This window comes from Rhinolophus sinicus, chromosome 5, assembly GCF_057876585.1.
Source record: "Rhinolophus sinicus isolate RSI-liver-muscle chromosome 5, RSI-T2T, whole genome shotgun sequence".
Classification (NCBI taxonomy): domain Eukaryota; kingdom Metazoa; phylum Chordata; class Mammalia; order Chiroptera; family Rhinolophidae; genus Rhinolophus; species Rhinolophus sinicus.
Window position 1 is genome coordinate 82,742,373 of NC_142505.1, and position 575,046 is coordinate 83,317,418.

The 575,046-nt window shown below is 45.0% G+C and overlaps 25 protein-coding genes, 1 long non-coding RNA gene and 2 pseudogenes across 57 annotated transcripts; 22 read left to right on the forward strand and 6 right to left on the reverse strand.

The window, feature by feature from the left end:
* The first annotated feature begins 2,306 nt into the window (after positions 1 to 2,306).
* LOC109451077 (protocadherin beta-2) lies at positions 2,307 to 8,678 on the forward strand. Its single transcript, XM_074313664.2, has one exon. It carries the CDS (start codon positions 4,246 to 4,248, stop codon positions 6,640 to 6,642), a length of 2,397 nt encoding a protein of 798 aa, XP_074169765.2. The 5' UTR covers positions 2,307 to 4,245; the 3' UTR covers positions 6,643 to 8,678.
* Positions 8,679 to 8,817: 139 nt separating this feature from the next.
* LOC141567276 (protocadherin beta-3) lies at positions 8,818 to 13,836 on the forward strand. The gene has a single exon (XM_074313663.2). It carries the CDS (start codon positions 10,654 to 10,656, stop codon positions 13,144 to 13,146), a length of 2,493 nt encoding a protein of 830 aa, XP_074169764.2. The 5' UTR covers positions 8,818 to 10,653; the 3' UTR covers positions 13,147 to 13,836.
* A 5,710-nt stretch (positions 13,837 to 19,546) lies between these two features.
* Positions 19,547 to 25,996, forward strand: LOC141567282 (protocadherin beta-4). Its single transcript, XM_074313671.2, is given in 2 exon segments — positions 19,547 to 24,721; positions 24,723 to 25,996. Coding segments are annotated over 2 exon segments (2,385 nt in total). The 5' UTR covers positions 19,547 to 22,388; the 3' UTR covers positions 24,775 to 25,996.
* A 151-nt stretch (positions 25,997 to 26,147) lies between these two features.
* LOC109451078 (protocadherin beta-5) lies at positions 26,148 to 31,716 on the forward strand. The gene has a single exon (XM_074313666.2). It carries the CDS (start codon positions 29,039 to 29,041, stop codon positions 31,424 to 31,426), a length of 2,388 nt encoding a protein of 795 aa, XP_074169767.2. The 5' UTR covers positions 26,148 to 29,038; the 3' UTR covers positions 31,427 to 31,716.
* Positions 31,717 to 31,849: 133 nt separating this feature from the next.
* On the forward strand, positions 31,850 to 41,879 carry PCDHB6 (protocadherin beta 6). Its single transcript, XM_074313670.2, has one exon. The coding sequence runs from the start codon at positions 39,495 to 39,497 to the stop codon at positions 41,877 to 41,879; it is 2,385 nt and encodes a 794-aa protein (XP_074169771.2). The 5' UTR covers positions 31,850 to 39,494.
* Positions 41,880 to 44,270: 2,391 nt separating this feature from the next.
* Positions 44,271 to 47,923, forward strand: LOC141567279 (protocadherin beta-17-like). Its single transcript, XM_074313668.2, has one exon. It carries the CDS (start codon positions 44,271 to 44,273, stop codon positions 46,659 to 46,661), a length of 2,391 nt encoding a protein of 796 aa, XP_074169769.2. The 3' UTR covers positions 46,662 to 47,923.
* A 3,836-nt stretch (positions 47,924 to 51,759) lies between these two features.
* On the forward strand, positions 51,760 to 57,478 carry LOC141567278 (protocadherin beta-7). Its single transcript, XM_074313667.2, has one exon. It carries the CDS (start codon positions 55,067 to 55,069, stop codon positions 57,452 to 57,454), a length of 2,388 nt encoding a protein of 795 aa, XP_074169768.1. The 5' UTR covers positions 51,760 to 55,066; the 3' UTR covers positions 57,455 to 57,478.
* A 771-nt stretch (positions 57,479 to 58,249) lies between these two features.
* Positions 58,250 to 63,807, forward strand: LOC141567277 (protocadherin beta-13-like). The gene has a single exon (XM_074313665.2). It carries the CDS (start codon positions 60,264 to 60,266, stop codon positions 62,658 to 62,660), a length of 2,397 nt encoding a protein of 798 aa, XP_074169766.1. The 5' UTR covers positions 58,250 to 60,263; the 3' UTR covers positions 62,661 to 63,807.
* A 523-nt stretch (positions 63,808 to 64,330) lies between these two features.
* PCDHB16 (protocadherin beta 16) lies at positions 64,331 to 70,334 on the forward strand. Its single transcript, XM_074313676.2, has one exon. The coding sequence runs from the start codon at positions 67,945 to 67,947 to the stop codon at positions 70,330 to 70,332; it is 2,388 nt and encodes a 795-aa protein (XP_074169777.2). The 5' UTR covers positions 64,331 to 67,944; the 3' UTR covers positions 70,333 to 70,334.
* A 2,142-nt stretch (positions 70,335 to 72,476) lies between these two features.
* LOC141567283 (protocadherin beta-10) lies at positions 72,477 to 75,629 on the forward strand. Its single transcript, XM_074313672.2, has one exon. The coding sequence runs from the start codon at positions 72,477 to 72,479 to the stop codon at positions 74,889 to 74,891; it is 2,415 nt and encodes an 804-aa protein (XP_074169773.2). The 3' UTR covers positions 74,892 to 75,629.
* A 132-nt stretch (positions 75,630 to 75,761) lies between these two features.
* LOC141567284 (protocadherin beta-11) lies at positions 75,762 to 82,188 on the forward strand. The gene has a single exon (XM_074313673.2). The coding sequence runs from the start codon at positions 79,776 to 79,778 to the stop codon at positions 82,170 to 82,172; it is 2,397 nt and encodes a 798-aa protein (XP_074169774.2). The 5' UTR covers positions 75,762 to 79,775; the 3' UTR covers positions 82,173 to 82,188.
* Positions 82,189 to 84,102: 1,914 nt separating this feature from the next.
* Positions 84,103 to 91,912, forward strand: LOC109451083 (protocadherin beta-18-like). Its single transcript, XM_074313677.2, has one exon. The coding sequence runs from the start codon at positions 88,948 to 88,950 to the stop codon at positions 91,333 to 91,335; it is 2,388 nt and encodes a 795-aa protein (XP_074169778.2). The 5' UTR covers positions 84,103 to 88,947; the 3' UTR covers positions 91,336 to 91,912.
* Positions 91,116 to 98,223, forward strand: LOC109451090 (protocadherin beta-15-like). Its single transcript, XM_019739013.3, has 2 exons — positions 91,116 to 91,206; positions 94,367 to 98,223. The coding sequence occupies exon 2, from the start codon at positions 94,444 to 94,446 to the stop codon at positions 96,820 to 96,822; it is 2,379 nt and encodes a 792-aa protein (XP_019594572.3). The 5' UTR covers positions 91,116 to 91,206; positions 94,367 to 94,443; the 3' UTR covers positions 96,823 to 98,223.
* Positions 98,224 to 98,396: 173 nt separating this feature from the next.
* Positions 98,397 to 108,425, forward strand: LOC109451084 (protocadherin beta-15-like). The gene has a single exon (XM_074313675.2). The coding sequence runs from the start codon at positions 99,511 to 99,513 to the stop codon at positions 101,896 to 101,898; it is 2,388 nt and encodes a 795-aa protein (XP_074169776.2). The 5' UTR covers positions 98,397 to 99,510; the 3' UTR covers positions 101,899 to 108,425.
* A 14,237-nt stretch (positions 108,426 to 122,662) lies between these two features.
* On the reverse strand, positions 122,663 to 128,991 carry LOC109451093 (mitochondrial ornithine transporter 1-like). Its single transcript, XM_074313688.2, has one exon. The coding sequence runs from the start codon at positions 123,884 to 123,886 to the stop codon at positions 122,981 to 122,983; it is 906 nt and encodes a 301-aa protein (XP_074169789.1). The 5' UTR covers positions 123,887 to 128,991; the 3' UTR covers positions 122,663 to 122,980.
* A 142-nt stretch (positions 128,992 to 129,133) lies between these two features.
* Positions 129,134 to 130,712, reverse strand: TAF7 (TATA-box binding protein associated factor 7). The gene has a single exon (XM_019739014.3). The coding sequence runs from the start codon at positions 130,710 to 130,712 to the stop codon at positions 129,663 to 129,665; it is 1,050 nt and encodes a 349-aa protein (XP_019594573.1). The 3' UTR covers positions 129,134 to 129,662.
* Positions 130,713 to 136,810: 6,098 nt separating this feature from the next.
* On the forward strand, positions 136,811 to 286,335 carry LOC109451094 (protocadherin gamma-C4). 21 transcript variants are annotated; one of them, XM_074313681.2, is made up of 4 exons: positions 136,811 to 143,409; positions 271,816 to 271,874; positions 278,875 to 278,963; positions 284,320 to 286,335. In XM_074313681.2, exons 1-4 carry the CDS (start codon positions 140,989 to 140,991, stop codon positions 284,544 to 284,546), a joined length of 2,796 nt encoding a protein of 931 aa, XP_074169782.2. In that variant the 5' UTR covers positions 136,811 to 140,988; the 3' UTR covers positions 284,547 to 286,335. The 21 variants fall into 21 exon arrangements, with proteins under 21 accessions (XP_074169782.2, XP_019594583.3, XP_074169783.2 ...); XM_019739024.3 differs by lacking the exon at positions 136,811 to 143,409 and adding an exon at positions 151,400 to 154,031; XM_074313682.2 differs by lacking the exon at positions 136,811 to 143,409 and adding an exon at positions 161,187 to 163,734.
* On the forward strand, positions 155,436 to 158,741 carry LOC148758283 (protocadherin gamma-A3-like). Its single transcript, XM_088798677.1, is given in 2 exon segments — positions 155,436 to 158,667; positions 158,670 to 158,741. Coding segments are annotated over 2 exon segments (2,484 nt in total). The 5' UTR covers positions 155,436 to 156,240; the 3' UTR covers positions 158,727 to 158,741.
* On the forward strand, positions 205,059 to 211,619 carry LOC148758284 (protocadherin gamma-B5-like). The gene is given in 3 exon segments (XM_088798678.1): positions 205,059 to 206,579; positions 210,420 to 211,159; positions 211,161 to 211,619. Coding segments are annotated over 3 exon segments (2,454 nt in total). The 5' UTR covers positions 205,059 to 205,309; the 3' UTR covers positions 211,605 to 211,619.
* Positions 209,763 to 210,437, forward strand: LOC148758285 (protocadherin gamma-A9 pseudogene; annotated as a pseudogene).
* Positions 286,336 to 289,480: 3,145 nt separating the features above from the next.
* DIAPH1 (diaphanous related formin 1) lies at positions 289,481 to 376,487 on the reverse strand. The gene is made up of 26 exons (XM_074313689.2): positions 376,194 to 376,487; positions 351,370 to 351,525; positions 349,068 to 349,169; positions 348,791 to 348,921; positions 348,508 to 348,594; positions 347,602 to 347,665; positions 346,350 to 346,489; positions 344,998 to 345,106; positions 344,447 to 344,557; positions 344,157 to 344,275; positions 343,391 to 343,507; positions 342,666 to 342,781; positions 342,094 to 342,158; positions 341,234 to 341,413; positions 339,644 to 340,450; positions 338,703 to 338,817; positions 305,697 to 305,795; positions 301,638 to 301,732; positions 301,208 to 301,309; positions 300,743 to 300,982; positions 300,482 to 300,611; positions 299,616 to 299,740; positions 298,847 to 299,011; positions 298,572 to 298,707; positions 296,582 to 296,668; positions 289,481 to 290,569 (listed from the first exon to the last, which is right to left on the reverse strand). The coding sequence occupies exons 1-26, from the start codon at positions 376,308 to 376,310 to the stop codon at positions 290,412 to 290,414; spliced, it is 3,873 nt and encodes a 1,290-aa protein (XP_074169790.2). The 5' UTR covers positions 376,311 to 376,487; the 3' UTR covers positions 289,481 to 290,411.
* LOC141567199 (X antigen family member 5-like) lies at positions 310,846 to 311,620 on the forward strand. Its single transcript, XM_088798843.1, has 3 exons — positions 310,846 to 310,881; positions 311,176 to 311,310; positions 311,435 to 311,620. Exons 1-3 carry the CDS (start codon positions 310,846 to 310,848, stop codon positions 311,618 to 311,620), a joined length of 357 nt encoding a protein of 118 aa, XP_088654969.1.
* A 1,563-nt stretch (positions 376,488 to 378,050) lies between the features above and the next one.
* HDAC3 (histone deacetylase 3) lies at positions 378,051 to 393,225 on the reverse strand. 2 transcript variants are annotated; one of them, XM_019739052.3, is made up of 15 exons: positions 392,959 to 393,225; positions 392,769 to 392,851; positions 390,421 to 390,563; positions 386,008 to 386,089; positions 385,823 to 385,879; positions 385,644 to 385,699; positions 385,124 to 385,257; positions 384,539 to 384,619; positions 384,107 to 384,180; positions 383,879 to 383,943; positions 382,515 to 382,604; positions 382,328 to 382,386; positions 381,998 to 382,077; positions 381,530 to 381,687; positions 378,051 to 378,694 (listed from the first exon to the last, which is right to left on the reverse strand). In XM_019739052.3, the coding sequence occupies exons 1-15, from the start codon at positions 393,152 to 393,154 to the stop codon at positions 378,625 to 378,627; spliced, it is 1,428 nt and encodes a 475-aa protein (XP_019594611.2). In that variant the 5' UTR covers positions 393,155 to 393,225; the 3' UTR covers positions 378,051 to 378,624. The 2 variants fall into 2 exon arrangements, with proteins under 2 accessions (XP_019594611.2, XP_074169796.1); XM_074313695.2 differs by lacking the exon at positions 392,959 to 393,225 and having other exon boundaries at positions 390,421 to 390,588.
* A 302-nt stretch (positions 393,226 to 393,527) lies between these two features.
* On the forward strand, positions 393,528 to 397,340 carry RELL2 (RELT like 2). 2 transcript variants are annotated; one of them, XM_019739053.3, is made up of 8 exons: positions 393,528 to 393,971; positions 394,392 to 394,631; positions 395,028 to 395,093; positions 395,191 to 395,257; positions 395,696 to 395,881; positions 396,154 to 396,529; positions 396,657 to 396,690; positions 397,149 to 397,340. In XM_019739053.3, the coding sequence occupies exons 2-7, from the start codon at positions 394,448 to 394,450 to the stop codon at positions 396,687 to 396,689; spliced, it is 912 nt and encodes a 303-aa protein (XP_019594612.1). In that variant the 5' UTR covers positions 393,528 to 393,971; positions 394,392 to 394,447; the 3' UTR covers position 396,690; positions 397,149 to 397,340. The 2 variants fall into 2 exon arrangements, with proteins under 2 accessions (XP_019594612.1, XP_019594614.1); XM_019739055.3 differs by lacking the exon at positions 397,149 to 397,340 and adding an exon at positions 397,020 to 397,084 and having other exon boundaries at positions 393,833 to 393,971.
* FCHSD1 (FCH and double SH3 domains 1) lies at positions 395,536 to 406,912 on the reverse strand. Of its 9 annotated transcripts, none has more exons than XM_074313692.2 (21): positions 406,805 to 406,857; positions 406,474 to 406,571; positions 406,055 to 406,168; positions 405,825 to 405,870; positions 405,352 to 405,419; positions 404,879 to 405,035; positions 404,661 to 404,797; positions 404,509 to 404,572; positions 403,520 to 403,648; positions 403,150 to 403,272; positions 402,875 to 402,970; positions 402,323 to 402,445; positions 401,815 to 401,919; positions 401,489 to 401,650; positions 400,761 to 400,889; positions 400,599 to 400,682; positions 400,315 to 400,429; positions 399,960 to 400,180; positions 399,089 to 399,176; positions 397,957 to 398,012; positions 395,536 to 397,829 (listed from the first exon to the last, which is right to left on the reverse strand). In XM_074313692.2, exons 5-21 carry the CDS (start codon positions 405,360 to 405,362, stop codon positions 397,764 to 397,766), a joined length of 1,866 nt encoding a protein of 621 aa, XP_074169793.2. In that variant the 5' UTR covers positions 405,363 to 405,419; positions 405,825 to 405,870; positions 406,055 to 406,168; positions 406,474 to 406,571; positions 406,805 to 406,857; the 3' UTR covers positions 395,536 to 397,763. The 9 variants fall into 9 exon arrangements, with proteins under 9 accessions (XP_074169793.2, XP_019594605.3, XP_074169794.2 ...); XM_074313693.2 differs by having other exon boundaries at positions 397,691 to 397,829; positions 404,879 to 405,014; positions 406,805 to 406,846; XM_019739051.3 differs by having other exon boundaries at positions 397,691 to 397,829; positions 404,879 to 405,014; positions 405,352 to 405,470; positions 406,805 to 406,846.
* A 1,647-nt stretch (positions 406,913 to 408,559) lies between these two features.
* On the reverse strand, positions 408,560 to 431,071 carry ARAP3 (ArfGAP with RhoGAP domain, ankyrin repeat and PH domain 3). Of its 2 annotated transcripts, XM_074313690.2 has the most exons (33): positions 430,948 to 431,071; positions 428,854 to 429,394; positions 428,676 to 428,737; positions 428,476 to 428,587; positions 425,003 to 425,206; positions 424,804 to 424,873; positions 424,430 to 424,550; positions 424,140 to 424,324; positions 423,954 to 424,060; positions 423,494 to 423,693; positions 423,311 to 423,396; positions 422,997 to 423,179; positions 422,700 to 422,838; positions 421,979 to 422,095; positions 421,401 to 421,548; positions 421,191 to 421,293; positions 419,167 to 419,386; positions 418,323 to 418,386; positions 417,925 to 418,088; positions 415,821 to 416,033; positions 415,457 to 415,562; positions 414,380 to 414,527; positions 414,019 to 414,087; positions 413,283 to 413,357; positions 413,071 to 413,185; positions 411,426 to 411,554; positions 411,213 to 411,346; positions 410,907 to 410,989; positions 410,775 to 410,810; positions 410,574 to 410,637; positions 410,336 to 410,473; positions 410,114 to 410,152; positions 408,560 to 409,596 (listed from the first exon to the last, which is right to left on the reverse strand). In XM_074313690.2, exons 2-33 carry the CDS (start codon positions 429,375 to 429,377, stop codon positions 409,111 to 409,113), a joined length of 4,644 nt encoding a protein of 1,547 aa, XP_074169791.2. In that variant the 5' UTR covers positions 429,378 to 429,394; positions 430,948 to 431,071; the 3' UTR covers positions 408,560 to 409,110. The 2 variants fall into 2 exon arrangements, with proteins under 2 accessions (XP_074169791.2, XP_074169792.2); XM_074313691.2 differs by lacking the exon at positions 410,114 to 410,152 and having other exon boundaries at positions 408,972 to 409,596.
* Positions 431,072 to 432,842: 1,771 nt separating this feature from the next.
* On the forward strand, positions 432,843 to 437,528 carry LOC141567119 (DNA-binding protein inhibitor ID-2 pseudogene; annotated as a pseudogene).
* Positions 437,529 to 503,663: 66,135 nt separating this feature from the next.
* On the forward strand, positions 503,664 to 550,780 carry LOC109451127 (uncharacterized). The gene is made up of 6 exons (XR_016021353.1): positions 503,664 to 503,798; positions 509,782 to 509,877; positions 523,804 to 525,317; positions 526,202 to 526,301; positions 530,692 to 530,745; positions 546,414 to 550,780. It is a non-coding gene; the product is annotated as an uncharacterized LOC109451127 (long non-coding RNA).
* Positions 550,781 to 575,046: the final 24,266 nt, after the last annotated feature.

The following is a 575,046-nucleotide window of genomic DNA, read 5'->3' on the forward strand; positions in this document are numbered from 1 at the left end:
TAAGCTGTCCCTTGTTATCCATGGGGGATTGGTTCCAGGACCCCAGAAGATACCAAAATCTGTGGATGCTCAAGTCCCCTATATAAAATAGTGTAGATCAATGCATACAGTTGGTCCTCCATATCTGTGGACTCCCAATCATGGATCAAGAACAGTATAGGTATTTATTGGAAAAAAGTCCTCATGTAAGTAGACCCACTCAGTTTAAATCTACATTGTTCAAGGGTCATCTGTACAGGGGAAAAAGTAATTGGTAGAAATAAATGTCTCTTACATTTTTAAGGCGTAATCTACTGAGTTGCTATGTAGCTCATTTATTGCAATGCTAAATTTGTATTTTCTGATTTTTAGTAAGTTTTCTTATTTATTAAACATCAAAAATAATTCTTTCTTTAACAATTAATTCTCCAATATAGTCAAAGGAAATGTCATGTAGTATGGATTGGCAAAACAATTTGTATATACTCAGATCAGGCTAGAACCATGGCAATGTCTGGTCAAGACTTTTTTTTCAAGGAAACAGTTTGTACTAATAGGCTATGATGATACTCCTTAAACGAAAAATGCCAAGATTCTTATGCAAGTGTCTCTTTCAAAACCATTAGTTGCTTGTTTGTACTGGGGGAAGAGAATAAACAACACCTTTATTTCCCCTGCTTGAATTACCTATATTTTGGAATCCAGCTTGCTTGAGCTTTGTGGAATGTATATCTTGATAGATTATGGAAAACTTATTTATTTGTATCCTTAGTAAGGCAAAAAAGGCAAATTGAGTGTTACCACAGGTCCACAATTTCCACCCTAAGATTAAAAATTACTAGAACACTCCCTTCCTATGCTAGAATATTTCTCATTATTTCCTGCAGGGTTTCAGTGGAAGGTCACTGAAAAACCCCTCTTTCTTTTGCCCTCTGATTGCTCAGTGAGTAAAGCTAGTTTGTGGGCTGAAGGCCAGTGGAGGACCGAAGATTTCTTTTTTGAAAAAGGGTCAGTAGTGTGGATGATATCTCTACAATTACTTATAAATACATAATATAAATATTTTATTTATATTTTAATATGGTATATTCTAATTCTAATATATATGATTACTTATTAAAGGAGATTAAGGAAATAAGAGCATGTAAAGGGTACTCAGGAAGGAATGTGAACTCTCATCAAGGTTTAAGAGCTTAAATGATTTAAAATAACATAGTAGATATAATGCACTGAAATCTGGTAACCATCTAAAAATATAAAGTATTGGTACTTGTTCTATAATCTCTGAAAAAAGAGAGCTTATATTAATTTCTAAATGTATGAAAAGCATTGAATCTGAAAGAAGGGTGAAATCTAATGAATTGTGAGAACACTTATGACTCAGCATGAGAGGTTTAAAAATTCTTTTGCACAACAAAACCTAATGTGTTCTTGAGTATTTTTTCCCCCTAAAATGTCTTAAATATTAAGTTTTCAATTCTTAAACTTGTGATAGGTGCTAGTTTTTGTAATTTTCTTCGTATTTTATACTTTCCTCTCCTTTATGTTATCCCCAAATTCACATAACTGCTTTAATTCAGAGAATCTGTCAAAGGAAATAATCGTATTTACATATTAACAATATTAGTTAAATGTAAAATCTCAAGTGATCTACCAGTCATTATTTACCTTTATGATGTAAGTGATTGTCACTACATCTATTTCTGACTTTAATTAAGTTTTGCAGCATGTATAAAGAGCTGTTTTTAAAGACTTGGGTCTTTGGTCTTATTCACCTGGATGAATTGTTTTAAATGCTCAATATCAATGAATTAAAATATTTTTACTTGTTATAATATTAATATGAAAGTAATAATTATGAAAAACAAAAATAATACCAATACAAGTAGGCATTTATTTTCAAAGTGTTAAGAAAGGGAACCTGTGACTGCCCGATTTTTTTTAACCCAATTACAAAAAGTAAATGAGAGGTTTAAAAGTGTTATATCATTGTTACACTTAATAAATCATCCATTCCAGTTTTCTGGAAATACAGGGGATAGAGGAACAGGTTAAAAGACACCATGAGGAAACAATCAGACAAATTCAGAATGTAGAACATCCTACAAGACAAGTGGTCTGGATACTTCAAAAAATTCAATATAAAAGATGGGGGCCTTTTCTAGAATACATAGATGTATCACCCAATAAAATCATGAAACTTAGTTAAAAAATTTTTTTCTAATACATTTCTTATAACAGGTAGTTAAGAAAGTAAGTGCATTTGTAAAAGGAACTCAAGAGTGAATATGGGGGAGGGGGGTTATCACTTTGTAAGGGGTGTAAATGTCTAACCATTACATTGTTTTGTACACCTGAAACTAATAAAAAAAGAATGAATATTCTTATCAAAGTTGAAAATTAGGGAAGGATAATGGAAAGATAATTAAAGAGATTTCATAGGGACTGGATTTTAGATAATATTGTGGAATTATTGTTAATTTTGTTAAGTGTGATAGCAGCATTATGATTATGTGGGATAAAGTCCTTATACTTGAGAAATGCCTGATGAAATATTTAGATGTGAAGTATGATGTCTTCAAGTGATTTTCAAGTGGGTCAGCAAAAAAAAGGGATATGTGTGTGTAGAATAAAATATACAGGTAGATCAAATCTGTATGACAAATATGACAAAACATAAATAATTTTTAAATTTTCAACTAGGATAGAATTATGTTTGTATAGTTCTTTTTAAATTTTCCATACAGTATATTGAAACATTTCTCAATACATATATTTAATTAATAGACTTTATTTTTTGGAGCAGTTTTAGGTTTTACAGAAAATTGAGCAAATAGTACAGAAAGTTCCCATATACCCACTTTCTCCCATTCATGGTTTCCCCTAGTATTAGCATCTTGCATTAATGTGGTATATTTATTACAATTGATGAATCTATATTGATCCACTATTATTAACTAAAGACTGTAGTTTACATTAGGGTTTACTCTTTGGGTTGTACATTCTATGGGTTTTGACAAATGCATAGTAATGTATCTACCATTTCAGTATCATAAAGAAAAGTTTTAGTGTTCCCCAAATCCCCCGTTTCACCTCTTGATTTTCTTCCCTCTTCCCCTTAGCAACCACTGATAATTTTAATGTGTCTGTACTTTTGCCTTTTCCAGAATGTCAGGCTTCTTTCACTAAGCAATATGCATTTAAGTTTCCACTATGACTTTTTTGCTTAACTCATTTATTTTTATCAAATATTTTTTAAAAACACAAACGACAGAAACTTTAAAAACCTAACAACAAACCGCAACATACTTTGGCACGGATTTAACAAATTATCTCTAAAAAGACATTTAAGAAATAATTGAAAAAATTTCAATATTTACTGGATATCTGATATTATGAAATTATTGACATTGGCCATTTAGATGCGATAACTGAAGTTATGTAAAAAATGTTCTTATCTGTTAGAAAGGAAAATAAAAATATTGACATATTCACAAGAAGAATTATCCAAATATGTTTGGATATTTTCATATGGCTCAAATGCATCAGATTCCAGGAAAATGTGAAGTGGGAGCAGTGCGAGAGAGAAATATGAGTGAGGAGAATATTTCAGTGGCCATGAGAATGTTTTCATGAATTTTGTGCTTTTCCTGGGTCTCTCTACTTTTCCGTTAACTTGAATGTGAGGATGGTAACCTAACTACCACGGAGATACGCGATTGCCTGAGCTCTGGATAAAAGCTGGGAACTGCCTAGTCAAAGCCGCTTTTCATGCTAGGACTGAAGTTACTCCCTTCCAGTTTCTGAAGTTGGTTTTTTTCCAGTTTCAAAAGAACTGCCTAGGACTGTGAGGGAACTGGAACGGAAATTAGTCTATGTTTGCCTTGTCGTTGTGGATACAATGAAAAAGCCCTTCGAAACGCAGTTAAGCCTTGAGAGATACTTCTCGAAAATACTCCATTTAGATTTCCATCACTCAGAAAGGATTGGGATTTTCTGTTTTGGAGAAAGTAAACACTCGGAAAGGACGCAGGGTGGCGCTGCAGCATTAGAAGTAGAAGGAAGAAAGCCACCAGTCCGTCCTTCTTGAACCAGATGCTCATATAGAGAAGCAAGCAGGAAGGGGAGGCTTTCGAAGGCGGTGGCTCCGGGAAATCTGGGCCCTAGGCGTCTCCACTTATCCCAGGATTTGGGAGACACTGGGAAACAGAGTCAGCGACAACGGGAGCCGGAGCTGGGTCAGGTTTGCTGGGAGACAAGAAGGCGATGGAGGCCGGAGAAGGAAAGGAACGCTTTCAGAAACAAAGGCAAGTCTTAATATTCTTTGTTTTGCTAGGCATAGCTCGAGCTGGTTCCGCGCCTAGGCACTATCCAGTGGCAGAGGAAATGGAGAGTGGCTCCTTTGTGGCCAATTTGTTAAAAGACCTGGGGCTGGAGGTAGATGAGTTAGCTGCGCGGGGGCCCCAGGTCGTTTCCAAAGGGAAAAAAGTGCTTTTGCACTTCGATAGGCAGACCGGGGATTTGTTGTTAAATGAGAAACTGGACCGGGAGGAGCTGTGCGGTCCTACCGAGCCCTGTGTGCTACCTTTCCAGGTTTTATTGGAAAATCCCCTGGAGTTTTTTCAGGCCGAGCTACGGATTAGGGACATAAATGATCATTCCCCGGTTTTCCTAGACAAAGAAATAATTTTGAAAATTTCTGAAAGTATCACCCCCGGAACTGCTTTCCTAATAGAACGTGCCCAGGACTTAGATGTAGGAAGCAACAGTCTCCAAAGTTACACAGTCAGTCCCAATTCCCATTTCCATCTTAAATTACAAGACAGTCCCGACGGCATAATATTACCACAGCTGGTGCTGGACAAAGCGCTGGATCGCGAGAAACAGCCTGAGATCAGGTTAACCCTCACAGCGCTGGATGGCGGGACTCCACCCAGGTCTGGCACCGCCCTGGTCCGCGTTGAAGTCTTGGATATCAATGATAACGCCCCCGAGTTTGCGAAGTTGCTCTATGAGGTGCAGGTCCCGGAAAACAGCCCCATTGGATCCCAGGTTGCCATTGTCTCTGCTAGAGATTTAGACATTGGAGCCTATGGAGAAATATCTTACGTATTTTCCCAAGCCTCTGAAGATATTCGCAAAACTTTTCAAATAAATGCAAAATCGGGAGAACTCCTTTTAAGACAGAAACTGGATTTCGAATCCATTCAGACTTATACATTAAATATTCAGGCGACAGATGGTGGGGGTCTTTCTGGAAGTTGTGTGGTGTTTGTCCAAGTGATGGATTTGAATGACAACCCTCCGGAACTGATCATGTCAACACTTACCAATGAAATCCCAGAAAACTTGCAGGAGACCATAATCGCTGTATTCAGAGTTTCAGATCCTGACTCAGGAGACAATGGAAGGATGGTTTGCTCCATCCAAGATGATCTTCCTTTCTTCCTTAAACCTTCTGTTGAGAATTTTTACACGCTCGTGACAAACACAGTCCTGGACAGAGAGAGCCAGGCCGAGTACAACATCACCATCACCGTCACCGACTTGGGGACCCCCAGGTTGAAAACCCAGCACAACATAACAGTGTTGGTCTCCGACGTCAACGACAACGCCCCGGCCTTCACCCAAACCTCCTACACCCTGTTCGTCCGCGAGAACAACAGCCCCGCCCTGCACATAGGCAGCGTCAGCGCCACCGACAGAGACGCGGGCGCCAACGCCCAGGTCACCTACTCGCTGCTGCCGCCACAGGACCCGCACCTGCCCCTGGCCGCCCTGGTGTCCATCAACGCCGACAACGGGCAGCTGTTCGCGCTGAGGGCGCTGGATTACGAGGCCCTGCAGGCCTTGGAGTTCCGCGTGGGCGCCACGGACCGCGGCTCCCCTGCGCTGAGCAGCCAGGCGCTGGTGCGCGTGCTGGTGCTGGACGCCAACGACAACGTGCCCTTCGTGCTGTACCCGCTGCAGAACGGCTCTGCGCCCTGCACCGAGCTGGTGCCCAGGGCGGCCGAGCCGGGCTACCTGGTGAGCAAGGTGGTGGCGGTGGACGGAGACTCGGGCCAGAACGCCTGGCTGTCGTACCAGCTGCTCAAGGCCACGGAGCCCGGGCTGTTCGGCGTGTGGGCGCACAACGGCGAGGTGCGCACGGCGCGGCTGCTGAGCGAGCGCGACGCGGCCAAGCACAGGCTGGTGGTGCTGGTCAAGGACAATGGCGAGCCGCCGCTGTCGGCCAGCGTCACGCTGCACGTGCTGCTGGTGGACGGCTTCTCGCAGCCCTACCTGCTGCTCCCGGAAGCGGCGGCCGACCCGGCCCAGGCCGACCCGCTCACGGTCTACCTGGTCATCGCGTTGGCGTCGGTGTCGTCGCTCTTCCTGTTCTCGGTGCTGGCGTTCATCGCGGTGCGGCTGTGCAGGAGGGGTAGGGCCGCCGCATTGGGTGGCTGCTCGATGCCCGAGGGCCACTTTCCGGGCCACCTGGTGGACGTCGCCGGCACCGGGACCTTGTCCCAGAGCTACCAGTATGAGGTGTGTCTGATGGGAGGCTCAGGTACCAACGAGTTCAAGTTCCTCAAACCGATTGTCCCCAACTTCCTTGTTCAGGGTGAGGAGAGGGTTAGTGAAGCAAACCCCAGTTTCAGGGATTGCTTTGAATTCAGTTAAGAATCAGTAAGGGTCTAATGAGCCCAGTCTGTTAATTTGTGGGAAATCCTTTTTAACTGTTTCGCTTAGGGTGGTTGCTTCTTTTTATTTGAAATGTAAATATCTCTTTTCAATTCAGTGCATGGTGTTTCCAAATGTGTTGCTTTGTGGTATAATGAATGCAAATTATCTTTGTATTCTTATTGGTGATTAGTGTCCCTGTACTTTAATTCGATTTAAAGTATGAAGAAAATTTTGGTTTTCCAAAAGTCTAAATTTTTGAATTAGCATACCCTTTTCCAAATTCACCTTCCCCAGTACCTAGGTAATTTTGCAGTCCTACATTTTTTAATGTTTATTATCACTACATGTGGTTATTCTCTTTTTTCTGCCCAGAATATTTGTGTTTGTATAGTATAACTTTAATCTGTGAAGTCACATTGGGTAAAATCAACATAGGTATATTAATGAAAAAACAAAGCACTCTCACATTTTTCTAAATATATACTTCCAAAAATTATGATTCTTTAGAGATTGTGAGTGAGAACCTAGACTGTTAGATTCCACAAACCGTCCACATTAGGTTTTCAATAAACCAATCACTAATATTCTAAAATATACTTAAAAATACACAGCATATGTCCAGGCATTTTCAAAGACATACTAATTCTTCATATTTTCTGTTTCAAAAAAATGTAAACCTCTTTTTATTTCAATCTACCCTTTAAAAAAATCTGGTTTCATTATTCGAAACTATTAACTTTGAGCATTTAATTAAAATCCAAAAGATTTTAGGGAATATATGTTTTTATCCTTGACCACATTTAAGAAACTTCAAATGTAGTTTGGTATTGCATTTTCCAAAATTTTCTGAAGTATGAATGATTCCATTGGAAATAAGCCTGTGGGGAAAATATTTATCTTGGTCTGTTTGATCATTCCTTTTTTTTTTTTGCACTACTTTTTTTAAAAATGTAGCTTCAGGTGTACAAAACAATGCAATAGACATTTCACCCCTCACAAAGTGATAACCCCTCCCCCAATCTATTGCCCTCTGACATCGTATATAGCTGTTACAATTCCATTGACTCTATTCCTTATGCTGTACTCCATATCCTGTGACTATATATATATATATATATATATATATATATATATATATATATATATATGAAATTATAGTTGACATATAATATTATTCAACTTCAGCTTCAGGTGTACAGTGCAGTGGTCAAGCATTTACACCATTCATGAAGTGGTCTCCCTAATAAGACACGTTCCCATCTGACACCCTACAAAATCTTTACAACATTATTGATTATATTCCCTAAACTATCTTTCATATCCCTGTGCCAATATTGTAGTTACCAATTTACACTGTCTAGTCCCTTCCCTTTCTTCCTCATCCCCACCCCCCTCCCTTCTAGCAACCATCAGTTTTTCCTCTATATCTCTGAGACTATTTCTGTTTACTTTGCTCATTTGTTCAGATCTTTAGTTTCCACATATAAATGAGATCATATGGTATTTGTCTTTCTCTGACTGATTTATTTCACTAAGCATAATGTTCTCTAGGTCTATCTATCTAATTGCAAATAGTAAGATTTCATTCTTTATAGCCGAGTAATACTCCATTGTATAAGTGTACCACAGTTTCTTAATCTAGTCGTCTACCGATGGGCATTTCGGTTGTTTCCAAGTTTTGGCTATTGTAAATAGCACTGTAATAAACATAGGGGTGCACGTATTTTTTCAAATTAGCATCTTGGATTTCTCTGGATAGATACCTAAGAGTGGAATTGCTGGGTCATAAGGTAGTTCCATTTCCAGTTTTCTGAGATACCTCCATACTGACTTCCATAGTGGCTGCACCAATCTGCAATCCCACCAACAGTTACACTGACTACTTCTATTTTCCCCTTTCAGTTTCTTACTTTTCAATGCTTTTTTCTTTTTAGGTACTTGAGTTATGTTTCTAAATAGATCCCCATTTATTGCATGATTAGCACAATGACTTGAATATTATAGGGTTCTTAATAAAAATTTTGAATGACTGATTGAAAGAGAGAAGTGTCTTTATTTCACCTGTGAGATATATATATATATTTAAATACATTAAAATACTTAGAGGACAAAATTTTGCTGGAAGTAGGTGCTCTTTGATGTATAATGAATGATATATAATTCTTGATTATTAATAGAACTTATCACTGCTGTTCAAACTGTGCAGTTATCAATCTCTGATGTCTCTTTCCTTCAACATATTTTTCCTTTTTCTCTTCCTGTTTAGTTTGAATCTCCTCTCCTGCCCACTAGCTTAAGGAATACAAATAGGGAAGTTGTGTTTTCTATTTTGTAACTTAAATTTCCTTTTGTAATTCCCTAAATGATTCATCCAAGTTTATTTCTTGCATCTCAATTTCTGGTCCATACATTAAAACAATTTTAATTCTTAATGTTCTTCAGCCTATCTTTAAAATTTTATGTCATTTAATGTATATTTGAATGAGCTATGCTATTAAAATTATAATACAAATTTAAAAGGTATGATTTTGAGATTAGCAGTGGTATAGAGCACCGCATGGTATAGTGCACTCTGATTAACTAACTTATTACCTGTAAGATCTTGGATAAGTCACATAATTTCTTTCCCCACAAAATAATAACAGCTATTTCAATAGCTTGCAATTCTGATCAAATAAGATAATATATAGAAGTGTAATTGCTATTCTTTTAAGTATCACTAATATTAAGAGTAAAGTTAATAGATGAGCCTTTGTGTAACATTCCTGATAATTTTGAAGACGCTAGATTGAACACGATATTTGTGTTGTTTCATTTCTGTGCTTAAAACCTTGCAATAGCTTCCTTTTATTCTTAGACTAAAATCCAAGCACCATTATTTGGCCCCAGTTTACCACTCTTCCCACTTACTCTTGAGACACTAAGTTTTGAGTACACTGCCCTTCCTTCACTACCTAGAATAGCTATGCTTCACTGTCTTAGGGCCTTTACATATCAGTTTCTCATATATGGAATTCTACAGTCTTAGGCTGCCAAATTTCTCATCCTTCATGTTTCAGATTAAATGGCACATCTTTGGGAACACTTTCTCACCTACCATTAAGTTAGGCCCCCCTATCTCATACTTTCAAGTGCACTCAGTAAATTTCCTATATAGCATTTTTACAGTGTTTGTTTGAACACCTGTTTAAAATCTGTGCACCCCATTAGATGGAAAACAGTATAAGGTATATATTTCTGTCTTGTTACCACTATATGCCTAACTTCTACAAACTCAACAAACATCTGTTTCCACAGATGAAATGCAGTTATGCTGATGAAATAGTTAATACAGTTAACACAGTTGAAACTAATAATTGTAAAATTACTGTGAAATAAGAGGAGAAAGCTCTGTATTCCTTGAGTGAGTGTGAAAATGTGGAAGGAATGAGGCATTTGTGATCTCTAGATATACCCCCCTGTCATGATCTATTATAATTTTTATCACCTTGCACGAGGTCGTTTTTTCATAGTATTTTTTCCTTACTATAAAAGCAACTCATGAACATTTTACAAAATCTAGAAAATAATAAATAGGATAATTAAGCACGTCACCATTTAGAGCAAAATCTTTTAAAATTTATGTGTAATAATTATAGATGGGAGAAGTAGCCCTAGCAGGTATCCACTTCCGTAAAATCATATAAATAAGGACTCTACCAGGGACCGTCACTTCTTGTAGATGACAGTACATTTAATTTCCCTAGGTTGTGTTCATTTAATTCGAATAACACAAGAAACTCCTTCAGTAGCGTCAGCTGGGTTTAGTAAGGGGAGTAAGTGATTAAAAATATCGAAACAATAACAAAAAAGAAACCCCAAACAAAACACTTTCTCCAAGAGTTTGAAACTCCTAGCGAACGCATGGTGGCGCTGTTGACTAAGAAGGAGAATTAAACCACAGACAGCGTGCGTACTCAGTAACGCACTGATCCTGTGCGGTAAACTAGGGATTCTGAGCATGGGCAGATGTTTAAGCAAGCAAATCTGAGCCCTAGAAGGGATTATTCGCTAGACCTTCTTCAAAGGTTGGGAGGCAAAAGACTGCGTTTCCCAGTGCTATCGGAGGCTCAGGGTGGCAATATTTCTTGGAAGAACATGGCAGAAAGTGAAATGGAGGCCGGAGGGAAGCGGTTTCTTAGACAAAGGCAAGTCCTGTTTCTCTTTGTTTTACTGGGTGGGTCTCTGGCTGGGTCCGAATCGAGACGCTACTCTGTAGCTGAGGAGAAAGAGAGGGGCTTTTTAATAGCCAACCTAGCAAAGGATCTGGGCATGAGTGTAGGGGAACTGGCCGCTAGGGGGGCCCAAGTTGTGTCTAAAGGGAACAAACAGTATTTTCAGCTCAACCATCAGACCGGTGATTTGCTCCTGCATGAGAAATTGGACCGGGAAGAGCTATGCGGCCCCACAGAGCCATGTATACTGTATTTTCAGATTTTACTGCAAAACCCTTTGCAGTTTATTACAAATGAGCTCCAGGTCATAGACGTAAATGACCATTCTCCAGTATTCTTTGAAAATGAAATGCAGCTGAAAATCCTAGAAAGCACTCCACCAGGAACAGTAATTCCTTTGGGAAATGCTGAGGACTTGGATGTGGAAAGAAACAGTCTCCAAAACTACACGATCACTCCTAATTCCCATTTCCACGTTCTCACACGCAGTCGTAGGGATGGAAAGAAGTACCCAGAACTAGTACTGGACAAAACGCTGGACCGTGAGGAGCAGCCCGAGCTCAGTTTAACCGTCACAGCGCTGGATGGCGGGTCACCGCCCAGGTCTGGGACTGTCCAGATCCACATCCTGGTCTTAGACATAAATGACAACGCCCCAGAATTTACACAGTCTCTCTATGAGGTTCAAGTTCTAGAGAACAGCCCCCTTAACTCTGTTATTGTCACTGTCTCAGCTTCTGATTTAGATACAGGAAATTTTGGAACAATATCATATGCATTTTTTCATGTTTCTGAAGAAATTCGCAAAACTTTTCAACTAAATCCAATTACTGGTGATATCCAACTAGTCAAATACTTGAATTTTGAGGCGATTAATACTTATGAAGTCGACATAGAAGCCAAGGATGGCGGAGGTCTTTCGGGAAAATCGACAGTGATAATTCAGGTGGTTGATGTGAATGATAACCCACCAGAACTGACTTTGTCGTCAATTACAAGTCCTATCCCGGAAAACTCGCCAGACACAGTGGTGGCCGTTTTCAGTGTTTCCGATCTAGACTCGGGAGACAATGGGAGAATGATGTGTTCCATTGAGAACGATCTCCCCTTCCTCCTGAAATCATCCGTAGAGAATTTTTATACCCTAGTGTCCCAAGGAGCGTTGGACAGAGAGAGTAGAGCCGAGTACAACATCACCATCACCGTCACCGACTTGGGGACACCCAGGCTGAAAACCCAGCACAACATAACCGTGCTGGTCTCCGACGTCAACGACAACGCCCCGGCCTTCACCCAAACCTCCTACACCCTGTTCGTCCGCGAGAACAACAGCCCCGCCCTGCACATAGGCAGCGTCAGCGCCACCGACAGAGACGCGGGCGCCAACGCCCAGGTCACCTACTCGCTGCTGCCGCCACAGGACCCGCACCTGCCCCTGGCCTCCCTGGTGTCCATCAACGCCGACAACGGGCAGCTGTTCGCCCTGAGGGCGCTGGATTACGAGGCCCTGCAGGCCTTGGAGTTCCGCGTGGGCGCCACGGACCGCGGCTCCCCTGCGCTGAGCAGCCAGGCGCTGGTGCGCGTGCTGGTGCTGGACGCCAACGACAACGTGCCCTTCGTGCTGTACCCGCTGCAGAACGGCTCTGCGCCCTGCACCGAGCTGGTGCCCAGGGCGGCCGAGCCGGGCTACCTGGTGAGCAAGGTGGTGGCGGTGGACGGAGACTCGGGCCAGAACGCCTGGCTGTCGTACCAGCTGCTCAAGGCCACGGAGCCCGGGCTGTTCGGCGTGTGGGCGCACAACGGCGAGGTGCGCACGGCGCGGCTGCTGAGCGAGCGCGACGCGGCCAAGCACAGGCTGGTGGTGCTGGTCAAGGACAATGGCGAGCCGCCGCTGTCGGCCAGCGTCACGCTGCACGTGCTGCTGGTGGACGGCTTCTCGCAGCCCTACCTGCCGCTCCCGGAAGCGGCGGCCGACCCGGCCCAGGCCGACCCGCTCACGGTCTACCTGGTCATCGCGTTGGCGTCGGTGTCGTCGCTCTTCCTGTTCTCGGTGCTGGCGTTCATTGCGGTGCGGCTGTGCAGGAGGGGCAGGGCCGCCTCGTTGGGTGGCTGCTCGGTGCCCGAGGGCCACTTCCCGGGCCACCTGGTGGATGTCAGCGGTACTGGGACCCTTTCCCAGAGCTACCAGTATGAGGTGTGTCTGATGGGAGGCTCAGGTACCAGCGAGTTCAAATTCCTCAAACCGATTCTCCCCAATGGTCTGGATCAAGACGCAGAACAAAACTAATGCAAAATTCCAATTGCAAGAGTAGTTTAGGTTTCATTAACAGAAGAATCAAAAAGTAACTGCTTGGCTATGAGTATTTTCTTTTAGAATCAAGAATCTTTAGTTGATATAACATTTTATTTATATATTGATTTTACTTTCTATTTAGTTAGTTAATCTTTGCATTTTCTCCTTTTTTCATCTGCTTACTATCTTACCAGTGCAGTCTTAATGCTTACGTTTTCTAATAGGTGAGTAAAAATAAATTCGTTATCTTTTAATGGTGATTTCAAATAGGTTTACTTAAAGGAACTCGTTTTGAATTCTATATCCAAAACAATGTAGAGAGAATTCCAAACCACCAATCTTATAATTTACCTTGTTGAATTTAGTCTGATAATATTCTTTATTATACTCCTAAAGCAGCTTTGTCTATGTTTAATGAAGTTTGTGGCTAGATAAGAATGTGTTTTCTTTAATATGTACCATCTTTAAGGTGCACCACCTTTTTAGGAACATAGTACCAAAACGAAAGTAACACATTCAATTCATTTTCTGTTTTGATATTTGCAATTAATATTTCAAAACTGTATGTACTTATATTGGTCAAAAGTGAACAAAAATATAGGCTAATAGGAAAATTACTCTTGGATTTGCTTAAAGTGTATTCATGACTGAGAACAAATTAAATGTAAGGCATTTTGAACAACTGATTGTGCTTTTTCATTTGGTATGAAATATTACGTAGTAAGGCATCTGATGTTATGACAATTTGGTTGGTAAATTCTGAGATGTAAATGTTATCAACCTGAGGGCCTTTGTTAGTTTCAAGAAAGTACATGTATCTCTATATGCTTTATGATAAAAGTAGTGTCCCAGCCAATCCTGCTTTTAAAAAGTTAATATCTATTTGGCATTTACATGGTAATTAATATACAAGGGAAATCTTTTTGTTTGTTTCCTGTCTTACTGCCCTCCTTCAGATTTCAACCTGACATGATTTAGGATTATGTATGGTTCTTCTGGGATAAACATTTTCCATCCACATCAGCATTCTGCCTCCTATAGTATAACTAAAAGAAAATGTATAAGAATAGGAAGTTCTAAAGAGGAGAGAGCAACATCACTGTGAAAGTCTAAATGAGCTACAATTAAGAATAAAATGTGTAAGCAACCCCAACATCACATTTTATGGCTATTTTGAATCATATAGAAAAATTTACTTTAAGTATTAAAGTATTTAGTCCCTTATTAAAGAAGTTGATCAGGAAAAAATAAGTTTATTTTAATATTTGTGATTAGAACAAACAGAACTCAAGTTTTCTCAAAGATTTTCAAAATTCCCCAAAGAAAAAAGGAATTTAAAATTGACGTGCCTTCATACATTAAAGTATAGTTAGTTTAAAATGGCATCATTTTGTATAACTGAGAATCAAATGCATGAATCCTTAATCAGGGAAAAGAGAATATTTCCTTTCATTCATAAAGTATTTTATAGAGATGTTTGAGTCCGGCTCTTTTGGTGAGATTCCCCCCCCCCTTCTTTTCATATTTAGCTGAATTTTCATGAAGAGAGGAAAAAGGCAAAGAATTCTGATCAAGACTTCTTTTTTTTTTTTTTGACTGGCTTAGTCCCAAGTAGTGTCAGAGCTAGAAAAGTATTCAACTGTGGAAAGTATAAAGGGTAGTTCTTTTTTGGCCTATGTAGTATATCCCTGGCCTCTGATTGGTTATTCTATTGAACTTTGGTTAGTCTTCATGCTATCAAAATTAAGTAAAATTTGCAAGATACCAAAACTTTTGAATAAACTTTAAAATAGCAAATCATTCATCTTCAAAACATAATTCTAGATAGTGTGCAGTCTCCATTTTTCTCTTTGAAAACACATTAATTCATAAATATTTTCTCGACATTCATATCTAGTTTTTAAAACTGAAAAGCAAAGAGATGAAAATGAATTGTAAACTTTTATATAGGGTTGTTAAAAGACTAAACTATATTCAAGCATCACTTATTAAAATTAGTGAAGTAACTTATACTTTTTGTAAATCCTCCTTAATCCTTAAATATGGCTTCCTTGCAAATAAGGACTTAAAAAAAATAGATGATAGTTTTTCTACACATTCCACTGCTTTATTCTGGGAGTCTCTTGCTTCTTAGAGTGTATTCTTCTGTTTTAAAGCTGGAAATCTATTAGTCAAATTGAGAGTTATTTTTATGTCTAATACTCATAATCTTAGCCAATGGTTTGGTTGATCATAGATTTTTAATTTTAAAGTCATTTCCCTCTGTTCTTTTGTATTCAACACTGTTGATGAAAAAGTGATATCCATCTAGCTCTCATTCTTTTATCTGTAAACTTCTCTACTCTCTTTTACATTTTTTAAAAGATTTTATTGGGGAAGGGGAACAGGACTTTATTGGGGAACAGTGTGTACTTCCAGGACTTTTTTCCAAGTCAAGTTGTTGTCCTTTCAATCTTAGTTGTGGAGGGTGCCATTCAGCTTCAAGTTGTTGTCCTTTCAATCTTAGTTGTGGAGGGTGCAGCTCAGCTCCAGGTCCAGTTGCCATTGCTAGTTGCAGGGGGCACAACCCACCATCCCTTGCGGGACTCAAGGAATTGAACTGGCAAACTTGTGATTGAGAGCCCACTGGCCCATGTGGGAATCGAACCGGCAGCTTTCAGAGTTAGGAGCATGGAGCTCTAACTGTCTGAGCCACTGGGCCGGCCCATCTTTTACATTTTTTTTATTGTTGATATTTGCTAGGTCCCAATTTGAGATTCATCCAATGTACTGAATTTGTTTTTCTTTGAGTAACCATAGTTTTCTTTTTTAAAATTTTTAATTGGCAGGTTTTCAAAACAATGTTTTTTCACAATTGCTATTTTCTTCTGTTTTGGTGGAGGAAATTAAAAATATTTTTTACTTTTAAGTTTTTTCCATATTGTTCTGAATCTCTGTTTCTTGGGTATACATTCTTTTATTTGTTGAGTCCCTTTTTCATGCTGTTAGTCTTCCTCATATGCTTCGTGGTATTTTATGAAGAAATCTCCTATTGGAGTCTTCCCTCATAACAGTACTGGTTTTGGTAGTCTTGAAGAAGGGAGGAAGGAGGCGTCTCAAGGTGGCTCCAGCCTCAGGCTGTATAAAGCCAAGCCTTAATTAAGAAGCTTAGCTCAACGTTCCCACACACAGGCAGCAGTTCTGGACCTACACCTGACGGTGTGTTTGAGCTGGGCTCCAGTCTCCCTTGCATGGCACTGCTCTGCATTTGTTCTATGAGGCAAAATCTCAGAGAAGGTCTCCCTCTGCTTGGTTGTCATGTGTCTCTTAAGGCTGTAGACATGGGAACTAATGGCAACATTTTTTACTTTTCAATCTTCAGAGTAAACAAGCTGATTTTAATCTTAAACAAGCTGATTTTAAGGAAATTTGAGTTGTATCTGTAGTAAGTGATACATGGGGATTACCTACAGGAAAAAAAATCATGGTCTTGATTAATATGCCTGAGAGTGCTGCACATGATAGTCCTGGATGACATACAACTTGCTGGACGACAAAGAAAACCCTCTGCAAAGCAATTCTTTGTTGTGCACTGATGCCAGGTAGAACAAGGCAGTAAGCTGGGTGGTGACATGAGTCAGAACTCATGACTATTTTTCAATTTTTCAAGGCCTCAGAGTGAGTACTTGATGTTTAGCATGTGGGCTCACAACCTGGAAATATGGAGTATATCTAGCTCCTAAGTGATAGGCTCAAGCTGGTGCTGTTATTAAGGACAACGAGAAGCCAACTTTATTTGGCATGGTCATGCTACACCTGGTCTAGGACCTGTCCCAGCCCTACCTTCCATTCCTTGAACCATCCACAGAAGTCTACTCAAGCTGACAGGTTGTTTATTCTCTTGTTCACTGATTTGTCTCAGCTGTTTTCTTCTTTCAAGTCTCTCTGCCCCTGTTCAATGATGCTGAGATTGTGGAGGATGAACAGCGAACCTTCAGTGGCCTGCTGCTCATTAGACCATTTTTCTGAACATTGTGAGGATATCAATATCACTGGGACTTATATCCAGAGCTATTAATGTGAAAGGTTTCTGACTGGAATATCAAGACAAATGGGTTCAGATTTCTGAAGCCATTGTCTCCAACTAATATAGGCTGTCCACAAGGAAAGATGTTGACAAGAAACTCAACTTCTAGAACAATTTAAGGTTTACTGAAAATTAAAATTGTATTACCTAAATATTGTCATCTTGAGGATTTTTTTTGCTTAAATTTCTTTATCTCTGGGGAAGTGGATTTCTTCATCCTGAATGTCTCATCCTATTCAACACAATTTAATCAGTAATCAAAAAAACTTTCCACAAATGAAATTCCAGGATTAGATTGCTTCACTGGTGAATTCTACTGAATGTTTAAAGAATTAACACCAATCTTTCATAAATTTGTTTAAAAAAAGAGGAACAGGGACCACTTCCCAATTCATTCTATGAGGCCAATATTACCCTGATGCCAAAACCAGACAAAGATAACACAAGAAAAGAAAACTAATACCAATATTTCTTATGAGTATAGATACAAAAACCCTCAACAAAATATTAGCAAACTGATTCCAGCAACATATATAATGGATTATACACAATGACCAAGTGGGATTTGTCCCAGAAATACAAGGTTGGTTTAACATATGAAGGTCAATCAATGCAATGCACCATATTAACAGAAAAGGACAAAACCATGCAACCATCTCAATAAATACAGGAGGGAAAAAATTTTACAAAATCCAACACCATTTCATGATAAAAAATACTCAACAAACTAGGAATAACAGGATATGTACTCAACCTGATAAAGGGCAACTATAAAAACCCACAGCTAACTTCAAATTTAAGGGTAAAAGACTGAATGAAACCTTTCCCCCCTAAGATCAGGAACCAAACAAGGATGTCCCTTCTCACTGCTTCTATTTAACATTATACTGTAAGTTCTATCCAGGGCAATAGAAAGAAATAAAATAATTCAGATTGGAAATGAAAAAGTAAAAGTATATTTACAGATGACATGATCATACATAGAGAAAATCCTAAGGAATCCACAAAATCTACTAAAATTAATAAATGATTCAGCAAGGTTGGAGGATACAAGATCAACATACAAAAATCAATTTTATTTCTGTACATTAGCATTGGACAACCTAAAAATGAAATGAAGAAAACAATTTCATTTGTGATAGCCTGAAAAAGAATAAAATACTTAGGAATAAATTTAACAAAATAAGTGGAAGACTTGTATACTTAACACTACCAACCGTCATTGAAAGAAGTTAAAGAAGACCTAAGTAAATGGAAAGTGTTTACAGGTTGGAAGACTTAATATTGTTAAGATGGTGATACCCTCCAAGTTGGTCTAGAGAGTCGATACAATTTCTATCAAAATCCCAGCCTAATTTTTTGCAGAAATTGGCAAATTTACCCTAAAATTCATACGGAAATGCAGTGGACCCAGAATAGCCGAAACAATCTTGAAAAAGAACAACAAAGTTGGAGAACTCAAACTTCCTGATTTTAAAGATGTGTTATGAGTTAGATATTAGATATTTGAATAATTAAATATATTAAACATAAATACTATCTTTTTATTTAGAATGTACTACAAGGAATTATTAGAAATTGTCTTAGATTCCATCACCAATTTCTCAAGCTAACCTCCCTAATTATCCAAATATCTCCTTTCTAAATTTCAATTTCAATGATGTGACTTTTTGAAAATCAGTTTAGTTTGAAAAGTTAGCTGATACTAAATTTTAGTTTACTTTCACCAATGAGCAGTATTGGTTGCTTTACAGTTATTTCATTCAAATGACCAACTGATGTATCTAATTTATCTATCTAGTAGAAAATTTTAAAAGATAATTTCTAATAAAATCCACAAACCATTGACATTAGCTAATTATTTTCAGCTTAATATTTTGAAATAATACTATTTAAAGTATGATTTAAAGAACTAAAAATACCAGTTAAAATCTGATAATACCTATTTCACCAATTTATCTATCTTTCTCTCAACAATTAATATTTAATCTCCCTCTCACCCTTCAAGTTAAGAACAAAACAGCCCCCGAGTTAACATGAAGTTTAAAAAATATTCTCTCAATTTTTCAAAACAATTTTATTCAAATTTTTAAACAAATTTTATTCAAAATTTCAACGTACGGATTTAGCACTTTGAATTTTAGGACTACTTGTATTCAAATTCCTTTAAAATGATTTTTATCTTTTCTTCAATTATATTAAAAATTTGTGCCTATATTTTACCAAGCAGGAATTAAAATTGCTATTTAGTTCCCAGAGTACCCTGCTAGCTATTCTCTCTCTCTCTCTCTCTCTCTCTCTCTCTCTCTCTCTCTCTCTCTCTCTCTCAGAATATTCAAAATGGAAAAAATATTTTAAATATTATGCTTCAGGTCTGGCAACCAGTTGTGTACATTGTTATATGAATCCTTCAGAATGCATAATGCACCTTTCCTGACTGGAAAGAAATGATTTTTCAGGTGACCATTCTTTATATCAACTCCTCTTCTATGCAGATGTAATGTAATAGATTTTTTTTTCAGATAAATTTGGCAGTTTAGGGGAATAATCCATGCTGTTGTGTGTTAGATTACCCAATTAGGCCACCCTTCTTGATTTTAATTACACCCTAGTAACATTTGAAAATATCTATACATAGATATTTTTTCTTCAATATTTAAGGCTACAGGTTATTCATTATATATGTTACTCTTTAAAAATTTTATACGTAATTAATGATCTCAACAAAACACTATTAGTTTTCCTTCCAATTTCTAAATTTCATAACCACCTCTCTTTGCTGGTACATATTTCTAAAGGGAAATAAACAATTTTGAAGGTTCTTATATTAATTGAAAACTTGAATACAAATATATTTCACTATGTACCCATGACCAGGATGAAGTTTGGATCTAAATTATCTAAAAAGTTGTTCACCTCTCTAATTCCGCTTGGGTAGATAGGAAAATGGATTCTAGAGCCACACTGTAACAGTTTGAATCCTAGCTCTGCCATTTCAAGTGGTGTTGTGACTATGGGCAGGCTATTTAAACTCTCTATGCCTCCATTTTTTCATCTATAAAATGTGGCCAATAAGAGTGCCCACCTCATAGGCTTGTTTGGGGGAATACAATGAATTAATATATATGAAATGCTTAGAATAATATCTGGCATATAGTAGCACAGATATGTTAATATTGTCTCAATATCCTTTATTTTGGATTGACAAAAGGAACTGAAAAGAGCTGATTTGCAACAGTATTTCTATGTCAGCATATAGAAATAAGTAAACAAAATGTAGTTTGAATTTTGTTCTGCACTCTGTAATTTGAATATAACTAGAACTTGCTTACTCCATGATGAACAATTTGCTCTTTATTTTTCCCAGATTTTTAAAAATTTATATCTAAAATAATACTTTTTCTTTTATTCTTTTCAGTATTATGTTTTCTTATTTCACTTAATGTTGGTACATATTTTATCTCCTCTGATTTACCTTAAAAGTAAACAAAAACTGTAAAATGTATTAATATTATTATTGCCATTGCTATAAATCTTATAGGAAGCAATTAATAGAACAAGAATCAAAATAAACTTAATTGAATAGTACTCAGCATGTATTATACCCTCATCTCTCAGAATTCTATATTCACTTTCAGACATGTTCATGGCTGAACGTATGATCTGACAATAATCTTCTTATATAGATAGAAACATAATAATTAAAGTAGATTAATTAATGCATCAACTCATAGTTATTGAATAACTACTGTAATCCAGGTTTCTTTCAAAAGTAACTTTTCTAATACTTTCTATTAGAATCTAAGATTATTGACATGCTTTTAAAATAATTCATTCAGCATGAATTATAAATTATAATTTATTAAGTGAATTAGGTAATTAAATTGAATTACAAAATATTTAAGGAAGAGAAATCACGTAAGTGCCAAGATAAGTGGTACTCCATTCAACATGCTAATTGTAACCAATAAACTGGTCAGTTGTGTCTCAGTTAACTTCCTATATCAGGATAATTACAATAGATGTACACTGTGCTGGAATCCATTTTATAAACAAGTCTCTTCTCTTCACCATAGACAAGGCCTGAGGCACTCTTTGCTCACCAGTTAAAATCAGGGCTTCTTGTGAAAGAATCTGATATCTGGGATACAAGGAATGAATACATTAAGATGCAAAGTCATTGCAAAATACAGGTATCTATCTAGCTAAAGAAGCTTACGTTTAAAGCCTTTATCTTTACAAAATTCTATGATTTTTGCTCACTTGATTTTAATCTTGATATTATCCTGATAATAACAAAGTAGAATAATCATGTCCTATCACCCTCGGAGCTTTTTTCCTTATCTGTAAAACTTCCTTTCACTTCCTTTTCAGTTCTAAAAATCTGATTCTAATACTATTTGACTTCCTCCTAAATTTAATGTGGAGGAAGGACTGTAAAAGGACTTATAACAAAGCAAGATACCTCCTCTTTCAACTTATTGCTGTTTGCACACCCGTGTAGGAAGATAGAAGAACCTTTCCTTTGAAAAATAGTCTGAGACCACATGGTACAGAACACTTTAACTTTTACATAATTATAAATTCCTCACATACTTGGAAATACACAGGTATAGCTATTATTAATTGTAATTTTATAAGAGTTTATCTCCCCTGGTTAGATTATGCAAAGGGGAAATGGAGTTCTTTGAAGTTCCACTGCTTAGGGTGTAGGGAGACGGAGATACCGTCTTGCTTTCTGCTCACAATTATTCTAGCTCAGGTAATGTAGTGGAATAATCTTACAAATTACGCAAATTAATGGAATAACAAAGTTTGTAAACGTTCTACACACTTTAAAAATGGATTACTTTTGGACACTTCCAAAATATGCTTTTACTTGAGAATATCAATTTCCCAATAAAGACGCAGGGTGGCGCTGCAGGCTAAGATTGTGAATAAGCCCCTAAATACTCACATATTCCTTTGTTGCAAAACTGAATCAAAGACACACGGAAGAAGCTTTTCCAGCAGTACTGGGTTACCGACGAGTTTTGGCAGCAATATACTAAACGATTTTAAGATTCAAAGTAACTTTGTGAGGTGTCAACTAATCAAGAAACCGGAATTGAATATCTCAAGTCTTTTTGTGGTTGCTGAAGGGATTGGATGTAAGCACCCGGGCTCCAACATGGAGACGCTAGAGAGAATTCAACCAAACAGGCAAGTGATGGCCTTTATTATGATGGTGTTCTTGTCTCAAGCTAATCCCGAGCCTATTTGTTATTCTGTGCTGGAAGAAACAGAGAGCGGCTCCGTTGTAGCCCATCTGACCAAGGACCTGGGTCTGGGAATTGGGGAACTGGCCGCCCGGTCGGCCCGGGTGGTGTCTGACGATGACAAGCAGCGCTTGCAGCTGGATCGTCAGACGGGAGATTTGGTTTTGAGAGAGAAACTAGACCGGGAAGAGCTATGTGGCTCCACAGAACCATGTGTACTGCATTTCCAAGTATTCCTGGAAATGCCGGTGCAGTTTTTTGAAGGAGAATTATCAATCCAGGACATAAATGACCACTCCCCAGTATTCCTGACAAGGGAAATGCTCTTGAAAATCCCGGAAAATAGTCAGCCAGGGACTATTTTTCCTTTGAAATCAGCTCAGGATTTGGATGTGGGCAGCAATGGTCTTCAACAATACACTATCAGCCCCAGTTCTCATTTTCACGTTCTTACTCGAAATCATGGTGAGGGTAAGAAGTACCCAGATTTGGTGCAGGACAAAGCGCTGGATAGAGAGGAACAGCCGGAGTTCAGCTTAACCCTCGTGGCGCTGGATGGTGGGGCTCCGCCCAGGTCCGGCACTATCGCGGTGCGAGTCCTGATCATGGACGTCAATGACAATGTTCCTGAGTTTGTGCACACCCCGTATGAGGTGCAGATCCTGGAAAACAGCCCCCTAGACTCCCCAATACTGAGTGTCTTTGCTAGGGATGCAGATGCTGGAAACTTTGGGAGTGTTTCCTATAGCTTGTTCCAAGCATCAGATGAAATTAAACAAACTTTCTCAATAGATGAAGTCACAGGAGAAATCCGACTGACAAAGGAATTGGATTTTGAACAAATTAAATCTTACCACGTGGAAATTGAGGCTACGGATGGAGGAGGCCTTTCTGGAAAAGGCACTGTATTTGTAGAGGTGGTGGATGTGAACGACAATGCTCCCGAACTGACCATATCTTCACTCACCAGCTCCATCCCAGAAAACGCTCCTGAGACCGTTGTCTCTATCTTCCGTATTCGAGATAGAGACTCTGGAGACAATGGAAAGACGATGTGCTCTATTCCAGATAATCTGCCATTCATTCTAAAACCGACTTTCAAGAATTTCTACACCCTTGTAACAGAAGGACCACTGGACAGAGAGAGTAGAGCCGAGTACAACATCACGATCACCGTCACCGACTTGGGGACCCCCAGGCTGAAAACCCAGCACAACATAACCGTGCTGGTGTCCGACGTCAACGACAACGCCCCGGCCTTCACCCAAACCTCCTACACCCTGTTCGTCCGCGAGAACAACAGCCCCGCCCTGCACATAGGCAGCGTCAGCGCCACCGACAGAGACGCGGGCGCCAACGCCCAGGTCACCTACTCGCTGCTGCCGCCACAGGACCCGCACCTGCCCTTGACCTCCCTGGTGTCCATCAACGCCGACAACGGGCAGCTGTTCGCGCTGAGGGCGCTGGATTACGAGGTCCTGCAGGCCTTGGAGTTCCGCGTGGGCGCCACGGACCGCGGCTCCCCTGCGCTGAGCAGCCAGGCGCTGGTGCGCGTGCTGGTGCTGGACGCCAACGACAACTCGCCCTTCGTGCTGTACCCGCTGCAGAACGGCTCTGCGCCCTGCACCGAGCTGGTGCCCAGGGCGGCCGAGCCGGGCTACCTGGTGAGCAAGGTGGTGGCGGTGGACGGAGACTCGGGCCAGAACGCCTGGCTGTCGTACCAGCTGCTCAAGGCCACGGAGCCCGGGCTGTTCGGCGTGTGGGCGCACAACGGCGAGGTGCGCACGGCGCGGCTGCTGAGCGAGCGCGACGCGGCCAAGCACAGGCTGGTGGTGCTGGTCAAGGACAATGGCGAGCCGCCGCTGTCGGCCAGCGTCACGCTGCACGTGCTGCTGGTGGACGGCTTCTCGCAGCCCTACCTGCCGCTCCCGGAAGCGGCGGCCGACCCGGCCCAGGCCGACCCGCTCACGGTCTATCTGGTCATCGCGTTGGCGTCGGTGTCGTCGCTCTTCCTGTTCTCGGTGCTGGCGTTCATCGCGGTGCGGCTGTGCAGGAGGGGCAGGGCCGCCTCGTTGGGTGGCTGCTCGGTGCCCGAGGGCCACTTTCCGGGCCACCTGGTGGACGTCAGCGGTACTGGGACCCTGTCCCAGAGCTACCAGTATGAGGTGTGTCTGACCGGAGACCCTGGGACTGGTGAGTTCAAATTCCTGAAGCCAATATTCCCCAACCTCTTGGTTCAGGACATAGAGAGAAATTAAAGAAAATACCAAATGCAGGAATAATTTTGTATTAAGTTAAGTTTTGTGTTTGTTTAAGTGACATCGAATTTGGCAAAACTAACTCCTGTTACGATGCCTTTTAAGAAATAGTTTTATCCAAATACGTATCTCTATTCCAAACCAATGCATATCCCTGATCATGCTAAATTTATTCCTTTTGTTAATATTGATTGGAGTTGGCCTTTTAAATTACACTGGATATTGAGTATGTATTTTCTCCATATTTGACCTTCTATTAGTGATTAATCTTCCCATAACTATAAATTACTCAATTAGTATAAGAAATTTTACTTAAATCAATTTCTTAATTAATGTCTTTTTAATGAAACATTTTAAAGCTTTTATGTAATTTTGCATTTTTATATATTTGTGGTTCTTGTCTTTATCATATATAGCTTTATCTTTGTAAGACCAGAGTGCTTGAAATTCTTTATAGCTACCTAGGCCTTTCTTTTTTACTATTCTACCAGGCTATGACCCGTGAATAGCCATGAGCATATAACTTAGCATACTTGTTTCTCCTAAATTGTACATAAACATGCACCTCATTAAAATACTGATACACTAAAACTGTGACTTCCTATTGTGATCACCATATATGCTAGAGGTTTTCTTATTTATTTGATGCTACTTACCTAGCACATTGTAAGTGCTCCATAAATACTAATGTTAAAACTGAAATAATTATTCTCATTTGTAAATAATAATTAAAGAGAAAATCTTATATCATTTGGCATCACTTTCACTAAATAAAACTAAGTCACTGCTTGGTAAAATCCTTTAAACAATAGTCTCAGAACCTTAAGTAAATCCTAAGTCCTTTCAGAGGATTCAAGATGTAGAGAGCATCATACACTTCCTTGTCCTTCCTTTTGCCCTATAAAAAGAAGTTCAAGCGTAATTTAATGTATGTATCCCTTGGTTTTCCTGCAGCTTTTCCCTATTGTTCAAGGGTCAGATAATTTCTTCTGAGTTTCAGTTATTCTGTTCAAGACTGATTATCATATGATATCAGATTTTCACTTTAAGTTACATTGCAGACATGGACAGTATCAACAAAATAATGATTTATTTTTGATGTTCAATTTATCTTCTGTTTTGTTCTTCAATGTAGCTTTCAGATATTTTCTGTAAATTTACTTTATCAATTATACTGAACTTTCCTTTGTAAGAAATAAGCATTATTTTGTCCTTTGGGACAATAAGAATATAAATAGAAATTAAATAATGTAAGAAATGAACTTATCTGAATTATGATTGTTTTATGTTGTGTTCAATAAGCCAAGTAAGCTGATCATGTGATTTCCAACTAAATTTATATGACTATTACTATAAGACCACTTATTTGAACTTTTGGTACAATGTGAGCAACTAAAGAGCTTGCTTTATAATCTAAATATTTATTTTGAAATCTTGTGTCATGCTACTAGAATTTAATTACTTGCACTTTTCCCTGAATTACTTTTTTTCCCTAAGGACACAATGAAATGAAAAAGGAAAGTGACTTACTGTTTCAGCTATTCTTGAAACAGCCTTTTAGCCTTCATCCAATCTAAAAATTGAAATAAGAGATAAAAATGAGAACAAAATTAAACATAAGCAAATATATAAGATATAAATATGGTAGTCAACTTTAATGACTTCTCCATTTTATTATTAGCTATTAATATTTAACTGAAATTGCTTTTATATATGATAACAGGAAATCTGATTGACATTTTCACCAATATATTTCAACATAACGAAAATCCAAGTTCACTTTTTCTGTTTATGTAAGGAAATTCCAGTTGTACAGTCAACCAAATGACACTGGCCAAATAAACATCCAGAACCCAACTTTATGGATTTATGTAGTACATTCATGAAATACTCTGAGTATTACTTTATGAATTACTGTGCATACTCATAAAGCATGGATCTTTCCTTACTATCTGGGTATCACCACCAGATTAGTATAGAATAGATAAACATTTTGAAATTCAATGATTAGAATTTAGTAGTAAACATGACTCGAATAACTTCCACAAAATGCATGTTTTATGAAAAATAAGCCAATTCTATTGTTGCAAAATAAAAATAGAGAATGGAGGCCAAATATCTTAAATAGAGGGACATATAATGTTCAGCAGTTAGAAGACTCAATGTTTGGAGTCTTCTTATGTCAATTTTCTGCAATCAATCTATAGATGTAATAACATCTTAAACAAATTTTCAGCAAATTTCTTTGTGAAAAAGCTGAATCTAAAATTTACATGGAAATACAAAGGAACAATAATAACCAAAGCAATCTTGAAGAAAATGAATAAAGCTGGAGGACTTACCCATCAGATACTAAACCTATTATAAAGCTACAGTAAGTAAGACTATGTAGTACTACAGGATAAACAAAGAGAAAAGTGGAAAAAAGAGTCTTAAACAGACCTATGGTTACAAAATGATACATCACAAGCAATGGGGAAGAGATCACCTTTTCAATAGATAGTGCAAAGTCATTTGGATATTTATATGAAAAAAAATGATTTTGATACTAACCTCATTCATATGAAAAAATTCAAAAGGATTATAGCTCTAAATGTGAAAATTAAAATAAGTAATTTTTCAAAAACACGATACAATAATATTTTCACGACTTTGGATTATGCAAAAATTTAAAGAGAACACAAAGAGAGCTAACCATAATCATTGAGAAATATTGACAAGTTGGGCTAAATTAAAGTTTGAGAAGTTTTGTTCATCAAAGATACCACAAGAGTTAAATTCCAAGCCATAAAGTGGGAGAAGACATTTGCAATACATAATTCTGAAAAAATACTTATATCCAGAATATATTAGGAACTTCTAAAGATGGATAAGAAAGAAGGCAAATACCTTAAATAGAGAAATGGACAAAAGACTTTCAAGCACTTCACAAGAATGTACCCTAATGGCCAATAAACATGTGGAAAATGTGCTCATTTTAATTAATCACCAGGGAAATATTAATTAAAATTACAGTATGATATCACTACATACTAGAATGGTTACAATTAAAAGACAATATCAAATGTTGACAAGGATATGGAGCAACTGGAACTCTAATTGTTTGCTGGTTTGGGTAAAACCACATTTGAAAACTTGTTTGCAATATCTGCTAAAGCTAAATATATGTGCACATCTTAATGCACCACAGTCTACTTCTAAAAATATATAAAATATAAATGCTCACATAGACATCAAATGACATGTACAAGAATGTTCATAGCAGCACTACTCAAAATATCCCTAAATTGGAAAAACCCAACGCCCATCACGTGAAGAATGGATAAACAAATCGTGATATAGTTACACACTAGAATAGTATAAATAATAAGAATAAAATAAATTATAAGAATATGCAACAGATGAATTTTACAAATGTAATGTTGAGTGAAAGAAGTCAAACACAAAAGAGTAATATTCTACAACTCCATTTGTATAAAAGTTCAAAATAACAAAAAATTTTGTGACAGTAGAAGTTAGGAGAGTGTTTATCTTTAACGGGGAGGGTAGTGACCAGACAATGACAGAAGGAGGCTTATAAGGTTTCAGTAACATTTTAATTTTAATTTGGATTCTGCTTGTAAGAGTGCATTCACTTTGTGAAAATTCTTTGAGTTGTACACGTAAGATCTGTGCCCTGTTCTGATGTATGTTATATTTAAAGATAAAAATCATTTTTGTAAAAATTTAAACTTTCGTAAACATCCATTATCACTTATTTCTTGAATATAACCAAACAAAAAACCCACAAGTAAGTTTTTTCACATACTCAAAAGGTATTTTTATGAGGAATAGTAATCTATCATTTTAGTTTGTCCTGAAAAGTATTCTTTTACTTATAGCTAACTCAGCAAATGTCTATTTAGAGCTTCCAATAACTAAGAACTGGAGGGAGATAAGATCGGCAGTAGTTCTGTGACTTAAAAGTTTTGATACACACCAGAGTTATAATTTGGAATGAAATGAAATGGCGAATACTGTATGCAATAGTAAATAAGGACGCTTGGTGGCGCTGCAGGCTAGGAGTTTGAATGAAGGTCTCTGTGGCTACCCCGGACGCCATTAAGCTGGGAATCAGAACTCCGACTGCTTTCTAAAAGAAGGAAGCATTTTAGGTAAGATCGAGGGGCGGAGATCTTCAGAGAGGGCATCGTTCTAGTGCAAGTCAGTCAGAAAGATCTAATTCGAGGTTATTTAACGAAGCCATCTGGGTTGACTGTATACCGAGTTGAAGAAACTGCATCTTCTTGAACCGGGTCTTAACAATGGAGACAGCGCTAGCAAAAACGCTACAGAAAAGGCAAGTTATCTTTTTTGCTCTATTGTTGCTTTTGTGGGAGGCTGGTTCTGAAGCAATTAGGTATTCTATACCAGAAGAAACAGAAAGTGGCTCCTTTGTGGCAAACCTGGCAAAAGACCTGGGACTCAGGGTGGGGGAACTGGCCACTCGGGGCGCGCGAATCCACTACAAAGGAAACAAACAGCTCTTACAGCTGGATATGAGGACTGGGAATTTGCTTGTCTATGAAAAACTAGACCGGGAGGTACTGTGCGGGGCGACAGATCCCTGTATACTGCAATTCCAACTATCACTGGAAAACCCGGTGCAGTTTTTTCAAGCTGATCTGCAGCTCACTGATATAAATGACCATTCCCCAGAGTTCCTAGACAGGGAAATGCTCCTAAAAATCCCAGAAATCGTCCAGCCAGGGACTGTGTTTCCTTTGAAAATAGCGCAGGACTTTGACATAGGTAGCAACACTGTTCAGAACTACACAATCAGCCCCAACTCCCATTTTCATGTTGTCACTCATAATCGCGGAGGTGGCAGAAAATTCCCGGAGCTGGTGCTGGACAAAGCGCTGGATAGGGAGGAGCAGCCCGAACTCAGTTTAACCCTCACCGCGCTGGATGGTGGGGCTCCGCCCAGGTCTGGGACGACTGCCGTCCGCATTGAAGTCGTGGACATCAATGATAACGCCCCTGAGTTTTCACAGTTGCTCTATGAAGTACAGGTGCCGGAGAACAGCCCGCTAAACTCCTTAGTTGTCGCTGTCTCCGCCCGAGATTTAGATGCAGGACCATATGGGAATGTAGTTTACGCTCTTTTCCAAGGCGATGAAGTTAATCAACCATTTGTAATAGATGAGATAACAGGAGAAATTCGTCTGAAACAGGCATTGGATTTTGAGACAACTCAATATTATAACGTGGAGATTGCGGCCACAGATGGCGGGGGGCTTTCAGGAAAATGCACTGTAGCTATACAGGTGCTGGATGTGAATGACAATGCCCCTGAACTCACCATGTCGAGGCTCACCAGCTCTACCCCAGAAAACTCACCAGAGACTGTAGTTGCTGTTTTCAGTGTTTCTGATCCAGACTCTGGGGACAATGGCAGAATGGTTTGCTCCATCCAGAACGATCTCCCTTTTCTCTTGAAACCCACATTCAGGAACTTTTACACCCTAGTGACAGAGGGGCCACTAGACAGAGAGAGCCGGGCAGAGTACAACATCACCATCACCGTCACCGACTTGGGGACCCCCAGGCTGAAAACCCAGCACAACATAACCGTGCTGGTCTCCGACGTCAACGACAACACCCCGGCCTTCACCCAAACCTCCTACACCCTGTTCGTCCGCGAGAACAACAGCCCCGCCCTGCACATAGGCAGCGTCAGCGCCACCGACAGAGACGCGGGCGCCAACGCCCAGGTCACCTACTCGCTGCTGCCGCCACAGGACCCGCACCTGCCCCTGGCCTCCCTGGTGTCCATCAACGCCGACAACAGGCAGCTGTTCGCCCTGAGGGCGCTGGATTACGAGGTCCTGCAGGCCTTGGAGTTCCGCGTGGGCGCCACGGACCGCGGCTCCCCTGCGCTGAGCAGCCAGGCGCTGGTGCGCGTGCTGGTGCTGGACGCCAACGACAACTCGCCCTTCGTGCTGTACCCGCTGCAGAACGGCTCTGCGCCCTGCACCGAGCTGGTGCCCAGGGCGGCCGAGCCGGGCTACCTGGTGAGCAAGGTGGTGGCGGTGGACGGAGACTCGGGCCAGAACGCCTGGCTGTCGTACCAGCTGCTCAAGGCCACGGAGCCCGGGCTGTTCGGCGTGTGGGCGCACAACGGCGAGGTGCGCACGGCGCGGCTGCTGAGCGAGCGCGACGCGGCCAAGCACAGGCTGGTGGTGCTGGTCAAGGACAATGGCGAGCCGCCGCTGTCGGCCAGCGTCACGCTGCACGTGCTGCTGGTGGACGGCTTCTCGCAGCCCTACCTGCCGCTCCCGGAAGCGGCGGCCGACCCGGCCCAGGCCGACCCGCTCACGGTCTACCTGGTCATCGCGTTGGCGTCGGTGTCGTCGCTCTTCCTGTTCTCGGTGCTGGCGTTCATCGCGGTGCGGCTGTGCAGGAGGGGCAGGGCCGCCTCGTTGGGTGGCTGCTCGGTGCCCGAGGGCCACTTCCCGGGCCACCTGGTGGACATCGGCGGCATGGGAACCCTGTCCCAGAGCTACCAGTATGAGGTGTGTCTGACAGGAGGCTCCGGGTCAAACGAGTTCAAATTCTTGAAGCCGATTATTCCCAACCTCACACCCCAAGGAGCAGGCGAAGAACTAGAGAAAAATACCGCTTTCCGCAATAGCTTGGGATTCAGTTAGGGATCTATCCGATCATGATTCAGTGTCTTTTTTCGCTTATCTCTAATTTCTCCAGATAGAGTTTGAGAGCATAATGGACAAAATCTTATCTTCAAGTATAACCTTGATTTCCCTTTTGTAATGTATTTGTTCATTGGACTTTATGTGTCCAATTTTGGAAAACTCAGTTCTAGACCATTTACATATACCATTTTATATCCATGCATGCTGTTGATTTTCCTGAAATGTTTGCTCCTCTTGTTGGCATTTGTTGCAATGAACTGTCTAAATAAAATCAAATATTAATTGCTTTTCTCTCTATCCGATCCATTTTTCATCACACTGTGAGTATATTTGATGCTAAATAACAAAAATAAGAAAATATGTTTTTACATATTTTTAAAATTTTGTTTTCAAATGAATACATGCATATAATAAATGTAATAGTTGAAAGAAACATAAAAGCAAAATCTATCTATGCTTCTCTCCTAGCTCTCATCCCCACTGGCAAACATTTTCTTAAAACAAATATTTTATCAAATTATAACATACATACAGAAAAAAGAACAAATTCTTAATGTCTGCTTAGTGTATTTTCAGAAAGTGAAAATATTTGGCATCGGCATCTTGGTGAAGAAAGGAAACATTACTAGCACACGAGGTGCCGTACAAATTATCCCTACTAGTCCAAGTATAATAAATATCCTGACTTCAAATACTATAGTTTTGCTTGTTTTGAATTTATATAAATGGAATAGTATGGTGTGAACTGTTTTGTGTTTTATTTTTTTCACTCAACATGTTTATGACATTTATCTATGATATTGTTTTTAATTTTAGTTATTCATTCCCATTGCTGTATACTATTCCACTGTATGAATATTTCACAGTATGAACTGTGAAATTACACTGCCCATCCATCCTACTGTAGATGGATAATTGGGATGGTGCAAGGTTTGGCTGTTTGAATAATTCTGCTCTGAACGTTCTCATACATGTCTTTTGACCAACATGTATTTGCGTTTTGTTGGGTAAATATTAATACCTAGGGGTGGAATTGCTACTCATTTAGTAAGTACATGTTCACTTTTTGTAAATATTTCCTAATAGTTTTCCAACGTGGTTGTATCAATTTACCCTGCTGTCAGCAGTGTCTGGATGTACCAGTTCCCCCACAGTCTTGCCAACACCTGGTATTGTCTGTTTTTCATTTTATCCTATCGGATAGCACTTTTAAACTTTTTACTTTCTAGCTTTTCTATATTTACTTCATTATCAGTAAAGAACATGTTTATAACTTTTTCATAAACTTTAAGCAATTAATTTCCTGCTATTATTGTTCAGCACCTAACAAGTAAACATCCATTCTTCACATATAGCTAGCTAACTATTTTCTGATACTGCTCTGCACAAACCAAAACCTCCATTTATTGTTCCACTAACAACAGTTTCTTCTGATTTTCCATATGAAAGAAAATAATAGAATTCTTTTTTTTTTCTGTTACGTGTTTCTCTCTTATACTTCCAAAACTCTTTCAAATGAACTTTTGTATAATCAAGGTTGCTATTTTATAAGTCTTTTGTATGATACGGCAGTCTGCCCCCAAGTTTATGTCTGACTGGAAATTCTGACAAGCTGTTCTCTGTGAATCAGTGCAGGGCCAGGTTTAAAAAACATCAGACTTGACTTTACGGACCTATGTGATGAATGGGCAGGGAACTCTTTTCAGTATGTGGCCCTGCAAATGTATGGATACAAAAGGCTTTATGCTGGGTTTCCAAGATCTGCACTAAATGTCTTAGTGATCTCCGGAACAAATCTTTTATTTCTTTATAAATGAGTCTTAAGTTTTTTGAAGGGATATCATGAGAGGAAATAATTGTTATTATTAAATATTAGTATATGTTACATAATGTATTGGTATGTTATATAATTTATTACACACTTTCTATGCACTTGGCTGTTTTCTAAATTCTTTACACATATCTCATATAATCTTCAAAATAACGATACAATTGTCACCCCCATTTTAGAGGTGAACAACTGGGACATACAGAGTTAAAGTAACTTGCCCAAGGCCACCTCACTAATAAGTGGTGGAATCAGGATTTGAATCCAGGCAGCCTGACTGCAGAGACATTGCTTTTTTGTTTTTAATTTTCTATTTTGAGATTTATTAAACATTTTTAAAAGTATATTCAATATATATGTGCAATTTAAAGTAAAAATAATAAAATATTCACCCATGTAGCTATCACCCAGCTTAAGAATTAGAACAATGCCAAGACTTGGAAATCCCTGTGTACTTCCATCATTACATCTTCCGTCCTCATGAAAATCAACACCTATCCCGAAATTTTTATTAATTATCTATTCTTTATAATTGCAGCAGATATGCATATGTCTCTAAACGATATATTGTTTAGCTTTGTCTTTGAAATTTACATAAATGAATTCATAATGGATCATCTGTGAGCTTACTTTTTTCAATCATTAAATATTGAATTCATCCATGTTAATGTAGTTCATTCATTACACTGCTCTATAGTATTCTTTTTTTTTATTTAGGTGTGCATTTTATTTGAATATAGAATTATTAATTTGGCAGTATCAATTCAAATTTAATATTTGCATACATAAAGACCCAGTAATGTTATTCATGTTTACAGAAAAACTTTCTATATGCCCAAGGAGCCATGTACAACAAAGCTATTGAAATATGATTTGTCATACTGTAACCTAAGAATAACCAAGATAGTCAATAAAGGAAAGGCTAAATAAAACATGGGATACTATTAACAGTTAAATATCTTCAAGACATATTACATACTGAAAATTGTAAACTCCAGGCTGATAATCTACAACATGCTACCATGTATGTAATAGATGGGGAGAGAGAGAGAAAACACATATGTACCATATGCATAAAATTATCAACACACATGTATGTTTAAAATGACCTAGAAGTATACGTGGTAAATTGGTAGCCATAATTACTTCTGGGAGAGAAATTTGGGCTGGCAGTTTGATAGTCAAGGAGAAATTTTTCCTTACCCAGGTTGTTAGTTTTTCACTTATTTTGTATTTTTATGTATTATTTGGATAGCGATGAATATTAACATAACATTTAAACGAAAAGCAGTTTCTAGCAATATCATGTTTTTACCATGTAAAGAGATAAAATGTACATATATTCACATATTTTGTGTTATGAATTCAGAATATCCAGCCTGGTTTTTACCTACGTATTCACCCTTGGACTCACCACTCACTTCAAGATACAGAAAATGAAATAGCTAACTTATAACACAGGCATATGTGATCCTACTCTCTTTTATTTAACCAAAAGAGGGAGCAACAGTGATGATGGAGTTGAGGGAAGGCCTAAATATCACACTTAATGACTCCCCACAAATCAGAACATTAGCCTTTACCTCTAGATAGTAAAATAGCAAAATGAGAATAAAATATATATGGTATTGAAAAAGTGGAGTGACTTAATGATATTATGGTCAAGGTCTTCTTTGATTTGTCAGCAGATTTGCTTTTCATGTAACTCAGTTATATAGGGTGATGGTGGCTCTGGGATTTCCTCTTTCCTGTAATGTGGTTGTTTTATTACCATGAGGATAACTATCAGTGTATAAACTGACCAACAGATTATAAGCTCTGTAGTATTCTATTGTATACACCTTTACCTTTTAAATTCATTTTGCTGTTGATTGACTTTTGGTTTGTTCCAAGAGTTTTGTTACTATTAATAATGCTGCTATAAACATTCTTGAATATATCTCCTCATGCACTTGGGCCAGAGTTCCTTTTGGGTACATGCACATCTAGGGAGGTACTATCTAGGTCATACCAAAAACCAGAAAGATATCAAAGTGAATGAAATAGACAGTTAATAGATGCCAACACCAACATGAAAGATGTTAGAATTATCTGACAAAGATTTTTAAATGGACTTCAAAAAACATTTCAACAAGCAATTACAAACATGCTTGAAACAAATGCAAAAATAAGGAGTCTGAGCAAAGAAATGTAGAGTTGCAGCAAAGAAATAAAAGCTATAAAGAAATACCAATGGGAATTTTAGAAATTAAAAATACAATCTTGAAATGAAAAACTCAGTTATGAATTCAACAGCAAAATAGAGGGGATAAAGATTCAGTGAATTTGAACAATAGAAATGACCAAATATGAACAATAGAGAGGAAATAGACTAAAACATTAACAGAGCCTCAGGGACCTGTAGGACAATAATAAAGATCTAATACTTGAATCTTTGTGTCATTGGACTCTCAGGAAGAGAGGAGAAAACTTTCCAAATTTCGCAAAACATACAGACACAGAGAATCAAGAAGCCAAATAAGTTCAAAACAAGACAAACCAAAAAAGATCCACACCAAAAAGCATCATAGTCAAATTTCTGAAAACTAAAGAGAAGGAAAAATCTTGAAAGCAGTAAGAGAGAAATGACATGTTACCCATAGAACAATAACAATTTGAATGACAGTAGATTTCTTATCGAAGCCCTGGAGGTCAGAGTGACACAATATTTTTCAAGCGATGAAAGAAAATAAAAATTAACCCAGAATCCTATATCCAGAAAAATATCCTTCAGGTAGAGAATTTTTTGCCTGTGGACCTACCCTAAAAGAATGAATAAAAGACTTTTAACTACTACATGGATCAAAACAAAGTCTCAAGTGAAATTAAAAAAAAATCAACATCAAACTGAGTTGGAAATGAAAAGACAATATATCAAAATTTACAAGATACAGCTAAAGCTGTGCAGAGAGGGAAATTTATAGCATTAAATGTGTAGAGTAGAAAAGAGGAAAAGTCTCAAATCAATCATCTAAGCTCCCATCTCAGGAATATAGAAAAAGAAGAGGGAAATAAACCCACAGCAAGCAGGAGAAACAGGAAAAAGGAAATAATAAAAATAATAAAAGAAAGAAATTCAAAACAAAAATAATAGAGAAAATCAATGAGACAAAAAGGTGGTTCTTTGAAAGAATCAATAAAATTGACAAACATCTAGCAAGATGGACAAAAAGTCTTCTTCCTCAACCATTTGAGATTTCAACTATGTTTAGCATCAAATCCTTTATATTTTCAAATTTTTCTACAGCCTATCTCCCATCAATTGAGAGGGTTTTTAAACAGTGATTACTTACACATCTTTATCTTTTCCCTGAATTATTGTTTTTCTTGCATATGACTGAATTGAAGAAGATTTTAAGAAGTTCAATTCATCCTTGAAAGTTGGTCTTTATCTTTCACTTTAAATAAACCTGAAGAATTTTGAAATGTTATTATATAATGGAATGAAAGGAAAACAAACATGTATAGCATAAAAATAGAAATGAGCTTGATCAACTATGTAATAATTATAAGCTAACTAAATAAAATTATAATACACTCTACAATGTTTCATCAGTTAAAGTACTATTTCAACTCACTGGTAATAAGCCAGCTGAATTAATCTTAAAACTATCAGTCACCTCACACTAGCATATATGAGTATAAAGAGCATGAGCCATGGTGCTTTTTAATGTCACTTGCCTTTCCATGTTGTGTCCAGAGGAAACCAAACTTTTGCCACCTAATTATTAAAATTAAGCTGGAAAATATGATTAAGATGATTCTCAGTGAATGCTGGATATGTTTTGTATCTTAAAAGAGGTATGGGTTACATGGATCGATCCATTTGTTAAAATGCTATGCAGTTAAGATTAGTGCATTTCAATTTGTGAACATTACCTAAAGAAAAGAACTATACCAAAGTAAACATTGAATGGAAGGCACAGAGTGGAGGGAAATGTATAGATGAAACAAGACAGAATATTGCGAAGCCAGATGATTTGTAATGGAAGTTTATGATGTTTACTTTGTATATGTTGAACTGTTTTGTTTTCATAACTAAATTTTTAAATGAATATTCCTTGTGAGACATATTTATAAAAGCAAAGTCAATTCAACTCTACTCTGCAAATTAAATCAAAGCAAAAAGAAGAAAACAGAGAAGCATTCTCCATAAGGGATCTAATATAATCCACTGTCCATAAAAAGGAAGTTTTTTCACATATCCAGCTGATAATCTTTTTTGAGTACATTAAGATATTATCTTCTTTCTCTCTGTCATAACAACCAACATTCTCAAAGATGTTTCAATTATCTAAATTGAGTTTGACACATACTGTACTGCTGATAAAATTTGCTTTAAAATGAAAAATAATTCAGTAAGCGGTATTTGAGGATGCCTGATGGTGCTTCAGGGAAAAAGGACTCTGAATGCCAGTGATGCCATTAAGCAGGAATCAGAATGTTCACTGAAAGAAGGAAGCATTTAGGATTGAGCTGGAAATAGCTTTTTTTCAGAGAAGAAACTAAACCCAACCAAGATGTTTAGGCTTGTTGGTTTTACTTTATCAGTTTGTTATTGATAGAAAGTCTATTCTCAGTAACATTTATTAAGTGAACCGTGGATGCTGGTCATGGTGATATTATTTTTATCCTTCTGGGAAGATCCTTCTGCTTTTCAACTACAAAATTATGTCATCTGTTTAGAGTTTAGATTTTATTTAGCTTTATTTATTTTACCAAGAGTTGAAGTATTTTGGAAAATATCCTCATTTTAAATCTTCCATCATTTCGGCTCTTACCTGAAGTGAATTTTGCTTGAACTCACTTTTTGCTTGAACTTTTGTTTTATTCACCTCTCAATAAATATGAAATGAATCTGAAATGGTTTATGTTTGGTGTATTTTGTGTTCTTATATGTGTACTGGCCCATTTCATGTATTTTCAGGATATTTAGAGATACATTTTCCTATTTATCTAAGCAGAAACTGGTGCAATAGGAATAGATATAGCCATAATAAATCATCATTGAATTCCATGCTATCCACTCAAATGTAATTCACCTTTCTCACTACCTACACATAGGACCTAGTGCCATCCTTGTGAAAGGATAGTAGAGATGAGTCATGAATGTTTGTTTTCTGCATTGCGTTATGTTCTTATGACAGGATAATATGTTTGGATTTTAATTAATTAGTATAGGAGGGGAATTTGATTTTTAGTTATAGTAAAATGAACAATCCTAATAAAAGCATGACCAATACATACAAAATACGTGACTATCTATATGAAAATGAAGTAGAATTCTAAAACACTTACTTATGACAGATACTTGATTGCTCTTAGTTCCTCTTTTAAATAAGTTAATTTGATAAGATATTTCTATCGTAAGTATTTCTTGAGCTCAATTTTCCTCCTACCTTACTGTTCCCTTTAGTGTGCAGGTGTAACCACAAGATTGTTCATGATACTTTATTGGTCATATGATTTAGAGAAATGATTGCTTATTTTCCCATCATTGTTGCTAACCAATTTTTACATTTTACATAGTTTGTTAATACGTTAGGATGATTAAACGTTGTAATTCTTGGATTCACACATTACATTGTCATCAGAGATAATTGCACTGCTAAACAATAAAAAATTGATTATAGGATGTTTACAATATCTGAGGGAGTGGTTTTTAGTTAAACGTTAGTGTGCATGAAAATCATTTAAGGAGAAAGATTGAAGTTGAGATTTCCATTAGCACCACCAGAGAATTTGATTCTAGATCTGGAGGGAAGCCTAGGAATTTACTTTGGGAAAAACCCCAAGACTCCCAGGTAATCCTTTATGCAAATGGTTCGCACACTCCAATTTGAGAAACACTGACTCGACCTAAAAGTCTTCATACAGGTCAGATTTTGGAAATGGTGTTGACCTGCAGGTACCTCATGAAGTTATTAATTTGAACGCGTGGTGGCAGTGCAGGCTAAGAGAGTAAATCCAAGTTCTGCAAATTCCGCGGACGCCATTTCACCAAGAAACCCAAGAAAAAATACAGAACACATTTAAGCTGAAACCAAGATAAAGGTGTTCAGCAAGGCAGTCATCGCTAAAGTGAAAAAAAAAAAAGAAAACGAATTCGAAGCAAAGACATTCCGGAGGGTCGACGGTGGACGTGGTGATTGGGAGTCCAAAAGGATTTTTCTTCTGGAATCACACATAACAATAGAGATGGCGCAAACAAAAACCCATCGCAAGAAAAGGCAAGTGGCGACCTTCATTGTATTGATGCTTTTGTGGGAGGCGGGTTCAGAATCCATTCACTATTCTGTGTTGGAGGAGACAGAAAGTGGCACATTTGTTGCCAACTTGACGAAAGACCTGGGACTCAGGATGGGAGAGCTGGCTGCGCGGGGAGCCCGGATTGTTTTCAAAGGGAACAGGCAGCCTTTGCAGCTTGACCCACAGACCTATGATTTGCTGCTAAATGAGAAACTGGACAGGGAGGAGCTGTGCGGCTCCACTGAGCCATGTGTGCTACCTTTCCAAGTGTTACTGGAAAATCCCTTGCAGTTTTTCCAGGCTGCCTTGCGAGTCAGAGATATAAATGACCACGCCCCGGAGTTCCCAGCCAGAGAAATGCTCCTAAAAATATCAGAAATTACTACACCAGGAAAGATATTTCCTTTGAAAATGGCACAGGATTTAGACGCAGGTAGCAACAGCCTTCAGAGCTACGTAATCAGCTCCAATTCTCACTTCCACGTTCTCACTCGCAGTCGCAGTGACGGCCGGAAGTTTCCGGAGCTGGTGCTGGACAAAGCGCTGGACCGCGAGGAGGAGCCAGAGCTCAGGCTAACTCTCACCGCACTGGATGGCGGGTCTCCGCCCCGGTCAGGGACCACGGAGATTCAGATCCGGGTCTTGGACAGCAACGACAATGCCCCCGAGTTTGCTCAGGAGCTCTATGAGGCGCAAGTCCCCGAAAACGGCTCCCTCGGCTCTCTGGTTATCACAGTCTCAGCGAGAGATTTAGATGCAGGAACCTTTGGGGAGATATCTTATGCCCTATTTCAAGTCGATGACGTTAACCAACCCTTTGAAATACACCCAAACACAGGAGAAATTCGACTGAAAAAAACTTTGGATTTTGAGGAATTTCAGTCTTATCACGTGGATGTTGAGGCTACAGATGGCGGGGGACTATCAGGAAAATGTTCTATAGTCATCAAGATCCTGGACGTGAATGACAATGCTCCTGAATTGACAATGTCGTCACTCATCAGCCCCATCCCTGAAAACCTGCCAGAGATGATAGTGGCAGTTTTCAGTGTATCAGACGCAGATTCTGGAAATAACCAACAGGTTATTTGTTCTATAGATGACAATCTCCCATTTCTTCTAAGACCGTCAGTGGAGAATTTCTACACCTTAGTAACAGAAGGACCACTGGACAGAGAGAGCAGGGCCGAGTACAACATCACCATCACCGTCACCGACTTGGGGACCCCCAGGCTGAAAACCCAGCACAACATAACCGTGCTGGTCTCCGACGTCAACGACAACGCCCCGGCCTTCACCCAAACCTCCTACACCCTGTTCGTCCGCGAGAACAACAGCCCCGCCCTGCACATAGGCAGCGTCAGCGCCACCGACAGAGACGCGGGCGCCAACGCCCAGGTCACCTACTCGCTGCTGCCGCCACAGGACCCGCACCTGCCCCTGGCCGCCCTGGTGTCCATCAACGCCGACAACGGGCAGCTGTTCGCGCTGAGGGCGCTGGATTACGAGGCCCTGCAGGCCTTGGAGTTCCGCGTGGGCGCCACGGACCGCGGCTCCCCTGCGCTGAGCAGCCAGGCGCTGGTGCGCGTGCTGGTGCTGGACGCCAACGACAACGCGCCCTTCGTGCTGTACCCGCTGCAGAACGGCTCTGCGCCCTGCACCGAGCTGGTGCCCAGGGCGGCCGAGCCGGGCTACCTGGTGAGCAAGGTGGTGGCGGTGGACGGAGACTCAGGCCAGAACGCCTGGCTGTCGTACCAGCTGCTCAAGGCCACGGAGCCCGGGCTGTTCGGCGTGTGGGCGCACAACGGCGAGGTGCGCACCGCGCGGCTGCTGAGCGAGCGCGACGCGGCCAAGCACAGGCTGGTGGTGCTGGTCAAGGACAATGGCGAGCCGCCGCTGTCGGCCAGCGTCACGCTGCACGTGCTGCTGGTGGACGGCTTCTCGCAGCCCTACCTGCCGCTCCCGGAAGCGGCGGCCGACCCGGCCCAGGCCGACCCGCTCACGGTCTACCTGGTCATCGCGTTGGCGTCGGTGTCGTCGCTCTTCCTGTTCTCGGTGCTGGCGTTCATCGCGGTGCGGCTGTGCAGGAGGGGTAGGGCCGCCGCATTGGGTGGCTGCTCGGTGCCCGAGGGCCACTTTCCGGGCCACCTGGTGGACGTCAGCGGTACTGGGACACTTTCCCAGAGCTACCAGTATGAGGTGTGTCTGACGGGAGACTCTGGGACCAACGAGTTCAAGTTCCTGAAGCCGATTCTCCCCAACTTCCCGCCCCAGGTCACTGGGAGAGAAATGGAAGAAAACCCCACCTTGCGGAATAGCTTCCCATTCAGTTAAGTATTGGATTATTCTATAATACTAAACCCTACTTAGTAAATTTGGAAATCTCTTTTAAAATTACGTGTTATTGCTGGTCCCTTTCTTGATTATTTTACTACCGTTACTTGGGATGAAATTAACAGAAATTCAGAGAATGCATTTACATAGTGTTTTCCTATGTTATGATTAGTAGTCTTTAAATTATTCATTCAACTATATTTGGCAATCTGAATAAAAAGTAAAATTTTATTTGCATAATTTAAAACATTTGAAATTCAATTATGTTTTCTTTTTACAAAACTATATTCCAACGTGCTTAAGTGAGATTGTATTTCTAACTATTAGTGACAACTGTCATCACTATTGCTATGTAGGAAAAAATTTACATGTGTTTGATATTATTTAATGTGCCCTTGTAAGTCTGATTTTGGGATAACTCCTACTGAAGATAAACACTAAAGATGGCTAAATGCTAAGATAGCCATTTATTTATGTTTATGTGTTTTTCAGTATAATAGTCAAAACATTAAATTGCAGTTTGTGAGCTTCTTGTAAGAATATGATGGTCTTTTTTAAACACCAGGCCAATTACAAATGTTTAATAAATATTTGCTGAAGGTTATTAACATTCCTATAATGAACTTAAAAATAATTTTCAATGGATACAGAAATGTTAATATTCTCTTTACACTATAGTACCTTTGCTAATAAGTAAAGTTATGAAATATCACTCTTTCCTTTTTCTTCTAGATAGAAAACACCCTTCTTCACTCACTCTAAACTCTACTACAGAATATAAAATGTTTGAGAGTATATTTTTATCTCCTTATCTTTGTCCAACCATTTGAAAGTTCAAAGGTATTGTTTAAAATCCAAATTATATTTTTCAAACTTCTCCTCCTAGTTTCTCAAGCTTTTATATGTGTGATACCTGCCAAGACCTAAGTAAGTTATTAGTGCCAGGTTATTAGATTATGTTAGATTTTCTCTGTGTATGTATCATTTATCTTTATTAACCATAAAATCATTTACTTTTACATTTAACTCATATTTGGTTTTGTGTTGGTTACATTTGTTGTAGTAGTTTATGAAAAAGACCTCTTCAATTCCCATCAAAGTCAAGCAATTTATATTAAAGTGACAATTCAGTAAATATTTTATTTTTATCCTTAATTAAAATGGAAATGGGCTTAACTAAATTATATTTGCCTATGTTTTGTGTCCAAATAAGTGAACTGTCATGGCTCTTTTGTCATGGATGATTACCAATTGGTTCAATGAATATAGGGAGCACTTACTGTTTTGTATTCCCAGATTTTTACCCTCTCCTCCTTGGAATAATAGCCTTCTTCGTTGAAGGAAACAGTTTGTTCTGCTATTCTCACTCCAACCACATGACTTTTGTTGGTGCAACAGTGTTTTTCAAACCCCGTCTCCATAGTCTCAGAAAATGCACACTTGGATGGCTCCCTGTCCAATGTTGATAGGTCAAAACCCTTCCCTAGAAAGTATATCTTTGTGTTCATTGACTTTATTGCCTTCTTCATGTTTGTAGAAAAACATTGCCTGGATTTGGAGCTTATATTGACTTCTAATAAAACAAATGGCCATTTCCTCTCAACTTTATTTGGCTATATGAATTTATAAAGGAAAAAAATTCCCAAAGGCTATATGTAGCCCAGAGACTGACAAGATATCACGTTTTTTTTTTTTTTCAGGAGTTACAGGCCCATTTCAATTTATTTGGGAGTGGAAACTGTATTTTAAAATTGATAACTTCTAACACAATAGAACAAATTAGTATTGTGTAATAGAATGTAAACTCCTCCAGAGCAAGAATTTTTGTGTTTAATTTACCATTTTATCTCCAAAATCTAGAAAATTTTCTGCACAGATTAATACTAAATGACTAAATGGAGCTGTCTCCAGCTGAGTTTTGTATACTAAACTTGTACCTTTATAAAGAAGACGAATATAGATATAGATAAATAGGTATTACTTTGCTCTCACAACTACTGTTAGTTACCTGGACAAGACTGCATAAAAAGTGAAGGGGAAAGGAGTTTATAACACCCTATGACCGAAAAGGCATTCCGAATGTACGTTTTCGCTGTTACATTATGAAGTGAAAACTACCCGAAGTTATAAAGCAGAACGCTTGGTGGCGCTGCAGGATAAGAGTGAAAAAAAGTCTCAGCGACTCCAAGACTCCATAAAGCTGAGCAGTCTCTGGCCGCTCGCAAAGGAAATATTTTACACAACTGGGGATAGAAGGTTTCAGAGAGGCAGCTATCCCCATGTCAGTCAGTGTTAAGAACTAATTCAAGATTATTAAACCAAGATTACAGAGTTGGCTGCAAAGCAATTATTTTGTGATTTAATACTGGATCTTTTGGACCCAGAGGAAGGATGGAGACACAGCTACAAGAAGCGCCCCAGAAAAGGCAAGTGACCGCCATTATTATTCTATTGTTATTGTGGGAGGCAGGCGGTGAGACCATTAAGTATTCTGTTCTAGAAGAGAGGGACAGTGGCTCTTTTGTGGCCAACCTAGCAAAAGATCTCGGGCTTGACTTAAGGGCGCTGGCCACGCGGGGCGCCCGGATTCTTTCCAAAGGGAACAAACAGCATTTGCTGCTGAATCAGAAGAGTGGGGATTTGCTCCTAAAGGAAAAATTGGACCGGGAAGAGTTGTGCGGTGACACGGATCCATGTATACTACATTTCCAGGTGTTACTGAAAAACCCGGTGCAGTTTATTCAAGGTGAACTACAACTCCGAGATGTAAATGACCATGCCCCAGAATTCTTGGAAAAGGAAATCCTCCTAAAGATCTCGGAAAGCAGCCATCTGGGGACTGTATTTCCTTTGAAAATAGCTCAGGATTTAGACGTGGGCAGCAACACAGTGCAGAACTACACAATTAGCACCAACTCCCATTTCCACCTTTTCACTCGTAATCACAGCAATGGCAGGAAATACCCGGAGCTGGTGTTGGACAAAGCGCTGGACCGTGAGGAGCAGCCAGAGCTCAGGTTAACCCTCACGGCGCTGGACGGCGGGTCACCGCCCAGGACTGGGACAGCCCAGGTTCTCATCATAGTCCTGGACATAAATGACAATGCCCCTGAATTTGTTCAGCTGCTCTATAAAGTGCAGGTCTCAGAAAATAGCCCTATAGACTCTCTTATCATCGCTGTTTCCGCTACAGATTTAGATGCTGGGACCTATGGAGAGCTCTCCTACTCATTTTTCCAATCCTCAAATCAAATCATTCAGGTGTTTGACATAAACGCAGTCACGGGAGAAATTCGATTAAAAAGAATGTTGGATTTTGAGGAAATTCGATCGTATTGTATGGAAATTGAGGCCTCAGACGGTGGGGGTCTTTCAGGAAAATGCACTGTAGCCATAGAAGTGATGGATGTAAATGACAACGCCCCGGAATTGACCATGTCATTACTCATCAGTGATATCCTAGAAAACACCCCTGACTCTGTGGTAGCTATTTTTGAAATTTCAGATCCAGACTCTGGGGACAATGGCAAAATGATGTGTGCTATCCAAGACCATCTCCCCTTCCTTCTGAAACTTACCGTAGAAAATTTCTACACCTTGGTAACAGAGGGAGCGCTGGACAGAGAAAGTCAGGCTGAATACAACATCACCATCACCGTCACCGACTTGGGGACCCCCAGGCTGAAAACCCAGCACAACATAACCGTGCTGGTGTCCGACGTCAACGACAACGCCCCGGCCTTCACCCAAACCTCCTACACCCTGTTCGTCCGCGAGAACAACAGCCCCGCCCTGCACATAGGCAGCGTCAGCGCCACCGACAGAGACGCGGGCGCCAACGCCCAGGTCACCTACTCGCTGCTGCCGCCGCAGGACCCGCACCTGCCCCTGGCCGCCCTGGTGTCCATCAACGCCGACAACGGGCAGCTGTTCGCGCTGAGGGCGCTGGATTACGAGGCCCTGCAGGCCTTGGAGTTCCGCGTGGGCGCCACGGACCGCGGCTCCCCTGCGCTGAGCAGCCAGGCGCTGGTGCGCGTGCTGGTGCTGGACGCCAACGACAACTCGCCCTTCGTGCTGTACCCGCTGCAGAACGGCTCTGCGCCCTGCACCGAGCTGGTGCCCAGGGCGGCCGAGCCGGGCTACCTGGTGAGCAAGGTGGTGGCGGTGGACGGAGACTCGGGCCAGAACGCCTGGCTGTCGTACCAGCTGCTCAAGGCCACGGAGCCCGGGCTGTTCGGCGTGTGGGCGCACAACGGCGAGGTGCGCACCGCGCGGCTGCTGAGCGAGCGCGACGCGGCCAAGCACAGGCTGGTGGTGCTGGTCAAGGACAATGGCGAGCCGCCGCTGTCGGCCAGCGTCACGCTGCACGTGCTGCTGGTGGACGGCTTCTCGCAGCCCTACCTGCCGCTCCCGGAAGCGGCGGCCGACCCGGCCCAGGCCGACCCGCTCACGGTCTACCTGGTCATCGCGTTGGCGTCGGTGTCGTCGCTCTTCCTGTTCTCGGTGCTGGCGTTCATCGCGGTGCGGCTGTGCAGGAGGGGTAGGGCCGCCGCATTGGGTGGCTGCTCGGTGCCCGAGGGCCACTTTCCGGGCCACCTGGTGGACGTCAGCGGTACTGGGACCTTGTCCCAGAGCTACCAGTATGAGGTGTGTCTGACGGGAGGCTCTGGGACCAACGAGTTCAAGTTCCTGAAGCCGATTCTCCCCAACTTCCCGCCCCAGGTCACTGGGAGAGAAATGGAAGAAAACCCCACCTTGCGGAATAGCTTCCCATTCAGTTAAGTATTGGATTGTTCTACTAACCCCTACTTAGTAAATTTGGAAATCTCTTTTAACTTAAATTACATGTTATTTATGGTCCCTTTCTTGATTTTTTTTACTACTGCTCCTTAAGGTGAAATTTAAAGAAATATTGTCCCCAACTCTATGGGTGAAGGGGCTGGAAGGGACACCTCGGAAAACTCTAACTCTACAAATAATTTTGGGTCAAGTAGAAATCTCATCTTGACAAGACGTGATAAATGATAATATTCACTAATATACTAGTTCCCAACCCTTTCATTCACGTAAAGAGTGTACATATTCACACATCCATAATAATTGTCATATTTATAGTTACTGCAATTTGTTGAAGTGTTTTACATTCTGAATCCCTAGTGTGTTTTTTTAAAATTGTTGTTTTGTCGGGGTTTTTTCTTACAATAGCAGAGCATGTTCATACAATAGCATGGTGTTTCTCAGGTTTTTTGAAGTAAGAATTGTAGAAGTCAGAAATGTTTTCAGATTCCTGATATTTGAGTTTCTTCATTGATATCTTGTTATGATTAAGAGAACCGTGTTTTATGATTCTCATCAGCATGAATCTAGCTATTGTAAATGATGGCTTTCAGTTTTTAAAGTAATTTTCATTTATGCAAAAATTTATTGTGACTTCATAAATTGTTGTATTCCTGTAGTGTTGTTTTGAAAACACTGTTGTCTTTCCTCAAATTAACTAATATTTTGTTTGGATATTTTCTTTTTTTTCTAAATTGATAGTATTTAATTAGACCATCTGCTATATTTTTAAAGGATTCAGTCCATGTGAAGTAGAAAGAATGTTGGTACACTTACGATTACTTTTTCATAATAAATGGCTTCAGGTATGTAAATGATGATTCTCATTCATTTAATATATAGTCACATGATTCAAACATATTCAATGACAAAAAAGAAAGCAAATTAACATCATTATTCCAGCACTCAGAAATAATTATCATTTGACTTAATGTTAAAGTCAACATCATTCTAAAATATATCTACAAATGCATATAAGAATAAGTTAATAGATGGAAACAATTTTATAAAACGAACTTATAATAAATGGCTACTTATACAATTAAAACAGCCAGATTTTGCTTGAATATAATAAAACAGAAATAATATGAAACTATGGAACTTGCTTAAGCTTAAATAATCCCCATAAGGTTAAAAACAAGATTATGATATTCGCATCACTTAACTGCCTGTTTTAAAATGAGCAAATAAACGTTTTTACATGTCTACCTTACTCTACACACCTTACTTTATACTTTTTGTTATATATATTTACCTTATCAATGTTTATAATATTTACAATATGTTTTGAAAAGGTAATTCCCATAATTTAGACATTTTGTTTTAAACTTTTAATTTGTTATACAATGCTACAAAATCTTCAATTTTATTCAAGCCTAACTGTCCAGAGGTAACAACTTTTGAAGGCTTTAACTGTTTTTTCTATGTTTACTTCCATATTTGTAAATAATATGGTTATAAAATGCTTTTTCTCAAATTTCAGTTTTAGATATTACCATTTATATCTTTTCCTAAGGGGCACGAGTACACACGCGCACATTCACACACACCCTTGCACATTTCCTGTACCCCATCCACTCTCACAGCAATATCAAAATTCTGTTTAAATAGTGTTTATATATTTATGACTATTAAGTATCACTTATACCTGAATCTCATGGTGTACTGCGATTTTGTTTCTGTACCTTAAGTTAATGATCGTATCATTTTTCCACTTTACTCTTCTATGTACATATTTTGAACTTATCCCCATATTTTTTAGTTTTATGAGTTTAATCATTGCATTATTAAACTCATAAAAAATTCTCTCAGTTCCATTATTTTTTTCTTGGAGCCATTCTGGAGCTATTCAGATTCCTGCTCAATTGTGTACTATTTGTTCTGTAGACCTATTGCATAACTGACAGTTTGGAACTTACTTTATCCATCATCCTGGGAATTTTTTTTATTTCTCTCCTTAGTTTGATTTCATCTCCTGGACTTTATGGCTTTCTTTTTTTGGTTTACTTCCTTGAGTTCCTGAAGAATATTTGGTAATAAATTTATTGAGAATTTGACATATGAAAAATTCAGATGTCATAAAATCAAATGTTGATTTGATGATTTTGTTGAGTGTGGAATTTTAAGTTAGGAATTATTTGCTGCTAATGTTTTGAAGGCATTCCTCGACTTGTCTCCCCTGCTATTTAGTCTTCTCCCACTCTTTTTTTCTTTATAGGTCCATTTATTTTAACTCTCTACTCTGCATTGTTTAGATGAGGCTTCAGGATGGAATTGAGATAAACTGTTGTACTCAAACTGGAATGAAATGCAGTCTTTACTGTCAGTCATTTATCTCAGCTTCTCCATACCTGAATCATTTATATTTTTTTCATCTCTTGGCTTGCTGTACTTCATCAGACATGGTCCGTTAAGGAGTTTATAGGTGTTGTATTTCTCACATTCTCACACACTTGAGAAGTACAATATAGCTGGGTATAAAATTCTTCAGTCAACTTTCTTTTCCTCAGATACTTGTTTACATCAATATTACATTAGTGTTTTCATCATATTTTATCTATATTCATCTATTCATCTATTAGTTGGCTAAATTTCATCCTTAAGCAATTTTTTCAATATGCATTCATGAGTGCTAATGCAATGCTTTATGAATTTTCTTTCCGGTTTACTGCATTGTTATCTTTGTAGTTGAGCAACATTTTGACTAGGTATAAAATTATTGAGCCATAATTTCTTTCCTTCAAAACCTCATAGATATTTCCATCGTATTCTGGTATTGACTGTTGATTAGGATAAGTCTGAACGCTGTTTTCTTTACCTGTATGTGTCTTGTTTTCTGTTCTTGAAATTCATTATCTTTATCAAGCTATGTCTTGATTTTGATAATTTTGTATCACTTTTTCCTGGAATTCAGCATATCTGTTTCATGCAGATATTTTTAAAGATGTCATTTATTTATTTATATAGTAAGGATATTTGGTTTTTTTAATGACTAATACTTCCAATATTTGAAGTTTGTGTGGGTCTGTTTTGCTGCATTGTGGGTCTATTATCTGCTGCATTATTTCTGACTATTTTCATCCATGTTGTCTTTCTTTGTGTGATTCATACTGTTGATTACCCTTGAAAATTTCTTTGTAAATTTTCTTTGTCCTCAAAGCCTAGCTTGCATGTTCCATCCTTCAAAATGGATTGTCATTAGTTTCAACCAGACTTCTAGAAACCCTATCAGTAGGGGACCACCACAAACCAAGTTTGTGGCCTGAGGATCTTGCAACTCAACTTATGAATATCTAAAATACAAACACAAACACACATGAGGACCAATCAGCAGGTACAATTTCCCAGGCATGGTTTCTTTTCTTTTTCTTCTGCTCTATTTAACAACAGAGAGCCTTACATATAATTTCCTGGAGTTAGGGGGAGGGGGAGGTTTAGATTTGTTGGCGCTTGCACTGTTTTTATATTGTGGATGTAGCCTTGTGAGGGTCTCTTAAAATGGGTAGGATCTGCCTATAATATGCCACACCTTTGGTTGGCCTTGAGCCTTGATTGATATTTATTTAATCCCACATAGCTTCAGATCAAAATCCAAGGGCAAATATTTCCAAACACCCTGAGGGCACAATAAGTTTTTTTGTCCTGATACACTATTTACCCCTCTAGTACAGGCATCCATCAAAAATTGGGCTATTTTCGTTATATTTTCTAGTATGTTTTTAGCTCTTCAATCTTTTTAAAGTTATTTTTTTAAAGTCTTGTGCAGACCAAAAAAAGAAGTCTTGTCCATTATTTTTTATTGTTTTCTGAATTATCTATACCATCAGTTTCAGAAATGAAAAGCTCTGCCTAATGTCTTTTTAATCTGCAAATTCAATTTTGCCATCATTTCAATGACATATTAGGCTATTTTTTCTTTGAATTCATTGAATCTAATGTTAAATCCATTAGGTACTCTGCCTAGACAAATTGGTGATCTCCCTTACTCACTAAACTATAATCTCCCCACAGAGAGGGCTCTTTTCCTATTGCACTTAGAAAAATACATATTGAAGTAAATATAGATGAATGAGTTGAATAAATTAATGAATGAATTTCAGTCTGTAATTTTATCATCTTTGCCTATCTTCTAAGGATCATGTGAAACAATCTCATTAGTAAAACCTAATTAACATCCAGAATAATAATTCAAAGGAGTCTGTAAAATCAAGTTTTAATCTTTTCAGGCCCTGAATTGTTTTAAAAGCTCATAAAAGGAAGTAAGAATGGATGACAAGTACCAATAGCACTCTGGGGAAGCATCATTGGTTCAAAGAGTCTTGTCCCAGCAATTCAATTCATTACTTTATTACTTTGGGGGTTAAGCTTTCAGTGGAAGAATTATTATTTTGGCTACAAAACACACTGCCAAGATGACAAAATAAAATCATATGCTCTGCTAATAACCAGTCAAATCAGGCAGTTTATTGGACCCTATCTGCTCCTAAGGGCTGTAGGAACTATAGGTGTGGTATGAGTGAGTATAACATGGACTACTAGTTTCACTCAAATATGTGTCCTACCTTTTTTATTACTGCTAGACCTCCAATTTTTTAACTGGTAGATATCTGGGCTGTACATTATATTTCCCAACCACTGTTGTGGCTGGAGTGGTCTTATAACTAGTTATGGCCAGTGAGATGTAAGCACAAGTGTCATAAAATACTTCATGAAAATGTCTTTTTAAAAGGAAGGCACAGCCTTTTCTTTCTCCTATTTGCTGGTCTGAATGGAAATGTAATGGCTGGATATTAGGCAGCTATCTTGGACTATAAGGTAAAGGCCATATCCTGAAGATGGTAAAGCAACACGATGGAACAAGACTGAGTCCCAGATAACATGGAGTACATTTCAGCCACTAGCCTTCTTTTATGAGCGAAAAATAAAATTCTGTTTTGTATAAGCCATTGTTATGTTTTTTTCTACAATTTCAGGCTGAAATTATATAGAACATATATATATATATATATATTCATACAGAAATTACATAGAACATAATTACAGCTGATATAGTAAGCTTTTAATAAAGTGATATTTAAAATGAGAATAAAAGAATGAATAGAGAAAATTGTGAGGCTTACATGTATATCTTAGAAATCACGGTTTATTGAGAATAGGCAAAGCAAACAACTAAAGATTTAAGAAAAATCAATCTATTATTAATATAATCAGATGAGAAAACAAGTTATTGCACCTAAGAAATAAGTACAAAAAGAGGGCTCTTGGAAAATATAAACATAAAAAATAAAAATCTCAATAGAAGGGCTTGAAAATAGAGCTAAGAAAACATCCCAGGAAATATTGCAAAAATATTTTTCCGTGGCAAACAGGGGAGAAAAAAAAAGCAGAAAAATGAAGAAATCAGAAACCATACTAGAGGCCCAACATCTAAACTGCAGGAATTCCAAAAAATAGCAGAAAAAAATGTGGATGAAGTAACTGAAGAAAATTTCTATGAACTGGAGGAAATTAGTTTCCTAGATGAAAGGGTATACCAATTGTCCTGTACAATGAATGAAAATAAGCTCAAACCAAGACACACAAGTGTTTAATTTTAAAATGCTTGGGACCATGACAAAAATATTAATACCACAACAAGAAATAAAAACACAGGTCACATATAGAAGATATAAAATCAGATTAACTTTAGACTTCTTAAGAAACACAGTAGAGAGCTAATTGACAAAATATTTTAAAATTCTGAAGAAAAATTATCTCCAACCTAAAACCCTATAATCAATCAAACTTCCAATCAAGTTTGAGAGTAGAATAAATATAATTTAATACACTCAAGGTCACAACATAATTTAACTCTCATATACCATTCTCCAGAAACTACTGAAAGACAACCATCAAAGAGAGAGTAATCTAAGAGAAAGGAAGTCTGAAGATACAGAAAAAAGAAGATGCCAAATAGAACAAAAGTGAAATGAATCTCTAGATGATGTCGAAGGATGATCTCAGGATGACAGCTGTGTCTCAAGTATAGACTAATCCAGTTTGGAGCTGTAGTAGACAGGCATTTTGAAGGATATCATCAGCAAGTCCCCTGAAATATTACCAGTTGGATGAAATGATTGGAGGATGTACTCTATTAAAGCCACAGAGTAAACAAAAAAAGAAGAAGAAATAAAATCCTAGAAATAGGAAATCCAACCAGAATAAAAGGCAAAGACAATTCCAAGAATAACAGCAAAGGAAAGTCCCAGGATGATAGTTGTGCAGCACGTGTAGAGACCTCCCACCCAATTTAAGGGATAATTGATATCTCAGGAGTTATAGGAATGACCATGTGGAAAACGGTATTGAGAGGCAATTGGACATGTGGGAAGAATAAGTGATAGATATAAAGGAAACCAAGTAAATGAAAAAGCAAGGCAATTATTAACTTCAAGAAACAAGTGAGAAAGTATTAATATGATTAGTACACAACAACGCTCCCAATGATATTGTGAATGAATGAAGGCAGGAAAGGGCCATGGAAGTGTACAAGAGTTAAAACTCAATCCAACATAATAAGGAGTCAACTGATTATGTCTAAGATTAATTAATAAAAATACAGAAGAATACAGATTAATGGCTGAAGAGATAACTAAAAGAGTTTAAAATGGCTGCCTATTGAAAAGTGAACTATGAACGTGAGGAGGGAAAGGGCAGAAAACAATTGTATTTTATTACAAGCCTCTTAATACTATTTAATTTTGAACCAAGGTCATACATTATTTTGAAAAAATGCATTTTAAAGCATCAGTAAAATAGGGATCTTGCAAATCTCCCTAGGGATATAAAGGAGGTAAGATACTAAATATTACTAATAAGAATAGATAGATAGATAGATAGATAGATGAATAATACAATGAAAACATAACAAGAAATTTGCAAATTCAGATAAAATGGTTTTAAAAATAAAATACAAATTACTTTAAAAGGAAACAAAACCTGTACAGATCAATAACCAAAAGTAAAATGGAAAGGAGTCATAGATTTACCACCAGCAAAGCCACCAAACCCAACTCGTTTAAAAGGCAAGTTGTAATTAAGCATATAGAAACAGATGATGATATCATTGTAAAAAAGTATTCTGTTGCATAAAAATAGATGGAAAGCTTCCTAACCTATTCTATGAGGCCAGGATAGTTTAATACCAAAACCATAGAAGTTAAACACACACACAGAGCAACATGGGCCAGAAAAATCCTAGAATGATGTCGACACATCAAATCCATATGTGCATTAAAAAATAATGTCATGATTAAATGTTTATATCAAGACCTTGAGAATTAAAAAGCTAAAGAATAAAAGTACAATTTCAACAGATGTCAAAAATTACTTTAAAATCTGAAAGAATAAAGAAAAAGAAGAAAACTTTCTTGATCCAAAGAAGGATCGTCTACATCAAATGGAGATCAACTATCACAGTTAAAGATGAAATACTAGGAGCACTTCTACAAAGGCAAGAATGACCTACCTGCTGGTGTTAATTTTAAGAGTATTCATTGCACACCCTTGGAGATGCTAGCCATTGAAGTTGTATGTGAACAGTAATTTAAATTATATTATTACTTAAAATGGATGAAGGGTGAAAGTGGGGGACAGAAAATGTTCTAGAAAATATCATTGGTAAAGAGTGAAGACCTTCAAACTAGGATTATTTTTAAAAAACTGAAAAAAAAAAAGGCCAGTTACTCTGCAGTATGAACAATTTTATTGTTACACAGTTAACAAATAAATTAAAGGTCTTCAACCAATATTTGTTGACTTTTTGATGAAGGCTTCATTTTCTTATATATATTCTTTATTATCAATTTTAAAAACAGGAGAACGTTTACTTACGATTTTACTCCTGGTGAAGGAAAAACTTTGTTTTTCTACGAATTCATACTATAACAGGGAAAGACGATGTAAGCACTTACTAGCATTACTGTGACCATTTGAAGAAAAAGATAGAATGAAACAGCAAAGACACTGGAGGACAAAAATCACTCCTGTTGCTGTTCCTTTACTCCGCCATCTTCTTGTTCTATTCTTGAAAACGAGAATAACATCCACAAAACGCAAGGTGGCGCTGCTGGCTAAAAAGAGAAAAACATACTTGCACAAATGATGTTGCAGATTCCAGCATTAGGAGGAAATCTGGCCAGACAAGAAAAGCAGAGGAAAGGAAGCCGTGGTAACAGGAGTTGGGGAAAAGTGGGGATCCCTCCCCAAAAGCATTGCTATTATAAGCTCATTTCTAAGGATTCGGTTGCTGCCATTTTTGAAAGCTGCTGTGGCCGAGTGAAAGTGGTTTTGAAAGACTGATTAAAGGAAGAATGGGGGCCAGAGTGGAGCGTGCGGTGCAGAAAAGGCAAGTCCTATTTCTTTGTGTATTTCTGGGAGTGTCTTGGGCTGGCGCAGAACCGCTTCGGTATTTTGTGGCAGAGGAAACCGACAGAGGCACCTTTCTGGCCAACTTAGCAAATGACCTGGGTTTGGGGGTGAGGGAACTGTCAGCCAGAGGATCCAGAATCGTTTCAGATCAGAACATACGATTTTTACTACTCAATCCGCTTACTGGTGATTTACTTTTAAATGAGAAATTAGATCGAGAGGAACTGTGCGGCCCCACAGAGCCCTGTGTGCTGCCTTTCCAGTTGTTACTGGAAAAGCCTTTTCAGATATTCCGTGCAGAACTATGGGTCAGGGACATTAATGATAATTCTCCAGTGTTTCTAGATAGAGAGATCCCCTTGGAAATTCCAGAAAGCACCACACCTGGGGCGGCATTTCTCCTAGAAAGTGCGCAGGATTCAGATGTTGGGACCAACAACCTGAGAAACTACACCATCAGCTCCAATGCCTATTTCCATATTAATGTACATCATAGTGGGGAAGGGAATATCTATCCCGAACTAATACTGGATCGAGTGCTGGATCGAGAAGTGGTGTCCGAGCTCAGTTTAACCCTCACCGCCTTGGATGGTGGTTCTCCGCCCAGATCCGGGACCGCTCTGGTACGCATACTAGTTTTGGACATAAATGATAACGTCCCTGAATTTGTACAGTCGCTCTATAAGGTGCAGGTGCCGGAGAACAGCCCTGTTGGCTCCTTGGTTGTTGCCGTGTCAGCTAGAGATTTAGATACCGGAAGTAATGGGGAAATAGTTTATGCATTTTTTTATGCAACTGAAAGAATTCTCAAAACGTTTCAAATCAATTCAACATCTGGCAATATTCAACTTAAAGCCGAATTGAACTATGAGGAAATACAAACTTACACATTAACTATTCAGGCAAAGGATGGTGGAGGGTTTTCTGGAAAATGCACCGTGGTGGTTCACGTAACAGATATCAATGATAATCCACCAGAACTGCTCATGTCATCACTTACTAGCCCAATTGCAGAAAACTCTGCCAAGACAGTCGTGGCTGTTTTTAGGATTAGAGACAAAGATTCAGGGAACAATGCAAAGATGGTGTGCTCCATCCAAGATGATCTCCCCTTCGTCCTGAAGCCATCTGTAGAGAATTTCTACACCTTGGTAACAGAGAGCCCGCTGGACAGAGAGAGCCAGGCCGAGTACAACATCACGATCACCGTCAGCGACTTGGGGACCCCCAGGCTGAAAACCCAGCACAACATAACCGTGCTGGTCTCCGACGTCAACGACAACGCCCCGGCCTTCACCCAAACCTCCTACACCCTGTTCGTCCGCGAGAACAACAGCCCCGCCCTGCACATAGGCAGCGTCAGCGCCACCGACAGAGACGCGGGCGCCAACGCCCAGGTCACCTACTCGCTGCTGCCGCCACAGGACCCGCACCTGCCCCTGGCCGCCCTGGTGTCCATCAACGCCGACAACGGGCAGCTGTTCGCCCTGAGAGCGCTGGATTACGAGGCCCTGCAGGCCTTGGAGTTCCGCGTGGGCGCCACGGACCGCGGCTCCCCTGCGCTGAGCAGCCAGGCGCTGGTGCGCGTGCTGGTGCTGGACGCCAACGACAACTCGCCCTTCGTGCTGTACCCGCTGCAGAACGGCTCTGCGCCCTGCACCGAGCTGGTGCCCAGGGCGGCCGAGCCGGGCTACCTGGTGAGCAAGGTGGTGGCGGTGGACGGAGACTCGGGCCAGAACGCCTGGCTGTCGTACCAGCTGCTCAAGGCCACGGAGCCCGGGCTGTTCGGCGTGTGGGCGCACAACGGCGAGGTGCGCACGGCGCGGCTGCTGAGCGAGCGCGACGCGGCCAAGCACAGGCTGGTGGTGCTGGTCAAGGACAATGGCGAGCCGCCGCTGTCGGCCAGCGTCACGCTGCACGTGCTGCTGGTGGACGGCTTCTCGCAGCCCTACCTGCCGCTCCCGGAAGCGGCGGCCGACCCGGCCCAGGCCGACCCGCTCACGGTCTACCTGGTCATCGCGTTGGCGTCGGTGTCGTCGCTCTTCCTGTTCTCGGTGCTGGCGTTCATCGCGGTGCGGCTGTGCAGGAGGGGCAGGGCCGCCTCGTTGGGTGGCTGCTCGGTGCCCGAGGGCCACTTTCCGGGCCACCTGGTGGATGTCAGCGGTACTGGGACCCTGTCCCAGAGCTACCAGTATGAGGTGTGTCTGAAGGGAGGTTCTGGGAGTAATGAGTTCAAGTTCCTGAAGCCTATTCTCTCGAATCTGCAGTCTCAGAGCATGGGGAGGGAAGTGGAAGAACATCCTTCATTTCAGAATGATTTGGGTTTCTAATAAAGAGTGAAAAATAAATGTGAATATTGTGTCTGTGAATGCATTCCTACGAGATTTATCCTGAGTTACCTGTAGTTGAGTGCTTTCACATTGTTTAAAGTATTCTTAAAGTCACAGAATAAATTTATTTACACAGGAAATGATCCAGTTTTAGCCCTAAGACCCCTCCACAATGCATGGAATGTGTTTCTATTTATCTCTAAGAATTATGCGTTTTGTGCAGTCTATGACATGTAAATCTTGTTTGAGATGTTGTAAATTGGTTTTCATTGTCTCTAAACTTATTGCTACTATTATCTTCTGAGTTGGTTTCAGTGTTGTAGAAGTATATCTACCCAAGTTTTAGAAGCATGGATTGTAGAATATCTTTTAAAGCTTTTTAAAAAGTACTTACCATGCATCACACATTATTTTTAACAGTTTAAATATTAGAAGTAAACCTAGGAGGGGAGTTATTTTATAAATGAGCAAATGGATGTTTACAAAGGTTCAGTAAGTTCACTAAGGTCACCAACTAACAAATAGCAGAGCTCAGCCTCTCTCTTAGATCTGTTTGATGCTGGGACCTTGCTATGATGCTATACTGTTTTCTGTCATTAGATATTACCTGGCAAGTTTGTCCCTAATTAAGGAAAAGAAATATTTTTTTCCTGTTCATATTCCTGTTCAGTATATTCAATATTTGGAAATAATATGCATATTTTTTGTTGTATTTTCTTATCAACCACTAATCCAGCTTTTCTAGATCAATTATTCAACTATTATTATTAAAGCTCTGATCTAACCAAATCTCAAGTGAAAAAAAAGGAAAGATCAATCTGTGCTTTCTTCTTGTTATGTGAACGTATGACCTTCCTTTCACAGAAAAGATTAATGAGCCTGAATAGAAATATTACATAATTTTGATTGCTTCATTAGTTTATTGTTTTCCTCACATCACAGTACTTTTCTACAGTAGTCCTAACGTGCTTTTTAAACACGTTTTCCTCCTTTAATTTGAAAGTTTATTTTTAAAGTTTCTTATTCAATATACTGCAGTGCTGAATCCAGAAAGTATAAGAAAAAGAATAGTGTTAAATATGTAATATTAAAGAGAAACAAGTTATCATTAAATTACTTAGAGATTCTGGGGAGTTAAGAAGAAGCTTTGTTTGTTATAATAATCTGTAACTGCTTTTTCTTTAACATATCCAGATAATTTTTGTGTAGCTGTATTCTGAATATATTATAAACTAATGCTGGTAAATCTTAAAATAGTACTATTACTGTGCATTAATAATGGGATATAGTCTAAGGACAAAATAAAAACCCTCCGTAATCTTAAGTTGTTCTCATAGTGTCAGGATAAAATTATCCAGTTTTTCCAACAAATCAATGACATGGAAAAAGGGAGGAAGGAATTTTACACAATTAAATAAATCAAGAGACATACCAACCAAATGTAATGTGTGATGAATATTGTTTTAAACAACCATAACAACTGTGAAAGAATTGGAGAAATTTGAATGTAGATGATATTAAATAATATTCACCTAATTTCTTAGGTATGGTATGGCACTGTAGTTCATATATGTATATATGTCATTAAAAGTTAGAGGTGTATAGAAGTATTTATGAGTGAAATTTTAGTTTGGGATGTGAAAATGGGAGATCAACAATTATGGCAAAATATTCAGAATTGTTGAAGCTAATTATGAGTATCTGGAGGGTTATCATACTATTTCCCTTAATCAAGTTTGAAATTTTTTTAAATAAAAGTATTTTTAATTGACATTATAAAAAGAGAAGTGGAGTTAAAGATTAGGACATCCTTCTAAATACAGAATCACCACTGTTGTCACAGATTATATAATACCTCTAGTAGACAAACTTTCCAGTCTTTCCTTGCTTAATCATTTGACATTATAACTTCTACCTGAGATAATTCTGTTCATGCATTCTCCTACCATGTGAATATTGGGTGTTTTTCTAAGTCATGACAATGGACTCAATTAAACTCAGCTAACTGGTGACATCAAATTACATGCCTGGTGTGTGTGTGTGTGTGTGTGTGTGTGTGTATGTATTTATAAGGTTAATCTGTCTCTGCTTCAGTTTCCTCACCTGTATGGGGAGAACTCATAGCAGCCCTATATAGTAGATACTATTATAATTATAATCTCCACCTTACAGATGAGGAAACTGAGGTAGAAATTAAATAATTTGCCCAAGGTTCATAGCTATTAATTATTCCCTTAGTTCATGGCAATAAAAGTACATGATTCTGAAACTTGTCCATTTTAGCCCAATTATTTATTTAAATTTTTTCCCCTGCATATATTCTTTCTTCTCAGGCTGATACATAAATATATATTTTTTTGCTTCAAACTCAATTAGCATTGTTAAAAGTAGAAAGTCCCTACTAATGCCATTTCTTTTGTGTGGCCCTCAGACAATTGTCTGCACTGTAAGGTCTGGCTATAGTAAAGGCAATGTTGTAACTTGTACAACACAGGCAAGAGTTACGACTATTGCATCCATTTTCATCCCAGTAAATGTAAGATCCTATGAGGACGCGTGGTGGCGCTGCAGGATAAGAAGGTACAAACCGGAACTGCAGCTACGGCTCCATTAACAGGCAAATTTTACAAGCAGAGCTTGGAAGCCCACGGGAAGCTCGGGTGCCACCGGAGGAAGACTTGGTCCTCTGAAAAGGACTACTCACCGGAATATTTCTGAGGTATCCTGTGGAATAATCACAGTCTCAAATACTGAGTTCTTTACAGCTCAGTGGAACCAGCCTCTCCAGAGGCTGTACCAAGCAAGAACAATGGAGGCCGGCTGGAAGATCATTTGCAAACAAAGGCAAGTCCTTTTTCTCTTTCTCTTCTTGGCCTTATCTCAGGCGGGCACTGAACCTAGGCGTTATTCTGTGGTGGAGGAAACTGAGGGGAGCTCGTTTGTAACCAATTTAGCAAAGGACTTGGATCTGGGCCAGAGTGAACTCTCTAGGCGGGGGGCTAGGGTAATTTCCAAAGGGAACAAACTGCATTTGCAGCTCGATCAGGAGACCGGGTATTTGTTGCTAAATGAGAAACTGGACCGAGAGGAACTGTGCGGTCACACAGAGCCCTGTGTGCTGCGTTTCCAGGTGTTGCTAGAGAATCCCTTACAGTTTTTTCAAGCTGAGCTACAAGTAATAGACATAAATGACCATGCTCCGGTGTTCGTGGAACGAGATATGTTGCTAAAAATATCAGAGAGCAGTCCTCCTGGGACTGCATTTCCTCTGAAGAACGCTCAGGATGTGGATGTAGGTCGAAATAATATTGAGAGTTATATTATCAGTCCCAACTCCTATTTTTGGGTCCTTACCCGCAAAGGCAGCGATGGCAGGAAATACCCGGAGCTGGTTCTAGACAAAGCGCTGGATCGCGAGGAGGAACCTGAGCTCAGGTTAACGCTCATCGCTCAGGATGGCGGCTCTCCACCCCGGTCTGGAACCGCTCAGGTCTACATCGAAGTCACAGATATCAACGATAATGCCCCTGAATTCGAGCAGCCTTACTATAATGTTCAGATCCCTGAGGACAGTCCCATAGGCTTCCTGATTGTCAGGGTCTCTGCGACGGATGTAGACGTAGGAGTCCACGGAGAGATTTCCTACTCACTTTTCCAGGCTTCAGAAGAGATTAGAAAAACCTTTGAGATCAACCCCATGACAGGAGATATTCGACTGAAAAAACATCTTGATTTCGAAACAATTCAGTCCTATGAGGTCAATATTGAGGCCAGAGATGCTGGAAACTTGTTCGGAAAATGCACCGTTCTGACTCGAGTTTTGGATGTGAACGACAATGCCCCAGAAGTCACTATGTCCGCACTAACCAGCCAGATCCCTGAGAACTCGCCCGAGACTGTGGTTGCAGTTTACAGTGTTTCAGATCTTGATTCGGAAGAAAATGGGAAAATAAGTTGCTCCATTCAAGACGATCTACCCTTTTTCCTGAAATCTTCCTTGGAAAACTTTTACACCCTAGTCACAGAGAGACCGCTGGATAGAGAGAGCCAGGCCGAGTACAACATCACCATCACCGTCACCGACTTGGGGACACCCAGGCTGAAAACCCAGCACAACATAACCGTGCTGGTGTCCGACGTCAACGACAACGCCCCGGCCTTCACCCAAACCTCCTACACCCTGTTCGTCCGCGAGAACAACAGCCCCGCCCTGCACATAGGCAGCGTCAGCGCCACCGACAGAGACGCGGGCGCCAACGCCCAGGTCACCTACTCGCTGCTGCCGCCACAGGACCCGCACCTGCCCCTGGCCTCCCTGGTGTCCATCAACGCCGACAACGGGCAGCTGTTCGCCCTGAGGGCGCTGGATTACGAGGCCCTGCAGGCCTTGGAGTTCCGCGTGGGCGCCACGGACCGCGGCTCCCCTGCGCTGAGCAGCCAGGCGCTGGTGCGCGTGCTGGTGCTGGACGCCAACGACAACTCGCCCTTCGTGCTGTACCCGCTGCAGAACGGCTCTGCGCCCTGCACCGAGCTGGTGCCCAGGGCGGCCGAGCCGGGCTACCTGGTGAGCAAGGTGGTGGCGGTGGACGGAGACTCGGGCCAGAACGCCTGGCTGTCGTACCAGCTGCTCAAGGCCACGGAGCCCGGGCTGTTCGGCGTGTGGGCGCACAACGGCGAGGTGCGCACGGCGCGGCTGCTGAGCGAGCGCGACGCGGCCAAGCACAGGCTGGTGGTGCTGGTCAAGGACAATGGCGAGCCGCCGCTGTCGGCCAGCGTCACGCTGCACGTGCTGCTGGTGGACGGCTTCTCGCAGCCCTACCTGCCGCTCCCGGAAGCGGCGGCCGACCCGGCCCAGGCCGACCCGCTCACGGTCTATCTGGTCATCGCGTTGGCGTCGGTGTCGTCGCTCTTCCTGTTCTCGGTGCTGGCGTTCATCGCGGTGCGGCTGTGCAGGAGGGGCAGGGCCGCCGCGTTGGGTGGCTGCTCGGTGCCCGAGGGCCACTTTCCGGGCCACCTGGTGGATGTCGGCGGTACTGGGACCCTTTCCCAGAGCTATCAGTATGAGGTTTGTCTGACCGGAGGCTTAGGGGCCAGCGAGTTCAAATTTCTGAAGCCTGTTGTGCCCAATTCTCAGGGCCATTATCCTGGGCCAGAAATAGAAGAAAATAGTAACTTTGGGAATGATTTTGGTTTCAGTATTCAGTGACAGTAATTGTTTATCATATTCCAAATAGTTAAAATTGATCATTTCAATGTGATGGTTTTTCTGGCCACCTATTAGGAATTTTTAAATTATACTAAACTTGCTTGCAAAATTTCTTATGTTAGTTTTTTGTTTTAAGGATCTCTTCATTACTATAACAAGATGAATGGTCCTTAATCTTGCCTCTAAAAAGGCTAATGAAGTCAGTATTTGTACAAATCTTTGTTCTGGAATAGCTTACAAATGTATTGGGGAAAAACAGTGAAAAGTTAATTTTGTATAGTTAATTGTATTTTCTTGAGCTTTTTAGTTTTTTATTATTAGTTTTTAAACCATTAGGTATATATAAGCAGGAATGCACTAACACTTATGCTGAAGTATGCCTAAGCAGAAAGGAAAGAGAACTGGTACAGTGAGAATTTGGCTCTTGCTTTATTTTGCTCTCGTAGCACTAATCTTTGATACTGTTTTCTCTTAAAATGTTATACCAATTGTACTTCCTTTCATCATTTTACCAGTATTCATTTTAATATAATTATTTTAATTGCTTTCCATTTAGTTTCATTGGTGTTTAAAGGAGAGGGAAAGCTATACTGTATTTATCCAGTGAAATGAAATAGCATAGTAGTGAAATTGACTTTTCCCATTTGAGAAACATTGAGTATCTCTGACAGAAAATGCAGTGGCCACCTAATATCCATTCATCTTTTCTTCTGTAGTAACAGATCCCAAATTTTACTTAGGGCATTGGTGTGTTTATTCAAAATAATACATTTTTTCAACGTCCTTGGCAGCTAGAATGGGGTATTTGACTAGGTTTTAGTCAATGACATGCATATACAAATGTTGTAGATGACTTCTAAGAAAGTTATTTAAAGAGAGAGAACTCATCTAGGAAGGAGTCCCTTTTTGTCCTTACAGAAGGACAAAACTCCTTGCTGCTTATAATGTGTACATCATGGTTGGAACACAGTTAGCGATGTTGGGCCATAAAGCAACATTGAGGATAGAAATAATGGACAAAGACAGTCAGTGTAGAATAAACTTTAAAGAGATGAGGGTCCCTCATGATTACTGAGTTACTATCTCATCCCTGGTTTACCTACTTCTGAACTTTTTTTATTTGAGAAATAAAGGAACTTCTATCTCATGTAAGCCACCATCATTTTAGTTTTATGCTACCTCCAATGGACTCTAATCCTAATGCTTTAACATTAAGATTTTTTATTAAAACATTATATAATAAATAAAATGCACAGATCTTAAGTGAACAGATCAGTTTGCTCTAACTGATCTTTTTTAAGCTTTTAATTTTTGATTTCTAATTCAGTTAAAAGTAGTGTACAGAGTACATTCATTATCTTTTTAATCCTTTTCCAGACCTTAAAGGAGTTGGCATATTATCCCCTCTTTTACACTTAAATAACTGGAGTTATGAAAGATTAAGTAACTTGCTTGCAATTGTGAGTAATAAAAGGAAAAATTTGAAATATATTCTAAATCTACTTGAATTGAGTACCCCAGTTCTTCACCTACCATGTTTCCCTGAAAATAAGACATAGCCAGACAATCAGCTCTAATGTGTCTTTTGGAGCAAAAATTAATATAAGACCTGGTATTATTATATTATATTATATTATATTATATTATATTATATTATATTATATTATATTACCTGGTCTTATAGTAAAATAAGACCAGGTCTTATATTAATGTTTGCTCCAAAAGATGCATTAGAGCTGATTGTCCGGCTATGTCTTATTTTCAGGGAAACACGGTATATGCTTTAATGGCAGGTAATTGGTAGCATTGTCTTCCTAAGAAAGGAAGTGAAATCCATCTGTTCCATGAACTGAACTCCTATGTGGAAATATAAATTTTGGCCTATAGTTTGTATTTGTTTCTATATCAATGGCCACACTGCTCTGGACCAATAAACGCAAAGTTCTTATGAAAGCACTGACCTACGTAAACCAGGAGTTTAGGCCAAAATTTATCTTCGTCACAAATGGCTCAACTTGATTATCTTCCCGCACATTCTCAACATATCACATTCATTATTGCAGAAATGAATGCCCTGATAGGGAGTAGTATTGCCCTATGATTGATTGTATTCCTTGAATTTCTTCTACTATCCCTTAAGTCTTTTTCCATCATCCCTAATATATAGTTTTCATTTTCTTTGGAAAGTTGAAACTTGCTTTATCATATACATCTTTGTAATTCCTTTATTCAAATGAAATATACTGCATTAATTTTAGCATACCATTTTACCATTTATTTAAAAGCAGTTGCTATTCTAGTATTAATTCTAAATGAAATAACCAAGAGAAGTATAGGCAATGATGTGGAGGAATTTTTATCGCTAAATAATTTAGAGATTCTGGAAATTTAATAGGGAAAATTTATAGGTTCCAATTATTTTCTGTTACAATTAACAATATGTCTTTGGCAACTCCTCTTAAAAAGCATGCTGAAAAAAGATGTTGGGAGTGAGAAACAACTTTGTTCTGAAATGATAGCTCATCAGAACTGAACTAGATATTTTTCAGCATTTGCTCTGATAATGCTAATCTTGTAGATTGAAAAATTTTTGTTGACTCAGCAGTTGGGTGCATGAGAATCTATGTTTGTGTTATGTATTAGTTTTCTGTTGCTGCTATAAAAATGACCACAAACATAGTTGCTTAAGGCAATAAGAATGTATTACCTTATACTGTGTTTCCCCAAAAATAAGACCTAACTGGAAAATAAGCCCTAGCATGATTTTTCAGGATGCCTGTAATATAAAATAAGCCCTACCGTATTTCCCTGAAAATAAGACAGGCTCTTATATTAATTTTTGCTCCAAAAGACGCGTTAGGGCTTATTTTATATTATGAGCATCCTGAAAAATCATGCCATTAGGTCTTATTTTCAGGGAAACACGGTAGTTCTGTAGATCTCAAATATGGGTCTTACTGGGCTAAAATCAAGGTGTCAGCAGGGATGCATTCCTTTTTGGTGGCTCTAGAGGAGAATCCATTTCTTTGTCTTTTCTGGCTTCTAGATGTTGCCTACATTACTTGACTCATGTCCTCCTATTCCATCTTCAAAGCCAGCAGCCTTGTATCTCTTTGACCATTCTTTCGCAGTCACATCTCTCTTTGACTATAGCCAGGAAAGGTTTTGTCCCACCCAGATAATCCAGGATGATCTTCCCTTTACAGGGTACTCAATTCAACTATGTCTTTGAAGTTTCTTTTGCCATGTATGATAACATATTTACAGATTTGGGGAATTAGTGCATGGGCAGCTTTCAGTGGGTGGCCATTATTCTGCCTACCACCAATTGGTTGCTTGGAAGAAAGTTATCCAGTCTAGTAGTACCACCTGTGGCCAAAGGAAGGTTGGCCAGGAGGTTAGGCTTCAATGATTAGATGCTTTAACCCCAGACAAGATAATTAACAAACTTCTCAAAATCCTTAACAAAAACGCTAAACAGATATAGATATCATGAATCTTTACTATAATTCAATCCAGATTTTATAAATGGAAAAATTGAACAAAACAATACAAATCTGATAAGTCATTTGTATCTAAAATAGCTAAAGAACTCTTAAAACTCAATTATAAAAAGGCAAATAACCCAGTATAAAAATGGGCGAAGATCTAAATGGACATTTCTCAAAGGAAGATATACAAATGGCCAATAAGCACCTGAAAAGATGTTTAACGTCATTACTCATCAGAGAAATGCAAATCAAAATTATAATGAGATGCCACTTCATACCCACTAGGATGGCTAGAATCAAAAAGTCAGATAACGGCAAGTGTTGGGAGGATGTGCAAAAACAGGAATGCTGATACACCGCTGAGGGGAATGTAAAATGGTGCATCTGTTTTGGTAAAAAGACTGCAGTTCCTTAATTAAACATAGAGACATGATATGATCTAACTTCTGGAGAAATGAAAACGTATGTCCACAGAAACACCTGTACATGAATGTTTATAACAGCATTAATCATAATAGTCAGAAGGTGAAAACAACTCAAATGTCGATCAACAGGTGAATAATCAAAATGTGATATATCTATACAGTGGAACATTACTCAGCCACAAAAAGGAAAGTAGTACCGACACATGCTACAACTTGGAGGATCATTGAAAACATACTACGTGAAAGAAGCCAGTCACAAAAGTCCATGTATTATTTTATTCCACTCATATGAAAGTCCAGAATAGGAAAGTCTATAGAGCTATAAAGTAAATTAATTGTTGATTAGGGCTTGTGGCAGGAGGGACAGGGGATTGGGGGAGGTGATAACTAAAGGCTGTGGGGTTTTTTTGAGGTAATGAACATGTTCTAAAATTGACTGTGGTGATGGATTCATTACTCTGTGAATACACTAAAAGCTGCTGAATTATATACTTTAAATGGCTGAATTACATGGTATGTGAATTATATCTCATTAAAGCTGTTTTTTTAAAAAAGAATAAAACAGAAATTATTTGTGTCATGATAATTTTTAAAAAGAATCCAAAGCATAGCAGGCCTAACCTTGAGGTCTGCCTATTTGGGAATTAATTTTCCAATAATTTGAAAATTTTGAATACTAACAGTTGTCAGTCTTGGTGTTGGAAAGAAGAGGAAGTAATCTATTCTTTAACAAGGCGTTGGTTAAATACTCTTTGGAACTACCATTGATTGCAATTTTGCAGTGTCCACTCACTTGTAATTTTATAACATGCACCATGAAAAATATGTGCTTGTGAAACTGATCCCATGTTACTTTGAAAACATTTTGCTCCTAAATATGTGTCCTTTTCAGCCTAAATGTTATTTAATCATTAACCTCAACAGCTTTAAACAGTTAATAACATAACAGTTTGCTCTTTGTATTCCTCCTCTGCAACAACACAGAGGACTATCTGAACACACAAAAATTACACGAAAATAGAAATCAGTGTTTTAATACAGAACACAATGTACACAATCTTTTTAGTGCATTTGGGAGAATTTTGTATCCAACGTTAAGCCAGAAAACATAAGACGCAATGAGAACGCATGGTGGCGCTGCAGGTTAAATGATGGAAAATAGAATTGCCTACGCCGCTCCTGTATCCAGTGTTTCACACTTCCTGGAAGCCAAAGAACAGTTTTCTCCGCCAGACCAAAAGTGAGAGTGAAATCTCTTTAAAACCTCTATTTAGTGACATACTTCTGCCGTTCTGGACTTCAGGACCAGGCTACCAGGATCCTGGGCATACAGGACGCTCCTGTGAACCAAATTTTCAGGCAAAAGCAATGGAGATTGGATGGATGCGCAATCAGAGGCAAAGGCAAGTCCTAGTTTTCTTTGTTTTGCTGAGCTTGTCTGGGGTGGGCTCCGAGTTAGGGCCCTATTCAGTAGTGGAAGAAACGGAGAGGGGATTCTTTGTGGCAAATCTAGAGAAAGACCTGGGATTGGGGTTGACAGAGATGTCCACCCGCGGGGCCCGGATCATTTCTCAGGGGCACAAACAGTATTTGCAACTCAAGGTTCAGACTGGGGATTTGCTCATAAATGAGAAACTAGACCGAGAGGAGCTATGCGGGTCCACTGAGCCTTGTGTACTACATTTCCAAGTGCTAATGGAAAATCCCTTAGAGATATTTCAGGCTGAACTGAGGGTGAAGGACATAAATGACCACTCTCCCGTGTTCACCGAAAGAGAAATGATTGTAAAAATACCGGAAAACAGCCCTCTAGGAATCTCATTCCCTCTGAGTAATGCTCTGGACTTGGATGTAGGAAGCAACAATATTCAAAACTATAGAATCAGCCCAAACCCCCATTTCCAAGTTCTAACCCACAATCGCAGCGATGGCAGAAAATACCCGGAGCTGGTGTTGGACAAAGAACTGGATCGGGAGGAGGAGCCTGAAATCGCTTTAACTCTGACCGCGCTGGATGGCGGCTCTCCGCCTCGCTATGGGAGCGCGCAGGTGCGCATTGAAGTGGTAGACATCAATGATAACGCCCCCAAATTTGGGCAGCCGCTCTACAAGGTGCATATTGCGGAGAACAGCCCTATAGGTTCCCTGGTTGTCACTGTCTCTGCGAGCGATTTAGACAGTGGGGTCAATGGGAAGATATTATATTCATTCTTTCAGCCTTCAGAAGATATCAGCAAAACATTGGAAGTAAATCCAATGACAGGAGAAATTCGACTGAGGAAACAAGTAGATTTTGAAACACTTCGGTCTTATGAAGTGGACATCAAGGCCACTGACGGGGGAGGTCTTTCAGGAAAATGCACTCTTCTCCTGCAGGTGGTGGATGTGAATGATAACTCCCCACAAGTGACTGTGTCAGCACTAACTGGCCCCATCCCAGAGAACTTGCCTGAGATTGTAGTTGCTGTTTTCAGTGTTTCAGATCCTGACTCTGGGGACAATGGAAAGACTATTTCCTTCATCCAGGATGACCTTCCTTTTCTTCTAAAACCTTCGGTCAAGAACTTTTACACGTTGGTAACGAAGAGAGCATTGGACAGAGAAGAAAGAGCCCATTATAACATCACCATCACCGCCACCGACTTGGGGACCCCCAGGCTGAAAACCCAGCACAACATAACCGTGCTGGTCTCCGACGTCAACGACAACGCCCCGGCCTTCACCCAAACCTCCTACACCCTGTTCGTCCGCGAGAACAACAGCCCCGCCCTGCACATAGGCAGCGTCAGCGCCACCGACAGAGACGCGGGCGCCAACGCCCAGGTCACCTACTCGCTGCTGCCGCCGCAGGACCCGCACCTGCCCCTGACCTCCCTGGTGTCCATCAACGCCGACAACGGGCAGCTGTTCGCGCTGAGGGCGCTGGATTACGAGGCCCTGCAGGCCTTGGAGTTCCGCGTGGGCGCCACGGACCGCGGCTCCCCTGCGCTGAGCAGCCAGGCGCTGGTGCGCGTGCTGGTGCTGGACGCCAACGACAACTCGCCCTTCGTGCTGTACCCGCTGCAGAACGGCTCTGCGCCCTGCACCGAGCTGGTGCCCAGGGCGGCCGAGCCGGGCTACCTGGTGAGCAAGGTGGTGGCGGTGGACGGAGACTCGGGCCAGAACGCCTGGCTGTCGTACCAGCTGCTCAAGGCCACGGAGCCCGGGCTGTTCGGCGTGTGGGCGCACAACGGCGAGGTGCGCACGGCGCGGCTGCTGAGCGAGCGCGACGCGGCCAAGCACAGGCTGGTGGTGCTGGTCAAGGACAATGGCGAGCCGCCGCTGTCGGCCAGCGTCACGCTGCACGTGCTGCTGGTGGACGGCTTCTCGCAGCCCTACCTGCCGCTCCCGGAAGCGGCGGCCGACCCGGCCCAGGCCGACCCGCTCACGGTCTACCTGGTCATCGCGTTGGCGTCGGTGTCGTCGCTCTTCCTGTTCTCGGTGCTGGCGTTCATCGCGGTGCGGCTGTGCAGGAGGGGCAGGGCCGCCGCATTGGGTGGCTGCTCGGTGCCCGAGGGCCACTTCCCGGGCCACCTGGTGGATGTCAGCGGTACTGGGACCCTTTCCCAGAGCTATCAGTATGAGGTGTGTCTGATGGGAGGCTCAGGTACCAGTGAGTTCAAGTTTCTAAAACCAGTTATCCCCAATCTCACATCCCAGATCTCGGGGAGGGAAAAGGAAGAAAATCCCTACTTTCGGAATAGCTCTGAGATTTAATTACTCATAGGAACCAATAATAAGGACATTAACTTCTCATGTATTTTGTCTACTAACTAAATTGTTTATGCCCTCCACCACCAATAAGATGCTGTTTAATTTTCTCCATTTGGTTCATCCTCAATTTCCAATTTTATACTTAACTTCACAAATTTCCTTTTCCTCATATTTTAGCCTGATGAAGTATGTCTTAATAGAATCCCAACGAGTGAAATAGGATTTACCTTCAAAATTAATTTCATGAATTTTTTTCTATCTTATAAAGGTCTTTATTGACATTCTATTTACATTTTAATTTTAGTTCTCCTTTTCCTAGAATTTCTTCAATCATTAAAATAATCTGCTGCATTGCTTTGTATATTTATTATCTGATATTTTTCTCTTTTTATCCTTTCAAAACTTGTATTTGGTTTGTTATCCTCTGTTTTCATTATAGCAATTTTCTTAAACTGTGTTAGTTTTTCTAAAGTTTTATTTTCCTTATATTTCTATCTGCCTATTTAATATATAATATTTGTTGCTTTGATATGATAAATATCAGCCTTATCTGAAAATGAGAAGAAGCAGCATTGTAAAATATTGAGGGAGTGTGTGTGTGTGTGTGTGTGTGTGTGTGTGTGTAAGTTTGGAGACAAAACAAATTTAGGCATTCTATAGCATCATGTGGAAATATATAATAAATTTTTGCTTTAATTCTGTATGAAAAGAATCAGATTCTTGTTAAGTTTTTAATGGCGAACAATGCAGCCCTGTTCAGTTGAAAAAAATAGAAGTCATCAAGCATAGATTTATATGGTATCACTTTTATATTCAATAATTAAAGTGTTTTTTGGCAGTGTCTAGCCCTTTCCCTGTATAATAGCCTTCAATTTATTCTGTATTTCTTGCTTATTGTGGGAGAAATAGAGCTTTTTCCAGATGGCAGACCTTTGAATAAAATTCTATCTGAGGCAGATGTTAAAATGCTGTTCTTACTTTCAATAGCGTTAGAATAGGCATTAGTGTGGTCTACTCTTCACCTGCCTTTCTTTGGTGCAGAGAAATTAGATCACACTGGATCTTAATTAAGAGGGACTTTGAAATAAAGTTCAATTCCCTCTTTAATTCTGCAAGTAATTCTAAAGCTAATATAAGAAAAACAAAGACATAAGAAAGAAAGGGAACAGAAATTGCAAAGAATGAGTAAGTGAAAGAATACAATTTTCAAATGATAAGGATTTTAAAATACTGAAAATTGTTTCATTTCCTACTCAACGGTTTATTTATACATGCCTGAATACAGCAAACATTTAGTGAGTGTCTTATTTGCCAACCACAGATGAGAAGGCATAGTTTCCATCCTTAAGTAGGGACAGATTGAAATGGCATGAAATGGGAAGCAATAATATTTACAGGGCAAGATACACGTTTTATGGGAGCACAAAGGAGGGATAGTAAATGCTTCCTTCTGAATTATAGAGTGATGATTCTATGTAGGCAATGTAATTAAATTTTGAAGAAATTTGTTGAAGAAATTGTGAAACAAGTTTCTTTCCTCAGTTTTTTGGTGTTCCTATGCCCAGTGTTTCTGGAAAAGTAAAATTATTATTTTGGTGGTCCCAGAAATCACAATTGTCCCTTTGGTTCCTGGGGGTAGTGTCAGGAGTGAAAATCCTAGTACAGAACCAAATCTAGCACAATGAGGTAGATAGTTAACTGCTAGAAAACATTCTTTTTGCAGCTGTTGAATTTTTAACTTTCCCCATGAAGCGGTGAAAAATCTCAACAACGCGAACGGTTCTCGATCTTAACATTATTTTTTACAAAACGAACAAAAGAAAAATGAAATATTTAAATGAGCCACTAAAGAAGAAATGTATAAATATATACACACAAGTTGGGTATAGCCATTTGAGTCTGTTGGAGGCCACGCGATGGCGCTGCAGGCTAAAGAGACAGAAAAAGGAATTCAAGTGAGAATGCTGTGGAAATCACTAACAAAAACGGAAGAACGCGGCAGGAAGGCTGGGAGAATAGCCGTAGCTGCCCAAGATTGGGAAAGGAACAAAACCTCAGACCTCTGCTACTACATGGCATAGGTCTGGTTTTTGCGACTGCTGTTTCTCTATGCTGGGAGCTGTGATTGTGACCAATATTGACGAAAGATGTGTTCAAAAGAAGCTATAGAGGCTGGAAGGTTGTGCTGCCAAAGACAAAGGCAAGTACTGTTTCTCTTTCTGTTTTGGGGAGTATCCTTGGCAGGTTCTGAGTTTGGACAATATTCAGTGACTGAGGAAATGGAGAGAGGATCGTTTGTGGTCAATCTGGCAAAGGATCTGGGGCTAGGGGACCGGGAGCTGTTTGCCAGGGGAGTCCGGGTGATCTTTGATGATAACAAACAATACTTGCTCCTGGATTCTCATACTGGGGATTTGCTCACAAATGAGAAACTGGACCGGGAGAAGCTGTGTGGCTCCACAGAGCCCTGTATGCTGTATTTCCAAATTTTAATGGATAATCCCTTTCAGATTTACCGGGCTGAGCTGAGGGTCAGGGACATAAATGATCATTCACCAGTGTTTCGGGACAAAGACACGGTCTTAAAAATATTAGAAAACACAGCTGAAGGGACGACATTTCGACTAGAAAGAGCACATGATTCAGATGGAGGACCTAACAGTATCCAAAACTACACCATCAATCCCAATTCTTTTTTCCATATTAAAGTTAGTGACAGTGATGAAGGTATGATATATCCAGAGCTAGTGTTGGACAAGGCGCTAGACAGGGAGAAGCAGCAAGAGCTCAGTTTAACACTCATGGCGCTGGATGGCGGGTCTCCACCCAGGTCTGGGACGACCACTATACGCATTGTGATCCTGGACGTCAATGACAATGCCCCACACTTTTCTCAGGCAACTTATGTGACCCAGGCTCCTGAGAACAGCCCGGTAGGATCCATTATTGCTAAAGTCTCTGCAGAAGATGTAGACTCTGGAGTCTATGCAGACATATCCTATTCACTTTTTGATGCTTCTGAAGATATTCAAGCAACCTTTCAAATCAATCCTTTTTCTGGGGAGATCATTCTCAGAGTGTTGCTTGATTATGAGCTAGTAAAATCTTACAAAGTAAATATACAGGCAATTGACGGTGGGGGCCTTTCTGCAAGATGTACGGTTTTGATTGAGGTATTAGACACCAATGACAATCGCCCGGAACTAATCATGTCATCACTTTCCAACCAAATTGCTGAGAACTCTCCTGAGACCATATTGGCAGTTTTTAGGATTAAAGACAGAGACTCTGGAGAAAATGGAAAGATGGTTTGCTACATTCAAGATAATCTGCCATTCGTTCTGAGACCCTCTATGGAGAATTATTACATTCTAACGACAGATGGTGCGCTGGACAGAGAAAGCCAGGCCGAGTACAACATCACCATCACCGTCACCGACTTGGGGACACCCAGGCTGAAAACCCAGCACAACATAACCGTGCTGGTCTCCGACGTCAACGACAACGCCCCGGCCTTCACCCAAACCTCCTACACCCTGTTCGTCCGCGAGAACAACAGCCCCGCCCTGCACATAGGCAGCGTCAGCGCCACCGACAGAGACGCGGGCGCCAACGCCCAGGTCACCTACTCGCTGCTGCCGCCGCAGGACCCGCACCTGCCCCTGACCTCCCTGGTGTCCATCAACGCCGACAACGGGCAGCTGTTCGCGCTGAGGGCGCTGGATTACGAGGCCCTGCAGGCCTTGGAGTTCCGCGTGGGCGCCACGGACCGCGGCTCCCCTGCGCTGAGCAGCCAGGCGCTGGTGCGCGTGCTGGTGCTGGACGCCAACGACAACTCGCCCTTCGTGCTGTACCCGCTGCAGAACGGCTCTGCGCCCTGCACCGAGCTGGTGCCCAGGGCGGCCGAGCCGGGCTACCTGGTGAGCAAGGTGGTGGCGGTGGACGGAGACTCGGGCCAGAACGCCTGGCTGTCGTACCAGCTGCTCAAGGCCACGGAGCCCGGGCTGTTCGGCGTGTGGGCGCACAACGGCGAGGTGCGCACGGCGCGGCTGCTGAGCGAGCGCGACGCGGCCAAGCACAGGCTGGTGGTGCTGGTCAAGGACAATGGCGAGCCGCCGCTGTCGGCCAGCGTCACGCTGCACGTGCTGCTGGTGGACGGCTTCTCGCAGCCCTACCTGCCGCTCCCGGAAGCGGCGGCCGACCCGGCCCAGGCCGACCCGCTCACGGTCTACCTGGTCATCGCGTTGGCGTCGGTGTCGTCGCTCTTCCTGTTCTCGGTGCTGGCGTTCATCGCGGTGCGGCTGTGCAGGAGGGGCAGGGCCGCCGCATTGGGTGGCTGCTCGGTGCCCGAGGGCCACTTCCCGGGCCACCTGGTGGATGTCAGCGGTACTGGGACCCTTTCCCAGAGCTACCAATATGAGGTTTGTCTGACAAGAGACTCAGGGACCAGCGATTTCAAATTCCTCAAACCTATTGTCCCCAATATTCAGGCACAGAGTCCTGGGAGGAATAGTGAGGAAAATTCCACCTTTGGAAATAGCTTTGGATTTAATTTTCAGTAAAAATTATTTTTATGTTTATATTTTCATGCACTTTTGATGTGTCATACAACCATGTAAATATTAGTTTATTTTAAAACGCCCAGTTAAATTATTATGCAATTTCGAGCCTAATTTTAAAGTACTGTATACCTGTTTTTACAATGTTATTTAATCCTTTTTTGCATTAATCAACGGATTTAATTAGTACCCATTTATAAATAGTAGTTTAAAGGTATAATTCTTTCAAAATATACAAGGCTTTAGCTCTTATTACTTCTCGTTCTAGAAAGCTGAGGTTTTGATTTTTCTCCTACTGCATTTCAGACTGCATCTTATTATCCTATCCACACCTCTAATGTACTTGTTTCATATAAGAAGACATACTTGCCCTTCTGACCATATTCTAACATTCTGTTTAATCATATTAGAAATCCATGTCATTTAGTTCTAAATCATAGCATTTAAGAAGAAACAGTTCTCTATTATTCTACTTATGATAAAATGAAACATTATTTAGTGAGCAATATTGGACTCCAATAATATTCTTGTGTTTATATTATTATTTCATTCCCTTTCCATACGCTAATGACATTCTTGTGTTTATATTATTATTTCATTTCTTTTACATACACTACTCTTTCTCAGTATTTTCTAGTGTTCACTTCTGCTGATATGTAAAACAGATCATGTCATAACTCAAACAAAATGTAATAACCTGCATGAAAGTGGATATAAATAAAAACATTTTGAAAATTTGAATGTGAGAATTTCAGTGGCCTATTGGGAGATACTCTTCATTTAATTATGTAAATCTTTTTTATTATTATCAAATTTAAAAATTGAGGTAAACTGAAACCATAAAGGAAAAAAATAGATTCTTCAATCTCCAGCCACCTTCTATGAGTGGTTTCTCTACAATTGATCTCTAAGTAATATATGTTTATTTATTTCTAAGTAATATATGTTTATATTGCTATATCTTGACATTCAATACGTTAATCACTTCACCCTATGATAAGAGAGGATTTAACTTTCATACCCTCCAAATAACAAACACACATACAAACACCACATATTTCCTTTCTCCTATTCTCCCAATAAAGTTGTCACAGGGATATTTTTAGTTGAAGTAGTAGTTTTCGTCTATATAACTAAGATTATTTCAAAAAACATGTTAGTGTAGTATGAATACATGTACTTTCTTGAAAAACATCTTTCCTAGAGCTGATTGTTGTTTTTACTAGCATCATTTTCTATTTGTTGCTATTAATTTTTCACATTATTTCTCATTTGAATATCAATATTTTTCCTTAAATATTCAAATATGCCTGATACCTATAAATTATATTTATTTCCTTGAGATCTTTTACTCAGATCCCTCCATTCATTTACACTGGCTGCTCTCTATATAGGCTGTCACCCTAGGACTTTTTTCCTTTAATATTTCTTGTATTCATTCCCCTTTACAAAATCTAGTATAGTCTTCTTTCTTAGTTTACTCCCTTATTTAGCTGGCACACATCTCTCAACACCGTCATAAAATGGATGCAGAGGAGGTAAATTTTTTTGAGACTCTGCCTTGTGGAGGTATCTTCATTTTATTTTCATTTGATTGACAGTTTGGCTGGGTATAAAATTCTAGGTTGAAAATAATTGTCACTCAGATTTTGAAAATGGTTTCTTTTACTAATTGCATATAAAGTTGCTGTTCAGAAGACAGATTCAATGCTGATTCCTATGTCTTTTAATGTCACTTCATTTTTTTTTATTGTGGACACATTTGCAATTTGTCCCTCATATCCTGAAAATACCTTAGTGCAAGCTATTTATTTACTTCTCTGGTCATGTGGGTGTTTCCTGTTAATGTTTAGACACTCACTTTCAGGTACAGAAATTTTCTTTCCTTCATAATTTCTCCCTTGAATTTTCTGCAGTCTCACTTTAACCACAATCTCATTAGTTAAATATTGGATCTCCTGGATTGAATCTCTAATATGATCTTTTTTTTCCCCTTTCTTATTTTCTCTTTGTCTTTTGCTCTACTTTTTGGATAACTTATCATCCAATCCTTATATATTTTCATTTTGGCTGACAAATGTTTTTTAGAACTCTTTTTGGTTCTCTGAGTGTTTTTCATAGCATCTTGTTACAGAATTGTAAATGTATTATCTTCTCTCATCTATAATTAATGTAGTTATTCTTTTAAAATGCACTATGCAAAAAAATGCAGTAAAAACTACTATCATACCTATTTTCAAAATGGGAGAGTCATAGGAAAATTAAGAACTTACCCAAGATTATATAGCTAGTAAGGGACACTTCAGCCCTAATCTATTCTTTATCTTACAATAAGAATACATACTTCATATAGTTACTGTTAATATTAAATGGGTAAACACATACATGGCACTTAAAACAATGGGTAGCAGAGAGTAAATACTCAATAAGTATTAGCTTTTATTAGACTTTACTACTCTGGGGATATTAATCAGACATTTTAAAGAACTTTCTTCTATTTCCTTTATTATATCTGTTTGTTTCCTGCTGTTCCTTTTTTGTGGTGGTTTCGGCCAATTCTATGTCATGTTGTAGGCATTTCCTCAAATGTCTTGCAGTCCTTGGATCTCTTCTCATATTTAATAATGATGAGACACCATAGTGCTGACAGTTGGCTCTTTGTGAGTACATGAGTCTGGTTGATGGCAGGGCTTCACTCTAATGTATCCATGCTAGGGTAGAACTATTACCTTAGGAGATCCTCAAATATCAGTATGGCTGAGTCTTTCATATTCTCCAGGTCAGAATTCTGCGACATTGTCTGAGAGTTAGGGAGAGGATCAGTCATATATCTTGTGTCCTACAATTGAAGAATGTTTTATGGGAAAGGGTTAGGAATCTCACCATTCAGGATGCAAAGTTTGGCTTAATCTTCCAGTTTTAGTCTCACACTTCACACTTGCACTCAGTTCTGCCTAGAGTCTCCAAAACTACAGATAGTCCAATTTAATTTCTCTGTTGAATAAATGTTCAATTCTCTGGTCCTGACTTTCTTTCCTGTATATGTAGAATGATAAGAAGATCAGGGAATTCAACTCTCCTATATATGTACTTTCAGTCAATAACTTATTTTTAGTCTTTGACTGACTGTGATCTTTTCCTACACTTGGTTCCTCCAAATCTTGTACCTAAATGGGATTATGTGGGACAAACCCACTAGTTTCTTGTGAATATCTCCAATATAAGAATTTTACTTCAGACATTTCTTGAAACTGCTAACTTAACTGCTCTTCCATCTACTTTCAGTCATCAAATACATGTATTCACTTTTGCATTCTTAGTTTTTGTGAATTCATACCATTTTGTTATATTTATCATTTTAGTGGGTATTTTTTAAAAGGGAGGATAATAGTATGTAGTCAATCCACCACTTGTCAATTTCTACCCTTTTGTAGTTGATTTTTCAACCATGTATCTAACTTACATTTTTAAGAATGTAATTTCAACTTATTTTTTTCAACTTATTTTTAAAATGTCAACTTGTTAGGTCTCTCCTCCATCTTGAGAGCACTTTTGAGACCTTCTGTAGTGCATATCATTGGTGAGCTCCTAGCATCTATTCTAAACAATCTCCCTCATTATATAGCAGCTATGCCCTTTCAATAGGACTGAAACCACCCAAAGCTAAAGAGGTGGTCCCAGACAGGGGGACCACCTCTTTGGCTAAAACAAAGGCCAAAGATAGATCTTCAGATTCTGGGACCAAAATCTCCACCTGTAACTCTATACCTCTTGAAACAATGATTGCTTCAGTAGCTGGTACATTATCTTAGCTGGCCTAATTAGAGTAAAGCTACGTTTTTGTTCCATGGTTGGGAAAGAGAATCTCTCTCACTCTGTCTTTCTGTGCAGAAAAAGAAAGCAGATGACCATAGTTGTAGCTGAAATAAATCTTGGGACCTTGAGGGAAGCCAGCTTTTGTAGTAATTCTGCTTTGAATGAAACTAACATGTTTGTGTACTTATTATTTTTTTTTGTAAATTATGAGAAACAAGAACTAAATTACGGATTTACACAATATGTTCCACCCCACTATTTTATTTCATTTTCTAACAGTTCACAGTTAATTGCTATCAAATAAATCTACTGAAATACTTTCTTGTGCTATAACAACTATCTATATATGTCCCATCTTATGGTTAATCCAGTTTCACATTCTGGGAGCACTTCTGAAATGGCTCATATACACTTTCCCTTCTCCTTACCACCTAAAGAAGCCCAAGTAGTGATGGAATTTCGTTCAGTTTAACAGTCATTTATACTCCTCTTGCTTCAAGTTTTAAATCTTCTCAGAAAGATTACAAACTCCTGGGGGCCAGGAATCACATCTTGTATTTATGTATTCACTACACCTGAGCACTTGCAGTTGTTGGGAGAGTGGGGATAGATACTAAATGCTTTAAAACAAATACTAACAACACCACAAACTATAAATAGTATATAAATTAATTATTATGAAAGATAGAATATTTTTGTAATTACTTAAACACATGAATAAAACAATATTTGTTTCTAGAGGACATTTATCTGAATTGAATTCAGGTAGCCTTCGTCAAACTCTGAAATTCTGTGGAGACGCATGGTGGCGCTGCAGGATAACATCGTAGGGGAAAGAATGAAAAAAAAAGAAAGAAACCAAAAAAACCACTACGCTGGATGAGCCTTGGGAGGACACACAGAGCCTTGGGAAGACAGAAATAACAAGCTTTAAAGGGCGAGCCAGAAGCTATTCAAAGGGATTAAAATCCTTAGGCCTCCGACGATTCAGTGGACATACTGGAATCACGTTTTCCAGAACTGTGAAGTGAAGCTGAAGCGATTCTGCAGGAAGCTTTTGGGAAAGGAGCTATGGAGAACCCAAGGGCAGGCGCTCTGCAGATCAGGCAAGTCCTACTTCTCTTTGTTTTGCTGCGAATGTCTCAGGCGGGCTCCGAGTCTGGGCGTTTTTCTGTGTCAGAGGAAATGCCGAGTGGGAGTTTTGTAGGCAATTTGGCAAAGGACCTAGGACTAGAAGTGAGTGAACTGTCCTCGAGGGCGGCTCGGGTGGTCTCTAATGATAACAAACACCGTTTTCAGCTTAATATAAACACCGGGGATTTGCTCTTAAGCGAAGCGCTAGACCGGGAGGAACTCTGTGGCTTCACCGAGACCTGTGTGCTGCATTTCCAGGTGTTAATGAAAAACCCCTTGCAGTTTTTACAGATTGAGGTCGAGGTCAGGGACATAAATGACCACTCTCCCGTCTTCTTAGAAAAAGAAATGCTGCTAGAAATTCCAGAGAATAGTCCTGTCGGTGCTGTGTTCTTACTAGAAAGTGCGGAGGATTTAGATGTAGGAATCAACGCTCTAAAAAGCTACAAAATAAGCCCCAACTCTCACTTCCATATTAAAATGAGAGTCAATCCAGACAATAGGAAATACCCAGAGTTAGTTCTGGACAAGGCACTGGATTATGAAGAGCAGTCCGAGTTCAGTTTCATCCTCACTGCTGTGGATGGTGGATCTCCACCCAGGTCCGGGACTGCTTCAGTTAGGGTGGTGGTCGTGGACATTAATGACAACTCCCCGGAGTTTGAGCAGCCATTTTATGAGGTGAAGATTCCAGAGAATAGCGCACTAGGCTCGCTGGTTGTCACTGTCTCGGCTTGGGATTTAGACTCAGGAAAAAATGGGGAAATATCATATACTTTTTCCCATGCCTCTGAAGATATTCGCAAGACATTTGAAATTAATCAAGAGTCTGGAGAAGTTAGTTTAACGGCATCCTTGGATTTTGAAACAATTGAATCATACTCAATTATCATTCAAGCCACAGATGGCGGAGGTCTTTTTGGAAAATCCACAATCAGAGTTCAGGTGATGGATGTGAATGACAATACTCCTGAAGTCACCATTTCATCAATTACCACTCCAATCCCAGAAAATTCGCCTGAAACAGTGGTTATGGTTTTTAGTATCCGAGACAGAGATTCTGGGGACAATGGGAGAATGATTTGTTCTATCCCAGAAGACCTCCCCTTCGTGCTCAAATCTTCAGTTGAAAATTACTACACATTGGAAACGGAGGGAAAGCTAGACAGAGAAAGCAGGGACGAGTACAACATCACCATCACCGTCACCGACTTGGGGACCCCCAGGCTGAAAACCCAGCACAATATAACCGTGCTGATCTCCGACGTCAACGACAACGCCCCGGCCTTCACCCAAACCTCCTACACCCTGTTCGTCCGCGAGAACAACAGCCCCGCCCTGCACATAGGCAGCGTCAGCGCCACCGACAGAGACGCGGGCGCCAACGCCCAGGTCACCTACTCGCTGCTGCCGCCACAGGACCCGCACCTGCCCCTGGCCTCCCTGGTGTCCATCAACGCCGACAACGGGCAGCTGTTCGCGCTGAGGGCGCTGGATTACGAGGCCCTGCAGGCCTTGGAGTTCCGCGTGGGCGCCACGGACCGCGGCTCCCCTGCGCTGAGCAGCCAGGCGCTGGTGCGCGTGCTGGTGCTGGACGCCAACGACAACGCGCCCTTCGTGCTGTACCCGCTGCAGAACGGCTCTGCGCCCTGCACCGAGCTGGTGCCCAGGGCGGCCGAGCCGGGCTACCTGGTGAGCAAGGTGGTGGCGGTGGACGGAGACTCGGGCCAGAACGCCTGGCTGTCGTACCAGCTGCTCAAGGCCACGGAGCCCGGGCTGTTCGGCGTGTGGGCGCACAACGGCGAGGTGCGCACGGCGCGGCTGCTGAGCGAGCGCGACGCGGCCAAGCACAGGCTGGTGGTGCTGGTCAAGGACAATGGCGAGCCGCCGCTGTCGGCCAGCGTCACGCTGCACGTGCTGCTGGTGGACGGCTTCTCGCAGCCCTACCTGCCGCTCCCGGAAGCGGCGGCCGACCCGGCCCAGGCCGACCCGCTCACGGTCTACCTGGTCATCGCGCTGGCGTCGGTGTCGTCGCTCTTCCTGTTCTCGGTGCTGGCGTTCATCGCGGTGCGGCTGTGCAGGAGGGGTAGGGCCGCCGCATTGGGTGGCTGCTCGGTGCCCGAGGGCCACTTCCCGGGCCACCTGGTGGATGTCAGCGGTACTGGGACCCTGTCCCAGAGCTACCAGTATGAGGTGTGTCTGACTGGAGGTTCTGGCACAAATGAATTTAAATTTCTGAAGCCTATTATTCCTAGTCTTCCGGTCCGTGACACTGGTAGGAATGTAGAAGAAAATGAGAATTTTAGGAATAGCTTTGGATTCAACATTCAATAAAATAATTTATTTTAAACATCTAGTCTTGTTATTCTTGGCAAACGGGATACTTTTGCCAATCTGTAATGGATTTCGGTTGTAGTGTAGTTGCGTGCATTATTGCTTACACTCTCGCCATTGCTTTAAAAATCTTTATTAGTGGCTATAATGAAATGGAGATATAATGTGTGTGTGTTTCTGTTTGTTTTGTTCATTTATTTGGTCAAAAATGTCATATTAATGAAGTTATTGCTGATTTTTAGTTGCGGTAATGGCACAACTAAAGTGCCGTTAGTTGTGGTTATATAAGACAATGTTATTATTTGGAGTTGCAAACTGAATGACTAAGAGTGAATTCCACCTGAAACTAATTTTAAAAAGAGTGAATTCCACTATATATGTAATTTACTTCTAGACATTTCATCAAAATGTAGATAAAGCAAAAATATTAAATGGTTGAATCTGGGTGGAAAGTATATTGGATTTTATCACACAATTCTCCTTGAAAATTTTCATCATAATTGATAAAATGCTACCTTGCCATATTCAGTACTAGGGTGCTTTATTTGTTTTTTTGTTTTATATAGTTTTTCCAGAATGTACTTTATGAGAAACTGAAAGTGACCAGATTGGAAGTTATTGATTTCTTCAGGAATTTTCCTTTTTTTGTTGTCATTGTTGATGCTGTTTTGTGGGGGAGGAGTCTTATAATGTTCTGGGATATGATACAGCTCTTTTGTGTTTTTTTTAAATATACCCTGTTTGCTAGTTTACATTTTTTATTTTTATCTTGTTCATAACTTAACTAGGATGTAGCTCAGGGTATTATCCTGAGTAAAATAACATACCATCAGAAGAGTACAGATAAAAACTTCTTAAGAAATCAAAATGAATATTCAAACTGTTCATGAAATAAATTAGGTTCACTTTCCTATTGATTTTTAAGAGAAAATATAAAAAATCCTTAATTTGTTGTGGCCTCTCTCAGGCATCTACAAAGAAGGAATGGGTTTGTATTTATAGATGCCTCATGGCACACAAATCATAAGGTCTCCAATCTATTAGGTTGGTGCAAAAGTAATGGCATGTTTTGCAATTGAAAATACAAAAACCCGCCATTACTTTTGCACCAACCTAATATAAGAGGACCGTTGAATGAAGGATTATAGGAGAGATTTTGATAATTGGAATGTTGTGTGTATATAGAGCTAGTGTGTGTAGACACTTCTATAATTTCTCTCATAAAATTAAGTATTATGGACTAGGTCGTGCAGGAAAAAGGAATTTTACTTGACATTGTGAAATAAGTGAGACAAATTTCAATTTCCTTAGAAATTTTCTTTCTTTGCTTCATACAATTTTTACTAGTTTTATTTTGTGTTGCAACAGACATTTACTAGTTGTGAGAATTTCATTTAAATAGACATTTAAGCATGAAAAATAAAGAATGTTTGGGCCCTCTTTATCCCTCAGATTCATAAGAAGCAAATCGTATGCTTCCTATGCATAAGAATAAGAATAGGTGAGAACAGAATATCCTATTTGAATAATAAGGAACAGACTTGTAGACTGCCAGATAGAATGGAATCCAGCGTTAGATTCTTTTACATAAAATAACTCAGTCATGATAGAGGAGGTGTCGAAATCACAGGGGTGATGGGAGACTGATTACTTAGCAAATGCTATTAGGAAAATTGGCTTGCTATATAAAGAAACAAAAGTCTTATCTCGTTCTATATAAAAAATAAACAATATGGAACTAAGAGGTCAATTTGAAATATTTTAATTGGAAAAATGTAATAAATCTAAAAATATCTATATGACCTTACTATTGGTTTGAATTTTTTTTAATTGGGAGATATTGGGGAACAGTGTGCTTTTCCAGGACTCATCGGCTCCAAGTCAAGTCATTGTTTTTTTTCAATCTAGTTATGGAAGGAGCAGCTCACTGGCCCATGTGAGAATCGAACTGGCAACCTTGGTGTTATGAGCACTACGCTCTAAACAACTGAGCCAACTGGCCACCCTGGTTTGAATTTCTTAAATAAGGCTTTAAAAGAATAAACAATAAAGATAAAATTGACAAATATTACTACCTCAAATCTAGAGGATAGCACAGACAAGCTGGCAGATGACAGATGGGGAGAAGCTACTTGCAGCATTAACTGAGAAGGATGAATATTTAGATTATTCACATAACTCTTGCAGGTCAGCAAAAATGAAAAAAGACAGGAGCGCCAATAGGATTTATTAAAAAGGACAAAGGGGAAAGAAAATTCAAAAAGGGGTAAAATAGAAAGTCTGAAAAGAACATGAAGTGATGCTCCACAGCATTAGTTGGTGAAATGCTTACTAAAAGAAGACACTAGTTTACACCCATAGCACTAGTAAAGATGAAAAATTTGGGTAATATCAAGTATCTCAATAGGAAATAGCATGGACAGCTGTTTTGAGATTTTCAATAGTATTTAGTGAAATTTAGTATGTACCTATCCTCTGATCCAGCAATTCTACTTTGAGGTATATAAGCCAGAAAAGTCTTACGCAGCTTTACAAAATGACGTGCATGAGAATGTTCACATTGGGAAAGCAAAGAATAGGGCTCCACCTACATATCCCATCAGGAAAGCAATTGATAAATAAAATGTGGAACATGTTTGTGAAGGAGTATTATGCAGTGATCAAAAGGAGTAACTAGGTGTATATTCATGTACAACCACATGGATAAATTACCAAATGGCTTAAAAGGAAGAGAGACTGATATTTATAGTACAGTGACATATATATCCATATAATACATAATATCAAATATTTGTAGATATATACAAATATATAAATAAATATATTGCAAGGAGATAAGAAGGAACAGATATGGAAAAGAAGATGTGTGTTTATTTATAGAAGAATAAAGGTTGCAGAGAGAAGAGGGAGCTAACCAATGTCCATGACAGAAATTCTCTTCTAAGAGATTGTTTAAATTGATTGCAGCATTATAGAGTTGAGTTAGTATTGATCAGTTGAAGTTGGTAAAAATACATATTATTTCTTTATCCTCTCTAGAATATCCATTGCCCATACCCCTGAAAGCTAAGAGTTGACCTGTAATGTTGAGATATAACAATAGTTGTGAGACTTTACATTTTTAATAGGATGGTATAGACCAACACATCCACAGAAAAGTATTAGCTAGCAAAATGCTAATATATTGTCAGTCCACAGTTAATGTTTAAAAGTAACCCAGAGAGATAAGTGAGCCCCAAATTCACTTTTTTCCTGAAACATTTGGAATCCTGGGAAATGTGAACCTCTATTTTGATGGTTTATATAATGAGGGAGAAAAATCAAAGCCTAACAAATGGTGAAGTTTATATAAGACCCTCATATTAATAAATATGGATTCCTAAGAACTATACCTTCAGGGTGAAAGTAAACTGGAAATGGATGGGTGGTGAGTCCTTGTGTGGAATATCATCTTTGAACTTGATTTTTAGCATTGAACTTAATTTAAGGTGGTCATTGACAAGCAGTTTTTCCAGATCCTGATTAGACCCTTTCAATGAAAAGTTTATTCATCCTAAGCCTAGGATTATTCATATAAATAGTTTTTATGTTCTTAACATAAACACAAAGATAACTGCATACACAGAAAACAAGACACCATCAGGAAAACCAAGCAGAAAAAAACAGAACACAGAAATAAATTTTCAAACACTTCAAATATATTAATTATTAGACACAGTCTATAACATGCTAAACTTTAATTGAAATAAAAGTTAGACTTGAAGATGTATAGGGAATAAAAAACAATAAATGTGAAAGATTTGAAAGAACCAAATAGAACTCCTAGAAATGAAAAATATGATAATAAAAAATTAAAACTGAATACAAAGTTTTAATAGAAAATTAGATACAACCAAATAAAAAATTCATGGAGTGAAAAATATGTCAGAATGTAATTTATCCAGAATGCAGCTTGGAAAGATAATAAAATGAAAAATATGGAGGAGATGGTTAAACACATAGGACAGAATAAAAAGGTTTAACATATATTTAACCAGAATTTCAGAAGGAGCAATGAGAAAGATTTGTTCAGAAACAATATTTGAAAAAACAATGGCTGGAAATTTTCCAGAATTGATGAAAATGTCGATGCAGATTTAAGAGATCCAAGTAAACCTAGCAGAATAAATAAAAGTTAACCATGCCTAGAAAGAAACATCATTGTGAAATTTCAAAAGACAAAGAAATCTTTTTTTTTTTTAAAAGAAAAGCCACAGGAAAAAGACATTTAATCTTTAAACACACAACAGACTGACAGCTTTGTTCCATGTTGACAATTTCTCTACACTAGCAATGGAAGTTAAAAGAAAGTAAGACATCTTCAGTGTGCCAAAAGAAATGAACAAACCATCCTATCTATAGTCTTTGCACATAAGAGTCATCAAATGAGAGAATCAAATCAACTGGGTATCAGTTTGTTTTTAAATTAATCAAGATCATGGGAGAGAATTAGTGTAAGGATGTTTTATCACTCAAATATAACTTCTTATAGTTTTCTTCTGTCCATCCCTTGCCACAATTCTGAGTACAAGAGTTTGATCTCTCTGTTTCTAGACTTCATCATCTCTAGTGACATTCACTTCTACTCTAGTCACCTATGACCGTGGCCACTTTCTGGAGACTATAGTCTCTTAGAGCTGAAATCACAAATTCAAACATACTTCTCTTAATCTCCAACTTACATTCTTTTTCGAAGGGCTTCAATCACCATTTATACCAATAAATTCCAAATTTGTCTCTGCAGCCCAAACCCCTTTCCTCAACTTCATTTATGTAATGAAAGACCATTTGATCATTTATATAACTATTTATGTGGATGCTCTTGTACACTTCAAATTCAATATGTTTTAAGTTAAAATTTTCCCTTCCTCAAAAATGAAAGATCTTCTCCAGCTCTATACCTGTTTCTCTCTTCTCTTCTTCCTGTGTTTACTTTATTAGTTAACAGCGCAAACACACATTCAGTTCCCTAAGCCTGAAAAAAAGTACATTTACTTTCACTTTCACTCCTCCTTACCCCAGTCCTTCTATGTCTGATGTATCACCACATCCGATGTATTTTATCTTCATCGTTCTAATATAACCCCATTACTGCATTTCTAGTTGAGGCCAATATCATCTCTTACCTGTATTAATGAAACAACTTCTAATCGGTCTGTAGCCTGTAGTCTCACTCCTTTCATTTATTCTCAATTCTCAAATAGGATGATCTCTTGAAAAATAAAAAGATTGTCATGTATGTCACTTTTCTATTTAAAACCCTTTAATAATCTTGCATTTCCACTGATGTGAGTCCAAAGGCCTTGGCCTGGCTCACAAAATATTTGCTGATCTTTCTGATCTTAACTCTTTTCCCTCTTTGCTAAATGGCTCAGCCATATTGATCCTATTTCAATGCTTCCAAAATACTTTTGTCATTTTGATTTTGCACAATCATGTTTTTAGTTTGCCTGAAAATTTTACTCTACACCCAATTTTTGTTTGGATTGCTTATATTCATTTTTCATGTATCAATTTAGAATATACTTTTTCCAGAAAAGTCTTTCCTGTACTTCGAAATTCTGGTTAGAAGACCCTTATCTATGCTCTTATAGTAGCATGAATTTTTCGCTATCATCACATTCCTTATGCTCTATTTGTAGTGTGTGATCACTTTTCTGCCTCCAACTTTCAGGACAGAAACTATGTCTGTCTGTTTACCACTCTGTCCCTAACATTCATCACCATACCTAGCACAAAGTGTATGTTCAATAAATATTTGCTGAACAAATTAATGGATGGGTGAATAAAATATTTAGAATTATGCCTCTAGAAGGAAGGCCTGTGACTGCAAAATGGAAATCAGATCCACAACTAAACTAAGGTCTAGTTTTTTCAACTTTTTTTTAAATGTTGTCAGAAACAGGACATATCTTACTTTATTCACTACTGTTGAGCATTTATTTTTTATTGTGACCTTAAATAAATGTACCATTTACCCAGCCTGAAATGTCTAGCCTCCCCAAAACAACTATTTGCATATACCAGGTTCAGTTTCAAGTGCATGACCTTATTGTTACTGTCTTTTCTAAGAGTATTTGCTGGCAGCTAGCGACAACTAAGACCTCTGTTTCCTATTTTCCAGTTTTCCGGGGAACCTTTTGCTCACTCAGTCAATTACGCAAAGGAGTCCTCTTAACTATTTTTGGTTGTTTTATATATTATTTTCACAGAGAGATTGTAATTTATTTGAGGTTGGGGCTTTATCTTAAACATACTTTTTATATCCACCACAGCTCTAGCAGATTGTGATTTATTGTGTTATTGACTGAATAGTATTAGCATCACATATCACAAAGAATGCAACTCAGAAAATAGAAATATATAATAAAATATAATTAAAATTCATCAACAAACACACAAGATAAATTAATATTTTGCCTCAAACTTATTTGACTTTGTTTAAAACATGAGAATCTGCAGAGTCGCGTGGTGGCGCTGCAGGATAAGACCGGGAAATTTTTGAACCATCTGAAGCCCTGCCTTCCATTAACTAGTGGAACTGAGAGCGCTGAAGAAGCAGGGAGGGAAAAGGTGGCTTTCAAGAGAAAGCCAGGCAGCCAACACCACCGTCGCGACAGGATTTCAAGTCTATAGATTCCCAAAGGTCCTGGCTGATAGATGAGAGGAGCCATTCCCAAAGCTGTTTGAGATTGAGCTGAAACATTTCCGCAGAAAGACGTTTGGCTAAGGAGTCATGGAGCCGGGAGAGGGGATCCCTCAGCAGATAAGGCAAGTGCTGCTTTTCTTTGTTTGCCTGGGAGGGTCTTTGGTGTGTTCAGAGACTTGGCGCTATTCTGTGGCAGAAGAAACAGAGACCGGCTCCTTTATAGCCAACGTGGTGAAAAACATAGGTTCAGGTGTGGAAGACCTGGCTGCTCGGAATGCCAGAGTCATCTTTGACGATTATAAACCATACTTGTGGTTGGATCGGCAGACTGGCAACTTGCTCTTGAATGAGCAACTGGACCGGGAAGCGCTTTGTGATCTCACAGAGCCATGTATATTGTATTTCCAGGTATTACTTGAAAATCCATTGCAATTTTTTCGGGCTGAGCTGTGGGTCAGAGACATAAATGATCACACTCCCACATTCCTAGATAAGGATATACTTGTGAAAATCCCAGAAGGAACTGCTCCAGGAACCTCATTCCAAATGGAGAGTGCTCAGGACTTGGATGTAGGAAAGAATGGTGTCCAAAATTATACATTAAGTCCCAATCCCCATTTCCACCTCAAATTAGAAGACAGCGATGAGGGCAAAAAATACCCAGAGCTGGTAATGGACCAATCTCTGGATCGAGAAAAGGAGCCTGAGCTTAGATTAACGCTAACAGCCGTGGACGGCGGGTCTCCGCCCAAGTCAGGAACTGCAGTGGTTCGTGTTTTGGTTTTAGATATCAATGACAATGCCCCAGAGTTTGAGAGACCCGTCTATAAGGTTCAGGTACCAGAAAACAGCCCTCTGGACTCCTTGGTCGTCAAGGTGTCTGCTACAGATTTAGACGCAGGAATAAATGGAGAACTGTCTTATTCATTTTCCCACGTCTCCAGAGACATACGGAAAACATTTGAAATCCATCCAATTTCTGGCGAAGTCCATTTAAAAGCACTTCTGGATTTCGAGTTAATTCAGTCTTACATAATAAACATTCAGGCCATTGACGGTGGGAGCCTCTCAGGAAAATCAACAATTTTAGTTCAAGTCGTAGATGTGAACGACAACCCACCAGAAATAGTCATAACCTCTCTTACCAGCCCCATACCGGAAAATTCAACACCTGAGATGGTGGTCGCTATTTTTAGTGTTCGCGACCAAGACTCAGACGACAACGGGAGGATGGTTTGCTCAATTCAGGACAATCTCCCCTTTTTCCTGAAGCCCACTTACAAGAATTTCTACACCCTGGTAACAGAGCGTCCACTGGATAGAGAGACCAGAACCGAGTACAACATCACCATCACCGTCACCGACTTGGGGACCCCCAGGCTGAAAACCCAGCACAACATAACCGTGCGGGTGTCCGACGTCAACGACAACGCCCCGGCCTTCACCCAAACCTCCTACATCCTGTTCGTCCGCGAGAACAACAGCCCCGCCCTGCACATAGGCAGCGTCAGCGCCACCGACAGAGACGCGGGCGCCAACGCCCAGGTCACCTACTCGCTGCTGCCGCCGCAGGACCCGCACCTGCCCCTGGCCTCCCTGGTGTCCATCAACGCCGACAACGGGCAGCTGTTCGCCCTGAGGGCGCTGGATTACGAGGCCCTGCAGGCCTTGGAGTTCCGCGTGGGCGCCACGGACCGCGGCTCCCCTGCGCTGAGCAGCCAGGCGCTGGTGCGCGTGCTGGTGCTGGACGCCAACGACAACGCGCCCTTCGTGCTGTACCCGCTGCAGAACGGCTCTGCGCCCTGCACCGAGCTGGTGCCCAGGGCGGCCGAGCCGGGCTACCTGGTGAGCAAGGTGGTGGCGGTGGACGGAGACTCGGGCCAGAACGCCTGGCTGTCGTACCAGCTGCTCAAGGCCACGGAGCCCGGGCTGTTCGGCGTGTGGGCGCACAACGGCGAGGTGCGCACCGCGCGGCTGCTGAGCGAGCGCGACGCGTCCAAGCACAGGCTGGTGGTGCTGGTCAAGGACAATGGCGAGCCGCCGCTGTCGGCCAGCGTCACGCTGCACGTGCTGCTGGTGGACGGCTTCTCGCAGCCCTACCTGCCGCTCCCGGAAGCGGCGGCCGACCCGGCCCAGGCCGACCCGCTCACGGTCTACCTGGTCATCGCGTTGGCGTCGGTGTCGTCGCTCTTCCTGTTCTCGGTGCTGGCGTTCATCGCGGTGCGGCTGTGCAGGAGGGGCAGGGCCGCCGCATTGGGTGGCTGCTCGGTGCCCGAGGGCCACTTCCCGGGCCACCTGGTGGACGTCAGCGGTACTGGGACCCTGTCCCAGAGCTACCAGTATGAGGTGTGTCTGACGGGAGGCTCTGGGACCAACGAGTTCAAGTTCCTTAAACCTGTCGTCTCCAACCTCCCGCCGCTCAGCACTGAAAGGGAGGAAAGCCACACCTTTCTGAATGGCTTTGGTTTCAATTAGGGATTTGATTATTATGCTAAACTTTTAGAATGAGTGCCATTTGTTTGTAAAATTTATTCATTGTAGTGTAATATCCTTCTCATTCCGTAACTTTAGAATTTTCAGAAATTTCAATAATTTCAGTCTATTTTCTGCTCTGGATATTATGAAAAGGGAGCTAGAATTTGCTTAGTTCTTCTTCCAAAATGCAACCCCAAATAATTTATTCAAATATACAGCATTTTTCCTTGAAGCTTAATTGTACACTCAGCTCAGTCGTATTCTTTGGATATTGTGGGCCCTAGATCCTCACCAAAACAGTTTTTTTATATGTTTGATAGTAGTATTATAGAGGAAAATGCATGATATGAATAAAAACATGATTGCTTTGTCATCTGGTTAGGTTGGGTTTTAATCTGCTATCTTTAAAAAAATTTTTTTAAAGTATAATCAATCTTTCCATTCTACTCCTCTGCCAAATATTTCAGAGAAATTTTTCTGCATTTAGTTATTTTTCTGCATAAATATTTTGTGAACTGTATATATTGCTGGTACGTGTTGTATTAAAATAAATTCTGATCTTGTTTGGATGAAGGTATATATTCAGACCACATTTCTTATCTTCAAACTTCCTGGTACTACCCAAGAGAAGTAATCACTATGAAGATGTTTCTCTATTTTTTTAACCTCTCTTGACAGGTTTTGATTGGCCCAGTAATAGACTCCTGATTAAAGCAGGAATAGCCACATTCTCTAAACCCTAAAATTGGCAATTAAGGTTTAGTGTATCTAGTTTTTCCTTGCTTGCTTGTAAATAGGAAATAAATGTTAAACATGGGGTGAAGTAGCTTTGTTTATTCCTGTGTCGGCTGACAGCACAGAATGGCATTTAGAGAGAGAGGTAAGAAGGGAGGAAGGAAAGAAAGAGTAAAGATGAGCGGGCATAGGGAGTGGAGGAGGCAGAAACCTAAGAAACAATAAGTACAGACCAAGGCAACTACTTGGTCCTACACCTATGTGTTCCTGATTCCTTCTAATATTAACTTAATGAATGGAATAAAAAATATACAAGCTTAGAGATCAATAATCTATATTAGAGAATTTTGTTATAAAACTTAATTTTGTAAATAATTTAACATAAAAATGCTACAAAGGGTTTTATGTAATGACTTGTTAACAGGTTTCCCTCCATTATTTTATGTGCCCCTGGATCAGTTTTAAAAAGTAGCTTTGAACTTGTTATTGTTTGGGTGTTTATACCTTTTCTCAGGATCATCATACTCTCCTTAGAGCCTATTTCTTTTATAAATTTTTTACTAGGTTTAATGTGAACAGAATTATTTTATAATGTAATGTAACATCTTCAGGAGCTATAAATAATCCAATTTATATATTATATGGTTGGTTCATTACTTCATTAAGAGTAATAAATATTTTATTGACACATACTCTATTACTAGAAAGCCTCGTGAAAAAAATTTCAAGCTTCCCGCCAAGCCTACAGGCTTAAAATTTTCTCCTTACAAGAGAAAAATAAGGAGACATTTGATCTGAGAGATGACAGATGGGAATTAAAAGCTAATTTTGATCCATTTACTCACTGACATAGATAATCAGCTTCTATCACTAATATTTTTAAAAGCATGAACATTAAGGGCTCATTTTTTTGCACATTTAATTCCATAAAGTTTGTATCCACAACCGAGATCTTTCCATTAGGAAAATTATCAGATTTTAACTGTAACCAGCATGTTCTCATATTTTGAAAATTTACTTAAATTTGTTTCACTATGTAGAGGAAAACATTCTAAAATAGAATGTCAATTTGAGTGATCTGTATCTTAGTAGAATTAAAACAATATTCAACACAATGATTACAGTTGGCCCATGCCAAGTTTTCCGTTATCCAGAACACTGGAGTGGAGAATACATGATACTGTCTACTATTTAAAGATTATTATTAAAATATTGGCTAAAGTTTGGTGCAGTTGGAGAGACCCAAGTTCCCTGACCCCAAGATATTTTTCCCATCCTTTGGAGTAAAAGAACTTCAGATCCATGCTAGGGTGCCAGTATCTCAAACTATCCATGAGAGATATGTGAGTTGTTTCCTAAAAATAAGTTGCGATCTTTCATAGTTGGAAATAATTTTAATTTGCTATTTCAGATTAATCTAACTTATTTTCTTCTGCACTTTAGCTTTTGCTGCAACGTCAGCCTTTTATCTTTGTGATTTTGACTTTCCCACTTTTCAAGATCTCTGTGAATCTCAGCTGCAACATATGTTTATTTTAGTTTTAGTAATAGATGTAGATGCTCTTTAGAAATTATTTTAGATAATGCAACAGTCAATATAACATGTTTACAGAGGTATGAAGACATTCCCTTAGACAACATTTACAAATAAGTTATCCATAACCCTTTAAGCTGTCTATTGGGTTAGCATAATAATCCAGTTCTAGCTGGTCTATCACTTAAGTTTACAGTCCCGAAATGTGTAAATGAATCTCTTCATCTACTGTGCTGGCAGTGAATTGAGAGTTTAATGGGTATATTTTTTTCTTTAGGAATAGACTGATAGGTACACATCTTTTTATATTCAATTTCATCTCAGAGTACAGACTATATAAATAGTGGACATTGTAAACTCCATGACATCAAAGAAGGTATTTGTATTCCCAGCACTTAGTATATAGTGCCTGACATTTAATATGAAATCAATGAGTTTTGTTGAATAAACAAATGAATATAGTTAACTTTGTTCTTACATCATTTCCCAAAATATCTGGCACCATTTCACATTAATAATCTCACATGAAAATAATGGTCATCATTTTATTTATAAACCACCCTATATGTCATCCGTGGTGGTTGTGTGTGTCCATGAATATAAAGAGGAATACGTTGTGTAGCATTTCCAGCAAATTAGGCTTAAGTACAACACATGGTGGCGCTCTGAGCTAAGGCTGAGAAACAGACCTGAGGGTGATTACTGTTCCGGCACTCATACACAGATCTAAGGGAGAGGGTTCTTAACGGAATTACCTTGCAGCAAGGATTGACTCCCAGAGCCGACTGACTGCAGACCCAACAGGCACCCAGACCCTAAAGACTTTTGGCGTTGGAGAAATGGAGGCTGAAGAGCGCTTTCCTACACTAAGGCAAGTCCTGTTTCTGTTTGTTTTGCTGGCTCAGACTTGCGCGGAGCGGGAAGGTTACAGTATTGCAGAAGAAACAGAAAGTGGTTCTTTTGTGGCGAATCTAGCAAAGGACATAGGTTTAGAGGTTAGAGAACTGTCTTGGCGAAAGGCTCGGGTCATTTTTAACAACAACAAAAAACATTTTCAGCTGAACCTTCAGAACGGAGATTTACAAGTAAATGAGAAACTGGATCGGGAAGATCTGTGCGGCTCCACTGAGCCTTGTGTGCTGCAATTCCAGGTGTTATTGGAAGACCCTTTGGAGGTATATAGGTTTAAGCTTTTGGTCAGCGACATAAATGACAATTCACCTGTGTTCCCAGAAGCAGAAATGATTTTGAAAATTATGGAAAATACTCTTCCAGGGACTGTGTTTCCCCTGAAAAATGCACAAGATTTGGATGTAGGCATCAATAACATTCAAAACTACGTCATCTACCCCAACTCCCATTTCCACGTTCTTACCCGAAATGGCAGTGAAGGCAGAAAATACCCAGAGCTGGTTCTGGACAAAGCCCTAGACAGAGAGGAGCAGCCTGAGCTGAGATTAACTCTCATGGCAGTGGATGGCGGAGCTCCTCCCCAAACTGGCACCGCCCTGGTCCTCATTGATGTCTTGGATATCAACGACAATGCCCCTGCGTTTGTGCAGCCACTCTATCACGTGAAAATGCTGGAAAACAGTCCTCTGGGATCCCTTGTTGTCACTGTTTCCGCTAGAGATTTAGACACGGGAATAAACGGTGAAGTATTCTACTCTTTTTTTTATGGTGATGAGGAGATTATTAGGACATTTGCACTTAATGAACTCACAGGAGAAATTAAAATAATTAAGAAACTAGATTTTGAAAAAATTGTGTCGTGTGAAGTGGATATTAAGGCCTCTGATGGGGCAGGTCTTTCTGGGAAATGCACTGTCACAATACAGGTAGTGGACATAAACGACAATGCCCCAGAACTGACAGTTGCTTCTCTTATAAGCTCCATCCCAGAAAATTCCCCAGAGACCACGATAGCTCTTTTCAGTGTTCAAGACCGAGACTCCGGGGAAAATGGAAGAATGGTATGTTCCATCCAGGAAGATGTTCCTTTCACGCTGAAACCTTCCGTTGAGAATTTCTATAAGGTTGTAACAGAAGGACCGTTGGACAGAGAGAGCCGGGCCGAGTACAACATCACCATCACCGTCACCGACTTGGGGACCCCCAGGCTGAAAACCCAGCACAACATAACCGTGCTGGTCTCCGACGTCAACGACAACGCCCCGGCCTTCACCCAAACCTCCTACACCCTGTTCGTCCGCGAGAACAACAGCCCCGCCCTGCACATAGGCAGCGTCAGCGCCACCGACAGAGACGCGGGCGCCAACGCCCAGGTCACCTACTCGCTGCTGCCGCCACAGGACCCGCACCTGCCCCTGGCCTCCCTGGTGTCCATCAACGCCGACAACGGGCAGCTGTTCGCGCTGAGGGCGCTGGATTACGAGGCCCTGCAGGCCTTGGAGTTCCGCGTGGGCGCCACGGACCGCGGCTCCCCTGCGCTGAGCAGCCAGGCGCTGGTGCGCGTGCTGGTGCTGGACGCCAACGACAACGCGCCCTTCGTGCTGTACCCGCTGCAGAACGGCTCTGCGCCCTGCACCGAGCTGGTGCCCAGGGCGGCCGAGCCGGGCTACCTGGTGAGCAAGGTGGTGGCGGTGGACGGAGACTCGGGCCAGAACGCCTGGCTGTCGTACCAGCTGCTCAAGGCCACGGAGCCCGGGCTGTTCGGCGTGTGGGCGCACAACGGCGAGGTGCGCACGGCGCGGCTGCTGAGCGAGCGCGACGCGTCCAAGCACAGGCTGGTGGTGCTGGTCAAGGACAATGGCGAGCCGCCGCTGTCGGCCAGCGTCACGCTGCACGTGCTGCTGGTGGACGGCTTCTCGCAGCCCTACCTGCCGCTCCCGGAAGCGGCGGCCGACCCGGCCCAGGCCGACCCGCTCACGGTCTACCTGGTCATCGCGCTGGCGTCGGTGTCGTCGCTCTTCCTGTTCTCGGTGCTGGCGTTCATCGCGGTGCGGCTGTGCAGGAGGGGCAGGGCCGCCCCGTTGGGTGGCTGCTCGGTGCCCGAGGGCCACTTTCCGGGCCACCTGGTGGACGTCAGAGGCAGTGGGTCCCTGTCTCATAGGTACCAGTATGAGGTGTGTCTGGGCGGAGGGTCAGGGACCACCAGCGAGTTCAAGTTCCTGAAGTCTGTTACCTCTAACCCTCAAGAGTCTGTGAATAATGTGGAGGAAAACTCAAACTTTTTAAGTGGTTTTGTATTCAATTAAGAATTTGTTAAATTTTCAGATCATTCAAGATGAAGGTTAGTTCTACTAAATACACTAGTCTCCATTACCTTTTTTCTTCCATATATAATTCTTGGGTATTTTGTTGATTTAGTTTTCCTAGTTAAGGACATTAGAAACCTTAAATACATACTTATATTTACTCTCATTTTATCATTTCTATTTTGATTTAGACAAAGAACTTGCAACTTTACCTCATTACTAAAAAGTCATGAATTTTGTTCAATTTATCAACTTTTCATTATCAACCACTACGGATTTGGAGATGACCCCAGCCTCATTCTCTCTTCGAATGTTGTCCAGAAACATTTTCTACATTTTTGATGTTGTGGTTACTTAGGAGATGGCATTGATACAAATATAGTTATTCGTATATTTCAGCTTGATATGATATGCCTACTCATGTTAAATTTTTACATGGACAAATGTCAGCAAAAATTGCATGTTTTTGTTTCACAGAAGTATTAAATGGAAAAAACTACAATGTGTCCTATATTTAAAGGCTTTTAATCTCTTTATGTCAATTTCAGTATATACTATATATGAGTATTATTGAAAGATTAGTAGATTGTTTCCAGATATTTAATAATAGACCCCATCTCTTTCTGGAAACTTCTCTTTTCAGTAGACATTTACTGTTGCAGTCATCTTTATTTTAATGACCCATCTCCCTCTGTTATTTCAGACAGTCAGACAAGGTGGTAGACATTGCTGATCCAAGCTTAGCCAATCTGATTTACTCTGTTAAAAAAAAAAAAAAAAAAAAAAAAAAAAAAAGCTTTAGGAACCAGCTATAGAATAGTCTCTCTGTTAACTTAACGAGAAAGTAATATCATGTTGGCTAAATACACAGAAAGAAGCACAGAAAGTCAATCCACTTAGAGACAAGAAGAAAGGAGGTGCTTGGAGAGTAACCTCCTTGTATATTTTCCAGCCCCTCTGAAGCCTATTTTCTCCCTTGGGTTTTTGGAAACAAGTGCTCTTTCAATAAATTTCCCTCTAATTAGGATAGTTAGGTGGGGTTTTTCACTTGTCAAAAACATGTTTAGATATTCTTGTATGTATTGAAGCTTATTATTAATTTGAGATTTTATAAATTGTGGTTTTCATATTAATTTAACCATGTTTGAGTCAAAAGGTTGTGGAATATTACTAGTCTATAAGGGACAAGCACAATCTTTTGTTGGACTGTATAATTTTGAGAATTGATGGATATTTCCAAATTGTACAGTTTGTGGAGTGTTTAGTAGACATTCTTAGAAAACTCTACTATATATAAGAAATAATTTTTAATATAATCAGTGCCATTATAGCATTTATGTGGAATAACACTGACAATGTAAAATGTGTGTCAAAGAGATGTATACCTTTTTTGTAAAATCATTATAGCCTCGTTGTTATGTTCTTTCATTTGTATAATGTATCCATTTGTTTAGAGGGAGCCAGGGTATTTTACCATTTAGTGAAAAACATTATAGATCATTCTGAATTATTTCAAATTACTATTCAAAAGAGCATAGAAAATAGCTACTTGGGAACATGATGTCTTGTTTATCCAGCTCATATAACGAACTAGGATCCCAGCAAAAAAAAAAGGGAGCTTTTACATTAGGAGAATTTGTTTCAAATTTTTTAAATTATAATTTATTCATTGAGCAAGTCAACAAATATTTGTTGAGCATCTACGATGTGCCAGAGATTAGTTGTTGAGGGATATAGAGGTGAACAAAACAAAGTTCTGGAACTCAAAATGACACAGAAAAGAAATAATTAAACATGTACATATATGCTATATCACACGGTGAGCAATGCTAAGAAGACAAAGCAGGGCAAGGGCTATAGGAAGTGCCCTCATATGCATTTTCCCATAGTTTGAGTTTCACAAAATCATAGATCTCTGACCTTATGTAGAAAGGGTATATAAACTGGAATTAACTGGTAGCTTTTCCCTTGATGTTATTCAACCAGTGAGAACCACAATTCTGGCACATAGGCTGCCTAGAATTTGAAAGAAAATCTAGAGGAATTCTTTCTTTTTGCTGAGAAAATTTTAAGAAATCACATAAATGTATATTGTTATTTTACAAGATGACTGATCACTAGTAAGTCTTCTTTCACTTCTCAGTTCTCCTCAGAGCACCACACACACTACAGTTTCTAGAAGTTAGGAACCACGTCTGGGTTGTTTACTGATGTATTTCAGAACCTAGTACATAGATATCAGTAATACTTCTTTGAATGAAGGATATTATAATTGCATGGTTTTATGAATACATCATCTTTCCCAAACCATTTCCAAACTCCCAATAGATTATTGGGATTACTAAACAGATCGATTATTGGGATTACTAGATTATTACAAGTATAATATATATATCAAGAGAATACAATTGCAGCAATTCTTTTCGAAGACAACGCATGGTGGCGCTGCAGGCTAAGGTGTCAAAAAAAACCAAAAAAGCCCCGGAAATGCTCTGAACTCAATCTCAGATCTCTAGCGGAAGAGAAAAGCCTGCAAACATTTCAGGACCTCTAAGTCTCCAGAGAATGCTAGTCACCGAAATTTCTGGACAGGTTACCAACTGAGAGATCCATCACTGTCTCTTTCCCTCCCTCACTACCTAAGGTAGAACTGGGCCCTGTTCCTGGAAAGGCATTGGTGGAATAAAGATGGAGGCCGGAGGGAAGCGCTTACCTAAACAAAGGCAAGTCCTGATTTTCTTTCTTTTGATGGGAGTGGCTGTGGCGGGCTGGGAATCCCGTCGCTATTCCGTTATGGAGGAAACAGAGAGCGGCTCCTTTGTGGCCAACCTGGCTAAGGACCTGGGGCTGGGAGCGGAGGAACTAGCTGCTCGGGGAGCCCAGGTGGTCTCTGAGGATAACGAACCCCGATTGCAGCTTGATCTGCAGACGGGGGACTTGATACTAAATGAGAAACTGGACCGCGAGGAAATGTGCGGACCCACTGATCCATGTGTAATGCATTTCCAAGTGTTATTGAAAAAACCATTGGGAGTATTTCGAGCTGAGCTACTGGTGAGAGACATAAACGATCATTCTCCTGAGTTTCCTGAAAGAGAAATGACGCTGAAAATCCTGGAGACCAGCGCTCCTGGGACCGTCTTTCCTCTGAAAAAAGCCCAGGATTTGGACGTGGGCAACAACAATATCCAAAACTACAATATCAGTCCCAAATCTCATTTCCACGTTTCCACCCGCAACCGGGGGGATGGCAGGAAATATCCAGAGCTGGTGCTGGATAAAGAGCTGGATCGAGAGGAGCAGGCCGAACTCAGGTTAACCCTCACAGCGCTGGATGGCGGCTCTCCACCCCGGTCTGGCACCACTCAGGTCCGCATCTTGGTCATGGATGTCAATGACAACGCCCCTGAGTTTGAGCAGACACTCTACCAGGTGCAGGTCCCAGAGAACAGCCCTGTAGGCGCCCTAGTTGTCAAGGTTTCTGCTAGAGATTTAGATACTGGGACAAATGGAGAGATATTATACTCCTTTTTTTATAGTTCTCAGGAGATAAGCACAACTTTTGAGCTAAACAGCCTTTCAGGAGAAGTTCGACTAATTAAAAAATTAGATTTTGAGACAGTATCCTCATATGAGCTGGATATAGATGCGTCTGATGGCGGGGGACTTTCTGGAAAATGCTCTGTTTCCATTGAGGTGGTGGATGTTAACGATAACTCCCCAGAACTAACTATTTCATCACTAACCAGCCCCATTCCTGAAAATTCCCCCGAGATAGAAGTGGCCATGTTTAGGACTCGAGACCGAGATTCAGGGGACAACGGAAGGATGACATGCTCCATTCCAGATGATCTCCCCTTCCTCCTGAAACCATCTGCAGAGAATTTCTACACCCTAGTAACAAATGGGGCGCTGGACAGAGAGAGCCAGGCCGAGTACAACATCACCATCACCGTCACCGACTTGGGGACCCCCAGGCTGAAAACCCAGCACAACATAACCGTGCTGGTGTCCGACGTCAACGACAACGCCCCGGCCTTCACCCAAACCTCCTACACCCTGTTCGTCCGCGAGAACAACAGCCCCGCCCTGCACATAGGCAGCGTCAGCGCCACCGACAGAGACGCGGGCGCCAACGCCCAGGTCACCTACTCGCTGCTGCCGCCACAGGACCCGCACCTGCCCCTGGCCTCCCTGGTGTCCATCAACGCCGACAACGGGCAGCTGTTCGCCCTGAGGGCGCTGGATTACGAGGCCCTGCAGGCCTTGGAGTTCCGCGTGGGCGCCACGGACCGCGGCTCCCCTGCGCTGAGCAGCCAGGCGCTGGTGCGCGTGCTGGTGCTGGACGCCAACGACAACGTGCCCTTCGTGCTGTACCCGCTGCAGAACGGCTCTGCGCCCTGCACCGAGCTGGTGCCCAGGGCGGCCGAGCCGGGCTACCTGGTGAGCAAGGTGGTGGCGGTGGACGGAGACTCGGGCCAGAACGCCTGGCTGTCGTACCAGCTGCTCAAGGCCACGGAGCCCGGGCTGTTCGGCGTGTGGGCGCACAACGGCGAGGTGCGCACGGCGCGGCTGCTGAGCGAGCGCGACGCGGCCAAGCACAGGCTGGTGGTGCTGGTCAAGGACAATGGCGAGCCGCCGCTGTCGGCCAGCGTCACGCTGCACGTGCTGCTGGTGGACGGCTTCTCGCAGCCCTACCTGCCGCTCCCGGAAGCGGCGGCCGACCCGGCCCAGGCCGACCCGCTCACGGTCTACCTGGTCATCGCGCTGGCGTCGGTGTCGTCTCTCTTCCTGTTCTCGGTGCTGGCGTTCATCGCGGTGCGGCTGTGCAGGAGGGGCAGGGCCTCCTCGTTGGGTGGCTGCTCGGTGCCCGAGGGCCACTTTCCGGGCCACCTGGTGGACATCGGCGGTACTGGGACCCTTTCCCAGAGCTACCAGTATGAGGTGTGTCTGACGGGAGACTCGGGGAGTAATGAGTTCAAGTTCCTGAAGCCTATGTTCCCCAATATTCTAGGCCAGGAACTTGGGAGGAAGTCAGAGGGAAATCCAACCTTACATAATAATTTAGGTATCTGAAACTTACCCACTTCAACCTTAAAGTTGTCTCCTTAATCTTTCTTTTTTAAAAATCCAGTAGTAGCTTTTAATTCTACTTGTTTTTTTTCTATTTTTCTTAGTAATTTTGCTCTTTGTTTTGTTGGTCTGATTGTCCTATAATCAGTTTTCCAATTATTGTATTATTAGTAAAATATTTATATCATGAAATTTCATATTTCTGATTAAATTTTCAGTATTCATGCCTAAAGGATAATATGAAAGTTAACCTCTCAGGATAAACATAATTCTAATTTAAAAAGTACTCATCTCACTATATAACACTGCAAAGGATATCTGATTCCTTTATTATATTTCATTTTAAAATTATCAGAGGTCTTTTTAGTTTTTATAATTGACACAGCTATGACTTTTTTATAATCCCTTTTCTGTTTAGGGTACAATTAATTTGTATTTACCCATGTCTGGTTTCTTCCAAATTCCATTTGGATTTTTGTTTTAATAGGAAGCAACATGAATAATTTCATTCTAATTATTTCAAAATCATACTTTTAATCATTAGACTTTCACTCCAAAATATGTGTATCCTCTCATGAAAATATATCTTTATCATCTATTCTTTCTCATGTAATGTCGAAAAGACTTACGAGTTCTTCATTATAGCTGACTGAAGTTATGATCCTGGTAAGAGTCCTGGATACGTTTACTGATGCCCAGATTGACTGTGTTTAAGGTGTTCCTATGTACTCTAAAGGCCAGTAGACTTTAGGACCAAGTAAGTCATTGCCTGCAATGTCCCTTGCTATTGCAAAGAAATTCTCAAGTGAACTCCGAATTCTGGACCTATTGGAGTTTTTGATGGCACAGCGTGCCAATATCTACTTGCCTTTGGATGATGTAAAGGTTCTGGTTGATAAGGAATTTTAAAGAATGTATTGTAGAATTAATATTAGTTTACTAAAGGAAACTTAGTAAAGGATATGTTAATGAGAGTGTTGAATGATTTGAAGAAATAATTCGCTCTGTTGTCAGAACTCATCTATCTCTAGGAGCCTCTTACTTTTGCAGATACTATCGAATGGTGTGGGAGGCAGAATACTGGCCCCCTAAAATGTACACATCCTATTCCCTGGAACCTGTGACTATGTTATGTTATATTGCAAATGAGAATTAAGGTTCAGATGGAATTAAGGTTGCTAATCAGCTAATCTTAAAATAGGGAGAATGTCCTAGATGGTCTGGGTGGGCATGATTGAATCAGTTGAAAGGGCTTAAGAGCAGAGCTGAGTCTTCCCTGAGATGAAGAAATTCTGACTCTGGGCAGCAGCTTTAGCTTGTACCCCAGAGTTCCAGCCTCCCCTTTTTAATTGCTTGTGCCTCAGATTTTGGACTTAACTAGCCACTTCCCACAATTGAATAAATCTCTGAATACAGATCTCCTGCTGGTTCAGTCCTTATGGTTGAACCTTGACTGATACAGGGTTTGGTACCTGAAAATGGAGTGCTGCTGTAACAAATAACTAAAAATATGAAAGTTGCTTTGGAATTGGGCAATAGGCAAAGGCTGGGAGAATTTCATAGAGAGTGATGGAAAAAGCCTAGATTGCTTTGGGCAGATTGTTCATTGCAACATGGATGACAACAACTCTGCTAGCGAAGACTCAGGAGGAAGTAAGGAGCATGGTGGAGAAAACATACATTGCCTTATAGAATACCTAAGTCATTATAAAGAGACTGCTGGTAGAAATACAGATGTTAGTCACTTCTGGTCAGGGCTCAGAAAGCAATGAAGAAAATGTTATTGGAAACTGGAGGAAAGGGAATCCTTCTTATATGGTGGCAGAAAATTTATGTTGAATTGTGTTCTGCAGTGGAGGTGTGGAAAGAAAGACTTGTAAACAATGAACTTGGACATTTAGCTGAGATTTCCAGTCAAAGGGTTGAAGTTGCAGCCTGGTTTCTTCTTGCTGTTTTTAGTAACATGTGAGAGGAATTGAGGTAGATTGAGGGAACACCTATTAAGCAAACAGGAACCAGAATTTGATGATTTGGGAAATTCTCAGCCTATTCAAATTGTAAAAGATACTAAAATTATGAGATTCACTGTCAGGAAAGCAAGCATGTTCTGGAGAGAAAACCATGGGTGTTATGTGGCAAAGGGGAATTAAGTTTGTAGATGGAATTAAGGTTGATAATTAGCTGACCTTTAAATAAGGAGATTACCATAGATTATCCAGGTGGTTCCAGTATAATCACAAGAGGAAGTGGATGTGAGAAGCAGAAGAATCGGTATCAGAGTGATATTACGTGAAAAAGACAAGACTGAACCAGCCATTACTGACTTTGAAGGTGGAAAGGAGCCACAAGTGAAGGAAGACAGGCAGCCTCTGGAAGCTAGAAAAGGCAAGAAAATCTATTCTCTCTTAGAGCTTCCATAAGGGAATGCAGCCCTGCCTTAACTGCAGCCCAGTTTAACTTTTGATCTCCAGAACTGTAAGATAATGTTTTTAAGCCACTAAGTTCATGGTAATTTGTTACAGCAGCAATAGAAATGAATGCACATGTCTACTAAAAAAGCCATTTCCAAACCCATTTTTCTTTTCCTTCTCCTACTATAGGCCAAAATATTCATATTCCCACAATCCCTTGAAGGTAGGAGTGTCATATAACTCTGTTATTGCTAATGATTTAAAAGTATGATTGGGGTTTTGGGCTTAAGGGAAATACTTTTGAAATGGCTGGTCTAAGGTGGCATGTTCCTCAGGTCTTTTGCCCATTTTCTTTTTTCTTAACCAACATGGGTATTGGGAAATACCCAATTTGAGTTGAAGCAGTCAACTTGCAACCGTAAGATAAGTGCCATGCACTCAGTTGGTTAGAGCGTGGTACTAATAACCCTAAGGTTGTGGGTTCGATCCCCACATGGGCCACTGTGAGCTGCGCCCTCCTTAAAAAAAATGAGTGCCATAAAATAAAGGTCTATGTACTAAGTATGATAAAATAGAAAGCCCTTGAATTTCTTATGGCATGGTTAAGCTGCTGCAACAGCTCTACACTACCTTCTCCCAGGTTGCATGATATAAATAAATCCCTACGGGATTATGTAAGTGAAGTTGGGTTTTCTGTTGATTGCAGACAAATGCATTCAAACCTGCCACACTTCTTTTCCTCACAAGTAAGGTTGATTTACAGAGTTGTCTGACTAGGTCTCAGGTTGTCTATTGAAGATATATGAGATACGTGTCAGAAAAGTAGTTTTGCTTTCCCTTAGGTGCTATTAAGGGACAGTACTCCGAGCTGACTGTATCTTCATTCAGTCATCTTGCAATTTGGCTAATACTGACATACACAGATAACTGAACTTTTAAAGGAATATTCCTAGCTAGTAGCAACCCAAAGCATTGAGTTTTGGAGAATAGAAACTAAGAAGGTAAGCGGATAAATGCCAGTTATACTTTTAAACCTGCATTAGTGGTATCTTGACAAAATGACTATTGATGTTTATGGAGCCATCTAGAACACTGGTTTCCCTCTAAGGCAAGAAAATAGCAGGACTAAAAATCTTGCTTAGTAAAATAAATTGGCTAAATATGAGTCCTGAAAATCTTCATAAGCATATTAGTAATCTACATGTTTTGGTAGAATATACCTGGTGGAAGCATCAAAAATTCCTGACAACCTTTTCAATATAAGGAGATGAGTGTTTTAAAAAGGGCTCAGAGACCACAATGTGTCAGTATCCACTACTCTTTTCCTATCTTACTTTCCAAATACTTTATTGGTAAAGTGTAGACTTTAAAGTCACCTCCAAACAATTAATACTTATGTCTTTCATGAACTGATCTGGAATACCTCGAAAAGAGCATTACTCCCAGTTTATCAGCATAATCATGAAAAATCAATAGAAGTCTATCACAATATATGAATGGTAATGCCTCAAACAATTTTAGAACTTCACAGATGCACCCAGAGTGTTTGTGTATTTTGTGTATTTGTACATGTGGGCATTTGAGCATGTGTGTGGGTGAGGAGGTAACTTTAGTAGATGGTGGAGATACACTGCATGCACAGATATATACCAGTAAAGATATTTTTTTCTTTATGTAATATATAAATATGTATGTGTGTGTGTGTGTATGTGTGTGTGTGTGTATATATATATATATATATATATATATATATATAGAGAGAGAGAGAGAGAGAGAGAGAGAGAGAGAGAGAGAGAGAGAGAGGAGTTTTGTCTTTGTAAATGTAACAATGCAGCATTATTGGATATAGAAGTTTGATAGCCCTCTTGGCTTTGAAGGAGCAACCCAGGAACCCAGGAGAGAGAACTAACTGTGACATAGATATGGTCATTCTCCGCTCCCCCCACCCCGGCAATGAGATCAGGAAACAATAAAGTTGACAAACAATAAAGTTGACATCAGGATGTGACAGGACTGAGATTAGGGTGAGACCAAGTTGTACAAGTGCAGGGTGGAATCCTGTCTTTATTTAAATGTTGATATCTTATTCATCATAGATTTTTTCATTAAGTTTTATTTCTTAGAATATTGCATTAAATACTATATCTTTACTACCATATTTTGGGGTGACCCATTAATTTTGCTTCTAAGATGCCTACCTGGCCCTAGTCCTGGTCCTGTTGGTTATTTCCAACTTGCAAATTCAAATGAGCATCACAGCAGTAGTGATGAGGGTCACAGCTGGAATTTGCTCAGTGAAATCTGAATCAAGTTCCTTTCCATTCCAAATATGGGATAGCAGCAGGGACAGTGGAAGAATACAAAGATATCCACACAGATCTGACAAACTAGAATCCTGCAGACTGGGAGTGGAGAACACCTGTGTGATTGTGGTTGACCAGGTAAATTGTATGTTTTTCTTCCAGGTGGCATGCAGCAGTGCAAAAAAATTAGATATTAGGTAAATTCAATTTGCTACTATGTTGTTGAGAATTTTTGCATCTGTGTTCGTGAGGGATATATATATATATATATATATATATATATATATATATATATGTATATGTATATGTATATGTATATATATATATATATATATATATTCCAAAAATATTTATTTTAAGAGTTGTTATCTATGTATTATTTTCAAAGTTGAATTGAATTATGGTAGCAATGTGTAGTATGACATTCGCTCAAAAGATTGCATTAATCAAATGAATGCTAGCATCACCATGCAACAGGCAGGACAGTCAAAGAAAATAGCAGAAGCATGATTGTCGTTCGAGGAGCCCAAGACCATTTTGAAGTGGTGTTTTGAGAACGTTGTGGAAGTACAACGACAATGGAGGCGTGAGTGTGCAACAGAACCTCCAAAATGCCTAACGATTGCATGCATTCGTGATAAGTTTGAGACACGTTTTACTGTGTGTGATGTGCACAAGGCAAGATCCTAGAGGCCTCCACCAGCAACAAGTCCCGCTTCTTCTGCTATGGTGTTGGAACAGTTTACACACTCGCCACAGAAGTCTACCAAACAATGTGCACATGGACAGGAGTTATCAGAACAAGCGTACGACGCATTCTTAAAACAGCAAAATGGAAAGTTTTCATCCCAAGATGTGCATACATTTTTTGGCACCTAAATATATATATATTTATTTAATGTTATGCCTTTGTCAAGTTTTAGTTTCAGGGTTATACTGGTCTCATAAAATGAATTGGCAATTTTTTCCTCCTTTTCTCTTTTATGAAAGAGTTTGTATAAGATATTTGTTATTTCTTCATTACATATTTGATGGAATTTATCACAGAAGCCATCGATAGCTAATATTTGTTCATGTGGGGGAAGATTTTTGGATTGCAAACTTAATTTCTTAGATATGCGGCAATTCCAATTTTCCTTTCCTCTTATGTCAGTTAGTGTCTTGTGTTCTTAAAGTAATTTTCCCATTTAATCTACAATGTTAAAGTTATTGGCATGAAGTTATTGATAATATTCCTTTATCATCTTTTTGATATATAATGCTCCTCTTTCATTCCAAATATTGGTATAATATGTTTTCTCTCCTTTTGTCTTTATCAGTATTGCTATATCAATTCTATTAATATTTTTGGAAACCAACTCTTTGTTATTTGTCTATTAATTTCTGTTTTGTTCCCTTGATTTCCACTCTTATGTTTTTATTTCTTTTTTTATACCTAGTTTGGGTTTCTTTTCTTTTTGTAGTTTCTCTGAATGTTTAGATCATTGACTCTAGGGCTTTCTTTTCTAATACAGATTAAAATATATGAAAATATAAATTAAAATTGTAAATTTCTTTCTATGTAGTACTGAAGCTGCAGTTCATGAATTTTGATGTTGTGGTTTCATTGCCATTCAGTCTAAATTTACCTATAATTTCCCTGTTGATTTCTTCTTTAATCCATTGGTTAACTCGAAGTGCATTGCTTAATTTCCAAATATACAGAGATATCAGTTTTGATACCCAAAGTTTGAAATTATTGAATTTTGTTGTTATCTAACATATGGGTTATCTTGATGAGTTTCCTTGTATACTTGAAATAAAGCTGTGTTCTACAGTTGTGTGTAGTGTTCTATAAATATCCATTAAATCAAGTTGCTTGATAATGTTTAAATCTTTTTTCTTAGTATTTTGCCCTACATGTTCTATCAACTAATGAGAGAAAAATGTTAAATTCTTCAACTATGATTGTGATTGTTTATTTTTCCTTTCATTTCTAGCATTTTTTTAAACCTCATGTTTTTTGAAGCTGTTATTAGATGTGCACATAGGTAAGATTACGTTATCTTTTTGATGAATTGACACTAATTATTGTGAAACATTCTTTTTAGTCTCTAGTAATACTTTCAATCTGTTATTAATAGTCACCCCGTATTTCTTATGCTTAGAGTTTGTATATAATTTTCATCCTTTTACTTTCATCCTGTCTTTATATTTTAAGTCCATCTTTTGTCAGCTACATAGAGTTGGATCTCGCTTTTTAACCAGTATTATCATTTCTGCCTTTTAATTAGAGAGTTCATTTCATATATATTTAATATAATTATTTATATAATTGTATCTGTTGCATGTTCTATCCATACTTTCTGTTTTTTTCATTCCTTTGTTTCTCATTATGTTTTCTTTTTGCTTACTCATGTATTTTTTGGTATTCCATTTTATATCCTGAATTGACTTTTACCAATAACATTATGGGGGATATTTCCTCTAAGGATATATAGCCTTTCTTATCACTATTTACCTTAATATTATGCTACTTCACCTATAATGTGGACAACTTCCTATTATGTAATACTCATCTTTTTGCCATGGTACAGAAAAATTAGTGTAAAACACAGGAGAGATATTTAAGAATTCATGTGGTAGAGAACCTCTATGAATATAATCAAATTGGAAAATATTTCAGAAAGAACTTGATATCTACTGTGTATAAAATATTCCATAGTGGAGAGAAATGTAATGAGGGTAATCAATGTGGAAAAGCCTGCAGTAGTCAGATTCCAAATTTAAATGTGCACAAGAGAACTCATACTGAAGAGAAAGCCTATGAATGTATTGGATATGAGAAAGCCTTCATTAATTGTTCACTTATTAAGACACATAGGGACCATGCACTGGACACAAACCATGTCAATGTAAGGAATATAGAGAACCCTTCACAGCTGTTCTTTGTATCTTAGGGCTCATGAAAATTCACATGGGAGACGAATACTATGAACACACAAAGTGTATGAAAGCCTTTATTCCTTCTTCTTCCATTGCTGTACATGTAAAAATTCATGGTGGAGATAAGCCTCGTATTCATATAATGTGAAAAAATGTGAAGAAGCTTTCCATTTGCTTTCATTTCTTAGAAAATAAGAAAACTCTCACTGGCGAGAAATTCTATTCATATAAAAAGTGTGAGAGAATCAAGTGTCCCTCACTCTTTAGGGCACATGTGAGAACTTACATTGAAAATATACCCCATGAATGTACAAGAACGTTTGAAAGGCTTTATTTCTTTCACATCCTTTACCATACATCTAAGAACTCATATTGGAGAGAAGCCTTATGAATATAAGGAATATAGGGAAACCTTCACTTATTCCTCAAAGCTTACTCTACAAGTGAGAAAACATCATAAAGGAGCTCTATACATAATGTAAGGCATATAGAAAAGACTACAATTTCCCCTCCTCCTTTAATAACCACATGAATACAAACACTGGAGAGAGGCCCTATAATTGTAAACAGTGCGACAGATCCTTCCATTATTCTTCACATTTTACTGTAAATGTGATAATGCACATTGGAGAGAAACACTGTGAATGTATGAAATGCCTTCAGCTTTTCCTCATTCCTTAGGAAATATGACAACTCGCTGGAGAGCAATTTCATCAATATTTGGAGTATTGGAAAGTCTTAACTTGTATCTAAGGTTTTCAAAGCCATGTGAAAATTCACATTAGAGAGAAGCCATATTAATGAGAAATGTGGGGAAATATCATTCCTAACACTTTCGGACACATGTGAGAACACCTACTGAAGAGAAACCATATAGAGCTAAAAAACGTGGGAAAGCCTTGAAGTCTTTCTCATTCCTTAGGCAGCAAGTGAGAACTCATACTGGGAGATAGAAATGTAAAGAATGTGGAAAATTCTTTAGTCTTCCCTCATACTTCAAAGAAATGTGAAAAATCACATTGGAGAGAAACCAATGTGGGAATGCCTTCAGGTGCATCTCTTCTCTTACTATGCATAAAGAAATTCATAATGGAGTAGAAATCTTTAAAATGTTGTAATCATGGAATTGTTTTATCAGTGTCTCATCTTTGAAGTGATCCCTAGCTCAGAATTTGTAGCTTTCATTTTCTAATATAAACCTCTATAGTGATATAACTATTGCTCCTAGTACCTTTTCACCTATATCACACAACTTTTGATATGTATTATTTTCATTTTGGTGTATATATTAGGTTGGTGCAAAAGTGATTGTGGTTTTTGCAATCATTTTGAACCTTTAAACCACAATTATATATATGTATATTTTTATTTCTCATTTCCATTGTGAAGTCTCCTTGGACCGAAATAAAGTATTTTTAATATGCAAGTAAGTATATTTGAAATTAGTTTTGTTAATTGTTTTAATTAATTTCTACTATATGCAATGTGTGTGACCACTGTGATAATTGACTTTCATAATTCTTGGAATTTTCTTTCTGGCCTACCATGGTAGACCCTGGGATTTGCCTACATAATATCCATTCTGCCCTTCTTCCTTACTAAAAGAACTTACAAATTTTCAGGTTAATGATCTTTACTGCTGAGAAATGTATCTTCAACATTTTTGTAGCTAGTGTAGTCTACAACTAATTGTGCTGGTCAATAAGAAGTTGATATAAATTTAAAACATGCAGTTATCAAAAAAGGGTGGTTTCATCAGACTTGGTAATTTCACCTTTTGTACTTTGCCCCTTCAAGTTGAACACAACACTTCAAGTTGCAATGAGAGATCTTGCAACCATGAGGATGAAAGCTAAAGGTAATGATGGTTGTCCTGAATTGTGTTATATGAGACTTAGGACTATGTTTTCCAGAATTGTCTTTGCTCTGTTGTTATAAGTTAGAATTGGACAAAAGAGGGACCTGCATTTGATCTGATATGCAGAAATTAAGAAGAAGACCTTAATCTCAAAAGTGTATGGAAGTAGCAGACTGACAAACAGACCTGGAACTCTTCGTAAGTTTCAAGCTTGTCTTCCTGACTACTGGCTTTGTTAAAAATGAAAAAATCAGCACTGAGTGAATCACCAAGCACTTAACTTCAGTTCCCTCAGAGGTGGCAGCTTCCACAAACATCTGCATGAGCTCACTCTTCTTGGTCCCACCTTGGAAGCTAGACATGCACAGCTGTTTGAATTTCCTTGCAAACTCAAACCTTCCCATTCATACTGCTGTTTCAGGATATCATGATTAGAGACTTTCTCCAATCCTCTGATACCCACTTCTCCATATTTGTGAAATGTCTAATTTCTATAGTGAACATATAATTTTTATAATACTTCTAGTGGCTGTTTTTCTGAGTCATACAATGTTGCAGCAAAAACAAACAAGTAATTTTATTCCCTATTGCATTGTTGAGTGGCTACTATTGCATCCTGCCCCCATCACCTCCATTCTACAGATATTAATCCTAAAGTGCTCCCTAGCAAACACCCTACACTCTAACTCTATCTCAGAGTTGGCTTCCTAGAGATTCCAACTTGGTAATACAGCTCTTGGCTTGCTATTGGACCATGCTAGAGACTGAACCTCTGACTATGGGACACTAAGTGAACAGGTGATCTGAGATACCTATAATTTACTAGATGCTACTTGGTTCATCAAACCATAAAATTGATTTCATGTGTAGCAGCACTCCTTCAAGTGGAAGTGGTAACACAACATCATACATGAGCAGGTTTGAAGAGCATAAATATGACTCATGAGTTTACACTGACACCTACTACTGCACCTACTCCTGCATTACCACCTCTCTTTCAACCTACATCTGTGGTCTTATTGGGAGTTCCCTGTGACCAGATGACTACAGAGGGAAAATTTGAGCCTAATTTAGAAATATTTCCACACAGAAATCTGGCACAAGCCATAAGGAGACTGCTAGAGTATTATATCCAGCAAGACTGACTCAGAAGGGAACTCCTCCTAATAAGAAAGAAGTTCGAGTGGTACATCTGACTGTTCACTTTTCCTGGAAAGAAAGACGGCCAGAGGTATGGATTCACATTTGTATTAGTTTTCTGGGGCTGCCATAACAAAGTACCACAACCAGGTGATTTATGTTCTCACAGTTCTGGAGGCTAGAGTTCTGAAATCAAGACGCTAGCAGGTTTGGTTCCTTGTGAAGGCTAAGAGAAAGAATCTGTTCCAAGGCTCTTTTCTTGGCTTGTAGGTGACCATCTTCTCTCTGTGTCTGTTCACTTAGTCTTCCCTCTATGTGTGTCTGTCTCTGTGTCCAAATTTTCCCTTTTCATAAGGGGAAATAATTGGATTAGGGCCCATCCTAGTGACCTTATTTTACCTTTACCTCATTTTACCTCTGTTAAAACCCTATCTCCAAATAAAGTTACATTCTGAGGAATTGGGGGTTAGAACGCCAACGTGTCTTTTTCAGAGAGGACACAAATCAACCTATAACAGCATTTATTCATGTGCAGTGGCTAATGGTTTGGCCTGTATGACAAGGGGAAGAAAGGAATAAGATTAGAGGGTTGGTAACAAGAAAGTCTGGTATCATCTCTTGCTCTGAGCTTCCCTGATTACATAACCCATTCATTCATTCCTTTACCCACAGCTACTATGTTTTCTTCTCTTTTAATCCCAAATATTTCAGCCTTTGGAAGGGACATTAGGTTAGGCCATCGTGCTGGTCTAGATTGCAGGCAACAATACTAGTCTAGCAAAATAGAACCCCCACAGTCCACTCCTGTTCACAGAGTAAGGTTACACAGGTACGTAGCTAGTGGGCTAGCTTTACCACCAGACAGTATAGCTGCATTCACTGTTAATCCCAATTATGTCAGGTGGGGTGAAGGCACATCCTTCCTCATCAGGCCCATAAGGAATTCCAACATAAAGGTTAAAAACATTACAATTTCTGCTCAGGAATCAACCCTGCTTCCGGCCCTTATAGTTGCAGCCATAGTCCTATAACCCCTGCATCAGGTAGGGAGAAAAAAGGTTGAGGTGCTGTGGAGAAGAAAGTATGCCAGCACCTTCCCCACCCCCCTTCCCACATCCACTAGAAAAACAGACAAATCTATGCAGTGGGAATAGTCCTTTAGCCCCACTCATGTTCATGTTGAGTGGGAGCACACACTCTTGAAGTCATGTTAGCCATCCCTTCATGCTTTTATCTCCCCGTGTTTTAGACAACCAATGTTTTAATTGCCCAGTCCAATTCTCTATCAAACTATTCTCTGAAAAGGACATCTCTCTGCCTATTGTTAGATGTTATGGGCCATAAAGTGAATTCCTAGGTCTGAAGAAATGACAGTCAGCTGTCCAAATCAATGCATTATCTTGTGTTCCGGTTCTTTCATCATACTCTGAGCATTTGCATCTACCACCGGATAAACCGAGCGCAGTCCAGAGTCAGTGTCTATTCCTGTCAGGTTGCAGCTGTGCTCCTCCCTTTCCCCCCAAGGGCTACCAATATCAGCTTGACTTGCAAGTTGTGTTCAGGTCCTTCAGACCAAGAAATCTGCTCCATAGCCGTCAGCAGTCTGTCTCTTTTGTTGGTAAACAGACCAGTTCTTACTGGCATTTTGTGCCTCAGGGGATACAAGAGGAATATATCTAGATTCAGCCCATCCCTGCATTGCTGCAGACCCTCAATATCCACTTATTTCATGGACCCAGGTGGCGACCTTAAGCAAGCTCTTGGGGATATCTGCTTGTTGATGCCAATCACCTTCCACAGTTGCAAGGGAGTTCTGATGGGCATCAACATGTCCTACTTTAATGCACCCCTCAAATTTCCATAAGGTTGTGCCCCATAGAAACATCCCTTTAACAGGCCAGGTTTCCATTGCCCTCCTGTATGACCATATGGCCAGTAAAAAGCCAAACATAAGGGCTATTCCCACTGTTCAATTCTTCCATAACTGCTGGGAAAACAGCGTGCAGTTCAGCCCATGAAGCTGAATTGTTTTTACCTCCTTCCTTCAAAGTGGTGGTCTTCCAAACAGGATCCCGTCCATTTATCTTGGAACTCTCACCTACAAACCAAGCAGCTCTTTGTCAGTCAGTCAAGGGCTCTTTATAGGGCACTGCGCATGTGACAATAGAATCCAGCAGCTCCTCACACAATTCCCATCAGTCCTAGTGGGAAAAGTCTCCCTACTTGTGAATATCTTCTCTTTGCATTTCCCAAGCAGCATGATCCTGTATAAACCATTTCCATTTTATTATGGAGCTCTTCTGAGCCCTGCCATCCCCATTAGAGAGTTTCTCCAACATCACCCTAGACATTATGGCTATTTTAGGTTTTAAGCTCATCTTCTCATATAAGGTAGCAGAACTCATTCACTGTTCTGGCCCAGAGTTATGTTTATTTTTTTTTGCTTTCTTTCATAACATACTCCATAAAGACCTCAATGCTGACTATTCTGCAGAACATGTTAGACCACAAAATTGATGACATCATGCTAACTGGACTGAGTGAGCAGAATAAGGCAAGGACTCTGGATAGCCTAGAAGGATCATGCTATTCTCTAAGAGTAAGAGATTAGCCCCATGAAGGTTCAGGGGTCTGCCACAACAGTGATGATTCTAGGGGTCTGAGGCATGCCAGGAAATCCCCTCTGAGGTTAAATACAAATTAACTCTTGCATCTCTTGCCACTAAGAAAGAGGCACTATCTTCAGGGAACTCTTTGGATTTTAGAGGCAGCGTATACCTTACATGGAACTCAAAATGATGCCAGGTTTGAGGAGGGCCTGGGGTAAGAGAAAGACATGCAGCAGGTCCAGGCTACAATTCTAACCAATCTGATGTGATCCAGCTAATCTGATTTTGCTAGAAAGGCCCATGGATAAGGATGCTGTGTGGAGTTTTTGGCAAACCACAGAAGGAGACTTACAGTGCAAATTTTACAGTTCAGACCCATGCCTTCTACAGCAGGTAACTTCTCTGGGCTTATAAACAGATCCTATCATGCTCCTGAGCACCAGTAGAGACTGAGTAGCTGACTACAGACACCAAATGATTATGCCATCATCATAAAGTTAGATAGGTATAGGAGCAATTCTTATATAATAGAAATAGTAATTTCAGAATTGGCCCCAAGCCGGTCCAGAAGGAATTTCGTGAACAAGTGATCTGGACTCCTATTTCACCCACCTCTATTGCACCAAACTCTCTCCCAATTCACACCAGTGATTTTATAGGAAAGTTCTTTATAACCAATTACAGGAGAGAAAAGATCTTGGCCCAAGTTCACAGATGGTTGGTGCAAGCCATCAATGTTTAATGGCTGAATTACAGCCTACTCAAGGGTTGCCCTAAAGGACAGTGGTGAAGGGAAATTTTCCAAGTAAGCAGAACTGTAAGCAGTACACTTACCATCCATTTTTAATGGAAAGAGAAGTGGCCTAAGATATGGATATGCATAGATAGAGCTAGCTGAGCAATGTTAAATGGCGTGGCTGGCTGATTCAGCACCTGGAAGAACACAATTATATTAGAGACAAGAAAACTGACTTACTAGACATATATAGAACATCAAATTCAGCAAATATAGAATGTATATTTTCTTCATAATCTACAAATAACCAATATCAGGAATTGAAGGGGACTAGCAACTCAAATATTGTAGACACAGACAATAAAAAGGTAATAAAATATTATACACAGGCCTATGACAAGAAGCTAAAAATTTTATTTGGAGTAAACAAATTGCTAGAAATATAATCAAATTGATTCAAGATAGAAAAAAACCGAAGTATGATAACTATTAAATAAGTGAATTTCAGACCCATCTGGTCATGAGTACTACCAAAAATTCAAGGAAGAAATAATTCCAATCTTATATTAACACTTCCATAGACTAGAGAAAAAAGAGAACACTCCTTAAAAATGTTATTTGTTTAGCATAACCCTGATATCAAGAAAGGAAAATTAAAAGCCAAAATCACTCAATGACATAAAGGAGAAAAATCACACAATTATCTTTATAGACACAGAAAAGGTATTTGTTTAAATTCTGTTTATTATGGGGGAGGGGGCGAAATCCCAAACTAGGAGTAGAAGGAAACTTCCTTAATCTTTATATGACATAAAAATACTTACAGCAAAATATAAATTGTGAAATGTTAAAAGTTTCCTTTGAGATCAAAAACAAATGCCCACTATTACATCTATTTGATAGTGTACTGGAGGTTTTGGCCAGCATGATAAGGGAAAGAAATACAAGTTATGTAGGTTGCAGAGGAAGAAACAAATTTGTTATTATTTACAGATGATATTAAGGAATGCACAGAAAGTCCAAAAGTACCTACAAATCAAATATTATAATTTTTAAAAAGTTAGTAAGGTTGCAGAATTTGAAAAATGAAGATAAAATAATTTTATAAACTAGCAACAAACAAAAATTGACATTTTAAATAAAGATACAATTTACAATCATAAAAAAATCAAGTAGGTAGTAATAAGTCAAAATAAGTGTAAGACCTCTATGGGGACTTTAGATGACTATTTTATAAAGATATAGTAAGATAACTTACATAAATGGAGAAACATCTGATGCTCATGAATTAGAAGATTCAATATTTTAAAGTTATCAGTTCTCTTCTCCTCCAAGATAACATTACTTTGAACATTACAACAGTACTTTAACATTACTTCAAAATTCATATGAAAAAATAAAATGTCAATAATAGCTAAGAAACTTCTTAAGAAAAAAAGAGCAGAAAGGAAAAACTTGCCCTACCAATTATTAAGATTTGTTATAAAGCTATATCAATCAATCAAGATAGTTTGGTATTGGTGCAAAGACAAAAAATTTGGCAAATGTATAATAATAGATTAGAGAGGTCAAAAATAGACTTACATGGACCATTTGAATATTATTAAAAAGATGGCAACTCAGATTGTCTTAGTCTGTTCAGGCTACTCTAACAAAATACCATAGACTGGAGGCTTAAAATAACAGACATTTATTTCTCACAATTGTGGAGGCTGAGAAGTCCAAGATCAAGGTGTCAGCAGATCGGGTTCTTGATGGGGGCCTACTTCCTGGCTTGCCAACTGCTGGGTTCTCACTGTATCCTCCCAAGGCTGAGAGAAGCAGCTCTGGTGTTTCTTCCCCTTCTCATTAAGGCATTAACCTCATAATGGACCTCCATCCTCACAATGTCATCCAGACCTGCTTACCTCCCAAAGGCCCCACCCCCTAACACCATCACGTTGGGGGCTTCAATAGACGAAGGTGGAGGAGAAGGGAGCAGAGGCATTCAGTCCATAATAGATCAATGGAGAAAAGATGAAATGTTCAATTAAAAATGGTTATTCATACAGAAAAAATAAAATTGCCTGTTAATTATAAAATCAACTTCAAATGGATCTAAGACTTAACTAATTAAAAAAAAAACCAAAAAACCCAAACCAAAATTTTTAAAGCTCTTAGTGTAAAATGTGGGTAAATATAGTTTAGACGTTGGGGGTAGAGATAATTTATTTAAAAAGACACTGGCCATAGAATAAAGGATTAATATATTTGACTGTATTAAAATCAAGGACTTTGACTCATGAGTAGGTATCTTAAAGATGTGGAAAGGGTAAATCCTGGGGATATAATGTACGGCATGGTGACTATAGTTAAAAATACTGTATTCTATATTTGAAAGTTGCTGAGTTAGATCTGTGTGTAGGTGTGTGTGTGTGAGAGAGAGAGAGAGAAATTGGAGACTTTTTTAAGATTTACCCTGGAGGGCAAAGCAGAGTGGAGAAGTGAGCATAAAAACAGAAGCAGAAAGTGGAAAAATAAAGGTCAGTCTGTGCTAAAATCTTGTAATCCATTGCAGAAGACAGTAATGACACCATAGCAGTTTCCAGACTTGGTAGCAGTCTCCAGAATTGGAAACGAAGACTCACCATACTGTGTGGCCTTTTTGTGACCAAATGGTCAACTGAATCTGAGAAGATTCCCATGTCTGGTGCCAAGGAGACAGGAAAGGCTTTTTTGTGGTCAACATCTCCAAGAACCTGGATCGGGGAACCTGAGCCCTGGCTAGAGAAGAGTCTGTCTGCCATTTCTCCAAAGGCAGAAAGGAGCCTTTCCTCCAAATGCACAAAAGAGCCATTTCTATGTAAATAAGCAAATAAAGAAGTTATGCGGACAGATGCCCTAGTTAATGTCTGCTGAGAGTCCAGCTTGCTGAGGAGGAGCCAGTGAAATGTCTTTAGGCTAGAGTAGAAATACTCACTGTACAGACAATTATCTGGATGAATTGATACCTTTTCTAGGGACATATTTTTTCACCCACAGAATGTGCAGAATTGTTAAGAGAGATCAATGTTCTACAAAATTGCTTACCCACCTGTGGAATTTTCCATCTTAAGGTGCCGACGAAAGCCAGTAATACCAAATGCTCTGAACTGGTTTTGAAAAAGCCATTAAGCCTGGTGCAATGAACAGGGCATCAGAGCTGATGACCACCACCAACCCTGAAGAGTTCCGGTGACAGGAAGATACAAGTCTGTTGACAAGGGTCCAATATTAAAGTGCTGGCATTTCAAGGAATCTGAAAACACTGGATGGTGGAGCTCACAAGGCAGATCCCAGACTTAGATGGAAGTTTCAACATGGAAATAATTTCCTTTCTAAAAAGGCTCTCAGAAAAGACTTCTGAGCCATTCCACCTGGATCTGGAGAGACCAGTTACAGACTTTGAAAACAGGGATTTGAAAGCTCAGAGTTAGAAATGAAGGCTCTGGACAGAAAGGTACCTTCTAGCCTTGAGAAAAAATCTATGCAACAACTTCCTAAAAACAATGATCACTCCTCCTTAGAGCTCCAGGTCAGAAGAAAAAGAACCTCCTTTCCTTCCAAGCTCGGCAACTTGGGGGTATTTTCTTCTTCAATTCAAGAATATGGGCAGGCTTGATACTCCATTGCCAGATATGATCGTTCTGAGATGTCACATATACTTCACAACTGCTACAGCTTGATATTCTATGAAAGCTAGGACAAGAATGAATTTATAGCGACAATATCACCGTAGCAGGCAGATCATCTGGCCCTGACCATAGATCAAAGAATGTAATAAATATCAGAAAAGATTTTTCAAAGTTGAGGGGTAAATTATGCTATGTGGAAGTGAAGTTTAAAATAAGTCTAGGAATCAGAAAAAATGGATTTGACCAATTTAAATCTTAAAAATAAATACCATCTCATCACACACACACAAATAAATAAGTGGATGTTATATGTCAATTATACCTCAGTAAGAAAAGGTCTCTCTGTAAGGTGATGGATGTGCTATGTCAAAAAACAAAATTCAACTGAATACATTTGAAGATCTAACTGGCTTTATTAAGTGATTCATGAATATGGCAGCATTCCATCTAGCAACTAGAAAGATGCTCAGAGGGGTTGTACAAAATGGAGGGTGTGGCAGGGGAGTTTCTAGCAAAAGAAAAGAATTACTTTTAGACAAGGACATCTTTTGGGGAGAAGGGTATAGCAAGGGTTTTTATCAGGAAAATTGCCTCTTCTTTCTATGGGGAAGGAGGGATGAAAAGGGCCCATGTGACAGATTACTTCATTGATGTTGATCAGAAAATGCCAGGCTGGTTGATTAAGATTATGTTTCTGGGAGAGGTTGAAACAGCAACCAGATCAGGTATTAAATCTGGGTTTGATGTCATTAGCTTTAGCATAAGTGATGCCATTTTGGGCCTGTGGTTTTCTTATGCAGTTGACTAATCTTATTGTGATAAACATTTCACAATTATTGTATGTGTATATCAAATCACCACATTGTACACTTTAAACTTACACAATGTTATTTGGCAGTTATAGCTCAATAAAGCTGAGAGAAAGAAATACCATGGCACTAATTTAAAGATTACAAAGAAACCACAATACAAAAACACAATTAAGGGAAAGAGATAGTTCCTTAAATTCAGAGAGTCCAACACTGATTTCAGACACACACACACACACACACACACACACACACACAATTTGGATTTTACCTTTCTATTCTAAATTTTATTCTAGAATATGACTCTTCTAACTGTAAAACAAACAACTAGACCATCGGATCCTGAAGAACAGAAACCAGAGATCATTAATATCTGAATCCCCAAAGGTCAATGTAGTACATTGTAAATGGTGTGAGTTAAATAAATATTTTTATTTAGGTAAATAATTTAATGATAGAACACTCAAATTTTTTTAAACAAAATTTTTCAAGCTACTATATTTTTGCCTGGAATACAGATCTAAAATGGTACAAATTATACCAATATTGAACGATGAATTCAGCAAATAGAGAGTAATAAAATTCTCCTGAGTTAGGTTTCCATTCCCCAATCCCACTCACCCTTACTTGCATCAAACTATTTCTCCTGAAGATATTTAGTTAAACCTTTAATGGACAACATGTGTAAAGGTCTGCTGGCAACAAGACTGAGATAAGCTCCCAGGTGCGGGGCAGGGGCAGTGGACTGTGAAAAGATCCACTTCCTACTGGAAGCCAGTCCTGGTCTCTATTCTGCTTTAATCCAGTCCTGTGTGGATGAAGCCCCACTAAGTAGCTACTGACCATTTAAGTATGAAATATATAACTTAAATGTATACATAACTTACAAGTAAAGTAGAAAAATCGTTTCTTTTAAAGAAAGAGCAAATGGAAGACCAACCTTTGCTCTCAAGCACACCAGGCACAACACAGATCCTCTCCCAGAATGTCTGCGTCAGCCCCCATTTGGCAACATCTTGTTTCCTTGACCCTCTTGCTTCTGGCACTATGGCTAGAGTTACCACAGAGGGTTCACAGATAGTAAAAAGCTAAAGGAAATTGGAGATTTTACACAAGATTTATGCTCTGCAGACAGTGATAAACAAATATGGTAGCCGGATAGCCTTCAGCTTTACAGGTTGCTCAAGAACACTTTTTATTAAGAAACTCTGCTGGTCTTGGAGCAGCAAGGAATGAATGATGAGGCTTATTTCAGTGGTGACAAGAATGACCCTTACACCACAGGGCCATATGGTACTCATCACCGTTTGTGGGGATCAGATGAGATTTTTGTTTGTGTGTGTGTGTGTGTACATATTATATATAGTATAGTTTAATAAAATTGTTTTTCTTATGTTTCATTGCTTTATAAAGTCACATCCCATATACAGTCATCATTAAAATTCAGTGATGGTCAGTACCATATTTGGAAGGTTCCAACACTATAAAAACATGACCCTTCAGGATGGGTCAGCCTTAACATTACTCACTGTGGAGTGCAAACACTAAGTTCTGCCTGAGAGGAGAGGACGTCATCCATGAGTTCTGTCACTTGATCACCAAACAGGGAACAAAAGGTTTTCTTGGCTTTGGCACTCTGTTCCCTGGAAGGGTTTCTGACTGGTGAAGGCAGAGTGAATGATCCAAAGTGGGTCAACAACTCGTAAATGGGCCCTAACACACTGGAATCCTATCCAGGCCAGGACCCAGAGACTGGAGCTAAGAACTGTTGGCAGCTATATGGGTCTTCATCAAAGCACGGCAACACATCCCCTTCCTCTTAATCACTTCCTCAACCTAAAGCCCAGCAGATGGGAAACTCTTTGGGAGAGAAAGGGAAGTTGGTACAGATGAAGGCTGTGCTACCTCACCAGGTCTGATGCACTAGGCCACACCTAACTTAGAGTGTGTAATATGATCCCACTTTGAAAATGAATGATCCTATTCTAAGAGAAGAGCATCTCAGAAAAATCCAGAATGCCAACTCTGAAACTTTAACTCAAGAATGTGGAAGACACATTAGTATGCAGGTATATTCTCTTCTTAAAAATCTAGATCAGTATTTTGGTTTTCAACTACCAGACAAAAACTTTAAAAACAAAACAAAACTTTAATTGCCTAGTACAGTGCACAGTTTTAAAGAGAACCTACATCTTGAATGGGTTCAGCAATTGTTTATAACCATCTTCATGAAACACAGTTAATTCGTTTTTTCTGGTGACATGAAATTAAACATGGAACCAAACTGTGTTTTACTCACAAACATAACCAACCAAACAGTATGTACAAGTACAGGTTTATGCAAGAGCCGAGACATAACTATATTACAGCCTTTCAGATAAGGTAGATAGGGCCACCCCTTTACTCTGTTTATCCCACCAAATACAAGAGCAGCGAGTTTTCTATATCAATACAATGATGGGCAGAAATTATATAATTAAAAAATAGAGTTTCTTCCATACAGTTTAAGATTTCAGGTAGAAGACAAAAACAATATTCCCATGAAGTAAAAAAGAACTCCACATTGGTCCAGTACTCCATGAAACCCTGAGATAGACTATAGTCCTCAAAGATGTGTGCTTGGATCCGAGTTCAACACACTTCAATATGCTTCAAACTGGCTCATCATCATCTTCCTGCTGTATTCATAAGCCAACACCAGTGACCCATTTGCAGGGAATGCTCGAATCATGGAAGCTGTCAGTCCAGAATATAAGGCTGCTATTCCTTCCCTTTCCACAACACTTAAAAGAGTTCTGATAAATCTTGCCTGTTTTCCAGACATGGAAAGAACCTGAATTCTGGATTTGATACAATCCACTGGGTATATGACAAGCCAAAGGCAAATCCCAGCAATTCCACCACTTATCATCAAAGGGACAGGGCCTAGTTCATCTTTTGATCTCCCCGAGGCAAAAAACGATCGGCTCACTTCATAGCCACCAAAGAAGAAGAAATAACCCGGTACTTCTTGAACTAGAGTGCTCGAGAGTCCGCGGTAGAAGCCCAAGGGCCCATCCTTCCTAAGTACACCCCTCACGACTGACCAAACTGTATTGTGGCTTTTAACTATCTTCCCTGACACCTCCATTTCGTACATGGTCTGTAGCCGACACTTAACAAGCTCAGTGGGACACAGGGTCAGCGAAGCAAACGCAGAGGCCAAGGAACCGGCGGCTGCATTTTGCAGATCACTCAGCCTTGCCTGCTTGTCCAGTCCCACCACTTTCCTCACAAACTGTTGGCAGAAGCCATAGCACATGAAGAGGACAGAGTTCTCAGCGACGTAGGCCATCAGCGCCGGGCCCGTCCCCTTGTAGAAGCCGCGAAAGCCCACTTGGGAGTACGTCTTCAGGCAGCAGTCGGTGACGCCTTTGTACAAGCCGGGAAACGTCTGCATCTTCACTTTCACCGTATCTAAGGGCTGCCCGGTCAGGACACACACGGTGCCCCCGAGAGCCCCCGCGGTGAGGTCGATGGCGGCTTGGATGACAGGGTTGGACTTCATGTTCGCCCACTGGTCCGCTGGTCTCCGTGGAAGGCGACTCTGGAGCCGCGGACGAGTGCCCCTTGTCCCGCCGCCTATTCTCGGCTCTCACTTAACGGCGGGAGAAGCCGCTTAATCCAACGCTAGGCCGCGGGCCGCCCTCCCCGCGCCCTGAAGTAACCCCCGCCCCGCCACCGCCGCAGCCTCGCGCGTGGCTCTCCCGAGGGCACTGCGGGCGAGGCCCGCCCATCCCAGCGCCCGCGCGCCAGGGACGCGGACTAAATACGTAAACATTGTTAATGAATCTAGCAACTGAACGCTATTAGATAAATTCTTGCAAGGACGGAGAGATTCTGGGCGCCGTTCTTCACTCGGCGGGGAAAGGGACGTTTTTCTGTTCGCCCAGACGCCCGCCTCCCCCAGGTCTTCTTGGGAGAAACAAAATGGGGCGGCTCCCAAGTTTGTAGAGCCTGGAGCAAAAGATCAAGCTACACAGAGGTTTAAATAGGGAAGATAAACAAACTACTGGGGGCGTTATACATGACAATCGGTGGCTGCTTTTGATCAGAAAACCCTTAAACGTCTCTGGGAAGGGAATGGTGGCTCTGCAGAGGGGCCGGCTACACAGGGCTTCTCCTGGGCCTGCTCCTCACAGGCCTGGAGGCGCGGGGGGCGCCTGAGGCGGGCAGATCCACTACTCCTTGCCTGCGGAGCTGAAGACTTTCGTGGCAACGTCACCGAGGATGTGGGACTGGATCCCTGAGACCTGGCGGAACTGAGTCCTCATTTCTAGAGGTAGGACACGGTATTTTATAATCGGCTTGGGAAGCAGGTATTTATATATTGCTACGAAACTTGATAGTAAAGGGCTGTGTGACTCCAGCGGTCTATAGTTGCTAAGTTTCGAGGTTCTTGAGGAGCCAGAGTTTTATGCAGCAGCAACATAAGTTCGGGATATAAATACAACACACCTAACTTCCAAGGCAAGATACAGTTTGGGACATCAGTGAGGGTACCACTGTTAGGACACTTTTCTCCACCCAGAGGCTCCTAATCCCAGAGTTAGTACTAATTCTTTTAAGATTTATATTCTAAGGCCTAGTTGGGATTTTACTTTGGAGGTTAAAGACAAAAATCCCTTGTTGGGATTTTACTTTGGGGGAAGGGGCAGAAAGTATGCTGAAATGATTTTCTTTCATCCAGAAAACTTTCCTTGTCTGATTATCTTTGGCTGTCAATATTGAAAAGTGAGGCACTGAAAAGCAAAATTGTGCATGGGATAGTTTGTCAGCAGGTAGACTTCTTTGTACTAGTGACCTGGCCTTTTCTTGGAACATGCCCAGATGTCAGTATTGGATTTTGTTCCTCTGGAACCACGTTTTATCACAGAATAATCTTCCAATCTTGATTGCATGTGTGGGGTGTATGCTTGGATATTGATTTAATGAGACCAAAGTGGGGGAAGAGGGTGGCACTACTGCAGTAAAGGACATTGTTTTGCATATAATGCCCTTGTTTGATGCTATACACCCCAGCCTTCATCTGTGCTTGCTTTCTCTGAGTTTGAGACTTTTTTGGTTCAATTTACCTAGAAAATAAACTTTCCATCTGTGGGCTGGGGAAAGGTCATCTGGATTCTTAGGGTACGATAGGGATCCTAGACATCCAACAGTTCTGAACAGACTTTAATGAATCTCATGTTACCAGCCCCACATTTTCTCCCCCTTCCTTGGAAACTTCTGCCTGCAAAAATTGAGCCTCTCACAGGTTCTTTACCAAGTGTGTTTGTCTCTTTCGTATACCCTCTTGCAGACATTTAGCATGTAACTCTCTGATCTCTGAATTATCATTTCACCTGCTTTGGCCTTCTGATTCTGTTATTCACTGTTGTCTCTTTTCACGCTTTGTCCTTAGGGGGGTTACTGTTATTTTAGCAGGCTTTTTGATAAAGATATGTGAAAACAATCTGCCATCTTAAACTAGAAAAAGAGTTTTGAATTCTTCACATATTTGAGAGATTTAAACAATGTTTTGAAATCACCCTCAGGAAAGTTGAGGAAAAAAAAGCATATTTTTAATACTTATTGTGGAGGCCCTATCAAGTTATCTAGAAGTACATTCAGTATTTTAATGATGACCGATTGTCAATTAATTACGTCTGGTTCATTGTTATTTTTTTAAAAACACAGTTTTTACAAACTCAAGAGATGCAGGATACTGCAATAAATCACCAACTGCTTTTGCATTAAGTTCATATCGATGTTTTGGAAAAACCAAATTAATAATGAAGGCCAGGGACCACTAGAGCATTAATAGGGAAATGGTACCTTCACTGAATTGTTAAACATAGTTGCATAGTTGAGATAGAAATCAAGTTCTATAAAATATAATTAACTGGACTTGGAGAGAACAGAACCCAGCATATATTAAACACTGCCCAAGACAATAGGAAGTCTTGATACTATTTTTTTTCCCTGATTCTAATGAACCAAAATGTTTGTTTTAAATTTAAGCGCATGTCCTTCCAAACATACATACCAGAAAATAAATGCGAAGGAACTTCCAACTTTTCGGTGAAGATCCTTGACAAGATGAAAACACCCAAATCACATTCTCTCTCACAATTAGATTGAGTGGCCAGATAGGATTAAGGCAAGGAAAAAGTGAAGTTTGAGTTGAGTCCTTAATGACAAAAAGCTAGCCACGAAAATATCTGCAGACTATTCCAGGAAAAGAACTGTAAGTGATAAAGCTCTGTGGTGGAAAACAGCTTGGCATTTGAAGTATAGAAAGAAGGCCATTATGGCTGCTGTGCGATGAGCAGTTTTCCTGGTCTGTTTTCACATAGAATTTTTACTGGATGATAAAAGAGAAAAACCTAAGAGTTCAAGACACAGTCCTTCAGTGACATGAATTGTTACAATTTGTCTATATTTTTCATCTCAAATAAACATCTGATCTCTAAATTTGAAATCTCAGGCTTTATAACATTTAAAACTGAATACTATAAAAATCCCATTTACCTAATCTACAGATACGATGCAAAACAGAGACCATGTTAACATGAATGTTTATTGCAGTCTTCTGTGTAATGGCAAATTTAAATGGAACCACCTAAGTGACCAGCAATAGGGAGGTGGATAAAAGTAAGATAAAAATCTGTATAATGAAAAAGCAGATCCATATAAGCTGGTAAGGATCGTTTAAATTGTTTTCAGTAAGTCTTTTATTTCTGTAATATTTTAAAACACTAATTTTAAAATTTCTTCAGAACTTTTGTTCACGAACCCAGAAATATTGAAAACTGTAGCCCAATTACACACCACTCATTACCCAAGGGAACTGTGAGAAAAGTGGGTCTTTTTTGGTACTCTGCATTTATTTGAAAGGAAATGGATCCCCGTCTTCTTAAGTCTTTCTTTTTTGAGGTTTATATAGATTACTCTTCATTATGGAATTTTTAATATTAATGAAAAGCCAAACCACAAATAAATAAAACACAGATGGAGATCAAAAAAGACTTGCCAGAGTTAGTGATTTTTAGGTTGAGACTGAGAGTTAAGTAGGACTTGGCCAAATAAAGGGGCGAGTCTTCTAGGTAGAGTGAAGCTTGTTAGAAGGCTCTTAGGCCCAGGAGAGGAGGAAGAGTAATTAAACACCTTGAAGAAATGTATAAATAAGCTCTGTGTGGATTCAAAATAGAGGATATGGTGAGATAAGGCTGAAAAGGTAATTGAGGCATTCATAATCCTGTATATCTTTTTAAGAAATATAAACTTAATCCTGAAAGCTGTGATGTACCACTAAAAGGTTTTAAGCATGGGAGTCACATCAAACATATCTTAGATCAACTTGGTGGCCAGCTCAAAAAAACTAAATTGGATAGTAAATGTGTATAAACACACACACAGAGTTAGGAAGCTATTGCCATTTCCCAGGCAAGATATACTAATGACTTATACTAGGACAGTGGCAGTGTGGATGAAGTAGAGTGACTGAAGAGCTTTTTAGAAAGTAGAATCTGTAGTTAAGTAGTAGTCATTGAAGGTTGTGGGTTCAATTTCTAGCTTCAGCAACTGGGATGGGTGGTAGTGCCATTTATTTCTCACTGAGTCATGAAACACAGAACAGCAGAAGCAAAGGAAGAAATGACGCATATCATTTTGAACATTCAGAGTTGAACTGCCTGAAGGATACTTACAAGTGAGTGTTTCCAATATACAGGTAACTATACTAAATCTGAAGCTCAGAAGACATCAGGCTTAGAAATATGGATTTGAGAAATCAGCACAATAAAAGCAAACTATTACTGCCTATTAAGGTCTGAAAATAACAGGGATTAAGTAATTTTTTAAATAAGATTGACTGAAATGGTGAAAATATGTACAGCTGTTTTAAACGTGGTTAAACAGAGTTTACTTGAAATATCTGCAGCAGAAACAAACTGACAACTTACAACTGTAGCTTGATTTATCAGCTTGTATGACTGTAGACTTGAGAGGTCTGGAAAATTTAAAATTTCACCACTGATGTTTCTTGACAAATACCTAATTAAAATGGGCTTTAAATGTTTGCTCCATGAGGTTAATTTTCAAACCAAAGATTTTCTTTATAAACCAATCTCAGAAATGAATTGCATCAAACTCTGCATTTTGTAAATTTTATCACTGATTCTTCCAAAATAGCTCAAGTAAGGCATTACATTAGAATCTTTAGTGTATGTAAATATGAAAATTATGTTTAAGAAATCTTGAAATAAGAGACTATAATACTGACCTCCTTTATAAACAATTTTGATGAACTGACATGGACAAATCATCTCAGTTCTCAGAATACTAAATAATTACAGCAATTAAGTTGAAAATACTTAAAAATATAATCTTAATCCAAACCAATGAAATGATTCCTTGAAAAGTACCTGATAGCTTTGCTGTTTTGTTTCCAGTTATTTTAAGCAGATGAGTACAGTGCTTTAAAAAAAAACACAAAACATTAAATAAGACCTTCATGTACAAAAGTTAGGGTAGTTTAGGAAGGTTCTGTACCTAGTGTTTCTTAACCCTCCAAACACAGCAGGTGCATTAGAAACTTAACATAATGCAGGTATTTCACAATGTTTGCTCTTGCTGTATTCATCTTTTTCTTAAAACCCAACATAACTGTTTCTTTTCCTACAAAACAGGTCAAATTGTTCAGTCATTAAACTGTACCAAGAAACCACCTCACAAGAGGATCTGACGCCCACAATCCCTAAAACAGCAAGACACATTATGAGGTGAAAACTAGTTTCTATTTATTGTGTCAAAACAATTTTATGAAATGACTTACAACTCTACATGTATAAAATTGAATACCTAGGAAAATAGCTACTGCATGGGAAAACATTATGCAAACTAGCTTAACTGCCTTTAGAGTACTCTTCTTATTGATCTTAGATGGCATCACAAACTAGCAATAGCAGTTGCTGGCAAATGGAGAAACAGGAGCAAAGTCCTGCAGTAAAGTTTTGATTACAAAGTTTGAACTATTCATTCCACTAATCCTACAAATTTCCTACAATCATGTATCTTTCTATACATTCCTACTTCCTACGTGATAAACACCTAACAAAGTGGTTCTGAGAGACAAATGAGGTAGAAATTCACATTTCTAGTTGTTTAAGACAAATTCAATAAAAGGCAGCAGAAAAAAACAGAAATTACCATATAGTTCTATCATCTAGTCCAGGTGATGAAACCAAAATTTTTCTTCTAATGCTGACCACTCTAAGGAATGAATTTAAGTATTAAAGCTCTTTTCACTTCTCTAGGAGGGATTCTAGCTCTTCTTGCAGAGAGCTAAGCTGCTCCTTTTCTCGGTCTTCCTTTTGTTTGAGTTCATCCAGCACAGCCTGAAATCTGTTCTTGAGAGCCAGGTTTTCCACTTTCATTATGAGATCTTCCTGTCGTTTTGCCCTGTCCTGGGTCTCCTGGAGCTTGCCTTTCATGTTATCAATCTGTTTCTGAATTCCCATAACCAGCTGATTGGTTCCCTCATTTTCTTGGTGCTGTTCATCTGAAGCACTTAGCTTGTCCCGTAGCTGTCTTTCCAGATCTTCCTCAGTGTCAATTATGTTTATATCTTCTTCATCTTGATGCTGTGTCTCATCTTCATCTTCACTGCTGCTGCTGAGGTCATTGAATATCTCCCGAAGCTCATCATGTTCTAATGAGTCATGGCCCTGCCTATGGCCTGACATTCCCGGCGAAGAGATATCCAGGCCTTGATTTTCTGTTTCTTTTGTTTCATCTTCAGCAATTATTTCCCAACGAGTACTGACAGCTTCGGCATCTGTACTAAGCAACCGCTTCACTTCTTTTTCCACATCTGGAGATTCAATATACTTCTTCTTTGCTGTCTTCCGGAACCTTCTCTTCCTGACATTTTTTAGAGGCAGAGTGATTCCATGGTTCCATATAAACTTTTTCTCTTTGTCCTTATCCTTTTTTTTGCTCGCTTTGGGATCAGCAGCAGCAACTGGTTCCTCCACTGGAGGATAGAGATCACCATCAACTGTGGATACAAGCATCTGACAAATATCAGCTGTCTTGTAAAAGGTTTTTTTATCAATGGTTTTCAAACTTTCCATAACACATGGCAGATCTACCAATTTTGAGGCCAGTGGGACCCGGTCCACTCTGACGATTCCATGACGCCCATCAGGGTGTAACTCAATTGTCAGTCTGTCCTTCAGGTTGACATGGCCAGACTGTACTGCCCGCCTCACAGTAGATGCATATTCCGGAGGCAGACGTAAAATAAACTGGCTCTCTAATTCGTGAGGAGCATCATCTTTGCTCTTACTCATGTTTATTTCTTTGTGACTCACTTCTCAAATGAACACTTGCTGCACTAAAAAGTTCCAACTATATCAAGTTAGAAAGACCAGTTTGTTATGAATTGAAAAATTCAATTACAAGGAGTTCTAAGAAGAACAGCAGCTAAGTGTCTATTGTTTTATTAATTAAGCACCAAGTCTTTTTAAATATGCTGTGACTGAATACCAGTTGTTACTGACACTGGATTATTCAGTTAGGTCCATTTGAATAAATTAGCTGCTATGCCAAGTTCCAACCTCTAGATGGCGCTGCCGGACAATACAGAGAGCAAGCAAGCAGAAAAGCAAATGGCGGCTTCTGCGGAATGATTTTCGGCACAGAAAGTAAAGGCCCAGAAGACACTCCCAATTCACAAACTCTCCCGGAACAAAGATAGTCAAAAAGCGGGGCGCAGTGAGCTCTCTTCGCCTCGGTTACTTACAGTCCAGTAACAATTATAAATCCAGGTTCTCCGGACAGGAGCGAGCGAAAGAGAAAGCCACTGGGAGAAAGGCGGCCGGGAGCCTAAAGTCTCCTTCCTGACTCCTTTATTCCTCCCGGCTCTTGGCAAGGGATCCGCTGCTGATTATCAATGAAATGACCCAGAACGGGCAGCGCGAAATCTCACCGAGATCCGTAGCTCTGAGCGCCAGACTCTGCAACTCAGCAACTCGACAGCTCCGCATACAGATCCTCAGCTCCGGGCACCCCCGTCAGAGGAAGCAGACCTAGCGGAGAAGGAAGTACTACGTCCCGGCGCGGGGCGGGAGACGGCTGTGAGTGACAGCACGACTCGGGCGGAAGTGCGGTCTGCCCAGCATGCGCAGGCGCAACGCGCAATTACAATATCCGGTGTCCGTCTGCTCGCGAGAACTTGGTTTTAGGCGATGGGAATAATCTTCCTTAAAGAGCTATTGGTTTGAAAATATTTAGAGACACCGGTTCCAAGAAAGACCTAGGTTTTCCCTCACCCACCTCCCCGCCCCGCCGCTAAGCCAGAACTTTTACCGGATCGCCCTGGGGCCGGATAGCTCCTAGGCTTCCCGGTGATTGGCGGGTATAGGGCGTCTGTGCGGAAAGAGTCTTTGCTTCAGGAAACACCTCGGATGCTCCCCAGGGTATATCCAATTTCGAGTGAATACAAGAATTTATAACTAACCATGCAGTGGGTTTGAAAGTACCCAAATCAGTGGAGTGAGGAGGACATGCTGCCCACTATATAATTCTAAGTCTGTATTTTGTTGGTTATGAAAATGCTTGGAGTGGACTCATGCCTCAAGGTCTGTTTCTGTTGTGAAGGACCCCAAGGGAATAGGGTGATTCCTCGTTTTAATAGTATGTTTGACGTAGATATAAATGTAAACAGAGAAGTAAGTGTTCTTCAAGAGGCATATGTTCTTTTAGGACAGAGTCGTCTAATAGACAAATGGTCTGATTGCGGTAGAATATAATTGAAGTATTACTCCCTGCCACTCACTTGCTAGTAATTTTTAAATTAGGAATTTTTTTCATTCCACTCTGCTATCTTGATAACTGTTTTGTGCTTGTCTCCTCTATTTATGTAGGCAAATATTTATCAACACGTGTCTATAGTATTTAAGCCTAACTACCGTATTAATATATATATATATATATATAACAGCTTCCACTGATTCCTGCTCTGCTCGTTTCCATTTATTTTTTAATGGAATCGGCTTGGTAGAGCATCAAGGTCATTAAAATTTTAATTTATATCCTCTATTAACAACTGCATCTAAATTTAAGAGAACTCTTATTAAAATGTGATTAACATTTCCAAAAGTTCACTTCATTTCTTCATGTATTGTCTCCCTCTCTCCCTCAGACTGGAAGCTCCCTGATCATCAGGAGTCTTCTATCTTGTTCATCATGTCCCAGTGCCTAGTATCAAAACATGGGGGATATACAAAAAATACTTGCTAATTGAATGAACCAATTGATCCATTTAAAAGGAACACAAATATAGTGTATAATAATCTGTGAGATAAAATATATTCTATGTCACCTTAAAATGAGATAGAGCCACTTCATATACATTTCCTCTAGTCAAGGACAGTGCCAATTGTTATGAGCAGAGAGCTTTGCTAATAGTGTGTCCTCTTTGGTTTAAGTAGACTGTGTATCATGGGAGGAAATTAAAATTAAAATGGCCTGGCACCAGTTTTTTTTATGTTAAGTTTGAAGTTGAAATTATGCTCTTTCAGATAACTACATTAGTTATCTTTGTTCCAAAATGTGTTGAAGAAAGTTGGCTGATATATCTATAATTTCCAGGATGATCTATTTCCCCCTTTTCAAAGGTGAAATTCTTTATTGTGCTTAATTATACCTGATGGTCCCTTAATTATACCTGATTTTACTTATTTTATAGATAGAAGAGTTTAACATGCTAGCTTTTGCTTAATGCTTTATTTGACTATATAAAATGTGATTCTATGCTTATACATTAAAATAATCCAAATGTTGCTTTGCACTTTAATTGCCTATAGTTTTATGATGCTCAAATATCCTGTCACAGAAAGTAATCTGAGATAACAGATGCAATTCTGATTTGCCAAAAATATGATGTATTTAGTAAACCTTTAAATGGAAGATGGTCAGAGATAATTAAAAGGATTAAAGTTTCCCCTAAAGTATGTACCTCCTTATCCTGAAACATATTTTCTGCTTTGGAGTTTAACACATTATCTAAATGCTGGGATTTGTATGAGGGAAAATTACATTGATCCTAAAGCTAAGGTCTCTATCACATTACAATTACCTTAATGTCTGTTGATAAATCCAGTTGTTTTCTTTTTTCAAATCCAATAGACATACATAAACACTCTGAATTGATGACAGAATTACACTCTGTGGTTGTTCCTTGGAGTATCTGTGATACTAGTGAACTAAAGATTTGGGGAGAGCAATAAATTCCCCCACATGGTAACAAGACCTCCAAACGCTTCCTGCCTATGATAAAGGAGTATCAAAACCAGGATAATGCTATAAAATTATTGGTGGTGGGAAAAACCCTGCTTATATTTTGGAGATAGAAAATTATAAGGGTGAAGAAATAGCATATGCTCCCCAATAGTACTCTTACATACTGCTATATTAGTGTATAAACAGTTAAAAGCAGGTTAACTAAAATCTAGTTCATATAGTTAAAATATAGTATCAAGTATGATACTTTCCATAGAAAAAGCACCATCTTATTTTACATTGGTTTAAATAATAAGAAAAATCTTTTATCTCAAAAACCAGGTAGCCTAGTGTAGCTCTGTCCAATAGAAATATAATATGAACCTCAGATGAAAGCCATATATGGTATATTAGTAGCCACATTAAAATGGCAAAAAGATGCAAGTGAAATTAATTTTAATACCATTTTATTTAACTTAATCATCAAATATAACATTTCAGCATGTCAATGTAGAAATTAATGATATATTTTACATTCTTATTTTGTACTAAATCTTCAAAATCTGGTGTGTATTTTACACAGATGGCACATCTCAGTTTGGACTAGCCACATTTCAAGTGCTCAGTGGCCGCATGTGGCTGGTGGTTACTGTATTGGACAGTGCAGTTCTAGAAGTATGGCTGCTTCTAGGTATGATAGAATCATGGCCTGGCACAAATTGTTTTTTTCTTCCTAATTTTAGAGAATGAGCATTTATTTATACTTTTTCTATTATTTTTTCAGTTTTGTCCTCATCTTGTAAACTTCCAAAATCTGTGGTGACAAGAAACCTGCCAGCAGTAGCTGGGGAACTTCCATCCTTGTCCATGGTAAGTTCAGAGAGTGGTTCCCCCACACCAAAATCTGTCTTTTGATCTGATTGGACTAACTTAGGTCACATACCTATCCCTGGCTCAATAATAGTTGCTATTTTTATTTTCAAAATTGTGGCAAAGAGGTGATATTTGGTAGTGTCTGGAAACATTTTATATTGTTAGAACTGTGGGGTCTTCTGGCATGTAGTGGATGGAGGCAAGGGATGTTGCTAAATATCCTACAGTTACACAGAACAGAAATCCCCCCCCCCACAACAAAGAGTTACCTGGCTCAAAATAGTATCAAGGTTGAGAAACCCTGCCTTAAGCTTATTATTTTAAGCCTATATTCCCAACTAAACATTGACAAGTGGGAGAAGATTACCATTATTGGTTTAGATCTCTCAGAACATGTTACAGCTATGAATAGATTCAGCTCTGCCTTAGATACCCAGAGGGTGGGCCCCTAAACTAAAAAGGAAGTGTTAGAAGAAAGGAAAGGGCATGGGTAACTGTCATAGTCCATTTGGGCTGCTGTTACAGAATACCGTAAACTGAGTGGCTTGTAAACAACAGAATTTGTTTCTCAATTCTGTAGTCTGAGATGTCCAAGATAAAGGCACTAGCAGATTTATTGTCTGGTAAGGGCAGGCTTCCATGTTCATAGACAACAGTCTTTTCCCTGTAACCTTACATAGTGGAAGGGGTGAGGGAGCTCCCAGCAGCCTCTTTTACAAGGGCATTAATGCTATTCATGAGGACTCTACCCTCATGACCTGATCACCTCCCCAAAAACTTTACTTCCAAATACCAGCACGTTGGGAATTAGGTTTCAACATATGAATTCTGGGGAGACATAAATAAATATTCAGTCTATAAAGGCAACCAATAGTATCCATGAAAGAACTAATTATTTGGGGGAATATGATAGTATATATGTAACTCCAAAAATATCCAAATGGCCAATAAGCACATGAAAAGATGCTCCTCAGCATCATGAATCACTGGGGAAATGCAAATCAAAACAACAGTGAAATACTACCTCACACCCACTAGGACGGCTACTATCAAATAAATAAATAAATAAATATTGGCAAGGATATGGAGTAACCGAAATGCTTGTGCACTGTTGGTGGGAATGTAAAATTGTATAGCCACTGTGGAAAACAGTGTAACAGTTCCTCAAAAACTTGATAGAATTACCATATGATCCAATAATTCCACTTCTGGGTGTATACCCAAAAGAATTGAAAACAGGGTCTCAAAGAGATATTTGTAGACCCATGTTCATCTTAGCATTTTTCACAATAACTGAAAGTTATAAGCCACCTAAATGTCTATCAACAGATGAATGGATAAGTAAAATGTGGTACATACAAGGGACTATCACTCAGCCTTAAAAAGGAAGGAAATGCTGACATACGCTCCATCGTAGATGAATCTTGAGGATATTATGCTCTGCAAAATAAGGCAATCACAAAAAGACAAATACTGTATGATTCCACTTATATGAGGTATTTAGAGTAGTCAAAATCATAGAGACAAGTAAAAAGGTGTTTGCCAGAGGCTGGAGAGAGGGGAGAATGAGAAGTTAACATTTAATGGCTATAGGTTTCAGTTTTGCAAGATGGAAAGAGTTCTGGAAATAGATGGTAGTGATGATCGCACAGCATTATGAATGTATTTAATACCACTGAACTGTGTACTTAAAAATGGTTACGTAAATTTATGTGAATTTTGCCACAATAAAAAATAAAAAAGTATCTATGTGTTTTAAAAGTATGGATAGGCATCAAATATAAATTCTTTAAATCAGTAATTATATAATACAATTACTGGTGATTTAAAATTTTTAACTGTACTTTTTACCTTTTTATAGTGAAAATTTTTTATATATTGTAAAACTTACAGTAAGAATTTCTTTTTGTAATGTAAAATTTTTTTCACAATGGATAATTCCTTGAGTAAAAAGTTTTCTAAGGAAGGGAGACTTCAATAATCTATCCTCTTCTTCAAAAAGAAATGTCAAGAGAGAAAACGCTGTAAGAATTCTTATTTAAAGTCAATGTGCAATTTAATAAAATAAAACGTTTTCTTTAAATTTTGTGGAAAGACTATTTTATTAATATTTGTCAAAAATAAATAATGACTTGTAGCTTTTGTACTAAACCAGCTGGTATTCTAAAATAATTCCCAGAAGTAAAGCAAATGCGATCTCCTGCGAGGACTTTCAGAAATTAACATGCGGTAGATATGTTCTGGGCCTCTGGGTGCCGCTGTCGGCCGATCGGTGGGTGGAGTGACGCAAAGCAATCCACTGGCGACTCTGACGCAGCGATACCCGCAGGCTTTTGAGAAACCTCCGGAGTGGATTCTGCGCGCCATCTCTCCTCCAGTCTGTTCCAAATATCTGGGTCTGGAACGTCAGGATGGTTAATGACCCACAGTGAAGCGCTGCCTTTTCTTTCCAGCACACTTCTGTAATCTGAGAGCAACCGTAGCAAGGTGTATTCGGATCGAGAAGCAGCATGGAGAAGAGATAGGAAGAAATCCACCACAGGGAAGGCGCGCGGGCGCAGGAAGCGCTACTTCCCTTCCTGCTGTCTTTGTTCAGTCTCGTGAATTATGCAGCAGATGCGCTGGGAGATTCCAGAAGAGACAGCCAAAGGTTTAAAAGTGGGGAATCTCCCCCAAGATCTTCATCTCAGTGACCAGGACCCTGGGTGAGTGTTGAGAAGCCTCTTTACCGCCCTCAAAGAGCAGGGAAGGATTCAAGAATGAGAAGTTAGATCTAGCGGATATGCCAAAGGAAGTCCCTGGGTCCCTTGAATCTCAAACCTTCACTGGAAATCCTATAAATGCTTTTAATATAAATTTATTCCTCCTGGATATAAATAACATGGATTTTAGGGCAGACATTTTGTTTTGAAAATTCTAGAAAACATCTAAATGGGAACAAAGTTTACTCCTAAACCACAGTAGATTTGGAGGCTGCAGGTAATTCTCTATGAAATTTATCAGATCAGTTTCAATAACCATCTCTTCCACCCCCAGAATTAAAAGAGAGCATTAGGGCAGCAAATACTCTTGTGACTATTGGAGAAATCTGGACCAGAAGAGCATAAACTGCCACCACTTGTGATGGGGAGGGGCCAGAACCGCTCAGAACAAAATTTGGGTCTTGGATGTCAGTGCCACTCGAGAGCCACAAATACAGCAGAGTATGCCTACAGGAGAAGCTGCCCACTGTCTCCTTTCTACCTTCTTTAAGGCGATCCCCATGGACCTAGGTGACACCCTTAAGGTAGAGTTCTCGTACACTTTCTACACACTCTTAACAGGGCATACAGAATGTATCTAGTGTTCAACAATGACAGCACCATCTTTGCTTTTAAAGAGTGACAGTTACATCAGTTTAGAAGAGAAGACTGGAGGCAGTGTAAGGGCCCATTTCAGAAACATGGCCTAAATGGAGGTTGAGAACTATAATGCAGTGCTGGTGACTTTCAGCTGGGTGTCTAGTCCTACTAGAGGCAAGAACTGTGGTTGCCCCAACCAAAACAACAGGACTCAGAGACTTGCTTAAATGGGGAAGTGAAAGATACTTTAGAAAGTAATAAACACACGGCCTAACACCTCTAATTCTTCAACTCTAAGAATTATTCTGTAATTCTTCGTAAGCTACTGGCAGATGGAATTCTAAACTGGGAACAGACTCTGGAGTACATCGTCACCATCAGAGTCACAGACAAGTTCAAGCTGTCCCTCTCTTCCAGCACAAGCATCACTCCTCATATAACCCACATCAACAAAAATGCTCTGGTTTTCCAACAGGCCTCCTGTGTGGTCCAGGATACCTGGAACACCTACCTAGAGACTCCATCATTGCACACTTTAGTCCTTCCGTTGTGGACTTGGGGCCCTACCCACCCCCTATTTCTTCCTGACCTGTGACCCAGTGTCACCGGTGCTGTCATCTGACATGTGGGTGAGTACAGAGCACAGTGGTGTTCACTGCAGCCTACCTTTGGGCTGACTCTGTGGGCTCGTGACCAGGGTTCGACTGTGTTTAGTGTTATCCTGAGCCTGTTTGTACTGCTGGACCGCCACTGTGAAAACACGCAGAGGACACTGTGCCAGGAGCTGCAGCTAGAAGTCACAGTGCTGCACCATGTACTGTGCAGCCTGGCTACCTAGTCACCGAGTTGGACACTGACTTGCGCACAATGCCTGGCTGTCCTAGAGTGTGCTGCAAATCACCAATTCTGACTCTTCAACCTGGCAGTGCACAACACCAGGCTGCGTGCTGTGGTGCTGCTGGCAGCAGAGACACTACTTGCCAGGGCTTGCTGGTTGCTCGTGCCCAGTGGCGACAGTCATCATGCTGCACCTGGTCTTTGCCTACAGTTTGCAGGAGTTGCTGTTGGACCTCAGCAACCACTTGGCACCTGCCACCAGGCAGGCAGAGCTATAGTTTTGCCTGGTCATGGCCTTGACCTTCATCTTGGTGCTCTTCTCACGGTGACTCTGGCCATCGCCCTGTACCTGCAATGTTCCTCCAGCCCTGCTTTCACTGGTCTCTGGCCCAAGCCTGGATTTGGAGTTGCTCCCATTTCAGCAAGAGAGCTTTTCCCTATTTCTACAACCTATGTGTGGCTTCAGAAATTGCAAAATCTCAATTTCTTCAAGTTAACTCAAGAAACATCTTTCAACTGGATAGTCTCTATAGTGCCAGCAATGAAGCCTTAAATATTACATTGGATTCAAATGTATTCATACATGTGAGTTTTAACACTTTCATTTTGTAAATATCCTGTCATAAATCAATTCTGCTTGTTTTTCTTGTTGTGGGGGGAGGGGAGCTAGTTTACTTGATAGTTTTTATGTATATTTTGGGTTGTCTCATTAACCTGGACAATTCCTTTGGATAAAGATATGTTCTATAAAGTTGTGTTTCCTGCTAAAGAGTCCTTTCCTTGCAATATTGAAGGAGGTTCACTGCATCTTTAAATTTCTGCCTTTGAGCTCCATACACTTGCCCTTGAGAAGCTGAGAAACTATAAATTATACAGGAACAAAAATTCTCCTTTCAAGAACTATTCTTGTGGTTTTTGATTGTTTTTGTTATTTTCTCATTTTCCAGACCCTTCTTAGACTTGGTGTCCATGGTTCACTGCCAATATCTGGCCCAATTTGTTTCTGAAAAATGTCTACCTCTGGAATGCAGAGAACATTCTTCCCTAACTTTTGGGTAAAGATAAATAAATCACTCTAAGCTTGAGACATTTTAATCAATAATCTTTTTACTAATTTCGCAATAAGTAAAAGAAGGAAGACAATCTAGTCTAAAAATCCTGCTATTTAAGAAAACCAACTTCTCTTGGAGAAATTATTGTGTATGCTTGTAGGGGAATACATATTATCCTAATAACTTGTCATCTGACATGTGGGTGAGTGCAGAGCACAGTGGTGTTCACTGCCACCTATCTTTGGGCTGACTCTGTGGGCTCGTAGAGATGCAGCCTTTTACTTTTCATTTTTGAAGAATACCACTTCCTCTTGTGTCTCTTAAATTTGAAGCCTAAGTTAGACACTCATGTGACATTTTCCAGTAAAATTCCAAGAGCCTGATGTTATTTTATTCAAAATATATTTCCTTTGGGTAAACTAAAGGTCTTTTAAAAATCCATATTAAAGGTCTTTTAAAATACACATAATATAGAAACACTTCAGAAAGATAGGAAACGTGATGGGGTAAAACATATCTTTCAAAAATTCCAAGGTTTCTGATAAATATTCAAAGCACAATGGGACTTTGTCTACGAGAGGAAATGGGACAGTCTAATTTTTTAAAAATCTAGCTTGTATTCAAAAAGTTTATTTTTCCCTTTGATTTTTTCATCCTCCAGTCACAGGGCAGTTGCTGTTCTATGTGGCCCTAAAAATGATCAAGTGGAGGGGTGATTTTTGTCCCCTTTATGGTATTCCCTGAATAGCAAACAGGTAAAGCAGATAGTTTGGGAATACTGGGTTTCTACTGTATATTGCAATTTAGCAACACTTAGATATGATTAATTAAATGAACATAGTAGTTTCTCCTTTTCATACGTATATTGTACAATGCTTAACTTGACAATATACTAAGACTTAACGAAAGATACAGATCATGTTAATGAGAAGACAAAGTTTGCGTATTATCTAAGAGTGCAGTAACTGGTTAGGACTCTAGGCGCCGCTGTTCACCAGTCTGGGAGACTCAGGCTGCCCGCGAGCGCACACCCCACAACCAAAAAAAAAAAAAAAAAAAAGCTTTTTAGAACCTCCATCACCGCCAGATTGAAAACAGCCTCCCTGAGACTGCCCAGATCCTACTTCTGGACCACTTTCCACTCTGAACTCTCCTGAAAATTCAGTTAATTTAGGCTCAGAAGAGCCGAGAAACAATACCCTTGGTACCGGACTGGGAGAAAACTGTGAAGCAAGAAAGCAATGGCGATTTGGGTGAAGCTGCCCTGCTGCAGTGGGCTGGTCCTGCCGTTCCTTTTTCTGGGACTGTTGTTGGAAGCCTGGGCCGGGAAGATCCGCTACTCGGTGCCAGAAGAGACAGACAAAGGCTCCTTCGTGGGCAACATTGCCAAAGACCTGGGGCTACAACCCCAGGAGCTGGCGGAACGGGGAGTCCGCATCGTCTCCAGAGGTAGGACGCAGCTTTTTGCGCTGAATCCGAGAAGCGGCAGCTTGGTCACCGCGGGCAGGATAGACCGGGAGGAGCTCTGCGCCCAGAGCGCGCGGTGTCTGGTGAGTTTTAACATTTTGGTAGAGGATAAAATGAAGCTTTTCCCTGTTGAAGTGGAAATAATTGATATTAACGACAACACTCCCCAATTCCAGTTAGAGGAAGTGGAATTTAAAATGAATGAAATTACCACTCCAGGTACCAGGATCCCTCTGCCTTTTGGGCAAGACCTTGATGTGGGTATGAATTCGCTCCAGAGCTACCAGCTCAGCTCCAACGCTCATTTCTCACTGGATGTGCAACAAGGAGCTGACGGGTCTCAACACCCAGAGATGGTGCTGCAGAGTCCCCTGGATAGGGAAAAAGAAGCTTTCCACCACCTTCTTCTCACTGCCTCTGATGGAGGCAACCCAGTCCATTCAGGAACCCTCCGCATTCATGTTCAGGTGGTGGATGCAAATGACAACCCTCCAGCATTTACTCAGGCACAGTACCACATGAGTGTCCCAGAGAACGTGCCACTAGGCACTCGGCTGCTCTCTGTAAAAGCTACTGACCCAGATGAAGGAGCCAATGGGGAAGTAACATACTCCTTTCATAATATAGACCAAAAATTAGCCCAAATATTTCTATTGGATTCTTACACAGGAGAAATATCAAATAAAGAACCCTTGGATTTTGAAGAATACGAAATTTATCCACTGGAAATTCAGGCTCAGGATGGTGCAGGCCTCATGGCAAGAACTAAGGTGCTGATCAAAGTTCTTGACATAAATGATAATGCCCCAGAGGTGACCGTCACCTCTGTCACCACTGCAGTCCCAGAAAACTTTCCTCCTGAGACCATAATTGCTCTTATCAGTGTGCATGACCAGGACTCTGGAGAAAATGGTCACATTACATGTTCCATTCCTGGAAACCTACCCTTTAAATTAGAAAAATTAGTTGATAATTATTATCGTTTAGTGACGGAAAGAACACTGGACAGAGAACTTACCTCCAGGTACAACATCACAGTAACAGCAACAGATCAGGGAACTCCGACTCTATCTACTGAAACATACATTTCATTGCAAGTGACAGATGTCAATGACAACCCCCCTGCCTTCCCCAAGGACTCCTACTTTACCTACATTCCTGAAAACAACCCCAGAGGAGCCTCCATCTTCTCTGTGACAGCCCACGATGCCGACAGCGATGAGAATTCACGAGTCACTTACTCTCTGGCTGAGGACACCTTCCTGGGGGCACCTCTGTCCTCCTACCTCTCCATCAACTCAGATACCGGCGTCCTGTATGCGCTGAGATCTTTTGACTACGAGCAATTACAGGAACTGCAACTGAGGGTGACTGCGCATGACAGCGGGGATCCTCCCCTTAGCAGCAATGTGTCACTAACCATATTTCTGCTGGACCAAAACGACAACGCGCCAGAAATCCTGTACCCAACTTTCCCCAACGATGGTTCTACCGGCGTGGAACTGGCGCCCCGCTCCGCAGAGCCCGGCTATTTGGTGACCAAGGTGGTGGCAGTGGACAGAGACTCGGGCCAGAACGCCTGGCTGTCCTACCGCCTGCTCAAGGCCAGTGAGCCAGGGCTGTTCTCCGTGGGGCTGCACACGGGCGAGGTGCGCACTGCGCGGGCCCTGCTGGACAGAGACGCGCTCAAGCAGAGCCTGGTGGTGGCGGTCCAGGACCACGGACAGCCCCCTCTCTCGGCCACCGTCACGCTTACTGTTGCTGTGGCTGACAGCATCCCAGACGTCCTGGCCGACCTGGGCAGTCTCGAACCCTCCACCAACCCTGACGACTCCAGCCTCACGCTGTACCTGGTGGTGGCAGTGGCAGCTGTCTCCTGTGTCTTCCTAGCCTTTGTCATTGTGCTGCTGGCGCTCAGGCTTAGGCGCTGGCACACATCCCGTCTGCTCCAGGCTTCCGAAGGCGGATTGGTAGGCGTGCCCGCCTCACACTTTGTGGGCGTGGACGGGGTGAGGGCTTTCCTGCAGACCTATTCCCACGAGGTCTCCCTCACTGCGGACTCTGGGAAGAGTCACCTGATCTTTCCGCAGCCCAACTACGCGGACACGCTCATCAGCCAGGAGAGCTGTGAGAAAAGCGAGCCTCTTCTGGTAACTCAGGATTTACTTGAAGATAAAAAGGAAACATTTTCTCAGGTAAACCTTTTGTAATAAATTTACCTAGATAAAAATAATCCCGGGGTTTAATTGCTTTTACTACTAACAGTTCTTCTATTTCCCATATGTCTTTGTAGATTTCTATTACAAATCCTGGGAAATCATTATAATATCTATATATCTGTATATCGATCTATCTATATATCCATATGTCTGTTCTTTCACTGAAAAGAAGACTAATTAATCATAGTGTAGGTGGTTGGGATGAAGAGTATGTGTGAGACGCCATCTCGGTTGTGGAAAGAATACTGCCTCAGAAACAAGGAGCTCTGGCTTCCTATCTTTTCTTGCTTACCTCTGGCCAAATAATTTTATTTCTCTAGGTTTACATTGTCTTATCTGGCAAGGATAGTGTTTGACTATAAAAGGCCCACCAATATTTATGTGACTAATACTGTTTTCAAATGTCCTTAAGTTATGAACACCTCCTAATTTATCCCTAAATTTAATGTAGATTTCATCTGGCAGGTGTCAAGGTGCTGTTTTATTTTGGATCATTTAAAGAGGTAAAGGTTATCTAAAATAGTATTTTTAGTTGTGTTAGTATAAAATTAGGAAAATCTATATGAACTGCAAATTTAAATTACTGTTGAATACCTTAGCTCTTTGTTTAATTTATTTTGAGCTATTTTATGCATGCTGAAGAATTCTTCAAATGTTTGTTACTTAATGAAATAAAGTAATAAAATGAATGATAAAAAAAATTACTATGCAACTTGAGAATTAGTTTTGAATCCTCCTGACTTGTATATTATTCCTGTAATGGAAATGACTAACAAAAATCAAGTATATATCCCGTTTTAATATGTGTGTTAACTCTTCACAAGAAATCATAGGGGATTAAGTCCATGCTTTGATTTACTTACTCTGCTCTAATAAAGTACAGAGACATATAAAATGTAAAAAGAGGAAAACAAAAGCATAATAAGGCACAAATAAAATATAAATGTCTAAATGGACCAAAAGTGAAACAAAGTATTAAGCCAGGCTAAAGCAGTGCGAGTTCTAGTCTTGGACTTAGATGCAGCCATTGAAGGTCAGGAGATTGTTCCAGCAATGTAATAGGGCCAAATGTCCTTCAGGCTAACCAAGGGACCGGAGCCAGGCTTACTACTTGAATCCAAAATAAGCAATTAGGCCCCTCAGCTAGTTAAAAAGGGGGAATCACATAGTAAAAATGCTGCTGACCAATTCCTATGGTCATAACTGTTGCAAGCTGAAGCCCAAGGGAGAATGGTAGACACAGATTCTGGTTTCAGAAAATGAAGTCTCTCAGACATGAGCTGTGATATTCAAAACATCAAACCCAGGAGGGAGAAAGGGAGGGAGAGGAAGCAGAATAGGGGGAGGGAAGGCTCTTCCACTTGAAATAAATGTACAAACCAAAATGTTGAAATATGTTGTCTTTTAGAATTTTTTGTTTCTAATGAGAAGTTTTCTGTATACTCTCAGTTAATAACATAACTTATTATAATTTAAAATTTTCTCTGCTTTTAAAATTTTCTTCTGAGTGTGTATAAATAAGCTAAGTTTACCTATTAAAACAAAGAGATTACCAAGTTGGATGATTTTAAAAATCTATCTATATTCTGCTGAAAAGATACATGTTAGAGCAAGGATATACAGAATATATCTTTATTTTCAATATTTCGGTGTAATTCATATACATTGACAAAGTAAAGCAGTCATGTCAGTATTAATATAACAACAAAGTAGTGTTTAAGGCAATAACATTAATGGTGATTTTTTTTTAAATGAACTGATGATAATTATAAAAAGAACAGGCAGTCCAAAATTATGAGCTCCCACCACCAAACAATATAGCTTTGGAAATAATACCAGGAGATTTTAATTCAATTCCATAAGAAACAATAGACCCCACAGGCAGAAAATTACTACACATACAGAAAAATCAATAAGAATGATCGAATAGATCTCTACAGAATCCTATACACACAAAACAAATACTATAACATAGCCATTCTTCACATGAGTATATGGAAAATCTACAACAATTTACTACATAGTCATCACAAAAAAGTACAGCAAATTTCAAAATACCAATAATATACATGCCTTATAACATGTACTTAAATCACAATGCTAGGGGATAAGGGAGATATGGAGAAGTTGGTAAAAAGGTACAAACTTACAGTTATAAAATGAATAAGGTCTGAGAATCTAATGTAGAACATGATGGACACTATAGTTAACACTATATTGTATAAAGGAAATTTGCTAAGAGAGTAGAACTTAAATGTTCTCATAAAAAGTGGTAAATATGTGAAGTGATGGATGTGTTAATTAATTTGAGGGGAATTCTTTCACAATATATATGTATATCAGATCATCATATTGTACCCTTTAAATATGTTCAATTTATTTGTCAATTATGATTTAGTAAAGCTGGAAAAAATTTTAAAAAATAACATTTAAAAGTGGCAAAAGGAAACAAAAAAGTTTGGACACTTAAATCTATACCCCTAAGTTACTTTTAGATTTTAAAAAATCACAGTGGAAATGAAAACTTTCAAAATAAACAAAAAATAAGATATTTATTAAAAATTGTGGAATGCAGATAAAACAGTATTTGATGGTAAATTTATAAACAAATGCAATAATTAAAAAACAAAATGAATGATTTAAAATAAATGAATTTAGCTTGTCATTGAAGAAACAAGGCAAAAAATATAGAGAATAAACGGAAAGAAAATAATAAGAAAAACAACAAAGATAGAAGTATAATTATTAAAATGCAAACAAGAAAGAATTCTGATGATTAAGCAATAGAAGCGGACAATAAAGATCATACAGAAACCAGTGGGAAGAAAATGAAAATTCTGTCAAGTCCAATGTTGGGACTCATATAGGCTAGGCCACGACTAAAACTCTTTTTAATGGTCCTAAAGGAAAACTCTGAATTCTAATCAAAGACAAAGACCTGGTAAAGGAGAAAGAGAAGGAAAATCAGAGAGACTGGGAAAAATAAAACAAGTTGGTCTGAAGCAAGAAGTATGAGTGGGAAATAATATACAGAGTTAAACTAGATATTGTCAAAGACAAACAGATAAATCTTTAGAGAATTATGATGAGGATGTGAGCAGTTATTTAATGAGACTCAAAAGCATCAAAACTATGTTAATGAAAAGGTTCTTAAAAACTGGAGGCTCTAGTTGATATCTATTGTTTCCAATTAATATTTCATCAGTGTTTTCGAGAGGATTAGATAAAAGTAAAAATGAAAAAAGTTCAACAGGGAAGAAGCCTTCAACAGGCAAACAACTATAAGTGAGAGCAGAAGTGGGTAATCTCACTTAAGATTGTTGATACAATATCTTGATTAAGATATCATCAAATCCTGTCAACTATATATTTAAAAACATTAAAAAAATGTTTATAGCTTCTGACTAAGTAAGGTTTACTTCAGGGATGCAAAGATATTTCAATAATATCCTTCAATCTTAAAATGTAAAACTCCATATTAAGAGATTAAAGATAAAAAGTCATATGTTCATTTTAATAAAGGTATAATAAAGTTCTTGAAAACATTCAACATATGATTAAAATATTTTAGCAAACTAAAAATTGAATGAAGGAAATTTTCTTAACCTGATAAAGTGTATCTATCAAAAACTTAGAGAACTACCCACAGCAATCTACAGATTCAATGCAATCCCTATCAAAATCCCAATTACTTTTTTTTTTGCAGCAATAGAAAAGAAAATCATCCTAAAATTCATATGAAATCTCAAGGGACCTTGAATAGCTAAAACAATCTTGAAAAAGAACAACAAAGTTGGAGGTCTCACACTTAGTGATTTCAAAACTTACTTAAAAGGTAATCTAAACAGTGTGGTAACTAGCATAAAAACAGACATATAGACCAGTGGAATAGAATAGAAAGCCCAGAAATAAATAGCCACATATATGGTCAAAAGATTTTCAAGAAGGGTGCCAATACTGTTCAGTGGGGGAAGGACAGTCTCTTCACAAATTGTTTTGAGAAAACAGGATATTCACATGAAAAAGAAAAATGAAAGTGAATCCTTACACCATACATAAAAATTAATTCAGAATGGATCAAAGACCTAAACAAAAGAGCTAAAACTGTAAAACTCCTAGAAGAAAACATTGGGGAAAAGCTTCATGACATTGGACTTGGCAATAATTTCTTGAACGTGACACTAAAGGCACAGATAACAAAAGAAAAATAAATTGAACTTTATCAGAATTGAATACTTTTGCGCATCAAAGGACAATATCAACAGTGAAAAGGCAGCTCACAGAATGGGAGAAAATATTTGCATATCATATCTTTGATAAGGATTGATATCCAGAATGTGTAAAGAACTCCTATAACTTAACAGAAAGAAAACAAACAACTGAATTTTAAAATGAGCAAAGGACTTTAATAAATATTTCTCCAAAGAAGATATACAAATGCCCAATAAACACATGAGAAGATGCTCAACACCACTAGTCATTAGGGAAATGCAAATCAAAACCATAAAGAGATACCTATCACTTTATACCCATCAGGGATGGCTATTCAAGAAGATAGACAAAATAACAAGTGTTGATATGGAGATATTGGAACCTTTGTGCATTGCAGGTGGGAATATAAAATGATTTCACTGCTGTGGACAACAGTGTGGTGATTCTTTAAAAAAAATTAAACAGAATTGTCATACGATCCACTAATTCCACTTCTGGATATATACCCAAAAGAAATGAAAGCAGGGACGTGAACAGATATTGATACATCCACATTCATAGCAGCATTATTCACAACAGTCAAAAAGTAGAAGCAACCGAAGTGTCCACTGACAGATGAATGGATAAACAAAAGGTGGTGTATGAGAATATACACAATGGAATACTCTTCAGCCTTAAAAAGGATGGGACATTGACACGTGCTACAACATGAATGAATCTTGAAAACATTATGCTAAGTGAAATAAGTGAGCCACAAAAGGACAAATACTGTATGGTTCCTATTATGTGGAATTCTTAGAGTAGTCAACTTTATTGAAACAGAAAGTAGAATGGTGGTTGTCAGCAGTGGAAGGACGGGAGGAATGGAGAGTTAGTGTTTAATGAGCACAGAGTTTCATTTGGGGAAGTGAATGGCGGTGATGGTTGCCCAACAATCTGATATACTTAATGCTACAGAACTGTAGACTTAAAAATGGTTAAAATAGTCAATCTTGTGTTATGTATATTTTACCACAATTAAACAAAAAGAAGTCCAGTTACTCTGCTATTAAGATCATGAAAAAAGCACACATGGAAAAGCCATGTGGAAAGGGAGAGGACATGAGACAACATAGAGTCACCCAGATGTCTCAGCACACCAGCTGAGCCCAGTCCCCAGATGATGCTGCATGAGTAACCCCCAGCAAGACCAGCAGAACTGAAATAGATGATCCCAGCCCAGTTTGAAAATTACTGAGCAAATGAAACCATGTCATTTTAAGACACTAAATTTGGGATGGTTTATTATATTCAATAATAAATGATATGCATGCAATTTGACCCAGCGATTCCATTTTCAGGTTAATATCCTACACCTAGAGAGATGTGTACATGAGGAGACATGTCCAGTAAGGTTTATTGCCTCATTGTCTGCAACAGTAAAGAAGGAAGAAAGGGAGGGAGGGAAAGAGGGAAGCAAAAGAAGAGAAATAACCTAATATCTTCCTCCAGATACAGGAAAATAAATTTTAACATTTTTCACATAATGGAATATTATGTAACAGTTAAAATAAGCATTATCAACAAAAATGAATTTCAGAATTCGAATATTGAGGAAAGAGTGCATTGCAGAATAAGTATAGCATGCTATTATTTGTATGAATTTGAAATAAAAATGTTTATGGATGCACGTATATGCAGTAAAAAAAAAACATGCACGGGAATAATAAATGCTCTATTCTGGATGGTGATTACCTCTATGGAGGCAGGAATAGGACTGTTTTAAAGGAAGGGTGCCAGAGGGATTTGTCTCTTTCTTTAGGTTTGTTTTTTAAAATTGATCTCCAACAACCATAATAATAATTGTTTCAGGCCAGAATTGTCAACAGTGAAAGCTTATTTAGAAACATGATATTTAAATAGTATTAAAGCATCTACCTACAAAATACTAATTTTACTACAAAAAGAAAACAGTAACTTTGCTAGAGATATTAATGGGGAAACCTAGAAGTCACTACTTAACTAAGTGATCAATGTTAACATCAGCAATAATGGGACAAAGATATATTGTGCCTCCTAATGAGATGCACTTAGAAGGCTACGACATAGTTTCTGTAGCATTTCTGCCACAAGCCACATAATCTGAATCTAATCATGAGCATCAGACAAACCCTAACGAGGGATATTCTACAAAATAACTGCCACTATTTTTCAAAAGTGTCAAGTCATGAAATACAAAAAAAAGGCTGCTGAACTGTCTCAGATTAAGTGTAACTAAAGAAATCAAATATAATGTGTGATCCTGGATTGGATCCCAGACCAGATTTTTTTCCCTTTTGCTATAAAAAGACATTGTGACAATGGGAAAAATTTGACTAATATTTATAGATAAAATAATACAATGATATCAATTCCAATTTACTGATTTTATCATATTTGGTAATGAGGGAATGTTATTGATTTTCAGAAAAACAAACTGAAGTATTTAGAAGTAAAGGAACATCATGTCTGCAACTGACTCTGAAATAGTTCATAGAGATTGAGAAGCAGAGCATGAAATCAAAATGTTAACATTCGGGGTAATATGAATGACATATATATGGGACCCCTTTGTATTATTTTTGCAAAGTTTATATAAGTCTGAATTATTCAAAATAAAATGTTTAAAAAATGATCTCAATTAAATGTGGCAAAATGTTAAGATTTGATAAATGTTAAGTGGTATGTACACAGACTTTCATTACATTAATTTCTATACTGTATATTTGAAATATTTCAAAATTTTTGAAATAACAAATGTGTTATTCATGAGTACATTACAATGAAACAGGAGTAAAAAGACACTCAATGCATTCAATGCACTGTGTTTTATATGCTCAAAAAAAAACCCTAAACATCAGGAAAAGGACTTGACAAGCTCTAACAACTTGGACTTATTCTCCAGGTGGAGAAATCCTCCCTTGTTTCCTTCATGTTCCACGCTGCCTCTCACCTCCAAGCATTTGTACTGAGATTAGAGAACACTACCCTAACCTTTTTCTTGATCTAATCCTACTCTGGAATTCAGCTTCAATCATGTCCTGTAAAAGTCTTTCCAGACCCCCAAATCTAGGCTGGATGCCCTTCCTATGTATTCCTCCATTGCCCAGTGTTTCCCACCATCATAGAAGTTATTGTACCTTATTATAATGCTCTGTTTACTTTCCCGTGTCCTGCCCTATCCTGTGAGCTTCCTTGAGAGCAGGGACTGTCATAACCAGGTTCACCATATCTGTCTCCAGCATCAGTCAAGCAAAGTGTCAGGCACATGATTGATAGTCACCCAATTAAGTGTGTGATAATTCAGTAATTTAAATACAGGTCTTGAAGTTAAATGCTAAGCCATCAAGCACAGAAATTCAAAATATGTATCCGTAGAAGCTAGTGTTTTTAAATTGATCTTATTGCCTCTGAATATAAAATATGAGGTTGAAGATGTTTGAAGCAAGGGCAGTGGCAACCTTAATGCCGTGAACTTCAATAATACTTTCCTAGCAACTACTGTCAAGGTCACATTCCTTTACACCATTCTTGTTAATTCTGAGAGAAAGACTCCTGACGTGAAAGAGCTACTTCTAAGGTATCTTAGAACTGTAAGATTCTTCAAAGCAACTTGAAAGTCGCAAGGCTAAGGTAAACAATAACTTGGGTTTGCCTGATAGGGTGCAGACATTACTTAGGCCTCTGAGCGTCGCTGTTGACCACCTAAGTGAAAGCCTGAAAGACATCCAATCCAACACTACGACTCCCACAACACGGAGGGCCGGGCATTTGGCCCGCAAGCTTCCGGGGCGGCAAAGAAATTCCGTTCAGCGGCCCGCTAGTTCTCGCCACAGTGACCTGGGTCCCGTGAATGCTGGTCACCCCAGACCCTGAGGAATAGAGATTGGAATCCCGCACTGGACGCTGGAACTTGCCTCGGAGAAAAGACTGCAGCAGAAGAAATGGCGGTTCTGCAAAAGTTGCCACAACGCAGAAGGCTGGTGCAGCTGTGTCTTCTTTTGGCTGCCCTGTGGGAGGTTGGAGTTGGGCAGATGCGCTACTCGGTGCCAGAAGAAATCGACAAAGGCTCCTTCGTGGGCAACATCGCCAAGGACCTGGGGCTGGAGCCCCGGGAGCTGGCGGAGCGCGGAGTCCGCATCGTCTCCAAAGGTAGGACGCAGCTCTTTGCTCTGAATCCGCGAGTGGGCAGCTTGGTCACCGCGGGCAGGATAGACCGGGAGGAGCTCTGCGCCCAGAGCGAGCGGTGTCTGGTGAATTTTAACATCCTCCTGGAAGATAAACTGAATATTTATTCAGTACAGGTGGAAATAACAGATATTAATGATAATGCACCTCTCTTTGGAGTAGAGGAACTGGAGCTAAAAATCAGTGAAACAACTATGCCAGGATTCCGGATTCCTCTAAAGAGTGCGTATGATGCGGACGTAGGAGAGAACACCCTCCAGAAGTACGAACTTAACCCAAATGACCACTTCTCCCTGGACGTGCGAAGTGGAGCGGATGGGCACAACTACCCGGAGCTGGTGCTGGAGCGCGCCCTGGACCGCGAGGAAGAGGCGGTTCACCACCTGGTTCTCACGGCTTTGGACGGGGGCGACCCGATGCGATCTGGCACCTCCCGCATCCGCGTGGTGGTCCAGGATGGAAACGACAATGCGCCTGTTTTTACACAGCCCGAGTACCGTGTAAGTGTTCCAGAGAATATACCCGTAGGTACTCGGATACTCACGGTGACTGCTACTGACGCAGATGAGGGGTACAACGCTCAAGTGGCATATTTTCAAGAGAAAAACCCTGGAGAAACCTCAGAGGTATTTGAGCTTAAGTCAACATCTGGAGACATAACAATCATAAAAAGTCTAGATTATGAGGATGCCAAATTCCATGAAATTGATATTGAAGCTCAGGATGGCCCAGGCCTTCTGACCAGAATGAAGGTTATTGTCACAGTTCTGGACGTGAATGACAATGCCCCAGAATTTTACATGACCTCTGCTACTAGCTCAGTTTCTGAAGACTCTCCTCCAGGAACTATAATTGCTCTTTTCAATGTACATGACAGAGACTCTGGGCAGAATGCATTGATCACATGTTCACTCCCAGAGAACCTTCCTTTCAAATTAGAAAGGTCAGTGGACAATTACTACCGACTGGTTACAACCAGAGCCCTCGACAGGGAACAGTTTTCCTCTTACAATATCACTGTGACAGCGAAAGATGGAGGGAACCCATCGCTGTGCACGGATGCTCACGTTTTGCTGCACGTGGCAGATGTCAACGACAACCCGCCCACCTTCCCCCACACGTCCTACTCTGCCTACATTCCTGAAAACAACCCCAGGGGCACCTCCATCATTTCTGTGACGGCCCACGACCCCGACAGCGACGAAAATGCCCATGTAACTTATTCCTTGACTGAGTACACCCTCCAGGGGGCACTTCTGTCCTCCTACATCTCCATCAACACTGACACCGGGGTCCTCTACGCGCTGCGCTCCTTTGACTACGAACAGATCCGTGATCTGCAGCTGTGGGTGACAGCGCGGGACAGCGGCAGCCCCCCACTCAGTAGCAACGTGTCTTTGAGCTTGTTCGTGCTGGATCAGAATGACAATGCACCAGAGATCCTGTACCCCACCATCCCCACCGATGGTTCCACAGGGGTGGAGCTGGCACCGCGCTCCGCAGAGCCCGGCTATCTGGTGACCAAGGTGGTGGCAGTGGATAGAGACTCAGGCCAGAACGCCTGGCTGTCCTACCGCCTGTTGAAGGCCAGCGAGCCAGGGCTGTTCTCCGTGGGGCTGCACACGGGCGAGGTGCGCACTGCGCGGGCCCTGCTGGACAGAGACGCGCTCAGGCAGAGCCTGGTGGTGGCGGTCCAGGACCACGGACAGCCCCCTCTCTCGGCCACAGTCACGCTCACCGTGGCCGTGGCAGACAGCATCCCAGACGTCCTGGCTGACCTGGGCAGCCTCGAACCCTCCGCCAATCCTAATGATTCGGACCTGACTTTGTACCTGGTGGTGGCAGTGGCAGCTGTCTCCTGTGTCTTCCTAGCCTTTGTCATCGTGCTGCTGGCGCTCAGACTGAGGCGCTGGCACACATCACGTCTGCTCCAGGCTTCCGGAGGCGGATTGACGAGTGTGCCCCCCTCTCACTTAGTAGGTGTGGACGGGGTGAGGGCTTTCCTGCAGACCTATTCCCACGAGGTCTCCCTCACCGCGGACTCGGGGAAGAGTCACCTGATCTTCCCGCAGCCCAACTATGCGGACACGCTCATCAGCCAGGAGAGCTGTGAGAAAAAGGATTTTCTGTCAGCATCTCAGTCTTTACTTGAAGATAAAGGAGAAGAAACCTTTCCTCAGGTAAACTCCCTTCACAACATACTTATGAGCTATTATTAAAAGAAATAAAATTACCTATTTACTTAGCTATCTTTACTGTTTATCATATCTCTTCAGTTTTGCCTATTTCGTTGGGAATATATTCAGTTTTTAGGAAATAAGTCCTGGTGAATTATTTCTTGGTGCTTCTAAGTGTTCACACACTGTAAGGAGGAAGAGGCACTAGAATCATTGTGTCATGAGTATAAATCAGGAGTTAGTAGGTAACAATGATATTTAGGTTATAAAAAGAGCACTGCATTAGGAACTGGGGTATCTGGTTTCTCATACTTTCTGACCCATTCCTGGGCAAATCATCTCATTTACTTGGATCAACAATTCTTTCTCTCTTAAAAATATGAAGGTTGATTGTATGTTTACATAAGTGCTTTTAAAATTTAAGGCTTTTATGTTTTATATTTACATTTGTTTATGAATAACTTTAGTTAGTTTCTTCTTACTCAGTCTTAATATTTTCCCTTCAGTTTGGTGGTGAGGTTCTTCATTTTACTTGATTTGTATGACCTTCCCTATTTAAAAGATAAAAAATTTAGAAATACATATGCTTCACCATGTTTCAAGAAGTTGTTATAGTATCTCTGCTTAGTTAAAAATCTAATTCGCCTCTAAAGTAGCTATGTATTCCTTGAAGGAGTGATTGAGTTATCATTTGTTCTATAGTAAATGAGTAGTCTAATAGTAAACACGTTTCTATTTCATGTTTTTATTTTTCTCATATCTGGGAATCGTATTGCCTTTTTCTCTTTAAAACTGACGTATGTCCTCAAGGGATTCAGAGACTATATCAAATCATTGCCCCCCAAAGATCCTCCTGATACACCTCTCTTTTCAAACTTTCTTACTCATCACAGCTGTTAAAACATTTCCCATCCCTCACCCAACCTCAGTCCCCCCTCACAGCCACAGCTCTCCTTCCCCGCTCCTCTTCCCATGTTGGCTTTTAGTATGTTAGCTATATAATGAATAACAGAGAAGAAAGACTACACTAATATTCTACATAACTGGAAGGTTTTTTTTTATTTGGAAGTAATCATGTACTGAATCTTGTATTTAAAGGTATCATCATCTTTCAGTGTGCTGTGATTATTATGTTTAAGGGCACCAAAGGGAAAATTGATCTGATACAATATATTCCATTGTGTTTATTACTATTACATAATTCTCTATGAGTTAAAATTGGAATTCACTGTGGTATATCATATTTACTTGTAAGTAATTAATAAATTATGAACAGAAGAAAATTAAAGACAGAGTTCTTTTCAGTACCGTGAAGTTCTGTGATTTCTCGCTCACATCTAGGCATTGCCGTGCTGCTCTCTCACATCCAGGCCTTTTCCCCTATGCACTCCTCTCATGTTTCTTGGGAAAGCCTTTGCTAACCTCCAAGGCCAGGTTTCAGGCCCTCCGTTGCCCTTGGCTTCTCCCATAGTGGTAGTTAATGCAATGCACTGTAATTCCTTGTTTGCTTTTATAGCTTCGTAAACTCTGTGAAGGAAGTGGCTGTGTCCATTTATTCATCAGAAATCCCCAGAAATTGTCTGACACCCAGTTATATGTTTGTTTAGTGAATGAGTTAAATAAAAATATTGAAACTAAGATGTAAGGATATCAGGGACAAACTTCAGGAAGCATAACTTATAAACACGGCTGATATTTCTGTGTGGTTCTTAAATTTTGTCTGAACATTTGAAAACAGTAACTCCAGCATGTTGGAAGCAATATTGGTCATGTTAAAATTAGAGTATGGATTCCTGAGAAAATAACTTGAAGTCACATCCTTTAACATAAAGCAATTCAATTATGTGAAATAAATACCAATCCCGTTACCTCTGATAAAAATGACTTCAGGTGTTGGGAAATTTAAAAAATACTTTGTCTGAGATGGTGCAGTAAACGGTTAGGCCTCTGAGCGTCGCTGTTGACCATTCAAGGAGGAAATCACTGCTAGAGAGCTAGTCCACCATTTCCTTGTTCCTAAAAGCAAAGAGCCTGCAAATCAGACTCACAAGATCCGGAGCTGCTATGAAGCTCGCCCGGTCAGTCAACCAGCTCTGTGACTTACGAATTAGGCCCATGAAAGGCTTAGTTCGTTGAGAAAATAAGAGTGGAGTCCATCGGGGGAAACTGGAACCAAATTCAGAGAAGAAGAAAAAAATTCACCAAAAAGGAAATGACCAACTACCTGAGATTCAGAAACGGAGGACTGGCCTTGCTGTGCGCGCTCCTGGGGACGCTGTGCAAGACAGGATCCGGGCAGATCCGCTACTCGGTGCCGGAGGAGCTGGACAAAGGCTCCTTCGTGGGCAACATCGCCAAGGATCTTGGGCTGGAGCCCCGGGAGCTGGCGGAGCGCGGAGTCCGCATCGTTTCCAGAGGTAGGACGCAGCTTTTCGCGCTGAACGCGCGAAGTGGCAGCTTGGTCACCGCGGGCAGGATAGACCGGGAGGAGCTCTGCGCTCAGAGCGCGCGGTGTCTAGTAAAATTTAACATCCTGGTTGAAGACAAATTGAAAATTTTTGAAATAGAAGTAGAAATTAAAGACATTAATGATAATGCTCCTGATTTTCTAACGGAGGAATTGGAAATAAATATTAGTGAACTTACGGCCCCAGGAACTCAATTTCCACTTAAGACTGCATTTGACCCAGATGTGGGCATGAACTCTCTGCAAAACTACCAGCTCAGCCCTAATGACTATTTCTCTCTGGCTGTGAAGATCATCTCTGATGGGTCCAAGTACCCAGAGCTGGTGCTGGAGCAGGCTCTGGACCGTGAGGAAAAGAAAGTTCACCAGCTTGTCCTCGTTGCTTCTGATGGTGGTGACCCTGTGCACTCTGGCAACTTGCGCATCCAAGTGACAGTTCTGGATGCAAATGACAACCCACCAGTATTTACTCAGCCTGAGTATCGAGTAAGTGTTCAGGAGAACTTGCCAGTGGGCAGCTGGCTGCTCACTGTGAATGCCACTGACCCCGATGAGGGATTCAACGCTCAAGTGTCCTATATACTAGATAAAATGCCTGGGAAAATTGCTCAGACTTTTTATCTCAATTCAGTGACTGGAGATCTATCCATATTAAAAAGTTTAGACTATGAGGATGCTATGTTCTATGAAATTAAAATTGAAGCTCAAGATGGACCAGGTCTCCTTTCAAGAGCTACGGTTCTAGTCACAGTTCTGGATGTGAATGACAATGCCCCAGAAGTTACAATCACTTCTTTCACAGGATCAGTCCCAGAAGAGGCTGCTGCTGGAAGAGAAATCGCCCTTATAAATGTGCATGATCGGGATTCTGGGCAAAATGGGCAAGTCACAGTTTTTGTCCTTGGAAACATGCCATTTAATTTGGAAAAATCAATAGACCAATATTACCGCTTAGTGACAGTCAGGTCGCTGGACCGTGAACAGGTGTCTGAATATAACATCACTCTGCGAGCAACAGATGGGGGAAGTCCACAGCTGTCTACAGACACTCACATCACCGTGCATGTGGCAGACATCAATGACAACCCACCTGCCTTCACTCATGCGTCCTACTCTGCTTACATTCCTGAAAACAACCCCAGGGGAGCCTCCATCTTCTCTGTTACTGCCCAGGACCCAGACAGGATAGAGAACGCCGGTATTACTTATTCACTGACTGAGGATTTTGTCCAGGGGGCGCCTCTCTCCACTTTCCTCTCCATCAATTCTGACACGGGAGTCCTCTATGCTCTGAGATCCTTCGACTATGAGCAGATTAGAGACCTGCAGCTACTGGTGACAGCGCGGGACAGCGGGACCCCACCGCTCAGTAGCAACGTGTCTTTGAGCCTGTTCGTGCTGGACCAAAACGACAACACACCTGAGATCCTGTACCCAGCCCTCCCCACCGACGGTTCCACCGGCGTGGAACTGGCGCCCCGCTCCGCAGAGCCAGGCTATCTGGTGACTAAGGTGGTGGCAGTGGACAGAGACTCGGGCCAGAACGCCTGGCTGTCCTACCGCCTGCTCAAGGCCAGCGAGCCAGGTCTGTTCTCCGTGGGGCTGCACACGGGTGAGGTGCGCACTGCGCGGGCCCTGCTGGACAGAGACATGCTCAAGCAGAGCCTGGTGGTGGCGGTCCAGGACCACGGACAGCCCCCTCTCTCGGCCACCGTCACGCTCACTGTGGCGTTGGCCCATAGCATCCCGGACGTCCTGGCCGACCTGGGAAGTTTCAAACCTTCAACTAACCCTGACAGCTCGAGCCTCACGCTGTACCTGGTGGTGGCCCTGGCCTCGGTCTCCTGCGTCTTCCTCGCCTTTGTCATCGTGCTGTTGGCGCTCAGACTGAGGCGCTGGTACACATCCCGTCTGCTCCAGGCTTCGGGAGGGGGATTGGCAGGCGTGCCCGCCTCGCACTTTGTGGGTGTAGACAGGGTGCAGGCTTTCCTGCAGACCTATTCCCACGAGGTCTCCCTCACCGCGGACTCTGGGAAGAGTCACCTGATCTTCCCGCAGCCCAACTATGCGGATACGCTCATCAGCCAGGAGAGCTGTGAGAAAAGCGAATCTCTTCTAACTCAAGATTTACTTGAAGCTAAAGGAGACCCGAATCCACTTCAGGTGAGTTTACCTTTTTAAAAAATATTATAAAGAACAATTATGCCAGTGTGGCTATCATAAAACTTTAGTACACATTTATTTAATAATAGAGCAGTTTGGTAGTCATTAGTCTGGTTTAAATATTTGTTCCTCTCTCCCTCTGGGCCTCTGGTAGGGCTGCACTTCCTGGCCTGGTGGGCCTGCGTGGGCCGAGGTAACGAGTTCTAGCCGAGACATTGGAAATGGAAGTCGATGTCGCTCTTACTGGAGGAATCGCTAGTTGCCATTGCGAGAATTTCCAGATCTCTAAGATACTTTTTGAATTTCTGTCTCTCCTCTTACCTGGGTCCTTGAAAAACTATGAGAAGAACCCTGTGGTTGACCCAACATATCTGTATACCTGTGAAAAATAGACCTTTTTCGTTTTAAATTCTTGTGGTTCGAAGTTTGTTTTTCACTCTGGCATACCTAGCCTATCCTGAATGATACAAGCACGTTAAAATGTATATATGTATATAAATGTATATATGTATATACATGTATATATGTATATATATATAAAATATATATAGTATTTTAGGCTCCTATAAAATGATGTTTAACTCCTTTCATGCCAGATCACACTCTTTTCATCTCAATGACATAAATAAAAATTGTAGGGCATAAAACGTAGAGGTTGGTGAAATGGTTTTATCTGGCCTGTAGTCCCAATTATGTATACCTAAAAGGTGTGTGTGTGTGTGTGTGTGTGTGTGTGTGTGTGTGTCTTCAGCCTTTTGCCTGAAGGCGGACACTTCAATTACCTAAACTGTTATGAGCCTTGGAATGACATTTCTTGTCCTTTGAGAAAGATTTAAAAAAATGTAAGGAGATAAAATCTCAGCCTCTGCAGTTTCCAGACCATCCACTCTAATAATGAAATAGAATCCCTACAACTTTAGTGGGCCAGAAATTGTTGGCCCACTTTGAAATTTAGGAAATTATTTTAATCCACAAAGTTGCATCAGAGAGTCATCCAAATCAGACCAAAATATATTTCATTAGATCTCAAACAAGGGAATAGATGTCTCCCTGAATATATTATGAAGAAGTACATTCAAAAGTGTGAGACAGACAACGGGGCCTGAACAAAATAACTGAAAGAAGAGAAGGGTATATTCTCATTTAAACAAGCAAATACATCACAGAAAAAAAAAGTGCATAATCTTTGGAATATTTTTTTTAGTAATGATATAATATTAATATCACTTTTCTCATAAGAAAAAAAGTTTATTAAATGGCCAGTGCCAGGGGAACATCAGATGTTCAAAGAGGATTTTCTAAGAGCCTATATAAAACATAGCTAACAAATATGTTGTGAAAATGCAAAAAGAATACAAAGGCAGTACATTTTCCATCTGCATGTATAAATAAAGGTCTCAGACACCCCAATTTCACTAAAAACGGTTATTTTAAGAACGGGCAAGAATTCATTACAAGAGAAATAGAGGAGGGATTACAATAAAAGGAATTGAAAGTATTAAAGCATGAAGTAGGGGAAGGATATCTTAGGAAAACAGTTAATAGTCTGTTTTGACTCGAGTGTAAGATGAATATGCGTTAGCACTGCAAAATAGTAGAATAAACCGTTGAGTTGGTATCTAATTTGGTAGTGAATTAGTTTGTTTTAGTTACCCAAGACCAGTTAAAAACTACTAGTAAGTTCCAGAATGGAGTGTCTAAGGATTCTCAATGCCTTGCCAAGATTTACCAGTGATCAAGTCATACCCATTTCACTTATTAATGGTATAAATTGGCTGGAGCTGAGAATTGGCATTATGGAGTATTGTGTAAACAATATAATAAAGAAGCATTGGTTTCATACAAATGAATACGGTTTACATGAGATTCAACTTTATAAAAGTATGTATGTGTGCCCAAATACTAAATTGGTCCCTTTAACAAAATATCAGACTTTGCTGTACTTATTGGGAAGATTATGTTTTAAAAAGATGAACATAAAATAAGTCTAGGGCCTTGACTCACTCTTTTTTGCAAAGACCGTATCTTTGAAAAGTATTACTGAAATGATGAAGTACATATGAAGAGAGTTAAAATACTAAATATGGGTAGTTACAGATTTACAAAAATGTAAGGATCATAGTCCACTAAAATGTAGGTTAAAAGCCAGTAACTCATTTGGTTACATTCCTGCTAGTTATGCCAATTTTAATACAGTGAAATAATTAAAGATTTTTTGCCCCCCCCAACTGAAAAAAATGGTTGTATGCCTTATGAAATATTTTAATAAGAAAAGAATACAAAATGATGGCAATGCTTATGAGATGACAAAAAACTAGAAAATGTCACATTTAAAGGGAAAACTTGAATATTTTAGTTCTTTCCAACAAATAAAAAGACAAAGTGCGTGGATTCAAGAGTTTACACTTTGAGGATAAAAAGCCGAGCTATATGCAGTTTTCCCAGACAACCTCGGGGCGCCGCTGTTGACCAAAGGGAAGAAAAGGGTTCTCAATTCTGCAGGAGCTTCCGGCAAAGTGCTTTCCAGCTTTGTCCTGCGCACAGCCGAACGCGGTCGCGGTTCTTGTGCAGCCTCAAGCTCTTAACAAGTCCTACCCTCAAGTCACAAAAGTCCAGGGTGCCATCCCAGAGACATCTTGAAAAGAAGCTTCCCAGGGGGGTTAAGAAATGCAAAGGAGCTCCAGAAAAGCTGAAGCGATGAAAAGTCAGGTACTGTTTCTCTTCCTGCTGTCTTTGTTATGGGGGGCCATCTCCCAGCACATCCAGTACGTGATTCCGGAGGAGCTGGCCAGGGGCTCGAGGGTGGGGAACCTCGCCAAGGATTTGAAGCTCAGTGTCCAGGAGTTGCCAGCTCGAAAACTGCGGGTTAGTGCAGAGGATTTTTTCAACGTGAGTGCGGAGAGTGGGGATTTGTTAGTGAGCGGTAGAATAGATAGGGAGAAGATATGCGGGAGGAAATCTGAATGTGCACTGGAATTTGAAGTGGTCGCTGAAAACCCCATGACTGTGTTCCATGTGGTCGTTGCAATCCAAGATATTAACGACAATGCACCACGTTTCATTACAAAAGACATTGACCTAGAAATCTGTGAGTCAGCCTCACCAGGGGCAAAATTCCCTCTGGATTCTGCGCAAGATGCAGATGTAGGAAGAAACTCACTGAAGATGTACACCATCAACCCCAATGAACACTTCTCTCTGTCAACAAGGGAAAGTCCCGACGGAAGTAAATACCCAGAATTACTTCTGGAAAAACCTCTGGACAGAGAACAGCAGAGCTCCCACCGCTTAATCCTGACTGCCATGGATGGCGGGGACCCTCCTCTAAGTGGCACCACCAATGTCCGGATCCAGGTCACCGATGCCAACGATCACGCTCCGGTGTTCAGCCAGGACACGTACAGAGTGAGACTCCAAGAAAACGTGCCCCGGGGAACCTCCGTGCTGCAGGTGAAGGCCACGGACCAGGACGAAGGCGTTAATGCAGAGCTCACCTATGCCTTCCTCAAGGCCCCGGGAAGCACCAGCCTCCTCTTCAAGCTCAATCCAAATACTGGTGACATCACAACCAGTGGGACATTGGACTTTGAAGAGACGAACAGATATATATTGGCTGTAGAAGCCAAGGATGGCGGCGTACACACGGCTCACTGCAGTGTTCAGATTGATATTGTCGATGAGAATGACAATGCCCCAGAGGTGACTTTCATGTCTTTTTCTAACCAGATTCCTGAGGACACGGACCTTGGAACTGTAATAGCCCTCATTAAAGTGCGAGACCAGGATTCTGGGCAAAATGGTCTGGTTACTTGCTACATTCAGGAAGAAGTTCCTTTCAAATTAGAATCCACCTCCAAGAATTATTACAAGCTAACGGTTGACAGTGCTCTAGACCGGGAGCAGATGGCAGAGTATAATGTCACTATCACAGCCACCGACAAAGGCAAGCCATCCCTATCCTCTACTACAAGCCTCACCCTACACATCGGTGACATCAATGACAACGCTCCGGTTTTCCACCAGGCCACCTACGTGGTCCAAGTGGCTGAAAACAACCCACCGGGGGCCTCCATCACCCAAGTCAGCGCCTCCGACCCCGACCTGGGACCCAACGGCCACGTCTCCTACTCCATCGTGGCCAGCGACCTGGAGCCGCGGGCGCTGTCGTCCTACGTGTCCGTGAGCGCACAGAGCGGGGTGGTGTTCGCACAGCGCGCCTTCGACCACGAGCAGCTGCGCGCCTTCGAGCTGACGCTGCAGGCCCGCGACCAGGGCTCGCCCGCGCTCAGCGCCAACGTGAGCGTGCGCGTGTTGGTGGGCGACCGCAACGACAACGCACCAAGGGTGCTGTACCCCGCGCTGGGGCCCGACGGCTCAGCGCTCTTCGACACGGTGCCGCGCGCCGCGCAGCCAGGCTACCTGGTCACCAAGGTGGTGGCGGTGGACGCGGACTCGGGACACAACGCCTGGCTGTCCTACCACGTGCTGCAGGCCAGCGAGCCCGGACTGTTCAGCCTGGGGCTGCGCACGGGCGAGGTGCGCACGGCGCGTTCTTTGGGCGACAGGGACGCGGCCCGCCAGCGCCTGCTGGTCGCTGTGCGCGATGGGGGACAGCCGCCCCTCTCGGCCACCGCCACGCTGCTCCTGGTCTTCGCTGACAGCCTACAAGAGGTACTGCCAGACCTCAGTGACCGGCCCGCGTCCCCTGACCCCCAGGCTGAGCTGCAGTTTTACCTGGTTGTGGCCTTGGCCTTGATCTCGGTGCTCTTCCTCCTCGCGGTGATTCTGGCGGTGGCCCTGCGCCTGCGACGCTCCTCCAGCCCCGCGGCCTGGGGCTGCTTTCAGCCTGGTCTCAGTTCCAAGTCTGGACCTGGCGTTCTCCCCAATTACTGTGAGGGAACATTACCCTATTCCTACAATCTGTGCGTTGCGTCACAATCAGCTAAGACAGAGTTTAATTTTCTCAACGTGACCCCAGAAGTGGCTCCCCCTCGGGATCTCCTCTGCGAAGATTCTTCTACCGATGTATGTGCCAGTAATGAAGACCCCCAAAAAGCTTATGATTTTTCCTCTCACGTGAGTTTCTGCAAACCTACTTAAATTTTATATATTGTATTTTATTCTCACTTGCGCATAATTGTTTTTGGTGGTTGATTGTTCTAGTGATGGTAGTGGGAGAGAAAGTGTATTGGATGGGTGGAGATGGATTCCTTGATTGCTCAGTACTCTTGGTACTTACCTAATTACTGCTTCTCAGTCTGTACGATTGGCATTTCTGTATGGTCATCAAATCTTGCCAAAGTGGGCTTTTCTCAGGTGTCACCACTTTTGGTAATAGCACTGTCCTTTTATAATTGATGTGTGATACTATTTTTTTCAAGCTTTACTCCTTATAAATGTACTGGCAGTTCTTTCTGCCTAGGTTAAAGTTTATGTTCATCTCCTCAAATACAGTCTAGTTATCTTTTGCTGCGATGTGTATTTTTAATGTAGCTTTCCAGTAATTAAGTCTTTTAGCACTTCTTGGCCTTATCATATGTAGCAAAGTCTTCAGATTTTACATTTGAATCACTAACTTTGGGTCAATTTTATGCCCACTTCATAATCTCATTCAAAAAACAATTTCTTAACCATTCTTTAATAATTTATTTTTATACCCATTTGACTTTGTAATGAGGGACTTAAGAACATTTTTGTATATAAAGCCTCTTCTGGTTTTCTTTTTAAAGTATAGGTTTGAGAGAAGTGAGTCAAAGTGTTTCAAAATATTGCATTTTTCCTCCCAAGCCCCAGCAATCTGTGGGTCCTTTGAGGATTGTGAAAAATACCTTTAATCTACTCTAAAAGTCTGAAGATTTTAAAAAGCAGAATACTCATTGGACTTTTGTATCTGTTTAAAATTTAGAAGTAACTCCTAGAAGTTAATTATTATGTGAGGAATCATCTAAGGAACTGGTTACTTGCTGCTTTAGCTTAAGTTTTCTCAGATTAGTAAACCACGCTAAGTTTTTTTAAATAAGAAAAATATGAAACATGCAATGGTAACATATACACAACTACCAAAATGCTTCCTTTTACTGGTTATTTTGAAAATCAAAGCTAAGGTAAACTTAGAAATAATGGTAAAATAGTACTTTCTAGATGTGTCCTCACATGAAAAAAAGGGATCACTAAAATATTGTCTGCTCTTTATAGTACTTCATTCTAACTTCTCTGTCTTCTTATCTTTATCATTTATATTTAAGGTCACAGTTATTTACCCATTGTTTTAGGCTTTGCAGTTGCATTAGTGACTCACTCGTTAAACACTGAAAACCTATTTGAATGCATACTCTGTGAAAGGTGCTGTTCAAAAGTTTGAGAACATGCTGTGAACATGATAATCACAGACAATAATAGCTTGTGGCCTAGAATCTTCTGTATAGATAGTTAATGAGAACATTCTCTTCTCAAACCTATTACCTTATTTGCCAATCCCATGGCACAGGGGTAAGACTAGCTCTTGAACAATAGAAATTTTCTTGCAAGAGAATTAAAAAGTTTCCCCAGGTTCTAAAAGGTCAACTCATGTGAGGAAACCTGTTTCTGCACAGGTTGGGACAAGATTTTCAACTCCCCAGACACTGGCTTTTCTATCTATTTTTCCATTCTCCGAGTCCATCCTTGTTCCTGGGAGGTATAATTGTGTCACATAATACATTGTAAATAAAATGGACAATGAGAATAAACAATGCAAAAACTTAAAAGAGGTAGAAAAAATCTGAGCAAAAAAACAAATTTTCTCTAAAAATTGATTACTTTACAAGGCTTATTGTACAGGAAGTTTAGGATTGTTCCTGTATTTTCATTGCAAATAAAACAACAGGAATTTGATTTTTATTCTTTGGGGAGAAATAGGATACAGAAAAGAAATGGTGTATACAAGTGATGCTTTACCAAGAATAGATTGCAGTAACAGGTTAGGACTCTGAGTGTCGCTGTTCACCAATCGGGGGAAAAAAGATAATCAGGAATTTAATCAAAGCCACAAAATTTCCGCATCACAAAGCACTGGCCCTGGAGCTTTACGGAAGCTCCAAACTGTACCACCCAGAGCTCCAACGTGCAACCCTGAAAGCACTTTATCTTGGACCGCAAAGATTCTGGGGCTCCTCAGGCCTCCTCCGAGGGAAAACCCAAACGCAAGCTACTCCGCGGCGGGGCTGTGATGGCGTCTCAGCTTTATCGCCCAGGATGCAGCGGGCTGGTCCGGATCTGCCTTCTCCTGGGGGCTCTGTGGAAAATCAGGGCCGAACAGATAAGCTACTCGGTGCCTGAGGAGCTGGAGAAAGGCTCCTTCGTGGGCAACATCGCCAAGGACTTGGGGCTAGAGCCCCGGGAGCTGGCGGAGCGTGGAGTCCGCATCGTCTCCAGAGGTAAGATGCAGCTCTTTGCTCTGAACCGGCAAAGCGGCAGCTTGGTTACCGCGGGCAGGATAGACCGGGAGGAGCTCTGCGACAGATCTCCAAAGTGTGTAGTAAGCCTGGAGATTCTCCTAGAGGACAAAGTGAAGATTTTTGGAGTAGAAGTGGAAATAATCGATGTTAATGATAATGCGCCCAACTTTGGGACAGAACAAAGGGAAATAAAAGTTGCTGAAAATGAAAATCCTGGGACAAGATTCCCTCTTCCAGAAGCTTTTGATCCGGATGTAGGGGTAAACTCCCTGCAGGGTTACCAGCTCAGCTCAAATGTTCACTTCTCCCTGGACGTGCAAAGTGGAGCCGATGGGATAAAGTACCCGGAGCTGGTGCTGGAGCGCGCCCTGGACCGCGAGGAAGAGGCGGTTCACCACCTGGTTCTTACCGCCTTCGATGGAGGCGACGTGGTTCACTCGGGCACTACCAGGATTCATGTAACACTTGTGGATACCAACGACAATGCCCCCCTGTTCACTCAGCCCGAGTACCACGTGAGTGTTCGCGAGAACCTGCCGGTGGGCTCCCGGCTCCTCACCATAAAAGCCACGGATCCGGATGAAGGCGCCAATGGAGAAGTGACATACGCTTTCCGGAAAGTGAGAGAGAAAATATCCCAGCTGTTCCAGTTGAATTCTGTGACTGGGGACATAACAATCTTGGGGGAGCTAGATTACGAGGACTCTGGATTCTATGATATAGACGTAGAAGCTCACGATGGTCCTGGTCTCCGAGCCAGAAGTAAGGTACTCGTGACAGTTCTGGATGTAAATGACAATGCTCCAGAAGTCATGGTTACATCTCTCACCAGCTCTATCCAAGAAACTTCTTCCCCAGGCACAGTAATTGCACTTTTCAATGTGCATGACAGTGATTCAGGAGAGAATGGCCTTGTCACATGTTCCATTCCAAATAATCTGCCATTCACACTTGAAAAGACCTACGGAAACTATTATCGGTTGTTAACACACAAAACTCTGGATCGGGAAGAAGTCTCAGAGTATAACATCACGGTAACTGCCACTGACCACGGAACTCCACCACTGTCCACAGACACTCACATCTCACTGCAGGTGGCAGACATCAATGACAACCCACCTACCTTCCCTCACGCTTCTTACTCCGCCTACATTCCTGAAAACAACCCCAGAGGAGCCTCCATTTTATCCCTGAATGCCCAGGACCCTGACAGCATCGAGAATGCCAGAGTCACTTATTCCCTGGCTGAAGACACACTCCAGGGGGAGCCTCTCTCCTCCTACATCTCTATCAACTCTGATACCGGTGTCCTGTATGCACTGCGCTCCTTCGACTATGAGCAGGTTAGAGACTTGCAACTACTGGTGACAGCCAGTGACAGTGGGGACCCTCCACTCAGCAGCAACGTGTCTCTGAGCCTGTTTGTTCTGGATCAAAATGACAATGCACCAGAGATCCTCTACCCTGCTCTCCCCACTGATGATTCCACGGGAGTGGAACTGGCACCCCGCTCTGCAGAGCCAGGCTATCTGGTGACTAAGGTGGTGGCAGTGGACAGAGACTCGGGCCAGAACGCCTGGCTGTCCTACCGCCTGCTCAAGGCCAGTGAGCCAGGGCTCTTCTCCGTGGGGCTGCACACGGGTGAGGTGCGCACTGCGCGGGCGCTGCTGGACAGAGACGCGCTCAAGCAGAGCCTGGTGGTGGCGGTCCAGGACCACGGCCAGCCCCCTCTCTCAGCCACTGTCACGCTCACCGTGGCTGTGGCCGACAGCATCCCAGACGTCCTGGCCGACCTGGGAAGCTTCAAAACCGCAGCTAACCCTGAAGATTCGGGCCTCACTCTCTACTTGGTGGTGGCAGTGGCTGCTGTCTCCTGTGTCTTCCTAGCCTTTGTCATTGTGCTGCTGGCGCTCAGACTGAGGCGCTGGCACATGTCACGTCTGCTCCAGGCTTCAGGAGGCCGATTGGTAGGCGTGCCCGCCTCGAACTTCGTGGGCATGGACGGGGTGCAGGCTTTCCTGCAGACCTATTCCCACGAGGTCTCCCTCACCGCGGACTCTGGGAAGAGTCACCTGATCTTCCCGCAGCCCAACTACGCGGACACGCTCATCAGCCAGGGGAGCTGTGAGAAAAGCGAGCCTCTTCTGGTAACTCAGGATTTACTTGAAACAAAAGGAGACCCCAATCTTCACCAGGTGAGTCAATCTTGCCCCACTGAAACATAATCAGAGAGCTGTGTAAATGTCTCCAATTATATAAGATACGCATTGTACTATATATATCACATAAAGGCACTTGTTTTTAGTATTCTATTGCTTGGGGGGGGCGGTGACCCTTCAATAATGTTCACTACACCTAAAAGTTATGTGGTTGTTTTTTTTTTTTTACTTTTCCTGTGTAGTTTTCATCCAGCTATAAGTTTCAGCAACAATTTCTTAATTTTATACCTCTAACCATCTCACTTCTTTAAATGCCATTTTCCTTTGGGTCTTATTGAAAGTATAGATTAGAACGATGAAGTAGAAGGCAATAGTGTAAATTCATTTGCAAGCACTCTGTCTTGCCATGCTATCGTTGAATCTGGACTGAATGTTTTAAAATTTCCTGTCTTTCCACCTCAACATACTTTGCTTGAAGTTTACTTTTCTTTACTTGAAAGAGTATTTTCCATTATAGTTAAACAATGGTAGTTTATAAAAACTGGGGAAATATTTAGCATTTAGATTTAACTTTAACAGGGATAGTATCACAATTGGAGTAGTATATTTTAAATATATTGTTGTTGCGTTTTGTGAGATGCACCAGCAGTGACTGTGTGATTTCTTTTGTGCACTTCTGTGATTACCAAAAATATTGCCCATTTTATTTCACTCATATTTAATTAGGTTGTAGGAGTAATTTTAATAATTTCTAAATAACCTTTTATGGCATCACTATTGAGAACTATGCCTCAATTCAACTTAAGAAGGAGAGTTTTCATTTCTAGGTGCTTTTGTCTTCATGGGAAATTGTGGCGCAATACATAGAGTAAATAAGAATGAGGTATGATGCAACCAGCTGGCATGGGAGAAGGAAAAGGAAACACAAATGAATATTGAGAGACAGATCGTAGGAAAGATTATTTAAAATACTGAAGCTTTAAAATATAATTTGGAAATATCAGTTGGCCTGAAACTGTGTCAAACATATTTGGATGCTGGCATTAAGAATACATTCCAGGGGTGGCAGGTCAGCTCAGTTGGTCAGAGCATGGTGCTCTTAACAACAAGGTTGCAGGTTTGATCCCCACATGGGCCACTGTGAGCTGCGCCCTCCACGACTAGATTGAAACAACTACTTGACTTGGAGCTGATGGGTCCTGGAAAAACACACTTAAAATAAAGAAAAGTTTTTTATAAAAAGAATACATTCCAGAATCAGAGTGATATATATTTTAAAAGCCTAGGACAGTAGCAATTAATAATTTATAACCTAACAGCACATGAAAAATATATTTTTGTTTAAATAGGCATTGGGTTTCTTTTCTAAAATATTATTTCTGGTTCAATAAATATGATGGGCTACTACATAGCTATAAGAAATAAATGGGAAACCTCTTTATGTACTGATATGTACTGATATGAAATGATCTTCAAGCTATAATGAGTGAAAAAAGGAAGATGCAGAAGGCAGCATATTGTATACTTCCATATGTGTATAAAAGCAGGGGAGAACATATATTTTAAAAATCTGCTATACTATACAAAATATATCATCGGAATGAGACACCAAAAAATGGAATACTCATTTCTCCTGGGAGAAATGTATTATTGAAAGCAGAGAATAGAAGAGAAAAGGTACATAGAATATGCCCTATATACCTTTTGAATTTGGAACTGTATGAATGCATACCTATTTAAAAACAAATAAATACTCTCTGTAAATCCAAAAGAGAAAAAATAGTTCTTTGCAAAACATTTCTAAGACATTGGAGCAATTGCACGGGAAAACCTCTGGGCGTCGCTGTAGGTCCAAAGAAGAGCGAGAAGGTATCAGACGCATTTGAGAGCCTCTTAGATGAACTTCCTGCTCAAAGCAACCACACTGTGGAGGCCAGTACAGATCCGGGTACAGAAAATAAAAGCCGGAAAAGTGCCCCTACCCCGGACTTTGCCATCCACGGAGGGCTTATTCCTCCTCCCAGCCAAGGAGCAGAGCAGCCGCGGAGGGAAACAGGATGCGGCGCAGCGCAGAGAGGAGCGGCCAGCTACGGTGGCGGCAGGTATTGTTGCCCTTTCTGCTGTCTTTGTTCCGCGGGGCTCTCCCGGACCAAATCCGCTACTCAGTTCCTGAGGAGCTGGCCAAGAACTCGGTGGTAGGGAACCTCGCCAAGGATCTGGGGCTCAGTGTCCGGGACGTGCGAGCCCGGAAGCTGCGGGTTAGCGCGGAGAAGGAATATTTCACTGTAAACCCTGAGAGCGGGGACTTACTTGTGAGCGACAGGATAGACCGAGAGCAGATTTGCGGGAAGAAGCCTCTGTGTATTCTGGACTTCGATACTATCGCTGAAAACCCGCTCAGTATTTTCCATGTAGCAGTAACAGTGCAAGATATAAATGACAACGTCCCATTATTCAAACAGAGAAAGATTGATTTAAAAATTGGAGAATCCATGAAACCAGGTAGAACATTTCCACTAGACCCGGCCTTGGACTTGGATGCTGGTCCTAATTCACTGCAAAGATACCACCTTAATGACAATGAGTACTTTGATCTCGCAGAGAAACAGGCTCCAGATGGACGTAAATATCCTGAGTTGATTCTGAAACATTCTCTGGACAGAGAAGAGCAGAATTACCATCAACTGGTCTTAACAGCTGTGGACGGTGGGGAGCCACCCCAAAGTGGCACCACCCAAATCCAAATCCAAGTCACCGATGCCAATGATAATCCCCCGGTGTTCAGCCAGGACGTCTATAGGGTCAGCCTGCGGGAGGGCGTGCCGCGGGGGTTCTCCGTGCTTCGAGTGACAGCCACCGACCAGGACGAGGGTATGAACGCGGAGGTCACCTACTCCTTTCATAATGTGGATGAACACGCGGAACAATTTTTTAACTTAGATAAAAGAACAGGAGAAATCACTACAAAGAATGATTTTGATTTTGAAGTTGCTAGTAGTTACACTCTCGGTATAGAAGCAAAAGATCCTGGAGATTTAGCATCCCACTGCAATATCCAAGTCGAAATTCTCGATGAGAACGATTGTGCACCAGAAGTGATTGTGACCTCAGTGTTTACTCCCCTCCCGGAGGATTCACCACCAGGAACAGTGATCGCCTTGATGAAAACAAGAGATAGAGACTCTGGAGAAAATGGAGATGTTTACTGCCGCATATTGGGAGAGACAGATTTTTTATTGAAATCTTACTCGAAGAACTATTACAAGATAGTGACAGACAGGGCTCTGGACCGGGAGGAGATCCCGGAATACAACGTCACTATAATGGCCACCGACAGGGGCAAGCCGCCCCTCTCCTCCAGCACCACCATCACCCTGCACATCACCGACGTCAACGACAACGCTCCGGTTTTCCAACAGTCAGCCTACTTGGTCCACGTAGCAGAAAACAATCCACCCGGTGCCTCCATAGCGCAGGTCAGCGCCTCCGACCCCGACCTGGGACCCAACGGCCACGTCTCCTACTCCATCGTGGCCAGCGACCTGGAGCCGCGGGCGCTGTCGTCCTACGTGTCCGTGAGCGCGCAGAGCGGGGTGGTGTTCGCACAGCGCGCCTTCGACCACGAGCAGCTGCGCGCCTTCGAGCTGACGCTGCAGGCCCGCGACCAGGGCTCGCCCGCGCTCAGCGCCAACGTGAGCGTGCGCGTGTTGGTGGGCGACCGCAACGACAACGCGCCAAGGGTGCTGTACCCCGCGCTGGGGCCCGACGGCTCGGCGCTCTTCGACACGGTGCCGCGCGCCGCGCAGCCAGGCTACCTGGTCACCAAGGTGGTGGCGGTGGACGCGGACTCGGGACACAACGCCTGGCTGTCCTACCACGTGCTGCAGGCCAGCGAGCCCGGACTGTTCAGCCTGGGGCTGCGCACGGGCGAGGTGCGCACGGCGCGTGCTTTGGGCGACAGGGACGCGGCCCGCCAGCGCCTGCTGGTCGCTGTGCGCGATGGGGGACAGCCGCCCCTCTCGGCCACCGCCACGCTGCTCCTGGTCTTCGCTGACAGCCTACAAGAGGTTCTGCCAGACCTCAGTGACCGGCCCGCGCCCCCTGACCCCCAGGCTGAGCTGCAGTTTTACCTGGTTGTGGCCTTGGCCTTGATCTCCGTGCTCTTCCTCCTCGCGGTGATTCTGGCGGTGGCCCTGCGCCTGCGACGCTCCTCCAGCCCCGCGGCCTGGGGCTGCTTTCAGCCTGGTCTCAGTTCCAAGTCTGGACCTGGCGTTCTCCCCAATTACTGTGAGGGAACATTACCCTATTCCTACAATCTGTGCGTTGCGTCACAATCAGCTAAAACGGAGTTTAATTTTCTCAACGTGACCCCAGAAGTGGCTCCCCCTCGGGATCTTCTCTGCGAAGATGCCTCTTGGGTACCAAGTACAAGTCATGGAGATGCTGAGGGCCCATTTGCCTCAGATACTATTGTAAAGGTGAGCTTTAATTTAATTAACTTATTTTCACTTTGGGTTCCAATGTTTATTAACAAATCCCCTAACTGGGATAGGAGACTTCATTTCATATTTCATTGAACGTGGGTTGAATTTAGGCAATTTTCTGCCCTCATTATCTTAGTCTTAGCTAACCAAACTTTTTACATGGCTGTCTAATGTGTGAGATTTATTTGTTCATAATTACAAGTCTTTACTACATGAGATACTTCTCTTAATTACTATTGGCATCTTAAGCTATTTCTTTCACATTGCTCAGTTTTATTACTCAAATTTTAGTTCTACTTCCTCTGAGACTAGTACTTCAGAGTAAAGAGAGCTCCCCATCTTACTAGTTTTGGGAAACTGGGACTCAAAGAAAGGAAAAATTTTACTCAACGTCATAGCTTATCAACAGCGAAGCATGGGTAGGATTGACTTGAATATCAGCAATCTAAATGTCTTTACAAGCTAAGTGTCTTGGAATTTCAGATCTATTTTAAAAGAGTGGGCAAAGTTTGAGGTCTATTAAGAGTGTGTTTAAGGGGTGGCCGGTTAGCTCAGTTGGTTAAAGTGTGGTGCTGATAACACTACGGTTGTCATTTCAATCCCAGCATGGGCCACTGTGAGCTGCACCCTCCTTAAAAAAAATGAAAAAGAAAAAAGAGTGTGTTTAATAAATAGGAGAAACCTCTCATGCATAGGGATAAATTGCTCTTGTGAAAACTACATTAAGAAAAATTTTGCAATCTATACTCACATTGTATACTTAAAACTGCATTTTTTGAATTTTCTAATTATAGATATAGAATATCTTCATTTTCTTCATTGTCCTATGAAGGTGTCATTAAGTACTCTCACTTGATGGACTCTCTGAAATGTTCATCTTTTCAGTCATGAATTTTTTCTTTATCTGCTAACACATAAAAATGATAACATTAAATATATCTCAACATAGAATGTCTATTTGCTGCCTGCTTGCTTTTAAGTTATAGACATATTTTCTGCATGGGTGATGAATTAAAGCCCTTTCCTCCACAGTAACTATATGGATTTCCCCCCAAGAGTCTGCCACTATAGAACATCTAACTCCAATTTAGACATGGTAATAGGAAAATATAAAGAATGCAAAGTTAATCCAACTCAAACTCTCAGTCTGATATAGTGTAGCTGCTATATTCCTAGTGTGAAAAACAGAAACTTTCTCAAAGACCTCACTAGTAACAAAATGGCCCCTTAATTTGTTTCTGCATATGCAGTTGATACAATTTGCATGAGTCAGTAGGACTTTTGCAAAGGTGCATTGAAGAAGGCTTGTTTCCTTGGCATTTGATGTACAAATGGGCATGTTTTATAAATATATCCTAATACAAAGATGAAATCTTAAAACCTACAAAAGTAAGAATTACAATGTCCTAATTTAATGGACTCAATATAGGTAAGAGGTAAATAAAAGGACATGGGCTTAATGGAACATTAAATAAAACTTTTCTAAAGAAGTAAAAAGAATCTAATAATTGTATTGATCTTAGGGGTTTGTGGAAGTCTTTTGCTCTTTCAGAATTAAATATTAATTAAATATAAACAATCTCATGAGATAATAGATGAAAGATACAGCAAAATTATTAGAAATCAAATATAATTAAACATTTATGAAATAAAAACAGAATTGGTGTAGTAACTGGTTAGGACTCTGAGCGTCGCTGTTCACCAAAGTGGGAAAGAAGCTTCCGCTGATGCGATCTGATTCTGCTCCTTCGGCACTGAATACGCGCAGACCAGCCAAGCTCCTGGGAAAAGCCTTGCACTCACAGCCCCTCTCCCATTTCCAACACAAAAATGGCTTTAAAGAAATAAGGCAACAGCAGGTTGGAACCAGGACGAAGAGAAAACTGGTGGGAGAGAAGGCAATGGCGGCTCCTCAGAGGGGTTGGGGCTGCAGAGAAATGCTCCTGCTTTTCCTTTTTCTGGGGACAAAGTGGGGAGCCAGGGCCGGACAGATCCGCTACTCGGTGCCGGAGGAGCTGGACAAAGGCTCCTTCGTGGGCAACATCGCCAAGGATCTCGGGCTGGAGCCCCGGGAGCTGGCGGAGCGCGGAGTCCGCATCGTCTCCAGAGGTAGGACGCAGCTTTTCGCTCTGAGCACTGGAAGTGGCAGCTTGGTCACCGCGAGCAGGATAGACCGGGAGGAGCTCTGCGCCCAGAGCGAGCGGTGTCTGGTGAGTTTTAACATTTTGGTTGAGAACAAAATGAAAATTTATGGAGTAGAAGTAGAAATAATCGATATTAATGACAACTTTCCGCGTTTCCGGGATGAGGAAGTAAAAGTAAAAGTTAATGAAAATGCGGCTGCGGGGACGCGCTTAGTGCTTCCCTTCGCTCGAGATGCGGATGTGGGTGTGAACTCCCTCCAGAGTTACCAGCTCAGCTCCAATGTGCACTTCTCCCTGGATGAGAAAAGTGGAAGTGATGGGCAAAAATACCCAGAGCTGGTACTGGAACAGCCCTTGGACCGCGAGAAAGTGTCTGTTCACGACCTCCTCCTCACAGCTTTAGATGGTGGAGACCCCATACTTTCTAGTACTACGCACGTCCGCGTGGTGGTCCTTGACGCGAACGATAATGCACCCCAGTTCACTCGATCGGAGTACAGAGTGAGTGTTCCGGAGAACATTCCTGTGGGCGCTCGGCTGCTCACACTAACCGCCACGGACCCAGATGAGGGAATCAATGGAAAATTGACTTACGTTTTTCGCAATGAAGACGACAAAATTTCAGAGACTTTCCAACTTGATCCAAACCTGGGTGAAATCTCAACTGTGCAATCACTGGATTATGAGGAATCCAGACTCTACCTCATGGAAGTGGTAGCTCAGGATGGAGGTGCTCTTCTTGCCAGTGCTAAAGTGGTGGTCACAGTACAGGACGTGAATGACAATGTCCCAGAAATGATCCTCACCTCTCTTGCCAGTTCCATCTCTGAAGACTGTCTTCCTGGAACTGTAATTGCTCTGTTTAGCGTACATGATGGTGATTCGGGAGAGAATGGCGAGATTGCATGTTCTATCCCCAGGAACTTGCCATTTAAATTGGAAAAGTCAGTTGATAATTACTATCACTTATTGACAACGAGAACCCTGGACAGAGAAGAGATCTCAGAGTATAACATCACAATAACTGTCACTGACCATGGAAAGCCACCCCTGTCTACAGAAAACCACATCTCCCTGAAAGTGGCGGACATCAATGACAATCCTCCCATCTTCCCTCACGCCTCGTACTCCACCTACATCCCAGAAAACAATCCCAGAGGCATCTCAATCTTCTCTGTGACTGCCCACGACCCCGACAGTGGCAACAATGCCCAGGTCACTTATTCTCTGGCCAAGGACACATTTCAGGGAATGCCTCTCTCCTCTTATGTCTCCATAAACTCTGATACCGGTGTCCTATATGCACTGGGCTCTTTTGACTATGAGCAGGTTACGGGCCTGCAGCTGTGGGTGACAGCCAGTGACAGCGGAGACCCTCCACTTAGCAGTAATGTGTCACTGAACCTGTTCGTGTTGGACCGGAATGACAATAATCCTGAAATCCTGTACCCCTCACTCCCCACCGATGGTTCCACAGGTGTGGAGCTGGCACCCCGCTCCGCAGAGCCAGGCTATCTGGTGACTAAGGTGGTGGCAGTGGACAGAGACTCGGGCCAGAACGCCTGGCTGTCCTACCGCCTACTCAAGGCCAGCGAGCCAGGGCTGTTCTCCGTGGGGCTGCACACGGGCGAGGTGCGCACTGCGCGGGCCCTGCTGGACAGAGACGCGCTCAAGCAGAGCCTGGTGGTGGCGGTCCAGGACCACGGACAGCCCCCTCTCTCGGCCACAGTCACGCTCACCGTTGCCGTGGCTGACAGCATCCCAGACGTCCTGGCTGACCTGGGCAACCTTGAACCCGCCGCCAATCCTAATGATTCGGACCTGACTTTGTACCTGGTGGTGGCAGTGGCTGCTGTCTCCTGTGTCTTCCTAGCCTTTGTCATCGTGCTGTTGGCGCTCAGACTGAGGCGCTGGCACATGTCACGTCTGCTCCAGGCTTCCGAAGGCAGATTGACAAGTGTGCCCCCCTCTCACTTAGTAGGAGTGGACGGAGTGAGGGCTTTCCTGCAGACCTATTCCCATGAGATCTCCCTCACCGCGGACTCAGGGAAGAGTCACCTGATCTTTCCACAACCCAACTATGCGGACACGCTCATCAGCCAGGAGAGCTGTGAGAAAAGCGAGCCTCTTCTGGTATCTGAGAAGATAAATGCAAACGAAGAAGAACTAGAAGCTGTTCAGGTGAGTTTTCATTTTCAGTAGGGATGCTTGGAGCATTTTCTTCTTTGTTTCTTCAATTATTTTTCTTCCACATTCAAAATCAGTTAATTATATAATAGTGAGTCATTATTTGCTCTATTTAGATATTAGCTTAATTTAATAATTGATGCTTTCTTCATTTATTTTCAAATTATATTTTGGGTTTAATATCTATTTTTTCAATACACATATATTTTAGAAAATCTAACTGATATCCACAGACTTAAATGAAACAAGTACCTTAAAAGAAAGTGGTTAAACATAATCACTTTACCCAAAAACTTTCTTATACTTAGAATTGTTATCTTAATAAATGAGTTATTTGATTAGTCCAAATTGTTAAATGTAATATCCTCTTTTGAATATTCGTCTAAACACCAATAGCGAACATATTTTACAAGGATATTGTGTAATATTGCCATTTTGGCATATGGCTATTTGCTTAAAGAAATAATTTACAGCATTTGCATAAATGAGTGGAAGAATACAGAAAACTTCTGCATGATAAATATTAGAAAAACAGGTTAAATTTATAGTGATGATAATGTGTGTAGCATTCTGAAATCTTGAAAGTTTGGGTTACACCATGAAATTATTGGACATGTGTATCTGTTGAGGGAAGAAATCAATGAGGAGCCTTAGAATTGTACTTTATTCTGTGATACAGTTTAAAATCTCCAACGATTTAGATACTGCCATTCATTAAATTCAAATATGTCATACCCCTGTCATCTTCTGGTTACAGATAACCCCTTCACTTTTTAGAATCAATATCTACCTGAATGTTTGCATACAATTCTGCTTTATTGCAAGAATCTAAGATTTGTGTTTGGAAAAACTATTTAACTTTAAAATGGTTTCAAATTTTAAAACTCATTTCTCAGAGATGTGCTTATCTTAATAGATTTTTTTACAATGAAATGTGGTCTATGGGTCTCAAATTTCATAAGTATGTGTTGTGTAATAGAAGAATTACCCTATTTACTTTTGGCATCTGATTTATGGAAGATGATTTTCAGAAGCTTTTAAAAAGATTTTTCAATCTTTCAAATTTTGTACTTTCAACAACTTGAACATCAGCTGCAAAGTATGAATAAATGGGGGAAATGGCAACAAAATATTATTAATGGGATAGTAGGCTACATTACTTGACTGCAGGAATGGTTTATTGACACATTTGGGAATGAACAAAGGGACATTTGGTTTTTATTTCTAAGCATTTTTAAGCGTTGATTTGAAGGGGATCCAATTATGTTTATATATGGACAATTCTGACCTTAATGGAAAATGTGCAATCCCTCTGAATAATGAATGTATCTAAAGAGTAAGAAGAGAATCTGTATGATAGATACTGATGTCATTCACTCCTACATGAAAACTCACTTTTCCATTATTATTTATTTTTTAAAAGGGTTATAGGTTTGGGTATGTGTCCTGAGTTAACTTTTTCATGCAATGGAAAAGTACCTTTAAACCTCTATAAACTTCACTAGACTTCACATAATAAAATGATTAATCCATATACTCTGAGTGTATATATTGTAGATACTGTATACTCTTTTAAATATTTGAAAAGAGTATGTGTTTTGAAATATTTAGTTTCATATGTGTTTTGAAAAGGTAACTTCCCTGTACTAATAGAAGTGTTCATTTGCTCAGTCATGTTTTGGAACAGTCTTGAGTCAGTAGTTTTTTTATGTCTGTATAAAATAGAGGTGCCAATGAGTTTTTGTCTAGAATCCTGGATACAATAAGATCTAATGCTATTCCACTTTGAATTCAACATTGCTACACACCTGTAAATTTTTAGAATGATATATTATGTAGATTAAAATAATTTATTTATGGATATTTCTAGTTTAGAAATGAAATTAGAACTGTAAGACATCTATCTGAAACATGGAATTTGGCATGCTTATTGCCAAGGGAAGAGTCAATAACAAAGGGTTGAGATGGTCAGTAAGCTGGGGACCAAGGAAAAGTGGGAAACACAGATTGCTTTCTTTGGAATATACAATTATAAGGACTCATACTTCACCCCCATAATCCAAATAACTCAGCAGTGTTAAGCTATTTGAGAAGAAACAATACAATTAAAGACAATGGTAATGTAGTGTGGAAAGATAAAATTAATGGAATAATTTTTAAATTTATAGTCATTTAATTAAAAGTAGACAATTGGAAACTAAGAAAAAGTAAATATCCTGCTTCTTACCGTACTTCTATTTTATAAGGACAACCAATGTCCTTGCTACCTATCAATTAATTTGGGGAGAAGTGGATAAAGACAAGATAGAGAAAAGTGAAACATAGGGTAAAACTGAAAGCTATGAGATTTATAACTTTTATAAGTTAGAAAAAAGAAAATAGAGTAGAATAACAACACATATCAAGCTGATATTTCAATAATTTACTTATTACACCTTCTGCCACCACCAACGCTGTCTGTCATTTATATTATTTTCTGTGTTATCTTATTTGGTCCTCAATTGTACTAAGGTAAGCAGGGAAGATGTTACTAGGGCCATTTTATGAAAATGGAAACTAAAACACCGTGATGCCAATAAATATCGTCAGCAAGGTACCTCTGCTCTTTGACGAGTAAAAACCACTTGATTTGGGTGGATAAAGTTCAAGTTCAAAGAAATGACAGCCAGACTGAAGATATAGTAAATATTTAAAATGTGAAAATCCTCATCAAATGGGAAGAATGAGTATCTGTATCAGGACACAGTGGAATTGTCTTCTAGGCAGCTCTGTCTGTGTTTGGAGCTGATTTAGTAACCACCACTGCAGTTCTGCAGCCCAGACGCAGGGTGCCGCTGTCGGCTAGTACTGAGCGTAGTGTCAGGTCCTTCCTACGCAAAGGAATCCCCATCAAACCCCGGAATCAGGAGTAATGTGCGCTCCCTCTCCATCTCGCTGCCGCAAAGATATACATCAGAGAATCTGCCAGCCAAGACAAATCAAGGAGTCGCTCCTGCTCAGAATTCTTGGGATCATTTAGAGAACGCAGCTCTTCGGAATCAGTAAGACAAAGGCGCTGAAAGCGGGATGGGAAACCGCTGGGGACTTCAGGGCCGGGAGGGGCGGAGGCGAATGTCTTTTCTCCTCTTTCTGTCTTTGTTCTGCCCGGCGCTCTCGGAGTCCATCCGCTACACTATTCCGGAGGAGCTGGCCAGGGGCTCACGGGTGGGGAACCTCGCCAAGGATCTGGGGCTTGCTGTGCAAGATTTGCCTACTCGGAACCTGCGGGTTAGTGCCGAGAAGAAATTCTTTACAGTAAGCACCGAGAACGGGGACTTACTTGTGAGCGACCGTATAGACAGAGAGCAGATATGTGGCAAGAAGTCGACGTGTGTTCTGGAATTCGAAATGGTCGCTGAAAAGCCTTTGAACTTTTTTCATGTAACTGTGGTGATTCAGGATGTCAATGACAACCCACCGACCTTTAGCCGAAATATCACTGAACTGGAAATCAGTGAATTGGCCCTTACTGGAGCCACCTTTGCCCTGGAATCTGCACAAGACTCAGATGTAGGGATAAATTCCCTGCAGCAGTACTACCTCAGCCCAGACCCGCACTTCTCTTTGATCCAGAAGGAGAACCTAGATGGCAGCAGGTATGCAGAACTGGTAGTGAAGGCTCCCCTGGATAGGGAAGAGCAGTCCTACCACCACCTAGTCCTCACCGCGGTGGATGGTGGTGAGCCTGCCAGAAGCTGCACTACCCAGATCAGGGTGGTTGTGGCAGATGAAAATGATAACCCCCCAGTGTTCACGCAGGACGTATACAGGGTCAGTGTTCAGGAGAACCTGCAAGTGGGCTCCTCTGTGCTAAGAGTGATGGCCACTGACTTGGATGAGGGTATCAACGCGGAGATCACCTACGCTTTCATCAACACTGATAAGGCAGTGAGACAACTGTTCAAGCTGGACAGTAAAACAGGGGAAGTCACCATTGGCGGAGGACTGGATTTTGAAGAGAGAGAGAGCTACACAATTGGGGTAGAAGCAAAGGATGGTGGACGTCACACCGCACATTGTAAAATACAAATAGATATTTTGGATGAAAACGACAATGCACCCGAGATAACCCTAGATTCTGAATCTAAATATGTACAAGAAGATGCTCAGCTGGGGACTGTTGTTGCCCTGATCAAAACACATGATCTAGATTCTGAATTTAACGGGGAAATCCTATGCCAACTAAATGGAAAGTTCCCATTTAAAATAGTTCAAGATAGAAAAAATACATACAAGTTGGTGACAGATGGAGCCTTAGATAGAGAGCAGAGTCCGGAATACAATATCACCATCACAGCCACTGACAGGGGCAGGCCTCCTCTTTCCTCCAGCAGAAGTGTCATCTTGAAGGTCGCTGATGTCAACGACAACGCCCCGGTTTTCCAACAGTCAGCCTACGTGGTCCACGTAGCAGAAAACAACCCGCCTGGTGCCTCCATAGCGCAAGTCAGCGCCTCCGACCCCGACCTGGGACCCAACGGCCACGTCTCCTACTCCATCGTGGCCAGCGACCTGGAGCCGCGGGCGCTGTCGTCCTACGTGTCCGTGAGCGCGCAGAGCGGGGTGGTGTTCGCGCAGCGCGCCTTCGACCACGAGCAGCTGCGCGCCTTCGAGCTGACGCTGCAGGCCCGCGACCAGGGCTCGCCCGCGCTCAGCGCCAACGTGAGCGTGCGCGTGTTGGTGGGCGACCGCAACGACAACGCGCCAAGGGTGCTGTACCCCGCGCTGGGGCCCGACGGCTCGGCGCTCTTCGACACGGTGCCGCGCGCCGCGCAGCCCGGCTACCTGGTCACCAAGGTGGTGGCGGTGGACGCGGACTCGGGACACAACGCCTGGCTGTCCTACCACGTGCTGCAGGCCAGCGAGCCCGGACTGTTCAGCCTGGGGCTGCGCACGGGCGAGGTGCGCACGGCGCGTGCTTTGGGCGACAGGGACGCGGCCCGCCAGCGCCTATTGGTCGCTGTGCGCGATGGGGGACAGCCGCCCCTCTCGGCCACCGCCACGCTGCTCCTGGTCTTCGCTGACAGCTTACAAGAGGTACTGCCAGACCTCAGTGACCGGCCCGCGCCCTCTGACCCCCAGGCTGAGCTGCAGTTTTACCTGGTTGTGGCCTTGGCCTTGATCTCGGTTCTTTTCCTCCTCGCGGTGATTCTGGCGGTGGCCCTGAGCCTGCGACGCTCCTCCAGCAGTAGCTCATGGAGTTGCTTTCAGCCTGGTGGTGTCTGCTCCAAGACTGGACCCGGGGTTCTCCCCAGCTACTGCGAAGGGACTTTGCCTTATTCGTATAATTTGTGCGCTGCCTCACATTCCTCAAAGACTGAGTTTAAATTGCTCAACGTAGCCCCTGCTCATGCTCCAGCGCAAGATCTTCTATGTAATGAACCCTCTTGGTTTGAAAGTGCCAGCAGTGACAACCCCAAAATGACTTCTGATTCACTTGACTTGCAACAGGTGAGTTACTTCAAAACCCTTTCCTCCCATAAGTATAATTAGGTTTCAATTAATTATCTTAGCGGTAAAAAAAAACACAGGCTAAATATGTCTTGATTTTATTGTGTTTTATACAATAGGGGGTGTTAGAAATTCTTTGTTCGCTTATCTGTGTTGCAACTATTCTTTCATAAAATGTCACCTTGTGATGATCTTGAAATTTTTGTTTATCCTAAAGTAGTATATCCTGAAACATGTCTAATGCATTAGTACTTCACACTCTTATTGTGAGACATAATATCTACACATAATTCTGGGCAATTAAGTGATTTAGCTTCAATGCAGTCAATCCTAAACTATGGTTTATATATAATACATAATATATAATATATAATATTTTATTGTAGTTCATATGTTTATACTTCCTTTGCATGTTTTAAAAAATTATACACAAATATTGGCTAAAGTAGGGCAGTTCTTAATCTATACGTTAATAAAAATAGATAACACCTAAAAATGACAACACTTGACTGGCACTAAATGAGTTGGTTCCAAATATGTTTGTGGTTGTTTGTGCCCTTATTGAAAATGGGACAAATATAAATGATGGTGGAATGTGATAATTAAAGATTTACAGAACAGTGTAATATTATTTATTCTCCAAGGCCCTAAGAGATATTACCACAAAAAATGAGTGGTGAATTCCAGGGAACATATGAAATTATTCAAAATAGGCTCTTTTATTTTTTTCAAATGCTTCTCATTCTTAAGGACAGAAATTTTATGGGTGTCATTTATGCAGAATTAGAAGAAATAAGATCCTATGTATGATGGTTTCACAAAAATACGATGCAGTATTAAGTTAGGACTCTAAGCGTCGCTGTTCACTAACCCGGGTAAGGAAAGCAATGAGAACTCGAGTTAACATCCTCTAAGCACAAAGCAGATCAGACACAAAAGCTCTGCAGTTTCACGAAAATTCTGACCTAAAACGTTTTGCATCGGATCTCTGCATTTTTATGGACCGTGACCTCTAATTCTGAGAAGCCCAAGAGTGACACGAACCTGCTCCCCTTACTCAAAATCCCAGGGAAGTCCCTAAGGAGCCAATAATGGCAGCTCTGCAAAGGCGCCGGCATCACAGCGGGTTAGTCCTGCTCATGCTGCTGGGGACTCTGCGGGGAGCCCAGCCTGGGCCAATCTGTTACTCCATTCCTGAGGAGCTGGACAAAGGCTCCTTCGTGGGCAACATCTCCAAGGATCTGGGGCTGGAGCCCCGGGAGCTGGCGGAGCGGGGAGTCCGCATCGTCTCCAGAGGGAGCGCGCAGCTTTTTGCTGTGAACCCGGGAGGTGGCAGCTTGGTCACCGCGGGCAGGATAGACCGGGAGGAGCTCTGCGCTCAGAGCGCGCGGTGTCTGGTGAGTTTTAACATCCTCGTTGAGGATAAATTGAATCTTTATCCCATAGAAGTGGAAATCGTGGATATTAATGACAATACACCCCGATTCTTAAGGGAAGAATTGGAAGTGAAAATTCTCGAAAACGCAGCCCCATCCTCTCGTTTTCCACTTATGGAGGTCTATGACCCGGATGTGGGAATGAACTCTCTTCAGGGCTTCAAACTCAGCGGGAATAGTTACTTCTCAGTGGATGACGTGCCAACTGAAACCGATGGGCACAAATACCCGGAGCTGGTGCTGGAGCACGCTCTGGACAGGGAGGGAGAGGCCATTCACCACCTAGTTCTTACTGCCATGGATGGTGGTGACCCTGTCCGTTCAGGCATGGCGCGAATTCTGGTAACTGTCTTAGATGTGAATGACAATGCTCCGGTGTTTACTCAACCTGTGTACCGTGTCAGTGTTCCTGAAAATCTGCCAGTAGGGACGCCAGTATTGTCAGTAAGTGCCACCGACAAGGATGAAGGAGTCCACGCGGAAGTGACATATTCCTTTGTGAGGATAACAGAAAAGATCTCAAAGATTTTCTGCTTGAATGTTTTGACTGGAGAAATATCAACTTCTGCAAATCTAGACTATGAAGACTCCAGCTGTTATGAGCTGGATGTTGAAGCCCGGGATCGGCCAGGTCTACAAGACAGAGCAAAAGTCTTAATAACTATCTTGGATGTGAATGATAATGTACCAGAAGTAATAGTTACATCTGGAAGCAGGTCAATTGCTGAAAGTACACCTCCAGGAACAGTGATCGCTCTTTTTCAAGTATATGATCGAGACTCTGGACTGAATGGCCTGGTAACTTGTTCCATCTCAAGAAGTCTGCCGTTTCAACTGGAAAAATCAGTAGACAATTATTATCGATTAGTGACCAATACAGTTCTGGATCGAGAACAGGTATCTCTGTACAACATCACTGTGACAGCCACAGACAAAGGAGTGCCGCCTCTGTCTACAGAAACGCTCATTTCTCTACATGTCGCAGACACCAACGACAACCCACCTGCCTTTCCCCACTCCTCCTACTCTGTCTATGTCCCTGAGAATAACCCCCGAGGTGCCTCCATCTTCTCTGTGACTGCACAAGACCCTGATAGCTACGAAAATGCCCGGATCACCTACTCTCTGGCTGAAGACACCATCCAGGGTGCACCTCTATCCTCTTATGTCTCCATCAACTCTGACACCGGCGTCCTATATGCATTGCACTCCTTTGACTATGAGCAGTTCCGTGACCTGCAATTGAGAGTGACTGCGCGTGACAGTGGGGACCCACCACTCAGCAACAATGTGTCGCTGAGCATATTTGTGCTGGATCAGAATGACAATGCACCAGAGATCCTGTACCCCACCATCCCCACCGATGGTTCCACAGGCGTGGAGCTGGCACCCCGATCCGCAGAGCCCGGCTATCTGGTGACTAAGGTGGTGGCAGTGGACAGAGACTCGGGCCAGAATGCCTGGCTGTCCTACCGCCTGCTCAAGGCCAGCGAGCCAGGGCTGTTCTCCGTGGGGCTGCACACGGGCGAGGTGCGCACTGTGCGGGCCCTGCTGGACAGAGACGCGCTCAGGCAGAGCCTGGTGGTGGCGGTCCAGGACCATGGCCAGCCTCCTCTCTCTGCCACCATCACGCTTACCCTAGCAGTAGCAGACAGCATTCCAGATGTCCTGGCCAACTTGGGAAATCTTGAGCCCTCTGCCAACCATGACGACTCCAGCCTCACACTGAACCTGGTGGTGGCCTTGGCCGCTGTTTCCTGCGTCTTCCTAGCCTTTGTCATCGTGCTGCTGGCGCTCAGACTGCGGCGCTGGCATACGTCACAACAGCTCCAGGCTCCTGGAGGAGGATTGGCGGGCGTGCCAGCCTCTCACTTTGTGGGCGTGGAGGGGGTGAGGGCTTTCCTGCAGACCTATTCCCACGAGGTTTCCCTCACCGCGGACTCTGGGAAGAGTCACCTGATCTTCCCGCAGCCCAACTATGCGGACACGCTCATCAGCCAGGAGAGCTGTGAGAAAAGCGAGCCTCTTCTGATTCAGGAAGATTCAGGTTTTTGTAAAGAGGAAGACTCCCTTGCTCAGGTGAGGTTATTGCTTTTATTGGTTTTATTTGAACAGGAAATTTAAAATTTTTCTTTAATCAGTTTTTACTTAGTGTTTTGCGGTGAATCATATAATTTTGAGGTCTTTCTTTTATGTCAATAGAACTCTATTAAATCTTAGTTTTCTCAAATTTCACACAGACACAAAAATTTTAATAATGTATACTCTAGATTTTTGTTTTTCTTTTCTCTTGGCAAGCTCTTTGTGCCTATGGTTGCATACATCTCATTTCTTAGGTATTTTTTTCCCTATTATGTGATATTTCTGAGATTCTTTTTGTAATATAAGAAAAATGAATTGCAGCCTCTGTTAAAGAAGATCGATATCTTGGTTTTTTTCCCCCACTTTTAATTAATAGGAAGTGTTTTCTAAAATGATAGAGATCTGTGAGAGATATTGCCCCTTTACTACTTAGGAATCAAAAATTATTTTTATGAAAGATAAAAATAATTGGGAAGACCTGATCTTTGGTGTTTGAAGACCTAAATAATATATCTGAAAATATCTGTTATTCCTCTCGGACCAGTCCCAACATCTATAGTCCTCAAATTAAAATTTAAATTAAAAAAACTTGTGTGATCTATCTCATACAAATTCTGGGGAAATAAAATGTAACAAAATAATTGTATAAAAGTTTTTTCAAACAGTAAAGCAGTATAATGAACAAGTATTTGTTGACATTATTACAATTATTGGATTGCTAACAAGTAAATGTAAGCACCTGATGCTCTATGCCTACTACAATGTCTTTTGCAATCTGTGTGCTTAATAGTATTTAAAAATGAAAATGAATTTTAAAATATGCTCATTCGTGTCCACTTACAGGATATATCTCTAAAAATAGAGGAGTGACTAATGAATGGGAGAATGAAGGATTAATACTATTCAAATAAGAAATTAAATAATTAGCATGTTTAGCCCAGATAAAATGAGGCTCTGTCATGTAGGGACTCTATTAAAATATTTAAGGAAAGGAGGGTTGTCATTTGAAAGAATAATTAGTCTAATTCATCGTGGCCCAAAGGTATGAATGAAACTATGGCTTGATGAGTAGGAAAAAAAAGCAGTTTTGAGATATCTAAGTTGTCCTATCAGAAAATAGATTGCTAAGGAGATTCTATTATTGGTACTCTTCAAAAGTAAGTTGATAGCCCTGGAATTAATAGAGTACAGGGAATAATATAAGTTGATGAGCTGTCCTGAGCTAGAAGATTCTATGATCTGATAAATAATAAATTGGTCACTTGTGCATCTAAATTTGGTATGTGCATGTAAAATAAACAATTGAAATGATATCTTAAAATGAATGAAAACCTCTTTTATAATCTGAAATTGTCAGTCTTCATAAAGACTGATTGAGTTGATATTAAATTAGCTAAGTGTAATACATGTTTTTCTAAATCAATATTGTGGCATTTACATTTCAGCAGTTATTGTAGAATTATTTATTTCAAAATTCCAAATGTGTATGACTAAGCAAGAGATTCCAGTCATAAATATTTTCAAATCTGATTTGTTTGGACATTTGTGACATAATTCTTTGATGGTGCTAGTCAGAATTTATTAGTAAATAACAATTTTAAAGAACTTGAATCTTAGGTATTGGTCAAGAGAGTCAGATGGTCTCTTATACAAATATGATTTATGTCATACAGTCTGAGAGTATAAATGTTATTTCATAATTCACTATTATATCACTAATTAAATAGGATGATTTAAACTATATCTTAAACCATCATTGTTATAGACAACACTCACTAACTTGTTTCATGGATAGTACACTGGTTTATTGTATCTCTTTTCTGCTCACTAACTGGGATAGTAGGTTGGTTGGTTTTATTCTCTTAGTTACCTGTGATCATTTCATTTAAACAGAGAAAATATTTTACTGACAGAAAAACGAACAGATTCTGGCAATTGTGGAACTTGCTAAGTCTGACGAAATGAGTCTACATACCATACAGGTCATTATGAATAAGATAAGCAGTCTGAGATTCTGAGCATATACTGAATTTTGAAGCATCAGGGGGAAAAATCTACCAAATTATTAGGCTTATTTTATCATGTGTGAAAACTACCAGTTTCTGATCAAATTTCTGTTGAGGTGGCTGTTATCAAAGGGGAAGGAGTAAAATCTCAGAGAGAATCATTGAAAAATACCTATGTCTTTGTTTCGGAATGAAAACCTAAACAGAACTCCAAACAAATTGTTCTTCAATTTTAAAAAGTTCCATGAAGAAAGGAAAGAAGATTACTCAATGCCTGGGAAGTCAAATAGGCTTTGCATAGAATTTATTTTTATTTATTTTTATTTATTTTAAGTGTGTTTTTACTGGACCCTTCAGCTCCAAGTTAAGTAGTTGTTTCAATCTAGTTGTGGAGGGTGCAGCTCACAGTGGCCCATGTGGGGATCAAACCGGCAACCCTGGTGTTACGAGTCATGCTCTAACCAACTGAGCTAACCAGCTTCCCTAGAATTTTTTAATGCAAGTAAACAAATGAAGATCAAGATCCTTTGCAATAACTCAATCAGTAATAAAACTATAAAATTATTTCAACTTAATATAGTGGGCTTATGTTATAGTTAAACATATGGTGGTGGTCTAGTAGAGATCCTTAATATTTAATTTTGTGTTGTGGAATAATTTAGAAAACTTGATACTAGAGATAATGTAGCCATTTACTCCCTAAAGCATTATTTATGTTCAGAATATGCCTATAATTTCATTTACCTAGATCTTATTTATTTAGCTCCAAAGAAGGTGCTACATACATACAGGTCATTATGAAGTAATGTTGAGACTTTTAAGAACTAGAATAAGAGACAATATGAGATGACACTATGAGTTTTCAAGAATCAAGTAGAAAAAGATCACGATATTGGGAGCCATAATATCCAAACATGAAAGTTTTGTTTGCAAATGTCTGCAAGTACTCATGATCTTTGATGAACATATGCTCACATACATCAACAAGAAGTTCAGAATTACTAAGCAAATAGTATTTTAACTCCTCTTTATGGAATTAATCTGTAACATTCATATTGGTTCCTTTGAACAGAAAGTTCTTTGGTGAAAACAAACATGACTGTAAATTATTTTGATAGATTGAAACAGCATTTCATTCAAAGTGTTCCCTATATTTTGGAACCATGTTAACAGAGAGCAGAAATAGATTATTTAGTTAGAAACTTCTCACCAACTAAGCTAAGCATTTTTTAAGTTACTTCTGGTTTCTCCTCCTGCTGCTGTTTGCTACTACTCCCGTAGGGCTTCAAATACTTTACAAAGTAAGGCTATTTCTTGCTAGCTCTTCATTCCAGAGCTGGTCAGTCTCTTTTCTCTTGCAACTATGTGGAAGGAACTTTGTTTTATTTCTACCAGGTGAGGGTAACCTCAAATCTATCAACAACTGAGTTTCATTTATTAACAACAGTGGAGAAATAAGTACCTCTAAGGGTCCTCTCAGTCAGTCCTGCATGTGTGCTCAAAGGCTGTCTAGAGACCCACCTTTCCTAATTATTCTGGAATAAGGCAGGATGATTATTTGAATTGCATAATGAAAAGAAGCAGTCAAGCCAACACCCACTTTCTTATGAATCCACAGCCAGCAGGACCTCTGCAAATTTCAGCCTTCTGTACAAAATGAATTGCTTCTATAGCTTATCATTGCTGCTTGGCTTCTCACCTCATCTCTAATGGCACTTTTTGAGCATAAAGCACCAACCAAGGCAAATGATGATTCCCTTTTTCTTCTTAGAAGACTGGGAGTGAGGATATTTGTATTATGACATTCGTTCTACTACTATATAGTCGAGGATAAGACAATTCCCTCTCGTTTTATAAATCATTAAAATGAAGGTATTGGCCTAAACCATCTCTAAGGTGCCATCCAATCAAAAACTTTATTAAATTACCTCTTTATAGGTTAAAGAAAATTTTGACTATCTGAGTTTTACATGGGGGTATCTAGAACATAGTATGTATTCAATCTTATTTAATTAACTTAAATTTATTTTACTCTGAGGTAAATAGTTTTTATATGATATCTTATGTATACAAACACCTTTAAAAAATAAATCATGCTTTTTTACCTGAAATGGCTAATTTTTCCCTATATGTAATAAATAAAGTGCGAGGCAGTGCCCAAGAGTCATTTCAAAATTGCAATGCAAACCAAAGAATTTTGAAAAATTATCCGGCATTAATAAACACTCATCCATGAACATTGGTGCACCAATTCTGTTTCTTAAAATGGATTTTTTCAATGATATCAAAGATATACAGATTAAAGAAATATAAACGGAAGATTTTGAAGGATAAAACAACTTTCTGAAAAATCAGTTAGTTTCAATATGGTGCAGTAACATAGTAAGGACTCTAAGTGCCGCTGTTCACCAATCCGGGGAATAATGGTGCAAAAGATCTGCCAGAACTACCGAGCTTTTACAACACAAAGAAACGCCAGATTGAGACACACAGTTTTCCAAGAGGCACCAAACTCAGACCTCTGTTCTACTGGATTCTGGGCTCTTTTCCCGAATACAGAGGGCTCCGCGCGGACACACTGGCATCCAGAAGCCCAACAGGAGGTAGCCAAGGATCTAAACAACATCTGCGGACAAGAATGGCCACTCCGCAGAGGCGCGGGGATTACAGAGGATTCATCCTGCTCTCCATCCTCCTGGGGACCCGGAACGAAGCTTGGGCAGGACATATTCTCTACTCTGTGCCGGAGGAGACTGACAAAGGATCTTTTGTGGGTAATATCGCCAAGGACCTGGGGCTGGAGCCCCAGCAGCTGGCGGAGCGCGGAGCCCGCATCGTCTCCAGAGGTAGGACGCAGCTTTTCGCGCTGAATACGCGAAGTGGCAGCTTGGTCACCGCGGGCAGGATAGACCGGGAGGAGCTCTGCGCTCAGAGCGCGCGGTGTCTGGTGAGTTTTAACATCCTGATGGAAGATAAAATGAATCTTTACCGTATTGAAGTGGAAATAATAGATGTTAATGACAACGCTCCTAGGTTCTTGACAGAAGAAATGAATGTAAAAATAATGGAAAATATAGCTCCTGGGGTGCGGTTTCCGTTAAATGAGGCTAGGGATCCGGATGTGGGCACGAACTCCCTCCAGAGCTACCAGCTCAACCCCAATCGCCACTTCTCCCTGGTTGTGCAAACTGCAGACGACGGTACTAAATATCCGGAATTAGTGCTGGAGCGGGTTCTGGACCGTGAGGAAGAAGCCGCTCACCACCTCCTTCTCACAGCCTCTGACGGCGGCGACCCACCCCGATCCGGCACCGCCCGCATCCAAGTAACAGTGGTGGACGTGAATGACCACGCACCAGTCTTCTCTTTGCCCCAGTACCAAGTGACTGTCCCTGAGAACGTGCCGGTGGGCACCACACTGCTCACAGTAAACGCTATCGACCCAGACGACGGAGTCAATGGGGAAGTCACATATTCTTTTAGGAAAATAACTGCAAAAATTCTACAGCTATTCCAACTGAACTCCCACACCGGAGAATTAGCAACTTTAGAGGGCCTAGATTATGAAGAATCTGGCTACTATGAGATGGAAGTTCAGGCTCAAGATGGTCCTGGTAGTATGACAAGGGCTAAGGTGCTGATCACCGTTTTAGATGTGAATGACAATGCGCCAGAGGTGACTGTAACGTCTGTAAGCAGCTCAATCCCTGAAGACACTCCTCTTGGAACAGTAATTGCTCTTTTCTACCTTCAAGACCGAGATTCTGGGAAAAATGGCGAGGTGACCTGCACTATTTCGGAAAATCTGCCTTTTAGATTAGAAAGATCAATAGACAATTATTATAGATTGGTGACAGCAAAAAACCTAGACAGGGAAATACTCCCTGGGTATAACATCACACTGAAAGCCACAGATGGCGGAACCCCACCCTTGTCCACGGAAACTCATATCTCCATGAAGGTGGCAGACACCAATGACAACCCACCTGCCTTTCCCCACTCCTCCTACTCTGTCTATGTCCCTGAGAACAGCCCCCGAGGCGCCTCCATCTTCTCTGTGACTGCACAAGACCCTGACAGCGACGAAAATGCCCGGGTCACCTACTCTCTGGCTGAAGACACCATCCAGGGTGCACCTCTATCCTCTTATGTCTCCATCAACTCTGACACCGGCGTCCTATATGCATTGCACTCCTTCGACTATGAGCAGTTCCGTGACCTGCAATTGAGAGTGACTGCGCGTGACAGTGGGGACCCACCACTCAGTAACAACGTGTCGCTGAGTATATTTGTGCTGGATCAAAATGACAATGCACCAGAGATCCTGTACCCCACCATCCCCACTGATGGTTCCACAGGTGTGGAGCTGGCACCCCGATCCGCAGAGCCCGGCTATCTGGTGACCAAGGTGGTGGCAGTGGACAGAGACTCGGGCCAGAATGCCTGGCTGTCCTACCGCCTGCTCAAGGCCAGCGAGCCAGGGCTGTTCTCCGTGGGGCTGCACACGGGCGAGGTGCGCACTGCGCGGGCCCTGCTGGACAGAGACGCGCTCAAGCAGAGCCTGGTGGTGGCGGTCCAGGACCATGGCCAGCCCCCTCTCTCGGCCACCGTCACGCTCACCGTGGCCGTGGCTGACAGCATCCCAGACGTCCTGGCCGACCTGAGCAGCCTGGAGGTCCCACATGACTCTGATGCCTCAGGCCTAACGCTGTACCTGGTGGTGGCGGTGGCTGTGGTCTCTTGCGTCTTCCTTGCTTTTGTCACAGTGCTGCTGGCGCTCAGACTGCGGCACTGGTACACGTCACGTCTTCTCCAGGATTCAGGAGGTGTATTGGTGGGTGTGCCCCCCTCTCACTTTGTGGGCATGGACGGGGTGCAGGCTTTCCTGCAGACCTATTCCCACGAGGTTTCCCTCACCGCGGACTCTGGGAAGAGTCACCTGATCTTCCCGCAGCCCAACTACGCGGACACGCTCATCAGCCAGGAGAGCTGTGAGAAAAATGAACCGTTGTTAACATCCATAGATTTTCATGAATGTAAGGGTGAAGCCCAAAGTATTCAGGTGAGTTCAGTCATTCACTTATCTTTATATCTTTGAGGGATTTTGTGAAAATTTCTTTATGATTTTGTGACATAAGTGTTGTTTGGTTGGGTTTTTTTAGATTTTTTTATTGGGGAAGGGGAACAGTGTGTATTTCCAGAACTTTATTGGGGAACAGTGTGTTTTTTCCAGGACCCATCAGCTCCAAGTCAAGTTGTTGTCCTTCAATCTTAGTTGTGGAGGGCGCAGCTCAGCTCCAAGTCCAGTCGCCGTTTTTAATCTTAGTTGCAGGGGGCGCAGCCCACCATCTCATGCGGGAGTTGAACCAGCAACCTTGTTGTTAAGAGCATGCGTTCTAACCAACTGACCCATCCGGCCACCCCATGAAACAAGTTTTTGAAGAAACTTTAAATGGCTAAAGCAAGTTTAATGGTTTATTTCAGTGGTGATACTTTAACATGAAACACTTATTGACGTAGGGTTTGATATCATTTCCATAGTGAACATCTGAGGACAAGATTGTGAGTAAGTGGACTATCCCATTTTTATACCTTCCATCTATTTTCCAGTTGATGTTCTTAATTCATGTAGTTTATAAATGAGGATGAATTGTCTTTCTCATTGCACTAGGTTAGCAAAAGCCTTCTCAGCGTTCTTTAGCTCAGGTCCATAAAAGGCTCTTGAATATTTTTTTCAGTCTGAAACTTTTTTCTGTCTAGCTTCTGCCTCCATGTACCTCAACTTGATGGCCTTGAAAAATCTTAATTGCCTCCTGACCTATTTAAAGCATAATCATCCATTAAAGTCAGGTTCTGGTGGAAAGTTGGGTAAATGCCGGAAGAATAAAATGTTTGTGTCAAGCTTCACTAAGATCTATATCAATGACAGACATGGAATCTCATGCCACACTGAAGGTCACTGTTCAAAACCAACAAAATATGATGTCAAATAAGATATCTTTTCAAGTATTATAAGTGGCATTTGTGAAATAGGCAGTTACGTGTTTTACCACACAATTCCGATGTGCAGTTTTAGTGGTGCAGCCATGTGAAGTGTGACTGAGGGCTCTCCAAGTGGCAGATTGGCATGGTGGCTTTATGAAACAACTATCTCATACTTAAGTCCTAGACCAGTAGTTAGATGTTACTTATTGGGTATGCTGAAAAATTCAGATAGAAATAACCCAATCTGGAATTAACTACTTCCATACTCTATGTATATTATTTGTGTAAGAGCTTTGTGTAAAGCTCTGTATGAAGCTCAATACATCAGTTGAGTAGCATCTGGAAGGGGTTGATGACAAGGTAATTTTGTTTACTGGGACCTTTTGAGTGTTAATTAAGTGGACATTTTATCCTATCATCTTATCATAGTGTTCTGTTTGGTGGTATTTCCTATATAAAGGAAATATGCAATAGTATGGGTGTACTTCATACATTTTGCAGTGTTAGATGTACAGTCACTTGGGGAGAAGACAATGTTACTGACACATTGTCAAGCAGAAATGTGGTTACTGGGTATTTTGAAAAAGAAAATCTCCCTACCCAATTTATTGGATGCTTAAAAAATATTATTAAGTAAAGGGGAGAAATTGTCACTAAACTCAGTGAGCTTTTGCAAATCAACTTTCTAGGAAGCATTTCTTTTATTTAGTGTCATCATGGGATGTTATGACTGCAGAAGTGGGAACCAGTGCCTCAGTGCAATAGACCACGGTTAGAGACTTTGTGTGTCAAAGCAAAATATTATTCCCCTGGTAACTTTGAGGATTGATGTTACGTTTTATAACCTGGGAAATAATTGTGCATGGGAAGGAGAAGGGATAGGCTAACTCTTCTGGCTGCATCGTTTCCTTCATTAAGATACCAGAAGTGAAAATCAGGTAATATTACTATAAGTAAATAATTGAAACTATTTTGGAAGAAGAGAGGTATTTGGTGGTAAGTATAAATTGTACCCTTTCTTAAGACAATTACTAATGCTCTGAAAAAAATTGAAATGAATCAGTGTGGAGGTGCCCACAAATTAAAGAAAAATAAGGGGAAGAGAAACAAGGAAAGAAGCATAAAACTTTATCCAATATATTGCTAATTATTAAGTATTCAAAATTACTGTACTCTGAGATCCTTTAGCTAAGTCTGTGTTATAGTCATCATTCTATTTCTAGTGTGGATTTGAAGATTGGGGGATAATTGTGTCAACATATAGAGTTCATGTATTAAATCTATGTGAGTTCCCTAAAACCTGGAAAGTTAGGATAATGACGTTTCTAATGATACATATTAAACATTAAATATATAGACTATAACAATTGTTCGGTCAGGCAAACTATTATAATTACTGTAGCTGGTTAGACCCAAACTGCACAGGCTGCAGTTTCCTAGTGCGGACTCTGGGCGCCGCTGTTGGCCAGAGTGGAGAGCTTGGCTCAGGCCATCGCCTCGCGCAGCCGCAGTGCACTTTCCCTAGCTGACACCCGACAGTACGAGCCTCTTTACACCGCTTTCTTCTCCGGAAAAGAACAAACCCAGACCCCCACGTAGGAACTAAAGCCTGTTCCGAGCTCCGGACATCTGCAACACAGAGATTATTTGTCATCCGGCGCCTCCAGGCCGGTGAGCAAGCCCAGGGGAGCGAGAGGGATGGCGAGCGGCGCTGGGGACAGGGGCTGGGCTGAGAGGCGGCCCGTGCTCTTGCCCTTCCTGCTGTCTTTGTTCTGCCCGGCGCTCTCTGAGCAGATCCGCTACAGAATTCCCGAGGAACTGCCTGAGGGCTCGGTGGTGGGGAACCTCGCCAAGGACCTGGGACTCAGTGTCGGGGAGTTACTGACTCGAAAACTGCGCGTCAGTTCGGAGAAGCCTTACTTCACTGTGAGCGCAGAGCGCGGGGAGTTACTTGTGGGCAGCAGGCTGGACCGGGAGCAGATATGCGGGAAGAAGCCAGTCTGTGCTCTGGAATTTGAGGCTGTTGCCGAAAGGCCATTGAATTTTTATCACGTGACTGTGGAGATCGAGGATATTAATGACCACACGCCAAAATTCATGCAAAGTTCCTTTGAGCTGCAAATAAGTGAGTCCACAAAGCCGGAGGCACGATTTATCTTAGGATCTGCCCATGATGCAGATATTGGGACCAACTCACTACAGAATTACCAGCTCAGTCCCAATGATCATTTCTTACTCGTGAATAAAGAGAAATTAGATGGCAGTAAATACCCCGAGCTAGTACTGAAGATGCCTTTAGACCGGGAAGAGCAGAAGTCCTACCTCTTGACCTTGACTGCTTTGGACCGCGGGGATCCACCCCTAAGCAGCACTGCACAGATACATGTTCTAGTGACTGATGCCAACGATAACCCTCCGGTGTTCAGCCAAGAGCTATACAGGGTGGGCCTTCCGGAAAACGTGTCCCCAGGCTCCACTGTGCTTCGAGTGATGGCCACCGACCAGGATGAGGGTGTCAATGCCGAGATCACCTACTCTTTCACTGAGTCAGGCCAGATCACCCAGTTTGACCTGAATTCTACTACCGGGGAAATCACTGTTCGAAACACATTAGATTTTGAGGGAGTCAAAGAATATTCCATAGTTTTGGAAGCAAAGGATGGTGGAGGAATGATTGCTCAATGTACCGTGGAGATAGAAGTCCTAGATGTCAATGACAATGTCCCAGAAGTGATATTCCAATCGCTACCAGCTCTTATTATGGAAGACACCAGCATAGGAACCTTCATTGCTTTACTCAAAATCCGTGACAAGGACTCCGGACACAACGGAGAAGTTATTTGTAAATTAGAAGGTGATGTTCCCTTTAAATTACTCACTTCTTCAAAAAGCACGTATAAATTAGTGACAGATGGAGTTCTAGACCGCGAGCAGACCCCTGAGTACAATGTCACCATCACAGCCACCGACAGAGGCAAGCCGCCCCTCTCCTCCAGTTCAAGCATCACCCTGCACATCGGCGATGTGAATGACAACGCCCCGGTTTTCCAACAGTCCTCCTACGTGGTACACGTGCCAGAAAACAACCTGCCTGGTGCCTCCTTAGCGCAGGTCAGCGCCTCCGACCCCGACCTGGGGCCCAACGGCCACGTCTCCTACTCCATCGTGGCCAGCGACCTGGAGCCGCGGGCGCTGTCGTCCTACGTGTCCGTGAGCGCGCAGAGCGGGGTGGTGTTCGCACAGCGCGCCTTCGACCACGAGCAGCTGCGCGCCTTCGAGCTGACGCTGCAGGCCCGCGACCAGGGCTCGCCCGCGCTCAGCGCCAACGTGAGCGTGCGCGTGTTGGTGGGCGACCGCAACGACAACGCGCCAAGGGTGCTGTACCCCGCGCTGGGGCCCGACGGCTCGGCGCTCTTCGACACGGTGCCGCGCGCCGCGCAGCCCGGCTACCTGGTCACCAAGGTGGTGGCGGTGGACGCGGACTCGGGACACAACGCCTGGCTGTCCTACCACGTGCTGCAGGCCAGCGAGCCCGGACTGTTCAGCCTGGGGCTGCGCACGGGCGAGGTGCGCACGGCGCGCGCTTTGGGCGACAGGGACGCGGCCCGCCAGCGCCTATTGGTCGCTGTGCGCGATGGGGGACAGCCGCCCCTCTCGGCCACTGCCACGCTGCTCCTGGTCTTCGCTGACAGCCTACAAGAGGTACTGCCAGACCTCAGTGACCGGCCCGCGTCCCCTGACCCCCAGGCTGAGCTGCAGTTTTACCTGGTTGTGGCCTTGGCCTTGATCTCCGTGCTCTTCCTCCTCGCGGTGATTCTGGCGGTCGCTCTACATCTGAGACGCTCCTCCAGACTCTCCACCGGAGGCTACTTTCAGCCTGGTCTTTGCGTCAAATCTGGACCCGCGGTTACCCCCAACTACAGTGAAGGGACTTTACCTTATTCCTACAATCTGTGCGTTGCCCATACTGGAAAGACAGAATTTAATTTTCTACAATGTAATGAGCAGCTGAGCTCAGGACAAGACATACTTTGTGGCGATTCGTCGGGGGCCTTATTTCCACTGTGTAATTCCCGTGAGTCGACTTCCTATCCGGTGAGTTTCCCTTAAATATATTCTGCTTCTCGTGGTCTGCCCAGTTCTCCATATTCACAGGAAAACATACAATGTTCCGATTTAACAGTTGTCTTAAGCAAATTGTAGCCAGTCAAAAAGTGGTCATACCATTCTTCAAGGAGGGTTGTTGGAGTGGGAGCAATAAGGTGTCTTTTAGGGATGTCTTACCAGGCTCAGATTTACAAAGCAGTGAGAGTGTGGTTTTGTCCACAAAGGGAAACATTAAAGAATGCTATAAAGTCTGTCATAAAAGCTAATGAGATTTTTCCCTAAATTTTTCTTCCTATCACTTAATAGACGATTTTTTTTAGCTTGATATACTGTAAATGTAAAAGTAAGCAGTCGTTTAAACAAACCTTTAAAGCAAAAAAAATTAAGCTAAGATTAGATATTTTTCTTACTATCTAATTTAACTGCTATGGTTTCCATAATAATCTGATGCTTTGTCTCTTATATTTTCTTCTGTTTGTTTCAAAATCACCTAGAATAACATATCGTAACCTGGATTTTTATGTAGATGAACCCACTGTAATTGTACGCAATGTACTATGTGTGTGTGTGTTGTGTGTAAAATCCTTTGACTTAGCATTAGGTCCATTATTATGCTCATCAGAAGAAAAAAGCATGTTCTCCCTACTTGCACCCTGGTTTTTGCAGAATTGATTTGTATTGAAGGTCATTCTATCAAAGAAAAGACAATGTTTTGAACTGCCTTCTTTTTTAAGCCTTAAACTAATATAGCAAAATGGAGTTGAATTCTTCAAATATTAGACAAAATTGCTAATCTGATATGCATACAAGTATATACACAGGATGATAATACATTGTTTCAGCCTTTTGCTAGATTTCCCTTAGCAACTGCTTCAGTTAATGGCCACTTTACAAACTGATGGAAAAAAGAGACTTTTTTTGTATTGGTGCTTTTTGATTCCTTGATGATAATGATATGTTCCTTACTTTTTTGCGGTTCTTTTGTTCAAAGTACTAATAAAGGTAAAAATAACTTTAGAATATTTGTGTACCTTAAGAAGATAATTAAGTCTGCTTTAAAATGTAATAATCTCTCATTGGTGGAAGAACAGGATGTAGATTTACTTTTTTTGTAAAATCATTTTTACCTTTCCTTGTAAAATCATTTGTACTTTTCAAGCGTTTTCTATTCAAATAGGAAAAAATAATTTAAATAAAATAACCAAACAGCATAATCTCTTTAAAACTTGAAAGTAAAAGCACTTAAACTATTAAAATTTTACAACGATGATTTGAAAACATCAATATGCAATTAAAATGACACTTTTAGAGAAAATTAAAAAGCGAAAATTCTACATAAAGCTTATTATGATTAATTAGTTTAAACCAAGTAAAATAACTTCTGAGTCAATCATCTCCAATAGGTCTATTTTAGTACATAAATGAATTAATTTCCAGTGACAAATGGAGTTCTTACTTATTTGATAATATATATTAAAGACATTTACAATAAAGCTTAGAGTATAATAACATAAAATAATCTCAGAGTATAACAAATAATTTATTTTTTAAAGAGTAAAGGTGTTCCAGAAATGTGAATAATTTAATATGATGCTAACCAATAAATCTGATCATTTTATAATACTTTGTAAGAGTTTAACCCTACTTCATCCCATGCTTCTTGGCAATTTTAAAATATGAATTCAGGTACAAGTTAAATAAATACAAAACAAACTATAAAAACCAAGTAGTTTTTTTTTCTCAGTAATCTAGCATACAGTATTATAAATATAAATGGTTGCAGTAACTGTTTAGGACTCTAAGCGCCGCTGTTCACCTAATTTGGAGATGAATGTAACCGAACGCCAACCAAATGCTCAGGGCTCCTACCTCACAAAGACTTGCAGATCCCACGAACCAACTGCAGGGCAGCAGCGAAACTCCATCCCTAAATTTGGGACACTCCGGCTTTCGATTAGATGATCTCCATAGCTGCAGCATAAAAGTAAACAAGACGCATATGCCCAAGGAAGATTCTGAGTGGATTACGTAGCGAAAGAACAATGGCCGCTCCAAAGAATTACCGAGGACGCGGCGAGCTGGCCCTGCTGTGCGCGCTCCTGGGCACGCTGTGGGAGATCGGGCGGGGACAGATCCACTACTCAGTGCCAGAAGAGAGTGACAAAGGATCCTTCGTGGGTAACGTCTTCAAGGACCTGGGTCTGGAGTCACAAGAGCTGGCGAAGCACGGAGTCCGCATCGTCTCCAGAGGTAGGACGCAGCTCTTTGCTCTGAACCGGAGAAACGGTAGCTTGGTCACTGCGGGCAGGATAGACAGAGAGGAGCTGTGCGCGCAGAGCGCGCGGTGTCTTGTAAATATCAACATCCTGGTTGAGGATAGAGGAAAACTTTTTGGGATAGAAATAGAAGTCACTGATATCAATGATAATAATCCAAAATTCCAGGTCGAAAATCTGGAAGTAAAAATTAACGAAATCGCTGCCCCTGGCACACGTTACCCACTCCCAGAGGCTGTGGACCCGGATGTGGGCTTGAATTCACTGCAGAGCTACCAACTCAGCCCCAATGACCACTTCTCCCTGGACGTGCAAACTGGAGATGACGGAGCTATCAACCCGGAGCTGGTGCTGGAGCGCGCCCTGGACCGCGAGGAAGAGGCTGCTCACCACCTGGTCCTCATCGCCTCCGACGGCGGCGCACCGCGTCGCTCCAGTACAGTGCACATCCAAGTGACAGTGTTGGATACGAACGACAATGCCCCGGTGTTTGCTCAACCCATTTACCGAGTGACGGTCCCAGAGAACGTGCCACCGGGCACCCGGCTGCTTACTGTAAGAGCTAGCGACCCAGATGAGGGAGCCAACGGAGAAGTGGCATACAAATTCTGGAAAATTAGTGAAAAACAATCTCCGTTATTCCAGCTTAATGAAAACACTGGGGAAATATCAACAGCAAAGAGCCTAGATTATGAAGAGTGTGCATTTTATGAAATGGAAATACAAGCTGAAGATGTGGGGGCACTTCTGGGGAGGACCAAAGTGCTTATTTTCGTGGAAGATGTAAATGACAATAGACCCGAAGTGATCATTACATCTTTGTTTAGCCCGGTCTTGGAAAATACTCTTCCTGGAACAGTAATTGCCTTCCTGAATGTGCATGACCGAGACTCCAGGAAGAATGGTCAAGTTGTCTGTTACATAAGCGATAATTTACCTTTTCAATTAGAAAAATCAATAGATAATTATTATAGATTGGTGACATGGAAATATTTGGACCGAGAAAAGATCTCTGTGTACAATATCACAGTGATGGCCTCAGATCTAGGAAACCCACCTTTATCTACTGAAACTTACATCACCCTGAGCGTGGCAGATACCAATGACAATCCGCCCACTTTTCCTCGTTCCTCCTACTCAGCCTATATCCCGGAGAACAACGCCAGAGGAGCTTCCATCTTCTCTGTAACCGCCCATGATCCTGACAGTGGCAAGAATGCCCAGGTCACTTACTCTCTCACTGAGGACACCGTCGTGGGGGCACCTCTCTCCTCTTATGTCTCCATCAACTCTGACACCGGTGTGTTGTATGCATTGTGCTCCTTCGACTATGAGCAGATCAGAGATTTACAGCTTCTGGTGACCGCCAGGGATAGCGGGGACCCACCACTCAGCAGCAATGTGTCACTGAGTCTGTTCATTCTGGACCAGAACGACAACACGCCTGAAATCCTGTACCCTGCCGTCCCAACTGATGGCTCTAGCGGTGTGGAACTGGCACCTCGCTCCGCAGAGCCCGGCTACCTGGTGACTAAGGTGGTGGCAGTGGACAGAGACTCAGGTCAGAACGCCTGGCTGTCCTACCGCCTGCTCAAGGCCAGCGAGCCAGGGCTGTTCTCCGTGGGGCTGCACACGGGTGAGGTGCGCACTGCGCGGGCCCTGCTGGACAGAGACACGTTCAAGCAGAGCCTGGTGGTGGCGGTCCAGGACCATGGCCAGCCCCCTCTCTCAGCGACTGTCACGCTCACGGTGGCCCTGGCAGATAGCATCCCAGACGTCCTGGCCGACCTGAGCAACGTCAAGAACCCCGTGAACTCTGAGGATTCAGACCTCACGTTGTACCTGGTGGTGGCCGTGGCTGCTGTTTCCTGCGTCTTCCTCGCCTTTGTTGTTGTGCTGCTGGCACTCAGGCTATGGCGGTGGCACACATCTCGTCTACTTCCGGCTTCCGGCGACAGGTTGGTCGGCCTGCCAGCCTCAAGCTTTGTGGGCGTGGAGGGGGTGCAGGCGTTCCTGCAGACCTACTCCCACGAGGTCTCCCTCACCGCGGACTCTGGGAAGAGTCACCTGATCTTCCCGCAGCCCAACTATGCGGACACGCTCATCAGCCAGGAGAGCTGTGAGAAAAATGATTCTTTGTTTACATCCATAGATTTTCATGGAGGTAAGGATGAAACCACTTCTGTTCAGGTGAGTTCAGTTTTTTGTTTACGTTTATTTCTAAGAGGAATTATTTTGTAATAAATTTATGTGTTTCGAAACACGTGTTGTAAAGAAAGCTTAAAATAGTTTTTAAGGTATGCAACGAAGTTTGGGGTTTATTTTAGTGGTGACACTATGTATGAAATTGAGCTCTAATCATCATAGTTTGTTTCGTTTGCTTTCCAAAGGCTTGGACAAGGTTGTTTAAATGTGAACGCTTGACCTTTTAAAGTCTTCCTTATTTTGCTATCATTATCACTTATTACTCATTCACTTAAGAAATAGTAACCCAACCACAGAAGGTAAGTTTGTTTTATATATAGGAATATATGTATATATTCCTAAATTAGAACTGAGGGAAAATTATTCAGACTTCTAAATCCTTGGATTAGTTTAGTAGAAATAAAATACATCACAGAATTTTTAGGATTGTGTTTCGGGTTTGGACCTAAAACTAGACTCTTGAAGGTTCCTTTACTTTACACCTCTCTTCTTAGCCCTGTGTCTGTATTGATCCTTCAAAACTTTAATGCTACTTATATTCTAAAACATAAACATATTTTAAAGGGTGGATCCTGGTGGTAGGTGTGACTGGTCCCTTAATGTTGCCTTTGAGTGTCAACGGTCACCCGGGGCTCATATCAATGGAGACATGGAATCTAAGTCTAAAATGGCCATTGCCCCCCCCCAAAATAAAATCAGATTTGAAGTAAAATGTCATTTTAAACTGTTGAAAGTGACTTTTGTAAAATACAGAACATGTTTTATAGAGTTCCAATGAGCTATTTTGGTGGGGCAGCCATGTGAAATGTGCTGTGTTCTCATGGTGAGACAGTTTGAGAATGTTGGTTTTAAGAACAGAAGTTTCATGTACACAAGGTCTTAAAAACTTAATTCGACTAAAAATGATTTTGTTTGAACTGTGTGCATGTATGTCTTCTGTATTCCCTATTATAGCATTTTAATAAAGTGAACCCCAGATTTGTCATCAGATGACAGTAGAAAATACAATAAATCATGTGTTAGTAATGAAAAAGACATTTCCCAAGTATGGTGCAGTGTTCCCTCCTATTTTGCATATACAGTGGGTGGGAGTTAACTTGATATTTTCTACAGTATTTGGGTGCACAGTCATTTAAGGGGACAACTGTATTATTGACACTTCATAATTTTAAAGTATGTGGAAAGTTATCCTGATAGAAAAGAAAATCCGTACTCTTGCGCAAAATATTCACTAATTGTCAAAAAATTTTTAGCAAATGGAGTAAAATAATTAGAACAAATATCACTATATTCAGTAAATTTATTCAAATAAATTTACCATGAGCTCAGTTCCTCTAATTCCAAAGTCATTGCTTCAGTATAACATAAGTCCATAGATAAGGAAGTAATGCAGCCTACTGGAATATCCCTTTGTGACTTTATATTGAATAGATAAACATTTCCCCCATAAATTTACATACTATATTGCGTATGACATAAGCTAAGAAAGTTTGAGATATTAAGAAGAGGGTACAGTAACTCACGTCTTGGCTACATGAAAGAGACAGTTTCTTTTGAATGAATACTTCTCAAGGTAGTCAGAAGAGTAAAAAGAAATTACTTTTCCATAGCAGTTGTACCAATTTACATTCCCAGCAACAGTGTATGAGGCTTCCTTTTTCTTCACAGCCTTGTCAACATTTGTTATTATTTGTCTTATTGATAATAGCCATTCTAACAGGTGTAAGGTGATATTTCACTGTGGTTTTGATTTGCGTTTCCCTGATAGCTATAAATTTTAATGAAAAAAAGAACCATGTTTGTTGAAGTTGGATATGACTGTTTCATAATCAATAAATACTGCATATACCACAAAAAATAAATTATTTTTATAGAGTGTTGATATTATCAGGAGGAAGGATCTGTTTGAGGATTGATACAAAATTGCACAATTTTACAAGATAATTTTCAACAGTATTGATGTTTTCTAACATATGTTATGTGAAACAGCATTAAGTATGTAGAAATGTTGGGGGAAACAGGGATTGATGAAAGGTCAGATTTTCACGTCATAACTAACAAAGAGAATGAATTTTTTAAATCTGTAAACTCTCTGAGGGCAATACCTGTGCCTTATTCATTATCATATCGCCACTGACAAAGGCAGTACTTAGCACAAGGCAAGAGTTCAACGTATGTTTGTAAAATGGTGAAATGAATGTACCTATATGTAGGTTTCTATAAAAACCCACCATGATATAGCTAATAATTTGGAAACAAGAGAAAAGATATCTTAAAGAAGGCCTTATAATTTAAGATATTAAGTATATTAACACAAACACATGAATTGTTCGGTCAGGCAAACGATTATAATTGTAGCTGATTAGACCCAAGCAGCACAGGCTGCAGTTTCCTAGTACGGACTCTGGGCGCCGCTGTTGGCCAGAGTGGAGAGCTTGGCTCAGGCCATCGCCTCGCGCAGCCGCAGTGCACTTTCCCTAGCTGACACCCGACAGAGCGATCCTCTTTACACCGCTTTCTTCTCCGGAAAAGAACAAACCCAGACCCCCACGTAGGAACTAAAGCCTGTTCCGAGCTCCGGACATCTGCAACACAGAGATTGTTTGTCATCCGGCGCCTCCAGGCCGGTGAGCAAGCCCAGGGGAGCGAGAGGGATGGCGAGCGGCGCTGGGGACAGGGGCTGGGCTGAGAGGCGGCCCGTGCTCTTGCCCTTCCTGCTGTCTTTGTTCTGCCCGGCGCTCTCTGAGCAGATCCGCTACAGAATTCCCGAGGAACTGCCTGAGGGCTCGGTGGTGGGGAACCTCGCCAAGGACCTGGGACTCAGTGTCGGGGAGTTACTGACTCGAAAACTGCGCGTCAGTTCGGAGAAGCCTTACTTCACTGTGAGCGCAGAGCGCGGGGAGTTACTTGTGGGCAGCAGGCTGGACCGGGAGCAGATATGCGGGAAGAAGCCAGTCTGTGCTCTGGAATTTGAGGCTGTTGCCGAAAGGCCATTGAATTTTTATCACGTGACTGTGGAGATCGAGGATATTAATGACCACACGCCAAAATTCATGCAAAGTTCCTTTGAGCTGCAAATAAGTGAGTCCACACTGCCAGGCATGCGATTTATATTGGAAGTAGCGGAAGATGCAGATATTGGCCTAAACTCTCTGCAGAATTATAAACTGTCTCTTAGCCCTAGTTTCTCATTGATAAATAAGGAGAAACAAGATGGTAGTAAATACCCGGAACTGACATTGGAGAAATCCTTAGACCGGGAACAACAGAGTTATCATCGGTTGGTCCTCACTGCCTTGGATGGCGGAGATCCACCCCTAAGCGGCACCACTGAGCTCCGGATCCAGGTCACTGATGCCAATGATAACCCCCCTGTATTCAGCCAGGACGTGTACAGAGTCAGTCTTCCGGAAAACGTGCCCCCAGGCTCCGCTGTGCTGCAGGTGTCAGCCACCGACCTGGACGAGGGCATCAACTCAGAAGTGACTTATTCTTTCAAGCGGACCGGGCAAGTGTTCCATCTGAATTCAAAGAGCGGGGAAATTACCACTTTAAGCACACTGGATTTCGAAGAAATCAAGGAATATTCTGTAGTGGTGGAAGGAAGGGATGGTGGAGGACTGGTAGGACAATGTACAGTTGAAGTTAACATTCAAGACGAAAATGACAACAGCCCAGAAGTTACATTCCATTCTGTAGTGGAAATGATTCTGGAAAACGCAGTGCCGGGAACGCTAATTGCTTTGATCAAAATACACGACCAAGATTCTGGGGAAAATGGGGAGGTATATTGTCGATTAGAGGGTGAAGTCCCTTTTCAGATAATCTCTTCGTCCAGAAATTCATATAAGTTGGTAACAGATGGGACCCTGGACCGGGAGCAGACCCCGGATCACAATGTCACCATCACAGCCACCGACAGGGGCAAGCCGCCCCTCTCCTCCAGCACCACCATCACCCTGCACATCGGTGACGTCAACGACAACGCCCCGGTTTTCCAACAGTCAGCCTACTTGGTCCATGTGCCAGAAAACAACCCGCCCGGTGCCTCCATAGCTCAGGTCAGCGCTTCAGATCCCGACCTGGGACCCAACGGCCACGTCTCCTACTCCATCGTGGCCAGCGACCTGGAGCCGCGGGCGCTGTCGTCCTACGTGTCCGTGAGCGCGCAGAGCGGGGTGGTGTTCGCGCAGCGCGCCTTCGACCACGAGCAGCTGCGCGCCTTCGAGCTGACGCTGCAGGCCCGCGACCAGGGCTCGCCCGCGCTCAGCGCCAACGTGAGCGTGCGCGTGTTGGTGGGCGACCGCAACGACAACGCGCCAAGGGTGCTGTACCCCGCGCTGGGGCCCGACGGCTCGGCGCTCTTCGACACGGTGCCGCGCGCCGCGCAGCCAGGCTACCTGGTCACCAAGGTGGTGGCGGTGGACGCGGACTCGGGACACAACGCCTGGCTGTCCTACCACGTGCTGCAGGCCAGCGAGCCCGGACTGTTCAGCCTGGGGCTGCGCACGGGCGAGGTGCGCACGGCGCGCGCTTTGGGCGACAGGGACGCGGCCCGCCAGCGCCTGCTGGTCGCTGTGCGCGATGGGGGACAGCCGCCCCTCTCGGCCACCGCCACGCTGCTCCTGGTCTTCGCTGATAGCCTACAAGAGGTACTGCCAGACCTCAGTGACCGGCCCGCGTCCCCTGACCCCCAGGCTGAGCTGCAGTTTTACCTGGTTGTGGCCTTGGCCTTGATCTCGGTTCTTTTCCTCCTCGCGGTGATTCTGGCGGTTGCTCTACATCTGAGACGCTCCTCCAGACTCTCCACCGGAGGCTACTTTCAGCCTGGTCTTTGCGTCAAATCTGGACCCGCGGTTACCCCCAACTACAGTGAAGGGACTTTACCTTATTCCTACAATCTGTGCGTTGCCCATACTGGAAAGACAGAATTTAATTTTCTACAATGTAATGAGCAGCTGAGCTCAGGACAAGACATACTTTGTGGCGATTCGTCAGGGGCCTTATTTCCACCGTGTAATTCCAGTGAGTCTACTTCCCATCCTGAAACACTAACAGCGGTGAGTTCCATTTAAGTGCCTAGACCTTTTCATCATCTATCCAATTTTCCATATTTATATAAAAATATATTATGTTTTCAAGTCTAGTGAGTTGTCTTAGGGATATTATAGCCTGTCAGAAAGCTGTACTTACATTCTTTAAGGGGAGTGGTGTGTAGTTATGTGCCATAAAATAGCGATTTCTTACAAATTTGGATTTACGAAATAGTGGGAGTGTGCTCTTTGCTTCACAGCAAAAGTAGAGTACCAATTTCTTATCTCTTTTTCAAAGCTATTGAAATTTACCCATTGTCTCATTCTTTAACATATTAAAAATGTTACATGTATAATAAGTAAACATTAAATTTAAAGCAAGTGATCATTTCATTGATCCTTTAAAGCAAACAAACTACTGCTAGGTATCTTCCTTCACTGATTTCACTGTTACAGTTTCCATCCCTTTCTTGTGTTTAGTCCTCATGTCTATTCCTTATATCTACCTATTCATGATTCTTTGAATCCCTTTTAATTGTAAGAAAAATAATCTGTGTGTGTGTGTGTGTGTGTGTGTGTGTGTGTGTGTGTGGTGTTGTGTGTATATGAGAAAGTGAGACAGAAAGAGACTGACTGACTGATTGAACTCACCAGAAGGTCCAAATCATTATCTGAGTTCCTTCAAGTTTTCTTGAATGCAAAATCCTCCTCTTCCTCTCTATAATTACCAGAATGAGAGACTTGATAAAAGAGGAAATGCCACTGCCTCTATCATTTGCTCTCGTTCCTGATCTACATTTTTTGAAGACGGAAGGGGGAAAGTCACTAGATTGTCTTATCATTTGGAGCACTAAACATTAGTGACTAGAGGTTTTCTTATCATCCTTATAACTGTAGGAGGGGAGGAGAATCCTAAATTTTCCATTCTAAGGCAAAAACTACTAATTTCATGCATATGCAAAGATGCGATTACATAAGTAAGTACCAGTCTTTTGCTAGGTTTCCCTTAGGAACTGCTTCATTAAAGGGAAAGTAGAGAAATTGCTGAAAGAAATTTCTCATAATGGCACTTTTTATTTTCTAGTAGTAATAATTTGTTCCATATTTGGTGTTCTTTTCCCAAAATTATTACATAAATGTAAGTGATTCTTAAGTTCAAGATTACCTTAAAATTGCATGATTTCTTGTTGAAAGGATTGAAATGAAAACCCGCTTTTCAATGTATGTTCATTTGAATCTTTCAAATGCCATAGCCTGTGCATGCATTATGTATTCACATAGAAAAGTTAAAAAAAAAATTCTGAAATAGCATAAAAATTTTACAATCACAAATATGTAACATTTAAAATCCAATCCTTTTAAAATTTAACAATATTAGTTGAGAAAAATCTATTGCTATTGCCTAATTAAAATTATTTTTGTAAACAAAATTTTAAGGAAATCTTACTCTACAAATTTTACTATGAAAATAATTAACCTCATATAACTTCAAACTGAATAATCTATCCATATATATTCGTTCAATATAAATTATATAAGATATATGTATAGAATTAAGAATAGAGAAAAAGCAAAATTCTACCAATAATTAGAGTAAGTTAATTTGATATTAAGAAACAATGGTGACTTAATAATACAATTAATAGAAATTTCATTCCATTTCATCTTCAACTAAGATATCCACAAATGTTAATTGCTTTTGAAATATGAATGAAACAATTAGAGAAATCTAAAATCATAATTAGAAAAGCGTAGTGTTTTCCTTTTCAGTCATCTGTGATCAAGTACTGTATTGCATATCTCAGTCAGTATAGTTACAACTTAGGACTCTGAGCGCTGCTTTTCACCAACTCTAGGAAAAGCTCAATCAGTGCTCCATCCGGATGTTAGAATTTGCTGCTACGCAAAACCCCGCAGACCACACAAACCGACTCCGGGATGGCAACAAAACAGCCTCTTAACTTGCGTTTCTCCTGAGGAAAAAAAGGTCTCCATAATTTGCAGGAGGAAAAAAGAACCTAAGAAGTCAGCGTGCATAGAAAGCATTCTGAAAAAAATCCAGAGTGAAGCAACAATGGTGGCTCCAAAGAATCGCCCGCACTTCAGAGGATTGGTCCTGCTGAGCCTTTTCCTGGGGAGGCTGTGGGAGACCCAGGCCAGCCAGATCCTCTACTCAGTGCCTGACGAGACAGAAAGAGCCTATGTCTGGGAAATATCTCAAAGGATCTGGGGCTGGAGCCCCGGGAGCTGGCGCAGCGCGGAGTGCGCATCGTCTACAGAGGTAGGACGCAGCTTTTCGCTCTGAATTCGCTAAGCGGAAGCTTGGTCACCGCGGAAGAATAGACAGAGAGGAGCTGTGCGCTCAGAGCGCGCGGTGCTGGTTAACGTTAAAGTCCTGGTTGAAGACAGAGTGCAACCTTATGGAATAGAAATAGAAGTCACTGATAGGAACGACAATGCCTCAAAATTCCAGGCTGAAAATCTGGAAGTGAAAATTAACGAAATCGCTGCGCCTGGCACGCGTTATCCACTCCCAGAGGAACAGTAATTGTTCTTTTCAATACTCATAACGGAGACTCTGGGAAGAATGGTCAAGTGGTCTTTCCATCCAGGAGATTCTACCTTTTCAATTAGAAAAGTGAGTAGAAGATTATTATAGATTGTTGACATCCCAAATTCTTGACCAAGAAAAAAAACCTCTGAATATAACATCACAGAGGAACAGACAGAGGAACACCACCCCTGTCCACAGAAATTCACGTCACCCTGCACGTGGTCGACATTAACGACAATCCATCCTCCTCTGAACCGTCCTACTCAGTCTATCTCCCAGAGAACAACCTTAGAGGCACCTCCATCCTCTCTGTGACAGCCCATGACCCTGACAACAATGAGAATGCCCGAGTTATTTACTCCTTGGTTGAGGACACCATCCAAGGGGCGCCTCTCTCCTCCTGTGTCTCCATCAACTCTGACACTGGTGTGATTTACGCTCTTCGCTCCTTCGACTTCGAGCAGTTTTGAGATCTTCAAAAGCAGGTGAAGGCAAGAGACAGTGGGGACCCACCACTCAGCAGCAACATGTCACTGAGTCTGTTTGTACTGGACCAGAACGACAATGTGCCAGAGATCCTGTACCCCTCGCTTCCTACTGAAAGTTCCACTGGTGTGGAACTGGCACCCCGCTCTTCAGAGCCCAGCTATCTGGTGACTAAGGTGGTGGCAGTGGACAGAGTCTCAGGGCAGAACGCCTGGCTGTCCTATCGCCTGCTCAAGGCCAGCGAGCCAGGGCTGTTCTCCGTGGGGCTGCACACGGGCGAAGTGCGCACTGCGCGGGCCCTGCTGGACAGAGACGCGCTCAAGCAGAGCCTGGTGGTGGCGGTCCAGGACCACGGACAGCCCCCTCACTCAGGCACTGTCAGTCTCACCGTGACTGTGGCCGACAGTATCCCAGATGTGTTGGCTGACTTGGGGCAGTTTTGAGATCCCTTCGAACCCAGAGGCCTCAGACCTCACATTGTACCTGGTGGTGGCTGTGGCCTCGGTCTCCTGCCACTTCCTCGCTTTTGTCATTGTGCTGCTGGGGCTCAGGCTTAGACGCTGGCACACATTCTTCTGTGTGCTCCAGGCTTCAGGAGGCGGATTGGTTGGCATACAGGCTTCTCACTTTGCAGGCATGGACGGGGTGCAGGCTTTCCTACAGATCTATTCCCATGAGGTCTCCTTCACCACGGACTCACAGAAGAGTCACCCGGACACGATTATCAGCCAGGAGAGCTGTGAGAAAAATGAACCTTTGTGCATTTCAGATGATTCTAGGTTTCCTATAGAGGACACCCTTTTGGTTCCAGTTAGTTCTTTTTTCCTCCTTTACTTTCTATTACAATTAGTTTTGTCTCCAGGTGTTCACACTTAAGGTAGGCTATGTTGATATTAACATATTTCTCACAATTTAAGTTTTTATTGGGCCTAATTTTTGCTCTGACATTTATAGAAGGCATTTACTGGTTATATCGCAGATATAATTTTCAGTTTCTCATAATAATTAACCTAGGGTCAAGGAAACCTTCCTCATGGGGCTGCTCTCATGATCTGGCATTAATATGGCTCTTTGGGTGGGCTTATTTGATTGCTTACCCTGGTTCACTATGAATTTTAGAGCTGGTTTCCTAGTCTCAGAATTTATTATTATTTGCAATGGCCATATTGTGGTATTCTTACTCTAAAAACATTACTACAGCCAATACTCCTTTTTGTTTTAAAGATGGGGAAGGGGAACAGGACTTTATTGGGGAACAGTGTGTACTTCCAGACCTTTTTTCCAAGTCAAGTTGTTGTCCTTTCAATCTTATTTGTGGAGGGTGCCATTCAGCTTCAAGTTGTTGTCCTTTCAGTCTTAGTTGTGGAGGGCGCAGCTCAGCTCCAGGTCCAGTTTTCTAGTTGCAGGGGGCACAGCCCACCATCCCTTGCTGGAGTCAAGCAGTTGAACTGGCAACCTTGTGGTTGAGAGGACACGCTCCAACCTACTGAGCCATCCGGGAGCTCAGCAGCAGCTCAGCTCAAGGTGCTCCGTTCAATCTGAGTTGCAGGGGGCAGAGCTCACCATCATTTGCTGGACTGGAGCAGTTGAACCAGCAACCTTGTGTTGAGAGCCCACTGTCCCATGTGGGAATCAAATGCGCAGCCTTCGGAGTTAGGAGCACGGAGCTCCAACCGCCTGAGCCACCAGGCTGACCCCCTACTTTTGTAAGTGTAAATTAATGAGACAGTAAATACATTCTTAGAGAAACAACTGAAAACCTAGATTTGCTGCTTCTGCTCTTTTGTTTCTATGACAAGACAACACCCTTTTGAAGTGATGTTTTTCAGATCTGACCTTTGTAGAGGTCGTTTGTGTTTAAATATCATTTCTGAGGAAAATACAAACTCAGTCATCATCCATTTCCAAACCCTAGTAAGCATTTTTTGTTCTTTTAATGGTGAAAAATTTAACATCCTTGTTCTCATATCCTCAAGGTTTTAATTTTCTAATGCTAGAAGGTCAAATTATTAATAGTTTGAAACTCTTCTTTCCTATACTTTGTGCTTATTCAAGAGGGGTTTCTGAGACTACACACTGTGAGAGGACAAAAAAAATGGAAATAAAAATTATTCTTCAACTGTCTGTTTTAATGGCTCAATTCTCCAATCTTTGAGGCTAGAAGTAAATCTAGATATGGGAGATGATTTAGGAAAATATTCTCAGGAACTGCTAGAGTGGTTCTGAGAATATTTTATTGGCTTTTAACTATTGGGGAAAGAATAATGTATTATTTAATTTAAATGATATTCCAGGAGACTTTGAAAATAAGCTTTGAAGTTGACTCAAAATTGCATTCTAAACATACTGAATATAAGGGTTAATATGTCTGGGAATCCATTATGACATACAGGCATTATAATCATTTCAAATACTCATTATTCTTAAGCTAATAGGAAGAAACTAAACCATCATTTATGGTCATATTTTTAACCATGAAGTAGGAAACCTGTCATTTAAAGTTTCTGCTCTGGAGACTAACCTTTAGTACTTAATATTCATAAATATTAAAATATGTGTTAATTTGAAAAAAGAATAATACATAAATATTGAAGGTTGCATGTCACAGTAGGCAACTACTACTCTCTATGATAGAAATGTCACTTGCCTTTAAAAACAACACAAGGCTTACTGGATGGACGATTGGGCAGAGTGTGGAAATGCTAAATTCTAATTTTCTTAAACTAGGTAGAACTTTTGCATTGGTAACAGATTATATAATATAATAGACTTAAAGGTAAAATTCTTGCTCATATTATTGTCTCATCTTCAAAGGAGTTAATTAAATATCTTGGGTTTGCTTCAAAATAATGAGTGCAATATATATTAAACAAAAATGATCTTGTGTTGATCATTGTTGCAGTTGTGTCATGCGTACGAAGATTCAATAATAATGCTCCCTATTTTTGTATAAGTTTGAAATTTTCCATAATAAATTTGATGAAAACATTCTGTATATAGGAAACGAACGTAATACTATGGTAAACTAAAATTTGGGGCTATTACACAACTCCATTTTTGAAAAGAGATAATATACACAGGAGATAAATTGGATTCAAATCTGAAATGTCAGACTGCAGTTCCACACGGTACCTCTGGGCGCCGCTGTCGGCCAGTGCAGGGCAAGCGCTGACGCCCAGGATTCTTCAGCCTCTAGCCTGGGATTTCCAGCTCAGCCACCAACACAGGGACGGAAACCCGCTTACACATTAGTGCTCCCGGCCGCGCAGACTCTCCCCAGCACACACGGATTCCCAGCTCCGCCCGTCCTGGGCCGAATACTCTTTTAGTGACGCTGTGGGTTGCAGTTTCTTCAGCTTTCCAAAAAGCTTGGGACTCAGCGAGAACTGGAGCGCGCAATGGGAGGGAGCTGCACGCAGACACGCCGTGCCCGCCGGCCGCAGGTACTGTTTTCCTTCCTGCTGCCTTTGTTCTACCGCGCGCTTTGCGAGCCGATCCGCTACTCGATTCCGGAGGAGCTGGCCAAGGGCTTGGTGGTAGGGAACCTCGCCAAGGATCTAGGGCTCAGTGTGCTTGAGGTGTCGGCTCGGAAGTTGCGAGTTAGCGCGGAGAAGCTGCTTTTCCAAGTAGATGCGGAGAGCGGGGACTTACTCGTGAAGGACCGAATAGACCGTGAGCAGATTTGCAGAGAGAGAAGACGATGTGAGTTGCAGTTGGAAGCTGTGGTGGAAAATCCTTTAAACATTTTTCATATCATTGTGGTTGTCGAGGATATTAATGATCATGCTCCCCAATTCGATAAAAAGGAAATACATTTAGAAATTTTTGAATCTGTATCCCCAGGTGCACGGATATCTCTTGACCCTGCCACTGACCCCGATATAAACATGAACTCAATTAAAGATTATCAGATAAACCCTAACCCTTATTTCTCATTAATGGTTAGAGTTAATTCCGATGGTGGCAAATACCCAGAGTTGTCTTTGGAGAAACCCCTAGACCGGGAAGAGCAGCGGTCTCATCGCTTGATATTGACTGCCTTCGATGGAGGGGACCCGCCACGAAGTGCGACCGTTCAAATAGAAATCTCTGTTAGGGACACCAATGATAACCCCCCTGTGTTCAGCAAAGAGGAATACAGAGTCAGTGTCAGTGAAAATCTGCCCCCTGGGTCCTCCGTGTTGCATGTGACAGCCACTGATCAGGATGAGGGCGTCAACGCCGAAATAAATTACTATTTCAGGAGCACTGCTCAAAGTACAAGGTACATGTTCTCATTGGATGAGAAAACAGGCATGATTAAGAATATTCACCCATTGGATTTTGAGGATACGGAAAGATATACCATGGAAGTCGAAGCAAAGGACGGAGGTGGTCTCTCTACCCAATGTAAAGTGATCATAGAAATCCTAGATGAAAACGACAACAGTCCAGAAATAATCATCACTTCTCTCTCTGATGAGATTTTGGAGGATTCCCGTCCAGGAATGGTTGTTGCACTCTTCAAAACACGGGACCGGGATTTCGGAGGAAATGGAGAAGTCATATGTAACATAGGAAGAGATATTCCTTTCAAGATTTACTCCTCTTCTAATAATTACTACAAGCTGGTGACAGATGGGGCCCTAGACAGAGAGGAGACTCCGGAATACAATGTCACCATCACAGCCACGGACAGAGGCAAGCCGCCCCTCTCCTCCAGCACCACCATCACCCTGCACATCACCGACGTCAACGACAACGCTCCGGTTTTCCAACAGTCAGCCTACTTGGTCCACGTGCCAGAAAACAATCCACCCGGTGCCTCCATAGCGCAGGTCAGCGCCTACGACCCCGACCTGGGACCCAACGGCCACGTCTCCTACTCCATCGTGGCCAGCGACCTGGAGCCGCGGGCGCTGTCGTCCTACGTGTCCGTGAGCGCGCAGAGCGGGGTGGTGTTCGCGCAGCGCGCCTTCGACCACGAGCAGCTGCGCGCCTTCGAGCTGACGCTGCAGGCCCGCGACCAGGGCTCGCCCGCGCTCAGCGCCAACGTGAGCGTGCGCGTGTTGGTGGGCGACCGCAACGACAACGCGCCAAGGGTGCTGTACCCCGCGCTGGGGCCCGACGGCTCGGCGCTCTTCGACACGGTGCCGCGCGCCGCGCAGCCCGGCTACCTGGTCACCAAGGTGGTGGCGGTGGACGCGGACTCGGGACACAACGCCTGGCTGTCCTACCACGTGCTGCAGGCCAGCGAGCCCGGACTGTTCAGCCTGGGGCTGCGCACGGGCGAGGTGCGCACGGCGCGCGCTTTGGGCGACAGGGATGCGGCCCGCCAGCGCCTATTGGTCGCTGTGCGCGATGGGGGACAGCCGCCCCTCTCGGCCACCGCCACGCTGCTCCTGGTCTTCGCTGACAGCCTACAAGAGGTACTGCCAGACCTCAGTGACCGGCCCGCGCCCCCTGACCCCGAGGCTGAGCTGCAGTTTTACCTGGTTGTGGCCTTGGCCTTGATCTCCGTGCTCTTCCTCCTCGCGGTGATTCTGGCGGTGGCCCTGCGCCTGCGACGCTCCTCCAGCCCTGCCGCAGGGGGCTGCTTTGGGTCTGTTCTCTGCTCCAAGTCTGGATCTGAGATTCCCCCCAACTACAGTGAGGGAACATTGCCCTATGCCTATAATTTGTGTGTGCCTGGGGCTCAAACTAACTCGGAATTTAATTTCCTCTCTTCTGTCGATCATTGTCCAACCACACAAGATACTCTCCTCAAAGATAGCTCTTCAATGCTATTGGCTAGCTGTCTAACTCCTAGTGTTGAAGCAGATAAGAAGACTTTTAAACAGGTAAGTAGTTAAAATAATGTTATTTATACTGCAATACTGTTATTTATATTCCAATATATACCAATATGGCGCTGTGATTTCAAGATCCTAGGTTCAATATTTCGATAAAGTTCCTAAAATAAATCTTGATCAGAGCTGTGGGTATCCAAATGCATTTTAGTTGAGGATATGGGATGCAGTTATATTTTTATATCATGGTATTTAAGTAACAACCCTAATGCCATCCAAATTTTCTCAAAGATTTCATCTTTATTTCTCTCAATAAAGAAACAGTGGTAAGAATTATAGCCATGCATCCCATTGATGATTTTGTTGGGACCGTGCTAGTCCCACATCCACAAATGCTGATCCCTTCAGTTGGTAAAAATCAATAGGAACCAAATCTAACCTTCAGGTTTTCAGTAGTAGTTGAAAACTTCTCAAAAATTTAAGTAAACTCCTTTTAATAATTACTCGTTTAAAAAGTGCTCTTGGTAAACGTTTAACATCACATTATATCACTCTTTATTATCTGCAATTTTAAGCTTTACATACACGTTACGTGTGATTCTCAAAGAGGTGAGTGTATTTATTAACTTCTGGAGCATGCACATTAGTTGGGTTTTCTTACTCGTTGCAATAATAAGATTGGACTCTAGGCGCCGCTGTTCACCAACTAGGGAATGGGAAGCTGCGAGCTACAGAGTCCCTCGCTCCCCCACCCTTATAACACAAAGCAGAGTGAGATGGATACTCACAAATCTGATGCTGGAAACTTAAAGTCTGGACTTCCCTTCGCTCTCCAATATATTTTGGATGCAGTCAGCCCGGGACTTCGTAGCTACATAAGCTGAGTCAGAACAAACCCCGGTCAAGAAACCGCGGAATATCAGCTCAGCCACAGCCATGGCGAATCAGCTACTACGCCTGGACCGCTGCGGGCTGGTCCTACTGTACATTTTACTGGGGACGCTGCAGGGGTCTGGGGCCGAGCAGATCCGATACTCGGTGCCCGAAGAGACAGACAAAGGCTTCTTCGTGGGTAATATTTCCCAGGACCTGGGGCTGGAGCCCTGGGAACTGGCGGAGCGCCGCGTCCGCATCGTCTCCAGAGGAAAGACGCAGCTTTTCGCTCTGAATCCGCGAAGTGGCAGCTTGATCACCGCGGGGAGGATAGACCGGGAGGAGCTCTGTGAGACGCTGTCCTCCTGCTTTTTAAATATGGAGATACTTGTGGAAGATACCCTGAAGATTTACGGAGTGGAAGTGGAAATAATGGATATTAATGATAATTCCCCCAGCTTCCGGGAGGAGGAAATAGAAATAAAAGTCAGTGAGCACGCAACTCCAGGATCACGATTTCCCCTTCCTAACGCTAGGGATCCAGATGTAGGGATGAACTCCCTTCAGCGCTACCAGCTCAATCCTAATAATTACTTTTCCTTGCAAGTAGGAGGCAGAAGCGATGGAGCCAAGAATCCCGAGCTAGTGTTGGAGAGGAGCCTGGACCGGGAGAAAGAGGCTGCTCACCTCCTCCTCCTTACAGCCTTAGATGGAGGAGATCCTGTCCTCCAAGGTACTGTTCCCATTCGTGTGGTGGTCCTCGATGTAAATGACCATATCCCCAAATTTACACAGTCTGTATATCGAGTGAGTGTTCCGGAGAACCTCACCTCTGGAACTCGGGTGCTCATGGTAAACGCAACTGATCCCGATGAGGGAATCAATGGGGAAGTGGTGTATTCGTTCCGGAATATGGAAAGCAAAGCTTCTGAAATATTTCAGTTGGATTCTCGAACTGGAGAAGTCTTACTACAGGGGCCTCTGGATTTTGAGAAATACAGATTCTATGAGATGGAAATACAAGGCCAAGATGGTGGAGGGCTCTCAACCGCTGCTAAGATGTTGATCATGGTTGAGGATGTGAATGATAATGCTCCGGAAATAACTATCACATCTTCTACTAACTCAGTGCTGGAAAATTCTCCTCCGGGTACAGTAATTGCTCTTCTAAATGTGCAAGATCAAGACTCCGGAGAAAATGGTCAAGTCTCTTGTTTCATTCCTAACAACCTGCCTTTTAATTTAGAAAAGACTTATGGAAATTATTACAAGTTGATAACAAACAGAGCGCTGGACAGAGAGCAGGTCCAGAGCTACAATATCACGTTGACAGCCACAGATCAGGGACATCCGCCCTTGTCTACAGAAACTCACATTTCACTGAATGTAGCAGATGACAACGACAACCCACCCACTTTCGCGCACTCCTCTTACTCAGCCTACGTTCCTGAAAACAACCCCAAAGGAGCCTCCTTCTTCTCAGTGACTGCACTTGACTGGGACAGCAAAGAGAACGCCAGGGTTACTTACTCTCTGGTTGAGGACACCATCCAGGGAGCACCCTTGTCCTCCTACATCTCCATCAACACGGACACCGGAGTCCTGTATGCTCTGCGCTCCTTTGACTATGAGCAGTTCCGTGACCTGCAGCTACAAGTAATGGCACGTGACAGCGGGGATCCTCCGCTCAGCAGCAACGTGTCGCTGAGCGTATTCGTACTGGACCAGAACGACAATGCTCCTGAAATCCTGTACCCCACACTCCCCACCGATGGTTCCACAGGTGTGGAGCTGGCACCCCGCTCTGCAGAGCCCGGTTACCTGGTGACTAAGGTGGTGGCAGTGGACAGAGACTCGGGCCAGAACGCCTGGCTGTCCTACCGCCTGCTCAAGGCCAGTGAGCCAGGGCTGTTCTCCGTGGGGCTGCACACGGGCGAGGTGCGCACTGCGCGGGCCCTGCTGGACAGAGACGCGCTCAGGCAGAGCCTGGTGGTGGCGGTCCAGGACCACGGCCAGCCCCCTCTCTCGGCCACCGTCACGCTCACCGTGGCCGTGGCCGACAGTATCCCAGACGTCCTGGCTGACCTGGGCAGCCTGGAGTCTCCCACCAACCCTGATGACGCAGGCCTCACGTTGTACCTGGTGATGGCAGTGGCAGCTGTCTCCTGCGTCTTCCTCGCCTTTGTCATTGTGCTGTTGGCGCTCAGACTGCGGCGCTGGCACATGTCACGTCTGCTCCAGGCTTCGGGAGGCAGATTGGCGGGCATGCCTACCTCTCACTTTGTGGGCATGGATGGGGTGCAGGCTTTCCTGCAGACCTATTCCCACGAGGTCTCCCTCACCGCGGACTCGGGGAAGAGTCACCTGATTTTCCCACAGCCCAACTACGCGGACACGCTCATCAGCCAGGAGAGCTGTGAGAAAAGCGAGCCTCTTTTGATAGTTGAAGATTCAGTTACCGGTTTAAGCAAATGTGACCCTACGAGTAATCAGGTGAGATTTTTTTCCTGCTTCTCAATTACTAGTGTCTCTGGACAAGTCTATTAAGTGTCTTTTTTGGAGAGCCTGTTAAAAAACTGTTGGGGTTGCATATGCAGTTCTTAGAGACAGAGCAATACATGTGAGTTTGTGTACTTTACCTTTCATCATATTACCATTGTTTTTCAGAAAGGTTTTGTGAAAGTCTTTTTTTTTTTAAGTCCTGGTATATTTTCTTTTGATCTCAAAGGTCCAGTTTAGCCATCATGGCTTGCTTTATAGTAAGTTGAATTTTAGTAATATTTTTCCATCATCATTATCTGTGGCTATCAATGTAAACTGGCTATGATTCACAAACACTTTTTATTTATTACCTTATTTCAACTTTGCATTGCCTCCACTGGTTATAATTATATTCTACCATTATTTGCTTTGCTTCTAATGCTCAAATTTGACCATGTTGATTCAATAGCATAATCCTAGCTCTTTTTCCTATTTATATACTCTCACACACATGTCCACATTTACACATGTAAGCTTTTCTCTGAGCACAAAACAATTCTATTTTGATTTTTATGGCCGGTAATATGTTTAGACCCTATTGATTATTTCAACTTTGTATCATTTATTTATCCCATGAAAACAGACATGTTGACTGCCTTTTAATTACTAGACTCCCTTGGGAGAGGAAAGGTAGAACACGCCTTGTTTAAGTTCTAAGCATCTTTTCTATTTCTACAGTGAAGTCATTAGATTGTTCTGAAGAAATAATTGAATTGTTGAACTGGTATTATTTCCTTTTATTCTTTCACTTGTACTTTAGTATCTATGTTGAAGGGTTTTTTTTTTAATTTTAGTAAAATCACAGAAATAACTTAATTTTATCCAATGCTTATCAAAAAGTTATTTTCAAAACTGTTAAACATGTTTACATTTTCAGATTTATTCATATGGAATAGTTTGTGAATATAAGAGATGGAATGGGTATTTAGACTTTATAAAAGATTGATTTAGCTGGTTTTACTCTGGATAATTTTGTTTGTTTTCAATATGTCTATGAGTCATGGATTCCTTCTTTATTTCCTTCGTAAACTCATTTTATATCTACGTATACTCAATTCTTCTATTCAGAACCAAATTGTTATTGAAGCTTTAGAGTTACCTAATAATGCAGGTGTTATCAGAAGCAAATGTCTAGGAAAGTCAAGTCAGGAAAGGAGACCTATCTAGGATATTTGATCACAGGAACCATCTCCATAATCAATTCAACTCAGCATTCTCACACCACTCTAGATATTTGCTTCAAATTACTTGCATATTCATGTTCTCTTTCAAGTTTTCTTTCTCATTTAGGAATTGACCTTAATGTAATTAACTATAAACTGAATGCTGTCTGGGAGCAAATAATTTCAACTGTAGGAGAGGGAAGTCTTGCAATAGATGCATAAATGTGTCATGAAGTCAAGAAAAAATGTTAGCGTGTTTTGAACATCTAGGGATAAAATTGGAATGCTTGGAATTACAAACAGAGAAAAAAGATTGAACTGAACTGAACTGAAATTAGATGAATTAAAAGAATATGAGGTATTTACTGAGAGAGGGAGGTGTTCCCGTATATATTTTTTAAACATAGTTTGAACTAGTTAGGAACTGGTAACTAAGACCTTGGAAAATAAAAAGTAAAGGTTGGCTTTGAAACTTGAGATTAAGACGGTTATTTTGACTCAGAGGTAGTGATAAAGCTCTGTAAGGTGCAATATATGGTCCAGTTAAATCAAGGGATAAAAATAAAACATCCTCACATTTCATGTCATTAAATTCCTATGGTAACTCACTAGGGTATACTTTAATGTTCTGTTCATGATGAAAGTGTAAAATACTTCATCCCTTTCATAAATCTCTTTTATAAATAACAAGGAAGACTTTATGGCATTCACCATCCTTATCCTGAGTATAGCCTGTGTAGCTCTGAGCTCTCCTCCAGTTTCTTCTGATAACTGGAGGATCCTTTCATGGTTGTCAAAATTTCCCCATACCACTTGGTGGGGCTACTTTCCCATATGGTCTTTGTTCTGGTGAGAAGACTTTGCTCTGTTCTTCCAATATCTGCTCTGCCTCTGCTTAGAAAAAGACAAACTTTTCTCATTACTGGGTTAGTGGCTCTTCTATAGGACCCCATCTTTAAGGACCTTCTTTGGTAGGAAACACCGGAAAATAGACACGTCTAAAGCTCATAAACTGCCTCAGTCCCTATACATCCGCCCAACAAATCTGTCGGAAGGCCAAATGCCATTACTAATTGCAGTAACTGCAGTTTTCCAAATAGACTCCGAGCGCCGCTGTTGGCCAATGTGCTGGAAGAGCCGGAGTCCAGGATCCACCCGGGTGATTTTCTGCGCAGTCACAAAAGCAAGTCCGAAAGGAGAGGGGCCCGGGCTCCGGCTCACTGCTCCGCAAATCTGATTCCGGAATGCCGATTGGGACGCCTTCAAACCGGGAGGCTTGAGTTTTCTACGCGGTGAAAGAAGATATTTTAAACGCAATTTGTAAAGAAAGAATCGTCTCTTAACGTCAGAGGCTGCAGCAGCGCAGAGAAGGATGGGAAACAGAGCGCAGCAGAGGAGGAGCGGTACCCGGCGGCGGCGGCAAGTACCCCTTCTCTTCCTGCTGCCTTTGTTCTGCGGAGCGCTCTCCGCGCAGGTCCGCTACTCCATTCCCGAAGAAATGGCCAAGGGCTCTGTGGTGGGGAACCTCGCTGAGGACCTGGGGCTGCGTGTACGAGATTTAATGAACCGCAACCTCAGAGTTAGTGCAGAGAAACAATACTTTACCATAAACACGGAGAATGGGAACTTACTTGTGAGTGACAGAATTGATCGGGAGTCACTCTGCCCCCAAAACCCTCTGTGTATCGTGCCCTTAGAGATCGTAGCAGAAAACCCTCTAAATGTTTTTCACATAAACGTGATGATAGAGGATATTAATGACAATCCACCTAATTTCCCCCAAAATAGCATTGTTTTACAAATCAATGAATTAGCAATCCCAGGAACTCGCTTTGGCCTGGAATCCGCTATTGATGCAGATGTAGGGCCTAACTCTCTCCAGAGGTACCAACTCAGCTCTAATGAGCACTTCTCTCTGATGATGAAGGATAAGACTGAAGGCAAGAACGCCCCAGCATTGGTGTTGGAGAAGCCCCTGGATCGGGAACGACAGAGCGCCCATCTCCTGGTCCTGACAGCAGTGGATGGGGGTGACCCAGCTCGAACTGGCACCACTCAAATCAGTATCCAGGTCACCGATGCCAATGATAACCCCCCCGTGTTCAGTCAGGACGTGTACAAAGTTAGCCTGCGTGAGAACGTGCCCCCAGGCACCTCTGTGCTAAAGGTGACAGCCACCGACCAGGATGAAGGCATCAACGCAGAGATCACTTACTCTTTCAAAACACTACGAGATGTTGGGAATGTGTTCATGCTAGACCATCAAAGTGGAGAAATTAAATCCAAAGACCCTATAGACTTCGAAACCAGTAGCAGTTATACCATGAACATAGAAGCCAAGGACGGTGGAGGAATGGCCAGCGAATGTAAAATTATACTAGAAATTCTAGATGAGAATGACAATGCTCCAGAAGTGGTTTTCACTTCGGTGTCTAGTTCCATAACCGAGGACGCAGAGCCCGGAACAGCGATTGCTTTGTTCAAAACATATGATAAAGATTCGGGAGAAAACAGGCAAGTCACATGCTTCATAAAAGAGAAAGTTCCTTTTAGAATTCAGTCTTCCGCCAATAATTACTACAAGCTTGTAACTGACGGGGTCCTGGACCGGGAACAGACCCCAGAGTACAATGTCACCATCACAGCCACCGACAAAGGCAAGCCACCCCTCTCCTCCAGCACCACTATCACCCTACGCATCGGTGACGTCAACGACAACGCCCCGGTTTTCCAACAGTCAGCCTACTTGGTCCATGTGCCAGAAAACAACCCGCCTGGTGCCTCCATAGCGCAGGTCAGCGCCTCTGACCCCGACCTGGGGCCCAACGGCCACGTCTCCTACTCCATCGTGGCCAGCGACCTGGAGCCGCGGGCGCTGTCGTCCTACGTGTCCGTGAGCGCGCAGAGCGGGGTGGTGTTCGCACAGCGCGCCTTCGACCACGAGCAGCTGCGCGCCTTCGAGCTGACGCTGCAGGCCCGCGACCAGGGCTCGCCCGCGCTCAGCGCCAACGTGAGCGTGCGCGTGTTGGTGGGCGACCGCAACGACAACGCGCCAAGGGTGCTGTACCCCGCGCTGGGGCCCGACGGCTCGGCGCTCTTCGACACGGTGCCGCGCGCCGCGCAGCCAGGCTACCTGGTCACCAAGGTGGTGGCGGTGGACGCGGACTCGGGACACAACGCCTGGCTGTCCTACCACGTGCTGCAGGCCAGCGAGCCCGGACTGTTCAGCCTGGGGCTGCGCACGGGCGAGGTGCGCACGGCGCGCGCTTTGGGCGACAGGGACGCGGCCCGCCAGCGCCTATTGGTCGCTGTGCGCGATGGGGGACAGCCGCCCCTCTCGGCCACTGCCACGCTGCTCCTGGTCTTCGCTGACAGCCTACAAGAGGTACTGCCAGACCTCAGTGACCGGCCCGCGCCCCCTGACCCCGAGGCTGAGCTGCAGTTTTACCTGGTTGTGGCCTTGGCCTTGATCTCGGTTCTTTTCCTCCTCGCGGTGATTCTGGCGGTGGCCCTGCGCCTGCGACGCTCCTCCAGCCCCGCGGCCTGGGGCTGCTTTCAGCCTGGTCTCTGTTCTAAGACTGGACCTGGGGTTTCTATCAAGTACGACGAGGGAACTTTGCCTTATTCCTACAATCTGTATGTTGCCTCGGATTCTCAGCAAACAAGGTTTAATTTGGTCTCCATGACGCCAGAAACGGTACCCCCACAAGATCTTTCTAATGAAGCATCTTTGGTAGTAAGTGTCACTGAGGAGAATAACAAGTTAAGCTCTATCTCTGTTGCTTCTACTCACGTGAGTTTCAGTGAATGCCTTTTATCTGCAAATGGTTTGCTTTAATTTTCTTTACCCTATTAACTACCAAGTGAGAGGGAAATACATTAGAAAAGGCTTTTTTAAAAAAGACATACGTAGTGATGATTTTATAATAGTCAGGTACATTTGCTAGGGATTCTTTGAATCCCACTGAGTAGGTAATTTTTATGCCTGATCTTTTCTCAGAGCCAACTATGTATTTCTTCCCAATTAAAAAAAATATTATTTTCTGGTATGCCTGCCAAACATGCTTATCCTCAGAATATAAATATTTACATTCATGAAAGCACAACAATGAGAAATTTTTCATATATTTTGATGGGCTTCCAAATGTATTGCCAGTAATTCGTAGTAATTGGAACTAGGTTTGTTACCCAGAAAAAGGTAAGTTTATGTTATTTGGATTACTACTTTTCCTACAAATTCTTTTGAAATATAATGTATTAGTGTAGAATACTACACTTATTTCCAGTAAATGCAAGTTGGAATGCTTCCATTTTGTCCTAAAAATGTTAATGTGTCTTCTTCTCTTAACTTCCTATGATTTGATAATGTGTACAATCACATTTCTTATTTTATGTTTCCATATTATTGTGAAAACTTGATTTTTGAATGTTAAGTGTCAACAACCTATTAAAGTAGTTCTTCCATTTAGGCAAATTTAAGAATCTATCACAAAATTTGCCCCAAATTATAACTGAGTGAGAAAATTTAAATTACTGTATTACATGATTTCTCAAAAGAGGAAACTCCTAGGGAAATGTCCCATAATAGGTTTGTTGAGGGGGGGCATCATATCAAAGCAGGTGCATTAAAATTATAAGGATAAAAGTCCTGTGCATAGAAACTTCAAATTCATTTAAAAGCTCATTGGAAAGATAAAAATATGCCTACAGCTACAGAAAGTCTTAAGAAAGTAGCTATGTATGACAAATTTTAGGGAAATAAAAAGAAATTCGCTGAAGTTTTAATTAAAACAAATACTGTAGTTTCTTTTAGTGGGCTCCACTTCCATCCATATTTGAAGAACAGTAGGTGGAGCTATTTAAGATCCAAAAATCCTTTAACGGAGTTCAAGATTGTGCAGTAATTGGTTAGGACTCTGAGCGCCGCTGTTCACCAATCAGGGAGAGAAAAGCGGAGAGATCCTGCTTGCGGTGCACGCGCCTGAAGCACAAAGCACCGACAGATAGAAACTGACCATCTCCCCCCGGACAGAGGAAACTGAGCGGAAGAGCTCTGGTCCTCCAGCTGAAGGATTTTAAGGACGGAGGAGCTGATCCTGACCTCGGTGGTCAAGCGGAGAATTGGAAATAATCCTCCAGGAAAGTGACAATGATTTCTGCGCGACTGCACCAGGACTGCAAAGGGCTGCTCCTCCTGGGAGTTCTCCTGGGGATTCTGTGGGAAATTGGATGCACCCAAATCCAGTATTCAGTTCCTGAGGAGCTGGAGAAAGGCTCGAGGGTGGGCAACATCGCCAAGGACCTGGGGCTGGAGCCCCGGGAACTGGAGGAGCGCGGAGTCCGCATCGTCTCCAGAGGTAGGACGCAACTTTTCGCTCTGAACCCGCGAAGCGGCAGTTTGGTCACTACAGGCAGGATAGACCGGGAGGAACTCTGTACGGGGGCCATAAAGTGTCAACTAAACCTGGAGATTTTGATGGAGGATAAAGTGAAAATATACGGGGTGGTGGTAGAAGTGAGGGACATTAATGATAATGCCCCCTCCTTCCCGGAAGGTGAATTAGAAATAAAAATGAGTGAAAACGCAGCCACTGGGATGCGGTTCCCCCTTCCCCACGCTTGGGATCCGGATAGCGGGAAGAATTCTCTCCAGAGCTACGAGCTCAGCAGTAATACTCACTTCTCCCTGGAGGTGCAGAGCGGAGCGGATGGTAACAAGTACCCGGAACTGGTGCTGGAGCGCGCCCTGGACCGCGAGGAAAACGCGGTTCACCACCTGGTTCTCACGGCCTCCGACGGGGGCGAGCCAGTGCGCACTGGCACCGCGCGCATCCGCGTGATAGTAGTTGATGTGAACGACAACGCGCCAGTGTTTGCTCAGTCCGAGTACCGCGTGAGCGTTCCGGAGAATGTGGCCGTGGGCACCACGCTGCTTCTGGTCAACGCAACCGACCCTGACGAAGGACCTAACGCGGAAGTGATGTATTCCTTCCGGTATGTGGACAGCAAGGCGGCCCAACTTTTCAAGCTAGATTGTTATTTAGGGACAATTTCAACAATAGGGGAGCTGAACCATGAGGAGTCTGGATTTTACGAGATGGAAGTGCAAGCAATGGATAACGCAGGATATTCCGCACGAGCCAAAGTCCTGATCACAGTTTTGGATGTGAATGACAATGCCCCCGAAGTAGTTGTCACCTCTCTCTCCAGCTCTATTCTGGAAAACTCTCCCAGAGGAACATTAATTGCCCTTTTAAATGTCAATGATCAAGACTCTGAAGAAAACGGACAAGTGATCTGTTTCATCCAGGGGAATCTGCCCTTTAAATTAGAAAAGTCTTATGGAAATTACTATAGTTTAGTGACTGACACACTCCTGGACCGAGAACTGGTTCCTAGTTACAACATCACAGTGACCGCCACTGACCGAGGAAGTCCGCCCTTGTCCACGGAAACTTACATCTCACTGAATGTGGCAGACACCAACGACAACCCGCCCGCCTTCTCTCGTGCCTCCTACACAGCCTACATCCCAGAGAACAACCCCAGGGGAGCCTCTATAGTCGCAGTGACCGCCTATGACCCCGACTATGGAGAGAACGCGCAGGTCACTTATTCCCTGGTCGAGGACACCCTCCAAGGAGTGTCCCTATCCTCTTACGTCTCCATCAACTCGGACACCGGGGTCCTGTATGCACTGTGTTCCTTCGACTATGAGCAGTTCCGTGACCTGCTCCTACAAGTGATGGCACATGATAGTGGGGACCCTGCACTCAGCAGCAACGTGTCACTAAGCCTGTTTGTACTGGATCAGAACGACAACACGCCAGAGATCCTGTACCCTGCTCTCCCCACTGATGGCTCCACCGGTGTGGAGCTGGCACCCCGATCCGCAGAGCCAGGCTATCTGGTGACTAAGGTGGTGGCAGTGGACAGAGACTCGGGCCAGAACGCCTGGCTGTCCTACCGCCTGCTCAAGGCCAGCGAGCCAGGGCTCTTCTCCGTGGGGCTGCACACGGGCGAGGTGCGCACTGCACGGGCCCTGCTGGACAGAGACGCGCTCAAGCAGAGCCTGGTGGTGGCGGTCCAGGACCACGGCCAGCCCCCTCTCTCGGCCACCGTCACGCTCACCGTGGCCGTGGCTGACAGCATCCCAGACGTCCTGGCCGACCTGGGCAGTCTAGAGCCTTCCGCCAACCCTGACAATTCAGGCCTAACACTCTACCTGGTAGTGGCGGTGGCGGCCGTCTCTTGCGTCTTCCTCGCGTTTGTCATCGTGCTATTGGCGCTCAGACTGCGGCGCTGGCACACGTCGCGTCTGCTCCAGGCTTCTGGAGGCGGAGGCGGATTGGCGGGCGTGCCTGCCTCTCACTTTGTGGGCGTGGACGGGGTGAGGGCTTTCCTGCAGACCTATTCCCACGAGGTCTCCCTCACCGCGGACTCAGGGAAGAGTCACCTGATCTTCCCGCAGCCCAACTATGCGGACACGCTCATCAGCCAGGAGAGCTGTGAGAAAAGCGAGCCTCTTTTGCTGTCAGGTGATTCGGTGTTTTCTAAAGATAATCATGCATTAATTCAGGTGAGTCTGTATCAAATATTCTTCTCTGAGCTTTGAGCAAAATATCTCTTACTATAGGTAATTAGTATATATTTGGAATTTATAAAGCAGACACCAACAAATGTATGTATACATGGCAAACACCAATGACAACCCATCTGCCTACCCTCATGCCGTATGTGTAACGATTTTACATATTTCTATATGTCATTTATAAAAATTTATATCCATTTTTAATGCTCTCTATAAACTTATTAACACTCTATTTAAATTTTCTAATTTAATTTACCAACTATAAAATTCGTCCTGCTTTTAATTGGTCTTTTTACTTCTCATTGGCCGTGCAACAATTTTATATTGAACATCTGATGCCAATTTATCTGTTAAGAATACAAATTCTTTTAGAGAAGATAAATCCAATGCAATGAAAAGTACAAATATTTTTGATAAACTTTTGTAAATAGAGCGACTTCGAACAACACGTGAAATTGCTAACAAATTCATAAAGTGCGTTTAGTTTCTTTTAAAGTGCGATAATTCCTTCTGGTCACTGGGGATGCATACATTTATACTTTCTCATTGTCCTAAGTCATTTCATGGTTTCAAATCATTCATGAACTTCCAAATATGGTGAGTTTATTTATTACACACTTAAAGTTTTCTCGCTGAAATATGCAGACAGTTTAAGTGTTGTCATGAAGAGATTGTTTATTTATTTTTCACCCCCATTATAGGTTTTGTGAACACAATGTCTATATATGTTTCCAAGTTAGATATTTCTTTTGCTCATTTTACCCACACTGATGATCTTAATAATGGCTTTGTGGAACACCCAGAGTTAACAAATTGTGTTTTGAGCGTATTTTTGGTGGTGAATTTGCAGTACTTCTATTTTCTTCTTATGTTAAATTTCCCACAATTTTCACATAGAAAATTTTCTGGAAAGTGCACAAATTCTAAGTGTTTCCTGAGAACCTTATGTTTCTTGTAAAATGTTGAACAGAAACTGAATGCTAAAGTATATTATTCTTGGGAAAGTATTGCTGGAACCTGTGAGAAGCCTGGTTTCTTTTGGTGAATTCTGTAACTTGGTAGGGAACCATAACATCCTGATAATTTTCTCTTTCTTTATTTGTTGCCTTTCTACTTTCAAAAATACAAGTTATTACAACTTAGACTTATAAAAGAGATTGAAAACCATTTGGAGAATGAAAGATAATCAAATGGCCCTAAAATGAGATAGTTACTGCTACTGAGATTTACACGCCACTTTATGCTTCCTGACAACCAAGGTGAAAAAGGAAATATAGTGTGGTTCTATTTGTCTGATTTTTTAAAAACTAGTTTTGAGCTTATCTAAGAATGCAAACTTTGTATTGACAGTAAGTTCCAAATGGATTTTAATAAGTAGAGTTTTCTAAAAAATACTGAGGGAAATAGAAGGCAATTTAACTCCTGTCGTTTTGTAAAAGCTAGCAAAATATTTATCATGAGGCCAGTTTTCATATGGTGGTTAATTCAAAATGAAAGACAGAACACACAACAAATAACAGAAATTATTTGGGAAGCTATCCTTGTATTGTCCAAAGATAACTTTTATTCATTTAACCCGATTTATGGATTAAATCATTAAGAGCTACGGCAATGAATAATCATGACCCATAGGCTATATCTCAAATATCAGGAATCTCAACTATGCTTCTAGTTTGAGCTAAATAGGCTTCATTAAATAGTTGCTAAGTGAACACATGAACAAATGTATGTGCTCTGGGGATTATTTGAGATCAGTATTCTAAGACGTAGTATGATGGGAAAATAGCCTTGCAACAAGGTAACTCCTAACTGTGGGACCTGTGACAAGTTAGTTAATCTCAGCTTCAGCAAAATAGGGATAACAATATATAATTTGAAAGACCGTGGTGAGGACTAGTGATAACATATCACTGATAACATGCTTCATAATGTGTACTTAACAGTAGCCATTTTTGACATTGTTGATAGAAAAGGAGTCATGCTTTCAATGTCAGTGCACTTGACATTCTGTTGGGAAAAGTAATAATGATTTGTGTGCTTCTCCAGGTGGTACAATGGGATGACCTGTGGGTGAAAGTAAAACTGTTCTAAAGTTTTTATGAAAGCTAATTTAAAAATCGTAAATGCCCAGGCACATTCTTGATTGAGAAGCTCCTGTTTGGGGTCATAAAAGATGGTGGAACCATTGTTTCAAATGAGACAATTTTATGAGTGTTAATTTTTCTCTGTCTGAACCATAGTGTAACCTAAACAAGGGTGCTATGAGATTTCTTATTCATAGGACCAATTTACACCAATAGGATTCCTAGGATGATTTAACTGGAAAATGGAACACCAAAACCTGAAATTTTGAGTTAATTTGGTTTTGACTGTGTGAGTTTAAGCTAATGGCTATACAAAATATCAATCTTAGCTTTAGGATATTTGTGATTGATAATTAGGATATTTGTTGATTTTTTTAGAGTAATTTGGTAATGGGTTTAGATGTTTATATTTCTTCTGGTTTTAGTAATGAAATTATGTCAAGGACTTTGTTTATCTTCCTTAATCTAATAAATTAATCAAAGTGTTCAGATACAACTTAGGGTTGTAGCTCCACTACAAGCCTATAGCGTCTAAAATTGGAATGTAATCTATCAGCAGACATTCTTCCCACACTTCCATTCTAGAAGACTGTTATGCTCCTTAAAGCAGCAATATCCAAGGTCCTTGCTCAGACTGTACACCTTGTTGAGACTATGCATCTCATAGATCATTTTGAACTGAACTAGAAGTTGGTTCTGATAAATGAGAAGGCGAATGAGTGGGCTGTATCCCAGTTTTCTCAGTTACATGTAACAGAGTATTGCTGTGATCGTGAATTGAATAGTTCTTGTAAAAAAATATTTTCTTCATGCAAGATATCAAGTTCAAAAAAGTAAACACCTCTACATTAAATATGTGCAGTTCTTTGTGTGTCACTTATACCTCAATAAAGCCATTAAACATTTTTTTAAGCAAACACATAGTTGTGAAGGCAGGGCTGTTGGTCAAATGAATGAGTGCATATATTAGGAAAGAGACAGATTTACTCTCTAATGTTACACCTAGAGTTCATTTTTAGGAACCTAATGAAAAGTTATCAATAACAGACTACACTGTTGAGGATACATTTTTTAAAATACTGATAGGAAAAGATAGCTGATGGCATAGATAATTGAAAAAAAAATCTTTGATACAAGATAAGTTTTCTGGATACCAAATGGGAAAAGCTCTGGTTCCGGAAAATGTGAAGCAACTGTCATCAGATGGGCCACAGAATCAAATAAAACAATGTATCTACACAGAAAAGGAATCAATACCTCCACAATTTCTCTTAGAGAAGCCATTAGAAGATCTACTACGTATAATATCATTGAGGACAAGTATAACTTCTTAGTTCATCTTTAAGTCTCCGAAGCATTTCACACAGTGGTTTGCACACCTTCTAAATACTCAATAAAAGTCTTGAATTCAATGATTAGGAAGTGGTCTCTTGGGAAAAATAATCATAGTGCAAAACCAATTATTTTACCTTTCCCTCTATATTGAATTCCTAATATGAGCCAGTTCTCTGACCTAACTATACAAAGCTAAGGAACTGGACATCTGTCAAACTTTTAAAATCCATAAGCTTTTCATGTTGTGAAACTTCTTAGAAGCTTTTTATATATTTGCAACTGAAATTCAGCCAATAGTTCATCCTGAGACTGTATTATATGAAAAAAAAAACAAAGCTTACCCCCCTCCATAAAAATAAATAAAAAGGGAAACTCAGCCAAAAAATACTGTTAAACATCAAGAAGAAATATAAAGAAGTCATCACTTTTATTTTATATGCTGGAGTCACTGAGGATATAAATTCCCAGGAATATTTAATTGCATGAATAAGACTGTACTACTGCCTCTCAACTTGCAAATTCCAGTAAGAAATATTTATCTTTCTCATTGCTCTCAACTCATCAGAACCTCAAGCTTTGGCTTCTTCGTGCTGCAGTTCTAGAGTGGGGACCTAGAGTACTGCTATTAGCCAATGTGGAAACAAATAAATGAGGGGTTTTCATAAGGTTTCCACTGGATGACTTTTCTAACCGGACTTTGCCACAGGTCTGGGGCTTGGTGTCCAGGACTTACCTGCTTGGAAGCTGTGGGTTAACTAGGAAAGCGAGTACCGAAGAAAGTGGAGACTTACTTGTGATTAATAGGATGGACCCGGAGTAGATATACCCACATGCTGTAGTACGTATCATATGTTAAGAAAATGAAAGTTGAAAAATCCTTTAAATGGTTTTCACATTAATATAAATATTCAAGATGCAAATCATAATACCCTCTGGTTCAGCAGGAGTGTTACTGAGTTAAATATCTGAGTTGACCCATCCTGGAGCAAGATTTGCAGTAGAAACTACAGCAGATGCTGATGTTGGAAGCAATTCCTTTACAAAATTACCACCTTAGCAGCAACTCTCTATTTGTCTTTGAAGTAAAAGAGATCAATAGTAGAAACAAATACGATGAAATATGTGTTAGAGAAGCCACTAGACCTGGAAAAGCAAAGCTTGTGTGTCACTTAGTCCTGACAGCCTTAGATGGTGAGGACCAGCCAGGAGCAACGCAATGACACCAATCCCCACACCCCGAATTTCAGCCAGAATGTATATGGGGTCAGTCTTTGAGAAGACATGTCCATTGTGAGGGTGAGGGCCACTGACCCAGACGAAGGCCTCAAAGTAGATCAAGTATGCCTTTGCAACCCAGAGTACCCATATCCAGTTTGGCCTTGATCACAATAGTGGAGAAATGGAAACTTTAAGTACTTTGGACTATGAAGAGATTAAAACATATTCCATGGTTTGGAAAGCAAGGAACAGGGGAACTGGTTGCTCAGTGTAGTTGAGATCAGAATTCTAGATGATAATGACAAAGTCCCAGAGGTGATTTTTACTTTTATTTCCACAATGATTACTGAAGATTCTTCATTTTGGACAGTAATTGCTCTGTTTAAAACACAGGATCCAGATTCAGGAGAAAACAGGGAGGTGACGTGTCTGGTACAAGACAATGCACCTTTCAGAATTTAATCTTCCTCCAATAATTACTACAAGCTTATAACAGATGGGGCCCTGGGCCCAGAGTAAACCCTGGAATAAAATGTCACCATGATGAGCACTGACAGAAGCAAGCCACCCCTTTATTCCAGCAGAAGCGTCACCCTATACATTGGCGACATCAAAAACAATGTGCCAGTTTTCCACCAGGCCTCCTATGTGGTCTTGTGACTGAGACAACCCTCCCAGTACCTCCATGGCCCAAGTCTGCACTTCAGATCCTGACAGGGGACTCACCAGCCATATCTCCTACTCCATTGTGGCCAATTCAAATGCTGTAAGTGGATTTGAATAGCACAGTATGCTAGATAGGGACTGCCCTTTGTGATCAGGTGATTGTACAAATGGATCCAAATAATGTTAGCTTAGCATTTTGCTGAACTTGCAATTTAAAAACACTTAAAAAGTTATAGAATAACATTTGCGTATAAAATTCCCCATTATATATCACTGTCAGTGACTTGAAAGCTTGCAGTCTAAAATACAACAACGAAAAAGGAAACAGTTACCTTTGGAAAGTGAAATTAGGTCAAGTGGATAATATGGAAACTATCAAAAGAGTGAAAGAATTACTGGTAAGTCGAGAAAGAGAATACTAGCAGTAAGATACATAAAGGTGTATCTGATTGGTTAGTCACAGTAAGGTTCCTTATTGGTGCAGATTCTGTTGTCCATCTACGCTATGTTAGTTTTATTGTAAATGCTACCTGGCTGTTGGTCTCTAAAAGGAATTCAGAAAACCAGGTGATTTGGCACCTTTAACCTGGATTCTGTTGCTCATCTGAAGAGTTTGCTAAAGCTTAGAAAGCAAGAAAAGGCAAGCATCTCCACAAATATGTGTCACTTGCATATACTGGCTCTATCTTGTGTAATACTTGCTTGCAGTATACAAAGGGAAGCAGGAAATGAATGTTCCTGGTGAGCAAAGGGCATGTACTTGACACCTATTGACTCTTCTATTTGCCATTATTTAAAGTTGATTTTTGCAAGTGGTATGGAGGTAGCAGTTGAATGAGGTAAGGGTCAAGGTTCATTTTTCCTATACAGATGCCCAGTTTTTGTGGCATCATTTGTCAAAAAGATTTAGCTTTTCATATTGAATAGCTTTGGCACACTTGAGAATTGAGAATCAGTTAATTGATATACGTGGGTCTACTTCTAGACCCTGTATCATCAGCCACTGATCTCTTTGTCCATCCTTTTAGACACTGTCTTAATAATTGTAGCTTTATAGTAAGTTTTGAAGTCAGGCAGGTAAGTCTTCCAACTTTTTTCTTCTTTTCAACACTGTTTTGACTATTCTTGGGTCTTTGTTTTTCCAAATAAATTAAAACCATCTTGTTGTTGGATGGTTCAGTTGGTTAGAGTGCGAGCTCTGAACAACAGGGCTGCCAGTTCGATTCCCATATGGGCCAGAGAGGTGCACCCTCCACACACAACTAGATTGAAGGCAATGAGTTGCCACTGAGCTTCTAGAGGGGCAGCCAGATGGCTCAGTTGGTTAGAACACGAGCTCTCAACAACAAGGTTGCTGGTTCAATTCCCACATGGGATAGTGGGCTGTGCCCCCTGCAACTAAAGATTGAAAACGGCAACTGGACTTGGAGCTGAGCTGCGCCCTCCACAACTAGATTGAACGACAACAACTTGGAACTGATGGGCCCTGGAAAAACACATTGTTCCCCAATATTCCTCAATTAAAAAAAACACACACCATCTTGTCACTTTCCAGAGGGGAAAAGCCTGCAGTGGTTTTGAATGGGATTGAACAGAATCTATAAATCTATTGTGAAAGCAGTCATCTTAATAATAGTGAGACTTCCAATCCATGAAAATGGTATATATTTCCATTTACTTAGGTCTTCTTTAACTTCTCTCAGCAACGTTTTATAGTGTAGAGGTCTTGTATATCTTTCATTAAATTATTCCTACATATTTGATGGTTTTGGATGTTATTGTAAATTGTATTTTTATTTCATTTTCTTGTTGTCCATTGGCAGTTTACAGAAAAGCTATTGATTTTTGTATACTCCATATGCTTTTGGAAAACAAGAGGTGCAGGGTGCTCTATTCTCATATTGTGTAATAGTATAATTTTAGAAGATATAGTATAAGCTTAAACCCCCTGCATAAGTTCAGGCTTCCATTCTTAGCAGTGTATAGGTTGGAAGAGCCCATCCCAAAAGAGAATAAGCACTAGTGTCTGCCCCAATTCTAGTAGTGGGTGGTTCATTCATGTATTTATATAACTAATGTTTGTTAACTGTGCACTACATGCAAGGCACTGTCCTAGAAGCAAAGAATACAGCAATGAAAAAGGCAGATATGATTCCTACATTAGTGGGTCCTCATTCTAAGATATGGTCTTTTACAAGTCTGATAAATGCCACCAAGGAGGAAATAAGGATGCTAAGAGAGTTTGTAATAGTTAGGCCTACCGTAGTCCAAAGGGACGGCTTCTTTCAGGAAGTGATATTTAGAGTGGGAGCAGAAGGATAAGTGGAAGTTAGCTAGGTAATAAAGAGAACAGAGAAGAAATGGTTGGACAGAGGGGATAGCATGTGTAAAGTTCCTGAAAAAAGAAAAGGTGAGCAATCGAAAAGTGTTAGGGAGGCTAGAAATGGAAAAATAAGTAGATGAGGTATATCTATTGCAAAGCAGAGCCTTGTAAACCATATTAAATATTTTGGATTTTATTCTAAGAACTCTTGTACTCAGGAGCAATTGAACAGTTTTCAACAAGGCAGTGACAAGATATGATTTGAATTTTTAAAAGAGTACTCTGCTTGCTGTGTAGTGACTCTATTTATGAGGGTTATAAATGGAAGTAGGGAGAACAGATGGGACTCTATGGCAACATTCCTAGTAAGAACCAGAGCTGGGTTGGATTAAAAGGAAGGCAGCGAATATAGAAATAAACGGATGGGTTGGAGATATATTTAATAAATAGATTCAACAAGACAATAATGGAATGGCTAGAATGTAAACTCTATGAGGGCAAGAACTATTTTGTTTATTATTATATTCTTCAATGCCTGGCAAGTTGTAGATCCTCAATGAAATATTGTTGACTGAATAAATACAACAGATGAAAGGAAGGAGGGGCTGAGTCATTTCCAGGTTTCTGAATTAAGGAACTAGATGGACAAATGTACCATTTAGTGAAACTAGAGAAGGGTAGATTTCAGAGAAATCAAGAGTTGCATTGTAAACATGTTAAGTTTGAGATTCTGAGAACCTTCCAAGTGCAGATAGTAAGAGTGTGGTTGGTCACCATGTTTTTACTCTGATTTCTTCCATCATGATAATCCATTTAGATGGGTAGATCCTTACCAGGATGAGCACGATAAGCTTCTTGATAACTCTACACTGGTATGTTTCTGGGCTCATGGCACAACTACCCCTGTGTTTTCTCTTTCTTACTGATCTTTTTTTTTTTTTTTTACTATTAGAAACATCCAGTACCCCAAGAAGCTCACTGTGTCTAATTCATACTCACCCCACACTTCAGACTAGTCCTGGTGCCCAGTTCTTTGCCACTGGAATTCTGTTTGGATTAAAACTTATCAGGCTGTTTTAATCTGTTGTTGTTATTTAATTTTCTTTTACTTGATTTTATGTTTTCCATGGAAATTTTTAAACTGAGTTTTTCTTCACCAACTGTTTTCGGGTTATAAAACAGTAAAATTTCAGATAAGGAATATTTGGGATAAAAGATGCATAGCAACAATAATAAAATTGTTGGATTTTAATATTTTGAATACACTTGGAAGACTGTATACCCACACATACCTTAAACATCCTACAGAGTCTTCAGTAACCATGTTAAAAAGATACTACTTTTTGTTCCATGACTTTCATCTAATATATACACATATTTGCTTCTTCAGCAATGTGTTAGCTCTGTCTCCCCAACAAGAATATAAGTTCTTTAATGGCAAGGACTCATTTATTTTTTCCATTCTATATTCTTAAGGCCTGGAACAGTGCTTGACTTTGTCAACTCTAAGTAAATATTTCTGGAATGAATTAACAGTAATTAAACATTTTAAGTTGAAACCAATAGTATGGTAGAACTTTTCTATTTTACTCTGTTAATATGGTAAATTACACAGATTGGTTTTTAAATGTTAAATGAACTTTGCATTTTTAGAATATACTCAACTTAGTCATCATATTCTAGCCTTTTCTATATTGTTGGATTCAACATGCTAATATTATGTAAAAGATTTTTGCATGTATGTTTATAAAGGATATTGGTCTCTAGTTTACTTTTCTTTCTATTTCTTTGTCTCGTTTTGTTGTTAGGGTAACAGCTTTTGGTTTTATTGGTTTTTCTCTATTATTTGTCTATTTCATTAATTTCCACTCTCATCTTTATTATTTCCACTCTTTGGGGGTTAATTTCCTCTTTCTAACTTCTTAAGGTTGTGGCTTAGATCATTGACTTTACACCTTTCTCCTTTCTCTAATATATAATAAAGTATTTAAATAAATAAATTTCACTCTGAGCTTTAGCTGCATCCAGCTAATTTTGGATGTTATGTTTCATTAAAGTTCAATTCAAAATGTTTTCTAATACACCCTGTAGTTTCTTCTTTGAGCAATGCATTATTTAAAAGCATATTGTTTCATTTCCAAATATTTGAGGATTACTCAAATATTCTTTTGTCATCCATTTCTAATTTTATTTTGTTGTGACCCAAGAACATACTTTGTATTGTTTCTATACTTTAAAAATTGTTAAACTTTGTTTCATGACACAGGATATAGTCTGTCTTGGTGAATGTTCTTTGCACACCTGAAAACAATGTGCATTCTGCTGTTAGTGATTGTTGTGTCAACTAGGTACGATGGTTGATAGTGTTGTTCAGGCCTTCTGTACCTTACTCATTCTTTGTCTATTCGTTGTATCAATCACTGACAGAGGAGAGTTGAAATTTCTAACTAAAAACATGGATTTTTCTTTCTCCTTTTAGGTGTATCAGTTTTTGTATCACATATTTTTTTCACATATTAAGCTGTATTTCTAAGTATATGCACCTTTTTATTTTTTATTTTAAAATCATTATAGATTCACAGGAAGTTGCAAAAACAACTAGAGAGGTCCCATCACCCAGCTTCCCCCAATAGTGACATCTTAATATTACTGTAGTATGTAATATCGAAACCAGGAAACAAACATTGATACAATTTGCAGACCTTATTCAAATTTCAGGTTTTACATGAACTCATTTGTGTGTGTGAATAGTTCTATACAACTCTATCATCAGCATAGATTTGTGTAACCACCACCACAATCAAATACAGAACTGTTCCATCACCACAAAGAAATACCTTATATTGCCCTAACCCCTGGTGACCACTAATCTGTTCACCATTCTTATAATTTTGTCAGTTTGAAAATGTTATATAAATGGTACAATACAGTATGCAACATTTTAAGATTGACTTTTTTCACTCAGCACAATGCCCTTGAGATCCATCAAAATTGTTGCAGGTAACAAGAGTTTGTTTCCTTTTATTACTGAGTAGTATTCCATCATATAGATATGCCACAGTTCAGTCATTCACCTCTTGGAAGACATTTGTGTTGTTTCCAGTTTGGGGCTATTACAAAGAAAGCTGTTGTGAACATTGTGTAGAGGTTTTTGTGACATAAGTATACATTTCTCTGGCAAATATGCTTATGAGTGCAATTGCTGGATCAGATGGTAAGTATATATTTAGTTGTATAAGAAACAAACTGTTTTCCAGAGGACTGTATCATTTTCCATTCCTAACAGAAATGTATGACAGATTAAGTTTCTCCATAGTCTCACCAGCATTTGCTATTGTCACTATTTTTTACTTGAGCTGTTCTAATAGGTGTATGAGATTTCATTGCGGTTTTCATTTGCATTTCCATAATGGCTAATAACATTGAATATCTTTTCATATGCTTATTTGCCTCAGTGAGATGTCTGTTTTTGTGTTTTGTCCATTTTCTAATTGAATTTTTTAGAAATCCAATCTGTTGAATTTTGAGAGTTATCTGTATATTCTAGATATGAATCCTTTGTCGGATATGTGGTTTGGAAATATTGTCTTCCAGGCTGTAGCTTGTCTTTTCATCCTCTTAATAGGATCTTCCCTAAAGCAATAGTTTTTAATTTCAATGGCGTACAATTTATTGATTTCTTTTATGGATCATGCTTTTGGTATCATATCTAAGAACTGTTCACAGTCTCTAAGGCCTGAAGACTTCTGTCCTTTGTTTTCTTCTAAAAGTTTTATAGTTTTATGTTGGCGCTTATAATCCATTTTGAGCTAATTTTTGTATATGGTGTGAGGTTTAGGTCAAGAGTCACTTTTTATCTATGAATGACCAATGGCTTCAGTACCATTTGTTAAAAAGACTATCTTTCCTCTATTGAATCTTTTTTGCACATTTTTCAAAAATCAGTTGTCCATAAAAGGTTGAGAGAGGTGTACACTAGGGATTTTAGGAAGATGCTTTTTTCTTCCTGAGGAAATAGAAGCATGCAAGAATTGGTGGCAGCCATATTAAGACCATAAAAGCAGGGGCAGCCTTAGCATGAAGCAATACCATGAAGAATACCATTGTATGTTAAATAGAGAGAAGGAAAGAAATCAGGTCAATGGTGATCTACTTACGCCCCTGGATCTAACTAATCATGACACCTGCTTTCTTCTGGACTTCGGATATGTGAGCCAAAACATCTTCTTCAGGGCTTTAAAAAAAAACACCCAGTTGGCCATACTTGTGTGGGTCTATTTCTGGGTTCTCTATTCTGTTTCTCTTCCAATACCACAGTGTCTTGATTACTATAACTATATTGTACATCTTAAAATTGATTAGAGTAATTCCTCCCATTTTATTCTTTCTCAATATTGTTTTAGCTCTTCTTTGGCCTGTGCCTTTACATATAACTTTTAGAATAAGCTTGTCTATATTACAAAAAAACCATTTTGCTCATATTTTGGTAGGAATCATGTTAAACCTGGAGAAGTAAATGGGGAGAATAGACATCTTTACTATGTTGAGTCTTCCAACCCATTAATATTATATGTCTCCCTCTCCATTTATTTAGATAGTCTTTGATTTCTTTCATCAGCATTCCATAAGTTTCAGCCTACAAATTCTGTGTATATTTTGATAGAGTTATACCTAAAAATTTCGTTTTTTAAGCAATATTAATGGTACTGGGTTTGTAATTTCAATTTCCACATATCCATTGATAGTATATAGAAATTCAATTGATTTTTATATGTTAATTTTGTACCCTGGGATGTTGCTGAAGTCATGTATTCATTGACTTGTCAGTTTTCTTGTAGATTCACTGGAATTTTCTATGTAGACAGTCATGTCATCTGCAAATAGGGATATCCTTTCAATGTGTATGTCTTTTCTTTTCTAGCCTTATTGCACTGTTAGAACTTCTAGAATTATGTTGAATAAGAATAGTAAGACTGGACATCTTTGCTTTTGTTTTTAATCTTAGAGGGGAAATTTCAGTCTTTCATTATCAAATATAATGTTTACTGTAGGTTAGTGTGGATGCTCTTTATTAATTTGAGGAAGATATCGTCTATTCCTAGTTTTCTGAGAAATTTTTTTTATCATGAATGGGTGTTGAATTTTGTCACATGCTTTTTCTGTATCAATGTATATGACCATGTGATTTTTCTTCTTTAGCCTGTTGACATGGTGAATTACACTGACTAATTTTCAAATACTAAGCCAGCCTTACATCCCTAGAATAAACTCTAATTGGTCATGGTGTATAATTCTTTTTAAATATTTCTGAATTCTAATTGCTAATATTTTGTTTAAAATTTTTGTATCTTTATTCATGAGGGACATTGGTTTGTAGCTTTCTTTTCTGTGCTGTCTTTGTCTGGCTTTGATATCAGGGTAATGATGAATTGAACAGTGTTTTCTCCTCTTCTATTTTTGGGAAGAGATTGTTTAGAATTGGTGCTACTTCTTCTTTAAAAATTTGGGGGCCGGCTGGGCTCAGGTGGTTGGAGTGCCATGCTCCTAACGCTGAGGTGGCTGGTTCAATTCCCACATGGGCCAGTGAGCTGCGCCCTCTACACCTAAGATTGTGAACAACAGCTCTACCTGGAGCTGGGCTGCCGTGAGCAGCTGGAGGTTGGCATGAGCTGCCATGAGCTGCTGTGTGCAGACAGCTGTGGGCTGCTGAGTGCTGCCGTGGCCGGTGGCCAGCATGAGTGGTTGTCAAGAGCTGCCGTGAGCTGCCGTGAGCCCCCGACCAGCGACTGACTGCCTCAGCAAGGCTCATAATACCAGCATGGGCTAGGGAGCTGTGTCCTACACAACTAGACTGAGAAACAATGGCTTGACCTGGAGTTGGGGGGTAGGGTGGAAGAAGGGGGAAAAATTTGGTAGAATTCTCCAATGCAACTACGTATCTGGACCTAGAGGCTATGGGTAGGGCGGGGGATTTTTTGAGCAATGTTAACGGTACTGGGTTTGTAATTTCAATTTCTTACATAAACCCAACAAACACTACATAATCATACAATATGTAGTTTTTTTGTGTGTTGGCTTATTTCACTTGGCATAATATTTTTGAGGGTCAGCCATGTTGTAGCGTGTATCAGCACTTTGTTTCTTTTGTTGTTGAATAATATTTCATTGTATAAATTACCACATTTTGTTTATCCATTCATCCATTGATGGATATTTGGGTTGATTCCAGTTTTTGACTATTATGAAAAATGTTGCTACGAACATTTGCTACAAGGCTTTGTATGAACATATGTTTTAATTTCTGTTGGGTACATACCTAGGATCTCAATTTCACTGGTTTCTACTCTTGTATTTATCATTTCTTTTCATCTGCTTGCTTTGGGTTTATTTTGCTTTTTGTCTAGTTTCTTGAGGTAGGATAATAATTTATTGATTTGCAACCTTTTATCTTTTTTTAAAAAGATTTTATTGGGGAAGGGGAACAGGACTGTATTGGGGAACAGTGTGTACTTTCAGGACTTTTTTCCAAGTCAAGTTGTTGTCCTTTCAATCTTAGTTGTGGAGGACACAGCTCAGCTCCAGCTCCAGTTGCCGTTGCTAGTTGCAGGGGGTGCAGCCCATCAACCCTTCCGGGACTTGAGGAGTTGAACCAGCAACCTTGTGTTTGGGAGCCCACTGGCCCATGTGGGAATCGAACCAGCAGCCTTCGGAGTTAGGAGTATGGAGCTCCAACCGCCTGAGCCACCAGGCTAGCCCCATTTTCTCTTATCTTTAGTGCTATACATTTCCCTCTCAGGACTGCCTTAGTTGCATCCCATTAATTTTGATATGTTGTGTTTTTACTTTCATTCAGTTCAATGTATTTTAAAATTTCCTTTGAGACCTACCCTTTTACCCAGGATTATTTAGTTCTATGTTGTTTTATTTCCAAATGTTTAGAGATTTTCCTGTTTTCTTTCTAATTTTTTGTTTAATTCCAGGATGGTCAAAGCATATATTCTGTGTGATTTCCATTCTTTTAAATTTATTGAGCTTTGTTTCCTGACCCTGGATGTGAACAGAATGTTCCATGGGTGCTGGAAAAGATATGTATTCTGTTGTTGAGTGGAATGCTCTATAAGTGTTAATTAGATCCTATTAGTTAATGATGTTGTTCACTTCCTCTATAGCCTTGTTAGTAATTCTATCAATTATTGGAAAATAGTTTTATGAATTATTGTTCATTTCTTCTATATCCTTGTTAGTAGTTTTCTCAACTGTTGTCAAATTGTTGAAGTCCCCAACTATAATGGTGGAATTGTCTATTTTACCTTTTAGGTATATCAATTTTTGCTTCATGTATTTTGAAGTTCTGTTGTTTGGTACATACACATTTAAGATGTCTATGTCTTCCTAGTGGATTGACCCTTTTATCATTATATAATGTCCCTCTTTGTCCCTGGTAATTTTCGTTGTTGGGTAAATAGACATTTAAGATTGGTAAATCTTCTTGATACTTGATAAATTAATTTTTTTGTCATTTTGAAATCTCTTTCTTTTTCTCTGCTAATGTATCTTGCCTTAAAGTCTGTTTCTTCTGATACTGATATAGCCACTCCAGCTTCCTCATACTTAGTGTTTGCATGATATACCTTTTTCCATTCTTTATATGTAAAGTTCATTTTCTATAGACAGCATATGGTTGGGTCTTGCTTTTTTATTCATCTCTGTTTAGACCACTTACATATATATAATATTGCTATGATTATGTCTAACATCTTGCTCTTTGTTTTCTCCTTATCCCATCAGTTTTTTATTTCCTTCATCTTTTCCTACCTTCTTTTAGATTGAGTATTGTTTAGTATTCCATGTGTCTCTGGTATTAGTTTATTAGATATCCTCTTTAATTTTTTAAGTGGTTGTTCTAGGGTTTATACTATGCACCTTTAACTTACCACAATAAATATAATTCAAATAAATTATAGCACTTCACATTAATGGAAGAACCATTTAACGATATATTAGGATGGTGCAAAAGTAATTGCGGTTTTTGCAATTATTTTGCAATTATTTTTAACCTTTTAAACCACAATTACTTTTGCACCAACCTAATACTTCTATTTTTCCCCCTCTGTTTTTTTGTGCTATCATTGTCACACATTTTACTTCTGCAAATATTTTAAGCCCAAAAATATGTTATTACTTTTGCTTTAATCAATCATCTTTAAAGCAGTGAAAAAGTGAGAAGAAAAGTGTTTAATATGTAATCTACATTTTAATAATTTCTGTCACTAATTTCTTTATATAGATCCAAGTTTCCATCTATTGTCATTTTCCTTCAGACTAAAGAACTTTCCTTTAATGTTTCTTGCAGTAAAGATCTGCTGGTTGCAAATTTCCTTAGTTTTTGTTTGAGAAAAATCTTCATTTCACCTTCCTTTTTAATAATACTTTTGCTGGATATAAAATTCTAGGGTGACTTTTTTTCTCTCAGCACATTAAAGATATTGTTCCTCTATCTTCTGCCTTGCATTGTTTCTAATGAGAAGTCTACAATCTTTCATACCTTTGTTCCCTCATACTTAATGTTTTGTTTTCTCCAACTGCTTCTAAATTTTTCTCTTTATCAATGGTTTTCAGAAATGTATTATCAATGTTGGTGTGTTTTTCTTTATGTTTATCCTATGTAGGATTCACTGAGCTTCTTGATTCTGTGGGCCTATAATTTTCTTTAAGCTTAAGAAGTTTGGGGCTTTATTAAAGTATTACTTATGACACATAGAATTATGGAACTCCAAATGCACTTATGTTAGACCACTTGATATTTTCCCACAGGTTGCTGATTCTCTGTTCTTTTTTTTTTTCTCCCAATCTTTTTTTCTCTGTGTATTGCAGTTTGGATAGTTTCTATTGCTATTATTTCAAGTTCAGTGATCTTTCCTTCCTCAGTGTCTAGTCTGCTGCTAATCCCATCTAGTGAAGTTTTCATTTCATATATTGTATTTTTCATCTCTAGAAGTTTCATTTCATTATTTCATTTCTCTCATTGTTTTTATGTTTTCCTTTAAATCCTTGAGAACATTTACAATAGCTGTTTTAAAGTCCTTGTCTCTAATTTCATCACTTCTGTCATTTCTAGTGCTAATTTTCTTTCTGGGTTTAGGTCACAGTGTGCTGCTTATTTGCATGTCCAGTAATGTTTTATTGTAGACATTGTAAATGCTACATTGTTGAGTGTTTGAATTTTGTTGTCTTTCTTTAAGAACTATTGAAAGTTTTTGTTTTTGTTTTGGAAGATCAGGTTGATCTTTTCAAGGCTTGTTTTTAAGTTTTGTTAGGGCAGGTCTACATAAGCCTTTTCCTAGGCTAGTTTAGCCTTACTGATAAGTTGTGACTTTTTTATTTCTCTGAGTGTTCAGCAGGGTTCTGTATTCTGGGTGAATGGAATTCAAATATTTCCCATCCCTGTGAACTCCAGGAATTCTTCAGCTGATAACTCCCTTGACAGCTGTTCTTTGCCCAGCTTCAAAAGAGTGTTAATCTATATATGCTCAGATTATCATTCAGGGAAAGACTCAAGAAGATCCTTATCCAGATTTCTGGACTTGTAGGTGTAGCTCCGTTCTCTCTGGTATTCTGTCCCACAAATTCTAGCTGTCTTAGCCTCCCCAAACAAGACCACCGTGTTATTCTTGGATTTTTCTTTTCTTGCCCTATGGTCTGAAAACTGCCTCCAGGCAAAACAAAACAACAACAAAACCAGAGATCCTAGGACTCACTGCATTTGCTTTCCTTCTCTGTCTTGCATTCCTTTTGAGTCAATGTCTGAAAGCATTTTCCACATATTTTCTTCAGTCTTCTAGTTGTTTATTACTGGTATGGCTAGTTCCACATGGTAAAAAGCAAAAGTTTTCACTTTGCTTTTTTGCACTAACAATATATCCTGGACATCTTCTACATAAATTTATGGAGCTCTTCATTAGTTTTTAAAAATATATAGCTTCATAAAACTCCACTGTATGTGGACATATCATAGTCTATTCAACCAATCCATAGTTTGTCATTTAGTTAGTTTCTATCTTTTTTGCAATTACAAATAATGCTGTAATGAACAAACTAATATGTATTTTCATAATTTTATGGTGTATATTTAGGATAAATTCCTAAAAATGTGATTGCAAGGTCATAGGGGAAATGCATATATAGTTTTGTCAAATATAATTATTTTCCTCTATTTATGTTGTACATGTGCTCGCTTTGACAGCATATATACTATTTATGTTGTACCATTTTGCGTTCCTACTAATAAATGAGAATACTTATTTTCCAAAAGCTGCATCTGCAGTGCATGTTGTCAAGTTTTAAAATGTTTGCCAACCTGGGAAGAATCAACATAGTTAAAATGGCCATATTACCCAGAGTAGTATGCAGATTTAATGCAATCCACATCAAAATCCCAATAGCATTTTTTCAAGAAATAGAACCAAAAAATTATCAGATTTGTATGGAATCACAAAAGACCCTGAATAGCCAAAGCAATCCTATGAAAACAGAACAAGTCTGGAGGTATCACACTCTCTGACTTCAGCTTGTACTACAGAGCAACAATAATCAAAACAGCATGGTATTGGCAGAAAAACAGACACACGGACCAATGGAATAGAATTGAAAACCCAGAAATAAACCCACATATATATGGGCAGATAATTTTCGACAAAGGAGCCAAAAACATACAATGGAGAAAAGAAAGCATCTTCAATAAATGGTGCTGGGAAAATTGGAAAGCCACGTGCCAAAGTATGAAACTAGACTGCTATCTTTCATCATATACCAAAATTAACTCAAAATTAATTAAAGACCTAAACATAAGACCTGAAACAATAAACTGCATAGAAGAAAGCATAGGTATAGACCTTGGGTTCAAAGAGGATTTTATGAATTTGACCTCAAAACCAAGGGAAGTAAAAGCAAAAATAAATGAATGGGACTATGTCAAAACAAAAAGTTTCTGCACAGCTGAAAAAATCATCAACAGAATAAAGAGGCAACCAACCAAATGGGAGAAGATATTTGCAAATGATGCCTCCAAAATATATAAAGAACTTGGTCAGGGGTGGCCAGATGGCTCAGATGGTTAGGGCATGAGCTCTCAACAAGATTGCTGGTTCAATTCCTGCATGGGATGGTGGGCTTCACCCCCTGTAACTAAAGATTGAAAATGGCAACTGGATTTGGAGCTGAGCTGCGCCCTCCACAAGCAGATTGAAGGACAATGACTTGGAGCTGATAGGCCCTAGAGAAATATATTGCTCCCCACTATTCCCCAATAAGAAATTAATTAATTAATTAATTAATTAAAAGAAAGCCTTAGTTTAAAAAAAGAACTTGTTCAACTGAACAAAACAAACAAACAAAAAAATCCAACTAAAAAATGGACAGAGGACCTCAACAGACATTTCTCCCAAGAAGACATACAAACAGCCAACAGATATATGACAAAATGCTCAGCTTTGCTAGCTGTTACGGAAAGGCAAATCAAAAAAATCACAATGAGATACCACCTTACACCTGTTAGAATGACTATCATCAACAAGACAAGTAAAAACAAGTGTTGGAGATGCTGTGGAGAAAAAGGAACCCTCATACACCATTGGTGGGAATGTAAATTGCTACAGCCACTATGGAAAACAGTATGGAGGTTCTTCAAAAAATTAAGAATAGAATTATCATGTGACCCAGCAATCTCTCTCTCCTAAGTATCTACCCAAAAATATCTGAAAACATTTATCCATAAATATATATGTACCCCGATGTTCATTGCAGCATTTTTTGTGGTGGCCAGGATATGGAAACAACCAAAGTGTCCTTCGACAGATGATTGGATAAAGATGTGGTATATATACACAATTGAATACTACTCGGCCCTAAGAAAAGCTGAAATACTGCCATTTGTGACAACATAGATGGATCTTGGTATTATTATGCTAAGCAAAATAAGTCAGACATAAAATGTCAAGAACCATGACTTCACTCATATGTGAGATATAAAACTGAAAGCAACAAAAGAACAAGACAAACAAACAAACAAAAACTCACAGACACAGACAACAGTTTAGTGATTACCGAAGGGTAAGGCGAGAGAGGGAGTGGTAGAAGAGGGAAAAGGGGATCAATATATGGTGATGGAAGGAGAATTGACTCTGGTGGTGAACAACCAATGCAATATATAGATGATGTACACCTGAAACCTATATAATTTTAGTAACCAATATCACCCCAGTAAATTTAATTTAAAAAAAACAAAACACTCTTCACTCTGTTCACCCAAGAGGATGACTCACTTCCAAGCTCTGAAGACTTTTTTTTTAAAAGCTTTTTAATCTCAGTCATAATAAGAATGCTTTACCACAAGCTGTCTTAATTACCTTATTGTTTTGCTGAAAATATCTAGGAGTCTTACAGCAATAAATAATCAACATAAAAAATAAAATATTGAATAAACAAAACTTAAAAATGCCAATCTGGTCAGTAAAAAAAAATAAATCTCAAAATAGTTTTAATTAGAATTTCTCTCATTATGGTTAAAGAGAAATACCTTTTCATATGTATAAGAGCAAGTTTGTCTCTTCTTTAAAATGGTCTGTTCGGGGTGGCTAGTTACCTCAGTTGGTTAGAGCGTGGTGCTAATAACACCAAAGTTGCCAGTTCAATCCCCGCAAGGGCCACTGTGAGCTGTGCCCTCCTTAAAAAAAAAATTCTCTGTTCATGTCTTATGTTCATTTGTCTATTAAGTTTTTTAAGTGTTTTGTCCTAAGATTTTAAAAAGTTATTTTATAGTTAGAGATATTAGTTCTTTGTCCAAGGTACAAGTTGCAAATATATATATTTTTACGTTTCATTTGACTTTCACGTTTGTTTCTGGTATTTTTTGCAGTGAAACCTTTTTTCCACTTTATTTTTATGTAGTCAAATGAATCCGTCTTGTATTGAATTTAGGTTTGGTGTCATAATTAGAAAGCCTTGCCTCACACTTGTGTTATAGAAAAATTCATCAATTTTCTTCTAGGACTTTTTGGTTTTTGCATTTAAATGGCTGATCTATATAGACTTTATTATTGTGTGTGCTGAGATATGGGACTAATTTTGTCCTTTTTTCCTAAGTGGCTATCCAGTTGTCCCAATACCATTTACTAAAAACTTCATCTTTGCCTCAGTGATTTGGAATAGCACCTTTATCATGTACTAAACTTCTATATTGCCAGAGGTTTTAATGATCAGAAAGCCACACTTCTTTCTCACTCAAAGTTATCATTATATGTTGTGGTCAGTTACTTCAGCTAGAAAAAATACACAATTCAGTTATACAAGGCTACCCGTTTGGTGAGAAATGATAACAATATGGTAACAGCATGCTGGGGAGTAAAATGAACAAATTCTATATTTCTAAGGAGAATTTAGGTCTCTTGCGAGATTTTCAGGTGGACAAATGTAGTAATCTTTTGCAGGTAGTTTTCTGGTATATTTAAACTTTGTGATATAATAAGCAATAAGAGAGTATCAAGAGTAGAAGAGAATAGCACTCAAACAGGAGAAGGGGTAAACATCTCTTTTTTTCTTAAACTTTTGACTTTTGAAATCACTGGTTGTAGTTCATAGATATATATGAACTACATATATGTAACAGATATATTTATATATGTATATATATATATACATATATCTATATCTATATCTATATCTATCTATCTATCTATCTATCTATCTATCTATCTATCTATCTATATAAAGTGTATTTTTCGGGACTCATCAGCTCCAAGCCAAGTAGTTGTTTCACTCTAGTTGTGGAGGGCGCAGCTCACAGTGGCCCATGTGGGGATAGAACCAGCAACCTTGTTGTTAAGAGCACTGCGCTCTAACCAACTGAGCTAACCGGTGGCTCCCCAAAATATTTTGATAAGATAATTTCTCCTTGTTCCAGGGGTAGATAAAATGGAGTTTTTATAAAACTTAATCTTAAGATTCATAGATCACCTTTCAAATCAAAATATTCAAAACAGTTTTTCATACAGGTAAACTTAGATAAATATAAAACAGTTTTTTCATACAGGTAAACTTAGATAAATATAAGTCTAATCATTCAGCTTCTTCACCAGATCCTTGAATCACTCACCTGTCTAAATGGGATACGTGTTTGATTGATCTATTGCTTATCTGTTTTTATACCATATTTCCTCAAATGGTCCCTTAATTTGACCTTAGGATGTTCCTCCAATAGGCAAAATAGATTGAATCGAAAGATTATTAGATGATATTTAAGATTTTAAGGAAATAATGCATATATGTTTTGTTTTTCTTCTTCCCCTTCTTTGTTTTTTCTTGAATGCAATGATTTAAAAATATCATGAGTAGGCTTTTCTGATATTACTGACTGTCCCTCTAGGAATACATAATATTAGGTAATACCCTAATTTTAAAAATAATATTAGGTAATATTTATGGAGAGCTTTCTCTGTGCCTTGCCATACCCAGGCAAGGCCAATGTCATGGGTATGTAACCTATGCAGTCACACTGGCCCCCATTCTTAGAAGGGCCCTTCATTTGGGTTAATAATCTGCTATCACCATCTTGAAATTCTTAATAATTTTTAAACAAGGAACCCCCTATTTTCATTTTGCATTGGCCCCCAAAATGAGTATTTCTCTAATACTTTATGGAGCAAGCACTATGTTTTTCCAGGAGAGTATATAATTTAATTTATATTCTTTAAAATCCCTCAGGTTTCTGTATGTGAAATAGAGTTTGGGGAAAGCAAAGAGGAAATAAGACCATAAAGGAAAGCATGACAGGATTTAAGGTGGTTTTGACTCAGATGGTGGCTGTAAAGAGGGAAAATAGTTGATAGATTCAAATATATTTTGGAGGTAGTAAGCATTGGCGTGAACTGGTAGTGAATGGAATGTGGGAATATAGAAAAAGATATTAAGAATGACTTGGGGCTTTTTGACTGGACTAGAAGTGCCCTTTATCAGAAGAAGGTTGGAGAAAGAATAGATTTGAGGGTGTAGTTAAGAGGTGACTTGGGCATTATGCTAATGAAAGATGCCAGATAACAAAAGGCTACGTATTTTATCATTCCCTTTTAATGAAATTTGTAGAAAACTGCATAGAAGGCAGCTCAGTGGTGGTCTGAGGCTGAGGGTAGGAGCAAGGATTGACTGCAGACAAACATGAGGGAACTTTTGGGTTTCATAACTGTATAAATTTACTAAAAATCATTGATTGTCTAGCTGAACTCTATGCTAAGTATAAAGCTGTTAAAGGATTAAAGTAAGATATTGAGATGCCTGTGGTTATGTCAAGGAGTACTATTATTATTTCCATTTTACAAATCAAGAAAATAAAAGGTAAGTTTTAAAAAAAAAAAAAAAAGCTTCCTGGTTACTGAACTACTAAGTGTAATATCCAGTATGGGAACTCGAGTCCTTTGGACAGTGAGGCCTCACTCTTCACCACTATGATATGTTTACTTTCTATTTAAAAATTATATTATGTTTGCTGCATCACATTGGTCAGAGGCTCTCTTAAAATCATAAAACAGAGGAAAAAGAAGATAGACACCAGAAAATTGTTTTGATCCTATACACTGGTGCTTCCGTTTCCCTGGATATACATGACACAGCCAAGTTATGCCATCTATGTTTTTCTCCAATGTGAGTTGTATTACCACACCTTACTTGGTTCTTTGGCAACTGTATTTTCTCTTTCAAATCTTTGGTTAAGAAATAGTTTCGTTAGGCCCATTGGTAGCTTGAAAGAGTGACTGTATCTTCCAAAAATGCTTTCTCCTAGGGAAATGGATACACATAAATGAATGTATACAATCCTTAGTGTGCTGTTAGCGTGAAGATTGCTGTATTAATAAGCATTAAGTATAGGGAGATGTTGGTCAAAGGGTACACATGTTCAGTTATAAGATGGATAAGTTTGCGGACTCTAATGTATAGCAGGTGACTATAGTTAACAGTACTGTAGTGTGTATTTGAAATTTGCTGAGAGAGTAGATTTTAAATGTTCTCCTCATACACACATGGCAACTAGGTGAGGTGGATGTGTTAACTGTATCGTGGTGATCATTTCACAATATATACGTGTAGTAAATCATCATGTTGTACACCTTAAATTTATACAATTTTATTTGTCAATTGTACTTCAATAAAGTTGAGGGGGGAAGCATTAAGTACCTACTGTAGTACACACCAGGGATACAAGTGGTCATCAAAATAGACATGGTCTCTGACCCCCTGCAGCTTTATTTAGTGGGAACGACAGGCATTATGCTTAAACAAAAAGTAATTATAAAATGTGAAATTGTGTTAGATTTAACAAAGGAAAATATAAGGTGCTCTGAGAGAGCATAACAAAGGCTTCTGGTTTTAACTGGGACCTCATGGAAGAAGTCTGTAGGAAATAACATTTAAACTGAGACCTGAAAGGTTTGTAGAAATTAACAAAGCAAAGGGAGGGAAGGGAAAGAAGCTCTCCAAGGAAAGGAACAGCCTGTGTGAAGGCCCTGGGGCACATAAGAGATTCGCTGATGACCATACTGAAAGCAGGATTATGGAATATCAAGGGATGGAGAAGACACAAGAGCAAGGATACTATGCAAAGGATTTGGTATTTTATTTTAAGAGCAGTGAGATGCTACGGAGGAGTTTGAGCTGGATAATGGTATGATCCAAGTAAAATGTTAAGATCATTCTGGCTACTGTGGAGAATGGATCCAAGAGGATTCTGCTGGCTTATGAAGAGATCTTAGGAAAACTATGGGCTTTATTATGAATGGGAAAACTACTTCAATTTTTAAAAGCTAGTTTTCAAAAGACATACTGTCAAATAAGTGATGGTGAGTGGAAAAAAATGATTGATAAATCAGTATACCTCTGAATAATTCACTAGATCATTGCTTCGCAAACTTTAATGTGAATTCAAATTACCCAGGTATTTTGTTAATGAAAATGTTGGTTTGGTAGGCCTGGAGAGGGGGCATTTCTGCATTTCTAACAGCTCCCAGGTGATGCCTGTGCCACTGGTCCTTGGATCATACTTTGAGTAGCAAGTGACTGGGCTATATTCTAAACTCTAAATATATTCTATCTTTTAATGCCTGTCAGCCATCTTGTGGTCTGGCAAATTGTCGAATTTGAGTATTTAAAACTGGGGGTTTAAGAGATGAATTAAAGTATTGAGGAAGTGGAGAAACAGATCAAATATGACTTTTCATCTCTCCAGTAAATAGCTTATATATACTTACTTCCTATCTACCTATGTAACCTATCTGCCTACCTCCCTGCCTCAAGAATCAGTTACATTTCAGAAAGGACTATAGGTAATCAAAGTAGTGTTCAAGACAATTATACAGAAATAGTATGTGAGGCTCTAAAACTTTGCCTCTAATATCTAACTGGGTGATTTGCATCATTAATTGAGACTTACTCTGTGCCAGGCATTTTACCTGCCTTATTCATTTAATAGATTGGAACCCAGAAAGAGCCCTTAGAGGATGGCTTCTTGTCGAAGGATGTACAACTCAGCTCTGACTTATTTCATACCTGACTCTGTTATTCATTATCCTAATCATTGCTACTTTGTTTGTTTAGTGACTACAATCCTAAATACAGAAAACTTGAGGTTCTTTAGTCTGGGGGTAAAGGCTTTGCATTTCTCTAATACTTTATGGAGCTTTGCAGCTATATCGCAATCATTTTATAAAGGCCCCAGGTGGTAAATAGGTCTGGTCTCCCCCTCTTTGGGGAGAGGGGCTATCCCTTTTTTTAAACAATGCAACTCCTCGTTGTGGCATATGAACCCAAGATCTTGGGGAATGCACTGATCAAGTAAAGGGAAACACTTGAGATTATGCTCTATGATTAAGATTATGCCCGTTGAGAAAGACAGGGCAGGACATTTCACATTGTTTAAGAAATGGGAGCTAAATAACATCCAGTTTCAAAAGAAATCCGAATTGAATTTTTAAATTTCATAAAATAATTAAACCAAACAGATAGTAGTTCTTGTTGATTTTCTTTACTGAGGAAGTGACAGGGAATTCTACAGTCTCATCCGGGTAAGAGACAAAACGGAAAGTATTAACATTGCCACAGAAATGCTAAATGCCTCCTTGCAAGTAGAGTCCGGATAGATGGGTTTTACCCTGTCCTTCAACAAACCAAATTTGTTGGTGTTTTTCCAGACAGCGTTGTATCGTTTTCGGTTTGGTTTGAATCCCCCCCTTCTTGCGATTAAAGACAGCCATTAAAATGTTTAATAGGCCTTGGTTTGGCTTGAAGAGTTGTAGGCGGCGAGCTTCATCGCCCCGCAATTGGCTTTCCAGGCTCAGATGGGTTTCCGATGTACGGATACTGCCAAGGCGCTTTGGCCGCAAACTCTGGAAGGAAGCCAAAGGAAAGTGAAGTTCCTGGCGCTAAGCGCTCGTCCCGCGCAGAGAGCCCGGCGCTAGCGCATTCTTCGTGCAGTTATTGGCTGGGACTCTGCGTGCCGCTGTCGGCCAATGAAGAGGCTGGAGATCTGCCCCGGCCCGTCCCCTCTCGGCGCCCCGGGATGAGGCAGAGACTGAACAGCCGGCGAGCAAATCATCGGCATCCAGAAAGCCATGTCCGACTCGGAGCCCAGCGCCCAAGCGCTAACCCGCTGAAAGTTTCTCAGCGAAAACGCCGGGACCGTCTGGACCCCGCGAAGAGGAACTGCCTTTGAGTGAGATGGTCCCAGAGGCCCGTTGGAACGGACTGGTAAGCACCCGCAGAGTGGTGGGAGTTTTGCTTCTGCTTGGCGCCTTGCACAAGGCTTCCGCCGTCATTCGCTATGAGATCCTGGAGGAAAGAGAGAAGGGTTTCGCGGTGGGCAACGTGGTCACGGACCTTGGCTTGGATCTCGGCAGCCTGTCAGCCCGCAGGCTCCGGGTGGTGTCCGCAGCTAGCCGCAAATTCTTTGAGGTGAACCGGGAGACCGGAGAGATGTTCGTGAACGACCGCCTGGATCGCGAGGAGCTTTGTGGGACGCTGCCCTCCTGCACCATAACTCTGGAGTTGATAGTGGAGAGTCCGCTAGAGCTGTTCAGTGCGGAAGTGGTGATCCAGGATATCAACGACAACAATCCCGCTTTCCCTACCCGGGAAATGAAATTGGAGATTAGCGAGGCCGTGGCGCCGGGCACGCGCTTTCCGCTCGAGAGCGCGCACGATCCCGATGTGGGCAGCAACTCTTTACAAACCTACGAGCTGAGCCGCAATGAGTACTTTGCGCTTCGCTTGCAGACGCGGGAGGACAGCACCAAGTACGCGGAGCTGGTTCTGGAGCGCGCCCTGGACCGGGAGCGAGAGCCGAGTCTCCATTTGGTGCTGACGGCGTCAGACGGAGGAACCCCGGCTCTCTCCGCCAGCCTTTCTATTCGCATCACTGTGCTGGACGCGAATGACAATGCTCCCGCCTTCAACCAGTCCTTGTACCGGGCGCGCGTCCTGGAGGATGCACCCCCCGGCACTCGCGTGGTGCAAGTCCGCGCAACGGACCTGGATGAAGGCCCCAACGGTGAAATCATTTACTCCTTCGGCAGCCACAACCGCGCTGGCGTGCGGGAACTCTTCGCCTTAGACCTTGTAACGGGAGTGCTGACAATCAAAGGTCGGCTGGACTTTGAAGACACGAAACTCCACGAGATTTACATACAGGCCAAAGACAAGGGCGCCAATCCCGAAGGAGCACATTGCAAAGTCTTGGTAGAGGTTGTAGACGTCAATGACAATGCTCCGGAGATCACAGTGACTTCTGTGTACAGTCCAGTCCCCGAGGACGCCCCTTTAGGAACTGTCATCGCTTTGCTCAGTGTGAACGATCTGGATACTGGGGAGAACGGGCTGGTGACTTGCGACATTCCTCCTGGTCTCCCCTTCAGTCTTACTTCTTCCCTCAAGAATTACTTTACTTTGAAAACCAGCGCAGCCCTGGATCGGGAGGCTGTGCCAGAATACAACCTCAGCATCACTGCTCGAGATGCGGGCGCCCCTTCCCTCTCGGCCCTCACGACAGTTCGCGTGCAAGTGTCCGACATCAACGACAATCCCCCACAGTCCTCACAATCTTCCTACGACGTTTACGTGGAGGAAAATAACGTCCCCGGGGTTCCAATACTAAATCTAAGTGTCTGGGACCCCGACGCCCCTCAGAATGCTCGCCTTTCCTTCTTTCTCTTGGAGCAAGGAGCTGAAACTGGGTTAGTGGGTCGCTATTTCACGATAAATCGTGATAGTGGCGTCGTGTCTTCCTTGGTACCCCTGGACTATGAGGATCGGCGGGAGTTCGAATTAACAGCTCACATCAGCGATGGAGGCACCCCGGTCCTGACCACCAACATCAGCGTGAACATACTTGTCACCGATCAAAACGACAACGCCCCCCAGGTCATATACCCCCGGCCTGGCCGGAGCTCTGTGGAGATGCTGCCCCGAGGTACCCCTGCCGGCCACGTGGTTACGCGGGTGGTAGGCTGGGACCCAGATGCAGGGCACAACGCCTGGCTCTCCTACAGCCTCTTGGGAGCCTCCAACCAGAGCCTTTTCGCTGTGGGGCTTCACACGGGTCAGATCAGCACTGCCCGCCCAGTCCAGGACACAGATTCACCCAGGCAAACTCTCACGGTCTTGATCAAAGACAATGGGGAGCCATCGCTGTCCACCACCGCCACCCTGACTGTGTCAGTAACTGAGGAATCTCCAGAAGCCCGGGCCGAGTTCCCCTCCGGCTCCGCCCCTGGGGAGCAGAATAAAAACCTCACCTTTTATCTACTCCTCTCTCTAATCCTGGTCTCTGTGGGGTTCGCCGTCACCATATTGGGACTGATTATATTCAAAGTTTACAAGTGGAAACAGTCCAGGGACCTATACCGAGGCCCCGTGAGCTCCCTGTACCGAACACCAGGGCCCTCTCTGCACGCGGACGCCGTGCGGGGAGGCCTGTTGCCACCGCACCTTTACCATCAGGTGTACCTCACCACTGACTCGCGCCGCAGCGACCCGCTGCTGAAGAAACCTGGGGCCGCCAGCCCTCTGGCAAGCCGCCAGAACACGCTGCGGAGCTGCGACCCGGTGTTTTATAGGCAAGTGTTGGGTGCAGAGAGCTCCCCTCCCGGACAGGTAAGGGTTCGCAGGTCATCCGCGATGATATTAATGCTTTTTGCTTCTTGCTCCATGTTCAGGAAGGTCTGGAGTCATTTTTTCAGTGATGAAAATGTTTTCCTTCCTAATGGTGCATTCACATTTTCTCCTGGCTCTTCCTAGATCAAACTTCGTGCCTTTGCAAAGGGTATGGCCTGACTAGAGTGTGGTTCTTGGTCCTCACACGATGTGGATTAATTGATTCACCTGTGGACCCAGTTCACACCCTCAACACTTGCTTGCTGCAACAACTAACCGATCTTGCTAAGGGGCCATTACACTGTAACCCAAGATCTCAGCACTCAGAGCTTAGCTTGGTGTTATTTGCATTGGGAACAAGCTGCTGGACACCTCTAACCAGTTGCAGCTGCTAGGAATATAAAAACTATTTCATTCATCCATCTTTGAAGTGATGGTCACATCTGCATTAAAACCAATGGTTTCCTAATCATTGTCCTTTGCCTATACAGATCCTGTGCCTCATTCTTAGATGATTTTCTATGACAAATAAAATTCTAGGCATCCTTTAAATTTTATTTCAAGAACATTACTTACTGGAAATGATGTGCACATTACTTACCAAATATTTTTATGTTATAATAATGATGCATGTGCATATAGAAAATTTGGAAAATGGAGAAAAGTATAAAGAAAAAAATTAAAACTAATCCCCAAATCCAAAATAACCACCATTAATTATAAAAGTAAAAGTAATCATTTATTTTGAGAATAAATCCAGATAATCCAAAAAAGCATAAAGTACAAAACGAAAGTTTTTTTTGTACCCCCCCCACCCCTGTGTAATTCCCTATCCTTCCAGCATTATTTTTCTTAGATATACACATAAAGTGCAAGGTAGGTAAATTCATATCCTGAGAAAGATAAAGTTTTCATTTATTCAGGATGGTGTGTAGGTGACTTCAAGGCTTTTCTCTTGGAGTGCAGCTTACACATACTTCTGATGGTGGGAGAGCCACAGTTTTGTTACTAATAAGGGTATTATTGCTGTCAACCCTTGGATTTGGCAGTCACACACATGAGGCTCCACCACTTACCAGTTATGAGTCCTTCGCCAAGTTAATCTTTCTAAGCCTGTTTCTCATATGAAAAAAGGGAGTGACAACAGTATTATACGATTAGTGCATGATATGTATGCACAGTGCCTGGTGTATCATAAGAGTTAAAAAATTATTAGCTATTTTTATTTTTATTAGTTCTTTACCTACCCCAAATCTTAAACACACCTCGGAAATAAGCAAATCTGGAGATAGCCAAAGATGACAAAGTAGAGGCTTAGGAAGGATGAAAACCAGAGAAAATCAGGTGCTACTTTTCTGATCACACTGGAAAACAGCTGGTACTTTCCCTAAAGCAATGTTATCAAACTTGATTGCACACTAGAATTACCTTTTAAAAATTCTGAAGCCCAGGCCACATCCCAGACCAATTAAAGCACAATCTCTGGGGATGGGACACAGGAATCAGTATTTTTTAAAGGTCCTAAAGTAATTCCAATGTGAATACAAGTTTAAAACCACTGCCCTAGAACCTGCCAGTCTATCAATTAACATTTTTATAAAGCAAAGTGTTATTCTGGTTCCAGGAGCCAACCTTACTGGCCAGGAAAACTTTTAAAAATTCTGTGATGTTATGTACCAACTTAAAACAGTACATAGAATAGTTCTAGAAAAGCATTGTAGGGAAGACATAAGATGATAGTTTAGTCATCTAAAGAGAAAATCTTCCTAAACCACTAGCAATCGGGCAACTATTCTTTTAATGTCTAGAGCTGGGCAATGGGCATGGGGTCTCTTTGGGGGCTGACAAAAATGTTCTGTAATTAGAATGTGGTGATGCTTGCATTGTTTTAGTATATGTGAATATCTTTCTAAAAAACCCCATTGAATTGTACACTTTAAATGGATAAATTGTATGATATTTGAATTATATTTCAGTAAAGCTATTTTAAAACTCTAGAGATGGGAGAATCACATACTTGGCATAAAAAGGTCAAGTCAAGGATATGTAGGATTAAGGCTTTATGGCGCTCCAATTCTAGTAATACAGACTGTATGCCTGTTTGTTTTGGTGTGAACTTGCAAATATAAGGGATTGAGACCTATAAGAGGTCTAGTTCTTGGATATTAAAGACATCAGTAAAGGGCCAGTCATGGTTATAGAGATGACAAACTGATAGAAAAATCAATTAAGATGTTACAGAAAGAGGCTTTATTTCTTTCCAGAAAGACCAGGGGTGGGAGTGGGGAAAACCTAGTACTACACAAACTACTAGTTATTTAGCTTTAGACAAGTCTCTTAACCTCTCTGAACTCCATTGTCCTCATCTATAAAATAAAGGTAATACCGCCTTTCAAAATTGTTGTATGAGTGAAAAGTAATGCATATAAAGTGTCTGTACTCAACAGAAAGTACTTACATAAAATGCATGTATTCAATATTTGTGGAACTAATACATGATAATATCAATAATTCACCATTTATTGAGTATCCCTATGTGTTCATCCCTATGAGCATCCCACTGCAAAAGATGAAAAGATACAGTCAGGCCATTATGGTCCACAGAGTAGCACCATAGGAGACAGACATGCTGGAAAAAAAGATAATATAAGAAACAATGGGAGCAAAGGGAAAGAAACACCTAAGCGAGCCTGGGGAAATCAGGAAGACTTCATAGAGGTGGTGATGCTTGAGCTGAGAACTAAAGATTGAGTAATAGTTTGTTAGATAGTAAAGGGTGAAGGAGGGCATGGAGGGGACCTTGCAGGAAATCCCATGCAGAGGGATAATGATATTACATTATTGCTGAAACTTAAAGTGTGTTTGTAAAACAGTCTTTGGAAGAAATAAAGTGAAACAAGTAGGTGGGAGTTAGATTTTGAATTACCTTTAGGTCAGGCCAAGGAGTTTTTATTTTATTCTGCATTGATAATAGTCATTGCACAATTTTGAACTGACATGGGTATGATGTCATCAGCGTTTTTTGTTTGATTGTTTTAGAGAGATTATTCTGGCGGCCATATTCTGAGATAGATTGGAGACATTGAGACTGGAGACAAAGAGAACAGTTAGGAGGCTATTACAATATTTGAGAAGATTGATAAATGCTTGAGCCACCACACAGTGGCAGGATAGATGGAGGGAGATGACTGTAGTAAAATCATCAGGACTTGTTATCTGACATGATATAGGTAGCAGAGAGAGGAATGAGTCAAGGATGGCGCTCCCCTCCCCCATTCCGATGCAGCTGGGTGGATGATGGTGTCATTCACTGAAGTGAATCCTGGCATAAACACCTAGTAGGTCAGACTGATTTACACCTCCATTATTCCTATGGGAGGAGGTTTAGGTGTTTTTGTTTTGTTTTGTTTTGTTTTGTTTTTTGTAAAAGAGCACAGAAAGCAGATCCCTGCCTTTGAGACCAGAATGTTGGTCAAAAGGATATTCCTGAGGATCAAGGGTTTGGGGAAAAAATCCAGGGACGATAAGAAACCCAGGTTTTGCTAGTGTTTTGGGCATCCAGGTTTTGCCAGTGTTTTGGGCATTCAGTGGTAACCTAGGTGAGGATTTGAATAAGTTAAGAAATCTCATGTCCAGATCAGGCTGGATTTTTCTCTTTGTGCTCTGGTGTGTTTGCCACTTGGATTACAGTTTGCAGGTTTACTGTGTGAAATGAGTTGTGTTTCTGCTTTTGTGCAAGGTGGTAGCCAGGCTCCTGGGAAGGGTCTGGATCAGGGTGGGGCTGGAGTGAGATCAATCTCTAGCTCCAAGAGGCCCCCTGGGGTAAGTGAAAAGCTTGCTCTTTTGAAACAGTCTGTTGGTAATTAACAACATATCAAGCATACCATGGTGTCAAATAAAGGAGATTTGTGGGCAGTGCTGTTGGTAGCTGATCTCAATCTTATTCACGGGAGCTATTAAATCTGTGCACATTAGCATTCTGCGAGGTAATGAGATCTAGTCCTTAGCGCCTCCCAGACACAACTGATTCTTTACTGATTTGGAACATCTCCCTCTCCTGGCTTCCTCCACTCTGCTTCATCTTCTCTACTGTCCTTGAAATCAATGAATGGTAATTTAGTATATCACTATCAAGCGTCTGAATAAAAGAAGTTTGGTTTCCTCTGTGCTTCCTGTTACAACAAAAACGTGTACTGCATAAATTTAACTGGCTACATTAATGTATAAGGCTTTTCTGCTAAGAGGTGGAGATATTTCTAAATAATCTGCAGAGGAGCAGAGTTTTTGTGTATATGGCAGTGTTTTAAATAGCTGTTGCTCTAATACAATTAGACTGAGGCAGAAGCTACTCATTTAGAATATTGGTGGATAACAACACTGGCTTGAACAAAATGACCAGTCTCAAATGGCTACTCCTTTCTGGGCTGCAGGTTGCTAAGGCTCAGGCTGTCGCTGCCCGCCCCCCACCCCGCCCCGCTAAAGAGGGGAGGGGAAGTTGGTGTGTTAGAAAAAAATACATATATGTTGTGTTCCTGTCTACAGACGTAATAACCCGTGGAAAGAAATGCTGTTGAGCGGGAGGAAGGCGAACAGATAGGTGGATTTTTGTGGTGTGTGTGTGTGTGTGTGTTGTGTTTTTTTTTTCCTCCAATGCTGCGACGCATTAACCCTGCTGCTGTTGGGATGTTCTCTGCTCAGCCTATTGGCTGAGCCCAGGAGCCGCTGTCTGCCAATCGGGTGGTGGAAGGCAGACAAATCTACCCCGCCACAAGCAAAAACGGCGCGTAACCCTTGCGGCGCCGGCCCAGCCGCGCCAGAGCTGGCGCGGGGAAAGGGAGATAGGTGTCTCCAGCTGCTGTGGCCGTTTGGGGCGGGTCGGCTTCTTCCGCTTCTCAGGACCAGGTTGAGAACTAGCGGGTGGCAGCAATGCTCCGCAAGGTGAGAAGCTGGGTAGAAATCTGCCCAGGGGCTACCCTTTTGTTCCTCTTTTGCCACCTGGGTTACGTTTGTGGGCAGATCCGCTACCCGGTCCCAGAGGAGTCACAGGAGGGGACTTTTGTGGGGAATGTCGCCCAAGATTTCCTGCTGGATACAGAGAGTCTGTCAGCTCGCAGGCTGCAGGTCGCTGGAGAGGTGAACCAACGACACTTCCGTGTGGATTTGGACAGCGGAGCCCTGCTCATCAAGAATCCAATCGATCGAGAGGCACTGTGTGGGCTCAGTGCCAGCTGCATCGTGCCCCTGGAGTTTGTAACCGAAGGGCCTTTGGAAATGTACAGAGCGGAGGTAGAAATCGTGGATGTGAATGATCACGCCCCCCGATTTCCTCGGCAGCAGCTGGACTTGGAAATTGGGGAGGCAGCTCCTCCAGGACAGCGTTTCCCCTTGGAGAAGGCTCAGGATGCAGATGTGGGGAGCAACTCCATCAGCAGCTATAGACTAAGCTCCAATGAACACTTTGCACTGGATGTCAAGAAGCGCAGCGACGGCAGCCTGGTCCCAGAGCTGCTCCTGGAGAAGCCTTTGGATCGGGAGAAGCAATCAGACTACCGCCTGGTTCTGACTGCTGTGGATGGAGGTAACCCCCCAAGGTCTGGCACCGCAGAGCTCCGGGTGTCAGTGCTGGACGTGAACGACAACGCCCCTGCCTTCCAGCAATCCAGCTATAGGATTAGCGTGTTGGAGAGCGCACCCGCCGGCATGCTGCTCATCCAGCTCAATGCCTCTGACCCGGACCTGGGTCCCAGTGGTAACGTCACCTTTTCTTTCAGTGGTCACACCCCTGATCGTGTGAGAAACCTCTTTAGCCTGCACCCCACTACTGGAAAGCTTACCCTTCAGGGACCCCTAGACTTTGAGAATGAGAATTACTATGAATTTGATGTTCGGGCTCGTGATGGGGGTTCTCCAGCCATGGAGCAACATTGCAGTCTTCGAGTGGATCTCCTGGATGTCAATGACAATGCCCCCCACATCACAGTGACCTCAGAGCTGGGCACGCTCCCGGAGAGCGCAGAACCTGGCACGGTGGTGGCGCTGATCAGCGTGCAGGACCCCGACTCGGGGTCAAATGGAGACGTGAGCCTCCGTGTTCCCGACCACTTGCCCTTTGCCCTCAAGTCTGCCTTCAGGAACCAGTTCTCCCTGGTGACTGCTGGGCCCTTGGACAGAGAGGCCAAATCCAGCTATGACATCACGGTCACTGCTTCTGATGCTGGGAACCCACCTCTGAGTACCCAAAGGACTATTTTCCTCAATATTTCGGACGTAAATGATAACCCACCCTCTTTCTTCCAGAGATCACATGAGGTGTTTGTTCCTGAGAACAACCGCCCAGGGGACCTGCTTTGCTCCCTTGCAGCCTCTGATCCAGACTCTGGCTTGAATGCACTTATCTCCTACTCTCTCTTAGAGCCCAGAAATCGAGATGTGTCAGCTTCATCCTTTATCTCTCTGAACCCCCAGACGGGAGCTGTTCATGCTACTCGATCCTTTGACTATGAGCAAACACAGACACTGCAGTTTGAGGTGCAGGCCCGAGATCGGGGCAACCCACCCCTCAGTAGCACTGTGACAGTTCGTCTGTTTGTGCTGGACCTCAATGACAATGCTCCAGCTGTGCTCCGCCCTAGGGCCCGGCCTGGTTCCTTATGTCCGCAAGCACTGCCTCCATCCGTTGGAGCTGGTCACCTAGTCACAAAGGTGACCGCTGTAGACTTGGATTCCGGTTACAATGCTTGGGTTTCATATCAGCTCCTGGAGGCCCCGGATCCCAGCCTGTTTGCAGTCTCTCGCTATGCTGGGGAGGTGCGGACGGCAGTCCCCATCCCAGCTGATCTCCCCCCACAAAAGCTGGTCATCGTGGTAAAGGATAGTGGTACCCCACCACTCTCTACTTCTGTTACGCTCCTAGTGTCCTTGGAGGAAGATGCTCATCCAGTGGTCCCTGATCTTCGAGAATCTTCAGCGCCAAGGGAAGGAGAATCTCGCCTGACCCTCTACTTGGCTGTATCACTAGTGGCAATTTGCTTTGTCTCCTTCGGCTCATTCGTGGCACTGCTCTCTAAGTGTCTGCGTGGGGCTGCCTGTGGAGTGACCTGCTTTCCTGCTGGCCCCTGTGCCTGTCTCACCCGATCTCGAAGGAGGGAGGGGCTTCCTCCTTCCAATGGGATCCTCCGAATCCAGCTAGGGTCAGATGATCCTATCAAGTTTGTTGATGTGGGTGGCCACTCTCATGGCTGTACACCCTTGGCTTCTGCACCCACTCGGAGCGATAGCTTCATGATGGTGAAGTCGCCCAGTGCACCTATGGCAGGGGAGCCTGTTCGCCCAAGCTGCCCACCCTCTGATCTTCTCTATGGGCTAGAGGTGAGATCTTTGCAGGCTCAGCCAATGCTTGAGGGTTATTCCAATCCAGGCATATGGCTGGGCCATGTTCCAGAGAGTATTGGCCTCTCTGTACGAGCCCGCAGTGATGTCACCATTTTTGTGAGTGGTAACTTTGCAGTAGATACTGTGTTTTAGAAGTGTTTCGTGACTTAACCAGGGAGTTGTCACAGATTAGTACTTGGGTTTGGGTTATGCCCTTATCTGAGAGTAAGAAATGAAAGTAAGTGGTCAAGAGCCAGGGAATAGTGGCAGCATGCTGCCAGGATGTGGGAGCATAGGAGGCTATAGTGCACAAGGAGAGTGCACTATACTCTACTCTTCATGAATGAAGGGGCCAGGTTCTGGACTAACGTAACACTAGGTTACCATTTCCCAATGGACTGAAGGAAACTAATGCCTTTGTCCCATAGTATCAAATACTCCCTGACCCACTGTGAAGGGAACTCTCTTCTTGAAACATAGAAGAGAGCACAAGGAGGCGAGAGCCAGGGGAGCAGAGTGGCATCAAGGTGGGAGCAGAGATCGGTTAGTCTGGGTCTTCAGGACTCCCACTCAAGTCCCCACTGGGATTTCAGCTAGATGCAGTAGACTGGGCACAGGGGAGCATTACCTCTTTGGGGGTGGGGGGGAGCAGTAAGTGAAATCAATGTCAGAAAACTGGTTTGTAGATGAGGAATTCATAGAGATAACTACTCTGGGAATCTCTAGAGTTTTTTAGAATTGGTGAAACCATAAAGCCCGGGGGTCACGCCTAGCTTCTAGTCACCCTCCTGGGTGACCTGGACCAGTCCCAGAAATGTTCCCCCTTCCACAAGCTGTGATGCTCATTCCACAGCTCAAGTCTGGAATTTCAAGAAATCTGAGTTCTATACCATCAGCTGACATTGAGATTCCTCAAAGCATTGCTGGAAAGTCAGAGCAACACTCTACAAGATCCTAACAAATCTCTTCTCTCATCTTGGCAGTGTTTGGCAGGATGGGGGTGGGAGGGGGAACACGTGGGCTTTGCCTCCCCAAGAAGGACAAACTTTTGTTGGTCTAAGCAAAGTAGTGGAAGCTCATGAAGTCATGCAGGAAGTTGCTGGGAGAGAACACTGAGAAGTTTTGTACTACTTTGTCTTCCCTGTTGAGCACCATCTGAGCTGTCAAATTTTGCTGCCAAGGGGGCTGAATCAACCTGCAGCACGAAATGAGTGGGGAGGCAGGAGGCTTCTGTGACACAGATTTGCAGCACCCGTTCCTAAGGTTTCCAGGACTGAAGAGACTTCATAATTGGTTGAGAGCAGACAGACTTTTTGGCCAATCAGACTCAGAGCTGAGGTGGGGGATCTGCTCTTCCTGCCCGCCTCTCCTCCCCCAGCTCCCCAGCTCCACTCAGATTCAATTCCCCTCCCCACCCACCCACCCCCGCCATTTGGTGACTAAGAAGAACTGCTGCAGGCAGACAAACCCCGGAGCAGTTTTTAAGAGGCTGGAAGGAGACACAAGAGATTTCAGCTGCTACATTCCAAGCCCTGGGTCTACCTTGGAGACAGGACAGCAGAGTCAGTGTCCAGGAAGGGACTGCTGGGTCATGGGGCCCAAGATACCCCCACAGCTCGCTGGGAAATGGCAAGTGCTGTTCATGTTGTCCTTGTGCTGGGGCTGGGTGTCTGGGCAGCTTCGTTACTCAGTGGTGGAGGAGTCTGAGCCAGGGACGCTGGTGGGAAATGTTGCTCAGGATCTAGGCTTAAAGATGACAGATCTGTTGAGCCGCCGACTGCGGTTGGGCTCTGAGGAGAATGGGCACTATTTTTCCCTGAGCTTGATGAGTGGTACTCTGGCAGTAAATCAAAAGATTGACCGAGAGAGCCTGTGTGGAGCCAGCACCAGCTGCCTGCTGCCAGTGCAGGTGGTGACCGAACACCCACTGGAACTAACCCGTGTAGAGGTAGAGATCCTGGATCTCAATGACAACTCTCCTAGCTTTGCCACCCTTGAGCGAGAGATACGCATCTCAGAATCAGCTACATTTGGGGCCCGATTCCCACTGGATAGTGCCCAGGATCCAGACGTGGGCACCAATACTGTGAGTTTCTACACTCTGAGCCCCAACAACCACTTCTCTCTGAATGTGAAGACCCTAAAAGATGGGAAGCTGTTCCCAGAGCTGGTACTAGAGCAGCAGCTGGACCGTGAAGCCCAGGCAAGGCATCAGTTGGTACTCACTGCTGTGGATGGGGGTATCCCGGCCCGCTCAGGAACCACCCTTATCTCTGTCATTGTGCTGGACATCAATGACAATGCTCCAACCTTCCAGTCCTCGGTTCTACGCGTGGCCCTCCCAGAGAATGCACCCATGGGTACACTGCTGCTCCGCCTCAATGCCACTGATCTGGACGAGGGCACCAATGGCCAAGTGAACTATTCTTTTGGAGACCATACATCTGAGGCAGTGCGGAATCTCTTTGGCCTAGACCCTAGCAGTGGAGCAATTCATGTTTTGGGTCCCATAGACTTTGAGGAGTCAAGTTTCTATGAAATCCATGCAAGAGCCCGTGACCAGGGACAGCCAGCCATGGAAGGCCACTGTGTCATTCAAGTGGATGTGGGGGATGCCAATGACAATGCCCCAGAGGTACTACTGGCCTCTTTGGTCAACCCTGTCCTGGAGAGCACACCAGTGGGCACAGTAGTGGGACTGTTTAACGTGCGGGACCGAGACTCAGGGAGAAATGGTGAAGTGAGCCTTGAAATGTCTCCGGACCTGCCATTTCAGATTAAGCCTTCTGAGAACCATTACTCACTGCTAACCAGCCAGCCCTTGGACCGTGAGGCCACATCCCATTATATCATGGAGCTGCTGGCCAGCGATGCAGGGTCACCTCCCCTGCACGCACATCTCACCATCAGGCTCAACATTTCGGATATTAACGACAATGCGCCCTACTTCACCCAGCAGCTCTACACTGCTTACATCGCAGAGAATCGGCCTCCAGGTTCCCTTCTCTGCACTGTGGCCGCCTCCGATCCAGATGCTGGGGATAATGCCCGTCTCACCTACTCCATTGTAGGGAACCAGATTCAGGGAGCTCCAGCCGCCTCCTTTGTGTATGTCAACCCTGAGGACGGGCGGGTCTTTGCCCAGCGCTCCTTTGACTACGAATTGCTGCAGATGCTGCAGATCACGGTGGGGGTTCGAGACTCTGGCTCTCCCCCACTGCATGCCAACACATCTCTGCACGTGTTTGTCCTGGACCAGAATGATAATGCCCCAGCGGTGCTGCACCCAAGACCTGGCTGGGGACTCTCGGTCCCCCAACGTCTCCCTCGCTCTGCACCTCCTGGCTCCTTGGTCACCAAGGTGACAGCTGTGGATGCTGATGCAGGCCACAATGCATGGCTCTCCTATTCCCTGTTGCCACAGTCCACAGCCCCGGGACTGTTCCTGGTGTCTGCACACACTGGTGAGGTGCGGACAGCCCGGGCCTTACTGGAGGATGACTCTGACACCCAACAAGTGGTGGTCCTAGTGAGGGACAATGGTGACCCTTCACTCTCCTCTACAGCCACAGTGCTGCTGCTTCTGGAGAATGAGGACCCGGAAGAAATGCCCCAATCCAGCGACTTCCTCACACACCCTCCGGAGCGATCAGACCTCACCCTTTACCTCATTGTGGCTCTTGCAGCCATCAGTCTCTTATCCTTAGTCACCTTCACCTTTGTGTCAGCTAAGTGCCTTCGCGGACACGGAGATGGGGATGGGGGTGGGGGCCAGTGTTGCAGGCGCCAGAACTCACCTTCCCGGGACTACTATAAGCAGTCCAGTCCCAACCTACAGGTTAGCTCAGATGGCACGCTCAAGTACATGGAGGTGACGCTGCGGCCCGCAGACTCGCAGAGCCATTGCTACAGGACGTGCTTTTCACCAGCATCGGATGGCAGCGACTTCACTTTTCTAAGGCCCCTCAGCGTTCAGCAGCCCTCAGCTCTGGCGCTGGAGCCTGACTCCTTCCGTTCCCGCTCTAACACGCTGCGGGAGCGGAGCCAGGTGAGGGGCTCGCCGCGACCCCTGTGGGCAGCAATGGAGAAGCCGCCCATCCACTTAAGGGACTTAGAACTTGCATTCACTCCCCTCAGGCGGGCTCAGCCGCTAGCTGCGCTCCACCCGATTGTCGGGACCATTCGGACTGATTGCGCGGGACCAGAGGTGTGGCTAAAACAGGGATGGGGCTCTGAGCCCCAGAGGTGGTGGTGATTGTGGCCGAAGGGGGAGGGGATAACACTGACCCCGCCCCCACACTCAGAAAAGGCTGGGGCCCGGTGATCTTGTGGGCGATCCCGGGGGTCCCCGGGAGGCAGTCAGAGATCTGCTCGCACAGCCCGCCTCCTAGGCCCCGGCGCCCGCACGCTCCGCCGCTCTTTAGGTTTCCTCTTAGGTTTCTCTGCACTCCCTGGGACTTCGCGGTTATTTTCAACCCTCCTTATTACCTCATCAAACAAACGCATCTGTAGACCAGGACAGAGGTGCGTGCACAGGGCTCCTGCGTGTCCTCCCAGCAGAACACACCCACGGGCCACGCAGCACACGCCCTCGCACTTGAGCCGGCACACACACCACTTTTCCCTGCCGGCGCTCACTGCCAGGTCACACGCACGAGCTGTCCCCGCTCCCCTCACAGCTTCCCTCCACCCCACTGCGGGCCTCAGAGGTACTCATCTCTGCGCATCCTGTTGACAGTCCCAGGTCGTGGCCGCCCGGGGGCCCGCCCCCGTCTCGGGCCGGACCTGATCGCCTCCAGGAAGGCCTGAAGCGGGCTGCGGCCTGGAGCTGGGAGCTACTCTGGGCACTCTAGCCGCGGGGCGGGCGGGACGAGCTGCCCTGGGGCCCTAGAGGCAGCAGGGCCCGGCCTGGGGCGAGTGAGCAGGCCGCTATAGGACGTTCAGCCTGGGACCTCAGTGGCACCCCCACGGCTCCGTTCCTTCGCGGGAAGTGGAAGCCTGGGACACCCCGGCTCGGGAAGCACAGAGATAGGCTTTTGGCTCCGTCGTGACCACAATGTGCCAGGCGTTCTAGGATCAGGGCTTTGGGGGTCACCAAGGTATCTGAGACTTTGGCAAGTCCTTCCTGCCCTGACCGATGGAAAGCCACAGAGCCTGTGCCAGATGCCAGGGTGTCCTCATATATGGGGAAACTGTAATAGTAAAAAGCACAAGTTGACACAACCCCAGGAGTTTTTGGTCAAAAGATATCTATGCCCCACCCTGCCCCTACTGAATCAGAATTGTATGTTGAAACAACACCCTGGAGTGATTCTGATAGCTGACTGAAAGTCTTACTACACACCTCCTCTGAGAACCACAATATCTCATTGCTCTTCCCAACACATTTGTTGGTTAGGTACTAGCATCCCCACGTCATAACTGAGTTCCACAACTGTCAGGTGACTTGCACAAGATTACAGGGTAAGTAACAGAGAGACTTACCCAGGTCTGTCTTACCCCAGATTTTGTACTTTCAATCACTTGACACTTGGAACTTGGAAAGCTGGAGGACAGCAGGGACAGTTTGCATCTGCTGGGATGGGGCAGAGGTTCGGTTCTTTCCCTTGTAGGGTCTTAAAAGTGGAGGAAAGTCTTCTGGGGCTTCTTATCTGTGAGCATCCCTGAGTGAACAAACTTGGACCCGCCGTCCTTATGCAGGTTGTGAATTTCGCCCAACTCCTTTCCTCCAGTCTGTCAGGGTACCTGCATCTTCATGTAGATTCTGCTGTGGCTATGAATACAGTGGCTGACTGAGAGCTGGACATCCCTGCGCCCTTCCCCACAGCAGCCCCGGAATGGTGTTGGTGGCCTCTGTTGCACCTAGGATGCTAAGGTTCTGGGTTCTGCTCACCTCACTGCCACCTGTGAGCCTTAGAGTGAGTCATGTAGCAGCCATGGGTCTTCCTCCTCCCCAGTGTAATCAGAGATGCTCACATGTCCTTCTCTGCTTCTGGCAGTAAGTGTGTGAATTAATTACTAGCATATCCCAGAACCAGTAAGGGGATGGCTCTAGGAGTGCTCCACGAGAGTGTGTGGTGGAATAACAAACCCTCAGAAAGGCTGGGAGGGAGTTGGGAGTGAAGTGGCTGGCCAGAGTCCTACACCTTCATCCAGGTGGGAGAGGGCTATAGATCAGCCCTTTGGGAGCCCTGGAGACTTGTCTGTGCTGCTTGGAGGCTGTGGGAGCTTGATCTCTGCTGGGTTCCATCCAGCAGTTTTCTCTGTCCCAGACAGTGGGGCCTTGTTCTCTCCTTAGTCACAGCCATTGTTTGGCACAGAGTTCTGGGGGTGAGAGGTATCCTGGGGCTTGGATGCCCTGCAAAGGCCCATTCTGGCATGGCTCCTAAATTAATAATGTATTTAGCAGTGGGAAGGGATCCTTGATCGCCAAGGGCCTGGAGGAGGTATTCCTCTGAATGTGTCATAGAACAACCTGGCACCAAAAGGGTTACCCGGAGCAGCAGCCATCTTGCTGCAGAGGATGCTTTGTTCCTAACTCAGGAGCTGAATAAATTCTTTCTAGGGCTGGTGGAATTTTCATCTAAAAGCCTCTTCTGCCAATTTTGGGGGCTTTCTCTTCACCCCTCCCCCAGGTTCCACAGAAGACACTTTCACAGCTTGAATCTCACTTCAGAAGCTCTGAGTCTGTGGGCAGGGAGGAAGGGGCCATTTTTTTATAGCAAAGGAATCTAGGTTTGCTTACTGTGGTCAGATAAGTGTTATTTTATCTCTTTATCTCCTGTACCTCAAACCTCAGAGACCTGACGTATATTTTGTCTTTGAAGCTGAGTCTACCCCTCCCCCATCTCCTCCCATTTTCTTCTCTGTGTCCACTCCCCTCCTTCCCTCTAGGCCCATCCCAGGGGTCGGGTGACATTCAGACTTCTTGACAGTACTCAGCCCCTTTCCCTCTGTTTTCTCCACAGCAAGCCCCGCCCAACACGGACTGGCGTTTCTCTCAGGCCCAGAGACCCGGCACCAGCGGGTAGGTGACTGCCTCTCCAGCCCACCCTCTTCTCTGCGGCATTTTCTCAGTGATGACGTGGGAGGAGATGGGGAGGGCTCAGCATTTGCTACAAATGGCTTCTTCCCTTAGTTCTAGATCTCAGGGAGGTTTTGGTGTATTGGGGGCTATACATAGACCCCTGAAGGAAGAAGCCATTTTGGAGGCTCAACCCATACACTCATCCCTTCCCTTCTCCTCACCATATGAACATTTTCTTATCTCCTGGGGGCTCTGTGGGACCAAAAGATGGTTTTCAGGTGGTCTCTGGGTGGAGAGGAAGTTTTTTATACTCATCTATTGCCTACACCCCATGCTCCTGGTTGAGCTGGGCTCCATACAGACCTGGGGTTCCGGCGGAGAAACCTGGGGCAGGAGGGCAAGAGGAGGCGCTGTCAGCAGTCAGAGCCTCCTCCAGAGTCTGCAGGACAGAGCAGAGGCAGAGGAGGGGGGTCAGGCAGCTGTGGGGGAAGCAGAAACACACAGCTGGAGGTTGGGCTGAGGAGGGAGACAGCTGTAGGGCAGGTCTCCCAGGTCCTGCCCCTCCTCCAGACTGGCCCCCACTGGTCCTGCCCTGTCGGCCTGCAGGCCTTTTGCCTCTGCCACTCTCTTATCTCTGCATCCTTTCCTCAGTCTCTATGTCAGTTTGCCCTCTCTGCCTCTCCCTGTCTTTCTTGGTCTCTATCTCAGTTTCTGTCTTTATGGCTGACTCTCCGTCCCTATCATTTGTGTCTACTTGCGTTGGTCTGTGCCTCACACTGCGCCTGTCATGGCTAGGGGCTTAATAAATGTGGAATCAATGAATAAATGTGACTCTTCCTAGTCTCAGTCTGTTTCTCCTTTTCTTTCTGTCTCTGCCCTTGACCTCTATTCTGTCTCTCCTTCTTTTATCATTTGCTAGTGTCCTTGTGTTCTTCTGACTCCAGTCTTTTTTCTCAGTCTCTCACTATTTCTGCTTCCCTCTCTGTTCTCAGCCTCTCTGTGTCTCTCTCTCTCTCTGTACATCTCTCGAAGTCTGTTGTCTGTTTCTTTCTACCTCGCTGAGTCTCTTTCTCTGTTTCTCTTTTTTTATCTTTCTCTCTCTCTGTCTCTCTTTTATCCTGTGTTATACTCTGTCTTTTATTTCTTTGTACTTGTGGGCAAGCCAGCACACAAATGCACCCTCATCTCTCTCCCTCCCCCTGCCCCTCACACACAGAGCCTTTGATCAACACTTTCCAACACACTCTCCTATCCAGCTGCTCATTTCAATCTGGTATGAATTCCTGCTGAAACAGGAACTCCCTGTGGGTAGGGGAGGAGGGAAACTTCAGCGGAAAGACCTTCAGTTGGTTTGAGGGGAGTGGAGTGGGCTCTGGGCCAGGCCTCCCTTTTAGAAGTCAGAAGCCTGGAGGAGTTCAAGGAGCCCTGGAGAGAGAGGGGGACAGAGCTTGGGCCACCTTCTCCACCTCCTCGTTGGTCAGACACTTGCTGCCCACATTTCCCCAAATGCTACCGATGCTGAACCCTCACTGCCGCAAGAATCCAGGAGACCTTGGTGTATGGTGGAAACTCCAGCTCCTGGGCAGGTGCAGTTCTGTCACTGGTATCAGGATCTCAATGCACTTCCTAAAAGGCCCCTAGAAGGCAACAAACCAGATGGCTTGGACTGCCTTTGCCGCTCCCTAAACCCCAGCTGTCTCCCTTCTTCCCACTGGCCTTGCCAGCCTTCCCATAAGTTATCCATTAGGTCATTCATGCATTCCTTTATGTCTTCATTCATTCAACAAATATTTATTGAGGATCTACTATGAGCCCATACTAAACACTGGCCTATCAGAGTGAACAAACAGACATAATTCATAAACTCATAGGCTTTCATGCCAGCAGGGGAGACAGAAAACTGACAACAAATCACACATAAAATAATGTCTAGTTTCAAATCATACCAAGTTCTGAGAAGAAGGGGGTAAAGTGAGTGTAATAGGGAAGGGGATAGAGAAGGCCCCAAGAGGAAGTGACATTTGAGCTGAGGTGATAAGGAATACAGGGCAATTTGTGTCCCCTTTACTCACACCCACCCAGGCCATATACTGGCCCTGAAGCAGAATTCTCTGCTAAACCTGGAAGCCACACACCCGTTGCCTCTCCTGTGTCCTCTGTGTTGACTACCTTACTCAGCCTCAAGTTCCTTTTCATCAAATGAGAGACTGAGTGGCCTGAAATACATACAGGAGCTCTTAGGGAGATGGAGAAGCCTCAGGAGCTCTCACATCCTTAACATGAGGGGGGTGGGACAAACATTTCTGATTCAGCTCCAAAGTGGCTCAGATAAAATAAGCATTAGGGACCTGGTCCAGCAACTGAAACTTCCCTCCTCCATTCATTCAATAAATAGTAAGCACCTGTAGGCCAGGTAGTGTTCTAGGTGTAGGAGATTTAAAACAGACATAGTCCCTGCCCTCAGGAGTTTACATTGTTGAGGGAGACAACTATTCAAAGAATCACAGAAAACAAATGTAAGATTGCAGCCATGGTAAGTGCTAGGAAGAGTAGTACCTGGTGGTGAGAGCATAAAATAAGAATATGACCTGGTCAGGGAGCAGCAGGAGGACATCCAGAAGGAAATGAGGCTGTGCTGAAGGGTGAATACAAATTAACCAGCTGAAGGAAAGAGTCACGAGCATTCCAGGTAGAGGGGAAAGTGTGTGCAAAGGCCCTGTGGTGAGGCCTCTGAGGAGCAACAGAACAGGGAGTTTTTTCTTTGCTGCCATCTGATGAGTAAATCGGAGTGGGCATCAAGAGGGGGATACAGTGGTACCTCGGTTTTCGAATGTCTCTGTTGATGAATATTTCAGTTTACAAACGCTGTAAACCTGGAAGTAAATGCTTCGGTTTTTGAACATGTCTCGGAAGTCAAACGTGTCACGCGGTTTCCGCTGAGTGCAAATCCTGAGGCCTAGCTGTCCGCTGTTTTCGAACATTTCAGAACTCAAACGGTCCTCCAGAACGGATTACGTTCGAAAACCGAGGTACCACTGTATTTCTCTCAGTCTAACCCTGGTTCCAACCCTCCTCTGCTTTTCTGCCCTACTACCTCCCCATCACCTTGGCTACTGAAAGACCAGGCTCAAAACAGGGCTAGTGAGGAGTTCTTCAGTAAATCTGGTTCAAGTTCAAGCTAGCGCTGGGTCACGTTGCCTAGACAAATGGGAAAAAGACTCACGTTCTGAAGTCCCTGACTACCAGGTGCTCCTCCCCACCACTATCCCTTCTCAGGTCATCCTTTTGGCTTCTGATCCCAACAGCTGTTGTCTTAAGCTCTGAATCCAGCAAGTCAGTTCTCCCTTCTCAGGCTGTTACCCAGGCCCCACCCTGCAGCTGTTCCCATCCTCGGCACTGAGGAGAGAGAGTCCATTGGGTTTCCCCTGGTCCCCACTCTGTTCTCTTTGATGGTACCTTTCCCCTCCCACCAACCTCCCCTCCTCTGAGAGACACTACCTTTTCTCTCCCTTAGTTTGGGCAGTCATTCAACAAACAAACAGATAGCAAGTTATTTTTCATGCTTATAAAATAATGCATGCTCATGATAGAAACATGAGAAATAGAGAACAAAATTTAAAAGAAAAAGCACCCAGAATTTCACAACCCAAGGAAACCACCACTAACCTTTTTTTAATATGGAAAACTTCAAATCTATACAAAAATAGAGAGAGTGGTATAATGAACATCTGTGATCCCACTATTTGGCTTCAACTAACTCTCTACCTCGTTTTCTATTTCCACCCCACACCCCCTTGAATTATTTTGAAGCCATCATATAATTTCATGAGTCTTCACTATCTTTAACAGACAATTCTTTTTTAAAACACATAAGCGCTAAAAATATTAATAAACTAATAATACATTCATAATAAATATTAACAAACGAATATAATCAAATGTCCAGTCAGTAGTCACATTTTCCCAATTAGATATCTCTGTTAAATTATTTGCACACTTACCCAAATTAAGGCCCACATTTTATATTTGGCTGAGTATCTCAACTCTCAATATTTTCATATGTATCTTTCTAAACCTTTTACTTTATGGAGTCAAGCATAGGCTTTTTTAAAAAAGTCTGATTCACTTTAATAAATTGTTTATGAATTTGTTCACAGACTATTGAGTACTTTCATTCCCAGTAAACTGGTATATTTCTCCCCAGTTTTTTTCTCTTTGTAGTAATTGAGGTCATACTGTCCACTGGTATTGTAGCTTATTTTTTTTATCTTTGCAATATATTACAGAAATTTTCCCATGTTAGTAAAAAATTCTTCAAAAATCATTTGATTATTGCATACTAGCCCAACATATGGACACACATGTATATTTTTAAGTGCTGATGGGGTTTTACTACGTTAAAGATATATATGTGCAGTTATATTTATCACAATTAAATCCAGGCCGTTGTCAGGAGTGTCTTTCCCAGATTTCTCATTTTAAGCCTGATAACAGGAAGCATTTTACCAAAGCCCGGCCCCCATCCCCCATCCACACCCCCAATACACCAGAATACAAATTCCTTAAGGCAAGGACTGTATCTGTCATCTCTTAAATCCTAGGACCTGGCACAGGCACTGACACATAGTGGGTGTTTGGAAAATGGTCAATTAGATGAAATCTCTCTCCACGTTTATTTTTCATTGTTTCCCAAATCCTGGAAGAGTCCCCTATACCTGCTGCTGGCTCTCCAGGGCCTCTCTGTTGAAGCTCAGTATGTTGTTGTGTATAAGAGCATAGGCTTTGGAGTCATATTAAATCTGTTTCCAGTTGCAGCTCTGCCAGTTACCAACTGTGTGACTTTGGGGAAGTTTCTCAACCTCTCTGAGCCCTGATTTCATCTGCTGGAAAATAGGGATAATCATAACACTTACCTGTAGGTGGTTCTGAGGCTAAAATAGAATATATATATATATATATATATATATATATATATATATATATATATATATATATTCCAGCAGTCAGCCCAGTGCCCAGAAATAGGAAGCTTTCTGGAAATGGTTCAAAAACTCTCTCCCACTCCACTCATCTCCTGCCCAGCTTCACAGAGCTGACATCCTGTCCGTGTGCTTGGTCTCCAGCCTTCAACCATTTCCCTAGAATCCTCCTTACAGGCCTGCCCTTCTGCTCACCTTTACTCCCACCACCCACCTCCACAGGGTGCAGCCCTAACCTGGGGTATCTGGTCCTGTTGTCCACCCCACAGCCCCAAAGCCCTTCTCCCGGCTGCCTCCCACCATGTGCTCTCCCCAGCCTATCCCCATTAGGCCCTTCACCTAGGACAGAGCCTGCCTGCCTCCGCCCTGCGCCCTCAGTCAGGCTGCAGGTCAGGACTTCTGGATTTTCATGGTGACAGAGACATCCGAGACCTCACCTCTGGGCTCTTGCTTGTCCTCTCACAGGAGCAAGAGTGATCTTTAAATACTTAAATCTGATCACAACGAACCCCTTTTAAACACCTCAGTGGCTTTCCAGAGCTCTTAGGATGAAACCCAAATCTTCAGTGTCTGCTCTGCAGCCCCAGCCCCTGACACCACCTCCCCTGTGTGGCAGCCACACTGGCTTCCCTTAGTCCTTTGGACTCACCAAGCTTCTTTCAGCCTCAGGGCAGGTTTCTCCCCCTGCCTGGAAAGCTCTCTCCCACACTACACCTTCTCCTAGATAACTTAATTTTGCCCCTCATTTTTCAATTTTGAAATGTGTCAATCCTCTTGAAAAGTTGAAAGAATAGTATGATGAACATCTGAATACTCTTTTTACCGAGATTCATCAATTGTTAATATTTTGCACATTTGTTTCTCTTTCTCTCTCTCTCTCTCCCTCTCTCTCTCTCTCTCTCTCTCTCTCTCTCTCTCTCTCTCTCTCTCTCTGTCTCTCTCTCTCTCCTCTCCCTCTCCTCCCCCCCCCCACAGGCCTTTTCCATTCATTCAGGCAACAAATATCTATTGAGGAACCTAATAGACTGTGTGTGTCAGGCTGCTTTTCCTCCCCCTCAAAAACGGAAACAATTTGATCCTTAAAAATTCCAAAAAAGCATGGAAATAGTCACTATGGGAAAAACCCAAGTTAGGTTGGAATCGCTTAGGATTCTTTCACAGGTTAACATTTTTCACAATTATGAATCACTTCATGTTTTTCTCAACGCTTAGAGCATCTAAAGATCTTAATTAGGTGCTGCAGTAGGAAGCAGACAGTCCTGCCATGCGGAGCTCGGTCTGCTGGTGGAGCAGATGGTACGACAGTAAAGTGGGACCACAGCTGCTGCAGGGAGGCACCTGACCCAGCCTGGGTGGGCTTAGGCTAGGGTACCCTCTGACAAATTATGTTCAGGTTACCAAGGCAGAGGTTGGCTGGGAACTGGCACTCTAGAGCACAGGCTGTGCTGTAAGAGAGAACTTGAGGAATTAGGGAAGTGCCTCAGGAAAGGTTTGATGGTACAATGTTTGGGGGGAGGGGACGGGCTGCGGGTGTTCTTATAACATAAAAGGGACAGGTTCTTATGTGGATTTTATCCTGAGGGCTTAGCAAGCCTCCCTGCTCCAGGGTCTCCTGGGGCCTGCTGCCCCCACGTCTCTCAGTTCTCACCCCTTTCTCTGGTCAGACACATTCCCTCCCATTCCCCACCTTCACTGCCGTAGGGCTAGGCCCTGACCTCCCTCTCTGTGATGGTAAGTACTCTCTCTCCGGAGGGGATGTCACCAATTATCCTGCTCTACTCTAAGGGCCATGGTGGCTATGACAAGTGTCTGAGACTCTATAGAGAGCTGGTTTGGGGGACTGACCAATGGGGGTCTGGCTTCGGAGATTGTATAAACTACCTCCTACATCACTGAAAGGGAGCAGGTCTTGGGCATGGGGTGGGGTTGGGGTACTGGATCTGGGAGCTCTGGGATAGGACAGGAGGGGCCGGAGTTGGGCTGGCCTGGGAGCCTGTGCTCACGTCCCACTCTCTCTCTAGCTCCCAAAATGGCGATGAAACTGGCACCTGGCCCAATAACCAATTTGACACAGAGATGCTGCAAGCCATGATCTTGGCCTCCGCCAGCGGTAAGTTGTACCAGTGTGTGTGCTGGGACGGGAGACCTGGGGTTCTGGGGACATCCCATTGCCACCATACTCTCAGGCTGGCTGTCAACCTGCATTTCTCCGGATCTTTCAGATGGACTCATAATTGTAGAACACAAAGCCAGGGTGAGGAACCCCTGAGGGATTCAGGGGCCTGGGGCACCCACAGGGGCCTGGGTCCTGAACAAGTAAAGACCCATTGAGGAGATATGGGGGTCGTGGTTAAGTCTCGCTCTGGAGGGGAGAGCATCAGCCCAGTCCCAGCTCTGCCACTTTAGATCATTTTGATAGGTCAATTTGCTTAATCTCTCGAAACCTCAGTTTTCTCAGCCAAGAAAATGGGGGCAGCGACCTCGTAGGGCTGTGGTGAGGATTAAATGAGATGATACCACAAAGCACGAAGTGCTGGGTCTGGCACATACAAGCCATCACTCCATACTCCATGGACATAGGCAGGCATCCTCCCCGCAGAGAGAACACACTCTGGATATATGAAACCCCTTCTCTTTTCTGCTGCCCCCACCTTCAGAACAGGATTGTGGTTTTCCCACAAGGCTAACAAAGAACTTCACATGGACTAGAGAGTCGGTTGATGGTTGTTATCCCTAAAGAGTCACAAGGGTCCTGAGCAGGGGAAGCAGAATAGTGTCATTACTACTTAGGAGCACAGGCTTTGGAGGCAGGCCAATGTGGATTCAAATCCAGGCACCCCTATTTGTGAGTCCTCAGACAAGTTACTAGGCCCCTCTGGGCCTCAGTTTCATTGACTAGGGAATGGGTACAATAATAACAGCTCTCACTGTGTGCTGTGAGAGCCTAATATCACAGGAGAGGGGCACACTATGTAGCGGCTAACATTGACTATTATCTTTTTTTTTTTTAATTGGGGAATACTGGGGAACAGTGTGTTTCTCCAGGGCCCATCAGCTCCAAGTCGTTGTCCTTCAGTCTAGTTGTGGAGGGCGCAGCTCAGCTCCAAGTCCAGTCACCGTTTTCAATCTTTAGTTGCAGGGGGCACAGCCCACCACCATCCCATGTGGGAATTGATCCGGTGACCTTGTTGTTGAGAACTCACGCTCTAACCAACTGAGCCATCCGGCTGCCCCTCTGGCAGCTCAGCTGCAGCTCGTTGCCTTCAGTCTAGTTTGTGGAGGGCGCAGCTCACTGGCCCATGTGGGAATCAAAGCGGCAACCCTGTTGTTCAAAGCTGGTGCTTTAACCAACTGAGCCACCTGGCCACCCACTGGTTATTACCTTTATTGACCCATAGGGGTGAGCAGAAGGCAGAATTAGAATAATACCCATTAATAAGGACTGGCTTCTGGAGCAGCAAATCCTGGGCTTGTATGGAGGCTGGCAGAGGATTAAGGCACCGGCCTTATATAGTGAACAGCGAGCCCTGCCCTCCAGCATGTCTGTTCTGGTGTGCTGGTGGGCAAAGAACTAGGTAAAACCAGAAAAATAATCACCATAACCATGCCCGTATATCACCCCGGGCACATGCTAGACAAACTCTATGGGCCTCATGTCAGTGAACCCTCTCAGCAGCTCTGCAAGGCAGGTCCGATTACTTACATTTGACAGAGGAGAGAACTAAGAAGTCCCTTCTCCAAGGCTGCAGATTGGTGATCTACCCCACCCGACTCACATGTTCATGCCCTTTCTGCTATAGTGACCATGTCTGCCTTGAGATCCAGCCTCAGTTTCCCTTTCAGCTGCATAGGTCTAGAGGCTGAGCTCTTATTGCCCTGCATCATTGTCCCCGGTTAGGGATGCCAGATAAAATACAAAGTGCCCAGTTAAATTTTAACTTCAGATAAATAGTAAATTATGTTTTAGCATAAGTAGGTCCCAAATGTTAGTATTGGGACATACTACACTAAAAAATTGTTCATCGTTTAGCTGAAATTCATATTTAACAGGGTGCCCTTATATTTTTATCTGCTAAATTTGGCAGGCCTCCCCCAGACGTCTGTGAGGCTGAGTGGGGCCAGGCCTGTGTGTGGCTGGTGAAGGGGAAGAGAAGGGGAAGTGGCAGAGGCGGCTAGCTTTCCCGGACAGAGCCAGGCCCAGGTCTGGGGGCCTGTAATTCCAGAGAGGCCAGATGCTGAGCCTGAAAGAAGGAGGCAGCTGGGTCTGGGGAGATGCCAAGTCGGGTTCTTGTGGGAAGTAAACAGACAGTCAGGTATATTTAGTGCTTGTGGCCTTGAGCCTCAAGGCCAGGAAGCAGGCTTTTTAGCCTAAATCCAGATTTTAAAAACAGAAATGGAGTATTTATGGCCCCAAACCCTCTCAGAAGGTCCCCTGGGTCACTGCAGGCTGACTCCCCTCTCAGGGCTCCCCGCCTCTGGCCCACACAGGACCTGACCTGAGTGTAAGCCTGGGCCTTGGGGAAGGGACCCTGAGGGTGGAGGTGGCAGGGTCAGGCCCTACTCTCACTTTCACACCCACTTCCCTGCCCTGGAGCCAGAGAGGTTCCTGGAGGCCAGCCAGCCAGGCCTGTAGGGCTGCTGAGGGGGGTTAAGTAAGAGAGAAAGTACATTTGGGAGGCTTTTTAAATAAACATCTCAGGGAGGAGGTGTGCTCTCAAGGAGCCTGCGGTTTGCAGTTCAGCTGGCTGAGATCTAGCTTGACCAGGCGACCCTGGGCTACTGCAGAGTTGCTGCCCTCGGCCCTGGGATAGGGAGGGCAGGAGGCGAGGGGAGATTGTGGTGCCTGGAATTGCTTTCCCTGAGGAGCGGCTGGCGTAGGAGAGGAGGCCGGCACCACTCCCAGGCCAGGGCATGCCTGGGTTTTCTTGCTGCAATTCAAAGTCTGTTTCTTGGACCAAGGGAAAACCCTGGTCCCTGCCCAATGTGGGTCTTGCGGGGGTAGAAGAAAGGGCCATTGGAGAATTGATTCTACAGAAGGTCAGAGCCCGCAACCCAACTTCTCCCCCTCAAATTTACAAATAGAGAAACTGAGGCTTGAATCATGCCTGGCTTCCAGTTACCCAGTCAAGCGCTTCCTGTCTTTCTGCCTCGTTTCTCCCCATTTCCTCTTCCTCCACTCTCCTCCCTCCCCCCAGCCTCTGAGCTCTCCCCGCTAGCCCCTAAATCACTCTGGAGTCTTGGCTCTTGAAACCGGATCTGGCCTCCCCCGCCCCCAGCCCCTCCATTCCTAGGCTGGAAGTGGGAACTCGGGGGGGGGGGGGGGGGGGGGCTGGGGGCCCGAGCAGTCCAGGACCCGGCTCCCTCCTGGAGTTAATTAGGGGAAACAAATGTCAGTGGAATGAAAAGGCTGGGGGAGGGGCCCAGCCTGGGAAAGGAGAGAAGGAACTGGGTAGCGGGTAGCTGCTCCCTCCCACCCAACCCCTTGTCCCTAGCCCCTGAAGGCCCTCCAATCCAGGGGTTTGGGACTTGAAATGGAGGCTGCAGAAGCTGGAGTGCTGGAGTGAGGAGGAGGGAAGACCCAGGCTTGTCTCTCTTTTCCTTCTCTTATGCCCCTCCTTCCCCCCTCCTGTGCTGTTCTTTGAAAATATTTCCTGTCTCTCTATTTCTTAATCCCTGGTTGGTTTCCCAGGATTACTCAGCCTCTCCGGCTTTAGTCATCCTCTCTACCCACTCCTAGGGTCTGGGGTGGGGGTGGGGAGTAGAGGGAGGCCGCGAGGAAAGCTCTTCCGCCAGCTAGGCTGGGGCTGGGCTGGGCATTCCTGGGGCTTTAACCTTCCCACTGCCAGATGAACTCAGGCCAAAACTCCTGGTTCCTCCCACATCCCACTCCACCCCATCCCCGTCCCCCAGTAATGACACATTGGATGATGATGATGATGATGGTGATGGTGATGATGACAGCAGCAGCTCACATTTAGTGAGCACTTACCAAGTACCTGGGCACTAGATGAAGCACTCTCATTTAAGCCTCACAAGAGCCCACTGAGTTAGGAGGTACTTCTGTACTTCTCTCCTTTTAACGTGCATACACATCACCTGGGCATCCTGTGAAGATGCAGATGCGGAGTGTGTGTGTTTCTAGCAAGCTCCCAGGTGATGCTGAGCCAGGGCAAGAATTTGTAGTTCTTTGGACCCCAGTGGGAAGTTGGGCAGGACGCTGTCTTTGCTGTCACCTGGCTGACACTGCAAGCCCAGTCTACACTGTACCTGTCATGCAGGGTGTCATGCGGGGTCTCTAGTCCTGCTCCCCACATAAGAATGCAGGACATGGTGAAGCCAAAAAGGAACACCCACGGAGCCATAGGTAGGGGAGTCATACCACTATAGTCTCGCTGGTGGCTGGGTTGGAGACACAGGAAGCAGGAGCCACACTATTCGCAACCTGCTGTCCACTTCTCTCTGCCAACCAACCTCACTTGCTAGCTGCAATCCGCGCTTGCTAGCTCAGCCACCATCTTCTTGATGGCCCCCATTTGCTGCTAGCGTAGCCACGGCAGTTATATTAGTGGCCAACGGCGCACTGGTTACAGCTGACGGCCAACTAGCCACAGCTGATGGCCACCCAGTCACAGTTGATGGCCATTTACTATCCGAGTAAGTACCTTTCCACGTGAGGCCGAGAGCCTGGAAACTGCACTCCTGGCTCTGTCCCCACAGTACCTAAGACATCTGGTCCTGGGACCATCATCTTCTGAGCCTCTTAGAAGACAGCTCCCAGCTCTGTTCTCTCCCCCTCCTTTCCCCTCCTCAGAGGGGTGCTGAGGGCCACGCGGCTGCTGCTGCTGGTACTCCTAGGCCTGACCCCTGCTCCAACCGGTGCTGGCTGGTATGGCCTGGGCTAGCCTTTTGCCTTCTCTGAGCCTTGCTTCCCTCATCTGTAAAGTGCAGATAATACCACACACCTCACTGGGTTGTTGCGTTCAGGTTAGAAGCCATCATGCATTGCACCATCAAGCAAAGTGCTTGGCACAGAGGGGCTTCACTGGCTGTTCTAAAATAAAGGCCTGGAAGAGCGCCCCCTCCTGACTAATAACAGAACTACTAAATACCTACTCTGCCAGGCACTGGTTGGGGAAGGAAAGGAGGGTGCACAAACCGTGGTGGCAGGTCCCCAGGAGCCCTCAGTCAAGTATGGAAAACAGAGGCTCCCAGGGCAAGTATTTGAGAGCAAGTGTCTCAACCCTGAAAGAAATAACAGCTAGCATATTTTAAGCCCTTACTTTAAGAGAATAGGTAAAAGAGCTCTGAATCAAACTGAGGCTGTCATTCCGGAGCCCCTGACCTATCCGTTGTATGCTCAGCATGGTCAGGACCAGGTGCTCTGCAGGCATTCATTAACCGTGTGTGCTGTAAGAATGACTGCTGCCGACCCGAGTTTAGCCCCTGACCTTTCTGTGTCTCTGCAGAAGCCGCTGATGGGAGCTCCACCCTGGGAGGGGGCGCTGGCACCATGGGCTTGAGTGCCCGCTACGGGCCTCAGTTCACCCTGCAGCATGTGCCCGACTACCGCCAGAACGTCTACATCCCTGGCAGCAATGCTACACTGACCAACGCAGCGGGCAAGCGGGATGGCAAGGCCCCGGCAGGTGGCAACGGCAACAAGAAGAAGTCGGGCAAGAAGGAAAAGAAGTAATGTGGAGGCCGGGCGTGGAGCCACAGGGCTGCTTCCCCCCAGCCAGCCCAGCCTCTCCCTACCTGGACCCAGACCTCAGATTTCCAGGGCTCACCCCCAGGATCCTGGTCAGGGCTCAGGCCATGCTCCCCTTGGGAAACAGAAACAAGTGCCCAGTCAACACCCCCTCTCTGCCCCCAGGGGATTGAATATGCAAAGGGAGTTCTGCTGGGAACCCCCATCCAATCAATTGCTGTGCTCATGGGGTAGTGGGGTTAGTGTAGACATCATTTAATCACACCCCATTTAGTTATAGCTAAACTCCTCCATCATCCAAATTCAGTCAGATCCAACTGCCTCCCCCTCCCCATCCCATCCCACTCTGCTCCTTCAACAGCTCCTCTTTCTTGTGTAAGGTAGTTGGGGTGTTGAGGTTCCTGGTGACCTAAAAAGGCTCATAGTTCTGAAGAGCTGGAAAGGCATCAGGACCTCTTGGTCTCTCCTTCAGTTCTCACACTTCCCCCAAAGCATGGTTTGGTGCCAGTCCCTTCCCCTCCTTCCAGAGCCTGAGACCAAGCTCAAGTTTTGGGAGATATGGTCACCATTCCCGTGGTACTGATGCTTGCTGGATTTAGGGAGGGCATTTTGCTACCATGCCTCTTCCCAATGCCCTAGGGACCAGTTTTTGTTTTGTTTTGTTTTTCATTGTTTGATGTTACCACTGCATGCTGTGACTTCCCCCTCCCCAAACAAGAGACTCCATTGCATGTTCCAAGACAGTATGGGGTAGTGAGATAAAGAAGGAAAGGGTGTGTATGTGGAGGGGGACGGACAAAGCTTGACCCATCAGTTAACAGGGTCTTACAGGAGGCTCTGTATGACTCCAGGGTACTGACCAGATCCCCAAATTCCAGCCATAAACCAATCACCGGGCTGGACCCTCATTCACCACATATAGGGCTCCGCCCAGGCAGCCAGCTCTGGGCTGAGCTGCCAGCACCAATGGATTTAAACTGGCATTACAGTCCTAGGAAGCTCTGAGTAGGTTTGGGACCAGGTCCCCTGGAGAGGTCAGAGGGGCCTCTGTGGGTGCTGGGTACTCCAGAGGTGCCACTGGTGGAGGGATCAGTGTGCGCCCCCCCCCCAGCAGGAAGGGAGGGCCAACTAGGCCATTCTTAGTCCTGGGTTGGGGAGGCAAGGGGCTAGAGCAGGAACCAAGAGGACAGAAATTCTCAGACCAAGATCAGGCTTCTCCAGAGATCCCCTGACATTCCCCAAGCCTCTGTCCTTTACCTTTCCAGGTGCCATTTCTACTCTGTGGCCACTGCCCAGGCCTTCAGTCCGCCCCCTAGTGGCCAGAGCCTGGTTAAAGTCCCCAGTGCCTCCTTGTGTATAAACCTCCCCTCTGCCCACCCTACTTCTACCCCCCGGAGTCCCGTTCCTTAAGCGGGGCGACGTGAGAACCCCACCCCAGTCCTTACAGTAGTGTAGAGCCCCCTCCCTTTTTCGGCTGGTGTAGAATAGCCAATAGTGTAGTGCGGTGTGCTTTTCCGTGATGGCGAGTGGGCAGCGGGCGGCGGGCTCCGCGCAGCCGTCTGTCCTTGAATCTGCCTGCGGCGGCCGGTGCTGTGTTTTGTGCTGTGTCCACGCGCTGCGGCGACCCCCTCCCCGGTACTGACTCCTATAGGCGCTTCTCTTTGCATAGTCACGTAGCTTCCAACCCCCTTCCTGTGTCTCACGCAAGTTTTATACTCTAATATTTATATGGCTTTTTTTCTTTGAAAAAATAATAAAAATGTTTCTTCTGAAAGATTGAACGTTTCTGTGTTAGAGATGGCGGCTCCTGGCAAGTGTGGGTGAAGTGATGAGCTGAGAGGTGCATGCTGGAAGAGCGGGATCGGGAGGCGAGTGTGGTGTGTCTTGGTTTTGGGTCATTGCTATGAGTCTGTATGAGCGTCAACTGTGGCTATGTAATAGTGTGCGATTGACTGTAAGTGTGCTGGTGGAACTGTATACGGTTCGTGTAATCGGCTTTCGACTGCGTTGTGGGGGATGGGATTTCTGAGCGCGGCGTGTCAGCGTGCAACTGAGTGCTTGCGGCTGTCTCCGTTGCGGTTCTAAGCGCCAGTCTCCAGGCAGAAGAGGAGACCCGGCGCGGGGGCGGACGCGGATTGGCGCCCGGCAAACAGCGCTACAGAGGGGGCGGAGGATGTCTCCTTAATGCCCACCCCTTCCCCGCTGAAATTACCACTCCGGAGCGCCCTTGCAGGCTTCGCGGGAGGAGGGGGCTCTCCTTTGCCCGCTCTTCTCTACCCCCGCTGCCTAGGGGTTTGGGGAACACGGCGGGAGTGGGAGGGAACGCCGAAGGCGATTCTCCGAAGGCCGGGTCTGTAGCTTAGGACTCAATTTCCCCATCTGGAATTCACCTTCCCGCTTGCCTCTCCGCTGCAAAACCAAGCAAATTGGAGGGCTAATCGTTTTCTTGTCCAGGGGTGGATGAGGGTGGTAGAGGGGAATGAAAGGGCAAATAGAAATTAGATTGCCCGCAGACCCAGATCGCCCTCCCTCCTTTCTCTCCCTCTCCGTGCTTTTCCATTCACTCGTCGGCTCGCCCATTTCCTCTGCCTGCCTCCTCTGCCTGCCTCCTCGAAGCACAGTGGGATTCCGAAGTTGCGGCAGCCAGAGAAGATGCAAGAAAGAGGGGGGCGGGGGGGGAAGACCCGGAGGGGCGGAGGGACAGAAAGGCAGACCCACTGGGGTTATCAGGGAGGGGTCAGCGAGGGTTTGCCCAACCACAGGGCTGGAGAAGGCTGTCTCTGGGCTTCCTCTGCGCGGGAGCCTCTGAGAGCCGGGTCACGCGTTCAGCTCGCTCCTTAAGTCTGTTGTTATGGAAACCAAGCCTTCCAACTAAGCATCTGGGGGCGACTTTCCTGCGTGGGAGGGAGGGTGGTCTGTGCGGTTGCTGAGATGGAAGCGGGGTGTTGTTTCTGAGAGTCAGGCTGCAGAGGGCGGGGAGCCCTGCGCCTGGGTTCTATTCCAGGCACTGGCAGAGCCTGAGCAGCTGTGGTTGGTCCTCTAATTGGTATGTGTGCCTATAAAGCGCTGAGCCAGAAACGCGTGGCCTGAGGGGAGAGGAAGCAGGCAGCCCACTCCCACATCCCCAGCCATACTGGTGAGGCAGCTGCCCAGGCTCCAGGGCTATTTAAAAGGCTTTTATTTCCAGCTCCAGAGCCTGCCCAAATGGGTTTGTGGTCCTCTCCAGGCCTCTCCCTGCCTATTCTGGGCCTGCTCGTTGCTTGTAGGTTTCTTTGTGGAGGTCGTAACATGCTCAAACAAGTATGATTCTGCGCAAGCAAGTCATCTGATGGAGCAGGACTTCTGGCTTCTGACCTCTGCTGGGCAGACTCAGGTTTCCACCTAAATTTAAGCTCCTCCAGTCTGGATCGTGGTCTGTGGCCACTAAAAGGGGTGAGGGTGGGGGGATTAGAGTCAGATGTTTTCCTCAGCAAGAGGCACAGGTGGGGCAGGCGGGAGGTTCAGTTGGTTACAGCGCTGGCTCTGGGCAACTGGGGCTGCCGGTTCGATTCCCACATGCGCCAGCCAGCTGCACCCTCAACTAGAATGAAGTCAATGAGCTGCCACTGAGCTCCCAGGTGGCCAGATGGCTCAGTAGGTTGGAGCGTGTGCTCTCAACCACAAGGTTGCCTGTTCGATTCCCGCACGGGAGGATGGTGGGCTGCGCCCTCTTCCCCCCATAAAAAGATTAAGAGAAAAAAAAGGTTCACAGCAACAAAGAGGCATAGGTACTGCCAGGAAACTGCCATCTGGGAGTGTGGGGAGCTGGGGAGCTAGAATTGAGTTAGGAAAAGGGTTCCAAGCTGAGAGGCACATGGGGGGCAGAAGCCACCCATGGTAATCATTTCTAGGTCTGCGCCCATAGTGTCTGGCACATGATGGGCACCTTCCTTTTTGACAGTGATTTGTCAGGTCAACCAGGGATTCTGCCGCAGGCAGGACATAACGGAGGGGCCCGGATGAGAAAAGAAAATAGCTCAGAAATGCACACAGGAGGCTGTAAGGCAGTACTGTTTCAATGCTTTATTAACAGTTGGAAACAAACCTAACAAACGGGAGGTGATGACATCCCAGAAGCCCAAGAGGCGAGAGAGAGGTTTGCATTCTGTCCCTTTTATTTATTTATTTTTTATTAAATGCATCTTAGCAAAAGTAGATTAAAAAAGAAAGGGTCAAAGCCCCAGATGTCAGCAGGGAGAGAGGGGACTGAGGGCGTAGCAGGCCCTCACACCAGTCTTCCCAGGAATAGCTCAAAGGAACTGTTCTTGTCCCTTCCCCCACAGGCTCTAGTAACCAGAACCCTTCTTCCTGGCCTCCAGGCCGCCCTGCAAGTGCCCTTAGGTCTCCCCTAAGTTCCCCCTTGCTTTAACAACCACAGTTCTGGGCCAAGCCCTAACAGTGCCATTCTCCCCCACTACCTGGGGGTGGGAAGATGAAAGGAGCACGAGGAGGGCAAAGTGTCACCTTGAGCCAGAGTCTGAACTTCCTGTGGCGTGGGCCACGAACAGCTTGGCCTGCCCACTGTTCAGAAGAGAGCAGGGGTACAACATGTGGGGGCACTCCCTGTGCCCACTTCCCCAGTGTCCAGTTAGCATCTGTACATTTGGCTTGATAAATATATTAAATTTATAAAACACTCTGTGGTCTCAGAGCTCCCACTACTCTTAGGCCTGGTTCAGCTCAAGCAGAGAAGAGCTTCCTCCTGCCCCAGAACTGGATGCTGGAGAATCTGCATTGGCCTCAAGGGCCCAGAACGCCTGAGGGCTGAGGTGGAGGTCCAGGATGGAGGCCTGTGGGGAGAAATCCCACGGACCCTGAACCTGCCATCAAAGACTCTTATATATGGAAGGGAAAGGGGGAAGGAAGAGTTTTCTTTAAAAAAAAAAAAAAAAAAAAAAATCTCATACAAAAATAGATCCATTTGCAAAACAATTTCTCAGCCAGGAGGCTCCACCTCCCATTTCCTTGGAGACAGAGGGTGAGGTGTTGGGACGGTCACAGGACAGCCCATACTCCAGATGAGATGCACCAGAGCTCTGGGGAGGGCACGAGGAGGAGCCATGGCTCCAGAGCCTGGGGCTGGTGCAGAGGGCCAGAGAGGCAAGGGCATGAAGCATGGCAGCAGGCTGGGGCAGGGCCCACAATGTCTCTGTGCCCTGCCTGCCCACAGGCTCTGGCCTAGGCCACAGTGGAACAGATAAAGGTGGTCTAGGTCCTTTTGGTTTGGGGAGGAGGCCTATCTTGGGAAGGGGGAGTAAGGGTGGGATTTACTCCCCACTTCCTTAGAAGCAGCTCCCAATGCCACACGGCTAGTAATAAATAACAATAGCCAGGAGAAGAAAGAGCAGAGCAGAGGTGACAGCAATGAAAGGAGTGATGTAGCTCAAAGGTTCATAAGCCCCATGCTGTTCTCAGGGCCAGAGAAACCACAAAAGAAAAGCACAAACCCAGCAAGGTTGACCTATGGGAAGCCCACTGGAAGTCAGGGGCTGAGAAAGCAGGCGGGGCCTTGTCCAAAACAGGCCTCAGGGTAACAGAGAGGAGACACTTGGGGTTAAGGCAACAAACACGGGGCCTGCTTTGGTAATGCAACAGCCAGGGCTGGCTGGGCTGGGCTCAGGCCTCCCCACACTGCCCTTTCCTTCTGGCCTCCAGGCAGCTGAAGCTGTGAGTGATGGACAGAGAGCAGCAGGCCAGAGAGAAAGACGGGGTGAGGATGGTGGGAGCGGCTACCCCACAGGAACACCTCCATGACCCTTTAGGCACATGCTGCAGGGCAGGACAGTCTGGGGCTCCACCGAGGGGCCCAGCTTAGCTTGCGCGGCCAACCAACTCCTTGTTTTCCTCAAGGATTGTGGGGACTCCCTCACTGATCTTGGGCACCTTGGCAGTAACAGCAGTCATGGCATCATCCTTGGTCAGCTCCGAGGCCAGCAGAGACGTGACTGCACACCCGGCCTTCCTGTTGGCTGCAAGAGAAGACATAAGAGATCTCGTCTGTGGAAGGACTGGATGCTAATCCCTTTCAAGGTCTGGGGCAGACATTCAGCCAGAAGCCATGCAAGTGTGGCTGCTCTGTCTGGTTCACAGAGACCCTTATTTTGAAGGAGGGACAGAGATCCAAGATGATGTGGAAGACACCCTTGGGGGGCGTGGGGGTGCAGAGAGGATGGTGCAGGCAGGAGAGTGAGCTGTGCTCTTGCTTTCCTGTGTGAAAATAGTCCAAAGGTTTCAATACAGCTAGATAGAACAGGGTTCAAGTGTTAGCTATGTAACTTAAAGACAGATGAAGTACTCAAAATCGGTTTTCTCATTGTAATGATTTTGGAATTAAACAGCTCAAGCTTAGTAAACAGTATTATTTTTGTTTTCTTGGCAGTTCCCAGAAAGCTCCTTGGCCAAAACCATTTTCAGTCAGCCCTGGGAGGTCGTCCCAAGCAGAGCAAGGCCTTCAGCGGGCCGCCGGGGACGTCTGCAGAGGAGCTGCAGCTACGCACTGAGATCACATGCCTGTCACACTCTCACGTGTTCCACCAACCCTCCTCCCTCTCCCCAGACACCCGCGTGCCCAGCTTTCTCCCACCTCCTCAAGGGCAGCAGCGGTGATACAACGCCAAGGCTGTGTATGTGGCTGGGGGGAGGGGTAATGAAAGTAGCTTGGGGAAGGCGGAGCTGGGGTCAGGGGTGGCCAGGAGGGGCCCCTACGAGGAAACCTCAGCCCAATAGGCTAAGGGATTGTGAAGCTCCAGCTGTCATCCTGAACAGGAAGAGAAGAGCCAATCAATCCATGAGTTTCTTTCTAACTGCTGGGAGCCACCCCTGAGACTCTCATATTCACTAATGGAATCCAGATTTACGGCCCCAGTACCCTCACTAAGAAGGCAGCTCCTTGGGACCGTGCCCATCTCATGCTGTCTGCTTCTTCCCATGCCCTGGAAGCAGCATGGAGAGACCACATGGACGCAGATTTGGCTTCCTGGGGTGAAGGAAGAAGCCAGACACAAATGGCCACATATGCTATAACTCCATTTCTATGAAATGTCTAAAATGGGCAAATCCATAGAAACAGAAAGTAGATTAGCGGTTGCCAGGGGCTGGGGGAGGGGGTGTGGGGCGAGACTGCTAATGTATATAGGGTTTCCTTTTGGGATGATGAAAATGTTCTGGAATTAGACAGTGGTGATGGGCGCACAGCCTTGTGAATATACTAAAAAACACTGAATGGTATACTTTAAAAGAGTGAATTTTAGGCATGTGATTTATATCTTAGTTAAAAAAAAAACCCAGCTTGCTGGGTCATGGGAAAGCTGAGTGGAGAAAGCCGTGCCTAAGCCTTAAAGGAGCGGGGACCTAGCTCTTCTCCACGCGGACTGCAAGACCAGGGCAGCCGTGGGACGTGAGCAGGGAGGACGAGTGAACAGAGCCCCAGAGTACCTCTGCCTTCTCTAGACCCTCCAGAAGCCAAACAGGGTCAGAGGGCTGTCAGCTTCTCCGCAGAAACATGGCCCAGGGCCACTGTGTTCACACGGCCCAGGCTACCTGTAGGTCAGCAGGTGCCCACAGGTTACCAACTACCTCACAGGCCTCCTCCTCCTCCTCCACCCAGGGGCCCCAGGGATTGTCTAACAAGACAATCTAACAAGAGGAGAAAGGATAGTGAAGACCCTGACAGACACAAGGCCCACCCATCTGGTTACAGGTGGAAGGTGTTTCTACTCTTAGTTCCTACTCTTTTCTGAAATACACCCTTGTCTAGTCCCTACGTCTCGTGTCCGGAAAGACAGTGGCTAATGGCTAACTTTATTGCTCCTTTGAATGCCGTCTCCAGCAGTTACAAAATTCTGCAGCTATCTGTGTGTGTGCATGTGTAACTTGAGGGGTATATATCCACTGAAATAACTTCGGGCTCCAGACCCTGGGAAAAAGAACACGGGGGCTCCAGGGACACGTGTCCTGGGCAACAAGGGAGAGGTCGGAGTTCAAGTGTGGCACGTCTTAAGCTGCTTCTCTCTTTGGTTTCTTCTTCTAGACTCAGAAGATACCAGTTGTACCTAATGAACTGTGTTTCTAGATTATTCTAGATTCAGAAAGCTTCCGATGCATTACCGATCTCATACGAATCAGGAGTCTATGGTAGGTGGGGAGAAGACCGAACTTCCCGTTTAGGCCAAGAGAGGAAGTGCCCTAGGGCTGGGCACGATGGGGCCTGAGGGCAGCATCAGAAACGAGACACTCCTGTCAGAACTGCGAACAGAATCAAGGAACCGGTCTTCCACTTTGTCTTCAGGGCCACAATGATGCTGAATAGCTGGAACAATCCAGAAAAACTGACTTCTGCCCCTCCTTTCTCTAGCTTCAGTACTTGTTAACACTATTGAAAAGTAGCCATAAGAAGCAGATACGTATTTTGACTATAGGGGATCGTGGAGGATTATTAAGTCATAAGAGAACAGTCCCACAAACTGTGGGGAAAAGGGAACAATTTTGAGACATTGGTCAAAGCTCTCTGAGGCCAGACTCCTAGAAGTCAGAGTTGGGCAAAATCAACCATATAACACCAGGATAGACGAATCAGCAAAGGTTAATGGTTTGGAAAAAGATGTTTATAAAACCCAGGCTAGGAACTACTACTAACGAGGAAGTGCTCTTGTTAATAAGCTTCCTTAGGGAAGAGGAAACTAGGACAGATGGGGCAATCATTACCATCCTAAAGAACTCATTATTGTCTAAAACTCTGCTAATTATAATTCCTGTCCTATTTTCACAGAAGTGGAGGGAGAATAACTGGTGGTATAGGAAATACTCTTAACCTTCTATAGACAGATGGTCATCAGAAAGCTCCCTGAAGCAATTTCTCCAAGTCCATAGCTCTCCTTGCTGGAAGGTCTGGCCTACACAGAAGAGTCACTGTCATTTCCTGTCCAATCATGTACACTTATTGGAAATATTAATAGCACTGGACTTGGCTTTCACAAACGTGGGCTACAGTTCTGGTTCTACTATTAGCCAGCTCTGTGGACCTGGACAAGACCTTACCTGCGTCTTATTACCTATGAGGTGGTTAGATGCTAATCACTAGAAGGTTTTGAAATGTTTCCTAACTCGAAGGTCCTATTAGCATCGGTGGAGCCTTCAGGGAAGCTGGGAAGTGGCAGAGGAAAGGAAAGGGAGAGAGAGACATGAATTTCTTTCTTCTCTTGACTTTTATCCCAGTGAGCAGATGGCCTGTATATAAGAGGCCACAATTCAGACATGGAGATAAAGTTGAGTCATTAAAACCACAAGCAGACTCAATCATCAGCCTGAAATAGTAGCAGTAATACAATTACATGGATTCTTCCCCTTGACACTCAAACCATTATTCTCCCACACCCTGCAGATCACAGCAGTTTACATGTCACTTTTAATGAGCCAGCTCTGATAGTAACTTTCCTCTTCCAACTGCTCAATGGGTCTTTGTGTACTGGTCACTCCCTCAGGTCTCCAGAGACGGAGGGGTTTTTTTTTTCAACATTTTTTTTAAATCCTAGGGAGAAGGCTAGTGTCTTTGAATAGGGACAGCTGCCTCTCTGGGACTGAGGAGGGCTGTGAGGCAGATCTGCCTGATAGGGCTTCAGCTTTCTGGCTCAAAGCAATGGGCCAGGAGGAACAGTCAGAGACAGCCAAGCAACCAGCGAATCCAGCAACCACCGAGGGAAACCCACAGACATCAGAGCCTTCACAGTTTGAAAATGGGGCCTTCTGGGTCCAGCCTGGTTTTCTTCTCCTCTTAATCCTATTGTCACTGTATTAAAAAATACTAAAGCTGGAAAGGACCCTAGAGGCCATTCTAGTCCGACTCTCACTTTATACATGAAGAAACTGAGTCCCAGAAACTTGTCTAAGGTAACCCAGACAGCATCAGAGTTAGACTTGACTTTGAGTCTTTTGATCGCTACCTAGTCCTATGTTCTTTGCACTCTACTTCGATGCCTAGCCTTCTATTTACATTTAATGTAAGGCCACATCGCTTTATCTGATGTGAATGCACCCGTCTAAAGAGCTTACTAGAAATGTCTCCCCTCAGAGATTCTCCCAGATATGTTCAGGTGTGTTTAGTGAACCCAGAGCCCAAAAAGGTAAGGTTAAAAGATGAGCCAATTTAAAAGGTATGTAGTTCTCATATTTATCGTATTTTTGCTTCAATATCTCCTAGAGAACGCTACTTTGACTAATTCAGGTCCTCTGCTGAAAAGTTAGGTTCCAACAGAATCCCTACTTCCTCTGCCTAGCAGTCTTGGTTTCCCACTTGGGAAGACGTGGAGAATGGGCTTCCCCAGCACAGGGAAGCCACTGATGTCTGGCTGCCTGTGGACAGGAAGCATCTGGGATTCCAGCATAGTTCCACAGGAAGAGGATTAGAAGGGAATTCCCCATCAAAAGGCTGGGAGCATAGAGGAGAACAGTGACATGCAATGTGCTTGCGTTTGGCTAGACATGCTTGCTGTAAAGCCACCTCACCTTATATGGTGGGTGGGAAACAATGTCGCAGAACCTCTAAACACTAAACACAAAAGAAGTACTACCAGCTGCATTCTCTACCCAAACACTGATCTATAAGACTAAACACTTGTCCCAGGAAGTTCTACACCCACCATACCCACCTCTCCTCCCCTGTACTCAGAGCCTGTACTCAGAGGATGAGAGAACACGGCTAAGAATTGTAACGAGAGATTCTGTGTAGGGAAGGTTCTGAAGTCACACACAAGAGGAAATTCCCGTCAGAAGGGAATTTACCCCAGGGTATTGTGAGGATGGGTAGAAACAGGCAGCTGGCCATTACAGATGAAACTCACAGTGAGTGAAGTGACCTCCAACATTTGGGCCAGGACCGTGAGTTTATGTGAGCTAGCAGGCTCTACACCCTTGGTCCGCAGGTCCCCTTTCCAGGCTGCGGCAGGTGCTAGAAGCCCTACAGATACCACTGTGTTAACAAATAGTTAAGCTCTGGCCAAAGCAAACTGCACAACTGCTCCTCTCTACAACTTAAAGTAGAGCTCATATCAAGCAGGTCTACAAAGGCACCACAGCTCTAACTCCCTCAGAAGTGGGAACCCTTAGCAATGCCTTTTCTGTACTTCCCATCCTTCAGCCTAGGAAAGAAGCCATCACTTCCAGCCCCAAAGGAACTTCACTGACACAATGATGCAGGCCAACACCACGTGAGGTAACCTTGGCTATACCTTCTTCTGGACTAGTCTGTAGGTCACTGTCTACTTCCTTCAAAGACAACGTCTCCACTGATCCTTCCTCATACGAACGCCTACATCACCTGTCCTCCTAGCCCCATAACTCTTCTTAGAGGCTCCAGCTCAACGTAATCCACTTCAATCCTCCAAAGGATGGGAGAGGAGGTTGCAGGGCAGGAAGCGGGGAAGGCAAGGGCAGTGGGGCTACCTGCACCCAAGCAAGAGGGCGTTCTCAGACCAGCACACTGCTGCCGCTGAGACGCGCCTTTGTGTCTGGGGGAAACGATGCTTAGCCTTCTCTCTGTAGGATTTTATACTTTCTATTATCTCTTTCTATCTCTTTGGCTTATGACGCTGACAGTAAGGACTCGACTTATTTTCTACTTCCTACACCTAAAGTAGTTTTATGTTTTGATCAATTTTTGTTTACACACTCAAATGCCCACCCAAATCTCTGTGTCCCACACCATGGTTTGCTTGTTCCAGGATTCTGCTTCAAGGATGGGGAGAAATGCAAGAATAATCAAATGTAACTGACTGCTGCCAGTCCCCCAAGCCCCAGTTCTCCCCGTCAGTACTTGCTCGCATGGGAGGAAGAGGACGAGACAATCTACTCTGCATGCAGGGACTACCGTGGGGAAGTTCCTAACCCTCAGAGCATCGCTACCAACTCGTTTGCCCAAGAGAAGTAGGCCCAGGAGCAGAGAGGCCTCACCCCCTTCAACATGGGGAAGGCTCCGTTTGCTTACTTACCCTGCCGGGGTCCTCTCTTTCGTCGGAATGCTGCACCTGACTGCAGAGCTTCTAGAAGACTGTCCATCACACCTGTCTCATCACCTTCTGTCATGAACAAAGATGGAGATGTAAGCTCTTCAGGCCAAGCAGCAGGCATGTGCTGAGCCCCACACAAAACGCACGGCTACTGCTAGGCTTCCCCTCCCCAAGCGTGGCCAGGGGCTCAGAGCACAGGGCTCAACCTCAAGCCTCAGCCCATGTTTACTTGTTTGAAAATGGTGAAAAAAGCTTTCACTGCCTACTAACCACTGCACACCTTGGGATATTTTCCTGCTGTGCCCTCCTTCCCATCAAATCAAGACAAGGACAGAACTGCACGATTGTCCAACTCCAAGACCCCGATAAATCGAGACTGGGATTATGACATTAATAAGGGACTATATCACCCTCTCTTTATCCTAAAGTGTTTCACTCCAATTTACATAAATCTTTCACGGAGAGCCTGGTTCTAGTTTTAGTGCTGGGCTGAGGAAAGATGAGAGACCACTGAGCAAGGGTACATGTCGTGAAAGTACTGCCCCCAGTGGCTCTATCTTCCTGAAGCCAGCTCAGCATCTAAGAGGAGCATCCTGGCTGAATACAAAGAGTTAATGTAGAATTCTTGTTCCAGCCTGGCTCCGTTTCCATGGCAACAGCGCAGTGAGGTGAAATCCGAAACTGTGAAATCCCAAGGAGCCCGGAGGCTGCCAGCTACAAGGCTGGGTTCACTGCTCCAGGCGCCACCTGCTGGCTAAACATCACCAGTGCAACTGACCTACATTCCAACCTCATTTGCTTGCCCTGGGGACCCAGGGCCAACCAAGGCAAGGTCTGCTGGGCCACCTGATGATGGGGTACAGCCCTCATCTCATATGTTAGCTGGACTCTACCTTTGTCTAGTGCATCCTGAACAGTACCTGGGGGCAAACCACAGAGGCCTGGGGAGAATGGGTGAAGGTGAAGGATACTTGGTGTGGGCTTTCACAGCATTATTACAGCAAAATTTGTGGCTTATATACAACTGGGCTAAGAGCACGGAATTGCTTCCCAGAGAGTATAAAAGGAAGACAGAAATATAGGCTGCTCCTGCTGCTTCAGGCCTGATCTTACCACAACAGGAGCTGCCAAAGAAAAGTCCCTAGGAGTGAGAGGTGTTAGCGCAGCCCTCGCCTCTTGTGCTCGGCAAAGCACTGATTCTTGCCACACCCAGCAGCCCTGAGAACCCCTTCACTTAGACGGCTCGTAGCTTCTCAGGTTCAAGAAGGGTGGCATGAACTCAGTGCCGTGCACACTGTATGCTCTATTTCCGCTGGAGCAGCCAGAGGGGGGCAGGGAATCGGCAGCAGGAAAGAAACAGAGACAGGAAACAGAGGGCCAGTAATTGAGGCCATATGTTTCAACAAAGACATGCTTCTGGTAGTAAAGTAGAGATTCTGCTGAAGAAAGAAGACGGTGGCCAGCTCCTATGCCCCTTTCCAGATGTTCAATTCCTTTCCAGTCTGATAGGTGTGTACAACTGTGCTATGACTGGTGGGAGGTACTGGGGACAGAGTACTTAGTGAGATAAGCAGAAAGGGAGGGCAAGCCACCATTGAAAGACAGGAGGACTAGGAAAACGTTTGAGGGAAAAGAACCAAAGATTTAGTAGAGGGTATAAAAACAGGCCGGAGGCTCTTTGGACAGGCAGAAGGAAAGAGTACGTGTTGCAGCAATACACAAATCACCAGGGAGATGAGACATAACGCAGGAAGCAGCAGAGGAGAGGAGGACTTGTGCAGAGCGCTGGCCTGTGTCACCGAGCTGGGGTGAAAGTCCAGCCTCAGGATTTGCAGGGAGAAGGCTGCCAACAATCCCTTGCCAGGAGTGGAGCTCAGACATGAGCTGTTCTCTCTGGCCTCTAGATTCCAGACAGAGGAGCCTTCCAAATGTTCTTGTGTCACCCCGTCAGCTCTTCCCCTCCACTTCTTACCTGCATTCATGTCTATGAGTTGCTCTCTCTTCTGTTGCTTCTCCAGCCGTTCTTTCTCTGCCTTCTCCTTGGCCAGCTTTGCTCGCCGCATCTTTTCCTCTGTCTCCCGCCGCTTCTGGTTTTCCTTGACTGCTTGCTGTGGAGGAAAGAAAAAAACCCAACCTGTGGGCAGGCACGCACTCACACATATGCACACCTACCGCCAACTAACATGAACCCAGTGGAAAGTGAAAAATGTCCACAAGAGAGTCAGTCAGCAGGTATCCCCTGCTCACCACAAACATAGTCTTAAAGTTGTGCAGATCCATGAAGAATTCTTCCACAGACACCTTCTTGGGGTCAAAGAGGAAGTAGTCGCCCAGCTCCTTATAGAGGGTCTCCATGTTAGAGTGCATCATCCGCAGCTTGGTATACTGCTCCTGTGCGTCCTTCACAAAGCTGTGCAGCCAACAGTAAAGGACCAACAACAAGGAGCAGACCCACTGCTCCACCCACAGGAGGACTCAAAGGTACGTGCTGCCACGCACAGGATGTTCAATACAGCACTGATTGTAAAAGCAAAAGCCAGAAGCAATCTAAATATGCAAACTAGGGGAACGGTAAACCATAAACTATAGTACACCTGTAGGATGGGAAGGGGCAAGTAAAAAAGAGGCTGTAGAAACAGGGCTAGGACATTATGAGCAAAAAGTAGCAAAATGCTATATTTGTTTAAAATAAACTCATTAGGTGCAAATGAGAAAGGTCCAGTGGCAGTGGGTACTTTTGGGAAGGGGGGAGGGGGAAGGGAATACGTGTGTGTGTGTGTACTGGAGACGGGGCACAGAGAAAGCCATCAAAGGGGACTTTAGTTGATCTGCATGGTTTGCTTCCTGTCATAACGATGAAGATGCTTTTGAGAAGCATGTATTTAATGGGAAAAACTCTTTGTGAGAGGGAAAAATTGTACGTTACCAGATCTAGGCTATTGCTCCCTCCCACTCCCCACCGTGGGAAGTTCTTTCCCTTCTTAGGGGGCAACTCCCTCCTTTCAAGAAAGGATATAGTCATTTTTTCAACAAACTTGTCTTTCTCATCCGTGGCAGCTGGGAAATTCTGAACATCACGTTCCACATCAGAAATTTGTTTCTTCATCTGATCTAGATTCTTTTGCAAGTTTTCAGCAGAAACTAAAGAAAACACAAAAACAGACAGCAAGAGCTTACTAAATCCAGTCTCAGGACCCTTAACTTCTGCCCTTCAGGGCACAGCTCCAGTGTGTAGATACTGATGTTACTTAATTATTTTAGCTCTCTAAGTACTCTAGTTGTTTCACACATCTTTCCAGTGAAACTATTAATTACTTGATGACTGAGCCACTAGTCTCCCTCCACAAGTTGTCCAGTACTGAGAAGAGATGAGAAGCTTCATTTAATTTAACAAGAATCTATGAACCCCCCTGGGATCTTAGTCTCATTTTACTTTAGAGAACGGGGTTTGGGGCAGGAAGGAGACAGACACAGAAACATAGAAGCAGGGCAGAAATCTACTCTCATTTCTACTGAACGCTGGTTTTTCTTTGCCTCGTTCCAGGATGGTGAGGCCTGGTTTTTGTTAATCCAGTCTATGCTTTCTGAATGAGAATAACCATCGCCCTAGACTAAAAACTCCTGCCTTTCTTCCAGTTGTTTTGGTGTTTGGTGTTTCCCTAGGAAGGGAAAGAGTGCGTCCCACTTCTATACATGGAGACCTCTCCTGCCTGATACTGCTCCCTTGTGGCTGAGACATCACGCCTCTACCCTCTCCCATTCCCACTTAAAACAGTCTGAACTGAAAATGACCTAAAATCTAGACCGTGTTTTATTTCTCTCCCCATGCAGAGATTTGGGAGGCTTTGAAACACCTTCTAGCTACCCCCGAACCTGCCCCACCTCGGCTGGCTTTCTCCACGTGGGCAAGCTCATCTGGAAACTTGAGGACATCAGGATAGTCATTCTCACACAACTCAGCCAAGAAGTGCAACAATGTCATCTTCTGATCTGTGGACTTGGTGTCTCGAAGCTTGGGGAGGAGGAGACATCGTTAGTCCCGACATGCCCCAGATCACCTCGGGCCAACAGCAGTTGGTCACACTGGCTCACCGAGGCCAGCAGCCTTCCCTTCTGTCATCCTGGTCTAACCCTCCGGCCCACCTTACAGAGGAAGCTGATATTGAAGCCAAAAGCTCCCGCATTCCTGGAGCCAGCATTCATGTAGTTGCCGACAAGCAAGGTAATCTCCAGAAGGCTGGAGAAGTTCTGGCTCTTTCGCAACTCTTCACATGCAGCTGTCACAGAAACGATCTCCGGCTTGATATTCTCCACTTGCTCATTGAACTGCAGCTTGAAGAGGATGGCATTGAGGCGAGGCCGCAGGCGGGGCACAGTGCCCATCTGGGGGGAAGAAAAGCCATGGCAGCCAACACAGACTGTGAAGTAAGAAAAAGGAGAGATACAGGCTTGAGCCTCCCAGGGGAGGATATGAGTTCCAGAGTAGGAAGGAGACAGAGAGAGAAAGATAGGTTCAAAACAGACAAGAGGCAAGGAGCAAGTGCGCGGCTGTTCTCGGAGGAGAAAGCATGGGGGTCGGAGAAGAGCCTGTGCCACAGGCCTACTCACCACCACGCCAAACTGCTCGGACTCGGCCAGCTCATCGTATTCGTCCTTCAGTTCGGAAAGCATTTTTAACTGTTCTGGCTCTGGCATCTGCTTGATGAGGTTCTGAAAGACAGAAGGGACAGTCTCAGCTTGAGGGGGATGAGGTGACAGCCTGAGCCTCCTGTCAGTCCCTCCCTCTGCCCAAGGACCATTAAGAAGGAAACATGGGCAGGGGGGTGAGGGTGGGCGGAGAGGCAGCTAGTGAGATGGCAGGACTTCTGAAAACTATACCTCACATCACCTGAGCACCAGAGAGACGGACGCTTACCCAAAGCTCGCATCCTTTAGGCCAACAACGCCACAGGAGGGTCCTCATCCTCTCAGCGGAGAGGACGAGAGGCTAGTGCACAGCGATGCAGAGCCAATTCCGCAGGGTGACCCTGTCCCTTACCTGGATCATAGACTCAGTCAGAACAGCCTCATTCACCTCCAGGATGACATTCTTAATCTCTTGGTAGGGCATGCGGAAGGAACCCAAAAAGATTGCTGCCAGAAAATGAGATAAAGACACATTCGTGTCAGTCTCTTCCTCCTTCCAGCCCATCCTACACACCTATGCTGCACAATTTTCCTACAAGTGCTCTTTCAAAGTCAGTATCCACCAGCTCCTCACTGCTGATATAGTGACAATCCAAATTCCTGAGTCCAGGGTTTACGGTTTCCACCTCCCAGCTTTCTTTCTCATTATCCCCACATTTATGTCACACACCAGCCACATTGTTCAAAGCACCATGTTCTACAAACACTGTGGCTCCGCCTTTGCTCCCAGGAAGTCTTTGATCCTCTCTCTCTCTCTCTCTCTCTCTCTCTCTCTCTCTCTCTCTCTCTCCATATATATATATATACACACACACACATCAAAGACGTTCACCCTACTCTATTTTAGTTCCCCGCTCCCATGACTCCATCCTCAAAGCTACCGTTGCCTAGAAGTGCTCTGATCTTAAATGCCATATCCCATTTCCTAACAAACACTTCCTATCCTTCTAGCTCTCTCACGAATATCAAAATTGGCTCTTCAACCTCATCAGGGAGATCTCTCTCTCTCTCTCTCTGGCAAGAGTGCTGACCATTCCATTTTCTCTGAATGTATCCGCTCCACTTTGCCTTCTCTACTTAACCTAGACTCTACCGTCTATCACTTCCCTCTCTCCTATTGCTCCCATTTCTCCTATTCCTATTCTTCTTCTCTCATTTTCTTCTCCTCCAGCCCTCTCATGTCCCTACTCTTACTAACTGCAGATTGGAATCTATGACTTTGAGGTGGCACCGATGATAGCCGGGGCCTCAGTGCTGCCTAGTAACCCTTCTAGTGTCTCTCACCCGTGCTCTCCAGGCCGTCTTTGCGGCTCTACCAAAAGATCCGCATTCTCCCAACTGTTCCATCACTTCTGCATTTGTTCTAAGATCTTGCAGAAAAAAACTGAAGCCATTGGTTAAACGACTTGCTAAGCTTTCCCTTATGCCAATTATACACTGAGCATTAGGGGCGCTCAGAAGGAGCCAGACAAGAAAAGGCTTGGGTAAGGACTACTTTGGAATTATCTAGAAGAAAACTTGTGTCAACATGTCTGTAAGCTCATCAGCAACTATACCCATGTACTCATCTTTTCCGCATGTTTCAACAGATCTGGTGGCCCTAAGGACCTTTCCCTTCAGCATATACACATAATCAAGTTTCTTCTATCTTAAAAAAAAAAAACAAAAAACAAAAAACAAAACCCTCCTTGACCCAATATTCTTCTCTAATTACCAACTTCCTTCTTTTCTTCACTTTATTGAGTGTCTACTCCATGTGAGATATAATACCTTAAACACAATCTACATACATAATCTCATTTAACCCTATTCATAATATCCTGTAAGTGTGTATTCTTAGCCCCATTTGACAGAAAAGGAAACTAATACTTCAGGAAGTTAAACTACCCATCCAAGGTCATACTGCTAGTAAGGGTTGGGGCCAAGATTTAAATACAAATGGATTCCAGAGCCTCTGTTCTTAACACCTATGCTGCACAGAAATTATTCTTGCCTTGGCTACTGATTTTCTAATGCCAGATCCAAAAGATACTTTTCCTATCCTGATTTTACTTGGCTCGTCTTCATCCAATACTATGGACTACTCCCACTTCTTAGGACTATTTCCTACTATTTTTATCGCTGCTCCTTTTCTTTGAGGTCTCCCTCCTTTTCTGACTTCCCCATTAAATATTTGAGGCCTCCAAAGCAATCTCATGGCTTTAATTATGACTCATATGCTATCTCCGATATTCTTATCTCCAACCACACCTTCCTGTTGATTTCTATACCCAAATGCCTAATACACCCATCCTTTTGGAGGAGTCCCACAGGCATCTTAAATTCTATCCTAAAATTAAGTCACTCATTTCTACCCACCACCCTGCCACCTCTCACTCATGTCCACTACCTTCCACTTCTCCCACAAAAGACAGAATCTGCTCCTGCTGGGTTTTCCTATTTCAGTAAATGGTACCACTCTCTACCGCGAGATCTAAACCCAAGAAAACGTCTCCTTTATCCCCTTAGTTAATCACTAAGTTCCATTAATTCCATCTTATTATCTCCTGCCTTCCTATTCATTCTTACTACTTTAATCTCAGGCCCTGATTCCCTCTGACCATGACATAACTCATCTCTCTGCCTTCCCCTGCCCTAGCAATGCAGCCTCAAAAATCACTGCTGAAATAGTCTCCCCCCAAATCACATAGGGTTGTATTATTCACTTTCCTGATTAGAATCCCTTCATTAACTTGCACAGCTTTCAGGATAAAATATGTACTTATTAGCCTAAGCCTACGAGAATGTGTTATGACCTAGACTCTATTTATTCCTCGAAAGCTTCTCCCCTCCGCCACTTCCCCACACACGGCCTTTCCTCAGCTGTACTTAACAACTTGCAGTTCGAGAACCGTCCAATGTTATCCAGGCCTCTGTGCCGTCTACACGCTGATCCCTGCCTGAAACAAGCCAGCCTTCACCCTTCACTTCACTCACTATTAAGAGTTCTTTCAGCACAGCGTAAGCAGTACCTCCTTTAGAATGATCTCTAGGATGTGCTTCCTCCAATAAGCCCCCGACTTGATTTAGATGACCCCTTTCCTAGTGCGCTCATGCATCCTATGTGCTATTACCATTATTTATTTTTCTGTCTCCAGTGGACGTGTGGTTCGTGAGGACAGGGACTACGCCTCACTCAGTTTTGTATCCCCAGCACAGAAAAGGCACTTAATGATCTTTGAATCACTAAATTACATCTCTTAGACCATCCTACCCTAAACTAATCTCAATTCTTTTCCTGGATTCTGTTGTCCATATCGTATCACTCAACTGGAAATAACAACGCACTACCCCACCATCTTGTAGCATTTTCCAAAATAACAATTACTCACGTTTTATGTTCCCAGAGCTGAATCTTGAGAAGAGGAATTATCTCAGATTAGTCTCCATACAAGGACTTACCCACAGACACTATTTAGTAATATTTGTTGTCATTGGTCTGAGATTACATAGCCAAGAATCATGTAAAGGCTTCCTGTTCTCATTCTATCACTGACTTTATTTATAGGGCTGTGCACTCATTCCTTGTGTGACCTCGGTTAAGTCATAACAGCTGAATTTTAGTTTTCTCATTTGGAAAAATGGGAACAACAGCCACACTGCAAGATTGTGAGTGGGTCTTATGGACGATATACCCTTTCATCTCTGGAACATGAGCCTCGTATGTGCCTACCAGAGCTTGCAACATGACAGATCCTCAAATATCTGTTGAGCAAATATTTAAATATATAATATTAGGGAGAGCAACAGTTGAAATGAACAGAGAATGAACATACATCCTGATCATCAAGTAAGTACTACCTGTATCAATTTTGCAGAGGAGTTTCTGATCTGAAATTCTGCCATCAATCAGAGTTATGAGTATAGGTAGCAAGTTCAGAACAGAACTCTGGAGTTACTGATCCTACTCTCAGAAGTCCAGGATTTACATTATTTACTCTAAACCACAACGTTATTTAGATTTAATTGAAGTCAAACCAGTGCCTGCATTTAAAGGAAATACTTAAAAGACAGTGAGAAAGAAGGAAATGTACAATAGCTAGAATATTTGTGGCAGATTTTCTGTGGATGCCATAGAAAATAAGGGCTTTGAAATAAGAACATCCGAGGTTCAAACCCTAGACCTGTCTCTTACTAGCTACATAACTAGGCAAATTCTTGAAAGTCTTAGCCTCTCTTTCCTTGCCATAGAACTATATACTAACAATCTCGCCGTGCTATTGAAGGGATTAAATGAGATACTGGCAATTCGCTATGTAATGCCTGGCATAGAGCAGGACCTCAACAAATCAATGTTTCTGGATCTACCAGAATTAAGTTCTTGGAAAAACTCCTTCACATTTCAAGTAGTTTGGATTACAGAGTTACTCACAGAGATTCTGGGCCGTCTTTGAATCCAACACCTTTAACTCTTTTACTTTTTTCTTTTGCACAGATTTCTTTTCTTCTCCACCTTCCTGATCCTTCTTGGCTAGAGAGAGAAAGATCAGAAAAACATGATTAAGGAAAAGCCACATCTGTGCCTCACTGAGCTACTGTCCCAGCCCCAAAGACCCCTCGCTTCCTTTCTGTTAATAACAGTCTCCCTACTATATTCCTGCAAGGTGCACCTCCTCTTTAACCACCGGCCTCCTATTGCTGACTGTCCCCTCCAACTATAATACATATCTCATTTTATTTTCTTTAAGAGTTATCAATAATGCTTTCCCACCTACATCCTATCTACTTGCAGGAAACAGTAAACTTTCTGTAAAGGACCAGAGAATAAATATTTTAGGCTTTGCAGACCCTATGGTCTGTCTCAACTCTGCCATATGAAGGCAATTATAGACAATACATATATGACGTGGCTGTGTTCCAATAAAACTTTATCCACAAAAACAGGTGGTCAGTCTCAGGGCTATAGTTTGGCTGCATTAGAGTCTTCCACCGTGTTATCTTTTTGTGCCTATTAAAAATCCTATTTATCTTTCAAGCTCATCTTGAACATGAGTTCCTATAAAATTTTTGATTTTATATTTGATTTCCCAAAATGCCTGTGATCTCTCTCTCTAAATCCCTATTGATTCTTATACTTCTTTATTGTAAGTCCTCTCCCTGACTTTGTCATAAGTATATAGGGTCTCTTCTTCACAAGATGAGGACTTTGGTATGGCATAACAATATATTCCTAGCAGGATCTTACTGCTTAAATATCATACTGGTGCTAACAAAGAAGGTACAATACTCTCCTCAGACTATCCAAAGCCAATGTATTCTTCTTTTGCTGTGAAGCTTTCCCCAATTAGCTGAACTAATTTTCATGGTATTTGTTATCTATACCTCATTAAAAAAATTAATTATTCAATGCTTTGTGACATTTTATATGTGTCATCTTGATTTTTGAAAACCTGTGTTACTTTACAAGTGTGAATGCTTCTTCCCATCCTACCTAGACTTTGACCTTCAAGAGCAGTTAGCATGACAGTAACATTCACCAGAAGTAGTTATTCTGGCTATGAGGAGAGTTGGGCAGTAGATAGAAAGGGAAACAGGAACTGTTTCTGGACAGACATTAATTGTAAAATATTCTGTGTAACTTGGTTTCAACATTTTTAGAGCCATACGGGAATATCTCTGCAAGGTGTGTCAAGGAAACTGACAAAGCTAGCTGCTTCTGAGGAGATGAATGGGGTGCCTGAGTATGGATATGGAAGGAATACTTTTCAATACAAATATAATATCATTTAAATTTTAAACCATCTGAATAGTATTATCTGGTACAAATAAATAAGAAATAAAGCAAACAAAAAAGAAAGTTTCATGGCAAAAGGTACAAAAAAACTATAAAAAATTCACCTTTGGCCTCCCAGGCCCAATTTGAAGACGGAAAATGCTAAAAACATGAAGATTAGTTATTTAAATAAATACTTATTGAGTACCTAAATAAATACTTATTGGGCTCTGGTCTGGGCTCTGGGAATAAAACAGTAAACAAAACAGAGAAAGATTCCTGCTTTCATGGCACTTATATTCCAATAAAGAGAAATAGACAATAAACGAGTTCATAGATAAAACAGTGTATTAGATGGTCATAAGTGCTATGAAGGGAAGAAAATAGGGGGAATTTAATAGGGAGATGGATTACAATTTTGGGGGCTGCTGCTCAGGGAAGGTTTTAGTGAGAATATGACATTTGAGTAAAGATCTTTTAGAAAGTGACAAATCAAGCCACATGAACATCTGGGGGACAAGGGGGAAGCTTTTCAGGCAGAGGGAATAACAAATGCAAAGGCCTGAGACAAGAGCATGCCTAGTGTGCTGAAGGAAAAGCAAAAACGTCATTAGGGCTACAGTAGATGGAGGAAGGGGGGAGATCAGGAGATAAAATCAGAGAAGTAGGTGAAAACAGACAGTATAGAAAAAAAGAAAATTATGCATAGTCGGATAAAAACGGAGACTCAAACATCTAGACTGTATCACAAAAACTTAGGGAAGGAGAAAAGTAAAAGTATTATATTTAAAAACTAGGAAGGCTAAAGGGACCTAAAGGGAAATAAAGTTTCTACACTTCACTCGAATTGGTAAAAACATCAATATCATTAAACTAGGAAAAGTTATGTATGTATAATGTTATACGTAGAGCAATACCTAAGTAAACTGTACAAAGCAATATGCTCAGGCATTATAAATAAACCAAATGGAATCTTTAAAAAAATGTTGAAAGAAACTACAGGGAAGTGAAAAGAAGAGAAATAGGAAATAAACAGAAAACAAATACAAATAACACACACTTTCCCCTTTTATAGGTTGATGCAAAAGTAATTGCGGTTTTTGCATTTTTAACCTTTTAAACCACAATTACTTTTGCACCAACCTAAATAGAAAGCCTTGGGTGACCTAGATAACTAACCATTTGAGGGACCCTTCTTTCGCTTCCCATGCTTTAATTTCCACTCTGGTTTTCCATTCATCAATAAAGAGGGAACCCGTGAAACCTGAGGCACCCACCTCATCCCCAATAAAGGCAGAACCCCAGGGTCGCCCTCTCTCTCTCTCTCCTAGTGACCACACTGTGTGGCCCCAGGAGTGCCATGTCAGGACCTGTGAGGAATAAACCTTGCTTTTTCAAAGTTGCCTGATGGTTGTTGCTGAGGTGCATCGTGCAATCGTAAGAACCACAAGGGCCAGTATGGCTCAGTCGCAACACTGGCTCTGGTGGGGGAAATGTTTCTGGGGGCTTGCCAGGAGTTGTTTTGGCTCAGTGAGTACTCCAGGCCTTCCTAGCTGATAGCATCACTATGCTGAGACAATATCAAACACTGGCAGAGTGATTAACAAGACTGAACGATATGCTGTCTATAAGAAGCTTACTTGAAATACAAAGATACAGGTAGGTTGAAAGTAAAAGGCTGAAAAAAGATATACCATGCAGATATTAACTTAAAAAAAAAAAAAGCAGAATGGCCATATTACTATCACGGAAGTAGACTTCAGAGCAAAGAAAATAACGAGATAAAGCGGGACATTACATAACGATTAAAGGATCAATCCACCAGGGAGACTTAACAATTTTAAACGTGTATGTACCAAACAACAGAGACTTGAATATAAGAAACAAAACTAAGAGATGAAAAAAGACACCAACATAGCCAAGCCACAATAATGCTTGGAGACATTAACGCCCTACTCTTGGTAATGGGTAAACTACTTGATAGAAAATCAGAAAGGATATAGAAGAAGTGAACAGTATAATCAATCAACAGGGTCATATATATGTAGGACACGTCACCTAACAACAATAGAATAAACATTTTTTTCAAGTGCCCATTGAACATCCACCAAGACTGACCATATCCTGAGCCATGAAAATCAATAAAATAGATAAACCTCTAAAAAGACTGACAAAGATAAAAAGAGAGAAGACATATATGAAATATTAGGAATGAAATGGAGTATCACCTCAGATCCTGCAGCCATTTAAAGGATAGTAAGGGGACACCATAAATAACTTTGTACTCATGAATCGGACAACTTACAAGAAATGGACCAAACTACAAACTACTAAAACTCAACCAAGATAAAATAGATAACTCAAATACTACTGAAACCACTTAAAAATCTGAATTCATAATTATAAGGCTCCTGAGAAGGAAATCTCCTGGCCCAGGTTTCACTAGAGAATTCTGCCAAACATTTAAAGAAATTTTAATGCCAATTTTATACAACCTCTTTAAGAAAACAAAAAAAGAGGGAACACTTCCCACTTCATTTTAAGAATGTCACTGAAGTTTTCACTTTAAATAGTTAATTTTATGTTATGTGAATTTAATCTCAATAAAACAATTGGTAATTGTTTCAGATGTTTAAAATCACTAATTAAACCAGTGAAATTTGAGTATGGATTTTATATTAAATAACAGTAGTATACCAATGATAAATTTTCTAAATGTGATCATTGTACTGTGGTTATGAAAAAGAATGTCCATGTACTTGGGAGAGGCAGGCATGCTGAAGAATTTAGGGGTGAAAGGCCATGATGTCAGTATTTTATCTCAAACAGTTCAGTAAAAAAAGTTTAAAAAAAGGAAAATGTTCATAGCAACATTATTCATAATGGCCCAAAAGTGAAAACAATCCAATGACCTTCAACTGATGAAGAGAAAAACAAAATGTGTACCTATACAAAGGGATATTATTCAGCCATAAAAAGGAATGAAGTACTGATACCTGCTACAACATGAACCTTACAAACATGTGATTAGTGAAAAAGCCAGACACAAGTGCACATATGATTACATTAATACAAAATATCCAAGAGGCAAATTCATAGAGATAGAAAGTAGCTCAGTGATTGCTAAGGTGCGGAAAGAAGTGGGGAGTGACTGCTTAAGAGATTCAGGGTTTCTTTCGTATGTGATGAGACTGTCCTAGAATTAGAGAGTGGCAGTAGTTGTACCAATTTGTAATATACAAAACAAACAAACAAACAAACCCATGGAATTGTACACTTTTACGGGCGAATTTTATGATACGTGAATTATATATCTCAAATAAATAAATGTGCATGTACATATACATACACACACATACATTCAAATGGACCACAGATCTAAATGGAAAACCTAGAATTATTAATCTTCTAAAAGAAATTGGAAAAACCTTCACAACTTTGGGGTAGGCAATGATTTCTTAGAAACAAAAAAGTACAAACTATGCGGTAGGAAGAATCCTAAGTTGGCCCTCAAGTCGCACACACACTGTATACAACCCTTCTTGAGTGTGAGTGGGCCTGACCTACTCTGGGAAGTCCTTCTAAACAAGGGTTTACAGATCAGACAAGAGAAGTCAGAGATTCGAAGCTGCAGCAGATTCTCTCTTGCTGTCCATGAAGAAGTAAACTGCCACACTGTGGAGAAGGCCACGTGGCAGGAAATGGTCGTAGCCTCTAAGAGCTGAGGACAGCTCCTAGTTGATGACCAGCAAGGAAACAGAAATCTACGTCCTATAATTATAAATAACCGGATTCAGCCAAACAGCCCATGAGCTTGGAAGAGGACGCCAAGTTCCAAAAAGCAGTGCGATCCAACCAGAACCTTCATTTCAGTTTGATGTGACCTTCAGCAGAGGATCCATCCAACTTGGATCCCAGACCCAGGGAAATAGTGAGATGATAAATTTATATTGTTTTAAGCCTAAGTTGGTGATGATTTGTTACACAGCAATAGGAAATAATAAAAAAAATACAAGTGTTCTTTCTCGCTAGTATGAGACTCAACTGTGTGATATCTGAGTGAGTATGTAAGATCACGATTCCATGTGGAAAGCACTACTAGAAGATCAAGACTCCATCAAGCCCGCTGGACCTACAGTTGCCCAGCAATGAAGAACCTCAAGAGGAGCCACCGACTGAGAGTCAGGATATTACAACTTACCAAGAGAAAAAAGATGAAGGAGCACTAGAGGTGCAAGGGCCTGACGACCCAGATGCTCATCTCCAGGAACTGGCCACCCAGAGACTGGGGGTAAGGGCAAAGATGGTCCTGATGTCACCGGGAGAGTTTACCAAACTCAGAGCGCTTTCACACGTCAGCAGCAGGGCCTGATCCGAAAGCTGTTCTGCAGAAACAGGCTCAGCCAAAGACTGGGAGTGAGGACACAGATGGTCCTGATATCAAGGGCAAGATTTCACCAAATCTAGAGCCCAGTGAAGTGCCGGAAGCAGAGCCTGACCAGGAAACCAGTCTCCAGGACCTGCCTCAGCTGAACACTGGGGATGAGGGCAGAGATGGTCCTGATGTCAAGGAGGATATTTGACCCAAACTAGAATCCATTCATACGTCAGAAGTAGGGACTGACCCGGAAGCTGATATCCAGAAACTGGCTCAGCCAAGACTGAGAGTGAGGGCAGAGATGGTATGATGTCAAGGGGGAGGTTTTTACCAAAACTAGAAACCACTTACATGCCAGAAGCAAGGGAAGGGAAAGCACAGGATTAAAGGAAGATGAACTGAAATCATGCAAACTGTTAAGTGGGATACTTATTTGACTGTTAAAATTCTCTCAATAAAGGTTTACGGGGAGGGGAGGGGAGGGGAGGGGAGGGGAGGGGAGAGGAGAGAAGAAAAAGTGGACAAACTGGACTTCATCAAAATAAAAAACTCTTCTTTGAAAGATATGGTTAAGATATGAACAAACAAGCAACAGACTGGGAAAATATGCTTGCAAAACATGTATCTGATAAAGGACTAGTATCCAGAACATATAAAATATTTGCATGACTCAACCGTAAGAAAACAACCAATCCAATTTTTAAAAACAAGCGAAAGATTTGGACAGACACTTCACCAAAGAAGACACATAGATGGTAAGTCAGCACAGGGAAGAATGCTCAACATCATTAAGTCATTAGGAATATGTACTAGGAATTAAATTAATCAGGAATTAAAAGTATAATGCCTAACCCATTAGAATCACTAAAATTAAAATATAAAACGGGTGATACTAAGTGCTAGTAAGGATGCCAAGCACCCGCAACTCTCACGTATTGCTAGCGGAAATGGAAAAAAAAATGGTACAGCTACTTTAGAAAACAGTTTGCCACTTTCTTATACATTTAAACATACACTTATTGCAGCAATGACCCAACAATCCCATTCCTAGGTATCTGACCAAGAAAATGAAAACATGTATCTCCAGACAAAATTTTGTATGCAAATGTTTCTATTGGCTTTATTCATAATTGCTAAAAACTAGATTCAACCTGAATGTCCATCAACCAGTGAATGGATATAATGGAATCCCACTCAGCAATAAAAAGGAATGAACATGAATACAACACCATGGACAAATTTCAGATACATTATGCTAGGAGAAAGAATACAGCCTTAAAAGGCTACTCAGTGTATGATTCCATGTATATGACATTCTGGGAAAGACAAAACTCTAAGGACAGAAAACAGATCAGCGGTTGTCAGGCCTGGTAGTGAGGAGAGAGGATGGACAAATGGGAAGGAGAGAGCTTTTTAAGAGTGATGAAAATGTTATCTGTCTTGATTGAGATAGTTATATGGCTGCATACATTTGTCAAAATTCAAAGAACTGTACACACAAAAAGGATAAATTTTACTATATGCAAATTATACCTCAATAAACCTAACTAAACATACTGTATCTTCAAGGCCAATAAAAGACAGTAGAGTAAGGCTATAATAATTATAAGAGTGATACTGAAAAAACACATGACGTTTTTAATAATAAATAAAGAAGTAGAAGAGATTCCAGAAATAAATATGAAACATTTCGTATATGCTAAAGTAGAAACGGGATCAATGCAAAAAAGGATGATGCAGGGGTTGGTAAACTTTTTCTTAAATGACCAGAAAGTGAATATTTTAGGCTTTGTGGGCCATATAGTTTCTGTTGCAACTACTCAACTCTGTTGGTGCAATATGAAATAAGTTATAGACAACATGTAATCAAACGGGTATGGCTGTGTTCCAATAAAGCTTTATTAACAAAAAGGGGTTGGCCATAGTTTGCTGACTTCTCGTGTTAATCAACAGTGTTGGAACAACTGGCTCTCCATTTTGAAGGAAAACAGTTAGATCCTAACTTTACGCTATTCACAAAAATTAATTCCAGATACATTAAACATCTAAATGTTAAAAATAGAAATACAATATAATTCTGAATAAATGAAAACTTTCCTAAGAATAAACACAAACTCAAGATGGTATAAAGTAAAAGACAGACTAATTTAATTACATGAAATTTTAATTTTTCAATGTGGTGCAAATCATCATATAAAATATGAAAAGAAATGAGAATTTCCATTTCCGGTAATGGGGCCAAATATCCCATGGAAAACATCTTAAAACGCTGGTGTAATGTTTTAAAACATCACTTTGAAAGCATGGAAGAGCTGACAACATGGTGATGAACTGCTCCCAAGAGGTAAGCAAAACACTGAAGCACTGTTCCAATGACAGTTTGATGGCTCTGTGTGGACAGGGGTCAAGGTCCAGTTTCTGCCTAATACGGAGAAAGTCTCATATGAGACTCCTCATTAGCTGGGAACCCAAAAGGCTACATCCTCAGAGTAAAGGTGAAAACCACAGGCTTGCAGTTGGAAGCCCCAGAAAGCCTACACTCTAGGAACAAGGTGAACCAGGGATAGATCAAGCCTTTCCAAAACCACAAGCCTTGGCACAACTTACTCCCTGACTGGATTAAGGTGATCACTCATCTGTCTAGTGAGAATAAAACAAATAGGAACAGACCCACGCATGATTCAGACACTGGAACTAGCCAACAAGGCCTTTAAAGTAACTTTAGTTAACATGTTCAAGTATACAGGGGAAAAATAAAAATAGATGAAGATGGAGAAGTTCACAAGAGAAGTAAAATTAAAAAAAAAAAAAATCGCTGGGCATTCTAGTTAGAATTAAAGATTATTAGAACTGAAACTAAGAGTTCAATAGATGGGTTTAACAGGAGACACAATAAAGTTAGTGAACTGGAAGACAGGTCAATAAAAATGATACAAACTAAAGCACAGACATAGAAGATGAAAAGCAACAAAAAAGAGTGCAAGGACATGTGAAAAGATCCAATATATGTATAATTGGAGGCCCAGAAAGAAAAGAATTGGACAGAAGCCGTTAATATGGTGTTATGCATATAAAAACTTAAGAGGATAGATCTAATGTTAAGTGTTCTTACCATAAAAATAAAAATAAAAATAGAAGACATAAGAGAAATCTCCTGGAGGTGATGGAAATGTTATCATCTTGACTGTAGTGGTAATATCTCAGGTGTATGCATATGTCCAAACTCATCAAAACGTATACATTAAATATGTGCAAGTTTTTATATATTAAATATACCTCAATAAAGCTGGGGAGAGAGATATTAACTATTAAATGTGACTTGGAGCAGGGGAGGAGTCCCAGGATTTCAGTCTCACAGGGAAGCTTTAGACAGGTGGACAGAGAAAGTAAATGCGTAGAGTAAAATACTAAAAATAACAAAGAAAACAAACAAGAAAAACCCCACACATATACATAAGATGAAGTGCTAACTGTGACAGTCACTGGCACTGAACTTGAAAGCAAAATAAAATGCCAATAATTAAAAAAACAAAAACAGAAATTGGACAGAAGCAATATTTGAAGAGAAAATAGCTGTGAACTTTCCAAAAGTGATGAACACTTCAACATACAGACTCAAGAAGCTCAGAGAACCCCAAGGATAAATACAAAGAAAACCACACCATGGTACATCATCATCACAGTAAAACTGCTAAAAACCAGGCGGGAAAAATTCTCGAAGTAGCAGGAGACAAAATATGTTACCTTCAAATGGACAACAGTTAACACTGACAGTGGAGTTGTTTTTTTAAAATAGAGGAAAACAAAAAATATCCTTCAAAAACATAGGTGAAATAAATAAAGATATAGCCAGACAAAAACAGAGAGTAACTGAACTAAAATAAGTACTTAAGAGAGTACTTTTTCAGGCAGAAGAAAACGTATACCAAAAGAAAATGCAGAAATGTAGGTAGGAAGGAAAAACACTACAAAGGTGTTTTAAAGTGAATATTGATATTACAAAATAATAGCAAATATGTTTCTGAAGTTTAAAACATATGTAGAATTAAAATGCATGACATCAATAACTCAAAAAGAGGGTATGTAGTAAATAGTTAAAATATTAAATTCTAGCATTATCTGGAGGGTGGTAAAAGTTATAATTTGTATTAGATTGTAAATCAAACATGCATGTTATAATTTCCTAAAAGGATAGTAAAAAAAAGTATAATTAGGAATAGGGGAAATGTGAACTAATAAGTTTTAATGAATCCATAAAAAGCCAAGAACAGAAAAAAAGGATGTAAATTAGAAAAATCAAACAGAAACAAACAGCAATATGGTATATATCAACTCAAATGGATTAAATACATTGAAGTGTGAAAAGACTAAGATCATCAGACTGAATTTACAAAACACATACTAAATAAACTGCTTACAAGAGACACACCTTAAATAAAGACACGAATGTTAAGGGTGAAATAGTGAAAGAAGATATACTTACCAAGAGAAAGCTGGTGCAGCTATACTTATAACAGAAAGACTTCATCTCTAATAATACTACTGCCTTGAACAGACACATTTCATAATGATAAAGGGTCAACCCACAAGGAAGATATAATAATTCTAAATATAAATACAGCAATAATTTAGTTGCAAAATATATAAAGTACAAAAATGAACTAAAAGAAGAAAAGAGCAAATCCATAACCATAGTGGAAGAATTAAAACTCTTTTGTACAATAACTAACAAAACAAGCGATAAAAACTTGGAAAGGATATAGAAAATCTGAACACATAACAAACTTGACCTAACTGATATATTAGAACAAGGCATACAACAATAAAAAAATACAACTTTTTTTCATATGCTCATAGCACATTTACCAAAATTCACCACGTGCTGGGTAAAAGCAAGCCTCAACAAATTTTAAAGGACACAGAAATAATTTGAAGTGTGTTCTCTGACCACAGTAGTATTAAGCTGGAAATCAGTACAAAGATTAACTAAAAAATTCCCCACTATTTGGATATTGAGTAAATATCTAAATAACTCTAGAGTCAGGTAAGAAATCACAAAAGAAATCAGAAAATATTTTCAACAGAATGAAATCAGCATATTACATAGAAAATACAGGACAAAGAGAAAACAAAATAAGATGGTAGATTTAAACCCAAATATTTCAGTAATTATGTCAAATGTAAACAGACTACATGCTTCAGTTAAGGCCAATATTGTCATCTGGATTTTAGAAAAAAGAGCCTAAGTATATGCTGTTCTTATGAGAGAAACATCTAGAATAAGGATAGAAAAAGGATGAAAACTATAGTTACACCAGGTAAGTTCTACTAAAAGAAAGTTGATGAAGTTACATTAATATCAGACAAAATAGTCTTCAAGGCAACGAAAAGCATTATAGAAGGCAGAGACACAGTACGATGATAAAAGTCTTAGTTCATCAGGAAAATAAAAGAATTTAGAATTTGTATGTACCTAATAACATTATATATTTGCATATTAAGATATATATATATGGGGCAGCCGGTTGGCTCAGTGCTTAGAGCACAGTGCTCATAACACCAAGGTCGCTGGTTCGATTCCCACATGGGCCACTGTGAGCTGCGCCCTCCACAACTAGATTGAAAACGACGACTTGACTTGGAGCTGATGGGTCCTGGAAAAACACACTGTTCCCCAATATCCGCCCCCCCACACACACACACACACAAAAAAGTATATATATATGTTGCACCAAAAAAATATAATCTGAATGCAATCATGAGGACATATTAGATAAATTCAAACTGAGGTCTGTATTCTTCAGAAAGATAAAAGTCATGAAAGAGAAAAGACCAAGGGATTGTAATAAGGAGTTTGACTCATTTTCAGATGATTGATTGTTGACAGCTGCTAAGCCTCACCTCTCCCTTTTCCCATTGTGTCCCACCTCTGGGCAAACTAGTAATAGGAAAGCCTTCCTGCTCCTCCTTTGATGCCACAGGAGATACAAACTATGCAAGGTCCTTGTGCAGGAATTCTTACCCTGGCTGCACCCCCACCCACAATAAAAACCCAAGCCAGTCTCCTTTCCTTGCTCTCTTAAGCCATTTCAAACCTGTTCTTCTCAGAGACTCAATTATGTAAGTTAGTAAACCTTCTCATACCCTCTGCTGTGTGTGGGGGGAGGTGTCATCAATCACAACATCCAAACCAAATTCTGAATAGTGGTCCATGTGCCTTTGCAGGTGACCTTTATAGGAATTACTCTCAATTTAAAAAGACAAAGGACAACTGAAGGCAATGCTGAAGGCAATGCATGAGCCAGGATATATTTTGTAAAGAACATCAAAATCTAAAGGTCAGATTAAATAACAGTATGACATTAATGTTAATTTCCTAATCTTGATAATTATACTGCAGTTATGGACCTGTTATTAGGAAATGCACACTGAAGGATAAGGAGGCATCAGGTCTGTAACTTACCCTGAAATGGTTCAGGAAAAAATACAACACACACATATGTATGTACATATATACACTTAGAGAGGAACAAGGCAAATGTGGTAAAACGTCAACATCTCAGGAATGCAGTGAAGTATGTGCAGGAAATGTTTTGTATTACTCTAGCAACTTTTCCATAAGTCTGAAATTATGTTGATTAAAAATTTTTTTAAAAATAAAGCAAAAGCTGACAGAATTACAATGCTAAATCCACAAAGTGGGATGTTTTAACCATTTCTCTCTGTAACTGATTTTTAAAAAGCAAACAAAAAAGATATAGAAAATTTAAACAACACAATTAACAAACAGAAACTAATGGAGATATAGAGAATACTTAATGCAACTGAAGAACATATAAATGCTTTTTAAGTGGATATAGAACAGTCACGATATTTAACAATATTTGGAACCATAAAGGAAAACTCTACACTACGGAAACTACACTATAGGAATACAACCACAAAATCCATATTATGGGAAACACCATAGAACAAGTGATATAGTTTTTACAAAAAATGAATTTCAAGGAGTAGAAAAAGAGGAAGAACCTATAGATGAAGAGAGACAAATAAGACATTTAAAAACACAGGCAGGGCCGGCCTGGTGGCTCAGGCGGTTGGAGCTCCGTGCTCCTAATGCCAAGGGCTGCTGTTTCGATTCCCATATGGGCCAGTGGGCTCTCAACCACAAGATTGCCAGTTCAACTCCTCGAGTCCCACTAGGGACGGTGGGTTCAACTAAGATTGAACACGACACCTTGAGCTGAGCGCTGAGCTGCCGCTGAGCTCCCGGATGGCTCAGTTGGTTGGAGCGCATCCTCTCAACCACAAGGTTGCCGTTTCGATTCCTCGACTCCCGCAAGGGATGGTGGGCTCCGCCCCCTGCAACTAAGATTGAACACGGCACCTTGAGCTGAGCTGTCACTTAGCTCCCAGATGGCTCAGTTGGTTGGAGTGCGCCGTCTCAACCACAAGGTTGCCGGTTTCGACTCCTGCAAGGGATGGTGGGCTGTGCCCCCTGCAACTAACAACGGCAAATGGACCTGGAGCTGAGCTGCGCCCTCCACAACTAAGATTGATAAAATTGAAAAGACAACAACTTGACTTGGAAAAAGACCTGGAAGTACACACTGTTCCCCAATAAAGTCCTGTTCCCCTTTCCCAATAAAAATCTTAAAAAAAAAAAAAAAAAAAAAAAAAAAAAAAAAAACACAGGCAAAACTATAGTGCTCAGGTATATAAACTTCAGTGATAAAACTTAAAAAAACACACCCCCCAAAACAAAGACGTGATTGCCATACCAGTCAGGGTAGTGGTTTCTCTTAGAGGGGAAAAGGCATATAGGGGTTTCTAGGGGCCTCCTTCACCTTATAACTCACTAAGTTGTACATCTGTCTTATTAGCTTTTTGTATTATTATATTTAACAATAAAAAGTTTAAACATACCTACAACCAAGATTACTCTACTCAGCAAAGCTATCATTTAGACTCTAAGGACAGATAAAGAGCTTCCCAGAAAAGAAAAAGCTAAAGGAGTTCATCACCACCAAACCAGTATTAGAAGGATTCTTAGAGGAACTTCTTTAAGATGGGGGAAAAAAAGTAAAATATATGAATAATAAAATGGCAATAACTACATAACTATCAACAATTACTTTAAATGTAAATGGATTAAATGCTCCAATCTAAAGACATAGGGTGGCTGAATGGATAAGAAAACAAGACCCATATATATGCTGTCTATAAGAGACTCACTTCAGATTGAAAGACACACAGACTGAAAGTTAAGGGATAAAAAAAGACATTTCATGAAAATGGAAACGAAAGAAGAAGAAAAAAAAAACTGGGGTAGCAATACTTATACCAGACAAAATAGACTTTATAACAAAGGTTGTAACAACAGATAAAGAAGGACCTAGTAATCCTATTTCAGGGTAATTATCCGAAAAAACCCAAAGTGCTACTTTGAGGGGACCTGTGCATCCGTATATTCCTTAGAGCGTTATTTACAATGGCCAAGATGTGAAAGGCAACCTGGTATCCCTGAATGGATGAATGGATAAAGAAGAGATGGTACATATATACAATGGAACATTACTCAGCCATAAAAAAGAATGAAATCTTGCCATCTGCAACAACATGGATGGACCTAGAGGGTATTGTGCTGAGTGTACTAAGTCAGACAGAGAAAGACAAATATTATTATGATTTCACTTATAAATGGAATCAAAAGAACAAAATAAACAAATGAAACAGAAATAGAATGATAGATACAGAGAACATTTTGATGCTTGCCAGATGGGAGGGAGGTTGAGGGTGGATGAAAAAGTGGAATTAAGAAGTACAAATTGGTGTCACACAGTAGTCATGGGGATGTAGGGTACAGCATAAGGAATATAGTCAATAATATTGTTTAATAACTATGTATGGTGTCAGATGGGTACTAGATTTATCAGGCTGATAGACAGGAGGAGTGTTGGGGAGTAGGGTAAAAAAAGTGAAGGGATTAAGAAGTACAAATTGGTAGTTACAAAATAGTCATGGGGATGTAAGTAAAGCACAGGGAATATAATCAATGATATGGCAATAACTATGTATAGTGCTAGGTGGGTACTAGACTAGTCAGGGGATCATTCCTTAAGTTACATAAATGTCTAACCACTATGCTATGCACCTGAAATTAATATAAAATAATACTGAATGTCAACTGTAATTTAAAAATTAAAAAAGAGGGGAAAAAGGTAAAGAGAACTAAGGTTCAAATTTCCAGGGATACAACAAATAAATCATGGGGATGTAATGTACAGCAGAGGGAATATAGTCAATAATATTGTGATAGTGTGGTACAGCGTCAGATGGTTACTGGATCACTTCTTTAGGTATATAAATGTTGAACAACTACAGTGTATAGCTGAAACTAATAATATTGTATGTTAGCTATACTTTAATAAACATCTTTAAAAATTAAAAAAGTTATTGAATATAATCAGCTCATTAAATAGTCATATAGTTTTAGAAAGTTTAAATATTAAAAGAAGACCTAAAATTAGGTAATAACTCGGAGTAGAAAGAGAGGGGTAGTAATATAAATATCAACATCCTAACATTATTCCTAGCAGGAAGGCAATAGGTCAAATCTTTAATTTATAAATCAAGAAAAAGAGGCAAAAGCATATTATTTACAGTATTACTACACAGTAGAGAATGACTGTCACTGAGACTGATAAATACTTTTAAAGAAAAAGAAGGGTTTATTATTCTAGGTAAGAGAGGAAGGCATGGCCTAAGATTATACCGTACTAGGGCTGGATAGAGAGAGAATAGATGGATTTAAGAATTATCTAATAAAAAGAATCAAACAGGCTTGGTGTAAACAAATATTGAATGCTAATTAGATTTGTGTTTCAAAGGGGTATGAGTTGGCAATTGATAGTGTGGGAGTGAGCAAACAAGCAAATATGGTAAGGATGACAGGAGCCAGGTGAAAGGAAACTACGTGCTAGAGTCAGGATAGCGGTTACTCTGGGTCAGGGTGGGAGGAATGAGTGATTGGTTGTAAGTGGAAGTGAGTACAGGAGTTTCCAGTTCTTAGCAATGTTCTGTTTCTTGCCTTGGTGTTGATTACACAGATGTAAATTTCATTTTTAGTTTTGTGCAAATTCATTGACTCATACACATGATTTGTACACTCATTCTGAAATAAAGAAAAAATACACATACACACACATTTCTGATTACAATATAAATGCTATACACACAGTATAGGCAATAACTACAAGGGAACATGGACAAATCAAAATAGTTTGACTTTGTGTTCGCTTCGGCAGCACATATAGTAGAATAGTTTGATTTGTTAATGTAGTGAGATAATGTAAATTATGTGTACATTTTTAAGCTGTCACCTACCAGGGAACTGTGAGAAAGGGAAGACAGGCATGGGTCTGGATACCACCTATAACATATGCATGTCCTTAGGCAGCTGGCTCTGGTTCAGCTCTGACCCTGGGTGGGGGAGGGAGGGACCCCACTGACAACCAGCAGCAGTAGATTAAACAGTCAAATGGAGAACCCATAGGACACTCCCATTAGCAGCTGTCCCAGACCTGTTATAGGAATTGTGCATTAGTTCAGCACATAATTATTATAGTACTCGACATATAACCTTATCAATGCTTGGGTTCCAGCCCCCATTTTTGCCAGAGCAAGGATGCAGAAGTGGGTACAGAAGAAAGCACCTTAGCACAGAGGGAAGGAGGAGAAAGTTATTTGCAAATGACTGTGACTCTCTCCTGACAACAGAAGCAAAAAGACCCTTATCAGTTAGCTGACTCTTCGGTAGGCAAGTATGTCAGTGCCAGGCTCTATGTTCCTCGCTGCTGCCACCCTGACCTCTTAGCAGATTCTAAGCACTTTTGCTAATGGAACGACAGGTTACAAACTGACACACAGCCAACCTAGTCTCCAAGGACCAGGCTTTGTGAGTACCCTGTCAGCCTTGCCAAGAAGTCAGACCCTGTGCCTTCCCTTCTGTAACCTGTGCCTGCCCCAGGAGCACGGGAACAGACTGCCTGCGGTGGGTGCTGAAAGTCAGTCACTGACCCACTTCGGAAGGGGGAGAATGAGTATCAAGTCAGAGCTTTCATCTCATCATCTGCATCTCAGTCCGTCTCAGGGGTAATCTCCAAAAACGTCATGGAGAAGAGTGGGGATGTTACAGTGTTGAAAGAATTTTCAGCACGTTCACACGAAAGAATTTTCAAACGTTTCCACCCCCAACATTATACTATTTCTTTCTGTAAAATAGCCTATGAAGTGCTGCTAACTCATTAGGTCTGATCAGCGAGAAAAGCTGCCTGCCAATGAAGCAAAAATACAGTGGTTTGGAGATAAAGCTGAAGATCTGGACTCACTCTAGGGATGCCGCTGTCACACGGGTAAACCTGGGATCCCAAAGCTTAAAAGCTCTCCTTCAATTCCTAGGAAAGAGCACGATCCACTTCTACCATGTTCTCTGTTGAACGCAGTCTGCAAACTTTTCTAAAGACTTTGGGTAACAGGCTTTCATGTTAGGAAAAACAAGCCACTCTTCTAATAAGAGACTCCAGCCCGTTCTCCTGTCACTTCCGCTCCCATCACCTCTGGGGAAATACTCAAGATGGGAGGCTCTGCTCTGTGAAGAAGAGAAGTCTGGTTCTATATCTTCTCAGTCCTAACCTGAGAGACCCTTCCTTATTTCCTTAAGAAATTTAGTCTATAAATAAATTGCAAGATAAAAAAATAAGAGACAGCACAAGCTGGAGAAGGGAACACAGAGACACCAACCAACTGCAATGTATAGGATTTATCTGGTTCTGATTCAGATAAACAAACCACGTAAAAAAAAAAACACAAAAAAAAACTACTATGATATAATTTGAGAAACAAACACTGGATATCTAATGAAATTAAAGAAATTTTTAGATGTGACAATGGTAATTCTCTTTTTTTTTAAAAAAGTCCTTACTTTTGGATATGCATTCTGAACTACATAAGGATTAACAGACATGACTATGACATACTTTAAAATGACTGGGGTGGCGAGGGGGCTGATGCAGGTAGATGAAACTAGACTGGCTATGAGTTAAGTTTTTAAACTGGTTGATGGGAGACAGATATTCATACTATTCTCTATACTATTCTGTGTGTGTGTGTATATATCTATTGCACATATGTGCGTGTGTGTGTTTTACATTTTCAAAAATAAAAACATTTTTTAAAGTTAGATTGTTTCCTCGGAGTCATTAGCCATCTAACTCTTCTCAGACAACAGAGTGAAAAGGCCTTTTCTTCTTTGCTGAGCCTATAATTGAGAATCCCACCCTAAGCATCTCTAGTAAAAACCACCTAAACCCAGGCTTAGACTCTCTATGAGGCAGAGGGGATGCGCTGCCTACTGTCTCAGAACCCAGTACTCTGTCCCTGTGCGTAGATATCCAGTAGCGAGTCGCCACTTTGTTCTTTGCTCAGCTGGCAGGGACTGGCTGCATCGATTGCTCAGAATGCAGGCAGCCTGCAGCAAGGTAAGTCCCTGGTGAATCAGTGCTGAGTACAGGAGTCTGTGGCCCAGCCTCAGCCCGTCTCCCTCCCTCTCCCACTCAGGCCCCTCCTTTTATGCACTCTTTTTTTCCTGCGTCATAAACACAAAATGGAGTTAGCTGGGAGCAAAAACAATCTGTCTAAAATGGCTGCATGCAGCAGGGAGTGCCAGGCAATAAAGCAAAGGGAAAGGGCACCCCCTGCTGTCCAACAGAGAGACCCTCGTTTTCTTTCTTCACTATTTTTGAACAGGTCAAAAGAATCAATTCTACAGAGTCCAAGCTAATTTTGTCATGAATCTTGATACCAATATGTTGAATTCTAAAATCAGAGAACAGAAATTGAAGCACAAGAAGGAAAAATAATTTTCAGTCTCTAAGGACAGAAAAGAGTCAAAGCACAATTCAGAGGCCTGAGTCCCAGTTATTGTTTGGGTATGATTAGTAACAGTTTCTAAGGGTCCACAAAATGGAAAGGAGGTCCTTCTTAGCACAGTATACCCCAACTGCAGTAATGAGCTAACAGCCTGGCGTCCCACAGCTATAGCCATCACTTCCCCAGGAATTCCTGTAGCAGGCTTCTCTCAATGAAGACCACAAACAGGAAATGGAGGCGTAGGGGAGTTGCCTGACATCCTGGAAACTAAGTTCTTAAAGAATTGCAGGTGGGAGTGAGTAAGGAGGGTAGGACAAAGGACCTTGGTATCTAAGGTCAGTTACATCTACAAGGCTGAAAGATTCAGGCTGAGTTACAAAGCAACTCCACCTAACCTTAATTCTCACTTACTCAGGGTCACATACCACTTGCTCTGCCCAAGATGAAGCCTGCGGCATCTGTCCCTATTCTGCAGGCAACACCCTGCATAATCTTATGTTACATCTCCCTTGAGTAAGCCAAGTGCCTTATGACTAAAAGAGAACTCATGAAAAAGGCGGAAAAAGAAACACGTTGAAAATTCTATGGGTCCAAGTCACCAGTGGTTTCCGCTACTTAAATGAAGCAGCAAAAGGTCCAGAAAGTGAGATAATTGCATACAACACATATGAGCACAGAATTAAAATAGGAAGTTATTTTTTAAAAGTAGACTCTGGTACCACTATAGTTCTCGCTAAAGAAACAGGGTCTTTGTGGAAGAGTCCTAGATTTTCCCAGCATATTTGAATGATTAGAACACTATGATCCCCAGGAAATAACCACAAACTTTCTGTGAGGGTAACAGCTGTGGAATCACGAAGTCCATGCGGCATCCAATAAGCGATAGTGATGAAGCCCTACACGAGCTCTCTGACTCTGGCAAGAGAGTCCTGTCATGAGCTACTATAGGAAGGTGTCCACGTGGAGAATTTCTACTCTATATTCCTCATAGCTGTAATACACATGAGAGAAAAATTCAGCACCTCAAAGCCATTCGTAGGTATGTATCACAAGAGGGATACATATCATGCCAAACGAACAGCTGTTATTCCTGCCCAAAGGTAACCAGAGTCCCACCACTGGCCTCTTGGCCAAAACAAATACCCATCTGCTACATCCCACAGAATTAGACCATCATGATGTGCAAACTGTGAGAAGGGATGGAGCAAACTGGCAGAAATGGATACACCTGAAGGACAACAACAAAGCCAGCTAGAACTCCAAAGTGAGAAGGACAAAGTGCTGAGAGTTAGGAAGAAGGGGGCAAATGGCAGGCTGGCTGCCAGGGTGGCAGGAAAGTAGTATTAGCAACCTGGGCACTTCACACAGCACGGGTCATGACAAGATCATCACTGAGCTGCTCACAGTCACTTTCCCAGCACACCCAGGAAGCTGACTCAATAAGGGAGTGCTAAGGAAGAGATGAGCTTCAGAGACCAGGGTGGGTAGGGACGAGAAGGACAGGTACTGCACCGAGCAAGTCAGCAAATGAGTAGGACAGGTTTATTCAAAGGAACCGTAAGGCAAGCAGGCAGGACAAAAGGCATCATAAAAAGGTACTAGGGGGGCCGGCCCAGTGGCTTAGGCGGTTAGAGCTCCATGCTCCTAACTCCGAAAGCTGCCGGTTCGATTCCCACATGGGCCAGTGGGCTCTCAAACACAAGGTTGCCAGTTCAATTCCTCGAGTTCCGCAACGGATGGTGGGCTCCACCCCCCTGCAACTAAGATTGAACACGGCACCTTGAGCTGAGCTGCCTCCTGGATGGCTCAGTTGGTTGGAGCACGGGCTCTCAACCACAAGGTTGCCAGTTTGATTCCTTGAGTCCTGCAAGGGATGGTGGGCTCTGCCCCCTGCAACTAAAATTGAACATGGCACCTTGAGCTGAGCTGCCGCTCACTCATGGATAGCTCAGTTGGTTGGAGTGCGTCCTCTCAACCACAAGGTTGCCAGTTCAACTCCCATAAGGGATGGTGGGCTGTGCCCCCTGCAACTAGCAATAGCAACTGGACCTGGAGCTGAGCTGCGCCCTCCACAACTAAGACTGAAAGGACAACAACTTGACTTGGAAAAAAAGTCCTGGAAGTACACACTGTTCCCCAATAAAGTCCTGTTAAAAAAAAAAAAAAAAAGGTACTAGGAATAAAGCCTTTTCCTTTCTGAAAAATGGATCAGGATCTAAATAAAGTCCACGCACTGCAACTGGCTGACATATTTTCACATTCTCTCTTAATCTATATGTATTCCCCTTGATCTCATTTTTTTACCTTGAGATCTATTTTTTGAAGAAATCAGGACACTGGTTACTGGTGAAAAGGAAAGCGTACTGGAACCAAGCCATGACAGTCCTTAGAAGCAGGCACCTCAGGTTTCTATGCCTGCCCTCTTGCCACCCCCTTTCACTAAGTGCTGGATTCTGAGCCCAACAGATCTGGGGTCCAATTCTGACTTGCTATTTACTTGTTATGAGACCTTAGTAAGCAAAGGACATATTAATTCTGTACTTCATATTTCTCAGTTGTAAAAGAAGATAATACCTATTAGACAGCATTGTTTTAATAATTAGAAATAATAGGTGATAACCCCCTATCACAGTCTCTGCCATAAAATAGGTATTCTTAAATAAGACAGAATGAGACTGCAAAATTCCTCCATCTTTCTCTAGGTAATTGAAGCAGTTTTAATCTGTTCTGTCTCACCCACACACACCTAAATACTGAATAAACTGCAGATTTCTAAGCCATTCTCTGTAACAAAGGGTCCTAGAAATACCCTCCATTTCATTCAGGGTATTGGGGGTTGGGGGGAAGTAACATGTAAAAGCGTAACAAAGAGAACAGATGGAATAGAACACCCAGCCCCCAGCTTGAGTCTGCAGATGCAGCTGCTGGTTTTCGTCATCCTGTTTTTTTCCCTTCTTTGTTCCTAAGGTAGAAGCCAGGAAAGGGTGGCAAAAGAGGGGGGAGAAGGGGTGGGGATCGGGGCAGGGCCATCGTCACTGTTACAGAAAGTCACCTGATGTTCTCCTCCAATCCCTAGTCTCTGACCTCACAATCTGGAACCTGAGCCAAAATAGCTCAACTGCGCTCACCCCGTGGCTGAAAAGAAAAATGCAAGCACACTAGGAACATAAGCAGACTAGGAAAAGGGGGACATTTTTGGGGGGAAGGACTTTAGCAGTTTTTCTTGCCAAGAGGAAATTTTACACACACACACACACACACACACACACACACACACACACTTCTAATCGAATAGATACAAAAGAAAAAAGTCACTGACTCTAAGAACAGAGTTGGGATTACTGTAGATCTGAAGGGAAGAATGATGGCAGACATGGGGTTACCAAATGCCCTTCTGTTCTACGACAGGGGTTCCCTGACCCAAGGGAGGTGAGAGAAGAACAAATAGCTTTTTCAGCTGGGATCTGATTTTTCAACAGGCTAGGATCATTACAGAGAGTGAAGTGAAAGATGCTGTCACCTGCTTTGTAGAACTGAATATTAGCATCTGCTCTGCAGACATTAATTTGTCAGGTCCAAGTACTTTTAGAAATCCCCTTTTCAAGCATCCTGGACCCTGGCAAATTTCTTTCTTAACCCTTTGGTCCTTCTCATCATAAAAATAAGATGACCACATTATAGAAAAATTGAAGGAAAAAAAATCTAGCACCCTAACAAAATCTGTTAGTTTTCTGGTAATATAACCTTCCAATCTTTTACTTCTGCATTTTTTTTTCTGTAAAACACAATTGCAGTAAGGTTATACATAATTGTTTCCTGCTTTTCCCGCCTATCATTGTATCATGAGCATTCTTCTATGTTGCTCCAAAGGCGATAGGACAGTTACCAGGTACTAAGTTCTAGAGCAATTACCTCCAGAACAAAAACTGAGAAGGAAGCAAAAGAAAAATGAGGGGGGTCACCCTTTTCCTTTGAAGACCATACCGCTTTATGGAGTATTCTCTGTGCTAGTAACACAAAACTCTGCTCCTGCTCCAGAGTAGAATGCTCCAGTGAACTATAGCTAGAGATCTGGAAGTCCTCTTAGCAGAACTTTTCAAGTGTCTCTTCCCCATACCACAATGGCTGAAAGGCTCTAATTTTTATAGAGTTGCTGTGGTTAACGGACTATTCAGTCATGACATAAGAGAGTACAGTATGCAGGGACAACAGAACAAAAGGACACATGTGCTTGCTAAGATGCAGTCAGATCAAATGGGTTATTGCAGCTACTGTTTCAGAAAAGGAGATTACTTCATTACTACATTTTTGTTTTATCCCAGTGTTCACTATAAAAGTAATGCATGCTTATTGAAAATTTAGCATTTTTTTTAAAATGAGGAAGATTTCTATGTACTGATATGATAAATCTTTAGGATACAGGAGGTGTAGAACAGTATAAGATAGCACGTTACCTTTTGGTAAAGGGAGGGAGGGACTCTGTATTGGTATTTGCTTATAATTGCATTTAAAAAAAACACTGATAAGCAAGAAACTAATAAAAATGTTTACCTCTAGAGGGGAGAGGAGGAGAAAGGATGAGATGGATGAATACAAGGGTGGGAAACAGACTTTTTATACTATCTTGACTCCTGAACTTCCTATTTACCTTTGCAGAAAAACAGATAATAGAGAAGCAGAAAGAAAAACTCCAGAGGAAACATTGTGATAGAGACACCCTTAATACTCCTTGAAAACTAGTGTACTACTTCATGTTTGAAGGGAAATTTGTCCCCCATCAGCAGAAAAGTTCCGATCCAACAACACCAAAGAGTGTAAGTGCTCCTCAGAACAGTGCTTTTTCCTTGAGGCAGCAGTTTGGGCTCTAGCAGGTCGCCGAGGAGCACTGGGTCACTTTTCTGCTTATCCCAAAGCCGAGCTCTGCTCTGAAATTTCCTGGAGATCCCCTTCCTCCTCCTAATCCCATCTCTGATCCCTACCAACTCTAGGTCGCCATGCTGAGAGAATAACCAACTTGAACAAGAGTTATGTCTGCACAGCTGCAACACTCTTTATCATGTTCTGGACCTCCTCCAGTTTCTCCACCTTCGTGGTACAAGCCTGAGAGACCCCTCATCATCTGTCCTCTGTCCATTCTCTCCAGCCTAGTCAGCCTCTAAGTGGTTCCCAGCGACCTGACTCCAGACAACTTCTTCACCACATCCTTCTAAGATGCCTATGAAGACCTTGCTGGGAAGATGGCAAAAAAAAGAATTTTGCAGAAACAAGTGCCTCTGAAGTTGAGCTTCCAAAATGTTAGCAGTCAATAAATAATGTTAAATTATTTCCTGAGTGATCCTATATGACCTCCATAAAAACAAAGATAATACTTATATACAATACCTACTCTGCTTCTATAGCCCTTGTGACTTGGACTCTCTGGTCCTTTAACAAGCTCCTCACGTAATCCTTCTCCACACTGAAGATTGGGAGTTACTGGTAGAAACGGACACTTAAGTATAGGGACCAACTGCACCAAGATGACAGAAATTCAGGCAATAATGATCCCCTACGAGATGGTTTAAGTCTCAAGCAATGCCATTTAAAAGGACATTTTTGTCAGAAATCAAATCTGGAATCCGCAGGTAATGGTGGATGGTATGTTGGGTTTAAAAGATACTGTTTCAGTCTATGTATGTCTAGAATAGTAATACAGGCACACTCAAGTTTGAATAGCTAGAAAGAGGTTCTAAAACTGAGATTATCTTAGGATAATCAGAAATCAACACATGACATAGAACTGTTGACTGTAAATTTCTTTCCGTACCAGCAGATTCTACCCAAAGCAGGCCAGGGGAATTCCCTGAAGGAAATAAACTCAGTCTAGTATCTCTGGGAAAGTATCAGTAGATAATCAGCCGGTAGTTCTAGTATGAGCTTGAAGTAGCTATTCCACAGGAAGTGAGACAGAGATGGGATTATGAATGTGTCTATAATGGGGTTACAAATATATTTATAATGAACTACCAAGCTGGTAAAACACAATCCTCTATTTAAACACTCTGAAAGGAAGGCTATGCTTTCATGAAGCTATCAGACTAAAACAAAAATGAAAACATTCTCCAGCCTCTGGACCCCTATTGCTCCTATTATAAAGAAGCAAAATGGTTTGTTTTGCTGAAGACTGGCCTTATTAATGGACATTAACTCTTATCAGGTGTTAACGTCTGTTTCAGAAACATGGCAGTATATTTCCATGTCAGAAGTTTTGTTTAATTCTATGACACTTCGAAATTGATTTGTTTAAATAAATTCAGCAAATGGGAAAAAAAAATTCTAGCTATGACAGAACAAGATCCTTTAATAAAAGAGCAAGTCCTCCAAATGAATTTCCTGACCGCTAGAGGGCAGCATACCAAGCAGTTTGTCTGTGAGAACAACAGAGGTTGCCTCTCTCTAACGTGACTGCATCACGAACTGCATCACTCACAGACGTAACAATGACACATCTAAAATAGGAGAGATCCATGTGCCATCTGGTGGCGAAAAGGAGAAAGAGCACACTGCAAATATATCAAATTTCTCCAGTTTAGAGGGAATTAAAGTTTAATTATCTTTATCTGATGACACCCTTCCTTAAATCTCCACCAGTACATGGAAAAACAAGAATGAAACTCAAGCCCGAACCAACAAAACAGCACAATAACTTTTTAGACAGCTATCAAAACAAAAGAATTTGAGATGACAGATAGATAACACCCAAGACAACTTATGCAAGAAAAAAGAAGAAAAAATCTGTAATAACAGAACCAGAAGTTTAAAACTGAAAGGTATCTTTAGGTTCATCTATCTCATTTTACGGATGAGGAAAGAATCAAGGCATGAAGGAAAATCTCTGGTGCAATCTCATTAGTGGTCAGATTAAAACAAAGTACCACTTTTCCCCTATCAGACATTATGATAAATAATTTATTTTTGGTGGAAATATAAACTGGTACAATCCTATACCTCACAAGTTAAGCCTCAAAATTTTATTTTTAAAATTTTGCAGAAATACAAGTATGAAACGATGTTTTTTGCAGCACTGCTTACAATATAAAAAAACCGGCAACAAATTTTCAGTAAGGGATCAGTTGTATAAAACTGTATTATTTCTTAGAATACAACTACCCATTTAGTGATATCAAGAGATGCTGAAACATGTTAAGCAAAATGCAGAACAGTATACATACCATATGGGATCACACAGATTACATGAAAAATATGTGTATACCTTGGTATTTCTGTAATTTTATCTTTTAATTCCACTGCACTTAATTTTCCAGTAAGGTTCTATTTGAAAATTTCCCACATTTTCTCACTTGAATTAAAAGAGAAAAGGACCTTTATTAGAATAACATGTGCCTATTAAAGGTATGATTAACCACAGTCACTCTGGGGGGAAAGAGGAAGATTTTTTTATTTTATATTTTCAGTGTATTCTATACATTTGGTGAGATGAGGATATCGCTTTAATCTGGGAACTGGCTTTAGACAAGACCAGGGAAACAAAGAGGAAGACACAGAGTGTGGGTAAAAGTAATGGTGGAAATCTACGGAAGTTCCTCTTCTGATTGTTTCAATTTTCTCAGTGAAGCAAAAAGAAAACATCTTCAACTGAGAATGAAGATGAGGGAGGTGTTGGGCTTTGGAGGAAACAAAAGGTATGAAATAATCACTTAGGAGAGTAATAAATGGAATGGACTAGAATTTAACATCTGATTGCCTGGCAGCATCAAAGGCCCAGTACCACTGCAAACTGCGCAGAGGAGAGCCAGGAGAAGGAATGCCAGTGAGGTAGGAGAAAGAGGAAGAGCACGTGCTGTCCTGAAAGCCAAGTGAAGAAAGGGAACCAGGAGGGCCAGTTGTATGCTTTTCTCTAACCATGTTCACTGGCACAGCTGCAGGTGCAGGATGGATAGAGAGATGGAAATAACCCAGATCGTGGTCTGGCCAATCAAGTATGCTGAATTGAGAGAGAGACGTAATAGAAGGAAACAAAACAAAACAAAACAAGGGAGGGATTATTATAATGATTAACCATGGAATTTCAGCTGAGAAGGAGAATGAAGTCATCATGGGGGTGAAGGACAGTGAGAGGTGATGGGATAAATGACGGAAGTCTCAGCGGGGCTGGAGGATTGCTGGGGGCAGGGTACCAAAGGGCGAGGCGATAAGAATGTAGGTGGTATGAAGCTGAGATGTGGAAGGGCTGCAGTTACTGGTTCCGGACCATAGAACAGAAGAGGTGAGGTAGGGGAGAGGACAAGATCCCTGGAAAAGGATATTTCAAGGACTGTGAAGTCAGAAAATTGATAGGATCATGATCCTTTTGCATAAAAATTGCTGAGAATTAAGAGAGAAGCAGTACTGGAGTACTGCAGAGAACGGCCAGGAACTAAACTGGTTGAGAGATAAGAAGAAGTTAACTTGGGGTGTTAGTAGATGATAGCACAAAAAGGGGAAGTGGATGATAGAATTTGATGTCATGAGATCCCAAATTGAGTTTTTAGGAGAGAGGTGGAATGATCTGAAAGCGGCAATGAAGAACCATGAGGACATCCACACCATCTCCAGGTCCACTGGGGTGAAGTTTATGGGAGGAAAATAAACCACCACCACATGAGAAGGAAAGAGGGAAAGTAGTGTTGAGGGAAAGCCAGGTTTCTGTTAGAGCAACAAGGTGAAGTTGATGACAGATTTTGCTAGTGATGGATCATGAATCCCAGAGGGCACAGTGGACAGGTTTCAAGAGTTCAGGTCAGATGGCAGGAGACAGAATAGGAGATACACAGAACCTTACGGGGATTTGAGTATTGGAGATGAGGATGACCTGGGAGCCTGGGCCTCCTGTGTAAGTGACATAAAACAAGATAAATGGCATATTAGATCCCGTGGATTCAAGGCAAATAATGATGGCAAGGTTGGGAACATAAAGGTGTATGTGAAGGGGTAGTTTAGGTTCTTTTTTATACACCACTGACGATGGAGCGATCACATCCCAGAGGTGTGGTACTTATTCCATGTGCAGGACGCCTCGTAACCCCACGTGACAGGGACAGATTTACGTTTTTACACCACAAGGAGTACTACCTGCTATTACGGAACCTCACAACTTCTTTGTGCTAACAATCTGACCCTATTCAAAACCCAAGAGAAGTTAGTAAATAAAAGACAATTTCAACAAATGTTCACTTGCATAGCACCTCTGGTCCTAATTCCACACACTTGAGAGGAGAAAGAAACTGATGAAACAGCATCTTTCTGTCTAAAGACTCCCTGAGTAAGGTGGAGCATGTTGAACTCTTTAAAAATCTTGTTTCTAGAGTTCCAAGTTGCATAACCTGTAAAGATTCACTAGGACATTTCCGGATAAAGATCCGACTGGGTGAGTGCCACCTAGTGGACAGAAGAGGATCACAGGGAAAAGGAAAAAGACCCTTGAATCCCCTTTGGGAAAGATGGGGATTGTTTTCCCCCCACAGGGTCCTGTTGAAGCCAGATCCACGAAAGTTCTGAGAGAGCAACAGACAGGTAAACCTACCCACTGCTGCCCACAGTTACAACTTGTGGGCCAACAGCACAAACCTTGGGATCTGGAACCGCACAGTCAACCTCTAACTGGAATATTGTTATTATTCATGAAATTCTCAGCTCTTGGTCAAAATCTTATTTTTCTGCCAGTGTTCTTTCTAAATTACTGCCATTCACCACTTGGAGAACCGTTGCGAGGCGCACAGTTCCCACAATGCACCTCATACTTTAACAGAGAGACGATCTAGTGCTACATATTGTCCACTGCACACCGACTAAGGGGGCTTAGCTGGTGGATCTTACAGGTCCAAAAAGTTTTTGGAAGGAAGAAATAAACCTAAAAAGGAAAAAACACCACTGTACTTAGAACAGCAATTATCACTTACCGCACTATTATTCAAAAGGTAATATTTTTAATGGGATCCTATCAACAAAACAGAGTAAGAGTTAAGGGAAAGCAAAAAGAAAACTAGTTATCTTGTACATACAGATAATGACCTGAGGCCACCAGTGATGAAAAGCTCCCTAGGAGAAGATAAAAAGAAATTAACACTGAACATGTTCCCAAGGAATTCAAGAAGCACAGGCAACAAAGAGACCATTATAAAAGACTTCTTAGCGATCACCACACGGAAAGTGAGAAAGTGAAAAAGTACTAGAAGTTTTATAGCACTGCCTATCAAATCTGAACTCAAAATAATCTCTGGGCAACCAATAAACTGATTAAGTAAATTCCTGACTTATAGGAAGTCAAGAGTTCAGAAACAAGAGAGTAATCCCTGAGAGAAAAATGTGTGAGAGAACCTGTAGTATAAATTTGAAGACCGTTCCTCTCTCTTAGCATTTCTCTTAGAAAAAGGCACACATCTTCTAGAACCTTAGAGAAGCAATGGCTGGAGACCTTTGACTATTGCAGGCACACGTGAAGAGTGAGGTGGATGTTTTCTTTACTGTCCCTTCTTGGTGGAGCCAGTAGGTATATGAGAGCTTTCAGACAGCAAAAAAATACAAGGGGATACAGCCATGTTTAACAAACAGCAGAGTTGTGTTTAGCAAGTGAGAGAGGAAATAAGGCAACATTATGAAAACCTAGTGTACAAATAACTTCCTCATCAAGACTGGCAACTAGAGGCTGAAATCATCTTAGCAGGACTTCTATGAGAACTAGATAAGCACGCCTTATTTCTCCAACCGGACTCGTTTTGCTACAGTTGAATATACTGTAATCAGAACGTGGCTCCTTTTCTTCAACTCTAAATATCCAGTATCTTACTTTTCTAGAGACTTACTTTCCCTAACCTAATGTTGTTCCTTTTTTATGCTCCTAAGAGTCACTGCCAATTCAAGGACCTTTGTGCCTGAATGAATGAAGTGGCTGCGGAAACCAGCATATCCCCTTCTTCCCGCTTGTCTGGATTTATGCTTTCAGAAGCTCTTCGGGCAAGGACATACACTTGTGGGAAGCAGAGCGCTAGAGCAAGCACTGTGGAGTCACATAGTCTAGAGTGTGAACCTTGGCTCTGGCACTTACTAACTAAATGGCCTTGAAAATGTTTTTAACCCATGCCTCAATTTTTTTCATTTGGAAGATGGAATATTTACAGAGTAGTAATGAGTATTATCATTTAATTATATCATCAATAGGGGAGCGTGCCCTTCTAGTTGCTAGGTGGGATGCTGCCCAAATCATGGATCACTAAATAAAGCCAATAAAAAAATTTATATCAATATTAAGACTATGAGTGAGAGACTTGGTAACTGAAACTGGTTACCAAATTGAAAAAAAAATTAAGGGGGAAAGTTCTGAAATGTCATATGAGACATACTGAAAGCACCAGAAGCAAAGCAAACCTTGCTTTCATACTGGTGAGATCTGGGTCCCCTGAGTCCTCACCTCTGAAATTTCTAGAGCTTGAAATTCCTTACCTGATAAAAACCTAAACTCTAAGAAGCCCAGATTCTTTTTTACTAAAGAGTTCTTCTGGGGGCATGTTGTGAGGAAGGAGGCCACTTGGGAACAGTCTATATTGAGTATGCCAGCCTGAGCACCCAGAGAGGGAGGATCGAAGGTGCATCAGGAAAGAAAGGACAAGTTAGGTACCCCAAACTCAGTATCCATGGCACTGGGTCCACATGCAACACTTCTAGCTGCTACTCGATTCCCATGCATACGCTATCAAAGTAACTATTTTGTCCAAGAAACACACCTCAAAACAAGCCCGTTCAAATACTGTTTGCATCACCATAGATTTACAGAGTAACTCAAAAGGAAAGAAAGCAAGAAAAAGCAGAAGAAAAAAATAAGCAAGACAACACTGAAGTCAGTAAAGCACCAAAAATCCCAAGAAGAAATAATTTTTTCAAGGGGGAACTTTTTGTTGCTTGGGGAAAAATGATTGAAAAATTATAGCTGAGGCATGGTTCACAAGATGCAGGAGGGCCTTGCTGCATCTGAGTGTCACAGGGAACTTAGAGTTGGGTAAACAGTTAAGTACTTACTACTACAGTTGACAGGAAAAAAAACCTTCCAGGAATTTCTTAATATAATCAATTTAGATTTAGTATGTCTGGAAAACTGTTCATGATTTAATAATTTCTGAGAACGCCTTCTGTAGCACTTCCTAACGAAAAGACTGGGAAATTAAGACAGTGTGCCAATTTAAAACCTGAAAGTTCTAACTAAAAGTAAAGATATTTAAGGAATAGAATAAAATAAAGACTAGTTAGATATTTCCTTCTTCAAAGTAACAGTAATCTACTAGTGATGATTACTACAGGAAAATCAATACTGCCACTAAAACTAAATTGACAGATTCATACTCTTTTCAGATTAAGATACAGAGACTTCTAAGAATAATTTAAGAAAAAAAATTTTTAAAAGCCAAAGCAAAGCTGTAAGGAAGTTAGAAACCTTCAATGAATAGAAAGTAGTTTCTAGGTCTGAAGTTGAGAGCTGAAGGAGCAAGTTTGATTACACTGTTGAAAATAAAAAAGATGAGATAAGGTCTTGCTTGGGTATTTTAAAATACTATATACCAACTCTCAGTGGGAATACAATGCCCAGCAAAACCACTAAACTGCATAAAACCCCACTACAATCAATAGTAATACAAATTTATAGGATAAAAGAAGGATGGGGACAGAAAAGGGGAAGAAAGGGACCCTGCCAGTGTACATCTGCAGTGGCCTTAAGAGCCCAGACACAAGAACAGAACTTACACAGGGATAGAGTCTGTGAATTTACAAATCAGTAAATCATTTGACTTTGATTTTCACTGTCAACTAGTCTTTGTTGATGTACTAGAGTAGTACAAATGATCCTTCCCACAACATTTTTTAACTAAGAGGGTGGAAGTAATTCCCTGAGTTGGACTTTAGTACAGAAGGGGACAGTTCTCTTAGAGGAAAAGGCCACTTAGCCCTGAACGCTAGGGAACAGGACAGGCCTGAGCACTCCTAGATACACACATGTAACTAAGGGCCACCAAAGGCACCTAGCAATCTGTTAGGCTCCTTATTAGAACCCAGTATAGCCTGGTCCCATCAGATCACTTAAGGAAAAAAAGAATGTCTTTAAAAATGCTCTTTTGCTGGGTAAGGGGTTGCGGGGGTGGGGGGAATGCTCCAAAATTGTGCTTAATTTTCATCACTAGGGTCATAATAAACCTCTAAACAAACAAAAAATGCTAGAAGATGGAAATATAAAATGATCACCAAGCATATTAAGGGAGAACAAAACCCACAAGAATTAGGAAGTGAAGAAAGAAGAGGGCAAAACAGATCAGCTCTTCTAAAATAAAGGGAAAGATACGAAGGCGAAGGAGAAAAGAATTTATATGGAAAAACGGACCAGAAGTCAAGACTCCTGGATCTGGTCATACAGCCTTGGGCAAGCTACCTAACTATTCAGTTCATATATTTTACAGAGTGGAGATAACACGCATCCTGCCTATTTCATGAGGCTTCTTTGCAGGTCCAATAGGGCAATGTTATGTTAAAGTACTTTGAAAATTGTAAAACCCACACAAATGTAAGATAATGGTATTATTACTTAAGTGGTCCCTCACCATCCAAAGAAAGGGTAAGTGTATGCTAGCTTCAACTTAAACTTAATTTTCTTCCCTGTCAGTTAACATCACAGCTACTGGTCCTTCTGTATTCTTAAAAAAAAAAAAAAAAAAAAAATCTAGCAAAAGAGAAATCAACTCCCTGATCTCTAATTTCAGTTTTCTAAAGAAAAATTACTTCACATGTTTCATTTTTCCCTCAAATATTCAAAAGACCCAACTAAAAGGCTCTTCTCTATTCTTACCTTTTGAGGCTGCAGGAGCAAAGGGCCAGGAAGGAGAAAGCATCCGATATTGGTAAGAAATGGAAAAAAGGAATCACATATGGTTAGTTGTTACTGTAGACAGTTGCTCAACCACCTGACCTATTCAAGACTCTGCCCAACCCTTAGCAATTATGTATGTAGATCTGAAGATAGCACCTTAAAGGCAATGCCAGAATCGGTTCAAGAGTATCATCAAAATGGGCTCAGACTGAACTCTGTCACCTTAATCTCCTATCTCCACCAGTTAAGACATAAAATACCTATAGGCAGAAAAATCAGGGGGGAAAAAACACCTACATGCCGTTCTCTTACCGAAACACAAGCATCCCCAGAATACAAAAACATCTTATTTTCTTCCGAATAGCAAACCCTCTCTCTCTTCCACCCTCACCCGGGGAAGGGAAAGGAAACCCACTTAAAGGATATGCTAAGTCCTACACTGGCCCTTTGCATGAAAGAAGAAGGGACTCACTCTTGGTCTGGGCAGAGAAGGCGTGGGTAAGTTTGGCGAAAAGTTCACTGTTCTCAAAGCGGTCTTCCTTCACCTTTGTCCAGAAGCAGTCCTGGGAAAGGTCCTCAGCAACAAACTGTGGACACAGGCAGGGTGTTACGAGTTCAGGCTGAGCTCTGTATTTTCCATCCAATAACACTGATTAAGATGCAAGAGGTGGCTGGTGGATATTAGCAGTGTCAGGCTCGAGTCAGATTGACCTGAGACCCAGAGACAGCTGTGCTCTTCCTGGTGGGGTCAGCGGATGACGCTTACAGGCTGTTTACTGATGATTATTCAAGAATCAGATTCACAGCCTCCTTCTAACCTCAAATCCTCTAGTTTTAGAAGCATGATGGCTTTATTTCACATCTTGCCTTGTTCTACATTATATATTTTCCCAATCTATCTAACTGTGACAAATGTGTTCATTTTATGAACAAATCCCTACACTCCTTTGTGTTAACTTGGTTTCTGATGCAGAATCATAGTGTCTCAAACACATAGTGAGAACAACACGGAGCCATGCAAACATATCGTGTGTAACTCATTCACTGGAAGATAGAGTTAGGGGGCTGTATGCATAAATCCATGACTTCAGGTCAGTAAAATTATCCGTTACCTTGAAGACTGATGAAATGGCTATTATCAAACAGTGTGTCACCCTGGCACTCATATCCTCAAAGGCCAAAAAGACTCATTTAAGTGTAGCAGAGGATAGGGCTCAAAAAACCTCTGCAACGTGATGTCTAGCATATAGGAGATGCCTCATATCTGCTGAATATACATAAGCATGAGGGCACTTGAAGACAGATAGATGTGAGCCACAAGAAAGGGAAACCCAACCACACCCAAAATACAAAGTAGGAAAGTGAAATGGTTTCTTAAGAAGTACTAACGAAGAAATGGACAGAAAGTCTCACCTTGGACCAGTTTGGCCTCCGGAGCTGCACCTCTGGCTTATAAAGCTTCTTTGGGGTTAATCCATGTGGCAGAACTGGGGCTGCAGGAACTCCAAATCCAAAAGGGGGAGGTGGAGGCATGCCCATTCCGGGTGGGGGTGGAGGAATGCCAGGGCCTCCTGGAAATGGAGGAGGTGGGGGGATTCCAGGACCACCAGGAAGAGGGGGAGGGGGAGGTGGCATTCCTGGTCCTCCAGGCAAGGGAGGAGGAGGTGGGGGGATACCAGCACCCCCAGGCAAAGGGGGAGGTGGAGGGATGGCAGCACCTCCAGGCAAAGGAGGGGGTGGGGGGATGGCAGCACCTCCAGGCAAAGGAGGGGGTGGGGGGATGGCAGCACCCCCAGGCAAAGGAGGGGGTGGGGGGATGGCAGCACCCCCAGGTAAAGGAGGGGGTGGGGGGATGGCAGTACCCCCAGGTAAAGGAGGGGGTGGGGGGATGCAAACACCCCCAGGTAAAGGAGGGGGTGGGGGGATGCAAACACCCCCAGGTAAAGGAGGGGGTGGGGGGATGCAAACACCCCCAGGTAAAGGAGGGGGAGGTGGTGGAGGAGGAATAATACCATCCCCTGGAAGGGGATGTGGGGAGGGTATGCTAACCCCTCCTTCTACAACTGCAGGTGGGGTTGGAATAACAGTGCCAGAGACACCAGGTAAAGGAGGGGCAGGGGGAACAGTAGCACTGCTGGAAGGAGTTGCAGCAGTAACTGCCGCGGAGAGAGAAGCCATTTCTTTCTTGGCATCTTCCAGTTCCTTGGACAGTTTGGCCACCTAGAGAAACAACATCAATGGGAGTATATTTCTCATTCCACTTCAGGGACAACTGGGGCTGGAAGGGACCTAAGAAATTACTTAATCCCAACTTCTCTTTTTATACATGAAGGGGGTGGAATAAGTCAGACATGAAATGATTCGCCTAAAGTCACATAGCTATCTCATGGCAAGCCAAAAGTAGAGTCCAGGACTTCATGTTCTTAGTTCAGCCTTTTTCAAAAGGCAACTTCAACCTTTATGTTAAACTCTTCCTTTGATCATAAAATGCAAAGATTAAGTAAATCAAATATTCTAGTTATATAACTAATACATGTGCTATACAGGTAATTATGTAACAACATTAAGTGATCAAGTTATCAGATATCACAGATCGTTTAAATATTTATAACTGCAGAGAGTGCATGTGGGGATATATCTGCCCAGAAATGACTAAATTAGGGGAAAAAAAAAAAAAAACAGAGCAAATATAAAAACAGTTTATTTAGTTTCCAATCCTAAATGTACTAGAAGACTATTATCTTTATTTCTGGGTAGTACTGTGACTCATTTTATTTTTTATGTTGTCCCGTATTTTTTAAACTTTCCATCTGATGTATTATTTACCCCCAAAGTAAAACAAACAAACAAGAGTAAGGTTTTTTAAATATGCACTCTCTAACTAGATTACCTGTTATCGCCGAACCCTCTCCAGGAATAAGAGATGACTCCTGCTCTAAGACAGGCTCATCCTGAGGCTGCTGATAGCGGTTACGGTCACTGCCTTCCCTGCTCAGACGTTACCTCTCCTGTGAGCTGAGACACCTCTGCTTCCAGGTCCTGTTTCTCTGTGGCTATTTGTTGCTTTTCAGAATCCAATACGTCCTTTTCTCCCTGAAGATCCTGGAGCTTCTGCTCAAAGTCACTTTCCATCTTTTTCATTTCCACCTGTAGCTCATGTCGGGCTGTTAACTCTGAGTCCAGCTAAAGGAGAAAGGAATCAGGCTCCCCGTAAGCTCCACATCTCAGCAAGAAGCACAAAGCTATTCCCCATAATTTACTGTTTGTGCCAATCTTTGATCTACAGAGCTCACTGACCCAGGGTATGCCTGGAAAAAAAGAGCACCATGATTTTGACCTGAAAATCAACGTTAAAAGGAGGGGGGAACCAGGCACCATTTCCACAGTCTCTATTTTTGGAGTTATAATTAAAAAAACAAAAAAACTAAGATTTGAAAGACATTTAACCAAGAGAGCTCGGTAGTCTCTACGATCAATACCTATCAACCACAAGAGGCATCTTTAACAATTGAAAAGAAAAAAGAGAATTAGACATTCCAGGTTCCTATGCTGTGAGGGATAAGAGGCCTGAGATGTCAAGCAAACCTAACAGTGCTCTCGCTATTATACGAGTGTTATCTGTCTTTCCTGTCCTGCCAGGGGCCCAAGAACTATGCAAGCTCCCACTAACTAGCTGTTCACTGTCACACCCGTATTAGTTTTCCACTGGGTAACCTACACCAGAAAGCTTCCCCTAGGAACTGCTATTGTGTGCTGAATGCTTTCAAAATATCACAGGTAACTGTTTCACATGTCAGAAAAATCATAATCGTTAGACAGAGAAAGAAAGATATATCCCATTTTTTTTCATTTCTCATACACACCTTTTTTTCCAGCTCTGCAGCTTTGCCTTCAGATTTCTCCACCTTTGTTTTATCAATCATTTGATCTGAAAAGAAGAAGAGTCAGGAAGTAAAGTTCCCAATTCTCTTGTCTTCCCTTTTCACTACCTAAGCCCATCAGTAAAACGAAAGGGCAGTCTTTGGTCCCTTTATTAGCCTTCTTAACATTCTGCACTAGACAAAGCAATGAAACTTTCAGTTAAGTTCAACGTAAAAGTTCTGAGTGCCTATTATACAGTAAGGCCACCATGCTATGTGGCACAGAGAATGCCTACAAGTCACACTTCTGAATCCCTGAGACCAGCAGGAGTCCCAGATAATAGCTAATGAAGTCCCTTCAAAAGGTGGGGTAGTGTGTGAGAAGTGGTAAATTTTTAGATTATGCAGAAAGAAACTAAAGGCCTATATATTCCTAGCATAGATGTTGGTTAACACTTAAGAAAGGTAAATACCTAGAAACTAGAAATTTTCCTCTGAACTTTTCACTGAAAGAAACATGCAAAATGAACGGTAGAAGCAATACTTTAAGGAACCAGAGAGAAGAATGCACTTACCAATCAATGTCTCAATGTCAATCTGGAGGTGCCGGCACCTAAAATCAGGATCGGCCCCATTCTTGCGCAGAACTATCTGAGAAACACATTCTTCAATCAACTTATAGTACTGTGGTCTGTGGAGGAAACAAAACAGGGTCATTAAAGGAAAACCACAATATAATTTTCAAGTATTCAGCATCAAGAAAAGTTAACTGCTTTGACAACAGAGGGACCTGAGGATAAAGTGTCTGGAAAAGAACTTTTCATAAAATTAACAGAAGTGTTGCTGCCATGCTAAGAAACCCCTCTTCCACATCATCTACCCCATCTACTTCAGATAATCAAAGCTTCTTGCCCTGTGTATCCTAGTGCCAATCCTTTCCCATCTAAAAACCCAGGCTTGAGCCTTCCTGTCCTGGACAGGACTATCACTAAAATTCTACTTCCAAGCAACATGAAAAAACTTTAAGTTGCTACCTCCCTCTGCTATCATGTTTCACCCCACCCTACCACACCCCTCCGAAAAAGGAAGGGTATTTCATCTTCTGCATTGTGACCTCTTCCATAGAGATGCCTTTATGTGGATTAAAGGGACAACTGACAACTCCCTTTATGTCTATGATTAAAAATGAAACCTAATTCTTGTCTTTTCTTTTTCCCTTTGCAGACAATCTTTGGATTTAAGGATTTTGTGCTTTCTACTTAGGCTCAAATCTAAAACTTCCACCAGGTATACCATTTACCTGGCCTCATAGTCATTTCGGACCAAGAGGAGGTGCTGCAGGATGGACAGGAAGTGCGGCTCTGCCTTTGAATCCTTCACTGTGTTTAAGAGAATCTGGAAGATTTCACTGAAGTCAGTGGAAAGGGGAAGAGGCTAAGGAAAGCATATATTTAGAACCTGACAGGTGGCTTGCCTAACTCTTGGGAAAACTAACAAGATGCTCTTCTATTCTAACAGCTGTTTTTCCTGTAAACGTTGCCTGAAACTTTAAGCGCTGTAAACTTCCTTTAGCCAAAGGACCAGTGAGTTGGGTGGTACCATACACAGGGGTAGAGGATTCCTAGTATTTGGCTTTAAGATCAATCAGTAGACAGAAACTAAAAGATAATTGCCTTGTGGCAAATATCAATAGGTAACCAAATTACTCCCTCTGTCAGTCTCAGGAACACACACACGAAAGCAAATTACAACCCCACTCCCTGACTTGTGTATGTCCTCTAAAAACCAACTCTGCATCTTAGTAAGCTAAGCTATCGTGTTCTAGGAGGTCTATACTAATTTTGAGGGCTGCTTCCATGCTAAGCAACCTTTAGATCACCTTTCCTCACTCCTCTGGTCCATGCTGTGGCAAATAAATCCAACAGCAATCAAAAGACACCTGCCTTGTTTACTGAGAAGATGCGCAGGCTGATGCCCTGTGCTGAGTCATCATTCCCACACTGTTCCATACAGGGATCTATGACTGAAAGGCCCCTCTGCCCTGCACCCAGTCAGTGAAAGGATATTCCATCTCCATTCGAATGTCATCCAGCCGTCCCTTCAGGTCAAAGGAATCTTCCTCCCCTTGCTCATCAAACACAGCAAGCTGCACTCTCATATCTTCATTTTCAATCTTCCGAAGGTCCTGTCAGTGACAAAAGGAGAAGTCAGGGAACCCCAAAGTATCCTATGTTGGCTAGAAACCCAAGCCTTTCGACCTGGTTTTTCAATTGCAAACCAGTTATCCTAGGGATGACTGGCCTATACACGCAGGAAGGAATCGGCTCAGCCTTTTGAATGAAGTGCTGCATCTCACCTGCAACACTTGATGCAGACCCAAGCGCATCAGTTCACTTCGGATATGAACTCGGAAGTCAAGTTCTTCAGCTGGTGTGATGAGAGCATTGATCAGCTGTATGCATCCCACCTAAAATAAGAAAAGTCAGTAGCTATATCAGTGTTACTCCTAGAGACCAAGATTCCATTTTCTTTACATGAATTCTGGGGTCCAAAATACAGCCTAGAAAATGCAGTACAAAACTACCAGGACTTTCTGCTGGAGCTATAAGACCTGGTTTGAGCACAGGTCTGGAGAGCAGAGGTCTAAACAATTCCAAGGCTTTGATGGTATACTTTGTTCTAGGCCTTGATTTCCCTAGCTCGTAAATAGATACCATGCCTTTTTCCCATCTCATAATGAGGAAAACAGTTCTTCCTCTGCCTTCTTGTTTTCCCGTTAGAACAAATTCCGAAATATAAAAAGTATAGTTGGAAATCATTCCATGTGTCCTATTAAGAGGTCAAATGAATTTGAGTCTTTCCATCTTGAATTCTATTCTTGGGCCCAGTTTCTGTGGATATACATGCCTTGAGTGCAATGGAGGTCCCACTTTTTAATCCATCCAACAATGGCTGGAAACGTTCCATCTCATCCATCTCAGCTCTTTCTGTCATTGCCTCCAAAACCCTTTCATTCCTGATCAGGAGAAAAGAAAGAGAGAGAACTGCCCAGGTGCTCTGACACAGACATGCACAAAAGGCAGATGATATGGTGGCACAGATCAATTAGGAAACAGAATATCATCAGCGTTCTATATTTCTCACATTACTCTTGTCATCACCTAAACAGGGGCCAGAATCTGCTGAAAGCTATGGAGCACCTCTTTAGAAAAATGTACCTGAAAAACCATGCCTATCCTATCTATGGATACCAAATTAAGACCCCTGTTCTGTAGAGTGTAAGTTGGTAAAACTTTTGGAGGGGAATTTAGTAATACCTATTTTCAATGCAAGTAATATGTGGCCTACTTCTAGAACTCTTCCCAACATAAATGCATGAATGTGAAAGAATGTATGTATAAGGATGCTCATTATGGCATTATTTGTAATAGCAAAAATTCTTCTCATCATCTAGAGCAAGAGCCATAATATGCTTAAAAAAAAAAAAGTCTACCTAAATGTCTAGCAATGGGATAACTGTTAAATAAATTATGAGGCCTGCATACTATGGAATGCTAAGGAGCCACTAAAGATAATAACGTAGATCTAAAAAAATACTGACATAAAAGTGTGTCCAAGATTTACCGTTAAATAAAAAGAAACAAGCTGAAAAGAATAAATGGTATGTTTAGCTTCTGTTAAACCAACTCCTCCACAAAATTAAAAATCTATCCTATACATGTGACTGGTTTTATAGGCATAAGTCATCTTTCCTTAGTTCTAGAATACCATCTTTTGGAGTGGCATAAGATATCTTAGAATCTAGGAAACACCATATATTCGTCTGTGCTAGAAAAAGATGTATGCAACTGCACCAAGTCATTAACAGTGGTTATCTCTGCCGAACAGGATTTGACAAAGGCATGAGGCTGTTAAATTTTACTTTATATACTTCTGTCTTGTTTGAATTTTAAAAATAATGTGCTGTTCCTGAATTAAAAAAAAAAAAGGAAAAGGAAACCTTTGCCCTAAATAATACAGACATTAATGGAGATCTAGGATATATCCAGCTACACCTGTGACAACCAGTGGTACACTCAGGACAGCCCCCTTAAGCCCCCATCACTTAATAATCTTTCTTAAACATTAAGATTCACAGAGTTCTCGTTTAGGAAGAAATATTTAAGACCAAGTGGCCACCCAAGCAACTCAATTTTCCTCTAGACTAGAGAAGATAGTAAACAAGAGAATGGAGAAGAGAAATAATTCCAGTCACATACATGTCCTCTGGCTGTGGGAGGATACAAAGGGCAGAAAGCAGCCTCGCTGCGTCAATCATCATGTTGGGAACAGCAGGATCCATGGCTCTGACCAGCAACAGGATTCCTTCTTTTGTCTCTAACATGGTCTTGATTCCAAACTGGTAGGACAAGAACAGAGAAGGGAGGCTTAAAGATGACAGCATTTAATCCGGGATAAGTTTAGGGGTCATTATGGGTTGAATGGTATTTCCCTCCAAAATGCATATGTTGAAGTACTAACTCCCAGTACCGCAGAATGCAACCTTATATGGACACAGGCTCATTGGCAAACGTAATCAGTTCTTACAATAAGGTCCTATTAGAGTAAGGTGGGACCTTAATCTACTCTGACTGTTGTCCTTACGAAAAAGGCAAATGTGGACCTAGACATGCACAAAGGGAGAACACCATTGTGGACAGGAAGGCAGAAGCGGGAGTGATGCATCTACCAAATGAGGACTGCCAAAGACTGTCAGCAAACCACAGGATGCTGGGGAGAGGCATGAAACACCCCCACCCTCAGAGCCCTCGGAAGCAACCAACCCTGCCAACACTTTGATCTTGGACTTATAGTATAGCCTCTAGAACTGTGAGACAATAAATGTGTTAAGACACCCATTTTGTAGTACTTTGTTACAGCAGCCCTAGCAAATTAATACAGGGATAGAACACTCTTCCCAACAGAGCTAAACAGAAATGAGCAGAGCAAAACAATTTTCCAGTAGACACATAACAGAACTCTCTGTCTTCCAAGAATAAAAATCTTGGATTTTAATGTTTCTTTTTAATGCCCCCCTCACCCATCCAATGGAATAGCTTAATTATAAAAAAAATTAAACAGTGAGGAAGATAGATTTGCACTCAGGAACAAATAATTTTGGGTACCCTAGGTTTAAATACTAAACAGACAAAAAAACAAAAAAAACAAATAAGCAGAGACTAAAGTAATAAACCTTTCAAAAACAGTAACTATAAGTTAGGAAATTCAAGAATTAGCAAAAGAAAGCATAAAAGAGGAAGAAAATTTGAATGTATCATCTGAAACTGATATTAGAACTGAGAAGAAAGATCTACAGAAGCATGTATATGTGACAACCAAAAAGTTTTGATACTAAAAGGGAAGCGAGAAGTCTTGAACCTCATATTCCTAGGTCCTTTTTGTAGTTTGTCAATACAAGAGAAAGAGTAGGAGTCACGATGGAGTTTGGAATGAAAATGGGAAAAATCTCACCTTGTTGTTCATAAAAGCTTTCAAGCAGCGAATGATCTCATGCTTGTTCCGGCAATCGTAGCTTCTGCAGGGAGAAGACATAATCAGTGAAGTCCCTTTATTCTATAACTCCTCTCCCATTTGACTTTTCAGTCTCGCAAACAAGGGTCTCAGGAACATCCCCAACTAGTAGCTCCCAACGGAGTAAATTCAGCACATAGCACTCTGCCCTGAGTGCTGGCAAAAACAGGTAGCTGAAGAGTGATCCCCACCGAAGACCTTTGGTTAATCCTCTCGAAATCCAAGTTCAGTATTACATTCAAGTCTTCCCTTTAACTCCCTCTCTATAGGCTCCGAAATGCTAAATTCTATCAGCACAACATCCCATCTATTACTGTTTGCCTTGCTACCTCAAAGGTTTGAAGTCTATACATTCGAAAACACATGTGTGTGTTTTCGAAAGATCCCAGGAAGTAGAGAAGTCACTTTGGGTCAGGCTGGCTTCAAAGTAGCTAACTGTCCAAGGTATCCCCAGAAATGTTCCAACCCTGAAGACCTTTATAAAGCTAGTCCCTAACTGGTGAAGTGTATTATAAGACTCCCAAATGAAGTAAGACCCAGGCCAAATCACAGGGGAGCTCTGGTCTAAATCACACCCTATTTCCAGACCAGATAAGAACCTGTGCGGGGAGACGTATATACCTTATGTGTTCTTCACTGTGAAATTTAAGTTCCTCCTCCTCCCTTTCCTTATCTATAAGCATCATTCGTCTTCTAGTCACCCCTATAATAAATCCCATTCTCAGCTAACAGCATATTCTCCTCATCCTTAACTTTACACTTAACTACTATTTTCTCCTTTAGAGCGAAAAGCCAAGTCCCCTGTTACCTCCCACCTGGAAAGTGTCAAAACTTGGAAGTCCTTACCCAGGAGTCTCCTCTTTCTCATCATGGAGTCGTTTAAGGATGTCCAATAAGGAGGCCAGGCCCTCAGCACCAAATGTTTGCACCCAACTGTAAGGGACAGAGATAATGCAATGTTAAATCAAATCAATAAATACTTCTTCACCAAAACAAAGTTTATCCTGCCAACTCCTACTCCCAATCTAGAATATTCTCACACTTCCCTGGCTCCTTTGATCTTCAATCCCCACCACCAGTGAACTCTAACCTTGGGCTCTTACTCCTGTTATCACCTCAGAATCCTCACCTGACAGGGTTGTTGTTGAGGGAGACGCGAAGGGACTCCAGGCAGCTGAGCAGAGGCGCATCCCGCAAGCCCGACCTCAGCTCCTGAATGTACATCATGGCAGACCGAGAGCTCTCCTTTTGGCTCATGCCCTAGACAAGAGCACACAGAGAGATTAGTAAACCCTAGACCCGGTCATAAATTGGACTGGGAAAATGTTCTATGAAATTGGCAAAACCAACAGGTCCAAGAGAGGGGCACAGTCTCCCACGTCATGGCTGCCTGCCCCAGAACTCACAGCCTTGGACGTGTGCAAGTATTGAGACACCATCTCCCTCTTGATAATAATGTCCTTCTCCCTCAAAGGTTGTTGTTTCTCCTCATTCAGGTTCATGTCCAGCTAGCAGAGACAGAAAAAAAGGAAAAATCAAAATTGCCTCGAATTCCTTACAAGTTTTCAGGGTTTAATATCTTGTATACTTGGCTCACTGAATAAATACGTTTCCCAATTCCTAGAGATTTAGGCTATGACAGATGATGAAAATTCCTCAGGGATAAATGTGGTTCACATTTTAGTATAAATCCTTATAGACATTTTTATACACACACATACTTACCTTTTTTTCCTAACAAAAACAGACTCAATACAGACGAAAATTTATTTTCTATCACTGAAAGAAAAGCGCACATAATGTCTTTTTGCACCTAAGATGGACTTGAATAATCTCTTTGGACTGAAGCACTGGGCGACTGGCATCATCCAAACACCAGCAGGATGGACACCAGCGAAATGTGCGCCACTCTAGGGCCTAAACATCCACTACCCCTGGCTAATGCAGATTCGGTACAAATTCCTTTCCCCTGAAGAAAGAAATGGAAACTCTGTGACAAAGCCCCTCAACAGATATAACCTGGAGTGTGTTACTGGTGGAAAGGCTCTGTTTGAGCCTGTGACATGTATAACCTCGTGTCTGAGCCCAGTATTTCACTGAGCACAAGATTAACCCTAACAAGTCCAGAATATTGTTTGAAATGGGGGAAAGCACAGGGGGGAAATAGATACAATCCATTTCTTCTCAGGGGTGTGTGTGTGTGTGTGTGTGTGTGTGAAGGAATCACCGCCTCTGAATAGCAATATTAATTTCACGTTTTTCTCAGTCAATTCCTGGTGCCTTTCCCTCATTTTATAGATAAATGAAACACAGAAGTTGCAAAGTGCTGACCCTCAGATTGAATTAGACCCAAAGATAAAGAATGTTCTGCTTGGCTAGCTCAATTATTTTAAATTTGGGAGACTTCATATAAAAATATGGATTTCTAGCATCAAGAGATGTAATCATCAAATGTCAGATTGTGGGAAACTCTACAAGTCAGGTTCCATAATTAAATTAAACTTAAGAGACTATTAGCGACAATGGACCTTATATGGAATTGTGATTTGAATGAAAAAATTGTTTTTTAAAAAAATGACCTAATCGGGGAAATCTGAATGCTGGCTATGATATTTGATCTATTAAAGAATTATCTTTTTTTTTTTTTTAATTACAGATTTCTGGCTTCTTTTTGAAAAATACAAATAAATGGCACTACTGGGCTGGTATTCCCAACTGGAATGCTACAAAACCTACTGGAACTAACAAAAATGCCAGAAGTCCTTCTTCATTTTACCACAGTCCTCCTCCTTACATCTTCTGTCGAGCCTGTTTAACTTCTTTATGCTACCTCCCTGGCCCTGAAGACATCTAAGTTTGCAATCCAAGGCCAAGAGTTTGTCTTCATAGATCATACTCGTAATGTACTTGAATTACAAAGAGGCAAACTAAAAGCTTCAGTGGAAAATAGTAACTGCAGTACTGGCTGAGTGTTTACTGTGAACCAGGTCCTGTGTTGAGGGTTTTCAGCCCATGCTTTAAATTAAGTTAGGCCTGCACTAGCTCTGTTTGAGAGCATATATCCAGGCACTATATAGATCTTATGAAACCTTATAAGCATGTAGTCAAAACTTTCCAAGACTGATCACGAGTGGACATTCATTCACTGAGTGTCCTCCTCACTGAGGAACAACAGCAAAGGAAGCCACATCCACATACACGTCATTACTCAACTGACCTCAGCCACAATCTCTAAAGGTCTTTTAGAGATTATAGCATCAGAATTCTCTTTCCAGATTCACCACTAAATAGAAGACCTTGGGCAAATGATGCCTTTCCATTCCTCAGTTTCTTCTTTGTATAGAGTTCATTGAGAAAGTTTCAACACTTTACCCGCTCTGGCTAACCCAAAGGTCGTCCCCACACTACCACGTGAGTTGACCCACTTACCCTGTGTCTTTGTGGCTCAAGTGTTGCTGGACAGAAGGACATTAACAAGGTGGTCAGTGATCAGATATGCCCAAGCCTAACTCATAGATTCCAATGTGATGGACTGGTGCTTGCATATTTAGTCCCTTCCTTAATGGGATTGCTATTAAGAAGTTCCCTGTTAAGCCTGGAATTCTTTGTCATTAAAAGCTAGTTAGGGGGAACATGCACAAAATAGGGTCCACCGTGGCCATAAATGCATTATCAGAAAGAAGCAATGTTTTGAGGCGGGAAACTTACCAGCATCTGTTCAAACAGTACTAGAACTTGCTCGTCTGAAATGTCTTGCAACGATTGTGCTGTGGGATCATCCCCATATGATGCAGAAGAATTTCTATGAGCAGAATTGGGCTTTTCCTTCTCCTTCTTAATTCTCATGCTGGTAAGTCGCTCCAGCTGAGAAAGAGAAAAAAGTATTAGCAGCGATCCATTTTCATTTACACAACAAACCGCATATCAGATAGCCAACCCTCTAACCTCTTATACATGTGTGATTCCTCTGGCTTGTGGGCAGTTCTTATACATGTGTGATTCCTCTGGCTTGTGGGCAGTTCAAGCCTATTCTGACATGAAAAGAAGAAACTAGTCTTCTTTGTATTTAATTTAGTATACTGACTGTACTCTCATCTTCATCCAAAGATAAGAGGATTGGAGAATTAAGATTGAAACCTCTCTACAACAGAAAAATGTTCTTGGGCTCCCCTGCCTTTTCTAAGCCCTCCAGCAGCACAGAACTAAAAACCATCTCATGTACACAGCTATCTCAGTAAAATGCCCTTTGTTTCCCTCTAACTATCCATTAATCTGGCCAGGCCCTCAGAGGTCCCTTCCTCTGAGAGATAAGTGTGACTGCAGATTTTAATAGATGTAAGTGATATACTTGTAGAATAAACAAGTAAATGCCTTAAAACAAGGAACCATTCCTTTATCTCTCTTCTGTACATGCCACAGCACTTGTATTAGGTAGGCAGCAAAAGTTCAGTACATAGTCTTCAAAATCCCCTTTGCAGAGAATACATTGTACTTCAGGGGTACATATGCCATCTCTTTGCCAATGAAATGCTCATGAACCATTCCTCAAACCTCAAGTACACATGCTCAAATCAAAAAGAGTCACTGATAAGCTGCAGCTTATCAGCTCTCTCTGTTTGCAAATAATAGCAAATATCTGCAAGCATTGTGAGCTTCAAGTGATGTAAGTGGCAAACCGCAAGTTAGCTTGGAGTTTAAAGAACATGCCTAACCTTGGAAGCCAATGAATGTGCCAGGGAAATGCATGCAATAGGCCAAACACAGAGCAAAGAGTTAGGAAAAATCCTTGGGGTGCTCTGCGAGTAGAACCTATACCATCATTACAAGTTAAAGTCAAAGTTATAGCAACTGGTAAATATCATAGGATAGGAAATGAGCTAGAACATGCACATGCTGATCAAAATTTCCTTACCTCATCTGCCATGAGCCGCTTCAGAGTCTAGGACACAGGAAAAAGGAGGGAGAAAAAAGATCAGAGACACGCCATGAAACCTCCCAAACACCAGATGGGTTGGGGCAAAAAAAGAAGGAAAATGAGTTGAAAGGATCTAAGCTACTTCCCACAACCTAAAAGATTTCTGCCAAAGTATTCCTTAGCACAGTCGGTCAGGTAAGGGGCAGGAAGAGTTTTAAGGTCATTAACATATGGCTCTTTGAAGAAAAAGGAAAAAAAAAAAAAGGATGGAGATCTGAAAAGACTCTGAATCCAGTGACCAATAAACCTATGAAATGTGCTCAATTTCATTAGTAAACAAGGAAAAGCAAACTAAAACCACAATGAGACATCATCTCGCACTCTCCAAAATTGTGGTAAAAATGTTCATGTCTGTCTAGTTGCAGAGCGGCGGGCGCTCTCACCAAATTGGTGGTAATATAAATTGCTGGTAATATAAATTGCTACAGCCACTTAGGAAAACAGCATGGTATTATCTAGTAAAGTTAAATATGCACAAGACTACAACTCAACACATCGATTTCTATGTATCTACCCTGTGGAAACTTGCACGTATGTGGCAGGATGTATACAACAAGGCTGTTCACAGCAACTCTATACGATCCGAAACAGAGAACCATCCAAATAGCCATCAAGAGCAGCATGAATAAACTGATACATTGGGACAGTGGGAAACAATTACACCAGGAAAGTGAATGAACCTACAGCTACTCACAAACATTAAACTGAATGTGTTATTTCATTTACATTGACCGTAAAAATATGCAAAATTATATTATTTAGGATATAAAATTATAAAGGGAATGATTACCACAAATGTCAAAACAGGGTGGGTGGAAGCGTTGTGACTGCACAAGGGGACAAAGGACTTATATGGAGTGCGTACAACAGTCTATTTCTTAACATAGATGATGGCTACATGGGTGTCCTGTATGTTTCATATTCTCTTCTTCTGCACACATGCTATATTTTACTAAGAAAAAAGTCTGAATGATCAAGTGTGGGAAAGCGCTAATTCTTCTTCATCCTAATACTTAATTTTAATCCATATTCTTGTTGCTTAGGGAGAGGATAGCGAATACTTCTTGACTAACTTTCTTCAACTAATGAAAAGCTTGTTCTGACCATGCCACAAAGCTATTCTACTAACCTTTTTACAAACAAGAAAAATCGATATCATAATGCCCCTGTTCCCATGTCAGAGTTCAGTTAAATCTGGGAATCTTAACTTTGCCCTCCATGGTCCAGAGGTCAAGCTTCTGCTGAATGGGCGCTAATCACTCACTTGAAACCATAAGAACCTTGTCAGCATTAATGGAATTTAAAGTTACTTCGTGCATGCTGCTTACTGGAGATGGAAGGCAGCAAGACCCGAGGAGACTAACAGTTCCTTTCGTCACCCCCACCCTAAGTCACCCAGCACACAGAAGTGACACAAACCACAAAAAACTTCAGTATGTACAGTGTGATTGTCATTGTCAAGGTCAAATTTATTTGCTCCTGGAGCAATTGCTTCCAGCACCTTGTCTTCCAAACTCAAATGTGCCCTCAGAACCAAGCAACAACCCAAACAATTCTGGGATGGATGTAACATAGGTAACAGAACCTGCAGCTAATGATTCAGTGCCAGTGGGACTATTCACAGCTGCGGGGAAACCAGCAACCTGTTCTTTCTGCCTACACTCTTTGTTCTCTTCCATCCGTTCCCACTACCACTACTACCCAAGTTCACGCCATCATTATCTCCTGCTTGATTTACTGCAACAGCCCCCTAACGGATCTCCCTGCCTTCAGTCCCATCTGCACCACACCGAATCCATTCTCCATACTAGTATATCCAAGAGTAATCTTTCTAAAATGCCAAACTGTCCAGGTTATTTCCCTATTTAAAAACCTTCAACAGGTCCCCACCGCCCTCAGATCAAAATCCAAATTCCTTAGCATGGCATGTAACATTCCTGGCTTCTTTCCTTCGACCCATCTCTTACCCAATCCCCACCTCAAACTCTCATCCTCTGGGCATCCTGAACTAGCTGCAGGTTAACAAACCGAGTATTCACCACCCCAGACTTTCCCCAGGCTGCTGCTTCCTGCCTAGATTGTGCTTTCAAGGCTAACTAACTCCAAGATGCCCTGCAGGATGGCACCCCCTCTAATTGGACAGGTACCTCTCCTTGTGTTTGCACAGTAACAGGTACTTGCCTGTCTCACAGCACTAGTAGTAGTGCATTACAACTGTCTTTTGATTGTCTGCCTCCTCTATCCTTTTCCAGACTCAGTTCCTTCAGGGCAGAGCCTGAAACTTAGTCATTACATCTCCTATGAACAAATACCATAAACTAGGGCTGCTTTCCTAAAATACCAATCCCTGGAGAAGCCCTCAAATCTATTCCACCTCTTCATTATCTCAATGAAGAAAGTGAAGTTCAGACAGGTGGAATAAATCACCGAGGTCACATGACTGGGGGCAAGCTGCGTATGGAACTCGTCTCCAGATTTCAAAGCCCCAAATCTTTGCATTCCCCAAATTCTTCTGCCTTCTTCCCATTTAATGCCCTCTAACTCTTGCCTTTAGATACAAAAATAAATGTATATTTTAACGAGAAGGAAGATACTAGTTTCCTTTGGTGCATCATTAAAAACAGATTTAATTTTTAAAAATTATCCATGTTTTAGTGCTCAATTTGAGTCGACAGCAAAAAACATCCATGCAGAACATAAGCTGCATTTCATCAATTAGTCCAACAGAGGGCGGCATCTACCAGCAAAGCAAATCACAAGGCCGGCAAAATTCTGTTTCAGAACTCAGAACACCCCAACAGCAAGCTCAATTCAATTACTGAAATGGAACCTGCTGCTACAGTATATTGACGGTGTACTGTTTTCTTGTTTAATATTGTCTGTTTTCTTTACAGATCCTATGTATACGGTGTTTGCAAACAGTAAGCTTTGTTTTTTTAATTGTTATCATGCGTTGTTTTGTGGATTCTCTGAGATACAGAGATCCCTAGATCATGAAAAGTAGAAAGAACTAAAAATAGTGGAGTCCAGGAAGATAAATGCCACTGGAGCTACATTCATGCCTTTCGCTTCAGATGTCCAAGCTTTTTTATAAAGACTCTAATCATCCTACCTACCTCTAAATGCCTCCCCTCTCACCACTGTCCTTGTTCACTGTCAATTCTCTTCTGCCCCCAAGCCCACCCCTTACTCCCCTAGCCTATCTGCACGAAATACTTCATCTTCCTGTCCATCCTATTGAGTTTTCCACTAAAACCTTCAACTACAAATATCCATCCTGAAGGAAGCATAAATACTGAATAAAATTTCTTTAAATATCAAAATCTACTCATGAATACAGATTAATAGGAACTTCCAGGTAAAAGATGGTAGACTGAAACAAAGCATCTAATTTCTCCCCTTCTTGAAACCCTTCTAAATCTACAGAAAAGGAATTTTTAGAAAGAAAAACATAATGGAAAGGAGACTACAAGGTTGGGAAGAACAAGAAAAGCACAATTGCAGCCAAATTTTGAAGCTAGGGAAATAAATGGAAGGACTAGTGATAAACCCAAAGACCTAAGAAAACTGAGTCCAAAATCAGAAGTAGGAAAAGCTAATAACCAATCCAAATTATACTTAAGGATCCTCAAAGGGCTCAGGAATTAGTGGCACCAGGTATCTATGGAAACGGGGGTTGGGGGTTGGGGGGTAGGCTAAAAATAAGAAGATTGGTTGAAAGCTGTTTAAGCAGTTAGATCTGTAGATCTTTCTGCCTCGGCCCCATACATGCAATTTGGGAAATTTGCCTCCCTTACTCCAGCAGAAGTCTGGAAGTTTATTCTTAGAAGAGGGTAAAAACAGAGGGTCTCTGGATTGGGGGATGCCAGGCACAGTTGTGGGTAGGAATCCTATACAAAAATTTTTAATAAGTTATCAATGTATACTATATGCTGAGAAACACAGCATCTTCTCCCTACTGGTTTCTCAAAACCCCAGCAACCTGGCTCTTATTCTTGAGTCAGAAGTTTGGAAGTCTTATCTGGGGAAGAAAAAAAATATCTAAAACCACTGATATAGTCCAAGTAGATCACCCTAGAGCTCTGCAGTCCAATATGGTACCACTTGTCACATGTAACTACTGAGCACTTCTAATGTGGCTAGTGTGATTGAGGCAGAAATTTTTAATTTTAACAAAATTTAAATTTAAAAACTAATACTTTTTCCCCCTTTCTTCTGCCTCCCACCGCCCCACTCTGGTTCAAGCCGTTGTTTCTTAGTCTAGTTGTGTAGGACACAGCTCCCTGGCCCACACTGGTGTTAGGAGCCTTGCGCTCCCCCAGGCTGGGGCAGCGGGTTGCCAGTCATCGATCACCAGTCATCGATCAGCCGCTCACAGCAGCTCTTGTCGGACAGTAGCCCACCTCTAGGGAGAGCTGTTGTTCACAACCTTAGCTGTAGGGGGCGCAGAGCTGACTGGCCCATGTGGGAATTGAACTGGCGGCCTTCAGAGTAAGGAGCACAGCGCTCCAACCACCTGAACCACTGAGCCGGCCCACTAATATTTTATTGTTATATTGTTAAACTTAAGTATGTTTGGTACACCCTCGGTATGTGAATCTACTTATCACTTGTAAATTTTATTAAGTCTAAATACACATCAAGTATTTTTTATGAAAATTTAGCATCTGAATTGAGACGTGCCATAAATGTAAATAAACACTGGAGTTCAATAACTTAATATAAAAAACAATGTAAAATATCTCATTAATAATTTTTATTCTTCTTACATATTGAAACAATAGTTTAGATATATTGTATTAAAAAATTATATTATTAAAATTAATTTCACGCTTTTCACTTTTTGTCTTTTTCTGTGGCTACTAGAAAATACAAAATTACACGTGACTCACTTTATATTTCTATTGGACAGGGCTGTCCTACAGTAAAGCACACAGACAACAAAACCTAGCCATGTATCCAGAGCTTCTAATCAGTTTCTTAAACATTAGCAAACAACCCAGGATTATCAGATATCTGAGGAAAATTACTAATATAAGAGGGGAAAAAATGCAATTTGTCATATAGAGACTATGCAAGGAGATGAACGATTAAAAAATCATTAATATCCACAAGAGAGAACATAATGCCATTTTAAAAAGAAACGTTTAGAGGAAAAAGAATCCTTAGAAGTTAAAAGTATAAGAACAGAAATTCAAGAGAAAGCTCAATAGAAGCACTGGAAGATAAGAATGATAAGAATTGAAGAAATCTCCTAAAATGTAGAGCAAAAGATGGAGAAGGAAAAACAAGAGAGAAAATATAAGAAAATGGGAAGATCAGTTTGGGAGGTAAAATATCCACATAATAGGAGAAAACAGAGGAGCAAGTTATCAAAGAAATAATTCAAGACTACTTCCCAGTACTGGAGGATGAGTCTGTAGTACAAATGACAAAAATAGATCACAGAGAGGACATATCATGATGACATTTCAAAATACTGGGAATACAAAGAAAATTCCACAAGATTCAAAGGAAGAAAGGAAAAGTGATCATATACAAAGGAATCAAAGCAGCTTTGGATTTTTAAACAATATATCAAAATCTAGATGACAATGGAACAAGGCCTTTAATATCTGAGGAAAAATAATTTCCAACCTAGAAAAATATACCCAACCAAACTATCAATCAAATGTGAATTCAGAATAGACATTTTCAGACATTTAAGCGTTCAAAAAATATATCCCCGTGTACCTCAGGAAGCTATTGTAAGATATGCTCCACCAAAATGAGGGAACAAACCAAGAAAGTGGAAGACTTGAAATACAAGAAACAGGAGATCTAACACACGAAAGAAGTAAAGGAAATCCTTTTTGCCAGACAGCACAATTAAAATGGAACCATGAGATGTGAGCCAGGTACTCGAAGACTGTCATCACCATCATCCACTTTTGTTCTCGCTTTTTAAACTGACAATACCTGGTGAACCTGACCCAGATTCTTGGCTTATTTGAACCGTATGTTAACAGTTTCTTCCCTTCTTTCCTTGCTCTACTGCCTGGACTGTCAAGGACACTCATTCCACCCCACAGAATTCTTCTGCTTTGACTTATTCAGGAGAGCTAAAGGTTGGCCATGGTGAGCTTAGAAGCAGAAAATAAAGCTGTACCCCCCCAACCACATTCCTGTTGGATGTCTAGTATGTGGCTCTCATGGCAGCCTTGCCAGATGCTCAACTGTGATGAGCCCTATGTTCCCCAAGTCCCTATGGACCACTGATATCCTCAGAAGAGACCCTTGTAAACACTCAGAGAGTCTCAAGTCGAACTATGACTCCAAGATAGTATTTGGGGGGCCGGCCCGGTGGCTCAGGCTGTTGAAGCTCCATGCTCCTAACTCCGAAGGCTGCTGGTTCAATTCCCACATGGGCCAGTAGGCTCTCAACCACAAGGTTGCCAGTTCGACTCCTCGAGTCCCGCAAGGGATGGTGGGCAGTGCCCCCAGCAACTAAGATTGAACACGGCACCTTGAACTGAGCTGCCACTGAGCTCCCGGATGGCTCAGTTGGTTGGAGCGCGTCCTCTCAACCACAAGGTTGCCGGTTCGACTCCTGCAAGGGATGGTGGGCTGCGCCCCCTGCAACTAGCATGGCAACTGGACCTGGAGCTGAGCTGCGCCCTCCACGACTAAGACTGAAAGAACAACTTGAAGCTGAACGGCATCCTCCACAACTAAGATTGAAAGGACAACAACTTGACTTGGAAAAAAGTCCTGGAAATACACATTGTTCCCCAATAAAGTCCTGTAAAAAAAAAAAAAAATAGTTCTTGGTTTATCTTTTTATCTACCTAACAGTGGCAATATTATCATTTATACACAGTCTAGATTTTACATGCAAACAATTATGGATAGAAGCAGAAACTATTTTATTTTAAAAAGGGGTAGAACAACATTTATTCCACAGGAATTTTTTATTCAATAGAATTAGGTGAGTAAATAAATTTCTAAAGGTCATTAGCTGGTACAGGAAAAGAGCTTAACAAAATTGCATTTATTAAAAAATGAGCTTCATCTTCTCCAAAATATTCTCAGTATTATCAAATCTTACTTAAATTAAATCGTTCAATGGTACATTGCATCAAAAGTAACAGCATCAAAAATAAATATACTTGGCTGGATATGCTCTGCATTAAGACCATCAATCAACATAAAAATAAAAGGCTGTCCCCTCAATTCGCCTTCCAGAGAGTAATTCAAGGCTCTGATTCAGTCACCGCATCCTAATGTAATATGTGGTGAGATAAATCGTTTGGTTACCATCTACAGGAAATAAGAAACTTCCTAGACACTTAGTTTGGTTTCTATAAGAAAACAAAAATTAAAAAGTCAAAAGATCCCAAGGCATGCCCTGTGAGGCCAAACTAATTAAATGACTTAATGAGCTTGAAACATGCCCTGATCAATTATTATCATAATAAATGCAAATGAACTATAAAACTTCCTTTCCATAACTGGATTTATTGCAGTGGTGATGGTGGTGTACCTGTTAATACTTCAACTTTTAAAAGTGGCCCGATGAGACCACTTTTTACATTTAGAACTCTGGCAGTATTTGGGACAGAGGCGCCCTCTGTTTGCCTAGTAAAGAACTGGACCTATTATAAACTCAAGGATATAAGAAAATTCATCCAAGGGACTGATTCACCTCTACCTAATTCCCTGAATCTTTAACTTTTCCCTCCGGTCAGAAAAAGGGCATAGAATTCTCAGACAATTAAGGATGATCTCTTTGCACAGGATACTTATGTAGCCAAACAAAAGCTAATTAGATAGTGTCCTTAGTAGCAGAGAAATTAGCAAGGATCTAACAAGAGAATATGATTAAACATTACTCTGAACACAGTACATTACATAGCAAAAAGTGTTTCTAGTAATTCCTACCACTGTGCTTCACGAGATAATCGGACAATAATTGAACTAATAATATTACCCGTGTGCTAGCCATGAACCATATGGCTTGCCCACAGGTAACAGAAACCTACAACTACAAGCCTCTATCTCAGTACTTTTTAAAGACTTTGTTCAGGCTACTTATACAGGATAACTACAGCTATAGCTGAACTCTTGGCTAAGTGAATACCACCAGAACACCACGAATGAATGGCACTTGGCTCCTACTCTGTGATGATTCTGGGAGGCCCAGGATCCCTGAGACCTATAGGTTTTCTTATAACACCTATAATCACAATGCCATTCACTGGCTGCCTCAGTATACTCAATTCCTACCTCTCCCTCTGCTGACATCCGCCCTTGCTCATGGGCTAATTCAGCATGAGGGAAATGTTTAGTGTGGGAGGTAAAATTCTAAGACGTCCCCCAAGGTTTCTAGGCTGATATACACACCCTATATAATTACCACGACTATAAATATGATAGGCTATCACTCCTATGATTAAGTTATGTTCTTTGGCACAATTGACTTTTAAGAAAGGGAAATTATCCGCGTGGGCCTGACCCAATCACATGAGCCCTTTAAAACTGGGCGGAGGGGTGAGAGACACAAGGAGTCAGCAGTGTGCCATTTCTGCCTTGAGCATGAAGGGAGCCAAACGTCAACGATTGCAGGCAGCCTTCAGGAGCTGAGAGCCACAACTCAGGCCTGCAGTTGCAAGGAATTGAATTCTGCCAACAACCTGAATGAGTCTGGAAGCAGATTTTCCCCCAGCACCTGCAGATGAGAACTGGCCTAGCTTACACCTTGGTTTCAGCCCTGATACTGAGAACCCAGCCACGCTGTCCATGTTGGACTTTTGACCAATGGAACTGTAAGCTAATAAGTGGGTGTTGTTTTAAGCTGTTGAGTGTGTCACATAGCAGCAGGAAACTAATACGTTAATAAGCAAACTGACAAAATCTAGAATTAATCTAGAACTCTGGCTCAAGGGAAAAGACCATGAGTCCTGGTTTTATTTCTGGCACCCTAAAAAACTGCAAGTATGATTTTTGAGCAAATCACTTTAATTCTTCATGCTTCAGTGCCCCTATTTATTAAAAAAAACAAAACCAGACACACACCTCTTGGGACCACTGAGATCATAAAATGGAATGGTGAGAGTTCATTCTGTAAAGTCAATTGTGCCGTTCTGATGACTGAATGAGTTGACAATTCACTTCAAAAACATGGCAGAAAAAAAAGGCTATTCCTCTATTAAGGAATCTATAAATTACACACTTAGCCATAGGCAATCATTTTGCAAAAAGAACTAAAGAACTTACCCAAGCCAGGCTCTTAATATTTTATATTAGATGCTTCTTCAGACCATTGATTGTAGCTGTTTCTGTGGACCAGACTGTAAGTTATTTGGGAGCAGGAACCCATGTCTTGCTCATTTGATATGCCCAATATTTAATAAATATTTTGAAAATTAGCATCAGTATAGGTTTAGGAGCATCATCCTAAGCACAATATATTCATTCACTCATTACTTTATTCAAATTGAGCAAACTGAGGAAAAGTGTGAAGATTTACGACAGTACAGTGTGACTGTCACAGACAGCTCAGTAAGCTATCAGCCCAAACCTTCAAGAGCAATGTCTTCCCCTATGAATGAGAGCAAGGGCTCCTGATTGGTGCTTCAGCCCAAATGACATATTTGTTAGTTATCCAATTAAGGGACACATATCACCTAGAGAGTCTTCCACCTCCTTTGAAAAGCAATGAACCCTCAGTAATGACACAGGTTACTTATGGTAAAAATGGGACATGTCACTGCAGCCAACGACAATTTTCTTTCAAATCCTAATCTACCCAGGAAGCATCAAGTAAGATACCTGTCATTCAGAATCATATAGAACAGAGAGTAGGGTGTGGCTCTGATTCATTTATTCATTCTACCACAGGACAGACATTCAGTTCCTTAGAATAGTGAGGCAATGGAGGGTCTTAATATGGAGTTGAACCCAATCACCAGTGAATCCTACTCCAGCTTTGCCACAAAACACACCACATTTCCACTAAACAACAGTAAAGACAAGGTAAGCTTTTCTTTTTATCTACCACAGTTTCAGTCTTCCTATCTGTACCACTATGTTGTCTCATAGGACTAGTGTGAAGAATAAATAATAAAATGGACATAAAGCACTTTGTTTTGCAAAGTGCTGTGTAAAAGGTAAATAATATATGAGGATGCAACCAATAAAACTTGCTGGCCTCCCTTCAATTCCCACTCCTTATATAGAAGTCAATTAGAACTAGAGAGAAGGAAATAATGGATACCTTCAAATGTAGAGAACGTTCTCTTCCATTTTCAAGGAACGGCCCAAGGATAACATCAAATGAGTCAGTATCTCATCTACCATTTACAGAGAAACAAGATACATTTTGATATTACTACTTATTGGTGCCAAGAGCCTTAACAGGAGTTCTGTAGAACTGAAGCAACCACTTCAAAAAAGAAAATAAAAAAAAGAGTATGTCAGGGAAAAGCAAGTCTAAGAGAGGAGCACAAAATGACCAGGAATTGAAAAGTATGAACTAGAAAGCCAATCTGACATTATAAAGTTAAATGTGTTTAAGGCTAAGAAAACTGAAGATTATCTAGCAGTCCCCAGAAATGGAGACAGCACACTCATGTTCTCCATGATCACGAAAGAAAACGTGCTAAAGGAGTAAGTAAGACTCTAGCAGTTCATCCATTTAATTCTACGCTGCCCGGGCAACCCCACAGCTAAACTCAGTTTTGGAGTTAAACCTGTTAGAATTCATACAAGAGACAATACAGGGAACATCGTAGAGGAGAGTCAAAGATCTTCTACTCCTCATTAAAAGAGTTCTTTCGATCTACTCCTCCTACCTTCCAGAATCAGTATATTTTTTCCGGATACCACCCAGGGAGCCCTGAACGATTCCAGACAGGGACACATGTCAAGCACAAGTTAGAAATGCCCTATAAGGAGCATTAGGTACCTGGAATCCATTTCGTTTTAATAATTCACCTATAAACTTGAAACAATTTACTTATAAATTCAGTGCAACAAATTCAATTTTCCTCACAACTGTCTAAAACTGTTGGTGAGAGTCTGCTTTCCAAATAGACCACATTTCCTGGCCGTAATTAAAATGAGGAAAAAACCATCTGAATATCAGGGTTCAATCCTCTGACAGACAGGTCCAAAACATGTTCTAATAATTCTCTAGCAATCTAAGAAGGCAAGTCTCTCGTGGGAACTTTTTGCCCACAGCTTAGCTCACCTTGAAGCCCTGGGTCTGGTATAGCCATGTGCAACCTAGACAGCTGATAGCCTAGAGGGAAGAAGGCAAGTCCACTCAGGTTTCACTATTCCAGCTCAGCAGAACAGGTGGAAACCAGGCAGGGGACACTGCATTCCTCAAACAAACTGCCAACCCCTCCTTGGACTATGAAGCACTCCTGGGCTGGGAACACAAGGTGCCAACAGAGAAAGCGGTCAGATTCTGGAAGTCCCAGTTTCCCATCAGGTCTCACAAAGGGCAGCAGGCACGTCCATCTCCTTTGCTGTCAGGAAGGAGGTGCGTGAATTTTCTGTCATCTGGTGAAAGAACAGTAAGCAAAGCCTCTCCTCCCTCTCAAACCTGTAAGGTTCTGATAAAACTTCAGAATACATCTATAGAAAACAATAACTAATGTTAACCCGTTTTTCCAAAGTTTCAACATATATCTCAATCTCCAAATACCGAGACTTGTTCCTTACTTTCTTCCCAAGCCTCTCTTTACTGCCTGAGCTTAGAGAAGACTGCTGAGTGCTCCTTTAAAAAAGGGGTGTTGTCCATTCATTTGGAAACAGTGACTCAGGAGCGCTGTTTCTCAATCACCGTAGCAACTGTCTTCTCCTCCCATGTTGTGATGTGAGTAGCAGGTCATCTACTCTTCCTCAAGGGTAGACATGTGTTTGACACACCCAAGGCCTGGTAGCCAGGAAGTTCCTGCAGCTTGCTTTAAATCCCCTTCTCAAATCCTTCAGTTTTAAATGATGGTTACGCCTCTTTTTTTCTATCCTCACATCATTCTTGAATACCCAGAAATGATCACAGCCTACTGATAATAGCTTAACTGATCCAAAAATTACACTACTACTCAAAAAGCCAGACTCAATCTTATGAAACCACAGTAAACTTTTTCTGGCCTTTTACAAATCTAGAATAAGATTTTATTTTCAGAAAATCTTAGGTGGGGGAGGGGAAGCATGGGATGAAATATCATTATTCCTCCATCAATACCAGAAATAGTCATATGTATTTGTCTTTTCAAAAAGCATAAAAAATCATTAGCACAGCTAAAAGCAAAGCAGCAGCATCCAATTCCCATATTCTAAATGCCCACCGGTATTTACTCTTTTCCAGCAGTACTTTGTTTAAGAAGACACTCTGGCAGGACATAGTTACCAAATTTAGGGGTGACAATACAATGTGAAAAAGAACAATGACCAATTAGTGGAGTCTAAAAGCTAGATCACCTAATTACATGATCCTGAGCCATTTAATAGCTCCAGGCCTCTGTGTCCCCATCTGAAGAGGAGGAGGCTGGGTCAGCTCATTTCTAGGGTCTCTTCAAAGACCCTTACAGAGTCTGCTTAGTTACTCCTGCTCTTTCTGAGGGCAGCCCAATGCTTGCTACTTGCCCGATACTGCATATCCTACAGTGGCTTCTCACCACCACTTCTTCTTGTGGTTTCAATCACAGGAAACAGACGTCACCCATGGGCCTAGAAGTAAGTAACGAACCAGCCCTGGCGGATACAAAGAGCTGCCAACTAAGGCCAACTCCCATCTTTTTAAAATACAAAAATCAAGAAATCCCTAGAAACCTCTATGCCTGAGGAGCCTGACACACATCTTACATAAAAACTAACAAAACTAAAAATATCTCTGTAGGCCCCATGCAAACATGATGAAATAATTTTAGAACACTCCAAAACTACTTTGCTTCTATGGCCAAATGAAGGACTTGAAGGAACTCTATGGCTATGGGTAGCAGTGTATGAGTTTATGAAAAAAAAAAAAATTGGGGCCGGCCCAGTGGCTCAGGCGGTTAGAGCTCCATGCTCCTAACTCCGAAGGCTGCCGGTTCGATTCCCACATGGGCCAGTGGGCTCTCAACCACAAGGTTGTCAGTTCAATTCCTCGAGTCCCGCAAGTGATGGTGGGCACCGCCCCCTGCAACTAAAATTGAACACGGCACCTTGAGCTGAGCTGCCTCCCGGATGGCTCAGTTGGTTGGAGCGCATCCTCTCAACCACAAGGTTGCCGGTTTCGACTCCCACAAGGGATGGTGGGCAGCGCCCCCTGCAACTAGCAACAGCAACTGGAACTCGAGTTGAGCTGCGCCCTCCACAACTAAGACTGAAAGGACAACAACTTGAAGCTTGAACGGCACCCTCCACAACTAAGATTGAAAGGACAACAACTTGACTTGGAAAAAAGTCCTGGAAGTACACACTGTTCCCCAATAAAGTCCTGTTCCCCTTCCCCAATTAAAAAAAAAAAAAAATTGGGCACTCCTACTGCCACTGGCATTTTCATGTGGAGATCCAGACAAATCCTGAGGATGTGAAGACTCATCCTTGACTTTTTTTTAAAAAATCACTTTCATTCTCTTAATTTTTTTTTTTTAGTTTTTATTGGGGAATACTGGGGAACAGTGTGTTTCTCCAGGGCCCATCAGCTCCAAGTCGTTGTCCTTCAATCTGGTTGTGGAGGGTGCAGCTCAGCTCCAAGTCCAGTCGCCATTTTCAATCTTAGTTGCAGGGGGTGCAGCCCACCATCCTGTGCAGGAATTGAACCGGCAACCTTGTTGTTGAGAGCTCACGCTCTAACCAACTGAGCCATCCGGCCACCCCTCTGGGGCTCAGTGGCAGCTCGTTGTCTTCAATCTAGTTGTGGAGGGCGCAGCTCACGGCTCATGTGGCAATCAAACCAGCAACCCTGTTGTTCAGAGCTCGTGCTCTAACCAACTGAACCATCTGGCCGCCCTTGACTTCTTTATTTAATATTCTATGCAACCCTTTCTGTAGCCATGTAAGACTGTGATACTAACAGATTCAAATAACATGGAGATGTAGCAATCATTCACTTCAAATGTATGTTAACAATCCCTGGAGCACTAGGTCAAATATTGTTCTCATGTATAATGATAAAAGTTGGCAGCCCTGTACTGTGGAAATTAATACAGAGATTTTTAATCCTATAGACATGTTCCTTCATTAAACACAAGACAAAACTGTAAGATACCATCTCTAGAGAAAAATAATATTTTCTCAACAGGGTTCTTCTGGTCGGATATAGTTACATTAGTGGTTCTCTCTGCCTCATAGTTACCTTGGTGAGAGGACTAATGTTTTCAAAACTGTCAATCTTATATTAGACCACAGAAACAGAGAGCCTTGAAAATAATCTCAAGATTCCCACGACTAACATTAAAACTAAAATACATAAAGGGATACTGCTAATGTGAGCTAAACATCACTGCTCTTAGGCACCTTATAAGCTAGATGAGCGATAAGACCCCCCCCCCAAAGAAAGAGTCACATTTTAAAAAATCTAATCTGACCATCTGAAAGCAGGGATGTATTAAAATTGGTAAGGACTGGAAGTCAAACAAAATTAACTATCTAAACTCCACCTTGGTAGCAGAAATGATTTGCTGGAAGCCTAACACAACTCGAGTCATGCTCTTGGATATGCTGTACTGTATTGTCACCATGACACATTCACAGGGCCAGAAACAGCATCAACATTCCTCATGACATGTTACAAAATGCTCATTTTCAGTCATGCTTTCTGCAGGTTTCTCCAAAAAGAGAACCTAAAAGCCCTTCCCAGGACTAAAATAATCTCAAAGAACTGGGCCATTTCTCGTTACTACAGCCACACATTTGTACCTCTGAGCCTCTGTTCACACTGCTCCTCATCCCATGAAATCCCTTCCCTCTCTTCTCTACCAGTCTTTGGATTTCCTTCCAGAACCTGTCATATCCACCGTCTTATATGAAGCTAACAAGTCCTGCCCACAATTATATTCTGCATCATTTATAGAATTTGGGACATTAGTATGGACCTTTGAAATCACTCATACTAACTCTCTAATTTTACCAAAAAAAAAGTGGAATGACTTGCCCAGAGTTCATATGGTTAATTAATTAGTAGCAAAGTCAGACTAGGCAGCAATATATGGAAAGAATACTGCAGTGGGAGTGGAAGATAGGGGTTCCAGTCATAGGTCTCGTTGAAAATTGGGACAGATCACTTCTCTAAACCCACATTTCTTAATCTATAAAATAAAGGGTTTAAATTAAATAATTTTTAGCATCCTTTTCACCACCAGCATTCTAAGATTCTGAAACCTACGTCTTCTGACTCTTAGTCCAGTAATCTTGCCACTTAGCTCCCTTACTTCTCTGGGTTTCTACAGCTTTTAAAGTGTATGCTCATGCCCTTAGAGCTTTTCCTACCCATTCTTCTACAGACCTGGCTGAGATTACAATCTTTTAAAAAGCAAGGACTGAACCTGATAGGACAACCACATGACTTCTTGCTCTTCAGCCTTTGGGATCTAGGGTAGATCCATGTAGATTTAGACAAACAAGAGAAACTATTCTCTACTCTTTGCCACCAGTCATACAGAAAAATCCTAGTTCAGGGTACCTGGATCTCTATGGTAATGTCTTAATTATTAACTACAGGCAAATAACTGCCAGATCTAAAGAACAAACTTCTACAGTCCCCAGACTCAAAAGAAACCTTGGAGTTGTTAGCCCTTTGCTATCTTCCGGTCAAGTGTCAGGGCCACAAAGAGAGGTATTTGAGAAGGCCACACGCCAATTCTAAAATATAGCAAAGGTAAGTACAGAGATAGACTAGCAGCAGCTAGCTTCCTCCTCCCCCCCCCCCCCTTTGTCACCCCTGCGTGCTTCTCAGCCATTGAAACAACTAAAATTCCTGACAGGTGATGCTGTTAGAGCTGTTAGAGCAAAGGAGATAAGGTTACATTTAAAAAAATAATAATTTAGGGAACTTCTTAATAACTCGTGAGTCAGAGGGAAGATAAGTTTTGCATGCATTGTAACAGCTACTTTTTCATGCCTAAGATAAGAAAGGTTTAATGAAGATTCCTGCAATGATTTCAAAGTCTAAATTACTAAGGCAAAAAGCAGTTAGGCATTTAGCCACTGCACTTTGCACATCTAGACCCAATATTTCTTTCCCACCAATTGAACTGGAGGACAGTCCAGTTTTAATGGACTGCCGTTGTCAAAGGAACTGAAAGAGATACCATCAAAATTGTCTAAGAAATTCCTAGTAGTGAATAGTCTTTTATACCACAGGTGCTAAAACTGGACACACGTAAACTGTCCAGGTACAATGTGGTGAATAAGAACATGGGGTTTTTGGTTTTGGTTTTGGTCTAATCTGTTAGACCGAGGTTAGATTCCCAGTTCTGTGACCCAAAGCGAGTTGCTGAATTTCACTGAGTTTCAGTTTAATTACCTATAAAATGGAAATAACAATAGTGCCCTATCTTAAAAGGCTGATGTAGAGATTAATGAGATAAAGAATCTAAAGCTCTTTAGCACACAGTGTTGGGGCTATAATAAGTATGCAACAGCTATTACTGTTACTGTTATTGTTATTACTCCCTGTCCTTCCAGTCTGAACCTTCCAGAATGAATCAATCTTCCTTTCTATAAAGATACTGAACATTTGTTAACATTTATAGATAAAAAGATTGGCATTATACAACCTGTAGCACACGGAGTACACACACAAAAGGTTTCTAACACCACATAAGATGAAAATGCTTTCAGGAGAAATGGGATCTCAAAGTCCCCCAACTGTCGGAGTATTAGAAATGCTCTCTCTCACATACAAGTGAAAATGTACATCCCAAAGACAACATGTGGAATATAATCCACATATCTAAAGAGAAAAACAGCATTTTAGAGCTTAATCTACAAAACCTTCAGAAGAAAACAGGAGAAAAATCTTAATGACCGTAATTTTAGCAAAAATTTTTGATATATGACTATACACACAAAAGAAAAAATTGGACTTCATCAAAATTAAATACTTTTATGCTTCAAAATACACTGTTAAGAAAAGGCAAGTCACAGGACGGAGAAAATATTTTCAAAACCTATATCCAACAAAGGACTGGTATTTAGACTATAATAAAAAATGTTAAATGGGCAAAAATTTTGAACACACACTTCAAGAAATATATATAGACAGCAAATAAACACAAAAAGAGGCTCAGCATCATCAGGGAAATGCAAATTAAAGACACACCGAGATACCGCTATATACCCACCAGAATGGTGAAAACTTAAGACTGATCATATCAAGAGTTAGCAAAAAACTGGAACTTATATATTGCCTGTGGCAACGTAAAGTGGTACAACCACTTTGGAAAACAGCTTGGCAATTTCTTAAGAAAGTTAAACATAGAACTACCATATAACCTAGTTACTCTACTCTTAGGTATTTACAAAAGAGAAATGTAGGTATATGTGCAGACAAAAACTTGTATATGAATGTACACAGGAAAAAAACCAAAACACAAAACCTGGAAACAACCCAAATGCCTACCAAGAGGTAAATGAATAAACAAACTATGGTAAATCTATACAATGTAATACTACTTGGCAAAAAAAAAATTAGCTACTAATAAATGTAACAACATATATTATGCTTAAAGAAGCCAGAAAAAAGGGTTTATACTGTATGATTCCACTTATATAAACTTCTGAAAGATACAAACTAATCTATTGTTACAAAAAACAAATCAATGGTTACCTAGGGGTGGGGACACAGGGAGGAGGGAGGAGAACAGATTACAAAGTGGCAGGAGGAAACTTTTGAGGGTACTGGATATATTCTTTATCGTGACTGTGGTAATAGTTTCACAAATTGTGCACTAAATATATGCAGTTTACTGTACGTTAATAATACATCAACAGAGCTATAAAAACTGGCGGGGGGGTTGTGATGCCCAAAGGCTCTGTAGCACAAAAAAAGGTGAGACCCCTGAATAAAGTGTGAGCTACTCCAAGGAAAAAAAAAAGGAAGTGAGGGTTATTTTTCACTCGATCCTAAAGTCCTAACATTAAAAAAAAAAAAAAAAAAAAAAAAAAAGGGCAGCTATATCTGAGATGTAAGCCCACTACCAAGATATACTCCTTGGTTTTCTGTGAACTTTAGTGTCAAAGAAGGTTTCTAAATCACCCTCTGTTGGGTCCTTAAAGTGTTAGATCTTAAAAGAAAATACAAATTCTATGCTTACACACAGCACTAGTCCTAAAACAGGGAACAAGTCACGGAATCAGAAAGCCAGAAAAATAATCCAGGACACCATAAACTCTACCTGTATCGGCTACCCTAACAAAGTGCCAAAATAGCTACTGCCTAAGAACCACTCACAACCAGCGCCGAGGAGGGAATTTCCCATCTCCATATAAGAATGCGTCCACATAAGAATACCATGTGTTCTTCCTAATTCAGTTCCGTTAATGCTTATTCTCCTTTGTGTCCCCTTAATCTGTTCCATTCCCCTTCTTGGAGAAAAGAAATTTAAGCAAATATTTAAAGGACAAATTGACACTCCCTAATTGTCACAGAGCCAAGCAACAGAGAGCCAGTTTCTTCAATCTTTTCCCTCAGTCTCATGGCTTGTAGTGTATCTGTTCCTCTTATATAGTCCCTTTCTACCGCTCTAGCTACTCCAAGATCCTGAAATGTACTAAAAGAAATGGAGAATCCAAAATTTCTGCTTCTCTTTCTCCATGCATTTATCCAATTCCCACCCCTTAGTCCCCTGATTTCCAACCTTCAACTGTAAGAAGGATTGCTGCATTGAGTGGGTGTTTGGACTTGATGACATTTAAAGTCCCTTCCAACTCTAAAATTTAAGACTGCCATTCATGGCAAGCTTATTTAATAATGAATGGAAGTAAGAATCTCAGTTGGAAGAACAATGATTCACCCCGAGTTATCCTGTAATTGGTGTTAAAATTCATTAAAATATAGGTCTCAATATTTCTTTTTCTTCAGTAATTCTTTTACTTCCTTCAGAAGAGTTCTTAGATTCTAAAAACTGTGTTAAAAAAAATAAAGGACAGGTTAAAAAAGGGTGAAATATGTTCATAGTGATTAAAACATTGTTTACTTCTCAATTTTAGCTTTGAGGTTTTAAGAAATTTTAGTGTCAACAGCTTTTACTACTCCTGATTCCTCAAAAGCCTGGCTGTCCGTGAAACTTGAACCAGCCCCTATAGAAGCAGGAAGAGAATAAAAGCAAAGAGGGAGGGGATGGCAGGTGCCTGGGCAACAAGAGGAGAGCGTGTGCTTTGCCTTAATCTAACCTTAACTAAGAGCAAGTACCCACTTTGCTGGTTAGCAAGAGGTGAATTTTTAACTGGTGCTTTCAAACGCAAGTGATTGGGAATAGGAGGCTCAACGTAATAAAGAAGAACACTTCAGTAATACAAAGTTTGTTTCAAAAAGGGGATGCTTTTTGCAGCCGTGAATGATTTCAGCTGAGACATAAAATGGGAGAAAACCCACCTGCATATACAAACCCTATATAATACCTAGTATTTCTTGTTTATAAACATGATTTCAACCTATTCTTCTAAATCATATGTGGCATAACCTTATCGTTTAAGCCTCTATTATATTTCTCTGAAAATATAACACTTGCCAAAAATCGCTTGGCAATCCTTTGATAAAATACACTGAGGGCCGCAAGGGACAGCAAATAGTCATTCTACCATACAGGAAATAAAATGACTCTATTCTGAACTATATGCCCATGAACAAAGTTAAATCCCTTCTCACTTATTACTATTTATCTTAGCTTTTATAACAAGCATAATTTATAGTTCATAACATTTTCAGCTCTTTTTATAAAAGTATCCCAACATTTACAACTCTTCCAAGATAGATATTTTAATTCTGAGGCATTCTCTTCGCTTTGCCTCTGCAAGGGAGGATTTCCTTTGAGACAAGTACATGTAACATTATCAAGTGGGCTGTCTTTAAAGACAAGGTAGGAAGAAGGGCAGAGATTTTTACGGTATCATCCTGTCATCTCAAACATCTCAGTAACATTCCCGTAGGTTCCCCTCCTTCTTTCCCAACTAAGTAATCCCTCTGTTTATCATCTCTCAGGAAAAAACACACATGACTTGTATAAAAGCTCTCTGTACACTCCTTGGTTTTCTGGGACTTTTTGTATCAAAGTTAAAGTGTCCTTTAAGAGAAGCAGAAATCTGCACGAACAACTCCACTTCTTTTATAGCCTCTACCTTTCCTGATATCCCTTTAAAATCCTGCCTTGCGTCCTTCACCTTTGACTGCTGTCATTTTGGACAGGGGTCTACAATTAAACATATATACTTTCACTATCACTCTGCTTTTACAAGGGCATGAAACTGCAACCTGGTAATAACTCAACCTAAGCATCCAAAATCAAACAAGATTTTAAAAATGATCTACCTTCGGTTTTCTCTAATCCCACATGGAAATTCACGTTTTACAAAGTTATGCTCCTAGCTGAAACAGGAAGCAATATTCTTTCTTCGAATGTATCAATTGCTTGAATGAGAAGACCTGGAACCTACAGATGCAGGAATAATCTGCAGCCTCTTAAAATACTCATTATACTTACTCCCTTTACACATATTTCAGAAACCAGTCTATCTGACACCCACATTCATCACTGCTGAAGAGTCAGAAAATACTCTGTTCATCTGGAATTTTTATTTTCCTTCATCTTAAGGACTTCCGAAAGGAACTAGAATAATGCTGGAGAAGGGCCATGCTCTTGACCCCGGGAAAGATAGACTCATAAAGAACCAAGGGGGAATACCAGGCAGCCTGGCTTCAGCCACACGTCAGCATCTCTCACAACCACATGTTTTTCAAAGATGATGCCCAACCACTTTTTCAACTTAGACTCCATCTCCTTTCTACACAAGATGCCTCAGAGAGTGAGAGCAGATCTTAGGCAATTTGTGAGCTTTGTGTTCTCATCAGCGGATCAGTACTTAGAACCTGCATAAGGCTGGAAAGGTATGTAGCAGATAAAGGGATTAGTAAACAAATAACCTTTGGGCGCACTAAGGACAAACCAGTGCAATTTTATAAAGTACATTCTTAATGGAGTTCCAGAGGGTACGCATTCCCCAAAAGGTGGAGTAAGTGAAAGTTTTGAGTTCACTTTTAGCCTGTAGTTCAAAAAAACTAAGCCATGGGTAACAAAAGCACACCAGCAATCTCATCTCGCCCACTCCACCCACCTACATATACAAACGCAGACAGAAAGAGAAGTGGATTGCAATGTTCCTCCTAGTTTCTCATTTCCACAGATTTTTCATAAGAAGAGCAATGAAGACAGACTATTCTGATGCCTTGAAGTATATTATAATTGGCAATAAACGGGTTAAGAAGCATCCTGGAAACTTTCTAATCCCCTAGCTCCGAATGCAATTCTGCGCCCTACCAGTGCTACATATTTTTTTAAAATTCAGCAAGTTAAGGGTTAAGACCAATACCTCTGAAAGAAAAAGAGAACTTGGTTCAGCTCCACCCTCTCTAAAGCAAATACCAACAACTCTGAGCCAAATCCACTTAGCATATACAAGACTTCATGAACATTCCAAAAAACAGGTGAAAAGAAGCTGAGTTTCCTCCAGTATCACCTTTCAGCACCACGCACTTAGATTTCACACATTTGTGAAACACACAAGTGTTAGATAAAACAAAGGTACATATAAAATTCTATCAGGGACTTGAAAAACATTTACAAGTCAAGAGGTCACTATAAATCAGCAGGAATAGCTGGAATTCAGGTGAAGAAGGTCAAACAATACCCATGGAAACAAAACAAAAAGATACAGAAATATGGGCCCTAGAATTTAAGTCTTAGAAAGAAAGCTCTCTACCTCCAGGGTCAATTCTTACCCTGAAGAAACATAGGGAAATGTTGCTTTAGTCACTATAGGGGGAGGGTCATCGTTACTATTAACCCTACATTTCTGGGGGAAAAGATGTCACCAGATAAAAACAGTTACCAACAGCCTGTAAGTCACTGGAAAGGACAGTCCAGAAGCATCTGCTTTGCTAGAAATACCAGGAAGAGATGAGGCACTATTTTAATTCTATTTAGTGCTCGCTACAGCTCAACCCTCTAGGTCCCAAAGCAACATTTTCTTCCTGATTCCATCACTTCATCAATTTTCTTCCCAAACTTGTGGCATTGGGTCAGAACGCTAAGAGGTGGGGATACAGTAGAGAGAGAGGAAAGAGTTAGAAGCCATTTGATTAGTAGAAAGAGATACTAGGGTGGAGGCATAATTACCTGGAAGACTAAATAACTATAGTTACAACTAGCACAGGATTATTAGGCTCCAAGACCCTTTCCCCCTCTCTTGGAAGGTGCCCCATAGCTTTCAAAGCTTCCACAGTATAAAGCAAACAAATAGCTCCCCGGAGAGAGCAATCAGCAAGATTTAGTGTGGACAAGGGTAATCACATACGATAGGATGACGTGAGGATCAATATTCTTTCAGACTCCAATTGGAAATAGTGGGCACCTGAGGAGAGCTAGACTCTTCTACAGGTAGGAAAAGGGAGGCCAGTAGCCTTGGGGCAGAGAGGCGGCAGAAGAGTTGGAGATGGTTATCACGGGAAATGTAAAGAAAGCAATTCAATTACTTGCAAACTTTTGGACTTGTAGTCTAACTTCCTCCCCATGGGGGAGGTTTATCACCATCCTAGGGCAAGACTGTTACAATCATGAGAGATGTTCTAACCCCCTGGAAAGTGATAAGCAACAGTGCAAAGTGACAGGTTCTCTGGATAGAGAAATGCTAGGAAGAAAATTAACGTCATGCCCAATGACCATAGGACCTGGGCAGGAACCCATTTCGTCAATCGCAAGGACAAACGTCCAAGGGAGGAGGGAAGGTAGGGCCCAAGTCAGGTAACATTCCTGAGAGGAAGGATTATCAGGTGACACCGGGCTGAGGGCCCAGAGTGGGTACTGGGCGGGAGGAAAGTTAGCAGGTGAAAGCGATCAATCTTGGGGGAAGGAAGTGACCTTTAGAAGAAGCAAATAAGAAGATACCAAAAAAAGGGGGAAGGGTAATAGGAAAAAATGGACTCAGAAAAGCACAGAGGACCAAGATAGAGAAGGCGTGTTCGGGTGATAGAGGAAGAAGAAAGGAAGTGGGGCTGAGAGGAAAGAGATGGGGCTGAGACCCGCCCGGGCGATGGGGGCGGAGGGCACAGCGTGCCGGCTGGGGGGTAAAGGAAGCCCCAAGGTTGCCCGGGCAAGAGCCGGATGGGACTCCGGGGCTCCCCGAGGTCCTGGAGGGGTAGGATGTTGGGCTGTGGAGCCCAGGACCCAGCAAAACGAGGAAGGGAGGCGCGGGGGCGGCTCCCGAAAGACAGGCGTGCATCTCTGGGTCCGGCCGAGGGGATCTCCGGGGTCCAGAAGGCGGTTACCGGGCCGGGCTGACGGAACGGGGTGGGAAGGACACTCACAAATTTCTTGGATTTGCCGCCGTCGCCGCCCGCCGCAGGCAGCTCGTCCGGGCTCCGGCCCTTCTTCTTATCCCGGGTCCCACGGCCGGGCCCCAGGCCCCCGCCGGGCGGCTCCATATCCAGGTTCGCGCTAGCTGGTGACGCCGCGCCTACACCGCTCCCGCCCGGCAGATCCAACACGGGTGCCGCTGCCTCCGCCGCCGCCGCCGCTGCCGCCGCCCAGCAGCTCCTTAGCCCGCCGCCGCGCCCCGCCTCATTAGCATGCCGGGCTGCGCGCGCCTCATGAATATACAACGGCGACGCCTCGTTCCCGCCCGCCTGCCCCACTTCCGCCCGGACCCGCAGCCCCTACCAATGGGGGAAGGGAAAGGGGTGAGGGAAGCCTCGGAAACGCGCTACCTGCCCGGCGGGCCTAACCATTCTGACCCACGTGGGGGGGTGACGAGTGGGCGGTGCAACCCTCTGCAGCCGCCAGCACGAACAGCGCCTCCTGGCGGTAGAAGCAGCACACGCCTCCCAACCCCACGTGGCTTAAGCCTGGCCCCTCTTTTTACAGAAGACCAGGATATTATTTGAACCAAAAATCTCATGAGACTGTAATCTTGGCAGAAAATGTAGCGCCCGTCTTTCCAGGATAATACAATTTTTATGTGTGCAATACCAATGAAGCGCGTGAAAAAATACAAAAGTGACAGCTATCATTTATTAAGAGCTACGTGCCAAGAACAGAGCTTGGTCCAGGCCAAGTGCTAGACTGGAACTTGACTAGCTCCGGAGTTACATTACCTAGTTTTGAATCCCAGGTCTGCTACTTTCCAGTTGTGTTTCTAATAAACTAGTTATTGCCAATATGTGCCTAACCTAAACAGTAAGTCACCATTTTCCCTGCACTTGCCCTATGCCAGGCGCTATACGAGTATAAAACATTCTACGCGTTATTTTCTCACTGAATCCTCACAGTGCCATGTCATAGATTCCACTAGTCTTACTATTTTACAAACAGCAATTTTGGACTTTGAGACTTGAAGTGAATTGCCCAAGGACACCTAATTGGTAAAAGTTTAAACCCAGAGGAGTCTGACTGCCAAGCCCTATGTTTAACCAGGATTCTCTATTGACAAACCAGACCTGAGTGAAAAGGTGTTCTCCAAGAGTATGTTCTTTCCTCTTATTAGTTTGAGTTCTCCCTCAGTAATTTCATTCATTCTCCCAGCTACATCTGTTCCTTGTGTGAAAAGTATATGACACTCAGTAGGCCTCAAAGTATGAACTGCATTATCTTACCCACAGCTGGCAAGATTTCAAATGTATGTTCCTGGAGGGCAGTGACTCACTAACTCTGTAGCCCCCAGTGTTCAGTCTAAGGGTGAGGGACCCTGCCAAGCTGTCTGGCTCCTAAATCTGGCCTTCATCTCTTGTGTTCCTTTCTAAGTGCCTGATAGAAAGTTGCATAGAGCTGTCCAGCCCACCCTTTGAACTCAATTTGTCCAAAACAGTTCAAACGCTACTTACTTTCTAAGCTAGAGTGTTGAGAAACAGGATCAAAGCATGGCAGTGACCCACCTCTTACTCTTCTCTCTTGTACCACGGTCTACATCTGCTATAGCACTTACCTCACTCCTTACTGGATTGTAAACTCCGTCAGGGATGAGTCCATGTTTGTGGCTACTATGGTATCTAGCATCGTCCTTCACATAGGCAGTTAAGATAATGAGCAACTACTTATGTCCGGCCCAATGTAAGTGCTGAATGAATGTTAACTATGATTTTTGTAACATATATCATCACCCCCATTTCTTCTCCCTTCACACATAGGTAGCTAGCAAGAATTAAAAATATTCCCAGAAAGGCAAAAGGTACAAAAAATACCAACTTGGTTTATTGGATAAAAACAGTGGTAAAATGGACATAAAGCCAAAAGTTAGAACAGCATATCTGCACATCCTCCCCCAATTCAAAACCGTACTTTCCATCACCTGCGGTTAAGGTGTTAGGGAGCCAGAGGCCCCTAAAATCCCTCACTCTTCACCTGCACTGGAAGCAAGGCCTGCAGTGGGAGAACCCAGCAGAGAAAGAAGTCAGAGGTAACCTCAGTCCTGATTACCCCTTCATCTCTAAAAGTATCTGGGTTGGAGGGAAGCAGGAAGGAATAAGAGGGCCAGAGGGGCTGGGACTGGCATCTAGGGCTCACTGCCCAGGATATCCTAGAGACAGCTGTCCCTGTCCCCATCCAATCCCAAATAGGTACCATTGTCAGGCCTCGGAAGGGAGAAGAAAGGGGATAGTTGGTTTAAGAACCAGATGTGGTCTCCCAGCATTGGTAAAACCTCTGAAGGTGACCAGTCCAGGTCTGGGGGACCCACACCTTTTCCCTCCCACCCAACGGAGAGGTAAAAAGGAATTCCTTGGGAGACAGCAAGCCCAGGTGCTCTCAAATCTCCACATCACTTTCCTTGTCATTGTCATGGTCTCCGTCATAGAACTCATTGGGTGCCTCTGGCCTGCAAAGCAAGGGGAAACAGGTGAGCATCCCATTCTCCAAGCTCCAATCTTCTTCCACATAGGCACCCTCTCTGGAGCGACTTCTCAGGCCCCCTTTTTCAGGGAACCACTCGTCTCCTTCTGTTGGTAGAGACTGATCACTAGTCATTCATCCATTCATGTCATCAGTAAACACTTACTGAGAGACGCCTCTGTGGCAGACACTGTCACAAGCCTCAGCAATACAGCAGAGTAAGTCAGACAAGAGTTCTGCCAGTCCTCAAACACTTACTAAACAATTGAGACTAACAATAACTAATGAAGTAAATAAATACAGAATTTCAGATGATGAAAAGTAAGTACTATGAATACAATGAAATAAAGGGAGATGTGACTGAAAGTGATGAGAGGAAATGGGTAAAATTTTAGACAGGATTATTAGGGAAAGCTGTTTCTAAGAAGGTAGACCTGAAGTCTGAGAAGGAGCCGGCCAGGCAAAGATCTCAGGAAGACCCTTCCGAGCTGCCAAAACACCAACTACAGAAGTTATGAGGTGGAAGGAGACTTGCTGTATTCCAGGGAGAGCAAGGAGGCCAGCATGGCGGGGCGTAGTGTGCACGGAGGACGGTTGTTAGAAATGAGACCAAGGATGTAGGTGAGGGCCAGCATGCAGGGCCTTTTAAAGCCAGGGTCAGAAATCTGGATTTTCTTCTCAGTGTAACGGAAAGGAGAGTTTTAAGCAGAGGAGTGGCATGATATTATAAACTTGTAGTGAGGGAAAGGATGGGAAAGCAACACAGCACCCAGTTAGTATTCCATACTGGTTTCTTTCTTTCTAGAAAACTATTCTCTGGGAGGCTATGAATAACTGAATTATCTGGCCCACAGCTGATAATCGAGAAAGGGAAAAAGTCGCCAAAGAGAATCTGGGGAACTAAGTCAGGAAAAGCCCTATTTGCCTGCTGAGCAATGTCTCAGTTACCTCTAAGTGCACAAGGGTTCAAGGTGTGGAGTCACAGTTTCAAGTCTGAATGTCAGCCCTAATATTTAACTACCTGTGGAACCTTCAGAAAGTTATTTAACCTCTCTGAGCCTTAGAATCCTCCTCTGGTAATTTAAGGATAACAGCCACCTCTTAGGATTGTCTGATGGCAATATAACGACATGATGATATGTGTTTTTATATGAAGCACTTAGTATTGAGTCTGGTGCTTAGCAAACCCACAAAAAGTGGTAACTTTTACTGTTACTACTCTGCAAATGATATGCAAGCTGGAGACACAGGCATCAAAGAACAAAAACTCAGTGGGTGGTCCAACAGTGAGGTAGGGCTTAGGACAGGAAGAGGGCTGGCTATTGAGAGGGCATGATACAATGCAGAGACCAGGCCCAGATATCAGCCTAAAACTATAGATGAAAAAGTCAAACTTTGCCAAAAGGAAAATCAATTTCCAGAAGTCAAGCCTCAGAAACTTGCAGAAGTTGAGGAGATGATGGGTCAAAAAGGAATCCCTGAGGCCAGAGGGACAGGTACTTCCTTCACCAGGAGTGGGAATCAGGCCTATTCGTGGAGGAGGAGGGTTGGAGTGGTCCTAAGGCCTGAGCAGTAAAGCCCAGGTCCAGAGGACAGATCTGGAAGCCTGGACTCCACAGAAGCAGATTCTGGCAGGGACTGAGAAGCCCATCAGACTGCAGCAGAGCCAGCTCAAACCTCTCCCACTGCCTGGGAACAGGACCAGGTGTCCTCCAACTGCCCAGCGGTGTTTATCCCTGTCACATAAGGAGATCTGTTCTCCATTAAGTGCATCTGTTCCTGCACTGCTGGGTCCTATTGTCTTTTCCCTTCATTTCTCCGAAAAGCCTATTTTGGGATTAAAAAAAAAGTTCTATCCTAGTCTTTTTTTCTTAATTAATTGCATCTGTAAATATTTTAGTATGTATCTCAGAAAGATAAAGACTTTTAAAAAAATAACCACAATATAATTATCAAAGTTGAAAAAATTAACAGAGGAAAGAAGTCAAAGGGCCTTAAAGCACAGTATTTGGGGAGTGACCTGTCCAGCTAAGAACCTGGAAGAAGTAGGATGCTGGAAAGAATATAAATCATTACAGACTTTTTGGAAGGCAATTTGGCAGCAGATATAAAAAATTTTAGTCCACATAACCTTTGACGTAGCAGCAATTATTCTAGGAATCTAATCCACTCAAACAAGCATGCAAAGACGTATATATAAGGGGGTTCATTGCCACATTCTTTGTAATAATAAAAAAATGGGAAATAGTGTAAATGTCCATCAGTAGTACCTGGTTAAATGATACTACATCCACACAATGGAATATTATAAAGTTGATAAAAATAATAAAGCAGATTTATATATACTGACATGGGAGGACGCATTGCTTTGTTAAAAAAAAAGAAGAAGAACCAGTTGTAAGTTGTAGAGCAATCCAAAACAAATAAAACAAAACAAAAAAACTACACAAACTCTGAGAATGAGTGTGTATGTGTGTTTACGTTTATCTGTGCACATAGAACAGTATACTTGTAATCTATAGAAAAACGTCTATCTGAAAAGATACAAATCAAACTAACAATGGTTACTGTGTGGAATGCATCTAGGATCGTGTGAACTTAACATACTTTGGTGCTGCTTCAAATTTTTACCATAAAAATATATTACTTATGTGATTAAAAACAGGGCAAAAAAGGAGTGTGAAATTGCAGTAGACCAAAGAGTAGGCATACTAGAGGAGGTAAGCCAGGGACAAATAAGCTAATGCCTCAGTTCACTGTTCTGCCCTTCGCCTCTCCGACAAGCCTGCTGAGATCCCGCTCCCCGGTGCCTGCCCCAAACCTGCTGTAGTTCTCCTCAGGACCCCTCTCCTCCGCGTCTGCCTCATCAGTCCTGTCATAGGTCAGGAGGTCTGCAGGTACATCATGAATCTGGACACTAGGCGCATGGTTCAGCATCTTGAGGTTTTCAAAGATTGTCTGGCGGATCTGGTCCAGGTACTGGTTAGAGACAAGGAACAGAGAGTGAGCAGCTCCCAGTGATCCCAGGACATCCACCCAACTAGCTGCCTTTCGCCCCTACTGTCCTAGCTTTAATCCCATTTCGAATCCTAGTTTGAGTCTCCCAGCTGAAAACTGTCCCTCCTCCCACCCTCAATTGCCTCTTCTTTAATCTGGGTTGCCTTCTAGCTGATAACAGTGATAGTGATGGCTGAGAACGTTCTTCTCTTCTCTGGTTTCTCCAATTTCCCACACCCCAGACCTCTCCTGGGCTCCCCCACCCTGTGCTCAGCTTCTCTGAGCTGCTGACCTGGCGTGAATTCTGATTCTCGATGCGGGTGCTGACGTCTGGATGGAGTGTGAAGTCCGGGGCAAAGTACTCGAAGTATTCTTAGAGGGGAAAAGATTAAGAGAGTATGGCTCAGAGAGACAGGCAGGGCCCAGGACCACCCAATCTCTTTCCTTCCTTTCCAAAACCCCTACGTAATAGCTGCCCAATCGTTTCAGTGCTCTGAGCCCAGGGGTTTAATCTGCAGAGTTTTGAGAGCATCAAATTTCCCATCTGCCTTCAAACTAGGCCATTCTGGAGTCTTGTGAGAATGGCCTTCCTGGTGTGGGGTTATCACGGGGTGGTCCTTACCACTATAGGGAAGCTCCTCACTAATGGCCTCTTCTACCAGCAGCGATGTCTCATATGTCCTGAAACCAACCAGCAGAAGGGGGGCCAGGCTGAGCAAGTGGGCTGAAGGGCCCACTCGGCCATCTCTTGGGGAGCCCCTAGCTCACACCGGGCAAGAGGGAGGAGGGCAATCAGGGAGTGTGCTTACCAGCAGCGGGCAACATTTCGGACAGTATAGCCACCACCACCTAGCACCAGTAGAGGGATATTGAAGCTTTTGACATATTCGACGCATTCCCTGTTAAAAGAAACCAGAGGAATGGGTAGAGGAAGTTACCAAGTTCCTCTATCCATTAGAAGAAATTGGGTGGAGGAAATTATATTATCAAAAGTCAAAATATACACCTCTAGATATTGTCTGTAAATCGGCACAAAGGAACTAGAAAGTTCTATGTCTTGATCTAGCAGTGAAATTCATTGAGCTATATCCTTGAGATATGTGCACTTTATTATATACGTTGTGTCTCAATAAAAATTTTAAAAGAAAGTGCACTCCCACCTCTGTCCTGCCCTACACCCACCTTGGCATCCCACCTGTTAATCAACTATTCTCATCAATGCACCAGCAAGTTCTTTCAGTTCTAGCTGCCAAAGTGTAACTCAAATCACCTACTTCTCTCCATCGCCACTTCTGCCACCTCCTCCACCTTAGTCCAGGCACCATATCTCCTGCCTAAACAACACCAATGGCTCCCTAGCTGGTCCCATTTCCAGTCCTGTCCCCCCACCCCCACCCCAAACCTTTTTCCATTCAGGAGTCAGAGCAGTCACTTGAAAACACGAGTTGGATCACGGCACTTCCCTGCTCACTATAGTCCCATGATTTCCCATCAGATCTGAAGTATAATCCAGACTCCTTACCAGGGTCTAAAGGCTCTGCTTAGCCTCGCCACTGCCAACTTCTCAGACTTCATCTCAAACCATCACCAGCTTGCTCCCTGTGGCCCTGCCTCATTGGTTTTACTTCATCTCCTCTGCTACGCCAGCCCTTCCCTGCCTCAGAGACTGTGTGGGCCCTTCCCACCACAGACAGACTTCTCTCTGCTCCTCTGATGGTTCACTCCTTCCAGACTCCAGGTCTCAACCCAATTTCAACCCCTCAGAAAATCCTCTCCAAATCATGCTATCTAAAGTAGGTTCCCCACTGTCATCCTGTCTAAGGTTTTTATCATTTCCCTTCATAGGATTTAGAATCATCTACTTGTTTTGTTTGCTTATTCATGTTTTGTCTGTTTCCTACACTAAACTATAAAGTCCATGAGAGTTTCCCCATTGCATCCCCATCTCCCAGTACAATGTCTGGGAAATAATAGGTGCTTAATAAAAACCTACTGTGAATGAAAGACCAGCTGGGGAACCCTGTTTAAGGTGACATTTCTGGTGCAAGTACAATTTGTAACTACTTTTCATTCCCAAGAAGAGATGAGGCCCATTCGCCAACTACCCCCACTCTAGGTATTGAGGCCCAAGGCCACTGAAAACCTGGCAGAGTGGAAGGAAGGCAAGTCTCACCCATGTCCTCGAATGCTGAGGTTGAAGCATCCCAATCGATCACAACCCAGAGAGTCAGCTCCACACTGCAAAACGCAAAATCCCAGGCAGCTGTGATGAGATGACTGATCAAAATGTCCCAGATGCCCTTCACTTCCCTTCCCCCACTAAGCTGGAGGCTTTCATCTTCCCTGTTCTCATCCCCCAAGCCCAGGCACGGCCCTGCTGACCAGGCACTGGCAGTGTTACCTGGAGAACAATGCACGTGGGTTGGTAGAAATCCACCACCTGATTGATAACCGGCTGGAAAAGGTGCTTGTAACCTGGGAGAGGGCCAAAGATGGGCACCTGGCACCCCAAGGAGATGGGGAGACAGGGAACAAAAGAAAAAAGGGGGGTGAGAGAGCGTGGAGCCCAGGAAAGGGGCAAGCCAAAGTATCAAACTATTGGTTCTGAACTTCTGGATGGGTCCCCAGGCCCTTCTGAGTGACTGATGAAAGCAAATCTTTTCCTGGAAAAATGCAAAATGTGTTGCATATAATTTCTGGGGTGCTCATGGTCCCTCTGAAGGCCATTCCTCCTTACGGACACCTGGTCCAACAGTAGACAATACCAGGCAGAAGAGGTTAATTGAAGGAGAAAAAGAGGCCGAGTAAGCAAGGAGAAGACGTCAGTACTTACTCTGGTCATCGATGCCGTCCCGCAGGGGCACGTTGAGACAGTAGTAGCGGCCACTCTCTGCTCCAACCTCATACATGTCACCTACAGGGAGGTGGGAGGTGGGGGTGGCAGCCATGCATGAGCCCCACAACCCGGCTGCTTTGACCCCAACCCACACCGAGGGCCTCTCATTCCATCTATGTCTTTCCACCGCTCCCCAGAGCCACTAAGTCTCCTGCCGCGTGTATTCACTCAGCAAACACTGTCTGAGGGCCCACCATGAGCCAGGCTGCGTGCAAGGCACTGGGGAGACAGCAGGAAGGAGAACTAAGGAAATGAATGAAATCCCACCAAGCTCATTTTCTTAGGGGGTGAGCACGATGAGGAGGAAGACAGTAAACAAAACAAAATACCACAATAAACACAAACAGCAGTGAGAGCTCTGTGAGAAACAAACAGTGATGTGAGAGAGTAATGGGGAAAGAGGCGATTACTGTAACGGACAGGTCGGGAGAGGCTTCCCTGAGGGGCCCCCTGAAGGTACGAAGGAGGCGGTTGCGGCAGAGCTGAGGGGTGCAAAGGGGACGGGCATGCCTATCCCCACACCTGTGCCGGGGAAGAAGTAGTTTCCGTATTTGTGGAAGGACACTGTCATGACGCGGTCAGTGAGGTAGAAGGCTTCCTGCACCCCGTCACCATGGTGGATGTCAATGTCGATGTACAGCACCCGGGGGTGGTACCTGGGATGAGGGCAAAGCGGGTCTGAGGCAGAGGCGAACCCCAGGAAGAAAGCCCCCCACCCACTCCTCCCAAACACAAGGTCTGGGATTATGAAGAGTCTGCGTCAGCCCCAGTCTCCTGAAACCTAACACCACCAGTTCCCTGGGGGCCACCCTGGGGCTCCAGCCTGGAGGCAGGGACAGGAAGGGATGTGCAGGGAAGGCTGCAACGTGAGCAGGCAGCAGGGCATCTGCAGCAGAGCACAGGCAGAGGTGGCCTGAGCAAAGCAGAAAGAACCTGGGAGAAGCTAGTACGGGGGTGGAGGTCCGGGGCAGGGCCAGGGCAGTCTGAGACCTCCTCGGTTAAGAGTCTCCTAAGTCCCTCCATCTCCTCCCAGGCTACTTACTTGAGCAGCTCCAGGATGCCAATTACAATGTCATTGACATAGCAGAAGCCAGAGGCCTATGGTGAGACAGTGGTCTTATATAAAGAAAGGAACAATTCCTCTACCCAGCTGCCCCCTACTGTCATCTTGAACACCAACCCTAGGGCAGCCATTATCTCCCCCGTCACCTCCTCACTCACCTCAAACTTCTTGGCATGGTGCAGACCACCAGCCCAGTTAATGGCAATATCACAGATCTGAAAGAGAAACACCCAACTCACTCTTCCTCCTGCCCACCGCCAAAGCTAGGAGTTCAGGGTCAGGGTCAAGGCCTTGAGTCCAGGAATCCTCAGAAATGGGTAAGGGGACTCAGGACCATGATCACCTTATTGTTCAGCTGGGTTGCTCCTTGCAGAGATGCGCCTGTGTAGCGGGAGCAGAACTCAAAGAGCCCGGGAAACACTGGGCTGCAGGAAAGAGGAGTAAGTTGGAGCCCTTTTACCTCTGCTGGGCCTTCCTATACCTCGCCTCCCACCCAAACCCCTCCAATCTTCATTCTTCAATAACCCTCTCTCTCCCCTTCCTACATACCCAAGTTATTTGCAAATTTATTCAACAAATATTTTGGACTAAACCATGTACCTAGCCCTGTGCAAGGCACTGATGGGAAGTAAAGAAGCATTTAACTGGTCAGGAAGTTTGTACCCTAGCTGGGAAAAGAACCAGGCAGCTTCAAGGAACTTGAGCATACACACACAAAGGACATAACGTTGAAAGAAAACATGAGCTCTATTTTTCTTAAAAGATTCTATGTGTTACCACATTTTAATATAACATGTAATAATATTCTTTATAGTTATATTTTAAAGAAATATAGTATATTTTAAAGAAAGTTATATTCCTATAGTATACATGCAATAGTAATAATGATGAGATAATCCACAGAAAGCCTTTAACACAGTGCATGGAACCTAGTAAGAATTTAATAAATGTTAGCTATCACGTATTACCATCGTCATTCTTTAGAAAAAGGAGAGGCTTGAAGCCAGACACAAAAGGTTACATACTATAATGGCTCCACTTAGATACACCACTTTGGAAAAGGCAAAATATAGGGACCGACCTCAGATCAGTGTTTGCCTGGCACTAAGGTGGAGAGAAGGGATTGACTAGAAAGGGCATGAGGGACCTTTGTGGGATCCCTGACCTTTCTGTCAAAACTCTCAGAACTGTGTATCTAAAAAGGGTGAATTTTACTGAATGCAAATTATACCTTCATAAACCTGACTTTTAGAAAAGGAAAGCCTTTTTAAAAATCCCTAGTTTTACGTCTCCAAGAAAATAATGCAGCTGACACATTTGACCATGTGAAAAAGAGAACTGTAGGGAGTTTTACAGTTTCTCAAAACGTTTGGAAGAATTGGTGATCGACACCTAGAAAACTAAGCAAATGAAAGAACAATGCAATTATCAGCTCTAGAAAAAACAAAAAGTTATACAAAAAGAAAGATCAAATCATAGTATACTATTTTGCTCAATAGTAAATGAATTTTTCAAAGTTAAAATAATGTAAACATAGAATACTTATTTAATAAAAAGTGTTACATAACTAGCTATATTGTCAAGCTGGGAGGGGAGAGGAAGCCAGAGTGATGGTGTAAGAAGACTAAATGCTCATCTCCCATAACTAAGAGTTTAATAGACAGTGCCTAAAATCGCTAAATGAAGAAACGGCAACATAAGCATGTTGTAAGAGGCAGTATAGTACGTTAGCATGACTAAGAGCCTCGATTCTGGAGCCAGACTACCTAGGTGCAAACCTTGACTCTTTAACACCTACTAATGATCATGAGGTTGGGCAAGCTGTTCCACCTTTCTGTGCCTAAGTGTCCTCATCTGTAAAAAGGATGTAGTAACAGATCCTGCTTCATAGGGGTTGTTGAGGTTAAATGAGCTAATGGCTGTAAAGCATTTAGAATAGCATCTGACAAATAGTAGACGGTACCTAAGTGTATTATAGATGATTAGTAACTGTAGTAAATTAGTATTATTCTTTTGAATTCCAAAGACAAATACCAGAATAAACAGCTAAAGGAGCTGAAAGTGGCTGCCACTGGGAAGAGGGATCTATGGGTAGAAAGGGCAGGCCTGGGAATGCTTTTTTTTTTTCCACTAAAATCCTTGTAGTATTATACAATTTGGCTTTTTATATTAGATTACTTTGAAAACAGTCAGAAATTAATTAAAAGGGGGAAAAAAAGGAAAATCCCTGATTCTCATCTGAGAGACAGAAAATCACAACTGTAGCTTAAGTTTGACAGTCTGACCGATGCAGCGCAAAGGGCCCAAAGGGCTCGGTGGCAGTATTCCCTGAGTGCAAAAAGAGCATCCACAGGACCCCAGCTGCGGCCTGAGGGCTGACTGCATTCACAGACCTACGAAGTGAACTCAGAAACAGCAGCAGCAACAATAACAAAAAAACCAAGAAACCTCCCCAAACAGCATGTGACTGAACACCAAATGAGCAGTGCGGTGTGTGCAGACAGACTTCTGTGGCTGGCGTGACCAAGAAAGGCTTTGTGGGGTGAAACTTCCTGGTGCTGTGAAGGCTGGGAAGGCCTTGCAGAGACGAATGGGGGAACAAAGGGCATTCCAGGAGGCACTAATGCAGCAGGGGCGTGGGGATAAGGTTGGGAAGGTGCTCAATGCCAGCCTCAGCACTTGGCGCCTATCCTCCAGCCCAGGCTGCTTCTATTGTTAGGATGTTTCAGGGAAACAGATGAGTGTCACGTTTAAAAACCTGGGCTCTGGATCTGAATTCTGCTACCTCCACTGACCAGTTATGTGACCCAGGCTAAGTTACCTAAATCTCCTCAGACTTCAGTTTACTTACGCCCAACATCAGAAAAAGAACTATTACATTTCAGGGTTGGTGTGAGAACTAAGTGGATAGAGCAGCAATCCTCAGCATAGCAGAGTAAGCACTCAATAAATGGTAACTGTTATAGGAAACCACAGAGGGTCAACAGCCTCGTCAAGAAATAAATTCAAAAACTGAGGGTTCTTAGGTGGGAGGGGGGTGGGGATGGGGGAGAAGGTAAAGAGATTAGAAAATACAAATTAGTAATCACAACATAGCCACAGGAATATGAAATACAGTTTGGGAAATATAATCAATAACATTGTAAAGATTTTTTTAGGGGGTCAGATGGGCACCTGTCTTATTAGGGAGACCACTTCCTGGACTGTGTAGATTCCTGACCCCTGTGCTATACACCTGAGGCTGAAGCTGAGTAATGGAATATCAACTATAATTTAATATATATACATATATACATATACATATATATATATATATGTAGTCACGGGATGTGGAGTACAGCATAAGGAATGGAGTCAATGGAATTGTAACAGCCATATATGATATCAAAGGAGTAGCATATTGGGGGAGGGGGTTATCACTTTGTGAGGGGTGTAAATGTCTATTACATTGTTTTGTACACTTGAAACGGAAATAAAAACAAAAAGATGAACAGTAAAAAAAAAAGAAATTCAAGGGAAAGAAGCATTATAGATTAAAAGTCTCAAGAGACATATCAACTAAATGCAACGTGTGGATCTTGTTTAGATCCTAATTTAAATAAATCAACTGCGAAAAAGAAAAAAATGATGATACAATTGGAGAAATTTGAATACTGACTGCATATTTCATATTAAGGAAGTACTTATAATTTTTTAAGTGATAACAATATTGGGCATTTTTTAAAGAGTATCATTTGGAGAGATATAATAAACTATTTGCAGATAAAAGGAAGCACCATCTGAGACTTGTTTTAAAATAATCTAACGTGAGGGGATACAGATGAAGTAAAACTGGCCATTTGCCTGTAGGTGTTGCAGCTGCCTTATGGGTACATGGGGTTCACTGTACTATTCTTTCAGAAATGTTTGAAATTTTCCCTAATACAAAGTTTAAAAATAAATTGAGTAAATGGTAGCTGTTATGCTCACTATATTTTCGTGGATGTATACTAGAATGTAAGCAAGGACAACAGCTTATCTTGGTTGTCCACTCCCTTCCCACAGGGTCTATAAAACTCTGAGTCTTCTTGGTATGGTACAAGCTCAATGGAAACCTGACCACGTCTACTCACTCTCTTGCTTTTTAAAACACTTTGATGACTTCCCTCTACTCTCGGGGTAAAAACTCCTTTATCACAGGGCTGTGTACTTTTTAAAGGCCCTGCCTATCATGTCAGCCTCAATTCGGTTCCCTCTTCTCTTCATATTCTGTGGTCGGCCTTTTTTCTGTTCCTCAAATGACTCATCCTCTATCCTACCACAGACTCTTAGCACACGTTGTCCCTACTACCCATGACATTCCTCCCCTCACCCTCTCTCCTACCAACCACCTTTTACCTAATACCTCCCACTCTTCCACTCTTTCCTCAGATCTCAGTTCAATCTTCATTACTTCCTCTAGGAAGCCTCCACTGACCAGACCACCCCCAAAGCTGGGTAATTCTCCCTCATATACACTCTCACACGCTGTCATGTACCTCTCCTTCAGAGGACTTAGCACAACTGTATTAAAATTTTGATCATTGCATTCCCAACACTTAGCACAGGGCCTGGCCTGGAGCAAACGACCAATAAATATTTGTTGAATAAACCAACGAGTAAATGATGACTTGCTGACAAGTAGGCCCCACTTCATAATGTTCCCACTCGCTGCCCGCAAGACCTCACTCAGTGTTGTCCTTGAAACGCCTGGCATCAAAAGTCCCCATCCTCTCACCAGTCATCGCCCACGTTGAAGGCATTAAGGCTCTTGGTGAAGCCCTGCATATTGGTAGGGCTGACTCTCTGCAGGAAATCAATGTAGTCCTCAGAGTGGAAGCGGCACATGTCATGCTGGGATGCCTGGTATGGCTTGAAGACCTCAGGATGGAAACACAAGATGAACCTAGGCAGGGTCAGTCACAATCATGGGGCTGACACTGAGCACACTGAACCCAGCTTTGGGGACTGTCCAAACCCACACCCAGCGGTCCCCTTACCCTCTCATCCTTGTTATTCTATGAGGCAAAGATCAGAGAAGATAGGCTTCGATTAACCAGGTGGTTTATTATAACCAAGCCCCCTAAAGACCACTGGGCTTGCCTTCTCTTTCCCACCTCTAGCCCAGCCTGTCCTATCTTCTCAGGTGAGCCCTGATCCACCTGCCCTGTTTCCTGAATCTCCTATTTCTGATTCTCTCCATACTCATCTACTCCCCTGGACTCTGATTCTGTCCTCTGTGTCCTCTGAGTTTTTAATTGTTGAGTCAAATAATATGGAATATATGCGGTGTGATCAAAAAATACGGTGAATGTTTAAATTTTTTAAAAATATTACAGTAAAAGACACATTGCCATTAATCCCCTTCAAAATACTCCCCCTCGTTTTGAACACACTTATCCCATCGTTCTTGCCACTTTCTGAAGCAGTTCTGGAAGTCCTCTTCCATGAGTGTCGTTAAGTTGCACTGTCGTGGCTACCTCAATATCCTGAATCAATTCAAAACGTTTACCTTTCACAGTCATTTTGACTTTGGGGAAGAGCCAGACATCACACAGTGCCAAAACCGGTGAATAAAGTGAATGAGGACACACCGTATGTTTTTATTTGACAGAAATTGCAGTACCAGAAGTGATATATGACATGGAGCTTTTCCATTGTAATCAACAAATACAGTGAATGCTGCTGCCAAGTGCCATCCAAGGGAAAGGCAGGGATCTTCAATATGGGAAGTGGTATGTCGATCCTTAGCAACAGTGTGTGACAAGTTTCAACTTGTTCCGTGCAGTCAGTCGGGAGTTGGTATATGGCAATTTCTGTCAAATAAAAACATTACAGTGTGTCCTCATCTACCTTATTCACTGGATCTGGCACCATGCGACTTCTGGCTTTTTCCCAACGTCAAAATGATTCAGGACATTGAGGCAGCCATGACAGCGCAACTAAAGACATTCAGCAAAGAGGACTTCCAGAACTGCTTCAGAAAGTGGCAAGAATGATGGGATAAATGTGTTCGAAGCTAGGAGGAGTATTTTGAAGGGGATTAATGGCAATGTGTTTTTTACTGTAATAAATTTGTTTTTTGTTTAACATTCACCGTATTGTTTGATCACACGTTGTATGACAATCTTCTCATTAAAACCAAAAGTGCCCAGGTACTAAGCCAGAGATTTATTATCTTTTGAGAGGTTCACACACTTCTTTAGAAATTGGGCAAGAATAAAAAGCTTTTCTCTCCCCAGAAAATGCACACAGGTACATACCAGCAAACGATTTCAAGGGATTCATAGATTTATACATTAACATCACGACAGTCTTTTCTATGACCAATTCACTTGTCTGTACCTCAGCACAAGGAGTGGGCCCTCATTCATACTGTTGACTAATTCCCCTTGCAATGCATGAGGGCTGAACTTAACTGTTACAACCACAAATAACAGCTACAAATTCCAAGCTGGGGACAGACAGCCTGTGTGTATCTGGGAAATGGAGGGTTGGGTAGTGATTACCAGTGTAGGCGTACGCTAGGTTTAAAAGAGAATACCCAGGACATCTCTTGCTCTCCTATACACTCATTCACACACACACACACACACACACACACACACACACACACACACACATTTACACACAGAGCAGCAGTGCTTCCTGGAGCTCCAGCTCCTTGGAGGTGGAGAGGGGGTCACAGAGAAGGGGTGAAAACTGACGGCAAACCTCACATCCAGCTACAGTGATCCAGACCCTCTCCCTTCCCTAAGGCTACAGCACTGCTCACATCCTAAAATGCTAGGGAGGAAAACACCTTCAGTCTTCAAACCATCCCCAATCCACCCTAATTCTAGGCCAAATGTTAGTCCGCCTGCAGTCAGAGGGTGGCTGACCTAAGGTGAAAAAGTAACTCCCATTAAGTCGGTGGATGCACCCACCAACACTGCATGGGCGGGTGATACTCCTGGTTCCTTCTATCCAGCTTCTCCCCACCCCCACTCGGGGTGGGTCTCACTCGGTGCATTCAGTAGTCTACCGATCCCTAGAGCCGCAGCTCGCCCCCACCCCCAATTCCCCAGCCGAGGCGGCAGGACTCACGATCATCTTCTTATAGAGACCATAGTGCAGAACCAGACTATGTGTTAGTGCCAAGCGATGGGGTTTCATGGGGTGCCCAGCCCCTGGGGGTGGGAAAAGAGAGTTCGTCAGTTCTCATCCCTGGAGTTGTAGCCCCAGCCTCAGAACCTCCGCGTCCCGAAACCCCTCGCGTACCACCCTGTTCCCTCACCGTAGTGAAAGTTGCCCACGTCGGGGTCGTAGAAATAGGCCACGGTCTTGGCCATAGCACAAGCGGGACCAGGCCCGGCGCCTCCGCTGCACGCCCGGCCGTCTGCCCCACCCCCGTCGTGCGTGCTGCGTAAGCACGCAGCCTGCCTCTGCGGAACCGGGAGATCCAGGCCCCGCCTCCCTAGGCCACGCCCCATGCGGAGTCCCGCCCCTCGCCTAGATTCTGTGTTCTGGGGATTGAGCGTCTGGGCTCCGGCAGAAGACAGGTAGCAGCGGTCCTAGGATGCCAGGGCTTTTTCCTTCCGGGGGGAATCAAATCCTCGAGAAACCGAGCCATCCTGTCCAGCTACCTGCCCCAAACGGGACGCAGGCCGTGGTTACCTCTCTAGGAGGCTCCGGAAAACCGGCTAGCGGCCCATCTCGGGTGCAGAAAGTCGGCTTCCCCTGGCTCGCTGTAAAGATTCCCGGCTATCCACCGGGTCCGGGCATCTGAGGGCAGGAGCCGCGATAGGCTTGCCGATAGGCCAGTGAAGAGCACTCTTGCCTTACTGCCTATCCATCCCACTCCGACCCAGGCTCGGCGCTGCACACTCTCCCGGGGGGGCCCGGCGCAGTCACGCGCGCCCCACACTTGAGCTCACTAGCGCACAAGGCTCTCACTCTCCGCCCCGCACACCTGCGCTCCGCCCCCTAGTCCCGGGCCGGCGACGGGCGAAGGCATTTGGGAACCCAGGGCGGCTGCAGCGGCGCCCCCATCCCTTCCCTTTCTCTGGGCCGGAGTTGTCCGGAGCCTGCCGCCGTTCCCAACCAGCCTGCATCTCTCCCCATCCTTCCCTCCCCCCGCCTGCCGCGGCACCGGCATCTGCAGCCGCAGTCCGGAGCCGGTGAGGCGGCGAAGGGGGGAGGGGAAGGAAGCAAGCAAGGGATGAGCGCCTGGAGGGCGTCGGGGGCCCTGAGCCGGACTAGGACGCCGCTGGAGCTGGAACACGAGCAGGAGCCAGAACCAAACCACCGGTACTGGGTGGGCCAGGTGGTCAGGATGGGAGGAACCAAAAGCGAGGAGGGTGCTGGAGTACAGGCAGGGGAGGGGGCTGCCGAGGCTTGGCTCAGGCCGGCGCCGAAGAGGTGCGGACGCTGACTCAGGCTCGATTTTTGCGCTGGACGCCTGAGAATTCCGTCCCATCTCGCTCTGCAGTGTCCTTGGGAGGGACGGAAGCACAGGACAAGCTGGAAAGGGAAACGCTGTGGGCGTCGGGGAAGCGGGACCAGGGTCGTGGAAGAGGGCTTACGCAGCCGCGATCTGGCACCCCTGGTCCGGACCAGCACTCCTGGCCCGGACAGCTCCCTGGTTGGGTAGTGGGTGGGGCCGGACCTCCAAGGTTCTCCTGTTTGGAATCCTGAGGACCTCATTGCTGTCCCTCCCCCCATCCCTAGCTGCAGCCCCCTAAGCCCAGGAGGCGCCCTGGCCCGCGCTCGCCCCCCAGGGCCTCATGTCGGAACCACAGCCTGACCTGGAGCCACCCCAACATGGGCTGTACATGCTCTTCCTGCTTGTGCTGGTCTTCTTCCTCATGGGCCTGGTAGGCTTCATGATCTGCCACGTGCTCAAGAAAAAGGGCTACCGCTGCCGCACATCGAGGGGTTCGGAGCCTGACGACACCCACCTCCAGCCCCGTGAGTGAGGAGCCTAGAACCTGGCTCAGTCACCTTTCTCCCTTGCCCCTCTCCCCACACCTCTGTCTGCCTTCCTGGCCAACAGACCCAGGCCAAATCCCAAGCAAATCTTCAGGAGGCCTAGTGATGCTTTCTTGAGTCAGCAAGTGGGGTGATACCACCCTGAAAGCAAGGCTAGAGAAAATAGCATGGGTGGGAAGGGCCCACAGATGGTAATCTTGGGCTCTCATTGAATTTCCCATCTTTTCTGCCCTGGTCCCTGAAATGCCAACACCCAGCATCATGGCAAATAGGCAAGTGGGTATATCTTGAGCAATATGCCACAGAAGCCACCTTCTAATGTCCCACAAAGCTGACTCATTTCCCAATTCCTTGCCAACCTCTTTCATCCTTCAGCTGAGGACGATGACATGAATGAGGATACAGTAGAGAGGATTGTTCGCTGCATCATCCAAAATGAAGGTGGGTATAGGCTGGCACTCTCCTCCCCGCTCCTCCTTGACTTTCTCTTGCTCTGACCTCCACCTCCACTGACTCCCTTTTTTCCTTCTCCCCTCAGCCAATGCTGAGGCCTTGAAGGAGATGCTGGGGGACAGTGAAGGAGAAGGGACAGTGCAGCTGTCCAGGTGAGCTGGAAACAAGGGCCAGCATGACTTCGCTTGCCTTGGAGAGTACCCTCTCCTCCAGCACAAGCCTCTCCCAGTCTCCTTGCATGTTTGGGGTGGGGGGAAAGCAAGGCTGGCTAACCTATAGGGAGAAAGAAGTTTTGTAGAAATCTTGTCTTTGAAACCATACCTCCCACTTGGATATCATCCAGCCTCGCATCACCCCTTGTGCCACAACTTTGGGTTCAGCCTTGCCTTCTTTTTAGGAAAAAACCCTGGAAGGGAGAACACACGGTCACTATCATCTTAATACTGAGTTTATTAAAGACAAGAAAAGAATGTTGGGGCCTGGGGAAAGTGGGGCACCTGAGGGTTTCAGGAGCACGCTGAAAGAACAAGAACAAATGGCACAGGAAGGGAAACGGGAATGTCACTCCTGCTCCCTTCCTCCCTGTCCAGCGTGGATGCCACCTCGAGCCTACAGGATGGAACCCCCTCCCATCATCACACAGTGCATCTGGGCTCTTCAGCCCCTTGCATCCACTGCAGCCGCAACAAGAGGCCCCCGCTTGTCCGTCAGGGACGCTCCAGGGAAGGAAAGAGCCGCCCCCGGCCTGGGGAAACCACCGTGTTCTCTGTGGGCAGGTGGGGATAGAGTGCCCTCGGGCAAGGGAGGTTGAGGTGGGGGACCCAATGATCAGGCATCCCTAACTCCAAAGGTGGGCCCTGGCCCTTTTCTCCTTGACTGGGACCTATAGCAGGAGTCAGGCTACATAACGTGCCTCACAATTTGAGGAGGTCTCCCCTGCCCTAGGCCAGAGGGAAGCGACCGTCAAACCCAGGATATACCTGGTTGGAGGGAAGGACCAAGCAGCCTGAGTTGTGGTCCTGAGCCCCAATGTTCCCTCCTCTCCCAGGTTCCGGGTGACACACATTGAGAAGCGCTATGGGCTGCATGAGCATCGTGATGGCTCCCCCACGGACAGGAGCTGGGGTTCTAGTGGGGGGCAGGACCCAGGGGGTAGTCAGGGGTCTGGGGGTGGACAGTCCAGGACAGGGATGCCAGCCATGGAGAGCCTGTCCCCTGAAAGGCCACAGCCCCAGGCCCTCGCCAGCCCCCGAGTGCAGAATGGAGGACTCAGGGACAACAGCCTAGTCCCTTGTGCACTTGTGGGGAACCCTGGAGCCTCTGCAGGGCCGACACTGGGGGCTGGAGGGAGGGGCCCAAGCCCAGGGATGGACAGCCAAGAAGCAAATGGACAGCCAAGCGAACTGGACACCTCAGATCACCAGGTATGAAGATCGCCAGGGCTGTGGTGGGCTCAGCTCTTACTGCTCCCTACTCCCTACTCTGGGGATGGGGGTGCATTGATATGACTCACATCCTGTTCTCCCATTGTTGACCCCTCCCCTCTCTCAGGTGTCTCCAGCACGGGGAGCCAGGGGTGTGTGAGGTGAGTCTGTCTGGGCTCCAAGTCAGATAATCTCATCTTCCCACCCCCTACTTATACTACCTAAACCCATCAGCTCCCTGTACCCCCAGGGTAGATTGCAGGCTTAGACTTCGCTACAGATTCCTTGGTTTGGTAGTGGGGAGTGGGCATGTGCTCTAGGGGATATGGAAGGTCCTACAGCCCCCAAGGAAAGGCTGGAACACAGCTTGAATAGGAGGAAACACTGTTACCCTTCCTCTCCTCCAAGCCTCCTTTGTTACACTGAAGGACTACCTACTGGCAGAGCTAGGGGGTGGGTGAGCATGAAGCCCTTCCTCTCTACTGGACAGCACTGTCCCGCACCTGAGGGACCAGCCCTACTTTCACTTGGAGTTGCAGTCTCGGGCTGGGGGACCTTGGGAGAAGACCACCCCCAACCCCCGGCCTCAGTCTCTTCCCCTTCCCCTGCTTGCCAACAGGTCACCTGACCCGCCTTCCCCATCACCTCGCACCATATGGTAAAGTGTGGCAGCTGGGAGCAGGACCCTGCCCTTGGTGGGCCCCTAAAGCAATAGCACCTTAGCCCCCTGCCCTCTTGGCACAAGAGGCCCAGGCCCTGGCTTGGGCTTCGTGCCCTTTATTCACTGTCAATAAATCTGCTCAGACCATTACAGCTGCTTCACATACTGGCTCCAGCTCCTTCCGACAGGTCTGCCTCTGTCCCAGTCCCCAACCCCAATGGCCCTGGCATCTGGAGTGGGGTGGGTCACAGAGCTAGGGTGGGGACATAGATGGGCCAGAGCCACTCAAGGCTTTGGGGGATGGGGTCCAGCCCCAGAGATTTTAGGGTATTTCACCACCTTAGAGATGGAGTGGTGGCAGAAGAGATAGCAGTAGTCCCAGCCCTGGCGATGGCAGGAGGATGGATAATGAGGGAAAAGGAAGAGTGGGTTCCAGCCCCAGAAGCGGGGAGAGTGGAAATGCGGTAAATTCCAGGTTTTGGCTGTGTCACTCCAGATCACTGAGGAGTGGGCTCTGACACGTGGAGACAGGGGCAGCAGCAGCATTCCTCATGGGTGGTGGTCCCGCTGGCTTCAGGTGAGGGGATCTGGGTGGCCAGGATCTGGGGCTTTAGCTGGTGGGGGAGGCGGTGGACGCATCTGTAGGGAACACACAAGCAATGCTCCGGAGGCCTCCCTTGGTGATTCCCCTGTCCCTTCCCTCAGCCCCTCAAACAAAACAGAACAAATTGGAATGACCCCTCTCCTCCAAGGAAGAGACTCTTACCGGCCTGAGTCGGGGTACCATCACGTCCAGCGGTCCAGGGCAGTCCAGGTCTTGGTCTGGAAACAAGAACTACAAGTCAGTCTTCAGACTTTGTTTTGTTCACTGCTCTATCTCTAGCACTTAGGACAGTGGCATTCTGTAAATATGTGTTGAACTAACAAATAGTTGGGCGGCCGGAAGGCTCAGTTGGTTAGAGCGCTAGCTCTTAACAACAAGGTTGCCGGTTCGATTCCTACTGGGGCCAGTGAGCTGCGCCTTCCACAATTGGATGGAAAAAAGGACTTGACATCCTGGAAAAATACACTGTTCCCCAATATTCCCCAATTAAAACAAAAACAGTTACCAACCTGGGCCACAAAATCCATCCATCTATCTATCCGTCCTCAACACTTACGATTATACAGCAGGGCTGCTATATAACCAGCCCTGCTGAAGGTACCAGAGAAGGGCAGGTGGTATCCACAGCACCCACCTCCATGGCTGTTAGGAACCCAATAATGAAACACCAACAAGCACCATGAATGACTGAGTGCTAAATCCTTCAAAGTGAACTATGGGTGCTGGAGAAGGGGGTGAAGATAATGCTCACAGGGGTCTCCAGGGTCAGGGAGGGAGCCTCTATGAAGGAAGTGCAAGTACTAGAAGGTTTTAGAAAAGCTGAACATTCCAAGAAGGAAAATAATGACACAAACCAAGGTGTTGGCAGGATTTAAGAACACTGAGAGCAGACAATATGTATTGGGGGGAAACCAGCTAACTTTAAAATAATAACGAGAAAATAGCTACTGCTTGCATTCTTGCTGTGTGCCAGGCACAATCCTGGGCACTCTACAGACATCTTTTAACTCTCACAACAACTCCATAAGGTAGGGACCTTCCTCCTCACTCTGTAAAGGCACAGAGAGGTTAAACACCCACCCCCAATCACACACTAGGAAGTCATCGCGGGGAGTTTGAACAGGGAGTTGAAAGAAGAGCCTGGCTCAAGCTCTTCTCACTATCATGCTTCAGTGAGGCTAAAGGTGGAGGTTCCCAAGGGCGGACAGAGGAGCCCAGCATAACCCAGGAGTCCCAAGCTTCCACCTTCTTCCCGCCTCTTCCCCTGCCAGGACGCCCCGTTTCTTCTACTCACCTCCAGGCAGGACAGGTGCAGGGGACCCATCCAAGACAGAGGTGGGTGCAGGAGGGGAAAAGCTGGGAGGAGAAGGGGATGGCAGCACCTGGGGATGAGGGGGCATAGTTATTTCTGACACGTGGGAAGGTTTCACCAGCTTGTCCTCACATCCCACCTTCAATTCCTGTCCCACCACTTCCCAATATGGAGAGTAGCCAACAAATGCCTGTATCTGGGTGGGAATTGTAGCTGCTACACATTTCAACAGCCAATATGTATTGACACTTACTATGTCTCAGGGATTCTGCTAGCACTTCACATGCACCAATTTATTCATGCCTCACCACCACCCCATGAGGTAGGGGATTTTATGACTCCTGTGTCAGAGGTGAGACTCAGACTAAGCCAAAATCACAGAGCCAGTTAGTGGCAGTGCCCTGGCTAGAGCCCAGGTCTCCTGACTCCCACTCCTATGCTCTTCCAGCTGCGTTATAACAATAGGTACTGTATTTTAAAGCACTTCATGCAGGCCACTGTGCTAAGGGCTTTACCTCCATTATCCCTAATCAGGATAGTTAGCCTTTTCAAGTAGGTATTATCCCCTTTTCACATGTGAAGAAACAAGCTCTGAGAGGTCAAATCACTGCTCAAGGTGACACGATAGAAAGCTAAAGTCAGATCTATCCAGCGCTAAAGTAGCACCACTAAACTCTTAGGAAGACTGCCTTGGTTTCCCTTCTGTCAGCCCAGTCAAAGGAGATGGGGAGGCCCAAGCCATTGTAGGAGGTAAAGCTGGAGAGGCGAGGGGTATTAAAATGAATATGGGGTTTCATTGCGGTGAGAGCTCAATCCAAAGGTGCCTGGGGACCCAGGGGGAAGGAAGCCTCACCTGTTCAGGGTCTGAGGATTCAGGCTGCCCTAGGGGGCCAAGTAGCTCCTCCACCAGCAGGGAGGGGAAGACCCCAACATGGCCTCCAAATTCTCCCCTCCAGAAGCCGTCATCCACTCCATCCTGGGCCCGGGGCAGCAGGCGGATGAGTGCCCCCTCAGGGAAGCTCAGCTCCTCTGTGCTCTGTCCCGTGTAGCTGTACAGGGCACGGGCCAGGAACGCTGCAGAAGACAAGGCGAGATGGTGAGGGGGGGAGGTGGCAGTGGTACCCCAGGACCATGACACCTCAGGGTCACAACCACTCAGCAACCACTCTATAGCCAGCATCCTCTGACCCAGAATTTCCCTTTCTTACCTGTGGGTTCTGCCCCCGAAGGATTGTCGCTATCATGGCCACTCTCAGGGAAGAAGTCCGGGAAGTTGAGATACCGCTCAGGGACAAAGCCTACCTCACCATGCTGATTCCGAGCCTGCTCACCCAGCAATGAGAACAGATAACAGACTTGCCTCAGTAGTCCACGGACACGGCCCCCCTCCACTCAGGCTTCTAGCTTTGCCTGGCTGGGTCCTTGTGGGCCACAGAGAAGTCCCTCCCACTGTCCCCACCTCCCAAAGTCAGAGCCCAGGGTCCATACCCACCTTAACCCATTCGTCGGCATCTCCCTCCTCTATGACCTCCAGCCACTCGCCCTCTGTGATAGTCAGCTCATCCTCACGCCCTGCCTGGGCCCCACAAGGAATGATTCAGGACTTGGTGGTCCCCCATCCCGGCCCATCTGAGGTCACCACCCCCATTCACACCTGATAGCCAAACACCACATGTGCGGGGCAGGGGAGGGGCCTGGAGGCCAGGGCTGCGGGGGCAGGCTCCTCAAAGAGTTCCCCTGTCTCTTCACATTCCTCAAAGTCAGACAGCTCAGCATCCTCAGCCTGGGGGAAAGAGGGGTGCGGAGAACAGACATCACTGTCAAGTACCCATTGTATCTCCCGCTCCTCTCCCCTACCGTTAAAAAACTCGGTGGATCGTCTTCCAAGGTAGCTCCGTTCACCACAGAGCAGGATGACACTAACGATGACCACAGAGTTAGCCTACTGAGTGCTCACATTTGCCAGGCACAGTGCTAACTAAATATCTTGTGTGTATCGTCTCGCTTAATCTTCATACTAACCCAGTGTTGTTTTGTATAACTATTAGCCTCATTTTACTTATGAGGAAACTGAGGCTCAGAAAGGTTAAGTCACTTTCCAAGATCACATAGCTAATAAGTGAGTGGCTGGTACTAGAAATACTTACTTACAGGCTGCCCCCCGAACCTTAGTTCATAACCACCGTCCTACTCATAATACAAGTTTGTTGAGGACTCTAGATTATAAACTATGCAAAGAATTATACTTAAATGATTTCATTTAAGCCTCAGAACAACCCTTTGATTTAGGTGCTGTTGTGATTCCCATTTTACAGGGTTGGCCCTCCACTGGGGAGTTTCACCCTCCTGAGTACGTATGGGTAGGGAGCGGAAGGAGCTCACCGTGGGAGAGAGGTCCCTCTGGGACAGCCGGGCCTCGCTGAGACGTCGCTCCTGCTCCACCTGATCCTGGGCCTGGGTCATGGCTGGCTTCAGCCAGTGCTGTACATCTAGGCCAGCCCCCTGCAGCAGGGCCAGCCGGGCAGCCCCCTTCACCTGGCTCACCTGGCATGGGGAAGAGGGATCAATCAAGACTATGGCTAGGCTTACCTCCCCAAATATGTCCACTCTCTATCACTGCCTCTCCCCTCCCCACCATCAGAGGAGTAGAGGAAGGTGCTGCCTGAGGAAGTGGGATCTTGGCCCTAACTCCCAGGGTTGTGCGTCACCTGTGCCCGCCGGATGCTCTCCTTCACTTCCTGCAGCCGCTGCTCTATGCCCGGAGCCTCCCGCTCTGGAGCCTGCTGCCGCCTCTGTTCCAGCCGCTGCAACACCTGGTTGGAAAGGTAGAGGACAAGGGTAGATGAAGATATGAAAGAGTACAACTTACTATGGACCTGGCATTCTGCTAGTGGTTTCACCTGCATTATGTCATTTCCTCTTCCCTGTGAGGTGGTTGCTATTATTAGCCCCACTTTAATGATAAGGAAACTGAGGTCCAAAGAGGTGAAGTCACTCCCTTACACAGGGTTACGTAACTAGGAAGCAACAGATCAGGATTTGAACCCCAGTGGGTCGGGCTCCAAAAGCTGTGGTCTTAACTATAGTGCCACACTGTTGGCTTACAATGCCTTCCCCCCCCCCCCGCCTGCAGCCCCAGGACATCCCCAGTGACTCCAGGATCCCCATCTCTCAGGCATTCTTGTCCACCCACAACACCTGCACTCCCCACCTCACCCGAAGCCCGTGGTTCTGGATCTTGTAGTCACGGGCAGCTCGGCTCGTCCAGCGCTGAACCTCTCTCTCCAGGTCACTCTGCCCAGCCACACCTGCGTGCCCCTCCAGCTCCAAGGCACACACCTAAGTGAACAGGAGTGCTGTGAGGAGGACATCGTGCTGGGCCTTCTCTACTCCCCTTCCCTCTAGTTCCCGCCGTTTTTCTTTCTCTCTGTCCTGACCTCCAGGGATAGGGACAAAGAGATGGAAGCACACACATACGTCTGTGGACACAGGTGTGCCTTCGCGTGAACACATAGATGCAGAGAGTCCCAGAATGGGATCCAGCTTGAGGGACAGAGGGAGAATGAAAAGGACAGTCCAGTGGACAGAAATCCAGAATGAAGTGTGTATTTGTGTGCTGATGAAAAGGAGATGAACCGGGGTTCTGAAAGCCCCTCTCCACGGTTTAACAGTGGCCACGTTAATATCAGGACAAGGATAATAGGGGAGAGGCCTAAAATACAGTCCCCTTTACCTTTGGCCTAGTTCTAACAAGCAGGGCGGTCTCACCTGATCATTCCCTGCTGGCTGAAACTTCTGAGGTGATGTGGGGGAAAACACCCCCGGCTCCCGAAGAAAGAGCTCCAGATCCTGCTCCCAGCTTACCTGGGGGTGACAAGAAGTCAAAGTCAGTCATGCAATGGCTCCCTCTCCAAACCTGTCCCCTCTTGGAAGAAAGAGGACAAGGTGAGAAGGAAAGGGGCAGATGGGCAATGGGGTGGTCTGTGTTGGGAGAGAAGGGTAAACAGGATCTCTGGGGAGCTCTTACAGGGCACAGCTCTCACCTGGGACGTTGCCTGTGCTCCGCGGCGGGCATGCTCCAGGGCCATCTCAGCAGCTTCCAGCTCAGTGCGGCTCAGTAAGGTCAGGGGGTCCCTCAAATGTTCCAAGAGCTCACTGACCAGGGCCTGGAAAGAACCCCAAGATACTGACACCACCACCCTTCCCCCAGGCCTTTACCACAAAGCAGGCTCTCTGTCGAGGTTTGGATGGGTGATGGGCATGAGATATGGGAAAGAGGGAAGGAATGAGACATTATTATTGCTTCTAATAATGTCCCTCATGTTCCCACCTAGCCTGCTGGTGGTGGGAAGCAGGGAGAGGCTCTCCCCACCCTCCCCACGTAGAGGCATGGGGATCTGAGTTGGGACTGGCCTTGAGCAAGGCTGGCAGTTCCTCCTGGTAGTAGTGGTCGAGGTGGGCGTTGGTGGACACCAAGTTGAGCAGGTATTCATTGCGGGCTGCTCTCAGCTGCTGGGAGTACTGGGCTGACTGGGTGGACAGCTAGGAGGGGAAAACAGGGTGTCAATAGGGAGTCCTGGACCTCTGGGGTCCTTCCAAGGCAAACCCAGGTCAAAAATGGATTCTCGCATTATTGAGATGTCTGATGCTCTACTGAAAATTTTATATACTCACAACTCCTGCTCAAAAATCCTCTAGTAGCATCTGCATGCATTTAAAATAAAAACCCTTACTGTGGTCTACCAGATCCAACAGGAGCTGCCCCTGCAACCTCTCTAACCTCTGTTCCCAGGGCCTGTCCCCTTATTCACAGTGCTCCAGCCACATCGGCCTCCTCTGAGTTCCTCAAGCTGACAAAGTTATTCCCAGTTCAGAGCCTTTGCACTCACCATTTCCTTTCCCTGGAATGTTCTTCCTCTAGATCTGTGAATGGCTGGCTCCTTCTTGACACTCAGACCACCTGTTCAGAGAGGCTTTCTCCCCTAAATTACACCCCTCTGTTACCCTTTATCATAGTACCTTGTTTTATTTTCATTTGATCTTATTATTTATTTGTTTATTTACTATCTATCTGCCCTCACCAGGCTGTGAGTGCAGGGGAGAGGAGTAGGAATTCCATTGGCATCATTCTCTACTGTATCCCCAGTGTTTAGAATAGTGTTCAGCACACAGAAGTCCTCAATAAATACATGTTAAAGAAATGAAAAAGAAAGGCACTATTTTCATTGTATAGATGAAGGAAATGAGGCTCAGAGAGATCAAGTTAACCAAGGTCACTCACCAAGGAAGCAGGGAAGCCTGGATTCAACCCAGTCTCTCAGACTTATGCCCCTGGGTTCCAAACCACCAGATTACTTGGCCCACCTCCTCCCTGCCCCTACTCATGCCTTCATCGCCCGAACCTTGGTGCTGAGTTTCTGGAGACTGGTCCGAGTATGAAAGAGCCCATGGTCACTTCGGTTCAGCCTGCGTAGGCAAGGGAGAGGAGTCAAGGTCAGACCCTGCCTTTATACATACCCCTCCCCCAAAGCTTACTAACGCCCTATGACCCCACCTGGCCTGGACATCAGCAGCCTTCTCCTGTGCCAAGGCCCACACACGCTCCCGCTGCCCATACAGCTTCCGACTTCGGCTCAGCTCCCGGACAGACTGCAGCACCTCAGCCTGCGCCCTCTGGAGGTTCTCTGCTCCCTAAGGGCAGGGATACAGTCTTGACCCAGACACCTCCAGCCTCGAGTCAGCCCTTCCTTCCCCGCATCCACTGAGCCATACCTTCCTAAGCACCTGCTCCTTGGCACTCCGCCCGGTGCCCCCTGCCAGGTCACGGTATCGGTCAGACGCCTGGAGCCGTGCTTGGCCTCCAGCCACAGTAGCATCCAGCAGACAGCGCCAGGCACCAAACACCATCCTGTCTCTCCACAGAGAAGGTCTGTGTTGAGGAGGGGAGCACTCCAAAGCTTCACAAGACACCCCCACAACACCATGGGAGACAGAGTGCTTTCCCATCCCCCTCATCTGGGAGCCCATCAATCGATCAGCCCATTAGCTCAGCCACAAGGATCACTCACGCCTTCCGCCCCTACCCACAGTGTCCTTGCTAGGTCAGCTCCTCTGGCGCTGCTGTGTCAGCTCTACCTGCAGCTCACAAGTCCTCCCCCTGGGGTGAGCCTTCATCCCCACAGGTTCCTGGGGTTGAGCTCCTCATTCCTTCTCAGTCCCTTGGCCTCCCCCTCCAGGGGACCCACCTGCTGTCCATCTCCCCGCTCCGGTGCCCTTCCCTCTTCAGGAATGGCCCAGCCAGTTTCTGGAGTGCCTGGTGGGAAAGTCATCACTGACCCAGTTCCCTTTCAAAGACTTCCCCCACCTGGGAGAACATAGGATCAAAGTATAACAATGCCATTCACTGCTGGAGGTGTATTATGTGCCTCTCGCTTTATAAAAGCTTTACATGCATTCACTTATTCCACCCTTACAACATCTCCACATAAAGGTACAATTATTGTTATTCCCATTTTATGGAGAAAGAAATTGAGGCCAAGAAAGGTTAAAGAACTTGTCCAAGGTCACACATCTAATAAGTAGCACAGCAGGGATTTGACACAAGTCTGCCTGACCAGGCATTTGCTCTTGACCAGAATAGGGGTATGTGTGGAGGGACATTGCTGGTGGTAGAGGAGGCTAGAACAAAAGGCAAGGTCCAGAGAAAGGAGTCCCATACCTGCCCATACTCGCGTTCAATGGCCGCCCTCTGCTTGCTGTAGGATCTGTGGAGATTAGGGGGTGGGGTGGTGTTACTCTTTGGTCCTTTCTCCCACCTCCAGTCTGCTCCTCAGCCTGGGCAGGAGGAAGAGGGGAAGGAGGCCTAGAGTGTGACTACACCAGGAGGGAATGAGACTGGAGACAGTCCTTGAGATCACCTCAAGCACCAGCAACACAGGACAACCTCACCTCACTGCTCAGAGCCTCAGCAGGATCCTCCCCACCCCTGGAGAACCATCTGTGGGCTCGGAGGTGAGGACTGATGGGGGCCTGGGTACAGTGTCCGCCAGCCTTCCAACAGGTCTGGAAAAGGGAGGGGGGATTCTGCCCTAAGCTTGATTGTGGGGGTGGAGGGAGTGGTGTGGAGTCAAGGGGGTTTAGGGAGGATCCCTGTGTGTTTATGTGTGACGGGGTGGGAGAAGTATTCCTACCGGGTATCTGGAGCGGCAGGCCTAGGGTGAGGGCTGTGAATGGGCAAGTTGGGGAGCTCTTCACCCCAGCTTATCGCCTCCCACACACCCCCACCTCCCCGCCCCAATGTACGTCGAAGAAGAGGCGGAGCGCGACCGCGAAGATACGGGTATGGGGGGGGGGGGGTCAGGGGCTACCTGATGTCCTCCAGCAGATCTGCCTCCCTCTGTTGCCGGGTCTGAAGGATGCTCAGCTGCTCCAGAAAGCGAAGCTTCACCTCCTGGGCGGGCTTCACCTTCGTGGGTAAGAAAAGGATGAAGACCCCCTAGCGCGGGGACCTGAAAAACACTCGGCGCAAGCAGCGGTGAGGAGGCGGGGCCGGGGAGGGGCTGGGCTGTTTCCTCGGTTACTTCTGGGTCTGGCCCTGACCCCTCCCCACTTCTCGTCCCCCACCGCGAGTCCGGTGCCCCCTTGGTCCCCACCACTCCCCCAGCCCGCCAGGAATCCCCATTCCCAGGCCAAGCTCACTTTTCTGGGCGGTGGCTGCATCTCTGCTCCGGCCCAGGCAGAGACTCGACTCCGGAACTCGAGGAAGCCCCGCCCACGCCGAACCCCTGCCCCTGGCCCGGCTCCGCCCTCACCCCGCCCACGTCTGGTCTGGCTGCGCGTTGGGCGGCGAGGAGCAAGGGGGCCGAAGAGGAACTAAACCTCCTGTCAGTGCTTCCAATACACCAGAAAGGCTACGGGTCGCGAGGTGGACGCCGCGTCCGCTGAGCAGTAGGGGGAACCCCAGGTTTCTGAGTCAAGACGCCTGGGTTCTATTTCTAGTGGAGCCTATGACTCAGCCGGTAATTATTTCTAATTATTCATTTACATATGCAGACCTCCAGTCCCGCCTGGAAGGGTGAAGAATGGCGAGGAACTCAATCTGTGACCCGGGAAACTGAGTCACTGGATGCCTGAGCGAAGATGCGTCTGACGAGGGAAACAGGGTTGGTCCCAGATCTTTTCCCAGTTCCCACTAAACTGGAAAAGCCGGAGTGAGCAGAGGTAAGATGCCCCGAGCCAGGAAGGAACCATTCCCAGAAAAGACAAGTACATCCCGGGCCAGTGGAAGCTAGAGGATACCAGCGAGTGGGTGTGAGGTGGGACATGAGGTGGGGCCTTGTGGCCCAGAAAAGCCTGTCACCTTTAGGGTCTGCCCTTCAAGCTCTGCGCCCCAGAATCTACCAGCTTCGGCACAGCTTCAGATTCGCACACCCTTTCCTCACCACCCTCCACACACCTATCCTTTGCCCATGCCTGTCACCACACCCCCGATTTGGAAAAGGCAGTTATTTGTGGCCCCAAACTCCAGATTCACATTTCCAACAGCCAGCTGACACCTCCACTTGTATATCTAATGGGTATCTTAAACTTTTAAAACAGCTTTCAACCTGATCCTTCCCCAGTCACCTCCCCCACATAACATACTAAAATGACACCCCTCTCCATCCAGCTGGGAAAGGCAGAAACCCAGGGTCAGTGTGCCCTTTCTCCTAACCCCACATTCCATTCATCAGCAAATCCTATAGCTTGTTTCTAAAAAATATCTCCTATTGATCCACTGCCCTCAATTTCCAAAACCACCAACTTAGTCCAGCTGTCATTGTCAGTCTCCTGGTCTAATATCTGTCCTCCTTGCTTCCAGTCTTCTCTCTATGACACATGGTTCGCAAAACGGCCAGAGTGATCGCTTTTTTAAAAAAAAAAAAAAAAAAAAAGGAAATAAGATCTCATCACTCTCTTGGCTTCAGAATAAAATCTAAATGCCCTAGCATGGTTTACAAGGCTGTGCATAATTGAACCCTTGTGTATGTTTCCCCTTCGGCCTGCTCCCCACTCACTGTGCTCCAGCCAGGCCAGCCTCTTCACTGTTCCTCACGCAGGCCAAATGCCTTCCCACTGCAGAGCCTTCATGCCTGCTGTTTTCCCTCTCCTTCTGGAGTGTTCTTTCTTCCAGTACTCCACATGTCTGGCTTCTTACCCTTAAGTGTCGACGCCTCACGGAGGCCTTCCTCATCCACCAGCCTAAAGGCCCCTTCACGAGCTATCACTTTGGTTTAGTTTCTTCACAGCACTGAATCTGTGTGTGTGTTTTTTGTTTTCTGTTCCCCCTTGACAGTGGAAGCTCCATAAAAGCAGGGACCCCATCTGTTTTGTTCATACTATATCCCCAATACCTGGCACCAACTGGATGCTCAATACATATTTGTTGAATGAAGGAATAAAAGAATGGTAGCCTTTTGGTTCCAAGGTTTATTAACAGTAACCCATCCTTTTTGGCTCCTCTTGGCCGCCCCAACCCCAATCAACCTCCCCACTCTAGGGCTGCAATGAGTCCCCAAATGTAGGAGGTGAAGTGGGGTGGGACAGACTTGGAGGTCATTCAGATCGCTGCCTTCCAAATCCTTTTTTTTTCTTTAATGCAGTAAAACCATTCTTTTCAAACCCCAAATCTCTCACAGAACACCTACATAATGAACATATAAAGCAGGAGTTGCCCTTGGTGAGGGAAAATATGTGGGGCTTACAGCTCTGAGAAGCATTGACGTTCACTGCTCTCCTTATTTCAGTTACTTCATGGTATAGACAAGTGAGCAGAGGCCCAGAGAAGGGCCATGACCTGCTCCTGTCTGGACAGGACACAGCCTCTGGAGCCCTCAGTTCTGTGCTCCTTCCACAGCACCACCTGGATTCTAGAGTCTTTCCAGACAGGGCAGAGGAAGCTCCCAACAGTGTCTGCCATGATAGGAGCTTGGGTCTCTTGGTTACCTACCCCCTCAGACTGCTGGTCATGCGAGGGGCTGGCTAGAGGGTAGACTGGAAGTGCAGGGAGGTGGGGTGGGGAAGCCAGGTGTCTGTGTTGGAAGGCTACTGGGGCTCGGGGGTTGGGGGCTGGAGGGCTGGGAGGGGCTGCCCAAGCCTATGGTGGTTTCACCCTTCCTCAGGATGAGGCTGCTGAGCTCCTGGAGCAGCTGTTCCTCCAGGGACGCATGTGTCTGGGAGCTGTTCTTTGAAGGGGGCCCTGGAGGGGGCTCGGGTGGCCTCTCCTCCCGGCCCAGAGAACCTGCCTTGGAGAGAAGGGGTTGATCATAGGACCTCTGGCTGGTGAGGGGTTTCTCTGGCTTGGCTGTCTGCTCCTGCGTTGTGAAAAACGAGGTGGAGGTGTCCTTGGTCAGCTCGGGGAAGGCCCCCACTTCCTCGTACACTGGCTCCTCATACACAGGCTCCTCCAGTTCCTCTTGCTCCTCCAAAGACCCCTGGGATGACTTCATAGGCTGGATGGGAATGAGTTGGCAGAAGGCAGAATTAGAGTTACTGGGTTATTAATCACTATCATTTATTGAGCTCTTGCTCTCAGCCAGACGCTGCAGAATACTTTGCAGGTATGATATCAGAACAACTGTATACAATGGGTTGCACTGCAAGTGAGCAAACTGAGGTACAGAGAAGTTAAGTAAGTTGCCCACAATTACAGAGAGTAAATGGTAGAGGTGGGGCTTGAACCTAGGTCTGTCTGACCCTAAAATGCATTCACTTAACCACTTTCCTCCTGTTGCTCAGACCTGTAACCACTTCCCGCTTTCGTCACCACATCCTACGATCTCTCATTTTCTTCACGCTTTCTGGCCCCGGTACTCTCTCACTCTCTTTCTCTCTTACACACGCGTGCGCGCACACACGCGCCTCTGCTGATGGCCTGCGTCAGGACAAATACAGAAAGCACGCTGGCTCGGTCAGCACGGAGGAACAGAGTGCCGACAGGCACACAGCTGCTGCAGGCACAGTACTCACAAAGAACATGGACAGGGTCCTCCGGTTGTGAAGTCGCCTCTGGGCACAGGTGGGGTGGGGGTGAGGGGAGGGAGAGACAGAGAGACACAATGAGGCCAGAAAACAAGACATAGGGGTGGGGATTGGGGGCACAGAGAAAGCAGAGGGCTGAGCAGCAGGTTGGCTGCGCGGCTAGGGCATAGGCAGGGATCCGGAGGGGGTTGGGGCAAGCTGGGACCTCACCAGGGTCTGATTGGCAGAGAGGAGAGTGGCCCCGCTGTCATCTCCACGGATGGGCAGCAAAGGCATGGTGCCAAACTTCTGACGGGCAAGGTCAGAGGAGGAACGGCGTCGTAAGACCACTGGCTGCTGGTCATCGTGCTGGAGGGAGAAGGAGGGGTTTGCACAGGTGAGCGTGGGAGGTTCTGAGAGGTAGAGCTGGGACCACAGACCTAGCCCTCAGCTTTCTCCTTTCCCTCACCTGGGCTTTGAGGATGCTGGTGGTCCAGTCCCACATCTCATCCTCATCAGTGCAGGACAGGTATCTGGGAGGGATCAAAGGGGAATTTAGGAGAAGGAAAAAGGTCACAGATAAAGGGATGGAGGATGAAAAAAACAAGGAGATGGAGGACTAGGAGCAGGGTTGGGCCACAGGAGAGAAGCCAGGCGAGGAGGTACTCACAGGTGCATCTTCTCCAGTATTAATGTGAAGCCCCACCTAGGAGGCAAAGGAGAACAATGATGGGGTGATTCGAAAGGTCAGAGGGTGGTAGCAGCAAGACCCTAGAAGCGTTAGCTGGGGAAGAAAACTCACGCTGTTGGAGGCTTTAACTTCTTGCGGATTCCCAGGTAGACCTTGGCACCATCCAAAGGCCACTCCCGTTCTGGTTTAGAGCTCTGGGAACATGGAGGGAGTCAGTGAGTTTGAGAGGTGAGAGAAGGCTCACGGTTCATGAGGTCGAGAGGTCATGGAAGCATTGGGGTTATGTGATCACAGGGTCAGAGAGCCAGGGCGGCAGTGAGATTGATGAGTATGGGCTGTGGAGTGAGAGGGTCTGTGCGGTTACAGCCCCTCCACATGGCCACCCAGTGTCCCTCCCCACTCACCCCAGGGCCCTACCTTCTTCTCCTTGAGCAGCAGCAGACAGCGGCCTCGCAGCAGAAAGAACCTCTCCTGGAAGCGGTTTCCCAGCAAGCGAGGTGGCTCCTCTCGACACCGCAACAGCCCCACCCGCGGGCTCTCCCGCCGGACACCTGGGCACAAACGGGCAGTGCTAGGTGAAGGGTCCTGGGGGAGAGGCCTAGGGGTGCTGGGCTGCAGAAGTGGGCTCACCTGTAAAGAGGCAGCTGGCCTGGGCCAGGGAGACTTTTCTCAAGAGCAAAGAGGCTGAGCAGGGCTCTGGGAGCTGGCACCATTGCAGGGCCTGCTCCAGGACCCTTTCCTTGGGGTGTAGTGGCCGCTCTAAGGAGTAAGATGGGGGTGGGTATCAACCAGAATATCCATCCACAGCCTGGAGCCCCCAGTTCCTCTCCTACCAGTCACTCATTCATTTGTCCAGTCCACCATTCCAGCCACAGACAATTTATGTTATTACTGACTCTATCTATGCCAGGCTGTGCTGGCCCCGGGATGCAGTGGTGAGCATGAAATGCATGGCCTGCCTTCACAGAGCCCACAGCCTAGTGAGGGAGCAGACAGTAAACAGGGAAGCAAACAAAATGATGCAAGACAAATACTTATTTTGAAAGAAATGGTAAGAAGCTGAAAGAGAGAAGAACAGGACAGCTACTGAGATAGGGTGATCAAGCAAGGCCCTTCAGAAGGGGCATTTGAAGATGAGACTCGGGACCCTGACAGACTAGGAAGAACAAGTCATGCTAAGATCAGGGGCAGGAGATTTCAGGCATGACAAAATGCAAGAACAAAGGCCCTGATGCACGCAAGATGTGTTTGAGGAACTAAGCAGCCAAGTGTGGCGGGAGCAAAGGGAATAGCTAAGAGGATGGATTATGTGAGATGAGGTCTGAGAAATAAGCAAGAGCCAGACACTCGGGATTTGGGGGGCCATAGTAAGGAATTTGAATTTTATTTTAAGTTCAATGGAAAGCCATTGGAAGGTTTTAACCACGGGAATGGTGTGATCTGATTTAGGCTTGAAATGCTTATTTGGCTGCTGAGCAGAAAATGGATTGTCAGGAGGTGAGATGGGAACTGAGCAACTCTTCCTTTTCCGGGGCTGTACATTTTAGTGGTTCATGTTGGGAAGGAGAGAGATAATGGTGATTCTGATCAGGGTGGTGACAACAGTGGAGCTGGAGAGAGTGATAGATTTGAATAGAATCTACAGAACGAGTTGGTTGTGTTGGGTATGAAGGGAGGAGTCCCAGAGGACTCCCAAGTAGCTGGCCTTGATAACTGGGTGAATAGTGGTGCCACTGACTGAGTTAGGGAAACTAGGAAATGGCCTGGGCTTTTTGTTAGGGGAGGGGGCTGGGAATTGAGTTTGGTCTTTGACATTTTAAGTATGAGATGTTTATGAGACGTATAAGTGGAGGTGTCAAGTAGACAGTTGGATATGTGAGTCTGGAGCTCAGAGGCGAGGTCTGGGCCAGCGAGAAAGATTTGGGGGTCAGCTTATAAATGGCATTTAAAACCATGGGAATGGATGAGTTCATCTAAGAAGAAATGTAAACAGAGGAAGGAAAAGGGTTCAGGACTGAGCCCTGACTCCCTCCAACATTTGGAATCTGGGCAAAGGAGGAAGAGAAGCCTCCTTTGAGGTGGAAGGGAAATCAAGGGTTTGTGAGGTCCATGAAAGCCAAGAGGCGGGAGTATTGAGAAAGAGGGAGTGGCCAACTGTGTGAACTGTCCCCTCACATGCATGAGGACAGTGTCTAGTGTATTGGGTAATGCAGAAGTCATTGGTGACTTTGCTCCCCCACCACACATGCACATGCATACACATGGTCATACTCACCAAGCTCCCCATGCTCGAGAATCTCAAACGTCACCCACAAGTCTGTCCCAGCTGCTGTCCCCCGCATCTCCAGTACCTGGTTAGTCAGCTCCTCGGCAGTCAGTGTTGGGGAAACCTGGGATCAGGGGAAAGCAGAGGACCCTTGCTGATCAGGCCATGGCTCCTGTCCCACAACATCTTCTCATCTTCCCTCCTGTGCCCTCCAGACTGACCTTCAGGGTGACACAGTTGTCTGGGAGCTGTTGCTCTATGTAAACCTCCATGATGAGGTCTCCAGCCTGGGACAGCTGAGCGGAGGGGTAAAGAAGTCAGAAGGACACAGGATACAAAGAATCAAGGTCAGAGGACTCCTCCTGTTGCCTCGTAAGTGCTTCCCCCCAAAAGTCTCCCAACTCTCATCCCCAACGTCGCTCAGGCCCTTAAAAGGGAGAGCTCCAGGAGTGGCAGGAGCACGTCCTCAGCCTGCGTAGGTGCTTCCTGGGCACAGTGCTTGGGAGGACAGGTTTGGTGTCAGACTGTCTGGGTTCCAACTCTGCCACTCGCTACAGTATCGCCTTGAATAACTGACCCTCTGAGTCTCAGTTTCTTTAGCTGAAAAAAATGGGACTATCTACTTCGTGGAGCTGTGTGATGCCTATGTGAGATTATAGTGCTTGGGATATAATGCACCCTCTGCTGTTTGCCATGGTACTTCTTATTACTATTCTCACCTTGTCTAACTTAGCTAACTCTTCCTTGGATCTCTTACACATGGAACTAAAGTGCTTCTGCCACTATTTCATAATGAAGAATCCTCATGGTGGAATGAATGGAGTAAATCTTAAACCAAACCCCTCTGCCTAAAGCACTCCCCTCCTTGGGTTTCCCCTGTGTCAGAAGCAGAAGGTCAGCTTCCTAGCTTGATGTCCCCTCCTGGCCCACTCAGGAGCCAAGGTCAGGGCAAATTACCTGCACATCCTTCCAGGTGGTGATAAGACTGACCTCCAAGTCAATCTGAGCTACCTGGTCAGAGTCGATCTGTGGAAGAGCCGAAAGAGAGTGTGTGCGCGTGTGGGGAGGATGCTGGGAAAGGAGGGGAGCAGGGAGGTGTGAGAAACCAGAAGACCTGTATGAGAGGGTTAGAGGCCAGAAGAGCTAAGGACCAGTGGGGCAAAAATGTGCAGAGCGAGGTAGTGGGTGAGAGGGGCTCAGGGTTCTGGGGGTTGGCCCCTCCCACAGAGGGCCTGCAGGGGCTGGGCTGGGGGCTTGGAGTGAGCAGGACCTAGAGTCCAGGAAGAGGGACCACAGGTCAGGGGTCAGGAGAGCTTACGTCAAAGACATGAACGTAACCGTCGATGAGCTCCTGCAGCACCCGCACCTCGTGTTCCCCCCGCCCGTCTGTCTGGAACACGCTGGGTGCAAACAGCAGGGCCAGGTTCCGCGTGCACATTTGGTTCAGAGCCGCACACTTCTGCACCCTGCAGAGAGGCGTGAAGGTCACGAGGAATGCAGTCTGTGCTGCTATTCATTCAGCAAACACTTATTGAGTCCCTACTGTATGCAGGCCCTGGGCTAAGCACTTGGTATACAGCAGCGAGTAAGACAATACTGGCCTCAAGGAGTTCCCAGTTTAAGGGAGAGACAGATAAGAAATGGGTGATTATAAATACAGCAGTGTCAGCAAACTTTTAATGGAAGGGACGGATAGCACATATTTTAGGCTTGCAGGCCATCCAGTCTTTCTCACAACTCCTCAACTCTGCTGTGGTGGTATGGAGGGTGCCATCGAAAACATACAAATGAATGGGCATGGCTTCACACTTTATGTATAAAAGTTGATTTAGAACAACGGGCAGCAAGCTGGACTTGGGCCACAGGTCATAACTGGCTGGTCCCTGTGATACAATGTAATCATTACAACACAGCTGGGGTTCACCCGAGAATCATTTAAAGAACTGTCTCCCCAGTAGACTAGTAAAGGTAGATCTGCATCTCATTCTTCTTTGTCTCCTACATCTAATCCTTTCCCTGACATGGAATGATAAAACCCATAGTGATTGCTCACCATTTCTGAATGCTTACTACATCCATGCCAGGTGCTGTAGTAAGACTTTTACAAGGATTATCTCATTTAACGCTCATATAACCCGTGAGGTGGATACTAGTCATTACGTCATCTTCCTTTTACAAATGAGGAAACTGAGGCTCAAAGAGAGCAAGTAACTCACCCAAAATCACAGGCTAGATGGTGGAGCCAGACTAGGGCTTAGGTCTGTCCAACCTCAAAGTCCACCTCTGAACCCTTATGTTATGACCCCTTCACTTAACAACTGTTTGTAAGCAAGGGGGTTGGGCAGAGGTGTTGAAGGGTCAGAGAGGGGCCCTGCAGCGGATCTCCCATACTGACCGATAGAGATGCCCAATGAGGGTGGCCAGTGTGCGGCGGTTGACCCGAGGCAGGCAGCCAATCACTTCTTTGTATTTCTCCAGGCGCTGATTCTTTTGGGGCAGCTCTGGGACGGAATGGAGGGTTGGAAAAGATCAGAAAAGGGAGAGTGGAGGGATTTTTAGAGAAACAAACCCAGGATGGATGTGTCTCTGTCCCCTTCCCATCTTGCCCTGAGCTGAGTCCCTGGGTGATCTTCCAGGGTGGGGAGTGCTGGGAAAGGGGGTGCCCAGTCCCACGAGAGCCTCAGGGATTCTGGTGGGGAGCGTGGAGTTCTGGTTGCCCTTTGCTTGCCCTAAGGAGTTCTTAGATATCTTGGGAGTACCGGCAGCCTCTCTCCAGCGAGGCAGCAACCGAGCAGCAGTCACTGGGTCATCGAGCTCTCGAAAGAAGCGTTTGAGGGTGTCGGTGACGTCTTCCACAAAGTGCTCCCCTGGGCGCAGCTTCACTGACCGGGCATCCCTCCGGAAGTCAGCCAGGAGCCGCAGGCTTCGGGCACGGGCGCCCCCTTTCCGGTATACGCCCTCCAGACGGAGGCCTGAGAACAGCCAGTGTCTCTACTCACTGCTGCCCAAACACCCACCATCTACCCAGCATCCCACCTGTGACCCCTCCACCCCCCGCCGACATAGTACATGGCTTCTGGGGGCTCAGAGAGGAGGCAATCTGCTTCCATGGTCTGCTTCTCATGTCTCTGCTCAGTCCTCATCCTCAGAAAGTCTTGCCCTGACCACGCTGTCACACACAGGAGCCCCCACCATTCTCTATCTCCTCATCACTTTTATTTTAAATAGCACTCTCTGAAATCACATTGCAGGTCCTAGTCATTCGAGGATCTCATATCTGTGAATTCATCTACTTGCTAACATTTATTTCTAATGTCTAAATCAATACTGGTGGCACTTTTTCAGTCATTTGTGAACACGCGCACAGGAGAAAAAATTTGAGTTGTCTGTTGGACGTGTTCCCAGCCAAGGTCTCATACAGTAAACAAGTATCTTTTTCACGGAATATTTAAAAGCCATGTTTTTTGCATTCTAGTGCTTTTTTGGGGGGGTGATTTTGCTGGTCAAAATGGCCCCCGGTTGTGGTGCTGATGTGCTGTCTTGTGTTTCTAAGTGCAAGAAGGCTGTGATGTGCCTTCTGGAGCAAATGCATGTCAGATAAGCTTCCTTCAGGCAGGAGATGTACTGCTTGTTGGCCATGAGCTCAGTGTTAACAAATCAACAATATGTATTAAGTAAAATGTCTTTAAACAGAAACACATTAAAATAAGGTCATGTATTGATCAGTTGATGAAAATGTGACCAGAGGTTCTCAAGAACTTAACCCTGTATTTCCACTGGGGCAACAATTCAGTATTCATTAATTCAATGTTTGCAGTAACTTCATAGGATGTAACTACCTCAAATAATGAGAACTGATTGTATCTGTTTTCTTACTCATTACCCATTGCTCCCACTAGTCTCTTTGCTTCATAGGACCTTCCCTGTTCACTGCCATATCCCTGTGTCTGGCAAGTGGGAGCAGCTCAACAAATGTCTGTTGAATGAAGAGTGGGGGCTCAGGAACTGTAGGGGAGTGGGCATGAACACCCACACGCTTTCTTCAGGGCCTTTTCACTGGGCCTCTGACTTAATTCCTCCTAGGAACACAAGGGAGGCTGAGAAGAGGATAGGGGTCTGGTGAGTGGGGGAAGTCACTGCATGAGGCTACTGCCAACGCAGGGAGAATGTCATTAGCTGCTGACTATCCATTTTCCATGTTGCAAGCACAACTATTGGTAGGTTCATGGATGTGCCCTTTTTTCCCCTTTATTGCCCTCCTTAGTGTCTGTGAATTTTCCTTCTCAAGGGTTTAGCCTTCTAACAGAGGTTCACTGGGGAGATAGATTCTACTTGGTCCTGGAGAATACTTGGGCTGGAGAATAAAGCAGAGGCCAAAAACTCACAAAGAATTCTGGGAACCACTTGCATAGCTGATGCTTTAGGCCTGGAAAACCTCCCACGCAGAATAATTGTGCTTAAACCTCCAAGGATTTGGCTGCACAGCGTGGCTCTGGCCTTGTAGCTGCCCCTTCTTTGTTCTTCATGGCTCTACAACTCCAGTCACATTTCAGTGCCACCCTCTCTCTATGCCCACGCCCCAGTAACAGCTACCTTGGAACATTTTCTACGTGCCATGTCCTGCGCTAAATGCTTTACAGGTATCACCTTATGATCACAACTATCCTGGAAAACGAAGATGGTTAATAGCCCCATTTTACAGATGAGGGAACAGAGGCTCAGAAAAGCAAAGCAGCTTGCCAGGGGTCACACAGCAGAGGCTGTCAGACTGCAGTCTCCGCAGGCAAAGCACTTATATCACCCACTGGCTGTGCCCATGTTCCCCATCCCCCACTCACTCAGTATCAGCCAGTACCCACTCACCATGCTGGGTGACAAAACTGATGCAGGCATCCACGATGATCGGGATGTCACCCCGGCTCATCTGCTGCTCCTGCAGCCCTGTGCCGCCCCCACCCGCTGCTCCCCCAATGGCTGCGTTCCATGCTGAGAAGTCCAGCCGGCTCTCCCCCTGCAGATACAGGGTCCTGAGACCCCAGAGGCCTGAGTCAGAGCCAGCTACAGAGGGTCCTCTAAGACGCCCAGGATCACAAGTACCAGATTTCCCAGAGCCACCAGCAGGGGGCAGCAACACCCAACCCAGACAGGGTCCCCGCACTAGGGAAGGGACTTTGAGGAAGCAGGCAGGCGGTGGACCAGCAGGGTGTGGGCTGTGCTCTAGAAAGAGGGGGTTCAGAGTCAAGGGTAGAGACAACACTTACCTTCCTGTCTCGACCAGGACCAGATGCTCCTTCTTGTCTGGGGTGTCAGCTGCGGAGACTACACCTGGGAAGAGAGAATCACTACAGATCATCATCATCATCGTCTTCATCATCATGACTAATATTTATGCAATATTGGAGGTATGCAGGTGCCAGGCTCGGAGCCTCACCAACAATGCTGCGTTAAATCCTATGAGTTACATATTATTATCCTCGTTTTACAAGTGACACATAAAGCTCCCAGAGGTTAAGTAACGTGCCACTGATTACTTGCTATAAAATGGCAAAGCTAAACTTAAACTCAGGTCTCTTGTCTGCAAAGCCCTAAAACATTACCCTACACTGTTCCTCTTTTAGGAGAAAGTGAGAGCACCCAGCCCCCTCTCCCAGTCCCAAACCAACAAGTGACTCCAAATAATGATAATAACATTTATAATACGTCACATTTACTGAATACTTAAAAGATGCCTTCTGCCAGACTTGGTGGGAAGTGTTGTGTACGCATTGCCTTATTTGAAACTCACTACCACCCTGTTACTGTGCCCATTGCAAATATTAGGTTGGTGCAAAAGTAATTGCGGTTTTTGCAATTATTTTTAACTTTTTAAACCACAATTTTGCACCAACCTAATATAAAGCACAGAGAAGTTAAGTAACTTGCCTAAGATCACACTGCTAGGAAGTGAAGGAGTGGAGGGGAGGTATCTAAATCTGGGCACTTTGACTCCAGAGTTTGTGCCTGAATCCACTATGTTTCTGCTGTTTCCCATCGGGACCCCCAGATAGGTGGATGTGAACTTTCCCCCCATGGCCACCCTTCATCCCTGTCCCCACCCCTGCTCACTGATCTCCTGTAGCCTCCGAAGGTGCACCATATCCTCAGGGGCTGCAGGGCCAGGGCCCGGTGTTGGACACAGGAAGAGATGGTCACCACGCAGAAGTCCGAACCCTGACAGCCAGAGGCCAGGGGCCAGAGCCGTATAGGAGGGGGACCGCAGCCACAGGCGGCCCAGTCGCACCAGCCCAGGGCCCAACAACTGGTGACAGCTCAGCGGGGAGAACCACTGTGAGGCAGGAGGGCATGGGGAGAGAGGAGGATGGGGAGAGAGACAAGAGGTGGGGCAGAGAAATTAGAGTGAGAGGGATGGAGAAAGGCAGAGAGAGACATGAAGAGAAAGCAGAAGAAAGAGAGGAATGAAAAGGGATGGGGAGGGAGTGAAAGAAAGACTCAAGAAGAAGACAAGAGGTGGATGGAGAAAGACAGAAAAAAATGTAATTCAATTCAATTCAATTCAATGTGCTCCAGCCAACACAGAGAAGACCCCCGTGTGACAGTCTTATGCCCTTAATTGGGAGATAGGGCTAAGAAACAGTGGATAACGGAATGCTGTAACTGAAGAGTTGTGACGCCCTGGGAAGTCCCACCATGCCAAGGGGCCAGGGAAAGGCTTCATGGAGAAAGGACTATTCGAGGTGAACCTCAAAGCAGTACTTCTCAAACTACCTGTGGTGAAGGGAGAGGGATATTTTTCTCTTCTTTTCTTTTTAAACTCCAAACTGTCACTAACCGATACTTTCATAAAAAACAATACAAATGAATTACTAGAAAAGTGAAATGAAAAAAGTACATATAAAATATAAGCCCTCAATTTTTATAATTAGATTCCATACATGAAGTCACTCTGTCAAATTGCTATGAAAGACTGTACATGCTGACTCTCAAGTTCTATCGTTGTCCTGTCACAAGCCATAACAGAGTCCACGGGCAGTACCGTTTAACAGTCTACAATCCACATGTTGGGTAGCAAAACTGCCTTAAAGGATGGGCTAGGTTTTTGGAAAGTGTAGAAAATAAGAGGAGACTTGGGCCCAACTGGGAAGGTCACAACAGAGCCCTTAAAGGACATAGAGACAATTTCTTGGTGTGAGGAGTTATAGGGGAACCAGGAGAGTGGGGTCAGAGGAGTGTCAGATGCTGTAGAGATGACCTAATAAGGCCAGAAGGAAGCCCTTGGACCTTGGCAATGGGAAGTCACTGGCATCCGCCGGGTAGAAACTCAGAAGATTATGGCAGAGGAGGACAGCTGCAAGGGGTTAAGGAAGAAACTGCAGGCTGCCAGGGCACATGACTTCCTGAGAAGTCGTCAGGAGAGTGCCAGGGTGATGAGCCGAAGGTGGAGCAGGGCTGAGGGAAAAGCTGTTCGAGGACGGGAGTGACTGTCATCATTTCAGCCCCCACAGACGGTGGGCTTGCTGTTTGCCAGGCAGTGTGGGCCTCGCATGTCTCTAGCAGGTGGGTCTTTTACACCCACTCTACCCCTATGGAAAAGCTCACGTGGCTGAGAGTTGGAGGACTCAGATTCCAGGATGTCCAGGACCTAAACTTTTAATTCCAACGAGAGGAGGCAGGATGGAGAGAGATTTGTTTGCCTGGGAATGGAGAAGCTGGGACAGATGAAGACAGCTTTGCCTCTGGACCTGGAGCACTGGGGGAGGGAAGCGGGAGGCAGAGGCAGCCTCTCTGTGGGAAGAGGCCCAGCACGGCACAGCAAGGCTTGGGCCATAAGCTTTGAGGACAGAGGCCTGATTTTGGTCCTATGCTCTGCTGCCACCTAGCTCTGTGACCTTGACCAAGTGACTTCATAACCTCTGAGACTCAGTTTCTTTATGCGTTAAATATTAATAATCCTTACCTCTGAGGGTTGTTGTGGAAATTAAATGAGCTATTGAGTGGGCAGTGCTTACCGCAAGGCCTGGCACAGAATAAGTGCTCAGTCTACCTTAGCTGTTAATGGAAGGGGTGGGAGTGGCTGTAACAGCAGAGAGGACAGGATACGGGCAAGGGGGACAGGGAAACCATGAGCTCACCTTGCCCACAGCACTGGTCCAGGCCTCCAGACTGTCAGCTCCATCTGTGCCAAAATGCTGGATCCTCCCCCCAGTGAGGATGAGCTCAAAGGAAAAGGGGAACCTGGAGAGAAGGTGAGGTCAGGAAGGAGAATGGGGGCCAAGGAGGGGGCTTCAGGCTCAGGATCAGGAAAGGAAAAGGAGAGCTCAGTGAGCATGGGGGTCTGTTACCTGTCAAGGTCACCTGGGTCAGTGGGTGGAGGGCTCACACCCAAACATACAACATCCTGGGGCTGGATGAGGCTGAGGGGTTCAGGACTGCTTTCTGACACAAACATTTCCAGAGCTGCTCCCAGCACGCACCACAGTCGGGGTGGAGCTAAGAGGGAAACTGATGGTTAGCAGGCAGAAGACCTCTGTCCTCACTGTCAGAATTCCCATTAACCAGATCTTTATTCTATGCCAAGCTCTTGGCCTATGTATGATCTCACGTAACCTTCACAACAACCCTATGAGGTGGGTATTATATTCACTTGTTTTGCAGATGGGCAAACTGAGGATCAGAGTTTGAGTAGCTTGCCCAAGTCTCATGGGTAGGAAGTAGCAGAGCTGGGATTTGACCCTGACAGTCTGACTTCAAAGCACAATGCTGACACCCAGCATGGACCCTCTCTTACCCCTTGCACCCAGCCCACTCCTGGGCATGACCCCACTTTCCCATCCCAGCCTTCTCCTCCATTTCCCTCTGTGGTACATGGGTGCCCATCCCAGTTTCTCCATCTCCTCCCATCCCCAGGCTCCCTCCTCACCATCCCGGCCCCTACGAGGGGGTGGGGGTCCAGCTTTGTTGCTGATGGGACCACAGTACAGGAAGCTGCTGTAAGTAGCCGGCACCAGCACCTCGTTGTACACACCAGGGGACGGGTCTGCAAGGGGAAGGAGAAGTGGTCAGGTCAGGCCCGCACAACTGGATGGCATGGGAAGGGTTTGAATTGAGGAAGACAGCAGGATAGACTCCACTGGCAGCATGGCCAAGTAGAGTCCAGTGGGGCTGAACCCCTCAAGAGTCAGATTAGAAAAGAGGGTGAGATGAGGCCTCTAACCCAGCCCTTGCCCACCGCCTCTCCCCACCATCCAGCCTACCAGGCAGTCAGCCCTGGGTGGAGGCCTGAGCATGGGGCATCCTGTAAGTGTCTTCACCCCTTGGGCCTGACCACCGGAGACCAGCATCTCTAGATGACGGTTTCTATGGTCAGACTGCCCCCAGGGAGATGAGACCTGGCCTATGGCTTGACCCTGGCACTAACACCTCAAACATTCAGATCCACCCCAGGCAGTGTCGCCACCAGTCATTTCGTGACATCAGGAAATAGGCACTGGAGGATCTGGGGGTTTGGGAAACGGCCCAGGCGGTCTGTTGTGATGGGCTTGGTCGGGGTGAGGTACATGCAGCTCCCTGGAAGAACCACGGCATAGGCTGAGGCTGAGAATTGTTGGAGGGAGAGAGAGGAGGGCACTTGCAGGGATTACCTGGGGACAGGAGACCTGGGAAGCTGCTGCCATCGAGGGCTGAGGGGGACCAGGGCTCCTCGCCCTCAGAGGCCTCCACACAGAGGAGCTGGGTCATGTTCTTCAGCAAACTGGGTCCTGCCACAGCTGCACACAGTGCCTGCAGGGAGGACAGGGCCTCTGTCAGCCCCAAGACCCAAACTGAGAGCCCTAGGGACAGTCCTCAGGACACCAAAAAAGTCTCCTCCCCCAAGTCTAGGCATTTCAACTCAGAGACTGCTTTCTCCCTCCCCATCAACTCCAACCGATCTCTCCTACCTGGAGAAGCTGGCTATGATCTGGATACTGAGGGTGGGGCTTCCGGAAGAGACCCAGCCGGTACTTCCGGGAGATGAAGTCTCCCCGGGGGACTGGGGCTGTATCTGGATGCAGCCCCTCACCTGGGGGTAGGGCCCCTGCCCAGAAGCGGTTGGCGCGATCATTTCCCAGGACAATGAACAACTGCAGGATGACGAGGGGCAGAAGCAAGGGACAGGAACTCAACTCCCCAGACATTCCAATCCTGTCACCAAGCTGTGTCCAAGGTCTTTTTTTGGATGTTGTCCTTCCGCCCTCCATTTTCTCCCTCTCACCTGCACTATCTCATTACTCCAGACACTTGTGTCCAACTTCAGACTCTGCACCTTGGAGATTCCAGAACCCAGAGCCCGGTGCTGACCTGTTAGGGTGTGAGGGCACGTGGCATGGGTACCCTGAGCCCTCCCACCCCAGCCCCTCTCCCTCTCCCCATTTCAGTGAAAGGCTCCAGCCCTCACCTGCACACTGCTTGCAGATGACCACCCCCAGGTTGACAGCAGCCCAGTCTGGGCGGGAGACCCCACAGTCCGCACAGTACCGGTTTGCCCGATTAGACCAAATCTTCTCAGCCACCTCGTAGTCAGACAGGGTCTCGGTTACTGCTTCCTGCAGAGCAGCTGCCCAGCTCTGCCGAGCCCCCCCAGACTCGGCTGTGAAGCTGAGGGGTGGACAGCCAGTCCGTGGGCATGGACACCCCCTCCCCCCCACCCACCTGCCCCATCCACTGGCCACTCCTGCGGAAACCACCAAAGGCCACATCGGGGCCAGCCCAGACCCTCCAACATCCTTGACCCTGCTCCCTGGACCCCCATCAGTGCACACCCTGACATCCTCCTGAGGAGCCCTCCAGTCCTCTGCACCCCTGGACCTCCCTGCAAATATCTCCCCAGCTTTGCCTCCTGCCAGTCTGGGCCCCACCTGAAGGAGCGATGGGGTGTCAGCAGGTCGAAGCTGCGACTCTTGGTCTCCCGGACACTGCAGCCTTGCAGTTCAATGAAGCAGATCCCAATGCCCAGGGAGAAGGCCTGGGGGGGGGGGGGGGAGGACAGTGAGCTGCCAGGATGGGCGAGGCCGGCCCCCAGGGCCCTGGCCGGACCTCCTCACCTGCTCACTCTTGTACAGCGCCAGTTCTCCAGGGCTCAAGGCGGCAAACACCTTGGCCTTGTGTCCCCGCAGCTCCAGCATGCCTGTGCGGAGGGGGCGGGGTGGCTGGGGAGGGCGGGGGTGGCCCAGAAGGCGCTGCTCCTTCAAACAGGATTGCAGCGTGGAGCACCACGTGTCCCGCTGAGCTGGTGGGGGACAGGGAAGCAGGTCAGTGGGCGGTGTGCTCACCCACCCACCCCCACTCCCATCCTCCACCTGCTCACCCCTACCCAGTGGTCCCTGTTCCTCACCCTCACTCTCCGTGCGGAACACAAACACCCTCTGGCTGGTGATGACCTGGAATTTGTTGTCCTTGCTGCTGCGGGTCATCTCAATGGCGGTCAGAGGGATCACACCCTTGGGGAAGGGGTCCTGGAGAGACAGCCCAATGACCCACGGAGAGAGGAACTCAACCATGTGTGCTGACCCCAGGGGCCTGCAGCAACTTTTAGTGAGATCAGCACTCATTCCACGAGCAATAGGGAACCACTGCTAACATTGCTACTTCAGATGCTGACATCAGTCACGTGGTAACTGCCCCCCACCTTCCCGCCTTCCGATCCTGAGCCTCTCAGCCCTCCCTCTCCCTCTGCTAGGCCTCTCATAGCATCTCCTGGGCCCCCACCTTGTCACTGCCAAAGTACATCAGACTCCTCCCATTGAACTGCACAAAGCGCCTCTGGAAGACGTAGTTTCTGGGGAAGGGAGGGGCCAAGATCAGTGAGGCTGCATCCTTGGGGACTCCTAGGGTCTGTGACCACGTGGGACCTGACCTCTACCACTACCACCCAGCCTCCCTCCCATTCCCTTCCCAGCAGGCCCACCCCTGAGGGGAGAGCTTGTCTAGCCAGCCACTGAGCAGGGGCGTAGGGCGGTCTGCTGTGGAGGAGAAGCTGGCATAGGGTGAAATGAGGTCATCACTGGTCTCCTCTGTGTCCAGCGTGGGCAGCGAGAGGGTGGAATCCCCGGGCAGCTCAAGGCTGGCATAGCCAGTGTCTTCCCGTGCCTCCAGATCCTGCCTGCTGAGCCTTGTGGGGGCCAAGACAGGGACACGCATTAGACCCAGTTCCCTGGACATCCCCACCCACAGCACCTAGTATGCCTGGCAAGTACTGGGTCTGCTTTTCAAACAGGGAAATAGGAACATTGGGAACCCAAAACATGAGCATGGGCCTTCTTCCCTGAGCACACTTGGATTTCTTACTGGGAAAACGTCAGTGCCTCTCTGCTTTCAGTATTACTCGATAGAAAAGTTGGGGGAGGACTGTGTGGATAGCTCCCTGTCACGGTTGCTTCTATCTAATCAATAAATCTTATTGGTTCTTTCTCCAAAAAGTTTTTGACTTTATCTCCCTGAACCAAGTTCCCATCAGGGTGATGTGAATTGCCTAACTGGTCACCTGCTTCCACTCTTGCCTTCCCTTCCACATCTGTTTTCCCACCACCACCAGATGCTCTTTTAATAATGCAAATGAGATCATTTTACTCCCCTGCATGAAACTTTGCGATAACTTCCCATTTGCACTTAGGATAATTCCAAATTCCTTACCATGGCCTGCAAGACTTTGGACAGTGAGACCCATCGTTACTGCCCTGACCTCCTCTTGAATTACCCTCACCTTTGCTCACTGCAGTCCAGCCACATTCTCCTCCTCTCTCAGAGCCTTTGCACATGCCTCAAACATGCTTCCCTGGGCTGCCTTTCCTCATCCTCAGGTGTTTGCTTATGCCATCTTCTCAGAAAGTTCTCTGTTATCCTCTGTCACTTCCCAGTAGTTCTTAATCTCAGCGGCACAAAATCACTTGGGAAAGTTAAAAATATAGGAATATGGGCCCCGTACCAGACACTTAAATATGAACTTCTGGGAGTGGGGACCATACATCTGTAGTTTTAAAAGTTCCCCGGGTTATAGAGCAACTAAGGTTGACAACAATTCCTCTACCTATTTGTTTCCCACTTCCCTGAGAAATTGAAACAATCAGACAAGAACCTCCGCAGACTCCCAGTGCCTCCTCTACCCAATTTCATACATACTCTGCTTTCCTCCTGTTACTATAATAAACACCTCTGTCTAAAGCCAGTCCCTCCTCTGTGTAGTACTTTATCTTATTTCTCTCACCTACACAAGGACGTCACTCCAGACTTTCTCCCCTTTCTTTCCCCTACATCAGCTAATTTTCCCTCTCTACTAGATCATTCCCATTCACCCATAAACACACGTAATATTCCATCCTATTAAAAACCCTTTTTTGATTCCACTTCCACTACCAACGACGACTCCAACTTTCTGCTCTTCTTTGACGAAAAACTCCTCAAAAGTGTTGTCTATGTGTTTCCAACTCCTTCCATTCTTTCTTGAGCCCACTCTGATCAAGCTTTCACCCCCACCACTTGTCAAGGTGCCCAGTGAGCTCCATGTTGCCAATTCCAGAGGTCAGTTCTCAGTCCTCATCTTACGTGACTCTCAGCAGCATTTGACACAGCTGACCTCTAATACACGTCCTTCACTTGGCGCCTATGACACCACATTCTCCTGTTTTTCCTGCTCCTTCACTAGCCATTTCTTTTCAGTCTCTTTTGCTCATCCTTCCTCTTCTACCAAACCTCCTGATATTTGGCCAGGACTCTGCGCTTGGTCCTCGGCTCTGTCGAAACTCGCTCACAGCTACAAACCCCCATCCAAATGCTGACAGCTCACAAATTTCGATCTCCAGCTCAGACCTCCCCCCCGAACTCCAGGCTTGCATATCCAGTAGACTGTTGGTCATCTCTTCTTAGGTGCATAATACACACTTCAAACTCAACATATCCAAAACTGAAGTCCTGGCCTACCCCACCCCACCCCCACCCCACTTTATGCACAGTCCTCCCCATCTCAGACCAGGCAACTCCAGGAACCTTCAGGTGCTCAAAACAGTCCTGTCCAACAGAAGTCTATGTGAAAGCCACACGTGTAATTTTAAATTTTCTAGTAGCCACATTAAAAAAATAAAAATAAAAAATAAAATAAATGAAAAGAAAAAATAAAAAGAACAGGGGAAATTAATTTTAATAATATATTTTATTTAACCCAACATACCCAAAACATTAACATTTTAGTATGTAATCAGTATGAAAATTATTAAGATAATTTATACCTGTATCTATTATATTCATCTAGTACCGTATTGCTTTTTTTGTACTAAGTCTTTGAGATTTGGCCGTTGTTTTACTATTACAGCACATCTCACTCCAGACTCACCACATTTCTTGTGGTCAGTGGTCACATACGGCTGGTGGCTACCACACTGGACAGTGCAGGCTCAGACTGAAACCCTTGAAGTCATTCTTGACTGCTTTTTTCTCTCACACCCCAATTTACTAGGCCAGTTTGCCTTCAAAACATAACCAAAACCAAACCACTTCTCACCATCTCTACCACCTAGCCTGAGATGTCTCACCTAGATTACTGCAATAACTTCCTAACTGGTCTTTCTGCTTCTGCTTTTGCCCCCTACAGACCATTCCCAACACAGCAACCAGAGGGATACTTAAAATGTAAGTCCAACCCTTCCAGTGGCTTCCCATTTCACTGAGAGTAAAATCGAAAGTCCCTACAAGGTCCTGCCCCGTCTGGCCCCTTTTATCTCTCTGGCTGCTTCCCACTCAGCCAGCTCTGCCCCAGCCAGCTTTGTCACAGCTCCTGGATCACCCTAGGCACACAGCCTCCTTGAGGTCTCTATTCTGGATGCTCTCCTCGCCTGGGACACTCTTCTCCCAGATATCATTGTGGCTAACCCTTACCCCCTTCATATTTTGCTCAAATGTCATCCTCCTAATGCCTTGGTAACTCTTAATGAAAAACCGCAGTCCACTCTCCCCTTCACTCCATCCCAGCCCTCTTACTCTGCTTTATTTTTTTCCATGGCACTTAACACTTCTGAACATATGGTGTAACTTACTTATTGTATCCATTGTTAATTGACTATCTCCCCACAAGGGTAGGGATTTCAGATTATCCCAAGTACCTACAACCATATGTCACATGTAATAGATGCTCAATAAAGATTTGTTAGAGAATGAAAAGCACTTCTCCTTATTTTTTATTTCCTTTCTGCCCCACTGAGTCACAAGCTGCCAAAGGTGGGGACTAGGTCTGTTATATTCATCCTGTCTGTGAGCCTGTACAGATATAGATCCATTGGCAGGTGCACAATGGACATTTAACGGACATTTAATGAATAACTAGAAACATGGCCACCGCTAGCTCCTCAAGCTTCCCTGCTTCCTGCCATCACCACCCTACTGACCACTCACCTGTGTTCAGCCCTGTCCTGACAGACACCTCTGCCTTCTCTTCTGTTGGGTGCCCCAGGGACCCCCACAGGCTGGACACCATAGTACAGGCAACCAGGGTCCATGATGTGCACTGTCAGGAGGAGGATGGGGCAGACAGGAAGCGATCAGGTGGGAGTGTCTGAGGTCTCTCTTCCCCCAGCCCACGATAACCCACCTACCTGTGCCTGTGGTGGGCCTGACGGCAGGGGTAGGGACAGCTGTCTGGGAGCTATCTGGGGCCCTGCAGAGAAAGGTCTAGTGGTCATTAAGGGAGAGAAGAAGAAGGACAAGCCCTCATGCCGTGCTCCTCCCTGCTCCCACCCAGTATTGGATCCCCAGGGACCCAACCCAACTCACGTGTCCTGAGCTGTCTGTGGCCCGCCTCGTAGGTCCAGGCCGAAGTAGATGGCATTGGGCATCATCTCCACAGTATTCAAGGTTGAAGGCTGCTCAGAGGAGGAGGTGGGGAGAGGGGGGGACCTGGGGCTGGACTCCGGGCTCCTGGGCACTTCTGGTCTAAAGAGGGCTGGGCTCAACCCAGGTCTTTGGGTGGCAGTGGGGCCACTGAGCCCACCAAATACTGTCCTGGGCTTAGGCACAGGCCTGGGGGGCTGGGCTTGGGGAACTGGGCTGGGGGATGGCTCCATGGTACTATGTGCTTGGGGATCCAGGGAGCCCTCTGCAGCTCCCGCTTGCAGCAGGCGCAGAATGCGTTTCCGGTGCCCAGTGGCGCTGATGCCCAACTGCCTCAGCTCCTCGTGACCCAGGCCCTGAGCTGCACCCGCTGTAGCCAGGCCATGCCTCCGGAACGTGTCTGCATACTGCTCCAGGTGTACCGTGGCCAGCCACACAGAGATGTCCAGGTCCTGAGGGGCAGCCATGGGGGCTCAGGCCATTGCTGGGGGGAGGGGCAGGGTGAAGGGAGGGCTTAGGCTGAAATTCCCCCTCCCTGTCCCAAAGTCTGAGGCGTGGGCAGGGATTACCAGACTCCAGTCTTTCTCCAAAGAAAAAGAACCAGAGGCCTGTGATCTGTAGGCAAAACTATCCCACAACATCAGAAAGGACTTTCTCATTACAGGAGGATCCCTTCATTTGCAGATGAGGAAACTGAGGCCCAGCAAGGGGAAGAGGTTTGCTCCAGGATCATAGCAAGTAGATGCCAGTGTTGGCCCCCAAGCTCCTGACCAACCTGGGTCTGGGTTAAAGCTCTGCCTCTGCCAGACTGCACAGTCAACTAAGGACGGGACAAGATGCTAAAAACCCTGCATGGATGTGGTGGAGTGGGATGGTGCAGAGGAGGGGCCGTGATATGGCCTGATCCCGCTGTGGCATGAGGTGGGGACAGGAGCAGCTGTGGCGTAGGAGGAGGTGCAAATCCCATTCCCACTGGTTTCCAGAGCTAAGGTACAGGCTCAGCAATGGAATACTGGTCATTCCCAGTTCCTCCTCCCCTTCCACCTATTGTCTCTGCTCAGACTTCCTTCCTGTCCCTCTAGCCGCCCCCACATCCTGCCTGCCTTGGTCAGGCTGCCCAGAGAGCCCTAACTAGTCCCAGCATGTGGGCTCTGGCCCTGGGCAGTGAGGATGGGGAGGAGAACTGGGCCAGAGGGATGAGGTACCAGAGCCCAGGGGTACTCCAGGGTCTTACTCCCCACCCCACTGGGGCACGTTCACATGCCCGCGTGTGCACGTCGGCACCCACGCTGCAGCGGGCTCAGCAGTGTGAAATGACCTCCCCCTACCTTTGCTGTCTCCAAGCCTTCCTTCCCCTGCCCATGACCTTGGGCTCAAGTCTCAGAGACCCCTAGACCTAGCTCTGATTCTGGCTCCCCTGAGTTTTATCTCTGCTCTGTCCCCGTCTCTACCCCATTTCCGTCTTAACGTCCAATTCCATCTTTGTCCCTCTCCTTTTTTGCCCTCTGTCATTAAGCCTCGTCTTGCTTCAGTCTCTAACTTTAACTAGATCTTTAGTCTGTGTCTTTGGTCACCTCTGACTGGGTTCCTGTCTCTCCTCCTTTCCCGGTTTCTCCCGCGTGGGGTCCTGACCAGTCCTCCCTCTCGCCCCAGCATCCGCCCTGGCCTCCGTCTACGTCTCAGTGGCTGGGCCCCATCCCCAAGCGAGGGCCCGGGGCTGCGCCCCTGGCACTGACTCAGAGCCCAGCTTCCCGGTGACTCAGGCACCGCCGAGGGCATGGGACTGGGAACCAAGAGTTGCGCCGGGCAGGAGCGCCGGGGGCGGGCCGGGCAGCGCGGGGCAGCTCGGGCTGCGACGAGGGAGGGGGCAAGGAGGGAGGGGGCAGAGGCCCAGCGCCCGTCGGGAGGGGCGGGTCGCCGCGGGACGGTGGGGAGGGCCGCCGCCACAGAGGGGCCCTGGGATTCCCACGAAGGCCTTCGAGGAGGTGATGGGGAGGAGTCTGGGCAGCAGGGGCCCGGGGGCGCGGGGGTCCTCACCTCACTGCGCGGCCGCCGTCCGCTGCCCGGTGCCCGGCGGGCTGTCCGAGGCTCCGGGTCCCGCCGCGCCGGCCCCGCCTCCCTCAGCCCTCCCCCGACGGGGCCCAGCCCCGCCCCGCCCGCCCGTTCCCCTCGCGGGGCGCGGGGCCCGGGCCACTCCTTGTGCAAGCGCCGGCCTTCAAAAGCTTTGGGCTCCTTACCCAACCGCAGGGCTTATCTCGGGACTGGCCCGCTCTTCTCTCTTGGGGGCCGAGAAAGAGGCCGGAACAGGGCTGGAGGCCAGGACAAAGAGGCAGAGATAGAACGGAGATGGGGACGGGGAGACCCAGAGAGAAAAGGAGAGCGCTGCGGAGGACTGCTGCTTTTCCTCCCCGTCTCGCCAAAGAGGGAAGGAGGAAAAGGGTCGGGGCCTAAGCCCCCAGGGCACCTCTCCTAGGCCCAGCGGGGTCGCTGGACCCTGGTGCTCAGTGAATGCGGGAACGGAATGTGGCATCAAGAAGTCACAGATGGCCCCAGCTTGGAAAGGAGGGAGGGAGGGGGAAAGGAACTTTTCAGCAGTCCAGCGATCTGACCTGTGGGAATGGGGCAGAGGCCCAGCAGAGGAGTCCCCATCTGCTTTTCCCTCCCCAAGGGCCCGGCCTAAGTTTCTTCCCAGGGATGAAGGTCAGCAAGGTTACATTTCTATTCCCAAACCAGGGTGAGGATAAGGCCGGCACCCAGCAAGCAGCCTTTTCATCCTTGGGAGGAGCCCCTTCTCCTCATCCCCCTGCTGAAATTTTTTGTGGGGAGGTTCCTGAGGAGAAATGGCTCCTCTCCTCTCCCCAGTCTATCTGGGATCCCCAGCCTTGAAGCCTGTCCCCCAGAGCCTGAGGCACTTCCCCCTCAGAGCTGGGCCGGCGCTTAGCTTTGTGTGGTGTTGGGGGGGAGGGGGGACTGGCCGGCTGTGTTTTCCTGTTTGTATGAGAGGAAGTTGGCTGTGAGTCAGCAGACACAGGAACTGTCAGCAGCTAGGGGAAGACCCCTACCTAAGGGGAAGGTGAGGGGAGTGTGAGGAAGTGGTCCCCATTTCTCCCAGTTGTCCCAGCCAGGAGAGGAGTAGCCATCTTCAGCTTCCTGGAGCCCTTCCCTCTGAGAAAGCGAATGCTAGTAATAATCAATACTTAAAATGGCCATAGTAATGGCTACCGTTTATTGAGAACTGACTGTGTCCCACCCAGGCCCTGTGCAAACATCGACTTGCAAACTTTGATTACTTCTCACAACAATCCTTAAGATAGGGAATTTTGTGACCTCTACAGGTAAAAAGACTTTTTCTAGATGGGCGACTGTGGGGCCAGGAGAATTTTCCTCAGAAACCTCCTATTAAAGGAGTGAAAATTGACCAAGGGCCTTAGCTGCTTCTCTCTGAACTCCGTCAGCTCCTGCTCCAGGGCTAGCTTCCCAATGGAAGCTTGGTCCCAGCCCATGACCAAGCTCAGCAGAGATCCTAAGGCAGGCCCATTCCTGGGAGATAGGGGACTCCTCTAACAGCTGACATTGGCTCAAGAATTACCCCATGGCCTTACTGAACTGTTGCTCTACTGCATGGTGGTCTCAGATGCTTCCTCTCCACCTTCTTTCCTTCCCTCTTCTTTATAGCTCCCCCAGCCCCTGGCTCGCTCTCTCACAGGCTTTCCCTTAATCAAACCCTTGCATGTTTCATCCTGCCTTCGCAGCTTCTTCTTAGAGGACTCAGAGTAACCCAGCAAGAGAGGGAAGTTGGGTAAATTAGTACAGGACACAGGGAGCTTGCAGGGATGGGTGTTGGGGGGGGGGGGTCCCAGTCAGGAACCAGGTGCAGGAGTTTTAAATCTTTTCTGTGTTGTTTCCTTTTGGCAATCTCATAAAGCCTATGGACCTGGTCTCAGAGTAATGTTTTAAAATGCATAAAATGAAATATGTAGGATTACAAAGGGAACCAATTATATTGCAATACAGTTACAAAACTATTTTGATGTGATACAGTAATATATATGCTTCTTTATTAATGCTTTAAATAAGATCTAGCAGTAGGTTGATATCTCACGTTATTTTGAAGCAGTGATGAGCATAAAGGATATTTCAAGATATCTGCAATACCATAATGTGATACAAAATTATATGTGATTTCTATTGGTGACAAAGCCATAGTTACGGCTAATACGACTGGTTTGTTGCTATTGTCATAATTGAAGGAAATGCTAGATTTCAGTTAGGGACAAGTAAAAATAATGTAATTTGTTTTCCCATCCAAGTTCAGTGACTACAAGTTGAGGACACTTGAGCCAGAGATGCAGGGCAAAGCTATAGAAAGGGACCCAGCCCCCTCCCTCAGATGCCACTGCCTTCTCTGGCTCAGCCCTTTGGGACGAGCCTCGGCTCCCTAGGTTATGTCTTCCTTCTCTCTTTTTTAACCTGGCTCTTTCTCAGTTTCTTTTATCTCTGTTTCTGTCCCTGTCTCTCTCCACCCTTCACTCTCCCCGCCCCCCCATCTCTGTTTCTCTTCCTATTTCTGTATCTTTTCATCGTCTTTCTGTCTTTCTCTTCACTCTGAATCTTTTTGTGGTTTTCTCTGTGTGTCTATCTCTCTTTCTGCCTGTATGTTTCTATCTCTCTGTACCTCTGTCTGTGTCTGTGTCTCTCTCTGCGTCCCCATAATCTGTCACTGAGGGAACAGGGCAGACTCAGAGTATTCCAGGGCAAAGAGAACTCTAGAATTCTAGGGTCATTTGGAGCTAGAAGAAGGAGTGTCCCTGGGCCTCAGGCTCTGGCCAGGGAGGCACAGGTCTTTCCTTCCTCACAACCTCTTCGATTCTCAGTCTTCATAAGGGCAGAAACAAGTCAAAACAGAGATGAGTAAGAAGGAAGGCAGGGAGTGGAGGAATCCCAGGCTCCTGAAGACAAGGGCTGAAGCCTCTGTGACCCTGAACTTGGGTACAGTGGATCTGTCCTCAAACTCCACTCTGCGAAGCTGCAGTTCAGGAATCCAGGTGTTGAGGCTGTCTTCTGCCTCCTCCACTCTGCCTGGGGAGGGGAGGGGGAAGCACTGACCAGGTCTGCTATGAGGGCACAGGGACTCACAAAGTAAGCCTGCAGCAAATGTCAGCCCTGGCCCCTAATGGATGGGTAAAGGGAAGTCAGTGGGCTCAAGGAAGGGGAACATGGCATTCTGGGGTTGGTCTTTTCTCTGAATCCTTAAGAATGGGGTAGAGCACCAAGTCACTGCTCCCTTAGGGGTGGGGGTGTATGCCTCCCAAGATGATTTAGATGAGGAGAAGGCTGTTAGTCTGGGAAACTGGGAACAGAGAGGTCACCGAATATCTTGAAAAAGCTGAAGGCATCCTAGGAAAAGAGAGCAGGGGGAATGGTCGTGTGCAAGGTGAGACAGTGCACAGGAATCAGAGTGAGGCTGGGTAGGTGGCTAGGGTCCCTTAGAGGGGCTTCTTCCCTGGGAGGCTGTCTCATGTCCCTGCTCTTTAGCCAAACCCCCTTTATCCTCACTGTCAAGGAGTCCACTACAGCAGAATCAGCCAAGCCAGGCTGAGCCGGGGAACTCAGTCCAGGGACAGTCCTACTGGTAGTCTATGTTGAGCTGCCTTTTTTTGTCTTAGGGTATTGTCTGTGACTCCTTTAGGGCGTGATGGGCAAAGGGTACTAGGAAGGGACCCTCTCCAAACCTTTACCCTGGCCCCCACCGGGTCACTCTGGCAAGAGAAACTGCATTATTGACCATCGCCATCCAATCTGCCTGCTCGGTCTAATTCCAGTATAAGCTGCAGGCTCACGAGACCCATTATTTGGTGCATCCCATGATCTTGTTTCAATCAATCATCCCATGGCATCATATTGTCAAGTTAGACTGCATTTCACCCTGTAGTTTTACTGTCTCCCAAGTTCCCGGGTTGTCATCTTGTCTGTTCCACCACTTTTGGTCCTCCTCATCCAATTTCCTCTCACCCCTGCAACTCCTGATCACCTCCATTGTCTCCAGGGCTCCAGGGCTCACTCCTTCCCCTGCCTTCCCCTCTCTGGGTGGTAGAGGGCACAGCCATCATCCTCACTGGGTCCTGATGAGATGGGTCAGGCGGGGTGGGGATGGGCTCTCAAGAGCATGCTTCTTACATAAAGAAACACTTCAATCATTTTACTTATTTCTCTTATTTTCACTGAGGATCTGTTCTGGTCCAACCACTGCTCAGGGGTTTAGAGATGCAACATTGAGCAGAAGCTGACTGTGGAGAACGTAGTCTGCTAGGGGAATGAGACATTTATCAAAGAACCCCCAAATAAATGCATAATTACAAACAGAAATGAGTGTTCTGAAAGGAAGTACTATCAGAACATATTAATATAACAGGACGCTGACCTGGCCTGGGGGTCTGGGAAGACCACTCCAGGAAGCTGTACTTAAGCTGAGACCGTAAGGATGGGTAGGAGTTAATTGGAGGTGGGAGGGAGAGTGTTCTAGGCAGAGAAACCACAAGTGCAAAGGTCCTGAGGTGAGTAATAGAGACAGAGCAAAGAGAGGAAGAGTTTGTGGCCAGCCGAGATAAGGGACCTCAGGGCCAGGCCATGCAGACTCTTGCATAATAGTTCTTGATTGGGATTTGGTCTTCAGTCCAAGAAGAGTTTAAGCATGGGGTGATAGGTTCCGACTTGGATTTTAGAAAGATGGCTGCATGGGGACTGGTTATGATCAGCATAGCCCTCCCCATCCCCATTTCTCAGACCTGCACCACCCACACCCCACCACCCCCAGCTGCCCTCTATGCAGCCCCTCCTCATTTCCCTTTTCACATTTTTGTGAGGATGAGGTCATCATAGGGGAGGGGAGGGAGTTCCTGGCCTCTAAGCCTCCTTTACTGGGAGGCTGGGGCAGCCCGGAGGAGGGGGAGGGGAGGAACAAACACAGAACACCTCCCTTCCGCCCATCCTCACCCCACAACTACAGCCCTATCTCCTTCCATCCCAGACTGTTGAGGTGAGCTGTACCTATAAGAAGAAATGTTTATGCAATTTTACTGCAAGACACGTTAGGAAGGGCATCTAGACCTGCTACCACCACTGACTCCCCCTGGGGCCTTGGACAGGTTACCCCCCCTTAGATCTCAGTTTCACTGCGCAAAAAGTTAACGGGCAGGGATCTAATTCCAGCATGGTGACTATAGTTAACAATACTGTATTGTGTACTTGAAATTTGCTGAGAGTAGATCTTAAATGTTCTTATTACACACACAAAAAAATGGTAACTATGTGAGGTGATGGATGTTAGCTAACTTCATTGTGGTAAGTATTTCACAACGTACATGCATATCACATCATCCTGTTGTACACTTTAAATTCATACAATTTTCTTTGTCAGCTATGCCTCAATAAAGCTGGGAAACAATTTTAACACTAATAGGCAGCGCTGTTCAACAGAACTTTCCGCAATGCTGGACACATCCTCTATTTGTGCTGTCAACGTACCAGCCACTAGCCACGTGTGGCCATTGAGACATTGGAATGTGGCTGGTGAGCCAGAGGGGTTGAATTTATTTTCTTTTATTGTAATTAGTTTAAACTTAAATCGCCACATGTAGCTAGTGGCTACCTTACTACACAGCACAGGCAGATCTTAAACTTTTATGAGAATCTGATTCGTTCTGAGCTGAGCCTGGTGCTGGGCGCTGGAAGCTCTGCAGGCAGCGGCGGCCTGAGCTCCAGGGTAGCCCGCTCCCTCCCGGTCTCTCCTTCCCGGCGGTCAGCATGAAAGCCTTCACTGCAGTGAGGTCCGTTAGGAAAAACAGCCTTTCGGACCACAGCCTGGGCATCTCCCGGAGCAAAACCCGGTGGACGACGCGATGAGCCCGCTGTACAACATGAACGACTGCTACTCCAGGCTCAAAGAGCTGGTGCCCAGCGTCCCGCAGAACAAGAAGATGAGCAAGATGGAAATCCTGCAGCACGTCATCGACTACATCTTGGACCTGCAGATCGCCCTGGACTCACACCCCACTATTGTCAGCCTGCATCACCAGCGAGCCGGACAGAGCCAGGCGTGCAGGACGCCACTGACCACTCTAAACACGGACATCAGCATCCTGTCCTCGCAGGCTTCTGAATTCCCTTCTGCGTTAATGTCAAATGACAGCAAAGCACGCTGTGGCTGAATAAATGGTGTCCGTGACTCTTTTTTCTTTGCACAACAGACAACAAATCCACAGGAACTTACTACTTTTCAACCATTTCACAAGGACAACAAGTTGAATGGACCTTTTTTTAAAAAAAAAGAAACAAAAACGGAAGCAAAACTAAGAAGGATCAGATCATTTTCCTCAGGGTGTCTGACCTGGACTGATATTAGTTATTTATGAAAAAGACTTTTAATGCCCTTTCTGCAGTTGGAAGGTTTCTTTATATACTTTTCCCACCATGGGGAGCGAAAACGTTAAAAGTCACAAGGAATTGCCCAATCTAAGCAGACTTTTTGCCTTTTTTCAAAGGCGGAGTGTGAATACCAAGAAAGATCCAGTATTCAGTTACTTTAATGAAGTCTTTTGGTCAGGAATTACCTTTTTGACGCAAGCCTACTGAATGCTGTGTATATATTTATATATAAATATATATATATTGAGTGAAACCACGTGAACTCTTTAGAGTTTTCTTGTATAGTGGCAGAGATGTATATTTCTGCATATAAAGTGTAATGATGTACTTATTCATGCTAAACTTTTTAGAAAAGTTTAGTTGTAAGCTTTAACCCTTTTATACAAAATAAATCAAGTGTGTTTACTGAATGGTGATTGCCTGCTTTATTTCAGAGGACCAGTGCTTTGATTTTTATTATGCTATGTTATAACTGAACCCAAATCAATACAAGTTCAAATTTATGTAGACTATAAGATTATAATAAAACATGTCTGGAGTCAAAAAAAAAACTTTTATGAGAATCTGATGACAGTTATGCACTCCTCCTTAGAAACATATCCACACACTTTATCATAGATGGCCCCTCCCAACCCCACTGATGGACCCCGGGCAGGCAGGGCCGATTGCCTACGTTTCAGGTTCCTCATTTACTCTGCCTCTCTTTTTGTTTTGAAAAATGAAAGAAAAGGAAGGCCTTGCCTAGAGATAGAAGACTGACTGGCATGACCCCAGGAACTAGCAGACCGCAGTTTGAAGCTAGGACTTCTGCCTCCAGCCGGGGGCAGTTCCCACATATCTAAAAAAGCCAGGGTGGTGAAAGGCAGAAGCGGCCAGGGCTGACATTAAGGTCTCGGGCTCTGGCTGAACTTCCGCCTGCTCTGCCTCCCTGCAAACCACCAAACTGCCCCAGGGCCAGTCCCTCTTGGGCCACAGGACTCCATAGGAGTGTGAGGCTGTGCTCTGGGCGTGGGCTTGTGCCATGGGCCTGCGGTGTTTAGGAACTGGGGAATTTGGAGTAGCCAGAGGTGGGGGCCAGAAGGGAGGGTCCCTCAGCCCCACCAGCCCTTCTTGGTCTCCTTGCAGTGGGATAGGGGGCAGCCCTTATTTGCTGCTCTGGACCTGCTGTCTGCCGCTGCCTCCTCCTGCCCCCAGCACCACCAAATCCTGATGTTTTCACTGTGAGAGTCAGACACTGCCCCCACCCAGGAATATGGAGGGCTGAGCGGCCTCAGCCTCAGAGGAAATCACTCCTAGTCCTGCGTGAACGGGGTGTGTCTACTTAAGTGGGAAGAGGAAATGTTGTCCTCCCTTTCCATCTCCAGAATCCAGCCACTCCTTCACAGAAAGCTCCCTGCATAGACCCATTTACAGGGGACAACTTTCATTGAGACTTAACTTTAACTCCTTCCTGGCCCTGTCTCCTCTCTCATCTCTCAAATGTCCACCCCTTTGGTCTCCCTTCTGAAAAGTGGCTGGTTCCTGCACCTCCCTTCCCTACTCCGTACAGATCTCTATTTTTTTCTGCTTCAGCAGCTGTGCTGGAGTGGTCCGACTCAGGCTCCAGCAGTGACCACGGTGAGGGCCACACCAAGGGAGACAGTTCTCAGAAACCCCCTGTCTTAGGTCCTCTGGAAGCCAGGTCTTCCTCAGGTTCTGTTCTGTGGCCAGGATTCAAGTGAAAGCCTAGGCGACTGAGAGTGAGGAAAAGGGAAATACGGGCAAGGAAGATGCCAGGCAAGGTGGTACAAAGCCTTAGGGTCCTGACTGCACTTTCAACAGGCCACAGAGAGACACTGCATGCTGCACAGCCAGTGTGTGGGTTCAGCACGTGTGTGGCACTTCTCCAGAGGCTGCAAGGAGGAAGCATACCAGAAGTACCCCACAGCTCTTACCCACAACCTATCCCCAGGGATAAAGCTTCACCCCAAGGTCCTGGGCTCTATAGCCCAGCCCTGGGTGGTACTTGGAAACCAGAACCTATACTACACAGTGTGGCCTTTTGTCTAAGCCTGCAAGTGGAGGGGCAACGTCAGAGAGAGCAAGAGTAGTTCACAGCATTTGAGAAGAAAGGTTTGTGTCTCAATCAGTCCGCCCCTCGTGCCACTGAGTTCCACTCTCGCCCTCCCATTATATCTGACTTCCATATCCCAACAGGGGCAGGGGGCCTGTTTTTTTTTTTTTTTTTTTCCATGAGAACAAAGTTGTCATCACTGTATCACTGTTTTCTCAAAAAGAGAGGTACAGTCCATTGTAAACAAGTCCCTTTCAAGATAGTGCTAGATGTGATCGCAAGGAAGATAAAGGCAAGAGGGTTAATGAAGCAAGTCACAGCCCCACCGCTGCAGCTGGTCCTGAGTCCATAATTGACAGTATCTCCCTCCTTCTCTTCCCCTCAGCTGGCTCTTTGCACATCGGGGCTACTTGCCTGATGGGGTCATACAGACTTTCATCCCTGACAGGTCTGATCCTTGCGTTGCCTGTCCTTTTGGGATTGTCATTTTCCAGGTTGTCTCTTGTCAATTACGACCAGGTGGGAGGTTCTAAGGTGTCCTGGCTGGATCCAGACATCCCCTTCCCTGACTAATGCATCTGTCTATAGCCCTGGTGCCTCATGGCAATCAGGATCAATGACCTTGCCCAGTACAGTAATCCCTTTTTTGCTATTGATCCACTGACATGAGGAGATGGCTAGGTGGCAATCACAGCTTCCAGTTTAGTAGAAACATTACTGTGTGGCCTGGTATAATTTCTTCTTCCCTGGAAACTAGGACCTCTAACTGGCAGAGCCTAAAGATTTGGGGACAGGAAGCCAAATTTATGCAAATCGGAGAGTGAGATGGGCCACTTCCACATTGATTCTTGTATAATTTTTAGGTACAGGGGACAGAGTGCTATTCAAAACAAATACTATGTCAAGGAGCTCAGGGCCCAAACCTACAGGTGACACGCTCCTGCCAGCATCTCCTGCGCATTCAGCAGGCTGTACCACTGTTCTGCCAGGCCGACTGCTTCTAGATGATGAGGTACAACTGAGTAAGACCAAGGAATCTGTTGATCACTGTCCCCTTATTACCTCATACCATATACAAAAATTAACTCAAAATGGATCAGAAACCTAAATGTAAGAGCAGAAAGAAAAAGTCTTAGAGGACCCCATTAAGGGACCTTCTTTGTGGAGACAGTGGACAAGGGAAACAAGCCGAAATCCCGAGCAGGCACTGGTTCCAGTAAAGACGAATCCCTGTCCCCTCCAGAGTAGAAAGAAGGGGTTCGGTGCAATTCACTTGCCACCAGGGGCTTGGCTGGTCTTCTGAGGAAGAGAGCCATACTAACAATGCTCAGCTGTTGGCAGGTTGAGCCCTCAGAGTGGTAGAACCAGCTCAGCCTTGGTGAGGGGGAGCCATGCTGTGTGGCCCATGCATCCCCCGCCATTCCTGGCACCATGACCACTCTCTATAGTTCACAGACTATTGTGCAGGCATTTAGGGGGGACAGGAAGAGATTAACCCACCTGATGAATCATTCTATCTACCTAGTTGAGAGCCTCTCGGCAGTGTACGTATGCTCTGCAGTATTTACTCGAGACCCGGAAGTTTGCACACTCAGTGTCCACTCCCAGAAGTCTGTCCACTTACCTTTCCCTCACCCTCTTTGTCATTGATCTTGGTCTTGTTCCTTCTAGGCTCCTGACCAACCAGTCAAGTCCTTCACGACTTCCCATGAGTCAGGGAATATCCACACTCAGGCCGCCCATACTTCTAGACAACACTGATGACCATATGTACTATTCAAAGCTTTGCACATTGAGTGGGACTTCCCTTCACCAGTGTCCTGTAGGGTCATTATAAGAAGGCCATAATGTGGCAGCAGTTCAACTCTAGCTCTCACTAACATATCACACTGACCATCTGTGAACCACACCTCCATCCCTTCCTTGTCTATCAGTTGGTCACAGGGAATCTGAGAAGCCACACAAGCTGACCCAATATCCCCCTCCAATCGTATCTGCTGTGACTTCCTCTCTATTCCTGACTCATTGTGAAGTGGCCCCTCACCCCTCTGGCCTCCAGTCTCCCTTCACACCCTCACCAGACCAGGCCAGATGGGAGCGGGGGTGCTACTTCCCTCTAGGCTTTGGGAGTAGGGTGCTGCCTTCCCAAGACCTTAGCATCCTCACAGCAGTAACAAAATGATAATATCAGTAGTAGCTCCTGCTAATGAAATGCCCCTCGTGTTCCAGGCCATGTGTTAATAAGACGGGTCAGCACTAGGGTGAAAAGAATGAGGAGCCTAGGACACAAAGTTGAAGGAAGTCTCAGTGTGGTGCAAATCCCAAGTCCTTAAATTTTGGGTCCCAGGCACCTCACTTGCTTTTCCCTAGTCCTGACCCTATTAATAAGCTCTTAACATATATTATCTCCTTTCATTCTCACAAGTAAGTATTATCACCCACATTTTACAGATGAGGAAACTGATTCAGAAGTTAATTTGTCCAAGTCACAATGTCAGTAACTGGCACAGCCATGTTTTTCTGACTTTAACGCCCAAGCTCTTCATCACTCAGCTGTATTAGTCCATTTTAGCCTGACCTGATCCCCGTGGCAGGCTCCCTGCTGGTGAGCCTCCGGAAAATCGCGATCCCCAGGCCCACTGAGACAGTGGGCTGCAGGACCAGGTTCCACCACCGGCTTCCTCCTCAGAGGCCAGTCAGACACCCAACCGTTTTCAGCAGGCAGCCTGAGGAAGTGGCTGCGCCAGAGCAGGCAGGAAGGGGGCGCTTTCCCGAGCATGTCCACTAGATGGCGCCCCAATACCGACCCACCGAGCTCCCTCGGCCGAGTGGGCGGCCCCCCAGCGGGGAGACGCAGGGCAAGGCACTCCCCTCTCCTCTATCCAGCTTTTCCAGGACCCGGGGCTGGAGGTTTCCGACCCAGGCTTGAGCCTCGGCCTTCTTCCGGAGCTCTAGCCCACTGACTCAGGGCCCAAACCCTCCTCTGCTCTCCCAATTTCTGAATCCCCCAGCCCTTGCCCTCAGTGGATGGGTAGATGGGGGAGAATCTTCCTGCTTGCCCCTAGAAACGGCTTCTTAGTAGTGCCCAGCACCTCCCAGTGCCTTCACAGCACTGCCTCTTCCTTCCGTTCCCTTCCTTCCTGAATTCCCCAGACCCTCCCTGTCACTCCCACCCTCTTCAGCTTCTGCCAGTCTTCCGAGGTAGGGACCATTAAGGCCAATTCCACGGATTTGGTGATGCAAATACATGCAAATATATGCAAATCGCCATGTAAAGGAGGCTTGCCACTGTGGTTCTAAGTGGCTGTCACAGCTTCTCTGACACCTGTTCTGAGAGACAACTGCCCTGCCCCCTCCTGTTCAGGCGTCTATCTGCTATTTGCCCCCCAGTCTCCTTCAAGCCTCTGGCTTCTGGCCTCCTTTCTTTCAGGGTCCCTGGCTAGTTTCTGGTTAAAAAGGACCCTTAGGGTGTCTTCTCTCCAAACTCCCTAGCGGGGGGGCAAGGAGGAAGGCATATCTTATTGGGTACAGACTTTTGCATCTGAAAATGACACCATTTCCTGGCTTGTGTGGCCTTGGAAAAGCAGTTTAATTTTTCTGAGCCTCGGTTTCACCATTAGAAGAATGGGAATAATGAAAGTGCTCATCTTATAAGAACCACTTGATAAAGATTCTACATGGTACTGCATGTAAAATGCTTAGCACAGTGCCCCTGAACATAGGAAGCTTGTTGGCTACTGACATTATGATTTTCATTGACCCTGTTGGTCATATTCTGAGGCCTCGGGTTTGGGGACAGGTATGCAGACGGACACAGCTTGAGCATGTGCACATGTGGACTCATCCCTGTGCATGCATGTGCAACAGCTGACAGCCTCACGGACTGGCGGGGCCAGCGCTCGGGTACACACACATTCAGAAACACACACAGGAGGAGGCTGTGGGAGGTGGAATCTGAGTCATCGAGACCAAAGCTGTGGGTGGTGCTTTTGTCCTGATTTCCGGGGCTCCATGCTCCATTTCGAACAAGGAAATGTATGGGGGATGGCACAGCCAAGCCTCCAACTGAAAGGACAGTTGGGTGGAACCCTTTCTTGCATCAGCCCCCTCCCCAGGCCTGATGTCATCCTGGTGCCCACCCAGCTCTGCATCACCTGGGCTTCTCCTTTCACTGACCTTGCCTTCCGCTCTACTAAGTCTCCACAGGAAGGGCAGCGCAGGCCCACTGGGGCCTTGATGTCATAGCGCAGGCCCTTGATGACATCCTAGAGCAGGTGGTGCCTGCTCCCTGGAGCACATTGCCTAAGGGGACAGTAGTCTGGGAGCTTGATGAGTGTAGTGGGGAAGGAAGTCTGAGGGAGGTGGCATCTGGTGGTAGATAAGACCCCTTAACTGGGAAGGAGGTAGCCCCAAGTTCAAGTCCTGGCTCTGTGTGACCTTTTGTAGTTTCCTTAACCTCTTTGGGTTTTAATGTCTACCAGTAGAACGAGGTCAGTCATACCTACCTCAGAAGGTTTTTGTGACTTTTCAATGAGATAATGCACATAAACATGGACTTCATTCGGCGCTCCATGGACCGAAGAAGGTTCATATGTGGCCATCGTTTTGAATGATGCTTATTGAAGGGGAGAGCAGATCCTCTGGGTAGCTCTGCTCCTAGCAGTTTCATCTCATTCCTTAGAGCTGCCCCTCCTCCTCCACCACTCAAGCCAGGCAAGGAGAGGCGGAGCTACCTGGTACATGGGGTCACAGAGGGCCAGCTCCTAAGTCAGTTTGGGCTGGGACATCACCAGGCACATGCATGTGTCTCAGGAGACAGGTTCAACCAGTTTTTCTTCTCTGATTGGGAGATGATTGGCCAAGATGGGACAGAGTCTTGAAAATCCTTTCCTTGAAATGCTGCCATTTACTGTGCACCTACTATGTGTGAGGCACCATGCTGGGTGCTGCTCTATGTAAGCTCTTGTCACCCTCACAACAACCCTGTGAAATGGGTACTAACATCTCCAGTACACAAGACAAGAAGAAAGTGAGCGACTTGCCCAAGGACATGCAGTGAGTAAATAGAGAAACTGGGATTCAGACCGACTCCCATTTCACGCTCTCTACCTTACCAGATACATCAATGGTTTTGACTGATTCGTGTGGACTCATAGACGTGGCATCAAGGAATATCAGTTCCCTGGATGTGCAGAGGGAGGAGTCTCTATTTCTCAAGTCAGCCTCTTGAGAGCCTTGTGGGCAATGGTGGAGCTGTGGTGAGCTAGTTAATCTACCTTACGTGTCCCCAGGTGTCGTGCACTTGGCTCCCAGCCAGTGGTTATATGACATCAGGGAAGGGACAGGTGCATGGGACACAGGTGCATGGAGGTCAGGGGTGGGAGAGGCAGCCTAAACACCTGCTGAAGGCTCTGTCCTGTGCTGGTGGGTGGCTGGTGGGGAGGGGGAGCAGCAGATGGGCAGGTCGGGGTGGGGGCAGGGATGCTGAGTTGGCTCTGAAGATTCTTGAAGGTGACTCAAGAATCTTCCAGGAAGAGGAAAGTATGAAGGAGAAGAAAGAAAAGGAGGGGAGGAGAGCTTTAGTGGAGGAGAAACTGAGGCAGCTCAGGGAAAGGACTGTGGGGTTAGGCAGTTGACAGAGAATGGTTTGGTGTGCAGGCTCTGGGGTCAGATGACACAGGTTGTTAGCCCAACTTCAGTGGCAAGAACTGTTCTTTAGTTTCCTCAGCTGCAAACCAGGTTACAAACAGTGCCCACCCTGAGAACCTCTAGTCTTCCATCACGAGAACCTAAACTTCATTTTGGCCTAGCAGCCAAGTAATCAGCCCCAAGGCCCTTAATCGCTGTGGGGCTCAGAAAGGGCCAGTTTGGGAAGGTTCTAGGGGTCAGCTTCCTAGCCCAGTCTAACCACATACTTATTTTTGTCTTCAAGTGATGGGCACCTTTTCCTCTGGCCCTAGGTCTATAGGACTACTCAGTAGGGGCTCCAAGAGTATTCATTGAAAAGATGAAATGAACAATACATGTCAAGTGGTTGGTACCTTGTTCAATAATTGCACCTTAGCTGATTTAACATCAGCAAATATTTCTGCATCACCCACCTTGCGTTCAGCGAATAAAACCCAGTCCCTCTCCTCATGATCTCCCTGATCAGTGGCTGAAGGGTTTAAGGTGGCAATAGTGTTACTGGGGGGACTTCAGGGGCGTTTCCAAGCCAAGGCCAGAGGAAAAGATGGCCAGCGCTTGGAGGCAAACCATGTGTGTGGTTAGGTTGGGTTCGGGAGGCGGTCCCCGGAGCCTTCGGAAGCCGGCCCTTCCAGGTCCCAGCCGTGATTAAAGTCCTTGTGGCTGGTTACTCGGCAGCCAGGCCGGAAGAGAAAGCCCGTAATTAACAAGCTGGCACTCACACAACCACATGTCAGCACAACCAAGTGCTGGGGATAGCTGTCTGTCAGTCGGAACTGCTGGTGGAATTTTTCAGACAGCTGGGCTCAAGCCGGGAAATGAATGTAAGTTACATTTCTATGCATCGTTGTTCGTGGTGGTAAAAAAAATTAATCAGTGACATAGCTGTGACACATACTCATTTAAGAGTCTACAGAGAAATGTTCATTTGTCAGAGGCAGCAAAGAAGAGATTATGTGTCAGCTGGGGAGGGGTGAAATATTTATACAATGGCTAATAAACACCGGTGTGTAAGGGGGTCAATTGATTGTGTCAGTGGCCACATGACAAATACACCATTGAGCGGCCATGGGCACTACCCCTGTGCCCGGGGGCTCCATTCTGATGACAAATACACAACGTGTTACTGTTAACGCTCCCCCTCCGAGCACCCGCTCAGCCGGCTGGGCGGCTGTAGATTGCTAGGAAGCAGAACTCCCATGGAAGTTGTCTCTCCCCAACTTCATTAAGTTGAACTCCAAGTTGGTGAATGACTCCCCAAATACCAAAACAGCTGCAAAAAGCCATTTCTTTGTGTGTGTGCTGATTTTTAAAACTTCACGTTTCTGAATTTCAGAAGGCCTGGAAATAACTGGCCTTGCTCCCTACCTCCAGCAAATTGTACACCAGCCCTCTCAGTGCAGACCCTGGCCTGCCCCAAGCTTCACACCCCCATGTGTTGGGCAGGGGTCCCTGTCCAGGCAGCCGTGGAATGGATTTGAGCTCCTTTCCTGTTGTCACACTGAGGCCAAGGCCCAACTTGATCCCCAGTTGCAGTTAAAAGGTTCTTATACCCTCGTGGGCACAGTGGTCTTTCCTACCATTGCCTAAGGGGACAGTAGTCTGGTTGATGAGACATCTGTTATCCCCAGGTCCCTGCCTCTCAACTCTCTCCATGGGCAGTGCACCTGGAGCTGTGAGATTGATCATCAAGATTTCCAGAAGAAGAAGCATCTATATCAGCAATGACCAGTACTAGTTCCTGAGCCCTGATCATGTGCCAGGCTCTCTGTCAAGCACTCTACATGCATTATTTCGTTGACTCTTAACATAAGGTAGGTCTAATGATCAGTGCAGTTGTATAGGCGAGGAAACCAGCCCCCAGAGAAATTACATTTCTTTGCCTTGTCTAAGGCCCACAGTTACACAGACGGAGGTGGGATTCCAACAAAGTAGGGCAGCCTGCTTGGTCCTGGGTCACCTGTCTCACCATGTTGGAGATATGTGTCTCATGGTTTACACCCGAAAATCTTAATCTCCAAGCTTAAACAATTCAGATTCTAAGAGATCAATTTATAACTCTAGAAGAATATAAAGTTCTGGAGGCATGGGCTGTGTCCCGGACTCTGCTCATAACATTCGCTCCAGAAAAACTTGGCTGATTTTCTCACCTTAACTGGGGCAGGTAGAGCCACTCCCAATCCCCGAGGTGTCCACCATCCCAGCTCAGAAACATGGGGCTGGTCACCCCTTTAGGGACTGAGAGAGGCCCCCTCCCATGCTCCCAGCCTCGAGCCGGTTTTCAGTTGCTGTAATGCCCCTATCAACATCCAACACCCAACAACATCTTTTGATTTGGGATGGGATGACACCCTGAGAAAACAGTTGCAGATGAAATTTCACACGTTATCTGTGAATGTGGAGATTACAGATAAGCACACGTTGCAACTTGTTTTTACTTTTAAAAATGAGATTCCTTCCTTACAAACTGATACTCCACTTTAGATTTCCCACTATGGAACTGTTCATAATGATAATATTAATGATAATGATGATAATATCGGCTGCATTTATTGAGTGCTTACTATATGCTAAGTGCTTTGAGTATTATTTTGTCTACTCCTCACAACAACCCCATTTCACAGATGAGAAAACTGAAAACCAGAGAAATTAAGTAATTTGCCCAAGGACACATAGCTAGTAGGAGCTGGGTGACCATCTGCAGAGTCCCTGGACTCTTACCCATTAAGGCTTGAGTTCACTCCTACTGCACAGTAGTGACTCCATCCAGCCCAGACCCTGGCTTCGGCTATACTGAACTACTCTAGCTCCACAGCTGGTCTTGCTCTCTTTTTGCCTGCTGTTCCCATTGCTTGGAATACCCTTCCTTCTGCCTGTTCACAGATGGAAACCTCATTGGAGACCACCGGGAGGAAGCTTTGGCTTTCATATCTTACCCCATCCACAAACCACCCTTCCGCTTCCAAAGTCTCTCCCAAGCTCAGCCAAGAGTACCCTGGAAGGCTGCCCTCCCACATCCCCACAGCCTGCGGGGCTGATTCCAAGGGTCTAGGACAAGAAATGACCAGGAAAGAGCTTGCACTAGAGTGGGCACTGTCCCCAATGCCAGCCTCACCCTCCACACAGCCTCCTTAATACAGACCTGACAGGTTACTAACCTGCCACATGCCCCTCTCCAACACTGTACAAGCCTCACCTCTTTTTTGCTTCTCCAGGCAAACTGTCCCACTTATGGGGTCCCTGAACAGGTGTTTCCCTCTCCTGCCTCTGGCTCTTTGTGCTTGGAACATTTTTTCCTTTGTTTTTCTCTGATGTCTGCCCCAAGATTCATCTTGGGTGCCCCTTCTTCCAGGAAGCCTTCCCAGATTTCCCCAGCCTAGGCTAGCTCCTCCAGAGCAGGAGATTGGGCCACTGTCCACTGTGCTATTCCTTATGACAGGCACAGAGGAAGGCCTCAGTGAATGTTTGTCAAATGAATGTGTGAATGAATGAGCAACCTGGGAGTGCAGAGAGCCATAGAAAAGAGAGAATCTCTAATAATCTCAGACTCCAAGGAGGAAGTTCTGGAGGTTTGGACTCTGAAAAGAAGCCTCAATTAAGCCAGGGAGAGGTTAGCCAGGATAGGGGTTAAAGTCAGATTGTTCAAAGAGACCAGCATTTTGCCCTGGATCCGAATAGCCTGTGTGATCCCAGACAAGTTACTTAACTTCTCTGAGCTTTGGCCACCTCCTCATCTATAACACGGGGGCTAAGAATATTGCCAATATCATAAGGCTATGCTAAGAGTTGAATGAGATAACATAATTCAAGTTATATATACATGCTCAACAACTGTTTGTTGTTGCTCCTGGAATGGGCAGAAGAGCTGAGAGGGTTTGTACTATATAGGCTACCCCAGGACCCTGGGCAAGGGGATAATTAAGAGCCATGGACTGTTAGGAACCTGTGTCCTGGGCCCATCTTTGGCCCCATGGGCTATGTGACCTCAGACAACATTCTTTCCTCTCTAAGTCTTGGTTTTCTCCTCTACAGAGTAAGGACATTAATTTTGTCCCTAGAAACTACCCAATAGGATTATTGTGGGAGATCATATGAGATAATATATGTGAAAAAGCTTTGAAATGTTTTCAGGGCTGTATAAATGCAAGGGATTATGCTTATCTACAGGCAGTTTGTAGGGGCTTAATTATTAGTCAGCATTCACAGGCACTGAAGCTTTGGCACAGCTCTGCAAATGTTCCCTTGGTAGCTCCTTTAATGGGAAGGGCCCCATGGAGAAACTGAGGCTGCGTTGTCAGCATGTGTCGTGAGGCCCTTGGCAGTGGAATGGGGGTTAGAAGGCAGCACTGAGATGGGACAGCATTGGTGGTTCCACCCTGGGCGTGATCCCTGGTTCTAGGGCCTCTATCCGCCCTCGCAGAGGTGGGAGTCTGCAGAAAGGGAGCAGAAACTTGGTTTCAGTTGTGAAGTCCTTCAGGTGCTGCCAGCGGCAGCTCTGCTGGGTTTGCTCCTGGCATCTCCTCAGGCTGGAGGAGCTGGAGAGAGGCAGCAGCCGGCGAGAGGCAGCAGCCAGCAATGACTCGGCATTTGCTAGGCCTGGCTGGCTGGTGAGAGGATAGAGGTGCCCAGCTTCACGGTGCCTGCAGACCCAGAGCTATACTCTTTGGAAGGTGGAAAGGAGGTGGGCCCAGGGCAACCAGGGCCAGGCCTGCCCTCAGGAGTTCAAAGCAGGCCCTACTCTTCATCAGGAAGGGGCAACCAAGGCTGAAAGGGCCCAGCCAGTGGGATGTCCCTAGGAGCCAGGCTGTGGCCTGGGAGTGGATAGCTATGGAGGAAGGACATGAAAGGAAGAGGGGTTGGAGAGCAAAAACACGGTCCCGAGAGACCAGAAGTCATTCTTCTGTGGATTGGGAAGGAGGGTCAGTGGGAAGGACTAAAACAGGAGCATGGAGTCCCAGTGCCATCCATCCGTTTAGTCACTCATTCTAAATAGTTCTTGAGCACCAACTACATGTTGCATAACTGAAGACAGCAGTAAACAAGAAAGAGCTGTCCCTGGCCTGTGGAGTTTCGTCTAGCAAAGGAGACAGATACCGTACACGCTCATTTCCCAGGGAAGTACAGGAAACTTCAGGAGAGGAAACTAGAGCCGCCCCCCCCCCCCCCAACACACACACAGTGTAAGGGCTTTTCCTGAGACTTGAGGTTTGAGCTGAGGCTGGAAAGAGTCAGCTGGGATGGGGATGCGTTCAATTCCCTTCAACAAATATTTACTGATCACCCACTCTGATGAATAGGTAGACCATGTCTCTGTCCCCAAGAGGTTAGAGTTTGAAGGGAAAAGTGTCCCAGGAAGAAGGAATTGCATGTGCAAAGGCAGAGGCAAGAGGGGCCAACTATTCTGTAGGAGCCACAGGGAGCTTGGAGTGCAAGGGGCAGGAGAGATGAGTGACAAGGTGGGCATAGAAGACACGCCCAGGCCTTGGAGGGCATTTGGGGCTTGTCCCAGGGCAATGAGCAAGCTGCTCAGATCTGTGCGCTTGAAAGTCCGTTCTCAAGAATCCGTTGGCACCAGGGCAGATGAAGTCACATGTGGAAGCTTCCATCCCACATTCCTTGCTATCAGGCCGGAGGTAAAGGCAGGGAGGATGTATCTAGGCTGCATGTCTAAACAGCTGTCAGACTGAGTGTGTTGCTGACGCAACACAGGAGTGACTGGATATGTGTGTCTACCTCGTACCTCCTTACATCTTTATTAGCCTTGGTGAGCTGACCATAGATCAACAATAGTCCTCACATGGGCCTGACGCCTGTGTCCCTTGAGTTTCACAAGAGAACTGTCCAGGAAGCAGAGCCAGTACTCCTGCTCCCATTTTGCAGATAATGATATTAATAACAATATCTGCCATTGAGTGTTCACACACCACCGCCTTAAATATCCTCAGTAACTACCTCCATTGTGCAGAAGAGGAGAGACACAGTAACTGCCCAAGGGCACACAGCTGTAAACAGCAGAGTTGGGGTCCCTGTCCTAGACCACCTCAGCCTCTTCTGCCTCCCTTCATCCCTCCCCTTGGAGCTGCAAACCTGCCTGAGCAGACAGTAACCTGGTACCGCTGAAACAGCCCTGTCTCCTGAGCTCAAGTGATGAGCTTTGCCCCTTCATACCCACACCCCTATATCGTGGCTGCACCCCCACCTTGCAGGGAAGTGCCCCTGAAATCCTGATACCTGAATGCTGCAGGCCCCTGCCCACAGCCAGCACTGATCCTCTCCTAAATCTTTCCAGAGCGGAGACCCCTCCTGCCTCCATCTCAGAGCCTCACTTGGTCAGAAGAGCCAGGGGAGGCAGGATCGATGTGCAGAGAACTCAGTAATAATCCTCACGCAGGTAACCAGGCTTCTGTATAAAGACAGATTAAAAACTCATCCGGTTGAGATGAGGAAATAATTCAGCTGGTTGGCCACAGTGGGAAAGCCTGGGGCTGCAGGTGCTGGTGGTGGGTACATGTGAGGGGGTGCCAGGGATGGGAGCAACTCCTGGCCTTGGGGATCTGCACCCCCCCCAACACACACACACACACACACACACACACACACACACACACACACACACCTTAGTTTCACCCCCAGAATCATCTTCCTTTGCTGCCTGCCTTGAAGCCGAGGCTGACAAATTCCAGTCCCCAGGAAGCAGTGAGGGGGAGGCAGGCTGGGGGAAGCCGAGAGAACAGTTGCTGCCTAGCTCCACGCCCTGGTTTATTTCCTCTACAGCATTGACATGATTTTGTTCGTTTATTTGTTTACTTGTGTGCTGTCTCCTTACCTAGACTACTGTATGGCCCACGAAGCCAGCGACCTGTTGGCGCTGTGTACTGCTGTATCCCCAGCGCACAGTAGGGACTTCTTAATAACTGTTTAGTGAATGAATGTGTGGGTTGGAATCCTGGCTCTTGCTACGCACGTCTAGCTGTATGATCTCGCTGGGTCTCCGTTCCCTTTGCTGGAAAATGGGCACCGTAGTATCCTCCAAAGGAGGTCTCAACCCAGCGCTTCGCTCCTAGGAAGCACTCAATCAAGGATTTTGTTAAACTGATTCAAGAAAATGGAAACCGTGACTGACTCGTGAGGCGCCATCAGGGGGCGCCCTTGTGCAAGGCGCTCGGCGTGCTGCGTGATCCGCAAGCTCGCGGGCGAGCGCCTCCAAGGCCAGCCCCACTCCCCGGCCCCCACCTTTGGGGTCTTACTTCCCCCCCCCAAGACTGGTTCACATGCCCACCCCTCCACTCCAGCGCGCGCCCCCGCTCTGGGGACTGTCTCCGAAGCCCTGTGTCCCCTCCCCCTCGTCCGGCCCAGACTCCTTCCGCCCACGCGGCCCCATATGCTGGGAAGAGCCTCCCACTCCCCATCTGTCGAGCCACTTCCTTGTCCCCATTCCCCGTTCCGTCGCCGCCTCCTCCTCCGGGAAGCTGGTCATGATTGGGGTGAGGAGGAGGGCCGACGTCCCAAACAACCGACTTCCATCCCCCACTCTCCCAACCATCGAGCTTTGGGGAAATGTCCACTGCTGTGTGCAGACGAGCCCCCAGGGCCAATCTCTGAGCCTCGAGTCCAGATGTGCGAACAGATGCGAGCTACAACTGTGTGCGCTTCAGATCGGTGGGCAAACCTGCCGAGGCAGGGAGTTGGGGGGCCTGGAAGGACCCTTTCGTGTCAGGCCAGCTGGCTGGCGGGTAGAGGGTGGGGTACGGACTGCTCCTCGGGCCCTACCTGCCACCTGTAAGCGCCAGATCCCGGAGTCATAGCTTCCTTCCAGGCAGTCAGCTAAGGGACCCGGGCGGGCACGCGGGAACCAGGGGGAGAGAGCCACTGCCACCAGGGGCTGACGCAGGGCCCAGGGAACACGGTGCGGATGAACACAGCCTGATTTTCTCGCCTGAAGGACCGTTTTCATTTCTCAGATTGATTATTGCTGTGTGTGTGTGTGTGTGTGTGTGTGTGTGTGTGTGCGCGCTTGCGTGTGTGTATTAGGTTTTTTTTTAAATGTACCTTGCTTGTCTAATGAATGTTTGATTGCACCTACATCCGGAGGCTGTTTTAATGAAAGGTGAAGGCTCGGAGAGGGAAATAAATAAAGGATCATTCCCGTCTCTCGGCACCCCCTTCTCTCCAACAACAACTCTCCATCCACAGCTGTCTTCTGAAGCCTATGCCCCCGTGGAAGAATTCTGTTTCTGTTTGAATGTTCCCATGTAAATGCTGCTGCTCTCCCGAGAGGAAATCACACCTTTCCATCCGTCACTCTCAGGGCTTTTATTAAGGATGTGAAAGGGGAAATGAATGAGGAGTGGGAAACTCTGGGGGAGAAGAGGCGGACCTTCTTCTCTGGCCTGAAAGCTGGACTGTGGATTTGCCCACTGGTTGAGCCAGTGCCGGCTCTGTGCCAGGCCTTGTGCTGTAGACACCGAGAAAGCAGGAACAGCTTAATGTCAATGTCTTCAGTTCAATTCAGCAAGTCTTTAGCATCCCAGTACCACATTTTGACCCTGGGGGTTTACTTAATCTCTGAGAGCCACAGTTTCCTGACCTGTAAAATGGAGGTGATAAGCATGTTTATCTCATAGATGCGTTGGGAGAATTAAATGAAATAGTGCATGTAAAGTGCTTAGTACTGTGCATGGCACAAAATAAGCACTCAATAAATGCCAGCTATTATTATCTACCATGAAGGTAGCAATGTAGGGGCTGTGAGAAGGCAAAGACGTGGGGCACAGAGGGTGGATACAAAGAGGTGGAATGTCTGAGATTTAGCTTGGTCCCATTCATCCATCAACAGATAATTACTGTGCCTAGGGACTGGGCACTGTCCTCTGTTCCATGGATACAGCTGGGAGACAGGTAGACCTGGCCACTGTGCACAGAGGGCTCATGTCTAGTAGGAGAGAGCAGGTCCCTAAACAGACCCTGAGGTGGCAGGGTGGGAAGAGCTGAAACACAGCAGACACAGGCAGCCGCGGGTGCTTGGAGCAGGGGTACTGCACCCTAAACTGCTTCCCAGAAGAAGGTAATTTAGTCAAACAAAGGTGTGGAGGGTGAGTGTGAGGGCTGTGTGAGGGATGGAAGGGAGAATGTTCTAGGTACATCGATCTGTCTCTTGGAATGCACAGAGGTTAAGAGAATGAGCTCATGGCAGGATGGAACTGAAATGTTAATCTCTCGTGGTGGTTAAAGAAACAGCTTTGGGATTGAATGCCTGGATTAAAATCCTGGGTCTGCTCTTTACCAGCTGTGTGACCTTGGCCAAATTATTTAACCTCTCTGTGCCTCAGTTTTCACTTCTGTGGAATGGGTATGTTCATAATAAGGGGTTAATAATAGTGCCCATTTCATTGAATTGTTGCAGAGAATTAATGAGATGACATCTTTAAAGGGCTTAGCTCAGACCTGGCATGAGGTAAACATTCAATAAATGTTAAACAGTAGTGTTCACTGTTGCTTAAGATTAGACCACAGCATGAGTAGGTGAGTGGGAGTTCAGATCATGAAGGACCTCACAATCCATGTTAAGGGGTTTGGATGAACATAAGAGCAATGGGGGAACTAGTGGAGTGACAAGATCAAATCTTCAGTAATCCTTGGCGTCATTCCTGGCTCCTCTCTTTCACACAACATCTAATTCATTAGCAAATACCGTCAGCTCTACCTTCATAAATCATCCAGTGCCTGACCACTTTTTACCACTTCCACAGCCAACGCCCTGGCCCCAGCCATCAGCATCTCTCCCTGCATTGCTGCAGTGGCCTCCTGTTCTCTCTGTTTCTACTCTTGTACCCCATAGTCTATTCTTCATAAAACAGCTAAAGGGATCCTGTTAAAATGTAAATCGAATCATGTCACTTCTCTGCTCAAACCCTCCAGTGATTCCACATCTCACCAAGAGTCAAAGCCAAAGTCTTCAAAATGGCCTGCAAACCCTACAAGGTGTGGCCTCCTGCCAAATCTCTTCATCTTCTCCTACTCCTCTACCTGTGCTGGTCTCTGTGCACCTCCTCAAACATGAACTCGCCAAACACAATTCCACCTGAGGATTTTGCGTTTGCTGTTGCATCTGCCTGGAACAGCCCTAGATGTCAGCCAGGCTCATTCCCTCACTTCTTTCAGATGTCGGCTCACTGAGGGCCTCCCTCCCTATCTTGCACAAGATCAAGACTTTCTCCTGCCTGAACACTCCTTGTTTCCTTCTTCTTCTTTTTTTTCTTCTCATAACACTTGTCACTCTCTAGATACTATATATTTACCTGATTATTTCTTACTGGTCCTCCACCTCCCCATTGGAATATAAGTTCCATAAGGGCAAGGGCTCTGTTTCGTTCAGTGCTGTACCCCCAGCATCTAGAACAATGCATGTCACATACTAGGCTCTCAACGACTGTTGGTTGAATGAATGAGTATGCATTGGAGAAAGACTACTCTGATGCAGTGTATAGAACAAATAGGGTGAGGTGGGGAATTGTGGCGATGGGGAGGGAGACCGTGACAGTCCTCTAGGGAGAGCTGATGGCCAGCTCACATGGGCCAAGGAGGTAGAGCTGGAGAGAGACTGAGGTATCATCTTCAGGATTTGAGGACTGTCTGGCTGTGAGAGGAAGGACGAGGTTAAGGATGATGATGTTGCCTTTGTCTTTGGCTTGGGCATCTGGTGGACAGTGGTGCCGATGGCTGGGCCGGTGAAAGGGGTGAGGAGTTTGCGCTGTAAGCCTACCTGAGCCTCGGGTGCCTTATTTGTACAATAGGGAGGATTCTACATCCTCACTTTCTACTTTCTGAGGTTGTTCTGGAGACAGAGAAAGATAAAAGAAATGGAAGCCCTTTGTACGAGTGCGCAGTGGGCTCCCAGATGTGAGGGAGCGTTATTATTATTATTATTATTATTATTATTATTATTATTATTGTTAAAGTTGATTTGAGGAGATCTGACAGGCAAATAAGATGAGAATCTGTGCCAGAACCTAATCAAATGACAGCCTAGATGGAAGCAAATGCCAGAAAGCACAATTCAGTCGATATATGCAGTGGGTGGTGAGGAAGGGGAGAGAACACTGTGGCCTGAGCTGGCGGAGGCTGTCTGAAGGGGGGACTTGGCTGGATTCTGGAGCGAGAAGAGGAGGAGCAACAGCAAAGATGGGGGTTTGGTCAGAGGCCCATGAGCAGAGAGGCCACAGGGTAGCTTGGCGATCTGGGGGTACACGGGACCCCTGAGCATAGAATAGATCGCCACTGGACTTCCTCCTCCTCACCTCCAGCTGCCAATTCAGAGGACAATGGTAAGCCTCAGGTGAGGGAAGAAGAAAGCAAATCCTAGGTGGTCAGACAGAAATCCTCTAAGTGTGACAAGTGGGGGGTCTGCCTCTGCTGTGCTGTCTGACCAGTTTCACTCATGTACACACTGGGTACCACGTACAGTGGGAAACACGGCAAGTCACTCTCCAATTGATTAGGCACCTACTATGTGCTGAGGAGTTACCATGAATTTGTGCATTCGGCCCCTGCCCTCTGAACATTCAGGGTCTAGTAGGAGACCAGTGTTCACCAGGTGCATTCCAGAACCCCATGAGGTAAGTAGAAATCCCTCCTCATTTTGCAGATGCGAGACTCGCAGATGTTACGTCCACCCAGATGGGAGGTAGGAGCACCAGGATTTAAATCCAGGCAGTTTGGCTCCACTGCCCATGGTCAGAGAGTCTACGACTGGGGGCTTATAGGAAGTGGGAAACAGGCATGTATGATTCTGTCAGCAGATCCCTGGAGGGGTCACCAGAGAGAACTTGGGAAACTGGGGAAACAAAAGGAGCCCCTTAGAGCAAAAAAGAGGATTTTAGAGAGAGGCCCACTGGTGGACACAGCTTCATTCATTTTTTTCTTTCATTCATTTATTCTACAAATATTTGTATCATGCCTACTATGTTCCAGGCACTGTGTAAGATAGCAGTAGATAGGAGATTCATTTATTATTTCGCTGAACAGCTAACTATTGAGCACCTACTATGTGCCAGATACTGTGCTAAGCTATGGAGGTACAAGAGGAAAAAAAACACAAAAATTCCTGCCCTCCTAGAGCTTATATTCTAGTGGAGAGACAGAAAAGAAACAAGATAAATAGGTTAAATATGTATATTACATATATTATAAATATATTATATATAGCATATATATTATAAATATATATTATATACAGAGGGTGCCAAAAAATGTATACACATCTTAAGAAAGTAAAAAGCTGTATTAAAATCATAATACTCAATATATACTAATAACAAAAGATGAATACAAATCAAATGTATACATTTTTTTGGTACCCCCAGTGTGTGTGTGTGTGTGTGTGTGTGTGTGTGTGTGTGTGTATATTAAGAAGAAAAAAAATTAAGGACTATGTGAAGTTGAAATTTTAGACAAGGTAGCCAAGGAAGTCCTCAGTGACATGAGGTGAGAAAGATAGGCAGGGGTCAGGGCATTCATGAAAGGCCTTGTTGGCCCTCATAAAAAAATTAATTTTTATTGAAAATACTATGGGAAGCCAGTACAATTTTTTGTTTTTGTTTTTGCTTTGATGTGAAGGACCTTATTAAGGTGTTCCCTTGGAATCAGCACCTATGGAAGAAGGTAGACACAGGCAGAGGGAGAAGCTGAACTGGGTACAGGCCCAAGGACAGTCTTGGTCAACCCGATGGGGAGCTTTGGGGCAAGAATGGCCCTTCAGAGTTGTTCTGATGGCTCGTCCTTCACATCCCATATCAGTCAGTTTTGGGATGTGGAGACCCCAGGAAGGGGTATGGTCTTGGACGAAGCAGTTCTCTGCTGCTGAGGCAGTCCCTGGAGGGGCTGAGACCTGGCGGCTGTCTGCCCACAACTCTCCAGCACCTGGGGCCACCAGCCCTTCGCTTCAGGGAGGTCCTTCATGGAGGTCTGGCTGGTGTTATATTGTCTACCTCATGTATTCGGGCTTTTCTTTTTTGCCCATTCTAGTATGTAGTATTTATTCAGTGAATATTTTTAATCATAAATGATTCAATCTGACTCATATATAATTTTTTTTATTGGGGAACAGTGTGTTTTTCCAGGGCCCATCAACTCCAAGTCGTTGTCCTTCAATCTACTTGTGGAGGGCGCAGCTCAGCTCCAAGTCCAGTCGCCGTTTTCAATCTTTAGTTGCAGGGGCCACAGCCCACCATCCCATATGGGAATTGAACCAGCAAATTTGTTGTTGAGAGCTCGGGCTCTAACCACCTAAGCCATCCGGCCACCCCTCTGGGGGCTCAGTGGCAGCTCGTTGTCTTCAATCTAGTTGTGAAGGGAGCAGCTCACTCGCCCATGTGGGAATCGAACCGGCAACCCCACTGTTCAGAGCTCGCGCTCTAACCGACTGAGCCATTGCCATCCCCCCTATAATTTTTTTTTTAAATCACTGGTTTTCATGTATGGAGAAAAGATTGGGGTGGGGGCAGGATGAGTTGGGAAGACAGTATTAAAGGCTGAGGCAGCTGGAGTAATAGTCTCTCCTGTGACGCAAGGAAAGGAGAGGCGCCATGTGGTTCAGTTGGGCTCTGGGCCTACGCACCCTACACCCCCAACAGAATAGCTAACAAGTAAGTCACCTTGCCACCTGAGTGCTGCCCCAGGGCCATCAAAGGTAGTGGTGGGGCAGGGGGTTGGTGGTGGTTAAAGTCTCTAGAAGGCCAAGTGAGTTATGGCCAGACGACAATTTCTTTAGTCAGGAGCCCCAACTTTGCGGTCTCCCCTTTCCCAGCTTCTGCATTTTTCCCCTTTCTATTTTATTCTTCCTCCTGTTTGCTAGATGTTTCCTTTAAACAAATTCTTACCTTATCTTAGCTGAACCGAGATGAAAGGAGATGTGTCTGCACTGACGCAGGCTGGCTGACAGGTCCTCACCCCCAGGCCCCACCCCCCAACCCCTGGGCCCAGAGTGAGGGTGTCAGGAAGCTGTCCCAACCAAGAGGAGGAGCAGGTGAGCGAACAGCGGAAGGAAAGGTTGGGGCAGCTGAGCCTCCTGCCTGGCGTGGAAAGGGTTTGAGGGTTGGGGGCCTGGAGATTTCCTTGGGCAGCCCTGGGCATGCTGACAGGCTTGATTGGGTTTTGGTGTCTGCTCAGGTGTGGAGTGCCTGGGCCCCAGCCTTGCAGAGGGCTGGTTGACAGGAAGATCCAGGTGCTGTTTCTCACCCTCACCAAATGGAGGAGCAAGCTGCATATCCCACCCTGCCCACCCCACCTAATACTAGGTAAAGTCGAAGCTACGTCAGAGTGGGCCAGACCCCTCCAAAGTGACAGTCCCAGCTGCAAGATGACCGGTTCTCAAACTGGTTTGTGCTTTGTAAATACTTGCCCCACTAGCAGGAATGTCTTTCCAGTGTGTGCATAGCTAGTATATTTGCCTTCATCCATTTATCAGTTCAAATCTCAGACCCTCCCTGGCCACCTGTTTCAGAGTCCCCCCACTCTCTCTCTCTCTCTCACCTCACTTGTTTTGTTTTGTTTCCCTAAAAAGCCCCTGTCACCATCTAAAATGATATCTTTTACTGGTTTTTTAATAAGTGCTTCTGTGCTTCCTCGGACTGGATTATAAACTCCATGAGTCTGCCACCCTCGCCTGGCACATAGCACGTAGACACTCTATAAATTATTTGTAAAATGAAGGAATGAAGTGAATGAAGGCATTCCGTCTGCTATAACCCCCAAAAAGAACAAGGAGAAGACCATATATATGTGAGAGTCTATATGGCCACGGAGGGACAGTCTAAAGGGATTGGGCATAACCCCAAGATGCCAGGCCCATGAGCCCAGCATGTGTGTGTCTGTGAGTGTGTGTGTGTGTGTGTGTGTATATGTGTCTATCTGTGTGTGTGTGTGTGTGTTGTTGAGAAGAGAGAAAGCCACCAGTTGCAAGCTGAAGTTCCCACTGCATCAAATGCAGGGACTCCCAGAGTCCTGGGTGAAAGCCATCTTCTTTTGGGGAGCAGGTAAGAAGAGGTGGGATGGGATCCTGAAAGTGGCCCTGAACGTATGCGACCCTCACAAGGCCTCAGGCTGCCCACTGTGGGTGCCCAACCAAGTATGACTGTATCATCTCACATTTCCAGAGGATCTGAACCCAGCTGCCCCTCCCACCAGAAAGGTGTCCGTGTAGAGAGAGAGAATTTGCTCTATCAAGTGTGACCTGAGGTTGGTGATGAATACCAGAGATGGTAGAATCCGCTAGAATAACATGTCACATGGTGGGCTGCGTTCAGGAATGCCGAACTGGGTAACTGGCAAATTGAAAGCCTGCTTCATACTATAATGGTTAAAGAAAAAGAGAATTATCTCATGCCTTTCTTTTCGTCTATCAAGGTGTCAGCATATGCTAATTACCTGGCAGAGGCTTCAACGGGAAGAGGAAGAACAACTATTATATTTCTGAGGAAAGATTTATCTTGCGTTATTGGCGCCAGTTGGAGGAGGAGGTGGGGGTGGTAGGGGGTCAGAGAGGCAAAGTGTGAACTGTTCCTTGACTCAAAATGGAATTGAAATGCCTTTGAACTGAAGCAGATTAGAAATAATAAGCCTTGTTGGGAGAGGCTTTGCTCTGAGCCTGTGGCCAGGGGAAGAGGGGGCAGGATGGGCAGCAGACTCCAGTGCACTAGGAGATAGTGGGCGGGGTCAGACCAGGTGCAGCTGGCAGCGGAAGGCATTCACGGATTGATTCTTCATTGCCTGATTACATCAAGGGGGAGGATAGGATGGGGTGGTGCTGGTAAGGAACACAAGCTTGGAGCCAGGCAGCCCTGAGTGTTGAATCCCGGCTCCACCACCTCCTCGCTGTGGTCCACAGCACATCACTCCATCCGTCAGAGCCTCTGTTTACTCCTCTGCGGGAAAAATAATAACCCCTTTGTATGGTTCCTGTCACAACGGGGGTCATGTAAGTGAAGTGCTCAGTGCAGCTCAGTCGGAGCAGCTGTGGCTATGAGTATTCAACAAATGTTTTCTGAGTATCTGCTGTGATTCAAGGCACTGGGAAAACAAGGGTAAGACAGACAGGGCTCTGCCCTCAAGAAGCTTATGACAAAATGGAGGATCTGTACCTCCTTTGGCTCCTGCTCTCAAAGGTCCCAGGACGCAGAGGGGTGGACAGGGGAGAGGGAAGGGCCCTCGAGCTTTAAGTAAGGCTATGATTGCCCCCAAAATATTGATAATGATAATAATAATAACAGTTAACTCAAATTGAATGCTTGACATGTATGATGAATTCAAAGGGAGATACGGTGGGTGGATGGTAGAGGCCAAAGCATGGGTCCAGGATCTGAAAGAGACAGGTAAGGGGCCTCCTGTGGGAGGAGCTGCTCAAGGCCTGAGCTCTGGAGACCAGCGCCGGGGGCTGGTACCTCTGAAGGGGCCTGTCCTCAGGGGTGGGGGGCTGGGCCCTGGCGTAGATGAACTGACTTCTCATCTGTTGAACTCCTGCCTATGTTGAACCCCAGCCATCCCCAAGCCCCTCCCTTCAGAATCAGCGGGCTGTGAAGCAATTGAGCTGGAAAGAGGCAGCCTGGTGTGGTAGCAAGTGTGTGTGCAGGTTGTGGCGGCCAAGAGATCTGGGTTCAAATCCTACCTCTGGCATTTATCAACTGGGTGAACTTGGGCCAGTTCCTTAGCCGTACTGGGTCTCGGTTAAATAGAGATAATAAGGCCTAACTGTGGGGTGTTGGGTGGTGGGCAGATTAATAAGGCGTTCAAAGCACCTGGCACGTAATGGGTATTGCCAAATGGTAGAAGTGATGACTAAAATTGGCCATTTTTGCTGCTGTGTCCGACTCAGTGCCAGCCTCAGCCCCTATGGCCTGGAGAAGCAGTTAGTGCTCTGGGGATGACAGAGAAAGGAATGGGGTGTCCCACCAGGTGGGTTGTGTGGCAGCCAGAGACTTTGAACAGGTAATGGCTGTCAGGGACCAGCAAATCACAGGTGTCTCAGAAACAACAGGAGTTACACTTAGACACCAAAGAACAAACATGCAGCACAAGACGTTTTGCCAAAGCAAAGCTGTTTTGATCGTTCCCGGATGTGACATGTATCGCAGAAGGAAAGCGCCTCTTGCACTGAGGCTGCCTAATTGACAGCTAGAGGCTCCATGCAGACTGGCACTGGGCAGGATGGGGGAGGGGACAGAGCAGCTTGCCTTCACAGTGCCTTGCCCCCCATTCTGGACCCCCAGGCAAGCCTTCATCAGCTGAGCTGTGAGCAAAGGGAGGCTCCTATTCCCAGTGCCTCTAGATCCAGCCCTTGCCTCCACTTCTCCAGCCCCATCCTGTGTCACTCCTGGGAGCCAAGCTATGTGCCAGTCTAATTGAACCTCTAAACGTTGCCAAATGCACCAGGCTCTCTCTGGCCTCCAGGCCTTTGCATATGCTGTTGTCTCAGCCTTGGATTCCTCTCTTCCTCACTCCTCCCATCCACCTGGCTAGTATTGGCAAATGTCTACTCATAACACAAATAATAGCAGCTTACATTTCTTGAGCACTTACTCTGTGCTAAGTGCTTCGCAAATGTTATCTTATTTAATCGTCACAACAACCTATGAGGTAAAAATAGTCATAGTTGACATGTAGTAGATGCCGGCACAAAAAATAAAGATGGTAAGACATACTGAACACAACTGACCTTATACTGAACTGAGCAAGTTCCAAATAATCACAGGGCAGTCACTTCCTGACACTCCCATTGCTTTTGAGAACTGCGACTGGGCGTATGTAGGACAGGAGCCCCACCCGAGTCCTCCGTCATGTTATAGCTGCATTACATTTCTTGTAGGGTGCATTAGGAAAGGTGTCACCACACCCACTTTGTGCCCAGCCTTGGCCACATGCTCTGATGGTCAAGTTGCTGACAGAGGAGCTGGGGAGCCAGAGGTACCCAGAGAGGGTGAGGGGCTCTGGTTTCATTCCACACATATTTTCTGTCCTTACACTATCACAGTGCTCCTGTGTACTTTCCTACTGCCAAAGGTAACTAGTCGTTGGCTAATACCTTTTGTGATTATGCATATATAATAAACTCTGCCCTGCTTTCCCAGTGCCAAAGGAATGGAAGAGATGGACAGTTCAAAGGGAAGTGAGATTCCTGAGGCAGGCAGGTCCAGGCAGGCTCCTTGGAGGAGGTAGCATTTGCTCTGGCCTCTGCCCCCTGCTGGCCTTTTCCCCTGTGATTATAGGGAGCTCAAAAATGTCGATGGGCCTCAGCCTAGATTTATCCTTTGAGCCAATGACAATTTGGGGAGAAGTTATGACAACTTCCAGGAGATGAGAAGCAAGTCCTTATCATGGCTCCACTATCTACCCCCCAACCCGAGCTTGTCCCCCCCTTGCAAGCATGCAGCCTACCCAGGCTGAGCTGGGTGGTGTGGGAGCCTTACTTTCCTCACCAGTAAAATGTAGATAATGATAACACCTTCCTCCTAGGCCTGTGGTGAAGATCAAATGAGAGAATGCAGGGGAAAGCGTCTTCTATGCTATAAAAGACTGACAAATGCTCATTATTTCTTCCTATTCTTCTCCTGGAATTTATCAAACACTTTATGGGCCCTGGAGGTATTTTTGCCTCCATTCTGTGTGTGTCTTTCTCTGGCCCAGAATTCTCCTCTTCTCCTGCCGTACGTTAGGGGAGGCAGGTTGGCACAGTGGTTGAGGGATTGAGGCAGGCTGGTCCGTGTTTGAAGCCTGGTCCCATCTCTTCTTAGATGCATGACCCAGGGCAAGTCACACAGCTTCTCTGAGCCCTTCAGCTTCCTCCTGTGTACAATGGGTATAATCATTGAACTTAACTCGTAAGTTTGACATGAGGACTAAATGGGATAATTTGTGCTAAGTTCTTAGGACTGCGCCTACTAAGTGTTTAAGAAATGTCTGCAGAGTTGTGGTTGTTTTTCTCTCTGGTCGATGGGACTGCACGCTGGCTCTCTGAGTTGTAGGACCAATGGAAAGAGACACCAGGAACAATTTTCATAGAGTTCCTGTCTCCACATTCAAAGAGGGGTAAATTGAGAAACAGATCAGGTGTTCATGTATTCAGCAAGCAGTGTGCCAGGCGCTCCTGGGGTGACAGGATGACTAAGTCACAGTCCTCATCAATGGGGGGTTCACACTGAAGTGAGGAAAATGTTTACTCGTGTGCTCATTTATTTGTTCATTCAGTTGGTCAGTTCTCACCCATTTGCCAGGGTCTCCTGGTGCAGGTTCTGTGTTGGGTTCTGAGGCACCGGGCTGGGGCAAAACAGGGAGCTAGAGAAGCAGAGGTCTGGCTGGGGTCCCTTGAGGCCTCTGCTTCTCCCGGATATGTCTTCCCACCGCCTGTCACTTGGCCTCAGTCTCCCCATCTGGACAGCAAGCGATTGCTCAAACCAGTCCCCAAGTACCTGGCCCATACCAGCATTCCAGATTTCTGAGCCAGGGCGGACAAATGCTGAGTGACACCCCTGTCCCTGCTCCCAGACCACATGTTCACTCGGGGCCCCAGCATCCACCGACTCAGAGCTCATTAGCGGCCTCACACTCATTGCCACATGTCACAGGCTCTTAAAGTCTCCATTACCAAGGCCCTTGCTCCTTTGTATTTTTAGCCTGCATCTGGAGGAGATGGCTGGCGTCTCCTGCAGTTATACATGTCAGGTTTAGCGGTTTCGACAACTCCTCAGGCCTCTGGGCACCTGGAGGTGGGGGCCCCCAGACCTGCTCCTGGAAAAGAAGCTGCTTCTTCCCTCTCCTCCAATTCCCCCAGCCGTAGGACACCACTTCCCAGGTATGACAGAGTGGAGCCCCCCCACCCCACATCTAGGTTGCTCTGGGACATAGGGGGACAAATAGCTCTTTAGATGACTCTGGAGTGAGGGTGGTGATGCCAACTTGGGAAAGAACCCATGTCTGTTGGACATCCCCAAGGACCAGCCACTAGGTCTGGCTGCAGACAGGTAGAGCAAAGCACAGAGAAGTCACACGACAGTGTGTTGTCATCTAACATGGTCAGCCCAGGTTTGTCAGCCTACGGGAGACAAAACAAGCCCCAGAAGCCAGACCTGCCTGGGGCGCCCAGGTCCCTCTGACATTGGGTAAGACCTGCATTCCCTAGACCCTGGAATGCTAGAGAACAGGCTCTGCATTTACTGTCCCCTGGTGGGGTCATCAGGAAAGGAGAGGCAGGACCCAGCTTGCCCAGGCAGAGTAGGATATGCTTTGTGGAAGGCAGTGAGGAGGGTGTGCCCATGTCAGAAGCACTAGAGCCTCAACTTGCAGGAAGAATAACAGCCTTCACCAAGGATACAATTTAAATCCTCCCTCTCCTGACAGCCATGTACCTTAAGACTTGATAGATAAAATAAAATAATAATAATAATGAACACTTATTACTCTGTTACTCTGAGCCAAAGAGTATACTAAGTGCTCTCCTTGTATTTCCTCATTGTCTTTCTGGTTCTTTACATTAAGGCAGGGGACTATTCTGATTATTTCCATCTTACAGAGGAGGAAAGCAAAGCTCAGAGAGGCTAAGCAACTCACCCAAGTTCACATGACTGCTAAGGGCCAAACAGACGCAGAATTTCAGTCCAGAATCCCTTCCCCCCCCACCCCCGACTCCACATGTAGCCTGTAGGTGCCAAGGACAGGAATGAGGTAAGTTTCTACTTAACAGTCATATTTTACTGGTGATGCGGTGGGAGGAACATTAGTGGGAGGCGTCAGAAGGTTCTGGTTCTGCTGCGAGACTGTGGTTCTGACAAATCCCCATTTTCCTCTGGGCCTCACTGCGGGGGCTGGATTGGGGTGGGGATGGATCAATACCATGTTACACATCTGTTCTGAGCTTCCATCTGACTCTGACAAGATCATTAAGAACAACAGCAATAATAATATCAGTGAACATTCATGGAGCATTGACTCTGTGTCAGGCATGTTACTTGTGCGGTTTCATTGAATCAGGTGAGGGAGTGGAGTTCAGAAAGGCTGAGCAACCTGCCTAATGACACACAACTAATAAGAGGGGGGCTAGAATTTGAAACGTGGTCTGCTCTTAACCACTTCCCTATTCTGCCTCCTCTGGGATCAGTCCTGAGATGCCTAAATGTTTTGAGAAGGAGAGGCTTTAGGTGCTCTTTGTCGGAGCTGAGGGCAGTAGGGGGCTTCATTATCCCCAGAAAGCACTCAGTGTATCCAATTATCCAGGTGAGAGCAGCAGCCTCCTTACTTTCAGGCTCAGGGAAGTGGCCTCCTCTACCCCATTCCATTCCACCACCCAGTTCCCTCCAAGCCCTCTGAGAGCTTCCCAAACACAACACCACCCATAGAGGAGGAAGGGAAGAGCCTGCAACACCTTTGCCCCCTCCAGTAGGGGCCTACAGCAGCAATAGAAAACACCAGGCCCAAGGACCTGGGGACTTCTGAGCTTTGCCACCATCTATGAATTCACCAAATATTTACTGAGTGCTTACTCCCTGTGGGACCCATTCCAGGACAGGACCACCATACACAGAAGTATAGCACTTAACCCTTGCTATTCATACCATGGACACATGTATTTGACACCTTATTGGGTGCTGGGGATGCTGGGAATGTCATGGTGAACAAGACTGACTTGCTCCCTAACCTTACGGAAGATCAGTCCCGTTGGGGCCACAGTCAGAATTGATGAATGAACCAGGAATTAACACACAGTGTGACCAGGGCGTTGATAAGGGAGAAGCAGGGGCTGTGAGAGCTTGCAAGAGAGGCCCCAAGATTATATTTGGTAAGTCCAAGAAGGCTTCCTGAAAGAAGTGACTTCCAAACCAAGACCTGAGTAAGAAATAGGAATGGCCTACTTGAGGGAGAAAGAGTGTTCCAGGCAGAAGGAAGAGCAGGAACAATTAGTCATAATATAAGGTGATAAAGATGTTAATATAAACAAAGAGCATTTGGGAGCTTTCTTTATACATTGAATCAATCATTTACTCCTTGAAGCAAAAACTCATCGAAGAGGTAGAGAATAGTTTTACATGGGGGTTAGATAAGTTTCACCCAAGAGGTGATCCTTGAACTGGGCCTTGAAGGATGAGTAAGAGTTTTCTGAGGGGTGAAGAGGGAGAGAAGCATCCAAAGAGAGAAAACTACATGAGCAAAGGCATATGGTTGGGGATTTGTGGAATGTTGCCTGCACAGCGTAGAGGTTTAGGATACCTTCCTCAGGCTCCCGAGGTAGCTCTTTGTCTCTCAGACCTAACCTTGACATTTATAATTTATTTTTAACTTGACCTCCTCAGAGGTTCAGTTGGAATGTTGGATAGATGCAGATGAGTGCAGGAATAAATGGATGGGTAGAAGAATTAGTGCATGCGTGAATGAAGGAATATAATAAAGAATGAATAATAATAGTGAACATACAGTGCTTTCAATGCACCAGGCATTGTTCTCAGTGCTTTATTAAATCATTAAATCCTCACACAATCCTAGGAGATAGGTGTTGTCATTATATGCATTTTACAAATGAGAAAAGTAAAGCATGCACGGTTAAATAATGGACCCAAGGTCACACAGCTAGGAAGAGGGGGAGCAGGGTTTGAACTGAGGCACCAAAAGATGTTACAAACTGCATCCCAGGAGCAAATACTGGGAGTTAGGCATTTCCTCATTCATCCAGAATCTATCTCCATTCTCACTCCATGGTGGTTTCTTGGCTAAGCCTCCTCCAGAAATGTGCTGTCTCCTCAGAGCAGACCTGCATCCTGGTGGCTAGAGTCAATCTGGGCGCCACCCTGGCTGGCTGCAACCGGAAATACCTGTGGTCCCTGCATGGCAGCTGCAGCTGCTGAGAATGGGCTGCTCCTCCCTGGCAGTCTGGGCGAGAACACAGGGCTAGTTCTGGGAGCGCCTCCCTGACCACTGAGCAGGAAGCTTGAAGTTTGCCTTTCAGGTTGATTGTATTAGCATTTTGAAAGAGTCCCCCTTCCTGTGAAGTGCATTAAGGATTCACACGGCTGGTCTCTCACCAGGGCAGTCTCCTCATGAAGTGCCTCAGATTTCCTAGGAATCCTCTGAGACATTTTGACATTCTGATTGTCACTGCCAACGTGGGCTGCGAAGGAATTAATTGACATGGATGAAACCCTCAATTTCCAAGGGCTGTGTAATAAAATAAAGGTTATTGTATTATTACAGATTCAACCACTAATGAAAAAGGGCTAAAGACCGTAATCACAATATGGTATACTTAATGGGGACTTACCTTGATTTCCACAGGCAACCATCCTGAACTTTAGGGAATAATAATTCTCATAGTTATTATTTATTGAGAACTTATAATACGTTAAGTACTTTACTAAATGATCTCAATATGTTATGTATTCCCACAACCCTATGAAGGAGGTGTTGTTCTCATCTCTGTTTTACAAATAAAGAAACTGAGGACTAGGGAGGTGAAGTGAGCATGGCTAATAAATTGTACAGTAGCAATAGACAACTTTGTGGCTAAAACATTTTCCATTTTCTTGGGGGTGAGGGAGAATTAGAATACTTGGGCAGACAGGGTTAAGACCCTGGCCAAGTACTGTATAGGGAATTCTGAGCAGTACAGTGTTAGGAGTGTTTGTACACACTTTCCAGACTCTGAGAGAACACTGTTGCCTTTTCCCTCGGATCACAGAAATCCCATCCATCCATCTATCCATCCACGCATACAAAAGCGATCCATCCAGCCATTCATCTATTCATCATCAATCTACCCACCCATCTATTTATCTGTCTATCAATTTACTTGTCCATTTATCCATCATCCATCCATCCATTCATCTAGTCATATTTTCATGCATTCAGTTATTTATTCAAATCAGGGGTGTCTCTGATTGCCCTTCCTAAGTGCCTGTCATACAGGTAGGTGTTTCTCCTTCACTAATGGTGCCAGCTATGACTAATGCAGCAGGTAGGGGAGAAGCAGGACAACAGGCCTGGAGACACAGTACCAGCTCCATCATTTATAAAGTCTCTTCAACTTTCTCATCCCCAGGCTCCCTCTATGTAAAATAGGGATAATATTTGCAGGCTGTTGTGAATTTAAAGCAAGCAAATATGTGGCATGCTTTGGAAATATAAAAGTGCTGCACAAATTTCTGTCGCCATCATCATTATCACCACAAGTGCAGCATATACACTAACCTAAGACATCCTTAGGTTGAGAAGTCAGCATCTGTAAAGTGATCCATTTCTGATTTTGTTTTATAGAAATTCTGTAAAATTTACAAATATGAAATTACTTAAATTATGGAATTACTCAGTTTTATAATAATCAGATCTATTCCATATCCTCTTGGGGCTACAGGAAGTATTGGGAGCAGGAATTGGAAAGGGACTTGGTAATAAAGGGTACTTGATCATGAAACGTCAACTTGTCATTCCTGGTATAATGGATATTGGTCTCTAAAGTTGCTGTATATTGTTCAAGGCCTGCTTCCTGTTGGCTAAGGAAAGGAGAGCATGTACTATAAGGAAACAGGTGCCTGAAAACCTAGGAAAAGATGAACAACCCAATTTCAAGGTCAGCAGGGACTGTACAGACATTATGTATCAGTTAGCTTAAGTTATGCTGCAGTAACAAACAACCCCCAAATCTCAAAGCCTATTTCTCCCTTATGTTTCATGTCTGTCATGGCCCAGCTGAAGATTTGTTCCATGTTTTCTTCACTCCAGAGCCCAGGCCAACAGAGGAGCACTCTGGGTCTTAAAGCTTCCCCTCACATTTTATTGACCAAAGTAAATCACATGCCAAGCCTGACATCAATGGGAAGTATATTGCTTCCTCAGGAGAGGGACAGAAACTATTGTGAACAATAATACGACTTTCCATACATTGTACCTGAACTGGAAGGTAATTTGAACCTCAAAATGGCTTGGCAGGAAGGACTTTTGCAGGAGGAGGTGGTAGCTCAGGGAGCTTAGCTTCTCTCTGTGTCCACCTCGTCCCACTCACCACCCATTGACTCTATGCCTTTTCTATATCTTGTGGCTTCTGCTTTTCTCTGTCTTGAGGGTCCTGTTTCCTTATGACTTTGGCTTCCCCTTCATGGTCCCTTTGCCCTCTTTGTTCCTCATGACCTTTGACCTTCTGACCTTGCCATGAATTAGCCAGAATTCTTTTTGGTTCAGGTGCCAGAAACCCATATCAAAGTAGTTTTAAAAAAGAGGAAGGAAGGAAGGAAGGGAGGGAGGGAAGGAGGAAGAAAACAGAAAAAAAGAAAGGCATTTATAGGCTCACATAACTGAAAAATCAAAGTAGAACTAGCTTTCAGCATGGCTGGATCTGAGGGCCCCAATGATGTCCTTGCATCTCTCTTTTTTCCCCCTCTGTGTTAATTCCATCTTTGAACAGACTCTCCCGTCATGGTAACAGGATAGCTGCTATGGCAGAGGCCTCTGGTTGTCTCGAAATAGCCATTCTCCTCTCCTTCCAACGTGGTAGAAGTTTTTAGCTGGCCATATGGCCTCCCTTGCAACTAGATGTGGTTTGGGACTAAATTCTGGCTAATGGGATGTAAGCAAAAGTGACGTGTGCAACTTTGGGGCTGTTGGCTTAAAAGGAAAAGTCGTGCTTTCCCTTCCTTTCGGCTGGCTGGACTGAGGTCATGATATGAGGAGAGTAACCCCCAGGAGCCTGGGCTCCCGAAGACTTCCGCGGAGCCGAGCTACTGCATCCACTGGGGCTTTTATATGAGAAAGAAACAACTTTTTATCTTGTTTAAGTCACCGCTATATGGGTCTCTTTTTTGCCGTAGCCAGACCAACAGGTTCATTAATTCACTTCAACCTCTTGAACCCATCCTTGTGGGCAAGGGATAAAATCTGGTGACTGGCCAGATGTGGAGTTGGGGCTCTACCCCTGAATCTGGGCATAGGACCAGCTCACCTAAACTCTAGGGACTGAATTAGGTGGAGGAATCACTCTTCGAGGAATATGGAGGTGCTATCACCAGGAAAATGTGAAATGAGTGCTGCACAAGCAAAAATAGCACCTATCCATCATAGTCTTTATATTTACCTATTTGGATGCTCTGAAGAAAAAGTCTGATTGACTCAACTCACCAGGCCCCAGCAGAGGGTCCTGGCCTGGGGAGCATCTACCAGGTTCCTGGTAATGGCCCAATCAGCTGTGGCTGTGGAGATGGGTCCCCCATGACTGCCCCTTTGGCAGCTTTGGTAGAGCGGGCAGCCTCATTCACAAGCCTTCAGAGCCCTCTGCTTGCTTGCTGCAGTGAGTTGGGGTTCATGAGGAGGCCTGGGGAGAACTCATGAAGCATACTAGGTTCTCTTGGCCTGGGGAAGGGACTAGAGAAAGGTAGGGACCAGCTATGGTCTCTGTGTCTGTGCTTTCTGCCCCAGCATCCAACAGTCTGCCTCTGCAAAATGGCACAAGGAGCCTAGTTGGGTCATTTTCACTGTGCTAAAGGCAATACAAGCCCTTTAAATTTACCACAAACACTCAGTGGGGATGGACCAGAGTGTTTGTTAACTCCAAACACCAATAAATGTTGATAAATAATGCTATTAAAAATGTATCATTGCTCTGACGCTTTGTTATAACATCTTTCTTCTTATTTTTCCCCATGTAACATTTACTTTAAAAGGCTCCAGACAAAAGCCAAACACCAGTGAAATTGTACCTACCCTCCCAGAACATCTTCATTTATGAAACACTCAAAGACTCAGCGCTCAGGGGAAAGCCAGAGATATTCCACTGTTTTGTAAACTTTGCAAAATCTGTACTTCCTGTGGTTGAGAACTAACTGCATGTTGAATTTGAAATTTTGAAGCTTCAATTGCTTAAAAATATTGTAACTGCTTCTCAAACAGGAAAATTACGTTTAGATTTCCCTCTGTGTTTAACCTCAGACTGGTAAGAGATAGTCTTAAAATTTCCCCAGCAAATGAAAATCACTTTAGGATTGAGATTGCATACGGATAGTTCCTACCTCTAGAAAAAGAAAATCTTCAGGAACAAATATAGTCATACATTCTGTGCTGGGCCCATAACGTGGAGAAATAAATGATCATTTTGTTCTATAATCCATAGCATGAAGGATTTAGGATAAAGACAAGGAAGACATTCTTGAATATGAGGTGCAGTCACATCTGAACTGTTACTAAAGGAAATTGCAACATCCGGCACTCAATTTTCTTACAGCCAGCCTCCTGCAAAATTGTATGATCCCTTTGGCACTTTCCATGCTAAAATTCCCTTTCTCCCCACTGAGGCTCCAGTGCTTTCAAACCACTTCTTTTCATCAGTCAATCTTATATCTCATTTAAACTAAAGTGTGATTGCTTGCATCTTTTTTTTTTTTCAAGGAGGGCACAGCTCACAGTGGCCCATGTGGGGATCGAACCAGCAACCTTGGTGTTATTAGCACCACGCTCTAACCAACGGAGCTAACCGGCCACCCCTGTTTTTATCTTAATGGGGAGCAATAGGAAGAGGGTGTCGCTTTACTCAAAGGAATGAATCAACATTGGTGAATTTCTAGGCAATGACAGTCTGTTAGATGGAGTATTGGATGGGAATCTTTCTTGTTTACTCGTAAAACTGGTTTTACCTATGGTAAATACACCCGCTTTCCTTTCTCTTTCTCTCTCTCCCTCCCTTCCTTCCATCTATTCAACAAACGTCTCTGGGGTGCCTGCTTTATTCCATTCTCTATGCTCAGGGTTGAAGTCCTGGACTAGGAACTTCCTGCAACAAAGGGTACAGAGTCCAGGAAAGAATAATCATACTCGGATAACTACAACTACCATTTATTGAATGAGTGCTTACTACATGCTGGGGAGGATGCTGGGAACTTTTCATGGATAGTATTTAATCTTCATGACAACCCAATGTGGTAGGTAGTATTATTCCCTTTTCCCAGACAAGTAAACAGAGGCACCATTTTTTTGGTCCAAGATCACACGTATTACTGTGGTACTACAATAAGTAATAAGTAATAAGTGTGCTACTGGAATATCAATGCAGGCAGGCTGACTCCAGAGCTTTCTGTTCTGGGTGAGATCAGATTAAAATAAGCATATAGGGTGGGTGGTGGGCTTCGAGGGGACAAAGTCCCTAGTGTGCGCTGTGCTACCTGAGGAGTTGTGTTGAAAGACTGCAAGAGTATATACGAGCCCCAGGAGGAGTCCCAGTGGGGTGCCCCCTCTTTATCCCCTCCACTCAAAGGGGCTCCCTCCGCCCACTAGCAGACACCAGAAGCTGGATTTGCCCCAGGCATGGCTGTGGTCAGGAAGAGAGGATCTTTTGTGAGCTGCTGGCCTGGTTTCTGTTAATGCCAATTAGTGTTCCTGCGTCCTTGGAACTGAGGGGTCAGCAGGCTTCTGTGATCTTGGTGGTTAGAGGTTCTGGCCTAGAAAGGCTCAGGGTGTGGGACAGAAGCAGAGAGAGTCTGAGGCAGGGACTGTGTAATTGAACCGAGAGGAAATGGGGTTTCACAGAGGTTCTGGGGCCCAGCGGCTGCAAAGGCAGGGCCAGACAGAGAGCAAGAGGAGAGAAGGAGGCATCTAGGACTGTCTCCACCCCAAGTGCTGCTCTCACTGTGTCTTGGCTGGGACTTGGGAGACTGATTCTTGAGAGAGGAGGAGAAAGCAGAGAGGGGGTGCTGCTGATATTTCTGGGCCTGTGGGAGACTCTGGGGGAGAGTTCTTCTAGGAGAGCTGCTATCTAGGGTTATCGAGGGTATAGGGTGGGGTCTGCCATCTTCCACCTTAAAGCAAGCACAGAAAATCGGCCTCAGACTCCCTGGTTGTTCATGATCAGTGGCTGGTGGGGGATAAACTTGAGTAAATGGTATCATGTTAGCAGACTGAACCCTTGTGCAGGAGGCTGCCAAGAGAGACCTGGCCACCCCTTTATGAGGGTGTCATTCCCAGATGGGCATGGCTGAGGGGCCGCTGAGCCCCTGTTGCCCGGGAGATGGCCCCATGTCAGCTTGCCCCAGCTTTCTCCAGTCTGCCTATTCCTTCAAACTCTCCTCCCTTGCCCTCTGGCCCCTTTCATGTTGCCCCTTCCATCTGTCCTTTTTGTCCAATTACGGGCTTCCTGTTCTCCTTCTCTCTCCATCAAGCCTGCTTGGTGGGGCCAGACCCCAGCAGGGGTCATCATCCATTCTCCCATTTCAGCCCTCACTTGGGCTGGACCACCTGCCATGCTCTTGCTTCCTGCCTCTAGTGTCGCTGCAGAGAAAGCAGCCACAGATGACGCCCAGGAGCCCACGAGTGTTCATCCGTCCCCTGGCCTCTGTCTTCAGCTCCACCTGCTTGCCCCGCTGCTCTTCAGTGACTCACCCAGGTGCCCCAGGAGAATGGTTCTCCAGAACCTTATCACTGCAGGTTCAAGAAAATCACTTAAACTTCCAAGCACAGAGATTGTCCTACTCTTCCCTATTTCCCCCTGGGGGCCTTTCTGAGCAGCACATAAAAGGATAGGGACAGAGTGTCTACAGTAAGAAGGGACTCAGGCCGAATTTCCCACGCTTGAACCCCCAGCTCCTTTTATCTTCCCGGAAGTCTCCACTCTCTTCTTAGCGGCTTCTCCAAACTCCCATGACAACCACTACTTCCTGGCCCACATCCTTAGGAAATGGACAATTTCAAGGTTAGAGAGGAGGCCAGTAGAATGATAGAGGGGCCTTATGTTTGCTTCTTGAGCCCCAGAGTCAGCCTTTCTGTCCCAGGTAGATGAGAGAACAAATGATCGTTTCTCCCATTACCAAAAAAAGAAGCTCACCACCTCTTCACCCGCCCTGGTCGGGGCAGGCACGGCTGCTCCCTCTTCCTTGCTGAGCCTTTCCTCACTACTGCATGGTTGGTCCCTTAGGGGACCTTCGGTGTCAGGGCTGGGGGCTGGGAAGGAGCTTTGAGAGGTTTCCTGTCTATCCATTGGCCACCCACCCCCACCCTTTCATTAGTGGCTGACAGGGCCTGCTTTTTGCCAACTGAAGTGTCACAGTAGCTTTCTGCTAGCTTGTCACTTACCTCTCCCAAGGAAGGAGTGGGTGGAGGGACAACTTATTGCACTTGACCCTGCCCTTCTAGCAAGTGCCGCTGCTACCCACAGCTTCTGAGGGAGGACAGAAGACCTTCTAGGGCTGCCCCTCAGGATCCCACAGCTTGAAGTACACAGAACACCCCTATCTATCCTCAGTCCCCTGCACCCTGGTTCACAAGACTCTGGAGAAATTGCTCCCTGCACCTGACAGGAAGAGATTGGATTATCTGAAGCTGGAGATCCTCAGTCTGGTCTTGCAGGCCTCTGGCATCTACAACTCTCCTCCACACTCCAGCTACTAGCATGGATTCCCCCCCTCAGAATGGTCCCATGAACAGATCCCTGGCTTTTTACACATGCTGTCTCCTCTCCTCTCCTCTCCTCTCCTCTCCTCTCCTCTCCTCTCCTCTCCTCTCCTCTCCTCTCCTCTCCTCTCCTCTCCTCTCCTCTCTTCTCCTCTTGTTTCTTCTCCTCTTCTCTCTGTCTAAATCCTGCCCACACAGGAGGGCCAAGCTCAACGTTCACCTCCCCCAGGGAGCCTTCCTTGACTACTCCAGCCCGGAATAAGATCTCCTTCCTCTGAGCCCTCAGCTCACAAAATAGAACTAAATTCTACAGTACCTTTCATCATATACTAGTCTTGTTTTTCCAATTAGCCTGTCAGCCCCTTGAGGACAGGAGTCCATAGGTGACCCCTTCATGCTTCTCCCAGTGCACTTAGAGAGGGGTTGGACTTTTCTGGAACTCAGCCATTACTGGTTGATTAATTGGAACCTGCTGGACTGTGTTCAGGGCCTGGCATTTGTGTGTCTATATACTTTTCATGTGTCTGCTTGACTTACATGTTTGTACACACGTGTAAGGTGTATATGTTCACGATTCATATATTTGTACCATATGTATAAGTGGTTTAATTTATTCAACAAGCATATATTGAGACCCTGTCATAGCTGGGCACTGTGCCAGTTGATGGGGATACAATGATGAGTAAAGAAATAGACTGCTCCAGCCCCTTAGAGCTGGGAAGAGAGATCATTAAAGAAGCAATAACCGTAATGTGAGCTAAGTGTCATGATGGGAGAGCACATGGCAGGGGCACTTACTTTAGTCAGTCAGGGAAACAGTTCGGGGAACGACTCATGGAGAAAGGAAAAATATGGCCAAGACGTAGAGTCTGTTGAAGGTTGAAATGTGTCCCCCATCCCACAAATGTGTTCAAGTCCTAACCCCCAGTTCCTGTGAATGTGACCTTATTTGGAAATAGAGTCTTTGTTGATGTCATCAAGTTAAGATGAGGTCATATTAGATTAGGGTGGGCCTTAATCCAATGACTGGTGTCCTTATAAGATGGAAATTCGGACACAGACACAGGAAGAAGGCCATGTGACTGCAGAGACAGATATTGAGATGCTGTGTCTGTAAGTCAAGGGATGCCAAGGATGGCAACCACCAGAAGTGAAGAGAGAGTTTTAGAACAGACTCTCTCTCTGAGTCCTCAAGAAGGGACCAACCCTGTTAGCACCTTGATTTCAGACCTCTGGCCTCCAAAACTATTGAGAGAATACACTGCCATTGTTACAAGCTACCCAGTTTGTGGTACTTTGTTATGGCTGCCCTAGGAAAACCCTAAAAGAGGCTTACTAGGCTAACTGGGAATCTATCAGGTGAGGAAAAGGAGGGAAGAGTGACTCCATCACAGAAAACAGACTATGCAAAGGCATGGAGGAGTGAGAGAGCATAGCCAAGAGAAATAAAAAGTTCTTTAGGGGGTGGCCAGATGGCTCAGTTGGCTAGAGCGCAGGCTCTGAACAGCGGGGTTGCCGGTTCGATTCCCACATGGGCCAGTGAGCTGCACCCTCCACAACTAGATTGAAGACAACGAGCTGCTGCTGAGCTCCCGGGTGGCCAGATGGCCCAGTAGGTTGGAGCGCGTGCTCTCAACCACAAGGTTGCTGGTTCAACTTCCACATGGGATGGTGGGCTGTGGCCCCTGCAACTCAGATTGAAAATGGCAACTGGACTTGGAGCTGAGCTGAACCCTCCACAACTAGATTGAAGAACAACGACTTGGAGCTGATAGGCCCTGGAGAAACACACTGTTCCCCAATTAAAAAAATAAATAAAACAAAGGTCATTATTTTTTTTAAAAGTTCTTTTGGGCTGGAATACTCCCTAAGAGGTGGGAATAGGGTGGTTTTATGTTAGAGCGTGTATGTGTATACATATGGTTTGCATGACTGTGATTGTGTATATGTGAGTAGTTTTTGTGTTCATGCATGCGTTTTTGGAATTTTGCATGTTTCATCCTGTTTTTATGATTTGTTTATTTCTGCATACTCTCACATTGCTGGTGTGTTTTGTGTGTGTCTTGATCAGTGTGTGTATGTTTTGCATGTTAGTGCATGTGTGTGGGTGATATGCAAGTGTGCACTGAACCTGAAGCAGTGGGTTTATGTCTAGTTACAGGAAGTTTTGAAGCCGGGCAGAACCCAGCATCCGCATGAAGGTGCTCCTTGGTGCCCACTGTGGTTGGCAACATCTGGTCAGGCTGAGTAATGACTCAGGTAGACGCTAGGAGCTCAGAGCTCACCTGTCCTGGTTCAGGAAGACCACGGCAAGGAGGGTGAGACCTGGGCTGCATCGGTTAGCACGAGGCATGTGGGGGTCAGAACTGCTGAGTCCTTGAGTTTGAGAGCTGGAGGTAGCCTTGGAGATGGTTCAGATTCCTCTTGCCCCTTAGCCCAGCCCCACTGGTACTGTTCCTGGGGAGTCCCCGAAACTCAGCCCATGAAAGGGCACCCTGTGATTTGGCCAAATCCCCACTTGCCTGGAAAACATCTTCATAGAGGACAAGGGTTCCTGCTGATGACAGGGATCAAGGGAAGGGCTACGCCTACCCCCGGCCCTCCTGAGAGGACATGCAAAGGGTTATGTTCATTTTTCTGGGGAGAGGGTGCCTGGCGTTCATCCTGGCCAGAGGGTCTGTGATTCAGAAAATCTAAGGACCGTTTCTCTAGTTTAGGCTGACATTGAGGGTGTGAGTGTGTAGAGGGTATGTGCAGGTGTGTGCAAGCATGCGGAACTCCCAACCTGCTTCCTCTCCGAGAATATGGTTGGATCAGGATGTCAAGTGCAGCCCGGGGCCCTGCCAGCTGCTGCCATGGTCAGATTGCAGGGACCTGTCCTTGACGGGGCTGGTAGAACAGATGGAGCCGGTGTTAAGGACAAGAGAGGAGGGTGGAGGCTGCTGCTTTCAGGAGAGGCTTGTAACCTAGAGGAGCTCCTTGAGATCAGCTACCTGACTAACCAGCCCTTAAATGGTCCATGTTCAGGAGGAAGCCTTGGAGGTGCAGCCGGGTGGGTATATGGTTGGGACGGGAGAAGTGCGCACAGGGAGAATTGTGACGGTTCTGTAAAGGGAATCGGAGCTATTCAGCACCTTGGTCAGTACCCTCTTGGCTTCCGCTGCACCAGGTTTCTCTGCCTGTTCCCAGACTGCCTTAGGTTAATACTTCTGGGTTTGGTGGAGGTGCTGAGTACAGTAGACCCACATGTAAAGTTCAGATTATAGTTGGAGGCCTCACTGCAGCTACAGAAGTTTCTGAGAAGCTGGATAGACAGAAGGAGGACCCCTCATGGGGGCTCTGATCCCAAAAGAATGAGGGAGGAGGATTTCCCAGGACTCAGGGCTGGGGGTGGAATGGAAGCAAGGTGGGGGAGCTCCTGGTTTCCGATTCAGCTGCTGGGAGGAGGGGGAGGAAGTGCCTGTGGCTGGGGTTGCATTTCTCCTTCCCCTTGCCTCAGGCATTGGGCTCAGCCTATCTGAGCTTTGTCATCCCTGTCTAACAAAATAGCCTTCCTCCGGGGGGTCCCCAATCCCTCTAGGTTTGGGGGAGTCCCTGAGGCTGCGCTCTGAGGCCTCTTCCACATTCCTTTCCTCTGTAGGCTCACTCCCTTCCAGTGCCTGCCTGCTGCCATCACAACCCTTCACCCTGCCCTCCACACCCCCTGTTGTAGCTGGCAGGATTTCACTACTAGCATTGTGTCAAGGACCCTCTGGATCCCAGATGTGATGGTTCTCTTGCTCCTTCTCTTCCTTCCAGAGATATTTCTACAAGCAATTAATTAACCTCATCACATCCTTTCTATGGAGTCCAGTACAGGGAGGGAAAAGTAGTGCCTTATCCCTTTAGGACAGTCAAGGGGACATGTAGCTACTGAGGCAGTTGCTGGGGGATTCTCTCTCAAAGCTGCCACCCCCTCCCCACTTTGGAGCTGACTGCAGTGTAAGCCCAGCTCCAGGAAGAAGTGAGGGCCACCCAGTCTGCTCTCAGCCCTGGCTTAGTCTCCAAATGGCCTGACAAAGGCCTTTATCATTTGTTCCCTCCAGTTGCTTCCACCTTTTTTTCCAATTCTCCCCAAGGGTCAAAGATCAGGCACAAAGGACTCTGGGAGGAATGCAGATGAGCACAGAAGAGCACAACCTTGGGTAGTAATGATAACCTTTCCCCTGGATGCTGTGCCTGCCCTACTGGTGCAGGAAAGGACATGGAAATGCATGGAAATGCGGAGTGTCTGACTGCTAATGTGCCAAGCATCCTGGCCACTCCGCCGGCAGCATGTGGCCCTTGGGGAGTCCCCATGCAGTCTGATATCTTGCAGTCTGATTCCAAAAGGCGGTGCCCACAAATTTTGGGGCACTGGGTAAAGGGAACACTGGGCCCACCTCAGTGGGTCCTGATGCCAGGGGACAAGTCCCCTCCCCCTGCTCTGGGACTCCAGTTAAGTCTTGGTATACTTAGTGGATGACACCTAGGGAGAATGGATCCTAGGCTGGGGCTCACAGGAAGACAGAGTAGCAGAGATACAATATGGGCATTAATTGTGCACTTGCTGACACCAAGCCCTGAACTAGACACACTGTGCATGTTAACGCATGTCATCCTTCTGACTCCCCAAAAGTTCTTAAGGAAACTGAGGTTTAATAATGCAGGAAGTTGGCCCGTGATCACACCATGAGTGAGTTGTAAAGTCAGAACTAGACCAAGACTTTTATTATTTGAGCAAAACTTAAAAATGAAAACGAGAGAGTGCCATCACCTGCCTAAATCACTCCTGTGGGTTCCCAGTGGCTTCAGCATGAAGTCCTTTTCCCTTCCTTGGCTGCCAAGACCCTGAACCTCTAACTTGTCTCTTCGAGTCCCTCATCACTCTCTCTGCCCCAGGGCCTGGCCGTTTTTCTGTTGCTCTAGCAGACACACTCATTCTCTTCACAAGGCTCTTGTACTTGCTGCCCCCTCCCCCATTTGGAATCCTTTCCCTCCAAATCGTCATGGGGTGGCTCTTGCTCATTCTTCAGGTCAGATGCCACCTCCCTGGAGAGGCCTTCCCTGACTGTTCTGGTAGCAGTGGCCTCCCCCTGTCCCTCTCTATCCCTTCATCACAATTTCTTCTCAGCCCTTAACAGCATCTGAAGTTATTTATTTGTTACCTTGGTCATTGTGTTTTGCCCACTAGAACAGAAACTCCTTCGGGGTATGCACCACTGTGTTTCCAGGGCCTGCTGTTCAGTAAGCGTTCAATAAATGTTAGATGGATGAATGACCTCAGAACAGCTTTCTGGGCCCCAACCGGGCATGTAGAGGACCAAAGGACACACTGGGCAGAGAACTTGGCCGCGGGTTGCAGACCACATTGAGACCTGATCACTGAGGCTCGGGTTCATAGAGGAGAGTCTACCTGTCTGTCTGCCCATGAGATGGCCTGGTCCCCCTTTCCACGCAGGGAGTATGTGTGGATATGCTTCCTCAGACTTTGCGTGAAGCCAAGTGAAAGGGACAAGTCTGCCTGTCATCCCTACACCAGACATGGGTGTCCTTGGGTGCCCCTCCTACTCCCAGTCTTTTCCCATCTTGGGCTGCAGAGGAGCCCACCCTGCCTGTCCCCAGGGGTGTCAGCAGGCATTGCCAAGCCGGGAGGGAGAGACTGCTGCTCAAGGAACCTGATCTTTTACATTCGCTGACATTCTTAGATTTGGCATTTACAACCTCAGGGTTCTATTCCAAGGAGGCCTTTTGCATTTGATGTAAATATTATGGTGATGAGAGGTGACATGGAGAATACCCTGTAGGAAATGTAATTCCACCCCCACCAGGCTAGGAGCTTTGGGTTGTTATTCAGGGGATTGATTCCTCCCAGTTTTGGGGTTAACCCAGAAGAGCCCCTCCACTCCTCAGCAGCAGGGTCTGGGAGTAGCACATCAGTTATGTTTCCAGTTTGCAGATGCACTCTCATCCATCAATGTGGGAAGCAATGGGGGCAAGTATGGAGCCCATTGATGCTGCAGTCATTCTTTGGGGGGCGCACCCCTCACAGAGGAGTCTTGAGCAGTCCTCAGCTCTGGAGGGGTGGAGTTGGGGGATCCAAGCCAGTAATGGGCACTGTAGTTCCCAGAAGTCAGCTGGTCTCCCGTCCTCTTCCTCAATGACTCCTGGTTCTCACTTATCTCCCAGCAGCGTTTTAACCCTCTATCTATGGGTCTCTCAGCTCTACTTAGCTTTGGCCACTCCCTTCAGCTCCAGTGGTCCTTGGTGCCATATTCCTACTCTCTTTCCAAAATCCCAGGGAAATGATGTTCATAATCCCCATGTGTGGCCATGGTAGGGAGCTAGGACTAGAGCAGCTGTCCCCAGATGGTTTGCAGAACACAGGAGAGAGGTAGTACCTTTACACTCTTATCTCTTTGATATGCTGTGTGGCCAGGGACAAGTGACTGAATCTCTCTGAGCATTGGTTTCCACATCCCTCAAGTGGGGAAAAGAATACCTATGTCATAGGGTTATGTGAAGATACAAAGAGAGAGTGCATATATGACCCCAACACAGCACTTGACATGAAGTGAGTGCTCAGGAAATGTGGATGAATATTACGAGATACAGAGGGGTCTGTGAAGGTGGTGGTGACCACAGGCCAGATGCCAGCTTGGAAGCCCAGAATTTACAACTTCTCTTCCCAGCTGTGCTATGAACCTTACATCTACACTAACCAGTCATTCAATCCATAAACATTGATTATTTGTATGTGTAATGAGCGTTTTTTATTATCATCAGAAATCCAACATAACTTACAACTCAGATTCTGGAGTCAGAGAGAGCTGAAATCCTAGCTTGGCCCCTTGATACTGGACTTTTCAAAGTTTTGCTTCCTTCATCTGTAAGAAGGGAGTGATCATAGAACCCACGTCCGATGTTACGAAGATAAAGTGGAATAGTACTTGGCATATAGCAAATGCTTTGTGGATGTTACTATACAAAATTATGTGTGGTATAGATAATGGGAAAGACTCCAGATTTGAGATCAGAAGACCGGGGTTCAATCTACTTCCATCTCTTGTTTACTATGTTACCTTGGGCAAATCACTTTACCATGAAGTCTCTATTTCCCCATCTACAGAAAGGGAATAATATTACCTAGTTTTAGATTGTCATGAAGAAGGCTTAACATGTGGCATAAGAACGATGCTTTATATTTACATGATGAATGAATGAATGAATGAATGAATGAATGAATGAATGATGTGAAAAGACTTTAGGATTTGGATTCAGAGGACTTGGATTGGCATCCCAAATTTATTACTTACTTTCTGTGTGGTTTGGGACAATTTACTTCGCCTGTCTGAACCTTGGGTTCTCCCAGTATAAAATCAGATAACACTTGCCCCCAGCATAATTGCAGATAGAAAGTAAATGTTAAAATGTTTTGTACACTGTAGGGAACTCTGCTCACTTTAATTTAATATTACACTGTGCAGAGTCCTGGGTGAGAAACTATGGAGGCTCCAAAGACATGCCAAGTCCTTGATCCTAGCCCTAGAGGAGCTGTGATAGATTTGGGGAGAGAAGGCACAAGGCAAGGTCAGAACTACCTACAGAATTCCATTGATTGTACACATATTCATGGAGCACTAGGCATGCTTTCATAGGTTCATTGGAGGTTTATAGGTGAGGCCTGGTGGAAGGGCCGTGAAGGTCAAGGTAAGGCCCCTGGAATTACTGTTCTATGGATGGAGGTCTCAGAAAGCCTGTGTGCTATCTATGCTCCTGAGTTCCCTTGTGGGGCAAGTCTGTCTCTCTGAGTCACTTTTCTCAGTCACTCTCTGAGGAACGAATGTGCACAGACCATTGTAGGGAGAGCATTTGAATCAGCCATTCAGTGAATGGCCCCTCCCTAAAGGTTAGTGGTCTATCTGGCCACTGCAGCTGGCCGCCACAAAAGACCTGCCCCAAATCCAATCTAATGGAGCAACAAAGGTTCCAGCCACTCTTCCTGGGAGCAGGAGGGTGAATTGCAAGGTGATTTCGCTGCTGTTGCAATCTCCCTTTAGACACAGGCTGTCCTCGAGGGCAAAAATAGCAGTTTCCAAGGCAGGAGAGTGTTGTGACATCATCCCCAGGTTTAGCCAGCAAACCCTTCTCTAGCCAGCTGATCCCGCTTGCCCCTTGGAGACTTGGGCCAAGGTCCTAGGCAATGGCTTTAGTGGCCTCAGGCCCCTTTCCAGTTCCCTGGCTCCCACTCTGGGCTCTGTCTGTGAGCAGGAATCCCCCCCACTTGGATATTTACCCGCCGGATGAAGAGGAATGCACTGTGGCTGGGCCCGTGCCCACCTCCACCTCCCAAGAGCTGAGTACTGCAGACCTGCAGGAACCTGCAGCCTCTCTGGGCCAGGAGCACACAGGCTGGGCTGGAGATGCTGAGGATGGCACCCAGCCTGGAGGCTGAGCGGAGGGGAAGACATTCTGCAGTTCCTGGGAGGTGGGAGGAAGGGAGGGAGGGAGGAGAATTTGCAGAGAGAATAGAGGAGTTTATGCATAGCTCTGTGTGTGTGTGTGTGTGTGTGTGTGTCCTGCAGCAGAAGATGGCAGGAATGGGGACTCTACAGCCTCTACTGATTAGAAGGGTTTTGAAATTGATAAATTACTTTGTATTGGGGCAAAATGATTTGACCAGATTTCAAATGTCTCAGAGAAGGGAAGCTTCTCTTGAGCCAAATATTGATTGCATTTAATAGAGCTGGGACTTTCTCACTTAAAAACAACAAAATAAACATCTAAGAGAAGGCACTAACTCAATTCTCTCTCTCTCTCCCCTCCTCCTCCTCCACCACCTCCTCCTCCTCTTTCCCTCTTTTCCTTCTCTCTAAGAACAGGAAGGGATCCAGAGACCCAACCAAGGCTGGGGTGAACGTGGGGGCTGTGGAGGCAGTGTTGATGTTGAAGCCATGGGGCAGATTAAAGGTGGGGGCTCAGGAGAACAGGGAGCCTTGGGGTTGTCCCATTCTTCACAGATAGATTTTTGCCAAACAGGGACTGTCAGAGTCTTTGATAAATCACTAACCCAAGTGATGAATGCCCTGAGGCTGGGTGGGGTGGGGAAAGGATGCTAATCTGGGAGGCAGCCCAGGGAAAGAGAAGAGTGAGGATGCAGGGCTGATGGGCAAAGAGAGCCAGCTGCATTAAAGCTGAGTTCTAGAAATTCTGTGAGATGCCCGTGGATAGCTAATCCTGGCTTTTTGTCTCAACAGGATTTGACCACAATCATTAACTCAACAGTACTTCAAAATTCATTTTCAGTCTGTATTTCTTCTGTCTCTTGCTCTCTGTCTCTCTGTCTGCCTCTTTATCTGGCTTCCAAATGGATTCTGATGGTTTCCTCCTAGGAGAGGATTCCTTTGGGTCTTCTGGAAAATGGGAAGTCGTGTGGGGGAAGGCCAGTAGCAAGTAGGGGCTTGGCAGTGGGAAGTGGTGAGGTGACCTTTCAGACTGGGCCAGCAGAGAGAGGGAGGGGCTGGGGGAATGCAGATATGAGTTTACAGAGAGGCCCTGGCCAGGAAGAAGCCAGTTTCCAGGGCGTCTTATTTCTCATGGAGGGAAAGGTCATGTCATGTGTTTCTCTCCAAGGCAGTGAGAGCAGAGACCTGCCTTGATTAGACTCCCTGGGGAACAGCGAGAAGTGCAGAGGGAGAGAGACCAACCCAGAGCCACAGACTGAGCTGTCCTCATGGCCACAGCCTGTCTCGGAGGCAGCCCAGCTCACAGACCATGAGTCTGAACCATCTCTGGGTGACCTTGGATGTGCGACTTAGCCTCACTCACCTTCTTGTTCCTCACCTATAAAATGGTATAATATAATAGGATTATATGAGGTTTACATTAATTAAGACCACGTGTATAAAGTGCTTAGCACAGGGCTGGCCCATAGCAAGCACTCAGTAAATGTTAGCTGGGAACATTATTGTTTTTCCTGGTAGCAGCATGGCGATTCTCAAGTCATGAAAACCCAAATTATGTCAGCCATTCTGGAATCAAGAGAATGGACTTCTGGTTCTTCCTGAGGTGGCGAATTCTACCCAAATTACCCATCCTGTGTTGTATGCCCCGTCCATTGTCAGTGCTGATGTGCCATGGGCCAGGGCTGCACTTTCTCTGTAAAGGCAGCAGGAAGCCAGCCCCTGAGACACACACTAGCCCCTGGACTGTCCTCAGGCGTCTGCCCAGAGGACTTGGGCCTGCCTCCTCCTCACCCCTCTGGCCAAGTTGCCACACCCGGGCTCCCAGCCCGGTCCCTGTCCATGGTGCTGTCCCACATCCCAGCCGGAGACTTGCCCACAGGCAGCACTTCTCATCCCCACCATCCCACTTGCCCCCCTGACTTCAACATCTCTGACGATCTCCCCAGTCCCCAGGAACGAATTCTGAGCTCACGTTCTGGAACACTGCCAGGAAGAAGGAAGCGGCGTTAGTCTAAAGAATCACACAAAAGGCCGCAGGTAATTATGTCTCTTTTAAGCTGCTAACAGGATTGGCCGTTTGATAAATGGGAGGATTTGAGGCTGTTTTGTCACTGACAAGCTGTTGTAAGATCATATTGGAAGCTGAAGACAGTTTATCTTCATGTGTGTGGTGGAGAGAGGGGAATTCTCTGTAGATTTTACACCCTCTTCAAATTAATGTGATTTCCTAGGCTGGTCCTGCGCATGGGAGTGAGTGATCTTTATGACTCACCCCTGATTACATTACCTGGCTCAGCAGGCACCTCCGGCCCCTTGAGCGCCCTCTCTCTCCCTGGGCCCCTCCCTGCTCCCATCCCTCCAGCTCCCCTCTGACCTGCATGCTTCCCTCCTCTAGCCCTGCTGTCAGGTCCAGCTGCTGAGCAAGCCCACGGCTCAATTACTGCTGGCTAGTCCAAGAGGCAGAGGGATCTGGTTTCTTCCATTTCTCTGGAGGGAGCAGAAGAGAGGGAGGTGGGGAGGGAAGAAGAGGGAGGCAATGGGAGAGGGAGGGAGGGAGGGAAGCAGAGGAGGAGAGAAGAAATGAGACAAAGGGGGAGTTTAACCAGAGAAACAGAGCCAAGCGAAGGTAAAGAAAAGAGACAAAAGCAGTAGCAAAGAGAGAGGAAAGGTTTTTTTCCTTTCATTTCCAGAACCTTGTTGTCCACAAATACCACGGTAGCCTCCTTTCCTGAACCCCAAATTAAGCAGATCCCCCCAGGCATTTTCTTGGGTAACTCAATTTTATTGCTATCATAGCACTTACCATTATTATCTTGTTAATTTATTTGCCTCTATAATATTTGTCCTCACCCCTAAATTAGAAGACCCATGAGAGGAGGGGTCATGGCTGCCATGTTCTTCCCAGGACTCTAGCACCCAGCACCTAGTAGGCCCTTGGTAAATGTTTATTGACTGCACAGTGTGGTGGGTCTGCAGGGGCAAGGCTGGCTTGCCCCCTTGGCAGAAATCTGGTGGTGAAGGAGACGGTGCAGGGTCCAGTGTTGGATGGCCAATGATAAGATCACCGACTGGATTTGGGAAGACATTTCTGGGGAATGTCTCCAGGACACCTCATTCTCAAAATGTGGTCCATGAACCCCTACGTCAGAGTCTCCAGGCAGCCTGTATTTTCACAAGCATTCCACATGATTCTGAGTCAGAGGGTATGAAGTTCACACTGAGAAACACCATCCTGGGGAATGGGTGAGCAAGTGGGGCCTGCTCCAGTGAGATCTTAGCAGAACCAAAGATCTAGACTGCTCAGAGTGTGTGTGTGTGTGAGTGTGTGTGTGTGTGAGTGTGTGTGTGTGTGTGTGTGTGTTGGAAGGGTAGTGGTTGGAATACTTGCAGTGGAATGAGGAAACTAAAATCAATTATTTCTAGCCAAGTGCTACCTCATTCTACACAGACACTGCAAACTATTTGTGGGAGAGCCCCCAAGTTCAAAGTACAGGTTTAACCTGTTGGGGACAATTCCCCTCCCCAACCCAGGACCCTAGAGGAAGAGGAGACCAGCAACAGATGTGAGGAGAAGGAGCCCCTGTCCCCCACCCTGTGCCTAGGAGCCTCGCTCCCTCACACATTGCAGTCTCTGCAGCTGGTAAGCCATGCCTCATTTCCCAGGCAAGCTGTGTACCCACCCCCAAGCCCCAGGCCAGGCTTCCTGCCTCTTCAGGGGACCTCCGCCAGACTTGTATGCTCTAGGATTGATTGACTGCTATCCCAGCATATGCTCCCCACCACGCATACACACATGACCCAAATGCCACAGCCCCATCACACCAGACACAGGCAGGGCTCCCACAGGACACCTGAAATATAGCAGTGAGTGCTCACGGAGGACAGGGTGCCTGAGCAATGGGACAACCTGGCTTATTCATGCAGGACCTCAGCCCAGGCCTGAGAACAGAGGCGAGGAAAGTGGAAGACAAGGGCTAGCCAGTTTAAAAAGATAACTCAGCCATGCCACTTCTGTCTAGTAGTAAAATCAAAGCACGTAGATGGAACTGACACCACCTCCCATTCACTCTATGCACCAGCAACTCTGCCTCGATACTCCATGCTATCTTCTGCCTCAGTGGCACCCTCACTCCTGCTCTTCCCTCTGCCTGCAATGCTCTTTTACACTCTTCCATCCCTTTTATCTGATTACTCTTCCCTCTCTTCCTCTGTGGGCCCTTCCAGATCCCCTAGCTCTGTGCCCCAAGCCTCTACATCCTTTACTGTTCGCAACGTTCCACACTCTTGTCATTACACATTCAGTATGTACCTTCCCCACTCTGCTCACTCTGCTGTGAGCTCCACGGTAGGAGGGACTACACCTGTGTGTTTTGTCCACTGTTGTGTCCCTAGCACCAGCACCCACAGTGCCTGGCACATGGTTGGCATTCAGCTGGGAAGACCGATGCTTAGACAGAGTCATTTGTTTCAGTCAATGGTTCCTGAGCATCTGCTATGTGTCAGGCACAGAACTAGACCCTGAGGGTTCAGGGGCAAGCCAAAAAGCACCCACTCTCCTCTCAAAGAGGCTGCATTCTGATAGGGAGATGGATCGTTATCAAATAATTATACCAAGGACTGTAAATTTGCAAATGTGACAGGTGCATAGAGAGGCTTGTGGTGCCAACAAGAGCACATCAAAGGGGGATTTGGTCCAGCTGAGGAGGTCAGGGAAGCGTCCTGAGAGGATGATATTTCTCTGAGATAGAGAAGGTTGTGTAGAGTAGTGGAGGGAAGAGTGTTCTGGAGAGAGGAGAACAGCATGTGCAAAGGTTCAATAGTAGGAAGGCTCATGACTCCTACAAGGAACTAAATGTCCAGAAGTTCTGGAGTGTGTCTGGTGAATGTGAGGCCGAAGCCAGGCCATGGAGGGCCTAGTCGAGTGAGGTAGGGAATTTATTTCTTCATCTAAGAGCAAAGGGTTTAAACACTGAAGAGTTTAAACAGCAGGGAGGCTGGCATAGGCAGCAGAGATATAATCAGAATTGCATTTTGAAAAGGTCACTCAGGCTTCAGTGTGAAGAAGGAAGGGAGGGGCTCGAGTGGAGGCAAAGAGACCAATAAGTGGGACGTTGCCACCATTCAGGCTCAGACCATGAAGGTGTTGGTGGACATTGAGAGTAATGGATAGATTTTGAGAGAAAGTTTCAAGGAACACTAGCAGCTCGTGGCAAAATCAGGACTAGTACCCATCCCTAGGCTTTGTACCTTCCTTTGTAGCTGTTGGCCCCCTTCTGGGATGTCTAGTGGGCCACCATAAGGAGGGGTTCCCAGGCCTCCCCCAGAAGTATCCTTGCTCTCTGTCCCCCCAGGTTCCCACATTCTGTATTGTGTTTCCCTGGGGGTGCCCATATGTGTCTTCTTCCAAGCTGGAAGGAGCTGGCTGGACACACATCTAGAGGTGAATTTCTCTCAGAGACCCAGGTGCTTTGAATTCTGGGAATTGTAGTTCTGGAACAGGAAAGCTGCTCCTGACTGTGGGTCTGGCAGGCAGCCTGGTTGCCATGGCAGCAGCTGGGCTGGAGCCACCGAACCATTACATCCACAGCTCTGCTGGCTCTGAGAGCCTCCCAGCAAGAAAGCTTAGGCTCTGGGGAGGAGGAGGAGGAGGAAGGAGAGAGAGAGAAGGGAAGGGAGGGAGGAGAGGACCTCATGAGCCTTCCCCAGAGGCCTGGGCTAAGCCTCACCTGGCTCGGAGGCTTGTGGACTAAGCTGAAGAGAGGTCACCAGCTCATCCTCAGAGCAGGACTCCCCCACCACTGGGATCCAGTTCTGCTGCTCTGTTCTTGTCAGTCAATCAGACCCTGTAATTCTGCTCTGTGAATGTGAAAGCCTACATCAGGCACAGAGAAAGGAGGGAGGAGCCCTCCATCCCCAGGGGACCTCGGAGCCTGGGTAGAAAGGCAAGAAGGTCCAAAATAATGACTTAGGAAGGCGAAAGTCCTGTCCATTTTCCCTGCGAAATGTTCCCAGAATCCATTCCCTTCTCTCTACCCCTTGGCCACAGTCCTGGCTCATTCTGTCTCCCCCAGAGAAGGCTTTCTAAAACACAAATCTGGTCCTGTCACACCCTGCTTAAAATTCTTCAATGGCTCCCCTTTGCCCACGACTGGATCAAGTCCAAACTCTCTAGTAGGACCATTCATGGCCTTGCAAATTCTGGCCTGAAGCGCCCTGTCCAGTTTCTCCTCCGGCTTCCCCCTCTGCTTCAGCCATGCAGAAGTTTTCTGGTTCCTCTTTCATACCCTTGCCTCTGCACATGCTCACCTCCGACTGAAATGCCCTTCCCTCCCTCTCCCAACCTTCGAGTTGACCAAACCCAGTTGAAACACCTCCTTCTCAGTGAAGTCTTCCAAAATCCTTTTCCACCGAGGGAAGAATTAATGGCCTGGTGCTCCGAGCTCCCAGAGCACTTTGTACATCCCTCTCAAGCACTTATCACCCGTGTTGTGATTATTGTCTCCGTGGCTGCCTCTCCCTCTCTCTCTCTCCTGCATCTGTGCCATCCTGGGGTCCCGAGTGCTCAGCACAGCGTCTGGCACAAGGTAGGCACTGGATAGATGGTGAGTGAGATTGAATTCATGAAAGGAAGGCTATGCAGCTCTGTCACCCTCCTGCTCCTCCCTCCTTCCTCTCCTCGCCCCTCCCTTGGGCAGGGCTGACTGCCTTTCCTGCCCCCCACCTCTGCCCCATTCATCCCACGGGACCGTACACCTTCAGCACAGCAGCAGACTGGCAGGCTCTCTAGAGCAGCGCCTTCTATTCTGGGCAAGGATGGCACGGGTACCTGCACGTGAAGGCTGCAAGCCTCCCCATGTCACTAAGAATGTGTATCAAGTCACACCTGAGTCTCCAGAGGGGAGGCGCCCGTGTCTTTACGGGAAAGTCTCCAGGAGCTGGAAAAAACCAATTAGGATTTCCTGTTTCTCCACCTGGAGGCAGGATAATTCCAAGACAGCCCTTCCTCCTGGGCGTAGGCTCCATCTGCCTGGACCTCAGCCTTGAGGTCCCGCACCCCACCCCTATCACCTTCTCCCTGCGCAGTAGTCCAAGCCTCCTGGGCCAGCTTTCCCTGCATTAAAATCCTATTCTACCACTTAACATTGGGATGCCTTTCCCAGGTTTCCATCTTCTCTGAGTCTCCTTTTCCCATCATAATAACAGGATAAAAATTGCTGCCTAGATTATTCATTCATTTATGTATCCATCCATCCATCCATCCGTCCACATATTCCCTTCCATGAAGATTTATTAGGTGCTTAGTGTGGACCAGGTACTAAGTTAATCACTAAGGGTGCAGAAGTGAAGTAGAAAAATATGATCCCTGCCCTCAGGGAGCTTACAGTCTGTGGGGAAGACGGGCCTTGAAGTGACTCAAGGCAGAAGTGCCAACTATTAAGCACAGTCCAGGCCTGATCTGGGACCTCCATATTTATTTTCTCAATGACTATTTACTGTGCACCTGTGGTATGGCAGGCGTGGAGGATAAACACGCAGCCAGGCCCTCCCCTCACCGGGCTCCTGTTCTCCGTACAAACAGAGACAGACATAGCACAGAGAGGACTCAGCACTCACTACATACTACAACTGTGAGAAGTCGGGGAGGGCGAAGGAGGCAGACTCTATAGCGGAAAACAGGGGGTCCAGACTCCCCAAGGCCTCAGGGAGGATTCCCTGAGATGGGAGACGAGGTCCTTTGCACCTATTAGAGTTGAAAGCGAATGGACAGAGCCTTGGTAGGACTGATTAGTGTGGGGCAAGAAGCAGCCTTCCCTGGTTAGGGTGTGGAAATGATGAGCAAAGAGCTCCCACAGAGAAGGTGGGAGATGGCAGAAGTGCCAGCCACACGGGACCTGGAGAGGGTGGCGGATTCCCAGAGCATGAGGTCAGCAGGACCTTTATTTTCTCTCTTCTTGAGGTGGCAGGAAGAGCCTGGTCCATGTGTCAGTCCGGTGGGGGGTGGGGAAGGCAGAGGCCACATGCCACTGTCTCAAGCTGTTCTTCCTGCAGCCTCTTAGCCTGTGCCCACAGGCCTGAGCTGCTCCTCAGGCCCTCCCTCTGCTCCCTTGGCTGCTGGAAATTGATGTCTTGATTCGAGGGGGTGCAGGCTTAAGGGCTTGGAAGCAAGAGGGACTGAGGAATGGGGTAGGTAGGTGGAGAACCCTCACTAATCTTCAGTGCTTCCAGAGGGAACATCACCAGCTTGCTCTGGGTCTCCGTTCCTCCGCCTATAAAATGCTGGGACTGGACTAGCTCTCAGGGCTCTCTGGCTTCTATTCCTTCTGTTGTTGGGAACAAGGAGATGGTGCAGGAAGGCTTTGCAGAGAAAGGCTGGCTCCACCCGCCGCATTTGTTGACATTTCCCAGGATGCCCTCAGTACTGGTGACATTTCAGAGACAGGGCTGGAGGATGGAAGGCTGACCTTGCTCCAGGCCTAGACTGGCTCAGGACACAGGCCCCACCCAGGGATGAGCCTCACATGCCAAACAGCAGCAAAGTATAAACTTCTGGGGTTGTTCCTGAACTAGCACGGGGCCTAGGGGCCTCCAAGAAAATGTGGATTGGAGGAAGAGTGAGGCAGCTCTGAGCCCACCAAGCCTCAATGTCTGCATCTGTAAAATGGAGCCCATAATCCTTGCCTCCTTCAAAGAATATCTGTGGGACTCCAAGTACATAAATGTGAGAAAAAGGAAGTGATTCATAAACTGTGGGTTGTTGTGCAGGTGTGAAGGGCTCTGATGGGGGCATTAAACCCTAGGGTGGGCATGCGACAAGGGAATGGAGCTTGGAACTGGTTAGCTAGGTGCAGAGGCTGGAGAAACCAGGTCAGATTCTGGCAACTTCACAGATGGGAGAGAGCTACTTGGTGGGTAGAAGCCAGCAGAAAAGACCCAGTGGACCCTCTGATGGCCCAGTTGATGCTGACAGATGGCCACAGAGCTGTGGGCAGTGTCAGACCAGCCCATACAAGGAAGAGACCCAAAGCCTCTCTTGCTAGTTTTACTCTGTGGTCTCAGGACTGGGAGGGAGACCAGCTTGAGATGCCAGGGAAACTGCTGCCTGGGATTTGGAGTCAGAAGAACGAATCCTGGCTCGGGTAATCACTAGCTGTGTGGCCTTAGGCAAGTACTTTACCTCTCTGAGCCTCATTTTCTTCATCTATAATATGTGAGGAGGGGTAGAAGGAATGCATGCCTTGAAGGTTTGTTGGGAGGATGAAAGAAGCTAATGCAGATAAAGCCCTTAGTATGGGCTGCCACATAAAGGGTGTTGAGTTATCACTAGTGGCGTCAGTTCTCACACCCAGGCGGCACGTTAGGCCTCACTGAGAGCTTTTTTCCACTTCTGGTCAGCCTAGTCTATAAGGAGGGGAAACCCGCTTTCCCACTGATTTTCATGCATTTAAATGTATACCAGGCACCCAATGTGTACCCAACTCAGTATGCCGGGAAAGAGGGAGAAAATTTGATTTCTAGTCAGAGTCCTAATTGGCTGATTGTGTGGGTATGAGTAACCCTCTTCCTCAATCCAGTCTCAAGTTTTCTCATCTTTAAAAATCCATAATCAGGCAAAGATTATGGATTAGCATTAAACACCATTAGGGGAATTGTTGATGGGGAAATCGACATTTGTTCATTGCCAGAGTAACCCACAAACATTATTTTCTAGAAGCAAGGTGAAGAGAACATCATAACTGTCATGGGCTGATGTCCATCTGAGTATTTCTAATAGTGGATGAATTAGATATTATGTATCTTCTGATGTGATGCAGAGTGAGGTATATGGCACATTTTATATGTGTTCTAGCCCAAAATGTTTAGCTTGGATCATTCTAGCCTTTAGATCTAACTTCTAGTTTACAGGAAGTAAATTAGCACAAGGAAGCAACCAGACATCTGGAAGGAGGGATATTCTGTAGGAAAACTGACCTGGATATTTCATAGGTCAGTGACCAAAAAAATGGGGGAATGTACCATCGTAAGCAATTTAATGTACATGATCAGACAGCATGTGTGGCCCTGTACTGAGTTCTGACCAACCAACTGTAAAGGACGTTTTGGGGGTCAATTGAGAAGATTTGTGTATGATTTGGGCATGAAAAGGGATGAAAGTTTAGTGAAATGGAAAGGTCGAGATTGTTGACTGACAAAAAGGAGACCATGAAGCAGTATATATAATATGTTCACATTTTGGTAAAATGATTCTTATATGTAAGAAAAAGAGCTGGAGGGGTACACGGTAAGGGGTTAATAGTGGTAGAATGTGACGTTTTTGCTTCTATATTTTTGCTTTCTGTATTTTTAAATTTTCCACCATGCACATATATTGCTTCTGTAATAATAAAATGTTAGTTAATAAATAAAATGGGAACAATAAGAGTGCGTACCTTGTAGGGCTGTAATGATGCCATGAAATAATGCTATTCAGCACAGGGCTTGGCATAAGTACATGCTCAATAGTTAGATGCTGCTAAGATGTTCCACCGCTACGCACCCCGTTAGGCAGACCTGGCTTACTGGGGACGCTGTCCCTGCCCCCAGCTCTTGGCACATAGCAGGGCTCTGCTGATGCTTGCTGAACAAATCACTTCCCTTGGTCCAGCTTTTGTCGGATGTGCAGGAAAGCATGATGGGAACTGTGACCTTGTGCTCACATAGGTAGATGTCCCTCAGAGGCCGTTTTTCTCCATGAACTCCCAAAGTATGTCCTCAGTTGAGTCCTCACCACAAGCAGGAGAAGTAAAGCTGCAGTGGTCTGAGTGAAAGGGAACAACCAGTTGCCGGGCCGCCTCCCCAGCCTTACTTATTTAAAGCATGCCTCACTGCCCTATACCCTGGGGCTGGGCTCAGGGCTGGAGGTTGTGTCTGAGGCTGTTCCACAAATAGGCACTAGGATTAAAACTAGCCCTACTGTAGGAGCTGGTTCTTGATTTGGGTGTGAGACTAGCATCCCAGAAAGAGCCTCAGAGTGGGGACTAGGCTGCAGCTGTCTCTACATCCAGGGCCTGAGGATTTAGTCCAAGTCTGAGGCTAATGCCCTGTTAGAAGTTGGGTGTAAGACCTGAAGTCTACCTAGGTCTGAAGCTGCTATTGACTGAAACCTGAAACTGAAGCGAAATCTTGTCCTTGCTGAAGGCTGAGGTGGTCCCTGATTAAGATATAAGAGCTGGGCTAGTCCCCTACCTGGCCAGGGCTGAGAGCTGGCTCTGCACTCAGAGGAGGAGCCTGGGAGGGGGGCAAGAGGGGTTTGGTCAGGTATGGGGCTCACCAGGAAGGGTGCGGGAAGGGGGCTGTCTGTGGATAAAGAGAGGCATCTTCAAGACTCCAGCTCTGGTTCCAGTGTCCAGAGAACCCAGTAGGGATGGGGAAGAGAGAGAAACATCCCCTTTCAGGGGTGGGGGCATGCGTGTGTGCTGGGGGCTCTCTGGCATGGCGGAGGTGCCGTGAAGAAGGATAGGAAATATGTGCGGAGGAAGCAAAGGCTGCTGAGGACTTCAAGCCAGAGGGGGTACCCAGCAGCTGGAGAGGGCCCCCACCCCCACCCCGAACTCGTGGACAGAGCCTCAATGCCCCCAGCTCTGCCCCTTAGAGCCGGCTGGGCTGCTGGCTCATTAGGCCAACATCTCCTCCTTAATGAAAAATACATGAATAAATAAATAATAACAGCCATAACAGAGTGGGAAACCGCTTTCCACTCTTTTCTGTTTCCCCAGTTCCTTCCTTGCAGGCGCAGTGGGGGAGGGAGGAGCTCCCAGGCTAGGTCAGTCTGTAAGCGCTGCAGGCATCCATCCCCTCAGGAAGGGATGAGGACAGGGGCGGGACACCACCGCTATTAGAGCCATAGAAGAGGCCTTCTGCACCTCCCCCCATCTACTATTGGAGGGGCGAGGGATGAGAGAAGTCTGGAGAGGGGTCTCCTCTCTCAGCTTTCAGAAGGGAGGCAGCAACAACTGAATCTTTAGGACCAGGGCTGGGAGTGTTCCTCAACACACAGGGACCCAAGTCAGGGATGGGCAAGAAACAGAGGTTGAGAGAAGGAACTGGAAAGTGGGACAGCTAGTGGGCTGCAGGGGCGAACAGGAGCTGGAATTTGCATAAGGGGGGATGGGAGCCTTGACCCACACCCAGGTACCCAGAGGGAAGATTATTTGTCTTAGAAAGAACAACAAAAATCACTTTTTCTTCCTCGTGCCAGTCTCATGTTGGTCCCTTTCTTTCTTTCCCTTTGTATCTCACACTCCCTGTCTCTGTTGTCCCTTCACAGCCTTCTCTTCCACTGTCATATTCCTTACTTGGGTCAACATGCCTTGCAAGTGATGGCCAGGAGTGACCCGTTCCTCCAGGTTAAGGAGAAATAATTCTGTGCCAGATCTGGTGTTTCAGTACCATGGAGAGCATCCCGGGAGGGAGCCGCCCTCTCCCAAAACGAAAATAAGAACTTGGACTGCCTGTAGAAGGTAGAGGGGCTGGTTGAGGTCAAAGTAGGGAAGAGGTGGTGGAGAAAGGGAAGGATCTAGACAAGGGTCACCCTCCTAGGCTGGGTGACTTTGAACCGGAACTCAAAACTTCTGCTTCCCTAGACCAAATGGCCCCCAAGGAGAGTGGGAGGTGGAAGAGCAGCCTGTGCTCTGGGTTTGCAGTTCTGGAGCGCAGCCCTTGCTAGGAAGCTCTGGGAACCTTTGTGCACAGACTGCAAAGCTAAACACATGAGCAGATTATGGGTTTTATTTTTTCCAATTTTTTTTATTGTGATAAAGTACACATAACATAAAATTTACCATTTTAACCATAATCTCCTTGTATAGTTCAGTGATAGTAATTCATTGACTATAGTTTGTGTGTTGTTGTTTTTCAAGAGAATGGAGTGACCCGTGGGCAGTTGTTGGGGAGGCTGTGTAGGGTGTGTTATGTGTGTATTAGAGAAGAAGACAGTTATCACCCTACAGGTGAGACGGTACCCACGGGTAGGGGAAGTAGGAGGTAGAGACCCAGGTCCTGTTAGGCCTGTTCATTCTGTCAGCTGCCGGCTGGGAGAGGGGGGTCAGGCAGAGACTTCCTTGGCTCCAGCTCAGAACTAATGGGACCCAGGAGTCTCCTCTTCCCTCCAGCAGCTCTCTCTCAATGGAGCCTGGAGCCAGATTTCAGGAGCAATCCAGATGTTCAGGGGAGATGCAGAAAAGTGGAGCAGATGGGGCCTGGGATTCCTGTGGGGGCTGGAGGGGGGAGGGCAGCAGCTGGAGGATGTGCGCTAGAGCTGAGGTTGGCTCCAGTGTCTGCTGAGGCGTGTGCCTAGGACATGGAACTTGGGCAGAGAATAGTCTAGGTCAGGTGGCCCTGAGTGCTTTCCCTGTATTGGCTACTAAGATCTCTTCTGAGCTGCCGCTTGCTGTTACAGGGCAGTGTCCCCTCTCTTCCACGTGCTGTGCCAGGATACAATAGTGAGCAAGATAGACCCTGCCCCTGCCCTTGGGGAGCTCAGTCTTTCCCCCAATGCCGGGCTTTGGCTTGGAACCAGGGAACCCACCCTCTGTGCAGAGTGGCCACTGCTTGCGGACTGGGGGAGGAAAGCCTTGCTCAGAGGCCTGAGCAAAATGGCCCAAGCTCGGCCAGATGGTTCAGTTGGTTAGAGCGTGAGCTCTGAACAACAGGGTTGCTGGTTCGATTCCTACATGGGCCAGTGAGCTGCTCCCTCCACAACTAGATTGAAGACAACGAGCTATTGTTGAGCTTCCGGAGGGGCGGCCGGATGGCTCAGTTGCTTAAAGCACGAGCTCCCAACAACAAAGTTGCCAGTTCAATTCCCGTATGGGATGGTGGGCTGCGCCTCCTGCAACAAAAGATTGAAAACGGCGACTGGACTTGGAGCTGAGCTGCACCCTCCACAACTAGATTGAAGTACAACAACTTGGAGCTGATGGGCCCTGGAGAAACACACTGTTCCCCAATATTCCCCAATAAAATTTATTTAAAAACAAAGAAAAGAAAAGAAATGGCCCAAGCTGTCCCCTCACTTTTTACCCCAGGACCACAGCTTGTCTTCCCACCCAGGGCCTCCTGTCATCTCTGTTGGTCCCGGCAGTTTCTGTGGTTCTTGGGAAGGTGGCAAAGGGACAGAATCTAGAACTGGTCTCTGCTCCTCCTGCCTCTGGAATGGAGGGCCCACCCCACTTTGCTACATCTGGCTATGGTCAAATCACCATCCTCAAACCAGCCAGGGAGAATAGTCAGGAGCCCATTTGGTAGATGAGCAAACTGAGGTGCAGAGGAGTGAAATCACTTGTGGAAGGCATGCGTCTTCAACAGTTAGGATTTGAGCCTAAGTTTGCACGACTCTGTTTCTACAATTCCCCGTCTAGGCAATAGGGCCATGCTGGCCCTGCACACTGGCTAGTGGTGTAGCCCTGCACAAGTAAGTATTAATAGATTTTCCTTGCTGGAGCTCCATTTCCCCATCTGTCACAACCACCCTTAGCTGTGGGAAAGGGGGCAGTGGACACAAGCTGAACTGATGGTCCTCTAAATGAGGGCAAGGCAGTGACCAAGCACCCCCATCTGAGACCCTGGAGGCCTCCAGAGATGCTCAGGCGGGCTGGGCTCCTCGTTAGGCTATAGCAGTGGGTTGCAGTGGGGCCTGGGGAAAGCCAGGCCCTGAGCCCATGCTCTGCCTGCTGCAAAGGGAGTATAGACAGAGGTCTGGGGTAGAGAGTGGGGCCGGCTGGGTAGGCCAGAGCCAGGCAGGCAGAGCAGAAGGAGGCTCAAAGCTCCAGGGTTCTACAAATGGATTTTGCTGAAATGGAAATTTCCATCCATCCCTGAAATGAGCCTGGCAGTGAGGCCAGGTCTGGTGGGGCTGTGACAGCTGGGGATGTGGATAGGGACCAAAGCCACGCCGTCGAAATCCCTCAGATCTATCCACTCCTCCCCGGGTCACCTGTGCCTTTCCTCCACTCCTCTCCCCTGCTCGGGGCTTCCAGATCCTCGGGGACCTTCACAATCCTCACCCCTTTTCATGCCCTTCTCACTTTCTCTCTCAGCTCCTTTGTGCCTCTTACACCCCTGCACACCTGCCACTGCCGCCACCTGCCACTTGTCCTCGCCCTGCCTCTGCACCCTTCATACCCTGACACCTCCCCTCCCTCCACCTCACACACCCACATACACCCACACCCTCCCCTCCTCTCACTTGTTCTCGCGCTGCCCTTTTACCCCTCATCTCCTCCCCCCCTCATGCCTCAGTCCTATACCACACCTCAGTACACCCTCTCACGTACCTGACGCTCCCCTCCTCTCCTGTTTCACCCCGTCACACCTCACCCCTCCCTGGCTCACCTCCTTCACCCCTCAGACATTTTCTCCCTCCACTTCTCACCCCCTTATCCACACTGCACATACAGCCCCTCCTCATATCACTTTCTGGAACCCTCTCCTGCTCTTGACTCTCCCTCCCCTCATGCCCCTGCAGAGCCACCTCCCTCTCCCCTCTCTGTCCCTAAGCCTCTTCTCCCCTACTTATAGCCCTCCATCAATGACCATCCAGGCCAAATGTCTCCTGGTGACCAGCTGGGCTTTAGAGTCAGACTCCTAACTCAGCCCCTCCTGACTGGGTGAGCCAGGAACTTACCCAATTTCTCTGAGATTCTGCTTCTTCATCTGTAAAACGGGGCCAGCAACGTCCCCTACCTCTTGGGGCTGCTGTTTGGACTGAGCGGGCCTGGCTTGTAAAGCTCTTGCCCAGCACACAGGACACACTACATGCTCCACAGGAGAGCTGGTCGGGTTTGTTGTCACTTGGTAGTTTATTGATACTTTGTGCCAGGCCCTTTGCTGGATAGTGCGGGGTGGGAGTGTACAGGCAGAGAATGTACTAGATCTCAAGAGTTGGTGAAAGTACCACAAAAATATTCTGGGGGAAGGGGTCAAGGACGAACCTGATCTAGAAGGCTCACAGGCGTGGATAAGAGTTAATGAGATAAGCGCTAACGAGGCTCCTGGGAAAGCGGTCCGCACCTGGCCTTAAAGAGGTCTCTATAAATGCCTGGCAGTAGGGCCGGACTCTGCCTCCCGAGCTCCCACCCCAGGCAGACTGGACAAGACACACTTCAAGGAGCCTGTACACTCTTTCCTCCGTAGGCCAAGGCAAGCCACAGCCACTGGGGGACGCCACGCTCTGTCCATGGACACTGGGGTGTGTGTGGGGGGAGGGGGCGGGGCGGGGAGTGCTGCCTTCCTGTCACCCAAGAAGCTCTTATAGGAGTTGGAGGGAAAGAGGACACGGGACTGGATGGGATGGGAAGGGTCTCTGGAGGGGCTTCACTGGCCCTCTGCTGGGCTGGTGGGGTGAATGGGAGAAATGGCAGTGGAGGGAGCTAGAGTGTAGAAGCCAAGTGTGGGAGGCAGGAGGGATGGGGGACTTGACTTGCTATGGATTCCTTTGGGGGACTTTTTGTCCCAAATACTCAAGTCCTGGGTGAAGATGGGGAACAGGCCTGGCCCCTCAGGAAGTTGTTCTGCAGGGAATGGGTGTCTTCTGCCCAGTGGAGAAGGCCGGGGACCAAGAGCCTGGACAGGACTGAGTGGGGAAGGTCCCGAGGACTGAATGAATGGGGACTACTTGTCAGAGAGCCAGCCACAGGACCCAGTGTGAAGCTGGGAGGGCGATGAGGGGGGAATCTGGTGGGGAGACATCTGGAGTCATGAAGGGGCATGTGTGAAGGAGCTCCCGCTCACCGCCCCCAGGGCAGAGCCCGGGGAGCACAGCCACATGCCCTCATCCTCTAATTACATGTTGGCTTATTACTCATTAATAATTAAACAGGAACTTCCTCCTGCCCCAGCCCCAAGTGCGGGCACCAGGCGCAGAGCCTGGGCACAGAGAAACGAATGGGGGTAGGGTGGAGGTGGCAGGTGAAGGACACACAAGAGCAGTCATTAAGTGTCCACTCCCTGGGGCAGGGAGATGAAGCTTCCCAGGGTGGGGCAAAGGACATGAGCAAGGAGCCTGGACATCGGTTGCTGAGGAAAAGGTGGAAATAGTCAAGGGCAGAGGAGGTGTGAGAGGCCAGGGTTGGGCTGTGTCTCCAGTAATGGCAGCAAGGAGCAGAGCATGTGCCTCGACCGGAAGAGCTGCCTGTGAGCCAGGGGAACACGTGGCCCAGCTCTGCACTCACAGGCTTGCTTCTCTGAAATTGGGTCTGTGTCGTCATGAACACCCGGCACTTCAAAGCAGGGAAGGAATCATGGGGGATTGAATTACTTTTCAAGTCTAACGTCTGGATTCCTCCAGGCCCGGCAGGTAGGCGTGTGCACACATTCCCCAGAGCATTGTGGGATGTCGGCTGTCACTAGGGAGCCACGTGGCTCGCTCCAGCTCCTTCAGTTCCAGTTTTCTTTCCACAGGCAAGGAAAAAGAGGGGCCTCTCACCGTGGGGATGGGAAGAGTCAGGGGAGGGCCGGGCCCCAGCCCGCAGCCTCTCAAACTGGACTGGGAGGTCTTGGTTAGAACCCTGACGCTGCCACAGGTGACATGACTCAATTTCCTTGGCTTCCTCATCTAAAAAGAAGATAATAATGATAACAGCAGCATGAGCCACCCTATGTGCCAGGCACTGTGCTGAGCATTTTTATTTCTTTATATCCTCACACAGCTCTATGTGGTCAATACTGTCAATCTCCCCATTTTACAGATGAGAAAATGGGCTCAGGGAGGTTAGGTGATTTTCCTACAGTCATATGGCTGGTAAGTGACCAAGTTGAGACTGACCCCAGAGCCTTACCCTGAGCGATGTATGGTACCCATGTCTTAGCGTCGCTGTGAGTAGTAAAGGGGTAAGGCACATAAAGAAGTATTTAGCCCAGGGCCTGGCACACAGCGAGTGTTCAAGAAATATAAGTGTTAATGTTACTATTTGTTCATCTGTGCAGATGCTCAGAGTTTTCATTTTATGCTGCTCAGGTGGCAGAGGATGGAGAATCTAGTTATGGGGGTGGGGGCTGGGGCGGCACCTTCAGGGAGGCTATGGGTACAGGGACAGGTGGGCTGAGGTGGGAAGGGGGTAGATGCAGAAAGCAGGGGAGGGTGGATAAGCAGAGTAGAGGACACAGAAGTGAGTGACTGTATTTACTTAAAGATTTTGCTCCAGTGATCACCTCATTGGCCAGACATCTGGTTTACCCAGGCATCCCTAGGGAATTGGAGTCAGACAGCATGACTTCAGCGACTCTAATGCCATCTTTCCCAGGCTTGCCTGCACTTGCTGGCACTGGCTCCTCAGGCTCCAGGCAGCAGGTCTGCCCCTGGGGTTCACTGGGGAGTGGGAGTCCCCCTTATGGCTACTGGTCACTCTCCTCCCCCCTGCTCAGAGCTGGAAACAATGGAATTTGACTCCTCCACACAGTTCACTTCCCTCATCCTGATCTTCCTTTCTAGGTGAGGGGGCGGGAGATTGTGAAGAGCTGAAGAGGGTGCTGAGTAGACCCCCCTCTATGTCCTTCGTCTCCATAGTCACCCAGGAAAAAGATCCGATGAAGGGCAGCCCACCAGGCAGCTGCCCGGAGCACCCATCTCTATGGGGCGCTAAAGCTTCACTGGTCACTGGTCACTTAACGAGTTGGAAATAAGAGTATTTCCCAGGCACCAGCCTGGAGTGAGATGGGGGTTGGCAGGAACACTTCCATAAGCTGCTGGTACAGAGGTGAGATCCCTGTGGGGCGCTCAGGCTACAACAATGATTTATTGAACTCCTTTTGGAGGAGGGGGGCCTGGAGAACCAGACTGTTTTGGTGCAGCTCAGTGCAACTAACTGGTGAGGTTAGGGCCAGAGCTAAACTGTTCAAGCTGATGGAGGAGAGGCTGAGGGCTGCAGCCAGGGAGGCCCCTCTTCCTACCACTCCTCCAAATAAATATTGAACAAACGCTAAGAGAACGTTGGTTTGAAGATGCACCGAATTATGAGCCTGCCCTTGGCTCTCTCATTTTTCTGTCCCGACCTGTTGCAAAAAGATCATAATGATGACTTTAGTGATTCCCTTTTTGTCTTGGGTCATGAGTGCCTCCTATTCATTTATTTATTCATTCTTTCATTCACTCATTCAACAGATATTGCAAAGCACCTACTGTGAGCCAGGCACTGAGGATATGACAGCAAACTGCTTCCTTTCTCCCACTGCTCAGCACCCCATGTTCGATTGAACCAGCAGAGATCTAGGGTTTTTTTGTGTGTCTAGATGGAAGTGGGGTGGGGTGGGGTAGGGGTGGGGGTGGGGTCCTGTCTGCAACTGAAAAACCATCTCCTTGGATGACAAGGAACCATGGTAGAGGTATCTTTCTTTTTGATGCCTGTCCATAGCCCAGCACCAGCTCTTCATGCCCTCAGGATCTGGTGTGTGCATATAAATTCATGCTATTTCCAGGAGAGAGAGAGAGAGAGAGAGAGAGAGAGAGAGAGATTCCTTCTGAGCAGAGCTCCAGACTGGGCAGCTGGGGTGGGGGCGGGGGTGGCAGAGGGGAACAGCAGAGGATGCCAAGCTCCTCCCTCAACTCCTACTGTAGACCTCTCCTGAGCCTCTCTCTGCTTGGGGGGGGGTGGGGGGGTGTAGGCTGCCTACAGGAATCTTGCACCCAAACAGGAGACTTAGTCTTCAGTGGTTTCCCTCAATCCCCTGCAGGAAGGCCAAGAGGCAGGGGGACCCTGGGGCTTGAAAGTCATCCTGAGAAATGCAAGACATTCAAAGAGCACATGCTCCCCTCCCCTGCCACTGCCAGAGACTGCTTGCTTAGCTTGTGCTTCTGGGCATTATTCCAATATTGAAAGGTATGAAGGGGCCCAGTCCTGACAGCCCTGCCCCCCCGCCCCCCACCTTACATGACTTTAGGGAAGAGGGGGAGGAAAGCCCTGAAGTCAGGTTTTCTACTACTCTAGGCTACAGCCCTGACCTGGACCCTCCCGAAAGTCAGAGACCAATGGGAATGTTCACTGAGACTTTGAGGGAAGCAGCAAATCCTACCCCACCCCCCACCCCCGTCCTGGATTGGGGAGCATTGATGCCACCTCAGAGGAAGGCTGTGGGAGGCAGGGATGGATGTGGGGGAAACTGGGGGCTGAGTCTCACGTGCTGAGAAGGGGGGCTGTGTCTGCACAGGCATTCCCCACACACACTGTCTGACAGAACAAGTTGCGTCTTTGCCATGTCTATTTTTAGTCAAAACTGGAAGGAAAGGAAGTTGGGGGGCCAAGCCACCAGCCCCAGCTCCCGCTGCCAGCACCCACATCACGTGGAGGCGGGGAGCAGGAGGAGCCCCAAGTCCCCATTCCTCAGGAAGGCGGGACAGTGTTCCTTCCCACCTGCCAGCAGAAGTGCTGAGCCTGATGGCAGTGATGAGGGGACATCCTTTGGATTGGCAGCTGAGGATGGGGTGCTACCTCCTTTCCCTGCCTGAACACGCGGCTCTGCACTAGATCTCTTTGGCAAAGAAGGAAAAGGTAAAAGAGGAGAAAGACCCAGTTTGGTCTCCTGAAAATAGAACTTAGGTAGCTCTGAGGTGCTTTCTTTTGTGGGCTCTTTGAGTGGAGCCCCAGCTTCCTCCTGAAAGGTTTAAACACCCTGACCTCTATCACAAGGTGTTTGGGGCTGGCTCGTCCTCAGTGGGAGGCTTGTATGAGGCAGGAGCCCATAGATTCTCCTCCACCCACGCCAACAGCAAAGCTGAGGGTAGAGAGGGAGGAGTTTTGCAGTGTCACTACCTCCTCAGCAGGAGAACTCCCTGGCTGAAACCCTGCAGCTGCTTCGGTTATAACTGCAGGTCAGGGAAAGACAATTCAAGTGTCAGGAGAATGTAGTTAGAGCTTGGACTCTCCAGTCAGACAGACCTGGGTTCAAATTCTGACTCCTCTATCTGCTAGCTGTGTGACATTGAGCAAGTAGCTAAACCTCTCTGAATCTCTGTTTTCTCATCTATAAAATAGGGATAATCATAGTACCTGCCCCCACAGGATTGCTGAGGATCACATGACATAATATGAGAAAATGCATATATAGTTGATGACATTTAGAAAGCAGATTTAGCCCAGTCCTGGGGCTGAACCCAACAGTGTGGCTGATCTCAGGCCCATGTTGCACAGATTTGCTCTCAGATGTGACTTTGTTCACCCCATTACTGACCCAAAAGTCTCAAGCCTCTGAGTCCCAAGCAAAAAGCAGAGCTGGAAAAAGTTGTTCCCTTCAGCCACCAGGTGTAGTCCCAAGAATCCCCTCCCCCATCCTTCCTCCCTTGCCCCCGCAGCCCAAGCTAGCTACACACCTAGAATCCTGGGGGAGGAATGGCCTGGGGCACTTTTTCAAGGGTGGGGTGGGGTAGAAAGGTGGAAGGGAATCTCACATAAGACTGTCACGGGGAGAGGGCGGAAATGAAAGAGAGAAGACACACTGCGCAAATACATTTTGGAAGAGTTTCTGTGGGTGGTAAAAACTTTGGAGGAACAGCTGCGATGGGTACACAGACAAGTTTTAGAGGCATCCAGGAACTTCCAAAAGGTATATTCCAAGAGAGAATCCACAGCTTTTAGCAGATTCTCCAAGGGATCTAGGATCCAAAATCATTCAAGGACCACTAGGTCTCTGGTCTGGAAGTCAGGAGATTGGGGCCTTAGATCTCATCTGCCTCGCACTCCTCAGGCAGCAGGCTTTCTCCTCCGTTTCCCCACCTGCTCCATGAAGGTGTAAGACCAACTGAGGTCCATGGTCCAGGTGGGGCATCCTCAGGCTCTGTGAAGTCTGGTGAGAAGTGATGGAGAAGATAACAAGAACTGGTTCTTGGGAGGTAGGTTCCCAGGAAAGTGGGAGGGGGGCTTATCCCACCCCTTCCCAGGAGCTGACTTGGTCCACCAGCCAACATGTCAGCCAGCCAGCCAACGGAAACTGAGCTGCATCCCTCCACCAACCCGGGAGGCTGTTGCTATGGCAACTTCATATTTATCCACTTTAGCTCCTAATTAAGGGGAAAAGCATATAACATATTGGATGTCAAGGAGGCTTTGTGAGCCTCAATTTAGTGGCCGTGCCTGGATGTCAAACTCAAGCGTGATTGCTGTTAATCACCTTCCAAATTACCAAGATAGGTCACAAAGGGAAAGGTCCCTCAGCCAGGGGGCAGCTGGGCCCAGAGATGAAGTGATGGTGGGGACAGGAAAAAGGATCTGTTCAGCATCATGACCTGGGGGCTGCTGGGTGAATGCCTGCTCTGTGGGTGTCTGATGATAAGGTCTGTGGCGACAGGGGCGAGGTCTGTTCTCACTGACCCTAAGTTAGGGATCTCCACCCTGGAGACTCACAAATCAAGGCCCTTGGACTGTGGAGAGGGACTGACCGATAGATGAACTAAGAAGCATGTAAGGACCACCATCTGGTGGCCGCTGACGTCAGAAGGAAGATTGACAGATGAGCAGGGCTGGTAAGAGCAGGCCGACCTGATAGCCGGATGCACAGATTACTGCCATGGAAGATCTGGTGGGAGTCTGCTTAGGAAGCACTGCCAGGGTGGCTGGGTTCAACAGTGCATCTGTGCTCTCTCAAGGGACTGCCTGGCCTCTCACCCCAACTCCAGACCCAGGGCGTTCTCAGACACCAGTTAGAGCAAGCCCTGCTGTGGTGCTTCTTCCCTGCCATTGGAGCTATGGCCAGAGCCACATTCCTGGGAGAAGCCTCGCAGGTCCCCGGGGATGTGGGAGGCGGGGAGTAGAGATTAATAGAGTATAAGGTTAGGAGTAGGGGCACTGAAGGGAGGACGTCAGCAGAGTGGTTAAGAGCATGAGTTACGGAGCCAGGCAGACCTAGGGCAGAGTTTCAGCTTGGCTAGTTAGAGCTGTGCGACTTTGATCAAGTCACCTCACCTCTCTGCATTGGTTTTCTCATCTGTCAGGTGGGGATGATGATAATCCATCCCTCACAGGGCCTTGTGAGGATTTCACACAATGAGAAATGTAAGGAGCTTAGCATGGCGCCTGGTAAGCCCTCAGTAGCTATTTAAACATTATTATCAAAAGAGGCAGGCCTGGGAGGGAGGGGTAGGAGCATGGTGACTGGGGGCTGGGCCTGGGGGCAGGTGAAGACACACTTCCCCTCTGTCCCTTGTTGGTTAAGGCTCCAAGAGAAAGAACTCCCAGAAGGGAACCCTGAAGGCTGGGAGCTGAGCAAGGGTGTGGGAACAAGCGGAACCTGCTGGGCCTGTGTGGGTTGGTTTTCAGCCTCAGAAGGGGGGGTGGGGAAGGAGGTCTTTGTGCTCAAAGTCCTGGTGTCACCTAAGGGCCAGAAAGGATCTTAGTGGAGCCTGAAGCTGGGAGATCATTAGAAAACTACCTGCGATGATTCCACAAAATCTACAGTCTGGGTGAAAGTCTAGGGGGTGGGGCCTGGGAAATAGGTTTTAAAACCCTCCCTGGAGGGTCTGATAATCAGCCAAGTCTGGGACTTACCTGGTCAAAACAAGAGGCCATTGTGGGCCAGAGGTAGAAAGAGCTGGAAAAAGGGGTAGATAAATAGTCCCCAGCACTTAACGTTTTATATATAGCACCAGGGTTTTGCTTGAAAATTGTACTTACAAAGAAAAAAATTCTATAGCTAAAAAGTTTGAAAAATGTCTACTATGGTAATAATAATTACAGCTAACATTTATTGATTTTTTTTTTTACTGTGAGCTTGGCGCTATGCTAAGTGCTTCACATGGATTGTCTCTTAACCCTCTCAATTGGTGCTGAGGTAGGCAAACCCATTAATACAGATGAGGAAACTGAGGTTCAGTTATGTCAAAGGTCACATTGTTTGTTAGTGGTGGATCCAGGATTCAAACCCAGGCAGTCTGAATCCATGGTTGGGCCGTCTTCTCATTCTACAAACAGGAGGTGAAAGTGGCTGTCCCAAGGTCACACAGCAAGTTGGCGGCTGAGGAGGGATTAGAACCCAGGAGCTCTTCTTTTCCTACTGCTCTCCATCCCCCCTTTTCAGACACATTTTGCAGAGCAAAGTTAGGACGCGCCGGCCTAAGGGAAAGGATCTCAACTCTGCCCCCTCAATATAGGTAGAGTCCTGGAAATAGCACGTGGAGTGGAAGAAGCTTGGAAGATTCCTGACTTAGAGGGAGAAGGGAAACTTGGGACATGGTGACCATGGCTGTGGCAGCCTTTCTGGCCTGGTAGGAGGAGTTGCTGTGGCCTGGTTTCCGCAGATGTGGGCTGCAGCCGTCCTGCTGAATGGGAGGCTATTAAGGGAAAATGCTTTGCAAGGAGCTGAGCAGCTGGGAGTGGAGATCATCAGAGCTCTTGAATGGGGGGCTTTGTCCCTTCTGGGGACTGGAAGGCACTTGCTTCTGGGGTCTGTGTCTGGGAGACTGGCTGGTTGAGAGGCCAAGGCGAGTCAACCCCAAGAAGGCTGCGTTTCCTCCCCTGCCTTCCTGTCCTGTCTCTCCCCCCCAGCACTGTCCCACATCCGGGGTGGCCTGGTTGTTAACAACACAGGCTCTGGGGGCCGGAGTTTATGATGTATCAGAGTCTTTGATAGAAACTCTGTAGATGTGAACCTTTGGATGTGTGACTGAGAGTCTCAGTGCCTCCGTTTCCTCATTTATAAAATGGTACTAAGAAGAGTATCTTCTTACGTTGTTAGGAAGACTGACAAGAAGATGGAGTTCATCTTCCGTCTTGCTGGCTCCTGTAGATATCCCCTCCAGCTGAGGAGTTGTTCCTCTTGGTTTCTGTCCATCCCAGGCCCTCTCAGAGCGTAAATTCTTCTCAGGGTCTCACCTTCCCCCCACCCTCCAACAACCAGACAGGAGCTCAAGATGGGTCTCCTTGTTGAGACAGAAGCTGTCTATGGAGAGAGGAGGAAGCATCAGGCCAGGTCCGATCTCCAAAGGAAGAGCTCTGAGGACAGAGTGCAATACATGTGTGATACATGATCACCTACGGCTCCTCTTCCACTCAGGACACTCTCAGAGCCCTAAATCTGCTTGTGCTCTTACCCAGGTTGTGGGCACTGTTTCCTCTGCCTGGAACACTCTTTCACCCCTTTCTCTGGCTAACTCCTACTGTCCTCCAGACGTTAGTTTAAATAATCCTTAGGCCAGGAGGTCCTCCTATGTGTCCCCCACTCTAGTGTTGAAAAGCTTCCGGTCCCCTTGCCTCTAGGGTAAGGACATGTTTACTTTTCTCCCAGCCTGACCCAGAGTAATCAACCTACAAATATTTGTTAGATGAAGATGGGAATGAGTGAATGAAAGAATGAATGAATGATTGGATTCTCTGGCCCAGGCTAGGGGAAGGAGGAAAGGAGAATGTCTGGTGGGTTGAAGAGAAAGGAGAGTGGGTGCTTCAGACAGGACTGTAAGCATATTCAGTTTGGAATCTCGCTCCCCGCCCCCCCTTGGGAGAAAGACCCAAGCTGATCTTCTCTCTTGGGACCCTGTCTTGAAGTTAGGCCACCAGTATCTGTAGTCATATCATTGGCAGAGCTAGTGTTTACTGTAAGCCTACTATGTGTCAGCTACTATGTTCAACACTTTATACACACAAACACATTTATCATGTGCTACATCATTGAATTCTTAAAGCAACTCTGTGAGACAGATACCATAATTATCTTCATTTTATAAAATAGAAAACTGAGGTTCAGAGAAGTGAAGACACCTTGCCCGAGGACACACAGCTAGCAAATAGTGGGGGTGAAAATGTGGTCAGCACCCAGGTATGTCTGTTTGATCCTGGAGCTGACGCTCTTAACCACTCAGCCATCTTGCCTCCCCTGCAGGATGGAGCAGAAGTCACCGTCCCACCTCCCAGGAAATGGAAGTTGCTGGGAAACAAAGCTGGCGAAAGTTCAGAACAAACGTTCAGTTCGTGTTTGGTGAGCAACCACGGAGTACTGGGCCCGGCAGGAAGTGCAGAACTGGCGGCCAGCCTGGCCAGCCAGCTCCCCATCTGAGCAGACAGACAGACAGACCCCAGGAAGAGGAGTGGGTGATGACAGAGGGCTGGGGGGCTGCCAGCCCATGTGGTGGCAACGGCTGGCACTCATCGCCGGGTGGCTCGAGGGTGGACGGTGGTGGGCCCCAGGAACGGCGCGGGTACACAGAGTTGCTCTTGGAGGGGCTGCTTGGAAGGCTTTGCACATTGGAGGCTTAATCACTCGGCATTTGCTGAGCTCAGACGGTGGGTCCTTGGCACTCCAGCCGCTAGCCGGAATGACTTCTATGCCCATCCCCAGAGAGGACGTTTTCCTGCTTCTTAGGGCTCCGCAACGTACTCTAACTTGCTCGTTCTTTCCCAGGGGCTGCAGGATTCCCAGCTTTCAGAGTGCCCTTCTCTCCTGACAGATGTAAATGTCATCTTTTTAGCGAAGCACAGAGCCCCTCAGTCTGTGGGAGACCCTGAGGGCTGCTCTCTCTGCTTGTCCACCAGGCTGGAAGCAGGCGGCCCATTAGGCTCAGCCTTTGGCCGTGTAGAAATTACCCATCGAGGTATGCAGAGAGGCAGTGGTGGGGCTGCTCTGCAGAGTGCTAATTTCTCACCATTCCTCAAGAGAAGTGTGGCTCCTCAGCTGAGGGGTCTGTCACACCCCAGCCCGTGTCCTGGTGTCATTGGGCTGGTTTTGGAGAGCTGAACACAGCAGGAGAGGCCCAGACGCCTGCACTCGGAGTGGGGACCTTGAGCACTCTGAGAAATGGGAGCCCCCACCTCACAGTTCCCATGGCTTGGTGGCTTGGTTGAAGGTGGCAGCCCTCTAACCCACATTCAGCCTTGTCCAGGTGCCATGGGACCAAACCAGGGGCCAGGCATAGTGCCAGGGTGAGGGACTGGCCTCAGTTGCAGTTAGGAGATCAACTTGGGTTGGAGAAAGCGTTGGGTCAGGTGAGAAATAAGAACTGGAAAGGAAGTTGGGGGTGGATTTCCAGCTGAGATGGATATTAGAGTAAGGACATAGTTAGGGATAGGTTGAGATTAGAGATGGGTTGAGGTTGGCATTGGAAATGGGACCGTGTTTCCCCGAAAATAAGACCTAGCTGGACCATCAGCTCTAATGCGTCTTTTGGAGAAAAAATAACACCTGGTATTATATTATATTATATTATATTATATTATATTATATTATATTATATTATATTAATTATATTATATTATAAAGACCTGGTCTTATATTATAGTAAAATAATATATTATAGTAAAATGATTGTCCGTCTACGTCTTATTTTGGGGGAAGCACAGGATTAGGATTATTATTGCTATTAGGGTGAGAATTTGGGGTAGATTTTGGCTTGATTTGGGTGTCAGGGACAGGACTGGGGGTAAAGTTGTAGTTGGGATGAAGGATTGGAGATGAGGTGAGGGACAATAGGGTTATGGATGAAGTGTAGGTTTGCTGTTGGTGTGAGGGTTGGGGTCAGAATGAGATGATACTTGGCTCAGAATTAGACCAGGAAATGACTGGGAAATGGTAGGAAACACGTTGTTTTCTCTTCACTTACCAGAGTGGGCCCTTTCAGAGCAGGTGGAAAACCCAAGTGGGACTACTGGGATTGTCTCAAAAGTTACCTACCTTCAACCACCTGTCTCATCCATTTATCTCCACTTTCCCACATGTACGCCCATCTCCTTCACCTTCCATCTCATGCTCTTTGGCAACGCTCACATGTCGTCTCCTTCCTGACATAGCAGATGTGACTGAGGCCTGCACTGTGTCTTTTTCTAAGCAGCTGCTTTATTGCCGAGTCCTCCGGGCTGGAGAACTGAGCTAGACGCAAGGCATTCCGGGTAGGGCTCCATCAGCCGAGCCCTCATCCGAGGGGTGAGTGGGGACAGGGAGAGCCCCCTCCCACTCCTTCCTGGCCCTTGCCAGGGCCCTGACTTCTCTCTTCCTTTCTGCAGAGGCCCCAGCCCCTGCATGCCCCCTCTCGCTTCTCAGGGTGACAACCTGACATCCTCCAGCACTCAGCGCTGGGGTCAGGCTTTTAAAGCTGTCATTGGGAAGACCGTGGCCCCTCTCTCACTCATTCCACTGCCCCATTGTCCCTTCATGCAGAAACACGCATCAGGGCATGAAGCAGAGGACAACTGTGATGCCTTTTAAATGCAGGCAATTAGTGGCTAAATAAAACATAGAACACGCATCTCTGCCTGCTTCTGGCAGGGACTCATTGAAGGCTGCCTAGATGAGGGATCCTGGGAATAGATTAGGGGACCAGAAGATGGTGGTCCGAATCACCTAGCCTGGAGCCTCTTGCTGGGACAGGGTTGCAGAGAAGAGGGGCTCATGGACTCCTGATATAATCCTCAGTCTTGTTAGGGGTTGGGGTTGCAGAGAAGCTGTGGGTGTCTTGAGGGAGCTGAGGGAGAGTCCTGCAGAATAGTGAGTAGCAGAGGAGAGTGGCTTTGGCACACAACACCCTGGGTTTGCACCCTGGCTCTGCCACTGCCCTGCTGTGTGACTTGGGCAGGCTGCTCACACTTTCTAGGCCTCACCTGCCTTGGCTGTAAAATGCAGATGTTGATAGTCGTACCCACTCGTACCAACCTCTTAGTTGCTAGATTTAAATGAGGTAATAAATGCTCCACACCCCTCAAAAAAGAGGCCTTCCAGAAGGAAGTGAGGCTGAGGCCCGGAAGGGGCAGGGATATTGCTGAGAGGTGTTGCATGCATGGGAGGACAGGGCCTGGAAGGGAGCTGCGAGTCCAGGGGAAGCTGAGCAGATCCCACCCCTGGGCCAGGGGCACCTTCCTCACTGGTGCCCCCTCTCAGGTGTTCCAGAGAGAAACAGGTGATTAGCCTCTTACTGTTAGAGGATGAAAGAGAAAGAACCCAGAGGCTCTGGGAGTCAGTTCCCCATTCAATCATCCCTCCTACCGGGATACACACATAGATAACCTCCTTCGATGACTGGCTGAATGCCCCGGGGCCTCAGTTTCTCTTGCATGTTCCTTGACCCCAGAGAGCCCTTAACAAATACGCATCTTCGCAGACATGTGGCACCCTCTATCCTTCTCCCATCAGTCTCTCCTGTACTGCTCCCAAGCTGAGCAGGGCCCTCTCAGGGGTGCTACTCAGGGGAGGGGGCAGGGATCATGAAGCAACTCAGCAGATGGCAGCTGGGGGGACAGAGAGGCTGGGCCAGGAGCTGGGGTGGCCAGTCACTTGCCTCCTGCTCCCACACGGACTCCCATCCTGAAACTCCAGCTCAGCCCTTTTCTTTAAATAAAAGGAATGACGTCATCCTCCTGCTTAGCTGCTGAGCTAGAGGGAGGTGATCTGAGATACTATGGAGGGGAAGCAAGAGATGCTGGGGCTGAGGGTGGGGAAGCCGAGGGGCAGGGAAAGGACAAGTCCCCCCTGGGAACACGTGTGTGTGTGAGTGTGTGTGTGTGTGTCTGTCTGTCTGTCTGTCTGTCTCCTGGAGTCCACCCATGTGTATACGCTGGGAAAACTGCAGAATCACAAAATGTTAGAACAGACATGGCACTTCCTGGTACTGCTAGGAAAGCAGAGGCTTATAGCTAATGTGGTGGAATTAGACAGATGCAGACAAGGCCCTTCATGTTTCTGAGTCTCAGTTTCCTTCTCTGTAAAATGGGAGTGACAGTGGTGTTGGCCTTTTTGTGCAAAAGGATTGAAAGAGATAATTAATATAAATACCTGTCACATAGTAGGTGCTCAAATAAATGGCTTCTGTGAAAATGATTGGGCAGAAGCAATGCCGGCAGCAAAAGAGCTCTGGGCTGGCATCAGGAGGCCCCCACTGGGATCAGTCCATCCCTTCTTAACAGGAGTCTGGGCTTGGGCTCTGCCAGGTCAGGACGTGGGTGGTGCCTCCTGTTTCTTCAGGCTCCCCTGTCAGCAGCTCCCCTCTGGTTCTGTGGGGCCTAGGAACTGCCTCTGCCCTCCCCTCCAGGTGCAGCCCTGGATCTTTCTGCAGAAGCCCTGGGGTTCAGTTTTCCCTGAGCAGCTCTGAGGCTTCCCCTCAGGGTTTGCAGCTTCCTCCCTCCTGAGCTCTCACTCCTGGGAGGTATCTCCTTGTTCCCTCTCGGGGTCCCTTTTATTCTCCCTCCCCCACTCTCACAAGTGCCTTACCTTCCTTTCGCTCAGTTCTGCTTCTTTTTCTCCGTGTTCCCTCCTCAGTCCCTCTCCCTTTCTCTCTTCCTATTTCTGTCTCTCCTCGTCCCTGTCTCTGATGTCTGTTTCTATTCCATCTCCATCCCTGCCTCTCCTTCCCTGTTTTCCTATCTGCCTCTGTCTGCTAGTCTCTGTGTCTTTCTCCATCTCACACGATTTTTTCCTCCTCCCTAGAACGTGAGTCCCAGCCTTGAGCAAAGGCCTGAGAGGGCAGGTCCGGGCCAGTTATCCAGAAGGGGAAGTCTCCTCCAGCCTGTCTTCCCGCCATGTGGGGTGTAGCCCTGGCTCTCTCTGCTTCCTGAGTACTGGTGTATGTGGGCTGAGGGCAGAAGGCCCATCTTGCCTGTCATCTGGAGAGACGTGTGTGTAAAATGTTAGCTCTGTGGCTCTGATTCAGCTCACAGTGGCTGGCTATGGAACATGATGACGGAAGGGGGTGATGGGGACCCAGAAGAGGGAGCTGGGCTGGAGAGGGAGTCCTGGGACATGGGCAGAGAGAACACTCGATGGGCTAGTGGAGGGCTTGGATGGGGGTTGTAACACTACTGGGTATGGACTAGATGGGGTAAAAGTGAAGGGGGTTCAGAGAAGGGCTGGTATGGGAAGAGGGAGCATTGGGTATGATGAAGGGGACCCTGGGTGGGTGGAAGGGACCTGGGGTGCAGTGATGGGACATTGGGTGAGGATTGAAGGGATGGTTAATGCGGGTGAAGAGAGTATAGGATGGGTGAAAGGGGGGATTACTTGAAGTAGAGAAGCATGGATGTGGTGAAAGGCTGTGAGAAGGGGTCCCTCGGGTGGCCCCTCGGCTTGCTCCTCACCTGTCTCCCTACTTGCACCTCATGCCGGGCCTCCCTGCTCCTGTTTCTCACAGGGCTGCTGCCAGCCCTCATCTCTTGGGCCCTAGACTTCCCCGTCCCCTCCCCCCCCCCCATCTCTCCTCTTTTTCCTCTCCCCCTGCAGTTTTGAGTTGCTAATGGCCCTTCCCATTTAGGACAATTCCCCTTATAGATCCCTCATCACGGGCTTGGGCCCTGCAGGTGACAGACTGTGTTTCAAGGCTGACCATGTAGAAATCTGTCTGTCTGCCTGGGTGTCTGGTCCAAAAAGAAGAGCCCCAGTTCCCATGAGCCCTGGGGTGGTGGAATCAGCAGTTTTCACCTGAAAAGAACCCTGAGCCTGGGGTGTGTGAGCTGAGTGTGCCGCTGGTAAGGATCAGAGCAGGAATGGAGTCTCCAGCACATTGTAGTCAATAATGCTGGAATCCCAGGATGCACCCAGGGCCTCTGGACAGACTGGACCCTGGTACGTACTATAGCCTCCAGTTTGGGGAAGAGGAGACCAATTTCAAAATATGTCATGATAACGATAGTAATATTGGCAAAGCCATCAGTCATCGGCAGTTCAAAGCGATGGGAAGCTCTGTACATTTTTAATTCAAATAACGTCTTTACTGGTATCTATGAGGTGGAGTTATTTTTATCTCCACTTCCCAGAGAAAGAAACTGAGGCTCAGAAAGTTTGTCACCTGCCTGGATTTATACCAGGGCCTATTTGCCTCTACAGCTTGTGCTTTGAACCCCTGCAGACCCTGTGAAGCCCTCACACACAACTCCTGCTATGGGACCCTGGGAGGTGTGAGTGATGGAGGCAAGGATGGGTCATGAGCACTTAGGGCTGCAGCTGTGGGAGGGGCCGGGTCCTCCAGGATCCTCCCCCAAGGCCTGGGACAGCCCTCCAGTCCAGCATGGGCCTGAAGCTGCCGCTGCCTCCACCAACACCCTCAAAAGCTGTTAATTGGTTACACTTGTAGACAATGAGGTGGAGGGGGGGTGACCTAAATTTAGGCTTCTTCCTTGGGCTGTGGGTGGGAACATGGGGCTGAAGTGAGGGGCTGTCCAGGGTCCACGCCTGCCTTTTCAGCCCTGCCCTACAAGCCCAGGGATCCCCTGCCAGGCTGCGGGGGTGCATAACGACCCTCCCCCACGTCTCTGTGTGGGTGCACTGGGCTGCTGTGTTCCTGTGGCACCGGTGGGTGCGTGACGATGGCAGCTCCCACCCAGCAGAGCCGTGAACAGAAGGGGCGAGCTGCCAGCAGCTTTAAATAGCTCCTCGCTGTATCTCACTTACCGAAGCCCCACCCCCACCCCACGTCTGGCTGTCCCTGGGGAGGGGCTGCGTGAGCCCCAGAAATGAGGCCAAGAGGGGCTCAGCTCCCCCAACTCAGAAACACCCTCCAGTCATGGAAATGCCTGCCGAACAACACCTGTTCATCACTATGCCTAAGAGGCACAGCCCACGTTTTTTCTCGGGTAGGAGGGGGGAAGGAAATCTTTTAAGGGACTGTAAGTTGTCCAGGGACAGGCTCTGCCTGGGCCTGTGTCTTGGCTGCCAGGTTGCAGCAGGCAGGTTTTCCTTCAGCCCTCCCTTTAGGGGGTACATGGTCCAGGTCCAGCCTCAGCCAGTCCGACTCTAAGAAGCAGCCCACCACCCCCTGCTCCCAAGTGACCCCCTCAGTCATCAGCTTACTTCCTGGCCTACATCTGTCTCCACACAGACCCTGATGATCTGACCCTGCAACCTTATCTCATCACTCTCCTCAGTCCACACACCTCACTTCAGCTGTGGGACTTTCCTCCTGCTCCCCAAACATGCCCAGCTCATACCCACCTCAGGACCTTTGCACTTGCTGTTCGCTCTGCTTGTAATGCTCTTCTGTGGCTTTTCTCCTGGTTGGATCCAGAGCCACGTTATGATTTTCATGAGTACTTCTTTTTTCGTGCATTCCTTCTTCCATAAAAAGATATACAAATGTAGATTTTATTATTGCATTGGTATAAGTACGAGCATATTATTATATGTTAAAATATGTTCTTTAATTGAAAAGTTCATTGTTTTCTTCTGATTTTAAAAGAAAATATCTTCATGGTCCCTAGATACTGTCTACTGTCCCTAATGGAGAAGTTGGCCCTGGTTGGAGCCTTCTCATAGTTTAGGCCTCAGTTCAAATGTCACTTCCTCCAAAAGACCTTTCTTGAATGCTCCATGTGAAATACCCCCCCATAGCCACACACTGGCTCATTACCCTGCTTTATTTCCTTCACAGAATTTACAACTATCAGACAATATATAGTTCACTAGTTTACTTGTTCTGTCTCCTATAACTAGAATGTAAGTTCCATGAGAGCAGGGACTTTTCTTTTCACTGCTGAACAATCAACACCTCCAGCTATGGGTCTGTAGAATGGGTCAATGAACAGACTTGAATTGCCTGACCAAAACATAGAGGTCCTCCTGTCAGCCACACTAACATTAGTGCTTTCTCTCTCAGGCCCCCTCAGACTCTTCTGAGCTTTAGAGAAAGAAGGGAATTGATATCTAGGCCTCATACACAACTCATTTGGTCTCTCAGAGCCTCCATTTCTTCATCTGGAAAATGGGAAGAATAATGCTGATCTATCCTGAGAATGAAATAAGATAGCTTATGTGAAAGCAAAGTACCAACCCTCAAAGGGGTTTCAGTAAATTCAAGTTTCTTTTCTCCCTTCTCACTGGCTACCTCAGAGCTTGTTCTTGCCCACAGCAGAGGAACCTCATGGCACTGAGGTCTCCATAGCTCTAAATACAGTAGGTGCTCAATAAACATTTGTTAGTTACTGGTTGACCATGTCTTCCCTTCCTCCTCCAGCAAAACCATAACCACAGCCTAATGGAAATTCAGAACATCTTCCCCAACTGCTCTCTTTCAAATAGTTCCTGAGCACTTACTATGTAAGAGGCATTGTGATGGGCTCTAGGGGGTCAACGCTAAGTAAAAAGAATATGGTCCCTGCCTTCCTGGAGCTTATAGTCTGGTGGGCAAGATAGGGGTTAATCAAACAATCACTGACGTATCACTGAACTTGTGCTAACATCTTCAAAGAAGAGGCTCACTGGACTGTGAGAATACATGACAGGGAATTTGACCTGGTCAGGGAGGTCAAGGACAGCTCCCCTGAGGAAACAATGACTGACCCGAGATCTGAGGAAGAAGTTGGAGTTTAGCAGGCAATGAGAACAACTGGTGGTAGGAGCATTCCAGATAGTGGGTACAGCGTGTGCAAATGTCCTGTGGCCAAAGGGATGCTAGCCAATGAGAGGGATTTGCAATCTATGACAAAAAGATTCAGCAGTCCTACTAGACGAGGGATGGCAAATACATACCATACTTGTCACAATTCCCAATTCTTGTACGCATAGCTGACAGTGCTAATCAATGACAGCAGTGGTTCTCAAAGTGTGGTCCTCAGGCCAGTAACATCAGCACCACGTGAAAACTTGTTGGAAACGCAAATGATCAGATCTCATATCAAATCCCTTGAGTGGGAAACGGGGTGGAAACCAGCAATCTGTGCTGTAGCAAGCCCTCCAGGGGATTCTGTGCAGGCCCAAAGTTTAGAACCATTCAACTATTACAGTCTTACCTCCTAAAGCCCCATGAGCACCAAAAACGTCCTCCCCACGCACTCGAAGCCGTTACTATGGATCAGTCCCAGAGCCTCCGTGAGGCTAATTGCACAGAGCGCCAGGTGGGGGGCTATTAGAGGGCACTGCACTAACCCAGCTCTGGACCGCAAGAAGCTGACACCAGACAAAGCCCTAAATGTAGCCGAGCGTGCCAGGAAAAGACCACTGGACACAGAGTCTGGAGGTACAGCTTAAGCTCCTGCTCTGCCACTGCCAGATGGTGGCACAACTTAGGAGCCACTTCTCCCTTCCAGGCCTCAGTTGCCTTGTGTGCATTGAAGAAAGTGGCTCTGAGTGGCATCCTCTTCTGCAGCCTGGGAGTCAGAGTAAACAGAATGCATGCCTGTCCCCGGGGAAACCCCCGATACATCAGCCTCCCATGGGGGCAGGGAGTGCAGTGGTGGCAGAGACTTCCCCCAGAGCTTGTAGGACACAGCACATGACTCAACCCTGGGAAGGAGGCAACCATCACCCTGGGCAGCCAGCAAGGGAAAGGACCAGGGGAAGGACAGAGTGGGAGGGAAGGAGAAGGCAGAGCTCTTAGCCCCTCTGCTGCGCTGTCCTCTTCTCAGGCCAGGGATACGTTAACACACAAGGGGGACTCTAAGCCCAGAGAAGGGGGAAACCCAACAAGAAAAGAGAGTGGGCAAATATATGGTGATGGAAGGAGAACTGACTCTGGGTGGTGAACACACAATGGGATTTATAGATGATGTAATACAGAATTGTACACCTGAAATCTATGTAACTTTACTAACAATTGTCACCCCAATAAATTTTAAAAAATAAAAAAATAAAAAGAAAGGAGAGTGGGAAGAGAGCTGGGGGTGAAATTCTATGAAACTTGCAGGATACAGAAAACATGGCCCTGAGACTAATTACAAAAATTCCTCCCCCAGATCCATTTATCTGGCTTCTTCTCAGCACAAATGTCACTTCAACAGAGAGTCCTTCCCAGATCAGCCATCTGTCCCCCACCCTCCCATCACCTTTTTATTGTCCTCATTGCTCGTCACTCTTTATAACCCTAGTAGTGATCTGTTTCCTGGCATGTGGTCATCTCCCCACACCTTCCTGGGACGTAAGCTTCCTGAGGGCAGCAGCCTCCCTGTCTTGTTCACAGTTCTCTCACGGGGCCTGGCACAGAGTCGAGACTTACTATGTTCTGGGAATGGGTTTAGGTGATTTATATACATTAGTTCATCATGTCCCAATCTTTGAAAGAGGCAAGATAATCATTTCTCATTTTTCAGATGGAAACATTAAGGACAGAAAGGTAAGTGACTTGCTCCAAGGTCACACAGCTAAGAAATGGTAAAGCCCCTACTTGGACCCATGTCTTTCTAACCCAAAAGCTCCGAATGTTTGAGGCATTGGAAACATCGGACGCAGGGAGTGTTGATTCAAACCTCCCAAGTTACTGGTAAGGAAACACTAGCCCAGAACGAGGAGGTTCCTTCTGAAGCTGGAGTTACTTAATTTAGGATTTCTAAAGGGAAGTCCTGCTTTACACAGCTGCTGTCCAACTTCTAGAATTTGTTACCCCCAAGGGGTCTTCACCAGCTGAAAATAGAAAGGAGTTCATAAGGGTTGCACAAAATTAATGGATGATGGTCCCCAGCAGTAATTAAAGGAAGTGAGAGATGCTTGGGGTTTGGGCTTCGACATTTGGGGTCAGCATCACTGCTGGGGACTGTCGTGCTCTCCCCCAAATGGGTCACAGGTGCTCCCATAGAGAAGCATGGAGGTGCACATGAGCTCAACTTCCCAGCCCTCTCTGGCAGGATTTGGCTGATGGCCAATTCCTCCCCCTCCCCCCTTCATCACCACCCACCATTCCCAGGCCCAGCTTGCTGACTCATGCACCTGCCCAAGATGGGCAATTTGCATATGTTCTGGTTTTCTGAGTATTTTCTGGGCTACCTTTTTTTTTTTTTTTAAGAAAAAGCTATTTTGCAAGGTCTTCATTACTTCCTAATTATTCATATTCCTTCCGCTTATTTGTCTTGTTAAATATAAAACACAACGAGCAGCTCATTCTCATTTGTTTCAGATTCATAGTGAATTTGATGCCCACACTGCTTCCTTCAGGTGAGCCTGGGGCAGGAGACGCCCCCCTACCCCACTCCCCCACCCAGGGCTATCTGTTGGGCATCCCCACTCTCCGTGACTTCCCCTTTGAAAACACCACGCTCATTATTCTGCTGTCTTGACGTCCCACCTCTTCTTCCCTTCCCTCCTTCACCCAGAGCGTCTCCCTTCTCTGCTCTTCCCCCGTCTCCTCCCCTCTACCTTCCTCCCTTACTCCTCTCAGTCTGCCACGTCCCACAGCTTCCTACTCTCTGCTTCCCCCACCTTCCTTCTCCTCCCCCTGCAATATCCTCACACCCCAGAGCCACCCTCAGAGCCTCCAGGACTTCTCACACCCCCCCTGCCTCCCAGTCCCCCTTCTCGAAAACGTCACCCAGAGGCCCAAATTGTGCTGCATCGTTTAGGTTGCTCCTGCAGGTGGGTGCTGCGCTCTTGGCTCTCAGCAAATGATTCATTTCCCTCCATCCCTGCACAGTCCTCCTTAAATGACTTAATCCCTGAAAACTCACTTCCCCAAAGCCCCATGGCAATGGCTCATGGAGGGGCAGGCCAGGGACAGGTCCCTAGGACTCCAAGGCCCTGGCCTAGGGGGGCCAGGATATGGTCCCTCTTTGAGCCATGTTGGGACGTCAAGTCTCAATAGATCCTGCTCCCAGGCCTACTTTTTGGAGGCCCTGGCAAGGACGGTGATCCCTCTTACCCACCTCAGACTCCCAAGGGCACGGGCTACAGTGGACAGTTGATAGCTAGACCTGAGCCCCCTCTCCACAAGCAGCAGCCCTGGGCCCTCTGGTGGGGTCTGATTTCTGCCTGGACCTTTTCTGACCTCTGGCTGAGGACAGGGGCCCGAATGCTCGCACAGCCACCCTCCGTACATGTGCACACGGTCATGCCCACACAGCACATGCACACACCTCACCAGGCATCTCATACTTGAGTGCATCAGAATCACCTCGAAAGCTTATTGGAGGGCTAGACTCCACCTCCAGCTGGGTTTCTGATTCCGTGGGTCTGGGCTGGAGCCTGAGAACGTGCATTTCAAGCAAATGCCGAGGTGCCACTGCTGCTGCTGGTCCAGGTACCACTCTTTGAGAACCACTGCACTGGAGACGCCCACATGTTCTCACACAGAAGGTACGCATTCATGCATGGAAGGTTTTGTAAAACAGCACGAGTGAGGCAGCTGGGGAGGACTGGAAGCTATGAGCTGAGTGTGGGGATTACTCAGCCCAAGAACACAGCTTCCCGTGTCACTCTCTCTCACTGTGTCTTGCTCTTGCTGTTTCTCCATCAGTCTCTGCATTTCCGTGCATCTCTTTCTCTGTCTCCCCACCATCCCTGCAGCCTCCTCGCCTCAGCCAGGTCCTGCAGCCTCCAGGTGGCTTCCCAGCAACTCTGCACACATAAGCTCATCCATCTCCATCATCCTGTGAGTGAGTGGCAGGCAGGTGAGAGAAGAAGATTACAGAAGAACAGGCTCAGCTCCCCGCTAACAGGGAGCTTGCTCACAGTGAGAACACAGCCAATTATTCCCTGTTCTGGGGAATAATCATTAATGCCACAGAAATTCTAAACAAGCGATTAAATCATTACTGGGGAAGTCACAATGAGCTTGTGCCACCAAGACTCCCTTGTACTGCTGGTCTGGAGAATGCTTACCTGGATGGTGGTCAAGACAGGGGGAGATAGGCATTGTCCCCACCCCTGCAGCATCACGAGCAGCCAGTCTGGCAGGGGCCAGCCCCAGGACCACCTTCCCTGCTCTGAGCTGCACACCCAGCTACTGTCCCCAGGACCCCTCCTGACCCACCCACAATGGAGGCTGTCTTGGCAGCTGTTCATGATCTCTCCTATGCCTTCTCAAACCTTGCCTGGCTGAGGAATCTATGCATTCAATCGACAGTATTTACTGAGCATCTACTATATCCAGGCAGTATTCTAGGGCCTGGGCAGATACTGGTGAACAAGCCAGACGACGTCCCTGTCCTCATTGAGCTCACAACCTAGCGGGGAAGGCACTCGTTACTTATTCGAGAGTGAATAAGCAACTAAGAAAATAATCACAAATTGTGTCAAGTGCTTGGGAGGAAATAAACAGAATACTCGGTGTCTCGAGTGGAGCATCTACTTGGAGGGTATTGGGGGCCCCACACACGTTAAGGCAGTCCTCCCTGGGTTGGCCAGCAGTCTGTGCCCATCTCTCGGGCCTGCAGATCATGTTTTATACGAACATCTGCAACATCTGAGCAGCCCTCTTCCTACCTCGAGTCCCCAACATGCTATCTTTGGAAAGATAATGAGTATCTATAACAGCTACTGTTTTTTAGCACTTACTGTGTGCCAGGCATTGCACTAAGCAATTTATGGTCATTACATCATTTCATCTGCAGAACAATAATAACACTATGAAGTAGGCGTTTTTAATCCCCATTTTACAGACAAGGAAATGGAGACCTGGAATGTTTGAGCCATTTGGCCAAGTCACATAGTAAGTTGATCTGAGGTCTGTCTGAGTCCTGAGCAGAGGCATTTAACCCCTGCCTCATCCTGCCTCCCAGGAGAAACATGAGAGATCTGCGTGGGCTCGTCAGGATCCATTTCAGGGCTGAGAGACCGCGCAGCCTGGGGTCCCTGTGGAGATGGGCTACATTGGGCTGGTTACTAGTCACTAAAATATAACAAAAGGGGCTCTTCTCCCCTCCAAGTCTCCAACATGTAGCCCAGGAAGGGGAAGCTGAGAGGGCCAGCTGCAGGACCCCCTTCACTCTGGGACCATAGTAGAGTCCCCTTTGCCTACCTCAGCACATGGGTCTCTGTAGAACCCAGAGAGACCATGAACCCTACCTCCCTGGCTGCCCCCCAGACCCCTGCAGCCTCGGGAGACCCCTCCAAGTGTTCCTGTGTGCCCTCCACCTCCTGCACCTGCATCCAGGCCACACTCCCCAGGGCTGCTGGGGCAGACAGGATGGAAGCCTGGGTCTACGGTGACTAATCGGCTGGTGTTTGGGAGGCTGAGTGAATTATTCACACAGATTCTGTGAATTATTCAAGTTGTTATTATTTATTTTTCAGATGTGCCTGCAGCAGAGCCTCCAGGCCCATGTTCAAAGGATGACATAACTGCTGTTCTCGATTGCTTCTGTCTGTGGAGAAAGAGTCCGGCCTCTCTCAGCCTCACCCAGGAGGCCCAGGGAGCAGGCTGAGGGCAGGGAGCTGCCGCCTTCAGCACAGACTCCTGTAGATCCCCAGTCCTCACCCCAATTACAGAAATAACAGTTACCATTTACCAATGTTCACTGTGCCCGGCACTGTGCTGTCCAGGTACAGGCTCAAGCGAATGGCCCAACAACCCTGTGAAGAGTATTATCGCCCCCATTTTACAGATGATGGAACTGAGGCTCAGAGATATGGTGTCGCTTGTCCAGGGCCACCAGTTAATAATTGGGATTCAGGCCCAGGTCTGTGGACTCTAAAGCCAGTGGCTGCCACGTTGTATAGGCCTGTGGGTGTTGTGCCTGAAAAGGTCCTACCACATCCCTTTGCAGCTCAACTGCACCCCCACCCTCAACCCCAGCTTTAAACCATGCTGAGGGCAGGCCACGCCCTGCGTCTCCCATGCTCTCAAAGGAGCCTTCGGTATCTCCATGGTAACAGGATCGTGAGCAGCCAAAGCTGAGCTTGGTCTGCTTCTGAGGAGCTGAGGTGGCCTCTGCCCACAGAGCCCCCAGGTGCCCAGGCTGTGAGCAAGTGTGACTCGGGGCTCCCTCAGGTATCCCCAGCCTCACAAAGCTCCCCTCCTGCCCCAGACACAGACACAGCACTGCCCCCTCACAGAGCTCTGATAGAAGAAGCCACTCCGGCCTCCCTGCCTCCTTCACATAACCCACCAGCTGCCTAACCTCCATCCCTCCGGCTACAGTTCCAGTCCCTGTCCCCATGGAATACCCCTCCCCCTCCTCCATTGGAGGAAGCAAACTGGACATGTGGACTCTGCCCTGGGGAGGCCCTGAGGCCCCTTCTCAAGGTGACCGAAGTCTCACAGAGACCCCCTCCTATCCTGGAAGGGCACCTCTGTGCTCCTGCTGCCCCACTCATTCATTTATTTGTTCATCACTCAGTCAGTCAATAAATACGTATTGAGGGCCTACTATGTGCCAGGCACTGTTCCAAGTGTGAGGAAAGTGGCCAAGGGCAACAGGCCTCCTTGTCAGGGCCCTTCCCCGCCCAGTGTAGCCTGGGCCCCTTTCTCAGGATCTGTCTCTTCTGACACCAAGGAAACAAAATCACAGACGAACCGGCTTCAAACTTGACTTGACCAGTACCTGACTCTGGGTGACCTTGGCCCTCAGCTCCCCTCTCTTCCTTTCCCCTTTGTAAAATAAGGGAGTGGGGCCAGGATCTGCTTTCTAGGGCCTTGCCAACCCTGCTTTTCTCAGGTGTCAGTAATTCAATCACCTCTTCCATCCTACAGCTAGGAAAGTCAGGGCTTTGCGCGTGCCTCATCTCAGGTAGACTTAATGACTGCCCCTCTCTTCCAGGCTCCCTGCATTTTAAAGAGCAGTCTGGAGACAACTCTGCTGCTAATGGTAGGTTTTAGTTGCCAGAGAGGCTTGGGGGCTGAGGAGGAAAGGAAACAAACATTTGCAGAATGTCTGTGCTTTCCTCGCCAATATTCTTTATTAATCTTTGTGGAGATGGATACGATTATCCCCATTTTACAGACTGGGACCCAGGCCATAAAGCCTGTAAGTAGTAGGGCTGGGATTTGAACCCAGGTCCACCGTGGCCTATGCTCTTGCTGTGACACCAGGCTATATCTCCACCTCAGCTGGGCCCTGGGGACTGGGACAGAGTGACTTCCTCTTCCAAAGCCTGGAGCTGGGGAGGAGAGATCTTCACTGACATTAGGGGGTTGGGTGCCACCAATTTCTACCTTCTCCACCAAGAAAGGATTGGAAAACCTTGGGCTCAGCTGTGCTTAGTCATCCAGGGCCCAGGAAATCCAGGTTTATATTTATCCCAAAGCAGCTGCCTCATCGCGTTTGGGATGTACTTCCTCTTTATCTCAAAGCACCTGGACTCATTCCTTGGTCGGGCAGGCAGGTGAGGTGGGACCAGGGAGCTAGAATGCACTGGCTGGAACAGGGTCATCGCCAGCTGTTGGGGCACCCCCACTGTGGGGACAAAGCCAGGAGAGCAGTTTCCAGGCTCTCGGCCTCACGTGGAAATGTGCTGGCTCAGGCAGTAGATGGCCATCAGCTGTGACTAGTTGGCCATCAGCTGTTACCGGTTAGCCATTAGCCACTGATATAACTGCCGTGGCTAATCTAGCACCTTTCCATGTGAGGCTGAGAGCCTGGAAACAGCTCTCTGGGACTCTGTCCCCACACTGACCTTGAGCCCAGTCAGTGACCTTGTGGGCTGAACTCCATCTCAGCCCGGCCTGAATTCAGCCTGGGCCTTTCCCCAGGGGTCCCCAGAGCACCAGCTTCAGAATCCCTCGGCTTGTTAACACTGCCGGACCTCCAGAATGAGGGGAGAAGCGATCCTGCAGAGCGCGTGTGACACAGGTTGGTACAAAGCTTCCCCCTCAAACTCAGAACTGTCAGGCTGACCCTTCAAAGCTAGCGCTCTGGGGCAATCTGTAGTTTGAATCCTGGGGCTGACACTTGCAAGTTTGGCAGCCTTGGGCTAGGCACTTTATCTCTGACCTCCTTTTCCCCATTTGTATAACAGGAATGCTCCCTGTACCTTCCTCATGGGGTCGTTGTGAGGATGACACCAGATGGCATAGATAAAGTGCGCAGGAAACGCCAGTTAGGATGAGCATGGCGCCCCCCACCGCCATCCCTCCTCTGCCCTCCCCTAGAGCTGGGGTTGGGCCTGGGGCTACGTTCTGGGAGAACTGAACAGCTCCAGCAGTTACTCAGTTCCTTACAACTGCAGTGCATCTGGCAGTTTCTAAACCACAGTCACGATCCCTGGTTGGTCCCTCTCAAGGCTCCAACAGGAAGCCAGGTCTGCAGACCTTTGTCTTGAACAGACTGGGGTGATAGGGTCCCTGCCAGAGCCCCTGAGGTCACAGAGCACTGCTTTGCGATCTCAGGGGCAGAAGATTTGGGGGCTGTGATCTGAGGCCCAAGGGATGACCCCACTCCATCCTGGGGAGCTGCCATTGAAGCAAAAGCTGCGTCCCAGGCAGTGTGTGTTCCCTATTGCACTTCCTCTCACCCCTGGCCAAGGTTAAGTATGACTATCAGTTCTGCCTACAGATGAGTCTTTGCCTAAAGTCACGGAGCAGGTAAGTGGAAGAGCTGGGGTTGAACCCAGGTCTCCACGATTACGAACTTCGTGTGTATGCCCAGTATGTAATCCCATCTCCCTCCATCTTCACCATCATGATGAGCGTTTATGGAGCCCTTGGTAAGGGTCATGTTCTGAGCTAAGTGCTATACATGCTTTTCCTCACTGAACTTTCACAACGGCCACTTGAGATACCACCGTCTGTTATTATTCCTATCTTATAGGGACGGAAACCCACTCAGAAAGGCTGGGAATCTACGTTACTTAGCTTGGCTCTTTCACTGTTACATCTGGGGTTCTAGAAAAATACCCCTCCCCATTGATCTTCCATGACTGCTTTACCTCCAAACCCCCCTCTGCCTCACTACCCACTCATGCCCCTACTCTGCCTTCTATTTGGGGGTCTCCTTATCCCACCTGTGCCCTCATTGTGGCCCCTCTGACCCTGAGCCAGGACTGTCAGAGGTGGGCCCCCACCCCCAACTCCAAAGGACTAACGTCCCACTTCCTCTGGGCCCACTGAGAGTCCGCCCCTAATTGCATCTCAGGCTGGGAGGCTATTAGCCTGTGATTGCATCCCCAGTGCCTGCCTTGCCCCCTGGGTACCCACTCTCAGCTTCCACCGGGGTTTGAGATGACGTAAATCCCTAATCTGAGAGCCTGGCCCACTTGGCACCCTCATCACCCAGTCCTGGGTGGGCTTCTCCCCAGGGAGTGGGTCCCCTTGCTGAGAGGCAGCAGGAGGGGGTTCCCAGCCAGTCAAGCACAGCACACATCTGTGCACACACCCTGGGGGCTGCTGCAGGACACTCGGGCTGCCCATTTCCCACTGTCTGCCCCTGTCCACTTCCCGCCAGCTGCCTCTATTTCCTCTCTGGATCCCTCCATGAAAGGGCAAGACCCAAGGAGTTAGGACTCCTGAGTTCTTTTCCTGGCTCAGCCGCTCCCTCTCTGTGACTTTGGACAAGTCCCTTCTACTCTCTGGATCTCAGAAATAGGAGGTTTATCTTGGTGACCTCTAACCAGCTTCTAGCCTGAAAGATAATCCCATCCTGGTAATTCCTGGGGTGTTCCTTCCACTAGTGAATGCTAGGCATGGTGCCAGGCATTGAGGATTCTAGAAAGGCAAGTTTCTGTCCTCACTGAGTTCTTAGGCTCGAGAGAGAAAGGCCCAGGCAAGTGTGACACAGAGTGATCAGAGCTGAGTGGGGGCCCGGGCTGTGTGGGGTGGGGGCAGGCCAGTGGTGCCATGGGGCACCCAAAGGAGGAACCTTTTCTAGAATGGTGGGGTGGTCTGAGCAATTTCCCTTCAGGGTTTGAGACCTAAGAATGAGGAAGAGGAATAGGGTGCGGGGCTGGACCAGCAGAGGGAACAACAGCAGGAAGAGGCCTGGAGGCTTTGGGGGAAGGAATGTTAATGTAGAGGCTGGAGGGTGAACAGAGACCCTGTCGGCCTTGTTGGAGGGTTTGGACTTTATTCTGAGGGCATTGAGGACCTATAGAAAGATTTGGGGCAGGAAGGTAACGTGGCTGCCATATGGAGGAAGAGGTGGGAGCCAAAGGGGTGAGGGTGGATGATCTTCCAGGAGGCTCCTAACCATCTGTCTTCCCTGCACAACATGTAGGAACAGTCCCCTCCCGTCCCCATTGGAAAGGGAGGCAAGACATTCCTTCTCCTGCTCCTCTTTCCCGAGACTCTCCTGTCTGTCCTCTCCCAACACACACAGCCCAGCCTGCTGCAGGTCACATCAGGGGACGTAGAAAGGCTGGGGAGGTGACCCAGAGACCTGTGTCCTGGGAAGGAGACAGAAGGGCAGGTGGTCTGGAGGTTTGCCGCCCAGCTGAAGCTCCAGTAGGAAGAGCTCCCAGTTACTAGGAACACAGAACACCCCTTCCCTCTCCCCTAAGGGGCTAATCTCTGCCAAAGCCATGAAGACTGCAGCTGGGGGTATCTTTTAGTTTCCCTCTTCCCCTCCCCTTCCTTTCCTCCTCTACCTCCTCCCCATTCTCCTCTGGACTCTCAAGGTCCCTGCCTCCCTTCCTACAGGGCTCGTCATGGAAGCTGGAACTCACTCGTGTGTGTGTGTGTGTGTGTGTGTGTGTGTGTGTGTGTGGTGTGATATGAGTGCGTGAAGCACAGGGGAGGTGCCAGGGGCCCTCATGGGCCCTGCTACAGGACCACCATAGGGAAGGGAGCCCTAGGGCCACTCAAAGCTCTAAAGGGATTTCAGGAGGATTCAGAGATTAGAGAACTAAACTTCCTGCCACAGCCCCCTTGGGCCCCAGCTGCATCGAGTGCTGAAGGGGTCCAGGCCAGTGTAACACTGGCCTCCTGGGCTCCTGCTGTACTTCCTGTCTCCAGCTACCCAAAGCTTCCTCAGGTACCTTCCCAGACAGGAACGGGGGTACATGAAGTCCCCACCTTAGTGCCCAGACATGCAGGGTGCCTTTCTCCCCTCAACCCCAGTACCTCTTCCAGGTCCCCCCGTGGGCTGGGGTGCTGGAGTCAGACCACAGCCATTATCTCCTACCCTTCTGCCTGTCAGTGTCAGCTCTTACCAGGATTACCTCTGGAAGGCACATTTCCGCTTTTCTCCATCTGCACAGCGGTCACCCGCCCAGGCCCCATCCACCTCTTGTCTCATCTGCCCACGTCTACTCTTGCCCTTCTCCCATCGATTCCCCACCTGCAGCCAGGCAGAGGTTTCTCTGAGAAAACCCAGGCCATTACTCTCCTCAGCGTCCCTCAATGGCTCCACATGTCCTCAGGACCAAAGCCAAACTCCCATTTGTGGCTTACAAGGCCGAGTTTACCACTCTCACCTGGCTCCTGACTGCGCCCCTGGCCACCACCACAGAAGGAACTCTCCTCTCCAGCCTCCTGGGGTTTTCACTTCCAGACCTTTGCATTGACAGTTTGCACTCTCACGCCTCATCTCCAGATAAATTTCTCCTCATTCCTTCTGACCACCACAAAGGCACCCCCAAACTTAGCCTGTCATAGCTCTGCCCGCTCTGTCCTGTAAGTGCCTATTGAACATATTCATTCATCTTTCATACATCACTATATCAATAAGAACTCAATGTATTCCAAGTGAAGGGATAAGTAAGGAGAGAGAAAGGATGGTGAGCACCATGTTGCAGGATTCAAATGCCAAAGACACCTTCCTACCACACTTACAATAATAGCGGCACATTATTCATTGTGTGCCCACTCCAGGAACTGTGCTAAGCATGGTCTCATTTCAGTCCCCCAGGGACCTTGAGAGAACAGCATTATTGCCAGCATCCCCATTTTACAGATAAGACAAATGAGGCTCTGAACTATTCATTTACCCAAAGTCATACAGTCAAAAGGTGGTACAGACTAGGTCTTCCCAAATGCTGGGGTCAGGTGTTGGAGGTGGGCCCTTGCTCTGTGGAAAATGCAAATGAAACTTGAAAAGGCCACTTATCAGCTCTACCCACCTCAACAGGCCTGGGGAGATGATTACACCACCCTCTCCTCCCTCCACACTGGAGAAGTTCTGCTTCTCTGGCCATGGGATTCCTGAGTCCCTAGGGGGAAAGTGTGTCACTTCACCCTGGAACCTTCCAGGAGGTGTAAGAGAAGCAAGCCCCTCACGATGCCATCCTTCCCACCCATGTTTCTTTCAGAAGCCGGAGGCCTCCAGGAAGTCCAAGCACATTCCTTCATCATCATGGCAGAAGGTAAGGTGCTAAATTGAATAGCAAAGCAAATTTGGCTGGAGAGGAAATGAGATTTTTTTTTTTGTCAAGGTGAGTGTGTCTGCGTACCACCCGAAATGGGTGGAGTGGGGGGGGGCACTTGGAGGGCTGCAAAAGTGGGGGATGCGGATCTGGAATTATTAGAATGTTGATTGTGTCCTCTTGATTGTTAATGAAATTCTTCACCTTGGATTTCTGGACCAGGGGGAAAGCTCCCGGAGCTCATTTTCCTGCAAATGAGAGCAAGAGAAAGGGCAGGAGGGGGCAGAAGGCTCTCAGCTTGGGGAGAAATTAAATTCCGCCTAAACAAATGGGACTGGACAAGCCCAGCCACTGCCATTTGGAGGCAAAGCCCTGGGCTGACCCGAGGTCCCTATGGAAAAGACATGGAGACCCCTGTGTGGGGAGTACCCCAGAGGCCTGACTCAGGCAGCAGAGCACAGGTCCAAGAATAATAATAGCTAACATTATTGAACAGCTTCCATGCAGCCCAAGCTAAATAATGTGCATGCATAGTCCTGTTTAAGTCTCCCAACAGCCCTTGGAGGTAGTAGGTACTATGATTGTGCCCATTTTATAGATGAGGACATTGAGGCACAGAGAGGACAGAAGCTTGCCCAAGGTCCTATAGATGGTAAGTGGAGGCACTAGTGCCTGTCCTTTGAGATCTGAAGGATGCCCAGATCTGCCCCTTACCTCACTTCCTCCCTGAACCTCAGCTGCCCCGTCTATAACATGAGGCCAATAATAGTTATCACCAGGAAGGGCTGTTATTAGGAATCGGTAGAATAAAATACATAAATTAGTTAAAAACAACTCAGCACCGAAATGGTATCCCCGTAGGAGCCTTGCGACCTGCCTCCCAAAGTGGGAAGATGTCCCTTCTTATCTGGCAGATTGAGCACTTATGATGGAGGCACTGTTCTGGGCACAGGGGCCATAGCAGTAAACAAAGTGGACAAAAATCCCGCCTTTGTGGAGCTTACATTAGTGAGGGGAGGCCGACCACAAACAAGATAAATCAGTAAATTATAATCTATGTCAGAAACGAGAAGTGCACTAGCATAAAACCAAACAGCCAGGAAGTGAGGGAGTGCTGCTGCAGGGGACAGCAACTGAACTAGTGTGGACAGAGACAGTCTCACAGAGAAAGCGAGTTGGAATAAAGACTCAAAGGACGTGAAGGAGGGAGCAAGCACATATCTGGGGAAGAGCATTCCAGGCAGAGGGAACAGCAAGTGCAAAGTGCAACGGCTGTGAGGTGGAACCCTACCTGGCGCGTTATAGGAATTGCAAGCCAGCCAGAGTAGCTGTGTGAGCAAAAGATGAGTCGTAGGGAATTGGAGTCACAAGTCACCTGGGAAGTGCAGATTTCGTAGGGCCTTGTTGGCCTTTGTAAGGACTAGCTTTTATCTGAATAAGACAGGAATCCACCAGGGGCTTTAGGCATGATCTGATTTATCTTTTAAAGGTATCACTCTGACCGTCATTGAAACTAGACTGCAGGGGGTCAAGGAGAGAGGCAGAGAGAAGAGTTAGGAGGCTGTTGCAATAATCCAGGTGAGAGTAGATGGTGGCTTAGATTGGGGAGGCAGCGATAGAGATGGTGATAAGAGGTCTGGTTCTGGATATGTTGTAAAGGTAAAGCCAACAGGATGAGCTGACAGATCAAATGTGGGGAGTGTGGCAGAAAGAAGGGAATCATGGATGATTTCAAGGGTTTTGCCTTCTTGATCTCTCAATTCCTTGAAAACCCATCCCCTCCTTTTAAGATCTAGCTCCATCCTCCCAAGTCCCCTGAGATACCCTCCATTCAGGGCTTTAGTGAAGATCTACTACTTCTCCCCTTTTACCTCCCCCCCACACACACTCTCATCTCCTTCCACTGCCCAAAGCTTTGCCTGGCAGGGGGAGGAGTGGGGACCCACAGTGCATACAACTTGACCCAGAGTGTACATCTGCCTCATGGCCTGCTAGGGCTCCCAAGTCCTGACCCAGCTCAGGAGCTCCCATCACATCCTCTGTCTACCTCAGCAGCCCCTGGAGGTCCCTGGAGCTGGCCCTGCTCCTAGCCACACCACTAGCCACACCACTCTGCTTATCGCTCTCACCCAGCTGCCTCCCACACTGCCCTCAAATCTCAGCTGGAACATCACCACCCTCAGGAAGCCTTCCCTGACCTATTCTAGATGAAGTCACACACCTCCCCCCCATTCCATAGGGGCAAGTTCATCTTGACTTGTGCGATTATTTGATGAAAGCCTGTCTCCCCACCTGACTGTAACCTCTGCAAGGGCAGGGGCCCACCTGTTTCCCCAGAAGCAGGCAATTCACCCAAAGAGACATTCAGTGGATTTGACATGAAGCCTTAGGCTTTTGGTAAATTAACTTTCATTGACCTAAAGCCTCCAGCTGCTAGGGAAACGCCTGGCACATAGCAGGTGCTTGACACTTACTTATTGAAGGAATGAATCAGTCAATGAATCAGAGTTCTATAAGACCTTGGATGTGTGACAAATGTTCTGAGCCTCAGTTTCCCCATATGTGAGGACAGGAATATCTACTTCATGAGTTGTGAGGATTGGAGAACATAAGGCATGAGCAATGCTTCACACTAGTAGATACTCAATAATTGTTCTTTCAATGCATGTTCAGACAATTACCACCTTACAACTCCCCCACGCTTCCCCTCCTCTCCCCAACCCCATCCCTTCCTGCCTCTCCTAGCCTCCTGCCCCCTCCTAAGGACTCCCAGTTGTGGAATCACCATGGCTTTCAAACACACCCCTTCTCCCCCAAGATCCCCAAATTTGCCACTGGTTACATATTGATCCTGTTTAACTTTCCCAATGGATGATAAACACAAAATTAAAATGACTTCCTGGAATATTAATGTAGTAAATGGCCCTATTAAAAGAAAGAAAATACAGCTGAGAAAATTCGCTTTGATGTAGCGTTTCTGCAGGAGGCTCATTTATCTGCAGCTCAGACTCTCGAAATGAGATTCTGAAGGTTTCTCTGATGTCTCTTATTTTTCCCTCACCCAGAATTTAAACAGAAAATAGAATCACAAGCTGGTGTCATAAAAACATGGGCCTTTTCCCTTCTCAACCAGAAAGCAAATGAAAACAGGGCCAGGTAGATGTCAGTCTCTGCAAACACGGGCCTGAGGGCTACACCTCCCCTTCCCAGTTTCCCCTGCATCTTGCTCACCTGGGCCTGGTCCAGGCTGCCAGGTTGGCCTCTGAGGGTCAGAGAGGGTGCTCGGGGAGCTGCACTGCTACTGCTGCTGAAGTTACGAAAGGTGACTCAGGACCGCAGGAGGCTTGTCTTGGATCTCAAATTTTGGTGGACTTGAAATGTTGGCTCTGTCACCTGTTAGCGCTCTATTCCTAGACAAAGGACTTCCCCTTTCTGGGCCTCAGTTTCCCCATCTGTAAAATGGAGATTCTAGTACCTAACTCACAGGGCAATTATAAAAGGTAAACGAGATAATATATCGAGCGTGTGGTAGGTTGCTCAGTGTCACTATCTTTCATTACTCCTATTTCAAATAACAATTCACATTGTTATTATATTCAGGCCTTGGCTGAAAAGTGGCATCCTTCAGAAGCTTTCCCTAAGGTTTCCCCAGGCTGAGTCATGTGATTCCTCTGATGGCCACAGCCCTGGCTTCCCCCTGCCCAGCACTGGCTACTCTCCTGCCTCTCCCGGCAGCCTGTTTCTTCACGAGGGCTAGTCTGGGTCTTGTTCATGATTGCATCCCAGGGGAACATGGTAGACCTTGAATGTTTTGGAGTCAGAGCCAAGGTGCTGGCGGCTGATGTCCCTGCACCCACCTGGCCTGGTCTGCAGATTTGTGTTGTGGTGGAGGGTCCTTCCATGCAGCCACAAGAGCTCAGAGCACTTATCTTGGAGATGGCTGCCGATCCACCTACCCCAGGCCTGGGCTCCCTTGTCTGCAGCTTCCCTGAGTTTCACCCAGACTCTCTGGAGCCCACTCCCTCCCCAGTATCAGGGAGGTGCTCAGACTAAGGTCCTCTGGGATTAGCTCCCCCTCCACCACCCTTCTCTCATCTGTCTCCCTGCTTCCCCTCTCTTCAGCAACTTCTGCTGAGATCCTGGTTCTCCCTCACCCAGCAGGTAGAGGGGGCTACATGCCCTCTGCCTAGGCTGAGCCTCTCTGGGTGCCCTTGGATAAGCCTCAGGTGGGCCCAGGACTTCCTAAACTGGGCAAAGCCACATCCCTGCCACCTACAATTCAGGCTCTTCTGGCCCTTCCCCAATGCCAGAGGGGCTCAGGACCCTATGCTGGGACCAAGAGCCAGCCCCAACCCTCCCAGCCAGCTAGGGACCTGTCCCAGTGCTTCTGAACCGTTCACTCTAGACCCAGCACCACCACCACCACCATAACACACACACAACCAGCACTCTGATACTGTCACATCATCCCTGTTGCCTAGTCACAGGGACTCAAGAAAGAGGAAGCCTGTGGACAAGGGGTGGAGGTGGGGTCTGTGGAGGATTAGCTTGCCTGCTGGGGGCACTGCTCTCCAGAGACCCCTCCCCAGTCAGCCCATGGCCCCCTAGCAGGAAAATGAGAAGATGGAGCAGAGGGCTTAATCTGAGGAAAAGCAGCAGCTGCTTAAAACAGTGAGGGCGGGCCCCAGGGCAAGAGCTGCTCCCGCTGAGATAATGAGTGTGAGGGATGGTGGGGTGGGGGCCACATGCACAACCCCCACAGCCAGCACACCCCCTTCAAACGCCCTCATGCTCAAGCAAGTTATCTGTTTGCACACGCACATGCACACACACACATAACAGAAATAAGCATCATAACCATCTGTGTATAAGACACAGTCCCTTACACACAATTATACAAGCACTGCAGTTACTCTGTGTCTGAGTATAAACCCGTTCAGAGACACAAGCTGCAGGGAGTCCTGCCACTCAGAGGCCCATCACACACACACACACGCACGCTACACCTTTCCAATCTCTGTGTGTCAGGGTCTGACAGTGTGCCAGGGTGACCCCGTCACTGTCCAAGGATGCCCCTGTAAGAGTGAGCAGAGCTAGGGACCAGGGAGAAGAGGGCCGGGCGCTCCTGCCAGAGCTCAAGAGAATGGCCAGGGCTGTCTCTAGACCTTCTTGGGTCTTCTTACTCCTGGAGGCTACACCTCCCATAATACCAAACACAGTAAAACACAGCCAGATCCCACATTACATGTGATTTGTATAGAACTACGTGAGCTGCACAGCTTTGCAGTGTACACGATGTTACATTTTGTAGACATATAATTAAGCATTCATTATTTGTGATTGCTTCACGTGCACTCTCTTCATATTTGAGGTCATTGATATTTCCCAGCAGAGCCTCAAAAGCCAGTAGGTCCTGGGTCTTGGGCCTGTGGTACATGATAGGAAACAGGGCCCTGGTGAAAGGGGTAGTGGGCATGGGGTGGGGGCAATCTGCCGCTGGGCCCTGCTCCTCTTTGGTGACAGCTAGCACATTAGACCAGGGACTCACGGGCAGGAGACCCTCTGAGTCCAGGAACCAACTTGATCGTCACCAGTTACTATCTCTTGGAGCCAGAGCCTCCACACTGAGACGCAGACCCTGCAACACAAGTCCTTCGTGACCTGCAGACACATACCTGGACAGGCACGTGCAGGCACCAACACAAACTCGCCAGGAGCATACCCTCACCACCGGGGCACATACCCCAACAGATATGCATTACCCCAGCCCCTAAGCGCACACCTGGACAGACACCCCCCCCCCAACCGACTAGCCCACAGACTCTGACTCAGGCAGATCCACCCCCAACACACAGACACCCACTTGGAGTGGAACAGAAATACACCCTGGGCAAAGTCACCTGTGGACACCCCAGTCTGGCGCTTGGATCCCCACAGCGAGACATAACGAGGCACATAATTACAGAAACTCGCATTTGACCATCCTCCCCCGCCTTCTTCTCATACCCACCCACACGTGCGCCCTGTCCTGTCATGGGGAGACAGATCATCCCAGCCCCACAGAGCCCAAGGGGCCTGATTAACAGGAAATTCTACGAATACCAATTAGAGCAAAGTTTACTGAACAAATTGTTTGCAGTTGTGCCCCGGAACCATCATGAATTTTAATCTCGCATTGATTTGCACTGATGAGAGGTTTGCAGATGCCGGGGCCTTTTGTGCCTCCTGCTCCTTGCCTCCAACTGGGAGGAATCCTCATCCAGCTTCAGGCTCTGGAGTCCTGGGGGCCTTCAGCCTCTGCTGGTCCAGAGATACCCGTCCTGCCTGGAGAGACCCAAGGTGCCCACAGAGCGGGCAATAGTTTGGGAAATGCATAGGGTATACACGTGCGGCACAGTTTTTCAGGAACCCAGTAATCTGGGAAGGGGCTAGAGGCCCTGGAGCTTCTGAGGCTGGACACAAAAGCAAGGACAGATATGGATATAGACGCAAATGTGGCAGAGATACAGAGATGGGCACAGATGTTGTAACAGTTGTAATACTTCCCTCAACTAACATGACTTCCAGTATGTGTATAACCTCAGTCCAAATGACCTCTGACAGTATGCTGTTAATCATGTCTTCCTCTCCCTTCCCCCAAACTCTCTTCCCAAACCCTTCCATTCTTTCCTTTGCTTAAAAAAAACCCTTGCCTACTCTGTACCCCCTCCCTCGTCTTACAGTCCCTTGTTGGAGCCACGGGTCTCCTCCAGCCTCAGGGCCTTTGCACATTCTGTTCCTTTGTCTGCAGGAGTTTACCTGGTTAACTAACTGTTCATCCTTCAGGGTCTCAATTCCTCAAGGAAGTTTCTTTGACTCACTGCCTAGATCAACCTTCCCCACCTCCCTGCCATTAAATACTCTCCTGACCTTTTCATGATTATAAGTATAAGCTTCATGAAGGCAGGGACTATATCTGTTTTTGCTCACCATTGTATCCCCTGCCATATAGTCTGTATTAGTCAGCTTTTGTCATAATAATGCTGTGTAAAACTACTCCAAAACTCAAGGTTCTACAACAATAAGTACTTCTTGCAGGCTGACTGGGTTTGGTTGATTTGGACTGGGCTCAGCTGGGCTTGGTGCTGGACTATGGACTGGGTGCAGATCTGTTCCACATGCCTCTCACCCTTGTTGGACCCGCTGCTACCTGAGGCCTGTTCTTTTGCAAAAGGCAGGACTGCAAGAGAGCATGCCTAACCACGCAAGCACACCCATGGCCAAAGCAAGTCCTGCGGCCTTGGCAAGTATGTGGATGTGGTAGGGGGCATGAAGAGTTGAGACCCATGGAAACTACTACGTGCTTAATAAATATTGTGGTGTGGAACTGAGTACTTGCTCTGTGCTAGGCATTGTGTTAAGCACATCACTTGTAAGAATTTATTTAATCCTTGAGTCAACCCCAGAAGTATTAACACCCCATTAAAATTTTTTAAACTGATAAAACCTGCACAAAGTAAATTCAAATATAGTTGACCCTTGAAGAACGTAGGGGTTGGGGGGACCGATCCCGCATGCAGTCTAAAATCCGCATATAACTTTTGACTCCCCTAAAACTTAACTAATAGCCTACTGTTAGCTTCTATTGTACTAGAAGCTACAATAGCTTCTGTTCGACCAGAAGTCTTACAGATAACAGTCAATTAACACATAGTTTGTATGTCATATGTATTCTGTACTGTAGTCTTATAATAAAGTAAGCTAGAGAAAAGACAATGTTATAAGCAAATCATAAGGAAGAGAAAATACATTTATGTATTTATCAAGACCATAAGTTTATGTTGCCTGTTTACAAGATGAAAGGATTCCATGTATAAGTGCACCTGCACAGTTCAAACCCGTGGTATTCAAAGCTCAGTTGTAGCACCAATTCTACTCAATGAAAAGTAACTCTTCTATTCCAGCCCCAGCCCTACTGTTTCAGTTGTTTTGTGGACTTTCTGATATGTACGAGTGCATGCGCGCACACAAACACACACACACACACACACACAAGAAAGTTCAGCTTGGTGCATACTGTATTAAAACTGTTCTGCATTTTTATTTTTAAAGAATAATATGTCTTAGAGCTCCTTCCTTATCAGTTGATTAGATGTACATTATTCTTTACTTATCTCCATTTTACAGATGAAGAAACTGAGGCTTAGAGGTTAAGAAACTTGTCCAAAGCATTACAGCTCAAAAGAGGCAGGGCTGGGAATGAAATTTAAGTCCACATGACTTCAGAACCTGTGTTCATAGCCTAGCTCTGTCTCTAACTTATTTTCTGACTTCGGGCAAGCCACTTCCCCTTATCTGTGAAAGGGGAGAATAGTTCCTACTCCCTCCTTTCAGAGGGAAGCAGGGTGGCCTACTGAAACCGGGGTGTCAATGCAGCAACCTGATTGGTGTGCGGAGAGTGGGTGCTGATTCCCAGGCTTGGTCAGGGGCTCTGAGCCCTGCTCCTGGGCTTGGTTCCATCGGGACACCCACAGGGACAACGGATAGCCCCTGTGCAATGGAAGATACGACAGACCAGTGGCTCAAATCCTGCCTCTGCCACTTACTGACTCTGGGACCTTGGGCTCTGCTAATACCTACTTCCCTGAAAATAAGACCAGGTCTTATATTAATTTTTGCTCCAAAAGACGCATTCGGGTTTATTTTCAGGGGATGTCTTATTTTTTCATGTGCAACAATCTATATGTATTCAAATACAGTCATGTCATCTTCTTCTGGAACATCGTCATAATGTACTAAATGCGTCCGTCTGGCTGACGGTCTTAACGGGGGCTTATTTTTGGGGTAGGTCTTATTTTCGAGGAAACACGGTAGTAGTTATAATGGAACTCTTAATATATTCCAAATGTGGGCAAACCTGCCTCATTTAACTCTGCTGGCAATTCTATAAGTAGAGACAGTCCCCAGCTATTAAAAAAGAACACTGAGACTCAGAAAGGTTTAAGTAACTTCCTCAAGGCCAGGAAGTAGGAAAGCAAAATCTTTCACTCTTCTGAGTTTGTTTCCTCTTCTGTAAAGTGGGTACAGTGGCACCCATCTTTCACAGTTGTGATGGATTAAATGAACTAATGTAAGCCAATGAAATGGCATAGCCAGACACATAGTAGGCGCTTCTCAACGTGAGTTCCCTTCCCCACCATCTTGGACAGGGAGATTGTACAGGAACAGTACATTAGAAAATCACCTGGTGATGGAAGGCGAACTGACTCTCAGTGGTGAGCACACAATGTGATAAATAGGTGATGTATTACAGAATTGTACCCTTGAAACCTATGTATTATAATTTTACTAACCATTGTCACCCTAATAAATTTAATTTTAAAAAAAGGAAAATCACCTGGGAAGCTTTGAAAAGGACTGGTACTACCCCCCCCCCCCCCCAGAGATTCTGATTTAAGTGGTCTGGGTGCAGCCTGGGCATCAGGATTCTTAAAATACCGCAGGTGAGTTTACTGTTTAGCCAACATTGAGAACCACTGTACGCTAGATGCAGGTGGGTAGAGGGGGACATCATGGGAGGCCCCCTATCCTGTATCTCCTAAAACAGCCTGCTCACCGGTCTTGCTACTTCCATTCCTGTCCCTCTCCCTAATCCATTCTGCACTCAACCAACCACCAGAGAGATCATTATAAACCTAAATTAGATCACTCTCCTTCAATAACTTCCCATCGCACTAAAGAATAAAAGAAAATTCCACCTCTTTCCAAGGTCCTTCATGGCTCAGGCGCTGCTGGCCCGTCAGTTGGGCTCCTCATAGCCCTTCTTGCTGTCCCCTCTGCCCTCGATCCCCAATCTGCTCCTGGCCAGTTAGTTGCCCACTCAGCCTTTAGATCTTATCTGAACTAGCACTTCCACAGAGAGGTTTTCCCTGGCTGGCCGTCTAGAGCTTACGTAGTTTTCTCTCCCAGGTATTGTTAATGTCTGATGGAAGGAACAAGTCACTTTTAAGACCATTTCTTTATTTGTGTGTTCGCCTGTTTAAAATCTGCCTCCCTCACTAGACTCTCAGCTCTGTGAGGGCATGGCACACGTCTGGTTTTGTTCAGCATTGTACCCTGTGCCTCGCTGGGTCTGGCAGGGTCACTACTTAGTAAATATTTATCGAATGGATGGATGTGTGGTACCAGCTCCACAGTGTCTTGGAGGGCACGTTATTTTGAAATTTCATAATTATTTTAAAAATATGAGTATGTATACAGTTGACCCTTGAACAATGTGGGGGTTGGGGCACTGACCCCCTTACAATCAAAAATATGCATATAACTTTTGACTCCCCAAAAGCTTAACTACAGTCATCGCTCTGTATCCATGGGGGATTGGTTCCAGGATCCTCAGATACCAAAACCTGCGGATGTTCAAGTCCCTTATATATAGAAATAATATCTCCCATGTAGTGAGTCCCACTGTCTCATTTCAGTAGGAGGACTATGGAGAGAACTACAGGGCCTCCTACTCTTATATTTCTCTTCACCCTCAAAAGCTTCTCTGCCCTCTCTCCAGCTCACTGTCCTGAATTATACTGTCCTTCCTCCCCAACCTACTGTTCAAACTCTGGTCTGCAGTATCATTTCCAGCTCTCAATGTCCTCCTTTGAGCTCCTCAATGGGGGTCCTCACACAGTCAAAGCAGAGGGTGGCCCCGGCCTTCTCTAGAAGCCCCAGTGGAAATAGAGAGGTGCCAGCTGGGGGAGCAGCAGAGGGATGCAGCCAGCCGGCACCTCCTGCATCAATTAAGGCACAGAGGAAGCTAAGGGCAGTGGGGAGAGAGCAGTGAAGGAGATTAGAATGAGAGCCATGATCTGGTGGGCCTGGGGTGGGGACAGGGTAAAGGGCAGATGCCTCAAAGACCATCCTGCTGGGTCTCCAGCCCCTTCCCACCCAAATTCCCAGCCTGCCAACTGCCCCTGAGTCTTGTTTGGGCTGTCCTAGCCCTTGAGGGAGGACAGAACCTTTAGGAGTTCAAGGGAAGGTTAGCTATCTAAAAGGGTTCTGATGACCCAATTCCAGTGTGGGGAGGAGGGGATTTCCCCACACCAACAACAATTCTCAAACACAGCTGGCTGTCCTACAGTTCAACTTAATGCTGACACTATCCACCTAGAGATAACATCAGATTCTGCAGGTTAAGGGTTCAGTCCTCTAAGACTGCCCCACCCCCACACCCCCACCACTTCAATGATCACAAGTCCAGGTTGTCACCTGTGCTTCTGGTCAACCAGCTATAGATTGGAGGTTTCGATGACACCCTCCTTAGTTTCCATTAATTTGCTAGAGAGGTTCACAGAACTCAGAGAAACATTTTGCTTGCTAGATTACTGGTTTATTATAAAAGATAGAACTCAGGAACAGCCAGATGGAAGAGATGCATAGGACAAGCTATAGGGAAAAGGGGGGGGGTGCTTCCTGCTCCCTCCAAGCATGCCACTCTCCCAGCACCTCCACAGGGTCACCAACCCGGAAGCTCTCCAAACCCTGTCCTTCTGGGTTTTAAGGAGGCTTCATTAAATAGCCACCATTGATTCAATCACCGGCCATTTGTGATTGAAATCAATCTCCAGCCCCTCTTCCCTCCCAGAGCTGGGGTGGAGGGGGCAATAGGAGAATGGGACTGAAAGTTCCAAGCCTCTAATCACAAAGTTTGTTCCCCTGGCAGCCAGCCACCATCCTTAGGTGACCTAGGGGTTTTCCAAAAGTCATTTCATTAATAGTATAACATAAAACACCTTAATGGCTCTCATCACTTAGAAAATCCCAAGGGTTTTGGGAGCTTTGTGCCAAATACAGGACAAAGACCCAATATACATTATTATAAATCACAATATCACACCATATCATCAGCATCTGTATTCCCTCCTCTTCGTCTTCACCATTTTCATGGCTGGCTGTGCTCGGCACACATCTTCTCAGTTCATCCTCCAGTATCCACAAAAGATAGTCACTATTCCTGGAGCAGATGAGGAAATTGAGGCTCAGAGCTGTTATGTCATTTGCCCAAGGTCACCACATTGTCTGATCTCAGAGCCCAGTTCCTAACCACAATACTATACCTAGTCTCCAAAAGGCCTAGAACCATCACAGATCCATAATCCCAGAAGCACAGCCTCCAATAAGGTGGATATGCATGCCTACTTCTCAAGAAAATAATGGCGATACAGTTAAGCCCTTCCATCATTTTGATAGTAGCTTTCTCTTCACGCTTAGTAAAGGTGCTGTAATTACTGTGGCCACCTCTGGCAAGAGGAAATTTAAAGGAAGACAGAATCACAGGATGTCAAGCTGGCAGAGACCTAATGCCACACCTCTCAGCTGGTAGGTGAGGAAAAGGGAAGTCCACAGAGGCTTCCCACACCCACCTAAAAGCAGCCACCTAAATTTGCAATTTGGGTCCTCTTGATATTTCTGTCCGTGTTCTCATGCAGGGTCCTTTGCAACCTGCCTAGTTGCTGCTTTGGTAGATTTCCATTTTGAATTTCAGCTCTCTTACCCACAAGCCCCTGGGAGCCTCCTGCTTCCTCTCATTTCTTGTGTCTTAAAAAGAAATTCTTCTTGCCTGAGTTCCCTCCCATTGGATTTTGTCCTTTGGAGCTGGGTCTGTCTCCCTCCCTCTTCCTTCCTCTCTCCCTCCTCCCACCCAGACATCTTCCTCTTCCTTATCCAGCAGGGGGAGTGGGACTCTTCCACACCTCCAGCTCAGTGTGCCCCCAACCCAGCAGTGGCCATATGCCCACCCTCCTGGGTTGTGTGAGGAGGTGAGGATTGAGGGGGGGTTCTCTAGCTGTACTGCAGTGCCTCTAGCTGCAGCTTCCCCCCTCTCTCAGGGTTGCTGGAAGATTATTAGATAATTTTCAAATTTGTAAAGCGCCTTAAGCTCCTCAGAGGAAAGGTGGTATATGAGTGTAATAACAATAACAATCCTATCTGTCAGAGCCATTGAGAAAATGAATCTTGTTATCCTCAGGAACCAGCGGTAGGAACCTCAGCAAGAAACATGAAAATAAAGCGAGGGGCTGGTCTCCTGACCAATCAGAGGAGGGGAACGTGCCACCCTGGGGGCTGAGGTGGCATTCAACTCCCCCCCTTCTGCAGCTCAGCGCTGGTGAGAAGGGTCTCTCAGAAAGTTACCCAAATTGCCTCTGATGCTTCACCAATTAAAATGACTTTAGGACAAGTTGAAATCAACTTAGGGAGCAAAGTATTCTGATTTCTGAAACTCTCCGAAAGCAGCGGGGAAGGCAAGTGTCTGAGCAGGTTGTCACTCACTCAGGAGTAATGATGGGAAAATCCATCACAGCAACGTGATTGAGTTTGGTGAATTAGTAAGGATGTGTACACTGTGTGCTGGAAGCCTGAGTGGGGCTGGCTGGGCGGCCAGAGTTTTTGACATGTGTGGCAGCTTCACTCCTAATGAGGTTCTCAGACTCGCCACTCACCATGGCTGGACTCACTGTCGCTGATTTCAAGTCAGTCTGTCTCACTCTTCAGGCAAGTATCTAAAGGCAGGAGTGGGCTCTGGCATCAGACAGGGCTGGGTTTAAGCTGTGACTCTGTCACCACCAGCTCTATGGCCTTGGGCAGAGTACCGCACTTCTCCAAGCCTCAGTTTTCCCACATGTAAAATCTACATGATGGTAGCACACAATTCATAATGCTGTTGTAATGGGAAAATTGAGATGAGCTATTATTTTTATTTTTTATACACCTCCCTACGCCCACCATGGTCATGGAGAGGAAGGAAAGTCAAGTTTGTGTCCTCTCATTGGGAGTATTCATTCCCTAAGAACCAGGAGGTGACAAGGAAGATATAATCGTGTAGGAAAATATAACACGCTATTCAAGTCCTGACATTGTGCCTTCATGGCTGTGTGATCTCAAACAAGTCACTTAACCTCTCTGAGCCTTGGTTTCCTCATCTGTAAAATGGGGATAATAATATAACTTCACTGTGGGTTTCTGAACAGAATCATTAAACATTCTGAGCAGACATTTGTCAATATGCAAGGAGACACAAAGTCTAGGGAGGGAGGATGAGAACCAACTGTTTGCTCTTGGGTCACCATGGTTGCCTGATGCGGAAAGGGGATTCAAAGAACCAACAGGGGAGATTGTGAAACCTGGGATCAGGAGGCAAGGGTGGGAAGGACCCCTGGAATTCATGGACTAGGCTTACTGGGAACTCACCAGAGGAAATTACACTGGGCTGCAGCATGAAGAACTGAAGTAAGACCAGAAATAGACTGGCGGACAATTGGGTAAAAAGTCCACTCCTTCCTGGGTCTTTGGCTGCACCTGAGCAAAATCTCCCCCAAGAGGAGGCTCAGCCTGACTGTGCTGGAAGGAAAGCAGAAGTTTGGACAGGGCAACTCTGAAGATGCTTCCACAGGGTCAGAGAAGGACGTCATAGTGGTCCAGCAGGCCCTCCCTCAGCCTCTCTTTGAGCTGCATCCTCTGGAGACTTTGTCAGAACCTACTGTGGCCTTGAAGGGAAGTCACTGGGCCTGTTCTGGAGCAGAGGCCATGTCCTCAAAGACATGCCCAGGTCAGCACCAGGCCACAGCTCTATTATTTAAGGGTTTCATAAAAGAGCAAACCTCCGGCCCTGGAAGAATGGCCAGGATCCTGACTCTTCCTGCACAGGAAATGCAGCAGCTGTGCCTGAAGCCTGACTTGACCTGTTGAGGACTCATGGCCCCACCCCTGGCAGAAGTTTCCTAGACTGAGAGTCCCCCCCACCCCCTGCTGTGGCTAAGATGACGACACCTGGGCCCAGACTGGGCCTCTCCCAGCCAGACAGAGCTGAGACCCACCACCAGACCAACTGTTTGTGGACTCTGCAGTGATTTTATTGTAATTTCCTCGTTGTCGCAGTTAATAGCGTTAGTTTGTTAATTACTGTATATTTTAAAAGTAAGAGGAAAGGGAATTCCCACTGGAGACTTGTTCTTGGCTGAAACAATGTGATGTGAGGGTAGGAAGAGTGTGCACAGAGTAATGAGCTTGCTCTGCCGGTTTCTGCTTCACTTGACAGGGCCTGGGGCCAGACAGAGATGGGGCTTCCTTGAGAGGCAGGGCTCCTGGCAAAGCCAAGCCCCTCTCCTCTGCAGTACCACTTCTCAGCCCCCAAGCCTCTACCTTAGCCACCCCCACCCCCAGCCCTGCACTATTATCAGAGTGAGGCATCAGGCCTAACCTGGGGATGGGCACAGGTGGGGTTGCCCAGGAAGAGCCCTGGGGCTGAGGGAACCAGACCAGAGTGAAATAAGACACTGAGGAAACCTGCCTGTGACAAGGGGCAACTGATTGAGTAAGATGGAGTTTTTCATTAGGAAAGGGAGCTGGAATTTGGGAAGAGGATCTTGTATTTAAATTCAGCAGGAGATTGCAGCCCTAGAGGGAGAAGGGGGTGGGGGGAGCACAGGTCTAGAAGAGGCAGGAGCAGCAATTCAGGTTAGGCACAGAGACCTCGCTGAGGAGCCCAGCAGGGCCTGACACTAGCCCTCACTCTGCTGGCCAAGCCTGGAACCTGTCAGCTCAGAGGAAGCGTGCCTTTAGGTAATTCATCCCACCGCGGAGGTTCAGTGTATGCTAGCGGGGGCCTCCATATTCCCACTCTCCCCATTCTTCCCACCCAGAGTCACAGAGGGACTGAAGCTGGGCTGAGGCCAAGAGACCCAAGAGCTGGAGAAGAGAAGATAGGGAAACACAGGGAAAGAAGGAGAGAGACGAAAAGACAGAGAAAGATGGAGGACCGAGAAGTACATACCATCTAGAGGAACTGATTAAAATCCTGGAAGAAAATGTGATGGAAAGACTTTCTATCTTCCTATTGAGACATTTAACCTAAAAGAAATGAGTTAAATAATTTATACAAAGAACAAGTGAAATTTGCTTTGATCAAATTAAAAAATATGACTCTGGAAATAAAGTGTCCGCTGCGTCCTTTTCAGGCGGCAGAAAGAGCTGCCGAGAAACAAAATGACAAAGACATAAAAATAACTAACCCTAACCCGACGAATATTAGTACCATATTTTTTGCAAGATTACACGGCATCACTGTGGGCCATGCAGAGAAATCCTCTCTAAGCACCAACAGGAGAGGTTTTGCTCATTGAGGAAGCCCCATAAAAACCAGAAAATGGATAAAATTTTCCTTTGTAAAAACCATCCAACTTTACTCAGGGGTTGGCCCAGAAACCACAAGGGATCAAGTTAAATTTCCCATTCGTACATTTCAAAAAAAAAAGAAAGCTGCTCACCTCTCCTCTTCAACCCTGTGTTTCTTTAAGCTGACCCCTGTTCCTCTCCCATTTTCTCTCTACACACACACTATCCCAAAGAAGCATCACAGTCAAGCTCCAAGATTCCTGAGCAAGGGGTAAGCATGAATACTATTGACTTAACCTCTCTGAGCCTCAGTATGCCACTCTTTAAAATGGGTTTAAACACCCCCCTGCATGGAGTTATAGTGAAAATGAAAGGAGTTGATGCTAGAGCCTGACGTGTGGGAGCAGTCAGTAAGTGTCAAGGACTATCTCTTCCTACTTGACCTGAAGAAATAGCCAACAAATGCAAATAGAGCTGCCAGAAATCCCCACCCGATCTATACCTCTATCTGGAAAGCCCATGTTGGGACACCGTTAGTCCAATCCTGAAGTGGGAGTTTAGCTTCAGGGACACCGGTCACGATGACTTTGGGGGCCCAGTGGACCAAGGAGACACTTAGTTCCAAGTACTTGGCGAGAACATCCAAGGTTAGCTCTCTAGGGCTGCAGTCTCCTACTGAATTTAAATGCTTCAGAGAGAACCAAGTTCAGATTCTGGCGTTACCCCTTTCTAAGCTGTGACCATGGCCAAGTTAACTTAATTTCTACAAGCCTGTCTCCTAATCTGCAAAACTGGAATAATATTAGAATGGATCTCATAGGATTGAATGAGATAAGGAATATAAAAGGCGTGCCTAGCATGTATTAAAACTTCAATAATGATATTTTGCAATGACCTTGAAAGAGCCTTTCAAGGTCAGAGTGAATTTTCTTCCCAAGCCCTTAGTTATGGTTTCTGATCCCCAGACGGCAGGAGGATCTAGCTGATCTCTGTTTTGACTGCACCACAGGAAGGCTATGGTTAACTTTGGGGCCACCTTTAATAGTTCTCTGACACACCCTGGTGGCACAGAGCAGTGGAACCAGGATAAAGAGGGAACTCAACTCACTGACACATGAGGCCTGGAGGAATGTCAGCAATGAGGCTGGAGGTGTCAGGGGGTTAGAATGACAGCCTTCAGATTCCCAAAGCCCTGTCACTTGCCAGAGGGGGCCTGAAAGTGAATATGGTCTCCTACTGAAGATGTTCCTGGATAATAGGAGCTTTGCAGCAATAAAAGAGACTATCTCCTTAGGTAGTGAGTTCCCAGTCCCTTGGGAATATGTAAACAGAGCCTGGAGGTAATACAGAGGGGCACGAGAATCCCCCAGAGAGTGCACTAGCAGTTCCTAGCTCTCAGAGTAGGTCAGGAGGGCTCAAGATCAGAACCCATCCAGCCTGCAAAGTCTTGGGGTTTTCTGTGCCCCTCTTTTTCATTTTCTAAGGAGTTCTCTTACCTTCTCCCTACCCCACCCCTCAGAGGAACCCTGAGGAAAGTAAAGACCATATGGGATAGAGTCTGTGCATATTGTGGGTCTGTTTGGTTTAATAATGTAAAGGTAAAGAAGGGAGAGGCCAGTGATGTATGAGAGAGAAAGAGAGACGGGAGAAGAAAAAAAGAAAAAGTGGAGACAGCAAAAACAGAAAGAGAGAAATATACAAAGAAAGGGAGAAACAAGACAGAAAAGAACAGATAAACCAAAAAAGAGAAAAATCAGATAAAAATGCTGAGAGGGAGAAAAGAAACCGAGAGATAGGAGACTCCGAGAGAGAGGACGCAAAACAGAGAGTGGAGGCAACCCCCACACCTGCAGCTGTGCTCCTGTCTCCTGTCCATGATGCAGGGCAGTGGGTGGACCCAGGCACACGTGTGTGCGCACACAGGCCCGGCTGCTGAGCTACTGTGTCAGTGCAAGCGTGACAGCCCTGGGATGGGGATGAGCTGGCTTTTATCTCCACTGGCTGAGCAGGATTTACAAGCTTTTGAAATGCAGGATTAATAAGAAGAGGCCGGTGTTTTAATCTATAATGGAACAGAAAGTATCATTATTGTTAAATAATGCACAGCCTGTCGTTTATTAAGAATTAATGGTTTATCGAGTGCTCAGGTTGCTGCAGCCGCCTCTGCCCTCCCAGGCCTGGGCTCCTAGCTGCTGGCCTGGCTGCCCAGCCATGCCCTCCAGAGACTGACTGGCACTGGCCATGGGGAGGCTGGAGGGGCAGCAGCCAGTTGGCACCAGCCTGAAAGGCTCTGTGTCTTGTCCCGTGGCTTGGCGTCTCTCAGTGGCCTTCCAGAGCTTGGCTGGGGATGGGAGCAGGGCTGTAGAGTGGGGGTAGATGTGAGGGGGTGGAAGCCCCTCTCATGCCTTCAGCCTGAATCCATCTACCCTTTCTGAGAAGACAACAAAGTATCCTCACCATCAGAGGCTCACCCATCCCACCTCTTTTTCTAGGCCTACAAAATTCAATTTCATCCTCTTACACTGAGTCCTCTGAAAGGGGTGACAGGACAGACACCGGGGAAGCAAGAAGTCCCTTCTCCCTGTTTTTCCTTTCTGCAACCTAGATGAAGGGATCAGACATTTCCCAGAAAAAGAAACAGAAGCACCTGTGGAGGTGACCTGGTCCTAGGAGCAGGGAACCAGCATTTACTGAGAACTTTCTCTGTGCCAGACACTGCACAGACCTCTCCCTTGGAATCCACATCACTACCCTAGGAGGTATTATTTTCTCCATTTTATAGATGGGAAAACTGAGGCATGAGGAAGTTAAGTCATCTGCCTAAGGCCACACCACAATGGCAGGGCCAAGCTATTCTATTGTATTCCAAAGCCCTTTTTACTCCAGACTTCCGGCACCAGCTCTGGGCCCCCCTTGTCTCAAAATGGGTGACTTCAGGGACAGACTGTGAGAACAGCTTTGGGTCTCTGTCATAGGGAGGGAGCAGTGACTGCAATGATGCCCCAAGCGACAGCAAACCCAGCATCTCTACCAGCTGGGAAAAGTGACTCAGAACCAGTGAGTGATTGAATAAGGGGTGGCAACCCAAGAGCCTGACATACAGCGCAGCATAGCAGCCAGAGACCGTCCTTGAGCCCCTGTGACACAGAACTCCCTCTCTTCCCCATTCGGTATGGTTTGGATCTCGGGCCAGAAATAGCTGACCATATCTGAGTCAGGGGTCAGAGCTGTGTGACCTTGGGCAAGTTACCTGAACTTTCTGAACCTCTGTCAAATGGTAAATGTGCTTGCCTCAAAGGATTGTTGAAAGCACTGAAGGAGAAGCATTAAGTGTTGGTATTGAGGGGTGATGGTGGCCGTGGTGTGGCTGTGGTCACTAATTCCAGCATGAGCAAGCTCCCAGCCTCCACAGCTCACTGACTGCCACCCCATTCATTCATTCCACAAACACGTTTTGAGCACCAATTACGTAATAAGTATACACTTACTGAGCACCTCCTCTGGCCAGGCTGTGTGCTGGCGATACGTGGTGAACAAGCTGGAGGCCATGCCCATTGCCAGATGCTCCCCATGTTACCCTTCCCTGTCCGCTCCATCTCCATGCAGCTCCAATCCCAATCCCTTAGGGCCACCTGCTACCTTCAACCCCTTCTCTACCTTGCAACCTCCACCAACTCCCCTTCTGTCCCCATCCCAGCCTCATCTCTATCCCTAGCACCTACATACTCCACCCTCCCTTTCATCCAACTCATTCCTTCTCCCCCAGCCTCATCCTCAACTCCGTGCTCATCTTCTTCATCTTTTTCTCCATTCCCATCCTTATCCCCATCCCCACCTCATCTCGATCTCACCCAGCCACCTTCCTGATTCCCACTCCAATCTTTTACTGCCATTTCTCTCCTGTACCCCATCTCCATCACCCCCCTTCCCCATCCCCAGATCCAGAACTCCTCTTATTCTGGTTATGGGGTTCAGTGGTCCTGATGTAGGAGGGGGCGCTTCCCCCAGAGGCCACTGCAGGAAGGTGTGCTCCAGGGGCTGAATTCCCACTCGCCCAGAGGGATTACAGCCCCAGAACCTGCCATGGGTAGAGTCCTCTAGATTGGCTAGAGTGGGGAGGGCACTGGCTGGGCGGCAAGCCAGCTTCTCCGCACTCCCCACCCCCATCCTCCTCTCTCCTTTGGGAGGGCCACCACGCTGGGGCCTCGGCCCACAGCCCAGCTCCTCACGCTGGCTCCTGTTTTATTAACCTGCCTGTCGCTGCTCTTGCCACTGAATAGGGCCTGTGGGGGGGCTGGCAAGGGGGGGCCTTGGGCTTTGCTGGGGATCACCATGGAAACAGCAGCTTCAGCCAATCAGTGGGCAGGCAGCACTGAGTGTAGCGGGCAGCTCAGTCTCCAAAGCCTGGTGCAGCCTGCAGGATGACTCCTGCCTGACAGGCCCTCACAGCCCCTGCTGAGGAAGAAGATAGAAGAGGGTTACCATCCTGGGGGAAGGGGCATAGGCCAGGGAGTGGTAGGCAGATGAGGCCAGAAGATGCTGAAGGCTGGACTAGAAGAAGGGAGAACCAGGTGAGGGGGATCAGAGACTCCGGGGGTGAGGATTTGGAGGTCTCACATCAGGAGACGTGCCTGGGGAAGAGGGCCAGAGTGTCACCCCAGCTTCAGTTCTTGGTCTAACGCAGGTTTCTCAGATTCAGCACTATTGACACTTGGGACCAGGTAATTCTTTGTTGTGGGAGCTGTCCTGTACATTATAGGAGGCTTAGTAGCATCCCTGGCCTCTACCCATTAGAAGCTAATAGCATCCCCGCAACACCCAGTCATGACAACCACAATGTCTCTAGATATTGCCAAATGTCCCATAGGTGACAGAAGAGCCCCTGGTTGAGCCAAACCCTCACAAGGCAGTGGTCACCATTTGTACAACTTGCTGTCTCTGACTGGCTTCCCTGAGGTGAAGCAGAAAGGAGGAGGAAGAGGGAAATAGTGAGTGAGACAGAAAGGAAGAGGAGAGGGGCAGGAGGAGGGAGCCCAGGGCAGGGTTCCTGGTGGGCAGGAGAGCCTCTGGAAACGGGGATATAGGAGAGAGACATCCCAAGGGAGACTTGGGGCTGCCAATTTGTGCTGCAAGGATTAAACAAAATGAAGCCAGAGCTCTAAATGCTTTTCCTCATTGACGTGCCTTCTCCTTGCTCCACGCTTCTGGGCCGTCCCAGCTACAGAAATCCTATTCTGCTTCAGCTTCACCGGAGGCACCCCATTCAAGAAGCCCTCCTTGATTCTCCCAGCTGATTGATTGTTCTTTTCGCCAAGTCTCCACGGTACCTCCCCGCTAGCACTCCATGTGCTTCACACTAATCACAATCGTCACTTTTACTGAGGGTTTCCTACACGTCAGATGCTGCACTAAAGGCTTTAAGCACATTTTCTCATTTCATCCTCCCCACAACTCCATGAGTGAGGTGCTCTTATCATCACCATTTGACAGATGAGGAAACAAGGCTCAAGTTAAGAAACTTGCCTGAGGTCACCCAACTAAAAATAGCCAGGTGAGGACGCAAACGCAGATTTTCATGACTCCAGTGCGCCATTTCTACCCGCCTCTGTACACTGTGTCTGCGTCTATCTCCCCCGTTACATGCGGCTCCCTTGCATTGCCCAGCACAGTGCTGGTGAGTAGTAGGCACTTGAGAGCTGTTTGGAATTGGTTGGTACTTCTGGAAAGGTCTGTCTGAGTGGGCGACTCGGCATCCAACGTGAGAAGGCAGGGGCTGAATTGGCAGCTGCAGCATGCTGGGTTCCGCCTAAAATCCCTTGGGTTTCACTAGGGCCTGAATTAGCTGGGCCAACCCTATGAAAGGCACATGCCACAGAGCCACAACTCAGCCACGCTGCCTCACAGGGCTACCCTGGGTCTCAGAACTGGCCTGTCCCTCGATCCCTTCCCATAGATGCTAAGCCATGCCCCCACCTAGTGGCCAGAGGGTCACGGTGGTGGGTGGTGGCAGTGAACATGCAGTTGGAGAGCTCACACACAGCTCACTGGGTGTCTCTAGGAGCTCTAGTCCCAGACCCCAAGGCCCCCCCTGGGGAATTGGAGCCAGAAGGCCTAACCCAGGCCTTGAGGACAAGCAAAGCCCCTGTTCCCCTCCCCCGTCCTCCTTTCCCTCCTGCCCTATGTGAAAGGGGTAGATGTTGGCAGAGGACTTCAGTGACAGCCTCCTCCACAGTGTAGATTCCACCCCCATCCCTGCTTTACACTCAGCAAGAGAGGGTTTGAGGCTGAGGGGTGTCTGCCAGGAAGAATTGCTTGATGCTGCTTCCCTCTCAGGTTAGGGTTTTGATCTGGAATCCAGGAGCTGGAGTCCCAGGGGGCTCACATCAGAACTCCTCCCCCACCCCAGACACACATCCGCCATCTGCCTCCCCCAGGAACCTGCAACACTATTGCACCTCAGCTTTGAAGGCTAGGCTCCTGACAGGCTGCTGTTCCCATGGCAACCCCATCCAAGGCAGCCCTGCCCACTGTTTCCCTCCACCCCCGACTTCCTCCACCCCAGCCCACTAGCACCTTCATTCATAGAACAAGAACTGCTTAACATGGACAAAGTGGACACTGCTGCCCCCCTCTCTCCCCCATGCCTCCCTTTCTCTCTCCTCTCATTCAATCGAAATTCCTCAACCGGAGAGAGAAATGGCTGAAAGAGTGGGAGTGGGGGTGGAAATGGGCTGGATCAGGGTAGATGGAGGGGGTAAGATAGGAATGAGAAAGAACTATGGCTCAGTAACTGCCCCCGCTCCCGCCCCAACCTGTGGGCCCCCAAGGCTCAGGTTTCTTCTCCTCCTGTTCTCAGCTCTGCCTCAGTTCATGGACCTGGGTGTCTCCCAGCTCTAGCTCTGTGAAGATCCAAGGCCCAGAATGGCTCCTTGATGGGCCCAAGGTCCTAGAGCACAAGAGGACCAAGTCTCAGCCTCCAGGCTCAGGTTTTCTCTCTGGGACCAGCCAAACTGTAGCCCAGCCCTGGAACTCAGCCCAGGAGCACCAAGGCTGCTCCGTGCCCTGACCCTGACCTTGACCCTGACACTGATCCTGACCCTGATACTCCCCCTGTATAAGACACTGCCATGCAGAGGCTGTTGGGGGATGCAGGGGTGGGGGGTGCTCCAATTTACAGTGGGATTATGGGAAGGGCTAGAGGGGAGTCTCAGACCCCAACCCTGGTTAAACAATGCAACTCCTTGGGTTGGTTTTCAGGCATTGTTAGGTGCTGTTGGGAAGTCAGGAGAGGCCTGCTCAGAGCAGCCATCAGTCCTATCTCTGCAGGAGGCCTTGAGCAGGTAAGCAACTCAGCTTCAAAATCACCTAGCCTGGCTTTGAATTACGATGCCCTCATTTATTCACTCTGTGATGCTTACCTTCTGAGCCTTCTTTCCTTATCTGAAAAACAGAGCTGGTCATTATACACAGGTCTGGGGCTAACATCTTAGGAGCCCTCCATCCCTTTCGGACACCGTGCTTTAGATGAGCTATCTCATTTCTCATAACAGTCCAGTGAAATAGAGATCATTATTGTTATGTCTCTTCTACAGAAGGGAAACTGAGGCTCAGAGAGGTTAAAGTTAAGTCAGCTAGTGAAAGAACAGGGCTTTTAATCTAGGCAGCATGAGATAATGTATGCAAAATTAGGGATATTCTCCTTAGTGAGGTGCTTTGACGGAAATTGGGGCTGCATTTCTTACTTCCTTCACATTGAGGATACAAGCCTCCTTCAGCCAGCAAGACTGTGCACCGCTTGGTGACAGTGCGAGAATCAAGAGAGGGACCCAGGCTTGGTGAGTTTGGGTATATAGTGAGTATAGGAGAGGAGCCTAGCTTTGGGCCAAGGAACGTCTGAACTGGTAGTGTTGCGAGATCTTCTCTAGGCCAACCCCTCAACTATGGAAACAGAGCAAGAAGGTAAGGCCTCAAGGAGAAAGTGACTTGCCCAAGGTCACTTGGTAAGTGGACAGCTCTGTCCCCCACCCCCATCACAAGCAGCCTTTGGACAACTGTCAAGGTCAGGAGAGACTTAGAATGCCCCGAAGGAGAGGGAATGGTGGAAGGGAAGCAATTCCTTCTACTTGGGGGCCGCCCTGGAATTTAAACCCACCCAACCAGACTGGCAGCTTCCCCACCTCCTGTGGCCCACCTCCAGATCCTTTAGCTTCCATTCTTCCCTGAAAGGGTCCTCCATTCCTCAGCGGCCCTTTTCTCTAAGAACCTCCAAATACCGGGACCTAACCACCCCTCCCACTCCCCACCTTGAGTGAATGTGCTGAACAAACAGCATTGTTCCCCATACAATGGACACAAAGAACTTGGGAATTCACAGAATGGTCCTGAATTTCAGCTTCCTTCCCCTCCAAGCCCTGGAGAGATCTATTGTCTGTAAACTCCACTTAAAATATGCACCATCGCTCCAGCTGGGGAGCCACTTAGGACGTGCGGAAGAGCCTCCCCACCCCCACCCTCGTCCCCTCCTTCCCAGGCCCTTTCAGAGCAAGGAAGTGGGGAGGGGAAAGAGCAGCCACCAAGAATGAAGTGAAAAGGACCCGGCTCCCCACATACCCCTTGGTCCCTGGAGGCCCCCACTTTGCAGCTGAAAGGACTGACTAGCAGTGGGGTTAAGGGACCTGATCTGCTGGTAGACCCCTAATCACAGTACCTTGGCACTGCAATGAAGACTTCAGAGCCCCAGAGGTGCTTACAGACCTCCAATGACAAGGAACTCACTACCTTATAAGATACTTGTTCTACTCCTGAAAGTTCTCACTGTTACAGGACCTTCCTTAGAAGGGAGGAGCCCCACTTACCTCCCAAAACAGCCCAGTCCTTCACTTTCTGGCTCCCAAATCGCCCTGCTCTTCCTCTGGCACGTGACAGGCCTCCTGGAATTTGAAGGATACCATTATAGCCTCCTGAGGCTTTCTCTAGGGCTGAACAACCCCACCCTCTTCCCCCCTTGATACCATTAGTTGGTCTGTGGTTTTGAGTCCCTTCCCCATCCTATGCCCCTCCTCTGTGCTGCTGGGTGTGTCACTGGGGACTCTTAGTGGTAGGAGCCAGAGCTGACCCCAGCATGCATAAGTATTTATTTAATGAGTGTTTATTAAGTGCCTTCCAGGTACCAGGCATTGTGCTAACAGCTGGGGATACAGACAAGATCCCAGCTCTACCAAAGTTTGTAATAGTACTGGTGGGGAAATCAGACACTAATATCAGATAAGCAAAAAATTAATACGTAATTACCAAGTGAGATAATGGATCTGACTGAAGGAACTTGGTAATGTGAAAGCATCTAACAAAGGAAACTGATCTAGTGTGTGGTGGGAGAAGGAAATCTTAGGTTTCCTGATAGCTAAAGGATATAGGCTTTAACTAGAGAAAAAGGGTAGGAAACAGCATTCAAGGTGGTGGAAACAGACTGTGCAAAGGCCCTGTGGCAGGAAGGAGCTTATCTCGTTCAAGGAACTGAAGAAGTCAGTGGGGTGTGAGGGTGGGGTTGTAGGAGTCAGTAAGGAGTTGAACTTGATTCTAAGAGTAACGGAAAGACACAAGTGTATATATGTAATAAGCTGATTGAAATTTGTCTCAAAAAGACACAGCTCCCTAGAGTGGCTGGTCCTAAAACAGTTCTAAGCTTTTGCACTTGCTATTCCCTCTGCCTGGTATACTCTGTTCCCAGGTTATTCTGAGGCTGAATTGTTCTCATCATTCAGGACCCATCCAGCCTAAAGGAGCTCCTGCTACATCCTCTGTCACTCTCTATTCCTTTATTTTTTATAGCACTTTCACAATCTGAAGTTGAATTACTTATTTATTTGCATGTTTACTCTTGCTCTCTGCTCTCACTAAGAAAATAAGAAAAGAAGCTCTGTATGGGCAGGAATTGTGTCTGTCTTAGTGACTACTGCATTATAGCATCTCACATAGTGGTAGCACATGATGGGTCCTCAACAAATAATAAATGGACAAAAGAATGAATTACTGAATGTACTCCAAGATAAAAGGACCAGTGTTTACCCACAAATACACATCTATAAATATATAGATATTTATGGGTAAGTACATATGTGCCCCAAATCACACAGAGACATCTCTCACCTACATGGACCACCTCTCAAAGGGTCTTTTAGGCAATCCCGAGTTATGGCCTGTACAGTTCATTGCACTAGTTCAGCTAATCAATACCCACCCCTCTGGCTGGATGAGAACCTGTACAGGCAGGCATGTCTCAGGTCAGCAGTTGGTTAATCAAAGATGAAGGTAGAATTTTAAGTGCCCTATGGGAAGGGGATTGGTCCACATGGCCTGGAAGCAGGAGAGCCCCTCACAGGCTCCACCCCCCCCACCCCCACTTGCCTAACAGCCTACCTCCCACTCTTCCCCATGTCCTATTCTACTGGGAGTGGCTGAACCAGGCCTTGTATGGGAGCTAGAACAGAGAGATTAGAAGTTAGTGGGATTTACAGGGTTTAGGAATTTGACATGTTGGGCAACTTTTTAAACAAATATTTACTGACTTACTGAATACCTACTAAGTGCAAAGCATGGCTAGGAACTGCCCACTTATTCCGAGTAGCTGATTTAGGGCAGGTTGTGAAAAATGACTTAGGTGGAAACCTTAGGAGTAGAAGCTTTGTGTTCCCAGACCACACATGGCCTGGGGCAGGGTGGGGAGGGCGTGGTTAGTTCTCAGTTGGGGAGCTCTGGGACAGCTTATTGCAGTATTTAAAATAATGACCACATTGATTGACAACACTATGTGTTAGGCCCTTTTTATACCTTAATCCTCGCTCTAAGGTGTGTATGTGATTGCTATTATTATCCCATTTACCGGTGGAAAGACTAAGGCTCAGGGACTTGCCCAATTTTCAACCACTATTAAGTGGCAGAATGGATTTTCAAACTCAAGATGAAGGCCCAGATCCCTGCTCTTAAGCAGAATGGTGGTCATACCCATGCCTGGGCAGAGAGAAGCCCATTCTAGGAGGAGGATGCAGTTTGGGCAAAAGCTAGTATGTAATGCTGCCAGATCCACCTGTTTTTTAAATCTCCAGTAGCCAGAGATCTGGAAAATTTAAAAAAAAAAAAAAAAAAAAGAAAGAAAAGAAAACCAGCTGTTGCAGACTTTTTCCTCTCTGGCCTTCAGCAGATTAGCTTCAGGATGGATTCCTGCCCTAGGTACACCTTTTTCTAGTTCCCAAACAGAACTTTATGCAAGAGTGGACCTGGAGGTTGGGGGGATGGTGGGTACTTCTGGTGAACTGGTCTCCCTACTCAGGCTGAGGATGGGGGCCACTTGGGGACACTCTCTGGGCCAAGCTGGTCCTCTTCCCATCTGCATCCCTGCCTCCTGACTCATTTCATTCCAACCAATAGATTCATAGCATGCAAATGTGATGAATAGGCAAAGAAATGATTGGCTCATTTTCCCCTGATGTAATAATGCCACTATTCAAGTAACTCCTGTGTACCCCACCCCCACCCCAATTCAGGGCTTTTGATCATGTTTCTGGCAAGAAACTCAAACTCCTCTATTTCCCCTTTTCTTTTCTCTTTATGAGTTAGAGAGTCACTTAAAAATGCCCGACTCATCTCCCAAGGGATGGGATGTGTGGAGGACCAGGAAGCCAGCACCCTTAGGTCTGAACTACCGTGGTCCTGCTGAGGCCCCATTTGCCTCTGCTGGCTGTGAGTAGCATCAAATCCAGGATTACAGAGCCCATTTACTAAGAGATTTTGTGAGAATCCATGTCCAAAGGCTTCCTGAAACCAAACCCTAGCATATCGGCTGTTCCTTTCAGCCCCTAATTTAGTAATTCTATTGAGAAAAAGAGATTGTGGGTTTTTTTATTTGGTGTGATTTATTCTTTATCATATAAATAATAATAATTTACACAAAGCTCTTCCCCAAACAGAAGAGAATCTGTACATAAAAATAAACAAAAATTAAACTGAGCTGGGCCTGGTGCCCAGAAAACCAGCCAATTCCAAACACAACCAGGGGGAAAAATTATTCCAGGTCCTGGGAGCTCTGGGGCCTTGGCTGGAATTCTGGGCGGAGGCTCTGGTCCGGGAAGCTACTGCCCCTCTTCCCTTGATCCTGTGCAGGACGATGGCACCCCTGGCATCCAGCACTCACGGAGAGCCAACCTGCAGGCTCTTTGGGCTGGGATTTGGACTCAAAGGAATAATCAATTTTTAAATTCCTAGGCTTTATTGCTTGCTGCTGTTTTCCAGGGACTGCAGGAGCTACTGTGGCTAAGAAGATGGGGTATTGGCCAACACCCAAAGTGGGTGGAAGCTGCCTATGATTCCATCTTTTCCCTGTAGCTCATTAGAGGCACCTGTTGGGCAGAATATTCTCTGATCTTCTTTTCTCTTAAAGCTTCGACCACCCCTGGAGGCTTGTTATTTCTATAGATATTGAAAGATGACAAGCAATCTCCTTGGCCATTGATTAATTTCCCTCAACAGACGCTCTTGGCTATTTGCAATGTCTTTCCCCGCCACCCCTCTTATTTCCAGAAAAGTCTCTAAGAGGGAGATTGCCTTTCCACATTTTGACCTTTACTCAAGGGGGAATACGTATGGCTGGAGGAGACTGTATGCTCTCTCCTCCCGTCCCAAGGCAGGAGTTATATCTGCACAGTCATTTACGATTAAAGAGCTTGTAGATGGTGAAGGTGATGCTGATAGTGAGCGTGATAATGTTGAAGATGATGATGGCAAAGGTGACAGGGAAGATCAAGAGAAAGGGGAGTGTGCTAGTGATTTGGAAACTGCCCTGTTTCTGGGGCAATTATCTGGCTTAGACTGAAATGAGAAAATGATGGATTGTGAAGGTGGAAGTGATGGCAACATGATGGTGAAAGTAAGGAACAGGAGAAGGGGGAAATGAAGGTAAATGTGTGCAGGTGAAGCTTCAGGTGAAGAGCAGCGGCGTAGAGGGGTTAAGAGCTGAGATTATGGGCCAGACATTCTGGTTTCAAATTCCAGCTCCAGCACTTATAGTTTACGTTAGTTAGTTAACCTGTCTGAGCCTCAGTCTCTCCATCTGTAAAATGGGGATTGTGACAGTACCTCCCTAGTAGGGTTGCTGGGAATGCATGTAAAGTACCAGCTTATGGTAGATACTGTACAAAGCTGTGTGATGTCAGGTGTCAATGGGGGGAGTGGTTACAGCTACATCCAGAGTGAGGGCCACCAAACACAGCAGGCAGCGTTGGAAGGTTCAGGAGATCTCGATTGGGTTCTGTCACTCACTTCATGTGACTCCCCCTATCTAGACCTCGGTTGCCTTGTAAGTGAAATGAAAATTTGAGTGAATAATGTTAAGACCTCAAAAGTCCCCTCAAGCAGTAAAGCTCTACATGTGTGGCCGATACATGGCCCTGTGGGAATATCGAGGCCCAGGCAAGACCCTACAGATCTGGAGGTCCTGGGGTCCATTCCGCAGGCATGACTGGAACAGGGGTTGAACAGAGGGAGATGCTGAGCAGGTTGCACCAGCCTTCTTCTAGGGGTAATGGAGAGGTGAGCTCCTGCGTGGGGGAGAAGGCTCCAGCTGCCCCGAACTCCCAGGCAACTGCCAGGCCCCAAAGTGCAGCCCTGATGGGGCCACGCTGCAGATCTCAGTTATACTGTGACTGGCCATGTTGACGTCTGCTCCCAAGCTGGGCACATGTGGGGTTTCACTAACAGAACCAGCCTTTCCCAGTTCTGCCCCTTATTCACATTCTCCACCAGTGTCTTCCTTCCCCCTTGGGTTGAAGGACAGAAATGAGAAGCCAAGTTCACTCATGTGCAGTGCCTACTTAAACCTTTATGGATTCCTCTTGTTTGGGCCTTGCCGAAGAAGGGCAGAGCCCTCTAATGCCTCCAGAAGCAACAAGTAGCTCTTGGAGGCAACAGAGGAGGAATCACCACAGGAAGTCCTCCATTCGTGCCCCAGAGGGAGCCCGTGCTTTGGGCGCATTGGCCCCTAAAGTCAAAGGTGGGGAAGCGGGCTTGGCCTTCAGGGTCAAGGACCCTTCATCAGTCTGTCACCTCTCCTCCTAACAAGGTGCCATGGGCTCTCCAGCATCAGCCAATCACCCTCCTGAAGGAGGGAGAAGAACCCCGCCATGTCCTGGGTTCCAGTCCTAGAACTGTCACTCATATCTGGTCTATGGTTGTGGCATGGTTTTCATCCAGGAGCCAAGGCCTACCTGGTGGTATTTGTCCTCCTGCCAAAGCTTTGGCTCAAGTCCCAATCCACCTGGACTCGGGGGACTTCGGGCTGTGTGTTTGTGTGTGTGCATTTGGTTGTTAGAAGACATAATGCAAATATTAACAATCTACTTATTAAGCTCTTACTACGTGCCAGTCTTTCTGTTAGATGTCCACATGCATCATCTCACCGAATCCTCATTTACAGATGAGGAAACAGGCTCAGAGCAGTTCGGTTACTTATTCAAGGTCATGTAGTTGAAAAGCATCAGAGTCTCGATGTACAGATCTCCTGAAGCTAAGACTGTGCTCTTGCCCACTAAGCTATGCACCTCCCACCTGAATGGACGTGAGGTCCCCTTCCTGACACTCCGTAAGCAAAGTGTGTTGAGGTCTGCGTGGAAAGTCAAGGAGTGGTCACTCTTAGGCCTCAGATCTACCTGTCCACTCATGATCTCCTGTCTACATGAGACTGTCCAGAGAGCCTCCCAGGAAAGCTGGAGCAGAGCCTCGGGCTACCCAGACAGCTCAAGGAGGCCACCAAATCTCTGCTGAGTGAGCAAACCCCCATCTTTAGGCCCCACCGTGAGCTCACTATGAGAACGCCCCTAATGCCCCCTTTTTAGCCCTTGCCCTCTCCATCAGAGTAACCCGCCAACTCCTTTGTTCTCTGTTACCTCTCCTACCTCCAGAATGTTCTCTGCAGCACACCCCTGGGCTCTCTTCCTCCTGTAGCCCCAGACTTGGAAGATTAGACTGCTCCAGCCTACAAATCTCCCATTTGGGCTTCTCTTTGGGGGCCCAACTTCAGACACATCTCTGCATCTCGCTTGTATTCTACAAATCAAATGAAGACCTGAGTCTCCTCGTGGCTCCTCTGGACCCCCTCCTCCCTGCAACTTCCCCCTGCTCGCCAGCTGCACAATGCAGTCAGGGGACGGGGGTGGGCCTGCAGAAACCAGCTTGTTTCCGAGGCTGGAAAACAGAACTGTAGGAAATTAACAGGCTGAGAAATGTCTGCTGGGCTCTGTGTTTGTTTTGTGCCCTCAGTCTTTCTCTCTGCAGCTCCCTCCTCCTGCCCCTGCCACCTCCATGGATTCCCGTAGCCCCAGCACTCAGCGGGGGTGCACGGAGTTGGGGGGGGGCTTTGCAGGAAGGTGTATCTTGGGGTGTGTGTGTGTGTGTGTGTGTGTGTGTGTGTGTGTGTGTGTGTTTAGGGATGGCAGACCTGCCCCTCCTTCTGAGGCAGCTTAGCCAGAAACGCCGGCGGCAGAGACAATTGTGCGGGTGGGGATGCTGAGCACAGAGCCGGCAGAGCCCGCGGGCAGGCAGAGAAGCACCACACAAGAAATTGATTCCATTAAAAAGTAATCTTAAATTTAATAAAAGTTATGATTTGATTATAGCCACAGAACCTACAGGCAAGAGGGAAGGGGGTGGATTCTAGTGATGGATAAACAGAAAGGAAAAAAACAAGGAGGGGGAGGGAATGGAGAGAGATGCTTAGGTTTGGATGGATGAGAGGATGGAAAGACCTGGGGGTGGGGAATGAGACCATTTTCTTTCCCTCAGATGGAAGAAAAAAGCCTATGGCTGGTTTCCAAAGAGGAAGCAGAATGAGGAGTGAGTGAAGATTCAAGGAGATCTCAGGAGATAGAGCAGTTGGGGGAGGCTGGGGCATGGAGGCAGGGCCTGGAGAGGTGGCTATGCAGAAAGGACGTCCCTGAGCCCTGGGATGGTAGGTGAGGAACACAAAGCATCAATTTTGCAGTCAGATAGGCATTCCTGGGTTGAGATTCTAGGTCCGCCTCTTTCTAGTAGTAGTGTGCCTAACCCTTCAGACCCTTAGTTTCCTCATCTGCCCCATGGAACTAGGGAGATAGCATCTATCACATAAGGTGGTTATGAGGGTGAAAAAACTATGCAGGTGTGGTATCTGGCATCCCCTAGGTTCCAATGAGGGGTAGCTCCTTTCCCCTCCCTCCCCCACTGAGGGCCATTGCCCCCTGCCCTGCCCCCTCCCACGTACTTGTAAACACTGGCCAATCCCACTCCTTTCTTTTATTCTTTTTGTGGTTGTGGGACTGAGTGGCCTATGTCTCCCTTCTCAACGTGAGGATTTGGTTCTTCTGGGTAGTCTCATACTTTGTTTTCGCCCATCTTTCTAGAGCATGAATAGGGCACTCACTCTAGTCTATTATGGGGCTAAGGGACAATCTGGAGGATATTTCCCTGCCCCCCACCCCCAGCCCATTGCCTTTTACTCCTCAGGTACATCCAGGTGGGAGTTTTATGCAGAGCCAAAACTCTCCCGACCCCTGAGAAGTATCCCTGTGGTCGGATTGCTTAGGCCCAGCCCTTGGCCATCATAACCAGCTCCTGTTATGCACAGCATTTGGCTTTCATGCAAGCCTCCTGTTAGTTCCTTCCAACAAGCCTGGACCCTGTCTCCAGACCTGGCGTAGGGAGCCAGGGGCCTGCAGGGTCAGCACCAGCTCCAGTGAGTGGGGCCTGGGCAGGAAGCCAGGACCTCACTGTGAGATGCTAAGTGAGGTGAGAGCCAGAGATCTCAGCTATCCTGGAATCCAGGAATTGGGAACCAAGAAATATAGTCACGGTGACAGGAATCTCCAGGGGACACAAGAAATCATTCTGGAGATAATGTGACCAGTTCTGCTCAGTCACGTCCCCTTCCACACTGTTTTCAGCAAAGTAGCTCTGCCTGAATTTGTTCTCGCCCTTTGGCATATTAAAGATACCTGCTGGTTAGAGACATTGAGGGAGGTAGACTGGTAGTATTAGTTTCTCTGTTTTACTGATGAAGAAATTGAGGTCAGAAAGGGTGAGCTATTTCCCTCAGACCACACAGCTTGTAGTAGATGGATCTGGGACTGAAAACCAAGTATTCAGACTCCAGTTGCAGAGCTCTTTCTTACCAGGCCCCCACAGCCTCCCCAACCAAACCATTACTCGTCATGACTGCATCTGCGGGAGCCTTTGTCACCATTGCTATCACCATGCTGCTCAGCTTCACCTCTTTTGCCAAAATCACCACCCTGGGCCCTACTGGGCAACCTCTGGGCTCACACACTCCTCCTCGTCCAAGAAGGGCAGCCCAGTCCTGGATTCTCGTGTCCCGTGAAGTCCCCAGAGGGAAGAAACTATAGCCCTGAAGATTGGGGGAGGGCATCTAGAGAGAGCAAAGCACAGTGACCTGTAGCTTAGGGGCTCAAAGCACTGCTGGGGATCTGACTGGGACTATGGACGCAATCTGGCCATTACCCCCAAAGTGTGAGCACCCCTGCCAGCTTTCCATACCCCTTCATGGAACCACCCTTCCCCTGGGCCGGGACAGGCAGGCTTCCTCTGGGGCTGGGGTCTCCAGCAGTGCAGCCCTGCAGCTTCCTGCGCGTACACACATGTGCGTGCTGACTCTCCAAGACAGAGATCTCACTCTGCTACCCAACCTGAGTCCTGTCAGCTGTACGTGTTCTTGTTCTGTTCTCTGGGCAGAGCATGTGCAGTCCAGCATGCCCTAGGATAAAATCTAGCCATCCCACTCTTTCTTTAAGGAGGATGTCTCTCCGCCCCTCTGCAGAGACTGAGAACATGGAGGGCTGTGGCTGGGGTGAGGGATCATTCAGGGAAAGGTCCTCCAGTGGATGGCGCCCAGCCTGTATTCTCAAATGCAGATCCTTAGTGGTACTTGAAATGGTGCCTAGCTCCAAGAATTGTCTGGGTGACATTTACAAGGAGCTACCATAGAGTCCTAACTTCTGCATGACATTCACTAATAAACCACCTTCTCTGGCCTCTCCCCAGAGCTGGCCTCCCGTGATGAACGCAGAAGGGGGTGCAGGCAGGGAAAGGGTGCTAACGTTGGCCAAGAGCCTACTGTGTGCCAGGCTGGTGCTAGAGGCTTGACCTTCAGGATGCCATTTGATCCTTTTAACACCTTTGTGAGGCAGTTCTTATGATCCCCCACTTTGTAGTTCAGGAAACAAAAGCTCAGACAGGTTAAGTGACTTGTCCAAGATCACACAGGAAGAAAATGGCAGAGCCAGGACTTGGACCTGAACATGTAGACTTTGATTTGAACCTTAACGTGGACTTGAAAGCCCATGTTCTTTCCGCCTCGGGTGACTTTCATCTCTGGTTCAGCCCCAGGGAGGGCTCCTTCACAGGAAAAAGGTCTCCACTCCAACTTGGCAGTGTCTTTCAAAATGAAAAATTCATATACATTTTGAGCCAGCAATCTTTCTTCTAGGAATGAATCCTCAAGAACCACTTCTACATGTGAACAAGGTGTGTTAGATGTTCACTGCACAGAATGTGTTAGATGTTCTTATTTGCAACCATAATAAAACCAGAAACCACATAAATGTCCATCAATAAGGGAATGAGTAAATAAACAGAATTACCACGTAGCTGTAAGAAAAGAAGAGGCAAACCTTCACTGGACGGGCAAAGCTCTAAAACACAGGGTGAGGGGGGAATGACAATACTTGAATATTGCATATATTTATACATATCATATCTTACATGTACATACATATTACATATATGTATTTTGTTTATGTAGTTTCCCAGTGAGGGGAAATAGGAAAGGGTAGGGAAGGATGAAGAGGAGAATAATTGCCGGGCCACAGGAACCGACCCTCTCCACTCCATCTTTCTTTAGGGCTGTGTCCTCCTCTTACCCCTGAGGGTTCTCAGTGCAGACACCAGTGTGCCTGGGACAAGGGAAGGAAGTTTCTTATCAACGCTGGGCATGACTTCCTCTTACCATCCCCATCCCCACCTGGTACCTCCTGCAAGCAGCGCAGATAAGACCTGAGGTTGGTGGTCCCAGGAGGTTATTTCATTCTGTTATAATCAATGAGGGGTCAACACATCTTGCCATTACAGTACAGGATGAGGGGGAAATTGGGGTCACCTTCTCTGGGCTGCATCTCATGATGCGTTGGAGCTATGCAACTTGGACCAAGTATGAGTCAAGCTTGTGACTTAGTTCCTCCTTCTGTTTCTTGTTTATTACTAAGTTTCGTATCCTGTAAATCAGATGAAATCTGGAGACATCTAATCAGGAAGGGTGGGGCGGCAGGGATGTGGAGCACACGTGACGAACAGGGAGGGATTGGTTGAAAGTTTTCATTGGTCTTTAAAGATCTGTCTTGGGATGAGGCTTATGTCATAAGAGCTGTTAGTAGGGACATCAATTGCGACTGGGTGCCTTCCTCCCCACCCCGGTATAGTCACACCCTGCCCAGATGGGCTTCGGATGGACTTCTACCATTACACAGATAGACAACCTTTGTAGGAGTAAGAAAGCTTTCTCCCCGCCTCAGATTGGCCTGGAGAATCATCCTGGTAGTGTGTTCTTCTCACCAATAAACTCGGGTATTCCTGCTTCCCTGTTGAATGCCAGTTCAGTTACCCTAATGGACCAGCCCTCCCCCTCCTGCACACACACGCCTGCTTTCCCATCCGACTTGGTCCTCGTCCCTGCAGTTGTCTCTTTCTCTCCTGTTTCTCTAAGCTGAATTAGAGTCTCTTGGGTGCAAATCCAGCTCAAACTGGCATAGGCTTTTTGCTCACATAACTGAAAAGCCCAGGGATAGACTTCAGGCATAGCTGGATTCAGCATTGAGACAGTGTGGTCTGGCATCTATCTCTCTCCATCTCTCGGCTATGCTCTCCTTTGTGTGTTCTACCCTCTGGTACCCACTCCCCAAGTGGTTGAAGCAGGTCCAGGTTTAAACCTACCAATGTGGCAAACCTAATGGAAGGAAAGCACTCCTTTTCCAAAATAGTCTAGCAAAAGATCCAGCGCTGATCTTAGTGGATCAACTTTTATTGAATCATGTGGCCCAGTGGAGGAAGGCACAGATGGGCCAGCTCCGGTCATGTCCTGAGATCTGAGGTCAGGTCAGGTAAAGCTAGACCTTTCTAAACCACATGGACAGAGATAGGAAATGGGCGGTTTCCTAGGGGAAAATCTGGACATCCTCAGCAGCAGAAGGAAAATGGGAGAGTGGGATGGCAAATCAATATGACACTGACAGGATGAGGTCTTTTCTTCCCTAGGTCTTAGTTTTCTCTCGTGGAAACTTGGGTGTGGTGTCCGGATCTGATTCTGCTCTCTTGTACGCTCTCGCAGCCTGGTTTCTTTTCATAGCCTTGGGCAAGTTAAAGCAGCTCCCAGATCTTTCTCTGTCACCACCATTCTCACCATTCCTTTCCCCATTTCTGCTCCTGGTAGAGATGCTGTGGTACAGAGAGGAACAGGGAAGGATACAAGAGAAAGGAAGAGATAGGATGGGGGGAAAAAGAGAAGGGAAGAGCAACAGAGACCAAGAAAGGGAGGGAGGCAGAGGTTCAGGAGCAAATTTCCAAGGCTGTGCTGGTGCTGGGCGCCGAGGCCCGCCTCCCCTCCCGCTCACACCCCGCAGCCTGTTAGCAGTGCGTCATGGCTCAGCTGTGCCAGCACCCTGGCCGGGCTGGGCTCCAAGCCTCAATGGCTTTGTCAGGGTATCATTATCCCCATTCTGTGGCTCTTGTCACCTGCAGGTTCTTTCTTCTCCTCTGGCCCAAACCCCAAAGCCTGCACACAGGTGCCTCCGTGCTCACCTCCTATCCAGCTCTTGGTTCCTCCCAACTGCCACCTTCTTCAGAGCCCTCTCCACTGCCACAGAGGCCAGGACTTCACCCCTCTCGGTGCCAGCCCTTCCCCAAGCCCATTTCCCCCTCCTCCTACCTCCCTCTGACTGGGTTCTCCATTCTTGGTCTAGAGAGAGCCAAGGCCTCTGCTCCAGGGAGCCTCCTTGTCAGAAGTGACCAGAGGCCAGAGGTCAGAGGAGGCACAATGAGGGCGGTAGGCACATCTAGTCAACTGATGACCCCGTGAGAACTGAACACTCACCCAGTGTCTGGTCTTCGCAGCCTTAGGTTGGCTGCTCCTTAACTGCTTATCTCATACTTAGGACTTTACTGGTTATCCCATACTGAGGGTCCACTTTTCCTAGGCCCCACATCTTTATCTAGTTGTACGACTTTCACCTGGGTTTTAGGAGACAGCAAAGGCCCTGAGATCTGCCTCCAATTCACTATGCAAACCTTGGACAAGTCTCTTCCCCTCTGGGCTCCTTAGTTGTTCCACAGTAAAGAGATTGAAACTAGATCAGGGATGTAAATTCTGGCACGGATGCCACCATTTCTAATCCAGCGCCCGTGGCAGACATTGCTAATCAATAACATCACTCTCTTCTCAGGACACACTCCCGGCAGCTGCTACTCATCATTGAGCTTTAGCTCGCGTCTTGAAACTTCTTTCCCATTCCTGGACTGGCTGATCCCTAAGGGCCTTTCCAACACTGACAATCAAGGGTTCTCTTGGCCTGGTTGAATGAATATCACTTTCCCTACTGCCCATTTCTCCCTCCAGCTCATCTTTTGATCACCCCCATCCCTCCCTTTCTCCCATCTTGCCTTATTTCTAGGTTCCTGCTGCTGAGTCCATGAAAACCCTAGATGATGTCTGGGTCTCCAAGGTTCTGTTTACTGTCACTCAACTTCCAGCTCCTTGAAAGTTACATTTTCCAGGCAGTCACACTTACACATGTTGGGCAGTTCCGTAGCATTCGCTCGGGGAGGGAGGCTGTGAAAGAGACACTGGAGACAGTCAGAGGAAGGGCATCCATGATGTGACCAGAGAAACATTAAAGAAGAGATAACAGGGTGGGGAGACAGAGGGACTAGAGATAAACTTCTATATCAAGGCCAAACTAGTAGAAATAGGGAGGGGGGGTTGAATGGAATTTATCCTGCACCCCCAAGGTCACAGTGGGAGGGAGGACCAGGTAGGACTTACAAGCCAAGGACAAAGGGAACATATAAATTAGTAGCTCAGCTGACAAACATGAAAGGGGCAGAGGGTTTCTTGGGTGAGGAGGAGCTATCAAGAATTGTGATAATGATGGACTTATGGTGGGTGCGTCATGAGCGTCAAAGCACCCACTAGTTATTGATCAGAAGAGTTTGGTACAGGAAGGTGACTGCTGGCCAGCAACCAATTAGAGGCTTAAAGCAAAGCCAGATCTAGGTCGCAGGACATGTCTATCTCGTCAGAACCGCCTGGAGCAGTTTTAGAATTTCAGGAATTCCTGCCAAGTTTATCCGTGGGCCACGTGCCCTTGTGGGACATGCACAAGGGCCAGTTGGCCAGAAGCAGAGGAACCGCAGGAACGCCACCTATCTGCAGGCCTGGGATCAAATACCAGCTCATCTGCTTACTGTGACACTTTGGCCTCAGTGTTTTCTTCTGGGCACTGAGGATGAGTAGCATGGAACTCATAGGGTCGTTGCGAATATTAAATAAGAATGTGTGTAAAGTGCTTGGCACAGCGTCAGGTTTGTGGTTGATAATAAACAGTAGCTCGTAAGCTGGTAATGGTGGCATTGTTATTATCATGGGTGATGCAGCTAATTCACTCACTTTACATATGTCAGAGCTGGCCTAAGTGTTTACCTGTGTTTCTAACTGTAATGGTAGGAGTCTGCCAGGCACACCATCTGATTCCCATGGGATAGATACATTTTGTCTAAACCCAAAAGGCTGCAATTCAAAATGCCTGTCCTTGGGTGGGGGTTGTACATGGTATAGGAAGAGCTGGACAGCTCCCCTTGGTCCTCAGAGGAAGAACTCATTCTTTCCTAGGATGCAAAAGCCACATGTGGGACATAGCACTGGGGCCTGGCGATAGGCTGGGAAAGGGCCCCAAGAAGCTGAGCAGAGAGGGCAGCTTCTCAAGTCAGTGTGTGTCTCCTTCGCAGATGTGCTGCCAGCCCTGCCCAGCCCCCTGACCCCCACAGGGGACTAGGAAGGTAAACAGGGCTTCTGCTGCTGCCCGTGAGGCTGCTGCAGGGGTTACCCATCTGGAGTTAGCGAGAGTCAGCCAGGTCTGTGAGCCACAGTCGGATGCCTGTCAGCTGGGGACAGAGGTCCAGGGATGAGACTGTGAGGGCAACTTCCCAGATGCCCTGAAGCTGGTCTTTGTGCTGCTTTCCTGAGGCTTGAACTGTAAGTGCCTGAGAGTGGGAGGAGCCAGGGATCTCTGACCCCGTGTGTTGTGCCCATGTCTGTGACAGGCCATGCAGAGAGGAAGCCCAGGCCAGTGCAGGAAGCAAGCCCAGCCTCCCAGCAGGCTTCTCCCCCAGGCCTGAGAGTGGCGCCCGCCTGGGCCTTGTGACCATAGTCACTTTCAATATGCCCCTCGAGCAGGGCGTCACACTCTCAGGCCACAGCACAGAGGCCAAGAGGAAAAGGCTGTGGAATCTCACAGGCACGAGTTCAAGTCCAGCTTTTCCATTTCCCAGTGTGACCTAGGGCTAAGGCCAGCTCTGTGAGAATCTGTGCCTCAGTTTCCTCACCTATAAGTTAAGGACGATAAAAAACGGGCTCCTGACAGGATTCAGTAAGAATGATGCATGTGTGGTATTTAGCCCAGGTCTGGCACATAGTAAGTGCTTGAAAAATGTTAGCTAGTTTTCTTCTAATTATTTCTATTGTGAGGTCCTCGAATGTACTGTGATTGAGCAATTAAACCAATTCCAGCCAGAAAGTCCATAAGGGCCAGTGTGAGAGTGAATCTTACCGAAGTCCAATGTGATTTGGTCTTGATCCTTCTGCCACCCCGAGGAAGTGGCCCAGGCCGGCCACAGAGGGACTGGAGAGCCCCTCTTTCCCATGGCCACCTGATCGCACAGCTGGGAAAGACAGAGATCTCAGATGATGTTCCCCCTGGATCCCCTTTGGCCTCTGTCCTGGCCAGGGTCCAGGAGAAGGATGGGGAATAGATGTCTCTGAGCAACGTTGCTCAAAGTGAGCGGCAGAGGAGGGCATAGAGCCCCAACCTGCTGAAACTTCCTTAGATTTCAGTCCTGACCATGTGGGTGGAGGCAGCCCACCACTCCTTCAAGCAATTGCTGAGAAAATAGGAGGGGAGTAATTGCTCACAGTCTGCCCCAGGAGGAGACCCCAGACCGTCTTTGTTAGGGACCTGAGCTCAAGAGCCCCACCCAGCAGAGTGTTGTTCCCGCTCCTGTTTCCTCCTCCACTGTTGCCTTCTTTCTCTTCAGGAACAGACTGTGTTCCTGTGTTTACCTGGGAGGATAGGAGGCTGCTGTGTCTGGGTATTTCTCTGTACACTGGTCCTTCCTTGCCCCCCACCCAGCGGATGCCTGGGCCGGATTGTAGATTTCCGGAGTTGCCTACTTGAATCACAGGCTTTTATTTTTAGAAGATTACAAGTGCGAAGGCTGGGAGGAGAAGCCTGGGGGCCGAGAGCTGGGTGGGGGAAGAAGCTCAGGGGTCTGAATATGGTCACTGTGGCATGGGAGTGGAGTCAGACACTAAGGGGAGTAAGTGAGACGGTGGGAAAATGGAGGTGAGGAAGTAGGGGGGATCCCACTCTCCTAGCACCCGAGCAGGGATCAGAGTCTTTACTGGCTGGGCGGGGGAGGGCTAGCCTGCGGAGGGGGATGGGTCAAAGGTCACCTTTCTGGCATGTAGCTGGATCCCCAGGGAGGCTGAGGAGCCTGGGAAAGAGACAGAGAAAGTCCCTCCCCACGCCCCCCACCACCATCCCCCAGGCCTTTGGGACTGGGAGAACAGCTTCCTGCACAGACAACTCCTCAGTCCCCTGGCTAGGGACGTCTTAACCCTTCTGGTGCTGGAATCAGAGAAAGCAGAGAGCAACACAGATGTGCACACATGTTCTCATGGGCGTGGCCCCAATGCTGGGTCCCACACAGGTGGGGCCTTCTGCTTGTTGCCCTGCTCAACACACTCCCCCTGGAGTCCCAACCCCAAAGCCCCAGATTGCCTGAAGTGGCAAGAATTCTGTTGGTTCTCTTCTCCCAGAGCACAGAGAGAGGCAAATGGGGCGCTTTCCTTAGGGATGGTGGGCACAGCATCTGCTCCTTCACTAGTGGGTGGGGAGGGCCTTCAGACAGAACTCAGAGGTTACAGGGTTGGGAAGTCCCCATCTCGTGATGAATGGAAGTCCTCCGGGCTGAGGGAAACTTGCCTTCAAGTCAGGGGACCTGGTTTGTCTGCTTGTCTCTGTGTGACCCTGGGGACTTCACTCTGGGCTTTAGATGCAGCCCCTGGAAAACAAGAGAAAATCAGAGCCAGAGATGCTCTAGTGCCCTAAGAGGGTTTCTCTTGGCCCTTCATTCCCTGGAGTCCCCTGCCCAAGGCACATCCAAGTGCACAGACAGTTCATTCAGGGCTTTCCTCTCCACCTGCTCTATGGAGGCAGGGAGCCATCTGCTTTCTCCACCTGTGCCCAGCCTAGCGTCTTGCACACACTCTTCCAACAAGCTTATGATAAACGATAAACAATAGATGGACCACTCAACCCTGACTAAAGGATGGGATATCATTTTCTTTTTCCATTGGCTCCTCAAGAGCTTTAGACTAGGAGTCGGAAAGACCTGGCCTGGGGTCAAATCCTGACTGTTACTCACCAGCTGTGAGGCTTTGGGCAAGCCACACTGCCCCTCCAAGACTCAGTTTCATTTATTTGTAGAAATTAGAAATATAACATCTACCTTATAAATGTGTCAGGATAAATGCAAAGAGCCTTTGTAAACTCTAAAGTGATATGCAAAAGCAAGAAGTATCGCTATCGGTAAGAAATATTGTTAATCCTAGACCTAGTTCAGGGGTAGTACAAAGTGTGGTGGTTTTTGAGCTGGAGGTGTCTTGATAATTTGGGCAAGTTTCTTAACCTCTCTAAGCCTCAATTTTCTCATCCGCAAAATGGGGATCATACAGCAAAGAGTTGCTGTGAATGTAAATGAGGGAGTACAGTTACGTCCTCACTGTGACTAGAAACAAAACGACTTACACCGAAACCACTTTTACTATAGGCTAATTGATAGAAACAAGAGTTAAGTTCCCAGAGTATATCAATGTGATAATGAAACTACGTTAAATGAAACAATGTTATTCGAGGAGCTGCTATACACATAAAAGGTTTGCACTGTGCCTGGCCTGTGACAAACTCCATAAATAATGTCTATTATTATTTTTACTCCCCCCTCATTAATTGCTCTGGCTGCTTCACTCCCACCCTCCCACCTGGAGGAGATGGTTGCTTCACCTGTATTTTCCATGTATGATGACAAATATTTCCAGCCTCTTTTGGATAAAATATGTCTCACAGAAACTGCCTTTCTCGTAGCCCTTAGGGGAGGCAGAGCAGGAGTGAGTGTTGCTCAGGTGAGGCCAGAGGATGAGGGCACTGTGGAGGATTGTGTGGCAGCCAGGGGTGACGGATGGGGGTCAGAGGCTGTCCCAGCACCCCCCCACCCGGCCGCCGGGATTGAGGCCACTCCGCCTGCCAGGCCGACCTCATCGATGTTGGGAGCTGCTTATCAGGTTAGAGCGGAGTCGCTGTCTCTGGCTGTCTCTGCACATTACCGGACCCATCCGTCCCGCTCTCCTGTGTGCCCTGCCTGCCCCCAGCTCTGCCTGTGCTAACTAGTTAATTGGATCTTGGCTAACCTGGTTATGGGCCAAGTCAGCCCAGCTCCTCTGCTTCCAGAAGCCGGGGTGGGGGCAGGGCAGAGCAGCTGTACATGTGTGTGCGTGATCATGGGTGTCTGTGTATAGGAGCCTGCTTTTACACTCTTGTTTGAAGCCTCCCAGGAGCCCCTGGATCTTGGTGCGTGGGGTGAGCCCAGAGCACCCCAATCTGCAGTTATGATTGAGAGCATGGTAATTGAGCCACAGCACCCTGTTCCAAAGTTCAGCTCTGCCAGTAACATACTCTGTATGACTTCAACTTCCTCCTCTATAAACTGTATTATAAGATAATAAAATGTGCCACCTGGAGTGGCCGTGAAGCTTGAGAGAAGCAGAACATCCACCTCAGTGCCTGGCACTTAGTAGGCGCTCTGTGAATATTAACTGTGGTCGCCATCATCATCACGATTAGGTGCATTGGGTTCCTGCCAATCACCCCCATCCTGGGGGTGGGGGTGGGAGGGATGTCAGTGGGAGGTGGGAGAGGCTTTCATTCACAGTTCCTTGCAGGTGTTTCCTCTGAGGCACGACTCCAATCTCCTCAATTGTTCCTTATGCAAATATTATGCTAATGATGGTGTCCCAAACATCCCTGCGTCCCACTCTGGGAAGGTGGAGGGTGGGCTGATTCCCCAGGTTTCACTTAGGCCCAGTCTGTCCCCTTCCTCCTTCAAAGAGAAGCAAATGCCGGTCCTCGGACAATACTAGTCTTCAGGGCAGAGAGGGAGACCCGGATCCGAGGGAGAGAGAAACAGAGAAAGGCCTCAGTCTTGGTAGGAGACAGACAGCCTCATCATCGCCATCATCATCAACATCCAAAAGGCCTTTGGAAACGTCAGATTGTTCCCCGCCCTGTGCTGACTACTCTGCAATTACAGAGGCCCAGCCCTGGGCTCTGGGGAGTGGGGGGGGGGGAGTCGGAGGAGGAGCTAAGGTTTGCTGAAAGACAAGTGGCCATTCTCTGCTCGTCCTTGAGGGCAGGGGCTGTGCTCAGGCTCCGCCAGCACCCCAGCTCCGGGAAAAGGGCGGGCTCACAATAAAGTGGGGAGACTGATTAGGAGAATGATCTCCAGGCAGCCGCAGCACTTCTTGCCCCGTTATGCTTTCACTTTCTTACCACCTGTGTGACTTCACCTCTTTGTTTTGTTTCCTCAACTATAAAATGAGCATAACAATTCCTGCTTCTCCAGGCTCAGGTGAGAATTACAGGAAACAAGTTAAATGAGATGCCGTAGGCCTGAATAGAGCGATAGCAAAGGAAAAGCTAAGGTCCATCCCTGCTCCATGGCCCATGTTAGGGTGGTCAGACGTAA

Excerpts from the sequence above, each read along its gene's own strand:
- LOC109451084 (XM_074313675.2), top strand. The coding sequence starts at position 99,511 with ATGGAGGCCGGAGGGAAGCGCTTACCTAAACAAAGGCAAGTCCTGATT.
- LOC109451083 (XM_074313677.2), top strand. The coding sequence starts at position 88,948 with ATGGAGCCGGGAGAGGGGATCCCTCAGCAGATAAGGCAAGTGCTGCTT.
- LOC141567284 (XM_074313673.2), top strand. The coding sequence starts at position 79,776 with ATGGAGAACCCAAGGGCAGGCGCTCTGCAGATCAGGCAAGTCCTACTT.
- TAF7 (XM_019739014.3), bottom strand. The coding sequence starts at position 130,712 with ATGAGTAAGAGCAAAGATGATGCTCCTCACGAATTAGAGAGCCAGTTT.
- HDAC3 (XM_019739052.3), bottom strand. The coding sequence starts at position 393,154 with ATGGGGCGTGGCCTAGGGAGGCGGGGCCTGGATCTCCCGGTTCCGCAG. Across the intron at positions 390,564-392,768 it reads GTCTCTATAAGAAGATGATC|GTCTTCAAGCCATACCAGGC; the intron begins GTGAGTCCTGCC and ends TTCCATCCTGAG. Across the intron at positions 381,688-381,997 it reads AGAATCAGAATTCACGCCAG|TACCTGGACCAGATCCGCCA; the intron begins GTCAGCAGCTCA and ends GTCTCTAACCAG.
- LOC141567199 (XM_088798843.1), top strand. The coding sequence starts at position 310,846 with ATGAGCTTGGAAGAGGACGCCAAGTTCCAAAAAGCA. Across the intron at positions 310,882-311,175 it reads ACGCCAAGTTCCAAAAAGCA|TTGCCCAGCAATGAAGAACC; the intron begins GTGCGATCCAAC and ends CTGGACCTACAG. Across the intron at positions 311,311-311,434 it reads ATGCTCATCTCCAGGAACTG|GCTCAGCCAAAGACTGGGAG; the intron begins GCCACCCAGAGA and ends CTGCAGAAACAG.
- LOC109451090 (XM_019739013.3), top strand. The coding sequence starts at position 94,444 with ATGGAGGCTGAAGAGCGCTTTCCTACACTAAGGCAAGTCCTGTTTCTG.
- LOC141567278 (XM_074313667.2), top strand. The coding sequence starts at position 55,067 with ATGGGGGCCAGAGTGGAGCGTGCGGTGCAGAAAAGGCAAGTCCTATTT.
- LOC109451077 (XM_074313664.2), top strand. The coding sequence starts at position 4,246 with ATGGAGGCCGGAGAAGGAAAGGAACGCTTTCAGAAACAAAGGCAAGTC.
- DIAPH1 (XM_074313689.2), bottom strand. The coding sequence starts at position 376,310 with ATGGAGCCGCCCGGCGGGGGCCTGGGGCCCGGCCGTGGGACCCGGGAT. Across the intron at positions 351,526-376,193 it reads GCGGCAAATCCAAGAAATTT|CTGGAGCGACTTACCAGCAT; the intron begins GTGAGTGTCCTT and ends TCTCTTTCTCAG. Across the intron at positions 346,490-347,601 it reads AAGCTTTTATGAACAACAAG|TTTGGAATCAAGACCATGTT; the intron begins GTGAGATTTTTC and ends TTGTCCTACCAG.
- RELL2 (XM_019739053.3), top strand. The coding sequence starts at position 394,448 with ATGTCGGAACCACAGCCTGACCTGGAGCCACCCCAACATGGGCTGTAC. Across the intron at positions 395,258-395,695 it reads GGGACAGTGCAGCTGTCCAG|CGTGGATGCCACCTCGAGCC; the intron begins GTGAGCTGGAAA and ends CTCCCTGTCCAG. Across the intron at positions 395,882-396,153 it reads ACCGTGTTCTCTGTGGGCAG|GTTCCGGGTGACACACATTG; the intron begins GTGGGGATAGAG and ends CTCCTCTCCCAG.
- LOC109451078 (XM_074313666.2), top strand. The coding sequence starts at position 29,039 with ATGGAGACAGCGCTAGCAAAAACGCTACAGAAAAGGCAAGTTATCTTT.
- PCDHB16 (XM_074313676.2), top strand. The coding sequence starts at position 67,945 with ATGGAGATTGGATGGATGCGCAATCAGAGGCAAAGGCAAGTCCTAGTT.
- LOC141567283 (XM_074313672.2), top strand. The coding sequence starts at position 72,477 with ATGTGTTCAAAAGAAGCTATAGAGGCTGGAAGGTTGTGCTGCCAAAGA.
- LOC141567277 (XM_074313665.2), top strand. The coding sequence starts at position 60,264 with ATGGAGGCCGGCTGGAAGATCATTTGCAAACAAAGGCAAGTCCTTTTT.
- ARAP3 (XM_074313690.2), bottom strand. The coding sequence starts at position 429,377 with ATGGCTGCCCCTCAGGACCTGGACATCTCTGTGTGGCTGGCCACGGTA. Across the intron at positions 419,387-421,190 it reads GGACCAGTGCTGTGGGCAAG|TGGTTCTCCCCGCTGAGCTG; the intron begins GTGAGCTCATGG and ends CCTGCCTCACAG. Across the intron at positions 410,153-410,335 it reads TCTCTGCCAATCAGACCCTG|AGGCGACTTCACAACCGGAG; the intron begins GTGAGGTCCCAG and ends ACCTGTGCCCAG.
- LOC141567279 (XM_074313668.2), top strand. The coding sequence starts at position 44,271 with ATGGAGACACAGCTACAAGAAGCGCCCCAGAAAAGGCAAGTGACCGCC.
- LOC109451094 (XM_088798668.1), top strand. The coding sequence starts at position 266,055 with ATGAGTGGGGAGGCAGGAGGCTTCTGTGACACAGATTTGCAGCACCCG. Across the intron at positions 271,875-278,874 it reads CAGAGACCCGGCACCAGCGG|CTCCCAAAATGGCGATGAAA; the intron begins GTAGGTGACTGC and ends CTCTCTCTCTAG. Across the intron at positions 278,964-284,319 it reads GATCTTGGCCTCCGCCAGCG|AAGCCGCTGATGGGAGCTCC; the intron begins GTAAGTTGTACC and ends GTGTCTCTGCAG.
- LOC141567276 (XM_074313663.2), top strand. The coding sequence starts at position 10,654 with ATGTTTAAGCAAGCAAATCTGAGCCCTAGAAGGGATTATTCGCTAGAC.
- PCDHB6 (XM_074313670.2), top strand. The coding sequence starts at position 39,495 with ATGGCGCAAACAAAAACCCATCGCAAGAAAAGGCAAGTGGCGACCTTC.
- LOC109451093 (XM_074313688.2), bottom strand. The coding sequence starts at position 123,886 with ATGAAGTCCAACCCTGTCATCCAAGCCGCCATCGACCTCACCGCGGGG.
- FCHSD1 (XM_019739045.3), bottom strand. The coding sequence starts at position 406,825 with ATGCAGCCACCGCCCAGAAAA. Across the intron at positions 402,971-403,149 it reads GAGCACAGGCAACGTCCCAG|GTAAGCTGGGAGCAGGATCT; the intron begins GTGAGAGCTGTG and ends TGTCACCCCCAG. Across the intron at positions 398,013-399,088 it reads TGCACCTGTCCTGCCTGGAG|ACCAAGACCTGGACTGCCCT; the intron begins GTGAGTAGAAGA and ends TCTTGTTTCCAG.